Consider the following 576,716-nt stretch of genomic DNA (forward strand, 5'->3'; position numbering starts at 1 on the left):
TGCACTCAACAACACCTTACCAGAGGAACCAAACTCTCCCCAGCAACAGGCTGCCAGGAGGAAGCCACGGAAAACCAAATTTGTTGAAAACCCGCTACTATTGGAGGCCCGTTCACAGCTGCTCCGGAAACCGGATGAATTTGATGACTTTGCGTCATATGTGAGCAAAACCATGCGTAAGGTTTCCGCACAGCAACAAGTAGAGTGCCAGCGCCTGGTGTCACAGGTTTTGTACCAAACACTCTCAGGACAACTGACACCAGAGTGGAACATTCATGGGCCAGAACCTCAAGCACCTGCTCCTCATCTCCCATTGACCTTCAGTTCACCACCCACCTACACTTCCTCCAGTAACCATCCTTCTCCGCATCACAGCTACCATTCCTGTTATCCGCAACTGCAGACCCCATCGAACTACCCTTCCTCCACTTTCCATCCTACTCAAACCCCTCCACATCAAACCAGCCACCCTTCCCGTTATCATCAACCCCCACCACCATCCACCCACCCTTCCCACACTATCCAATCTCCTCCTCAAACAAGCTACCCTTCCCAAGTCAGCCACACATCCACCGTCCCCTCCACAATTTTGACCTCCTTGATGTCACAGGGGGAACAAGAGGAGGAGGAGACAAGTCTCTTTCATATGTAGGGTGATTCTCATTTACTGCTACCCTTACCAACAGATGTGGAGCATTTTGATACTACGGTGAGTGTCAACGCTTTCAGGCAGACAATGCACACATGCTGCTAAGGACAGGTTGATGGTACCGGGGACCTATCTTCCTGCCCCTAGCTGCATGTGTGCATTGCGCCCTTGGCACCGGTGACACTCAACACCGCAGTATCAGAATGCACCACATCTGTTGGTATATATAAAATTCCTGCTTCCCTAGTATATACTGCGATAGATCTGGTGCCCTATGATATACAGCGTTTTAGTGGTGCCGCTTTCATATGGACAATGCACACATGCATCTTGGGTCAGGTTGATGGTGCCGGGAAACCAGAAGCCGGGCCTACCTGCATGTGTGCATTGTGCCTCTGAAAGCGCTGCCACTCAAAAAACACTGTATATCACACTGCACCATATCTATATTAAAATTAGAAGAAACATTAATATACAGTTCTAGTGTTTGAAAAAGTTCTGCCATATTGGCCGCATATTTAAAGTATACGTATAAAAATACTTATGTTTTGATATATATCTACACAATTATTTTTTGGGTTCACAAGTGTATTCATGCACTTATATATTGCAGCAGATGTGGTGCATTTTGATACTACGGCGTTGAGTGGCACTGCAGCCAGAGGCACAATGCACACATGCAACTTGGTGCAGGTTGATGGAACCGGGGACCCATCTTCCTACCCTAAGTTGCATGTGTGCATTGTGCCCCTGGCTGCGGTGCCACTCAACGCCATAGTATCAAAATGAACCACACTTGTTATATATAGCATTTTTTTTATCATTTCATAAATGTAATGATGCACATGTGCTGCATCATGAAAACCATGGTTAACAGTGGCACCGCTTTCATGCGCACAATACACACGTGCTGCTAGGGGCAGGTTGTTGGTTCCGGGGAACCTCAATATGCATCTATCTTCATGTGTGTATTGACAGTCCGTAAATTTGCAAAATTTTTCAAGACCCAGGCCACAGTATCTGCTAAGAAGGTGGGCTTTGACTACTCCACCAGGCGGTTATAGGCAGTCTCTCTCTTCTGATTGTTCAGTCACCCACAGGCACTCTTCCTCACAGTACAGTCTGAAAACATGTGCCATTACCACCATTTCTCATACTGCACCAGATGCTACCATAAAGATACTGTTTGAAAAAGTTCAGCCAAGTTGGCTGCATATTTATAAAATGTTATATTTTGATAAATATGCCATTTGTTTTACGTTTTCACAAATGTAAATGCTGCCCTTGCTATATATAGCAACAGATGTGGTGCATTGTGATACTACGGCATTGAGTGGCACCGCTACCAGGGGCACAATGCACACATGCAACTTGGTGCAGGTTGATGGTACCGGGGACCCATCTTCCTATCCCAAGTTGCATGTGTGCATTGTGCCCCTGGCTGCGGTGCCACTCAATGGTGTAGTATCACAATGCACCACATTTGTTGCTATATATAGCATTTTTTTTATCATTTCATAAATGTAATGATGCACATGTGTTGCATTATGAAAATGTATACTGTTTGCTAACATTTAGCTATGTTGACCACATATTTAATAAAATTATGTCTTCAAATAAAAAGCACCTTTTTTCTACAAAATTCAATTTGCAAAATAACAAGTTTTATGATAAGAACTTACCTTTGTTAAAACTCTTTCTGCGAAGTACACTGGGCTCCACAAGGAATGGACAATGGGGTGTAGAGTAGGATCTTGATCCGAGGCACCAACAGGCTCAAAGCTTTGACTGTTCCCAGAATGCATAGCGCCGCCTCCTATATCACCCCACCTCCCTGCACAGGATCTCCGTTTTTAGTTAACCAGTCCAATGCAGTAGCAGGAAAAGAGACGACAGCGGTTAGTAGCCACAACACCGCATTCTCACGACAGGAGACGTGTCAGCGGCTAATGCCATACCATCCCCAAGAAGCTAAGTGCATCAGGGTGGGCGCCTTGTGGAGCCCAGTGTACCTCGCAGAAAGAGTTTTAACAAAGGTAAGTTCTTACCATAAAACTCGTTTTCTGCTGCGGGGTACACTGGGCTCCACAAGGAATGGACAATGGGGATGTCCTAAAGCAGTTCCTTATGGGAGGGGATGCACTGTAGCGGGCACAAGAACCCGGGAAGCGGCAGTATCGAAGGCATAGAACCGCATGAACGTGTTCACAGAGGACCACGTAGCCGTCTTGCACAATTGTTCAAGGAACGCACCACGTTGGGCTACCCAAGAAGGTCCAACAGACCGAGTAGAATGGGCCTTAATGTGATCAGGAGCAGAGAGACCAGCCTTCACATAAGCATGTGCAATCAACATTCTAATCCATCTGGCCAGAGTTTGTTTGTGAGCAGGCCAGCTCCGTTTGTGAAACCCAAACACAACAAAAAGAGAATCAGATTTCCTAATAGGAGCAGTTCTCTTCACATAGATACGGAGAGCCCGTACCACATCCAAAGACCGCTCTTTGGGAGACAGATCAGGGGAAACAAGTGCTGGAACTACAATCTCCTGATTAAGGTGGAATGAAGAAACCACCTTAGGTAGATAGCCGGGACGAGTCCTAAGAACCGCCCGGTCATGGTGAAATTTCAGATATGCGGAACTACAGGGCAAGGCACCCAAATCCGACACTCTTCTAGCTGAAGCAATAGCCAGAAGAAACACCACCTTAAGGGAAAGCCACTTAAGGTCAGCTGAACCAAGAGGTTCAAACGGAGACTCTTGTAACACCTCCAAAACCACCGACAAGTCCCAAGGAGAACAGGCGGGACATAGGGAGGTTGGATACACAATACGCCCTGAGTAAAAGTATGCACATCAGGTAAGATCGCAATTTTTCTCTGAAACCACACCGACAAGGCATATATTTGAACCTTGAGGGAGGCCAGACGCAGGCCTAAGTCCAGGCCCTGCTGAAGAAAAGCCAACAACTTGGCTATACTAAACTTGGAAGCGTCATAATCGTTAGATGCGCACCAAACAAAGTAAGAATGCCAGACCCTATAGTAAATCCGAGCCGAAGCCGGTTTCTGGGCCCGCAACATAGTTTGAATGACCGCCTCAGAAAACCCTTTAGCCCTTAAGACGGAAGCTTCAAGAGCCACGCCGTGAAAGACAGCCGGGCTAGGTCCTGGTAGACACAGGGGCCCTGAACGAGGAGGTCTGGGCGTTGTGGAAGTAGAATTGGACGCTCTGACGACAGGCCTTGCAGGTCTGAGAACCAGTGCCATCTGGGCCACGCTGGAGCTATGAGAAGCAGAATTCCTTTTTCTTGCTTGAACTTCCGAATTACCCTGGGCAGGAGTGAAACCGGAGGAAACACGTACGGCAGCCGAAACCTCCACGGTACCGCCAGCGCATCCACGAATGCTGCTTGAGGATCCCTTGTCCTTGCTCCAAAGACCGGAACCTTGTGATTGTGTCGAGACGCCATCAGATCTACGTCTGGAAGGCCCCACTTTTCCACTAGGAGTTGAAACACTTCTGGATGGAGGCCCCACTTGCCGGCATGCACGTCCTGACGACTGAGAAAGTCTGCTTCCCAATTCATGACTCCCGGAATGAATATTGCCGATATGGCCGGTAGATGGCGTTCTGCCCACTGTAGAATCCGTGAGACTTCCTTCATTGCTAGGCGGCTTCGAGTGCCGCCTTGATGATTTATGTAAGCCACTGTGGTGGCGTTGTCCGACTGTACTTGAACAGGACGGTTCTGAATTAAATGCTGGGCTAGGTTCAAGGCATTGAAGACCGCCCGTAACTCCAGAATATTGATCGAGAGGAGGGACTCCTCCTTGGTCCACCGCCCCTGAAGGGAGTGTTGCTCCAGCACCGCGCCCCAACCTCTTAGACTGGCATCTGTCATCAACAGGACCCAGTCGGATATCCAGAACGGACGGCCCCTGCACAGTTGTTGGTCCCGGAGCCACCAGAGCAGCAACAGACGGACCTCCGGAGTCAATGAGATCATTTGAGACCTGATCCGGTGAGGCTGGCCAACCCAATTGGCTAGAATAAGCCTCTGGAGAGGGCGAGAGTGAAATTGAGCATACTCCACCATGTCGAATGCTGACACCATGAGGCCCAGCACCTGCATCGCCGAATGTATCGACACTTGCGGACGAGATAGGAAGCAACGAATCCTGTCCTGAAGTTTCAGGACTTTCTCCTGAGACAGGAACAACCGCTGGTTGTAAGTGTCCAATAGTGCTCCCAGATGCACCATGCTCTGAGCAGGGATCAGGGATGACTTCTTCCAGTTAATGAGCCACCCGTGGGCTTGCAGAAACCGGACCGTCACATCTAGATGAAGCAGGAGAAGTTCTGGGGAATTTGCCAGGATTAACAAGTCGTCCAAATACGGCAGTATCCTGACCCCTTGACGGCGGAGTACCACCGTCATCACTGCCATGACTTTTGTAAAGACTCGCGGAGACGTTGTTAAACCAAAAGGTAACGCCTGAAACTGGTAATGGCAGTTGCCAATCGCAAATCTCAGGTATTGCTGATGAGACACTGCTATAGGAATATGCAGGTAAGCATCCTGTATATCCAGGGAGACCATGAAGTCCCCAGGTTCCAAGGCCAGAACTATAGAGCGAAGGGTTTCCATTCGGAACTTGGAAACCTTCATAAACCTGTTAAATGCCTTGAGGTTGAGAATGGTCCGGGAGGACCCATTCGGTTTCGGGACTAGAAACAGCGGAGAATAGTACCCCTGGACCCTCTGCGCAAGAGGCACCTGTACTACGACTCCTGTATCCAGGAGGGTCTGTACCACCGAATGTAGAGTGTTTGCCTTTGTCTTGTCCAACGGGACATCTGTCTGGCAAAATCGATGAGGGGGTCGGTTTTTGAAGGCTATGGCATAACCTCGAGTGACGACTTCCCGTACCCAGGCATCTGAAGTGGTCTTCAACCATTCCTGGGTATACCCTAGAAGCCGGCCCCCCACCCTGGGATCCCCCAGAGGGAGGCCCGCCCCGTCATGCGGCAGGCTTATCTGTCTTGGAAGTAGGCTGACGGGCCGCCCAGGCTCTTTTGGGCTTAGGCTTACCAGGTTTGGAAGTGCGGGCCTGCTTGTTGTACCCCTGACCTTTTGCTTTACCTGAAGGACGAAAGGAAGTACTTTTAGCCTTCGACACAGAAGGAGCAGTACTTGGCAGACAGGCAGTTTTGGCAGTAGCCAAGTCAGCCACAATCTTATTTAAACTCCCCAAACAGAATATCTCCCTTAAAAGGGAGTACCTCCAGGGTTTTTCTAGAGTCCAGATCCACAGACCAGGATCTCAGCCACAATATCCGGCGAGCCAGGACTGACGTAGTAGAGGCCTTGGCTGCCAGGATACCGGCATCAGAAGCTGCCTCTTTAATATAACAAGAAGCTGTGACAATATAAGACAAGCATTGTCTAGCATGGTCAGAGGAGATTTCAGCATCTAACTCCAAGGCCCATGCTTCAATGGCCTCTGCAGCCCAAGTAGCTGCAATAGTGGGCCTTTGTGCAGCACCCATGAGGATGTAAATCGCTTTCAGACAACCCTCCACACGTTTATCCGTAGGCTCTTTTAGAGACGTGACGGTGGTGACCGGTAGAGCTGAGGAAACCACCATCCTAGCCACATGTGAGTCCACTGGAGGAGGCGTTTCCCAATTCTCAGACAGCTCCAGTGCGAGGGGATAGCGAGCCAGCATCTTCTTTTGAGGCACAAACTTCGTACCCAGGTTTTCCCAGGGTTCCTGACGTATATCAATTAGGTGGTCAGAGTGAAGTAAAACTTGTTTAATCACCTTCTGACGCTTGAACCTATCTGGTTTCTTAGGAGGACCGAATGGCTCGGGATCATCCGTAATCTGTAAAATTAACTTAATAGCCTCCAAAAGATCAGGAACATCCACATGTAAACCACCCTCCCCATCAGCCGTATCTGAGTCAGAACCTGTGGGGTCAGTGTAAGTGCTGTCTTCATCCGACGAGGTGTCAGTGACAGCAGTGGATTGTGAGGAGACAAGCGCTCGCTTAGAGGACCCCTTGGATGTAGGAGAGCGACGGTCAGACTTTTTAGTAGTGAGGGACTGTTTCAACTTCTTTATTTGAGCAGATAAATCGTCCGCCCACGGCGGGTTAGCTGCAGGGACCACAAACGGTTGCACCGGCATTAGGGTCCCATAGAGGGTGTTAGTTTATGAACTAGCGTATGCAGAAGCGTGGAAAAAGCGGCCCACGGCGGGTCATTATTTGCCCCCGTTGCCACCATCCCACTGGGGGGCAATCAGGTAACAAAGTATAATTTGTCAGCAGCCCAATACCTCTAGCCCAAACCCCTGTGCAGTGTAGTCAGCACCAGCAGAGATAAAGGAGAGATATGGTGACTAAATCACAGAGAAAAATACGTAATACAGTATATCTTTATGAAAATCCTATATTAGATAAAACCTGACGCACCAAGCCCCCTCAGGTTATAGAATATAGGGATAGCAAGTTGAGTGAAAGACACGAAATGGACACCACTCAGCTAGCTAATGCACACACAGTCACAATTTGTACAATGCAGAGGTTATTACTAACAATAACACTGTACTGGACTAGCTTACACAACTATATAACAATAGATATAACAGTACACAGTAAGAACTGGATGTATATCACAGGGTAATTGTACTAGGAAACCCTGACTAAGTGCACTCTTTCTTAACCAACACTGACTAAAAAAGGCAGGTAGAATACTTAAGTGTCTTGTAAAGTCACAGCACTGACAACCAGGCGGCTATACATAGGAGGAGAGACAGATATGCAGCTCCAGGGTGGGAACATTTGCAGAAAATGGCGGCCTGGGGCTGGGGGAGGGGCTTCAGGTCCAAGCTCTATCTCCACGCTGGCAAAACCACTGGGTACTGCGGGCTCTAATAAAACGGTTAATAAGAGAAAACCTGACCTGTCCCATGCCCTGGTGCAGGGTTGCCTACCCTCCCGCATTTAGCGGGAGGCTCCCGTTTTTTACATGAGCCTCCCGCTGCCCCGCAAAACCTCTGGGTCCTCCCGGTTTTTAGTGGAACTTGCCCGAAAATGCGGACTGCGCATGCGCAAGTCCGGATCTCCAGGGGGCGGGTGGCGATGTTGGAAAGTGAAATGCCTGCTGCCGCCGCTAACCACAACCGCAAGGTGGTCCTCATTTAAATAACATGACGCCCACATCATGACGCCATTGTGCAGGCCTTGCCCCCGGCATTCAGCGTTTTCGGTAAGTCCGGAATACCAGGGGCGGTGCCTGCATGGACGTCATAATGTGGGCGTCATGTTATGTAAATGCCGGGTGTGGGTAGCAGTGGCCGCATAGGAGGAGAGGAGACTGTTTCTGGGCGGCAGTGTCACCAGCGGCGGGCGGCAGCAATGGGAGTCTCTTCCACCCCCTCCCACACGATAGCCTGCAATAACTAAATATAATGTAAGGGAAATTAACAGCTGGGAAGCTGGCTGGGACAGATACATGGTGGCTGGGATGCAATGCATGGTGGCTGGGATGGATGCATGCAGGCTGGGATGCAGTGCATGGTGGCTGGGACGGATGCATGCAGGCTGGGATGCAGTGCATGGTGGCTGGGACGGATGCATGCAGGCTGGGATGCAGTGCATGGTGGCTGGGACGGATGCATGCAGGCTGGGATGCAGTGCAGCACTGCATGGTGGCTGGGACGGATGCATGCAGGCTGGGATGCAGTGCATGGTGGCTGGGCTGGGAGGCGTGTGGCTGACTGGGCAGGAGAATGTGAACAAACTAATGCAGCAATAAGCCTTTTTCCCCTCACCACTCTTATACAGAGTTTTGATTTACATTTTATTTGCATCATGGACAGTGCTTAGATATTGTGACTGTTGCTGTCTATAAAAACACTATGGGACCAATTTCTCATTGAGCGCATATTCACTGCGATCTAGGCTCGATATTAGCGCCCAGTATTGCATTGCAATATGCGATCATATTGGCTAGATCAGTGGTCGCCAGAGCCGGATTATCCTAGGGTCGACAAGGGCGGCCGTCCTGGGGCCCCCACACATTAGGGGCCCCCATAAACTGCTTTATAAATCGGAGCAGTCTCCCTCAGCAGCCGCCGAGGAGCTCCATGTACAAAGTGTACACGGAGCTCCTCGGCGGCTGCTGACAGAGACTGCTCCGATTTAAAACGCTGTCTGTGGGGGCCCCTAACGCGTGACTCAGTAACGCATGCCGGTGGCTCAGTCAGTGTCTTGCGGGATTTCACTTCACTACCCCGTGAGACACTGACTGAGCCGCCGGCGTGCGCTGCTGAAAAGCTGCTGCTCCGTATGTGGGTGAGTATGTGTGTGTGAGTGACTGTGTGTATGTGAGTGTGCGAGTGCCTGCCGACCCGCCTGCGCACGGGGGGGGGGTTTGGCCACAATTTTTAGTGGTGGGGGCCCCCACACGTACATTGCCAGGGGCCCCCACCAGCCTTAATCCGGCCCTGGTGGTCGCCAACCCGTCGCTCGCAGCCATATTCCTGCTGCCGCAGCCCAACCCCTGGCAACAAGCATGGCACCCAGAGCATCACACCCCTGGCAACAAACATGATAACCCCTGGCACTGAGCATGAAACCCCTGGCAATGAACGTGAAACCCCTGACAACCAGCATGAAACCCCTGACAATGAGCATGAGACCCCTGGCAATGAGCAGGTAACTTATATGTAATTAGAAGCCTTAGTGTGGGGCATAATGTGTAATGGGCAATACGGTGTGTGGCATAATGTATCATGGGCATTGCAGTGTGTGGCATAATTTAAAAAGGGCATTGCAGTAGGTGGCATAATGTGTCACAGGCATTATGATGTGTGGCATAATGTGTCATGGGCATTATTGTGTGTGGAATAATGTGTCATGGCCATTATTGTGTGTGGAATAATGTGTCATGAGCATTATTGTGTCAGGGGCATTGCTGTGTGTGGCATAATGTGTCACAGGCATTATGGTGTGTGGCATAATGAGTCACGGGCATTGCGGTGTGTGACATAATGTGTCACCGACATTACTGTGTGTGGAATAATGTGTCAGGGGCATTGCAGTGTGTGGCATAATGTGTCATGGGCATTGTGTGTGTAATAATGTGTCAGGAACATTGCTGTGTGTGGAATAATGTGTTAGGGGCATTGCAGTGTGTGGCATAATGTGTAACGGGCATTACAGTGTGTGGTATATTGCGTAAGTGGCATTACGGTGTGTGGTATATTGTGAAATGGGCATTACGGTGTGTGGCATAATGTATACTGGGCATTACTATAAGGAGTAAAAATGTCAAATAATGTTAGGGCCATGAATCAGGATTTTTTTTTAATGTGGCGGCCAACGTCTGGGCATGCAGGTTGCAAAACTGGGGTATAATGTAGTCATTTCCTGCAATGCCACGCCCCTTGCAGTGAGGCCACACCCTACTTTTCATATGACAATGGGAGGTGGCGCCAGAAACTTTTTTGTCAGGGGGGGTGCAAGATTTATAGCTACGCCACTACCAACGAGTCAGGTCTTAACACTGAGAGAGTCCCAGCAACCATTGACGTACAGCATTTTTTTTCCAAAAAACTTTAGTAGCGCCTCAGGAGGTTTCTTTTTTTCGAGTAGCTCACACCCCAATTAAGGTTGGAGACCACTGAGCTAGATGTATCAATGGGTACCCGCATGGACAGGCCCCTGTGATGTGCCGAGTGTGGTGCTGGTGCAGCTGCTCATGACCCTCATTCCGAGTTGTTCGCTCGCTAGCTGCTTTTAGCAGCAGTGCACACGCTAGGCCGCCGCCCTCTGTGAGTGTATCTTAGCTTAGCAGAATTGCGAACAAAAGATTAGCAGAACTGCTACTAAATAATTCCCTGCAGTTTCTGAGTAGCTCCAGACCTACTCCTAGACTGCGATCAGCTCAGTCCGTTTAGTTCCTGGTTTGACGTCACAAACACGCCCTGCGTTCGGCCAGCCACTCCTGCGTTTTTGCCTGACACGCCTGCGTTTTTTAGCACACTCCCGGAAAACGCTCAGTTACCACCCAGAAACGCTCCTTTCCTGTCAATCATTTACCGATCAGCAGAGTGACTGAAAAGCGCCGCAGAATCCACAGCAAAACTGCTAAGTTTTTAGTTAAATAATTAAGCGCATGCGCCCTGCGTACCATGTGCATGCGCATTTAGCAACAAATCGCAGCATAGCGAAAATTGGCAACGAGCGAACAACTCGGAATGACCCCCATGTTTGTAATATTGTGCTGTTACACAATTCTGGAGAGATATTGGGGGTGATTCAGATCTGATCGCTGCTGCGTGTTTTCGCACAGCCGGCAATCAGGTCCTAACTGTGCATGCGTATGCACCGCAATGCGCACGTGCGCCTGACAACAACAAGGGGCATGGCCAGTCAGCGACTGGATGGTGCAAAAAATCCGATCGTATGGGCGTTCGCAAGGCAATTGACAGGAAGAGGCCGTTTTTTTTATAAGTGGCAACTGAGCGTTTATTGGGAGTGCCCGGAAAAACGCAGGTGTGAAAAGCGTTGCTAGAGCTTGTGTAAAACTGCATCGGCTTTTGTGAAAGTACGTTGCGCATGCGCAGTGCGCACCATACGTATGCGCAGAAGTGCCGATTTTTAGCCTGATCGCTGCGCAGCGAACAACGGCAGCTAGCGATCAACTCAGAATGAGGGCCTTAGTACTTTAGGTTTCACCCCTGAGTAACAATAGATACGCCCATAGGTGGAGCTAGATACACCCTTTGGGCGGAGCATGACACACCCTCTCAGCGGCACGGAACATTCTACTACCAGCTAAAATCTCCCTCAATCTAGTTTTCAAAAGTAGGCAAGTATGCCCTGGTGATCTAGTGGGATCGCCTGTACTGCCACAGTGTCCACCGCCAGCGCGCGCAGCCCGCCTCCCACTGACCGTGCCGGATCGCGATAAAGACCGGGTCCCGCAAGCGGGACCCACTTACCATCTCCCGAAGCACGGCCACGCGATCCCGGAGAGCCCCCGTCGTGTGTGCCTGACAAGAAGAAAACCGGAGCCTCCTGCTGTAGTTACCCGGCAACCAGGGCTCGGGAGTGTACAGCGCCACTGGGGAGAGCCGGAGCTGTAGCCGTGAATGTCCACTGACATGTAACACTGCTGCTGCCCTTGAAGTCTTCACCTTTTTCCTCAGAAAAAAAGCTCTTCTTAGGGCTGCCTGGAGCAGCCCCTTTGTTAAGTGCCTGCTACTGCAGCACCAACTACAAAACTGAGATCCTGTGCAGGGAGGCGGGGTGATATAGGAGGCGGCGCTATGCATTCTAGGAACAGTCAAAGCTTTGAGCCTGTTGGTGCCTCGGATCAAGATCCTACTCTACACCCCATTGTCCATTCCTTGTGGAGCCCAGTGTACCCCGCAGCAGAAAAAATAAGAATTTACTTACCGATAATTCTATTTCTCGTAGTCCGTAGTGGATGCTGGGGACTCCGTCAGGACCATGGGGAATAGCGGCTCCGCAGGAGACAGGGCACAAAAATAAAGCTTTAGGATCAGGAGGTGTGTACTGGCTCCTCCCCCTATGACCCTCCTCCAAGCCTCAGTTAGGATACTGTGCCCGGACGAGCGTACACAATAAGGAAGGATATTGAACCCCGGGTAAGACTCATACCAGCCACACCAATCACACCGTATAACTTGTGATCTGAACCCAGTTAACAGTATGACAAACGTAGGAGCCTCTGAACAGACGGCTCACAACAAATAACAACTAGAGATGAGCGCCTGAAATTTTTCGGGTTTTGTGTTTTGGTTGTGGGTTCGGTTCCGCGGCCGTGTTTTGGGTTCGAACGCGTTTTGGCAAAACCTCACCGAATTTTTTTTGTCGGATTCGGGTGTGTTTTGGATTCGGGTGTTTTTTTCAAAAAACACTAAAAAACAGCTTAAATCATAGAATTTGGGGGTCATTTTGATCCCAAAGTATTATTAACCTCAAAAACCATAATTTACACTCATTTTCAGTCTATTCTGAATACCTCACACCTCACAATATTATTTTTAGTCCTAAAATTTGCACCGAGGTCGCTGTGTGAGTAAGATAAGCGACCCTAGTGGCCGACACAAACACCGGGCCCATCTAGGAGTGGCACTGCAGTGTCACGCAGGATGTCCCTTCCAAAAAACCCTCCCCAAACAGCACATGACGCAAAGAAAAAAAGAGGCGCAATGAGGTAGCTGTGTGAGTAAGATTAGCGACCCTAGTGGCCGACACAAACACCGGGCCCATCTAGGAGTGGCACTGCAGTGTCACGCAGGATGGCCCTTCCAAAAAACCCTCCCCAAACAGCACATGACGCAAAGAAAAAAAGAGGCGCAATGAGGTAGCTGTGTGAGTAAGATTAGCGACCCTAGTGGCCGACACAAACACCGGGCCCATCTAGGAGTGGCACTGCAGTGTCACGCAGGATGTCCCTTCCAAAAAACCCTCCCCAAACAGCACATGACGCAAAGAAAAAAAGAGGCGCAATGAGGTAGCTGTGTGAGTAAGATTAGCGACCCTAGTGGCCGACACAAACACCGGGCCCATCTAGGAGTAGCACTGCAGTGTCACGCAGGATGTCCCTTCCAAAAAACCCTCCCCAAACAGCACATGACGCAAAGAAAAAAAGAGGCGCAATGAGGTAGCTGACTGTGTGAGTAAGATTAGCGACCCTAGTGGCCGACACAAACACCGGGCCCATCTAGGAGTGGCACTGCAGTGTCACGCAGGATGTCCCTTCCAAAAAACCCTCCCCAATCAGCACATGATGCAAAGAAAAAGAAAAGAAAAAAGAGGTGCAAGATGGAATTGTCCTTGGGCCCTCCCACCCACCCTTATGTTGTATAAACAAAACAGGACATGCACACTTTAACCAACCCATCATTTCAGTGACAGGGTCTGCCACACGACTGTGACTGATATGACGGGTTGGTTTGGACCCCCCCCAAAAAAGAAGCAATTAATCTCTCCTTGCACAAACTGGCTCTACAGAGGCAAGATGTCCACCTCATCTTCACCCTCCGATATATCACCGTGTACATCCCCCTCCTCACAGATTATCAATTCGTCCCCACTGGAATCCACCATCTCAGCTCCCTGTGTACTTTGTGGAGGCAATTGCTGCTGGTCAATGTCTCCACGGAGGAATTGATTATAATTCATTTTAATGAACATCATCTTCTCCACATTTTCTGGATGTAACCTCGTACGCCGATTGCTGACAAGGTGAGCGGCGGCACTAAACACTCTTTCGGAGTACACACTTGTGGGAGGGCAACTTAGGTAGAATAAAGCCAGTTTGTGCAAGGGCCTCCAAATTGCCTCTTTTTCCTGCCAGTATAAGTACGGACTGTGTGACGTGCCTACTTGGATGCGGTCACTCATATAATCCTCCACCATTCTATCAATGTTGAGAGAATCATATGCAGTGACAGTAGACGACATGTCCGTAATCGTTGTCAGGTCCTTCAGTCCGGACCAGATGTCAGCATCAGCAGTCGCTCCAGACTGCCCTGCATCACCGCCAGCGGGTGGGCTCGGAATTCTGAGCCTTTTCCTCGCACCCCCAGTTGCGGGAGAATGTGAAGGAGGAGATGTTGACAGGTCGCGTTCCGCTTGACTTGACAATTTTGTCACCAGCAGGTCTTTCAACCCCAGCAGACCTGTGTCTGCCGGAAAGAGAGATCCAAGGTAGGCTTTAAATCTAGGATCGAGCACGGTGGCCAAAATGTAGTGCTCTGATTTCAACAGATTGACCACCCGTGAATCCTTGTTAAGCGAATTAAGGGCTGCATCCACAAGTCCCACATGCCTAGCGGAATCGCTCCCTTTTAGCTCCTTCTTCAATGCCTCCAGCTTCTTCTGCAAAAGCCTGATGAGGGGAATGACCTGACTCAGGCTGGCAGTGTCTGAACTGACTTCACGTGTGGCAAGTTCAAAGGGCATCAGAACCTTGCACAACGTTGAAATCATTCTCCACTGCACTTGAGACAGGTGCATTCCACCTACTATATCGTGCTCAATTGTATAGGCTTGAATGGCCTTTTGCTGCTCCTCCAACCTCTGAAGCATATAGAGGGTTGAATTCCACCTCGTTACCACTTCTTGCTTCAGATGATGGCAGGGCAGGTTCAGTAGTTTTTGGTGGTGCTCCAGTCTTCTGTACGTGGTGCCTGTACGCCGAAAGTGTCCCGCAATTTTTCTGGCCACCGACAGCATCTCTTGCACGCCCCTGTCGTTTTTTAAAAAATTCTGCACCACCAAATTCAAGGTATGTGCAAAACATGGGACGTGCTGGAATTTGCCCATATTTAATGCACACACAATATTGCTGGCGTTGTCCGATGCCACAAATCCACAGGAGAGTCCAATTGGGGTAAGCCATTCCGCGATGATCTTCCTCAGTTGCCGTAAGAGGTTTTCAGCTGTGTGCGTATTCTGGAAACCGGTGATACAAAGCGTAGCCTGCCTAGGAAAGAGTTGGCGTTTGCGAGATGCTGCTACTGGTGCCGCCGCTGCTGTTCTTGCGGCGGGAGTCCATACATCTACCCAGTGGGCTGTCACAGTCATATAGTCCTGACCCTGCCCTGCTCCACTTGTCCACATGTCCGTGGTTAAGTGGACATTGGGTACAGCTGCATTTTTTAGGACACTGGTGACTCTTTTTCTGAGGTCTGTGTACATTTTCGGTATCGCCTGCCTAGAGAAATGGAACCTAGATGGTATTTGGTACCGGGGACACAGTACCTCCAACAAGTCTCTAGTTGGCTCTGCAGTAATGATGGATACCGGAACCACGTTTCTCACCACCCAGGATGCCAAGGCCTCAGTTATCCGCTTTGCAGTAGGATGACTGCTGTGATATTTCATCTTCCTCGCAAAGGACTGTTGAACAGTCAATTGCTTACTGGAAGTAGTACAAGTGGGCTTACGACTTCCCCTCTGGGATGACCATCGACTCCCAGCGGCAACAACAGCAGCGCCAGCAGCAGTAGGCGTTACACGCAAGGATGCATCGGAGGAATCCCAGGCAGGAGAGGACTCGTCAGAATTGCCAGTGACATGGCCTGCAGGACTATTGGCATTCCTGGGGAAGGAGGAAATTGACACTGAGGGAGTTGGTGGGGTGGTTTGCGTGAGCTTGGTTACAAGAGGAAGGGATTTACTGGTCAGTGGACTGCTTCCGCTGTCACCCAAAGTTTTTGAACTTGTCACTGACTTATTATGAATGCGCTGCAGGTGACGTATAAGGGAGGATGTTCCGAGGTGGTTAACGTCCTTACCCCTACTTATTACAGCTTGACAAAGGGAACACACGGCTTGACACCTGTTGTCAGCATTTCTGGTGAAATACCTCCACACCGAAGAGCTGATTTTTTTGGTATTTTCACCTGGCATGTCAACGGCCATATTCCTCCCACGGACAACAGGTGTCTCCCCGGGTGCCTGACTTAAACAAACCACCTCACCATCAGAATCCTCCTGGTCAATTTCCTCCCCAGCGCCAGCAACACCCATATCCTCCTCATCCTGGTGTACTTCAACACTGACATCTTCAATCTGACTATCAGGAACTGGACTGCGGGTGCTCCTTCCAGCACTTGCAGGGGGCGTGCAAATGGTGGAAGGCGCATGCTCTTCACGTCCAGTGTTGGGAAGGTCAGGCATCGCAACCGACACAATTGGACTCTCCTTGTGGATTTGGGATTTCGAAGAATGCACAGTTCTTTGCTGTGCTGCTTTTGCCAGCTTGAGTCTTTTCATTTTTCTAGCGAGAGGCTGAGTGCTTCCATCCTCATGTGAAGCTGAACCACTAGCCATGAACATAGGCCAGGGCCTCAGCCGTTCCTTGCCACTCCGTGTGGTAAATGGCATATTGGCAAGTTTACGCTTCTCCTCCGACAATTTTATTTTAGGTTTTGGAGTCCTTTTTTTACTGATATTTGGTGTTTTGGATTTGACATGCTCTGTACTATGACATTGGGCATCGGCCTTGGCAGACGACGTTGCTGGCATTTCATCGTCTCGGCCATGACTAGTGGCAGCAGCTTCAGCACGAGGTGGAAGTGGATCTTGATCTTTCCCTAATTTTGGAACCTCAACATTTTTGTTCTCCATATTTTAATAGGCACAACTAAAAGGCACCTCAGGTAAACAATGGAGATGGATGGATTGGATACTAGTATACAATTATGGACGGGCTGCCGAGTGCCGACACAGAGGTAGCCACAGCCGTGAACTACCGCACTGTACTGTGTCTGCTGCTAATATATAGACTGGTTGATAAAGAGATAGTATACTCGTAACTAGTATGTATGTATAAAGAAAGAAAAAAAAACCACGGTTAGGTGGTATATACAATTATGGACGGGCTGCCGAGTGCCGACACAGAGGTAGCCACAGCCGTGAACTACCGCACTGTACTGTGTCTGCTGCTAATATATAGACTGGTTGATAAAGAGATAGTATACTCGTAACTAGTATGTATGTATAAAGAAAGAAAAAAAAACCACGGTTAGGTGGTATATACAATTATGGACGGGCTGCCGAGTGCCGACACAGAGGTAGCCACAGCCGTGAACTACCGCACTGTACTGTGTCTGCTGCTAATATATAGACTGGTTGATAAAGAGATAGTATACTCGTAACTAGTATGTATGTATAAAGAAAGAAAAAAAAACCACGGTTAGGTGGTATATACAATTATGGACGGGCTGCCGAGTGCCGACACAGAGGTAGCCACAGCCGTGAACTACCGCACTGTACTGTGTCTGCTGCTAATATATAGACTGGTTGATAAAGAGATAGTATACTCGTAACTAGTATGTATGTATAAAGAAAGAAAAAAAAACCACGGTTAGGTGGTATATACAATTATGGACGGGCTGCCGAGTGCCGACACAGAGGTAGCCACAGCCGTGAACTACCGCACTGTACTGTGTCTGCTGCTAATATATAGACTGGTTGATAAAGAGATAGTATACTCGTAACTAGTATGTATGTATAAAGAAAGAAAAAAAAACCACGGTTAGGTGGTATATACAATTATGGACGGGCTGCCGAGTGCCGACACAGAGGTAGCCACAGCCGTGAACTACCGCACTGTACTGTGTCTGCTGCTAATATATAGACTGGTTGATAAAGAGATAGTATACTCGTAACTAGTATGTATGTATAAAGAAAGAAAAAAAAACCACGGTTAGGTGGTATATACAATTATGGACGGGCTGCCGAGTGCCGACACAGAGGTAGCCACAGCCGTGAACTACCGCACTGTACTGTGTCTGCTGCTAATATATAGACTGGTTGATAAAGAGATAGTATACTCGTAACTAGTATGTATGTATAAAGAAAGAAAAAAAAACCACGGTTAGGTGGTATATACAATTATGGACGGGCTGCCGAGTGCCGACACAGAGGTAGCCACAGCCGTGAACTACCGCACTGTACTGTGTCTGCTGCTAATATATAGACTGGTTGATAAAGAGATAGTATACTCGTAACTAGTATGTATGTATAAAGAAAGAAAAAAAAACCACGGTTAGGTGGTATATACAATTATGGACGGGCTGCCGAGTGCCGACACAGAGGTAGCCACAGCCGTGAACTACCGCACTGTACTGTGTCTGCTGCTAATATATAGACTGGTTGATAAAGAGATAGTATACTCGTAACTAGTATGTATGTATAAAGAAAGAAAAAAAAACCACGGTTAGGTGGTATATACAATTATGGACGGGCTGCCGAGTGCCGACACAGAGGTAGCCACAGCCGTGAACTACCGCACTGTACTGTGTCTGCTGCTAATATATAGACTGGTTGATAAAGAGATAGTATACTCGTAACTAGTATGTATGTATAAAGAAAGAAAAAAAAACCACGGTTAGGTGGTATATACAATTATGGACGGGCTGCCGAGTGCCGACACAGAGGTAGCCACAGCCGTGAACTACCGCACTGTACTGTGTCTGCTGCTAATATATAGACTGGTTGATAAAGAGATAGTATACTCGTAACTAGTATGTATGTATAAAGAAAGAAAAAAAAACCACGGTTAGGTGGTATATACAATTATGGACGGGCTGCCGAGTGCCGACACAGAGGTAGCCACAGCCGTGAACTACCGCACTGTACTGTGTCTGCTGCTAATATATAGACTGGTTGATAAAGAGATAGTATACTCGTAACTAGTATGTATGTATAAAGAAAGAAAAAAAAACCACGGTTAGGTGGTATATACAATTATGGACGGGCTGCCGAGTGCCGACACAGAGGTAGCCACAGCCGTGAACTACCGCACTGTACTGTGTCTGCTGCTAATATATAGACTGGTTGATAAAGAGATAGTATACTCGTAACTAGTATGTATGTATAAAGAAAGAAAAAAAAACCACGGTTAGGTGGTATATACAATTATGGACGGGCTGCCGAGTGCCGACACAGAGGTAGCCACAGCCGTGAACTACCGCACTGTACTGTGTCTGCTGCTAATATATAGACTGGTTGATAAAGAGATAGTATACTCGTAACTAGTATGTATGTATAAAGAAAGAAAAAAAAACCACGGTTAGGTGGTATATACAATTATGGACGGGCTGCCGAGTGCCGACACAGAGGTAGCCACAGCCGTGAACTACCGCACTGTACTGTGTCTGCTGCTAATATATAGACTGGTTGATAAAGAGATAGTATACTCGTAACTAGTATGTATGTATAAAGAAAGAAAAAAAAACCACGGTTAGGTGGTATATACAATTATGGACGGGCTGCCGAGTGCCGACACAGAGGTAGCCACAGCCGTGAACTACCGCACTGTACTGTGTCTGCTGCTAATATATAGACTGGTTGATAAAGAGATAGTATACTCGTAACTAGTATGTATGTATAAAGAAAGAAAAAAAAACCACGGTTAGGTGGTATATACAATTATGGACGGGCTGCCGAGTGCCGACACAGAGGTAGCCACAGCCGTGAACTACCGCACTGTACTGTGTCTGCTGCTAATATATAGACTGGTTGATAAAGAGATAGTATACTCGTAACTAGTATGTATGTATAAAGAAAGAAAAAAAAACCACGGTTAGGTGGTATATACAATTATGGACGGGCTGCCGAGTGCCGACACAGAGGTAGCCACAGCCGTGAACTACCGCACTGTACTGTTTCTGCTGCTAATATAGACTGGTTGATAAAGAGATAGTATACTACTAATATTATATATACTGGTGGTCAGGTCACTGGTCACTAGTCACACTGGCAGTGGCACTCCTGCAGCAAAAGTGTGCACTGTTTAATTTTAATATAATATTATGTACTCCTGGCTCCTGCTATAACCTATAACTGGCACTGCAGTAGTGCTCCCCAGTCTCCCCCACAATTATAAGCTGTGTGAGCTGAGCAGTCAGACAGATATATAATATATATAGATGATGCAGCACACTGGCCTGAGCCTGAGCAGTGCACACAGATATGGTATGTGACTGACTGAGTCACTGTGTGTATCGCTTTTTTCAGGCAGAGAACGGATATATTAAATAAACTGCACTGTGTGTCTGGTGGTCACTCACTATATAATATATTATGTACTCCTGGCTCCTGCTATAACCTATAACTGGCACTGCAGTAGTGCTCCCCAGTCTCCCCCACAATTATAAGCTGTGTGAGCTGAGCAGTCAGACAGATATATATAATATTATTTATATATAGATAATAGATGATGCAGCACACTGGCCTGAGCCTGAGCAGTGCACACAGATATGGTATGTGACTGAGTCACTGTGTGCTGTGTATCGCTTTTTTCAGGCAGAGAACGGATTATAAATAAAACTGGTGGTCACTGGTCACTATCAGCAAAACTCTGCACTGTACTGAGTACTCCTAATGCTCCCCAAAATTAGTAAATCAAGTGTCTCTCTAATCTATTCTAAACGGAGAGGACGCCAGCCACGTCCTCTCCCTATCAATCTCAATGCACGTGTGAAAATGGCGGCGACGCGCGGCTCCTTATATAGAATCCGAGTCTCGCGATAGAATCCGAGCCTCGCGAGAATCCGACAGCGTCATGATGACGTTCGGGCGCGCTCGGGTTAACCGAGCAAGGCGGGAAGATCCGAGTCGCTCGGACCCGTGAAAAAAAACATGAAGTTCTGGCGGGTTCGGATTCAGAGAAACCGAACCCGCTCATCTCTAATAACAACCCGATTTTTTTGTAACAATAACTATGTACAAGTATTGCAGACAATCCGCACTTGGGATGGGCGCCCAGCATCCACTACGGACTACGAGAAATAGAATTATCGGTAAGTAAATTCTTATTTTCTCTAACGTCCTAAGTGGATGCTGGGGACTCCGTCAGGACCATGGGGATTATACCAAAGCTCCCAAACGGGCGGGAGAGTGCGGATGACTCTGCAGCACCGAATGAGAGAACTCAAGGTCCTCCTCAGCCAGGGTATCAAATTTGTAGAATTTTGCAAACGTATTTGTCCCTGACCAAGTAGCAGCTCGGCAGAGTTGTAATGCCGAGACTCCCCGGGCAGCCGCCCAGGATGAGCCCACTTTCCTTGTGGAATGGGCCTTGACAGATTTAGGTTGTGGCAAGCCTGCCACAGAATGTGCAAGTTGAATTGTGCTACAAATCCAACGAGCAATCGTCTGCTTAGAAGCAGGAGCACCCATCTTGTTGGGTGCATACAATATAAGCAGTGAGTCAGACTTTCTGACTCCGCCGTTCTTGAAATATATATTTTCAATGCCCGGACCACGTCCAACAACTTGGAATCCTCCAACTCGTTAGTAGCCGCAGGCACCACAATAGGCTGGTTCAGGTGAAACGCTGACACCACCTTAGGCAGAAAATGAGGACGCGTCCGCAGTTCTGCCCTATCCGTATGGAAAATCAGATATGGGCTCTTATATGATAAAGCCGCCAATTCTGATACTCTCCTGGCTGAAGCCAGGGCCAGTAGCATGGTTACTTTCCATGTGAGATACTTCAGCTCCACCGATTTGAGCGGCTCAAACCAATGGGATTTGAGAAAATCCAAGACTACATTAAGATCCCACGGTGCCACTGGGGGCACAACCGGGGGCTGTATATGTAGTACTCCTTTTACAAAAGTCTGGACTTCAGGAACTGAAGCCAATTCTTTCTGGAAGAAAATCGACAGGGCCGAAATTTGAACCTTAATGGACCCCAATTTGAGGCCCATAGACAATCCTGTTTGCAGGAAATGTAGGAATCGACCCAGTTGAAATTCCTCCGTGGGGGCCTTCCTGGCCTCACACCACGCAACATATTTCCTCCAAATGCGGTGATAATGTTGTGCAGTCACCTCCTTCCTGGCCTTTACCAGTGTAGGAATGACCTCTTCCGGAATGCCTTTTTCCTTTAGAATTCGGCGTTCAACCGCCATGCTGTCAAACGCAGCCGCGGTAAGTCTTGGAATAGACACGGTCCCTGCTGAAGCAGGTCCCGTCTTAGAGGTAGAGGCCACGGATCCTCCGTGAGCATCTCTTGAAGTTCCGGGTACCAAGTTCTTCTTGGCCAATCCGGAGCCACTAGTATCGTTCTTACTCCCTTTTGCCGTATAATTCTCAGTACTTTTGGTATGAGAGGCAGAGGAGGGAACACATACACTGACTGGAACACCCACGGTGTTACCAGAGCGTCCACAGCTATTGCCTGAGGATCTCTTGACCTGGCGCAATACCTGTCCAGTTTTTTGTTGAGGCGGGACGCCATCATATCCACCATTGGTTTTTCCCAACGGTTCACAATCATATGGAAGACTTCTGGATGAAGTCCCCACTCTCCCGGGTGTAAATCGTGTCTGCTGAGGAAGTCTGCTTCCCAGTTGTCCACTCCCGGAATGAATACTGCTGACAGTGCTATCACATGATCTTCCGCCCAGCGAAGAATCCTTGCAGCTTCTGCCATTGCTGTCCTGCTTCTTGTGCCGCCCTGTCTGTTTACGTGGGCGACTGCCGTGATGTTGTCCGACTGGATCAACACCGGCTGACCCTGAAGCAGGGGTTTTGCCAGACTTAGAGCATTGTAAATCGCTCTTAGCTCCAGTATATTTATGTGAAGAGACATCTCCAGGCTTGACCATACTCCCTGGAAGTTTCTTCCTTGTGTGACCGCTCCCCAGCCTCTCAGACTGGCATCTGTGGTCACCAGGACCCAGTCCTGTATGCCGAATCTGCGGCCCTCTAACAGATGAGCACTCTGCAACCACCACAGAAGAGACACCCTTGTCCGTGGCGATAAGGTTATCCGCTGATGCATCTGCAGATGTGATCCGGACCATTTGTCCAGCAGATCCCACTGAAAAGTTTGTGCGTGGAATCTGCCGAATGGAATCGCTTCGTAAGAAGCCACCATCTTTCCCAGGACTCTTGTGCATTGATGCACAGACACTGTCCCTGGTTTTAGGAGGTTCCTGACAAGTTCGGATAACTCCCTGGCTTTCTCCTCCGGAAGAAACACCTTTTTCTGAACCGTGTCCAGAATCATTCCCAGGAATAGCAGACGTGTCGTCGGGGTCAACTGAGATTTTGGAAAATTCAGAATCCACCCGTGTTGTTGCAGCACTAGTTGGGTTAGTGCTACTCCGTCTTCCAGCTGTTCTCTGGATCTTGCCCTTATCAGGAGATCGTCCAAGTAAGGGATAATTAATACGCCTCTTCTTCGTAGAAGGATCATCATTTCGGCCATTACCTTGGTAAAGACCCGAGGTGCCGTGGACAATCCAAACGGCAGCGTCTGAAACTGATAATGACAGTTTTGCACCACGAACCTGAGGTACCCTTGATGTGAAGGGCAAATTGGGACATGCAGGTAAGCGTCCTTTATGTCCAGGGACACCATAAAGTCCCCTTCTTCCAGATTCGCTATCACTGCTCTGAGTGACTCCATCTTGAACTTGAATTTTTGTATGTACAGGTTCAAAGATTTGAGATTTAGAATAGGTCTTACCGAGCCGTCCGGCTTCGGTACCACAAATAGCGTGGAGTAATACCCCTTTCCCTGTTGTAGGAGGGGTACCTTGACTATCACCTGCTGAGCAAACAGCTTGTGAATGGCTTCCAATACCGTCGCCCTGTCTGAGGGAGACGTTGGCAAAGCAGACTTTAGGAACCGGCGAGGGGGAGACTTCTCGAATTCCAACCTGTAACCCTGAGATACTACCTGCAGAATCCAGGGGTCCACCTGTGAGCAAGCCCACTGTGCGCTGAAATTCTTGAGTCGACCCCCCACCGTTCCTGAGTCCGCTTGTAAGGCCCCAGCGTCATGCTGAGGGCTTTGCAGAACCCTGGGAGGGCTTCTGTTCCTGGGCAGGGGCTGCTTGCTGCCCTCTCTTACCCTTTCCTCTGCCCCGAGGCAGATATGACTGTCCTTTTGTCCGCTTGTTCTTATAGGAACGAAAGGACTGCGGCTGAAAAGACGGTGTCTTTTTCTGTTGGGAGGGGGTCTGAGGTAAAAAAGTGGATTTTCCGGCAGTTGCCGTAGCCACCAGATCCGATAGACCGACGCCAAATAATTCCTCCCCTTTATACGGCAATACTTCCATATGTCGTTTGGAATCCGCATCACCTGACCACTGTCGCGTCCATAAACTCCTTCTGGCAGATATGGACATCGCATTTACTCTCGATGCCAGAGTGCAAATATCTCTCTGCGCATCTCGCATATAAAGGAAAGCATCCTTTAATTGCTCTATAGTCAATAAAATACTGTCCCTATCCAGGGTATCAATATTTTCAGTCAGGGAATCCAACCAGACGACCCCAGCACTGCACATCCAGGCTGAGGCGATGGCTGGTCGCAGTATAACCCCAGTATGTGTGTATATACTTTTTAAGGTAGTTTCCAGCCTCCTATCTGCTGGATCCTTGAGGGCGGCCGTATCAGGAGACGGTAACGCCACTTGTTTTGATAAGCGTGTGAGCGCCTTATCCACCCTAGGGGGTGTTTCCCAGCGCGCCCTAACCTCTGGCGGGAAAGGGTATAATGCTAATAACTTTTTTGAAATTAGCATTTTTCTATCTGGGTTAACCCACGCTTCATCACATACATCATTTAATTCCTCTGATTCAGGAAAAACTACAGGTAGTTTTTTCACCCCCCACATAATACCCCTTTTTGTGGTACTTGTAGTATCAGAGATATGCAAAGCCTCCTTCATTGCCGTGATCATATAACGTGTGGCCCTACTTGAAAATACGTTTGTTTCATCACCGTCGACACTAGATTCAGTGTCTGTGTCTGGCTCTGTGTCGACCGACTGAGGTAAAGGGCGCTTTACAGCCCCTGACGGTGTCTGAGACGCCTGGGCAGGTACTAACTGGTTTGCCGGCCGTCTCATGTCGTCAACTGATTTTTGTAATGTGCTGACATTATCACGTAATTCCATAAACAAAGCCATCCATTCCGGTGTCGACTCCCTGGGGGGTGACATCACCATTATCGGCAATTGCTCTGCCTCCACGCCAACATCGTCCTCATACATGTCGACACACACGTACCGACACACAGCAGACACACAGGGAATGCTCTGATAGAAGACAGGACCCCACTATCCCTTTGGGGAGACAGAGGGAGAGTTTGCCAGCACACACCCAAGCGCTATAATATATATGGGAACAACCCTATATAAGTGTTGTTCCTTATAGCCGCTTAAATATATAAAAATATCGCCAAAATATGCCCCCCCTCTCTGTTTTACCCTGTTTCTGTAGTGCAGTGCAGGGGAGAGTCCTGGGAGCCTTCCTCACAGCGGAGCTGAGCAGGAAAATGGCGCTGTGTGCTGAGGAGAATAAGCCCCGCCCCCTATTCCGGCGGGCTTTTCTCCCGGAGTTATAGACATTTGGCATGGGTTAAATACATACATATAGCCTCAATGGCTATATGTGATGTATTCTTTTGCCATAAAAGGTATTATATATTGCTGCCCAGGGCGCCCCCAGCAGCGCCCTGCACCCTCCGTGACCGTCTGGTGTGAAGTGTGTGACAACAATGGCGCACAGCTGCAGTGCTGTGCGCTACCTTCATGAAGACTGAAGAGCCTTCTGCCGCCTGTTTCCGGACCTTCAATCTTCAGCATCTGTAAGGGGGGTCGGCGGCGCGGCTCCGGGACGAACCCCAGGGTGAGACCTGTGTTCCGACTCCCTCTGGAGCTAATGGTGTCCAGTAGCCTAAGAATCCAATCCATCCTGCACGCAGGTGAGTTGAAATTCTCTCCCCTAAGTCCCTCGATGCAGTGAGCCTGTTGCCAGCAGGACTCACTGAAAATAAAAAACCTAAAAAACTTTTTCTAAGCAGCTCTTTAGGAGAGCCACCTAGATTGCACCCTGCTCGGACGGGCACAAAAACCTAACTGAGGCTTGGAGGAGGGTCATAGGGGGAGGAGCCAGTACACACCACCTGATCCTAAAGCTTTATTTTTGTTCCCTGTCTCCTGCGGAGCCGCTATTCCCCATGGTCCTGACGGAGTCCCCAGCATCCACTTAGGACGTTAGAGAAAACATTTTGTTACACAACAAGCAATGTGTGGGGTCATTTTCTTACCTTGCAGTACTTGTAGTGAAGCACCTTGATAATAGCCTTGCAGTTTTCAGGTAAGATGTGTCCCAAAGCCTGCGCAGAGATACGGGTCCCAAACTTCAGCTCCTCAAACGACTGTCCAGTAGCAAGGAAGCCTCAAGCCAAGGTAGCCTCAAGTCCAGTAGCAAGGTAGCCACAAGCCTCTCCTCAGCAGGGATAGGAACCCGCCATTTGGTATCCCGCTTCTGTATGAGGGGGGTCACCAGACGCAGCAACTCCTGGAAGGTGTCGTCATTCGTGCGCAAGAAGTTGCAGTAGTCATCCGGGTTATTCTCCCTGATCTCATCCAGGAGGGGCATGTAGGAGCGAGTAGGACACACACACACACACACACACACTGCAGTATAGCAATAGAAACACTTTGTAATGCAAGCAGAACAAAGCAGTGCACGGTAGCTAGCAATGTGGAACGAGCAGCAGGTATAAACCAAACCTCTCTAGTCACAGAGCAAACAGAAGTGCACAGAGTTAAAATGGCTGCTTGTTTATATATCCCCCAGACAGGCCAGCCCTCTATTTAGATTTTTAGAAATCTTGCAGATAAATCTAGTGTGCTTTGGTCAGCATGCGATGCGCTTGCATTCGATCACCCGATTTCCGGTCGTAATGGGCATGCGATAAATTGCAGGATTGTATGTACATCAAATGCACAAAAAAAGCACTTTTGATGCAATTTATCTCAAGGTGAGCGTCATGGGAAATTGAGCCCGATACCGCTTCAAATGCAATCGCACAAGTGTATGGGGGCCACTACAGTTTCATCATAAGATATACTGACCTTTTACCATAGATAGATTGGGGTTCCTGATCACTTTACGAAGAAAACAACACACTTATTTTTTTTATAAAAAAACAACCTCATGTTGACCTTTTTCCATGTCGACCTACTCACTGTCTACCAATAGTGTTCGACCGAATGACGATCGACCTAGTTACTGTTGATCCAACGAACCACACCCGGCCTATGGGGGCCTTGCAGCTCACACCCTGTAGCTAGGACTGACCACTGTGATTGCCCCTTGGATAACCAACACATTGGGGGCGATTCAGTTAGCTGCTGAATTAAGTACCCAGTGCAATTCAATGAATTCCTGCGGTAAGCCATAGCTCTTGTGTTCAGTGGCCGAAGCAATGAATTTACAACTCATGGTACCATCGTGATTAGTCCCGAAAACACTAGTTAATGCTGTTTTCATTAAACAGCGCCAGGCACTTAATCCAGGGGGCTAGTACAGTAAATCCAGCTGCTAACTGAATCTCCCTTTGTGGTCAACTGTTTTTGTTATTTATAGTGAAACAGTCTGTCACAAAAAAAGTGTAACAAGTTTATTTTTATTTTATTAATTTGGCTATATAAAAAAAAATTCTTGTGTGTAAATGCAGGTGGGACAGTACCAAAAAAACGGGACTGCCCCCCGAAAATCGGGACAGTTGGGAGGTAGGCCTAAACTAATATTAGAAAATCTGCAATAATTTGTGCACAAATAAATGAGACTAGCGCTGCTCTCCTCAATGTTTATTCAAGTGTAAATATATGAATCAGCTTCCGGTGCCAGGTGTGGCAGGACTGACGATGACAATAGCAATATTATGTTATTAGCAGCTTTATTAAGGTGATTTCCTGCGGATTTGTGCACTGAGAGATGAAGAGTGTTAGCTGGGTGTCACAGAGCAATGTCTTCCCCAGCAACCAGAGGAAGCAGTAGCGCCAGCAGGCCGTCATGTGTGTGCACTGCGCCTGTCCCCACATCAGCTGTTCCATCATTCATCACTTGTATTAAACAAGTGTATATTATTCATTTGCGAGCCACAGGCGTGCCTGGGAACGCGCTCCGTGTGTATGTAGCGGCAGTAGCGCACAGAGAGCAGCAGACTCCCCGTATGCGGAGGCTTCTTCCTGTTTACAGTCCCTCCCTCTCCAGAGTTGCACGTAGGCAACAGTAGCCGCCGCCATGGTGGCCGCGGAATAAACACATACGCCATTATCCCGGCGGCTGACGCAGCAGGCCGCAGCCGCGGGATCCCGACATTTTGTGCCCGTTACCACACGCAGCTCGCCATAACAACTTGTTTTATACAGTGTTCGGTGTTTATAAGGCTGTCCCCGGCTGGCATGTACACATCTCGGCCTCACAGGGGAGAGAGGGAGGAGGGCGCATGTGTGGGGACGTCTCTGCCCCCATCTTCCGCACCAAACTCGCTTTCCTCTTAACCCTGTGCCTTCCGGGGGCTGCGTGTGTGACACGGCTGTGGGAGCTGGCACGTTGCTAATAGACAAGAATCCACCGGGCTGCTTGTTGCAGCGCTGCCTGCGGTTCCCGCACACCGGGTATGCTGAGCACCCACCAACGCTGTGCTCTGCTCCTGGACTTCCCTTAATGATTGCCATCACCTGTGGTGAAACACCTTTCTTATCCAGTAACCTATTCAGCACAGGTGCTGGCAATCATAAATTAAGAGAACAGTCCAGAAGTAGAGCATTGTGTCCCTCCTGGAGAGGGTTATGTTGGGAGGTAGAGTATTCAGTGGCCCAGGCACAGACAAAGGGGATCCACATAATAAAACACCAGAAACAACCTGTGCTACACCATTATCCATTACATTATGTGCTTATAGGGTGCAGAATCTTTTACTATTTTGTATTCTACAATGTATTACCGCTGATACAGGTGTATAATGTATGAGCGCTGTTACTGGTATATAATGTATGAGCTCTGATAGAGGTGTATAATGTATAAGCGCTGATACACTTCTACAGGTGTATAATATATGAGTGCTGATACAGGTGTATAATGTATTACCGCTGATACAGGTGTATAATGTATGAGCGCTGTTACTGGTGTATAATTATTAGCGCAGTCACAGATGTATAATGTATGAGCGCTGATACAGGTGAATAATGTGTAAGGGCCGATATATATGTGTAATGTATTAGCGCCGATATATGTGTATAATGTATTATTACCGATATATGTGTATAATGTAGGAACGCCGATACTGATAAATGTGTATAATGTAGGAACGCCGATATATGTGTATAATGCAGGAGCGCTGATACTGATATATGTGTATAATGTAGGAGCGCTGATATATATGTATAATGTAGGAGCACTGATATATGTAGCAGCAAAAGCTTACATCGAACATTACAGGTCGTGTTTAGTAATCTGCGGAGGGGCAGATGTACTCAGCCTTGGAGAGGGGTATGGGACTCAGGGTCGACAGTGTCTAGGTCAACACCCATTAGGTCGACAGTGGCTATGTCGACACTAGAAATAGGTTGACACGGCCATTAGGTCGACATGAACAAGGTCGACATGAGAAAAGGTCGACATGACTTTTTCATGGTTTTTTTGTGTTGTTTTCTTTGTAAAGTGACCGGGAACCCCAATTAGTACACCGTGTCCCCTCGCATGGCTTGCTTGGCTCGCCATGCTTCGTGAAAAACTCATGTCGACCTTTTTGCATGTCAACCTTGTTCATGGCGATATAATGGTCATGTCGACCTATTTCTAGTGTCGACCTATTCACTGTCGACCAGTGGGTGTCGACCTAACTGGTGTCGACCCAGAGTCCAGATACCCTTGGGGAGAAATAAAGTACCAGCCAACCAGCCCAGTCATTTTTCAAACACAGCCTGTAACATGGCAGTTAGGAGCTGATTGGCTGGTACTTAATCTCTCTCTGTGTATTAGATTCTATACCACACAAGCACGTGTCACTGTCTTACTACTAGTATATGTGGTAGATAGAGCATTTTATATGGGACAGATGACTCAGAACAAATATGTTAATTATGAATACAAAAAATACACTGCGCCATTTAAAAGACAATCATGTTGTCATCCCTTTATACAGGAACATAAACATATGTGTGTGTGTGTGTGTCTGTCTGTCTATCTATCTCACATCTGAGCTTGCATGCTGATATTAGTAGTCCCACTGCAAGGCGCAGAGCAGCATGTTGTGTGTGCCTATTATTGCACCGCCACATGTACAGATAGGCACATAGACCATGAGACATGTCAGAGGCGCAGGCAATACATATCAGCTGGAGCGCTCTGGGCACATATGTACTGTATATTTTGACACATTTCTATAGCAGTCACTATTTATCACTGACCTTTCACCATAGATAGATGTATCTATTTATATATAGCTATATGTATGTATGTATGTATGTATGTATGTATGTATGTGTCACCTTATGAGTTTACTAATGTTAGGATAGTGTTTTGAACTTGTACCTATTTTTGTCATAATAAATAGGAATATAGCTATAATTGAAGCTTTCAGAACTCATTTTACACGTTTTTTTTTATTACTTGTTAAAAAAGATTACACCTGCTGCGGCCAGCATTGTTATCAGTGCACTTCCGCAATTATTAATACATAGGCGCGTTATAGAAAAGGAAAAAGAACAGCGTCATCTACACAGTACTTAGAGGTTGAGTGACAATAAATGACAAGCCTCAGTCTATAACCTTTCCCCACTGCTGGGTGTATCCATAATCCCACCCCAGCCGCCAGCACTGTTAGGAACCCGGCACGCACTGTACACAGAGCACTCTACAACTTTTGATCTTCCTTCTGGACGTTCGAGGGTTAAGTCGCTCATACACAAGGTCTGGGCGGCAGGTGGCGCTGTATCCCAGCAAGAGTCAGCCGGCGCCTTGTGACCGCCAGGTGGCGCCTGCGCGCCTCATTCGACTTCGAGCTGCCGAGGAGCGAACAACTCGAGCCGACCCTTAGCCGCCTCCGAGCCGCTTCTTGTTTATTTTATGACCGAGGACCTGGGATTGGGCCTTACCGCTCAGCCGTCTCCCGCCTCGTAGCAGCACACGGAGCCTGTTCAGGGATTACAACAGCCGGCGGGACGAGGCCCTCCCCCGGGAGGCGCGCTGTGCAGGAGCCGCGGTAAGTTATAAAATGGCGGACACGCTGGTGGAAGTTTCCCCGTGCGGCCTGGTTGCTGGCAGCGGAGTTGCTGCGAAGTGCTTTCTGCGATCTACTCTCCTTCCTGGTGGGGACACCGAGGCAAGATGGTGCCTGGGCCTGAACAGGGAAGCGGCGGCCGGGGGTGGGGGAGGAGGAGGGGGGAGTGTGGAGGACGCGGCCTTTCCTTCTGGGCTCTGCCCGGTTTCCCGCACAGTCCTCCCCATGCCCCGTGCTGCTCTCCGGCCACTCACATAGGATGTGCGTGCCCGGCGCTGCGGGAGCTGTGACCTGCTGCTACCCTGGGGGCGGCCCGGCCATGCTCGCACTGTTGGGGTTTGTTTTGGCGCCAGGGTACCGGCCTCCGTGAGTCTCCCCGGTGTCCCCACCACCTAGGCGCCTGCCTATTCCCTGCCTGTTCGGCGGGCTACAACGTGTGTTGTCTGAGGAGGGCAGATGACGGAGCTGCTGGTATTGGAGCCAGCTCTTGGTGAGCACTGCTGCCACTATTCCTGTCTTGTGAGGGGAGTACCCCATGTATGTATGCTGCCACTATTCCTGTCTGTGTGTGGCATAGGGGTGTGAGGGCAGTACCTCATGTATGTATGTATATGTGTATGATGACACTATCCCTGTCTTTGTGTGGCATAGGGGTGTGAGGGGAGTACCCCTAGTATATATGCTATCCCTGTATGTGCGTGGCATAGGGGAGTGAGGGGGGTTCCCCTAGTATATATGCTATTCCAGTCTATGTGTTGGGAGGACCCCATGTATGTATGCTGCCACTATCCCTGTCTGTGTGAGGGGAGTACCCCTAGTATATATGCTATCCCTGTCTGTTCGTGGCATAAGGGTGTGAGGGGAGTACCTCTAGTATATATGCTATCCCTGTCTATGCGTGGCATAGGGGTGTGAAGGGACTACCATTAGTATGTATGCTTTCACTATCCCTGTCTGTGTGTGGCATAGGGGTGTGAAGGGACTACCATTAGTATGTATGCTTTCACTATCCCTGTCTGTGTGTGGCATAGGGTTGTGAGGGGAGGACCCCTAGTATATATGCTATCCCTGTCTGTGTGTGGCATAGGGGTGTGAAGAGAGTACCCTTAGTATGTATGTGACCACTATTCCTGTCTGTGCATGGCATAGGGGTGTAATAGGAGCACCCTAGTTCGTATGTTGCCACTTATCTGCTCTGTGCATGGCATTGGGGTTGTGGGGGATGGGAGTACCGGAAGTTTGTATGTTGCCACTGACCAGCCAAGTGCATGACATGGGAGTGGGGGGTGTAATGAGAGCCCACAGAATAATTTCTGGTAAATTGTCTACTCTGTTTTTGAAGTAACTTCTCAACCTGAAGGTTATTGCACTCAGCAGGGCGAGCTCTTAGTATAGAAAGTTATAGATCAAACAGTAATGTGGTAGGAAATATGTTGATGGATGCTGCCTGACCTCATGTGTGAATAGGGTCTGGCTGTAGGTGGGTATCTGGGTATCTGTTCAAATGGTCGACCATGTTATGGTCGACAGTCATTAGGTCGACCACTATTGGTCGACAGTCATTAGGTCGACCACTATTGGTCGACATTGACATGGTCGACATGGACACATGGGCGACACGTGAAAATGGTCGACACATGAAAAGGTCGACATGAGTTTTTTTTTTTCTTTTGGGGAACTTTTCCATACTTTACGATCCACATGGACTACGATTGGAACGGTAATCTGTGCCGAGCGAAGCGGTAGCGGAGCGAAGGCACCATGCCCGAAGCATGGCGAGCGAAGCGGTGCACTAATTGGGGTTCCCAGTCACTTTACGCAAAAAACGACACCAAAAAAAGTTAAAAAACTTGTGTCGACCTTTTCACGTGGCGACCTTTTCACGTGGCGACCTTTTCACGTGGCGACCTTTTCACGTGGCGACCTTTTTCATGTGTCGACCATGTCAATGTCGACCAATAGTGGTCGACCATTCATACCGGAACCGGGTATCTGTGCTGGTAGTGTGACAGGGTGCTGTGTACAATATGTAAAAACGTGCTGATGCCAGCATTGTATCAGGGGTGTCTGTGTAACATATCATTATGTCGTTGTCCATTTCTGTGGGATAATGTGAATACTTGTCTGCTTGTCGGGATGTGTAGCATATTAGATGAGGGTTTTTTCAAATTATTTCACAATTGATTTTGTTTGATAATATGAGAAACATATAAATCTGTTATTGCTGCATCAGTGCTGTGGGAGGCTACAGAATGAAATGTAAACAACCTAGTCCTTGGAGTGATGCCTCATCACCTCTGCTTTAGATGTGTTTGTACAGTCAGGGCTGCTGGGCTTGTACGGTTTCCAAAGTACCCTGTAGTCACCTCCCCCTTATTTGGTGTCATGGGGTGCAGGGCAGGCCTCCTCGGTGACTCCCTTCCTGAGCTGCCACACCTTGCTGTTTACAGCCTGTAGCAGGCTCCCTCCCCAGCCTTCCCTTTTGTAAGAGCTTTTACCAATTGCCCAATAAACTCCAATGACACCACTCGCAAAGCACTCCAGTCACTTCAGAGCTATTTTCTTACTGTGCCAATACTGCTTACACTTGGTTTTTATAGTTGTGGGTCACTTTAGTGTAATATTTTGCTTTGTGCTGCTGTGTGTAATATGATGGTCACAGGTTTGTCTCCGTGCAACTTGATTGAGTATATTGGTGTCGTGGAGACACAGGTGCAGCTGACATACCATATGTTACTATATTTATAGCCTTCTCATTTTGATTGCTCTTGGGCTATGAATACTATTAAACAGCCCCCTCCCATTCACTGTGTTGTGCTGCTTGCAGCTGACCAATGTTGTCAGAGGGAGGTGGGGGGAGATCGGGTAACCTAACTGCGTCACCTCATCACCAGGGCCTCTTCCCTTCCACCCTCCTCTACTGTGGCCTCTCATTGGCTGGCTGGGTGCAGAGGGTGGGGTTGCAAATTGTCCCTCTTCAATGTAAACCTGTCTGTGCTACCTCTGGAGCATAGTTGCCAATTCAGCTTATAACAAGCGGAATTGGGCTTGTTTTTTCTTCTGGTTGCTTATTTTTTTGGGTGGTTGCTTGTTGCTTGTTTTTGGGCTTGTAATTTTTTTTGCTGCTTGTTTTTGGGCTTCTTTTGTTTTTAGGTATCACTGACACCAACTTTCAGAGATAATTAGTCTTTCATCCATATAACACAGATCCTCACACAGACATACTGTAGGTGAGACGTTGTGGATTAATACCGTCTTAAAGAAATGATGGGGAGTCATTCATTATGTCTATTGCTGCCGACTGCCGGTTGTGTGTATTCAGTAGGGCTAATTTGTTTTTAACGATGACAACAACAAAGACACTGACCAGACACACAACAGTGAAGCAATTTAGGACCACTTTATGTGGTATTATGTCAGATATGGTTTAAGACGCTTGGGTATTTGTTGCAAGCATTTTAAACCAACTACCAATATGCTTCAGCACTTCAACTCAGGAATGTATAGCATGGAAGCTTCTATAGACGATGGAGACAGCTCAGATGAATTTGCTTATATCCATTTTACATAAAACCTTTGTAATTCAGTGCGCTATGTACTTTACCTCACAGTATGCCATCTGCAATGCACTTTACTTCACACAGTGTGCCATGCACTTTACCTCACACAGTGGGGGTCATTCAGAGTTGTTCGCTCGCTAGCAGATTTTAGCAGCATTGCACACGCTAGGCCGCCGCCCTCTGGGAGTGTATCTTAGCTTAGCAGAATTGCGAACGAAAGATTAGCAGAATTGCGAATTAATAATTCTTAGCAGTTTCTGAGTAGCTCGAGACTTACTCCTACACTGTGATCAGCTCAGCCCGTTTCATTCCTGGTTTGACGTCACAAACACGCCCTGCGTTCGGCCAGCCACTCCCCCGTTTCTCCAGACACTCCTGCGTTTTATCCTGGCACGCCTGCATTTTTCCGCACACTCCCAGAAAACTGTAAATTTCCGCCCAGAAACACCCACTTCCTGTCAATCACACTCCAATCACTTCAACGATGAAAATTCTTCGTTCGGGCGTGAGTAAATCTACTAAGTTTTGTGCTAAATTACTTAGCGCATGCGCACTGCGTACCATGCGCATGCGCATTTTTGCCTTAATTGCTCCATTGCGAAAATCGGCAACGAGCGAACAACTCGGAATGACCCCCATTGTGCTATCTGCAATGCACTATACTTCACATAGTGTGCCATGCATTTTACCTCACATAGTATGCCATCTGCAATGCACTTTACTTCACACAGTGTGCCATGCACTTTACCTCACAGTTTGCCATCTGCAATGCACTTTACCTCTCAGTAATTCCTTTGTTATTTATTGAATTGAGTTACTATTTAATATTTATATATGCATTTATTATTTTGAATTGTCTTAATAATCTTTTGTTTTGTTACCTTGATTTGGCCTCTATTTATTTAATAGAAGTACAAAGTTGAATGTTGTAAGATTATTTGTTTTATCTTTCCATCGAATAAATATTTCACAGTGGATACAAATGACCACAGATACAGTATATACAGTTGGCAATTTTCACTTGAGATTTTTCTTTAGAGGAAACATGAAAGTATAGTATCTTAAATTCACAACTCTAACTATAGTATTTATAAAAATTCCAGTATTCTTTAAAAGCCAGTTTTGTGCTGATAAATATCATTGTAAAGACCTTAAAGGCAGATTATATAAAAAATTATATGTATTTTAATAAGACAAACAATAATGTTTGTTTTTATATAGAAAAATAAAACTTGAGTTGGGCTTTTTTTGGGCTTTTTAGGATTGGTTTGGGCTTGTTTTGGGCTTATTTTTCAGTCATCGGTTGCTTGTTTTTCATTTCAGAGTTGGCAACACTGCTCTGGAGTGACTGGCTTTGGTATGCTGAAGCATTGCATTTCTCCTTGCTGGGTTTACTCGATTTCTTGTCATTTGTGCTGCATTCTAAATGCAGTGAGTAATACAGGACAAAGTGAACTCTTGCAACTTGATTACATGGGAAATATTTATTAAAAATGAACATGTTTGAGTTTCAATGAAACAGCTGCTTGCAAAAATACAGTTTAGGTTTTCTTATTAACAGTTTCTTATAAATATTAAGTTTCTTATACAACACATCATATTCCGCTGTGTTTTACAATTGGCTTTTCTTCTTGGTCTTCTGTTGATACTGAGAATGTCAAAATATAGATTTCAACAAGAAATAGTGTAGTATTATTTTATAAACCGATTTCTAGTAATTTGCTAAACCCTGTTTGTGTGCTGTTTCCTATAGGACTTCAGAGCTTGGTGTTACCAGGAGCCACAGCACTTCATCTAGGGCAGGATCCATGTTAACCTTTTGAAACCAACACTCTCCTAAATAACAAAAAATACTAATGTTTGATAAAGTAAATCTTTAACCATATTGCAATAGTAGTATAACTGACATTTATACAATATGGCGTTTGCTTAAAATATAATCCAATATCTCTGTTAGCATTTTAACTACACTTTGGTGTCGATTCAATTCGACAACAGATGAATAGCGCCGGGAATTAGCTCCCGACGCTATTCAATTCAGCTACTAGTTACCCGCAATTGTCCGGAATTCTTCTCACCCCCGGGGGTGAGAGAAGAAAACCGACAAAAGTGCTGCCGCGCGAGGCGGATTCTGTCGGGAATCAGCATCGCCGTGGGTAGTTAAGTTGGAGAATGCCCGTTCTCCCGACAAAACTAACTGTTAAGTCGGCAAGAACGGGCATTCGACGACTTAACTTTAGCTGAATTGAATGGCGTCGTTAGCTAATTTCCGGCGCTATTCATCTGTTGCCGAATTGAATCGACCCCTATAAGGTCTTAAACACAAAATAAAATCAAACAAATTGAAAAATTACATTTCAGCTATTTGGAAAGTACGCAGGTTTTTATATTTTACTCCTATACTTTGATTAAAATTACTTTTCTGCTTTATGGAATTTGTGCCTAATTTGCATATTCATTGTAATGGGAATGGTTTAGAGTGCAACGTGTACTTTCTAGGACTGTCTGAAGGAGTGTTGCAGCAATACTGGACCACAGAATGTTAACACTGCTTAGCGTTTAGCAGACACTATTCACTTTATTATTATTATTATTATTATTATTATTATTATTATCCTTTATTTATATGGCACAACAAGGGTTTCTGCAGCACCTAACAAAGGGGTCAATTCTATTTTCCGACAGTTGAATAGCGTTGGGAGTTTGCTCCCGACGCTATTCAATTCAGCTGCTAGTTACCCGCAATTGTCGGGAATTCTTCTCTCATCCCCGGGGATGAGAGAAGAAACCCGACAAAAGTGCTTCCTCGCGGCCGGCGCGAGGCTGATTTCTGTCGGGAATCAGCCTCGCGCCGGGGAGTTAAGTCGGAGAATGCCCGTTCTCCCGACAATTCAACCTGTTTAGTCGGCGAGAACGGGACATCGCCGACTTAACTGGAGCTGAATTGAATAGCGTCGGGAGCTAATTCCCGGCGCTATTCATAAATTGCCGAATTGAATTGACCCCATCGTCTTATACTGCAAGTCACTTTTTTTTTGTTTTGGTAATTGTTTTATATTCTTTGGGGTCAATTCTATTCTCCGACAGTTGAATAGCGCCGGGAATTAGCTCCCGACGCTATTCAATTCAGCTCCAGTTAAGTCGGCGATGGCCCGTTCTCACCGACTAAACAGGTTGAATTGTCGAGAGAACGGGCATTCTCCGACTTAACTCCCCGGCGCGAGGCTGATTCCCGACATAATCAGCCTCGCGCCGGCCGCGAGGAAGCACTTTTGTCTGGTTTCTTCTCTCATCCCTGGGGATGAGAGAAGAATTCCCGACAATTGCGGGTAACTAGCAGCTGAATTGAATAGCGTCGGGAGCTAATTCCCAGCGCTATTCATAAGTTGCCGAATTGAATCGACCCCAATGTAGGACAAGTACATTGTGCATAAACATTTCTGCATCAATGGCCATGACACTGAAATAAGCATCAGGCTGGCCTAAACCAAAGGCTACATGCCGTTGTACGGAGTATGTTGTGGAAGATAGTCCAAGTTAGAGAAAGAAAAGCACATGAGGGAAGAGGGCCCTGCTCGTGAGAGCTTACATTCTAAAGGTTAGTTGCAGACAGACAAGGATGACACAGATGGAGCAGACAGTGAGCATGCAACAGCGGCTCACGATGGCTGGTTTTGATGAAGAAGTGGGTCTTGAGAGCCTATTTGAAGTTGTAAAGAGGTGAAGAGTCTGATGGTGAGCGGTAGAGAATTCCAGAGATGGGGAACAGCACATGCAAAATATTGGAGGGAGGATGTTATCAGCAGGAGAAGCGGCATGCATTTGTGGAGCAAAGAGGATGGGCAGTAATGTAAAGGAATGGGTTAGGCACTAGGGCATTAAGTGAGTGTGAGAATCTTGAATTGGATTTTGGAAGGGGAGCCAGTGTAGGGCTTGTAAGAGTGGGGAGGCGGAAGTAGTACATTTGGGGGTCGATTCAATTCGGCAATTTATGAATAGCGCTGGGAATTAGCTCCCGACGCTATTCAATTCAGCTCCAGTTAAGTCGGCGATGGCCCGTTCTCGCCGACTTAACAGGTAGTTTTGTCGGGAGAACGGGCATTCCTCCGACTTAACTACCCGCGGCGATGCTGATTCCCAAAAGAATCAGCCTCGCGCCGGCCGCGAGGCAGCACTTTTGTCGGTTTTCTTCTCTCACCCCCCTGGGATGAGAGAAGAATTCCCGACAATTGCGGGTAACTAGCAGCTGAATTGAATAGCGTCGGGAGCTAATTCCCGGCGCTATTCATAAGTTGCCGAATTGAATCGACCCCTTGGAGAGGAAGATGACTGAGGCAGCAGCTTTGAGTATAGACTGGAGTGAATAGAGGCATTTGTTAGGGAGGCCAGATCTGAGATTACAGTAGTCCAATCTGGATATCACCAGTAAATGTATGAGGGTCTTGGTAGCATCCATGGAGAATGGATCTGATTCAGGAACTATTTTTGAGATGGAAACGGGAAAATTGTGTGTGCGGCGTAACATGGAAAGATGGGGGAAGGGGGGGGGGGGTGTCACGAATAACTCCAAAGCAGCATACTTGGGGACTAGGGGTGATAGTTGTGCCATCAATAAATAATAAAATTGTGGGAAGTGAGATTATGTGGGAGGGTGGGAATATAGGCCCTCATTCCGAGTTGTTCGCTCGCAAGGCGATTTTAGCAGTATTGCACACGCTAAGCCGCCGCCTACTGGGAGTGAATCTTAGCTTCTTAAAATTGCGAACGATGTATTCGCAATATTGCGATTACACACCTCGTAGCAGTTTCAGAGTAGCTTCAGACTTACTCGGCATCTGCGATCAGTTCAGTGCTTGTCGTTCCTGGTTTGACGTCACAAACACACCCAGCGTTCGCCCAGACACTCCCCCGTTCCTCCGGCCACTCCTGCGTTTTTTCCTGAAACGGTAGCGTTTTTTCCCACACGCCCATAAAACGGCCTGTTTCCGCCCAGTAACACCCATTTCCTGTCAATCACACTACGATCGCCGGAGCGAAGAAAAAGCCGTGAGTAAAAATCCTATCTTCATAGCAAATTTACTTGTCGCAGTGCGGACATTGCGCATGCGCATTAAGCGGAAAATCGCTGCGATGCGAAGATTTTTACCGAGCGAACAACTCGGAATGAGGGCCATAATCTCAGTTTTTGACATGGATGGTGTAATGGTTAGCATTACCGCCTCACAGCACTGAGGTCATGGGTACGATTCCCACCATGGCCCTAACTGTGTGGAGTTTGTATATTCTCCCCGTACTTGCGTGGGTTTCCTCCGGATACTCCGGTTTCCTCCCACAATCCAAAAATAAGATGGTAGGTTAATTGGCTCCCAACAAAATTAACCCTAGTGTGTGTGTACATTAAGTAAGGAATATAGGGGCAGATTTATTAAGCTCGGTGAAGTGATAAAGTGGAAGGTGATAAAGTACCAGCCAATCAGATCCTAACTACCATGTCACAGGCTGGGTTTGAAAAATGACAGGAGCTGACTGGCTGGTCCTTTATCACCTTCCAATTTATCACTTCACCGACCTTAATAAATCTGCCCCACAGATTGTAAGCTCCACTGGGGCAGGGTCTGATGTGAATGGGCAAATATTCTCTGTAAAGCGCTGCAGAATATGTGTGTACTATATAAATAACTGGTAATAAATAAATTAATAAAAATTGTTAAGTTTACGATTGCATTTTGCCAGATTTTTAAAGAATGCGCCCTGCTAAAACATCCTCTGCCCGCTGCCTTGTGTCGTCGCATGAATAGATGCCATCACAGCATCTATTCATGGTAAAGAGAGAGCTTGGTGAAGCTCAGCACCTCCGTAGGTGCTTGGCACGCCCCTCAGTGATGCCGACGCTATGGCACACCCCATTAGTGATGTTGAAGGGGTCCGGCCCTGAATAGTGACGTCCGCCCGGTTACTCCCCCTTTTCGCCACGCGCATGCGTTTCTGCTCTTGCACCACAGTGCCGTGTACTGCACGATTCCTGGAGTGAACACTACGAGTAAGGAGAGATGGGGAGAGAAAAGGTAGATTTGAGTATCGTCCGCATAGAGATGATGATCTAATTCTAAAGAGCTTACATAATGAGGAAGTGTGTGTGTGTGTGTGTGTGTGTGTGTGTGTGTGTGTGTGTGTATGTATGTATGTGTATATATATATATATATATATATATATATATATATATATACACACACACACACACACACACACACACACACACACACACACACACACACACGTCCAAGAACAGAACATTGGGGGACACCTAGGGCAAAATTCAAATGTTATCGAGGGTTCCCGCCCACCAGCAGTTATTCAAATGTTGCTGCTGACAGGAGCGAGAACTTAATTTCAGTTCGCTACTCTCGGGGGTGGCGAGCTAAAATGTGTGAAAAGTGACCTGTTTTGGTGCCCAAAGAGGACTTTTCGCGTTGCGCCCATTCGTTTAGTCGGGTTTTGCTGTTTTGCGCGGCTAAACCTGACTGATATGGGCACGATAACGATGGGCAATTGTATATATTGCCCTGCAATCTCCCATCACTTTAGATGAGAGATCGGGTACGATTAAGCAATTGAATCCCCCCCTAGTGTTAGTGGAGGGGGTGAGGTAATGAGGAGTCAGAGAAGGAATGGGCAGAGAGGTCGGAGGATAGCCATGAGAGGCAGTATCACACAGACAAAGGGAGTGAAGAATTTGTAGGAGGAGAGGGTAGTCCGCAGTGTCAAAAGCAGCAGAGAGGTTGAGGGGTCATTCCGTGTCAAATCAACACACTGATTTTACCTCATCATCTCAGATTTTGATAAAATTTGGTATGTGGAGAGTATTATGTAGTCTAAGGAAAATACAAAAAATATTTAAATATCTCATGCCGTTTCCAAATTATGGGGTCGATTCAATTTGGCAATTTATGAATAGCGCCGGGAATTAGCTCCCGACGCTATTCAATTCAGCTGCTAGTTACCCGCAATTGTCGGGAATTCTGGCTCCTGCACACAGAGGAGGATATTTAGTTATGTTATCGCACCCAATTTACAGTCTAATCGGACAGGAGACTGCATGGCGATATTCAGTTGTTCTTTATTGTGCTCATTAGTGCCGGGTTTAGCAGCATAAAGTGGCTAACCTGACTAAACTAATGGGTGTAAACGTGTAAAGTCCCGTTCGACGAGTCACAGTTTGCTAATTTCAGCTCACCACCCCGTCTCCTCCAGAAAGGATAACAACCCCTGGAAGGCTGGCCCCTGCACTCATTGGGGTCAATTCTATTCGGCAACTAAAGAATAGCGCCGGGAATTAGCTCCCGACGCTATTCAATTCAGCTAAAGTTAAGTCGGCGATGTCCCGTTCTCGCCGACTTAACAGGTAGTTTTGTCGGGAGAACGGACATTCTCCGACTTTACTACCCGGCGCGAGGCTGATTCCCGACAGAATCAGCCTCGCGCCGGCCGCGAGGCAGCACTTTTGTCGGGTTTCTTCTCTCATCCCCCGGGGATGAGAGAAGAATTCCCGACAATTGCGGGCAACTAGTAGCAGAATTGAATAGCGTCGGGAGCTAATTCCCGGCGCTATTATTTAGTTGCCGAATAGAATTGACCCCATTGTATAGACCTCTCCCCCCTTAAAGCTCTGTCTAACGTTGCATTACAGGTTCCCCACTATGAGTTGGGGATTCAAATCTTATTGTGGGTCCCTGCACCCGCAGGCGCCCGCCGCCAGTTATTCAAATGTTGCTGCCGACGGGAGATTGGGTGTGAATAAACAATTGAATTCCCCCTTTGTGTTTCCTGCAGAGCTGGAGTCAGTATTTTATATCGGTACGTACAAAGATGTTCATAGCTGCTTGTCCACAGTAAGACCTTCGAGAAAATGCCCCACTTTAAATATGTTAATCCACCTCATACATAGTCATACTTGGCTGTCCCCCAAAATTCATGTCTTCAGAGATCCTATCCCAGCTCGTATTTAAACAGCTCAACCCATCACACAAACGCTCTTCATCTCTCTGTTGAATCATGTCTTATGAATGTATACCCTATCCTACTCAAGGTATCCGGACTATAGGTTGACAATGATTAGGTCGACATACATTAGGTTGACATGGTCAATAGGTTGACATGTAAAATGTCGACAGTGCTTATGGTCGACATTGCTTTAAAAAAAAAATAATTTTAATCAACTTTTTCATACTTAACTATCCACGTGGACTACGATTGAGAATAGTGGCCTTCCCTGAAGTATGGCAAGCCATACGAAAGGACACTGTATACTAATTGGTGTTCCATGTGCTGTGATGGTGAAAACAGAAAAAAAAGGGTAAAAATATGGTATCAACCTTTTAGTGTTGACCTTTTGTTATGTAGACCTTTTCATGTGTCAGCCTTTTGACCCTGTTTATCTTTTCTGCTGTCTACCTTTTTCGGGGTAATCTAATGGCCAAGTCTACCTTTTGACCCTGCCAACCTTATCCATGGCCACCTTGTGGGATTAACCTATTGACTGTAGACTTTTTGCTTTTAGATCTAATAATCCACACAACCTACTGCTAACCTGTCTGTCTATTCTATAACCCTCTCCTAGCTACCATATGACACACCCCCTTCACACATGCTAGCCCCTGGAACACCTATTATATAATTGATAAATGGAGCCCACATTCTCAAGGATTTATTTACTAGGTTGTGGCTTGCGGGGGCTGCCGCTTCTTGGGAGTGTCTGGGTCGGAAATTTGAAAGGTTAATGTTTATAAAAGCATAATGTGCTTTGTGTTTTGCCTTCAAGAGCATTGTCCTTTTGCGTTTCCGGCCTAGACATGCAGAGAAGATTCTGCTTTTGCAAGCTGCTGCTTAGTAAGTAAACCCCTAAGAATCTGGTACTCTTTGTCCGCCCTTCCCAGGGCACCAGTTCATTGACTGCTACAGTTTTTGTGTATTTTTACAGATGATTATTGTGATTCTTGTTTACATCTGTTCTGTTATTTTAAGTTAAGTAAAATTAGCTAAACTATTACATAAATGACAGAAAGATTTACAGTACGTGATCAGTTTAATTGGTCATGAGTGAGGTGATCCATTAAAATGGTGTGGTGGCGTCTGCAAAGGCATCACATCTCGCACAGTATTTGCAGGTTTTTCTACTCTGCTGTCTGGGGCTACGACCAAAAATCCATGAATCTGTGCCTAAACTAAGTACGGCATCATTGCTAATTGAATTGACCCCTTAATTTAAATTTTCATAGAAAAAAGTAAACAAGAAACATTGGGATCAATTCAATTTGCCGACAGTTGAATAGCGCCGGGAATTAGCTCCCGGCGCTATTCAATACAGCGCCATGTGACACTTAATTGTCAGGATTTCTTCTATCACCCCTGAGGGGGTGCGAGCAGAAATCCGACAAAAGTGCAGGCGTGCGGCTGGTGCGAGGCTGATTCTGTCGGGAATCAGCATCGCGCCGGGCAGTTAAGTCGGAGAATGCCTGTTCTCCTGACAAATCAACCTGTTAAGTCCGGGAGAACGGGCATTCACCGACTTAACTTGAGCAAAATTGAGTAGCGGCGAGAGCTAATTCCCGCCGCTATTCAACTGTCGGCAAATTGAATTGACCCCATTATATGCTTGATACTTGAAATAAAACTATTTTTTCTCTAACGTCCTAAGTGGATGCTGGGGACTCCGTAAGGACCATGGGGAATAGCGGCTCCGCAGGAGACTGGGCACAAAAGTAAAGCTTTAGAACTACCTGGTGTGTACTGGCTCCTCCCCCCATGACCCTCCTCCAAGCCTCAGTTAGATTTTTGTGCCCGAACGAGAAGGGTGCACACTAGGTGGCTCTCCTGAGCTGCTTAGTGAAAAGTTTAGTTTTAGGTTTTTTATTTTCAGTGAGACCTGCTGGCAACAGGCTCACTGCATCGAGGGACTAAGGGGAGAAGAAGCGAACTCGCCTGCGTGCAGAGTGGATTGGGCTTCTTAGGCTACTGGACATTAGCTCCAGAGGGACGATCACAGGCCCAGCCATGGATGGGTCCCAGAGCCGCGCCGCCGGCCCCCTTACAGAGCCAGAAGACAGAAGAGGTCCGGAAAATCGGCGGCAGAAGACGTCCTGTCTTCAACAAGGTAGCGCACAGCACTGCAGCTGTGCGCCATTGCTCTCAGCACACTTCACACTCCGGTCACTGAGGGTGCAGGGCGCTGGGGGGGGGGCGCCCTGAGACGCAATAAAAACACCTTGGATGGCAAAAAATGCATCACATATAGCTCCTGGGCTATATGGATGAATTTAACCCCTGCCAGAATACATAGAAAAACGGAGATAGGCTCCGCCCCCTTATCGGCGGCCTTATCTCCTCAGCACACTGGCGCCATTTTCCCTCACAGCTCCGTTGGAGGGAAGCTCCCTGGCTCTCCCCTGCAGTCACTACACTACAGAAAGGGTTAAAAAAGAGAAGGGGGGCACTAATTACGCGCAGTATTAAAGATACAGCAGCTATAAGGGGAAAAACACTTATATAAGGTTATCCCTGTATATATATAGCGCTCTGGTGTGTGCTGGCAAACTCTCCCTCTGTCTCCCCAAAGGGCTAGTGGCGTCCTGTCCTCTATCAGAGCATTCCCTGTGTGTGTGCTGTATGTCGGTACGTTTGTGTCGACATGTATGAGGAGAAAAATGATGTGGAGACGGAGCAGATTGCCTGTAATAGTGATGTCACCCCCTAGGGGGTCGACACCTGAGTGGATGAACTGTTGGAAGGAATTACGTAACCGTGTCAGCTCTGTATAAAAGACAGTGGTTGACATGAGACAGCCGGCTACTCAGCTTGTGCCTGTCCAGACGTCTCATAGGCCGTCAGGGGCTCTAAAGCGCCCGTTACCTCAGATGGCAGATATAGACGCCGACACGGATACTGACTCCAGTGTCGACGGTGAAGAGACAAATGTGACTTCCAGTAGGGCCACACGTTACATGATTGAGGCAATGAAAAATGTTTTACACATTTCTGATAATACGAGTACCACCAAAAAGGGGTATTATGTTCGGTGAGGAAAAACTACCTGTAGTTTTCCTGAATCTGAGAAATTAAATGAGGTGTGTGATGATGCGTGGTTTTCCCCCGATAACAACTGATAATTTCCAAAATGTTATTGGCATTATATCCTTTCCCGCCAGAGGTTAGGGTGCGTTGGGAAACACCCCCTAGGGTGGATAAAGCGCTCACACGCTTGTAAGAACAAGGGCTCTACCCTCTCCTGAGATGGCCGCCCTTAAGGATCCTGCTGATAGAAAGCAGGAGGGCATCCTAAAAGGTATTTACACACATACTGGTGTTATACTGCGACCAGCATTCGCCTCAGCCTGGATGTGCAGTGCTGGGTTGGCGTGGTCGGATTCCCTGACTGAAAATATTGATACCCTAGATAGGGACAGTATATTATTGCCTATAGAGCATTTAAAAGATGCATTTCTATATATGCGTGATGCACAGCGGAATATTTGCCGACTGGCATCAAGTCTAAGTGCGTTGTCCATTTCTACCAGTAGAGGGTTATGGACACGACAGTGGTCAGGTGATGCGGATTCCAAACGGCATTTGGAAGTATTGCCTTATTAAGGGGAGGAGTTATTTGGGGTCGGTCTTTCAGACCTGGTGGCCACGGCAACAGCTGGGAAATCCACGTTGGTACCCCAGGTCGCCTCTCAACATGAGAAGACGCCGTATTATCAGGCGCAGTCTTTTCGTGGGCAAGCGGGCAAAAGGTTCCTCATTTCTGCCCCGTGACAGAGGGAGAGGAAAAAGGCTGCAGAAATCAGCCAGTTCCCAGGAACAGAAACCCTCTCCCGCCTCTGCCAAGCCCTCAGTATGACGCTGGGGCTTTACAAGCAAAATCAGGCACGGTGGGGGCCCGTCTCAATGAATTTCAGCGCGCAGTGGGCTCACTCGCAAGTAGACCCCTGGATCCTTCAGGTGATATCTCAGGGGTACAAATTAGAATTCGAGACGTCTCCCCCTCGCCGTTTCCTAAAGTCTGCTTTACCGATGTCTCCTTCTGACAGGGAGACAGTTTTGGAAGCCATTCACAAGCTGTATTCCCAGCAGGTGATAATCAAGGTACCCCTCCTGCAACAGGGAACGGGGTATTATTCCACACTGTTGTGGTACCGAAGCCGGACGGCTCGGTGAGACCGATACAAAATCTAAAATCTTTGAACACTTACATACAGAGGTTCAAATTCAAGATTGAGTCACTCAGAGCAGTGATTGCGAACCTGGAAGAAGAGGACTACATGATGTCTCTGTACATCAAGGATGCTTACCTTCATGTCCCAATTTACCCTTCTCACCAAGGGTACCTCAGGTTTATGGTACAGAACTGTCACTATCAGTTTCAGACGCTGCCGTATGGATGGTCCACGGCACCCCGGGTCTTTACCAAGGTAATGGCCGAAATGATGATACTCCTTCGAAGGAAGGGAATTTTAGTTATCCCTTACTTGGACGATTCCCTGATAAGGGTAAGATCCAGGGAACAGTTGGAGGTCGGTGTAGCACTATCTCAGGTAGTGTTGCGGCAGCACGATTGGATTCTCAATATTCCAAAATCGCAGCTGATTCCGACGACTCGTCTTCTGTTCTTAGGGATGATCCTGGACACAGTTCAGAAAAAGGTGTTTCTCCCGGAGGAGAAAGTCAGGGAGTTATCCGAGCTAGTCGGGAACCTCCTATAACCGAGCCAAGTCTCAGTACATCAATGAGATGGTTCTGAAAAAAAGTGGTGGCTTCCTATGAAGCAATCCCATGCGGCAGATTCCACGCAAGAACTTTCCAGTGGGACCTGCTGGACAAATGGTCTGGGTCGCATCTTCAGATGCATCAGCGGATAACCCTGTCACCAAGCACAAGGGTGTCTCTCCTGTGGTGGTTGCAGAGTGCTCATCTTCTAGAGGGCCGCACATTCAGGACTGGGTCCTGGTGACCACGGATGCCAGCCTGCGAGGCTGGGGAGCAGTCACACAGGGAAGGAATTTCCAGAGCTTATGGTCAAGCCTGGAGACATCACTTCACATAAATATCCTGAAGCTAAGGGCCATTTACAATGCTCCAAGCTCAGCAAGACCTCTGCTTCAAGGTCACCCGGAGTTGATCCATTCGGACAACATCACGGCAGTCACCCACGTATACAGACAGGGTGACACAAGAAGCAGAAGGGCAATGGCAGAAGCTGCAAGGATTCTTCGCTGGGCGGAAAATCATGTGATAGCACTGTCAGCAGTATTCATTCCGGGAGTGGACAACTGGGAAGCAGACTTCCTCAGCAGACACGACCTCCACCCGGGAGAGTGGGGACTTCACCCAGAAGTCTTCCACATGTTTATAAAACTCGACAAGTATTGCGCCAGGTCAAGGGACCCTCAGGCAATAGCTGTAGATGCTCTGGTAACACAGTGGGTGTACCAGTCAGTGTATGTGTTCCCTCCTCTGCCTCTCATAACCAAGGTACTGAGATTGATAAGATGGAGAGGAGAAAGCACTATATTCGTGGCTCCGGATTGGCCAAGAAGGACTTGGTAACCGGAACTTCAAGAGATGCTCACGGAGGATCCGTGGCCTCTACCTCTAAGAAGGGACCTGCTCCAGCAAGGACCCTGTCTGTTCCAAGACTTACCGCGGCTGCGTTTAACGGCAGGGCGGTTGAACGCCGGATCCTGAAGGAAAAAGGCATTCAGGATGAAGTCATCCCTATCCTGATCAAAGCCAGGAAAGATATAACCGCAAAACATTATCACCGCATTTGGCGAAAATATGTTGCGTGGTGCGAGGCCAGTAAGGCCCCGACGGAGGAATTTTCAACTAGGTCGATTCCTACATTTCCTGCAAACAGGAGTGTCTATGGGCCTGAAATGGGGGTCCATTAAGGTTCAAATTTCGGCCCTGTCAATTTTCTTCCAAAAAGAACTAGCTTCAGTCCCTGAAGTTCAGACGTTTGTGAAAGGGGTACTGTATATACAGCCTCCTTTTGTGCCTCCAGTGGCACCTTGGGATCTAAATGTAGTTTTTGGGTTCCAAAAGTCACATTGGTTTGAACCACTTAAATATGTGGAGCTAAAATATCTCACATGGAAAGTGGTCATGCTGTTGGCCCTGGCCTGGGCCAGGTGCGTGTCAGAATTGGCGGCTTTATCCTGTAAAAGCCCTCATCTGATTTTCCATTCGGACAGGGCGGAATTGAGGACTTGTCCTCCGTTTCTCCCTAAGGTGGTTTTCAGCGTTTCACCTGAATCAACCTATTGTGGTGCCTGCGGCTACTAGGGACTTGGAGGACTCCAAGTTGCTAGACGTTGTCAGAGCCCTGGAAATATAGGTTTCCAGGACGGCTGGAGTCAGAAAATCTGACTCGTTGTTTATTCTGTATGCACCCAACAAGCTGGGTGCTCCTGCTTCTAAGCAGACTATTGCTCGTTGGATTTTTAGTACAATTCAGCTTGCACATTCTGTGGCAGGCCTGCCACAGCCAAAATCTGTAAAAGCCCATTCCACAAGGAAGGTGGGCTCATCTTGGGCGGCTGCCAGAGGGGTCTCGGCTTTACGACTTTGCCGAGCAGCTACTTGGTCAGGAGCAAATACGTTTGTAAAATTCTACAAATTTGATACCCTGGCTGAGGAGGACCTTGAGTTCTCTCATTTGGTGCTGCAGAGTCATCCGCACTCTCCCGCCCGTTTGGGAGCTTTGGTATAATCCCCATGGTCCTTACGGAGTCCCCAGCATCCACTTAGGACGTTAGAGAAAATAAGAATTTACTTACCGATAATTCTATTTCTCGTAGTCCGTAGTGGATGCTGGGCGCCCATCCCAAGTGCGGATTGTCTGCAATACTGGTACATAGTTATTGTTACCAAAAAAATCGGGTTATTGCTGTAGTGAGCCATCTTTTCTAGAGGCTCCTCTGTTATCATGCTGTTAACTGGGTTTAGATCACAAGTTATATGGTGTGATTGGTGTGGCTGGTATGAGTCTTACCCGGGATTCAAAATCCTTCCTTATTATGTACGCTCGTCTGGGCACAGTATCCTAACTGAGGGTTGGAGGAGGGTCATGGGGGGAGGAGCCAGTGCACACCAGGTAGTTCTAAAGCTTTACTTTTGTGCCCAGTCTCCTGCGGAGCCGCTATTCCCCATGGTCCTTACGGAGTCCCCAGCATCCACTACAGACTACGAGAAATAGAATTATCGGTAAGTAAATTCTTATTATTTATTTGTTTATTACTATTTATTTGTTACTATTCCCAGTCGTAGTCCATGTGGATGGCAAAGCAAGCAAAAGTTTAAAAATAAAAACGCAGTCGTTCAGACATATCGCTTTGGCCCTGCAGCACACACGATGACCAATATAGCTAGATATATTGGTACATCGTTGTGTGTGCACGGGTGGTCAGCTGACCGCCTGTACACCTGCTGCAGCAGCCGGCAGTGATTGATGGCTGAACTGGGCGGGACCATGTAAATACCCACCCAGTTCGGATCAGGCAGTGTGTATGCACAACACACTGCCCAAACTGCCTATAGATATATCTGCAGATCCATTGATCTGCAGATATATCTACAAGAGTGTGCTTGTTGACCACTTGACGGTCTGTCTAGACTAGGGGTGGGCAACATGCGGCCCGCGGGCCGGATGCGGCCCGATCCTGCCTGGCCCGCTGTGCCCCATCAGAGTGCAATGACACGCGGCCCGACAGGCAGAGCCGCTTGTCATTGCGCTACCCTGCTCCCAGACGCGGCGCCGCTGAGGAAATCCCGGTCACGTCACAAGGTCAGCTGACCGGGATTTCCTCTGTTATGCGCTGGGCAGCACGGGGGAACAGGCAGTGAGCAGGAGCGGCGGACAGGCCCCAAGCGCCAAGGTACAGCGGCGGCAGCAGCAAGGCATAGATTAAAAAAATTGTATAGGTCAGGCCCGTGGTCGCCCCTCACTTCCCCCAGCTGAGAGCTCAGCCTCAGGTCAGTGTGTGGAGGGGGTGTTGGATGCCGGCTGCTGTGTGTATAGGGGGGTGTCGGATACCGGCTGCTGTGTGTGGAGTGGGGGAGGGGGTGTCGGATGCTGGCTGTTGTATGTGGAGTGAGAGAGGGGGCTGTCAAATGCAGTGGGTGGGGGGTCTCTCTGGCTGCAGCTATACTGAAAGGGGGTATCTCTTTGGCCACTGTTATGTACTGGAGGGATGATGGATTGGGGTGCTGGATGCTGCCTGTTGTGTGCTGTGGGGGAGAGGAAGGGGGGTGGATTGTGACTCCAGCCACTGCTCTGTACTGGAGGGGGAGGTAATGTTGGCCACTGCTGTGAGTTTGGAAGACGGGGGTTGTGTAGGATGGCTGCTGTGTGTGATGGTGGGGTGTGCTTACCGCTAAGGTTGGTGTTCAAGGGTAAGGGGGGGTATGACAAGGGGGGCCCCCAGAGATATCAGTGTATCGGGCCCCAATATTTCTGTTGCCAGCCCTGGCGGCGGTCAGTGACTGAGGAGAAGAGCGCACTGGGGAGGAGGGAGGGGGAGCCGCAGCAGCACTGTGTAATTGGTGGAGGCGCTGCTGCTGCTGTCCCTCTGCTTCACCATAGGCTGCCCTCCGCCGCTGTAAATGCTGGGAAGCGTATCCCAGCATTGGTGGTGAAGCAGAGGGACAGCAGCAGCAGCGCCTCCACCAATTACACAGCGCTACTGCGGCTCCCTCCTCCCCTTCCCTCCTTGCCCGGGATCTCTGCAGAAGCTGCACCGAGGAGCCTGAGCCAGCGGAGAGAGTAAGTATAATTCATTCTTTCTTTCTTTCTTTCTTTCTTTCTTTTCTGCCGTAATGTGTAAAAACGGGGGCGCTGTAATGTGTAAAAAAAGGGCACGCTGTCTGCCGTAATGTGTAAAAAAGGGGGACGCTGTCTGCCGTAATGTGTAAAAGGGGGACGCTGTCTGCCGTAATGTGTAAAAGGGGGACGCTGTCTGCCGTAATGTGTAAAAAGGGGACGCTGTCTGCCGTAATGTGTAAAAAGGGGACGCTGTCTGCCGTAATGTGTAAAAAGAGGATTTTTTTTGGGTGTATTTTGTGTGTGGCCCTCGAATATTCGCTGGAAGTGTTAAGCGGCCCCCCAGCTGAAATAATTGCCCACCCCTGGTCTAGACCATGTCTACACAAACTTTTTGCAAAGAGGGCCAGATTTGGTGATGTGAAAATGTGTGGTGGCCGATTATTTAGCCTGACATTCTTTGAACCATTAATCACCTCAGAAGACTAAACAAATAACTTGTATTAAGAGGGGTACTCACGGAGCGATCGCTGCTTAAAATCTAAGCAATCTGACTAAATTGCTTAGATTTTAAGCAATGATTTCTCCGTGTGTACACCTCACATCGATAGCGATACGCAGCCCCGTACATCGCTATCGCTGGTGCTAGATTGGCCTGCATGCAGGCCAATCTAGCTGGTCGCTCACTTCACCCGCTGGGTGAAATGAGCGCCCCCCGCATGCTCAGCACACATCTCGCTATGCTGAGCGGGGGGAGAGATGTGTGCTGAGCGGTTCGCTCAGCACACATATCTCCCCACATCTGCCAGTGAGTACTGGCCTTTACCTGCTCTAATGTGAAGGGTGATACTGAGATCTCGACTGCAGTAAATAGTGTAGGTCTGGCTCAAAGATAGTGATTTTGATGCCCAAGTTGGGGGAGAGCATAAAATTAGGGCCACAGACCTTTTCAAGGTGGCCACCGCCGCATGTGTGCCGTCCCAGTCGCACGGCAGGGGAGCACAGTAAACTAGCCGGCCATTTGCCGCCAAACCACGGCAGAAGCAGGGGTCCAGCAGAGCGGGGACGTCTAGTGTAGGACACCGTTAACCGCTTCACGTCACGCTGGGTTTCTCCGTGTGGTCTGGGATGCCCACTGACAGTGCGCGCTGTGCTGCGGATCACGGCCTAAGGTGGAGGGGAAGGCCGCAGCCCTGCAGGAGTGAGTTTATACACTCCTCGGCTCTGCTGCTCAGTCCCCTCTGGTCTCCTCAATATCGGGTAAGCAGTAGAGTGGGCTTAACGGGGAGAAGATGTCTGCTTTAGCTGTTTATGGGTAGCCCTTATTATTTATTTCTCTGACGTCCTAGTGGATGCTGGGAACTCCGTAAGGACCATGGGGAATAGCGGCTCCGCAGGAGACTGGGCACAAAAAGTAAAAGCTTTAGACTAGCTGGTGTGCACTGGCTCCTCCCCCTATGACCCTCCTCCAAGCCTCAGTTAGATTTTTGTGCCCGAACGAGAAGGGTGCAAGCTAGGTGGCTCTCCTGAGCTGCTTAGAAGTAAAAGTTTAAATAGGTTTTTTATTTTCAGTGAGTCCTGCTGGCAACAGGCTCACTGCATCGTGGGACTAAGGGGAGAAGAAGCGAACTCACCTGACTGCAGAGTGGATTGGGCTTCTTGGCTACTGGACATTAGCTCCAGAGGGACGATCACAGGTTCAGCCTGGATGGGTCCCGGAGCCGCGCCGCCGGCCCCCTTACAGAGCCAGAAGAGCGAAGAGGTCCGGAGAAAGCGGCGGCAGAAGACGTTCCTGTCTTCAAATAAGGTAGCGCACAGCACTGCAGCTGTGCGCCATTGCTCTCAGCACACTTCACACTCCGGTCACTGAGGGTGCAGGGCGCTGGGGGGGAGCGCCCTGAGACGCAATAAAAACGATATAAAAACCTTATATGGCTAAAAAAAATGCATCACATATAGCTCCTGGGCTATATGGATGCATTTATCCCCTGCCAGTTTCCTGAAAAAAGAGGGAGAAAAGGCCGCCGTGAAGGGGGCGGAGCCTTTCTCCTCAGCACACAAGCGCCATTTTCTTTCACAGCTCCGCTGGAAGGACGGCTCCCTGACTCTCCCCTGCAGACTACACTACAGAAACAGGGTAAAACAAGAGAGGGGGGGCACTATTGGCAGCTAATATATAATACAGCAGCTATAAAGGGAGTAACACTTATATAAGGTTATCCCTGTATATATATAGCGCTCTGGTGTGTGCTGGCAAACTCTCCCTCTGTCTCCCCAAAGGGCTAGTGGGGTCCTGTCCTCCATCAGAGCATTCCCTGTGTGTGTGCGCTGGGTGTTGGTACGATTGTGTCGACATGTATGAGGAGGAAAATGATGTGGAAGCAGAGCAATTGCCTGTGTTAGTGATGTCACCCCCTAGGGAGTCGACACCTGACTGGATGGTAGTAATTAAAGAATTACGTGACAATGTCAGCACTTTGCAAAAAACTGTTGACGACATGAGACAGCCGACAAATCAATTAGTGCCTGTTCAGGCGTCTCAGACACCGTCAGGGGCGCTAAAACGCCCGTTACCTCAGATGGTCGACACAGACCCTGACACGGATACTGAATCCAGTGTCGACGGTGACGAGACAAACGTAATGTCCAGTAGGGCCACACGTTACATGATCACGGCAATGAAGGAGGCATTGAACATTTCTGACACTACAAGTACCACAAAAAAGGGTATTATGTGGGGTGTGAAAAAACTACCAGTGGTTTTTCCTGAGTCAGATGAATTAAATGAGGTGTGTGATAAAGCGTGGGTTTCCCCCGATAAAAAACTGCTGATTTCTAATAAATTATTGGCACTATACCCTTTCCCGCCAGAGGTTAGGGCACGTTGGGAAACACCCCCTAGGGTAGATAAGGCGCTCACACGCTTATCAAAACAAGTGGCGTTACCGTCTCCTGATACGGCCGCTCTCAAGGAACCAGCTGATAGAAGGCTGGAAAATATCTTAAAAGGTATATACACACATACCGGTGTTATACTGCGACCAGCGATCGCCTCAGCCTGGATGTGCAGCGCTGGAGTGGCTTGGTCGGATTCCCTGACTGAAAATATTGATACCCTGGATAGGGACAGTATATTATTAACTATAGAGCATTTAAAGGATGCATTACTATATATGCGAGATGCACAGAGGGATATTTGCACCCTGGCATCTAGAGTAAGTGCGATGTCCATTTCTGCCAGAAGAACGTTATGGACGCGACAGTCGTCAGGTGATGCGGATTCCAAACGACAATTGGAAGCTATTCACAAGCTGTATTCCCAGCAGGTGATAATCAAGGTACCCCTCCTACAACAGGGAAAGGGGTATTATTCCACGCTGTTTGTGGTACCGAAGCCGGACGGCTCGGTGAGACCAATTTTAAATCTAAAATCTTTGAACACTTACATAAAAAGGTTCAAATTCAAGATGGAGTCACTCAGAGCAGTGATAGCGAACCTGGAAGAAGGGGACTATATGGTATCTCTAGACATCAAGGATGCTTATCTCCATGTCCCAATCTACCCTTCTCACCAAGGGTACCTCAGGTTTGTGATACAAAACTGTCATTATCAGTTTCAGACGCTGCCGTTTGGATTGTCCACGGCACCACGGGTCTTTACCAAGGTAATGGCCGAAATGATGATTCTTCTTCGAAGAAAAGGCGTATTAATTATCCCTTACTTGGACGATCTCCTGATAAGGGCAAGGTCCAGGGAACAGTTAGAGGTCGGAGTAGCACTATCTCAGGTAGTGCTACGTCAGCACGGGTGGATTCTAAATATCCCAAAATCACAGCTGATTCCAACAACACGTCTACTGTTCCTAGGGATGATTCTGGACACAGTCCAGAAAAAGGTGTTTCTCCCGGAGGAGAAGGCCAGGGAGTTATCCGCGCTAGTCAGGAACCTCCTAAAACCAGGACAAGTGTCAGTGCATCAGTGCACGAGAGTCCTGGGAAAAATGGTGGCTTCTTACGAAGCGATTCCATTCGGAAGATTCCATGCAAGAACTTTTCAGTGGGATCTGCTGGACAAATGGTCGGATCGCATCTTCAGATGCATCAGCGGATAACCCTATCTCCAAGGACAAGGGTATCTCTCCTGTGGTGGTTACAGAAGGCTCATCTTCTAGAGGGCCGCAGATTCGGCATTCAGGATTGGATGCTGGTAACCACGGATGCCAGCCTGAGAGGCTGGGGAGCAGTCACACAGGGAAGAAATTTCCAGGGCTTGTGGTCAAGCATGGAAACGTCTCTTCACATAAATATCCTAGAGCTAAGGGCCATTTACAATGCCCTAAATCAAGCAAGGCCTCTGCTTCAGGGTCAACCGGTATTGATCCAGTCGGACAACATCACGGCTGTCGCCCACGTAAACAGACAGGGCGGCACAAGAAGCAGGAGGGCAATGGCAGAAGCTGCAAGGATTCTCCGCTGGGCGGAAAATCATGTGATAGCACTGTCAGCAGTGTTCATTCCGGGAGTGGACAACTGGGAAGCGGACTTCCTCAGCAGACACGACCTCCACCCGGGGGAGTGGGGACTTCATCCAGAAGTCTTCCAAGTGATTGTAAACCGTTGGGAAAAACCAAAGGTGGACATGATGGCGTCCCGTCTCAACAAGAAACTGGACAGATATTGCGCCAGGTCAAGGGACCCTCAGGCAATAGCGGTGGACGCTCTGGTAACTCCGTGGGTTTTCCAGTCGGTATATGTGTTCCCTCCTCTTCCTCTCATACCAAAAGTACTGAGAATCATAAGAAGGAGAGGAGTAAGAACGATACTCGTGGCTCCGGATTGGCCAAGAAGAACTTGGTACCCGGAGCTGCAAGAGATGCTTACGGAGGACCCGTGGCCTCTACCTCTAAGGAAGGACCTGCTCCAGCAGGGACCTTGTCTGTTCCAAGACTTACCGCGGCTGCGTTTGACGGCATGGCGGTTGAACGCCGGATCCTGAAGGAAAAAGGCATTCCAGATGAAGTCATCCCTACCCTGATCAAGGCCAGGAAGGATGTAACTGCAAAACATTATCATCGCATTTGGTGAAAATATGTTGCGTGGTGTGAGGCCAAGAAGGCCCCTACGGAGGAATTTCAACTGGGTCGTTTCCTACATTTCCTGCAAGCAGGATTGTCTATGGGCCTAAAATTAGGATCCATTAAGGTTCAAATTTCGGCCCTGTCGATCTTCTTCCAGAAAGAACTGGCTTCAGTGCCTGAAGTTCAGACGTTTGTCAAAGGGGTACTGCATATACAGCCTCCTTTTGTGCCTCCAGTGGCACCTTGGGATCTCAATGTAGTTTTAGGGTTCCTAAAATCACATTGGTTTGAACCACTTGCCACAGTGGATTTGAAATATCTCACATGGAAAGTGGTAATGCTGTTGGCCCTGGCTTCAGCCAGGCGCGTATCAGAATTGGCGGCTTTATCCTATAAAAGCCCTTACCTGATATTTCATTCGGATAGGGCGGAATTGAGGACTCGTCCTCAATTTCTCCCTAAGGTGGTTTCAGCGTTTCACATGAATCAACCTATTGTGGTACCTGTGGCGACTAGGGACTTGGAGGACTCCAAGTTGCTGGACGTAGTCAGGGCCCTGGAAATATATGTTTCCAGGACGGCTGGAGTCAGAAAATCTGACTCGCTGTTTATACTGTATGCACCCAACAAGCTGGGTGCTCCTGCTTCTAAGCAGACGATTGCTCGTTGGATTTGTAGTACAATTCAACTTGCACATTCTGTGGCAGGCCTGCCACAGCCAAAATCTGTTAAAGCCCATTCCACAAGGAAGGTGGGCTCATCTTGGGCGGCTGCCCGAGGGGTCTCGGCTTTACAACTTTGCCGAGCAGCTACTTGGTCAGGGGCAAACACGTTTGCTAAATTCTACAAATTTGATACCCTGGCTGAGGAGGACCCTGGAGTTCTCTCATTCGGTGCTGCAGAGTCATCCGCACTCTCCCGCCCGTTTGGGAGCTTTGGTATAATCCCCATGGTCCTTACGGAGTTCCCAGCATCCACTAGGACGTCAGAGAAAATAAGAATTTACTTACCGATAATTCTATTTCTCGTAGTCCGTAGTGGATGCTGGGCGCCCATCCCAAGTGCGGATTGTCTGCAATACTTGTATATAGTTATGGTTACAAACAAATCGGGTTGTTTATTGTTGGAAGCCATCTTTTCAGAGGCTCCTACGGTTATCATACTGTTAACTGGGTTCAGATCACGAGTTGTACGGTGTGATTGGTGTGGCTGGTATGAGTCTTACCCGGGATTCAAGATCCTTCCTTATTATGTACGCTCGTCCGGGCACAGTATCTTAACTGAGGCTTGGAGGAGGGTCATAGGGGGAGGAGCCAGTGCACACCAGCTAGTCTAAAGCTTTTACTTTTTGTGCCCAGTCTCCTGCGGAGCCGCTATTCCCCATGGTCCTTACGGAGTTCCCAGCATCCACTACGGACTACGAGAAATAGAATTATCGGTAAGTAAATTCTTATTTTATTAATCGTTTCTTATATAGCGCAGCAAATTCTGTTGCGCTTTACAATTTGAAATAACAATAACTAACTGGGTGATAACAGTCATAGAGGTAGGAAGGCCCTGCTCGCAAGCTTACAATCTATAGGGAAATAGCACCTTTCCTTGTGTACATATGCCTATCTATTGCATAGAATGAGAAGACATGTGAGGATATGTGTGGACTGTACAGAGTGGATGCAATTTGATAGGAAGGTTTATGAAAGTTATGTGGGCGGTTCTGGAATTTGATATGCTTGCCTAAAGAGGTGATTTTTCAGGGAACGCTTGAAGGTTTGGAGACTAGAAGAGAGTCTTATTGTGCGTGGTAGGCATTCCACAGAGTGGGTGCAGCCCGATGAAAGTCCTGCAGTCGTGAGTGGGAGCGAGTAATGAGTGTGGATGAGACGCAGGTCTTGTGAAGAGCGAAGAGGTCGGGTTGGGAGATATTTTGTGATAAGCGAAGTGATGTACGTTGGTGTAGTTTGGTTAATGACCTTGTGTGTTTGAGTAAAAGTATTTTATATTGAATGCGGTAGAGTACAGGTAACCAATGAAGGGACTGACAGAGTGGATCTGCAGACGATGAACGTCTAGCGAGGAAGATAAGCCTCGCCGCTGCATTCAGAATGGATTGTAGTGGTGAGAGTCTCGTTTTGGGAAGACCAGTTAGGAGACTATTGCAATAATCAATGCGGGAGATAATGAGAGCGTGGATTAGAGTTTTAGCAGTGTCTTGTGTAAGGTATGGTCGTATTTTGGATATGTTTTTTAGATGCATGTAACATGATCTTGAGACAGATTGAATGTGGGGAACAAAGGACAGATCAGAGTCAAGGATGACACCTAGGCAGCGAGCTTGTGGGGTAGGGTAGATAGTCGAGTTTTCAACAGTGATAGAGATATCAGGTTGGTACCTACTATTGGCCTGTGGAAATATAATTAACTCTGTCTTTGAAATATTCAGTTTGAGGTGGCGAGATGTCATCCAGGATGAAATGGCAGAAAGGCATTCAGTGACACGGTCCAGTACAGATGGGGACAAGTCAGGGGAGGATAGGTAGATTTGAGTATCATCTGCGTACAGATGATACTGAAAACCAAAAGAGCTGATTAGTTTACCAAGAGATGAGGTATAGATAGAGTAAAGCAGAGGACCCAAGACTGAGCCTTGCGGTACTCCAACTGAAAGAGGTAGCGAAGAGGAGGTAGATTCAGAGAAGCGAACACTGAAGGAGCGATATGATAGGAACCAAGAAAGGGCTGTGTCTTTAAGACCTAGGGATTGTAGTGTCTGTATGAGAAGAGAGTGGTCTACAGTGTCAAATGCAGCAGATAGATCTAGAAGAATAAGTAGTGAGTAGTGGCCTTTAGACTTTGTAGTGACCAAATCATTAACCACTTTAGTCAGTGCTGTCTCTGTGGAATGTTGGGAATGGAAGCCTGACTGAAGTGGGTCCAACAAAGTGTATGAGTTAAGAAAGTGTGTGACTCGAGTGTAGGCAAGTCTCTCAAGTAGCTTAGAGAGACAAGGGAGCTGAGAGATAGGGCGGTAGTTTGAGAGAGCATTAGGGTCAGAATTTTGTTTTTTTAAAATGGGAGTAATCACTGCATGCTTGAAGAGTGAAGGAAAAATACCAGTAGAGAGAGAGAGAGAGAGAGAGAGAGAGAGAGAGAGATTACAGATGTTAGTTAAGGCAGGGATGAGCACCAGAGACAGAGCTTTACTTATTTGTGAGGGTAAAGGATCAAGAGGAGAGGTAGTAGAGAAGCAGGATGAGAAGAGTGATGATACTTCATCTTCATTTGTGGGATCAAATGAAGAAAGAGTGCCAGAGGGTTCAGGTAAAGAATGGAGCAGGTCACTGGCTGCCGAAGAGCATACCATTTCATCTCGGATCTTATCAATCTTCTTCTTGAAGTAGGAAGCAAGATCCTGTGCCTTGATAGTGGCAGGTGGGGTAGGTGCGGGAGGATTCAGAAGTGATTTAAATGTATTAAAGAGTCGTTTGGGGTTAGAGGCTTGAGCAGAGATAAGAGTTTGGAAATATGTTTGTTTGGCAGTGTCCAGGGCATTTTTATAAGAATGGTAGACAGTCTTATATGTGAGGAAGTCACTTGAAATACGAGATTTACGCCACTGACGTTCAAGTTTTCGTGTGAGTTTTTGTCGTTGTCTTAGTGCCATGGTTGACATCTAGGCCTACGTGGAGTGTTATGGGTAGCTGGAGCCACTTCATCCATGGCTAGTTCTAGAGTCTCATTAAGGTGTGATACAGCCATCTCAGGAGAGGTGAAAGCAGTTGTTGGAGTGAAGTGGAAAGTTCTTGAAGATTAATTGTGTTAATATTTCTGCGGGTTTGAGGAGGATTGGAGGACTTCAGCAACACAGGGTTTGAATTAATGGAGATGCGCATGCAGGTGATAAGGTTGTGATCTGAGAGGGGCAAAGGAGTGTTAGTGAGTTCAGAGATGGAGCATAGTCTGGTGAATACTAGATCAAGGCAGTGGCCCGCCTGATGAGTAGAGGAGTCAGTCCATTGGGAGAGGCCAAGAGAGGAGGTTAGAGAGAGTAGTTTGGAGGCGTGCGCAGCAGATTTTGGACAATCAATAGCAATATTGAAATCGCCCATGATAATGGTGGAGATGTCAGAGGATAGGAAGTGAGGGAGCCAGGCAGAAAAATCTTCCAAAAATTGTTTTGGATGCCCAGGTGGGCGGTAGATAGCTGCAACACGCAGAGAGAAAGGAGAGTAAACCCTAATGGAATGTACTTCAAATTATGTAAATGTGAGTAATGGAACCTGTGGTAGAACAGTGTATGCAAAAGATTGTAGCAGCTCAGCAGAGACACAACTCTCTAGCTTTTAGATGCCAGGCCACGCCCCTAAAATAGCTTTCACTAAGGGCCCTACACATTTAACGATCCGCCGATGACCGCCGAGCTGCCCGACGGCGGATACGGCCGATGGGCGACCCAGTGACGGGGGGAGTGAAGTTCCTTTACTTCCCTCGTCACCCGGCTTCATAGAAGTGCAGGCAAATATGAACGAGATCATTCATATCTTTCAGTCGGATCGACCAGCGTGTAGGGCCTATTAGGTGTGCATACAGGAACATTAGTCTAAAAACAGCTTCAAACGCAAAACAGTCTGATTGGGAGGTAGCATCTTATGAGCTGCTTAAAATTTAAAAAGCCCAACCTCCCAATCCTGTTGATGAATGTACACACACAACCAGTTTTTCCCAGTCTTGATCCTCGGGGTACGCTAACATTCCAGGTTTTAAGGATAGCTGTATTTGTGCACAGGTGACTTAATTAGTACCTCAGTTGATTTTAGTCATCTGTTCTCAAGCATGTATATCTTAAAAATCTGGACTGTTAGTGTACATTTAGGGGCAACGTTGGGAAACACTGCACTAAACTAAACATAGCTCAGTTTGTATGTGTGTACCAGGCTTTAGACTTCAGTTACCTAGACAGTGTTAATTTGTTCAGTTCAACATAAAATACAACATACAGAAGCGTCTTCATACATATTGCTTCAATATGCTATGCAGTGTGAGATCCCTGGCGTGAGTGAGCTGCAAGGTCCTGTGCAACTTTGGTAATATCTGGCCTATTATTATTATTTTTTTTTTTTGTAAATGCTTCATAGGGTGTGTACACACGGTGAGATAAATCTGTGAGATTTTGACTATATAGTCAAAATCTTATGAAAAGTTAGTGCATATCTCATGGTGCTAGGCAGCTTGCGATACAGATTCGATCCCGATACGCGTTCCCGTGGGGTCGGTATCGTAAGGCTAGATAGACTGTGCAGGCAAGTCAATCTTGACTATCTAGTGTACTATCTAGTACAAAGTAGAGTCAAAATTGGCACTTAGTCAAAATCGTACATAGACAAAATCTCAAGCACCGATGGTCAAAATCTGTACAATCTGGGCTCTAGGGGAGTTCAAGGGAAATCGCATAGTCAAAATCGAACATAGCAGGGATCTCACCGTGTGTACACACCCTAAGGGTGTGTACACACTGTGAGATATTTTCTTTCGATTTTGACTATAGTCAAAATTGCAAGAAATGTTAGTGCAGATCGCAAGGTGAAATTCACCTTGCAATCCCGATTCCATCCCGAAGCGCGGCCCGCCAGGTCGGCATCGCAAGAAAAGATAGACTGTGCACGCAAGTCAATCCTTGCTAGATCGGTGTACTATCTAGTTCATCTCACATGTCAATGACATCTCACATAAGCCAAAATCTCACATAAGCCAAAATCGTAAGCACACATAGGGGTCGATTCTATTCGGCAATTTAAGAATAGCGCCGGGAATTAGCTCCCGACGCTATTCAATTCAGCTGCTAGTGACCCGCAATTGTCGGGAATTCTTCTCTCATCCCCGGGGGATGAGAGAAGAAACCCGACAAAAGTGCTGCCTCGCCGGGTAGTTAAGTCGGAGAATGCCCGTTCTCCCGACAAAACTACCTGTTAAGTCGGCGAGAACGGGACATCGCCGACTTAACTGGAGCTGAATTGAATAGCGTCTGGAGCTAATTCCCGGCGCTATTCTTAAGTTGCCGAATAGAATCGACCCCAATGTCCATATCTCAAGAAAAGTTAGTCAAAATCGGTGGTGCTGGGATCCGGGAAGTTCAAGGGAAATCGCAAGTGAAAATCGGGCATAGCAAGGATCTCACCGTGTGTACACACACTTAGTCTCAACACATGGATCCAGGAACTTTGATATATGACACTTGTATATTGTGGGTGACTGAGTCTGAGTAGAGCAGAACTCGTATTGGGATGTAGAAATCGGATGCAGATTCAGAAACTCAAGCTATGTACACATTGTGGGGGTCATTCCGAGTTGTTCGCTCGTTGCCGATTTTCGCTATACTGCGGTTAGTCGCTTACTGCGCATGCGCAAGGTTCGCAGAGCGCATGCGCTTAGTTATTTTACACAAAAGTTAGGTATTTTACTCACGGCATAACAAAGCTTTTTCATCGTTCCGGTGATCGTAGTGTGATTGACAGGAAGTGGGTGTTTCTGGGCGGAAACTGGCCGTTTTCTGGGAGTGTGTGAAAAAACGCTGGCGTTTCTGGGAAAAACGGGGGAGTCTCTGAGCGAACGCTGGGTGTGTTTGTCAAACCAGGAACGAAACTGACTGAACTGATCGCAATGTAGGAGTAAGTCCTCAGAAACTGCTAAGAAATTTCTATTCGCAATTCTGCTAATCTTTCGTTCGCAATTCTGCTATATTAAGATACACTCCCAGAGGGCGGCGACTTAGCGTGTGCAATGCTGCTAAAAGCAGCTAGCGAGCGAACAACTCGGAATGAGGGCCTGTGTGCGCACAGTGCACAGAATCGTCAGTATGTAATCGTGTAACTGATGCGTCACATAGTAGGCACTTAGTACTACAGTGGTATAATGTAATGTTTATTGGCTTCTCTTTGGGTAAGGTCAGCAATGTATGTGTAAAGGCTCTTGGTGGTCGATTCAATTCACCGACAGTTGAATAGCGCCGGGAATTAGCTCCCGGCGCTATTCAATTCAGCTCAAGTTAAGTCGGCGAAAGCCCATTCTCCCGGACTTAACAGGTTGATTTGTTGGGAGAACGGGCCTTCTCCTACTTAACTCCCCAGCCGCGATGCTGATTCCCGACAGAATCAGCCTCGCGCCGGCCACGCGGCAGCACTTTTGTCGGATTTCCTCTCTCATCCACCAGGGGAGGGGGGGGGGGGAAATGGCTCCGGGCGCTATTCAACTGTCTGTGAATTGTATCGACCCCTTGGTGTGGGTTGGGGTTGGAATGCCGACTGTGATCCCGGTCGCCAGAATGCCGTCAGCGGGGCTAGTGCAATGAGTCCCCTTGCAGGCTCAGCGGCTCGCTGTGCTCGCCACAGGTTTTATTCCTGCTCTATGGGTGTTGTGGACACCCACGAGTGGGAGTAGCCATGGTGCGGCTGCTGGCATTGTGGCTGCCAGGATCCCGGCGTCCGTATTCTGACTGCTGGCACCCAGACCGCCGGGATGTTGACTACATCCCCCTGGTATGGCCTTTTCAATGTTATCTTGTAATATGATGGTAGATTCTGGTCTGCTGAATTTACATTTTACCCTTCCAAACTTAAAAGCTTTGTTGCAATCGATGTTCTGCACAAGTATGTATATTTGGAAGTTAGGTACCTATGGCTTTACGTCCCTATACATGTTTCTACCTAGATAACCAACTCATTATCTATATGAAAAATAAAGTCACAAAAATATTTTGGCAAGTTATTCAGTGCAGAAAACGACAGTGCTGTTGTATACCCAGGTTTTGGTACATGTAAAGGCTGAATCTAATTGCCCACACATTTTCTACTTTGTTTCCTGCATAAAAAAAATCTAAAAGGTTTCAGTGAATGTAATTATAGCAAATATATGAAGCCGAGTAATAACTTTCATTTATCGAAGATCTGTTTATTACAATGACTATATAATTCTGTAGACACTTTAGTTTGTCATTCAGTGTAATGTCTTTGGAAACCATAATGTGATATGTGTAATATTCTTAAGTTAATGCAATGTGTACATTAATGTTCTGTAGAACATTTTCCCAAATTCACATTATCCAGCAAGCTCTAATAAAAACCAGAAAGGATAAAGTTTGAAAGCTGTTAAATGATGTCTTATACATAATAATGATCACTTAGCATCTCTTGTAACAGTTCTCACTAGAGGCCAGGAATCTGGTTCACAGGTAACTGTACTGTAACCTAGAACAATTTATTGTGGCTTTTTTTTTTTTTGCATATTTTTTTTTTCCCCCTCTCATAAATTTTCAGCCGAAATGTGATACCCCTTTCACACCACACAAATAACCTGGTCGTCGTGGGTCACTGTGCAGTGTGAAAGGAGTCACTAACAAATTCCCGAGTAATCTGACCAAGTAATTCAACCTGGGAATAAAGAAGGGTTATTACCGGGTCAGGTGCAGTGTGAACCCGGTAATAGAAAATTCCCGGCGCTGTTCAACTGGTACTGAATTGAATTGTGCCCTTTAAGATAATTAGCTCACGCCTAAAGTGGACAGGATCTCATTTAATTGTTTGCACGGCAAGCCCTGCACTAATTTCAACAGTCACATTCTTGTGCCCTAATGCGTGCCATTAGCTGCGCCTCGCACTCGCAACCAGCCCCAAAGCCCTACTTTACATGGCTATATGCGAGTCCATCAGTTTAGGTTGCAATTCAGTTCTTGGCCGCAATGTGCCATTCCAAAATGGCACATTGGGGTCGATTCAATTCACAGACAGTTGAATAGCGTCGGGAATTAGCTCCCAGCGCTATTCAATACAGCACCAAGTGACACTCAATTGTTGTGAATTCTTCTCTCACCCACGGGGGATGAGAGAGGAAATCTGACAAAAGTGCTGCCGCGCGGTCGATTCTGTTGGGAATCAGCATCGCGGCGGGGAGTTAAGTCGGAGAATGCCTGCTCTCCCGACAAATCAACCTGTTAAGTCCGGGAGAACGGGCATTCACCGACTTAACGTGAGCTGAATTGAATAGCGCCATCGGCTAATTCCCGGCGCTATTCAACTGTCTGTGAATTGAATCGACCCCATATTGTGACCAGCAACATCACATTTTCTCTAACGTCCTAAGTGGATGCTGGGGACTCCGTAAGGACCATGGGGAATAGCGGCTCCGCAGGAGACTGGGCACATCTAAAGAAAGCTTTAGGACTAACTGGTGTGCACTGGCTCCTCCCCCTATGACCCTCCTCCAAGCCCCAGTTAGATTTCTGTGCCCGACGAGAAGGGTGCACACTAGGGGCTCTCCTGAGCTTCTTAGTGAAAGTTTTAGTTTAGGTTTGTTATTTTCAGTGAGACCTGCTGGCAACAGGCTCACTGCATCGAGGGACTAAGGGGAGAAGAAGCGAACTCACCTGCGTGCAGAGTGGATTGGGCTTCTTGGCTACTGGACATTAGCTCCAGAGGGACGATCACAGGTCCAGCCTGGATGGGTCCCGGAGCCGCGCCGCCGGCCCCCTTACAGAGCCAGGAGAGCGAAGAGGTCCGGAAAAATCGGCGGCAGAAGACGTTCCTGTCTTCAATAAGGTAGCGCACAGCACTGCAGCTGTGCGCCATTGCTCTCAGCACACTTCATACTCCGGTCACTGAGGGTGCAGGGCGCTGGGGGGGGCGCCCTGAGACGCAATAAAACATGACAGAAATACCTTACATGGCAAAAAAATACATCACATATAGCTCCTGGGCTATATGGATGCATTTAACCCCTGCCAGAATATACAAAAAACCGGGAGATAAGGCCGCCGAAAAGGGGGCGGAGCCTATCTCCTCAGCACACTGGCGCCATTTTCCCTCACAGCTCAGTTGGAGGGAAGCTCCCTCGCTCTTCCCTGCAGTCACTACACTACAGAAAGGGTTAAAAAAAGAGAGGGGGGCACTAATTAGGCGCAGTATTAAAACATACAGCAGCTATAAGGGGAAAAACACTTATATAAGGTTATCCCTGTGTATATATATATATATATATATATATATATATATATATATATATATATATATAGCGCTCTGGTGTGTGCTGGCATACTCTCCCTCTGTCTCCCCAAAGGGCTAGTGGGGTCCTGTCCTCTATCAGAGCATTCCCTGTGTGTGTGCTGTGTGTCGGTACGTTTGTGTCGACATGTATGAGGAGAAAAATGATGTGGAGACGGAGCAGAGTGTCTGTAACAGTGATGTCACCCCCTAGGGGGTCGACACCTGAGTGGATGTACTGTTGAAAATTACGTGACAGTGTCAGCTCTATATAAAAAAACAGTGGTTGACATGAGACAGCCGGCTACTCAGCTTGTGCCTGTCCAGACGTCTCATAGGCCGTCAGGGGCTCTAAAGCGGCCGTTACCTCAGATGGCAGATACAGACGCCGACACGGATACTGACTCCTGTGTCGACGGTGAAGAGACAACCGTGATTTCCAGTAGGGCCACACGTTACATGATTGAGACAATGGAAAATGTTTTTATACATTTCTGATAATACGAGTACCACCAAAAAGGGGTATTATGTTCGGTGAGGGAAAAACTACCTGTAGTTTTCCTGAATCTGAGAAATAAAATGAGGTGTGTGATGATGCGTGGGTTTCCCCCCGATAACAATTGATCATTTCTTAAAAAGTATTGGCTGCATACCCTTTCCCGCCAGAGGTTAGGGTGCGTTGGGAAACACCCCCAAGGGGGGATAAGGCGCTCACACGCTTGTAAGAACAAGGGCTCTACCCTCTCATGAGATGGCCGCCCTTAAGGATCCTGCTGATAGAAAGCAGGAGGGTATCCAAAAAGGTATTTACACACATACTGGTGTTATACTGCGACCAGCTATCGCCTCAGCCTGGAGGTGCAGTGCTGGGTTGGCATGGTCGGATTCCCTGACTGGAAATATTGATATCCTAGATAAGGATAGTATATTATTGCCTATAGAGCATTTAAAAGATGCATTTCTATATATGCATGATGCACAGCGGAATAATTGCCGACTGGCATCAAGTATAAGTGCGTTGTCCAATTCTACCAGTAAAATGGTCAGGTGATGCGGATTCCAAACGGCATTTGGAAGTATTGCCTTTGAAAGGGGACATTTGGGGTCGGTCTTTTAGACCTGGTGGCCACGGCAACAGCTGGGAAATCCACGTTTGTACCCCAGGTCGCCTCTCAAAATAAGACGCCGTATTATCAGGCGCAGTCCTTTGTTGGCAAGCGGACAAAAGGTTCCTCTTTTCTGCTCGTGACAGAGGGAGAGGAAAAAGGCTGCAGAGATCAGCCAGTTCCCAGGAACAGAAACCCTTTCCCGCCTCTGCCAAGCCCTCAGTATGACGCTAGGGCTTTACAAGCTCAGGCACGGTGGGGGCCCGTTCTCAATGAATTTCAGTGCGCAGTGGGCTCACTCGCAAGTAGACCCCTGGATCCTTCAGGTAATATCTCAGGGATACATATTGGAATTCGAGACGTCTCCCCCTCGCCGTTTCCAAAAGTCGGCTTTACCGACGTCTCCCTCTGACAGGGAGGCAGTTTTGGAAGCCATTCACAAGCTGTATTCCCAGCAGGTGATAATCAAGGTACCCCTCCTGCAACAGGGAACGGGGTATTATTCCACACTATTGTGGTACCGAAGCCAGACGGCTCGGTGAGACCGATTCTAAAATCTAAAATCTTTGAACACTTACATACAGAGGTTCAAATTCAAGATTGAGTCACTCAGAGCAGTGATTGCGAACCTGGAAGAAGGGGACTACATGATGTCTTGGGACATCAAGGATGCTTACCTTCATGTCAAAATTTACCCTTCTCACCAAGGGTACCTCAGGTTATGGTACAGAACTGTCACTATCAGTTCAGACGCTGCCGTAGGGATGGTCCACGGCACCCCGGGTCTTTACTAAGATCCAGGGAACAGTTGGAGGTCGGTGTAGCACTATCTCAGGTAGTGTTGCGGCAGCACGATTGGATTCTCAATATTCCAAAATCGCAGCTGGTTCCGACGACTTGTCTTCTGTTTCCTAGGGATGATCCTGGACACAGTCCAGAAAAAAAAAAAGGTGTTTCTCCCGGATGAGAAAGCCAGGGAGTTATCCGAGCTAATCAGGAACCTCCTAAAACCGAACCAAGTCTCAGTGCATCAATGCACAAGGGTTCTGGGTAAAAATGGTGGCTTCTTACGAAGCGATTCCATTCGTTAGATTCCACGCAAGAACTTTCCAGTGGAACCTACTGGACAAATGGTCCGGGTCGCATTTTCAGATGCATCAGCGGATAACCCTGTCACCAAGGACAAGGGTATCCATCCTGTGGTGGTTGCAGAGTGCTCATCTTCTAGAGGGCCGCAGATTCGGCATTCAGGACTGGGTCCTGGTGACCACGGATGCCAGCCTGCGAGGCTGGGGAGCAGTCACACAGGGAAGGAATATCCAGGGCTTAGGGTCAAGCCTGGATACATCACTTCACATAAATATCCTGAAGCTAAGGGCCATTTACAATGCTCTAAGCTTAGCGAGACCTCTGCTTCAAGGTCAGCCGGTGTTGATCCAGTCGGACAACATCATGGCAGTCACCCACGTAAACAGACAGGGTGGCACAAGAAGCAGGAGGGCAATGGCAGAAGCTGCAAGGATTCTTCGCTGGGCGGAAAATCATGTGATAGCACTGTCAACAGTATTCATTCCGGGAGTGGACAACTGGGAAGCAGACTTCCTCAGCACAACCTCCACCCGGGAGAGTGGGGACTTCACCCAGAAGTCGTCCACATGATTAAAAAACTCGACAGGTATTGCGCCAGGTCAAGAGACCCTCAGGCAATAGTTGTAGACGCTCTGGTAACACCGTGGGTGTACCAGTCAGTGTATGTGTTCCCTCCTCTGCCTCTCATACCCAAGGTACTGAGATTGATAAGATGGAGAGGAGAAAGCACTATATTCGTGGCTCCGGATTGGCCAAGAAGGACTTGGTAACCGGAACTTCAAGAGAGGCTCACGGAGGATCCGTGGCCTCTACCTCCTAAGAAGGGACCTGCTCCAGCAAGGACCCTGTCTGTTCCAAGACTTACCGCGGCTGCGTTTGACGGCATGGCGGTTGAACACCGGATCCTGAAGGAAAAAAGGCATTCCGGATGAAGTCATCCCTATCCTGATCAAAAGCCAGGAAGGATGTAACCGCAAAAACATTATCACCACAATTGGCGAAAATATGTTGCGTAGTGCGAGGCCAGTAAGGCCCGACGGAGGAAATTCAACTGGGTCGATTCCTACATTTCCTGAAAACAGGAGTGTCTATGGGCCTGAAATTGGGGTCCATTAAGGTTCAGATTTCGGCCCTGTCAATTTTCTTCCAAAAAAGAACTAGCTTCAGTCCCTGAAGTTTAGACGTTTGTAAAAGGGGTACTGCATATACAGCCTCCTTTTGTGCCTCCAGTGGCAATTTGGGATCTCAATGTAGTTTGGGTTCCAAAAGTCACATTGGTTTGAACCACTTAAATCTGTGGAGTTAAAATATCTCACATGGAAAGTGGTCATGCTGTTGGCCCTGGCCGGGGCCAGGCGCGTGTCAGAATTGGCGGCTTTATCCTGTAAAAGCCCTTATCTGATTTTCCATTCGGACAGGGCGGAATTGAGGACTCGTCCTCAGTTTCTCCCTAAGGTGGTTCCAGCGTTTTCACCTGAACCAACCTATTGTGGGGCCTGCGGCTACTAGGGACTTGGAGGAATCCAAGTTGCTGGATGTTGTCAGGGCCCTGAAAATATGTTTCCAGGACGGCTGGAGTCAGGAAATCTGACTCGCTGTTTATCCTGTATGCACCCAACATGCTGGGTGCTCCTGCTTCTAAGCAGACTATTGCTCGTTGGATTTGTAGTACAATTCAGCTTGCACATTCTGTGGCAGGCCTGCCACAGCTAAAATCTGTAAAAGCCCGTTCCACAAGGAAAGTGGGCTCATCTTGGGCGGCTGCCCGAGGGGTCTCGGCTTTACAACTTTGCCGAGCAGCTACTTGGTCAGGGGCAAACACGTTTGCTAAATTCTACAAATTTGATACCCTGGCTGAGGAGTACCTGGAGTTCTCTCATTCGGTGCTGCAGAGTCATCCGCACTCTCCCGCCCGTTTGGGAGCTTTGGTATAATCCCCATGGTCCTTACGGAGTCCCCAGCATCCACTTAGGACGTTAGAGAAAATAAGAATTTAATTACCGATAATTCTATTTCTCATAGTCCGTAGTGGATGCTGGGCGCCCATCCCAAGTGCGGATTGTCTGCAATACTTGTACATAGTTATTGTTACAAAAATCGGGTTATTATTGTTGGGAGCCATCTTTTCAGAGGCTCCTCTGTTATCATACTGTTAACTGGGTTCAGATCACAAGTTATACGGTGTGATTGGTGTGGCTGGTATGAGTCTTACCCGGGATTCAAAATCCTTCCTTATTGTGTACGCTCGTCCGCGCACAGTATCCTAACTGAGGCTTGGAGGAGGGTCATAGGGGGAGGAGCCAGTGCACACCAGTTAGTCCTAAAGCTTTCTTTAGATGTGCCCAGTCTCCTGCGGAGCCGCTATTCCCCATGGTCCTTACGGAGTCCCCAGCATCCACTACGGACTATGAGAAATAGAATTATCGGTAAGTAAATTCTTATTTTTACTCACCACCCTTAGTGAGGTGCAGGAAAACTTGCAATGTAAATCCTACTGTAATCTGCAGTATGTGCATGGCCAAGTTTTCTCTGTAAAGCGCTGCGGAATATGTGTGCGCTATATAAATAACTGGTAATAAATGTGCACAGACGAAGATCACAGAATCATGTTTGGCAACACATCGTTCCTCATTTAATATGCCCCTTAATGTTCTGCAGTATTGTCTCATTAGGGGCGAGGTCTTGATTTGGCTATTTAAAAACATTGCTTATTCATCATTTCATTTGTAGACTTACTTGAAGAAAAGTTTTTTTTAACAATGCTGTACTCTTTTATTGAATGTATACATATTTTAAAGAATATCGAAGTGTCAGATCTGTGGTTATGTCTGTCCCCGGAGGAGGCACTAGTGGGTCAGTGGTGGTGTGATGGAGAAACTGAGGAGGCTGTAGGATATTCCTGCGCATGTGCGCAATGATGTCTGTTAAGTGGTCACGAATATGTACAGTAATAATTGAAGCAGGTGATAACTTGAGATGGATGGTACAAGAAATGCTGACTGATGAAATAAACAATCACAGATATTTAGCTGGTTTGGAAACCAGTGCAGTAATTAGGCAATTAAATACAGGCAATGAACTAGTCTGGAAACCAATATAGAAATCAGATGGTGATCACACCCACAGTTGGTTTGGAAACCAGCAACGATACTCCACACAGTCTGTTTGTAATGCAAAGTCCACAACCAAGCAAGGTTAAGCAGGAGACAACTTGAAACACATATGAAGTGGTTGTATTAAGTGCCAGATGCCATAGCACAATGCTGAATGCAAGTTAACCATACACAGGTGAAGATAATAAATAGCACCTGAAGAAAGTCTCTTACTGCAAAAGGTGGAGCTGAAGTAAATGCTGGGACCTGTAGTTCCACAGGAATACTGGAACCGGGAGATCACTTGGAGATGCCAGAAATAGGAGATCACTGGAGACCGGAGATTGGAACCTGGAACCAGGAGACGCTATGCAGCAATGCGACGCGTTGTCCAAGGTGATGAGACTGAGCCGATGCTCTGGACCCCTGGTCGGCAGTCACTGCATACTTGGATCATGTGAGCAATCACAGCGCAGGATTGGGTGCTCTCCAGTCAGCTGACCGCAAGTGTCATGGCGGCGCCCATGCTGTACAGATGGCCGGTACACAGGAGGGCACCTGCAGAATGGACTTCAGGGGTTCACCACAATAGTGGGTACTGCGATCCGCAGACAGTATGCTCATACAGCCGCAGACTGGGGCCATGACCTCCGGAGGCCTGCACACCAGCGCGCTGGTAAGTGAGACATCACTGAATGCTGATTCCTGACACTAAGTAATTTATCATCCCTTTTGCCCCTAAAATTAACTGCCTGTTTACTGTGATGTCTGAAATTGCTTACACCTGGCTTCAGTTAAGGACTTGCATAAAGAAGTGTTGGTGAGATTTCTGGGCACCGAAGTAAAGGGTGCCTTTTTGTTAAAGTAGGAGGTTTAATAGTCGTATAATTCTCACAAATTGATTGGAAGTTGCTTTTCCTCTGATAGTATACTATTGTTTAACACCCTTTCTGTTTCTTAAGCATTATCTGTTTAGATTGTATTTTTTTTCCTTTTATTGAGTAATACCTATGTGATTTTTTGCAAATTGAAATATCATGGTCTCAAAGATTAAAACTGTAATAATCCCTTTTGATGATATCCGATAAAGGTTTTTGGAGGGCCATGTCCTGCCTGCAAGGGTGTCCAATGAAAACCACCTGGAATTATGTAATTCCATTTCCATGATTATCCATACACAACAAATCCTGGTTGTTTTGTTAAGATGGCTATTTTTGGATGATACCAGTTATATATGATAATTGAGAATTAGTTGTAAATATGAAATCCCTTTTTTTGTGGTGATGCATTCGAGGTTGTCTCTTTAATATTTGTAATGATGCCATAAAACAAGCACACAATGGGGTCGATTCAATTCGGCAACAGATGAATAGCGCTGTGAATTGGCTCCCGACGCTATTCAATTCAGCTAAAGTTAAGTCGGCGAATGCCTGTTCTCGCCGACTTAACAGGTAATTTTGTCAGGAGAACGAGCCTTCTCCGACTTAACTATCCGCGGCGATGCTGATTCCCGATAGAATCAGCCTTGCGCCGGCCGCGCGCGGCAGCTCTTTTGTCGGGTTTTCCTCTCTCACCCCCCTGGGGGTGAGAGAAGAATTCCTTCCTGACAATTGCGGGTAACTAGTAGCTGAATTGAATAGCGTCGGGAGCTAATTCCCAGCGCTATTCATCTGTTGCCGAATTGAATCGACCACAATGACATCATTGCCATTCCGATTAAAGGTAGGTATTAAAATGAAGTGTGCATCTATTATAGACATATGATTTCAAAACATATTTAATAGTCTTATAATCCATTAAAAAAGTAAAAGAAATGCTATTAATTTCATAGGGTGGGGTGGGAAATTCAGTTTGCCTTGAACTTACCGTGGTTGGCCGAAGCTATTCATTTATTTCCTCTTATAAGACATAGGTCCTGGGTTAAGCGCCCAGAGTTAAGCAATTTATTTATTAATGAACAGTTTCTTGTATAGCGCAGTGTATTCCATTGCACTTTACAATTAGAACAACAGTAATAGAACAAAACTGATTAAAAACAGACCGACATAGCGGTAGGAAGGCCCTGCTCGCACGCTTGCACTCTATAGGGAAATCGTATCTATCGTTGTGTATCAATGCCTATCTATTGCATAATGGTCCACCAGATTGCTAGGTTCTTAATGGGTTGTATGATACGTTCACCCAGCAATGTTGGCCATGGGTCAGGAGGGTGTGAGAGTAAAGAAAGGCAAGATATATTATGTTATGTGTACTGTACAGAGAGGATGTAATTAAACAGGGAAGCACTGAAGGTTATGTGGGTGGGTCTGGAATTTGATAGGCTTGTCTGAAGAGGTGAGTTTTCAGGGAACGTTTAAAGGTTTGGAGACTAGAGGTGAGTCTTATTGTGCATGGGAGGGCATTCCACAGAGTGGGTGAAGCCTGGATAAAGTCCGGTAATTTTGAGTGTGAACAAGTGATGCTTGTGGATGCGAGACGTAGACCTGGTGCAGAGCGGAGAGGTCTAGTAGGGAGATATTTTGAGATGAGTGAGGAGATGTATGTTGGTGCAGTTTGATGAATAGCCTTGTATGTCAGTAAAAGTATTTTGTATTTAACACGGTAGAATACCGGTAACCAGGTAACCAATGGAGGGACTGACGGAGCGGATCAGCAGACGATGAACGTCTAGCGAGGGAGAGTAGCCTCGCAGCTGCATTCAAAATGGATTGTAATGGTGAGAGCCTATGTTTGGGAAGACCAGTCAGGAGACTATTACAATAATCAATGCGGGAGATAATGAGAGCATGAAATTACCTCTGCTATAAGCCCATCACTAGCCCCAGAAGCATTAGTTAATGCAGACTTTGGTTCACACATCAGGATGGTGCAAGCAGAAATAAACGTTACGTGCCCCCCTTGGGGCTAGTATCCGACTTACCATGAGCAGTAACTGAATAGATCTGGGCACTTAACCTAGGAGTGAAAACCCAGAAGTAAGTCTACAGTCTAACTGAATTCACCACATGGGGGTCGATTCAATTCGGCAACTTATGAATAGCGCAGGGAATTATCCCGACGCTATTCAATTCAGCTGCTAGTTACCCGCCATTGTCGGGAATTCTTCTCTCATCCCCGGGGGATGAGAGAAGAAACCCGACAAAAGTGCTGCCTCGCGGCCGGCGCGAGGCTGATTCTGTCGGGAATCAGCCTCGCGCCGGGGAGTTAAGTTGGAGAATGCCCGTTCTCCCGACAATTCAACCTGTTTAGTCGTCGAGAACGGGCCATCGCCGACTTAACTGGAGCTGAATTGAATAGCGTCGGGAGCTAATTCCCGGCACTATTCATAAGTTGCCGAATTGAATCGACCCCATGGATTGTAAAATCACTGGAGTTGTCCTAATGGGTTCAGTATGAATGACAAGCATTTCTTGTTGGCTCTCTGCGCTCGCCACGCTGCCGGCACGGTGGCTCGCTGCACTCGCCACAGGTAATATTCTCCCTCTATGGGTGTCGAGAATCACCTACCTCTGTGTTTCACCGCTAGTTGGGATTCCGGCGTTGACATTGTGACCGCCAAGATCCCGACTAGCGGTATTTTAACTAGAGATGAGCGGATTCGGTTTTACTCGGTTTTACTCTGTTCTCAAAACGGCATCTTATTGGCTCACGGATGTCACGTGTTTTGGATAGCCAATAAGATGCCGTTTTGAGAACCGAGTAAAACCGAATCCGCTCATCTCTAATTTTAACTACTTATCGACCTGACGTAGTGAGGTGAAGTGCTATAGGGAGGGGTGTGCGTCCTTAGGAATCACTCACTGCCCAGCTACATGGCTTTTTCCAGCCTTGCCCCTCCTTTGTGATATCTCAGGGACGGGTGGTCTTCAGTATGCCGACTGACGGGATCCCGGCGCATAGTATACCGGCGCCGGGATCCCGACAGCCGGCATACCGACACTTATTTTCCCTCGTGGAGGGAGAATAAAATAGCGTGGCGAGCACTGTCTGTATGCCGGCGGTCGGGCTCCCGGCGCCGGTATGCTGGTCGTCGGGAGCCCGACCGCCGGCAGATCGTAGTGAACCTCTCAGAGACAGGGGCTAGTTAGTGCAGTGGTGACCTCCTATGTACTGGTGGTGGTTGTAGGAGACCGTCAAATGCTGAGCTACTATGAAGAGAGAAGACTTCCGGCGTTTGTATGAAATTCTGTAATTAAAGCCATCCTATTTTGGGCAGGTATAAATTATGAACAGCATTGCAAACATTCAGTATGCTAGCAAACATTTATTGTCAGTGAACTTTTGAATGGCTTTTCTGTGACCTTTTTCAGACTGCCATTTGATCACATGACATTTTTAAGTATGTCCAAGTATCAATAGCACTAGTTTTGCTGTAGGGGCTTTATTCAGCAGCTGATGTTCTCTAGAATGGTGTGTGTTAAGAACGACATTGGGATCAGGATTTCTTTTGTTTGTTTTTCCCAAAACACACCTGCATGTTTTCTAGGATTCCTGATAGAATCACCTGTGGATATTTTAAAACGTGTTAAGGGCCGTACTGACAGGCAGATTTCCCCAGAGATGTGCGCTGAGGCACGGACTGCTCAGCACACATCTCTCTCCCCTCTCAGTACATCACACGTGTGAGCCGGGGGGGGGGGGGGGGGTCGCGGACACGGGGGGCCCCTCATTTCATCCAGCGGTGAAATGAGCGACCTGCTAGATTGTGCCTGCATGCAGACCAATCTAGCACCGGCGATAGCGACACGCGGGAGCGCGCATCGCCGTCGTTGTCACCCCTACACACGGAGCGTTGTTCAGCTAATTTCTAAGCAATTTAGTCAGATTGCTTAGAAATTAGCTGAACATCGCTCCGTGTGTATCCCCCTTTAGTAATGAATACTTATGTGGAATATGGAAGACTGAGTACTGGAGTTGGAAAATACTGCTTTGTATAGATACCAGACAAATATGATGGAAGTTATGGTTAACAGTATTTCTCTAACGTCCTAGTGGATGCTGGGGACTCCGAAAGGACCATGGGGAATAGCGGCTCCGCAGGAGACTGGGCACAAAGTAAAAGCTTTAGGACTAGCTGGTGTGCACTGGCTCCTCCCCCTATGACCCTCCTCCAAGCCTCAGTTAAGATTTTGTGCCCGAACGAGAAGGGTGCAATCTAGGTGGCTCTCCTGAGCTGCTTAGAGTAAAAGTTTAAATAGGTTTTTTATTTTCAGTGAGACCTGCTGGCAACAGGCTCACTGCATCGAGGGACTAAGGGGAGAAGAAGCGAACTCACCTGCGTGCAGAGTGGATTGGGCTTCTTAGGCTACTGGACATGAGCTCCAGAGGGACGATCACAGGCCCAGCCATGGATGGGTCCCGGAGCCGCGCCGCCGGCCCCCTTACAGATGCTGAAGCAAGAAGAGGTCCATAAATCGGCGGCAGAAGACTTTCCTGTCTTCATAAGGTAGCGCACAGCACTGCAGCTGTGCGCCATTGCTCTCAGCACACTTCACACTTCGGTCACTGAGTGTGCAGGGCGCTGGGGGGGGGGGGGCGCCCTGGGAAGCAATGAATTTACCTTATTTGGCAAAAAATACATCACATATAGCTCCTGGGCTATATGGATGTATTTAACCCCTGCCAGTTTTCCAGAAAAAAGCGGGAGAAGAGCCTGCCGTGAAGGGGGCGGGGCCTATCTCAGCACACAGCGCCATTTTTCCCACACATCTCCGCTGGTAGGAAGGCTCCCAGAATCTCCCCTGCATCCTGCAACTACAGAAACGGGGTAAAAAAGAGAGGGGGGCACTTATTTGGCAAAATAACAGATATAAGCAGCTATAAGGGATAGACACTTATTGTAAGGTTGTCCCTATACATATATAGCGCTCTGGTGTGTGCTGGCAAACTCTCCCTCTGTCTCCCCAAGGGGCTAAGTGGGTCCTGTCCTCTATCAGAGCATTCCCTGTGTGTGTGCTGGGTGTCGGTACGTGTGTGTCGACATGTATGAGGAGGAAAATGATGTGGAGGCGGAGCAATTGCCTATAATGGTGATGTCACCCCCTAGGGAGTCGACACCTGAATGGATGGCCGTAATTAAGGAATTACGTGACAGTGTCGGCACGTTACAGAAAACTGTTGACGACATGAGACAGCCGGCAGCTCAGTTAGTGCCTGTCCAGGCGTCTCAAACACCGTCGGGGGCTATTAAACGCCCGTTACCTCAGTGGGTCGACACGGACCCAGACACAGACACTGACTCCAGTGTCGACGGTTAAGAAACAAACGTATTTTCCAGTAGGGCCACACGTTACATGATCACGGCAATGAAGGAGGTTTTGCACATCTCTGATACTGCAAGTACCACAAAAAGGGGTATTATGTGGGGTGTGAAAAAACTACCCGTAGTTTTTCCTGAATCAGATGAATTGAATGAAGTGTGTGATGAAGCGTGGGTTACCCCCGACAAAAAAATGCTAATTTCTAAAAAATTATTGGCACTATATCCCTTCCCACCAGAGGTTAGGGCTCGTTGGGAAACACCCCCTAGGGTGGATAAGGCGCTCACACGCTTATCAAAACAAGTGGCGTTACCGTCTCCAGAAACGGCCGCCCTTAAGGAGCCAGCAGATAGGAGGCTGGAAAATATCCTTAAAAGTATATACACACATACTGGTGTTATACTGCGACCAGCAATCGCCTCAGCCTGGATGTGCAGTGCTGGGGTGGCTTGGTCGGATTCCCTGACTGACAATATTGATACCCTGGACAGGGACAATATATTATTGACTATAGAGCATTTAAAGGATGCATTCCTATATATGCGAGATGCACAGAGAGACATTTGCACTCTGGCATCAAGAGTAAGTGCGATGTCCATTTCTGCCAGAAGAGGATTATGGACGCGACAGTGGTCAGGGGATGCGGATTCCAAACGGCATATGGAAGTATTGCCGTATAAAGGGGAGGAGTTATTTGGGGGCGGTCTATCGGACCTGGTGGCCACGGCAACGGCTGGGAAATCCACCTTTTTACCCCAAGTCACCTCGCAGCAGAAAAAGATACCGTCTTTTCAGGCTCAGTCCTTTCGTCCCCATAAGGGCAAGCGGGCAAAAGGCCACTCATCTGCCCCGGGGCAGAGGAAGGGGAAAAAGACTGCAACAGACAGCTTCTTCCCACGAACAGAAGCCCTCCCCCGCTTCTGCCAAGTCCTCAGCATGACGCTGGGGCCTTACAAGCGGACTCAGGCACGGTGGGGGCCCGTCTCAAGAATTTCAGCGCGCAGTGGGCTCACTCGCAAGTGGACCCCTGGATCCTGCAGGTAGTATCTCAGGGGTACAAATTGGAATTCGAGACGTCTCCCCCTCGCCGGTTCCTGAAGTCTGCTTTACCAACGTCTACCCCCGACAGGGAGGCGGTATTGGAAGCCATTCACAAGCTGTATTCCCAGCAAGTGATAATCAAGGTACCCCTCCTACAACAGGGAAAGGGGTATTACTCCACGCTGTTTGTGGTACCGAAGCCGGACGGCTCGGTGAGACCCATTTTAAATCTGAAAGCCTTGAACACTTACATAAAAAGGTTCAAGTTCAAGATGGAGTCACTCAGAGCAGTGATGGCGAACCTGGAAGAAGGGGACTACATGGTGTCTCTGGACATCAAGGATGCTTACCTCCATGTCCCAATTTGCCCTTCTCACCAAGGGTACCTCAGGTTTGTGGTACAGAACTGTCACTATCGGTTTCAGATGCTGCCGTTTGGATTGTCCACGGCACCCCGGGTCTTTACCAAGGTAATAGCCGAAATGATGATTCTTCTTCGAAGAAAAGGCGTCTTAATTATCCCTTACTTGGACGATCTCCTGATAAGGGTACGGTCCAGAGAACAGTTAGAGGTCGGAGTAGCACTATCTCAAATAGTACTACGACAGCACGGATGGATTCTAAATATTCCAAAATCGCAGCTGATTCCGACGACACGTCTGCTGTTCCTAGGGATGATTCTGGACACAGTACAGAAAAAGGTGTTTCTCCCGGAAGAGAAAGCCAGGGAGTTATCCGACCTAGTCAGGAAACTCCTAAGACCAGGCCAGGTGTCAGTGCATCAGTGCACAAGGGTCCTGGGAAAGATGGTGGCTTCTTACGAAGCGATTCCATTCGGCAGATTCCACGCAAGAACTTTTCAGTTGGATCTGCTAGACAAATGGTCCGGATCGCATCTTCAAATGCATCAGCGGATAACCCTGTCTCCAAGGACAAGGGTGTCTCTCCTGTGGTGGTTACAGAGTGCTCATCTCCTAGAGGGCCGCAGATTCGGCATTCAGGATTGGGTCCTGGTGACCACGGATGCCAGCCTGAGAGGCTGGGGAGCAGTCACACAGGGAAAAAATTTCCAGGGCTTGTGGTCAAGCATGGAAACGTCACTTCACATAAATATCCTGGAACTAAGGGCCATTTACAATGCCCTAAGTCAGGCAAGGCCTCTGCTTCAGGGTCAGCCAGTATTGATCCAGTCGGACAACATCACGGCAGTCGCCCACGTAAACAGACAGGGCGGCACAAGAAGCAGGAGGGCAATGACGGAAGTGGCAAGGATTCTTCGCTGGGCGGAAAATCATGTGATAGCACTGTCAGCAGTGTTCATTCCGGGAGTGGACAACTGGGAAGCAGACTTCCTCAGCAGACACGATCTTCACCCGGGGGAGTGGGGACTTCACCCAGAAGTCTTCCACATGATTGTAAACCGTTGGGAAAAACCAAAGGTGGACATGATGGCGTCTCGCCTCAACAAAAAAACTGGACAGATATTGCTCCAGGTCAAGGGACCCTCAGGCAATAGCTGTGGACGCTCTGGTAACACCGTGGGTGTACCGGTCAGTGTATGTGTTCCCTCCTCTTCCTCTCATACCAAAAGTACTGAGAATCATAAGAAGGAGAGGAGTAAAGACTATACTCGTGGCTCCGGATTGGCCAAGAAGGACTTGGTACCCGGAAATTCAAGAGATGCTCACGGAAGACCCGTGGCCTCTACCTCTAAGACAGGACCTGCTCCAGCAGGGACCATGTCTGTTCCAAGACTTACCGCGGCTGCGTTTGACGGCATGGCGGTTGAACGCCGGATCCTGAAGGAAAAAGGCATTCCGGATGAAGTCATCCCTACCCTGATCAAAGCCAGGAAGGATGTAACCGTACAACATTATCACCGTATTTGGCGTAAATATGTTGCGTGGTGCGAGGCCAGGAAGGCCCCTACGGAGGAATTTCAACTGGGTCGATTCCTGCATTTCCTGCAAACAGGACTGTCTATGGGCCTCAAATTAGGGTCCATTAAGGTTCAAATTTCGGCCCTGTCGATATTCTTCCAAAAAGAACTAGCTTCTGTTCCTGAAGTTCAGACGTTTGTCAAGGGAGTACTGCATATACAGCCTCCTTTTGTGCCTCCAGTGGCACCTTGGGATCTCAATGTAGTGTTGGGATTCCTAAAATCACATTGGTTTGAACCACTCACCACTGTGGACTTGACTTGAAATATCTCACATGGAAAGTGGTAATGATGTTAGCCCTGGCTTCAGCCAGGCGTGTATCAGAATTGGCGGCTTTATCCTATAAAAGCCCTTACCTAATTTTTCATACGGACAGGGCAGAATTGAGGACTCGTCCTCAATTTCTCCCTAAGGTGGTTTCAGCATTTCACTTAAACCAACCTATTGTGGTGCCTGCGGCTACTAGGGACTTGGAGGATTCCAAGTTGCTGGACGTAGTCAGGGCCCTGCAAATATATGTTTCCAGGACGGCTGGAGTCAGAAAATCTGACTCGCTGTTTATCCTGTATGCACCCAACAAGCTGGGTGCTCCTGCTTCTATGCAGACGATTGCTCGTTGGATTTGTAGTACAATTCAGCTTGCACATTCTGTGGCAGGCCTGCCACAGCCAAAATCTGTAAAAGCCCATTCCACACGGAAAGTGGGCTCATCTTGGGCGGCTGCCCGAGGGGTCTCGGCTTTACAACTTTGCCGAGCAGCTACTTGGTCAGGGGCAAACACGTTTGCTAAATTCTACAAATTTGATACCCTGGCTGAGGAGGACCTGGAGTTCTCTCATTCGGTGCTGCAGAGTCATCCGCACTCTCCCGCCCGTTTGGGAGCTTTGGTATAATCCCCATGGTCCTTTCGGAGTCCCCAGCATCCACTAGGACGTTAGAGAAAATAAGAATTTACTTACCGATAATTCTATTTCTCATAGTCCGTAGTGGATGCTGGGCGCCCATCCCAAGTGCGGATTGTCTGCATTACTTGTACATAGTTATTGTTACAAAAATCGTGTTATTGTTGTAGTGAGCCATCTTTTCAGAGGCTCCTTCTGTTATCATGCTGTTAACTGGGTTCAGATCACAAGTTGTACGGTGTGATTGGTGTGGCTGGTATGAGTCTTACCCGGGATTCAAAATCCTTCCTTATTGTGTACACTCGTCCGGGCACAGTATCCTAACTGAGGCTTGGAGGAGGGTCATAGGGGGAGGAGCCAGTGCACACCAGCTAGTCCTAAAGCTTTTACTTTGTGCCCAGTCTCCTGCGGAGCCGCTATTCCCCATGGTCCTTTCGGAGTCCCCAGCATCCACTACGGACTATGAGAAATAGAATTATCGGTAAGTAAATTCTTATTTTATAATAGTAACTTGTTTTTTTAAGTTTGTATTTTGTTGATCGAATACTCCAAAGCAGTTGCAGGTGTGTACTTCATCCATTAATGAATTTTTATTTTTTATAAAATTCATATTTGGTATCCATGGTAACTTAAAGCTTGGGAGTTTTTTCCACATTTTATCTTCTCTGGCTTTTATTCATTTTTCATAGTGTCTATTCTCACTGAATGTGACTAGTAAGCGTATGAAAATACAAGGTTCTTTAAGTGAGTTAAGTGAGCAAACTTTTTTTTTTCTTCCCCCTAGGTAATATCCAGGTCTCACTAATATTGATAGGACAGTATTAAATAGACAGCCACCAGGTACACAGGGGGAGGGGTTGACTTCCCCCTAGCGACTGCTATTGTTTGCAGCCACAGCGTGGGGGGTACTGCCGTGCTGCCCGATGAGCAATGATTGGCAGCACGGCAAAAACTGGGGGAGGGTGCGGGGAGGCAGAGGGTCCTTCTGAGAGCAGCAGCAGAGGGAAGTTTCTCTTCTCTGTGGCAGCACACACTGTATCCTGTGCGATCAGGTCAGATAAGACATTGCTGGTGGGATCACATCTGATGCGACCATGCCAGACAAGTGATTAAAGACATTCTACCCCTCTACACCTCTACCCCTCTACACATGGAGAGATCTGGGAAATCTAGTGAGATGGCTCATTTCAAAGCTGAAATGAGCGCGCCCCCCCTCAGCACACGTTGCGCTGTGTACTGAGCGGGGGGAGAGATGTGTGCTGAGCGGTCTGTGCTAGATCGCTCAGCACACATCTCCCCGTGTGTACGAGGCTTAATGAGCAATTTCTGATATCTCCATCAACAGATCTTACGGGCTATTTTAACATTATCTGATAAAATAAAAGCCGTCCACTGTAGGTTTTTTTTTTTCTTTAGCACAATACTGACTAGGCATTTATATTGTGTGTACGCACATTTATCTATCTATCTATCTATCTATCTATCTATCTATCTATCTATCTATCTATCTATCTATCTATCTATCTATCTATGTATATATATATATATATATATATATATATATATATATATATATATATATATATATTACAATATAATATGTAGCACTAGCGAAATCTTGGTCATTGTAGTGCAAAGCTCCTTAAATAGGTCATGTACCCAGGTTCCGAAGCAACTTTTAGCCATTTTTTTCTTACGTCCTAGTGGATACTGGGGTATTGTACTTTAGTACCATGGGGTATAGTTCGGGTCCACTGGAGCCTGACACTTTAAAACTTTTAGTGTGTGTATGTGTGTGCTGGCTCCTCCCCTCTATACCCCTCCTACCAAACTCAGTTTATAAAAATGTGCCCAAGGAGCTGGGTGCACTTCTCTGGAGCTCCAGAGATTTTTCTTTAATTTTAATTTAGTTTATTATTTTCAGGTAGCTCTGCTTGGCAGACAGACTACCTGCTTCGTGGGACTAAAGGGCCCCATACACTAGAACGATGTATCAGTTGGTGAAATAGTATACGATTTCCCTTGAACACTCCCGGGAGCTTCCATGGAGTGTTTTCATACGATTCCAAACGATTTGGTACAATTTGACTTTTTTGAGCATGCTATACAGCGCATACGATATGTCAAGCGCCGACATATCGCATGCGATGTGTAGCATGCATTCACAGGTACCATCAGATACATCTGATGGGCTGGATTAGAGTGCTTTAAACTTCTTACTATAGATCGCATGCGATATACCGTGAGCACAAAAAGCACACTTTATTTTTTTTCCGTACGATTCCATTTGATTACGACATATCATGAGTGCAGCACTAACGACCTGGAGGATCCGATCCAACGCTCACTGGGCCGCGCATCGTATCGGATCGTATACACACCAAAAATGCACGGTTCCCCACGATATATCGACCCGAATTGAGCTGAAATTGGACAAAATTGGGGGGGGACCAAACCAACCTCCTGTGGGTTAATGGTTCGTAATCCCAGCTGACAGGACACTGAGCTCCTGAGGTGCTGATCACTCATCGTCAGAATGTGTGCCCACGCCAGCAGCTAGCCGCCACCCTCTAACACGTGCCGAAGACCTAGGTGCTGCGAGTGTTACACTGGGGCCCCGGTTAGCGGGTCCCCGGTTCAGTTTGGCGGCGTGCCACGGACCCAGAGCTGCGGTGCCCGCCGCGGACAAACTGGCTCAGGGCTGTTGCCCCGCAGTGCTCACTGTCTTTAAGGCTTTGTGTGGACTATTTAATGCAATTCTTATGTGTTTTACTACTGTGGCCAGTATAATCTTGTGAGGGACCGTGCGCTATTGCAAGGGGTGGGGCTTACCGGAGCGGGACCAGCGGTGGGAAGGCGCCATTTCCTGCTGCTGTGGGTCATCAAGGCTGCATGCACGCTGCTCCTCCAGGACCCACGCTGTAACAGACTGTTGAAACTGGTACGAGGGGGTCATAGACAGGAGGGAGCTCGTCACCAGTTCTGCTGTGTTCTGTGTGATGGGTCCGCTCCTCAGTGTCACTCCAGGGGCTCTCTAGGGTCTGTGTGGGATGTTGGTCAAGGGGCTGTTCTGTAAAAAATAATTTCTGCATTGCCTGTGACTGTGTGTGCCTGTACCTGCTGTATGGTTTCACTCTCGTGTATCCCATCTAAGGTAGCTTTTACTATATTCTATACCCGAAGGGACTAGGTGCATCAGGGTCCTCTAATATAGTGTACACAGTACTTATCGCTATACAGCTATTTTACTGTGTTAGTAACGTACACCGGGATTTAGTTCACAAGTTTGTGTATTCTGACGCTGGTTGTGTACTTTGTCCGCAGATTGTGTACTCTGTCTGGCTTCATCGTACTATTAGCCTTCTTGTTGCTTTATTACAATGTCTAACAATAAGGGCAGTAAAACTCTGGAAGCTCCTGTAAGTGGCAAGGTATGCTCCAGAGGTTTACCTGAGGGGGAAGTACTGTGTGATGGTCTCTATTCTAAATGTCATACACCTCCCAGTCAGCCTGCAGCTCCTGTAACTACAATGGAGCCACCCTGGGCTAAATTCACCACCCTCCTGGGGACTCTGGTGGACCGTTTAGCGCGCCCCCCCATGGGACCTCCCTTGTCACTGCCACCACAAGTTGTCCCTATAGTAAATTCGCATTGGGCGGAAAATTTGTCTACACAGCTGCAACAGTTAAATCAGTCTTTGGTTAGACAGGAATCTACTCCAGGTCACTCCCGTGTCTCTTGGTCCTCTAAGCGGGTTGCTTCCTCACAATCCAGTAACCTCTCTGATGTTTCATCTGACGAGGAGGGGGAGCATACGGTCCTGTCAGACTCTGAATTATGTGTTACTGACGAGGATTCTACCTTACAGGTTGATTTCCCTGTCCTGGTAGATGCTATACAGCATATCCTTCAAATCACTGAGGATGAGTATTCCACTACAGTGGCCAAGAAAACTGATATGTTTAAACAACTGAAGGTTGTTAAAACTGCATTACCCCATTCTGATCATCTTGTGGACATCAGGAAGGAACCCTAGTCTACCCCAGTTGAGAAATTCCCGCTCCCTAAACGTGCTTTGGCTTGTTATCCTCTCCCTTCAGAGTTATGTGGTAAATGGGAAAACCCACCGCCGGTGGATTTTCACGTCATCCGTCTCGTGTTGTCATCTACTCTGCCTGTCACTACTGTCACCTCCCTGAAGGAACCGACAGATAAGTGTGTGAAGGGATGCCTGAAGTCTATATATTCCCTCGCAGGGGCCATTGATAGGCCCACCATAGCTGCCTCTTGGGCCGCAAAGGGTATTGAAGCATTGGTTAAGGGGGTTAGAGGATGAGGTACCCGAGGATATTTCTGACAAGGCCAGCCAATACCTGTCTCACATACTGTATGCACCGCCGCCTATTACATTCACGAGGCGTCCTCTGAGGCAGGGGTACTGACAGCCAAAGCATCATCCACGTTTGTCCTGGCTCGCTGCATACTGTGGTAAAGGTCGTGGAAAGTGGATTTGGGCTCCAAGAAGAGCTTGGAGGTAATCCCCTTTACTGGGGGCATTTTATTTGGAGAGAACCTGTATAAAATAGTGTCTGAATTAGCAGCTGCTAAGACTTCTTTTCTTACTCCTACTAATCCTTCTGCTCAGAAGGCAAAGACTACCACTTTTCGTTCCTTTCGACCTCAAGGGAAAGCAATAAATAGTGGAAAACTGCTCTAATCAAGCTGGTAACAATCCCCAGGTGCTGCGGGAGGGGGTTACTCTAGACAAGAAATACAAAAGGGATTTTTCCCACGCACTCTGCTGACTGTTAGTAAGAAGAACTATATACTATGTAATAATAGGAAATTTAGAGCTCTTCGTTACATATGTTTTGCAAAAGATATGATAAGCCTCCAGGCCACTTCACGGCTGCTCTATTACTGGAGGTCCCTAACTAAGCATAGGTCCAGGGCTTGGACCCCACAAATTCGGCTCAGGCCCGACCACCCCAGGGCAGCACACCATTGAAATACTAAAGTGTTAATATGTGTTAAGAAAGAAGCAGAGGCTATGGGTTAGAAAGTGCTACAAAAATAAGGGTGTTAATAAAATACTCAAAAGAGTAATATTAGTGAAAAAATAGGAGTGTTACATAAGCTGTGTATGGGTTTGGGGAGTGGTACCCCCCGGGTCTGGTGGGGCTGGGCCACCTTGGGGTAGCATGCCATATTATTTATTTAGCACTTATGTAACACTCCTATTTTTTCACTAATATTACTCTTTTGAGTATTTTATTAACACCCTTATTTTTGTAGCACTTTCTAACCCATAGCCTCTGCTTCTTTCTTAACACATATTAACACTTTAGTATTTCAATGGTGTGCTGCCCTGGGGTGGTCGGGCCTGAGCCGAATTTGTGGGGTCCAAGCCCTGGACCTATGCTTAGTTAGGGACCTCCAGTAATAGAGCAGCCGTGAAGTGGCCTGGAGGCTTATCATATCTTTTGCAAAACATATGTAACGAAGAGCTCTAAATTTCCTATTATTACATAGTATATAGTTCTTCTTACTAACAGTCAGCAGAGTGCGTGGGAAAAATCCCTTTTGTATTTCTTGTCTAGAGTAACCCCCTCCCGCAGCACCTGGGGATTGTTACCAGCTTGATTAGAGCAGTTTTCCACTATTTATTGCAGTTCAGAGAGGCATAGATGGAGCCAGCATTAGGAGGGCATGCTGGGTCCTGTGGTGCCATTTGGAGGATACAGGGGTGCCTCCAGGTAAACTAGCTCTCAATCTGGATATGTTCTGTATGTGCCATTATCATGTGGCCATACATTAAGCAATTGTATGACCCATAGTGGATGTAATTATTATTATGCTGTGTATGGGTTTGGGGAGTGGTACCCCCCGGGTCTGGTGGGGCTGGGCCACCTTGGGGTAGCATGCCATATTATTTATTTAGCACTTATGTAACACTCCTATTTTTTCACTAATATTACTCTTTTGAGTATTTTATTAACACCCTTATTTTTGTAGCACTTTCTAACCCATAGCCTCTGCTTCTTTCTTAACACATATTAACACTTTAGTATTTCAATGGTGTGCTGCCCTGGGGTGGTCGGGCCTGAGCCGAATTTGTGGGGTCCAAGCCCTGGACCTATGCTTAGTTAGGGACCTCCAGTAATAGAGCAGCCGTGAAGTGGCCTGGAGGCTTATCATATCTTTTGCAAAACATATGTAACGAAGAGCTCTAAATTTCCTATTATTACATAGTATATAGTTCTTCTTACTAACAGTCAGCAGAGTGCGTGGGAAAAATCCCTTTTGTATTTCTTGACCTCAAGGGAAAGCCAAGGGTCAGTCTTACCCCAGACAGTCTCGTGCTCCCAAGACCACCAAGCCCAAGACTAAACAGTCCTGGGCAGCCCATCAGCCTGCTTCAAAACAAGACAAGCCTGCTGCATGACGGGGCGGGCCTCCCCCTGGGGGACCCCAGGGTGAGAGGCAGACTTCTACAGTTCGCCCAGGTCTGGTTAAAGACCACTTCAGACGCTTGGGTACTGGAAGTTGTCTCACGGGTACGCTGTCTCCTTCAAGAGAAGTCCCCCTCACCAGTTCTGCACTATGGTACTCCCTTCGGATCCATTGAAGGAGCAGGCTCTACAAATGATGGTAGGTTCTCTCCTGAGTACAGGAGTGGTTGTGCCGGTACCTCAGTCCCAGTGTGGCGGAGGCTATTATTCAACCCTGTTTCTTGTGCAGAAACCCAGTAGGTCGTTTCGGCCTATACTAAACCTCAAGTCACTGAACAAATTTGTGAGGGTTGCCAAGTTTCGTATGGAAACATTGTGCTCTATTGTTCTGACGATGGAACCCGGAGATTACATGGTATCCCTGGATATACAGGATGCTTATCTGCATATTCCTATTGCCATATCGCATCAGCAGTTCCTGCGGTTTGCTGTTGGCGACAGTCACTACCAATTCCAGCCTCTGCGTTCGGACTGGCCACGGCTCCTTGGATCTTCACCAAGGTTATGGCTGTGATTACGGCGCACCTCCGTTGTCCGGGAGTCAGAATCCTGCCGTATTTGGACAACTTGCTGTTTCTGGCGAGTTCCCACGATGTCCTCCTCAGTCATCTACAATTGACGCTGAGTTGCGTACAAGCCCACGGATGGCTGATCAGTTGGAAGAAGTCCTTGCTGGTCCCAACTCATAGCATGGTGCACCAAGGGGCGCTTCTGGACACACACAGTCAGAGACTGTTTCTGTCTGCAGACAAGGTCCTGAAAATCCAGGACAGGATAAGACACTTCATCCGTCACCCCAGAGTGTCGATTCACTCGGCGATGCAGGTACTTGGCCTGATGGTGTCGACGTTCGTGGAGAGTGCTCAATTTCATTCCCACCTTCTGCAACGATTAATTCTTGCCAAGTGGGATGGCCGCCTCATCGGATCAGATCCCAAATGATCTTGTTGACTCCGGAGGTTTGTTTGTCGATGACCTGGTGGCTCCAGGACCAGCAATTGAGCCGGGGCCATCCCTTCTGGATACCCGACTAGGTCCTCCTGACGACGGATGCCAGTTTGAGGGGATGGGGAGCAGTGTTGGAGCAACACTCTTTTCAGGGTCGGTGGACTAAGTAAGAATCACTCCTCCCGATAAACATCCTAGAGCTCAGGGTGGTGTTCAATGCTTTATCACTCGCCCTGCCTCTGGTACGGAACAGACCGGTTCAAGTACAGTCAGACAACACCACGACAGTGGCATACATAAACCATCAAGGCAGCGCTTAAAGGAAGTATCAAATCCTTTGTTGGGCAGAACGCCATCTGCCAAGTATATCGTCAGTGTTCATCCTGAACTGGGAGGCGGACTAATTCAGTTGCTATGGCGTACATGCCAGAGAGTGGAGTCTTCATCCAGAAGTCTTTCAACTCTTAGTGGACAGGTGGGGTCTACCGGACGTAGACCTAACGGCGCCTCGACACAATCACAAGGTTCCGGTCTTCGGATCAAGGACAAGGGATCCTCAAGCAGCGTTCATGGACGCAGTGGCAATTCCAAGGAACTTTTGGCTGCCTTACATGTTCCCTACAGTGTCACTCCTGCCCAGGGTTCTATGGAAGTTTAAACAGGAAGGAGGATGGCTTCTTCTAGTCGCTCCAGCATGGCCCAGACGGCATTGGTTCTCAGACCTGCAGGGTCTATCGATGGGGCATCCCCTTATACTTCAACGACCAGCCCTCCTCGTGCAGGGCCCTTGTCTCTACCCAGACCTGGCCAGACTGGCTTTGACGGCGTGGCTCTTGAAGCATCACTCTTGAGAGCCAAAGGATTTTCAGAGGTGGTTATTCAAACCATGTTGAAAGCCCGCAAACCGGCCTCTTCCCGGGTTTATTACAGGGTTTGGAATTCTTACTTCACCTGGTGTGCTGAAAAGAATTACGATGTCCATATATTCAGAACTTCCAGAATACTGTCTTTTCTGCAAAGAGGCCTGGACTTAGGTCTTCGTCTGGCCTCCCTCAAGGTTCATATATCTGCCTTGTCTGTTTGGTTTCAGAGTAAAATTGCCTCTATCCCTGATGTTCAGACATTCATTGAGGGTGTTACTCGGATTCAGCCTCCCTATGTCCCTCCTGTGGCTCCATGGGATTTGTCTGTTTTGCTGCATGCTCTGCAAGAGTTTCCATTTGAACCTCTTGAATCGGTGGACCTGAAATGGCTCACAGCCAAGGTCCTATTCTTGCTGTACATTGCCTCTGCAAGACAGGTGTGTGACTTAGAGTGGACGACAGGACAAAGCCCATTTCTCATATTCCACTGGGACCGGGCAGTTCTACGAACTCGCCCAGGTTATCTGCCTAAGGTGGTGTCATCTTTTCACCTTAACCAAGAGATTATGGTTCCTGCCTTAGTCACTTCGGATTTGTCTCCCAAAGAACGTTTGAAACTGAGCTCTCAGTGCCTGGAGGCGGGGTTATAGAGGAGGCCCCAATGCATCCTGGGACAGTCAAAGCTTTGCCTGATGGTGCCTCTGGATCAAGATCCCGCTCTACACCCCAATGTTTTCCCTGTGGAACCCAGTGTACTTCGCAGAAAGAGTTAACCGTAGTAAGTCTACCATAACTCTCCTTATTTTTTTTTTTTTTATACTAGAATGGTATCTTGTATACTATCCACAAGCAGTATGTGGCTGTATTTACTAATCAAGGGTGTTCTTTTTGCATAATTTTATACTTCATCTTATTTTTTTTTTTTTTTTTAAACACATTTTATTGGATGGATCATGAAATAGGTACAATGGTAACATAACAGAGCACCCGAACATTTTGGGTGCTTAAAATACAAATGTAGGTACAGTAAATTGTTACTACAACAGCATAGATCCTTTTTTGTTTTTGTGTTTTCCCGTGTTTAGAGATTCAAGTTAGAGCATAAAAAGTGGGAATCTCTCGGCAACGGAGTGGCCTTCCGTCATAGAGAGTCAGCAAAGGAAATGAGAGAAAGAGAGTTCTCAGAGAGCGAGCAGAAGGGGACAGAAAGGCATAGGAGGCTGGGCACCTCCGGTTGAAGAAAAGAGGAGGGGGAGTAGAGAGAGGGAGGAGAGGTGGGGGGGTAGCCTTCGGGGGCAAGAGGTGGATAGGACCTTGGCATGCCATGTCAGATTATGAATGGGGAGGAAGCCTGTTGTAGGTTTAGCCACGGGGACCATACTTTATCGAATTGCTTCGAAGTATTACGAATAACTGCGGTCATGTATTCCATTTTGTGGACATACTATATCCGAGAAATTATCCCCTGCATTGGTGAGGGGGTCGGGCTCTTCCAGTCTGTGGCAATTTGGCATGTCATTGCCGAGACTATATGTCGGAATAGTTTGTTTTGGTGTCTATTGAGGGTAGGAAGAGTCATGGGGAGCAAAAAGTATTGGGGGTCGGAGGGGATGGAGGTGTCAAATAAGCGCGAAAGCATGGTGATGAGTTCACCCCATATTGTGTAGATTTTAGGGCAGGCCCACCATATGTGTAAGAATGAACCAATGTCCGTACAGCCCCTCCAGCATCTATCTGGAGTGTCGGGGAACATAGTATGTAGACGGGAAGGGACATAGTACCATCGGTAGAGTAATTTATAGATATTTTCTTTAATTCTCACACAGATGGAGCTGGAAGCCGCATTGTCCCATATATCTACCCAGTCCTCATTGTCTATAGTGAATCCCAGTTCCTTTTCCCATGCCAATTCATGAGGGGCCCGGGATGTTGTGGGGAGGTCGTCCAGGAGGGTGTAGATGTCTGATATGAGGCCTTTAGTGTTGGTGCGTTTCCAGCTAATGTATTCAAAGGGGGATAAATGTCTGTGGAGAAGGGTAGTGGTGATGGTGGAGTGGAAATGTCTAATTTGTAGATAGCGGAAGAAGTCCGATGAGGGGATTACTGTTCCTTCACGGATATCTGCGAATTGTGGGAAAGTAGCTGTGGAGGTGATATCATTAACATATAAAATACCACTCATGCGCCAAGATGTATGCGTGGCTCTACTCATACCTGGTGGGAAGGCTGGATTGTTAAATAACGGAATTAGCGGGGACGGGTATGGGGCCAAACTGAACCGTCTATTTGTCAGGTCCCATGTTGCCAGGGAGCGACTTACTACAGGGTGCAATAGGGCCGCACGGGGACGCTGGTTCCGGTGAAGCCACAGTAGAGAGGATAGTGTAGCTAGGCCCATCTCCTCCGCCTCTATCCCCACCCAGACCCTCCGTGTCCCGCCCTCGTTGCACCATTGTGCACATTGAGTGAGTTGCGCGGCATAAAAGTATTTCTTAAAGTCCGGGATACCCAGGCCGCCGCCTCTGGAGGGGCGTTGAAGCAGTTTAAGTCTGACTCGAGGACGTTTATGATTCCAAATAAAGAGGGAGGATTGGCGTTGTAGGGTCTTGAAGACGTAGGTAGGGACGTAAATCGGGAGGGTCTGAAATAAGTACAGGAGTCGGGGGAGCACGCTCATCTTGACGGAGTTAATTCTGCCTATCCATGATATAAAATAATTGGACCAGTCCACCAAGTCCTCCTTAATTGTCTGTAATAAACGGGGATAATTTGCTTGGAAAAGTTGGTGGTGATGATGGGTCAAGTACACACCAAGGTATTTAATTTTCTTGGTATGCCAGTTACAGGGGAGGATAGTTTGAAGGTCTTGTTTGAGAGCTGCCGGGATATAAAAGTTGAGGACCTCTGTTTTGTTCACGTTTATTTTATAGCCAGAGAGCCGTGAGTATGAACTGATCTCAGATAAAAGCGCGGGGAGAGATTGGGCTGGGTCAGTGAGGGAGATCAGGACGTCGTCGGCATATAACGCTATCTTGTATTCGGATAGGCCTGTGGGTATTCCATGTATAGCATTGTTGTTGCGGATCCTTGCTGTTAGGGGCTCCATGACTAGTGCAAAGATTAAAGGGGAGAGGGGGCATCCCTGCCTGGTACCATTGGTGATCCCGAAACTGGAGGAGGAGACACCGTTAACCATAACCTGGGCCGACGGAGAGCGGTAGAGTGCTTTAATTCCCTCTAGAAAGTTTCCGGAGTATCCCATTTTGTCAAGGACTGCAAAGGCGAAAGACCACGATATGCGGTCGAAGGCCTTCTCCGCGTCGAGAGCCAAAATGAGAGAGGGAGGTTTCCGTTTTTGGATTGAGTATATTAGATCTATTGCCCTTCTGGTGTTGTCAGACGCCTGGCGTCCAGGAATGAAGCCGACCTGGTCCGGGTGGACCAGGCCGGGCATCAAGGGACCCAGACGGTTAGCTAGTATTTTCGCGTATATTTTCAAGTCAACATTCAATAATGAGATTGGTCTGTAATTTAAGCAGCTAGTCGGGTCTTTGTCAGGCTTTGGGATTACCACTATATCGGCCCGAGTCGTCTCCGGCAGGAAGGAGGCTCCCTCGAGGATACCATTAAATAGGGAGGCTAGGTGTGGGGCCAGTTCCTTCGCGAAGAGTTTATAATATTGGGCTGTGAAACCGTCCGGACCTGGAGCAGCCGACGAGCGCATCGATCGTATGGCAGCTATTGTCTCCTCCGAGATTCGACTATTTAGGGCTTCCAATTGATTGTCGGATAGGGTTGGGAGGGGGGTATCGGATAAATATGAGCGCACTCCCCCGGATCCGTCAGGAGACAGCAGGGGCGGGTCAGGTAAGTTATAGAGGGAGCTATAAAACAGGCGGAAATCTTCAGCCATCAATTCAGGGTCATATGTATAGGTTCCCCTTTGTGACGAGTACAGTTTATCTATTGCACCCAGCGCCTGCTTACGACGTAGTTTGTTGGCTAGTAGGGTATCTATTTTATCCATTTTGTCGTAAAAACGTTGTTGCAATTTCCGAAGAATTATTGCCGCGCGGTTGGATAGGAGAGTGTTGAGTTGTCCTCGGAGGGAGTCTATCTGAGTGAGCAAAGAGGGGTCAGGGGATGCTTTGTGTTTGGATAGTAAGGTGGCTATTTCTGATTCGAGGGAGGCTATTTCCTGTGCGGCTTTTTTCTTGATTGCCGACGATTTTGCTAATAAGATGCCGCGAATCGTGGCTTTGTGGGCTTCCCAAAGGATATTAAGTGGAATGTCGGGAGATATATTTTCAGTGAAGTAGTGTGTGATCGCTAGTCTAGTTTCCTCTAGTGCAGTGGGGTGTTGTAGAAGCGAGTCATCAAGACGCCATTTAAATTTCCTATGAGGCGTGCGGTATATATCTATGAGGAGGTAGACCCCAGCGTGGTCCGTCCAAGTCAGTGGTGTAATGCCCGTATCCGAGATCAGTGGCACTAGGGCAGTGGAGATGTGGATCATGTCAATCCTGGAATAGTGTTGATGTGGAGCTGAGAAGTGCGTAAAATCTTTGGTGTGGGGGTGTTGGGAACGCCAAGTGTCACAGAGACCGTGGAGTTTCATGGTGGCGGTAAGTGTGCGGGAAGCCAGAGGGAGGGTAGTCATGGAAGCATGAGGCGGAGGACCAGATCTATCCAGTAAGGGGTCGATTATGGTATTAAAGTCACCACCCATGATAATGCTTCCCTGTGCTTCTCGTGATAGGCGTTTGGAGAGAGAATCAAAAAACAAAGATTGGTCTTGGTTGGGGGCGTAGGCGGAGACAAGAGTGAGAGCCTTAGAGCGGAGGGTACCCATTACCATAAGGAACCGTCCGTCTGGGTCTGTCACCGTCCTGGAATGGATAAACGGGATATTACGATGAACTAAGATGGCCACACCCCGTTTTTTGCAGTCTGCTGAGGCAAAATAGGACTGGGAGAACCATTTGCCCTTAAGCCGAGTGTGGGGACCGGTGAGATGTGTTTCCTGCAGGAATGCTATGTCAACTTTCTCACGTCTGCAAGCACTCAGGAACACAGTACGCTTCCTAGGGGAGTTCAGGCCATTTACATTGACCGAGAATATTTTAAGAGACATGATTATTTACGTGGGGGAGTACGGCATGTTGCCAGGTATAGTCCAGCGAGGTACAATTTGTGCCAGGCGAAGGCCACCCTTCCGGGCCAAGCAAGAGAAGGAGCAGGGAGGTCAAGCAGAGGCCACAAGAAAAGAGAGAAAAGAAAGAACATAGAAAAGAAGAAGAAGTACCCCAAACGGGGAAACATCCCTGAGGTTGTGGGTCCCATTTAGGGGCCGCTAGGAAAAAGCATTGAATAAGTAACATTATAAACAACAGTAAGGGATTATAGGGGGGTAACTGAGCTACCATGTGAGAGGGTGTGTGTCACCCGGGCCATGAAGGCTGGGAATGGCTATGACCTTTTTACATTTATAGCAAACATAATATAATATAGGACATTGAGAACTGTGTCCATACAACAAAAATGCAAACATAAAAACAAAAAAAATGGGGAGGGAGAAAGGAGGGGAGGGGAGGGGGGGGGGGTTGAAGGAGAGGGAGGGAGGAGGGGGGGGGGGAATACCACAGGGATTCAAACAATTATAACTTGATTATAACAGCATTAACCGAGGATAGTTACGATACTGGTAGTTGAACTGAGGTCGAATCTTCCACTGCTCACACTCGTTTCGAGTGGTGGAGGCGTTGCACCGACAGTTCATGCACTATACACATCGGGGGGTTTCCCCAGGTCAGGGAGGATCCTTGTCCACATTGCGCTGTCGGGTCACCCGTGTCCAGTCGGGAAGAGGGGGCTGAGGATGTGGCGGTTGGGATGATGAGGCCGCCATGTCATCTACAGCTGATGCTGGGAGGAGATCTAGCTTTGCCAGCAGTTCCTGTCCTTGGGTTAAGGTCTTGACCGAGTGAACAGAGTTATTGACCGAAACGTGTAAGTGGAAGGGGAATCCCCATCTGTATCGGATCTGATGATGTCGCAGGATCCGGGGGACCGGTTGGAGGTCTCGCCGTTTTTGGATAGTGGAGGGTGCCAGGTCCTGAAAGATCTGCAGCTGCGTGCCTTTAAACAGGATCTCCGATGTGTCTCGAACGGAGGACATCATTTTCTCCTTCGAGCGGAAATAATGGAAACGGACAATAACATCCCTGGGCGGTTGGGCGGGAGATGGTTTTGCCCGGAGTGCTCTATGTGCCCTATCGCAGAGGCATTCTTCGACCGTGAGGTCTGGTACCAAGTGTATGAAGAATTCTCTCAAGAATGTTGGTAGTGATGGGCCGAGGACCGTTTCTGGAACGCCACGTATGCGCAGATTATTTCTACGCGAGCGATTTTCTTGGTCCTCTTGTCGCTCCTTGAGGGTCTCCATTTCCTCGTGCAATCTAGCGAGTTCACTGTCAATGCGGTGTTGGGAGCGGCAGAGATCGTCCGTCTTTGTTTCCAGTGCATCCGTCCGGTTACCGAGATCTGTAAGGTCCGATTTAAATTCAGCTATAGCGTTCGAGAGCTCCTGCTTGAACGCGGACTGCACTCCTTCCAATAGGCTCGACATGACCGCCTGTATCTGGGGATCGATACCCGCTTCCGACGAACACGGAGAGGGGGGGGGGAGCTTGCGGCCATGGTGGGGTTCTGTGGGCCCTTGGACTTTGAGCCAAAGAAGTTAGTCGGAGCTTGCAATGCTTTTTTGTTTTTGGACATAGTGGCATATATCCAAAAAAGGTAGGGTAGGAGTGGGGGTAAAAAAGAAAAAGGAAAGAAAAATTATTGCTGGGGGGGACACAGGCCCGAGTCCGTTTAGTGAACAGGTAGTCCGGTCAGGTCCAATCCTCCAACCGCGGAGCTGGGGGGTAGGGTGCCAGAGTATTATATATAGGGTCCAACCATTTAGCTATGGCACATGTAGTATTTTATTATTTTGCGTTAAATCATCTTGAGAGTCATCTTAAGGATAGGTCTGGGATGTGTGGATCCGAATATCATAACGCTGAGGCCGTGACTCTTCCAGGCGCCAACTCCGCCGTCGGGGCAGATCGCGGTTCGATCCCCTATTCAGTGGCCCGGGCGCACTTGGGTGGTATTAAAGCACTTCCATAGCCGTCGCTGATGCTGGCGGTAGTGTAAATAGAATCTGTACTCCTGCGGGGGTGAGGAGTGTGTGGTATAGTGCGGGTTATCTTTACCCTGGCTGGGTGCCAGAAAGTAAAATGGTGACTCTGGGCTCCTGTCGTGGGATTCTATGGAGCAGGGGTGCAAATAAGAAATGAGTGCTGTGGCAGCAGCAGGTACTCACAATATTCCAGGATGGCTGGGTGCTGAAGGCAATGCAGCCTTTTTGGGTGTGCTGTAGAGACTTCTGGAGCTGCAGGTGTGCTCAGCCTTCTTCAGCTAAATCTCCAGGAATCCAAGATGGCCGCCGCAGCACTTGTAGGGCTGCTTCTTTCCCCTCTTTTATCCCTTGTGGAGCTGCTTGTGGCACAGAGGCTCTTTGGGGGTGCTTATGGGTGTCCAGCCACGCCTGTGGGGGCGATCCGGGGTCTCGGGGAGCCCGTCGCGGCCGCGCTCCGATCCCGGAGCTCACGTCCGGGTCGTCCCCGAACTCAAAGTCCCGGCTTTTGGGCGCGTGGTAGGCCGCGGCGGCCGGAGGTAGCGGGGGGGCCGCAGGCCCGCTTCAGCAGCTGCACAGCTCCGCCGGAGGGATAAGGCCACCACAAGCCGCTGCCAACGGTCCGGAGGGGTGGAGATGAGGGTCCCGGGTCCCGCGGGCAGCTCTGGAGCCCAGCCCCGCGAGGCGGTGAAATCGAGGCCCCGGCTTCACAGGAGGGGGAAGGCCACAATCCGCAAGGGCAGCCAAGGCCGCCCTCCGACTCCGCAGCACGCTTCCCCTGGCCGGGTTGATGTGAGCAGAGGCAGTGGGGTAAGTGCAGTGGTCACCAGGGTACCAAATAAGATTGTTTTATATATTTATGTCGGCCAGTTTGCAGGAGCTCCTAGGAAGTGCTTCCTCTCCCATTGCCAGCCAGGCCACGCCCTTTATACTTCATCTTTAATGGTGCTTGACAAGATAACCAAGCCTATACACATTTTAGGAGTGATTACATTTAATAACTCATTCTCAGCCTCTGTATCGGTATGTGAAAAAAGAAAAGGACACTATTTCATATCTATGGTTAACAATCCTGTAAATGTGTAATAACTGAATTTACTTTGTGTGAAGTACTCCCTTATGGGTTCATAATAAATAAATAAATAAAGGTTATTCAGAGCCAGGTGCTGTTCATAACAGATAATTCAGTATCTGAGCCTCAGGAAGTGCAAACAGAACCTTTTGCAGTTTATTCTGGAGCCTTCATATTTGTGTTAACAGCAGGCTAAAGAGGAAGATGGCCTTAGAGATGATCCATTGTTGCTGCTCAGTCTGTAACGGGTTTTACAGTGATAGATTATTTACAAGTTGAAACCATTAACGGCTGTTGCCCATTTCTCTAACGTCCTAGAGGATGCTGGGACTCCGTAAGGACCATGGGGATAGACGGGCTCCGCAGGAGACATGGGCACTTTAAGAAAGACTTTGGATCTGGGTGTGCACTGGCTCCTCCCTCTATGCCCCTCCTCCAGACCTCTGTTTGATACTGTGCCCAGTGGAGACTGGGTGCATTTCAGGGAGCTCTCCTGAGTTTCCTGTAAAGAAAGTATTTTAGTTAGGTTTTTTATGTTCGGGGAGCCTGCTGGCAACAGACTCCCTGCATCGAGGGACTGAGGAGATAGAAACAGACCCACTTCTCTGAGTTTCAGGGCTCTATTTCTAAGGCTACTGGACACCATTAGCTCCAGAGGGATCGGTACGCAGGTCTTACCCTCGCCGTCCGTTCCAGAGCCGCGCCGCCGTCCTCCTCGCAGAGCCGGAAGATAGGAGCCGGGTGAGTATGAGAAGAAAAGACTTCAGAGGCGGCAGAAGACAGCTTGATCTTCATAGAGGTAACGCACAGCAGTGAAGCTGTGCGCCATTGCTCCCATTCACCTCACACACATCGGTCACTGTAAGGGTGCAGGGCGCAGGGGGGGCGCCCTGGGGGCGCTCCTGTGGCAAATGTACATATATACATATATACATGTACAGCTGGGCACTGTACATGTATATAAAGAGCCCCCGCCATGTTTTTAAGAATTTTGAGCGGGACAGAAGCCCGCCGCCGAGGGGGCGGGGCTTCTCCCTCAGCACTCACCAGCGCCATTTTTCTTCACAGCACCGCTGAGAGGAAGCTCCCCGGACTCCGCTGCTTGATACCACGGTGAAAGAGGGTTTTAAAGTAGAGGGGGGGGGGCACATAATTGGCGCATATACGTACTTGAAAAGCGCTACTGGGTAAACATTCTGTGTTTTTTCCTGGGTCATATAGCGCTGGGGTGTGTGCTGGCATACTCTCTCTCTCTGTCTCTCCAAAGGGCCTGGTGGGGAACCTGTCTTCAGAAAAGAGCTTCCCTGTGTGTGTGTGTGGTGTGTCGGTATGCGTGTGTCGACATGACTGAGGTTCTAGGCTCACCTAAGGAGGAGGGGGAGTGTATGAATGTAAGGTCTCCGTCGGCAGCGCCGACACCTGACTGGATGGATATGTGGAATGTTTTAAGTGCTAATGTTAATTTATTGCACAAAAGATTAGACAAAGCTGAAGCTAGGGTACAGTCAGGGAGTCAACCCATGTCTGTCCCAATGTCGCCGGGACCTTCAGGGTCTCAGAAGCGCCCACTATCCCAAATAGTAGACACAGATACCGACACGGATTCAGACTCCAGTGTCTACTACGATGATGCAAAATTACAGCCAAAAGTGGCTAAATGTATTCGATATATGATTATTGCAATAAAAGATGTTTTGCATATCACAGAGGAACCCCCTGTCCCTGACACGAGGGTACACATGTATAAGGGAAAGAAACTTGGTCACCTTTCCCTCCTCACATGAGCTGAACATATTATGTGAAAAAGCGTGGGAAACTCCAGACAAAAATTTGCAGATTCCCAAAAGGATTCTTATAGCGTATCCTTTCCCGCCAAATCACAGAATATGGTGGGAATCCTCCCCTAGGGTAGACAAGGCTTTGACACGCTTATAAAAAAAGATAGCGCTCCCATCCGAAGATAAGGCTACCCTCAAGGATCCTGCTGACCGCAAGCAGGAGGTTACCTTGAAGTCCATTTACACACATTCTGGTATGTTACTCAGACCGGCAATTTCGTCGGCCTGGGTTTGTAGTGCTCTAGCAGCATGGACAGATTCCTTATCAGCGGATATTGAGACCCTTGATAAGTATACCATTTTAATGACCCTAGGGCATATAAAAGATGCTGTCTTATATACGAGGGATGCTCAAAGAGACATTAGTTTACTGGGTTCCAGAATAAACGCTATGTCTATTTGTGCTAGGTGAGTCTTATGGACCCGACAGTGGACAGGTGATGCCGACTCAAAAAGGCATATGGAGTTTTTGCCTTACAAGGGTGAGGAATTGTTTGGAGAGGGCCTCTCGGACATCGTCTCCACAGCGACGGCAGGTAAATCGAATTTTTTGCCTTATATTCCCTCACAATCTAAGAAAGCGCCTCATTATCAAATGCAGTCTTTTCGTTCAAATAAAAGCAAGAGAGTACGTGGATCGTCCTTTCTTGCCAGAGGTAAGGGCAGAGGGAAAAAGCTGCACAACACAGCTAGTTCCCAGGAACAGAAGTCCTCCCCGGCCTCTGCAAAATCCACCGCATGACGCTGGGGCTCCCCTGAGGGAGTAGTCCGCTCCAGTGGGGGCACGTCTTCGACTTTTCAGCCACATCTGGGTTCACTCACAGGTGGATCCCTGGGCAATAGAAATTGTTTCCCAGGGATACAAGCTGGAATTCGAAGAGGTGCCTCCTCGCTGGTTTTTTAAATCGGCGCTACTGACTTCTCCCCTAGAAAGGGAGATAGTGTTACATGCGATTCACAAATTGTGTCTTCAACAAGTGGTGGTCGAGGTTCCCCTGCTTCAGAGAGGGAAGGGGCACTACTGAACTCTGTTTGTGGTCCCGAAACCGGACGGTTCGGTCAGACCCATTTTGAATTTAAAATCCCTGAACCTTTGCTTAAAACGGTTCAAATTCAAAATGGAATCGCTCAGAGCGGTCATCGCCAGCCTGGAACGGGGGGATTTTATGGTATCTCTGGACATAAAGGATGCATACCTGCATGTTCCCATATATCCTCCTCATCAGGCGTACCTGAGATTTGCGGTACAGGATTGTCATTACCAGTTTCAGACGTTGCCGTTTGGGCTTTCCACGGCCCCAAGAATTTTCACCAAGGTAATGGCGGAAATGGTGGTGCTCCTGCGCAAGCAGGGTGTCACAATTATCCCGTACTTGGACGATCTCCTCATAAAAGCGAGATCACGAGAGAAGTTGTTGAACAGCGTATCACTTTCACTGAAGGTGTTACAGCGGCACGGCTGGATTAACAATATTCCAAAGTCGCAGCTGAATCCTACGACTCGTCTGCCCTTCTTGGGCATGATTCTGGACACAGACCAGAAAAGGGTTTTTCTTCCGATAGAAAAAGCTCAGGAACTCATGACTCTAGTCAAGAACCTGTTGAAGCCAAAACAAGTGTCAGTACATCATTGCACTCAAGTCCTGGAAAAAATGGTGGCGACGTACGAAGCCATTCCCTTCGGCAGGTTCCATGCAAGGACTTTCCAATGGGACCTATTGGACAAATGTTCCGGGTCACATCTGCAAATGCATCAGCGGATCACCCTGTCCCCCAGCGCCAGGGTATCTCTCCTGTGGTGGCTGCAGAGTGCTCACCTTTTGGAAGGACGCAGGTTCGGCATTCAGGATTGGATCCTGGTGACCACGGACGCGAGCCTCCGAGGTTGGGGAGCAGTCACACAGGGAAGAAATTTCCAAGGCCTTTGGTCAAGTCAAGAGACTTGTCTTCACATCAACATCCTGGAACTAAGGGCCATATACAACACCCTACTTCAAGCGGAGACCTTACTTTGCGACCGACCAGTTCTGATCCAGTCAGACAACGTCACCGCAGTAGCTCATGTAAACCGCCAGGGTGGCCAAGGAGCAGAGTGGCGATGGCGGAAGCCACCAGAATTCTTCGCTGGGCGGAGAATCATGTAAGCGCACTGTCAGCAGTGTTCATTCCGGGAGTGGACATCTGGGAAGCAGACTTCCTCAGCAGACACGACCTGCATCCGGGAGAGTGGGGACTTCATCAGGAAGTCTTCGCACAGATTGCAAGTCGGTGGGGACTGCCCCAAATAGACATGATGGCGTCCCGTCTCAACAAAAAGCTACAAAGGTATTGCGCCAGGTCAAGAGATCCTCAGGCGGTAGCTGTGGACGCCCTGGTGACACCGTGGGTGTTCCATTTGGTCTATGTATTTCCTCCTCTTCCTCTCATACCCAAGGTGTTGAGAATAATAAGAAAAAGAGGAGTGAGAACAATACTCATTGTTCCGGATTGGCCACGAAGGACCCGGTATCCGGATCTGCAGGAAATGCTCACAGAAGATCCGTAGCCTCTTCCTCTAATTCAGGACCTGTTGCAACAGGGTCCCTGTCTGTTCCAAGACTTACCGCGGCTGCGTTTGACGGCATGGCGGTTGAACGCCGGATCCTAGCGGAAAAAGGTATTTCGGATGAGGTCATTCCTACGCTAATAAAGGCTCGGAAGGACGTGACATCTCAACATTATCACCGAATATGGCGAAAATATGTTGCTTGGTGTGAGGCCAGGAATGCTCCTACGGAAGAATTCTATCTAGGCCGTTTTCTTCACTTCCTACAAACTGGAGTGAATTTGGGCCTAAAATTAGGCTCCATTAAAGTTCAGATTTCGGCCTTATCCATTTTCTTTCAAAAGGAATTGGCCTCTCTACCTGAAGTACAGACTTTTGTGAAGGGAGTACTGCATATTCAGCCTCCTTTTGTACCTCCGGTGGCGCCTTGGGACCTTAACGTGGTGTTAAGTTTCCTTAAGTCACATTGGTTTGAACCACTTAGAACAGTGGAGTTGAAATATCTTACTTGGAAGGTGGTCATGTTGTTAGCCTTGGGTTCGGATAGGCGAGTTTCGGAATTAGCGGCTTTATCACATAAAAGCCCTTATCTGGTTTTCCATATGGATAGAGCGGAATTGCGGACCCGTCCTCAATTCCTACCTAAGGTGGTCTCATCCTTTCATATGAACCAACCTATTGTCGTGCCGGTGGCTACATGTGACTTGGAGGATTCCGAGTCCCTTGATGTGGTCAGGGCTTTGAAAATTTACATGGCCAGAACGGCTAGGGTCAGAAAAACAGAAGCACTGTTTGTCCTGTATGCAGCCAACAAGGTCGGCGGCCCTGCTTCAAAGCAGACTATTACTTGCTGGATCTGTAACACGATTCAGCAGGCGCATTCTACGGCAGGATTGCCGTTACCAAAATCGGTTAAGGCCCATTCCACTAGGAAGGTGGGCTCGTCTTGGGCGGCTGCGCAAGGGGTCTCGGCACTACAGCTGTGCCGAGCTGCTACTTGGTCGGGGTCAAACACCTTTGCAAAGTTCTATAAGTTTGATACCCTGGCTGAGGAGGACCTCCTATTTGCTCAATTGGTGCTGCAGAGTCATCCGCACTCTCCCGCCCATTTGGGAGCTTTGGTATAATCCCCATGGTCCTTACGGAGTCCCAGCATCCTCTAGGACGTTAGAGAAAATAAGATTTTAAACCTACCGGTAAATCTTTTTCTCGTAGTCCGTAGAGGATGCTGGGCGCCCGTCCCAAGTGCGGACTTCTTCTGCAAGACTTGTATATAGTTTTGCTTACATAAGGGTTATGTTATAGTTTCCATCGGTCTTGGACTGATGCTATGTTGTTTTCATACTGTTAACTGGTTAGTATATCACAAGTTATACGGTGTGATTGGTGTGGCTGGTTTGAATCTTGCCTTTGGATTAACAAAAATCCTTTCCTCGTACTGTCCGTCTCCTCTGGGCACAGTTTCTCTAACTGAGGTCTGGAGGAGGGGCATAGAGGGAGGAGCCAGTGCACACCCAGATCCAAAGTATTTCTTAAAGTGCCCATGTCTCCTGCGGAGCCCGTCTATTCCCATGGTCCTTACGGAGTCCCAGCATCCTCTACGGGCTACGAGAAAAAGATTTACCGGTAGGTTTAAAATCTTATTTTTTCCTGGTTGTGGGATTTTGGCAAATTCGTACTAAGATCAGAACGCTCCTGATGAATCATCATCATAGAGCCCACTGACTAAATCATGGTATCTACCGACCTCTCTTAACATGCTAAAATGTTAAAGTTTATGACTATTATCAAATCACTGCACAAATATGGTCTTACTGTTACATTAGTTCAAACATTTGCAAAGGTTCATCTTAATGCAACAATTCCAGGACTAATTTTTTTTGAATGGATGAGACTCAAGAATTGTTTGGCTTTAATACATAATGCTTTGTCACCAAAAGTACCTCATACCGTCTTTAATACGGTGTATACTGTACATTACTGCTATGTATGGCACACTCAGGACTACTGATGGCTTACAAGTGATCTACTAATAACTTTCAGACTTACTTTAAAATCCTGAGTTTTTCAACCCATGATTTATGTATGTCTGAAATGCACCAACCTGGGAACACAGTGCCCCTTCTATTGAACAGGGGTTTTCCCAGGGACTTTTGTCCTGGGTAAGCAATCCGTGTTAAGTGTGAATGTTGCAACCCGGGATTTTACTCCCTGGTCACATTTAGAAGCCTATTATAGGCTGCCCTGGTTGTGGCTGTCGGGAGGGGGCTGCGGTCCGTGCTGCAGTACTTCCTGCAGTGTGTAGGAGCAGCTTGCTTTAGAAAGGGTGTGTGATTGCTTGAGTGTGACATGTATGAGTGTGTGTGTGTGTGTATGTATGATTGTGACATGTATGTGTGTGTGTATATATGAGAGCAGCCTGGCAGCCCCTGCTTGTAGAATGACAGGGCAGACCTGGATTATGTCTGAAAGGGGACAACTCAGGAAATTCCCTGGTCTCAGGTGTAATGGGAAATGGGGTCTCCAGCAAAAACCTGGGACTTTGCTGAGATGAAAAACCTGTGTCGTATGTCAGTGGTATGTTACATTGCAGGCCAGTGGAGTGTCACAATTGATTTGCAGATAATGTATGTTAATACAAAATGTGTTCTTTTCATAAGAATAAGCTATTTGTAAGATTGGGGGCCCTATGTGCACCCCCAAATCTAGCACTCATAACACTATTGTAAAATAAACAGACATGTTTTGTAGTTCTGCAATATTTATTGGTAGTCTTCCTCTTCAGCACAACCAGATAATGTGGTTTTAAAATGGGTGGAGACCTCCACAAAAGTAGTTTTACCTTTTATCCACTTCACTTTAACACTGGAGCCTGCACAGAGAGCAATACGGTGGGAATGCATACTCCTTCTGGGTGAGCCTTGTTTGTGATCTACCTCCTTTGTGTAGATTTGTAAGTGCCCAGCCGGCTTTCTCATGTGAGTCACAGGTGCTCCCGGCTGAGAACCACAGTTAACAACATTATGTGGCAAATTAAATTGTTTTGGGCGCCGCTATAAGTATTGGGCGCCCGGCAGAGTGATTCAGTTGTTCTGTGAACCCATTAATTATCGCGATTGTTGCACCCAAATAGATGGGATTTAGCTGTGTATAGCAGCTAAACCCATCTACAGTCCTTGTTAAGCCACAGACTTATTGCACCTTTCTTCTTTCCACCTATGGAGGCTGCAAAAAGAAATATGTGCCCCCCCCCCCCCCCCACGTCACTTGTGCCTAAACGGAGCAACTATTATATATGACAAGGTGAGCCGATGACATGTTTGACTTGTCCAGCAATCTACCAGAAATGCGGCTGTGATCGACTCTTTGGCCAACTTTGGTCTACTGTAATGCATAGAATGGTATCCGGACTCCAGGTCGACACCACTTAGGTTGACACCAATTGGTCGACACACTTTAGGTCGACAACAGAAATAGGTTGACATGGACTAAAGGGCGACATGAACAAGGTCGACATTGAAAAAGGTAGACATGAGTTTTTTGCATTTTCTCTGACGTCCTAGTGGATGCTGGGAACTCCGTAAGGACCATGGGGAATAGCGGGCTCCGAAGGAGGCTGGGCACTCTAGAAAGATTTATGACTACCTGGTGTGCACTGGCTCCTTCCACTATGACCCTCCTCCAAGCCTCAGTTAGATTTTGTGCCCGGCCGAGGTTGGATGCACACTAGGGGCTCTCCTGAGCCCTTAAAAAGAAAGTATAGATTTAGGTTTTTTATTTTCAGTGAGACCTGCTGGCAACAGGCTCACTGCAGCGAGGGACTAAGGGGAGAAGAAGTGAACTCGCCTGCTTGCAGCCGGATTGGGCTTCTTAGGCTACTGGACACCATTAGCTCCAGAGGGATCGACCGCAGGCCCAGTCCTTGGTGTTCGGTCCCGGAGCCGCGCCGCCGTCCCCCTTACAGAGCCAGAAGCAAGAAGAGGTCCGGAAAAACGGTGGCAGAAGACATCAGTCTTCACCAAGGTAGCGCACAGCACTGCAGCTGTGCGCCATTGCTCCTCATACACACTTCATACTCCGGTCACTGATGGTGCAGGGCGCTGGGGGGGGGAAAAATACCCCTGCCAGAATACGGAAAAAAGCGGGAGAATAGTCCGCGGAAAAGGGGCGGAGCTATCTCTCACAGCACACTGGCGCCATTTCTCCTTCACAGATCCGCTGGAAGGAAGCTCCCTGGCTCTCCCCTGCAGTCTACACTACAGAACAGGGTAAAAACAGAGAGGGGGGGCACTAAATTTAGGCGCAGTATATAATATATAGAAAAAGCAGCTATAGGGGACATAACTCAGTTAGTCCCTGCATTATATAGCGCTCTGGTGTGTGCTGGCATACTCTCACTCTGTCCCCCCAAAGGGCTTTTGTGGGTCCTGTCCTCTGTTAGAGCATTCCTTGTGTGTGTGCGGTGTGTCGGTACGGCTGTGTCGACATGTTTGATGAGGATAATGATGTGGAGGCGGAGCAGATGCCTTTAGAAGGGATGTCACCCCCTGCGGGGCAGACACCTGAGTGGATGAGCTTATGGAAAGTAATGAGTGCAACATGCCAAATGTGGGACAGCCGACTTCTCAGCTCGTGCCTGCCCAGGCGTCGCATGGGTCGTCAGGGGCTCTAAAACGCCCGCTACCGCAAGCAGACCCAGATGTCGACACTGATACTGACACCAGCGTCGACGACGATGAGTCTAACCTGATGCCCACTAAGGCCATTCACTGCATGATTGAGGCAATGAAAGAGGTGTTACACATTTCTGATATAACTGCAGGTACCACTAAAAAGGGTATTATGTTTGGAGAGAAAAAACTACCCGTAGTTTTTCCCCCATCAGATGAATTAAATGAAGTGTGTGAAGAAGCGTGGGCTTTCCCTTATAAAAAATTGGTAATTCCTAAGAAGGTACTAATGGCGTTCCCTTTCCCGCCAGAGGATAGGTCACGTTGGGGAAACACCCCCCAGGGTGGATATAGCGCTCACACGTTTGTCTAAAAAGGTGGCACTACCGTCTCCGGATACGGCCGCCCTCAAGGAACCTGCTGATAGAAAGCAGGAGGCGATCCTGAAGTCTGTATATACACACTCAGGCATTATACTTAGGCCAGCTATTGCGTCAGCTTGGATGTGCAGTGCTGCCGCTGCGTGGTCAGATAAACTGTCAGAAAATATTGACACATTAGACAGAGACACGATCCTGTTAACCATAGACCATATAAAAGACTCAGTCTTATATATGAGAGATGCACAGAGGGAAATCTGCCGACTGGCATCTAAAGTAAGTGCATTGTCCATTTCTGCTAGGAGAGGCTTATGGACTCGCCAGTGGACAGGAGATGCAGATTCTAAAAAGCACATGGAAGTGTTGCCATATAAGGGTGAGGAATTATTTGGGGATGGTCTCTCGGACCTAGTTTCCACAGCAACGTCTGGGAAGTCAGCATTTTTACCCCATGTCCCCTCACAGCCTAAGAAGGCGCCGTTTTATCAGGTTCAGTCCTTTCGGACCCAGAAAAACAGGCGTGGAAAAGGCGGGTCCTTTCTGTCCAGAGGCAGAGGTAGGGGAAAAAGGCTGCAACAAACAGCAGGTTCCCAGGAGCAAAAGTCCTCCCCCGCTTCTTCTTCCAAGTCCGCCGCATGACGGTGGGGCTCCACAGGCGGAGCCAGGTACGGTGGGGGGTCGCCTCAAGAATTTCAGCGATCAGTGGGCTCGCTCACAGGTGGATCCCTGGATCCTGCAAATAGTATCTCAGGGGTACAAACTGGAATTCGAGGCGTCCCCACCCCACCGGTTCCTAAAATCTGCCTTGCCGATTGCTCCCTCAGACAGGGAGGCGGTGCTAGCGGCAATTCACAAGCTGTATTCCCAGCAGGTACCCCTACTTCAATAAGGCCGGGGTTATTATTCCACACTATTTGTGGTACCGAAACCGGACGGTTCGGTGAGACCTATTTTAAATTTAAAATCCTTGAACACGTACATAAAAAAATTCAAGTTCAAGATGGAATCGCTCAGGGCGGTTATTGCAAGCCTGGACGAGGGGGATTACATGGTATCCCTGGACATCAAGGATGCTTACTTGCATGTCCCCATTTACCATCCTCACCAGGAGTACCTCAGATTTGTGGTACAGGATTGCCATTACCAATTCCAGATGCTGCCGTTTGGCCTGTCCACGGCACCGAGGGTATTTACCAAGGTTATGGCGGAAATGATGATACTCCTTCGAAAAAAGGGAGTTTTAATTATCCCGTACTTGGACGATCTCCTAATAAAAGCGAGGTCCAAGGAACAGTTGTTGGTGGGAGTAGCACTATCTCAGGAGGTGCTGCACCAGCACGGCTGGATTCTGAATATCCCAAAGTCACAGCTGGTTCCGACGACACGGCTACTGTTCCTGGGTATGATTCTGGATACAGTCCAGAAGAAAGTGTTTCTCCCGGAGGAGAAAGCCAGGGAGTTGTCATCTCTAGTCAGAGACCTCCTGAAACCAAAACAGGTATCAGTGCATCGCTGCACACGGGTCCTGGGAAAGATGGTGGCTTCTTACGAAGCAATTCCCTTCGGCAGGTTCCATGCCAGAATCTTTCAGTGGGACCTGTAGGACCAGTGGTCCGGATCGCATCTTCAAATGCATCGCTTAATAACCCTGTCTCCAAGAACCAGGGTGTCTCTACTGTGGTGGCTGCAGAGTGCCCATCTTCTAGAGGGCCGCAGGTTCGGCATACAGGACTGGGTCCTGGTGACCACGGATGCCAGCCTTCGAGGCTGGGGGGCAGTCATACAGGGAAGAAACTTCCAAGGACTATGGTCGAGTCAGGAGACTTCCCTTCACATAAATATTCTGGAACTAAGGGCCATCTACAATGCCCTAAGTCAAGCAAGATCCCTGCTCCTACACCAGCCGGTGCTGATCCAGTCAGACAACATCACGGCAGTCGCTCATGTAAATCGACAGGGCGGCACAAGAAGCAGGATGGCGATGGCAGAAGCCACAAGAATTCTCCGATGGGCGGAGAATCATGTACTAGCACTGTCAGCAGTGTTCATTCCGGGAGTGGACAACTGGGAAGCAGACTTCCTCAGCAGACACGACCTCCACCCGGGAGAGTGGGGACTTCACCCAGAAGTCTTCCAGATGCTGGTAAACCGTTGGGAAAAACCACAGGTGGACATGATGGCGTCCCGTCTCAACAAAAAGTTAAAAAGATATTGTGCCAGGTCAAGGGACCCTCAGGCGATAGCTGTGGACGCTCTAGTGACACCGTGGGTGTACCAGTCGGTTTATGTGTTCCCTCCTCTGCCTCTCATTCCAAAGGTATTGAGAATAATAAGAAAGCGAGGAGTAAACACGATTCTCGTGGTTCCGGATTGGCCAAGACTAGCGTGGTACCCGGAACTTCAAGAGATGCTCTCAGAGGACCCGTGGCCTCTACCGCTCAGACAGGACCTGTTACAGCAGGGGCCCTGTCTGTTCCAAGACTTACCGCGGCTGCGTTTGACGGCATGGCGGTTGAACACCGGAACCTAAAGGAAAAGGGTATTCCGGAAGAAGTCATTCCTACGCTTATTAAGGCCAGGAAAGATGTTACGGCAACGCATTATCACCGCATATGGCGGAAATATGTTGCATGGTGCGAGGCCAATAAGGCCCCAACAGAGGAATTTCAACTAGGTCGATTTCTGCATTTCCTGCAAGCAGGAGTGGATATGGGCCTAAAACTAGGCTCCATTAAAGTACAGATCTCGGCTCTGTCGATTTTCTTTCAAAAAGAACTAGCTTCAGTACCTGAAGTTCAGACATTTGTGAAAGGAGTGCTGCATATTCAGCCCCCATTTGTGCCTCCTGTGGCACCTTGGGATCTCAACGTGATGTTGAGTTTCTTAAAATCACATTGGTTTGAGCCACTAAAAACCGTGGATCTGAAATATCTCACGTTGAAAGTAGTCATGTTATTAGCCTTGGCTTCAGCCAGGCGAGTGTCAGAATTGGCGGCTTTATCATGCAAAAGCCCTTATCTGATTTTCCATATGGATAGGGCAGAGTTGAGGACTCGTCCCCAATTTCTCCCTAAGGTGGTGTCAGCGTTTCACCTGAACCAGCCTATTGTGGTGCCGGCGGCTACTAGTGAATTGGAGGACTCCAAGTTGCTAGACGTTGTCAGGGCCCTGAAAATATATGTTTCCAGGACGGCTGGAGTCAGAAAATCTGACTCGCTGTTTATCCTGTATGCACCCAACAAGCTGGGTGCTCCTGCTTCTAAGCAGTCTCTTGCTCGCTGGATTTGTAGTACAATTCAGCTTGCACATTCTGTGGCAGGTATACCACAGCCAAAATCAGTAAATGCCCATTCCACAAGGAAGGTGGGCTCATCTTGGGCGGCTGCCCGAGGGGTCTCGGCTTTACAACTTTGCCGAGCAGCTACTTGGTCAGGGGCAAACACGTTTGCAAAATTCTACAAATTTGATACCCTGGCTGAGGAGGACCTGGAGTTCTCTCATTCGGTGCTACAGAGTCATCCGCACTCTCCCGCCCGTTTGGGAGCTTTGGTATAATCCCCATGGTCCTTACGGAGTTCCCAGCATCCACTAGGACGTCAGAGAAAATAAGAATTTACTCACCGGTAATTCTATTTCTCGTAGTCCGTAGTGGATGCTGGGCGCCCATCCCAAGTGCGGATTGTCTGCAATACTTGTAAATAGTTATTGTTAACTAAAGGGTTATTGTTGAGCCATCTGTTGAGAGGCTGTTTTTTTTCATACTGTCAAACTGGATATAGTATCACGAGTTGTACGGTGTGATTGGTGTGGCTGGTATGAGTCTTACCCGGGATTCTAAATCCTTCCTTATTATGTCAGCTCGTCCGGGCACAGTGTCCTAACTGAGGCTTGGAGGAGGGTCATAGTGGGAGGAGCCAGTGCACACCAGGTAGTCATAAATCTTTCTAGAGTGCCCAGCCTCCTTCGGAGCCCGCTATTCCCCATGGTCCTTACGGAGTTCCCAGCATCCACTACGGACTACGAGAAATAGAATTACCGGTGAGTAAATTCTTATTTTTTCTTTCTTTCATTTTTTGAACTTTTTCATACTTTATGATTCACGTGGACTACGATTGGGAATAGTAACATGTGCTGAGCGCAGCGGTAACGAAGCGAGGCACTTTGCCTGAAGCATGGCGAGAGGACACGGTGCACTAATTGGGGTTCTCGGCCACATTACGAAGAAAATGACACTAAAAAACATAAAAAAACTCATGTCGAACTTGTTCATGTCGACCTTTTGTCCATTTTCTAAAAATTTTTACCTGGAGAAGGTACAAAAGAACTCTCCTTTAATGGGGAACTCTGAAGTGCTTAATTAATGTGCTTGAATTAGATCAGAGTTAAATATAAAACTCAACTTTTATTCAGGATTTAATAAAAAATAAAGGAGAATATAATCTCTTATTCTAAAAGGCGAAATATAGACATACTACATATAAACATAACATAAAACACAATTAAAAGGTACAGGTAATGTAACAACTCCGAAGGGCCTTAACCCATGTGCCAAATGAGTGGTTGTATGTAAATGTAGCTCAGGAAAAATAAGGCAAGACCTTGAGGCGTATTTTGTGGTTCTGCTGCTACGTATGTGCATTATATACGTGGTGAGAGACCCTTACTCACGCCAGTCTTTGGAGATACAGACAGTGCCAGAGCGTGTACGTAGTGTGTCTTATTCACTTCTGCTTTTGGCTGATGACCTTTTGTCCATGTCAACCAATTGCTGTCTACCTAATTGATGTCGACCTGGAGTCCCAGATCCGCATAGAATACCCACTTACATAAACATGTCAGCCCATTACAAAAATGCTTACTGTTAATAGTCAATTGTATGATGAATAGAGTTTTTAAATATTTGGTATAATTCTGCCTTGAAAGCAGTGTTTACTGCATTTATAAACGGTTGCTATATTTTGATTGCATGACCCAAATTTTTAATTAATTCCCTTTTTTGTGACTAAGGTTTATTGGGTGGTTTGATGGCTATAACTTTTTAAGGCTTCTGGTGTTTTCATATCATCATTCTTGGGTCGATTCAATTCACTGACAATTGAATAGCGCCTCCGTCTCTATTCAATTCAGCTCAAGTTAAGTCCCGTTCTCCCAGACTTAAGAGGTTGAATTGTCGGGAGAACGGGCATTCTCCGACTTAACTCCCCGCCGCGATGCTGATTCCCGACAGAATCAGCCTTGCGCCGTCCGTGCGCCAGCACTTTTGTCTGATTTCTTCTCTCATCCCCCGGGGGTGAGAGAAGAATTCCCGACAATTGAGGGTCACTTGTCGCTGTATTGAATAACTCCGGGAGCTAACTCCCGGCGCTATTCAACTGTCAGTGAATTGAATCGACCCCATTATGTATTTATTGTATAGCTGGAAGAATGGGCTTCATTTATTTGGTTTCTGCATTTTGAAATCTCCTGTTCTTCTCTAGGAATACTGCATTTCTTTCTCTCTGTATAGCACTCCTGCAAGGTTAGCTGCCACAGAAGATTTCTTCTCATCCATTGCACAAACATATATTATGTCTGTCTTTTATAGATTTTCCTTCTTGTTTCTGTATCATTCAGTTTACGTTTAATTTCTTATCAGTGAACTTTTTAATAATAAAGAAATTGTTAAATAGATATAAAACTTACCCGTGTTCAAAAAGCATATGAGCTGCTGGGACACATATGGCTGTTAACTTGGTGCTCATCAATATTTTAATTTCTTTCTTTACAAGGTTGGCTGGTTTAAACCAAATGGTTAAAAATAATAATAAAAAAAATCTTTTTTTTAAATTATGTTGTGACTACCGGCATGGCGCTGTGACTTCTTAAAAATAGCCGATTATGATGATAAAGTGTTTTTATTCAAAATGTTTCATGCCAGTGGCATGTTCCGTACTCCTCATTTTGTGTGTGTGTTTCTCTGAAAAGTGCTTTTGCATTTTGTATTACCATTCAGATTTACATAACTATAAGAAGTCTAATGCTTAACATTAACTTGTTGATCTTATTTTCAGTTACATCTACTTCTGAGTGTACTTTGTATGTATTAACATGTTTAGTCTATTTACATGTATTCAGATGATTAGAAGCTGTAAAAAAATCGGTTTTATTAAAAGATATAAAATCAAATCCATTATATGGTTTAAACCAAACGTTTTTTGTTTTTTTTCTCCAACCCTACATCCCGCCCCCTGAGAATCCCGGCAGTCAGCATGCCGACTAGCCGGGATTATTCCCACTAATGGGTGTCCAGCAAGGGGCTTCTTGTGCTCGCCCCCTGGTGGCATTCCGCTGCCTGGATACCAGTGGAGGTATGAGACCGCCGGTCAAGCATACCCAACCCCTTTCAAATGTCCAGGATGATGAAAAGAAATGCTTTTATGACCATGATCTTCAGAAACAGAGAATAACCTCTATGAGAATAAATAAAGTGAAGAAAACAGCGCTGTATTTATTTAAAGTAGGGGATTACATTTATATCTGTTTCAGATCTTGGGTTAAGTTGATGACTCTTCTGGTTGGTCTGCTTTACAGGTTTATGTTTTGGCACAATTTGATTACATCACCCTTAGTGTAGGTCAGTGTGCAAACTATGGCTAAACATGTACAGTTACATACAAGTTTAATAAGAAAGGTGGAGTAAAATCGCTTAAGAAATTTAATTAGAATTACAATTTTATTCTATACTCCAGGCACAGTGTAACCTCTGTCTTGCAATCATCCCAGGGGCCGTTTGAAATTTATAATTCCGCGTCCGCCACTAGAGGGCGCCCAGCAGCAGCAATTCAATTGTTCTGCTGTTTGGGTGCCCTGCGGCCACGGAGGACACGTTTTTCTCTCTCAGCCTCCTGAAATGTGAGATAAAAATGGGGTCGATTCTATTCGGCAACTTAAGAATAGCGCCGGGAATTAGCCCCCGACGCTATTCAATTCAGCTGCTAGTGACCCGCAATTGTCGGGAATTCTTCTCTCATCCCCGGGGGATGAGAGAAGAAACCCAACAAAAGTGCCTCGCGGCCGGCGCGAGGCTGATTCTGTCGGGAATCAGCATCGCCGCGGGTAGTTAAGTCGGAGAATGCCCGTTCTCCCGACAAAACTACCTGTTAAGTCGGCGAGAACGGGACATCGCCGACTTAACTGGAGCTGAATTGAATAGCGTCGGGAGCTAATTCCCGGCGCTATTCTTAAGTTGCTGAATAGAATCGACCCCTATGTGTGTAAACTGGGCATTTTGGGCGTCCAAATGGTTGATAAGTTATACAGCAGCACTTACAGTAACATTTTTTGATTTGACTTGTGAATACCCATTTAAGTATATTATCATGAACGGAGAGTGACATTTGTGCAGAAGATAGAGAACCCATTTTACCTACATCAATTTATTCATCTTTGGGTGGAATTTGTTTTTTTGGGCGTCCGTAAGTAACGGGTTCCTGACAGGAGCTATTCAATTGTTTTGTCAATGGGCACAAATGCACTAGGTGCCCATTATTTCTGTTCGCACCCTCTTAAGGTGGTATGCAAAAATCATTGGGCCTTTGGTTCCCCAAACTGCAGTTCCGGCAGTGCTCCCAATACTTTGTATGGGTCTAGCCTAATGCAATTGAGTCGTGGCATGCATGATAATGGATGCCCTCTGCACTCATGCCAATTGGGAAACAATTGAATTATTGATGGTGGGAGACCGTTACTGGTGTCCAAAAAAAATTTGAATCCCCATCCTCCTCTTGAGCAGTTCAAAATATTTGAAGTCATTTTTATTTATTTTGTTGTATTTTGTGAAATGTTTCAATACAGAACTAATAACTAAACGTAAAATGAAATGAAAAGCAGAAAGCTTGTCAATACATTCACAGTCAAGTCACATTATTATGACCACAATCTAACAGCCACGGGAACAGCTTCGGAGTCCCATACGCAGTAGGGTTCGCTGAACTGTTATTTTAAACACAACTGGTTGCCCCCAGGTTCATTTTGACAGTGAGCCGCTCCACTGTAGCGTGTCGGTCGGCCCTCGCGCACCTTTGTAGCTGATGTTCACCTATCGCATCAATGACACGTGGTGCACCGCAGTTTCCACGTCTGTTGTTTGAAGTGTTCCAGTCACCACCGTAGCATGCAAATAGTCCATAAACTGCGCTACTTCAGAAATACTGCCACCCTGGCCCAAAAGAAAACGCCCCTTTTTGGAATTCTGATTAATCGCTCCTTTTACCCATGGCAACCACAAGTGATATGTGTGTAGACAGCCTATCGCGCACCTTACATACCCACCAAGCCAGCACACGACATGTGATGTACTTCATGGGCTACGTGCTGCCAATATCAAATGTAGGAGGTGGTCATAATAATGTGACTCGACCATGTAGAACATAATAAGGATGATATTCAATTGTTTTGGTGACCCGATCTCCTGTGTAAAGTGACGGGAGATTGCAAGGTGCAATTACATTTTTTTTCTGCGCTAAACATGCCCATAAAAGTCTAGTTTAGCTACGTAAAGCAGCTAACCCCGATTTTAAAGTGCTGGTTTTCTTTGCTAAAAGTGCAATTTGGGTGCCCAAACAGGCCACTTTTTCGAGCATTTTGACACGCCACTCCTGGGGGCTGTGGGCCGAAATGCAGACACATCGCATCTGAACAGAGCTACAGTTGAATAGCTCCGAGGGGCACCATCTAGTGGCTGCCGACAGACAGACAATGGATTCTCCCCCTTAGTGCATTTCTATGGGTGTACAATAACGCTCATGATTTGAATCTCATTATCAAAGGCTCTCCCCTTAAACAGGTCTGGATGTTTAGGTGCAATCACATCCTGGCAATAGTAGGGGATAGAGGCATGGGGTAGAGTAATATCGTTTTTATACCAATACCGCGGGTTGCATCCGGGAGCTTAACACGGGTGCTACCCCTGCTTTAAGCCCCCTTTCCCACTGCAGTGACCAACCCACATGATCTCCAAGCGCCGCCTGTACACTGCGACCCGGCTCCTGTTTACACTGCACAGTTGGTTTGAACCTGTGTCAACTCTGCAAACTACCAGAGTTGGAATACCGGGTCACTAGACCCGGATTATTCTTATCTCGACCTTTTTTCCCCAGCCAGCAACACTGGTTGTGCACGCTTATGTGCAATAACCCGTGTTATATACTGGCGGTGTAAAAGGGGTATAACTAACCGTCACAGTGGTGTGCAGAAAAATTAGCAGCGTTCAGCTTATGTAATTGGCAGATATTGAATTTGCCATTAGAAGTTTGTAGGTCAGCTAGGCTGAAGGTAAGCATATTTACATTAAATTTTATTAGCTTTTCAATGTACATTTTTATGCTTTCAAATGTTGGTATATTTTGGCATTTAAGTACACTTTTAATATTTAATTATGTTATTGATTTTAGGCTCTGGTTATTTATTTAATTTGCCTCTAATTGATACTGTTAAAAATCATTATTGTCCTTTCCCCACTTTTTTTTAAATATTTTCTTCTTGTTTGCATCTTTATATGTTGTTATTTATCCTTTAGAATGAAATAAATGACAGTCTTGAAAATATACTATGAGCACTGGTGTGAAAAGCTGGGTGTGATATTGAAGATCTACATCTACAGTAACTAGGTAGACAGTCATTAGTTCGACAAGTACAAAAGTTGACAATGGTACCCTGCTGTATGTCACAGCATAAATGTGTACGTTTGCTGTGCTCGCCTCAGGTTACTATTCCCAGTTATAGTCCATGTGGATGATAAATCAAATACAAGTTGGGAAAAAAATGTAGAAAACAGTGTTGACCTTTTAAACCTGTCGACCTTAAGCACTGTCTACCTAATGCATGTCGACCTATTGACTTTGAACCTAGGCACTGTCGACCTATTCATTGGAACCCGTAAATATTTCCCCAGAGTCCACTATAATGGGGTTGATTAAATTAATCGACAGTTGAATAACGCTGGGAATTAGCTCCAGTCGCTATTCAATTCAGCTCAAGTTAAGTCTGCGAAGGCCCATTCTCCCGGACTTAACAGGTTGAATTGTCGGGAGAACGGACATTCTCCGACTTAACTCCCCGCCGCGATGCTGATTCCCGACAGAATCAGCCTCGCGCCAGCACTTTTGACGGATTTCTTCTCTCATCCCCCGGGGGTGAGAGAAGAATTCCCGACAATTGAGGGTCACTTGTCGCTGTATTGAATAGCGGCGAGAGTTAATTGCCGGCACTATTCAATTGTCTGTGAATTGAATCGACCCCAATGAATGTTAAAAGAATATTCTGTCTGTTAGGAGATCCTTTTGATACAGATTACTAAATAACTAGTGCTGTCACAATTTTATGTCACATTCTGTTAATGTAACTGTAAATGTCGTGATGTACACTTCATATTGGATGCTTGTGTCCCTGTTCAAATGCTGAATAGCCGGTACAGCTACCTGGTACACAGGGGAGACTTGGGAGGGGTGGGGGGATGTTACACTTCCTCAGCAGCAGATGAGGAATTCCCCCTGCTGCACCCTACCCCAGTGTTTGCCGTACAGCCTCCTGAGGTGCAACAAGAAATCTGTTTGTTAAAGCCCTAACCAGGATTTTAGATGGGATTAGCAGCAATTCGCGGTTAAACCGAGTTTATGGGGTCAATTCAATTCAGCACGAATTGAATAGCACCGTGAATTAACTCCCTGTGCTATTCAATTTAGTGCATGTTATGAGATTTGTTTGGCCTGATCTCCCCCCAGTAAATCCATGCTGCCTGGGATCTTGTAAATTGCGACATTTGAGATATTCCACAATTCTTAACTTTTGATAATATTTCCATCAGTTTCCTTACCACATATGTAAGACTCACTGGTTGGTAGTTGCTTGCTTCCACTTTTGTGCATTGGGACTATTTGCGCTATATTCCAGTACTCTGGAATTACTCCTGTAGCTAGCGCCTGTTTAATTCTGGTAATGGTGTTAACTGCACCCCTTTTAGTATCCTTGGATATATCCATCAATTCTGGCCCAATTGATGTATCCACTTTCAGTTTTCAGAGTCATTAGGACCTTCTCCTCTAAATTTACTTGTATCTATCTAATTTTTATGAATGTTCTTCAACTTAACTGTGGATCATTACCCTCTCTTTCTGGAGTGAATACTGAGCAAAAATAATTGGATGACCTGTTATAGCCTTGTCTCCTTCTAAGAGACTCTCAATCTCCGTTTTAAGTTATAATATCCCTCTGTCTGATTTTCTCCTTTAACCACTTGCCGAGCATGGTCGCATCAGATGCGACCACACCAGCAAGTGTTTTATCTAACCTGATCGCACAGGATGCGACCAGTCAGATAGGGTGTTAGCAGCAGGAAAGGAAAACTTCCTTCCGCTGCTGCTCTCAGAGGGACCGGAAGGTCCCTCTGCATCCCTGCACCCTCCCCTCACTGTTGCCGTGCTGCCGATCACTGCTGGACCCCTCACCCAGTGGCTGCAGACAATGGCAGCCGCTAGGAAAGTGTCCTCATTATTTGGAGTCTGCTTATATTTTCTTAAGGCCATCTTTTTTGCTTTCACACTAGTTGATACTTCATTTGTAAACCACCCTTGCTTCCTTTTTCTTGTGCCTTTGCTAACCCTTTTGATACAAAGGTATGATGCTTTTAGTATAGCACTTTTTATTTTTCCCCACCTCTCCCACACTCCTTTCAAGCTGCCTCAGTCTTCCAACGAATTGCTTAGGGTAGGTCCAAATTAGAATGACATCTGCACGATTTTTCATATCGGAACGTTAACTTGATTATTTTGTAATGTGTACCCACAATTGTGGGCTACTGTGGATTGTATGCGACATCTTCCAGATGGCCATGCTGTGCAGCCAACTGGAAGATATTGTGTGCGACCAGTGCATTGTAATGAAGGACGGAACAAGATGTCGCTCTGTCCTTCATTACATTGTCTAATGTGTACGAGCAATGTAGAATGTTCCTGGCTGAAGGGAGATCGGCCCAATTGCCTGTCGTACAAGTGTACAGCCTTTCTAAAATCCAACACCATGTTTTTTGTTTTTGTGACCTGAGTTGGTACCAGCCTTTCTCTTATGTCCTAGGGGATACTGGGAATCCATTTAGTAACATGGGGTATAGACGGGTCCACTAGGAGCCATGGTCACTATAGAAGTTTGATTGTGTATGCTGGCTCCTCCCTCTATGCCCACCCTACCAGACTCCGTTCAGAAAATGTGCTCAGAGTAGCCGGTCACGTCTCTGGTAGCTCCTGAAGAGTTTTCTACATTTATTTTAAAACTTGTTATTTTCAGGCAGGACTTGATAGCACAAGCCTGCCTGCTTCATGGGACTTTGGGGGGGAATGGCCCAGGAAAGGCCCAACTCCACTAAGGGTTAATGGTCCTGTTCCCCGCTGACAGGACGCTAGCTCTTAAAGGAAATATTCGCAAGCCCCACCATGGCGAGCATATATTCCTGCAGCACGCCACCATCCCTAACAGAGCCAGAAGAATGAAGAGTGGTGAGTACTAAGCCGGCGACCCGCTAACCGTTATGGTGGCATGGGGGTACGGAGATGCACGGCTTCTACACGGGGCGGACTGAGTCTCCAGACTTATACCCCTTTTCCACCTGTAAAGCATGGGTCGCAGCTGGGAGCCTGACACGGGTGCTACCCGGCTGCGGCCCATGCTCAGCCCCCTTTCCCACTGCGCTTACCAACCCGGCATATTGCTGGGTTGGTGACGCTGCTGGCGACGTGGCAGGGGGTAGTGCTGGGAGATCACATGATCTCCCAGCGCCGCCCTTCCATAGACTGTGAACGGGAGCCGTGTCGCATCGACACTGCTTCCGTTTACACTGCACAGCTTACCGGGTTGAACTCGTGTTCAACCCGGTAAGCTACCCGGGTGGGATTCCCGGATCACTTGATCCGGGTTAACCCTTTACCACTAGCGAAAAACGGGTAAATGCGCGCTCCCATGCATTTACCCGTGTTTTCTGAGCTAGTGGAAAAGGGGTATAAGTATACTGTAGTGTACACAGTACCCAGACTGGCACTACAGCCATAAAAGGGGAATGTCTCCATGTTATGCACACAGACACATAAGCCAGTGTAAAGAAAAGCGGGAAGACCCTCATGCCATTGAAGGGGCGGGGCTTCAGTATGAGCGGATCCAGCAGCTCACAAGTGCCATTTTCCCTTCTGCAGCTGACACAGACGATGACTGATAGCCTACAGTTTACCTCAGCGGCACCAGGGGGTTATAGCAGGGGGGAGCGGTTTACTAGTGTACGAAGTCCCTAATCTAGGTACTTATTCTGCAACCCGGCTAAGCTTGGCATTGGCGATAAGGGCACCGTGTTCTGGTTCCATACTCTGTGTCTCTCGGGAAGGGCTCTTTGTGAGTTAATTGTGCTTTTAACCTTTCCTGTGTGTGTTGTGTGCTGTCACTGCTGCAGTATGTCAGGCAAAGAGTGTGTTTCATGTAAGGCACAGTGTTCCTCATCTCCAGGGGGTTCACTAATGTGTACTCAGTGTAGTATTCCTTCCCAGGCTAGTGGGGCAGAACCAGCTTGGCTGGACTCCATTAGGTGAATGATTTCCACCATTTCTACAAAATTATCTCATAATGAGAAAGAGACGCAATACTTAAGGCAGTCTATGGATGAGTTTATAAAAAATGACTCAGTACCCAGACCAGCGTTTCAGGCCTCTACCATTTGTCCGCAAAAACGTACCTTGGCCCATATCCTGCATTCTGACTCTGAAACTGAAGGGTCAGAAATGGAGGAAGGTGAGGTGGATACAGAGGTAGGGGAGGGTACTCTGTCACAGGGTGTAGAGGCTGTCATAGATGCTATCAGAGCAGTTCTAAATATCCCTGATAAGGTGACAGAGGAGAGTGAGGAATCTTATTTTAATACAAAAAAGAAATCCTCAGCCACTTTTCCTGTTTCAAAGGAATTAAATACCCTGTTTGAACCGTGGGTTAATTCAGATAAGACATTTCAAGAGGATTATGGCTACGTCAGTGGACTGTTGACGCGGACTCCAGGAAAAGAGTGGAAGGTCTACCTTTCACAGGAGAGGCCCTATTTGGAAATGAACTCGACAAATGGATCTCCTGAGCTACTGCGAGTAAGTCGACATACCTACCTTCTGCAGCTCCGCCAGCTAGGAATGCCTACTTCGGACCTAATCTACAGTCCTTTCGGACTGCCAAGTTTAGGGGCAAGGCCAGAGGTTCTTCTACTGCAGCCAGAGGTGCTAGAGGTAAACCACGCAAACCAGCGACTGCTGGTTCAGAGCAACAGGACTTGGGCTCTGCTTCCTTAAAACCTTCCACATGACGGTGGGAGCCCGGCTAAATTCTTTAGTCACATCTGGACAGGATCCCTGGGTCATAGACCTTATATCCCAGGGCTACATACTTGAGTCCCAGGAGCTCCCACTTCACAGATTCTTCAAATCAGGCTTACTAGTTTCACAAGAGGCGAGAGTAAACTTTCACAGCGCCATTCAAAAACTGTTACAGTCCCAGGTCATTGTTCCAGTTCCACCTCATCTACACAAAAAGGGTTACTATTCCAGCTTGTTTGTAGTACCAAAACCGGACGGTTTGGTAAGACCGATTCTGAATCGCAAGTCATTGAACCCGTACTTAAGAGTGTTCAAATTCAAGATGGAGTCGTTGAGAGTGGTAATCTCAGGTCTGGAAGACGGGGAATTCCTAACGTCTTTGGATGTCAAGGATGCGTACCTTCACATTCTGATCTGTCATCCTCATCTGGCTTATCTACGGTCTGCACTGCAGGACTGCCACTACCAGTTTCAGGCCCTGCCATTTGGTCTCTCCACGGCACCGAGGGTGTTCACCAAAGTGATGGCAGGGATGATGATGTTGCTCTGCATACTGGGAGTGAACATAGTTCAATACTTGAACGATCTTCTGATAAAGGCACCGTCCGGGGAACAGCTGTTGGAGAACATTGCCCTCTCAACCAGACTACTCCTGGATCATAGGTGAATTTTGAACATGCCAAATCTAAACCTAGAACCAGCGCAGAGGCTTCAGTTCCTGGGAATGATACTGGACGCAGAGTCTCAAACTATTCCTTCCCTTGGCAATGGTAATCCAGTCGATGGTTCGGGTCGTCTTGAAGCCGACCCGAATCTCAGTGCATCTCTGCATATGCTTTCTGGGAAAAATGGTGGCTTCTTACGAAGCAGTACAGTAGGGAAGGTTTCATGCGAGGCCCTTACTGCTGGATCTGTTGGACTAATGGTCCGGATCGCATCTTCACATGCACCAGAGATTTCGTCTGTCACCAAAAGCCAGGATCTCCCTCCTGTGGTGGCCACAGCCTTGTCATCTAGTCGAGGGTCGGAGGTTCGGGATTCATAATTGGTTTCTGCTAACCACAGACGCAAGCCTCAGATTGGGGTGCATTGGGGTGCACTTTCAGGGAAGCTGGTCAAGTCAGGAGGTCGTCCTTCCACTAAACATCCTGGAACTCAGGGCTATCTACAACGCCCTTCTGCAGGCCTCATCTCTTCTTCAGAATCAGGCCATTGAGGTCCAGTCGGACAATGTGATGGCGGTGACGTATCCACAAATCGATATGATGGCCTCTCGACTCAACAAGAAGCTCCAAGCAGTATTGTTCCAGGTCGAGGGACCCACAGGCAGTAGCGGTAGACGCCCTGACAACTCCGTGGGTTTACCAGCTGGTGTACTTGTTTCCTCCAATTTCTCTATCGTCCTAGTGGATGCTGGGGTTCCTGAAAGGACCATGGGGAATAGCGGCTCCGCAGGAGACAGGGCACAAAAAGTAAAGCTTTAGGATCAGGTGGTGTGCACTGGCTCCTCCCCCTATGACCCTCCTCCAAGCCCCAGTTAGATTTTTGTGCCCGGCCGAGAAGGGTGCAATCTAGGTGGCTCTCCTAAAGAGCTGCTTAGAAAAGTTTAGCTTAGGTTTTTTATTTTACAGTGAGTCCTGCTGGCAACAGGATCACTGCAACGAGGGACTTAGGGGAGAAGAAGTGAACTCACCTGCGTGCAGGATGGATTGGCTTCTTTGGCTACTGGACATTAGCTCCAGAGGGACGATCACAGGTACAGCCTGGATGGTCACCGGAGCCTCGCCGCCGGCCCCCTTGCAGATGCTGAAACAAGAAGAAGGTCCAGAATCGGCGGCATGAAGACTCCTCAGTCTTCTTAAGGTAGCGCACAGCACTGCAGCTGTGCGCCATTTCCTCTCAGCACACTTCACACGGCAGTCACTGAGGGTGCAGGGCGCTGGAAGGGGGGCGCCCTGGGAGGCAATGAAAACCTATTTTTGGCTAAAAATACCTCACATATAGCCTCCGGGGGCTATATGGAGATATTTAACCCCTGCCAGAATCCGTTAAGAGCGGGAGACGAGGCCGCCGAAAAAGGGGCGGGGCCTATCTCCTCAGCACACAGCGCCATTTTCCCTCACAGAAAGGCTGGAGGGAAGGCTCCCAGGCTCTCCCCTGCACTGCACTACAGAAACAGGGTTAAAACAGAGAGGGGGGGCACTAATTTGGCGTTAGAAATATATAAAAAAGATGCTATAAGGGAAAACACTTATATAAGGTTGTCCCTATATAATTATAGCGTTTTTGGTGTGTGCTGGCAAACTCTCCCTCTGTCTCTCCAAAGGGCTAGTAGGTCCTGTCCTCTATCAGAGCATTCCCTGTGTGTGTGCTGTGTGTCGGTACGTGTGTGTCGACATGTATGAGGACGATGGTGAGGAGGCGGAGCAATTGCCTGTAATGGTGATGTCACTCTCTAGGGAGTCGACACCGGAATGGATGGCTTATTTAGGGAATTACGTGATAATGTCAACACGCGGCAAGGTCGGTTGACGACATGAGACGGCCGACAAACAATTAGTACCGGTCCAGACGTCTCAAAAACACCGTCAGGGGTTTTAAAACGCCCGTTTACTTTAGTCGGTCGACACAGACAGGGACACTGAATCCAGTGTCGACGGTGAATAAACAAACGTATTCCTTATTAGGGCCACACGTTAAGGGCAATGAAGGAGGTGTTACATATTTCTGATACTACAAGTACCACAAAAGAGGGTATTATGTGGGATGTGAAAAAACTACCGTAGTTTTTCCTGAATCAGATAAATTAAATGAAGTGTGTGATGATGCGTGGGTTCCCCCCGATAGAAAATATGGGCGGTATACCCTTTCCCGCCAGAAGTTAGGGCGCGTTGGGAAACACCCCTTAGGGTGGATAAGGCGCTCACACGCTTATCAGAACAAGTGGCGGTACCGTCTATAGATAGGGCCGTCCTCAAGGAGCCAGCTGACAGGAGGCTGGAAAATATCATAAAAAGTATATACACACATACTGGTGTTATACTGCGACCAGCGATCGCCTCAGCCTGGATGTGCAGAGCAGGGGTGGCTTGGTCGGATTCCCTGACTAAAAATATTGATACCCTTGACAGGGACAGTATTTTATTGACTATAGAGCATTTAAAGGATGCATTTCTTTATATGCGAGATGCACAGAGGGATATTTGCACTCTGGCATCAAGAGTAAGTGCGATGTCCATATCTGCCAGAAGATGTTTATGGACACGACAGTGGTCAGGTGATGCAGATTCCAAACGGCACAAAGGTGTATTGCCGTATAAAGGAAGAGGAGTTATTTGGGGTCGGTCCATCGGACCTGGTGGCCACGGCAACTGCTGGAAAATCCACCGTTTTTTACCCTAAGTCACATCTCTGCAGAAAAAGACACCGTCTTTTCAGCTTCAGTCCTTTCGTCCCTATAAGAGTCATATCTGCCCAGGGATAGAGGAAAGGGAAGAAGACTGCAGCAGGCAGCCCATTCCCAGGAACAGAAGCGTTCCACCGCTTCTGACAAGCTCTCAGCATGACGCTGAGACCGTACAGGACCCCTGGATCCTACAAGTAGTATCCCAGGGGTACAGATTGGAATGTCGAGACGTTTCCCCTGCGCAGGCTCCTGAATTCTGCTTTACCAAGGTCTCCCTCCGACAAGGAGGCAGTATGGGAAACAATTCACGAGCTGTATTCCCAGCAGGTGATAATTAAATTACCCCTCCTACAACAAGAAAAGGGGTATTATTCCACACTATATTGTGGTACTGAAGCCAGAAGGCTAGGTGAGACCTATTCTAAATCTAAAAAAATTTGAACACTTACAAAGGTTCAAATCAAGATGGAGTCACTCAGAGCAGTGATAACGAACCGGGAAGAAGGGGACTATATGGTGTCCCGAGACATCAGGGATGCTTACCTCCATGTCCCAAATTTGCCCTTATCACTAAGGGTACCTCAGGTTCGTGGTTCAGAACTGTCACTATCAGTTTCAGACGCTGCCGTTTGGATTGTCCACGGCACCCCGGGTCTTTACCAAGGTAATGGCCGAAATGATGGTTCTTCTTCGAAGAAAAGGCGTCTTAATTATCCCTTACTTGGACGATCTCCTGATAAGGGCAAAGTCCAGGGAACAGTTGGAGGTCGGAGTAGCACTATCTCGGATACTGTTACAACAGCAGGGGTGGATTCTAAATATTCCAAAATCGCAGCTGATCCCGACAACAAGTCTCCTGTGCTTAGGGATGATTCTGGACACAGTCCAGAAAAAGGTGTTTCTCCCGGAAGAGAAAGCCAGGGAGTTATCCGAGCTAGTCAGGAACCTCCTAAAATCAGTGCATCATTGCACAAGGGCCATGGTAAAAAAATGGTGACTTCCTTCGAAGCAATTCCAGTCGGCAGATTTCATGCAAGAACTTTTCAGTGGGATCTGCTGGACAAATGGTCCGGATCGCATCTTCAGATGCATCAGCGGATAACCCTATATCCAAGGACAAGGGTGTCTCTCCTGTGGTGGTTACAGAGTGCTCATCTTCTAGAGGGCCGCAGATTCGGCATTCAGTTTTGGATGTTGGTGACCACGGAGGCCAGCCCGAGAGGCTGGGGAGCAGTCACACAAGGAAAAAATTTCCAGGGAGTGTGATCAAGTCTGGAGACTTTTCTCCACATAAATATAGCTAAGGGTAAATTTATAATGCTCTAAGCTTAGCAAGACCTCTGCTTCAAGGTCAGCCGGTATTGATCCAGTGGGATAAAACATCACGGCAGTCGCCCACGTAAATAGACAGGGCGGCACAAGAAGCAGGAGGGCAGTGGCAAAAACTGCAAGGACTTTTCGCTGGGCGGAAAATCATGTGATAGCACTGTCAGCAGTGTTTCATTCCGGGAATGGAAACTGGGAAGCAGACTTCCTCAGTAGGCACGACCTCCACCCGGCAGAGTGGGAACTTCATGGGGAAGTTTTCCACATGATTGTAAACCGTTGGGAATTACCAAAGGTGGACATGATGGCGTCCCGTCTGAACAAAAAACGGGACAGGTATTGCGCCAGGTTAAGAGACCCTCAGGCAATAGCTGTGGACGTTCTGGTAACACCGTGGGTGTACCAGTCGGTGTATGTGTTCCATCCTCTGCTTTTCATACCTAAGGTACTGAGAATTATAAGACGTAGAGGAGTAAGAACTATACTCATGGCTCCGGATTGGCCAAGAAGGACTTGGTACCCGGAACTTCAAGAGATGCTCACAGAGGACTTATGGCCTCTGCCGCTAAGAAGGGACTTGTTTCAGCAAGTACCATGTCTGTTCCAAGACTTACCGCAGCTGCGTTTGACGGCATGGCGGTGGAACGCCGGATCCTAAGGGAAAAGGCATTCAGGAAGAGGTCATTCCTACCCTGGTCAAAGCCAGAAAGGAGGTGACCGCACAACATTATCACCACATGTGGCGAAAATATGTTGCGTGGTGTGAGGCCAGGAAGGCCCCACGAAGCAATTTCAACTCGGTCGATTCCTGCATTTCCTGCAAACAGGAGTGTCTATGGGCCTCAAATTGGGGTCCATTAAGGTTCAAATTTCGGCCCTGTCGATTTTTCTTCCAGAAAGAATTGGCTTCAGTTCCTGAAGTCCAGAAGTTTGTCAAGGGAGTATTGCATATACAACCCCCTTTTGTGCCTCCAGTGGCACTGTGGGATCTCAACGTAGTTCTGGGATTCCACAAAACACATTGGTTTAAAACCAGTCAAATCTGTGGATTTGAAGCATCTCACATGAAAAGTGAACATGCTCTTGGACCTGGCCTGGACCAGGCGAGTGTCAAATTGGTGGTTTTTTTCTCAAAAAAGCCCATATCTGTTTGTCCATTCGGACAGGGCAGAGCTGCGGACTCGTCCCCAGTTCTCTCCCTAAGGTGGTGTCAGTGTTTCACCTGAACCAGCTTATTGTGGTGTCTTGCGCCTACTAGGGACTTGGAGGACTCCAAGTTGCTAGATGTGGTCAGGGCCCTGAAAATATAGGTTCCAGGACGGCTGGAGTCAGGAAAACTGACTTGCTGTTATCCTGTATGCACCCAACAAACTGGGTGCTCTTGCTTCTAAGCAGACTTTTGCTAGTTGGATGTGTAATACAATTCAGCTTGCACATTCTGTGGCAGGCCTGCCACAGCCAAAATATGTAAATGCCCATTCCACAAGGAAGGTGGGCTCATCTTGGGCGGCTGCCCGAGGGGTCTCGGCTTTACAACTTTGCCGAGCGGCTATTTAGTCAGGGGCAAACACGTTTGTAAAATCCTACAAATTTGATAACCTGGCTAAGGAGGACCTGGAGTTCTCTCATTCGGTGCTGCAGAGTCATCCGCACTCTCCCGCCCGTTTGGGAGCTTTGGTATAATCCCCATGGTCCTTTCAGGAACCCCAGCATCCACTAGGACGATAGAGAAAATAAGAATTTACTTACCGATAATTCTATTTCTCGGAGTCCGTAGTGGATGCTGGGCGCCCATCCCAAGTGCGGATTATCTGCAATACTTGTACATAGTTACAAAAATCGGGTTATTATTGTTGTGAGCCATCTTTCAGAGGCTCCGCTGTTATCATACTGTTAACTGGGTTCAGATCACAGGTTGTACAGTGTGATTGGTGTGGCTGGTATGAGTCTTACCCGGGATTCATAAATCCTTCCTTATTGTGTACGCTCGTCCGGGCACAGTATCCTAACTGAGGCTTGGAGGAGGGTCATAGGGGGAGGAGCCAGTGCACACCACCTGATCCTAAAGCTTTACTTTTTGTGCCCTGTCTCCTGCGGAGCCGCTATTCCCCATGGTCCTTTCAGGAACCCCAGCATCCACTACGGACTCCGAGAAATAGAATTATCGGTAAGTAAATTCTTATTTTCTCTGTTCCCAAGAATTCGAAAAATAATAAAAAGGGAAAAGGTTCAAGCAATCCTCATTGCTCCGGACTGGCCAAGAAGGGCCAGGTATGCAGATCTTCTCGAGATGCTGATCGAAGATCCGTGGCCTCTGCCTCTTCGAAAGGATCTTCTGCAGCAGGGCCCGTTCGTCTATCAAGACTTACCACAGCTACGTTTAACGGCATGGAAGTTGAACGGTTAATTCTAGTCAGTAGAGGGATTCCTGACAAGGTCATCCCGACTAGGATCCAAGACAGAAAGGGAGTAACGTCTAAACATTACCATCGTGTGAAGAAATATATGTCTTTTAATGTGAGAGCAGACAATATTCTGCGGTGGAATTTCATCTGGGTCGTTTCCTGCTTTTTCTGTAGTTCGGAGTTGACGTGGGCCTACGCCTAGGCTCCATTAAAGTTCAGATTTCGGGGGAGTGGCCACGGCGGTGAAGGAGTAGGCAGCAGATCTCGGGAGCTCCCCGATCAAATAAATCCTGAACCCATCCTGAGTCCCTCCGGAGTGTCTACCCCCCAGTGCTGGTCCCCCCTTACCTCCGGGCAGCGGCGGGCACCCTCGTCCGCGGTCTCCGTGTGCTGGCTGACTGCGGCGGACGACTTCCGGAATTGCGGCCTGTGACTCCTCCGGATCCCCGGCCTCGAGTTTGGCGCTCCCGGCCGCGCTACTCCCGGGGCCTCATCGGCGGGCGGCGCTGTCTGGCTGCAGGAGGCACCTTAGAGGACACAGTTATCCCTCCTACGCCTGGCTGGCTGGGGCCCAGGACTTGCTGGCTGGACAACGAAGACAGGTACTCCAGGGGAAGGGGAGAAGTGCCTGTGAACCCGGGGGCCATTTTGGGTGCAGCTCCACACATAGCCTCACTGCACAACTCTCCCATTCTACCCTGCAGGGGCTGCATATAGCTTGGAACTGACTAAACTGTTGTGCTGCTCTAATATCTCACAGTGTACTACACACCAACATCCTACCTTTGCCTCCTGGAATTTGCTGCAGGATATTCTCTCCTCAAAATGACCTTTATTTTTACTATTACACAAAGCCTGTGCTTCCTATCCATTGATATATTGACCTAAAGATCGGGCACGGTTGCTTTCCGGCACTGAATACATACAACCTCGCTGCTGCCGCCTTCTGATTGCACTTCTATATTGCGACCCTATCCGGGGGTTTGTGTGACTGCTCCTTGTTCAATATGGTTAGAAACGGCCAGAGTGCGGCCGCGGCCAAACTGGAGAGATTTGTTAGGCAACCCAACCCCAGGGTGTCATCGGCTCTTTCTCAGGGAGCCTCTCCAACACACTCATGCTCCCCCTCTGCGTCTACTACCAACTCCCCAGCGGCAGCAGAGGCGCCGTCTATCCAGCAGGTGCTGGAGGCTATAGCGGGCAGTGAACAGCGTCTCTCCGATAAGATGGAGAAGGTGCAGTGCGATCTCTCCCTACTCCGACAAGATGTTCAGCGTATCCGTGAGAGAGTGGGTGAGGCGGAGACACGCGTCTCCAACTTGGAAGATATGTGTGGCCCCCTCAAGCAATCCGTGTCCACGGTGACCCAGCAGGTTTCCTCCCTCCAAACCAAGCTTCTAGATATGGAGGGTCGGCTGCGTAGAAACAATGTAAGATTTGTGGGCCTGCCTGAGAGAGAGGAGGGCTCGCAGCCGGAGGACTTTCTCGAATCTTGGCTTAAAGAGATGTATGGCGCTGAATCCTTTACGGCCCAATTCACGGTGGAGAGTGCACATAGGATACCATCTCGGCCGCTACCTCCTGGTGCCCCTCCTCGCACCTTCATTGCCAAATTCCTGCATTATAAGGATCGTGACTCTGTTCTCCGCCTGGGTCGTACGAAGGGCCCGTTGGTCCGTAATGGAGTCAGGGTGTCGGCCTTCCCGGACTTTGCCGCAGACGTCCAGAAGGACCGAGCCCAGTTTATGCCTATTAAACGACGTCTGCGAGACCTCAACCTCTCAAACTCCATGCTGTTTCCCTCTCGGCTCCGGGTTGTGGCAGATGGGGAGACCAAGTTCTTTAATTCTCCTAGAGAGGCGGCCCAATGGCTGGACAGATTTGCGCCGGGTGCCCGTCAGCTGGCTCCGGACTGACTCCCTGCGTTGAAGATGCTGGGATCTTGACTACCGGAGGAGACGACCATAGTTCAGGGAGCCCCCCCCCCCCCCTTTGGTTTGGTGGCTCAAGACTTTTCACGTTCAAGTGGTACTGGTTAAAGAGGTTTAGCTGAGAATCTAGGCCTTCTTAGCATTTGGTAGTTGGGGTTGGTTGTTTGGGATATAAGTATGCCGGTGTTCGGGGTGGTGTATGGGGAGGGGAAGGATGGTTGGGGAGCTGCCAGTTGCGGCTCCTCTTGCTGTTTTCGGTTTTCTTTCTTTAGTTTGTTATTTTTCATATCTATGTATTTTCTGAATCAAGGATGTTTAATATACCGGATGTTATGGCTTACAACGCAGGGCTTGTATATGATATATGTTGCTGTTGCTAATAGTGCTGATTCTCAGATATATTTTGAGAGATGTATATCCGTGTGGCACAAAGAGTTTACCTGGGGTCATGATTAATCTGAAATTTCTGGCATGGAATGTCCGAGGTTTGAATAATAAAATCAAACGCTCTTTGGTTTTAAATATGATTAGGAAATATGACCCGGATATTGCATGCCTCAGCGAGACCCACATAGAGGGAAATAGGTTGTTATCTCTATGACGGGCTTGGGTGGGATGGGCTTACCATGCCTCTCATTCCTCCTTCTCCAGGGGGGTGTCTGTTCTGATTAAAAAATCGGTGCAATTTGAGTTAATATCGATCAAAACTGACCCGTATGGAAGATTTGTATTCCTGGAATGCAAACTGAGTTCCCAGCCCTATTACATTTTAGGGGTGTATGTCCCCCCTCCTTTTTCATATGCTGTGTTGCAGCAGGCTGCCTCTTTTATAGCTTCCTCTCCTGCCACCCCGGTGATATGTCTGGGTGATTTTAATAATATACTAGATTTGTCTTTGGATAGATGGCATTCTCCGAATACTGCGGTGGTGGGTAGTGGTTCTACCAAGTTTGCTGATTTCTTGGATAGCTTGCAGTGGGTAGATGTGTGGAGGCTTTGTCACCCTATGGCCCGTCAGTTCTCCTGTTTCTCCAGCACATATGGCTCCTTTTCTAGAATCGACCTGATACTTGTGTCCCCCGCCCTCGTCCCTGTGGTCACTGACGTCCACTATGAGGCCCGAGGGATCTCTGACCACTCCCCTTTGTTGATGACTCTTGCTGTGGAAAGTCAGAGGGGGCACTCTTATTGGAAGCTGCACTCTTCTTGGCTGACTCAGCTGGGTGACTGCAGTGACCTGGAGACTCAGTGGGGGGGGGGGGTTACTTCGACGACAATACAGGGTCTGCCCCGGGGACGATGGTTTGGGATTTATTTAAGGCGTTTTTGAGGGGTTCATATATTGGACGCATAGCAGCTCATAAAATATCCTCTAGGGAGAGGGAAAAGGCCCTTGAGAGTGACGCCAGAGATCTGGAATCCCAATATTTGATGGATGGTACCCCCACGACGAAAGCACGCTGGCTGGTGGCTCAATCGGCTTGGCTGGCCCACCTGTCTGATAAAAACTCACGATCCCTCCTCTTTAGGGCTACTAATATTTATATGCAGGCTGATAGGACAGGTAGCCTCCTGGCCCGTCGGATACATCATGATCGTCCTGGGACTACGATCACCCAAATGTCCGACAGTGATGGCTCCCTTGTTGACACCACGCCGGACATTGCGCAGTTATTCCGATCTTATTACACTAAGGTTTATAGCTCACAGTTGACATGCTCTACTCTAGATCTCTCATATTATCTGGGGGGTATTCCACTGCCCGCACTCTCCTCTGAGGCCCGTGAGGTACTAGAGGCGCCTTTGACGCTCGCGGAGGTGACTGCGGCTATTGGTGTGTCCCCTAATGGCAGGGCTCCAGGGTGTGACGGAATTCCCTCCGAAGTATACAAAACTCATATTGATTTTTTCGGGCCCAGGCTCCATGCCTTATACTTAGATATATTTGCCAATAACGAACTTCCCCCCTCTATGTCAGAAGCAGTTATAATAGTGATTCCAAAGCCCGGTAAAGACCCTAGGTCTCCAGACTCCTATAGGCCGATATCTCTGATTCCCACCGATGCTAAGATCCTGGCAAAGATATTGGCAGTACGGCTTAATACAGTGATCACCTCCCTCATTCACCCGGACCAGACTGGCTTCATGCCAGGGAAGTCCACGTCTATTAACCTACGTAGATTGTATACCATTTTACAACTCCCACATGACTTCCCTTCTGACTCGGCTGTGGTCTCGCTGGACGCGGCTAAAGCCTTTGACAGTATTGAATGGGCTTATTTATGGGAGGTGATGGCTTGTATGGGCTTTGGGCCCAACTTTGTCAGATGGGCTAAATTACTGTATCAACAACCGAGTGCCAGGATCTTGGTGAATTGCTATGTATCCCCCTCCTTTCAATTGTCCCGTGGTACTAGGCAGGGCTGCCCCCTAACCCCCACACTGTTTGCCTTGGCCATCGAGCCCTTGGCCTGTCTGGTAAGATCGCACCCAGATATTGTGGGAACCTGTACGGGCCCACGTGAGGATAGGATAGCTCTCTATGCCGACGACATGTTGTTGTTTTTGCAAGATTACACCAGGTCAATGCCCATTATGCTGCGTGTGATAGAGAGCTTTGGTGCTCACTCGGGTCTTCAAATCAACTGGTCTAAATCATACATTATGCCAGTCATAGGCCCCCCTCCTACTGTTCCCAAAATCTCCCTGCCATTATGTTGGACAACACAATTTAAATACCTCGGAATTCAAATAACTAACGACCCTTCTGATTTTATCCCTCTGAACCTTGACCCGACCAAGCAGCAGGTTGTGTGCAAATCGAAAACTTGGTGTAAGCTTCCACTGACGGTGTCTGACAGGGTTAATCTCATTAAAATGATCATACTGCCCAAACTTTTATATATTATTCTCCAGTCCCCTGTATATATCTATCCATTATTCTTTAGGAAATTGAATAGTGTTTTATCCTCACTGATTTGGGCTAACAAACGACCTAGGATACCGTTAAATACTCTCACCAGGCAACGCTCTGATGGCGGCCTGGCTATGCCTAACTTTCAGATGTATTACTACGCTGCTCAGCTGACTCATTAGTGTATGGGCGCAGGATTCTGGCGTTGACTCTTTACATTGTGAGTTCATTCGCTGCTACTTTCCTCACCTCTCTCCTATGCAGGTGCTGCTGAGTGGGAGCATAGCTCGATTTCTTCCCCCTATTATTTTCCAGGCCTTAAAGATATATGGCGGGCCCTGAGGGACCTCTTGGGGTACGACGGCCTGGACCCAGATACCCCCCTTTGGTACTCTGACTGGCTTCCTGAATTGCATGCAATTGAGGGACGGGAGGTATGGGCCCCTAGATCTGTGGTTTCTATTTCCCAACTTTACCTAGATAGTGTACTCAAATCCTTTCAGCAACTGAAAGATGAGTTTGATTTACCCAACTCCTACTTTTTTAGATACCTTCAACTACGTCATGCGTCCCAATTTGCTGAGTCCCCCCCCCACGAATCCTCCCATTTCCCATCAAGACCTTTGTGACTACATTGGGTCGAGTTAAGATGGTCTCCCTTGCGTATGGATATCTTCTTACCAAACTCCATACGGACCCTTTGACACGTCTCCGTGGAAAGTGGGAGGAGGATATGGGTCTAATAACTGAGGAGGACTGGGCCCTTGCTCTGGAATATCCTGCTACAGTCACCAAGTCTCTCAGGTATCAACAAATTCAATTCTTCATTCTACATAGAACATATGACTCCAGTTAGACTGGCCACCTTTGGGACTGGCGGGTCTAGCCTCTGCCCTAAGTGCGGGGTGGATGTGGGAACATTTTGGCATCTAGTGTGGGACTGCCTGAGGCTGCCGGTGTTCTGGTCGGGGGTCAGGTCGATTCTGGAGAGTACAGGAGTGACTGGCGGCTTGCTTACCCCACAATTTTGTATTTTGGGGATGGGATGCTCTACTTCTGTGTCTGATCCGGCGGGTCTATATGCTCGCAATGTATGTGCCTTGGCTAAGGTTTGCATTGCGAGGCTCTGGATGGCCCCTAGTGGCCCTTTAGTTTCTGCGCTCAAGACCCTAGTTAACGATACAATATCCAAGGAAAGATATATATATATATATATATATATATATATATATATATATATAAAACAAAACGCATCAGCCAAATTTGAAAGAGTCTGGTCTCCATCTCTGGAATCTCCCCACTCCCACCTGGTCTCTCAATCATAGTGGGCACTGAAGTGCTATTGTGTCACTGAATTAATGTTTAATGATGTATGTTCAGATGTTTGGCTGCTGAGCTCTGCGTGTTCGCCTAAATACATGCACGACTGAAGAGGTCCTGAGTTAGGTGATTCCTCCTTACTGTGCTTCTTTCTATGTTTTTCTTATTTTCCCTTTTCTCTGACGTCCTAGTGGATGCTGGGGACTCCGAAAGGACCATGGGGAATAGCGGCTCCGCAGGAGACTGGGCACAAAAGTAAAAGCTTTAGGACTACCTGGTGTGCACTGGCTCCTCCCCCTATGACCCTCCTCCAAGCCTCAGTTAGATTTTTGTGCCCGAACGAGAAGGGTGCATACTAAGGGGCTCTCCTGAGCTGCTTAGAGTAAAAGTTTAAAGTAGGTTTTTTATTTTCAGTGAGACCTGCTGGCAACAGGCTCACTGCACCGAGGGACTAAGGGGAGAAGAAGCGAACTCACCTGCGTGCAGAGTGGATTGGGCTTCTTAGGCTACTGGACATTAGCTCCAGAGGGACGATCACAGGCCCAGCCATGGATGGGTCCCAGAGCCGCGCCGCCGGCCCCCTTACAGAGCCAGAAGACTGAAGAGGTCCGGAAAATCGGCGGCAGAAGACGTCCTGTCTTCAATAAGGTAGCGCACAGCACCGCAGCTGTGCGCCATTGCTCTCAGCACACTTCACACTCCGGTCACTGAGGGTGCAGGGCGCTGGGGGGGGCGCCCTGAGACGCAATAAAAACACCTTATATGGCAAAAAATACATCACATATAGCTCCTGGGCTATATGGATGCATTTAACCCCTGCCAATTTTTCCATAAAAAAGCGGGAGAAAGGCCGCCGAGAAGGGGGCGGAGCCTATCTCCTCAGCACACTGGCACCATTTTTTCCTCACAGCTCCGTTGGAGGAAAGCTCCCTGACTCTCCCCTGCAGTCCTGCACTACAGAAACAGGGTAAAACAAGAGAGGGGGGGCACTAATTTGGCAGATAAATATATACAGCAGCTATATCAGGGAGAAACACTTATATAAGGTTATCCCTGTATATATATAGCGCTCTGGTGTGTGCTGGCAAACTCTCCCTCTGTCTCCCCAAAGGGCTAGTGGGGTCCTGTCCTCTATCAGAGCATTCCCTGTGTGTGTGCTGTGTGTCGGTACGTTGTGTCGACATGTATGAGGAGGAAAATGGTGTGGAGGCGGAGCAATTGCCTGTAGTAGTGATGTCACCCCCTAGGGAGTCGACACCTGACTGGATGGTCTTATGGAAGGAATTACGTGATAGTGTCAGCACTTTACAAAAGACTGTTGACGACATGAGACAGCCGGCAAATCAGTTAATACCTGTACAGGCGTCTCAAACACCGTCAGGGGCTCTAAAGCGCCCGTTACCTCAGATGGTCGACACAGACACTGACTCCAGTATCGACGGTGAGGAAACAAACGTATTTTCCAGTAGGGCCACACGTTACATGATCACGGCAATGAAGGAGGTTTTGAACATTTCTGATACTACAAGTACCACAAAAAAGGGTATTATGTGGGGTGTGAAAAAACTACCCGTAGTTTCTCTAACGTCCTAAGTGGATGCTGGGGACTCCGTAAGGACCATGGGGAATAGCGGCTCCGCAGGAGACTGGGCACATCTAAAGAAAGCTTTTAGGACTAATTGGTGTGCACTGGCTCCTCCCCCTATGACCCTCCTCCAAGCCTCAGTTAGATTTCTGTGCCCGACGAGAAGGGTGCACACTAGGGGCTCTCCTGAGCTTCTTAGTGAAAGTTTTAGTTTCGGTTAGTTATTTTCAGTGAGACCTGCTGGCAACAGGCTCACTGCATCGAGGGACTAAGGGGAGAAGAAGCGAACTCACCTGAGTGCAGAGTGGATTGGGCTTCTTGGCTACTGGACATTCGCTCCAGAGGGACGATCACAGGCCCAGCCTGGATGGGTCCCGGAGCCGCGCCGCCGGCCCCCTTACAGAGCCAGAAGAGCGAAGAGGTCCGGAAAAATCGGCGGCAGAAGACGTTCCTGTCTTCAATAAGGTAGCGCACAGCACTGCAGCTGTGCGCCATTGCTCTCAGCACACTTCATACTCCGGTCACTGAGGGTGCAGGGCGCTGGGGGGGGGGGGGCGCCCTGAGACGCAATAAAACAGGATAAAAATACCTTACATGGCAAAAAATACATCACATATAGCTCCTGGGCTATATGGATGCATTTAACCCCTGCCAGAATATACAGAAAAACGGGTGATAAGGCCGCCGAAAAGGGGGCGGAGCCTATCTCCTCAGCACACTGGCGCCATTTTCCCTCACAGCTCAGTTGGAGGGAAGCTCCCGGTATCTTCCCTGCAGTCACTACACTACAGAAAGGGTTAAAAAAAGAGAGGGGGGCACTAATTAGGCGCAGTATTAAAACATACAGCAGCTATAAGGGGAAAAACACTTATATAAGGTTATCCCTGTATATATATATATATATATATATATATATATATATATATATATATATATATATATATATAGCGCTCTGGTGTGTGCTGGCATACTCTCCCTCTGTCTCCCCAAAGGGCTAGTGGGGTCCTGTCCTCTATCAGAGCATTCCCTGTGTGTGTGCTGTGTCGGTACGTTTGTGTCGACATGTATGAGGAGAAAAATGATGTGGAGACGGAGCAGAGTGTCTGTAACAGTGATGTCACCACCTAGGGGGTCGACACCTTAGTGGATGTACTGTTGAAAATTACGTGACAGTGTCAGCTCTGTATAAAAAAAAAAAACAGTGGTTGACATGAGACAGCCGGCTACTCAGCTTGTGCCTGTCCAGACGTCTCATAGGCCGTCAGGGGCTCTAAAGCGCCCGTTACCTCAGATGGCAGATACAGACGCCGACACGGATACTGACTCCTGTGTCGACGGTGAAGAGACAACCGTGATTTCCAGTAGGGCCACACGTTACATGATTGAGACAATGGAAAATGTTTTATACATTTCTGATAATACGAGTACCACCAAAAAGGGGTATTATGTTCGGTGAGGGAAAAACTACCTGTAGTTTTCCTGAATCTGAGAAATAAAATGAGGTGTGTGATGATGCGTGGGTTTCCCCCCGATAACAATTGATAATTTCTTAAAAAGTATTGGCTGTATACCCTTTCCCGCCAGAGGTTAGGGTGCGTTGGTAAACACCCCCTAGGGGGGATAAGGCGCTCACACGCTTGTAAGAACAAGGGCTCTACCCTCTCATGAGATGGCCGCCCTTAAGGATCCTGCTGATAGAAAGCAGGAGGGTATCCAAAAATGTATTCACACACATACTGGTGTTATACTGCGACCAGCAATCGCCTCAGCCTGGAGGTGCAGTGCTGGGTTGGCATGGTCGGATTCCCTGACTGGAAATATTGATATCCTAGATAAGGATAGTATATTATTGCCTATAGAGCATTTAAAAGATGCATTTCTATATATGCATGATGCACAGCGGAATATTTGCCGACTGGCATCAAGTATAAGTGCGTTGTCCAATTCTACCAGTAAAATGGTCAGGTGATGCGGATTCCAAACGGCATTTGGAAGTATTGCCTTTGAAAGGGGACATTTGGGGTCGGTCTTTTAGACCTGGTGGCCACGGCAACAACTGGGAAATCCACGTTTGTACCCCAGGTCGCCTCTCAAAATAAGACGCCGTATTATCAGGCGCAGTCTTTTGTTGGCAAGCGGACAAAAGGTTCCTCTTTTCTGCTCGTGACAGAGGGAGAGGAAAAAGGCTGAAGAGATTACCCAGTTCCCAGGAACAGAAACCCTTTCCCGCCTCTGCAAAGCCCTCAGTATGACGCTAGGGCCTTACAAGCTCAGGCACGGTGGGGGCCCGTTCTCAATGAATTTCAGTGCGCAGTGGGCTCACTCGCAAGTAGACCCCTGGATCCTTCAGGTAATATCTCAAGGGTACATATTGAAATTCGAGACGTCTCCCCCTCGCCGTTTCCAAAAGTCGGCTTTACCGACGTCTCCCTCTGACAGGGAGGCAGTTTTGGAAGCCATTCACAAGCTGTATTCCCAGCAGGTGATAATCAAGGTACCCCTCCTGCAACAGGGAACGGGGTATTATTCCACACTATTGTGGTACCGAAGCCAGACGGCTCGGTGAGACCGATTCTAAATCTAAAATCTAAAATCTTTGTAAAACTTACATACAGAGGTTCAAATTCAAGATTGAGTCACTCAGAGCAGTGATTGCGAACCTGGAAGAAGGGGACTACATGATGTCTCGGGACATCAAGGATGCTTACCTTCATGTCAAAATTTACCCTTCTCACCAAGGGTACCTCAGGTTATGGTACAGAACTGTCACTATCAGTTCAGACGCTGCCGCAGGGATGGTCCACGGCACCCCGGGTCTTTACCAAGGTAATGGCCGAAATGATATCCCTTCGAAGGAAGGGAATTTTAGTTATCCCTTACTTGGACGATTACATGATAAGGGTAAGATCCAGGGAACAGTTGGAAGTCGGTGTAGCACTATCTCAGGTAGTGTTGCGGCAGCACGATTGGATTCTCAATATTCCAAAATCGCAGCTGGTTCCGACGACTTGTCTTCTGTTGCCTAGGGATGTTCCTGGACACAGTCCAGAAAAAAGGTGTTTCTCCCGGAAGAGAAAGCCAGGGAGTTATCCGAGCTAGCAGGAACCTCCTAAAACCGAACCAAGTCTCAGTGCATCAATGCACAAGGGTTCTGGGTAAAAATGGTGGCTTCCTACGAAGCAATCCCATTCGTTAGATTCCACGCAAGAACTTTCCAGTGGAACCTACTGGACAAATGGTCCGGGTCGCATTTTCAGATGCATCAGTGGATAACCCTGTCACCAAGGACAAGGGTATCCATCCTGTGGTGGTTGCAGAGTGCTCATCTTCTAGAGGGCCGCAGATTCGGCATTCAGGACTGGGTCCTGGTGACCACGGATGCCAGCCTGCGAGGCTGGGGAGCAGTCACACAGGGAAGGAATATCCAGGGCTTGTGGTCAAGCCTGGATACATCACTTCACATAAATATCCTGAAGCTAAGGGCCATTTACAATGCTCTAAGCTTAGCAAGACCTCTGCTTCAAGGTCAGCCGGTGTTGATCCAGTCGGACAACATCATGGCAGTCACCCACGTAAACAGACAGGGTGGCACAAGAAGCAGGAGGGCAATGGCAGAAGCTGCGGGGATTCTTCGCTGGGCGGAAAATCATGTGATAGCACTGTCAACAGTATTCATTCCGGGAGTGGACAACTGGGAAGCAGACTTCCTCAGCACGACCTCCACCCGGGAGAGTGGGGACTTCACCCAGAAGTCGTCCACATGATTAAAAAACTCGACAGGTATTGCGCCAGGTCAAGAGACCCTCAGGCAATAGTTGTAGACGCTCTGGTAACACCGTGGGTGTACCAGTCAGTGTATGTGTTCCCTCCTCTGCCTCTCATACCCAAGGTACTGAGATTGATAAGATGGAGAGGAGAAAGCACTATATTCGTGGCTCCGGATTGGCCAAGAAGGACTTGGTAACCGGAATTTCAAGAGATGCTCACGGAGGATCCGTGGCCTCTACCTCTAAGAAGGGACCTGCTCCAGCAAGGACCCTGTCTGTTCCAAGACTTACCGCGGCTGCGTTTGACGGCATGCCGGTTGAACACCGGATCCTGAAGGAAAAAAGGCATTCCGGATGAAGTCATCCATATCCTGATCTAAAGCCAGGAAGGATGTAACCGCAAAAACATTATCACCGCAATTGGCGAGAATATGTTGCGTAGTGCGAGGCCAGTAAGGCCCGACGGAGGAAATTCAACTGGGTCGATTCCTACATTTCCTGCAAACAGGACTGTCTATGGGCCTGAAATTGGGGTCCATTAAGGTTCAGATTTCGGCCCTGTCAATTTTCTTCCAACAAAGAACTAGCTTCAGTCCCTGAAGTTTAGACGTTTGTAAAAGGGGTACTGCATATACAGCCTCCTTTTGTGCCTCCAGTGGCAATTTGGGATCTCAATGTAGTTTGGGTTCCAAAAGTCACATTGGTTTGAACCACTTAAATCTGTGGAGTTAAAATATCTCGCATGGAAAGTGGTCATGCTGTTGACCCTGGCCTGGGCCAGGCGCGTGTCAGAATTGGCGGCTTTATCCTGTAAAAGCCCTTTTCTGATTTTCCATTCGGACAGGGCGGAATTGAGGACTCGTCCTCAGTTTCTCCCTAAGGTGGTTCCAGCGTTTTCACCTGAACCAACCTATTGTGGTGCCTGCGGCTACTAGGGACTTGGAGGAATCCAAGTTGCTGGATGTTGTCGGGGTCCTGAAAATATGTTTCCAGGACGGCTGGAGTCAGGAAATCTGACTCGCTGTTTATCCTGTATGCACCCAACAAGCTGGGTGCTCCTGCTTCTAAGCAGACTATTGGTCGTTGGATTTGTAGTACAATTCAGCTTGCACATTCTGTGGCAGGCCTGCCACAGCTAAAATCTGTAAAAGCCCGTTCCACAAGGAAAGTGGGCTCATCTTGGGCGGCTGCCCGAGGGGTCTCTGCTTTACAACTTTGCCGAGCAGCTACTTGGTCAGGGGCAAACACGTTTGCTAAATTCTACAAATTTGATACCCTGGCTGAGGAGGACCTGGAGTTCTCTCATTCGGTGCTGCAGAGTCATCCGCACTCTCCCGCCCGTTTGGGAGCTTTGGTATAATCCCCATGGTCCTTACGGAGTCCCCAGCATCCACTTAGGACGTTAGAGAAAATAAGAATTTACTTACCGATAATTCTATTTCTCATAGTCCGTAGTGGATGCTGGGCGCCCATCCCAAGTGCGGATTGTCTGCAATACTTGTACATAGTTATTGTTACAAAAATCGGGTTATTATTGTTGGGAGCCATCTTTTCAGAGGCTCCTCTGTTATCATACTGTTAACTGGGTTCAGATCACAAGTTATACGGTGTGATTGGTGTGGCTGCTATGAGTCTTACCCGGGATTCAAAATCCTTCCTTATTGTGTACGCTCGTCCGGGCACAGTATCCTAACTGAGGCTTGGAGGAGGGTCATAGGGGGAGGAGCCAGTGCACACCAGTTAGTCCTAAAGCTTTCTTTAGATGTGCCCAGTCTCCTGCGGAGCCGCTATTCCCCATGGTCCTTACGGAGTCCCCAGCATCCACTGCGGACTATGAGAAATAGAATTATCGGTAAGTAAATTCTTATTTTTTCCTGAATCAGATGAATTAAATGAGGTGTGTGTGATGAAGCGTGGGTTTCCCCCGATAAAAAAACTGCTAATTTCTAAAAAATTATTGGCATTATACCCTTTCCCGCCAGAGGTTAGGGCGCGTTGGGAAACACCCCCTAGGGTAGATAAGGCGCTCACACGCTTATCAAAACAAGTGGCGTTACCGTCTCCTGATACGGCCGCCCTCAAGGAACCAGCTGATAGGAAGCTGGAAAATATCCTAAAAAGTATATACACACATACTGGTATTCTACTGCGACCAGCAATCGCCTCAGCCTGGATGTGCAGTGCTGGGGTGGCTTGGTCGGATTCCCTGACTGAAAATATTGATACCCTGGACAGGGACAATATATTATTGACTATAGAGCATTTAAAGGATGCATTTCTATATATGCGAGATGCACAGAGGGATATTTGCACTCTGGCATCAAGAGCAAGTGCGCTGTCCATTTCTGCCAGAAGAGGGTTATGGACGCGACAGTGGTCAGGTGATGCGGATTCCAAACGGCATATGGAAGTATTGCCGTATAAAGGGGAGGAGTTATTTGGGGTCGGTCTATCGGACCTGGTGGCCACGGCAACGGCTGGGAAATCCACCTTTTTACCCCAGGTCACCTCTCAGCAGAAAAAGACATCGTCTTTTCAGGCTCAGTCCTTTCGTCCCCATAAGGGCAAGCGGGCAAAAGGCCACTCATATCTGCCCCGGGGCAGAGGAAGGGGAAAAAGACTGCAGCAGACAGCCTCTTCCCACGAACAGAAGCCCTCCCCCGCTTCTGCCAAGTCCTCAGCATGACGCTGGGGCCTTACAAGCGGACTCAGGCACGGTGGGGGCCCGTCTCAAGAATTTCAGCGCGCAGTGGGCTCACTCGCAAGTGGACCCCTGGATCCTGCAGATAGTATCTCAGGGGTACAAATTGGAATTCGAGACGTCTCCCCCTCGCCGGTTCCTGAAGTCTGCTTTACCAACGTCTCCCCCCGACAGGGAGGCAGTATTGGAAGCCATTCACAAGCTGTATTCCCAGCAGGTGATAATCAAGGTACCCCTCCTACAACAGGGAAAGGGGTATTATTCCACGCTGTTTGTGGTACCGAAGCCGGACGGCTCGGTGAGACCTATTTTAAATCTGAAATCCTTGAACACTTAAATACAAAGGTTCAAATTCAAGATGGAATCACTCAGAGCAGTGATAGCGAACCTGGAAGAAGGGGACTATATGGTGTCTCTGGACATCAAGGATGCTTACCTCCATGTCCCAATTTGCCCTTCTCACCAAGGGTACCTCAGGTTTGTGGTACAGAACTGTCACTATCAGTTTCAGACGCTGCCGTTTGGATTGTCCACGGCACCCCGGGTCTTTACCAAGGTAATGGCCGAAATGATGATTCTTCTTTGAAGAAAAGGCGTCTTAATTATCCCTTACTTGGACGATCTCCTGATAAGGGCAAGGTCCAGAGAACAGTTAGAGGTCGGAGTAGCACTATCTCAAGTAGTACTACGACAGCACGGATGGATTCTAAATATTCCAAAGTCGCAGCTGATTCCGACGACACGTCTGCTGTTCCTAGGGATGATTCTGGACACAGTACAGAAAAAGGTGTTTCTCCCGGAGGAGAAAGCCAGGGAGTTATCCGACCTAGTCAGGAACCTCCTAAAACCAGGCCAAGTGTCAGTGCATCAATGCACAAGGGTCCTGGGAAAAATGGTGGCTTCTTACGAAGCGATTCCATTCGGCAGATTCCACGCAAGAACTTTTCAGTGGGATCTGCTGGACAAATGGTCCGGATCGCATCTTCAAATGCATCAGCGGATAACCCTGTCTCCAAGGACAAGGGTGTCTCTCCTGTGGTGGTTACAGAGTGCTCATCTTCTAGAGGGCCGCAGATTCGGCATTCAGGACTGGGTCCTGGTGACCACGGATGCCAGCCTGAGAGGCTGGGGAGCAGTCACACAGGGAAGAAATTTCCAGGGCTTGTGGTCAAGCATGGAAACGTCACTTCACATAAATATCCTGGAACTAAGGGCCATTTACAATGCCCTAAGTCAGGCAAGGCCTCTGCTTCAGGGTCAGCCAGTGTTGATCCAGTCGGACAACATCACGGCAGTCGCCCACGTAAACAGACAGGGCGGCACAAGAAGCAGGAGGGCAATGACGGAAGTTGCAAGGATTCTTCGCTGGGCGGAAAATCATGTGATAGCACTGTCAGCAGTGTTCATTCCGGGAGTGGACAACTGGGAAGCAGACTTCCTCAGCAGACACGACCTCCACCCGGGGGAGTGGGGACTTCACCCAGAAGTCTTCCACATGATTGTGAACCGTTGGGAAAAACCAAAGGTAGACATGATGGCGTCCCGCCTCAACAAAAAACTGGACAGATATTGCGCCAAGTCAAGGGACCCTCAGGCAATAGCTGTGGACGCTCTGGTAACACCGTGGGTGTACCAGTCAGTGTATGTGCTCCCTCCTCTGCCTCTCATACCCAAGGTACTGAGAATCATAAGAAGGAGAGGAGTAAGGACTATACTCGTAGCTCCGGATTGGCCAAGAAGGACTTGGTACCCGGAACTTCAAGAGAAGCTCACGGAAGACCCGTGGCCTCTACCTCTAATAAAGGACCTGCTCCAGCAGGGACCATGTCTGTTCCAAGACTTACCGCGGCTGCGTTTGACGGCATGGCGGTTGAACGCCGGATCCTGAAGGAAAAAGGCATTCCAGAGGAAGTCATCCCTACCCTGATCAAAGCCAGGAAGGATGTAACTGTACAACATTATCACCGTATTTGGCGTAAATATGTTGCGTGGTGTGAGGCCAGGAAGGCCCCTACAGAGGAATTTCAACTGGGTCGTTTCCTGCATTTCCTGCAAACAGGACTGTCTATGGGCTTAAAATTAGGGTCCATTAAGGTTCAAATTTCGGCCCTGTCAATATTCTTCCAAAAAGTATCACAACAAAGTAACTCGGCGCTATTTGCTGGGTAGATAAGTACACATTAATTGGAATCTAAAAAACACACATTAATCAATAGCAGCTGTAAAAAGGGAGAGTACTCCACCCAACAATTAAAAACGAAAACATATACAGATAACAGCGCTTATTAAAAAATTACGTGTCTTTTTATTAATACACTAAAATTTCACAATAATTAATAGCAAAGTCCCGTCCTAGTATGTCGGCTGATCCTGCCAAATATTGAACACAACTATAGATACATCTCTACATACGTATGGTTAGTAAAGCGATCTTCCACAGTCAGCTGATTAATCAGAATCTTTAGCTTGTATTAGTCAGAGATTTTTATCCATGCGATAGATGTTGTCACTGGTGTTAGTTAGTTGCAACAATTATTAGTGATGTTATTTCAATGGTTAGTACAGCATGCTGTTTTATAGCTTGAAAGCAATGGCAGTGATCCACAAATAAATTTAGTAGTAAACCTGTTTCAGATTCTGATCCCATACATTGGTTCCTCCCGGCTCCTGGTGCTTTTTTATCCCATCAATGGTGCCATATCTGGAGTGTCCAATTGTTTGGAGAATGCCTGCAGGTTTTCTTAAAAGTTCCGACCGGTACCGGAGGGAGACTTCATATTACCCCTCCGGTACCGGTCGGAACTTTTAAGAAAACCTGCAGGCATTCTCCAAACAATTGGACACTCCAGATATGGCACCATTGATGGGATAAAAAAGCACCAGGAGCCGGGAGGAACCAATGTATGGGATCAGAATCTGAAACAGGTTTACTACTAAATTTATTTGTGGATCACTGCCATTGCTTTCAAGCTATAAAACAGCATGCTGTACTAACCATTGAAATAACATCACTAATAATTGTTGCAACTAACTAACACCAGTGACAATATCTATCGCATGGATAAAAATCTCTGACTAATACAAGCTAAAGATTCTGATTAATCAGCTGACTGTGGAAGATCGCTTTACTAACCATACGTATGTAGAGATGTATCTATAGTTGTGTTCAATATTTGGCAGGATCAGCCGACATACTAGGACGGGACTTTCTTCCAAAAAGAACTAGCTTCAGTTCCTGAAGTTCAGACGTTTGTCAAGGGAGTGCTGCATATACAGCCTCCTTTTGTGCCTCCAGTGGCACCTTGGGATCTCAATGTAGTTTTGGGGTTCCTAAAATCACATTGGTTTGAACCACTCACCACTGTGGACTTAAAATATCTCACATGGAAAGTGGTAATGCTGTTAGCCCTGGCTTCAGCCAGGCGTGTTTCAGAATTGGCGGCTTTATCCTATAAAAGCCCTTACCTAATTTTTTATACGGACAGGGCAGAATTGAGGACTCGTCCTCAATTTCTCCCTAAGGTGGTTTCAGCATTTCACTTAAACCAGCCTATTGTGGTGCCTGCGGCTACTAGGGACTTGGAGGATTCCAAGTTACTGGACGTAGTCAGGGCCCTGAAAATATGTTTCCAGGACGGCTGGAGTCAGAAAATCTGACTCGCTGTTTATCCTGTATGCACCCAACAAGCTGGGTGCTCCTGCTTCTAAGCAGACTATTGCTCGTTGGATTTGTAGTACAATTCAGCTTGCACATTCTGTGGCAGGCCTGCCACAGCCAAAATCTGTAAAAGCCCATTCCACAAGGAAAGTGGGCTCATCTTGGGCGGCTGCCCGAGGGGTCTCGGCTTTACAACTTTGCCGAGCAGCTACTTGGTCAGGGGCAAACACGTTTGCTAAATTCTACAAATTTGATACCCTGGCTGAGGAGGACCTGGAGTTCTCTCATTCGGTGCTGCAGAGTCATCCGCACTCTCCCGCCCGTTTGGGAGCTTTGGTATAATCCCCATGGTCCTTTCGGAGTCCCCAGCATCCACTAGGACTTCGGAGAAAATAAGAATTTACTTACCGATAATTCTATTTCTCATAGTCCGTAGTGGATGCTGGGCGCCCATCCCAAGTGCGTATTGTCTGCAATACTTGTACATAATTATTGTTACAAAAATCGGGTTATTATTGTTGTGAGCCATCTTTTCAGAGGCTCCTCTGTTATCATGCTGTTAACTGTGTTCAGATCACAAGTTGTACGGTGTGATTGGTGTGGCTGGTATGAGTCTTACCCGGGATTCAAAATCCTTCCTTATTGTGTACGCTCGTCCGGGCACAGTATCCTAACTGAGGCTTGGAGGAGGGTCATAGGGGGAGGAGCCAGTGCACACCAGGTAGTCCTAAAGCTTTTACTTTTGTGCCCAGTCTCCTGCGGAGCCGCTATTCCCCATGGTCCTTTCGGAGTCCCCAGCATCCACTACGGACTATGAGAAATAGAATTATCGGTAAGTAAATTCTTATTTTCTTGTACTCTTTTTTTTTTTTTTTTTTTGGGTTAGTTTAAGGGTGAAAAACAAAAAGGTTAATGGGGATTTATATATTAGTTGCGGATCTTGCAAGTCCAAATATTTCGAACAACTGTATATCTTTGCTCATTTCATCAGGGACACAGCTTGTTACTCCACTGCTATAAACTTATCTCATAGATGAAAATGTGATTTGTTTGATATGTGATATGCCGTTGATATGCAATTTCTGTAACTTAATCTCCATTCTATTGAATAAAAATTACTTTATTAAAAAAAAAAAGTTCAGATTTCGGCTTGTCTGTTTTCTTTCAGAAACTGCTTCTCTTCCTTATGTCCAGACGTTCTTGAAAGGTGTTATGCACTTACAGCCTCCCTTTATGCCTCCTACGGCACCTTGGGATCTCAATTTGGTACTACAGTTCCTTCAGTCTGACTGGTTTGAACCGTTGCAAGAGGTAGATGTAAAGTACCTTACGTGGAAAACCGTCACACTGTTGGGCTTGGTTTCAGCAAGACGTGTGTCGGACCTGGGGGCGTTGTCTCATGAGCTCCTACTTATTTTTCTATGAGGACAGAGCTGAACTCAGGACTCGTCAGCAATTTCTTCCTAAGATGGTGTCCGCGTTTCACATCAACCAACCAATTTGTGGTTCCGGCTGTTACGGACGTCTCTGCTGCTTCAAAGTCTTTGGATGTTGTGAGGGCTTTGAAGGTCTATGTGAAGAGAACAGCTCGTCACAGAAAATCTGACTCTGTTCTTTATGATCCCAATAAAATTGGGTGTCCTCCTTCGAAGCAGTCCATTGCACGCTGGATCAGGCTCACTATCCAGCATGCTTTTTCCACGGCAGGTTTGCCGATTCTGAAATCTGTTCAAGCCCACTCTATTAGGTCGGTGGGTTCCTCTTGGGCGGCTGCCCAGGGTGTCTCCGGTTTACAGCTCTGCCGAGCAGCTACTTGGTCGTGGTCGAACACGTTTGCTAAGTTTTACAAGTTCGATACTTTGGCCTCTGAGTACCTTCAGTTTGGTCAATCAGTTCTGCAGGTACCTCAGCACTCTCCCACCCGGTTTGGGAGCTTTGGTACTACCCCATGGTACTAAATGGATTCCCAGTATCCCCTACGACGTAAGAGAACATAGGATTTTAATTACTTACCAGTAAACCCTTTTCTCCTATGTAAGGGATCATGTGCGCTCGCCGGTGCTTCGTTCTTCCTGCTCTGTTACTTGGTTCAGTAATGTTGTTTGGTTCAGCTGTTGCTGTCCCTGTTTGGTTAGCATGGCTTTCCTCTTGTTCTGTTTGTGGTGGTTCAAATTCTCACCACTTAACTTTTCTATATTCTTCTCTCAAAGTATGTCCGTCTCCTCGGCCACAGTTTCCTAGACTGAGTCTGGAAGGAGGGGCATGGAGGGAGGAGCCAGCACACACAATCAAACTTCTATAGTGCCCATGGCTCCTAGTGGACCCGTCTATGCCCCATGGTACTAAATGGATTCCCAGTATCCCCTGTGGACTACGAGAAAAGATTTACCGGTAGCTAATTAAAATCCTATTTTTTGATAACCATACTGCTAGATGGCCACTGGATCCTAGATTTTCACCCACACTTATGTCTGATATTCTGTGACTGTATGTAGGTATTATGTCAAAAATTGCATTTCTGCGTGTGGATTCTCACCAATTGTTTGAGGGTGTTCCCTGCAAGGAATTTAGAAAGACCCCACTTCTAGTGTATCGTGCAATGAACCCCCCCCCAATTTACAACAGGTAGATTAAAGTCTCCCATGACACTTACCTCCCTTTTTAAAGCTATTTTAGTGAGGTCTTGAAACAGTTTCCTGTCCAGATTTTTCTCCTGGTTTGGTGGCTTTTAACTACTTAACTGACGATTTATTTTGCCAAGAACCGCTCTGAAATTGTCGGGGGGGGGGGGTTTGTGTGAATTAGGTTAAGAACCTGAGTTTAACCCTATCCCAAATGATTTTAGTAAAAAAAAAAAAAAAAAAAAAAAAAAGGAATTTTTTTGACCCCCCCCCCACAAACATCGAAACATCGATTGGGAAAATCGGGACCATCAGAACATTGCGACCATCGCGGCTTTCATTTTGAAAGCCAGGACAACCTCCAGGTATACAGGGGGGGTCTGGGGGTGGCTTGGGAGGGTTAATTTACACTCCCCAGCGGCTGCCATTGTCTGAAGCCACTGGAGTGGGGGATCCTGCCGTGCTGACCGATCAGCAGTGATCGGCAGCACAGCAGTCACAGGGGGAGAGTGCAGGGAGGCAGAGGGACCTTCCGGTCCCTCTGACAGCAGCAGCGGAGGGAAGTTTCTCTTCCCTGCCGCTGCTAACACTCTCTATCTGACTGGTCGCATCCCGTGCGACCAGGTCAGATAGAGCACTTGCAGGCATGGTCGCATCTGATGCGACCATGCCAGGCAAGTGGTTAAAAGTGTCGATGGATAATATGCAATTGGTTGTGCGAATGGATGTGTTTCTGCTCACACCTACCTGAGGTGGTGAGCAGAAATCTGCCCAAATTCAGTGCGCACATGGGTTCGGCTTGTGCGTGAAGTAATTGGCGCCTATCGGCAAATACAATTGGCTATTGCCCGTCACCTAAGATAGCAGATAGTATGCGAGAAGACCATTGAATTCCCCCTTACGGGGGTGATTCAGTTGTGTTTTGGGTGTCGATAATGGGCACTCAACGGACCAATTAAAAACATTTTTGGCCTCCCATTATTTATCGTGCTTGTTGTGCCAAAATATCCCAGGTTTAGCCATGTTAAGCGACTAAACCTATCTAAACTAATAGACATGACGTGAAAGTGTGCCATTTGGGCGCCCAAAAGCTGTACTTTTCACTTATTTCTGCTTGCCACCTCGGGAGGCGGCAAGCAGAAATGTGGGTGCATGCCTCACTTGCAGCTGATGAGACCAAGAATTGAATCACTCTGTTGGCGGCTTATTAACTATTCTTGCCTAAACAACAATGGAATTGTCTCCCATTGGCCTATGCAGTTAGTAAGGAATCTACTTGTAATAAACAATCCATATTATTGTCAATTTTTTTTCGTGTTACGAACATTTATGTTTTTATTATTTACTATTATATATAGTCATTTTATAGGCATGTTTTCTGCAGCTCTTCGCTTGCGTTTCCAGTCCTGCTTTGTATTGTGCTCCTCTAAATGTGTAGCTGATAATATTTATAGTAGCTATAGCACACTATTATGACTAAGCTGTTGATCATGTTTTTTCCTTACTGAATTACTAGATGTGATGTGTCAATCTCTATTTCCCTTTTGGCACACCAATGTGCATTTTGGCTGTTTGCCTGTTTTACTGTATAGTGTGTATGAACAATCTATTCATTATTTGGCAGATAAACTGGAGAATTCACGGTCACCAACCTTCGATTATTGGATTGATCGGCCAAGACTGAAAATCTCGGCCTTGATCTCTCGATACTGAGTAATTTGTGTGCATTCGTGATAATCCCTATGGGGTGTCAGGAATTTGATTTTTTTTAAACAAAAAATTTTAATTTTTTTTCTTCTCTGTGGTTGTAGTTTGGGGCTTTCTATGTGCCGAAAATTGGTCCTGATTGTTGGGACAACCAAAATATTGGAAAGTGTGTACCTAGCTGTAGTCTTGCTCACTGCAGAGTAATGGTACAAAATTGTCCCAATGCATGTTTTAGTTTCCAGACTACAAATTGTCAATCCAGCCTAAATAATCTGTTTTAAAAAAAGGATAGACAGGGAAATCACTAATCTTTTCAGTGCCCATCAATAAAGCCTGTAAATGTTTGTTTATTTTATAATGGTAGTGGTACTCTATTGCTTGTAATGTGGAACATCTGGCACCCATAGAAAAAACTGATGCCTTCCCTTGGGCTAAATGATGACTTTGAAGATGCTAATGGCATGTGTAGCCATACACTTGCTCTGGTTGTCCAGTGTCATTGATGAGGTGGTTTGTTGAGGTATCCGTATGTAAGGTCGACCACTAATGGTTGACGGGCATTAGGTCGACATGTCAATAGTCGACAGGAAAAGGTCAACAATATTTTCTATTCCCCCGCCCTGTTTTTTTCATACTTTACTGTCCACGTGGAGTACGATTGGGAATGGCAACCTGTCCGCAGGTTCCTGGTCACTTTACAGAGTAAACGACACAAAGAAAACTCGCTTCGACCTTTTCTGCGTGTACCTTTTTGTCATGTCGACCTTGTGCCTGTTGACCTAGGCACTGTCAGCCTTTTTCTGGTCGACTTAGACAGCGATACCCTTCTATTGATATGCTAACTGTATGCTGCATTCTATTGCTGGAAACATACCTGCTTGGATTATCTCTCTCTCTCACTGTCACTCTCTATCTATATAGAGATATATATATATATATATATATATATATATATATATATATATATATATACATGCATACATACATACATACATACATGCATACATACACACTTATGAGTTTATGTGTGCATATTTGTTTTTCATGTGGCCTATATCACCCATACGTGTACTTGTGTTGTGTTTTTTTTTCTCATTTTCAAATCCCTCTGTTAATAAACATCTGTTTTTCATTAATGGACAATAAACCATAATATACAGCTTTTACAGTAAATATGAAAGCCATCTGTATTAGATTAGGTATATTGTGGCCAGCAAAAATTACTACTTGTATACTATTTAGTAAAACTGGTTGTATGAAAACATACATATTACATACAAGGGTTAATTCAGTTGTTAGCACTCCCCGATCTCCTGTCTAAAGTGACTGTAGATCGCAGGGGCGATATTCGATTGATCCCAGTTATTGCGCTAATTGCGAGCTGATCTGTCAGCGCCGGCAGCTGATTGCTCCTGAATGGAGCTGCAATTGAGTAGCTGCGTTGGGCGCCATCTGTTGACTGCCGACGCAAATTACATTTGAATTCCTCCCACCGTAGCATTTACATAAATGATACAACTTTTTTATTTTTGTTCTTAAATTTCTTAAGTGACTATGGCCACTTTTTGGTTTCTAAATAATGATAAAATGAGCAACATGTGAAGAGACGTACTTGCTGATGCTTAAAGGGGATTGATTGTATGATATATAGTAAATTCACTTTTGCATTTGAGCTAATGTATTTTAATATGCCTCTTCACAGTACCATGTAATCTGGATTGTATGTATAATGTGCATTACTGCCTGGTTTTCCATGATCTGTCAGTTACCCTGTCAGTGTATTGACACTGTACAGTCTAGTGAGGTGAGTGTATGTCATAACTGTCAGTCCTGCTATGGTCTGGTCAGAGTACCTCTGCTTCTACTACCTTCCTCTACACCAAATGGAATCCCTCAACCAGTCACATGCATGCTCTCTCTTTTTCTAGTCCTTCTACAAACTTACAATGTTTAAGAAGGAGAGACCTTGATGGTGGGGGATGGGGAGATGCTGTGTAAGCAGAGGATGCTTTCTGTACTGTGGTCATGCATCATTGAATTAACATGACTAGCAGATATAGCAAAGACCTGTTTAGTACAGTACATCAATTTGTGTAGTGTCCATACTAAAGGAAGTGTGAGAAGGGCTCTTCTGAGATGTTGTTGGAGCATAGAACGTTATGCATATTGTAAACGTAGAACAAGGTATCGTATTCCCATATATAATACGCTGCTGAATTTGTTGCTCTATATACAGGTTGAGTATCCCTTATCCAAAATGCTTGGGACCAGAGGTATTTTGGATATGGGATTTTTCCGTATTTTGGAATAATTGCATACCATAATGAGATATCATGGTGATGGGACCTAAATATAAGCACAGAATGCATTTATGTTACATATACACCATATACACACAGCCTGAACGTAATTTTAGACAGTATTTTTTATAACTTTGTGCATTAAACAAAGTGTGTGTACATTCACACAATTCATTTATGTTTCATATACACCTTATACACACAGCCTAAAGGTCATTTAATACAATATTTTTAATAACTTTGTGTATTAAACAAAGTTTGTGTACATTGAGCCATCAAAAAACAAAGATTTCACTATCTCACTCTCACTCAAAAAAGTCCGTATTTCGGAATATTCCGTATTTCGAAACATTTGGATATGGGATACTCAACCTGTATAGGAATGTTCGTGTATAATGTGCAAATCCTGATGCTGCTCGTCCATTCTAATATGTTCATACAATGGTGTCACTTGACAATGCATTGCTACTTCATGGTACAATATTATGCTGAAGAGTGTCGGCATTTGTTTAGGTAAAAGCAGTTGTATGTCTTTTTAGGAGACCTGTCATCTTTTCATATATGTGTACCCACCTTGTGAATTGGAGCCTGGAACAGTGCTTAGACCAGTGGTACCCTGGATTGGTGGTCCAGAACCAATTTAAATTATTTATGGTTAATGTAATCGGCAAAACCAGTGTCTTGTGGCTGCCAGTCATAAAATATGTGGACAACAGACGCAAATCTTGTCCCAACGCCTCACAATTGAACCTAAGGAAGACATATAAACACAATTTACGTAATTTTAATATTTCTTTCTAAATTTCTCAATAGGAAACTTTTGGCCATGGGGTGCCATGAAAAAAATTCTGATAACCTAGGGGTCCGTGATTCAAAAAGTTTGGGAACCACTGGCTTAAGACTGTTTTATGTGCAAAATAAGATTTTACTCCAACTTGAACAGTTCTGGTTATAGTGATCCTTAAGCGCTGTTTGAACAGCACCATATGATTAAACAAACAAATAAATCATAGTTGAGTTGACCAGAATTCTACTTTTATTTAGGACCTGCCAGCACTTGAAACAAATGTGAGTGTTTACTGACAGTGGTTCCCACAGATATCAGTGATCCTAAAACAATTTTAAAATAGGTACATACCATACGATTGTTGGAAATAATAGTTCAGCCTTTGAAAGAGATGCTGGTAGACTGCAGTTTATTAAAAAAAAAACGCATATTTAGTAAAGGTTATGGAGGTTGTGCGGACAACAAATTGTAAGTCCATTTCATTTTAACTTTCCAAAAGTTATGTCTGCTTTGTTCCAGAGGAAGTAAAAACAAAAAAGCTAGTAGCCTCACAGAGGGAATTCCTTCCTGATGTCAGAAGTGTATATAACATAAGTTTCCCCTATAATGCTCCCTACTACCTATAGCTTCAAATATTGTATTTGTAAGAAGGTGTCCAATCCATATCTGTTAATTTGTGGTTACCATTGGCTAGTGTTAAGTCTCTAACTATGGTCATGGTAAAATGTTAATTTGGGTAATTTGAGGACCCTTTTTCCTTGGTATGAAAATGAGTGATCCTAATTCACCACTTAATGGGCTATATTCAGTTGTTTATAAAGTGACGGGAGATCGGGAGGGAGGGGGTTGTGATATTCAGTTGAACTTTTTTATTGCGATTGTTGCACCCAGTGAGGCCGGGTTTAGGCACGTAAAGCAGCTAAACCTGATCAAAGTAATGGGCGCAAGCAGAAAAGCAGGCATTGGAAGCTGATTGCGTCCGAACGGAGCAAAAATGTAATTGCTCCGTTGGGCACCAACTACCGGTGAGAAAACCATTGTATACATTTTCTTAATATGATAAGTGTACAGTGTTGTCTATGGTTTTTTTACAGAATAGACTAGACTTGAATTTCATTGTAATCAGGAACTTGCTAAAACTTAAGCCCCGCACACACAGGGAGAGATGTGTGCTGAGCAATCTAGCACAGACCGCTCAGCACACATCTCTCCCCCCACTCAGCACACAGCGCAATGTGTGCTGAGCAGGTAAAGGGGGGTGGGGGGCGCTCATTTCACCCAGCGGTGAAATTAGAGACCTGCTAGATTGTACCCAATCTAGTACTGGCGATATCACCGTGCATCGCTATCGCTGTAGGGTATACACACGGAGAGATCAGATTGCTTAGAATTTTAGCACGGATCTCTCCGTGTGTAATATGCCACATACATTATTGTACAGGGCTTCTTTTAATTGCATAGATGCAGATGTGTCCTTTTATATCCTTGCTGCAGTCATGCTAAACAGCCCCTGCAAAAATATATATTATACCCCTTTCAGACAGAAAATATAATTACCGGGTGAAGCAGTTCCACCCGGTAATTTCATGAAACACACGGGTCCTTTTTCTGTGTGAAAGGGTCAACCCGGCTTGTAATTCCCGGGACTTTGACCCTGGATGGGCGACACGGGAATTATGACATGGGTAGACCCTTTCACATAGACAAAATTCCCTTGTTGATCTACAAATTACGGGGTCGAAATTCTCGACCCGGTAATTTGCATGTCTGTGTGAAAGGGGGTGTCAGGCAGGTCCCGGCAAAACGATGCCAGGTATTTGCCGGGACTTTCAGACGTTTCTGTCTGAAAGTGGTATTAGTCATAAATCAAGCAATAGGCCACACGAGCAGATACCTGTATTCTGTGTGTAATTGCGGCTGTATCTGCATCCGAAATGCCATGTTAAAATGTTTTTCCAGGAAAACACTGTAGCATAGCATTTTGTATACAAATACAGTCACACACACAATGTGCTGCATATCCTTTTAATCCGCAGAAGCTGTCCGTGCGTTCTATTGCATTACTTTGCGAGTAAGACGCATTTTTGAGGGAAAAAAAAAAAAAAAAGATGCTCGGCACTACCTAGTCACATGGCACTCAAGCGTTATGTGTAGCACACAGAGCAAAGATGTTAGAGGGCAAAGCTGTATATTTACCACACAGAAATTGCTGCATGTTTTCTTTTCAGTACCATACTAATAAAGTAATTCAGTGTATTGGTATAAATGAATCCATTCAGAATTATTTTACAGACACACATGAGAACTGTTTCCCAACTATCTGTGCAGGAACGTTTGATTTACCCTTGTCAACAAATTAGTCTCTGCATTTTATATTTTAAACTGTACTAGAAAAATGACAAAAAATGCTGTGGCAACTCAAATGTTAAAGCAGTGTTATTTGTGGAGCATTTCTCATATATACACATTTACAGTTAATGTCAGTTTGGATAATTTGCAGATAAAGGGCATGTAAGAGGATACCTTTCTTTAATGCGTTAAGTTGAGAAAATTGCACTGATGCATAGCAACCAATCAGACATTCGGTTTAATTGTTTCTTGCTCTGTACAGATAAAATCTTAGTACTATTTATTTGCTGTAATTCATTTTATGTTTTGCAACTAAACACAACAATGTTTCTCAGTTATATACAATAGATAAACTGTAACATTTATATATGATACATTTTCTCTTAAAATGTGTTGACCTCTGCCACATGCTTTTTATCGACAATTGTTAACCATTGCCAATAGAGAAGTTCTAAAGTTCTTCCCCTCCCCCTCTGCCGGCAATTTAACCTCATCCCTATGTGCCAGCTTAGCTTGTCTTTATGAAGCAACCTAATGCACATAATACAGCTGTAAGGTAGGAAGCTATTTGTTGAGTTTTGAGCTAGGACACCTGTGGCCAGATAAGGAATTGCAAATTGTGGGTAATTGGCAGCAAAGTATTAGAAGCCAGCCTTGACTTTTTTTGAGACAATTCATGTAGTTTTAAATATATTCCATTTCTATATCATTTTTTTTTTTTTTTTTAGATAATATTAATAATCTGTGATTAGTGTCTTCCACCTAGTATGATTTATTGAACTAAGAATAAAAGGAATTATTCGTAATTTGGTGTTTCATTAGTTACAAGTGACTGTATTGGCTGCATTTTTTCTCTCTCCCCTTTCCTGGTGTTTCTTTTGTTTTTTTGGGACTGATTGTTGTAGTTCACTCAATGCTTTTATTTATATATATATATATATATATATATATATATATATATATATATATATATATATATATATATATATATATATATATATATATATATATATGTGTGTGTGTGTATATAAAAATTTATGTTTGGTACTTTAGAAATACAGTGTCTTAATGTCTGGATTACAAAATATATATTTTGCTGTTTATGTGATAGCTTTGCTTACATGTGATGATTCTTGTCAACTTCAACATTTTATTATCTTGTGGATTTTTAATTCCTATTATTTGTATTATTATTTAAATGTTACAATATAGATACACTCTGTGTTTTTCAATTGTAATAGTTTGCTCTGAAAAGAACTGGGTCAACCTCTGAATGACCTGTCTCCAGCTTTTTAAGTTTGCCTTGGGCTAGAGCTCCACCTTGTGATCTTCAAGTATGACAGTACCTAACAAACAAGAGCATGGCTGATTCACAGTACGTTCTGTGTGTTGCAACTGGCCTTTTTGGTTAAAGTATCTGATTATTTCAATAAGCAATATTCACAGCTTGAAAAGCAAATGTTTTATTTTTGTGTTTGGAATGGGGGAGACAGGCATAATTGAATGTTCTATGAATATCTCACTAAAACACTTTTGCAATTGATTTTATCTTACAGCGTGCTTAGATTTGACTGCAGGAGTGTGTTGTACATGTGTTACAATGTGACTTTGTTGGGATAGTATTCACATCAATCAAATTTTCACTTACTGTAGTTATTTCCTCTTCATGTCAAACGGCATTTGGTAACTTGACCTGTGATTTTTGCAGCAATATCTTCAAAAAATGAGTGTTAACACCGTCATACCAGGGGTAACCAATATTTATGTTTTTGTGGCATTCGTTTTGTGGTGTCTAAAGGCCCCCATCCACTAGTCCGATTTGGGCAGTTTTCTTCAGATTTCGACACATCTGACCGTCATATCTGAAGAAAAGTGTCACATCGGATGGCTCTTCCGATCCGATGCGCACTCCCGTGTCAGATATATCTGAACTACAGATCTCTGAGGCTGCCCCAACTATTTATCTGAATCTGAAGAAAACAGGTGCACATCGGATTGTTTTTTTTACTTCAGATGTATCTGATCAGATTCATCTGAAGCGTCACTTGACTGGCATCTCCCTAGCCACTCCCACCCACCAAGAGGGGGAACAGCGGCAGCAGCAGCATCAGATCAATCGCATGTAGCATGTGTGCATCAGATATATCTGATGCGATCTGGCACATGATATATCGCATCAGATATATCTGAAGTGAATGTAATTAAAATTAAAGCCAGGGTCTGATCCAATTCCCGGGACTCTCCCGGGAGAGTTCAAGAGAAATCTGATGCTATCTGCAGTTCAGACAAGTCTGAGTAGTGGATGGCCACCTTTACATTTGTCAAAATTTGTTTTAGAATTTCTTCTACGTAAACAATTTAAAAAAAAAAATGCTATTGGATTTTGATAGATTTTAGTCAAATACATGTAATTTTTAAGAATATATTCTCTGCCAGAATGCCTGTATGCTGTTGCCTGTATGCTGTTTTTTTTTTTTTTTTTTTTTACCATTCTTTATTTTAATTTTTTTTTAGTTTTATTGTTAACGAGGTTCACTGCATTAAATGTCTGAATGAATCTGCTGAAGATATTATGGAAAACTGGTTAACCCCCCCAAATGAACTACATAAATTTAGATAGTTTCCCTGATTTGTAGAAAATTTAATTATTTTACCCCACATGATTTAGAAATTTCCATGAAACTGTGTTTTGTTATTGTGTACATTTGATTTCATGCTTGAAACAATAGTAGTGTTCACTCTAGGATTTTTTTAGGGCAGGGTGCTGAGCATTGAAGAGGGCACATTTTTATTTTGAAGGGCACATTTTTGATGTGACGCTTTGCGCACAAAGCATAGCGCATATGTTTATAGTTTTTGTACATACATTTTGCCCTTAGTAAATCATATACCCATACATACATATAAGACACCTAACATTTGTACTGAGAAACAAACTGTATATGTCCAGTCTTCTTGAAAGATCGGCTATAGCATATACATAAGTAGATAATATAAATGTCTTTTCCGGTGTTGAAGTAGTTATAATCCGTATGTGTTATAAAACAGAAAAGTTAAACAATGGGTTAAATATATATGGAAAAAAAAAGTCTGTTCTACTAGGGAAATACTGTAAGCAGTACATGCTAACTGCTTACCCTGTTTACCTCTTTATCAGAGTGCTGTTATTTACAGTGCCTCCTCTGCCATCCAGTTGGCTAAGGATAGAAATTGTGTTCCAATTTCAGAAGTTGGCAAGGAGTAGACGACAACATTGTAACATGCACTCTGACTGTTACATTCTGTATACAAGGGGGTGATTTATGGTCCTGCAGGGTGCACTGAAAAACTGCTGAAACTGCCTAGAAGGAACACTAAGTTAGAACATATATTCTTATTAATTCACCATATGTATCATTACTACTGATTTTTATGACGCAAGTGTCACTTTTAATGTGCAAATCATCTTAAACATAACTTTGCGATAGAATTATGTATTATGATAACTTTTAAGGCTTTCGTTTTATCCCAAAAATGTTATAGTCTAACCAAAAAAATATTTATTGTTAAGGTTTTGTGTTCTCTAGCAGCATGCACGCATAAACGGAGCAACAATTGAATTACTGGGGGGAATTCAATTGTTTGGGTCGTCTGATTTCCCATCTAAACGGGACTTTAGAATCCCCAAACAATTGTGTCTATTCAATTGTTGTTTGGGCGCCAATGCATGTCGCGCCCAAACAGAGTTTTGCGGAGTAAAACGGCTAAACCAGTCTAAAGTCCATCTTTGGCCATCCAAACTGCTGTTTGAACGGCAAAAGTGTCGAGTGTGCGTGCACTCTTTTTTTTCATCGCACCTCGGGAGGCTGCAAGAAAAAAATGCGACTTCCATGTCTGCTGGATGCTGAACAGCAGAACAATGACTTTTCTGCTGCCGGGCGCCATCTAGTGGCGGCCCTGATCACAATTGAATTCTTCCCACTTTGTGCAGGCTTCTAGTAGTAACAGCCTCTAGGGAGCAATTCAGTTGTTCCCCCAAAGTATTATGATAATTATTTAGATGTAATGTGAGAGAGTAAAAATAAAGAAATTAATACAAAAGCTGTACATTCCAACTTAAATCTTAGTACAATTTTTGTTTTTCTTTATAGTGCAATGTATCAAGTGCGGATTATACACAAGTCCAATGCCCAGTGCTTTATACACTCCTCTGAATACTTTTATACAGTTCTCAGAGGTGACTTAAAATATAATTTTAGATTACAGTAGAGGTTATATTCTTCACTAACAGTCACAACCATTCCTAATACTGAAGTCAGTACTCTGTACGTACACCAACGTTAGTGGAAGGATTTGCCTTGCGGTGTACAATACTTGTGAATGTATGTCATTTATGTTGACCTTGCTATATTAGGGGTTTTGCATGGTACCCGAGTGTTAGATAAAACTAGAGCTCATACATACAGACATTGAGATCAGGCTTTCAATGTGAATACTAGAACCATGTCGCATGCATGTTAATGCTGGTAGTCCAAAAAACGAAAGGCAAGTATATAGCTCTGTACACACGGACTTTTGTCCTGCTTGTAACATTTAGGGGCATTTCCCCTTAGTACAATATAATTACAGAGGAGTACTTATGAAGAACTTTCTACACTATGCTGCATGGAGTCTTTGATATCTTTTTAATTTAAAGGCAAAGTACTTTGCTTCAACATTGTATTGCAATACCCATGTGTGCAGGGCCTACGTTTGGCTTAAATGGTTTATATTATCCTATTGTAAAACATGACATTTGTGATGTGTACATTTTTAATATTTATATCACTTCCTCTCTGCAGATTCGCTGATACAGCTGTCCAATACTTCAGATACTAGGTCTATGAACCAAATATTCCAGGGGTATTGGTTTATCAGAAGATGATAAAGAAATGATAGCAGCTCCAGAAATCCAAACTGACTTCAATCTCCTCCAGTAAGTTACAAACCATAATGATGATGTTTATACCCCTTTCACACCGCACAAATAACCTGGTATCGACACGGCATATTGCCGGGTCAACACGGGTTGGTGTGTGGTGTGAAAGGGCCATGGTCAAAATCCCAGGTCGCCTGACACGGTAATTTAACCCAGGTCAGTGGCAGTGTGAACAGGCTCCCGGGTCACCCGTTCACTTCAATAGGGAGAGGTGGCGTGGAGATGAGCTCCTCTCTCAGCGCCTCCTCAGCTAACGCTGCTGGTTCCGCCCCCCCTCCGCTATGGCAACTAACTCTGCAAATTGTCGGGATGGTATGCCTGCTGTTAGGGTCCAATGCCGGATTGAGATCCGGTATTGGCCGTGTGAAAGGGGTATTAGTTGTCATTTATAGAAGATATCTAGTTTGATGCACACTGTGACAATAACGAGTTACGTTTTGTTTTTGTGTGCATGTACTGTAGGGGGGAGTTCAATTCAACACGATGTATGCCTGGCACAAATCTGTTATATACAGTAGGACATACTTCACATGTTTTCCCTCTATTGGGTACTTGCGATGCCGGCAGGTGTTTTTGAATTTCGGAACAGCACTTTGTGTCCTTTACACTGAATTGATTTCCCCAATGTGTGTCTATTATTCATATTAGGAGGAATATCCAGTTAGCCCCGGTAATTTACCGGGGCTAATTGTCCGGCCGAGAGCTATCTAATTAGCCCCGATAAGCCGGCGCATGCCGCAGTCTATCCGGGATTTTGTCTCGCCTGCCTCCGGCAGGCGAAGCAGAATCCCCGCAGCGCATGCGAAAACGGGGCTGTTTCACACGAAAACACACAGGTTTTACTGAGATGGCGAGGCAAAGCGATGGGTGTTTCTGGACAGTGCTATGAGTTGGCCTGAAGGGAGCACAAAAAAGGCTATCTCATGGGCGTGTCGGTGCAAGTGGTCTGCATTCTCAGATGCAGAGCCCCTTCCAAGGAGGCGATGTTCAGAAAGAGGAACTGCGCCTTCCGTAGACTGGTGCAGCTGTCAAGGCTGGATGCAACGAGGCACTGTCTGAATCTGCCGACAGTGCTACTGCGCACAGGAGTACAGATAGTGGGCGTTTCCTGGCCTGTACCTTTTGGCGCAGTCACAGTATCTGCTGCGTCAAGGCTGAACTATAGTCATTTGAATGTTGAAAGAATATTCACTTAAGTCTATCCAGTTCTTTCATGATCCTAGTATTAATGCTTCAGTCAATATAATTGTTATGGAGTTTTGTGTTTTTGTCAGGTGTCACAGTAATAAGGTTTGAAACCTCTGCTGCAAATTTGTATAGTACAAGTGAATATTACAGTTGTGAATGAATTTGCTTTTTAGGAGAAATTTAAGCGTGTCTTCTATTTTAATCTGTATTCTATAAAGTTACATTTTTTTTTTTTTTTTTTTTTAATACAATCTTCCAATTTTTTTCTTCTCCCTCTCGCCAAAAGACCCCTGGATCATTCCCTCCATGATATGGGCCCACTTTCCTGCAATGCAGGACCCAGGTATGTTATCTGATAGTTCACAATACTATTTTGGAAATGGTAGCGCAAGTAAAATGCAGAGCTGAGAGGCCCCGACATTGGGGGGTCATTCCTAGTTTATCGCTAGCTGCCGTTGTTCGCTGCGTAGCGATCAGTGGAAAAAACGGCTAATCTGCGCATGCACCGCAATGCGCACGTGCGACGTACGGGTACAAAGAGCATTGTGGTTTAGCTCTGGTTTCCAAATGTTACATTCTCTGCTTCAATAGATACTATATAAAGTTGCTTTTCATTATATTCCAGTTGTACTGAGTCAATCTTCTGTGTCAGACTGCACATTTACTTTAGATATATTGTTTCAAGCGCAGAGTTTATTTCTCCCTTTTTTACTGGTTCCTGCGAAGCTTTCAGTCGCACGGCCGAACGCAAAAAGATTGACATGAAGTGGGCGTTTCTGGGTGGCAACCGACCGTTTTCAGGGAGTGCTTATAAAAACGCAGGCGTGTCGGGAAAAATACAGGCGTGGCTGGGCAAACGCTGGGCGGGTGTGTGACGTCAAAAGCCGTCCCTCCGTCGTTAGACTCAACGCACACAAAGATTAACTACAGGGCTGGTCTTGTTTTGCAAAAAATGATTTTGCAGGCGCTCTGCTGCACAAGCGTTTGCACTTCTGCAAAGCGAAAATACACCCCCAGGGGGCGGGGACAATGCGTTTGCACGGCTGCTAAAAACTGCGAGCGATCAACTCTGAATGACCCCCATTATCTCCTCTCACTGGCTTGCCGAACCCAGTATCTCCTCTATTAATAGTGAACAGGCAGAGAGAGAGATGAGGCAAAGGCATGGCGGACAGACAGACAGACAGACAGACAGACAGACAGGAGAAGGGAAGACAAATGGAAAATAATATTCCGGCAATGCTGTGCCCAACTGGTAGTTTTAATATATATTGTAGTGCAAATTAAAGCATAACGTAACTGGCTGATATATACTGATGGTTCGATATGTTGCGTGCCTGTCGGCGGGTGTGTACCTTATATGGCTGTGAACAACAGCCGCTGGCCATTATATCTTCCGGCATCACAGCTGTCTGTGCGGGCAAATTCAAATGACCGCCCAGGATGGGTGTCCCGACATGTGTTTACTTACCTGATTCGGCTGGTCTGCCGACATGTTGGTCAGGTGTGTACCCAGCCTTAAGCATTTATGATGGTAAATTTCAACCAGTGTTAAGTTTTTCTGTGCTTCAAACTAAGTTGCCGCTATATATTTTTAAAATTTAACGTCTCATTTTAAAAAAATTATTATTCAGTATGAGTTTCATTTATTATACTTAAAATTCCAGGGAGACAGAAACGCATTTCTCATCGGATACAGACTTTGATGACACTGAAGGAAAAATCCCGAAGCAAGGCAAAGGAAAGGTCTGTCACTTTGTTTAAAGTGCATATTTACAAATAACCATTACAAGTGTTACTTTGCTTATACTACTTGTGAAGTAATCAAATTAGTTACTGTATTCATTTTATCAAACCAGAAAGGAAAAAAAGGTGCTGCAGAAAAGGGCAAAGGTGGTTTGAAGGCTGCTGGTGGCCCCAATTGGATGAATGGACACCACCAACAAAATGGAGTAGAGAATATGATGCTTTTTGAAGTGGTTAAGATGGGCAAAAGTGCAATGCAGGTAAGACTACTTTTTTTTTTTTTTTAGAAGATTAAAGTTAAAATAGATGAATCCTTTTTCTGTTCAGTAGATGGAACTGCACATCTCCAGGCAGACTTTCATAAAAACACATGTCTGCTAGGGTAGCAAACTTCTTATTCAACAGTCCTCTATGGAAATAGTAAGCAATATTTTCTATGGCATTGCTATACATCATAAACTGAAATCTTCAGGCGTCTTAGAAACAAGGTCATTTAAATGTAGGCACTGTCTATTTTGGTTTCGGAGTAGCGAAGATGTGCAGTAAACTTTTACGCATTAGGAGATATTCTTAATAGTGACTAATACGATAAGAGAGAGAGAGCATTACAGCAATTCCTCCGTCACATGCTGCACATTTGTACAAGTTTTAATTTATTTTATTTTTTTACTCCTAAAGATGGATGCAATATCAAAGTGCCTAACTAGGCTTATTTTTTTTTTTTTTCTCTCTCTCTGTTATAAACAACACAATATCACAAAATTTAGTTATATTATTTTTATCACAATCCAAGTCCACCACGGTTTTGTAAAGGAACCTTCTGGATAATTTCCCCCCCAACTCCAAAGTTTTGGCCCAAGTTGTGTTTTTTATTTTTTTATTTTTAGGAAAACCTATGAGAAAAGAGCTATATTTTAATTTGTCAACCTTTAGCTTCAAATTTTTTTTTTACAGTGTCATGTATGGGACATTTTTACTCATTTTTGTGGAATGGCCCATTATTTTAATTATTAGCAAATTATAATTACTGATTATTCCCTTTCTTTGATATACTCCAGGACAGATTTTACAGTGCTTGCCTTCTAAGGTGTGTTGAGAACCGTAAATAACCCCCCCGGATGGTATATAATGTAGCACCTCCTCTTGTCCTGCGTCTTTGAGTGACTTCCAAAACTGCCTGAAAAATATACATCCTCTCCAAAACAATACCCATCTTTCTTGTATGCCTACTTCTTATCTAATGCATATGGAAATGGCTTGATTAGAATTGGCAGGCGCTTTCTGAAATCCAATTGGAATCCAGAACAACTGTTATGTGTTTCTATGATTCTTTGTCCTGGATAAATGTATTGTGATCTGTCTATAGATCCTAATGAATGCATTTTATACTTTCTCTCATTATGTAGCTGTGGGTATAAACATGATAACCCAACCTTGATATGAAACGTATATATAAACTGTCACAAACCACTCTTCATAGGTCAGGGCTTTTCGACTAAGATTTTGAGGTCGGCACTCTGAATAATATTATATATATATATATATATATATATAGTGTGTGTGTGTATATATATATATATATATATATATATATATATATAATCATTGGAGATCCGCACTCACATCAAAAAATACATAAATACATGTTTAGGGTGCACCCAGTGAAACTGACAAAGTCAGCCACAAATACAAAAACAGGGGTTCCACACAGGTGGAAGGGGCACTCACAGTTGAATAACACATACAATTAAATTGCATAAAACATTCATAGTTTAATAGTCGAATATTCAGGTGCACCAACTCGCCCTTGATCGACGTTTCGACCCCATAACTGGGTCTTTCTCAAGATAGGCAGGTTCGGTTAACATTCAAATAACTTTTCTCTATCGTCCTAGTGGATGCTGGGGTTCCTGAAAGGACCATGGGGAATAGCGGCTCCGCAGGAGACAGGGCACAAAAAGTAAAGCTTTTCCGATCAGGTGGTGTGCACTGGCTCCTCCCCCTATGACCCTCCTCCAGACTCCAGTTAGATTTTTGTGCCCGGCCGAGAAGGGTGCAATCTAGGTGGCTCTCCTAAAGAGCTGCTTAGAGAAAGTTTAGCTAGGTTTTTTATGTTACAGTGATTCCTGCTGGCAACAGGATCACTGCAGCGAGGGACTGAGGGGAGAAGGAGTCAACTCACCTGCGTGCAGGATGGATTGGCTTCTTGGCTACTGGACATCAAGCTCCAGAGGGACGATCACAGGTACAGCCTGGATGGTCACCGGAGCCGCGCCGCCGGCCCCCTTGCAGATGCTGAAGACAGAAGAGGTCCAGAATCGGCGGCTGAAGACTCCTGCAGTCTTCTAAAGGTAGCGCACAGCACTGCAGCTGTGCGCCATTTTCCTCTCAGCACACTTCACACGGCAGTCACTGAGGGTGCAGGGCGCTGGGAGGGGGGCGCCCTGGGAGGCAAAATGAGTACCTATAAAGGCTAAAAATACCTCACATATAGCCCTAGAGGCTATATGGAGATATTTAACCCCTGCCTGATTTCTCAAAATAGCGGGAGACGAGCCCGCCGGAAAAGGGGCGGGGCCTATCTCCTCAGCACACGGCGCCATTTCCTCTCACAGCTCCGCTGGTCAGGACGGCTCCCAGGTCTCTCCCCTGCACTGCACTACAGAAACAGGGTAAAACAGAGAGGGGGGGCAAATTTATGGCGATATTTTTATATAACAAAGCAGCTATAGGGGAGCACTTATTATAAGGCTATCCCTGATATATATATAGCGCTTTTGGTGTGTGCTGGCAAACTCTCCCTCTGTCTCCCCAAAGGGCTAGTGGGTCCTGTCTTCATTAGGAGCATTCCCTGTGTGTCTGCTGTGTGTCGGTACGTGTGTGTCGACATGTATGAGGACGATATTGGTGTGGAGGCGGAGCAATTGCCAAATATGGGGATGTCACCTCCTAGGGGGTCGACACCAGAATGGATGCCTTTATTTATGGAACTACGGGATAGTGTCAACACGCTAAAGCAGTCGTTTGACGACATGAGACGGCCGGACAATCAATTAGTGCCTGTCCAGGCGACTCAAACACCGTCAGGGGCTGTGAAACGCCCTTTGCCTCAGTCGGTCGACACAGACCCAGACACAGGCGATGACTCCAGTGGTGACGGTGACGAATCAACCGTATTTTCCAGTAGGGCCACACGTTATATGATTTTGGCAATGAAGGAGGCGTTACATTTAGCTGATACTACAGGTACCACTAAACAGGGTATTATGTGGGGTATGAAAAAACTACCTATAGTTTTTCCTGAATCAGAAGAACTAAATGACGTGTGTAATGAAGCGTGGGTTGCCCCTGATAAAAAGCTGATAATTTCAAAGAAATTATTGGCATTATACCCTTTCCCGCCAGAGGTTAGGGAGCGCTGGGAAACACCTCCTAGGGTGGACAAGGCGCTAACACGCTTATCTAAACAAGTGGCGTTACCCTCTCCTGAGACGGCCGCACTTAAAGATCCATCAGATAGGAGGATGGAAAATATCCAAAAAAGTATATACACACATGCAGGTGTTATACTACGACCAGCTGTAGCAACTGCCTGGATGGGCAGTGCGGGGGTAGTTTGGTCAGAATCCCTGATTGAAAATATTGATACCCTGGACAGGGACAATATTCTACTGTCGTTAGAACAAATAAAGGATGCATTTCTTTATATGCGTGATGCACAGAGGGATATATGCACACTGGCATCACGGGTAAGTGCTATGTCCATTTCGGCCAGAAGAGCTTTATGGACGCGACAGTGGACAGGCGATGCGGATTCAAAACGGCATATGGAAGTTTTGCCGTATAAGGGGGAGGAGTTATTTGGAGTCGGTCTATCAGATTTGGTGGCCACGGCTACAGCCGGGAAATCCACCTTTCTACCTCAAGTCACTCCCCAACAGAAAAAGGCACCGACTTTTCAACCGCAGCCCTTTCGTTCCTTTAAAAATAAGAGAGCAAAGGGCTATTCATATTTGCCACGAGGCAAAGGTCGAGGGAAGAGACAGCAACACGCAGCTCCTTCCCAGGATCAGAAGCCCTCCCCGGCTTCTACAAAAGCCTCAGCATGACGCTGGGGCTTCTCAAGCGGACTCGGGGACGGTGGGCGGTCGTCTCAAAAATTACAGCGCGCAGTGGGCTCACTCGCAAGTAGATCCCTGGATCCTGCAGATAATATCTCAGGGATACAGGTTGGAATTAGAGACAGATCCACCTCGCCGTTTCCTGAGGTCTGCTTTACCAACGTCCCCCTCCGAAAGGGAGACGGTGTTGGAAGCCATTCACAAGCTGTACTCTCAGCAGGTGATAGTCAAGGTACCTCTTCTGCAACAAGGGAAGGGGTATTATTCCACTCTTTTTGTGGTACCGAAGCCGGATGGCTCGGTAAGGCCTATTCTAAATCTGAAGTCCTTGAACCTGTACATAAAGAAGTTCAAGTTCAAAATGGAGTCACTCAGAGCAGTGATAGCGAACCTGGAAGAGGGGAACTTTATGGTATCCTTGGACATCAAGGATGCGTATCTCCACGTTCCAATTTACCCCTCACACCAGGGGTACCTCAGGTTCGTTGTACAAAACTGTCACTATCAGTTTCAGACGCTGCCGTTCGGATTGTCCACGGCACCTCGGATCTTTACAAAGGTAATGGCCGAGATGATGATTCTTCTTCGAAGAAAAGGCGTATTAATTATCCCATACTTGGACGATCTCCTAATAAGGGCGAGGTCCAGAGAACAGCTAGAGATGGGATTAGCACTGTCTCAAGAAGTGCTAAAACAGCACGGGTGGATTCTGAATATTCCAAAATCCCAGTTAATGCCGACAACTCGTCTGCTGTTCCTAGGGATGATTCTGGACACGGTTCAGAAAAAGGTTTTTCTCCCGGAGGAAAAAGCCAAGGAGTTATCCGAGCTTGTCAGGAACCTCCTAAAACCAGGAAAGGTGTCTGTACATCAATGCACAAGAGTCCTGGGAAAAATGGTGGCTTCTTACGAAGCGATTCCATTCGGCAGATTCCACGCAAGAATTTTCCAAAGGGATCTGTTGGACAAATGGTCAGGGTCGCATCTTCAGATGCACCTACGGATAACCCTGTCTCCAAGGACAAGGGTGTCTCTTCTGTGGTGGTTGCAGAGTGCTCATCTATTGGAGGGCCGCAGATTCGGCATACAGGATTGGATCCTGGTGACCACGGACGCCAGCCTGAGAGGCTGGGGAGCAGTCACACAAGGAAGAAACTTCCAGGGAGTATGGACGAGCCTGGAAACGTCTCTTCACATAAACATTCTGGAACTAAGAGCAATATACAATGCTCTAAACCAGGCAGAACCTCTGCTTCAGGGAAAACCGGTATTGATCCAGTCGGACAACATCACGGCAGTCGCCCATGTGAACAGACAGGGCGGCACAAGAAGCAGGAGGGCAATGGCAGAAGCTGCAAGGATTCTTCGCTGGGCAGAGAATCATGTGATAGCACTGTCAGCAGTGTTCATCCCGGGAGTGGACAACTGGGAAGCAGACTTCCTCAGCAGACACGATCTTCACCCGGGAGAGTGGGGACTTCATCCAGAAGTCTTCCACATGCTGGTAACCCGTTGGGAAAGACCAATGGTGGACATGATGGCGTCTCGCCTCAACAAAAAACTGGACAGGTATTGCGCCAGGTCAAGAGATCCGCAGGCAATAGCTGTGGACGCGCTGGTAACGCCTTGGGTGTACCAGTCGGTGTATGTGTTTCCTCCTCTGCCTCTCATACCAAAAGTATTGAGAATTATACGGCAAAGAGGCGTAAGAACGATACTAGTGGTTCCGGATTGGCCAAGGAGGACTTGGTACCCGGAACTTCAAGAGATGATCACGGAAGATCCGTGGCCTCTACCTCTAAGGAGGGACTTGCTTCAGCAGGGTCCCTGTCTGTTTCAAGACTTACCGCGGCTGCGTTTGACGGCATGGCGGTTGAACGCCGGATCCTAAAGGAAAGAGGCATGCCGGAAGAAGTCATTCCTACTTTGATTAAAGCAAGGAAGGAAGTAACCGTGCAACATTATCACCGAATTTGGCGAAAATATGTTGCGTGGTGCGAAGATCGGAGTGCTCCGACGGAGGAATTTCAACTGGGTCGATTCCTACATTTCCTGCAATCAGGATTGTCAATGGGTCTCAAATTGGGATCTATTAAGGTTCAAATTTCGGCCCTGTCGATTTTCTTTCAAAAAGAATTGGCTTCAGTCCCTGAAGTCCAGACCTTTGTTAAGGGGGTGCTGCATATACAGCCTCCTGTGGTGCCTCCAGTGGCACCGTGGGATCTAAATGTGGTTTTGGACTTCCTAAAATCTCATTGGTTTGAACCACTAAAAAAGGTGGATTTGAAATATCTCACATGGAAAGTGACCATGCTTCTAGCCCTGGCTTCTGCCAGGAGAGTGTCAGAATTGGCAGCTTTATCTTACAAAAGCCCATATCTGATTTTCCATTCGGACAGGGCAGAACTGCGAACTCGTCCGCATTTTCTCCCTAAGGTGGTGTCAGCATTTCATCTGAACCAGCCTATTGTAGTGCCTGCGGCTACAAGTGACTTGGAGGACTCCAAGTTACTGGACGTTGTCAGAGCATTAAAAATATATTTCTCTATCGTCCTAAGTGGATGCTGGGGTTCCTGAAAGGACCATGGGGAACAGCGGCTCCGCAGGAGACAGGGCACAAAAAAGTAAAGCTTTACTAGGTCAGGTGGTGTGCACTGGCTCCTCCCCCTATGACCCTCCTCCAGACTCCAGTTAGATTTTGTGCCCGAACGAGAAGGGTGCAATCTAGGTGGCTCTCCTAAAGAGCTGCTTAGAGAAAGTTTAGTTTAGGTCTTTTTTTCTTTACAGTGAGTCCTGCTGGCAACAGGATCACTGCAACGTGGGACTTAGGGGGAAAGTAGTAAACTCACCTGCATGCAGAGTGGATTTGCTGCTTGGCTACTGGACACCATTAGCTCCAGAGGGATCGAACACAGGCCCAGCCGTGGAGTCCGGTCCCGGAGCCGCGCCGCCGACCCCCTTGCAGATGCTGAAGCGTGAAGAGGTCCGGAAACCGGCGGCTGAAGACTCCTCAGTCTTCATAAGGTAGCGCACAGCACTGCAGCTGTGCGCCATTTTCCTCTCAGCACACTTCACTGGGCAGTCACTGAGGGTGCAGAGCGCTGGGGGGGGGCGCTCTGAGAGGCAAATATAAACCTTATACAAGGCTAAAAATACCTCACATATAGCCCATAGGGGCTATATGGAGATATTTAACCCCTGCCTGACTGGAAAAATAGCGGGAGAAGAACCCGCCGAAAAAGGGGCGGGGCCTATCTCCTCAGCACACGGCGCCATTTTCTGTCACAGCTCCGCTGGTCAGAACGGCTCCCAGGTCTCTCCCCTGCACTGCACTACAGAAACAGGGTAAAACAGAGAGGGGGGGCACATTAATGGCTATATATATATATATATTAAAGCAGCTATAAGGGAGCACTTAATATAAGGATATCCCTTGTATATATAGCGCTTTGTGGTGTGTGCTGGCAGACTCTCCCTCTGTCTCCCCAAAAGGGCTAGTGGGTCCTGTCTTCATTAGAGCATTCCCTGTGAGTTTGCGGTGTGTGTCGGTACGTGGTGTCGACATGTATGAGGACGATATTGGTGTGGAGGCGGAGCAATTGCCAAATATGCAGATGTCACCCCCCAGGGGGTCGACACCAGAATGGATGCCTTTATTTGTGGAATTACGTGATGGTTTATCTTCCCTTAAACAGTCAGTTGAGGACATGAGGCGGCCGGACAATCAATTAATGCCTGTCCAGGCGCCTCAAACACCGTCAGGGGCTGTAAAACGCCCTTTGCCTCAGTCGGTCGACACAGACCCAGACACGGGCACTGATTCCAGTGACGACGGTAGAAATTCAAACGTATTTTCCAGTAGGGCCACACGTTATATGATTTTGGCAATGAAGGAGACGTTACATTTAGCTGATACTACAGATACCGTAAAACAGGGTATTATGTATGGTGTGAAAAAACTACAAACAGTTTTTCCTGAATCAGAAGAATTAAATGACGTGTGTGATGAAGCGTGGGTTGCTCCTGATAAAAAGTTGATAATTTCAAAAAAGTTATTGGCATTATACCCTTTCCCGCCAGAGGTTAGGGCGCGCTGGGAAACACCCCCTAAGGTGGACAAGGCGCTCACACGCTTATCCAAACAAGTGGCGTTACCCTCTCCTGAGACGGCCGCACTTAAGGATCCATCAGATAGAAAGATGGAAGTTATTCAAAAGAATATATACACACATGCAGGTGTTATACTACGACCAGCTATAGCAACTGCCTGGATGTGCAGTGCTGGAGTAGTTTGGTCAGAATCCCTGATTGAAAATATTGATACCCTAGATAGGGACAATGTTTTACTGTCGTTAGAACAAATAAAGGATGCATTTATCTATATGCGTGATGCACAGAGGGATATTTGCACACTGGCATCTCGGGTGAGTGCTATGTCCATTTCAGCCAGAAGAGCCTTATGGACACGACAGTGGACAGGCGATGCGGATTCAAAACGTCACATGGAGGTTTTGCCGTATAAAGGGGAGGAGTTATTTGGAGTTGGTCTATCAGACTTGGTGGCCACGGCTACTGCCGGGAAATCCACTTTTTTACCTCAAGTCACTCCCCAACAGAGAAAGGCACCGACCTTTCAACCGCAGCCTTTTCGCTCCTACAAAAATAAGAGAGCAAAGGGCTTGTCGTACCTGCCACGAGGCAGAGGAAGAGGGAAGAGACACCAACAGGCAGCTCCTTCCCAGGAACAGAAGCCCTCCCCGGCTCCTGCAAAAACCTCAGCATGACGCTGGGGCCTCTCAAGCGGACTCGGGGACAGTGGGGGGCCGTCTCAAAAATTACAGCGCGCAGTGGGCTCACTCGCAGGTAGACCCCTGGATCCTGCAGATAATATCTCAGGGGTACAGGTTGGAATTAGAGACGGATCCTCCTCATCGTTTCCTGAAGTCTGCCTTACCAACCGTCTCTTCCGAAAGGGAGAGGGTGTTGGAAGCCATTCACAAGCTGTACGCTCAGCAGGTGATAGTCAAAGTACCCCTATTACAACAAGGAAAGGGGTATTATTCCACTCTATTTGTGGTACCGAAGCCGGATGGCTCGGTAAGGCCTATTCTAAATCTGAAGTCCTTGAACCTCTACATAAAAAAGTTCAAGTTCAAGATGGAGTCACTCAGAGCAGTGATAGCGAACCTGGAAGAAGGGGACTTTATGGTATCCTTGGACATCAAGGATGCGTATCTACACGTTCCGATTTACCCCGCACACCAGGGGTACCTCAGGTTCATTGTTCAAAACTGTCACTATCAGTTTCAGACGCTGCCGTTCGGATTGTCCACGGCGCCTCGGGTCTTTACCAAGGTAATGGCCGAGATGATGATTCTTCTTCGAAGAAAAGGCGTATTAGTTATCCCATACTTGGACGATCTCCTAATAAGGGCAAGGTCCAGAGAACAGCTGGAGACAGCTTTAGCACTATCTCAAGAGGTGCTAAGACAACACGGGTGGATTCTGAATATTCCAAAATCCCATTTAATCCCGACAACTCGTCTGCTGTTCCTAGGAATGATTCTGGACACGGTTCAGAAAAAGGTTTTCCTTCCAGAGGAAAAAGCCAAGGAGTTATCCGATCTGGTCAGGAACCTCCTAAAACCAGGAAAAGTGTCAGTACATCAATGCACAAGAGTCCTGGGAAAAATGGTGGCTTCTTACGAAGCAATTCCATTCGGCAGATTCCATGCAAGAATATTCCAAAGGGATCTGTTGGACAAATGGTCAGGGTCGCATCTGCAGATGCACCTGCGAATAACCCTGTCACCAAAGACAAGGGTGTCACTTCTGTGGTGGTTGCAGAAGGCTCACCTATTAGAAGGCCGCAGATTCGGCATTCAGGATTGGATCCTGGTGACCACGGACGCCAGCCTGAGAGGCTGGGGAGCAGTCACACAAGGAAGAAACTTCCAGGGAGTATGGACGAGTCTGGAAAAGTCTCTTCACATAAACATTCTGGAACTAAGAGCAATCTACAATGCTCTAAGCCAGGCGGAACTTCTCCTGCAAGGAAAGCCGGTGTTGATTCAGTCGGACAACATCACGGCGGTCGCCCATGTAAACAGGCAGGGCGGCACAAGAAGCAGGAGTGCAATGGCAGAAGCTGCCAAGATTCTTCGCTGGGCGGAGAATCACGTGATAGCACTGTCAGCAGTGTTCATCCCGGGCGTGGACAACTGGGAAGCAGACTTCCTCAGCAGACACGATCTTCATCCGGGAGAGTGGGGTCTACATCCAGAAGTCTTCAACATGTTAATAGACCGTTGGGAAAGACCAATTGTAGACATGATGGCGTCTCGCCTCAACAAGAAACTGGACAAATATTGCGCCAGGTCAAGAGATCCACAGGCAATAGCTGTGGACGCACTGGTAACTCCTTGGGTGTACCAGTCAGTGTATGTGTTTCCTCCTCTGCCGCTCATACCAAAGGTATTGAAGATCATACGGCAAAGAAGAGTAAGAACAATACTAGTGGTTCCGGATTGGCCGAGAAGGACTTGGTATCCGGAACTTCAAGAGATGCTCACGGACGAACCGTGGCCTCTACCTCTGAGAAGGGACCTGCTACAGCAGGGTCCCTGTCTTTTTCAAGACTTACCGCGGCTGCGTTTGACGGCATGGCGGTTGAACGCCAGATCCTAAAAGGGAAAGGCATTCCAGAAGAAGTCATTCCTACCTTGATTAAGGCACGGAAGGAAGTCACCGTGAAACATTATCACCGCATTTGGCGAAAATATGTAGCGTGGTGCGAGGATCGGAGGGTTCCGACGGAGGAATTCCAACTGGGTCGTTTCCTACATTTCCTGCAATCAGGATTATCTATGGGTCTCAAATTGGGATCCATTAAGGTTCAAATTTCGGCCCTGTCAATATTCTTCCAAAAAGAATTGGCCTCTGTCCCTGAGGTCCAGACTTTTGTCAAGGGAGTACTGCATATACAGCCTCCTGTGGTGCCTCCGGTGGCACCGTGGGATCTAAATGTAGTTTTAGATTTCCTCAAATCCCATTGGTTTGAACCATTGAAAAAGGTGGATTTGAAATATCTCACATTGAAAGTGACTATGTTACTAGCCCTGGCCTCTGCCAGGAGAGTATCTGAATTGGCGGCTTTATCTTATAAAAGTCCTTATCTAATCTTCCATTCGGATAGGGCAGAACTGCGGACTCGTCCGCATTTTCTCCCTAAAGTGGTATCAGCATTTCATCTGAATCAACCTATTGTGGTGCCTGCGGCCACTAGCGACTTGGAGGACTCCAAGTTGTTGGACGTTGTCAGAGCCTTAAAAATATACATTGCAAGGACGGCTGGAGTCAGAAAATCTGACTCGCTGTTTATATTGTATGCACCCAACAAGTTGGGCGCACCTGCTTCTAAGCAGTCGATTGCTCGTTGGATTTGTAACACAATTCAACTTGCACATTCTGTGGCAGGCCTGCCACAGCCTAAAACTGTAAAAGCCCACTCCACAAGGAAGGTGGGCTCATCTTGGGCGGCTGCCCGAGGGGTCTCGGCATTACAACTCTGCCGAGCAGCTACGTGGTCGGGGGAGAACACGTTTGTAAAATTTTACAAATTTGATACCCTGGCAAAGGAGGACCTGGAGTTCTCTCATTCGGTGCTGCAGAGTCATCCGCACTCTCCCGCCCGTTTGGGAGCTTTGGTATAATCCCCATGGTCCTTTCAGGAACCCCAGCATCCACTTAGGACGATAGAGAAAATAAGAATTTACTTACCGATAATTCTATTTCTCGGAGTCCGTAGTGGATGCTGGGCGCCCATCCCAAGTGCGGATTATCTGCAATACTTGTACATAGTTATTGTTAACTAATTCGGGTTATTGTTAAGGAGCCATCTTTAAGAGGCCCTTTCTGTTGTCATACTGTTAACTGGGTTTAGATCACAAGTTGTACGGTGTGATTGGTGTGGCTGGTATGAGTCTTACCCGGGATTCAAAATGCCTCCCTTATTGTGTATGCTCGTCCGGGCACAGTACCTAACTGGAGTCTGGAGGAGGGTCATAGGGGGAGGAGCCAGTGCACACCACCTGACCTAGTAAAGCTTTACTTTTTTGTGCCCTGTCTCCTGCGGAGCCGCTGTTCCCCATGGTCCTTTCAGGAACCCCAGCATCCACTACGGACTCCGAGAAATAGAATTATCGGTAAGTAAATTCTTATTATTGCAAGGACAGCTGGAGTCAGAAAATCTGACTCGTTGTTTATATTGTATGCACCCAACAAGATGGGTGCTCCTGCGTCTAAGCAGACGATTGCTCGTTGGATCTGTAGCACAATCCAACTTGCACATTCTGTGGCAGGCTTGCCACAGCCTAAATCTGTAAAGGCCCACTCCACAAGGAAGGTGGGCTCATCTTGGGCGGCTGCCCGAGGGGTCTCGGCATTACAACTTTGCCGAGCAGCTACGTGGTCAGGGGAGAACACGTTTGTAAAATTTTACAAATTTGATACTCTGGCTAAGGAGGACCTGGAGTTCTCTCATTCGGTGCTGCAGAGTCATCCGCACTCTCCCGCCCGTTTGGGAGCTTTGGTATAATCCCCATGGTCCTTTCAGGAACCCCAGCATCCACTAGGACGATAGAGAAAATAAGATTTTACTTACCGATAAATCTATTTCTCGGAGTCCGTAGTGGATGCTGGGCGCCCATCCCAAGTGCGGATTATCTGCATAAGTTGTACATAGTTATTGTTAACTAATTCGGGTTATTGTTAAAGGAAGCCATCTTTCAGAGGCTCCGCTGTTATCATACTGTTAACTGGGTTTAGATCACAAGTTGTACGGTGTGATTGGTGTGGCTGGTATGAGTCTTACCCGGGATTCAAAATCCTCCCTTATTGTGTACGCTCGTCCGGGCACGGTACCTAACTGGAGTCTGGAGGAGGGTCATAGGGGGAGGAGCCAGTGCACACCACCTGATCGGAAAAGCTTTACTTTTTGTGCCCTGTCTCCTGCGGAGCCGCTATTCCCCATGGTCCTTTCAGGAACCCCAGCATCCACTACGGACTCCGAGAAATAGATTTATCGGTAAGTAAAATCTTATTTTAAAGGTATATACATAGTAACATCAGTGGAGATATAAAACATCACTTAGGTGAAATGTCCTGACATGGTTGATTGTCGCTTTTGATGCGTTGTGGAACTTACTAGTGGCTCATCTGGATGCATTCAGAACGGAATGACTGCTGGTATATAGATGATTTTTACGTGAACTACATTTAGAAGCCTTACATGCATTTACCTGTGAAGGTATAATTGCTGGAGCATTTGAGCTGTATACCAGCTGAGTGGATAGATGTTGTCAGGACATTTCACCTAAGTGATGTTTTATATCTCCACTGATGTTACTATGTATATACCTTTAAAAGATATTTGAATGTTAACCGAACCTGCCTATCTTGAGAGAGACCCAGTTATGGGGTCGAAACGTCGATCAAGGGCGAGTTGGTGCAACTGAATATTCGACTATTAAACTATGAATGTTTTATGCAATTTAATTGTATGTGTTATTCAACTGTGAGTGCCCCTTCCACCTGTGTGGAACCCCTGTTTTATATATATATATATATATATATATATATATATATATATATATATATATATATATATATATATATATATATATATATATATATAGTGTATATGCCCATCGGAGCTACACATGCCTTATTTTATATACCATCAGACTCCTCCTCCGCTGGACACCAGCATATGTCACACACGTCCCCATGTTCACCAGCTTGTCACACATGTCCACATGCATAGCAGCTACTGACAGTAGAGCCCCTTACTCAGATTAAGCCACAGTTGTGCCCCTTATTTAGACTATGCCACACTGTGGTGCCCCTTATTGATATTATTGCAGACAGGAGTGCTCCTCATTCACATTTTGCAGTGACCGTAGGATAATGTCAAATGTATACCTTTACCTGCCTGGAGAATGCACTGCAACCCCAGCCGAATACAGATATTGCCACATGCCGCAGTGTTTGTTGGGCTGTCATTCACTGTGACTTCTGTGTCACACTGTGAATTTGAAGTTTGTGCCATCATACTCCCCATGCGATCATATGGCTAGCCTGAACACGAATAACACTGTCACCAGGCAATATAGGTTGTTACATATGGCATCTGTGACAGGATGTGCCTCGCTGTCTGCTCCAAAGGGTTCAGAAGTTCGGTTTGGGTCTCATGTGACCTGGCCAACAGGGGATTCCCTTTTACCGTCCGTAACAGCCGGCTACTGACTCCACCCACTGCGCGGTGGACGGATATGTTGCTACTACCACTAGGCTCTTACCCCCTGGACCTAGAACTGCTTACTGCAGTGTATGCGTTGAAACACTGCTGACAATTCTCCTGACTGGCGTCTGTTGACCCTCACTGGTCACTGAGCTGGATCAGGCCCTACACTGTAGCTATCGTAGGGCGGAGCTTGGAGATGTTGGGCTCAACCCAGAACAGGCGGAGAACGTGACTGCGAGTCTCGCATTCCTGTTGGTCGCAAAATGAAAGGCCGTTGTCTTGAAGATAAGATATTTATTGCTCAAAAAGCATTAAAAAAGACTAAGTCCATCACTAAAGGTGCTAAGGACCATTCACTGCATTCAAGATGTTTACAATGGCTTACTCTCTTCCCAGGCAAAATAGATCTCCCTCTCCAGGACTCTCATTCCTAGTTTTTATCCTGTTCTTACACACTGTACTAACCTGTGGTGGTCTTTTTAACCAACCATGGTGTCTCACACAATATAAATAAATGCATATTACATTTCAAATTACATTTTAAATTAACCTAAACAACTGGATAAAGCAATTTCCTCCTTCCCTTGCATATTTGTAACACCAACCAGTTTGCTTTACCAAGTACAATCTGATTAACATATACCTGTCTCTTTCAAAATATAAATGTAACTCTATTTTCAATTGCATTGAAAGTTCCACACACAGGAAATTCTAGACAGTCTCTTCTCATGTTTGTTTATAAGACCCAAAAATACTCACTTGGCCTGCATCTCATCCGGAGACCCCCATGCAGGTGCAAGGGTTATTAACATATCAGTTCCTATGTGAGAATGTCCCAATGGCAATTTGTTCCCAAATGTCAATGCATTTTAAAACTAAAATAACTTATACACTCCTCATAAGTACATTTTAAACATGCAATTCTACGACCATGCATAGAGCGCTAAATATAACATGTTTTCTCTGACGTCCTAAGTGGATGCTGGGGACTCCGTCAGGACCATGGGGAATAGCGGCTCCGCAGGAGACAGGGCACAAAAATAAAAGCTTTAGGACTAGGTGGTGTGCACTGGCTCCTCCCCCTATGACCCTCCTCCAAGCCTCAGTTAGGTTTTTGTGCCCGGCCGAGAAGGGTGCAATCTAGGTGGCTCTCCTAAAGAGCTGCTTAGAATAAAAGTTTGTTAGGTTTTTTATTTTCAGTGAGACCTGCTGGCAACAGGCTCACTGCATCGAGGGACTAAGGGGAGAAGAAGTGAACTCACCTGCGTGCAGGATGGATTGGCTTCTTAGGCTACTGGACACTAGCTCCAGAGGGACGATCACAGGTACAGCCTGGATGGGTCACCGGAGCCGCGCCGCCGGCCCCCTTACAGATGCTGAAGAGAGAAGAGGTCCAGAAATCGGCGGCTGAAGACTTCCCAGTCTTCTTAAGGTAGCGCACAGCACTGCAGCTGTGCGCCATTGCTCTCAGCACACTTCACACCGCGGTCACTGAGGGTGCAGGGCGCTGGGGGGGGCGCCCTGGGCAGCAATGTAATTACCTTTACTGGCTAAAAATACATCACATATAGTCCCTGGGCTATATGGATGTATTTAACCCCTGCCAGGATTACAGAAAAAACCGGGAGAAGAGCCCGCCGTGAAGGGGGCGGGGCCTATCTCAGCACACAGCGCTATTTTTCCCACACAGATCCGCTGGTGGGAAGGCTCCCAGGCTCTCCCCTGCACTGTACTACAGAAACAGGGTTAAAACAGAGTGGGGGGGCATATTTTGGCGATATAAATATATATTAAGCTGCTATAAGGGAAAACACTTACTATAAGGTTGTCCCTGTATAATTATAGCGCCTTGGTGTGTGCTGGCAAACTCTCCCTCTGTCTCCCCAAAGGGCTAGTGGGGTCCTGTCCTCTATCAGAGCATTCCCTGTGTGTGTGTGTGCTGTGTGTCGGTACGTGTGTGTCGACAGGTATGAGGACGATGTTAGTGGAGGCGGAGCAATTGCCTGTAATGGGATGTCACCCCCTAGGGAGTCGACACCGGAATGGATGGCTTTATTTATGGAATTACGTGATAGTGTCAACACGCTACAAGGTCGGTTGACGATATGAGACGGCCGGCAAACCAATTAGTACCTGTCCAGGCGTCTCAAACACCGTCAGGGGCTTTAAAACGCCCATTACCTCAGTCGGTCGACATAGAGACACAGACACGGACACTGACTCCAGTGTCGACGGTGAAGAAACAAACGTATTTTCCAGTAGGGCCACACGTTACATAATCACGGCAATGAAGGAGGCGTTACATATTCTGATACTACAAGTACCAAAAAAATGGGTATTATGTGGAGTGTGAAAAAAAACTACCTGTAGTTTTTCCTGAATCAGATAAATTGATTGAAGTGTGTGATGAAGCGTGGGTTACCCCCGATAGGAAGTGCTAATTTCAAAGAAGTTATTGGCATTATACCCTTTCCCGCCAGAGGTTAGGGCGCGCTGGGAAACACCCCCTAGGGTAGATAAGGCGCTCACACGCTTATCAAAACAAGTGGCGTTACCGTCTCCTGATACGGCCGCCCTCAAAGATCCAGCTGATAGGAGGCTGGAAAATACTCTAAAAAGTATATACACACATACTGATGTTATACTGCGACCAGCATCGCCCCAGCATGGATGTGCAGTGCTGGGGGGGTTTGGTCGGAATCTCTGACTGAAAATATTGATACCCTTGACAGGGACAGTATTTTATTGACTATAGAGCATTTAAAGGATGCATTTCTATATATGCGTGACCAGAAGATGTTTATGGACACGACAGTGGTCAGGTGATGCGGATTCCAAACGGCACATGGAAGTATTGCCGTATAAAGGGGAGGAGTTATTTGGGGTCGGTCTATCGGACCTGGTGGCCACGGCAACAGCTGGAAAATCCACCTTTTTTATCCCAAGTCACCTCTCAGCAGAAAAAGACACCGTCTTTTCAGCCTCAGTCCTTTCGTCCCCATAAGGGCAAGCGGCACCGCTTCTGCCAAGGCCTCAGCATGACGCTGGGGCCTTACAAGCGGACTCAGGTACGGTGGGGGGTCGTCTCAAGAGTTTCAGCGCGCAGTGGGCTCACTCGCAAGTGGACCCCTGGATCCTACAGGTAGTATCCCAGGGGTACAGATTGGAATTCGAGACGTCTCCCCCTCGCAGGTTCCTGAAGTCTGCTTTACCAACGTCTCCCTCCGACAGGGAGGCAGTATTGGAAGCAATTCACAAGCTGTATTCCCAGCAGGTGATAATAAGAGTACCCCTCCTACGACAGGGAAAGGGGTATTATTCCACACTATTTGTGGTACCGAAGCCAGACGGCTCGGTGAGACCTATTTTAAATCTGAAATCTTTGAACACTTACATACAAAGGTTCAAATTCAAGATGGAGTCACTCAGAGCAGTGATAGCGAACCTGGAAGAAGGGGACTATATGGTGTCCCTGGACATCAAGGATGCTTTCCTCCATGTCCAAATTTGCCCTTCTCACCAAGGGTACCTCAGGTTCGTAGTACAGAACTGTCACTATCAGTTTCAGACGCTGCCGTTTGGATTGTCCACGGCACCCCGGGTCTTTACCAAGGTAATGGCCGAAATGATGATTCTTCTTCGAAGAAAAGGCGTCTTAAATTATCCCTTACTTGGACGATCTCCTGATAAGGGCAAAGTCCAGGGAACAGTTGGAGGTCGGAGTAGCACTATCTTGGATACTGCTACAACAGCACGGTTGGATTCTAAATATTCCAAAATCGCAGCTGATCCCGACGACACGTCTGCTGTTCCTAGGGATGATTCTGGACACAGTCCAGAAAAAGGTGTTTCTCCCGGAGGAGAAAGCCAGGGAGTTATCCGAGCTAGTCAGGAACCTCCTAAAACCAGGAAAAGTGTCAGTGCATTATTGCACAAGGGTCCTGGGAAAAATGGTGGCTTCCTACGAAGCGATTCCATTCGGCAGATTTCACGCAAGAACTTTTCAGTGGGATCTGCTGGACAAATGGTCCGGATCGCATCTTCAAATGCATCAGCGGATAACCCTGTCTCCAAGGACAAGGGTGTCTCTTCTGTGGTGGCTGCAGAGTGCTCATCTACTAGAGGGCCGCAGATTCGGCATTCAGGACTGGGTCCTGGTGACCACGGATGCCAGCCTGAGGGGCTGGGGAGCAGTCACACAGGGAAAAAAAAAATTTCCAGGGAGTGTGGTCAAGTCTGGAGACTTCACTTCACATAAACAGACTGGAGTTAAGGGCAATTTACAATGCTCTAAGCCTAGCAAGACCTCTGCTTCAAGGTCAACCGGTGCTGATCCAGTCGGACAACATCACGGCAGTCGCCCACGTAAACAGACAGGGCGGCACAAGAAGCAGGAGGGCAATGGCAGAAGCTGCAAGGATTTTCCGCTGGGCGGAAAATCATGTGATAGCACTGTCAGCAGTGTTCTCGATCTCCACCCGGGAGAGTGGGGACTTCATCCGGAAGTCTTCCACATGATTGTGAACCGTTGGGAAAGACCAAAGGTGGACATGATGGCGTCCCGCCTCAACAAAAAACTGGACTGGTATTGCGCCAGGTCAAGGGACCCTCAGGCAATAGCTGTGGACGCTCTGGTAACACCGTGGGTGTACCAGGCAGTGTATGTGTTCCCTCCTCTGCCTCTCATACCCAAGGTACTGAGAATTATAAGACGGAGAGGAGTAAGAACTATACTTGTGGCTCCGGATTGGCCAAGAAGGACTTGGTTCCCGGAACTTCAAGAGATGCTCACAGAGGACCCATGGCCTCTGCCGCTAAGAAGGGACTTGCTTCAGCAAGGACCCTGTCTGTTCCAAGACTTACCGCGGCTGCGTTTGACGGCATGGCGGTTGAACGCCGGATTCTAAGGGAAAAAGGCATTCCGGAAGAAGTCATACCTACCCTGGTCAAAGCCAGGAAGGAGGTGACCGCACAACATTATCACCGCATTTGGCGAAAATATGTTGTGTGGTGTGAGGCCAGGAAGGCCCCCACGGAGGAATTTCAACTCGGTCGATTCCTGCATTTCCTGCAAACAGGAGTGTCTATGGGCCTCAAATTGGGGTCCATTAAGGTTCAAATTTCGGCCCTGTCGATTTTCTTCCAGAAAGAATTGGCTTCAGTTCCTGAAGTCCAGACATTCGTCAAGGGAGTACTGCATATATAACCCCCTTTTGTGCCTCCACTGGCACCGTGGGATCTCAACGTAGTTCTGGGATTCCTAAAATCACATTGGTTTGAACCACTCAAATCTGTGGATTTGAAATATCTCACATGGAAAGTGACCATGCTGTTGGCCCTGGCCTCGGCCAGGCGAGTGTCAGAATTGGCGGCTTTGTCTCACAAAAGCCCATATCTGATTTTCCATTCGGACAGGGCAGAACTGCGGACTCGTCCCCAGTTTCTCCCTAAGGTGGTGTCAGCGTTTCACCTGAACCAACCTATTGTGGTGCCTGCGGCTACTAGGGACTTGGAGGACTCCAAGTTGCTAGACGTTGTCAGGGCCCTGAAAACATATGTTTCCAGGTCGGCTGGAGTCAGGAAAACTGACAAGCTGTTTATCCTGTATGCACCCAACAAGCTGGGTGCTCCTGCTTCTAAGCAGACGATTGCTCGTTGGATTTGTAGTACAATTCAGCTTGCACATTCTGTGGCAGGCCTGCCACAGCCAAAATCTGTAAAAGCCCATTCCACAAGGAAGGTGGGCTCATCTTGGGCGGCTGCCCGAGGGGTCTCGGCTTTACAACTTTGCCGAGCTGCTACTTGGTCAGGGGCAAACACGTTTGCAAAATTCTACAAATTTGATACCCTGGCTGAGGAGGACCTGGAGTTCTCTCATTCGGTGCTGCAGAGTCATCCGCACTCTCCCGCCCGTTTGGGAGCTTTGGTATAATCCCCATGGTCCTGACGGAGTCCCCAGCATCCACTTAGGACGTCAGAGAAAATAAGAATTTACTTACCGATAATTCTATTTCTCGTAGTCCGTAGTGGATGCTGGGCGCCCATCCCAAGTGCGGATTGTCTGCAATACTTGTACATAGTTATTGTTACAAAAATCGGGTTATTATTGTTGTGAGCCATCTTTTCAGAGGCTCCTCTGTTATCATGCTGTTAACTGGGTTCAGATCACAAGTTGTACAGTGTGATTGGTGTGGCTGGTATGAGTCTTACCCGGGATTCAAAATCCTTCCTTATTGTGTACGCTCGTCCGGGCACAGTATCCTAACTGAGGCTTGGAGGAGGGTCATAGGGGGAGGAGCCAGTGCACACCACCTAGTCCTAAAGCTTTTATTTTTGTGCCCTGTCTCCTGCGGAGCCGCTATTCCCCATGGTCCTGTCGGAGTCCCCAGCATCCACTACGGACTACGAGAAATAGAATTATCGGTAAGTAAATTCTTATTAAAACATATCATTAAACATACATAATATTAAACATAGTGCTGATTTGTCCAATTAGATAATAGGGAATGTGGCACAAGTTTATCATGTGGGACAGGTTTCTGGCCACATCAGCCTTAGCCAGTAAAAAAAAATCAGCTTTACTCTTAGTGGCTTTTGCGGTCACGTGACCGCTGGCAGGAACAGCTATGTTTTCAGTACAGCAAGCCAATAAGAATCAACATTACTGGCTGCTGCATGAGTGCATGAGGTCATGGGCCAGATTGCAGTGGCTCACAGGCCACATTTGGCCCCTCGGGCTGTCAGTTGAATAGTCCTGTCATAAATTATAAAAAAAAAGTGTTCCTAGCACCGTAGTACCTATAACTCTCCAACCATTTTGGCAGAAGTTTCTGTCACCAGAAACACTACCTTCAGTGTCGTCCATCTCTGAGAGACAACATGAATTTGTTCAAAGGGGCATTTAACAGAGCATTATGCACAAGTTTGAAATCCCATGGAGCTAGAAAGGCTCTAATAGAAGAGCTAATCCTCTTCACTGCTTGGAGAAAAATGATTGTTCAACTCTTTTGAGGTAAAGTTTTGTCTCCAGTTAAGAATGTGTTAAACAGTTTCATTTATTTTAGAGGCACACCATTTAATGCTTTTCCCCAAACTCCATAATATACTGTACTATACTGTACCCCCTCATGCCACTAAACCAGCTTTGACCTGGCATGGACTCCACAAGACCCTCTAAAGGTGTCCTGTGGTATCTGGCACCAAGACTTCAGCAGATCCTTTAAGTCCTGTAAGTTGTGAGATGTGGCCAGGTTTTCCCAGCACATTCCATAGATGCTCGATCGGATTGAGATCTGGGGAATTTGGAGGTCAAAGCAACATCTTGAACTCTGTGATGTTCCTCAAACCATTCTTGAACAATTTTTGCAGTGTGACAGGGCATATTATCAAATTGAAATGGGCTTTTGCCATCAGAATTCTGCTGCCATGAAGGGATGTACTTGGTCTTCAACAATATTTAGGTAGGTTTTATGTGTCGAAGAAAGACCCACATGAATGGCAGGACCCACGTTTATATAACAGAGGATTGCCCAGAGCATCACACTGCCTCTGCTAGCTTGCCTCCTTCCCATAGTGCATCGTGGTGCCATCTCTTCCTAAGGTAAACAATGCGTGATTCATCAGACCAGGCCACCACCTTCTATTGCTCTATAGTTCAGTTCTGATGCTTACATTGCTACATTTTAGGCTCTTAAGGTGATGGACAGGGATCAGCGTGAGCACTCTTACCGGTCTGCAGCTACGCAGTCCCATACACAATAAACTGCAATGAACTGTGTGTTCTGACACATTTCTATCATAGCCAGCTTTAAGTTTTTCAGCAATATGTTTCAAAGAAGCTCTTTGTGGGATCGGACCAGCCTGGTGAGCATTTACATCCCATACGCATCAGTGAGCGGTTTTGGCGATGCTTTGACCCATTTGTCTAGCTTTCACAATATGGCCCTTGTCAAAGCTCCGATCCTTATGCTTCCCCATTTTTTTTGCTTCTGACACATCACCTTCGAGAACTGGCCGTTCACTTGCTGCCTAATATATCCCACCCCTTGACAGGTGCTATTGTGATGAGACAATTAATGTTGTTCACTTCACCTGTCATTGGTTTTAATGTTTTGGCTGATGGTTGTATGTCCATACGTGTCTGGGATTTTACCCTTTAACGCCTTTCTTTTCATAGAGATACTCCTTAGTAACAACAGTCTCATCCAAGATATACATTCTTTAATGCAGTGATCTCACCCCTCAAGTATTCCCAACAGGTCATATTTTGAGGATCTCTGTCTGTAGAAGCAATTTGGATAATTTCTGACCTAGCAGCATAGATTAACCCACCTGTGCGTGATTTAAGCAATCCGCAAAACATGACCTATTGGTAGTACTTGAGGGCTGGAGTTAAGAACCTTTGCTTAAACCATTTAACTGACGATTTTTGTGTTTAAAAACCACCCAGAATTTTTTTTCGTAATTTCAAAAAGTTTAAAAAGTATCTTTTCAATAAAAAATAAAAATATTTTATCAGAAAAACATACATACCTAGGGGGTACCCCCCCCCCCAATCCCCCTGTGTCCATAGGCCATTGTTAGATTACTTCTCACCCCTCATCAGAATTAGCCCCCCACCCCCACCCAGTGGCAAAAGATACTAAAAATAGTGGTTTGTTTGGGGTTTACTGGGCGCTTCAAAAGACTCTGTGGCGGCCTCGTTACTTCTAAAGGACTTATCCCAGACAGTCCAAATACTTGTAAGAGAGGTGTGGTGAAGAAGATGATGGCGCTATTGGGTCTAGGTGAGGAAATAGGTGAATAAGGGGAAATACTTATCCTATGGGTATGTCTCTATCATCCCACTTTAGGTCTTCTTTGGTAGATGCTCTCAAGTTGAGGTTGTATATGAAAATTTTTATATGTAAGAACAAAAACTCTCTGACTGAAGAGAAGTAGAAGTTGGGATGGAGTCCCTATAAATCAATTAAAATTCTCAGTATTTAACTAGATATAGCATTCAGTGCAAGACAATCCAAATTTCATATGGACAGCATACAGGACTGTTCTGATCTTTGTCCACAGTAGTAGCTGTAATCTGCTGCTGTCCTCAATGCTGTCCTCACTCTGAATCAGAGTGAGGACAGCATTGAGGACAGCAGCAGATTACAGCTACTACTGTGGACAAAGATCAGAACAGTCCTGTATGCTGTCCATATGAAATTTGGATTGTCTTGCACTGAATGCTATATCGAGTTAAATACCGAGAATTTTAATTGATTTATAGGGACTCCATCCCAACTTCTACTTCTCTTCAGTCGGAGAGTTTTTGTTCTTACATATAAAAATTTTCATATACAACCTCAACTTGAGAGCATCTACCAAAGAAGACCTAAAGTGGGATGATAGAGACATACCCATAGGATAAGTATTTCCCCTTATTCACCTATTTCCTCACCTAGACCCAATAGCGCCATCTTCTTCTTCACCACACCTCAGTGGCAAAAGATCCCCAGCTTTACCAAGCCTCAACCGTATAGTGGTAATAGACCCCAGTGACAGTGGGCCCCGATTGTTTAGTGCCGCCCCCCATATGCCCATTTTATTATATATTCTCCCCCTCCCCAAGCCCGTAAAATCTAGATCAGCATAGATGTGCTGCCTAGGCGAACGTTGCAAGGCATTCTGGGACGTAATTTCTTGGGCAGTGTCAGCGGCCAAAGACCGCCGCATAACTCAACAGGATGAAGAAATACAGAACAGATTTCGTCCATCGAAAATGGGGGGAACAGCAGGCAGACCCAGATGTATGTGATGCATCCAAGCCAGGTGATGGGCACCTGGCTGTGATCACAACACAGACATTAGTGCCAGACTAGTGGGTAAAGTGTTCTGAAGTCCTCCATAGTAGACTGATGTTTCACCCGGTAGCCAGCCCTGTACTCTGCTTGCAGCATCAGATATTTCATCACTGTGACCAAAGAAAAGTTAAATCCTCAAAATCGAACTTTTACTCTTGCTTTGAAGAAGTGCATTAGTCAAAACCACATTAAAAAAATAAATTTACTAAGGCAGAAACTAATTAATTTTAAGATAGCGGCCCATTATAATTGCTGTGAAAGATAACTTCTTTCTTTTTTTCACTTAGTCCGTGGTTGATGATTGGATAGAAGCCTATAAACACAACAAAGATGTAGCACTTCTTGATCTCATAAACTTTTTCATTCAGTGTTCAGGATGTAAAGGTATGTTGTCACTATGAATTTTAAATGTTCTACCTTACTTTTTAGTCACTTGCACTTTCTCATGATGTATAAAGCTAATAGAAGTGTACATAATAAGATATGTATTTTTTTGCCTTTGTTACAAACTCCTGGCAATATTTTTGCTTGTGGTGTCTTATGTATATTAACTTATCATCTTAAGGGGGGATTCAATTAGCCCCAAAAATGTTTAGCAAGTGAAAAACGGTAGTTTCCCCCATTTTTCCCCCCAGTTTTTGTGCGAACCCAAAGGAGTCAAATTAAGTTCACGGACCTATGAGTTTTTGGGGCTGCAATCGTGAAAATGATTCATTTTATCTGAGACAATTTTTCGGGTGGAAAAAAAAGTCCCCGAGGAGTAGTGGCTTCTGTGTTAATTGGATATCCCCCAAAGTGGTCCTGAAATGAGAATTAATACATTCTACATTTCCTTTAACTGACACACATACATACATATATATATATATATATATATATATATATATACATATACACATATATATATATATATATATATATATATATATATATATATATTCAATCTCTCTCTTTTGTTTTCTATGTGCCAAAATTTGTAAAGCATTGAGAGTACAGTGCTGAAAGCAAATAATAGTAAGGAAAATGCATTGCTGCAAGTTACTGTTTTTGAAAGTTGATCCAAAACTGTTAAATTGTAGACCTTTCTCTTGTAGTATATATTGTTGCAAACATATTTTATTTATTGAAGCACCCTTTAAGACCAGAACAATATTTACATTTTGAGGATGTAATCTATCAGAGCCAATTATCTTAATGGTAATAGGCCGGGATTGGATGGATAAATATTGAGGAAATGTTGCCTTGCTTGGGGGGCCCAAGATCTTTCTTATGTGAAATGTGTCTGGAAGAAGTACAAACGCTGCAATAGTTGGAGTGGGTGTGGTGGAATTCATTGACATTCAGAATCTTGACAAGTTCTGAATGTTAACATTCATATTGCTAATGGGAAGTCAACTGTAGACCATGCAAATTTCCGTTTTGGAGGTTAGTATGCCGAACCCTGAAATTGTTCGAAATTGGCTGCCGACAATTAGGGTTACGCATACTCAAAATGTAAAATGTCGACATTCGTCAATGTTGACTTTATTGTGTCCACATTCTGAACGTATACTAGCTGGGGTTAAACTCCATGTACACTAATAGTGCCTTAATGGTGTTCCAGAATACTATATTGATAACTATTTCCATACCTATATGTGCTGTGGGACAAGTTTTAGCTTAGTGTTCCCCAGGATGATGCCATAGCAATTATGTTACACAATCGCAGTGCGTCTCCATTTACTATTGTGGGGATCTTAGAACGTTAAGAACTGATATGCCCCTGCTGTTATTTCTATTTGTTAGGACCATATTGCTAGTATTTAGATATTTCCTTCCCATCTTATTTGTTGAGACTAGGGGTTAGAATTACTAAAGCATCTAAAAATAAAAAGTAGTGAGGTTGCCCATAGAAACCAAATTACGTGATTTTTTAGGACGCAATATATTAATGATGGCTAGAATCTGGATACTATGGGTAACACCACCACTTTCCACTTATCATTTTTATAAGCATTAGTAAGTCTACCACCGGAAGTTATGGCAAGTAATGCAATAATCCCAGACAGCTTTTCGAATACAAGTTTAGGAAAGCATAATCACATAAAGCAAGACTAATTACTATGCAGTGGGGAACAGCTCAAGACCAAATGCCTTGAACTAGGCATTAATATCTCTCTACAGCATTTTTGAAGATGAGTGTGGTTAGCGGAACTCAACATGTCAGATGCACCAACCAGAAGCAGCCATTGTGCCTCCCAGACCTGACGAGGTAATGGACTTAATTTGCTGATAACCATTTCACCACGTATGTGCACCTGAGATGAAGGAATGGATGCTGGAAATATTCTACTTGGGAAGCAGCTGCAAATTTGGAAAAGCAGTATGCGGTGGTTCAGCCTTCTTGGTAGAAGCTTCAGTCCAAAAGTCTGCCCTAAATAACTGTGTCCACAGTGCAGTCCCCCTTATGTGCGGCAAGTAAGCAGACATTTGAGAGTCGCTAGCCAGTCACTGGAACCGCTGAAGGAGAGAGAGCGTGTGTTATGACGGCAGGAAAATTGGTCACCTGAGAACGGTCAACAGTTCATATACCCCAAACTTGTGCATTTAATCATTCTGGGGCAGAGTTTGCTTGTCTGACTAGTGCATGTGAATTCCCTGTCCACTGAATGGAGTGTCACTGGGAAATGAGTGAACTCAGTGGGGTCACTTCTGTGGATAAAAGGGCACAAAAAAAAGTCAAATGAGACACCTGCAGTGAACTGAAAAGACTTGGCATGCTTGTTCCACTGTGGTGTACCCTTTACCTTATGGCTCCTGCTTGTGCATTGTGAGGTCACACTGCCAAAGTCACAAAAACAGATGGCCTTCAGAGAGAACTGACAAAGGCAGGTGTATGTCTTGATTTAGTTGTTAACAAGCAGGTCCAGGATGTTGCAAACATGGATGGCCTCCCAACAGATGCAGTCCTGGGCATTGATCTTGACTAATGGAAGATGCTAGGGTACAGTCTTCAAGGGCTGAGTCTGCATCACCCAGACTAGAGTAAAAGTTTCAAGCTGTCAAACTGCGGGACCCAACAAGCACTTTGACTCTAGAGAGACCACTACCTTAGCCATACCTAAACTTGTGTTGTTGCCCAGTAATGCTTCTATCCCAAATCGGAACACTAGCTCCAATAGTTAGTAGTGATTATCATCTCTGTGATTTTCCCTATCCTGGGAGACCTTAATAGCCTCAACATAGACCCCCTGTCGTGTATCCTAGCTTTCTTGTGAGAGGGATTATGCCATCTCTCAAATATCTCATCCTTGTTGCTGCCTTTCAGTGAGGGAGTTGTGGCGTTTCCTCTGGCAGAAAGGGCTATTGTGTAGGATAGCTGAGAGTATGCCTCACAGTACACATGAGCAGATGTATTAAGCCTGGAGAAGGCATAAAGAAGTGATAAACCAGTGATAAGTGCAAGGTGATAATGAACCAGCCAATCGGCTCCAATATGGAAATTAACAGTTATAAGCTGATAAGCTGGTGCGTTAACACCTTGCACTTATCACCGCTTTATCACTTCTTTATGCCTTCTCCAGGCTTAATACATCTGCCCCACAGAGAGATGTGTGCTTTTCTGTACAATCGCAGCACAAAAGGGTGGATATGCCACTAGGAATGTTTTAGCAGAGTAAAACGTTTCAATGAGATCCTATCTCAAAGGATACTGAATAGATTTTTCCTTTGCCGTTGGAACGGAGTAAGGCACCTCTGCACTACTCCATACCATCCCCAAGTTAATGGAATGTGTGAGTGTTTCAACTCTGAGTAGATGCTACAGGCATTTTGTTTTAACCTATGGCACCATCAGTTTGCTATTTGGGAGGGGTTACAAGAGTCTATCCATTATTTGCCATTAGTTATTGTATGATAGCGGAGTCCAGAGGTAATCTGAGAGCACTGAGAATGGGTATTTCTCCGCCCAATAGGTTTTGTTGGTGGTCATGTGAATTTGTTCTCCGATCAGTTAGAGAATCTTATGGAGCTTATGCAAGTTAGCCTTGCAAAAGCGCAGACCAAGTAGGAACCTTGATGTGATCATAACGTGTGTTAGTTTATCAGGCCAAGTTAGAAGGTGCTTGTTCAATTGGTAGTCAATGCTTGCAGTTTACCAATAAAGAAGCTAGATGATGGTGGTATAGAGAAGTGTTTTGGGGCGGGCAACTTTATGCCAATTAAGGCCCCCATACATCAGCGACATATTGCGGCAATGACCTGATCTCCCGACACATGGGTCGTGAAATTTGTAATATTACATATATAAATATTGATTGCCAGATCCTGATGAGAACAGTCTGGATTGGCAAATCAGGGATTTTAAAAATTAAGAATTTTTCTGTGATTCCTGATGGATCGGCAATCATTGATGGCTGCTGATCGGCGGTTCTGGTCAGGTCTGGAAAACTAGGTTTAAATGTATGGGAGCTTTAAGTGAAAATAACTGAAGTCACTACTGCAGTCCTGATGCATATTCCAGTTGATAGCCAGGCTGGACTACCTAGCTGATGCTTCATATGGAAACTTGTAAGGATAGGCCATTAAGACATCTTGCTTACAGACTTTTTTCAGATACATATATAATGGAAGACATAGGAGATGCTGGATCTAGGTGTTAGCCAAGCACATCAGAGTCTATGTACATCCTCCACTGCATTGGTCTCTTAAGAATGGCTAAACACTGTTCTGTGTAGATTAATAACATAGTTAATAAGGTTGAAAAAAGACAAGTTGTTCATTTAGTTCAACCTTTATTTAGATCCTATACTATTCTGTAAATAACCAGATATACCCGTAGTTATGCAATACAATCATTTTAAATGCTATATCCTTGGATATTTTTTTCAGTTAGAAATTCATCCAACCCATTCTTAAATTTAATGACTGAGTCCGCCATTACGACCTTCTCTCGTGAAGAATTCCAGATCCTTACTGCCCTTACTGTGAAGAACTCCTTCCTTTGAGTATGAAATTTTACTCTCCTAACCTCAGGGAATGTCCGCGTGTCCTTTGTAGAGATCTCTTAATAAACAAGTAGCCTGATAGCTCCATGTATTGAGCGAAGTGCCCTTGTTGTATGACACCTCTCCCCTTCTCTACATTGATGTTTGTTAGATGAATTGACAGGAAGAAAGCATATACAGGTTGAGTATCCCTTATCCAAAATGTTTGGGACCAGAGGAATTTTGGATATCGTATTCTTCCGTATTTTGGAATAATTGCATACCATAATGAGATATCATGGTGATGGGACCTAAATATAAGCACAGAATGCATTTATGTTTCATATACACCTTATACACACAGCCTGAAGGTAATTTTAGACAATATTTTTTTATAACTTTGTGCATTAAACAAAGTGTGTGTACATTCACACAAATCATTTATTTTTCATATACACCTTATACACACAGCCTGAAGGTCATTTAATACAATATTTTTAATAACTTTGTGTATTAAACAAAGTTTGTGTACATTGAGCCATCAAAAAACAATGGTTACACTATCTCACTCTCACTCAAAAAAGTCCGTATTTCGGAATATTCTGTATTTCGGAATATTTGGATATGGGATACTCAACCTGTATCTTACAATTGACAAGTGAGGCTTGAGTCATCAATATTTTCTCTAACGTCCTAGAGGATGCTGGGGACTCCGTAAGGACCATGGGGATAGACTGGCTCCGCAGGAGACATGGGCACTTTAAGAAAGACTTTAGGTCTGGGTGTGCACTGGCTCCTCCCTTTATGCCCCTCCTCTAGACCTCAGTTTGATACTGTGCCCAGAGGAGATGGGTGCACTACAGGGAGCTCCCCTGAGCTTCCTGTCAGAAAGTATATTTGTTAGGTTTTTTATTTTCAGGGAGCCTGCTGGCAACACACTCCCTGCATCGACCAACTTCTGTGAGTTTCAAGGCTCTGTGTCTTAGGCTACTGGACACCATTAGCTCCAGAGGGATTGGTACGCAGGTCTCACCCTCGCCGTACGTCCCAGAGCCGCGCCGCCGTCCTCCTCGCAGAGCCGGAAGATAGAAGCCGGGTGAGTATGAGAAGAAAAGAAGACTTCAGAGGCGGCAGAAGACTTCATGATCTTCACTGAGGTAACGCACAGCAGTAAAGCTGTGCGCCAATGCTCCCATACACCTCACACACCGCAGTCACTGTAAGGGTGCAGGGCACAGCGGGGACGCCCTGGGCAGCAGTAAAACCTCTCCATTGGCAAAATAAGTATATACATGTACAGATGGGCACTGTACATGTATATAACAGAGCCCCCGCCAGTTTTCAGGAATTTTGAGCGGGACTTCTCCCTCAGCACTCACCAGCGCCATTTTTCTCCACAGCACAGCGCTGAGAGGAAGCTCCCCGGACTCTCCCCTGCTTATACACGGTGATAGAGGGGTTTTAAGAGGGGGGGGGCACAAATTTAGCGAATATAAAGTATAAACAGCGCTATTGGATAAACATTTAGTGTTTTTTTCCAGGGTCATATAGCGCTGGGGTGTGTGCTGGCATACTCTCTCTCTGTCTCTCCAAAGGGCCTTGTGGGGAAACTATCTTCAGATAAGAGGTTCCCTGTGTGTGTGGTGTGTCGGTACGCGTGTGTCGACATGTCTGAGGTAGAAAGCTCACCTAGGGATGAGGGATAGCGTATGAATGTGAGGTCTGGACTGGATGGATATGTGGAATGTTTTAAGTGCTAGTGTGAACTTATTGCACAAAAGATTAGACAAAGCTGAGGCTAAGCAACAGTCGGGGAGTGAACCCATGTCTGTCCCTATGTCGCCGGGACCTTCAGGGTCTCAGAAACGCCCACTATCCCAAATAGCAGACACTGATACCGACACAGATTCGGACTCCAGTGTCGACTACGATGATGCAAAGTTACAGCAAAAAGTGGCTAAATGTATTCGATATATGATTATTGCAATAAAAGAAGTGTTGCATATCACAGAGGAACCCCCTGTCCCTGACACGAGTATACACATGTATAAGGGAAAGAAGCCTGAGGTAACTTTTCCCTCCTCACATGAGTTTGAACGAATTATGTGAAAAAGCATGGGAATCTCCAGACAAAAAAAATGCAGATTCCCAAAAGGATTCTTATGGCGTATCCTTTCCCGCCCACGGACAGGATACGGTGGGAATCCTCCTCTAGGGTGGACAAGGCATTGACACAATTGTCAAAAAAGATAGCGCTGCCATCTCAAGATACGGCTACCCTCAAAGATCCTGCTTGACCGCAAGCAGGAGGTTACCTTGAAATCCATTTACACACATTCTGGTACATTACTCAGACCGGCAATTGTGCCGGCCTGGGTTTGTAGCGCGGTAGCAGCATGGACAGATTCCTTATCGGCGGAGATTGAGACCCTAGATAAGGATACCATTTTATTGACCCTAGGCCCATATAAAGGATGCTGTCTAATATATGAGAGATGCTCAAAGAGACATTAGTTTACTGGGTTCCAGAATAAACGCTATGTCAATCTCTGCTAGACGAGTCCTCTGGACCCGGCAGTGGACAGGTGATGCCGACTCAAAAAGATATGTGGAGGTTTTACCTTACAAAGGTGAGGAATTGTTTGGGGAAGGTCTCTCGGACCTGGTCTCCACAGCTACGGCAGGTAAATCTAATTTTTTGCCTTATGTTCCCTCACAACCTAAGAAAGCGCCACATAATCAAATGCAGTCCTTTCGTTCAAATAAAAGCAAAAGAGTACGTGGATCGTCCTTTCTTGCCAGAGGTAAGGGCAGAGGTAAAAAGCTGCACAGTAGTTCCCAGGAACAGAAGTCCTCCCCGACCTCTGCAAAATCCACCGCATGACGCTGGGGCTCCGCTTAGGAAGTCCGCCCCAGTGGGGGCACGTCTTCGACTTTTCAGCCACATCTGGGTTCACTCACAGGTGGATCCCTGGGCAATAGAAATTGTTTCTCAGGGATACAAGCTGGAATTCGAAGAGGTGCCTCCTCGCCGGTTTTTCAAATCTGCTCTACCGACTTCTCCCCCAGAAAGGGAGATCGTGTTAAATGCTATTCAAAAATTGTGTTTTCAACAAGTGGTGGTCGAAGTTCCCCTGCTTCAGAGAGGGAAGGGGCACTACTCAACCCTGTTTGTAGTTCCGAAACGGTTCGGTCAGACCCATATTGAATTTAAAACCCCTGAACCTATACTTAAAATGGTTCAAGTTCAAGATGGAATCGCTCAGAGCTGTCATCGCCAGCCTGGAAGGGGGGGATTTTATGGTATTTCTGGACATAAAGGATGCATACCTTCATGTCCCCATTTATCCACCTCACCATGCGTACCTGAGATTTGCGGTACAAGATTGTCATTACCAATTTCAGACGTTGCCGTTTGGGCTTTCCACGGTTCGAGGATTTTCACCAAGGTAATGGAGGAAATTATGGTGCTCCTGCGCAAGCAGGGTGTCACAATTATCCCATACTTGGACGATCTCCTCATAAAAGCGAGATCACGAGAGAAGTTACTGAACAGTGTGTCTTTTTCATTGAAGGTGTTACAGCAACACGGCTGGATTCACAATATCCCGAAGTCACAGCTGGTTCCTATGACTCGTCTGACCTTCTTGGGCATGATTCCGGACACAGACCAGAAAAGGGGTTTTCTCCCGATAGAAAAAGCTCAGGAACTCATGACTCTAGTCAAGACCTATTGAAGCCAAAACAAGTGTCTGTGCATCATTGCACTCAAGTCCTGGGAAAAATGGTGGCAACATACGAAGCCATTCCCTTCGGCAGGTTCCATGCAAGGACTTTCCAATGGGACCTATTGGACAAGTGGTCCGGGTCACATCTACAAATTCATCAGTGGATCACCCTGTCCCCCAGGGCCAGGGTATCTCTCCTGTGGTGGCTGCAGAGTGCTCACCTTTTGGAAAGACGCTGGTTCGGCATTCAGGATTGGATCCTGGTGACCACGGACGCGAGCCTCAGAGGGTGGGGAGCAGTAACACAGGGAAGAAACTTCCAAGGACTTTGGAGAAGTCAAGAGACTTGTCTTCACATCAACATCCTGGAACTGAGGGCCATATACAACGCCCTACGTCAAGCCGAGAACTTACTTCGCGACCAACCAGTTCTGATCCAGTCAGACAACATCACCGCAGTGGCTCATGTAAACCGCCAAGGCGGCAAAAGGTGCCGAGTGGCAATGGCGGAAGCCACCAGGATTCTTCGCTGGGCGGAAAATCATGTAAGCGCACTGTCAGCAGTGTTCATTCCGGGAGTGGACAACTGGGAAGCAGACTTCCTCAGTAGACACGACCTGCATCCAGGAGAGTGGGGACTTCATCAGGAAGTCTTTGCACAGATTGCAAGTCAGTGGGGACTGCCCCAGATAGACATGATGGCGTCCCGCCTCAACAAAAAAGCTACAGAGGTATTGCACCAGATCAAAAGACCCTCAGGCGGTAGCAGTAGACGCCCTAGTGACACAGTGGGTGTTCCAGTCGGTCTATGTGTTTCCTCCTCTTCCTCTCATACCCAAGGTGTTGAGAATAATAAGAAAAAGAGGAGTGAGAAAAATTCTCATTGTTCCAGATTGGCCACGAAGGGCCTGGTATCCGGATCTGCTGGAAATGCTCACGGGAGATCCGTGGCCTCTTCCTCTGCGACAGGAGCTGTTGCAACAGGGGCCCTGTCTGTTCCAAGACTTACCGCGGCTGCGTTTGATGGCATGGCGGTTGAACGCCGGATCCTAGTGGAAAAGGGCATTCCGGATGAGGTCATTCCTACTCTGATAAAGGCTAGGAAAGACGTGACAGCGAAACATTATCACCGGATATGGCGAAAATGTTTCTTGGTGTGAGGCCAGGAATGCTCCTACGGAAGAATTCCATCTGGGCCGTTTCCTTCACTTCCTACAGACTGGAGTGAATTTGGGCCTAAAATTAGGATCCATTAAGGTTCAGATTTCGGCCTTATCCATTTTATTTCAAAAAGAATTGGCTTCTCTCCCAGAAGTACAGACTTTTGTGAAGGGAGTGCTGCATATTCAGCCTCCTTTTATACCTCCGGTGGCGCCTTGGGACCTTTAACGTGATGTTAAGTTTTCCTTAAGTCGCACTGGTTTGAACCACTTCAAACGGTGGAGTTATTTCACTTGGAAGGTGGTCATGTTATTAACCTTGGCTTCGGCTAGGCGAGTGTCGGAATTGGCGGCTTTGTCTCATAAAAGCCCCTATCTGGTTTTCCATATGGATAAGGCGGAATTGCGGACCCGTCCTCAATTCTTGCCTAAAGTGGTGTCATCTTTTCATATGAACCAACCTATTGTGGTGCCTGTGGCCACACAAGATTTGGAGGATTCAGAGTTCCTTGATGTAGTCAGGGCTTTGAAAATTTATGTGGCCAGAACGGCTAGAGTCAGGAAAACAGAAGCACTGTTTGTCCTATATGCAGCCAACAAGGTTGGCACTCCTGCTTCGAAGCAGACTATTGCTCGCTGGATCTGTAATACGATTCAGCAGGCGCATTCTACGGCTGGATTGCCGTTACCAAAATCGGTCAAGGCCCGTTCCACTAGGAAGGTGGGCTCGTCTTGGGCGGCTGCCCGAGGGGTCTCTGCACTACAACTGTGCCGAGCTGCTACTTGGTCGGGTTCAAACACCTTTGCAAAGTTCTATCAGTTTGATACCCTGGCTGAGGAGGACCTACATTTGCTCATTCGGTGCTGCAGAGTTATCCGCGCACTCCCGCCCGTTTGGGAGCTTTGGTATAATCCCTATGGTCCTTACGGAGTTCCCAGCATCCTCTAGGACGTTAGAGAAAATAAGATTTTAAACCTACCGGTAAATCTTTTTCTCGTAGTCCGTAGAGGATGCTGGGCGCCCGTCCCAAGTGCGGACTACTTCTGCGAGACTTGTATATAGTTTTGCTTACATAAGGGTTACGTTATAGTTTTATCAGGTTGGACTGATGCTACGTTGTTTTTTCACACTGTTAACTGTTTAATAGATACACAAGTTATACGGTGTGATTGGTGTGGCTGGTATAAATCTTGCCCTTGGATTAACAAAAATCCTTTCCTCGTACTGTCCATCTCCTCTGGGCACAGTTTCTTTAACTGAGGTCTAGAGGAGGGGCATAGAGGGAGGAGCCAGTGCACACCGAGACCTAAAGTCTTTCTTAAAGTGCCCATGTCTCCTGCGGAGCCCGTCTATCCCCATGGTCCTTACGGAGTCCCCAGCATCCTCTAAGGACTACGAGAAAAAGATTTACCGGTAGGTTTAAAATCTTATTTTTTTTATCGCTCAGTCCATCCAGGTGTTGGTAATTGGGCTTTTCTACAACTGAGGCACCTCGGGGATTCACAGTTTACAGTTGGGAAGTATCTAGTGATAGAGTAATACCAGCAGGACCTTAGGTCGACGCCAATTGGTCGACACACCTTAGGCCGACATGGAAAAAGGTCGACATGAGGGTTTTTTTTTTTTTTGGTGTAGTTTTCTTCGTAGAGTGACCGGGAACCCCAGTTAGTGCACCGCTTCGCTCGCCATGCTTCGGGCATGGTGCCTTCGCTCCGCTCCGCTTCACTCGGCACAGATTACCGTTCCAATCGTAGTCCACGTTGATCGTTAAGTATGAAAAGGTTCCAAAAAAGAAAAAAATTGTGAAAAACTCATGTCGACATTTTTCCATGTCGACCTTGTTCTTGTCGACCTTTTGTCCATGTCGACCTAAGGCGTGTTGACCAATTGGCGGCGACCTAAGGTGTGTCGACCTTTTTGTTATCGACCTGGAGTCCGGATACCACATTACCGACGGATTGCTGCATTGTTCTAGTGCCCTAAGAGCAGGGTTGTGGTATTGGGAATATTACACACATTTTAAAATATTGATTTCCAGGTTTAGTCCAAAACCGGTCGGGCTTGGCAAATCAGAGATTTTTAAAATGAAGAATTCCCCAATGTATTGCTGGTTTCGTTTGGGGAAACAGGGTTTAGATGTATGGGAGCCATAATGCTATGCTGACAATTTGTCTTTTCTAATCACATTTCCGTTTGCAATATGGCTGAATACGTTTTGAAGTACTTAGAATTAGTCTGGAGCCTAAACAAATTAACATGTTACATCCCTCTAGTTTAGTAATTCACTTCTCATTAATTTGCCCATACTAAACATTTATGGCCACTGCTGAGCAATTAGTGTCTTCATAGCTTATACATTGTTTTCTAACAGTGACTGAAAATAACATTTTGATAAGCAATGGAAAACATGAACGCTCAAAGCTTGTTCACACAAGTTATTTCTTGAGCTGCTTTACGTCCAGAATGACGTGGGACAGAAGTGATAAATGGATCCCAGAGTTTGCAGAGCAAAAAAAATCACATCCACACTGTTTTCCCATGTCTGCTCCAAGCTGTGCATCACTGCTGTCTGTGTGGCATAATCAGTCTCTGTTCTGCACAATTTGTCTGGTGGTTTGTACTAGTTGCATTTCATTTGGATTTCATTTTGAGTAAGTGATTGAATGGAAGAGACCTAAACATAAAATGAGTAATAATGTCTCCCTTAACTAAAATCCATGCACAAAAAAACGAAGCAAAATTAGTTATAATTGAAGGTCCTGATTCAGAGATGAATGCAGTGTCTGTTGTGCGCTGTGGAGTCATTTTTTCCCACTATGCTTGCGTTGTAATAGTCTTGTGGAGGTCGCAGAGGATTTATTCGCTAAGTGAGTGACAGGAAGAGGGAGCATTTGGGGCAACTGAAAGCTGTCACAACGATTTTGTTGCCTTGTCCTATCCCGTACACAGTTGCAAAAACTGTGGCGTCTTACTTCCTTTTGGCCAAGCTGCATAACCGTAGGGTTACTAAGGATGCCAGTTAGCAACTGATGCGCATCCAGTGTCTTCGTACACAAGCAAATAATCTGAGACACAGCCAGTGGGAGTATGAATACAAATCCTGGCAGTTGCGACGTTTGCATATTTTCGCACAGCCAGTGTGTGTACTAAATCGCAGCTGTACATCTCTGAATCAGACTGTCTGTTCATATATTTGGATAGTTATCACAATCCTTTATTTTGCAACAGATGTTTAATTTAAAATATGCTGTGTTTTTGCTAAGTGACTTGCATAGTAAGGTGCGCAAAAAGATGCCAAAAAAATGTTTTGGGGTATTATCCTATTGCTGATGCTAATTTACCACATGTTAAAAACTGGCTTTTTAGCCCAGTAGTAGTATCGTGCTATCCAATTATAGCCCATTTTTACAGTTTGTTAAATGACGCGTTTTCGGATGGTAACACATGGAGTCCGGTACAAGTTCCCAGACCCATGTGTTATCGCTAAAAAAACGGGTCTCTAAGGGCTGCTTATCGGGGCGGTCATGGCTAATTGGATAGACCCCGGATGATCCATTAGCTGATAGGTTACCCCTCTTGATTTGATTGTAAATTACATAATGGAATAGACTGTTAGTTTGTTTCAAGTGCATTTAAAGTACTAGCACCTTTAATAGAGGCTAAGTAAAGTTTTGCACCAGGAATATTTTAAATTAATCTCTTGCTTACATAAAAAAAAAAAGAAAAAAAAGAAAAAGAATCTTAATTTAACAGAATTTTAAATGGACTTTGACCAACAGGTATTGTCACTGGTGACATGTTCCGGCATATGCAGAATTCTGAAATAATTAGAAGAATGACTGAAGAGTTTGATGAGGTATGTTTTAACTTTCATTATATTTTTGGTCTGTAGATTATGGGGGATATTCATTTTAGTGCCGTTTTTTTTCGGCTAGCCAAAAAAATGGCACTAATTCGACCTTGTGTATTCAGTTGCTGGCGTTTTCGCACGTTGTTAAATCACTTTTCGCCCATGCCTTTTCGTGCAAGGGACGGACTTCGGACTCCGAATGGGCATACACTGTCAGATAAAATGCCTGACTGACGGACATTATTTCTGGCTGGCTGCCCACCAGCAGACACCGTGGCTTACACTGTGAGATATTTCAAGTGTATAGGCTACAATATGTGTTCCTCGTTTGTTGTTGGGTTATTCCGTTTCAAATCAACACACTTTTTGTTAAGATTTTACCTCACCAGCTCAGATTTTGTTCATATTTGGTATATGGAGAATATATATGTAGTCTTAGAAATATACAAAATTTTATTTAAATATCTCTTGCCGTTTCCAAAATATGGCTATGTAAAGTTTTCAAACATCTGTCAAAAGCGCACAACCAGCATATTTTCAAATCGCCATAATAGCTCTCCTAATTATGCTAGGGAGGTGTGAATGGTATAATTTGACTGTACCATATTACATCAGACTTCCTTGGATAGAAGAATGATGTTGAAGGTCCAGCTGGATGAAAGAAGGTCACTTTTAGTTCGTCTTCATCTTCATTCTTGTCCATCACATAAGCAAGCCACCTTCACCATAATTCTGCTATTCAAGGAAGCCTGATGTACTATGGATATCTCTAATAGACGTCTTATGCAAAGTCGACCCATTAACTCCAACTGGAAGAAATTTATGTCATGTCTCCTGATGACACTTTAAAAACCACTGAGGCATTGTCAAACTATCTTCAGCTAACATTGTTGATTGACTAATACAATGTCAGGTATTTCTGTTTAACTTTATTTATACAATTAAACTAATGAAGGTATCAAATCTATTATTACCTATTACTACTTGTAATACACCCGGCTTTTTTAATAAACTACATCGGTTTAAAATTATTTTTAACTATGAACTCCTTATCATCCCACTTTAAAATTTTTACAAATATTTAACATAGACTATTTCATGAGTTATTTATTTTTTACTTTGTCAACACACTTTTTGAGATAATCATGCTCAAAAATGTAAGTATGAATTTTGAAAAAGTTTTTCCTCACAAAACAAACACGAAGGGCGGAATTCAAATGTTGCCGGCCCCTATTGCGGCCGCAGACTGCCATTCAAATGTTGCTGCCAACAGACCCATAAGGGGCCGGGTCTGATTGCAATTCCGGATGCTGTATGCGATACGAAGTCCCATGCAAGTATTTGCCGATATTCAGAGTTGGCGTCATCTATATGACCACACCAACCCAACCCCCCTGCTTGTGAGAGTAACAATCATCAATATTTGCACAAGCTTTAGCCTTGGTGCAGGGCATCCAACTAAATCTGATGGCTCTCAGCAGATTTCTTTAAATTTATTTTTTGATGATCATGAAAATTGTCTATTTTTCCTTACAAAAAAAATAAATAAAAATCTTTATTTCTCTGACGTCCTAAGTGGATGCTGGGACTCCGTAAGGACCATGGGGAATAGCGGCTCCGCAGGAGACTGGGCACAACTAAAGAAAGCTTTAGGACTACCTGGTGTGCACTGGCTCCTCCCTCTATGACCCTCCTCCAGACCTCAGTTAGAATCTTGTGCCCGGCTGAGCTGGATGCACACTAGGGGCTCTCCTGAGCTCCTAGAAAAGAAACTGGTAATTTCTAAAAAGTTACTGATGGCGTACCCTTTCCCGCCAGAGGATAGGTCACGTTGGTAGATATCCCCTACAGGGATAAGGCGCTCACACGTTTGTCAAAAAAGGTGGCACTGCCGTCTTAGGATACGGCCACTTTGAAGGAGCCTGCTGATTAAAAGCAGGAGGCTATCCTGAAGTCTGTATATACACACTCAGGTACTATATTGAGACCTGCAATTGCCTCAGCATGGATAGTGCTGCTACAGCGTGGTCTATTACCCTGTCAGGACAGGGATACTATTTTGCTAACCATAGAGCATATTAAAGACGTCGTCTTATATATGAGGGATGCACAGAGGGATATTTGTCGGCTGGCATTCAGAATTAATGCAATGTCCATTCTGCCAGGAGGGTATTAGGGACCCGGCAGTGGACAGGCGATGCTGACTTTAGAAGGCACATGAAGAGTCTGCCTTATAAGGGTGAGGAATTTCTGAAGAAACCGACACGAGCTAAGTCGGAGAAACGCGTCAAGGGGCTGTGATACGGAGTTACGGAGCCGCAATATTAACTCTCTATATCCAGGACATCTCTACCCAGCTGCATTTAATACCTGTAGTGCCCATCCAGGTGCGCCTCACCGTTGTGATTTCCAGCTTGGTTTGCTGCCACTTTTGCATGTGCCGTCTGGTCCTTGTGCGATAGGACCCGGCACCAACATCAAACATCCACCGCTGCTGCAGCCACTTCGTCCTTGTGCAATAGGACACGGCATTAAGAACTGCATGTACGGTGAGAATATACCTTATTAACGGCAGAGGGGTGTCATCATTACGTTGTTAAAGGAGTTTAAATTACCTTTTTGTTGGAGAATCATTGCGCACCACTGCATGAATACTGGTACCATCGAATGAGGCAATTTACTATACTACAGGCACTGCATATAATAACAGGGATTCAGCTGAATAATAATTGTCTTGGATACCAAGGAACTTTTTTCTCCTTTTTTATTGGATCAACCATCATAGGAGTTAAAAAGGGATTACATCAATATATTTATCCCAATTCATCATGAATATATGATATGATCTAGTGTCTCTTTATATTGGCACATGGCTCTCTAGCTCCGTTGTATATGATTATACTAATTGAATTTTAATGCTGTTTATAACAATAAATTGTTTTTATTATTATGTATGTTTGCGCTCTCTATTATAGTTATTTATAGTTTATTTGTGTACTCCGGTATAACAGAATACCTTTTGAGAGCAGCAAAAGGTCTTATTTCTAAAGCGCCTGTATTGATTTTCCGTCTAGGATTATCTTTTAATTTTAAGCATATTAAAGACGTCGTCTTATATATGAGGGATGCACAGAGGGATATTTGTCGGCTGGCATCCAGAATTAATGCAATGTCCATTCTGCCAGGAGGGTATTAGGGACCCGGCAGTGGACAGGCGATGCTGACTTTAGAAGGCACATGAAGATTCTGCCTTATAAGGGTGAGGAATTGTTTGGGGATGGTCTCTGGGACCTCGTATCCACAGCAACAGCTGGGAAAGATAAAATTTTACCTCGGGTTTCCTCACAGCCTAAGAAAGCACCGTATTATCAGGTACAGTCCTTTCGGCTTCAGAAAAGCAAGCGGGTCAAAGGCGCTTCCTTTCTGCACAGAGACAAGGGAAGAGGGAAAAAGCTGCACCAGACAGCCAGTTCCCAGGATTAAAAAATCTTCCCCCGCTTCCTCTGAGTCCACCGCATGACGCTGGGGCTCCACAGGTGGAGCCAGGTGCGGTGGGGGCGCGTCTCGGGAACTTCAGCGACCAGTGGGCTCGCTCACAGGTGGATCCCTGGGTTCTGCAAGTAGTATCACTGGGATACAAGCTGGAGTTCGAGGCGACTCCCCCTCGCCGTTACCTCAAATCAGCCTTGCCTGCTGCCCTCGAGGGGAGGTAGTACTGGCGGCAATTCACAAGCTGTACTCCAGCAGGTGATAATCAAGGTACCCCTCCTTCAACAAGGCCAGGGTTACTATTCCACAATGGTTGTGGTACCGAAACCAGACTGTTCGGTGAGACCCATTCTAAAATTGAAATCCTTGAACACTTATATACGAAGGTTCAAGTTCAAAATGGAATCGCTCAGGGCGGTTATTGCAAGCCTGGACGAAGGGGATTACATGGTATCACTGGACATCAAGGATGCTTACCTGCATGTCCCCATTTACCCTCCTCACCAGGAGTACCTCAAAATTGTGGTACAGGACTGTCATTACCAATTCCAGACGTTGCCGTTGGTCTGTCCCCGGCACTGAGGGTTTTTACCAAGGTAATGGCCGAAATTATGATACTCCTTAGAAAAAAGGGAGTTGTTATTATCCCGTACTTGGACGATCTCCTTATAAAGGCAAGGTCCAGGGAGCAGTTGTTGGTCGGAGTAGCACTATCTCGTGAAGTGCTACAACAGCACGGCGGGATTCTGAATATTCCAAAGTCGCAGCTGGTTCCTACGACGCGTCTACTGTTCCTGGGTATGGTTCTGGACACAGAACAGGAAAAAGTGTTTCTCCCGGAGGAGAAGGCCAAGGAGTTGTCATCTCTAGTCAGAGACCTCCTAAAACAAATACAGGTGTAGGTGCATCAATGCACGCGAGTCCTGGGAAAGATGGTAGCTTCTTACGAAGAAATTCCATTCGGCAGGTTCCATGCAAGGATCTTCCAGTGGGATCTGTTGGACAAGTGGTCCGGGTCGCATCTTCAGATGCATCGGCTGATAACCCTGTCTCCAAAGGCCAGGGTGTCGCTGTTGTGGTGGCTGCAGAGTGCTCATCTTCTAGAGGGCCGCAGATTCGGCATACAGGACTAGGTTCTGGTGACCATGGATGCCAGCCTTCGAGGCTGGGGGGCAGTCACACAGGGAAGAAACTTCCAAGGACTATGGTCGAGTCAGGAGACTTCCCTACACATAAATATTCTGGAACTAAAGGCCATTCACAATGCCCTAAGTCAGGCTAGACCCCTGCTTCAACACCAGCCGGTGCTGATCCAGTCAGACAACATCACGGCGGTCGCCCATGTAAACCAACAGGGCAGCACAAGAAGCAGGATGGCGATGGCGGAAGCCACAAGGATTTTCCGATGGGCGGAAAATCATGTGTTAGCACTGTCAGCAGTGTTCATTCCCGGAGTGGACAACTGGGAAGCAGACTTTCTCAGCAGGCACGACCTCCACCCGGGAGAGTGGGGACTTCATCCAGAAGTCTTCCAAATGATTGTACACCATTGGGAAAGGCCACAGGTGGACATGATGGCGTCCCGCCTCAACAAAAAGCTAAAAAGATATTGCGCCAGGTCAAGGGACCCTCAGGCGATAACTGTGGACGCTCTGGTAACACCGTGGGGGTACCAGTCGGTGTATGTGTTCCCTCCTCTGCCTCTCATACCCATGGTACTGAGAATACTAAGAAGGAGAGGAGTAAGAACTATACTCGTGGTTCCGGATTGGCCAAGAAGAGCTTGGTACCCAGAACTTCAAAAAATGATCTCAGAGGACCCATGGCCTCTGCCGCTCAGACAGGACCTGCTGCAGCAGGGGCCCTGTCTGTTCCAAGACTTACCGCGGCTGCGTTTGACGGCATGGCGGTTGAACGCCGGATCCTGAAGGAAAAGGGCATTCCGGAGGAAGTCATCCCTACGCTGATTAAAGCTAAGAAAGAAGTGACCGCAAACCATTATCACCGCATATGGCGAAAATATGTTGCGTGGTGTGAGGCCAGGAAGGCCCAACGGAGGAATTTCAGTTGGGCCGTTTTCTGCACTTCCTACAGTCAGGGGTGACTATGGGCCTAAAATTGGGTTCCATTAAGGTCTAGATTTCGGCTCTGTCGATTTTCTTCCAGAAAGAACTGGCTTCACTGCCTGATGTTCAGACATTTGTTAAGGGAGTGCTGCATATTCAGCCCACTTTTGTGCCTCCAGTGGCACCTTGGGATCACAACGTGGTGTTGGATTTCCTAAAGTCACATTGGTTTGAGCCACTAAAAACCGTGGATTTGAAATATCTCACGTGGAAAGTGGTCATGCTGTTGGCCTTGGCTTCGGCCAGGCGTGTGTCAGAATTGGCGGCTTTGTCATATAAAAGCCCTTATCTGATTTTCCATATGGATAGGGCAGAATTGAGGACTTGTCCCCAGTTTCTCCCTAAGGTGGTATCAGCTTTTCATTGAACCAACCTATTGTGGTGCCTGCGGCTACTAAGGACTTGGAGGATTCCAAGTTGTTGGACGTAGTCAGGGCCCTGAAAATTTATGTTTCCAGGACAGCTAGTGTCAGGAAAACTGACTCGCTATTTATCCTGTATGCACCCAACAAGCTGGGTGCTCCTGCTTCAAAGCAGACTATTGCTCGCTGAATTTGTAGTACGATTCAGCTTGCACATTCTGCGGCTGGACTGCCGCATCCTAGATCAGTGAAAGCCCATTCCACGAGGAAAGTGGGCTCTTCTTGGGAGGCTGCCCGAGGGGTCTCGGCTTTACAACTTTGCCGAGCAGCTACTTGGTCGGGGTCAAACACATTTGCTAAATTTTACAAGTTTGATACCCTGGCTGAGGAGGACCTAGAGTTTGCTCATTCGGTGCTGCAGAGTCATCCGCACTCTCCCGCCCGTTTGGGAGCTTTGGTATAATCCCCATGGTCCTTACGGAGTCCCAGCATCCACTTAGGACGTCAGAGAAAATAAGATTTTACTCACCGGTAAATCTATTTCTCGTAGTCCGTAGTGGATGCTGGGCGCCCATCCCAAGTGCGGATTGTCTGCAATACTTGTATATAGTTATTGTTAACTAAAGGGTTATTGTTGAGCCATCCGTTGAGAGGCTCAGTTATATTTCATACTGTTAACTGGGTATAGTATCACGAGTTATACGGTGTGATTGGTGTGGCTGGTATGAGTCTTACCCGGGATTCAAAATCCTTCCTTATTGTGTCAGCTCTTCCGGGCACAGTATCCTAAATGAGGTCTGGAGGAGGGTCATAGAGGGAGGAGCCAGTGCACACCAGGTAGTCCTAAAGCTTTCTTTAGTTGTGCCCAGTCTCCTGCGGAGCCGCTATTCCCCATGGTCCTTACGGAGTCCCAGCATCCACTACGGACTACGAGAAATAGATTTACACGTGAGTAAAATCTTATTTTTAAATCAAGTGGTAATTATTGATTTTGCAATACAGAACAAACAATAACAAGAAAACAAGAGAAAAGAGCGATGATTCTTAATGGACTGTAAAACAGGAAATAATTTACAACTTGTACTATAGCAGTATTATTATCAGTATTTTTGTATACTGATTTAGGCTAATATAAAATAACTATTTCATAGATTAGTCCAAGTTTTAAATACATCAGCTTATTAATCTTTTTTTTTAGCAGAGATGTCTGATGTCTAACTGAAGTTGATGCTGTACTGCCGTTGTACATAATCAGCTTCCTTTTCAGGGAAGTAAAACGCCCTTTCGGGTGAAGTGATGAAATCCTCTTGTACCAGCTACTGTCTTTGCCTGGGAAAATCGGTCTTGCAGCTGCTTGCCTGTTTCTGAAAGTGTTTCTTTTAATATTAGCCTGAATTTTAAATTTGCAAGTCTGGACTTGCAGAAATGTAAAGGGCCCTACACATATAAAGATCCGCCGCCGAGCTGCCCGACGGCGGGTACGGCCGACGGGCGACCTGGCGGTGTGGGGGGGGGGGGAGTGGCTCCATAGAAGTGCAGGTAAATATGGATGGGGCACCAGCGATGAACGAGCGCGGGGCCGCGCATCGTTCATCGTAGTTGACTCCACACTCAAAGATATGAACGTTATCTCGTTTAATAATGAACGAGATCGTTCATATCTTTGAAGAATATCGGTCAGTGTGTAGGGCCTATAAGACTTTTTCAGCTGAGTAGATCAGATCACCTGTTATTCTCGCTCTCTCTGCTTACTTTTTCCGCCAATGCTATCACAAAGAGATTTACCCTGGCTGGTAGCAAAAAATGCCCATCATCTTTTCAAAGTGAGCTGTCGATCATGGCAGCCCAAGTTTTTACAGCACAACACACCCATCACTGAAGTAACACGTTTTTGACAGCAGGAATGTTTTACTTTGAATAATTACTTTCATTCACAAATACTACATAATGCTCCAAATCATTAGACAAGACACACAAATTTGTGATAAACCGGTTCATTAGACTGGGGAATATGAGCGTAGAATATATCTGGGTGCAGTGTACAACCATTGTCCATCCAATGATACCCTCCTGTATCACGTAATAATAGTTTTCACTGAGGTTCAGGAGAACAATAGCTGTATCAAGTTCAAGGTTGGCCTTCATTTCTTTTAGAAACTTTGATTGTGCCTTAGCAATAAATGAATGAGGGACAACTTTTTCTATTTTTTCGATCGAAGAAAGTACCCTCAGGAGAGGATGCACGTCTCTGCAGCTCCAAAGAGTTTTCTTCAAATTAGTTTAAACTTTTATTATTTTCGGAATGCTATTTTGGCAACAGCATACCTGCACCGTGGGAAGTTAGAGGGGGGTACAGTCACCGGCCTTGCGAGGTGTCAAAGCCGCTTCACCACTGCAGGACCACCGTCCTGAGAGGTTGTTTGTTTAGCGGGGCACTGCGTCTTGGCTGTCGTTATTGCAGCGCGCCACACACCCCTAACATATGCCTGAAGGCGACTTCTGTGGTGACTACAAACTGGGAGTTCCCCTGGTTCAAAGTGTGGCTGAACGCGAGCGCAGTATACGGGACTCTCCTGGAGGGGGCACGCTAGAGCCCCCTGTGTAAACTGGCTCAAAATGGCTTAAACTAGCACTTGTGTGATGTTTGTAAGCATGCTAGGAGACTGCCAGTATAAAAATGAATGTAGCTCCGGCACCATTGGGGGTGGGCGGAGCTACCTCAGAGCGGGACCCGAGGCATTTTGGCGCCTTCCTCTGCTTAATACAGCAGCAAACAGCACACACAATTCTTACTGACTCCCAAAACACGCTGGAAAACTGGTACAGGGTGTAGCAAAGGGGGAGAGCCGCTTTTATACACAATCGGTGTCCTCTACAGGACAGTATTTACTAGTTGTGACAGGACGATACCGTACGGAAGCACTCGCAGCTTCCGCGTCCCGTTGACTGCGCACAGAATGGAAGGTCAAGCCGCACGAGGCCTGACCACATAGGGGATTCCCGCTTACCGTCAGTAACCGCCTGTTACTGACTCCACCCACTGCGCTGTGGGCGGGTTCTCGCTGCCACCACCAAACTCCTAACCTGCCGTGGCGTTTGGAACCACGGTTCTGGTCTGTATGTGCCGACGCACTGCTTTACCACACCTGTGTGGTGTCGACGAATCCCCACTAGCTACTTGCTAGGCCTCTACCGGTAGCTGGCGGAAGGCGGAGCTTGGAGACGTCAGGTGCTTCCCTGGACAGCCGGAGAACGGGGCTAGGTTTGGCCTAACCCTGTTGGTCACAAGATGAAGCAGTCTTCTTGAGGCAAAGGTGTTTATTGCTCAAATAACCTTTAAAAAGGCTCCTCCCTATTGCTAGGGGCAACAGCATACAATCAAGATCTTTTCAGCAGAAGAAGATGTTACAATACACAATCCTATGGGCCAACTGCCCTTCTTTTATCCCTCTCCAAGACCCCTTACCACAGGGGGTAAGCCCGCCCTGTGGTGTACAACCAATCAATGTTTACCCATGAGCTGTGCATGCTCTGGTCTCATGCACACCTAACATTGTCCCCTATGGACAGTGGGGAGTGGTCGGTCTCCTTTGACGCTCCTACCTTGGAGAATCAGGATACTCCCCGGTGCCGTCCAGTCTGGCTGGGGGGAAGTTTTCCCTCCTAAATCTGACTTCCAGAAACCTGCCCGGGACCCCTCTCACTGCCTGCAGCCTGGATTTGGGCTCCAGAGCTGGGCAGCCGGGCTCCCCGGTCCAGGTTTCTTGGCACTACGGCTGATCTCCATGGAGCTCCAAGAAACCACTCAGCTTGTTTTATAGCTAAGCTGCTTCTCTTTCTCCCTGTGCCCATTGGAACTGTGAGGCTGGATGGGAAAGCATTCCGTTTTTAGGGAAAAGGTCTGGGAGAATCCATCAGCCTGCACAGCTATGGATTCCCCCCTCCTGGGACACACAATCAAGTAAGTGCATTTTATCTTTAAATACATTACATTTTAAATCACACTGTACATTTCCCTGTAACTATACACTGAGCCTGTGCCCTGCACAGACTCTACATACTCAGGCACTGCAGTGCCTTCCCTAGCCCTGCAGCCTGGCTGCTAGGGCTCTCTGTGTGCTGGAGGTATGGGGCTGGCTTCCCCCACCCTCCAGCCTGTCTGCCTGCCACTGGGGTCCAGGGAGCTGGCTCTCCCTGTCCCCCCAGTGTGGCACTACCTTTGTGGCCTCGCCGCACGCAGCGGCGCACCCCCCTGTACCTAAGCCCGGCGGCCCGGGACACTTGTCCCGGCCGCCGTGACTCTGGCTTTGTTTCAGCGCTGAGGCGCCGGGAGCGTAGCTCCCGGACCCCAGCGCTCACCATCCTGCTGGGCAGCCTAATTTCAGCCACGCCGCTAGGGAGCCGGCTAGCCCGGTCCCCCATGAGCGGCGCCTGTCTGGTAGCCTCGCTGCAGCGTCCGGCGGGGAGCCGGGCTGCAGCGCACCCCCCTCGCCGGCTAGCAGCCCGGGACGTCCGTCCCGGCTGCTGCGGCTGGCCACCCGTGCTGGGCTGAGGCGCCGGGAGCAGAGCTCCCGGCCCCCGGCGGCGGCTCGTACAGAGAGCACTGCAGCGGGAGCCGAGCTCCCAGCCGCAGCGGGAGCCCTTCTCCCCGGCGCGCACACTCCAGTGCGCCCGGGGCTACACTGACCGCTGCCGGGAGCGGAGCTCCCGGACTCCGGCGGTCAGCGGCTGCCTCCTCTCCCCCGGCGCGCACACTCTGCTGAGCGCGCCGGGGAGCTGTCCTCCCTGCCGTGGTCTCCGGAGGGGTCCGGGACCACGGCACAGTTTAAAATACAAATATTTTACACAGTGCCATACATTTTTCAAATCTGGCGCCAAGCGCCCTTTGTCCTTAAAAATGGCGTCGGGCACTAGGGATTAACCCCTTCAGTGCCAAGGCGGCCATTTGCCTCGTGGCTGGGGCTCTCCGGCCACACTAGTGTTTCACTGTAATTTTCTCTAACGTCCTAGTGGATGCTGGGGACTCCGTAAGGACCATGGGGATAGACTGGCTCCGCAGGAGACATGGGCACTTTAAGAAAGAATTTAGGTTCTGGTGTGCACTGGCTCCTCCCTCTATGCCCCTCCTCCAGACCTCAGTTTGATACTGTGCACTGACGAGCTGGGTGCTTTTCAGTGAGCTCTCCTGAGTTTGCTGAAAGAGTATTTTGTTAGGTTTTTTATTTTCAGGGAGCTCTGCTGGCAACAGACTCCCTGCATCGTGGGACTGAGGGGAGAGAAGCAGCCCTACTCTCTGAAGCTAGGTCCTGCTTCTTGGGCTACTGGACACCATTAGCTCCAGAGGGATCGGTACGCAGGATCTCACCCTCGCCGTCCGGTCCCGGAGCCGTGCTGCCGTCCCCCCCGCAAAGCCGGAAGACAGACACACCTACACATACTCCGGTCACTGTAAGGGTGCAGGGGGGGGGGGGGGGGGGGGGCAGCATTTGGGACCTCTTTTGGCAAAGTTAAACACATATACAGCTGGGCACTGTATATATGTATGAGCCCCCGCCAAAAAATTGCATATGTAAGCGGGACAGAAGCCCGCCGCCGAGGGGGCGGGGCTTCTTCCTCAGCACTCGCCAGCGCCATTTTTCTCCACAGCTCCGCTGAGAGGAAGCTCCCCAGGCTCTCCCCTGCAGATACACGGTAGAAGAGGGTAAAAAGAGAGGGGGGGCACATAATTAGGCGCAAAAAGCAATATAAACAACAGCTACTGGGTTAACATTAAGTTACTGTGTTATTCCTGGGTTTATAGCGCTGGGGTGTGTGCTGGCATACTCTCTCTCTGTCTCTCCAAAGGGCCTTGTGGGGGAACTGTCTTCAGAGAGGGCATTCCCTGTGTGTGTAGTGTGTCGGTACGCTTGTGTCGACATGTCTGATGAGGAAGGCTATGTGGAAGCAGAGCGGGAGCAAATGAATGTGGTGTCTCCGCCGACGGCGCCAACACCTGATTGGATGGATATGTGGAAGGTTTTAAATGATAATGTTAATTCCTTGCATAAAAAGTTAGAAAAAGCTAAAGCCTCGGGACAGTCAGAGTACCAACCCGTGCCTGATCCTATGTCGCAGAGGCCGTCAGGGTCTCAGAAGCGCCCACTATCCCAAACTGTTGACACAGATACCGACATGGATTCTGACTCCAGTGTCGATTACGATGATGCAAAGTTACAGCCAAAATTGGCTAAATCCATCCGTTATATGATTATAGCAATTAAGGATGTGTTGCACATCACAGAGGAAACCCCAGTCCCTGACAAGAGGGGTGCATATGTATGGGGAAAAGAAGCCGGAGGTAACCTTTCCCCCCTAACACGAGCTAAATGAGTTATGTGAAAATGCTTGGGAATCTCCAGATAAAAAACTGCAGATTTCCAAAAGGATTCTTATGGCGTATCCTTTCCCGCCAACGGACAGGTTACGCTGGGAATCCTCCCCTAGGGTGGACACGCTCATCCAATAAGTTAGCCCTGCCGTCACAGGATACGGCTACCCTCAAAGATGCTGCGGATCGCAAACAGGAGGTTACCCTGAAGTCCATTTATACACATTCAGGTACCTTACTGAGGCCGGCAATCGCGTCGGCCTGGGTGTGTAGTGCTGTAGCAGCATGGACGGATACCTTATCTGAGGAAATTGATACCTTAGACAAGGATACTGTATTGTTGACCCTGAGGCATATTAAAGAAGCTGTCCTATATATGAGAGATGCTCAAAGAGACATTAGTCTACTGGGTTCTAGAATAAATGCTATGTCGATTTCTGCCAGAAGGGTCCTGTGGACTCGGCAATGGACAGGTGATGCCGACTCAAAAAGGCATATGGAGGTTTTACCTTACAAGGGTGAGGAATTGTTTGGGGAGGGTCTCTCGGACCTGGTCTCCACAGCTACAGCTGGAAAGTCAAATTTTTTGCCTTTTATTCCCTCACAGCCTAAGAGAGCACCGTATTATCAAATGCGTCCTTTCTTGCCAGAGGCAGGGGCAGAGGTAAGAAGCTGCACAACACAGCTAGTTCCAGGAACAGAAGTCCTCTCTGGCCTCTACAAAATCCACCAGGGGCTCCACAGGCGGAGCTAGGCCCGGTGGGGGCACGTCTTCGGAATTTCAGCCACAAGTGAGTTCACTCCCAGGTGGATCCCTGGGCAATAGAAATTGTGTCTCAGGGATACAAGATGGAATTCGAAGAGATACCCCCTCACCGATACCTCAAATCGGCCCTACCAGCTTCCCCCCACGAGAGGGAAATGGTGTTAACTGCAATTCACAAATTGTATCTTCAACAGGTGGTGGTCAAGGTTCCCCTCCTTCAACAGGGAAGGGGTTATTATTCGACCATGTTTGTAGTCCCGAAACCGGACGGTTCGGTCAGACCCATATTGAATTTAAAATCCCTGAACATATACCTGAAAAGGTTCAAGTTCAAGATGGAATCGCTGAGAGCGGTCATCGTAAGCCTGGAAGGGGGGAATTTTATGGTGTCTCTGGACATAAAGGATGCATACCTTCATGTCCCCATTTATCCACCTCATCAGGCGTACCTCAGATTTGTGGTACAGGATTGTCATTACCAATTTCAGACGTTGCCGTTTGGTCTGTCCACGGCACCGAGAATATTTACCAAGGAATGGCGGAAATGATGGTACTCCTGCGGAAGCAAGGGGTCACCATTATCCCGTACTTGGACGATCTCCTCATAAAAGCGAGATCAAGAGAGCAGTTGCTGAACAGCGTCGCACTTTCTCTGGAAGTGTTACAGCAACACGGCTGGATTCTGAATATTCCAAAGTCGCAGTTGGTTCCTACGACTCGTCTGCCTTACCTGGGCATGATTCTAGACACAGACCAGAAAAGGGTTTATCTCCCGATAGAGAAAGCTCAGGAACTCATGACACTGGTCAGGAACCTATTAAAACCAAAACAGGTGTCAGTACATCACTGCACTCGAGTCCTGGGAAAGATGGTGGCATCATACGAGGCCATTCCCTTCGGCAGGTTCCATGCGAGGACCTTTCAATGGGACTTACTGGACAAGTGTTCCGGATCACATCTTCAGATGCATCAGTTAATCACCCTATCTCCCAGGGCCAGGGTGTCACTCCTGTAGTGGCTGCAGAGCGCTCACCTTTTCGAGGGCCGCAGATTCGGCATTCAGGACTGGGTCCTGGTGACCACGGACGCAAGCCTCCGAGGTTGGGGAGCAGTCACACAGGGAAGAAATTTCCAAGGTCTGTGGTCAAGTCAAGAGACTTGCCTTCACATCAACATCCTGGAACTAAGGGCCATATACAACGCCCTACGTCAAGCGGAGACCCTGCTTCGCGACCAACCGATTCTGATTCAGTCAGACAACATCACCGCAGTGGCTCATGTAAACCGACAAGGCGGCACAAGGAGCGGGTGGCGATGGTGGAAGCCACCAGAATTCTTCGCTGGGCGGAGAATCACGTAAGTGCACTGTCAGCAGTGTTCATCCCGGGAGTGGACAACTGGGAAGCAGACTTTCTCAGCAGACACGACCTCCACCCGGGAGAGTGGGGACTTCATCAGGAAGTCTTCGCACAGATTACAAGTCGGTGAGAATTGCCACAGGTGGACATGATGGCATCCCGCCTCAACAAAAAGCTACAGAGGTAATGCGACAGGTCAAGAGACCCTCAGGCGATAGCTGTGGACGCCCTGGTCACACCGTGGGTGTTCCAGTCGGTCTATGTATTTCCTCCTCTTCCTCTCATACCCAAGGTGCTGAGGATAATAAGAAAAAGAGGAGTGAGAACAATCCTCATTGTTCCAGATTGGCCACGAAGGACTTGGTAACCAGATCTGCAAGAAATGCTCACAGAGGACCCGTGGCCTCTTCCTCTACGACAGGACTTGTTGCAACAGGGGCCCTGTCTGTTCCAAGACTTAACGCGGCTGCGTTTGACAGCATGGCGGTTGAACGCCGGATCCTAGCAGAGAAAGGCATTCCGGATGAGGTCATTCCTACGCTGATAAAGGCTAGGAAGGACGTGACAGCTCAACATTATCACCGTATATGGCGAAATTATGTTGCTTGGTGTGAGGCCAGGAATGCTCCTACGGAGGAATTCCGGCTGGGCCGTTTCCTTCACTTCCTACAGTCCGGAGTGAATTTGGGCCTAAAATTGGGTTCCATTAAGGTCCAGACTTTGGCCCTATCCATTTTCTTTCAAAAGGAGTTGGCTTCTCTACCTGAAGTTCAGACGTTTGTAATGGGAGTGCTGCATATTCAGCCTCCAGTGGCACCTTGAGATCTTGACGTGGTGTTAAGTTTCCTGAAATCCCACTGGTTTGAACCACTTAAAACGGTGGAGTTTAAATATCTCACGTGGAAGGTGGTCATGCTATTAGCCTTGGCTTCGGCTTGGCGTGTGTCAGAGTTGGCGGCTTTGTCACATAAAAGCCCCTATCTGGTTTTCCATGTGGATAGAGCAGAATTGCAGACCCGCCCACAATTTCTGCCGAAAGTGTTTTCATCTTTTCATATAAACCAACCTATTGTGGTGCCTGTGGCTACTACTGTCTTGGAGGATTCTGAGTTACTGGATGTGGTCAGGGCTTTGAAGGTTTATGTAGCCAGAACGGCTAGGGTCTGGAAAACAGAGTTGTTGTTTATCCTGTATGCATCCAATAAGCTTGGTGCTCCTGCTTCAATGCAAACTATTGCTCGCTGGATCTGTAACACGATTCAGCAGGCTCATTCTGCGGCTGGATTGCCGCTGCCAAAATCAGTTAAGGCCCATTCCACTAGGAAGGTGGGCTCTTCTTGGGCGGCTGCCCGAGGGGTCTCGGCATTACAACTTTGCCGAGCGGCTACTTGGTCAGGTTCAAACACTTTTGCAAAGTTCTGCAAGTTTGATACCCTGGCTGAGGAGGACCTCTTGTTTGCTCAATCGGTGCTGCAGAGTCATCCGCACTCTCCCGCCCTTTTGGGAGCTTTGGTATAATCCCCATGGTCCTTACGGAGTCCCCAGCATCCACTAGGACGTTAGAGAAAATAAGATTTTACTTACCGGTAAATCTATTTCTCGTAGTCCATAGTGGATTCTGGGCGCCCGTCCCAAGTGCGGACTTCTTCTGCAATGCTTGTATATAGTTATTGCTTCAAAAAGGGTTATGTTATGGTTGCATCAGGGTTTGACCTGATGCTCTGTCGTTTGTCATGCTGTTAACTGGTTGTTTTCACATGTTATACGGTGATTGGTGTGGCTGGTATGAATCTTGCCCTGGATTACCAAAAGCCTTTCCTTGTACTGTCAGCTCTTCTGGGCACAGTTTCTCTAACTGAGGTCTGGAGGAGGGGCATAGAGGGAGGAGCCAGTGCACACCAGAACCTAAATTCTTTCTTAAAGTGCCCATGTCTCCTGCGGAGCCCGTCTATCCCCATGGTCCTTACGGAGTCCCCAGCATCCACTACGGACTACGAGAAATAGATTTACCGGTAAGTAAAATCTTATTTTTTTTAGCTGACAGCCTCACTGGGACTGTGCAGCTAGGGGTGTGCTGTGTGTCTCCTTTCACATACAGTAACGGCAGGCTTGATCAGTATACTGTCTGTGTGTGTATGTTATTGTGATTACTGTAAGCATGGGTAAACACAAACTCTGTAGTGTTGCCACACTTGATTCTCTCCCTTATCTATTCTGTTTCATGTGAGCAATGCAGCCAATCTTCACAAATGGGGGAGAGGGTCCTGAGCCCTCCTGGCTAGGGGCTCTTAAAACTATGATGTCTGACATGTCATCACAACTTTCTGCTAATGTTCAGAAAACTCCGTTACTACAACAGACTGTTGCAGACTTAGCTGCTAGGGCAGATATCCACCTCTCATGCAGGTCCACAGAAGCGTGATTTACCTGCCTTACTATCTGATTCAGATGAGGATATACAGAAGGATGGGGAGGATTTAATCCTATTAGTGGGGATTCTTATTCTGCTCAGGGTATTGAACCCCTCATTCTGGCTATATGGGACGTGTTGAAGCTCCCTCTAGAGGACACTGCGTCACAGCAGTCGTTTTTCTTGACACAAAACAAGCCTTATGTCGCTTTCCCTGATTCTGCAGAGTTAGATGGCCTTTTCAAGTTGGCCTGGAAAAATACAGACAAAAAATTCTAAGTGTCAAAAAAATTTTCTGCAGCGTGGTAAACTGTGATTCCACAGGGAATTACATTGGAGTGTAGAGTTGGATCTTGATCCGAGGCACCAACAGGCTAAAAGCTTTGACTGTTACCAGGATGCATAGCGCTGCCTCCTCTATATCCCCGCCTCCAGGCACTGGAGCTCAGTTTTAAGTTGGTGCCTGCAGTGCAGGCAGCTAACGGGGAGTGTAGCACTAGGCAGCCCTGAAAAGAGCTTAGAAGTGCTATATGTCAGTCTGACATATCGTGCTGCGGCTCCCTCACCTCCCCCAGCAGTGCTGTATACTCACGTGCCCTGGTTGCCGGGTACTTACAGCGGAGGGCTCCGGTCACTTCAGGCACACACCCGCCGCTGCTCTCCTGAATTGTGTGGCCGCGTCTTTGGGAGGAGGTAAGAGGGTCCCCCAGGCGCTGAAATTGCGATTCGGCGTGGTCTCCGGAGACGGAACACACCCGCTGACATGGACACTGTGGCCGTACAGGGTCCCCAGTAGATCACCAGGGCAAGGGGCACAGGTCGGATTTCTCACTATCCGTTTTCTATAGGCCCCGCAGTACCCGGTGATGATGTCCAGCAAAGGGGAAAGAGCGCTGACCTGTAGCCCAGCCCCCCAGCCCCAGGCGCCATTTACTGCAAATGTTCCCGCCCTGGAGCTGCATCTTTCTTCTCCCTCACTCCCTGTCAACGTTTTGGCGCCATTACACAGCTGCGCTGATCCTGGGACTGCTGGGCAATGTCTCCTTTTTAAAGCCGCCTGCCTCATCAGCTCTGTACATTTACAGGACACTTAAGTATTCTACATGTCTTTTAGACAGTGTTCGTTAAGAACAAGTGCATAACTACAGGGATATTTAGTACAAGTATCCTGTGATATACATCCAGTATTTACTGTGCATTGTTATATCTGTATATATAGCTTTATTTAGTATTCCAGTTACTTAGTATTGCTAGTCCAGTGCAGTTTTATTGTTTGTAATAATTTCTGCATTGCACATGTGACTGTGTGTGCCAATAGCTGCTGTGTGGTCTGTATTCCGTGTATCTCACACATATTGCTATCCCAATATTCTGTACCCTGAAGGGGGCGATGTGCGTCAGGGTTCTTATGTAATATAGTGTTGCAAAGGATTTACTACTTTAGTATTTTTGTCTGTGTGTTTCAGTCACCATATACCTATTAAATTCTCTGTTTGTGCTCTGCTCTGCAGTCACACTATACCGGGTTTTTTTTAACAGGTACTTTGCTGGTTATATTGTACTATTACACCCTAAGGTTACGCTTACAAATGTCTGCTAAACAGGGCGGTAGATCCATTGCTGATCCTGCCCCATGCAGTGCTTACGCCACGGATTGCTCGGAGGAAAACATTGCAGCTGAGGGTTCAGGTACTGGGTTCAGGCACCTGGGGCACACCTAGACCCACCTTGGGCTGCCTTTTCTAATTTATTAAGCTAGTAACTAGACTTGCGCCCCCTGTGGGACCTCCTGTGCCATTGCAGCCACATATTGTCCCTGCAGTTAATCTGCCATGGTCAGATAATCTGTCCACTCAGTTACAGCAATTAAATCCGTCTTTGGCTAAACAAAAACCTAACCCTCGCCCGCCTAGGACCAAGGAGTCCCCTAAGCCGTCCATTACTTCCTCACAATCCACACATGTTTCGGCTACTTAATCTGATGAAGATGGTGCATATACTGACCCCTCAGACACTGATGCAGATGCTTCTGATGGGGAATCTATTACACAGGTGGATGTTCCTGACCTCTTGGAGGCTATCAGACTGATTCTTCAAATTGATGATGAAGCAGAACCTCCAGATACCTCTAAGAAACCTGATAAGTTTAAGCGTCAGAAGGTCACTAAATTAGTTTTACTCCATTCTAACCATTTGGTTGACATACTTCAGGAATCCTGGGAGTATCCAGGAAAGAAATTCTCCCTGTCTAAGATGATGCTAGCTCGTTATCCCCTCACTGCGGAGCTAAGTAAAAATTGGGAAACACCACCTCCGGTGGACTCGCAGGTGGCGCGTCTGGTGGTGTCATCTGCTTTGCCTGTCACTACCGTCACCTCTCTGAAGGAACCGACGGATAACGTGTGGAGAGTTGCTTTAAGTCTATTTACCCTCTTGCAGGAGCTGTGCATAGGCCCACTATTGCGGCTTCTTAGGCTGCAAAAGCTATTGAAGCCTCGGTTCAGGAAGTTGAAGCGGAGCTTCCGTCTGATTTTCCTGATAATTCTAGACAGCGTCTTTCATGTATTATTACAGCCTCTCATTATATTTAGGAAGTGGCATCTGATGCAGGTGTCCTGGCGGCCAAAGCGTTTACTACGTCCATTCTGGCTCGCCGGATTCTCTGGTTGCGGTCCTGTTCTGTAGATCTGGACTCTAAAAAGACCTTGGAGCTGATCCCCTTTAAGGGAAACATCCTTTTTGGGTAAGATCTCAACAAGATTGTTGCTCACTTAGCATCTGCTAAGACTGCCTGTCTGCCTAGTACTAATCCTTCGGCTCCGAAGGCTAAAAGTACTTCCTTTCGCTCCTTTCGACCTCCAAGTAAAGCAACGGGTCAGGCGTATCCGAAACAGGCTCGCACTTCCAAATCCACAAAGCCCAAACCTAAACGTTCCTGGGCTGCCCGTCAGCCTGCTTCCAAAACAGACAAGCCTGCTGCATGACGGGGCGGGCCTCCCACTGTCTGACCCGGAAATTCAGACATACATGCAACACGTTACTGCTACTTTGACCTCAATCGGTTTTCTGCAGTCTGATCTTATTGAGCCTCTGGCTTCTGTTGATCTTGAGTACTTCATGTGGAACACTTTTTTTTTTCTTCTCCTTGCACTGTCTTGTCATTTCCCTTTTCTTGTGTTTCATGATTAAATAGTAGTACTTAGTACATGGCCTTCTTGCCAAAGGTGTTTTTTTTTTCTTTTCACATAAATCAGCCAATTGCGGTTTTTCTTACGTCCTAGGGGATACTGGGAATCCAATTTAGTACCATGGGGTATGGACGGGTCCACTTGGAGCCATGGGCACTATAGAAGTTTGTTAACGTGTGCTGGCTCCTCCCTCTATTCCCCTCCTTCCAGACTCCGTTAAGAAAATGTGCCCCAAGGAGCTGGTTACATCTCTGGACGCTTCTGAAGAGTTTTCTGCATTTATTTTTAAAGTTTATTTTCAGGCAGGACTGGATGGCACCAGCCTGCCTGCTTCGTGGGACTTGGGGGTGGGTGAGGAAACGGCCCAACCCCACTAAGGGTTAATGGTCTTTTTCTCCGCTGGCAGGACACTAGCTCCTGAGGGAACTATTCGCAAGCCCCACCACGGCAAGCATACATTACCGCAGCACGCCGCCACCCTAACAGAGCCAGAAGATAGAAAAGTGGTGAGTACTAAGCCGGTGTCCCAGTTAGCGGGTCGCTGGGCATTATGGCGGCATAAGGGTACGGAGACGCACTGCTTCTAAACGGGGCGGAATGAGTCTCCAGACTAAATACACTGTAGTGTACACAGTACCCAGACTGGCAATACAGGCTTAAAAGGGGGCTTACTCCATTTTATGCACAGAGACACACAATGCCAGTCTAAAGAAGAGCGGGAAGACCGCGCGCCATTGAAGGGGCGGGGCTTCACTATGTGTGGATTCAGCAGCTCACAGGCGCCATTTTACCCTACTGCAGCTACACAGATGCTGACTACAGGGATGCGCAACTACTCCGGAGAGCCTCAGATTACCTCAGTGGTACCAGGGGAGCATTATACTAGTGTACTAACTCCGTAATCTAGGTACTTAGTCTGCAACCCGGCTAAGCTTGGCTTTAGCGATAATGGCGCCGTGTGCTGGTTCTGTCCTCTCTGTGTGTGTCTCGGGCAGGGCTCTTTGTGGGTTAACCTTTTAACCTTTTCCTGTGTGTGTGCTGTCACTGGAATACCCGGAGGTGTTCCAGTGACTGACACGTCGGTGGGGTTATCCACAAATCAACATGATGGCCTCTAGACTCAACAAGAAGCTCAAGCGGTATTGTTCCAGGTCAAGGGACCCACAAGCTGTAGCGGACGACGTCCTGACAGCTCTGTGGGTCTACCAGCTGGTGTACGTGTTTCCTCCCATTCCTCTGATCCCAAGAGTTCTCGAAAGAATAAAAAGGGAAAGAGTTCAAGCAATTCTCATTTCTCCGGACTGGCCTCGAAGTGCCTGGTATGTGGATCTTCTCGAGATGCTGATCGAAGATCCTTGGCTTCTACCTCTTCGCAAGGATCTTCTGCAACAGGGCCCGGTCGTCTATCAAGACTTACCACAGCTAAGTTTGATGGCATAAAGTTGAACGGCTGATTCTAGCCAGGAGAGGGATTGCTGACATGGTTATCCCGACTATAATCCAAGCCAGGAAGGGGGTAATGTCAAAACATTACCATTCTGACTTTCCTTCAATCAGAGTGGTTTGAACTGTTACAGAAGGTAGACGTAAAGTTTATTACGTGGAAGACCGTCACGCTGTTATCCTTGGCTTCAGCAAAGCGCGTGTCGGAGCTGGGGGCGTTGTCTCATAAGAGCCCCTACTTGATTTTCCATGACGACAGGGCTGAACTCAAAATTCGTTATCAATTGCTTCCTAAGGTGGTGTCAGCATTTCACATCAACCAGCCAATTGTGTTCCTGGTTGTTACTGACGCCTCTGCTACTTCAAAGTCCTTGGATGTTTTAAGGGCTTTGAAGGTATATATAAAGCGAACTGTTCGTCACAGGAAATTGGACTCTGTGTACGTTTCATATGATGCCAACAAGATTGGATGTCCTGCTTCAAAGCAGTCCGTTGCTCGCTGGATCAGGCTCACTATCCAGCATGCTTATTCCACGGCAGGTTTGCCGATTCTAAAATCTGTATAGGCCACTCTACTAGGTCGGTGGGTTCCTCTTGGGCGGTTTCCCGGGGGGTCTCAAGTAGCTGCCGAACAGCTACTTGGTCCAGTTCGAACACGTTTGCCAAGTTTTACAAGTTCCATACCTTGGCCTCTGAGGACCTTCAGTTTGGTCAGTCAGTTCTGCAGGAACCTTAGCACTCTCCTACCCGCTTTGAGACCTTTGGTACTTCCCCATGCTACTAAATTGGATTCCCAGTATCCCCTAGGACGTAAGAGAAAATAGGATTTTAATTACCTACTGGTAAATCCTTTTCTCTTAGTCCGTAGGGGATACTTGGCGCCCGCCCATTGCTACGTTCTTCCTGCAAGGTTACTTGTTTACCGTTGTTTAATTCAGCTATTGCTGTTCCAGTTTTCAAGTTTGGTTAGCATGGCTTTCCTCTTGTTCTGGTTGTGCTGGTTTGAAATCTCACCACTTTCCTTATCTATATCCTTCTCTCAAAGTATGTCCGTCTCCTCAGGCACAGTTTCCTAGGCTGAGTTTGGTAGGAGGGGCATAGAGGAAGGAGCCAGCACACGTTAACAAACTTCTATAGTGCCCATGATGCCAAGTGGCACTAAAGATTGGATTCCCAGTATTCCCTATGGACTACGAGAAAAGGATTTACCGGTAGGTAATTAAAATCCTATATTTGGTTATGTCCAGTGATGGCTCTTTCCTTGCAGGTTAATGCAAATTGTTCTTTGGATGTGGTCCGTGCTCTTTGAACCTGTTATCAACACCTCTGTCATTCATAAGACGGACTACTTTCTTGTCCTCTGATTCTCGCAAGCCGGGTTCAAAATATATGGTTACTTGTTGGTATTGTGCTTTTATTCAACAGGCTTACATTGCACGAGGCCAGTAGGTTCCTTCCAGGGTTTCGACTGTTTCATCTCTGTTGGTTGCTGCCTCATGGGCTACACACCATGGAGCATTTGTGGAACAGCTGTGCAGGATGGCCACCTGGTCCTTCATGCATACCTCAGCCAGATTCCATAGACTTGACACTTGTTTCTGTGGATGCTAGTTTTGGACCCAAGGTGTTATTGCTGCTTCAGTGCATTCCCTGCCATGAAGACTGCTTTGGATCGTCCCCGGAGTCCCATTGTCCCCAGTGGAAGTAGCAGAAACGGAATTTTTGTTATTTACGGTAAAATCTTTCCCTGATTCCATGAGAAACACTGGGAAGATACTCAAAACAATATTCAAATAAGGTGCTCAAAAAAGAGGATTTTGGTACTTACCGATGAATCCATTTCTCTGAATCCTCTAGGGGACACTGGAGTCCTATACAGTAGGGGTGTGAAGCCTTGAACCGGAGGTGTGGCACAATCTTAAATTAGCATTGTCTGCACAGCCGCCTCCTCCCCCTTCACATCCCTCCTCCCTCTTCACATCCCTCCTCCCTCAGTTTGAAAATTGTGACTGAGAGAATAGGACATGACACTATAGCCCATGGCGAGGAACCGAACCGTACAACATATCAAACAGCGGCCAAGAACTCTTAACCGAATAACAAACGCTGTTTGTACGAACTGATTAAAACAAGAACTTGGAACACAGCAGGTTGACAGCACCGAGGCGGGCGTCCAGTGTCCCCTAGAGGATTCAGAGAAATGGATTTATCGGTAAGTACCAAAATCCTCCTTTCTCTTTCATCCACTAGGGGACACTGGAGTCCTATACAGTAGGGGACGTCCCAAAGTTTTCCCCCAGGGAGGGAGTGCTGTCGGTGGCCTGCAAAACGAAACGTCCGAACTTAGATTCTCCGGACGCAAAAGTATCAAACTTGTAAAATCTTGCGAACGTGTGGGCTGAAGACCACGTCGCCGCTCTGCAAAGTTGAGTAGTGGAAGCACCTCTGGCAGCCGCCCACGAGGTACCCACTGATCGGGTAGTATGAGCACCCGTCTGAACCGGAACCTGTTTGCCACAGGAAATATAAGCCTGCCGAATGGCAAGTCTAATCCATCTGGACAAGGTCTGCTTAGAGGCCAGCCAACCTTTCTTTGGCCCATCATAAAGAACAAACAAATGGTCCGACTTTCTAAAGGACGACGTAACCTGTACGTATACCCGTAAAGCTCAGACAACATCCAATGACACGTCCTCATCTGTGAGACCCTGGAAAGATGGGACCACTATTGGCTGGTTTACATGAAACCCCGACGCCACCTTCGGAAGGAAGTCTGCTCTTGTACGGAGTTCCGCCCTATCCTCATGAAAAACTAAGAAAGGGCTCTTACAGGATAAGGCTCCCAACTCAGAAACCCGCCTAGCCGAAGCCAAGGCCAGTAATAACGTGACCTTCCAAGAAAGATATTTCAGGTCCGTTCTCGTCAACGGCTCAAAAGTCGGTGACTTCAAATATTCTAACACCAACCCTAGGTCCCATGGTGCCGTGGGAGGACGAAAAGGGGGTTGAATCCTCAGAACCCCCTGTAAAAAGGTTTGAATCTCTGGTAAGGATGCTAGCCGCTCTTGAAAAAGGATGGAGAGAGCCGAAATCTGAACCTTCAAGCAGCCCAATCTGAGTCCTCCCTCTAGACCGGCCTGAAGGAAAAGTAGAAGTCGCGATAAATGGAAGTTAGATGAATTCCATCCCCGTTCCTGACACCAAGCCATGTACCGTCTCCAAATCCTGTAGTAGTGCCTGGCTGTGACCGGTTTCCTTGCAGCAATCATTGTAGCAATCATTGTAGGAATGGCCGTTCGTGGGATCCCTCTGTTTCTTAAGATACGGGTTTCAATAGCCACGCCGTCAAACGCAGCCTGTTGAGATCGGGGTGTAGGAACGGTCCCTGAGATAGCAGGTCCTCTCTCTGAGGTAACCTCCAAGGATCTTCCGCAAGTAACCCTCGCAGGTCGGTGTACCAACTCCTGCGGGGCCAATCTGGTGCGATTAGAATGACCCACACTCGTTCCCGCTTTATTCTTTTCAGAACCCTGGGTATGAGTGGGAAAGGTGGAAAAATGTAAACCCTCCTGTAACACCAAGGAAGTGTTAATGCGTCCACTCCTTCTGCTGCTGGATCTCGAGTTCTTGACACATATCTGGGCAGCTGATGATTTTGTCGAGACGCCATTAGATCCACCTGAGGCAGACCCCATCTTCTCACAATCATGTTGAAAATCCGTGGATGAAGGCACCACTCTCCCGGATGCATGTCCTGGCGACTGAGGTAATCTGCCTCCCAGTTCTCCACACCTGGAATGAACACTGCGGAGAGAATGATGTCTTTTCTTTCTGCCCACAACAAGATCTTTGTGGCCTCCTTTAACGCCATCCTGCTCTTTGTTCCTCCTTGACGGTTTATGTAAGCCGTCGTCGTGACATTGTCCGACTGAATCCTGATATGTTGATTCATGACTAGGTCTTCTGCTAAGAGAAGGGCATTGTAGACTGCTCTTAGTTCGAGGATATTTATGGGTAATTTGCTTTCTTGTAGCGTCCACCGTCCCTGAAACTGATGGTCCTCTAGGACGGCTCCCCAACCTCTGAGACTGGCATCCGTCGTCAGGATCTTCCAATCCCAAATGCCGCATTTCTTGCCGGCTGTAAGGTTCTTGTGTAACGACCACCATGTCAAGGAGACCCGTACTTGTGGTTGAAGTCGGATTCTCCGATGGAGGAGCCAGTGCGAGCCTGCTCCCTGAGCAATGAGGTTCATCTGGAATGGTCGGGAATGGAGTCTGCCGTACTGGAGAGCTTCGAACGACGCCACCATCTTCCCGAGAAGTTGCACACAGAGGTGCAGAGAAACGGTCTGCGTCCTCCGTACCTGAGCCACTAATCTCTGTAGGTCCTGTACCTTGCTCTCTGGTAGGAACACACGTAATAGGACCGTGTCCAAGATGAGACCGAGGAATTGAATCCGTTGAGTCGGTACGAGGTTGGACTTTTGGAAATTGACAATCCATGTTGAATTAGAAATTGATGTGATGTCTGAACATCCTTGAGCAGTCGATTCTGAGATGGGGCTTTGATCAGTAAATCGTCCAGATAAGGTATAATCGTGACCCCCAACAGTCTCAGTCCTGCCACCATGATCGCCATGATCTTTGTGAAAATTCTTGGGGCTGACGCTAGACCGAACGGCAAAGCCCGGAATTGGTAGTGCTCCGCCACCAGTGCGAACCGTAAGTAAGCCTGGTGAGGAGTCCAGATTGGGATATGCAGATATGCATCCTTTATGTCCATGGATACCATGAACTCGCTTGGCTCTAAGCCTGCAATGACTGATTGGATTGATTCCATCTTGAATCTGTAGACTCTTAAAAACTGGTTGAAAACTTTTAAATTGAGTATTGGTCTGACTGTCCCGTCTGGTTTTGGCACGACAAAAAGATTGGAATAGAACCCCGTTCCTCTCTGTGAAGCGGGAACCGGAATAATGACCTCTACTTGTAGCAATTTGTGGATTGCTGCCCGTAGTGCCCTTGCTTTTTGAGGGCACTGAGGCAATCCTGTTGTAAAAAACTGACTGTGAGGCCTCTGTTGAAACTCCAGTTTGTATCCCTGAGAGATTAAGTTGTTCACCCAAAGTTCTGGTGAGCTTTTGGCCCAGATGTCCTGAAAACCTTCCAGTCGGCCGCCCACCAAGGTGGACCCCAGGTGAGCTGGGAGGCCGTCATGCCACGGTCTTGTCAGCAGGTTTATCCTGTTATCTGGTTGCTGCTTGCGAGCGGCCTCTACCTCTGCCCCCGCGTGCTTGTGCACCGAACCCCCTACCTCGGGCTCGAAAGGACTGTGACCTAAATGAAGTAAAAGATGGTCCCGAATAACCTCTCCTAGTTTGTGGAGCGGTTCTCGTATAAGGAGTTGGCAGAAAAGTGGACTTCCCCGCTGTAGCCTGCGAAATCCATTTGTCCAACTCTGGTCCGAACAGCATTTCACCCCCAAAGGGAATGGATTCTACCGCCTTCTTGGTGTCAGACTCACCTTGCCATTCTCTGAGCCATAAAATCCTTCTAGCCGATATGGCCGATGCAGATATGCGCGATGCTATTCTGCTAATATCCTTAGAAGCTTGACACAAGTATGAAGCAGATTCTCTAATGTGTTCCGCCAGCTGTGTAATCTCTTCTAAGCTATTTTCCTCCTCAATAGCTTGTACGATCCGGCCAGACCATGCACCCATGGCTTTGTTGACCCAAGCACAGATGATCGCAGGTCTCTGCGCTGCACCTGCTGCTACAAACATTAATTTTAAAGCCATGTCAACTTTACGGTCGGACGCATCCTTTAAAGTAGTTACGTTAGGAATCGGTAAGATTGTCTTCTTTGACAATCTTCCTAGTGAAGCATCCACTACCGGTGGATTTTCCCACTTGTCCATTACACCCTTAGGTAGGGGGTAAGTTACCTGAAAACGTTTCGGAAATTAAAAACGTTTGTCAGGTTGTTTCCAAGCCTCCTCCATCTGAGACTGGAGGGATTTAGGAATGGGGAACGCTGCTGAACGCGGCTTCTGGGATTCGAACAAATCGAAATCCTCCGGCTCCCGGACTTCCTCTTCCTTAAAACTTAGGATGTCCTTAACCGCGTCAATTAAGGAATCCAGACCAGAGATCGCCGAGTCTTCTTCAGGAAAATCGGCGTCTAGGTTAGGTTCAATTAACTCACCTTCTTCCGTATCCAGAAGAAAACCCTCTTCCTCCTCAGTTTCTGGTATAATAGGAAGAGTTCTTTTAACAGCCCTGCGCACACTCGTCTCAGCGTGCGCGGGCGGTGTTAACTTAATGAGAAATTCCTCCATTGTCTTTGAGAATCCCGCAGCCCATTCTGATTGCTGCTTGCGGGATTCTGCCATTTCCTTGGAGATTCTATTGGCAAGGTTTTCTTCCCAAGCCTTAGGCAGAGCACTGCTCCCAGGTGGAGCGTCCTTGTCTAAGCAGGAGTCGCACACCCCGGAGCTGCCAACCCGCGTGCTCTTCTTGTTACATTTCGTACAAACATAGCAGGTCTTTGAGGTCTTGGTAGCCTTAGACATGTTGTTTTTCTTTTTAAAACCCCTTACCAGGGTATTACGCAGCGCTTTCACCCTTTAAACTAGGAAGAGAAAGACTGGGAGATGACGGAAGCAAAGGTATTGGATCCGGCTGGAATTACCTGTCCCCTTTTCTTTATAAAAGGAACAGGTCAAAAAATTAAAATAAAAAATAAAACACCAGCCGACTCTCAACCCTCACACCCCAACTGTAAATCAGCTACGATGTTAGAGTTGGCTTGTCTCTGTGTATTTTCTCCGGGATCTTTGAACAGACGTCCCTTGAAAATATAATTTGTAAAGTTTGATTAATTTTCAGGAGATCCTCATATTGTATATATACATTTCCCCAGTAGAGGGAGCTGTTGCCTAACTCTCTATTATCTTAATGCCTGTACTATCCAGGCCGTGCAGCAGGGGGAGTTATTTATTTTATGAATAAACTTTTTTTCTCTGTACACTACTGGTGGAGGAGGGGGAGGACCCATCCCTCACCTCATCCTGGCGCCAAAAGGAACAAACATGGTCCCCACTATGTAAGTTCATATGATGTGGCCTTTCAACATTGACCTCCCCCTCTGCCGCTACACAGCGCGCTCCGTACCCGCCGGCTGGCGTGCGTGCGACGGGTCCGTCTTCCGCAGCGGCGCCCGTGCTCCTCTCCGCCCGTGAGTCACCGCATTTGCAGATCGCCCTGGGGCCGGCGGCTGGCGCGCGCGACGGGTCCGTCTCCCGTAGCGGCACCTATTCTCCTCTCTGCTCTGATCTTGCTGTGCAGCGCGCCGCTTCCGCCGTCCCCCCTGCTTACAGGGAAGACAGGCTGAGTCCCGCGCCGCACTAAGTCTCCCACGCGCCGCCACCGTCGCTCTGCCCTTCCTCCCTGATTAGCTGTATCAAAGGGAGTTTTAAACAGTATTCTCAGTAGAGGTTTTAGCGAGAGAGTGAAAGAAAAGAAAAAAATAAATAAATATATATATTTTTTCTAACTGGATCCCTAGCCTAAGCTTGTACCAGTACTCACTATTAGTTGATTTGAGGATCTCCTGTGGAGAGATGCAGGTCCCTTCAATAGGGATCTTTGTCTCTCTGATCTTAGGCAGCTTTGTCCCCCCTTTATTAGGCTTACGCAGCCCCTTTTAGATTTTTAGTCAGGAGCTCAAGTGCTCCACGTATTGTGCCTCCAGCACAATTATTCAAACTGAGGGAGGAGGGATGTGAAGGGGGAGGAGCCGGCTGTGCAGACAATGCTAATTTAAGATTGTGCCACACCTCCGGTTCAAGGCTTCACACCCCTACTGTATAGGACTCCAGTGTCCCCTAGTGGATGAAAGATAAATATATAGTTGGCTTCTGGGTAGAATCACCTGGCATGGTTTTAAAATCCAGTGAGTAAATAGTTGTTTTAATTCTTGCATTTAAATCACATTGCTTCATCTAGTCTCCTTTCTCATTGTTTTGTGTGTGTAAATTTCCAATACATAGTAAATATTTTGTCAGTTACAGCATCAACTATGGTAATTTGAATTTTTTTTGAAATATGTAATAATTATATATGCTGCATTTGTAATATATGCAATATACTAACTTTTTGTTTATGTAGGACAGTGGAGATTATCCATTAACAATGGCAGGTCCACAATGGAAGAAATTTAAATACAGCTTTTGCGAGTTTATTGGTGTTTTGGTACGCCAATGTCAGTACAGCATTATATATGATGAGTATATGATGGACACAGTCATCTCTCTTCTCACTGGACTTTCTGACTCGCAAGTTCGAGCCTTTCGACATACAAGTACATTGGCAGGTTTGTATTTAATTAAACCTTTTTTACCTGTCCATAATTTGACTCTTTTGCTACACCTTTTTATGTACTCCTTATTTACATATCTTTTACTTTATATTATTTTTTGTGGGCAGAGATTATGTCAATGTACTGTAGTTGCCCATGTGTATTGTCGCCCCACCAGCATGGTCACCATGGAGATTAGCTGGATTATTTGTTTGCTGTGTAATACATTTACATTCCTGCTTACAGCTATGAAGTTGATGACAGCCTTGGTTAATGTCGCTCTTAACCTGAGCATCAACATGGACAATACACAAAGGCAGTATGAGGCGGAAAGGAACAAGATAATTGGGAAACGAGCAAATGACAGATTGGAGCTTTTACTACAGAAGCGAAAGGAGGTCAGAAAAAAATCAAACTTTATTTAAATGTAATATATTTTCCTGTTTTTAAGTAGTAAATTACAAATTGTTATTTTCATTTATTATTGTGGGTTTAAATATTTACTCCAAAACATTTATTATTATTTTTTTCAAGTTGTGTGCAGTTGAAGGATTTGATCAAGAAGGCTTCTTTCAACCCACTCCCACTTTATTTTGCCATTCGCATGCATGGGCAGTTAAAAGGGGTATTACAGAAACACCAGTACAACAATTTGAAAGAGGGCACATGTTAAAGTACATTGTTTAGACCAGGGGTGGGGAACCTTTTTTCTATCGAGGATATTTATAAAATCCTTCGGGGGCCATACAAAAATTCTCAACTTAAAAAATTACCCTGCCCCCCAGTAGGTCTGCCCCTTAGAGGTACTGTGTGTGAGCGCCGGAGGCGCGCACGCGCCAAAAAATTGTGTGTGGCCAGTTAAAATGGGACGTGATACACATATGCCCCCAATAGTGCGGTGCCAGATCCACAATTGCCCCCACAGTGCCAGGTATACAAATGCCCCTCACAGTGCCAGGTATACAGATGTCCCCACAGTGCCAGGTATACAGATGTCCCCACAGTGCCAGGTATACAGATGCCCCCACAGTGCCAGGTATACAGATGTCCCCACAGTGCCAGGTATACAAATGCCCCTCACAGTGCCAGGTATACAGATGTCCCCACAGTGCCAGGTATACAAATGCCCCTCACAGTGCCAGGTATACAAATGCCCCTCACAGTGCCAGGTATACAGATGCCCCTCACAGTGCCAGGTATACAGTGCCAGGTATACAGATGCCCCTCACAGTGCCAGGTATACAGATGCCCCTCACAGTGCCAGGTATACAGATGCCCCTCACAGTGCCAGGTATACAGATGCCCCTCACAGTGCCAAGTATACAGATGCCCCTCACAGTGCCAAGTATACAGATGCCCCTCACAGTGCCAAGTATACAGATGCCCCTCACAGTGCCAGGTATACAGATGCCCCTCACAGTGCCAGGTATACAGAGCCCCTCACAGTGCCAGGTATACAGATGCCACTCAGTGCCAGGTATACAGATGTCCCCACAGTGCCAGGTATACAGATGCCCCCCTCCCCTCCGTGCTGCTTACCTTGCTCCTTTCGGCGGGACACGGAGGAGAGCGCGGCTATGTTGGGCGGCGGCGGCATGTAGGACTTGAAACCAGCCGCCGGTTCGAGAGCCAATCAGAGCTCGCGGACCGGCTGCCGCGGCTCCTTATTGGCTGCCGGTCCGCGAGCTCTGATTGGCTCACGGACCGGCGGCTGGTTTGAAGTACTACACGCCGCCGCTCTCACCCGACAGCCGCGCTCTCCTCCCTGTTTATGACAGCTGAGACGCTGCCGCCGGACTGAGCTGCAGCGTGTCTCACTGACACAAGCTGGTGGGCCGGACCACCCCTGGTTTAGACTGTTGGTCATCAAGCACCTGGCAAATAACTAATTTAAGGGGACCTATGTGGATATAAAATTTTTGTTGTTAACGTAAACTTCATCAAATATATATTTTATTATAAATGTAGTTCTTTAACCTTTGGATACTTAGAATTTATTTAAATGCTATGACCTCTTCTGAGTCTTAACAGTTGATTGAGGTTTGCTATTCTTAGATACAGTTCTTCAGGTTTTCATTTTGCATTAGTTATTATGAGTAGAAAGATATGTATCTTAATTATAGCAAGCTAACTATAGCAAGCTCTAGACCAGGTATGTCAAACTCAAAATCCCAACCGGGCCGAATAATCAAGTTCTAATGGTGTGTACACACGGTGAGATATATTCTTACAATTTTGACTATATAGTCAAAATCGTAAGAAAAGTTAGTGCAGATCGCATGGTGAAAATCACCTTGCGATCCCGATTCGATGCCGATGCGCGGTCGGCATCGCAAGAATAGATAGACTGTTCAGGCAAGTCAATTTTGACTATCTCTGTAGAAGAGATAGTCAAAATTGACACTTAGCCAAAATCGCACATAGTCAATATCGCAAGCACATACTGAGTGTGCTTGCGATACTGACTATGTCCCGATCTAGCCCCTGTCGCATAGTGAGAATCGGGCATAGCCCAAATCTCACAGTGTGTATGGGCCTTAAGTCTTGTGTGGGCCGCAAGAAGGAGAGAATTCTTGGGTCTGGGACACCATTTCGACACACCTTAGGTCGACGCCAATTGATCGACACGGACAAAAGGTCGACAAGGGTTTTTTTATGTGGTTTTTTTTTTTTTTTGTGTCGTTTTCTTTGTAGAGTGACCGGGAACCCCAATTAGTGCACCGTATCCCCTCGCTTCGGGCAATGTTACCGTTCCCAGTCGTAGTCCACGTGGATCGTAAAGTATGAAAAAGTTCAAAGAATTAAAAAAAAAGTGAAACACCTCATGTCGACCTTATTCCACGTCGACCTTGTTCATGTCTAACTTTTGTCCATGTCGACCTAAGGTGTGTCGACCTGGAGTCTGGATACCGAATTGTTATATGCAATTTTGAAAGGTTTATTAGAAAAACCAACAAAGTATTTTCAAAGAGATGTCAAGTGTCAGGCAGAAAACAGCTGTAACAGTGTGAGCTGGGAACTGTTATTCCCACCTCATATATCACTGTGCGGTCCCCTCTCCTGTATAATACATATCAGTGTGAGCTAGTAAAATGTTTCTTCCAGCCCCCCTCTGTCCCTCCAGTCCAGCCACATGCTCCCTGGTATCCCCCGTTGCTCTTTGTGTCCCCTCCAGCCAAAAGCCCGCTGTGCCTTCTGCGCCAGCCTCCTCAAATTTACCTACTTCGTTGAGAGATGTTTTTTTAATCCAGATTCTACAATCCTCCTGCAATTAGGGCAGCTGTGTAAATAGGGCAGTCGGGCACACACACATACAGGGCGTGATGGCTTCAGTGCTAATGGCACTGAGCAGGTGGGATGCGGCAGGGGCAGAGCTTTGCAAAGACAGCCAGGCATGTACTGAATCTTCCCACATGGACATTTCTCCATCTCTATTACTGTCTTCTCACACATGTGCAGAACAGTGAATGCTGTCCGAATGAAGATAAGCTGTGTGCATAGCAGACGTGCCAACAGTAACTCATCTGGTGATGGTGGGCCGCATTCCATTGTTAAAAAAATAAATAAACTTGGGCGGCAAAAGTATGCATTGTGGGCCACAAATTTGACATGTCTTATGTAGGCTATACTTTTGGACACTTGTTTACTCTTTGGTTTTGGTATATAACTTAGATTGTTTTGTAAGATAGTTGTAGTTATTGAAATCTTTGTTACATGCTCCTCATTGTTGCCCCCCATACAGTTACAAGAAAACCAGGATGAAATCGAAAACATGATGAACGCAATTTTTAAAGGTGTTTTTGTACACAGATACAGGTATGTAAAAAAATTTTTTTTTAAGTGGTGGGAGCATGACATATTTTCAAGATACCACAAGAGGTTATGTTACATATTAACCTTCAGATATTTCTGGTTGGTTTAACCCTATTGCCAGCACTAATGTAAAAGTGCCTAGCTATTCACTTCAGAAACATAAAACATTTTGTTTAAACACTATATATAATGATTTGTCTAGCCTAAAACTGATTAAAAAGATTCCTATCCAAAGATCAGACCCCAGATGTTAAGTGACAACGAGGTTTGACATTGTCACCATTGGTAGAAAAGGCTGTTACAGATGTGTCCTCATACATCTTTGTAGCAAGCGTGCTAAATAGCCCCTCTTGGCACAGGTCCCATGAGACTCCTTTAGTATGCAACACTTTTATATGTCTTTGTGCGTCTAAGCCTCTGAATATGTATACGAAGTGCTATATGCAGCGGCCAGGGCTATTTGCCATATCAAGTTCCACTGTGCTTCATATATCTGTGTGCTTATTCGCACACAGAGATATATATATATATATATATATATATAAGTGTGGCATATCAAATAATCAACAGATTAATGGTACATGTTGACCTGGTGCATTGTAGCTGCATCACATTACAATTAAGACTGTTTATCAGGAAAAAAAAGACGCTAGTGGAGTTGCACTGGGACTCAGCTCACTTGCGCTATGATTCTCCTGCTGTGTGATATATTTAGGCTAGATGTGTGATGACACATCTGGAGCTTTAACATTTAGGGATATATGTTTTCCAGAATGCCCATTTATATGTGGCCCATAATTTATAGAGTGCTTGAAAAGAGGATTTTGGTACTTACCGATAAATCCATTTCTCTGAATCAACTCGGGGACACTGGAGATCTTAGACAGCTGGGGGTGTGAAGGATGCAGACCGGAGGTAGCACAATCTAACTATAAAAAATTAAGCACAGCTGGCTCCTCCCCTTCACGTCCCCCCTTTCCCTTCAGTTTGAAAAATAGACTGAGAGAAGAGAGAACATGAAAAATCAAAGCCATAAAGGAAGGAACCAACCAACCAACCAACCGTGCCAACACGTCAAACAACAACCAAGAACTAATAACATAGTATAAAACTGTTTGAACTAAATTTAACAAGAACACGCAGGATGACAGCACTGAGGTGGGCGGGCGTCCAGTGTCCCCCCGAGTGTATTCAGAGAAATGGATTTATCGGTAAGTACCAAAATCCTCTTTTTTTCGCTTTCATCCACTAGGGGACACTGGTGATCTTAAACAGCTGGGGACGTTCCAAAGATACTCCCATGGGCGGGAGTGCTGTCCGAAGCCTGAAGAACCAAACTTCCAAAATTTGCATCTCTAGAACTTGTAAAATCGAGTGAATGTGTGTGCTGATGACCATGTTGCAGCTCTGCGAAGTTGGGTAGTGGAGGCTCCTCTAGTCGCTGCCCATGAAGCACCCACTGATCTGGTGGTATGAGCCCCTACCTGAAATGGAACCCTCTTACCACTCGAGATGTATGCCTGTCAGATGGTTACTCGTATTCATCTGGCCAAGGTTTGTATTGAAGCCGGCCAAACCTTTCTGGGCCCATCATACAATACAAACAAAGTGTCAGATTTCCTAAGAGAAGCCGTAGCCTGTACGTAAACTCTTAAGGCTCTGACCACATCCAAAGACGAATCCCCCTCTGTCAATCCCTGGAAAGAGGGGACCACAATGGGTTGATTAATGTGGAAACCCGAATCCACTTTAGGTAAAAACTCCGCTTTGTCCTCATGAAAAACTAGGAAAGGACTTTTACACGACAGAGCCCCTAACTCTGAGACCCTTCTCGCTGATGCCAAAGCTAGGAGCAGGACTACTTTCCAGGTCATGTATTTCAGATCTGCTATCTTCAAAGGCTTGAAAACTGCTGATCGCAAAAATTCTAACACAAAATTTAGATCCCAAGGGGCAGTGGGAGGCCGAAAGGTGGTTGTATCCTCAACACACCCTGAAAAAATGTCTGGACCTCCTGCAAGGACGCCGGACCTTGCTGGAAAAGAATGGAGAGGGCCGAGACTTGTACCTTCAAGGATCCCAATCTCAACCTTTCATCCAAACCATTTTGAGGAAACCTGAAAAGTCAATTTAGGCGTAACTCTCTGGGATTCCAACACTTAGACTGACACCAGTCTATGTACTAATTCCATATCCTATAGTAGTGTGCTGCAGTGACTGGCTTTCTTGCCGCTAACATGGTACGACTAGCTGATTTCGGGATACCCCTGTCTCTTAGTATCCTGGTCTCCATTACCACAACGTCAAACGTAGGCGGTTCAGGTCTGGGTGAAGGAATGGGCCTTGTGACAACAGAACCTCTCTCTGCGGCAGTTTCCAGGGAATTTCCGCCAGGAGTCCCCTCAGGTCCGTGTACCAACTTCTGCGAGGCCAGTCTTGTGCTATTAAAATCGCCCACGCTCTTTCCTGTTTCACCTTTTTTGTTCACTCTAAGTAACAGGGGAAACTGCGGGAAGATGTACACCAGGTCGTATGTCCAGGGAATTGCCAGCGCGTCCACCGCCTCTGCTGCTGGATCCCGCTTCCTGGCCACATATCTTGGCAGCTGATGGTTGTTCCGCGAGCCCATTAGGTCTTTCTGCGGCAGACCCCACCTTCTTACGACTGCGTCGAATACCTGAGGGTGTAGACACCACTCTCCTGGATGCATATCTTGACGACTGAAGAAGTCTGCTTCCCAATTGTCCACTCCTGGAATGAAGACTGCCAACAGTATGATACTGTGCTTTTCTGGCCAAGACAAAATGTTTGTGGCCTCCTTTTAAAGCCATGCGTCGTCTTGTTCCTACCTGACGGTTTATGTAAGCTGTTGCCGTCACATTGTCAGACTGCACTTTCATGTGTTGCAATCAGAAGAGAATTGTAAATGGCTCTTAACTCTAAGACATTTATTGGCAGACTGCTCTTCTGTGGTGACCATCTTCCCTGAAACTGATGGTTATCCATTACTGCTTCCTATCCTCTGAGACTGGCATCTGTTGTAGAATCTTCCAGTCCCAAATTCCAAACTTAATTCTGCTGCTAGATACTTGTGGACCGACCTCCAAATTAGCAAAGTCCTGCCATGGGGCGACAAACGAGTCCTTCGGTAGAGAAGTAAATGCATGCCTGCCCCCTGGGCAATCAGATTCAGCTGAAAAAGTCTGGAATGACTCCTGCCGTATTGGGTCGCTTCGAAGGATTCTACCATCTTCCCTAGAAGCCTTACACAAAGATGTAGAGAGACCGTCTGGTTCTTCAGAACCTGACGAACCATTTCCATGAGGTCTCGAATCTTGTCTTCTGGGAGAAACACTTTCAAAGGCACCGTATCTAAAATGAGACCCAGGAACTGAATCCTCTGCATTGGTTGTAGATTGGTTTTTTTGACATTCACGATCCAGCCGTGTCGAATCAGAAACTGATAAGTGATCTGATCATCTCGGATCAGTTGATCCTGAGAGGGAGCCTTGATAAGAAGGTCGTCCATATATGGTATTATCGTTACCCCTAATGATCTCAATTTCGCTACCATGACTGCCATGATCTTGGTGAAGATTCTCAGGGCTGATAAGCCGAACGGAAGGGCTCTAAACTTGTAATGAGTCTTGCCTACAGCAAACTGTAAATAGGCCTGGTGCGGTGCCCAAATTGGGACATGTAGGTGTGCGTCTTTTATGTCCATTTGACACCATGAACCTCCTTTGTTCCAGGCCCGCAATAACTGACTGTATCGATTCCATCTTAAACTTGTAAATTGTCAGGAATTGAGTTAACACCTTTAAATTGAAGATTGGTCTGACGGACCCAACCAGTTTTGGCACAACAAAAAAATTTGAGTAAAATCCCGTTACTCTTTGAGAAATCGGGACCGACATAATTACTTCCGTCTGAAGTAACCTTTGAATAGCAGTGACTAATGCCTTCACTCTTTGAGGGCACCGAGGAAGGCCTGTCATAAAGAACTGACTGTGAGGTTGGTTCAGAAAATCTATCTTGTATCCCTGGGAAATAATGTTGTTATTCCAAACTTCTGGTGAGGTTTCAGCCCAGATGTCCCGAAACCTTTCCAACCGTGCGCCACCATATGAGACCGAAGGTGAGCTGAGAGACCGTCATGCCACGGTCTTGTCAGCAGGTTTAGGGTCCTGGTTTTGGGTTGTGGACTGGCCATGGTTTCTGCCTCTGGTTCCACGGGCTTGATCTCCAAAACCTCTTCCTCTAGCTCGAAAGGATTGAGACCGAAAGGAATTTAAAACCGGCCCAGACTAATTTCTCCTGTCTCGTGTCGTAGATCTAAGATACATGGTAGGCAAAAAAGTAGATTTTCCCCCTGTTGCTTGTGAAATCCACTTGTCTAATTCCTGCCAAAATAAAGCCTTCCCTACAAAGGGGATCACCTCCACTGCCTTCTTTGAATCAGAGTCTACCTGCCATTCTTCTTCTAGCTGAAATAGCTGAAGCCGGGATGCGTCATGCTATCCTGCTAGCATCCTCTGCAGCTTGGCAAATGTATGTAGCCGACTCACGGATATGCTCAGCTAAACGAACTATCTCTACCTGGCTGTTATCCTCCGCAACAGCCTGAGCAATCTGACCAGCCCAAGCAACAATAGCCTTGTTCACCCAAGCACTAATAAGTGTAAGCCTCTGTGATGCTCCTGCAGCCACAAAAATAGATTTTAGTGCCGTATCTAACTTACAATCTGAGGCCTCCTTAAGAGTAGTCTTGTTTGGTATAGGTAAGATTGTCCTTTTTGACAGTCTAGCCAGGGAAGCATCCGCAATCGGCAGAACTTCCCACTTAGACATGATACTCTTGGGTAGTGGGTAGTTAGCCGTGAACTTCCTGGGGATTTAGAAGCGTCTACCCAGCTGCTTCCATGCTTCTCCCATTTGAATTTGGAGAGTCTTAAGAATTGGAAAAACTGCACTTTGCGATTTCTGAGAATCATATAAATCAAAAACCTCAGGTTCCTTTACTACTTCCTCCTTGAAGTTAAGTACCTTCTTTACCTCGTCAATAAGGGATTCTAACCCCTTGACTTCCGCATCCTCTTCCTAAGGACTGACATCAATAATTGCCTCAACTGACTCGCCCTCCTACTCACTGTCTGAGACCCTCCTCCCCCAAATCTTCCTGCAGGAGGGGGAGTGGTCTCTCTACCTCCTTACGCACCTGTTTTTCAACATGTGCGGACAGGTTAACTCTAATTAGGAATTCCTCCATGGTTTTGGAAAAACCCGGCGCCCATTCTAAATGTTGCTTGCGGGATTCCGGCATCTCCTTAGAAATATCTGCTAGGGTACGTTCCCATGACGCAGATGGACCACTGCTCCCAGGTTGAGCGTCCATTCCTAAACATGTGTCGCACGTCCCAGCACTGCCAACAGTAGTGCTCTTTTTTCACATTTTGAACATACATTATACGTTTTTGTGGTTTTTGTGGTTGGTGCTTTTGACATGTTGAAACAAACACACACACACACACACACACACACACTCTCTCTCTCTCTCTCTCTCTCTCTCTCTCTCTCTCTCACACACACACACACACACACACACACACACACACACACACACCCCCACACCCCGAACGGCAGTACTTTCACCCTATTAGAATAGGTAGAGAAAGACCTTAGGAATGTAGGGAGCAATGAATTATTGGGAGTCACACAGCTGGAATTATTTTTTTACTTTTTTTTTTTTTTTTTTAAATCATTAAAAAAAACGGCCTGGCGTTTACAACCCTCACACCATCAACTGCTGATATAGCCTGAGTTGACCGGTTGAGAATCGTAGACCTGTCAGCAGAGTCCTTTGGATGACAATATACATAATTAATAATACAAATAATAATAAAAGTAATAATAATAATAATTAATAATATCAAAAGTGATTCCAGTGGATTCAATAAACAGTATTTCTAACTTTCTTCCAGTGCCAACGCAACTATAATATAGTGAAGACTATAATCTGTCTTCCTCCTCCTCTCTAACTCTCTCTGACTGTCTTCTCTGTGCAGTGTAACTGTCCTTAAACAACTCCTCCCCCTTACTGAGGGGATTCCAGCTCTGCCAGCACGCCTAATCAAGGAAAGCAAAATGGCCGAAACTGAAAATTTTCAAGCACCTCGTTGCCAGCCTTGGGATTTAACATTAGGCTGCTGCCCCCCTTATATCCGCGCCTTCTGTGTACCGCTGTGAAGCTCCTGCAGTACTTTTAATTAAAGATTCGTTTCACCGCTGCCAGTGAAGCGTCCTTTTAGCCACGCCTTCCACAAACAGCCCTCCGGAGTCCTTGCCGCCTGCCAGTGAGCTCCTGCAAAAGGATACGCTGCCCAGCGCCACTCTGGAGCTCTGTCTTTGGCTAGCACAGTCGTCACCACAGGACTCCGCCGCTCAGCGCCTCAGTGGAGCTCGGCTGCCTGTCTGTCTGCACTAAGAAGCCTCTAAAGCGTAGCGCCTCCTAATTAAAACCCTTAGCTACTCACTGTTTATTGATCCTCTGGGTGAGCTTCAGATCCCTCCATATGGAATTGTTATCTCACAAGTACTACTTCTGTAAAAGCCTGCACCCTCCTTTCAGATAGGTGGGAGTGGGCTAAAAAACAATTTTAAACAAAAGAATACCGTCTCCTCTTCTGTGCTTCTTCCTCCTAGCACAATTTTTCAAACTGGAGGGACAGGGAGGCGTGAAGGGGGAGGAGCCAGCTATGCATAATTTTTTTTTCTTTAGATTGTGCTACCTCCGGTTTGCATCCTTCAGAACCCCAGCTGTCTAAGATCTCCAGTGTCCCCTAGTGGATGAAAGAGAAAATTTTTGGTTTATTGACATTCCTACTTTTTAATAATATAATGATGTGTCTTTTTCTGTTTCTAGAGATGCTATTGCTGAAATCAGAGCAATATGCATAGAGGAGATTGGTGTTTGGATGAAAATGTATAGTGACGCATTCTTAAATGACAGTTATTTAAAATATGTTGGTTGGACGATGCATGACAAGGTAAGTTTTTAATAGGTTGTTTTTTTTCTTTGCACATATATTTTGTGAGGAAGCCCTAGAAACTAAAATATTGTCTAGTTTTTTTTGTGGTTACTGTCCGTTTGAAAGTATATAAGAACTGAGGAAATACAGGTTCCCTGGCGCACACAACACCAGCTGCCTAAACACTTAGGGCAGTTTTGACAGTTTAATAAAAATCTCTCACAGTATAATGCAGGGTGTGCAAAATACCCTATATCTTTAATTTTCCTTTTATTTTAAATTACTTTTATAGGTTTGTAGTGAAGCACTCTTGTGCTGCGGAAGCCATACTTCAGGTGATAGTCATTAAAGTGTTTGGTTGGGGGAAGCTGCTGTTCTCTTGCAGCGAACACCACCTAATTGGTGGGATGTTCCTCACTTAGGCAAGCCTGATGAAGAGACCCATATAGCCCAGCAGCTCATGTTTTTCTTTCTTTTTTATTTTTTCCCTCTGACAGTCAACTGTTGAGTAAAGACTGCTTTATCTCTGGGTTTAGGGCCTAATTCAGTAAGAATAGCAAATTCTGCTAATTAGCAGAATTTGCTATCCTTTGGATTGCATGCTGTGGGCCGCCCATCGCTGGGCAAGGCCGCTCAGCTTGCTGATCGCCGCCTCCCCCAGTTCAACAAGAAGAAATTGTGAACGCTTTGCAATTTCTGCTTGTTAGCAGAAACTGTGGAAGCCTCCTGCAGTCGCAGCTTAGCTGCGCCCGCAGGAGTCCTGCCACCATGTTTGTTATCGCGGTGGTCGTTGTGGTCATTGCGGTTGGATAGCTTACTACGATCCAACCTGAATTAGGTCCTTAATTTAGTTAGTTTGTTCTGCTATCAGTTTCGGTCATTGCAAGTTCTCATTGTACACTACAGCTGTTCTTCTCATCTTTCCTATCAGATATGATAAGGGTGTACTTTAATGCTAAACCTGGCAGGGGGACATCAGTAAGACTTTATTTGGTTTAAATGTCGCTTAAAATAGCCGCAGAGTGTTTGTATGTTTGCTCTGGTGAAGGAGAACGGGGAAAGTAGTGGTCACACTATATGCATAAATATATATATAAAATGATAATAAAATGTGTGTGTTATTTGCATCTGTGAGTTCTATACCTTACATGCTTCCTCACTACTTCTCTCTCTATATTTAGCAAGGGGAGGTACGGCTGAAATGTCTAACTGCTTTGCAAGGTCTATATTACAACAGAGAGTTGAATTCCAAATTAGAGTTGTTCACAAGTCGTTTCAAGGTATTTTATAGCATTAAAAAAAATTATATGTATATCTATTAAGCATTTATAAACATCTTTTGTTTATATTATACTAAGGAAGTTCTCTCCTTTTACAGGATAGAATTGTGTCCATGACTCTTGACAAGGAATATGATGTGGCAGTACAGGCAATAAAGCTCCTAACTCTGGTTTTACAGTGAGTTATCAATATGTATCTCTTGTGGTCCCAGGGCTTAGTTTAAACAATGCATCATAACCCTTGATAGTGAGAGGTACAGTTATAGTCAAACATATTCAAGTCTATCGAAACCAGAAACTTCCACATTCCAACCCACCATACTAATCTGGAGCCTCAGCATTATTTCACTTTGTTAAGTTTGAAAACTAATGCATCAACATGTTTTATAACTATTTTCTTCAATACTAAAAGGCATGTTTTTTTTTTTTTTTCTGTAGAAGTAGTGATGAAGTTCTTACTGCTGAAGACTGTGAAAATGTTTACCATCTGGTGTATTCTGCCCATCGACCGGTAGCTGTTGCAGCTGGGGAGTTTTTGTACAAAAAGTAAGATGCCATCTCAAGAATGAAAAACAATATTTTTTATATGTTTATATTGTGCATATTTACAATAATGCAGTTAATCATGTAAACAGTATGGTTTATTATTTATTCCACTTAGCACAGGTTTTTTTTTTTTTAAATCTTTTTCTGACTGAAAACCTGTTTGAATTTAACTTGCATGTATAGAATTCATAATTATTACTCACAGATACTGTGATAAATTTACAGACTGTTCAGCTGTCGAGATCCTGAAGATGATGGCATTATGAAGCGAAGAGGGAGGCTTAGCCCAAATGCCAACCTTGTGAAGACTTTGGTGTTTTTCTTTTTGGAGAGTGAGGTACCTTTTTAAAAATATGTACTGTCTTTTCAGTATGTAACAATTTTGTTAAATGAATATTTAGTGCAACTGCACCTCCTCTTAGGATTGGTGGAAATGTAAAAAGCATTACGTTTCAAAATCTTATTGATATCAGTCAGCCTTTCTATGTTGATGTCCCCTCCAGATTTTATTTTGCATTTATATTGCCCTCCTCTAGGTCTTGGGACCAGGGCGAGCGGATGGTTGGGCGCAATCGCTTCACTTCCTGTCATCAGAGAGAGAGGACTGATATTCTCAGCACACAGTAGCATGTGCTGGGCTGGGTAGAGAGGCTGCGGCAGCAGTGAGTCCTCTCCCTGCCCGACGTGGTGCAGCCTTAAGCAATTGGGAAGGGGGAGGGCCCGGGTGAAGAGTACACACTACCCCCGCTTTTGGCACCACTGCTTGGGACCCCACAGTTCTTCAGAGGCTTATCCATTTGCTCATCAGTGAGGAGTATTTCTCAAAATGACCTCCCCAGTGAAATTTGTATGAATGTCACCTAGCCCAGTGTGTTCATAAAGCAGACTAGTCAAGCCATAGCTAACCTTTTTATAGACGCCAAACAATGAACAGTATATCAATCTGTTCAATAAAGGTGTTCTGTATAGAAGCGTACTAAAAAGTCAGTATCTGTTGTCTTAATTAAAATTTTGTATATTTGTTGAATGTTAAAGCACATCCCTTGTTTCTACTAGCGGTTTTCATTTTGGGCATACATTCCGCAAACCTCTCTAACCCCCCCCCTCCCCCCTACCCTACCCTTTACACTGAGTGTACATTTATTTATTTGAATTCACAGTTGCATGAACATGCTGCATACCTTGTAGACAGTATGTGGGACTGTGCTACAGAATTGCTGAAGGATTGGGAGTGTATGAATAGTTTGCTGTTGGACGATCCTCTGAATGGCGAGGAGGGTAAGTATTTCATTTCAACAGCATTAATCTTAAATTATTCGAATGTTACCATTTTTTCCTTAACTCGTGCTAACGTAAAAAAAAACAATTAAAAACAAAATACAAAACCTGTCCCGTTTTTAACAGTTATGTACCTCTTGTTATATATGTCTTTTGCAGTAAGTTGGGCTTTTACAGGTTGATTGGTTTGATACCTATCTCAAAAGTTGTTGATTATGTAATTTTAGCATGAAAGTGTTTGGTATGAAATTTAGTTTGGCAGGATCCTTCTTTGTAAGTAATGTGCAGAATTATGAGTTCTGTCATCCTCTTGGTGGCACTGTTACATTTTGTTATAGAGGCTCAACTAGGAACCCGGGCACATCCAAAAAATTCTGCTCAGACTGAACTCTTACAGTACATCTCTATGGGGGTTAATCCAATCACACATGATCGACTTGCGTTTGAGAGTTCGTTCGGCCATATTCCACAGTTGAAGTACCGTCAAGACTTGTGAATTTTTGTGTGCATCTACATAGGGCTGCATACAAAAATTCACAAATCTGCTGTGAGATCGGGCTAAGAGGTGGAAAGTTTTGATACACTGTTGTAACAACAACTCACCACCCTTGTTATTGGATTCACACCTATATCCTGTCTGCTGAGAAATAAAAAAGGGGCTTAATCTTCCGCCATCTTGCTCACAGACGACAGCCTACCTAGTTTGTCAGACTATGAAGACCCATAGCTGCACATAATTTTATCTATGCAGGGTATTTTTTGTTTTGGTTTTAATTGTGCGTGTTCGTTCCAATGTTATGCAGTGGTTACAGTCTGTATTTATTTTCTCAGTCTTATTCCTTTGTGACGTACAGCTGATCTCCTCCTCTTCTTCATAACAAATAAAGGGTGTCGTTCCAGAGCTAAATTTGGTGGTGGGACAACAGTTTTTTGTTTAACGCGTACAAAATATCAGGAGCAGTTTCATAAGAGACCGTCTGGTGGGCTCCCTATGGAATCTATGTGAGGCTGAGGGACTAGCTAACGTAGGTTGTGCAGCTTATCTGGCAGACCCGACCCAGGTTAAATCATTATATTGACCTATTGCAGAACTTATTTACAGATTATTATTATTATTATTACTTTTTATTCCTTTTTTATTTATATGGTGCCACAAGTGTTTTGCAGCGCTGTACAAAGGACAGTACAGGGAGACAAAACGTAACATTATAGTAATAAATAACAAAGATAGAGTACATGTAACCAAGAGCACCACAATTCTCAAAACATAATACAGCTTAGATCACAGATTTTTAACCTTTTACAACTCGCGGCACACTGAACAAGATCTAAATATTGCCAAGGCACACTCAAATATAATGGTGATGCATGGTGCAGTTGCGTGACATGTCTCGGCTTCTCCATAGGTAACACCTGAGCCACATCTGAGAAAGCCAGAAGAGACCAACACTGCCCTTGCCCAAAATTAGAACTGGCTCTGCAACCACTAAACCCACCAGTATTGATCCTTCCAGGGCCTCAGTAGCGGCAAAACACTGATAGGCCTGGCTCTGCTTCTATGGCGGCACACCTGGAGACTGCTCAGGGCACACTAGTGTGCCATGGCACAGTGGTTGAAAAACACTGGCTTAGATGTAAGTAGCGAGTGAGTGATCAGTGTACTACTAGAAGCTGGTGGGCATAGATAGAGAGAAGCCTTTACCAGCAGGAGAAAAAGCGGGTAAAGATTGTCGCTGAGTAATAAAAATAATTTTATTTATATAGCACTCTTTCTCCAACAGTACTCAAGGCGCTTTACAGACATCAAAAACAATGCACATAATACAGAATATTTAAGTAAGACAGTAATAGATAAGCCACACATACATAATAAAAGAAAACATTAAGCACACAGAAAGCATAATGCAGGATTGGTGTAGGCATTTTGGGTAATAACTTCCAAGGGTTGTGAATTCCACCCTCACAAGGTACGAAGTGCGGCAGCCATCTTGGGCGCTCAGCCTAGGATTACCCAGGGTGGAATGAGAAGAGGTACCAGATGAGGCACCCATGTTGAGCGCACTTCGAAGGTTACACTGTGGGAGGTGAGCCATACAAGGGCCAAGTGCATATATGGGAAAACTGACACTTGTGTAGTAGTATGATGTACCCTGTATGTAGGGCGCAATGGCAGGGTGTGCAATCAGTGGAGGAGTGGAGGTATACATTGCAGGAAAAGCACACAGTGACGTGGAAGGGGGGCGGGGGGGGGGGGGAAATAATAATAATTATATATATATATATATATATACACCCACACACTTATAACTAGCCAATTCATATACTAGGCACCCCAGCGTCCTAAAGGACTGGCATCCTGACCTGTACTGTAGTACAGGAGAGAACTGTGAGTGAAATGTGTCGAGAAGAGGGTTTTGACAACAAGAGGCAAGAGGGCTTTTCTCTGAGGAGCTAACAATCTAGTAGGAAGGGGCGACAGGCAGATGAGAAGAGGCGAGAAGCAAGCGGGAGGTAGCCTGATGGCAGGATGTAAGCAAAACAGAGATGGTCAAGGTATGAGGCAGGGGAATGAAGGGACAGCCTCAGGACTAGTTTATGCATCGGAAGGGTACGCTTTGATGAATAGGTGGGTTTTCAGTGCCAGTTTGAAGCTTTGCAAGGTCGCTGAGAGTCTAATGCATCGGGGGGAGTGCGTTCCACTGAAGGGGTGCAGCACGGGCAAAATCTTGAACTCGAGCATGGGAAGCAGTGACCAGGGTAGAGGAGAGGCGATGGTCATTGGCCGACCGTAGGGGGCAGGAGGGAGTATGAAGGGAGAGGAGGTTGGAGATGTAGGGAGCAGTGGAATTAGAGGTGGCCTTGTATGTGAGGGTGAGGAATTTGTAGAGGATTCTGTAGGGGAATGGGAGCCAGTGCAGATTTTGTCGAAGGGGAGAGGAAGATAAGCCTAGCCGCGTTGTTGAGGACAGATTGGATGGGAGCAAGTGAGGCCAGTGAGGAGAACGTTGCAGTAGTTGAGCCGTGAGATGACCAGTGAGTGGATGATTAGTTTAGTTGCACTCTGGGAGAGAAATGGCCTGATGCAAGCAATGTTGCGTATCTGGGACTGACAGGATTGTGCCAGAGCTTGGGTGTGGGGTGCAAAGGAGAGGGATGAGTCAAGAGTGAGCCTAATCAGCAAAGTTGGGGAATGGGGGAGATGATGGTGTTGTCAACAGTGATAGTTATTGGTAGGGGGGTGTTACTCTGGGATGCGGTCAATTTACCTACAATCAAATTCTTGACTGTCAAAATCCTGACAACCATTGACAGACGGTCAAAATACTGGCATGATCAAAATCCTGACATTTAAAATACCGACAAGGTCAAAATACCGACATTTAACACGTCGATAGGTCAAAAAGTCGACATGAGGTTTGTCATGACTTTTTTAATTGAAACCCACTTGTTCATACTTTACCATCCCAGTGGGCCTGGATGGGGAATATAATAGTGGCAAAAGCATGGTGAGCGCAGCAAACCATGCGAGGGGACGCGGTACACCTACACGGTGTCCATGTCAATCTATGTTGACACACACCAAAAAACAATGAAAAACTCAAGACGTTTTAACCTGTCAACATTTTAAATATTGCTTTGTTAAATATCCGTATTTTAAATGTTGGTATTTTGACCTTGTCGGGATTTTGAGTGTCTGTCAATTATTGTCGGGATTTTGAGTGTCTGTCAATTATTGTCGGGATTTTGACCGCCGGGATTGTAGGTATTTCATACTGATCGTATTACTTTTCCTGGGGGAAAGATAATGAGTTCAGTTTTGTCCACGTTGTCCATGTCTCCTCATACATCTTTGCTGTAGTTACGCCAAACAACCCCACTTTGCACACCATGTCGCGTATCTTTTTGTTTTGATTTTTTGCTCCTTTTTTCCCAAAAATGCATCTTAGTCGCAATGCAATATGACATTGACGCACGAGGAGACTGCTAGAAAGCTGGTTGAAGATAATTACCATAGGATGTGAACAGATAATCATTCAGGTGGTATTAAGAAACCATATGCTCATCTCTGTGGATTATCATATTTTTCACATTGGTAAGATTACCTGCTGGTTTGTCTTCTGTGCAGTGAGCGGTACGATTGTACACTAGAGCTCTCAGTGTGTGAGAGAGCTCGCGCATGCCCAGTGGGACTGGACAGAAGGCAAGGCACCGGGCATCAACACCAAGCTTATGTCCCGTGGGACTTCCAGGGATCGGCGGAGGCTAGAGTTTTCTTGCCCCCCGGTCCAGGGGCCAGGATTATGACAGTTCTGCATTATTGTTTCCTGTGTTGCCACAATAAGCGAAGAGCAATAGCAGCACAATAAGTACAGTACCAGTCAAAAGTTTGGACACACCACCTCATTCAATGGTTTTTATTTATTTTAATTATTTTCTACATTGTAGATTAAAACTGAACACATCAAAACTGTGAAAGAACACATATGGAATTATGTTGTAAACAAAAAAGTGTTACACAAATCAAAATATGTTTTTTATATTAGATTCCTCAAAGTAGCCCCCTTTTGCTTTGATGATAGCTTTGCACACTCTTGGCATTCTCTCAGTCAGCTTCATGAGGTAATCTCCTGGAATGGTTTTGAATTAACAGGTGTGCCTTGTCAAGAGTCAATCTGTTAAATTATTTGCCTTCTTAATGTGTTTGAGACCATCAGTTGTGTTGTGCACAGGTAGGGTTAGTACACAGTGGACACCCCTATTTGACTACTGTTGTAATCCATATAGTGGCACAAACCACTCAACTCAGCAAAGAGAAACGACAGTCCATCATTACTTTAAGACATGAAGGTCAGTCGATACGGAAAATTTCAAGAACTTTGAATGTATCCTCAAGTGCAGTTGCAAAAACCATCAAACGCTATGATGAAACTGGCTCTCATGAGGACCGCCCCAGGAAAGGAAGACCAAGAGTAACCTCTGCTGCAGAGGATAAATTCATTAGAGTTACCAGCCTCAGAACGCTACTTAACAGCACCTCAGGTTAGAGCCCACATAAATTCTTCACAGAGTTCAAGTAGCAGACAAAGCTCAACATCAAGTGTTCAGAGGAGACTGCGTGAATCAGGCCTTCGTAATGGAATTGCTGCGAAGAAGCCACTACTGAGGATGAACAACAACAAGAAGAAGAGAATTGTTTGGGCCAAAAAAAACACAAGGAATAGACATTAGACCAGTTGAAATCTGTAATTTGGTCTGATAAATCCAAATTTGAGATTTTTGGTTCCAACCACGGTGTCTTTGGGAAACGCAGAGAAGGTGAGCGGATGTTTTCTGCATGTGTGATTCCCACTGTGAAGCATGGAGAAGGAGGTGTTACGGTACACACCTCCAGGCTATGTAAGGGCTACTTGACCAAGAAGGAAAGTGATGGTGCTGCGTCAGTTGACCTGGCCTCCACAATCACCCGACCTAAACCCAATTGAGATGGTTTGGGATGAGTTAAACTGCAGAGTGAAGGAAAAGCACCCAACAAGTGCTCAGCACCTCTGGGAACTTCTTCAAAAACCATTCCAGGAGACTACCTGATGAAGCTAATTGAGAGAATGCCAAGAGTGTGCAAAGCTGTCATTAAAGCAAAAGGGGGCTACTTTGAGTAATCTAAAATATAAAACATATTTTGATTTGTTTAACACTTTTTTTGTTTTGTTTACAACATAATTCCAGATGTGTTCTTTCTTAGTTTTGATGTCTTCAGTATTAATCTACAATGTAGAAAATTAATTAAAATAAATAAAAACCATTGAATGAGAAGGTGTGTCCAAACTTTTGATTGGTACTGGTCATCTCCCCCTTCGAGCTTTTTAAAGTTCAGGTCTCTGATCACTTCAATTTGTGTCAGAAGAAGCTGGCACTTTTTTATTGAATTGCAGATTTTATTTGCAGCGAGTGATGCATGTGCACCTCCATATATTCTTCAGATAGCTCCATGAGACTTAACCAGTATTAACAACTATACATCATCATCCTTTCAAACCACTGGATTTGGTGGCATTCCGATTTCTTTCAAAGAAGACTGCTTTGTTTTTGATATCTGTATAGCTTGGAAAGTATCAGCACTAAGGGGCTCTGTCTCGGTCTGCATTTCCAATTATTTATTAAAACACTCTCCATTATAACATGATATAAGGGGGTATGGGTCGTTGGGTCGACCCAAATTAGGTCGACCCACTGAAGGCTGACATGCATTAGGTCTACTGGTCAAAAGGTCGACATGAGTTTTTTTTTTACTGTTTTTGATGCACTTTTCTCCGTAAAGTGACGGGGAACCCAAATTAGTGCACCATGTCCGCTCGCCATGCTTCGGGCAGAATACCGTTCCAAACGTAGTCTACGTGGATCGTTAAGTATGAAAAAATCCAAAAAATGAAAGAAAAAAAAAGGTGAAAAACTCATGTCGACCTAGTGCATGTCGACCTAAGGGCAATGTCGAGCTTCAGTGGTCGACCAAATGAGTGTTGACCTAAGTTGGGTCGACCTAACGACCATGTCCTGATATAAGGTTCACTCAAATTGTGATTTGGATGTTATCACAGCTCAGAAGACCATTGCTCACAGGACTTTAGAGTTGACATTGTCATCCTCAATTAGTGTTCCTGCTAGGATGTGGGCAGGGCAAGGTGCGAGGTTTGTGGGTGCTCCGCCGGCGTCACTGTTGAGGACAGTCCGGCCCCCCGACATCACTAATGGGGTGTGCCCCAGCTGTCTCCGTCACCAAACTCTCCCTTTTATGTGTATAGATGCAACAACTATTCAGGTAGGTATTTTTGGAAGGGTGTCGCTAAAGGGACAGGGCACATTTTGCCCTTTAAAAATCGGGCCAGGTTCGTCCCTCTGCTAAAACAGCATAGCGTGATCGCTACTATATGATACAAGAGCCTTTGGTCTTTGGATTGTTGCCAGATGCATTACTACAGTGATTTGACAGGTGTACGTTGAGGAGAGTAAATCTATTCTGGATAAAGTGAGCACACATTCTATCAGATTGGTGAGCGCCTCCTGGGTGGCAAAGCATGAAGCTTAGGCTGAGCAGCTGTTGGTCACCCTAAGCTGTCCATATTTTCCTGGTCCTCTGTCTATACAATGAATAATAACGGACTTCTTGACAGACTAGGGTATAGAGAGGGCGAGAAATTTAGACGTTGTGTATAAATCTTAAAGTTCCCAAAATCTTAGGTATGCCATTATAAACTAGATTTAAGTATTGTCCAGTGGATTCAGAGAAAATAATTTATAGTCTGAAAAACCTGTTTTCTCTAACGTCCTAGTGGATGCTGGGGACTCCGTCAGGACCATGGGGAATAGCGGCTCCGCAGGAGACAGGGCACAAAAGCAAGCTTTTAGGATCACATGGTGTGTACTGGCTCCTCCCCCTATGACCCTCCTCCAAGCCTCAGTTAGGTTTTTGTGCCCGGCCGAGAAGGGTGCAATCTAGGTGGCTCTCTTAAAGAGTTGCTTAGAAAAAGTTTTTAGGTTCTTTATTTTCAGTGAGTCCTGCTGGCAACAGGCTCACTGCATCGAGGGACTTAGGGGAGAGATTTTCAACTCACCTGCGTGCAGGATGGATTGGATTCTTAGGCTACTGGACATAGCTCCAGAGGGAGTCGGAACACAGGGCTCGCCCTGGGGTTCGTCCCGGAGCCGCGCCGCCGACCCCCCTTGCAGATGCTGAAGATGAAGAGGTCCGGAACCAGGCGGCAGAAGACTCTGTCTTCATCAGGTAGCGCACAGCACTGCAGCTGTGCGCCATTGTTGTCAGCACACTTCACACAGCGGTCACGGAGGGTGCAGGGCGCTGGAAGGGGGCGCCCTGGGCAGCAATGTATAATACCTGTATGGCGAAAAATACATCACATATAGCCCTTGAGGCTATATGGATGTATTTAACCCCTGCCAGATATCTAAAACTCCGGAGAAGAAGCCCGCCGAAAAGGGGGCGGGGCCTATTCTCCTCAGCACACAGCGCCATTTTCCCTCACAGAAAGGCTGGTGGGAAGGCTCCCATGCTCTCCCCTGCACTGCACTACAGAAACAGGGTTAAAACAGAGAGGGGGGGCACTGATTTGGCGATATGTATATATATTAAAATGCTATAAAAGGAACACTTATATAAAGGTTGTCCCTGGATAATTATAGCGTTTTGGTGTGTGCTGGCAAACTCTCCCTCTGTCTCCCCAAAGGGCTAGTGGGTCCTGTCCTCTATCAGAGCATTCCCTATGTGTGTGCTGTATGTCGGTACGTGTGTGTCGACATGTATGAGGAAAATATTGGTGAGGAGGCGGAGCAAATTGCCTGTAATGGTGATGTCACTCTCTAGGGAGTCGACACCGGAATGGATGGCTTATTTATGGAAATTACGTGACAATGTCAACACGCTGCAAGCCGGTTGACGACATGAGAGGGCCGGCGAACAAATTAGTATCTGTCCAGGCGTCTCAAACACCGTCAGGGGCTGTAAAATGCCCATTTACCTCAGTCGGTCGACACAGACCCAGACACGGACACTGATTTCAGTGTCGACGGTGAAGAAACAAACGTATTTTCTTTTAGGGCCACACGTTAAGGGCAATGAAGGAGGTGTTACATATTTCTGATACTCCAAGTACCACAAAAAAGGGTATTATGTGTGAGGTGATAAAACTACCTGTAGTTTTTCCTGAATCAGATAAATTAAATGAAGTGTGTGATGATGCGTGGGTTTCCCCCGATAGAAAATTATTGGCGGTATACCCTTTCCCGCCAGAAGTTAAGGCGCGGTGGGAAACACCCCTCAGGGTGGATAAGGCGCTCACACGCTTATCAGAACAAGTGGCGGTACCATCTACGGATAGGGCCGTACTTAAGGAGCCAGCTGATAGGAGGCTGAAAAATATCCTAAAAAGTATACACACACATGCTGGTGTTATACTGCGACCAGCGATCGCCTCAGCCTGGATGTGCAGAGCTGAGGTGGCTTGGTCGGATTCCCTGACTAAAAATATTGATACCTTTGACAGGGACAGTATTTTATTGACTATAGAGCATTTAAAGGATGCATTTCTATATATGCGAGATGCGCAGAGGGATATTTGCACTCTGGCATCAAGAGTAAATGCGATGTCCATATCTCCAAGAAGATGTTTATGGACACGACAGTGGTCAGGTGATGCAGATTCCAAACGGCACAAAGAGGTATTGCCGTATAAAGGGGAGGAGTTATTTGGGGTCGGTCCATGGGACCTGGTGGCCAGGGCAACTGCTGGAAAATCCACCGTTTTTTACCCTAAGTCACATCTCTGCAGAAAAAGACACCGTCTTTTCAGCCTCAGTCCTTTCGTCCCTATAAGAGTCATATCTACCCAGGGATAGAGGAAAGGGAAGAAGACTGCAGCAGGCAGCCCATTCCCAGGAACAGAAGCCCTCCACCGCTTCTACCAAGTACTCAGCATGACGCTGGGACCGTACAGGACCCCTGGATCCTACAAGTAGTATCCAAGGGGTACAGATTGGAATGTCGAGAGGTTTCCCCCCTCGCAGGTTCCTGTAGTCTGCTGTACCAATGTCTCCCTCCGACAGGGAGGCAGTATTGAAAACAATTCACAAGCTGTATTCCCAGCAGGTGATAATAAAATTACCCCTCCGACAACAAGGAAAGGGGTATTACTCCACACTATATGGTGGTACTGAAGGCTAGGTGAGACCTATTCTAAATCTGAAAAATTTGAACACTTGCAAGGGTTCAAATCCAGATGGAGTCACTCAGAGCAGTGATAGCAAAGAACAAGGGGACTATATGGTGTCCCGGGACATCAGGGATGCTTACCTCCATGTCCCAAAATTTGCCTTTTCTCACCAAGGGTACCTCAGGTTCGTGGTACAGAACTGTCACTATCAGTTTCAAGACGATGCCGTTGGATTGTCCAAGGCACCCCGGGTCCTTACCAAGGTATTGACCGAAAGGAGGATTCGTCTTCAAAGAAAATGGACGACCTCCTGATAAGAACAAGGTCCAGAGAACAGTTGGAGGTCGGAGTAGCACTATCTCAAGTAGTTCTACGACAGCACGGGTGGATTCTAAATATTCCAAAACTGCAGTTGTTCCGACGACACGTCTGCTGGTCCTAGGGATGATTCTGGACACAGTCCAGGAAAAGGTGTTTCTCCCAGAGGAGAAAGCCAGGGAGTAATCCGAGCTAATCGGGATCCTCCTAAAACCAGGAAAAGTGTCAGTGCATCATTGCACAAGAGTCCTGGTAAAAATGGTGGCTTATTACGAAGCGCTTCCATTCGGCAGATTTCACGCAAGAACTCTTCAGTGGGATCTGCTGGACAAATGGTCCGGATCGCATCTTCAGATGCATCAGCGGATAACCCTATATCCAAGGACAAGGGTGTCTCTCCTGTGGTGATTACAGAGTGCTCATCTTCTAGAGGGCCGCAGATTCGGCATTCAGGATTGGATGCTGGTGACCACGGAGGCCAGCCTGAGAGGCTGGGGAGCAGTCACACAAGGAGTGTGATCAAGTCTGGAGAATTCTCTCCACATAAATATACTGGAGCTAAGAGCAAATTTATAATGCTCTAAGCTTAGCAAGACCTCTGCTTCAAGGTCAGCCGGTATTGATCCAGTGGGATAACATCACGGCAGTCGCCCACGTAAACAGAAAGGGCGGCACAAGAAGCAGGAGGGCAGTGGCAAAACTGCAAGGATTTTTCGCTAGGCGGAAAATCATGTGATAGCACTGTCAGCAGTGTTCATTCCGGAAGTGGACGACTGGGAAGCAGACTTCCTCAGCAGGCACGACCTCCACCCGGGAGAGTGGGAACTTCATCGGGAAGTTTTCCGCATGACTGTGAACCGTTGGGAAAGACCAAAGGTGGACATGATGGCGTCCCGCCCGAACAAAAAATGGGACAGGTATTGCGCCAGGTCACGAGACCTTCAGGCGATAGCTGTGGACGTCCTGGTAACACCGTGGGTGTAACAGTCGGTGTATGTGTTCCCTCCTCTGCTTCTCATAACCAAGGTATTGAGAATTATAAGACATAGAGGAGTAAGAACTATACTCGTGGCTCCGGATTGGCCAAGAGGGACTTGGTAACCGGAACTTCAAGAGATGCTCACAGAGGATTAATGGCCTCGGGAGCTAAGAAGGGATTTGCTTTCAGCAAGTACCATGTCTGTTCCAAGAGGAACCGTGGCATCGGCCTTTAAGAAAGGACCTGCTCCAGCAGGGACCTTGTCTGTTCCAAGACTTACCGCGACTGCGTTTGACGGCATGGCGGTTTGAACGCCGGATCCTAAGGGAAAAGGCATTCCGGAAGAGGTCATACCTACCCTGGTCAAAGCCAGGAAGGAGGTGACCGCACAACGTTATCACCACATGTGGTAAAAATATGTTGCGTGGGTGAGGCCAGGAAGGCCCCACGAAAAAATTTCAACTAGGTCGATTTCTGCACTTCCTGAAAACAGGAGTGTCTATGAGCCTCAAATTGGGGTCCATTAAGGTTCAAGTTTCGGCCCTATAGTTTTTTTTCCAGAAAGAATTGGCTTCAGTTCCTGAAGTCCAGACGCTTGTCAAGGGAGTATTGCATATACAGCCCTTGTGTGCCTCCAGTGGCACCGTGGGATCTCAACGTAGTGTTGGGATTCCTCAAATCATATTGGTTTGAACCACTCAAATCTGTGGATTTGAAATATCTCACATGGAAAGATGACCATGCTGTTGGCCCTGGCCTCGGCCAGGCGATTGTAAAAATTGGCGGCTTTGTCTTACAAAAGCCCATATTTGATTTTCCATTCGGACAGGGCAGAACTGCGGACTCGTCCCCAGTTTCTTCCTAAGGTGGTGTCAGCGTTTCACCTGAAACAACCTATTGTGGTGCCTGCGGCTACTAGGAACTTGGAGGACTCCAAGTTGCTAGACGTTGTCAGGGCCCTGAAAATATATATATATATATATATATATATAATTCCAGGACGGCTGGAGTCAGAAAGTCTGACTTGCTGTTTATATTGTAGGCACCCAAAAAAGCTGGGTGCTCCTGCTTCTAAGCAGACTATTGCTCGTTGGATTTGTAGTACAATTCAGCTTGCACATTCTGTGGCAGGCCTGCCACAGCCAAAATCTGTAAATGCCCATTCCACAAGGAAGGTGGGCTCATCTTGGGCGGCTGCCCGAGGGGTCTCGGCTTTACAACTTTGCCGAGCAGCTACTTGGTCAGGGGAAAACACGTTTGCAAAATTCTACAAATTTGATACCCTGGCTGAGGAGGACCTGGAGTTCTCTCATTCGGTGCTGCAGAGTCATCCGCACTCTCCCGCCCGTTTGGGAGCTTTGGTATAATCCCCATGGTCCTGACGGAGTCCCCAGCATCCACTAGGACGTTAGAGAAAATAAGATTTTACTTACCGATAAATCTATTTCTCATAGTCCGTAGTGGATGCTGGGCGCCCATCCCAAGTGCGGATTGTCTGCATTACTTGTACATAGTTATTATTACAAAAAATCGGGTTATTATTGTTGTGAGCCATCTTTTTTAGAGGCTACTTCATTGTTATCATACTGTTAACTGGGTTCAAATCACAAGTTGTACGGTGTGATTGGTGTGGCTGGTATGAGTCTTACCCGGGATTCAAGATCCTTCCTTATTGTGTACGCTCGTCCGGGCACAGTACCTAACTGAGGCTTGGAGGAGGGTCATAGGGGGAGGAGCCAGTACACACCATGTGATCCTAAAAGCTTGCTTTTGTGCCCTGTCTCCTGCGGAGCCGCTATTCCCCATGGTCCTGACGGAGTCCCCAGCATCCACTACGGACTATGAGAAATAGATTTATCGGTAAGTAAAATCTTATTTTTGTTATCTTTTGTGTACGGTTTGTTCCTACGTAACAGAAACTAGTACAGTAACATTGTATTTTTGCCTTTGCTTTGCAGCACTAACAGATCGCCAGGAAAGTGCACTCATTGAAATTATGCTCTGTACAATCCGACAAGCTGCTGAATGCCATCCGCCTGTTGGCAGAGGAACGGGAAAAAGGGTAAACCTTAAAATTTGTGTCATAGCTTTTTAAATGTTTACCATTGTCTTGGCAATGTCACTTTTGGTTTTCTCTTTGGCAATTACTCTTAATAGTCATACATCATATCCAGTATTTAAAATCCTTGTTTGGTTTTAGGTACTGACTGCTAAAGAAAAGAAAGCCCAGCTGGATGACAAAACAAGACTTACAGAGCTCTTTGCGGTATCTCTTCCTCAGCTGTTAGCAAAAGTGTGTATTGTCCTGTTTATCCTATATATTCTCAAAATAAAGCATAATTGTAGTATACATCAATATCACACTTACCCTAGTCATGATGTGGTAGAAATCCTCAGGTCATGAAGTATGCTTCTGTAGATGTCGGTCACACAATTAATTATTTTTCTCCATCATCCACTAGGGTACACTGGAGGTAGATTACACTGGGGTTTAGAGGTGTGGTTATTGGGCGCTTTAAGAATTTAGAAGTGTGAATTACGTCTGGATCCTGAATTTCAAGAAGTCTAAACAAGAACCTCGTCAGCACCCTTATTTTCTGGTGGTGGTCTTCACACCTTGCTCCAGCTAGTTCTCCAAAGCACACAACATGCAGAACTTGGTCACAACAGCAGTGCCTCCTTCATCAATCTTGTTGTGCATGAAGTCTCCACTTTTGAGACCATTCAGTAGGTTCCACTTGCGGGATAGTTTCCAATAATCTACACCAGGGGTGATCCTTGGCCACTCCGGATTAAGTCACTGGGGGGAATTCAAATGTTTGAAAGTCAGTTGGGCGTCTGTTTTTTCATGTCTATTAGATAGGAAAAAACAGACACCCAACTGACTTTTCAAACAATTGAATATCCCTCATTGTTTCCATGGATGCTAGTTTCCTAGGATGAGCTGCGTTGACATTATGGGCTAGATGCATCATCGCTTGGAGAGTGATAAAATGGAGAGTGAAAATGTACCAGCCAGTCAGGTTCTAACTGCAATGTCACAGGCTGTGTTTGAAAAATGGCAGTTTGGAGCCGATTGCCTGGCACTTTTTCACTGTCCATTTTATGATTTTCCAAGCAATGATGCATCTGGCCCAATATCTTTAGCTTTTGGTCACCATTGGAAATTACTTAATGTGCTCAAACTCAGCCATCTTTCTGGCTCTCTTGAGGGCCTAGTTTGTCCTGGTCAGCCAGTTCGTATTCAGACGGTCAATGCCACGGCGGTGGCATACGTAAATCATCAGGGAGGCACAAAGAATGCTGCAGCGATGACCGAGGCAGAAATGGTTCTTCCTCCATCATCCATCTGGGGGACGCTGTACTACAGCGGTGTTCATACATGAGGTAGAAAATTGGGAAGCAGACTTTTCTCAGCAGAATCGCGTTTCTCCCGGGAGAGTGGTCTATCAATCCAGAGGTCTTCCAACACTTTGGAAGTGAGGCCTTCCGCAGGTGGATTTCATGGACACTCTACACAACTTCAAGGTTCCACAGTTTTGTACGAAATCCAGGGACCGGCTGGCTTTCGCAGTGGATGCCATGACTATTCCATACCTGTTTTCTCCAAGCACAATGTCACCTCAAGTGCATCAAAGATCAATGGATGTTTGTAATCCTTGTGGCTCCAGACTGGCCACGCAGGTCGTGGTATGCTGACATCATTCTTAATATGTCCATATTTGAAAGCGAATGGTTCTTTTCTCTCGGTAGTCCGTCCTATGCTGTGAGCATCAAAATTGTTTTTGTCATGCAATTACCATAGAGTATGGAAACGCTACATCTTGTGGTGTGAACAGAGAAGAATTCAAATCTCACAAGTATCGCCTCTCGTTTTTTGTCCTTTCTTCATGGGTCAGTGTGGTTTGGTAGCCGGTTTAATTATTCGATCTTTGAAAGTAAAGATTTTGGCCCTGCCAATTTATTTCCATCAGTGTTTGGCCCTTCTTCCGAAGGTCTGAACCTTTTTACAGGGCATGGTGCATATTCAACCACCGTTATCGCCGTGGAATCTTAATCTAGTCATATCTCCTATCAAACAGGCTCCATTTGAGCCTTTTATATTCAGCGGCTCTTTAATTTTTGTTACTTGTAAGGTGGTCTTCCTTATGGCTGTTGCCTCAATCTCAGGGTGTTTCCCTCTTATGTCTTTTTGTTGCAGGCTGCCTTTTCTCATATTGCATAATGATAGAGCGATTCTCCGTATGGTTCCTACATTCCAGCAGAAAGTTGTTTCTACTTTCCACTTAAAGCAGGAAGTTGTTTTTCTGGGTTTTCCTCCTTTTGCGTCTTCCAGAGCCAGAGAAGATCTGACTAGATGTTGTCTGATTTCTGCGGATTTACTTGGGCAAGACATCTTCTGTCCAATGAGTGCTTGGTCTTTATGATGCACAGAAATGTTGTTGGTCGGCTACAAATCTGACCGTTATCCACTCGAGCCTATTCTAGTACGAGGCGACTGGGACCAGACTGGCTGTCGGATCTTTCGACTAGGGTAGTGACGACCTCCTGGGCAGTGCGATGCGAGGGTTGCCTTCAGAGTTTCTATCATTTCTCCCCTTTCCCTTCTCTGCTCTAAACTATAGATATTGAGAATTGTATTCTTTCTGGATATGTTTTGTGATGTAGGCCATGCACCATTTCAGTTGCTCTTCTTTGTACAGTCTCTATTGTATTAATATCCTCTTGATGATTTGGCCTCCAGAATTGAACACAGTATTCTAGATGAGGCTGTACCAATGACCTATACAGTAGCATTATTACTCTTTCTTTCTTTCTTTCTTTCTTTCTTTCTTTCTTTCTTTCTTTCTTTCTTTCTTTCTTTCTTTCTTTCTTTCTTTCTTTCTTTCTTTCTTTCTTTCTTTCTTTCTTTCTTTCTTTCTTTCTTTCTTTCTTTCTTTCTTTCTTTCTTTCTTTCCTTCCTCTCCCTGTGCAACCAAGCATCTGACTAGCCTCCCTTATTGCTATGTTACATTGCTTACCTGCCTTTAAGTCACCTGAAATAGTGACTCCTAGATCCCTTTCCTCCTCAGTAGTTACCAGTATAGTGCCATTAATACTTTATTTAGCCTTCTGGATTTTTGAGACCCAAGTGCATGATTTTGCATTTTTTGGCATTAAACTAATTTCCACACTCTTGACCATTCCTCTAGTCTACCTAGATCCTCAGTCATTTGTTTCTCTATCGTCCTAAGTGGATGCTGGGGTTCCTGAAAGGACCATGGGGAATAGCGGCTCCGCAGGAGACAGGGCACAAAAAAGTAAAGCTTTACTAGGTCAGGTGGTGTGCACTGGCTCCTCCCCCTATGACCCTCCTCCAGACTCCAGTTAGATTTTGTGCCCGAACGAGAAGGGTGCAATCTAGGTGGCTCTCCTAAAGAGCTGCTTAGAGAAAGTTTAGTTTAGGTTTTTTTCTTTACAGTGAGTCCTGCTGGCAACAGGATCACTGCAACGTGGGACTTAGGGGGAAAGTAGTAAACTCACCTGCATGCAGAGTGGATTTGCTGCTTGGCTACTGGACACCATTAGCTCCAGAGGGATCGAACACAGGCCCAGCCGTGGAGTCCGGTCCCGGAGCCGCGCCGCCGACCCCCTTGCAGATGCTGAAGCGTGAAGAGGTCCGGAAACCGGCGGCTGAAGACTCCTCAGTCTTCATAAGGTAGCGCACAGCACTGCAGCTGTGCGCCATTTTCCTCTCAGCACACTTCACTGGGCAGTCACTGAGGGTGCAGAGCGCTGGGGGGGGGCGCTCTGAGAGGCAAATATAAACCTTATACAAGGCTAAAAATACCTCACATATAGCCCATAGGGGCTATATGGAGATATTTAACCCCTGCCTGACTGGAAAAATAGCGGGAGAAGAACCCGCCGAAAAAGGGGCGGGGCCTATCTCCTCAGCACACGGCGCCATTTTCTGTCACAGCTCCGCTGGTCAGAACGGCTCCCAGGTCTCTCCCCTGCACTGCACTACAGAAACAGGGTAAAACAGAGAGGGGGGGCACATTAATGGCTATATATATATATATATTAAAGCAGCTATAAGGGAGCACTTAATATAAGGATATCCCTTGTATATATAGCGCTTTGTGGTGTGTGCTGGCAGACTCTCCCTCTGTCTCCCCAAAAGGGCTAGTGGGTCCTGTCTTCATTAGAGCATTCCCTGTGAGTTTGCGGTGTGTGTCGGTACGTGGTGTCGACATGTATGAGGACGATATTGGTGTGGAGGCGGAGCAATTGCCAAATATGCAGATGTCACCCCCCAGGGGGTCGACACCAGAATGGATGCCTTTATTTGTGGAATTACGTGATGGTTTATCTTCCCTTAAACAGTCAGTTGAGGACATGAGGCGGCCGGACAATCAATTAATGCCTGTCCAGGCGCCTCAAACACCGTCAGGGGCTGTAAAACGCCCTTTGCCTCAGTCGGTCGACACAGACCCAGACACGGGCACTGATTCCAGTGACGACGGTAGAAATTCAAACGTATTTTCCAGTAGGGCCACACGTTATATGATTTTGGCAATGAAGGAGACGTTACATTTAGCTGATACTACAGATACCGTAAAACAGGGTATTATGTATGGTGTGAAAAAACTACAAACAGTTTTTCCTGAATCAGAAGAATTAAATGACGTGTGTGATGAAGCGTGGGTTGCTCCTGATAAAAAGTTGATAATTTCAAAAAAGTTATTGGCATTATACCCTTTCCCGCCAGAGGTTAGGGCGCGCTGGGAAACACCCCCTAAGGTGGACAAGGCGCTCACACGCTTATCCAAACAAGTGGCGTTACCCTCTCCTGAGACGGCCGCACTTAAGGATCCATCAGATAGAAAGATGGAAGTTATTCAAAAGAATATATACACACATGCAGGTGTTATACTACGACCAGCTATAGCAACTGCCTGGATGTGCAGTGCTGGAGTAGTTTGGTCAGAATCCCTGATTGAAAATATTGATACCCTAGATAGGGACAATGTTTTACTGTCGTTAGAACAAATAAAGGATGCATTTATCTATATGCGTGATGCACAGAGGGATATTTGCACACTGGCATCTCGGGTGAGTGCTATGTCCATTTCAGCCAGAAGAGCCTTATGGACACGACAGTGGACAGGCGATGCGGATTCAAAACGTCACATGGAGGTTTTGCCGTATAAAGGGGAGGAGTTATTTGGAGTTGGTCTATCAGACTTGGTGGCCACGGCTACTGCCGGGAAATCCACTTTTTTACCTCAAGTCACTCCCCAACAGAGAAAGGCACCGACCTTTCAACCGCAGCCTTTTCGCTCCTACAAAAATAAGAGAGCAAAGGGCTTGTCGTACCTGCCACGAGGCAGAGGAAGAGGGAAGAGACACCAACAGGCAGCTCCTTCCCAGGAACAGAAGCCCTCCCCGGCTCCTGCAAAAACCTCAGCATGACGCTGGGGCCTCTCAAGCGGACTCGGGGACAGTGGGGGGCCGTCTCAAAAATTACAGCGCGCAGTGGGCTCACTCGCAGGTAGACCCCTGGATCCTGCAGATAATATCTCAGGGGTACAGGTTGGAATTAGAGACGGATCCTCCTCATCGTTTCCTGAAGTCTGCCTTACCAACCGTCTCTTCCGAAAGGGAGAGGGTGTTGGAAGCCATTCACAAGCTGTACGCTCAGCAGGTGATAGTCAAAGTACCCCTATTACAACAAGGAAAGGGGTATTATTCCACTCTATTTGTGGTACCGAAGCCGGATGGCTCGGTAAGGCCTATTCTAAATCTGAAGTCCTTGAACCTCTACATAAAAAAGTTCAAGTTCAAGATGGAGTCACTCAGAGCAGTGATAGCGAACCTGGAAGAAGGGGACTTTATGGTATCCTTGGACATCAAGGATGCGTATCTACACGTTCCGATTTACCCCGCACACCAGGGGTACCTCAGGTTCATTGTTCAAAACTGTCACTATCAGTTTCAGACGCTGCCGTTCGGATTGTCCACGGCGCCTCGGGTCTTTACCAAGGTAATGGCCGAGATGATGATTCTTCTTCGAAGAAAAGGCGTATTAGTTATCCCATACTTGGACGATCTCCTAATAAGGGCAAGGTCCAGAGAACAGCTGGAGACAGCTTTAGCACTATCTCAAGAGGTGCTAAGACAACACGGGTGGATTCTGAATATTCCAAAATCCCATTTAATCCCGACAACTCGTCTGCTGTTCCTAGGAATGATTCTGGACACGGTTCAGAAAAAGGTTTTCCTTCCAGAGGAAAAAGCCAAGGAGTTATCCGATCTGGTCAGGAACCTCCTAAAACCAGGAAAAGTGTCAGTACATCAATGCACAAGAGTCCTGGGAAAAATGGTGGCTTCTTACGAAGCAATTCCATTCGGCAGATTCCATGCAAGAATATTCCAAAGGGATCTGTTGGACAAATGGTCAGGGTCGCATCTGCAGATGCACCTGCGAATAACCCTGTCACCAAAGACAAGGGTGTCACTTCTGTGGTGGTTGCAGAAGGCTCACCTATTAGAAGGCCGCAGATTCGGCATTCAGGATTGGATCCTGGTGACCACGGACGCCAGCCTGAGAGGCTGGGGAGCAGTCACACAAGGAAGAAACTTCCAGGGAGTATGGACGAGTCTGGAAAAGTCTCTTCACATAAACATTCTGGAACTAAGAGCAATCTACAATGCTCTAAGCCAGGCGGAACTTCTCCTGCAAGGAAAGCCGGTGTTGATTCAGTCGGACAACATCACGGCGGTCGCCCATGTAAACAGGCAGGGCGGCACAAGAAGCAGGAGTGCAATGGCAGAAGCTGCCAAGATTCTTCGCTGGGCGGAGAATCACGTGATAGCACTGTCAGCAGTGTTCATCCCGGGCGTGGACAACTGGGAAGCAGACTTCCTCAGCAGACACGATCTTCATCCGGGAGAGTGGGGTCTACATCCAGAAGTCTTCAACATGTTAATAGACCGTTGGGAAAGACCAATTGTAGACATGATGGCGTCTCGCCTCAACAAGAAACTGGACAAATATTGCGCCAGGTCAAGAGATCCACAGGCAATAGCTGTGGACGCACTGGTAACTCCTTGGGTGTACCAGTCAGTGTATGTGTTTCCTCCTCTGCCGCTCATACCAAAGGTATTGAAGATCATACGGCAAAGAAGAGTAAGAACAATACTAGTGGTTCCGGATTGGCCGAGAAGGACTTGGTATCCGGAACTTCAAGAGATGCTCACGGACGAACCGTGGCCTCTACCTCTGAGAAGGGACCTGCTACAGCAGGGTCCCTGTCTTTTTCAAGACTTACCGCGGCTGCGTTTGACGGCATGGCGGTTGAACGCCAGATCCTAAAAGGGAAAGGCATTCCAGAAGAAGTCATTCCTACCTTGATTAAGGCACGGAAGGAAGTCACCGTGAAACATTATCACCGCATTTGGCGAAAATATGTAGCGTGGTGCGAGGATCGGAGGGTTCCGACGGAGGAATTCCAACTGGGTCGTTTCCTACATTTCCTGCAATCAGGATTATCTATGGGTCTCAAATTGGGATCCATTAAGGTTCAAATTTCGGCCCTGTCAATATTCTTCCAAAAAGAATTGGCCTCTGTCCCTGAGGTCCAGACTTTTGTCAAGGGAGTACTGCATATACAGCCTCCTGTGGTGCCTCCGGTGGCACCGTGGGATCTAAATGTAGTTTTAGATTTCCTCAAATCCCATTGGTTTGAACCATTGAAAAAGGTGGATTTGAAATATCTCACATTGAAAGTGACTATGTTACTAGCCCTGGCCTCTGCCAGGAGAGTATCTGAATTGGCGGCTTTATCTTATAAAAGTCCTTATCTAATCTTCCATTCGGATAGGGCAGAACTGCGGACTCGTCCGCATTTTCTCCCTAAAGTGGTATCAGCATTTCATCTGAACCAACCTATTGTGGTGCCTGCGGCCACTAGCGACTTGGAGGACTCCAAGTTGTTGGACGTTGTCAGAGCCTTAAAAATATACATTGCAAGGACGGCTGGAGTCAGAAAATCTGACTCGCTGTTTATATTGTATGCACCCAACAAGTTGGGCGCACCTGCTTCTAAGCAGTCGATTGCTCGTTGGATTTGTAACACAATTCAACTTGCACATTCTGTGGCAGGCCTGCCACAGCCTAAAACTGTAAAAGCCCACTCCACAAGGAAGGTGGGCTCATCTTGGGCGGCTGCCCGAGGGGTCTCGGCATTACAACTCTGCCGAGCAGCTACGTGGTCGGGGGAGAACACGTTTGTAAAATTTTACAAATTTGATACCCTGGCAAAGGAGGACCTGGAGTTCTCTCATTCGGTGCTGCAGAGTCATCCGCACTCTCCCGCCCGTTTGGGAGCTTTGGTATAATCCCCATGGTCCTTTCAGGAACCCCAGCATCCACTTAGGACGATAGAGAAAATAAGAATTTACTTACCGATAATTCTATTTCTCGGAGTCCGTAGTGGATGCTGGGCGCCCATCCCAAGTGCGGATTATCTGCAATACTTGTACATAGTTATTGTTAACTAATTCGGGTTATTGTTAAGGAGCCATCTTTAAGAGGCCCTTTCTGTTGTCATACTGTTAACTGGGTTTAGATCACAAGTTGTACGGTGTGATTGGTGTGGCTGGTATGAGTCTTACCCGGGATTCAAAATGCCTCCCTTATTGTGTATGCTCGTCCGGGCACAGTACCTAACTGGAGTCTGGAGGAGGGTCATAGGGGGAGGAGCCAGTGCACACCACCTGACCTAGTAAAGCTTTACTTTTTTGTGCCCTGTCTCCTGCGGAGCCGCTATTCCCCATGGTCCTTTCAGGAACCCCAGCATCCACTACGGACTCCGAGAAATAGAATTATCGGTAAGTAAATTCTTATTTTTACCGCTTCTGGTGTGTCCACACTAACAGAATCTAGGGCCGAATTGAGACCTGATCGCAACATCAACATTTTTCTCTAATGGTCAAAACCATGTACAGTGCAGGTGGGGCAGATATAACGTGCAGAGAGAGTTAGATTTGGGTGGGGTGTGTTCAAACTTAAATTTAAATTGCAGTGTAAAAATAAACCAGCCAGTATTTACCCTGCACCGAAATAAAATAACCCACCCAAATCTTAATATCTCTGCACATGTTACATTTGCCCCACCTGTAGTGCACATTATTTTGCCCATTAGAAAAAGATTTTGGTTTTGCGATCAGGTTGAATTAGGCCCATAGTTCTAAGCATTTCACTGGGTTACGGTTACTCCTTACCGTACTCTTTTAAACAAAGGAGCATTGTTTTAAAGCTACAATTAGCTCCAGCCCCAGCCTGCAATCCCATGGTCCAGTGACCAAAAATACTATTTTTCATTAGACTATTTTTCATTGTTGCTTCAAAGAATTAGAGTAGTACTTTAAGTAATTTTTTTTTCTGGTCTCGATAATAGCTCTGAAGAATTGCTAAACTAAGCGCCCACTTTAAGGTATATGTGATGTTTCTCTAGCATCCATAAGGAATGTTGGGGAATTAGTACGATGGGGGTATAGACGGGGTCCAAAGGAGCCGGTGCACTTTAAATTTCTTCAGCTGGGTATGCTGGTTCCTCCCCTCTATAACCACTCCCACAGGCAGTTTACAAAAAAGTGCCCTCAGGAGAGGATGCACACTGGAGCTCCAGAGCGTTTTCTTCAGTTTATTTTTAAATCATTTATTATCATTTTTGGTTTGCTGTTTGGGTAACCGCATACCTGCACCGTGGGGGGGGGGGGAAGGGGGTTAACGGTCTCTTAAGTCATCGGAGCCGCTTCCCCGCTGCAGGACCGCAGTCCTGAGAGGTTGTTGTACAGCGGGGCACTGCACTTTAGCGGTCAAAAACGCAGCACGCCGCACACCCCTAACATTGCCTGAAGGTGGCAAGTGGTGAGTACAAACCGGGGCCGGTACACGGGACCCTCCCGGTGGGGACTCGCTATAGCCCCCCCTTTGTACACTGGCAGCGGTAGTGTAAACTAACACTTCTGCGATGTTTTTATACTTTTATGGAGACTTCGCCAGTATGAATATCTATGAAGCTCTGGTGCCATTACATGGGGCGGAGCTTCTTCAGAGCTGGACCAGCGGCATTTTGGCACCTTCCTTTGCTTACAGCTGCAGCAGCAGGCACACACAGCACCTCCAGACAGGGGGAGAGCCGCTATTGTACACAATCTGTGTCCTGAAAAGGACTAAATCTCCGGTGTTACACCGTGATATAACAGCTTGCAGTATCACTGGGGCTGTTTAGCTTGGGTGTGCTGTTCCCTTCTCTCTGTCTCCCTCTCGCATACAGTAAGGGCAGGCTTGCTATTATATTACTTCTCTGTGTGTATAAGAGTTTACTGTAAACATAGTAAAACACCAATTACGCAATGTATGTCACACCAGATTCTCTCCCTCTACATCTGGTTCCATATGATGTGAACAATGGAGCCAGTCCTCACAACTCGGTGAGGGGGCTGGGGGGAGGGTCAAGAGCCTTCCTGGCTAGGTGCCATAAAATCTATGATGTCAGATATGTCTTCTCAGCTCACTGCTAATACTCAGAAAACACAACAACTGCAGCAGGCTGTTACAGACCTAGCTGCAAGGGCAGATGTTCCACAGCCCCCCTCTCTAACTCAGGACAACTCAAACATGGGTTACCTGCTTTACTCTCAGACTCTGATGAGGAGATACAGGAGGAAGGGGAGGACTTGGATCTTGTTACTGGGAATTCTCCTTCTACACAGGGTATTGAGCCCCTCTCTGCTATAAGGGACGTGTTAAAACTCCCTCTAGAGGACGCTGCAGCGCAGCAGTCCTTTTTTTCTTAACACAGATCAAACTCAGTGTCACGACCTGTTTAAGATAGCCTGGAAAAATCCAGATAAGAAATACCAAGTGACAAGTTTTGCACACTTGCCCATTTGCCCCTGAAGGCAGGAAACGCTGGGAAGAACCCCCGGCTGTAGACATATCAGTCTCTTGTCTATCTTTAAAAGGCAGTACTGTCAGCTCCGGGCTCTTTTACCATAAAGGACCCTGGGGATAGAAAAATACACAGTGACTGGTATATCACAAAGACCGGTCATAGTGGGTTGCTGGATGACTCATGCCATTCATACTTGGGCTGCTCAAATTCAAGAGGGCCTCTCGGGGAAAATGTCCCTTATCCCTACGGCGACTCTCCTAAAACACATTCAAGACACTGCACACGTCCTGTGTGGCTCTCTCAAGGAGATAGGTTTAATTAATACTAGGACCACTGCTTTTGAAGTGTCATCTTGCAGAGCTTTGTAGTTGCGTCAGTGGATAGCGGACGTGGAGTCCAAGCGCAGTGTAGAGGCTCTTCCTCTTTATGGGATTGGCTCTTCGGGGGGTGATTGGATACGTGGATTTCAAAAGTTACTGCGGGGAAATCCACGTTTCTCTCCTCTGGGGCCCCGCCGGCTAGACGTCCCTACCCGGGGCCATCTGCCTAGTCCTTTCGGTCTAACAGATTTAGATCTAGGGCCAGAGGTGCCTGCAATGCGTCTAGAGGCACCAGAGGTAAGACAAGAAAACCAGCAACCACAGGTTCTCGGGACCAGAGCACCAGTTCTGCTTCCACTAAGGCCTTAGCATGACGTTGCCCACCCGCCCCGAGGGGATCTCGAGGTGGGAGCTCAGCTGCGTCACTTCAGACGCATCTGGGAAGGTTCCTGCCAGGATTCCTGGGTAAAGGACCTCATTTCTCAGAGCTACAAGCTGAAGTTCGACGGCGCTCTTCCCCAACGATTTTTTCAAATCAAGCTTACCAGCTTTGGAGGATACGCGTGTTACGCTGCAACAGGCCATCCTAAAATTGGTGCAGTCCCCCACGTCATTGTTCCAGTGCTACTGCAACAACAGGGAAAGGGTTACTACTCCAACCTGTTCGTGGTACCGAAACCGGACGGTTCGGTAAGGCCTATTTTGAATATAAAATCCTTGAACCCTTACCTAAAGGTTTTCAAGTTCAAGATGGAATACTTGCGTACAGTGATTGCGGGCCTGGAAGAACGGTAGTTCATTGTCTCACTGGATATAAAGGACGCCTATCTCCATATCCCGATTTAGCCACCTCACCAGGCTTACCTGAGGTATACCTTGCTGAACGATCACTACCAGTTCCAGGCTCTACCCTTCGGCCTGTCCACAGCTCCGAGGGTGTTCACGAAGGTGATGGCGGAAATGAGGTTCGAACTCCGGGTCCAGGGGGTCAATATTGTCCCTTATCTGGACGATCTCTCGATAAAGGCGAGATCCAGGGAGTTTTTATTGGTCCATATAGACCACACTATCCAACTTCTGTCACACCATGGGTGGATCCTCAATTTACAGAAGTTCCACCTGGAGCCAACTCGGCGGCTCCTGTTCCTGGGAATGTTGTTGGATACTGTGGCCCAGAAAGTGTTCCTCCCAGAAGACAAAGCGAGAACACTTCAGGAGATGGTCCGCATGGTTCTACGGCCTATTTGAATATCCATCCATCTTTGTAGAAGATTGTTGGGGAAAATGGTAGCCTCATATGAGGCAATCCAGTATGGAAGGTTCCATGCCAGAACATTTCAATTGGATCTCCTGAGCAAGTGGTCCAGATAACATCTTCAGATGCACCGGATAATACTGCTGTCACCTCATGCCAGGATTTCTCTCCTGTGGTAGCTGCAGTCCTCAAATCTACAGGAAGGTCGAAGTTTCGGGATTCAGGATTGTATCCTCCTCACGACAGATGCGAATCTGAGAGGATGGAGAGCTGTCACCCAGGGTCCCAGTTCCAGAGCAGGTGGTCAGCCCACGAAGCCCTACTTCCGATCAACATTCTGGAACTTCGGGTAATCTACAATGCTCTGCTTCAGGCCTCTCCTCTACTTAGGGATCACGTGATCCAAGTTCAGTCAGACAACGCCACGGCTGTGGCGTACATAATTCGGCAAGGAAGGACACAAAGCTGGGCCTGAATGTGAGAGGTGTCAAAGACACTCCTCTGGGCAGAAAGCAATGCAAGAGCAATGTCCGCAATCTTCATTCTTGGTGTAGACAACTGGGAAGCGGACTTCCTGAGTCGTCACGATCGCCACCCGGGAAAGTGGGGGCTTCACCATCAGGTGTTTTAGCAGATCATCGACCGGTGGGGCTGTCCACAAATATACATGATGGCTTCTTGACTCAACACGAAGCTTCGCTGGTATTGGTCATGAACCAGGGACCCTCAGATGAGGGCAGTAGATGCACTGACGTCGCCTAGGCCTTTCCGGCTGTTCTTACCTGTTTCCTCCTTTTCCATTGCTCCCAAGGGTGCTAAAGGGAATCAGGAATCAGAGTCCAGGCAATTCTGATTGGCCCGGATTGGCCTCGGAGGGCGTGGTACGCAAATCTTCTGGACATGTCTATCGAAGAACCTTGGCCTCTGCCAATAAGAAGAGATCTACTTCAACAAGGACCGTTCGTCTACCCGGACTTACGGCGTGTTCGTTTGATGGCATGGAGATTGAGCAGAACATCCTAGCTCACAAAGGCCTTTCCAAAAAGGTTATTGCTACCATGGTTCAGGCCAGGAAACCTGTGATGTCAAAACACTATCATCATATCTGGAGAAGATATATCTCTTAGTGTGAGGAACGCACATATACGCCTTTGGAGTTCCACTTGTGATGTTTCCTGCGTTTCTGGCAGGCTGGTGTGGATAAGGGCTTACGTCTGGGTTCCATTAAGGTCCAGAATTCAGCTCTCTCAATTTTCTTCCAGAAGAAATTGGCACTGTTTCCAGAAACTCAGTCCTTCTTGCAAGGGGTACTTCACATACAACCTTCTTTTGTGCCGCCCACGGCACCCTGGGATTTGAATGTAGTGTTGGAATTTCCACGGTCCTCCTTGTGTGAACCTCTGATGACTGTAGAAGACAAGTACCTCACGTGGAAGACGGTGATGTTATTGGCCCTGGCCTCTGCTAGGCGTGTTTCAGAATTGGGGGCCCTGTCGTGTAAAAGTCCCTACTTGGCCTTTTACGGGGTCAGAGCGGCGCTCGGGACTAGGCAGCAGTTCCTGCTGAAGGTCGTCTCTGTGTTCCACTTGAATCACCCTATCGTGGTTCCGTCCAGTTCTGGCACTTCTGCTCCTCTTGGGGCATTGGCTGCTGTGCGATCCTTGAAGATCTGTATCAAGAGGACGGCTTGGATCAGAAAGACGGATTCCTTGTTTGTGCGTAGAAAAGGGTTTCCCTGCTTCTAAGCAGTCCATTGCTTGTTGGCTTAGGCTTACTATGCAACAGGCCTGTGTGTTGGCAGCTTTACCTGTTCCACAGTCTCTGAAGGCCCACTCTACAAGATCTGTGGGGTCTTCCTGGGCGGCTGCCCGTGGAATCTTGGCCTTGCATCTATACCCAGCTGCTACCTGGTCGGGGAAGAAGACCTTTGTAAAGTTCTACAGGTTTAATGCCCTGGCCAAAGAGAATACCCAGTTTGGACAGGCGGTGCTGCAGACGTCTCTGCACATTCCTGCCTGTTCTGGAAGCTTTGGGACATAACCATCGTACTAATTCCCCAATATCCCTTATGGATGCTAGAGAAAATAGGATTTTAATTACCCACTGGTAAATCCTTTTCTCATAGTCCATAAGGGAAATTAGGCGCCCGCCTCAGTACATTGACTTATCTGCAGGTTTTCTCTTATATGGTTACCTGTTCAGCTGTTGCTGTTTTGTTACCAGCCATTGCTGGTCGTTTTATATTATTGGTGTGTGAATCTCACCACTCATTGTTATGTTCCTTCTCTCAAATATGTCCGTTCTCCTTCGGGCACTATTTTACCTATTACTGGCTGTGGGAGGGGGCATAGAGGGGAGGGGCCAGCACACCCAGTTGAAGAAATGTAAAGTGCACCGGCTCCTTTTGACCCAGTGTATGCCCCCATCGTACTATATATATATATATATATCCCTTATATATGTATATATCCCTTATTATATATATATATATATATATATATATATATATATATATATATATATATATATATATCCCTTATGTATATATCCCTTATTGACTACGAGAAAAGGATTTACCGGTAGATAATTAAAATCCTATTTTTTGAGTCTCATTGGGCCCTCATTCTAAACTGAATAAAGCTTCAACAGAGTGGATCCCAGTTCATAAGTTAAAAGTACTGCAGCCAGAGCTTTTTGAGCTTCGCTTTGTTGCTTAGGGCTCCCAGGAGGTGCTGCACGTTCAGGATTTGTTTAAATCAATTTGGAACTATAGGAAAGAAGTCCAGCTTTGCTTACTTACAGTCGTCATGTGGGAAATTATCTTGCAGCTTCCCAAAATCTCCTGGTCCCTCTCCCTTCCATACTCACTCCTGCAGAGTTCATGCGTAATACCCCTTTTTACACTGCCTAAATAATCCCTGGTTATTGCCGGGTCAACCCGTGTTGGTCCTTGTTGTAAATGTGTCAATGACAAAAAAAATGCAGGGTGACTGACCAGGAAATCCAACCTGGGTAGCGAGCAGGATTGGACCCGTGTAACCGGGCACTGTAAACGAGTGTGATCCCGTTACATGCCAGTGAAGAGCTGGCTCACTGGCACTTGGAGATTTTGGAGATTGACATCTCCAAGCACCATCAGAGGGAAGCACTGACAATAACCCGAACAGCCTGCAATAAAACATATATTTTCTGCTGTTTCCATGATAAATTATAAAAATGTTGTGTGGGTACAGTTTTTGTAGCTGGTGTGTTGCACTTATTGCTAACAGTGTAGTAGTGCTTACATTATTATTTTAATTTTACATTTTCCAAAAAAATTTTTTTTAGTATTCTGTTGATGCAGAGAAGGTGACAAATCTTCTGCAGTTGCCACAGTATTTCGACTTGGAAATCTACACAACTGGGAGGCTAGAAAAGGTAACTGCAGTGGTTATATAGAGTTTTACCTTGTGATTTAAAAGGGAAAAAATAAATAAATATATATATATATATATATATATATATATATATATATATATTGTTTGTTTTTATTTTATTTTGTCATCGTGTTGTCTTTTTCCCTCACAGCTTATCACTTTGTTTATCAAACTGGTTTCAGATTTAAATTGGAGAACATATGTATGACATTGCGATATTTACGTTATTTTAATTTGTGTTTCATACAGATGTGTCCTCATGTCAAGCCAAACAGCCCCTTTGCGGAAATATTTCTAGCGTCTACCTTTTTTTTTACCTAAAAATGTGTCTTAATTGCTACACAGTGCTATGAGGACACAGACGGAGACAGTGCTGATTAATTTGATATGACATTTGTATATCTTCGTGTACAGAATCAGAGACTCAGATGCACAAAGTGCAACAATGTAACATCCAGCAGCTTTTTATTCCAGTTCTGTTCTGCTACCTCTACAGACTGTCACACACAACGTATAAGTGTCATATATCATTAATCGGCACAGTCTCCTCATGCGTCCTAGTCTCATTGCGTTATGATTATGATGCATTTTGGCAAACCCCGGCATTACCAAAGTTGCACGGGACCTGGCTGCTAACGCACGCTAGGTATCATGCGCTGCATGGCATATTAAGGCTAGATGTATGAGGACGCATCTGTGCTTGTGTCCAAAGTTCCAATTGTAATGCTAATTATAAATCAGTAGCTACCATTTGGGATACAGGACAGGAGTTTATGCAGGATTTCAGGGCAGCACACTTTTTTCATTTCCCCAAATTAGTTGTTGCAATCAAACATGGTCTTACCAAGTTCTATCATTAATAGTGATAGTATTAGTGTCTATGTACCTTTTTACTTTCTTTAAATCATTGAAATTGTTTTTCTCTAACGTCCTAAGTGGATGCTGGGGACTCCGTAAGGACCATGGGGATTAGCGGCTCCGCAGGAGACTGGGCACAACTATAAAGAAAGCTTTTAGACTACTGGTGTGCACTGGCTCCTCCCACCAAGACCCTCCTCCAGACTTCAGTTAGATTCTTGTGCCCGGCTGAGCTGGATGCACACTAGGGGCTATCCTGAGCACCTAGAAAGAAAGTATATTTAGGTTTTTTATTTTACAGTGAGATCTGCTGGCAACAGACTCACTGCAGCGAGGGACTAAGGGGAGAAGAAGCGAACCTACCGAACAGGTGGTAGTTTGGGCTTCTTAGACTACTGGACACCATTAGCTCCAGAGGGATCGACCGCAGGACCCGACCTTGGTGTTCGTTCCCGGAGCCGCGCCGCCGTCCCCCTTACAGAGCCAGAAGCAACGAAGAGGTCCGGAAAATCGGCGGCAGAAGACTTCGGTCTTCACCAAGGTAGCGCACAGCACTGCAGCTGTGCGCCATTGCTCCTCATGTACACCTCACACTCCGGTCACTGATGGGTGCAGGGCGCTGGGGGGGGGGGCGCCCTGAGGGCAATATGACACCTTGGCTGGCAAATATACATCATATATAGTCCTAGAGGCTATATAGATGTAAAATTACCCCTGCCAGTATTCCAGAAAAAGCGGGAGAAAGTCCGCCGAAAAGGGGGCGGGGCTTCTCCCTCAGCACACTGGCGCCATTTTTCCCTCACAGTTCCGCTGGAAGGAAGCTCCCTGGCTCTCCCCTGCAGTCTGAACACTACAGAAGGGTAAAAAAGAGAGTGGGGGCACTAAATTTAGGCGCAGTATAGATAATATATATATATATATATGATATATATAAAAAAGCAGCTATAAGTGAAAACACTCATTGATAGTGGGATCCCTGTGTTATATAGCGCTCTGGTGTGTGCTGGCATACTCTCTCTCTGTCTCCCCAAAGGGCTTTGTGGGGTCCTGTCCTCTGTCAGAGCATTCCCTGTGTGTTTGCGGTGTGTCGGTACGGCTGTGTCGACATGTTTGATGAGGAGGCTTATGTGGAGGCGGAGCAAATGCCTGTAAACGTGATGTCACCCCCTGTGGGGTCGACACCTGAGTGGATGGTGCTGTGGAAGGACTTACGCGACAGTGTCGACTCCTTGCATAAAAGGTTTGACGACATACCTATTGTGGGACAGCCGGCTTCTCAGCCTGTGCCTGCCCAGGCGTCTCAAAAGCCATCAGGGGCTCTAAAACGCCCGCTACCTCAGATGGCTGACACAGATGTCGACACGGATACTGACTCCAGTGTCGACGACGATGAGACTAATGTAACTTCCAGTAGGGCCACACGTTACATGATTGAGGCAATGAAAAATGTGTTTCACATTTCTGATGTTACCCCCGGTACCACAAAAAAGGGTATAATGTTTGGAGAGAAAAAACTACCAGTAGCTTTTCCTCCATCTGAAGAGTTAAACGAAGTGTGTGAAGAAGCATGGGCTTCCCCTGATAAAAAGCTGGTAATTTCTAAGAGGTTACTAATGGCGTACCCTTTCCCGCCAGAGGATAGGTCACGCTGGGAAACATCCCCTAGGGTGGATAAAGCGCTCACACGCTTGTCAAAGAAGGTGGCACTACCGTCTCCGGATACGGCCGCCCTGAAGGAATCTGCTGATAGAAAGCAGGAGGCTATCCTGAAATCTATATATACACACACAGGTGTTATACTGAGACCGGCTATTGCTTCAGCCTGGATGTGCAATGCTGCTGCTGCGTGGTCAGATTCCCTGTCAGAAAATATAGATACCCTAGACAGGGACACTATATTGCTAAACGTAGAGCATATAAAAGACGCACTTTTATACATGAGGGATGCACAGAGGGATATTTGCCGGCTGGCATCCAAAATTAGTGCAATGTCCATTTCTGCCAGGAGAGGGTTATGGACTCGGCAGTGGACAGGAGATGCAGATTCCAAACGACACATGGAAGTTCTGCCTTATAAGGGTGAGGAGTTGTTCGGGGATGGTCTCTCGGACCTCGTTTCCACAGCAACAGCTGGGAAGTCTACATTTTTACCCCATGTTCCCTCACAACCAAAGAAAGCACCGTATTATCAGGTACAGTCCTTTCGGCCCAATAGGGGCAAGCGGGTTAAAGGCGCGTCCTTTCTGCCCAGAGGCAGAGGTAGGGGAAAGAAGCTGCAGCATACAGCCAGTTCCCAGGAGCAAAAGTCCTCCCCCGCTTCCTCTAAGTCCACAGCATGACGCTGGGGCTTCACAGGCGGAGCCAGGTACGGTGGGGGCCCGTCTCAAAAACTTCAGCAATCAGTGGGCTCGCTCACGGGTGGATCCCTGGATCCTTCAAGTAGTATCTCAGGGGTACAAGCTGGAATTCGAGACGTCTCCCCCCCCCGCCGTTTCCTCAAATCTGCCTTGCCAACCACTCCCTCAGGCAGGGAGGCAGTGTTACAGGCAATTCACAAGCTGTATTCACAACAAGTGATAGTAAAGGTGCCCCTACTTCAACAAGGAAGGGGTTACTATTCCACAATGTTTGTGGTACCGAAGCCGGACGGTTCGGTGAGACCCATTTTAAATTTGAAATCCTTGAACACATATATAAAAAAATTCAAGTTCAAGATGGAATCGCTCAGGGCGGTTATTGCAAGCCTGGACGAGGGGGATTAAATGGTATCACTGGACATCAAGGATGCTTACCTACATGTCCCCATTTACCATCCTCACCAGGAGTACCTCAGATTTGTGGTACAAGATTGTCATTACCAATTCCAGACGTTGCCGTTTGGTCTATCCACGGCTCCGAGGGTCTTTACCAAGGTAATGGCCGAAATGATGATACTCCTTCGAAAGAAGGGAGTTTTAATTATCCCGTACTTGGACGATCTCCTGATAAAGGCGAGGTCCAGAGAGCAGTTGTTGGTAGGGGTAGCACTATCTCGGGAAGTGCTACAACAGCACGGCTGGATTCTAAACATTCCAAAGTCACAGCTCGTCCCTACGACACGTCTGCTGTTCCTAGGGATGGTTCTGGACACAGAACAGAGAAAAGTGTTTCTCCCGGAGGAGAAGGCCAAGGAGCGGTCATCTCTAGTCAGAGGCCTCCTAAAGCCAAAACAGGTGTCGGTGCATCACTGCACGCGGATCCTGGGAAAAATGGTAGCTTCCTACGAAGCGATTCCATTCGGCAGGTTTCATGCAAGAACCTTTCAGTGGGACCTGTTGGACAAGTGGTCCGGATCGCATCTTCAGATGCATCGTCTGATAACCCTGTCTCCGAGGACAAGGGTGTCTCTGCTGTGGTGGCTGCAGAGTGCTCATCTTCAAGAGGGCCGCAGATTCGGCATACAGGACTGGGTCCTGGTGACCACGGATGCCAGCCTTCGAGGCTGGGGAGCAGTCACACAGGGAAGAAACTTCCAAGGACTATGGTCAAGTCAGGAGACTTCCCTGCACATAAATATTCTGGAACTGAGGGCCATTTACAATGCCCTAAGTCAGGCAAAACCCCTGCTTCAAAACCAGCCGGTACTGATCCAGTCAGACAACATCACGGCGGTCGCCCATGTAAATCGACAGGGCGGCACGAGAAGCAGGACGGCAATGGCAGAAGCCACAAGGATTCTCCGATGGGCGGAAAATCACGTGTTAGCACTGTCAGCAGTGTTCATTCCGGGAGTGGACAACTGGGAAGCAGACTTCCTCAGCAGGCACGACCTCCACCCGGGAGAGTGGGGACTTCATCCAGAAGTCTTTCAAATGATTGTAAACCGGTGGAAAAAGCCACAGGTGGACATGATGGCGTCCCGCCTAAACAAAAAGCTAGAAAAATATTGCGCCAGGTCGAGAGACCCTCAGGCGATAGCTGTGGACGCTCTAGTAACACCGTGGGTGTACCGATCGGTTTATGTGTACCCTCCTCTTCCTCTCATACCAAAGGTACTGAGGATAATAAGGAGAAGAGGAGTAAGAACTATACTCATTGTTCCGGATTGGCCAAGAAGGGCTTGGTACCCGGAACTTCAAGAAATGATGTCAGAGGACCCATGGCCTCTACCGCTCACACTAGACCTGCTGCAGCAGGGGCCCTGTCTGTTCCAAGACTTACCGCGGCTGCGTTTGACGGCATGGCGGTTGAACACCGGATCATGAAGGAAAAGGGCATTCCGGAGGAAGTCATTCCTACGCTGATTAAAGCTAGGAAAGAAGTAACCGCAAACCATTATCACCGCATATGGCGAAAATATGTTGCGTGGTGTGAGGCCAGGAAGGCCCCAACGTAGGAATTTCAGCTAGGCCGTTTCCTGCACTTCCTACAGTCAGGGGTGACTATGGGCCTTAAATTGGGTTCCATTAAGGTCCAGATTTCGGCTCTATCGATTTTCTTCCAGAAAGAACTGGCTTCACTACCTGAAGTTCAGACTTTTGTTAAGGGAGTGCTGCATATTCAGCCCCCTTTTGTGCCTCCAGTGGCACCTTGGGATCTCAACGTGGTGTTGGATTTCCTAAAGTCACATTGGTTTGAGCCACTGAAAACCGTGGATTTGAAATATCTCACGTGGAAAGTGGTCATGTTGTTGGCCTTGGCTTCGGCCAGGCGTGTATCAGAATTGGCGGCTTTGTCATGTAAAAGCCCTTATCTGATTTTCCATATGGATAGGGCAGAATTGAGGACTCGTCCCCAGTTTCTCCCCAAAGTGGTATCAGCTTTTCAACTGAACCAACCTATCGTGGTGCCTGCGGCTACAAATGACTTGGAGGCTTCCAAGTTGTTGGATGTAGTCAGGGCCCTAAAAATCTATGTTTCCAGGACAGCTGGAGTCAGAAAGACTGACTCGCTCTTTATCCTATATGCGCCCAACAAGTTGGGTGCACCTGCTTCAAAGCAGACTATTGCTCGCTGGATCTGTAGTACGATTTAGCTTGCACATTCTGCGGCTGGACTTCCGCATCCTAAATCAGTAAAAGCCCATTCCACGAGGAAGGTGGGCTCTTCTTGGGCGGCTGCCCGAGGGGTCTCGGCTCTTCAACTTTGCCGAGCAGCTACTTGGTCGGGGTCAAACACGTTCTACAAGTTTGACACCCTGGCTGAGGAGGACCTTGAGTTTGCTCATTCGGTGCTGCAGAGTCATCCGCACTGTCCCGCCCGTTTGGGAGCTTTGGTATAATCCCCATGGTCCTTACGGAGTCCCCAGCATCCACTTAGGACGTTAGAGAAAATAAGAATTTACTCACCGGTAATTCTATTTCTCATAGTCCGTAGTGGATGCTGGGCGCCCATCCCAAGTGTGGATTGTCTGCAATACTTGTATATAGTTATTGCTTAACTAAAGGGTTATTGTTGAGCCATCTGTTGAGAGGCTCAGTTGTTATCATACTGTTAACTGGGTATTGTATCACGAGTTATACGGTGTGATTGGTGTGGCTGGTATGAGTCTTACCCGGGATTCAAAATCTTTCCTTATTGTGTCAGCTCTTCCGGGCACAGTATCCTAACTGAAGTCTGGAGGAGGGTCTTGGTGGGAGGAGCCAGTGCACACCAGTAGTCTAAAAGCTTTCTTTATAGTTGTGCCCAGTCTCTTGCGGAGCCGCTAATCCCCATGGTCCTTACGGAGTCCCCAGCATCCACTACGGACTATGAGAAATAGAATTACCGGTGAGTAAATTCTTTTTTTTTTTTATCTTCACAATTTTCTCTTACGTCCTAGAGGATGCTGGGGACTCCGTAAGGACCATGGGGTATAGACGGGTTCCGCAGGAGACATGGACACCTAAAAGAACTTTCTAGTATGGTGTGCACTGGCTCCTCCCTCTATGCCCCTCCTCCAGACCTCAGTTGGATCTTGTGCCCAGAGGAGATAGGGTGCATTACAGGGAGCTCTCCTGAGTTTTCTGTAAAAAGAATTTTGTTAGGTTTTTTATTTTCAGGGAGCTCTGCTGGCAACAGACTCCCTGCATCGTGGGACTGAGGGGAGAGAAGCAGACCCACTTCTTAAGAGTTTAAGGGCTCTGTTTCTTAGGCTACTGGACACCATTAGCTCCAGAGGGAGTCGGAACACAGGTATCACCCTGGGGTTCGTCCCGGAGCCGTGCCGCCATCCTCCTCACAGATGCCGGAAAAAAGAAGCCGGGTGAGTATGATAGACATATGAAGACGTCAGGCGGCAGAAGACTTCAGATCTTTATGAGGTAAGCGCGCAGCAGGAAGCTGCGCGCCATTGCTCCCACACTTACACACACACTAGGCACTGATGGGTGCAGGGCGCAGGGGGGGCGCCCTGGGCAACAATAAACCTCGTTTTGGGCATTAAAGCATGTAGTTAGGCTGCGGAGGCAGTAAACTACAGATCCCCGCCATTTGTTCAAATTTACGAGCGGGACCGAAGCCCGCCGCGTGAGGGGGCGGAGCTTGATCCCTCAGCACTAACCAGCGCCATTTTCTCCACGGAGGCTGCAGAGAACGCTGACTCCCTGGACTCTCCCCTGCTGAGCATCAGAGGGCTGAAAAAAAGAGAGGGGGGCACATATTTGGCGCAGTGACTGGGGGAAATCTCTATCTATCTATCTATCTATCTATCTATCTATCTATCTATCTATCTATCTATCTATCTATCTAAAAGCGCTATCTGTTTTTTTTTCCCTGGGTCAGTTTGGCGCTGGTGTGTGCTGGCATACTCTCTCTCTGTCTCTCCAAAGGGCCTGCTTTAGGGAATTGTCCCCTCAAAGCTATATCCCTGTGTGTGTGGGGTATCGGTATATATGTCGGCATGTCTGAAACGGAAGGCTTATCCAAAGAGGAGGTGGAACAGATGAGTGGTGTGTCTCAATCGGCGGTGCCGACTCAGGATTGGATGGATATGTGGCATATGTTAAATGCTAGTGTAGCTTCACTGCATAAAAGGCTGGACAAAGCAGAGTCCAGCGCGTCGGCAGGTAATCAATCTACGGATTGTACCGACTCACAGGACCCGTTGGGGTCTCAGAAACGTCCCTTCTCACAAATAAGGGACACAGATACCGACACGGACTCTGATTCCAGTGTCGACTATGATGAAGCAAAATTGCACCCCAGGGTGACAAAAAGTATTCAGTGCATGATTATTGCTATAAAAGATGTCTTACATATCACTGATGAGCCCTCGGTGCCGACACGAGGATACACATGTTTAAGGGAAAGAAACAGGTCATAAACTTTCCTCCTTCACATGAAATTAATGAGTTATGTGAAAAAGCATGGGAAACTCCAGATAAGAAGCTGCAGATTCCCAAAAGGGTTCTTATGGCGTACGTTTTCCTTACACAGGACAGGGTACGTTGGGAATCCTCTCCCACAGTGGACAAATCCTTAACACGCCTTTCCAACAAGGTGCCGCTACCGTCCCCTGACACAGCGGCCCTCAAGGATCCTGCAGACCGCAGGCAAGAGACTACATTAAAGTCTATCTACACTCATACTGGTACTTTGCTTAGACCGGCAATTGCGTCGGCATGGGTATGTAGTGCAGTAGCAGCTTGGACAGATACACTGTCAGCTGACCTTGATACCCTAGATAGGGATACAATTTTGTTAACATTAGCTCATATTAAGGACGCAGTCTTATATATGAGGGACGCTCAAAGAGACATTGGATTACTGGGTTCAAGAGCCAATGCTATGGTTATTTCAGCAAGAAGAGCCTTATGGATCCGCCAATGAACGGGGGATGCAGACTCAAAAAGGCATATGGAGGTTTTACCTTACAAAGGTGATGTATTGTTTGGGGACGGCCTCGTGGATCTGTTTTCTACAGCTACCGCGGATAAGTCGACCTTTTTACCTTTTGTTCCCCAACAGCAAAAGAAACCCCCCACAATATCAGATGCAGTCCTTTCGGTCGCATAGATCCAGAAGAGGTCGGGGCTCCTCTTTCCTCGCCAGAGGTAAGGGTAGAGGCAAGAGGACACCTGCTGCGGCTGGTTCCCAAGAGCAGAAGTCCTCCCCGGCTTCCGCTAAGTCTACCGCATGACGCTGGGGCTCCCCTGCGGGAGTCCGCACAGGTGGGGGCACGCCTTCGACTATTCAGCCAAGTCTGGGTTCAGTCAGACGTGGACCCTTGGGTGATAGAAATAGTCTCCCAGGGCTACAAGCTGGAATTCGAAGAGGTGCCCCCTCACCGATTTTTCAAGTCGGCCTTACCAGCTTCTACCCCAGAACGGGAAGTAGTGCTAGCTGCAATTCAAACGCTGTGTCAACAGCGAGTGATTATCAGGGTTCCCCTGAGCCAACAGGGAAAAGGGTATTATTCAACCCTATTTGTGGTTCCGAAGCCGGATGGTTCGGTCAGGCCCATTTTAAACCTAAAATCCCTGAACCTGTACCTGAAAAGATTCAAATTCAAGATGGAATCTCTCCGAGCGGTGATAGCCTGCCTGGAAGGAGGGAATTTTATGGTGTCACTGGACATAAAGGATGCTTTACCTTCATGTCCCCCATATGTCCCTCTTATCAGGAGTTCCTGAGATTCGCGGTACAGGATTGTCATGATCAGTTTCAGACGTTGCCGTTTGGGCTGTCCACGGCCCCGAGGATTTTCACCAAGTTAATGGCGGAAATGATGGTGATCCTGCGCAAGCAAAGGGTCACAATTATCCCATACTTGGACGATCTCCTGATAAAAGCGAGATCAAGAGAGCAATTACTGGAGAACGTGTCACTCTCTCAGAGAGTGCTTCAGCAACATGGGTGGATTCTCAATCTACCAAAGTCACAGTTGGTTCCGACAACTCGACTAGCGTTCCTAGGCGATACTGGACACGGAACAAAAGAAAGTTTCCAACTGGAGGAAAAAAGTCCAGGACCTCCAGAACATGGTCCAATAACTACTAAAGCCAAAAAGAGTGTCAGCTCATCAATGCACTCGGGTTCTGGGGAAAATGCTGGCAACTTACGAGGCCATTCCCTTCGGCAGGTTCCATGCAAGGACGTTTCAATGGGATCTTCTGAACAAATGGTCCGGGTCCCATCTACAATTACATCAAAAAATAACACTGTCCCCCAGGGCCAGTGTGTCTCTTCTATGGTGGCTGCAGAGTGCTCACCTTCTAGAGGGTCGCAGGTTCGGCATTCAGAACTGGATCCTGGTAACCACGGACGCGAGCCTCCGAGGATGGGGAGCAGTCACCCAAGGAAGAAATTTTCAGGGACTGTGGTCAGACCAGGAGTCCTGTCTACACATCAACGTGTTGGAGCTAAGGGCCATATACAACGCCTTCGACAAGCGGAGAATCTTCTTCGCAACCTACCGGTTCTGATTCAATCAGACAATGTCACAGCAGTAGCTCATGTGAACCGCCAAGGCGGGACAAGAAGCAGAGTCGCGATGGCGGAAGCCACCAGGATTCTTCGCTGGGCGGAAAATCACGTAAGCGCGCTGTCAGCTGTCTTCATTCCGGGAGTGGACAACTGGGAAGCAGACTTCCTCAGCAGACACGATCTCCATCCAGGAGAGTGGGGACTTCATCAAGAAGTCTTTGCAGAGATAACGGGACTCTGGGGAGTTCCTCAAATAGACATGATGGCGTCACGCCTCAACAAGAAGCTTTGGAGGTATTGTGCCAGGTCCCGGGACCCTCAGGCAATAGCAGTAGACGCTCTGGTAACGCCATGGGTGTTCCAGTCGGTCTATGTGTTTCTTCCTCTCATCACAAAAGTGTTGAGGATCATAAGACAAAAAAGAGTACAGACAATACTCATTGTTCCAGACTGGCCTTGAAGGGCCTGGTACTCAGATCTTCAGGAGATGCTCACGGAAGATCCCTGGCCTCTTCCTCTAAGAGAAGACCTGTTACAGCAGGGGCCCTGCATGTTCCAAGACTTACCACGGTTACGTTTGACGGCATGGCGGTTGAACGCCGGATCCTAGCGGAGAAGGGTATTCCGGAGGAGGTCATACCTACTCTAATAAAGGCTAGGAAGGAGGTGACGGCAAAACATTATCACCGTATCTGGCGGAAATATGTCTCTTGGTGTGGAACCAAGAATGCTCTTACGGAAGATTTCCATCTGGGTCGGTTTCTCCACTTCCTACAGACAGGAGTGGATATGGGCCTAAAGTTAGTCTCTGTTAAAGTACAGATTTCGGCCTTGTCAATATTCTTTCAGAAGGAATTGGCTTCTCTCCCAGAAGTCCAGACGTTTGTAAAAGGAGTACTGCACATCCAGAAAATCTGCAAGACTTGTATATAGTTATTGCTTACATAAGGGTTATGTTACAGTTAGAATCGGTCTTGAACCGATACTGTTGTTTTGTTCATACTGTTAACTGGTTATGTGTATTCTAGGTTATATGGTATGAATCTTGTCCTTAGATTAACAAAATCCTTTCCTCGTATTGTCCATCTCCTCTGGGCACAGTTCTCTAACTGAGGTCTGGAGGAGGGGCATAGAGGGAGGAGCCAGTGCAAACCATACTAGAAAGTTCTTTTAGGTGCCCATGTCTCCTGCGGAGCCCGTCTATACCCCATGGTCCTTACGGAGTCCCCAGCATCCTCTACGGACTAGGAGAAAAAGATTTACCGGTAGGTTTAAAATCTTATTTTTTTAAACTGTGAATTACTCAACATGGGAGACAATATATTCCAGTATTTTGTTGAATGAAATTGCAGCTGCATATTTTTAATTATGTGTATTGCTGAGAATTATGGTAAAAAAGAATTTAGTGGTAGCTTTTCAATTAAATATTGATATTAATTTGAACAGAAACAAACAATTGATGTCACTGTTTTTTTTCTTTCTTTTGTATCCAAGCATTTAGAAGCATTACTACGTCAGATAAGGAACATTGTAGAAAAACATACGGACACAGATGTCTTGGAAGCATGTTCTAAAACCTATCATGCACTCTGTAATGAGGAGTTCACAATATTTAATAGAGTGGACATTGCAAAGAGTCAGTTAATTGATGAACTAGCAGATAAGTTCAATCGCCTTCTTGAAGACTTTCTGCAAGAGGTTTGTAGGAATTTTTTTTTTTTATAGATTACCCTTTTTTTTTTTTTTAAATCTCATATCTCAGCACAATAATTGTCAGTTTGTAATATTTAATGTCTTTCCATCTTTTTTAAATCTTGGAAAGAAGTATCCTGTGTCTGGTATTTACAGTTACTATTAACCACTTGCCTGGGAAGGTCGCTTCAGATGTGACCAGTCAGAAACACCCACTCAGATGGACCTGCCAGCTCTCCTGCAACCGCCGTGGCTCTGCCACCAGTGTATCCCAATCACTGCTAGCTACAGTGGTCGGGCAGCCCTGCGGCACCCTACCACCCCAGTGGAAACCTAGTCCTGAACACTGTTTGCAGTGATCTGGCAGGAGTGGCAGCGCAGCTCTGCGCTCCCTCCCGCCTCCTCCCTCTGTCCCGATAACTGCAGCCAGCAGTGATCGGGCAGGCAGTCCAGCGATGCTCTGATGTTGACCTTTGTTCCATGGTTTGCATTAAAGAAACAAAAAAAATAATATTAAAAAAAAGTTTTTCTTTTTTCTTCTTTTTCCTAGGAAAAACTTTGTGGACAACTTTAAAAACATGTTTTCACCTAATTCTGTCATTAGAAAAAAAAATAAAAAAAAAAATACCCTTGACATTTTTGGGAAAAATAATTTGCCAGTTAAGTGGTTGAGGACTGACTTGTACTATAATTGTTAGTAATGTAATAGTTTTTTTTTATGTAGTATTGTACTGGTAAACCTGCACTTGTACTGGGCCAAGGCACACCAGTCCAGCAAGAGCAAGCCAATGAAAAGAGAGATGCAAATCACATGAGAGCTGAGAATCCTGTTTTCGGATAGTAAAGTCACTTTTTTTCAGATTACTTAAAGAATATTACAGCATCTGCAACTAATCACAGGCTTATCATACTGTGTCCCTTATAAGACAGGGAACCCCATTAATGTGACTGGGAATTTATTTTATGTAATTTCCTTTAGACAAACATTTACAGAAACAATGTTTCATATGGTTTAGCCTTACTGGACTTTCTTTTGATGACAATTTCCAGGAAGAAGAACCAGATGAGGATGATGCATACCAAGTCCTTTCGACACTAAAGAGAATAACTGCTTTCCACAAGTATGTACATTTCTTTCTAAGTATTTTTAGTTGTTCTATATCCACTTCTGAAATGATTATGTTTATGAACCCCCCCTCCCACCACCACCACCACCACCCCCCTGGTTCAAGTGCAGCACAGACATGACTCTATTAGTTAAGCTTCTGTTCTTAAATCCCCTTGCTGCAAGCAGTTGATATAGATAGTTGTATCTAGCATGAGTTTTATTTGTTTATGTTTTAAGCAGGTTTGGCTGGTTTAAAACATTTTTTTAATAAAAACAGTTCTTTTTTTTTTTATTCTGCTGTTAGTACAGGCACGGCACTGTGACTTATTAGAAAACCTATTATGCTACAAAAAAAGTGTTTTTATTTAAAATGTTTAATGCCAGTAGCATGCCCAGTGCTAATGTTTAACTCCTCCTTTTTGTGTGTTTCTCTAAAAAAGTGCTTTTGTACTTTCCATTTTGTATTACTACTCAGATTTATTTAATTATAAGTAAGTCTAATGCATAACATTAACTTGTTCTTAATTTCAATTTCATCTATCTATGAGTGTACTTTGTATGTATTAATGTATGTTTAGTCTATCTACATATAATTAGATGTAATAGGAATAATAAGCTGTAAAAAATTGGTTTTATTGAAATATGTAAAAACAAATCAAAGACTAATAACATTATTAATGTTAGAAAGCATTAAAACATGGTTGATCGAGGTTTCTAACGCAGGATTCAGTTTTTTTTTTTTTTTTCCATTAAAACATGAATGCAAAAAAAATGTTTTTAAAAATAAAATGGTTTAAACAAAAAAAAAAAAAAATAGGATTGTAATTACCTACCGGTAAATCCTTTTCTCGTAGTCCATAAGGGATATTGGGGGAATCTAGTGCGATGGAGTATAGACTGGGTCCAAAGGAGCCGGTGCACTTTAAATTTCTTCAACTGGGCGTGCTGGCTCCTCCTCTATGCCACCTCCCACAGGCAGTTATAGGTAAAACAGTGCCCGAAGGAGAAAGGACATACTTGAGAGAAGGAATATAACAACAACGACGAGTGGTGAGATTCACACACCAGCACACCACTAACAGAAAACGAGCAGCAACAGCTGGTAACAAGACAGCAACAGCTAAACAGGTAACCATATAAAAGAGAACCTGCAGAAAAGTCAACACACTGAGGTGGCCGCCCAATATCCCTTATGGACTACGAGAAAAGGATTTACCAGTAGGTAATTTAAAATCCTATTTTCTCTAGCATCCATAAGGAATATTGGGGGAATCTAGTACGATGGGGACGTCCCAAAGCTTACTGAATGGACGGGAATGTCAGGAGACATCTGCAGCACCGCCTGCCCAAACAGGGAATCCTCTTTGGCCAGAGTATCAACCCTGCAGAACTTCACATAAGTGTTCTTCCCCGCAGCTTGGCATAGTTGCAAGGCTGAGACTCCACGGGCAGCCGCCCAGGTAGACCCCACTGATTTTGTAGAGTGGGCAGTGATTGCAAAATACGCGCTGTAGCGCGTTTTTACGCGCTACAGCACACAAGGGACTCACTTTTTAAAAATGAGCGGGTCCTACAGGACGCGCTGTGAGTCAGTCCTGTGTGCGCCTCAGCCAATACTGAAATGCTATTGGATGAAGCGCACACAGGACTCAGCGCGTCATGCAGGACCTGCTTATTCCTCAGTGGCCGTCCCCCCTGTCACTCACCGCTGGCAGCATGCCCCATCCGTCCTTCTTGTAACTGAGAAGAGGGTGCGGGGCCTGCGGGGCCAGTGTGTGTGAAGCCAATAGCTGACTACATTCCAGGGACTTCCTGCCTTGTTACCATAGTACCCGTGATTAGGTTCCCTGGTAACCTGTCCTGGTTACCGCTGCTGCTTCGGGCTGTGGCCAATGTGATGAGCATGTGTGTGGAGATGTTTCCGCGCGCCTGAGGCCGTCCCGCTGCTCTGGCTGCCGGCGGTGGCTGGGGCTGAGCCCAGCAGGTTTAATGACGTGCTGCTGTGCCCACCGCGGGGGAGAGGGTAGCGGCTGTACCACGTTGTCTACTTCCCGGGAGACGTGCAGGCAAGTGCGGTCAATGGGCATGACGCTGATATGGGCATGATGCTGATACTACTCAGCGCCCTGCCAGAGACCAGTGTCTCTGGCTGGGCCCTGAGTAGTATCAGCATGGGCAACTGGCTGGTTCTGAGCTGCACGCAGGTTCTGCATGGGCAAGGATGATTGACAACCACCGCGCTGTGTTTATCTGCACATGCCATATACAGGCTGCGTGATCATGTGTCAGTCATATCAGGGTGGGAACCCGGATTGGTCCAGACTGTTGGTTGACCCTGCAATAGCTGACAGCAGGTGGGGAGTGGTATTTGTGGTGTGCTGTGCGGCCTCAGTAGCAATGCGGGGGCGCGTATCTATCTCCCCACTACTGCACAACAGGGGGTATGGCGACACTGTCACAGAAGGGGGCTCCGTCACCCATTCATGTGACCACGGGGCGCACATACATGCATACAGCCGTCCCAGGTCCCTTTCCCATGTTGCTCTGTTCGCTCCCCCTCTGGCCTGTACAGCAGGAGGAGGCAACGGGTGTAGTACGGGTGACCGGCGGTCTCCTGACCGCCGGTCACCTTACCGACGCCGGGTTCCCGGCAGCATACCTACGCTGGGATCCTGGCGTGGAGGGGCGAGTGCAGCATGCCCCTTGCGGGCTCGCCACGCTGCGGGCTCGGTGGCGACCTGCGGTCGCCACGGGTTCTGTTCCCACTCTATGGGTGTCGTGGACACCCACGAGTGGAAATAGTCCCTGTTGGTCGGCATGCCGACCATCGGGATAGTGAGCCGTCGGGCTCACGGAGGAGGTCATGTGACTGTCGGTCAGCCGACCGGCGGTCACATGACTACCACCCGGAGGCAACCTGTGGCTCTCTATGGCTACGGTGCAGGTACAAGACCCAGGCTTACTGATTGTTACTGCACCTGGGAGCCTGAGCAGGTTGTGTATCTGGCCTATGGGGAATCAATATGTAATGCCAGAGCATGGGATCCTGGCGTTCATGACACGGATGCCAGAATCCTGATATATAAAATACAGACAGGGGTGAGTAGATGGTATATACCCCTGCTCCATAACCCTAACACTCTGTTCCCGCAGACTAACCTCCCCCCTTAGTGTCTGACCCTAACCACCCGCCATCCCTGCTGCCTATATCTAACCATCCCTCCCCCGCAGCCTGACCTGTTTTGTTTTTATATACTGTAGATAGTAGCCCAGGTAAATCTGGATGTTAGAATAGAGAAAGCCTTTTACTGTTGGCATGCTGGGCATTGCATTATTAGTATCAATTATTTATAGCTCTGCAATCGGTGTACTACGAAATGCGGGCTGTCGGGATCCCGGACGGGTTCCCGACAGCCGGCATGCTGGCAGCAGGGTGAGCGCAAAAGAGCCCCTTGCGGCCTCGCTGCGCTCGCCAAGCTACAGGCACGGTGGCGCGCATATTCTCCCTCCAGGGGTGGTGTCATGGACACCCCAAGAGGAAGAAAATTTGTGTATATATCGGCGGTCGGGATCCCAGTGTCGGTATGCTGAGCGCCGGGATCCAGACAGCCGGTATAACGAGTGCCACCCCTCTACAATGACTAGAGGACAACAGACCGGGTCCAGCAGAACACGCTGTGAGCCAGAGTCTTGTGTGTGCCTCAGCCAATACTAAGGAATGGTATTGACTGAGGTGCACACAGGATTCTGACTCACAGAGCGTAATGCAGGACCCGATCATTCCTCAGTGGCCGTATCACTTGTCAATGACCTCCTTTCCCACCAGTACTGCCCAAACTGCTTTATACCCTTACCCCCTCCATAGGATGTAGCTACTATAGGTGCAGGGAGTGCAGCTGAGAGGGGCCCATCTTACCTGTCAGTTATGTTTTATATGCATGCCCCCAGCACTTTCTGCCCCTAACCACCTCCTTGCCCTGAGTACTGCCCCGACTGCTATCTACCTTTACCACCTCCCTCTACCACCATCACTCCCCCCTGTACTGCCTGGCCCTAAACCCTCGCCGCCAACACTGCCCTAACTATCAACCCTTACCCCCTTCCTACCCCCAGCACTACCTGCTCCTAACTCTCTCCTTGTTCCCCAGCACTGTCCCATCTGCTTTCTGCCCTCATCCCCCATAATATGTGATGGGACCCAGAAATAGTGGCGTAGGACCCACATTTTTTCAAGTGAGGGGTCCCCAGGACCCACAAATTCTTTTGCTCCGCGCGATCACTGGTGGGCCTTCAGAGACACTGGAACAGGTAAGGCTGCCGACACATAGGCCTGTTGGATAGTAAGCCTAAGCCAACGAGCAATCCGTCTTTCTGATCCGAGCCGTTCTCTTGACATAGATCTTCAAGGCTCGCACAGCATCCAAAGTGCCAGAACTTGACTGAACCATAATAGGTTGATTCAAGTGGAAAGCAGAGATGACCTTCGGCAGGAACTGCGGCTTAGTCCTGAGCTCCGCTCTGTCCTTGTAAAAGACCAAGTAGGGACTTTTACACGATAGGGCCCCAAATTCTGAAACACGCCTAGCAGAAGCCAGGGCCGATAACATCACCGTGAGGTACTTGTCTTCTACAGTCATCAGAGGTTCAAATCAGAAGGACCATGGAAATTCCAACACTACAGTCAAATCCCAGGGTGCCGTGGGCGGCACAAAAGGAGGTTGTATGTGAAGTACCCCTTGCAAAAAGGTCTAAACGTCTGGCAACACTGCCAATTTCTTCTGGAAGAAAATGGAGAGAGCTGAAATCTGGACCTTAAGGGAACCCAGACGTAAGCCCTTATCCACACCAGCCTGCAGGAAACGGAGGAAATGTACCAAGTGGAACTCCGCAGGCGGATACATGCGGTCCTCGCACCAAGAGACCTATCTCCTCCAGATATGATGATAGTGTTTTGACGTCGCAGGTTCCCTGGCCTGAACCATGGTAGCAGTAACCTTTTTGGAAAGGCCCTTGTGAGCTTAGTATGTTGCGCTCAACCTCCATGACGTCAAACGAAGCCGCCGTAAGTCTGGGTCGACGAACAGACCTTGTTGAAGATCTCTTCTCAGTGGCAGAGGCCAAGGTTCTTCGACGGACATGTCCAGAAGATCCGCATACCACGCCTTCCGAGGCCAATCCGGGGCAATCAGAATTGCCTGGACTCCTTGATTCCTGATTCGCTTGACCACCCTTGGGAGCAGTGGAATCGGAGGAAACAGGTAGGCCAGCCGGCAAGGCCAAGGCAACGTCCGTGCATCTACTGCCCTCGCCTGAGGGTCCCTGGTTCGTGAGCAATGCCAACGAAGCTTCTTGTTGAGAAGCCATCATGTATATTTGTGGGCAGCCCCACCGGTGGATGATCTGCTAAAACACCTGATGGTGAAGCCCCCACTCTCCCGGTTGGAGATCGTGACGACTCGGGAAGTACGCTTCCCAGTTGTCCACTCCCGGATTGAAGATTGTGGACAGTGCTCTTGCATTTCTTTCTGCCCAGAGGAGTATCTTTATCACCTCTCGCATGCAGGCCCTGCTTCTTGTTCCTCGTCGATTTATGTACGCTGCTTCCGTGGCGTTTTCTTACTGTACCTGGATCGCGTGATCCCTGAGCACAGGAGAGGCCTGAATCAGAGCATTGTAGATCGCCCGAAGTTCCAGAATGTTGATCGGAAGTAGGGCTTCGTGGGCTGACCACCTGCACTGGAACTGCACCCCCTGGGTGGCTACTCTGCATCCTCTCAGACTCACATCTGTCGTGAGAAGGATCCAATCCTAAATCCCGAAACTCAGGCCTTCCAGTAGGTTTAAGGACTGCAGCCACCACAGGAAGGAAATCCTGGCCTGAGGTGACAGCCGTATTGTACGGTGCATCTGAAGATGTGATCCGGACCACTTGCTTAGGAGATTTAATTGAAATGTTCTGGCATGGAACCTTCATTACTGGATCGCCTCGTACGAGGCAACCATCTTCCCCAACAATCTTATGCAAAGATGGATGGATATTTGAGTAGGCCGGAGAACCATGCGGACCATCTCCTGAAGTGTTCTCGCTTTGTTTTCTGGGAGGAACGCTTTCTGGGCCACAGTATCCAACAACATTCCCAGGAACAGGAGCCGCTGAGTTGGCTCCAGGTGGGACTTCTGTAAATTGAGGATTCACCCATGGTTTGACAGAAGCTGAATAGTGTGGTCTATATGGAGCAATAAAAGCTCCCTGGATCTCGCTTTTATCAAGAGATCATAAGGGACAATATTGACCCCCTGGACCCGGAGTTGGAACATCATCTCTGCCATCATCTCTGCCATCACCTTCGTGAACACCATCGGAGCTGTGGACAGGCCGGAGGATAGCGCCTGGAACTGGTAGTGATCATTCAGTAGTGCAAACCTCAGGTAAGCCTGGTGAGGTGGCCAAATCGGGATATGGAGATAGGCGTCCTTGATATCCAGGGAGACCATGAATTCCTGTTCTTCCAGTCCCACAATCAATGCTTGCAAGGATTCCATCTAGAACCTGAAAACTTTTAGGTAAGGGTTCAAGGATTCCAGATTCAGAATGGGTCTTACTGAACCGTCCGGTTTCGGTACCACGAACAGGTTGGAGTAGTAACCCTTTCCGTGTTGTTGTAGTGGCACTGGAACAATGACTTGGGATGACCAATTTTAGGATAGCCTGTTTAACAGCTGGCAACAGCCACCCTGCTTCGTTGGACCAAAAGGGGGGGAGTAGTGTCCGCCCTGCGGGGTCTGAGCCACTATCTCCGCTGACAGGACATTGAGCTCCTGAGGGGATCGAACATTCGCTGCCACAGGGGATCGCTCACTCCAGCAGCATAACGCCACCCCCTTGCAGATCCAGAAGATCGGTGGCGAGTTAGTCACCGGCCCCCCTGACAAGCGGGGAGTCGGTGTGAAGATGGCAGCAACAGGGTAGGGTGCGCGGTATTAACCGCGCTCCGGGGCTCAGAGGCACACTGCGCGGCACTGTGTGGGGCACCCTGAGCCAGCGCCTACACCCTGCATTGGTCCTGTCTGGGTCCCTGATCTCAGCCAGCACATACATCATGCCAGTATAATCCTTGTGAAGAGCGGGAAGACGCGCCATTCTCAGGGGGCGGAGCTTTTCCGTGCGGACCCTGCAGCGCTCGGGGCCATTTTCTCTGCCTGTAGACATCAGCGCTGTCTCTCCACGTCAACTCCAGCTATCTGTACGGTACCAGGGGGTTGTAGACTGGGGGGGGGGGGGTGAGTGAGGCGGTGTATATACTATGTATCATCTGCTGCAGAAGATTTATCTTCTCAGGAAGATCCCATTCCATGTAATCAGGATTGCACTGTTGTAGCGCAGATCCCGACTAGGGAACCGGAGTGGTTAGCCTCTCTTAAGGGGGTTATTTCTCAGTTTTCTGAGAGGGTTGCGCAGACTGAGCATGCAACTCAGGTTTTACAGTCCCCTATGGCAGTGTGGTCCTGTTCTGTTCCCTCTGGCCCCCCTGCGGTACACTCTCAAAAATGTGCTCTTTCCCAAATTATGCAGGATTATTTATTATTTTATTTATTAACCGTTTCTTATATAGCGCAGCATATTCCGTTGCGCTTTACAATTAGAACAACAGTAATAGAACAAAACTGGATAAAAACAGACAGACATAGAGGTAGGAAGGCCCTGCTCGCAAGCTTACAATCTATAGGATGACACGGATACTGAGTCTGACACAGCAAACTTTGATGGGGATGTGTTGAGTGGGGCGGCATCACTTGCTAAGGGGGTGCAGTTGATGATTGAGGCCATTAAAGTTGTGTTAAATATTGCTAACACAACTCCTGAGCAGGTTGAGGAGGCTTACTTCACTGACAATAAGAAAGCCTTGCTAACCTTCACCGCATCTAAAGAATTAAATGCTGTATTTGAAAAATCCTGGGAAAACCCGGAGAAAAAATTCCAGATCCCAAAAAGGGTTCTGGTTGGTTTCCCCTTCCCTTAGGAAGATAGGAAAAAAATGGGAGACCCTGCCTATAGTTGACGCATCTGTTTCCAGGCTATCGAAGAAGGTGGTCTTACCTGTCCCGGGATCTACCGCGTTGAAAGAACCGGCAGATCGCAAGGCTGACACTACGCTCGAGTCCATATACACGGCTTCAGGGGCGGTACTGCGGCCTACTATTGCCTGTGCATGGATTTCTAAAGCTATAGCAAAGTAATCAGGCACATTACTAGAAAACTTGGCTACAATGGATAAAGGTGACGTTGAATTGTATTTACGTAACGTACAGGATTCTGCAGGATTTATGGTAGAAACCCAGAAGGACCTGGGTTCCATGGCTGCGGGGATCTCCTCCATGTCCGTCTCGGCTCACAGGGGTCTCTGGTTGCGCCAGTGGACTGCGGACGCAGAATCCAGGAGAAGTGTGGAGAACCTATCCTACACAGGTTAGGATTTTTTTGGGGAGGCGCTGGATGTGTGGATTTCCACGGCAACCTCGGGTAAGTTTCCTTTTCTTCCACCGGCTACGAAGAAACCCTTTTCTCCCAATACGTCACAGTCCTTTCGGACCGCTAGGACTAGAAAGAATAAACAGTCTAACACCTTCTTTAGAGGAGGTCGTGCTAAATCCAAAAAAACCTGCACCTGCTGGTCTCCCCTAACCAAAAGTTCGTTTCTGGTGCCTCAATATCCTCAGCATGACGGTGGACCGCACAGCCTGGAGGTCGGTCAGGTGGGAGCAAGACTCAGTCGTTTCAGCCACATCTGGGTGTCGTCCGGCCTTGATTCCTGGGTACAGTTTATTGTGTCCCGGGGGTACAGGCTGGAGTTTCAAACTCTTCCACTTCACTGATTCTTCAATTCAGGCTTGCCAGCTTTGCTGACAGACAGAGCTGTCCTACAGGAAGCATCCGGAAATTGGAAATGTCAGAAGTCATTGTTGCAGTTCCACCTCATCAGCAAAACAAGGGTTACTATTTGAACCTTTTTGTGGTACCGAATCCGGATGGTTCAGTCAGGCCAATTTTGAACTTGAAATCGTTAAACACTTATCTAACTAAGTGAGTTCAAATTCAAAATGAAGTCTCTGAGGGCGGTGATCTCAGGTCTGGAGGAGGGGGAGTTTCTGATGTCCCTGGACATCAGGGATGCGTACCTCCACATTCCCATTTGGTCGCTGCATCAGGCTTATCTCAGGTTTGCACTGTTAGAAAATCACTATCAGTTTCAAGCACTGCCATTTGGTCTCTCCACGGCGCCGAGGGTCTTCACCAAGGTGATGGCAGAGATGATGGTTCTTCTCCTCAGGGGGTGAACATAATTCCATATCTGGACGATCTGATAAAGGCTTCGTCCAGGGAGAAGTTGTTACAGTCCATTGCTCTCACGACTCATCTGCTCAGGGAGCACGGTTGGATCCTGAATCTTCCAAAGTCGCATCTGGAGCCAACAAGGAGACTCTTTCCTAGGGATGATCCTCGACACAGAGGTGCAGAGGGTGTTTCTACCGGTGGAGAAAGCATTGGTGATGGACAATGGTCCGGGATGTCTTGAAGCCTGCCCGGGTATCGGTTCATCAGTGCATCCGCTTTCTGGGGAAGATGGTTGCCTCCTACGAGGCTCTAGAATAAGGAAGATTTCATGCACGCTCCTTCCTCCTGGACCAGGGGTCGGGATCTCACCTGCACATGCACCAGAGGATACGTCTGTCGCCGAAAGCAAGGATCTCACGCCTCTGGTGGCTACAACTGCCTAACCTTCTGGAGGGCCGCAGGTTCGGGGTTCAGGACTGGATCCCTTTAACCACGGATGCAAGTCTCAGAGATTAGGAAGCAGTCACTCAAGGGGAAACCTTCCAAGGACGGTGGTCAAGTCAAGAATCCCTTCTTCCATTAAACATCCTGGAGCTGAGAGCCGTGTACAACGGTCTTCTTCAAGCAGCACACATTCTGCAGGATTGGGCTGTTCAGGTGCATTCGGACAACGTAACGATGGTGGTCTACATAAACCAGGCATGTCCAAACTGCGGCCCTCCAGCTGTTGAGAAACTACACATCCCAGCATGCCCTGACACAGCTTTAGCATTCTCTGACAGCAAAACTGTGTCAGGGCATGCTGGGATATGTAGTTTCACAACAGCTGGAGGGCCGCAGTTTGGACATGCCTGACATAAACTGACAGCGCGGAACTAAGAGCAGGGCTGCAATGTCAGAAGTGTCAATAATCCTCCTCGTGGCGGCGTCGGCAAACTTCATTCCGGGAGTGGACAACTGGGAAGCGGGACTTCCTCAGCAGACACGATCTCCATCCAGGAGAGTGGGGGCTACACCCGGAGGTGTTTCCTGATGTGACAAATCTTTGGGGCGTATCTCAAATAGACATGATGGCCTCCCGCCTCAACAAGAAGCTTTGGAGGTACTGTTCCAAGTGGAGAGACCCACAAGCAGTGGCAGTGGACGCACTGGTGACACCGTGGGTGTTCAAGTCAGTGTATGTGTTCCCTCCACTACCTCTCATTCCAAGAATTCTCAAGCTGGTAAAAAGAACAAGAGTTCAGGCGATCCTCATTGCTCTGTACTGGCCAAGGAAGATCCAAGGCCTTTACCTCTTCAGGAGGACCTTCTGCAACAGGGGCCGTTCGCTTATCAAGACTTACCACGGCTACGTTTGACGGCATAGCGGCTGAGCTCCAGATCTTAGCTCGGAAGGGTATTCCGTGCGCGGTTATTCCTACCCTGATACAGGCAAGGAAGGGAGTAACGTCTAGGCATTACCATCGAATTTGGAAAAAATGTGTCTTGGTGTGAATCCAAGCAGTTTCCTGTGGTGGAGTTTCAACTTGGACGGTTTCTCCTGTTCCTGCAAGCAGGAGTGGATATGGGCTTGCGATTGGGATCCCTAAAGATCCAGTTTTCGGCTTTATCCATTTTTTCCCAGAATCAATTGGCTGCCGTCCCTGAGGTTCAGACCTCTTTGAAAGGTGTTCTGCACATCCAGTATCCTTTTGTGGCGCCGACGGCACCCTGGGATCTTGACGTGGTGTTGCATTTCCTGCAATTGGATTGGTTTGAGCCTTTACAGGAGGCTGAGGTAAAGTTTCTCACGTGGTAGGCGGTCACTTTGTTGGCATTGGCTTCTGCGTGACGCGTGTCAGAATTGGGGGCTTTGTCTTGTAAAAGTCCGTATTTGGTCTTCCATGAAGATAGGGCGGAACTCAGGACGCGTCAACAGTTCCTTCCAAAGGTTGTGTCGGCTTTTCATATCAACCAACCTATTGTGGTGCCAGTGGCTACTGACTCCTCAATAGCTTCAAAGTCTTTGGATGTTGTGAGGGCTTTGAAGATCTATGTGAAGAGGGACTGCTCGTCACAGGAAATCGGACTCTGTTTGTCCTTTATGATCCCAAGAAAATTGGGTGTCATGCTTCTAAGCAGACGATTTCTCGCTGGATTAGGTTCACTATCCAGCATGCGTATTCTACGGCAGGTTTGCCGTGTACAAAATTTGTTAAGGCCCACTCTACTCGTAAGGTGGGTTCTTCCTGGGCGGCTCCCCCAGGGTGTCTCGGCTTTGCAGCTTTACCCAGTGGCTACTTGGTCGGGGTCCTCTGAGGACCTCAAGTTTGGTCAAGCAGTTCTGCAGGAGCCTGCGCGCTCTCCCTCCCGTTCTGGGAGCTTTGGTACATCCCCATGGTACTAATATGGACCCCAGCATCCTCTAGGACGTAAGAGAAAATAGGATTTTAATTACCTACCGGTAAATCCTTTTCTCGTAGTCCGTAGAGGATGCTGGACGCCCGCCCAGCGCTTCGTTTATCCTACAGTAATTCTTTAGTTCAGTACTGCCTTGTTCCTAGGTAAGTTCTGTGTTTCTTACTGGTTTCAGTAATGTTTCAGCTGTTGCTGAGTTTCTGGCTTGTTCGCCGGGTTTGCCTTGTTTGTGTGAGCTGGTATGAATATCGCCACTATCTGTGTATGTCCTTCTCTCGAAGTATGTCGTCTCCTCGGGCACAGTTTCTAGACTGGGTCTGGTAGGAGCGGCATAGAGGGAGGAGCCAGCCCACACTATTAAACTCTTCAAGTGCCAATGGCTCCTGGTGGACCCGTCTATACCCCATAGTACGAATATGGACCCCAGCATCCTCTACGGACTACGAGAAAAGGATTTACCGGTAGGTAATTAAAATCCTATTTTCCAAACTCTCCATGGGGCAATTGATTATTTCAAATCACAGAAAATCTGAGTTTCTCTGACGTCCTAGTGGATGCTGGGACTCCGTAAGGACCATGGGGATATAGCGGCTCCGCAGGAGACAGGGCACAATAATAAAAGCTTTAGGATCAGGTGGTGTGCACTGGCTCCTCCCCCTATGACCCTCCTCCAAGCCTCAGTTAGATTTTTGTGCCCGACGAGAAGGGTGCAATCTAGGTGGCTCTCCTGAGCTGCTTAGAATAAAAGTTTAAGTTAGGTTTTTTATTTTCAGTGAGTTCTGCTGGCAACAGGCTCACTGCTACGAGGGACTTAGGGGAGAGAAGTAAACTCACCTGCGTGCAGGATGGATTTGCTTCTTAGGCTACTGGACACCATTAGCTCCAGAGGGATCGAACACAGGCCCAGCCATGGAGTCCGGTCCCGGAGCCGTGCCGCCGACCCCCCTTGCAGATGCCGAAGTTGAAGAGGTCCAGAGGTCCAGAAACAGGCGGCAGAAGACTTTCAGTCTTCATAAGGTAGCGCACAGCACTGCAGCTGTGCGCCATTGTTGTCAGCACACTTCACCAACAGTCACCAACTGTCACTGAGGGTGCAGGGCGCTGGGGGGGGCGCCCTGGGCAGCAATGTATAATACCTTTTTATGGCTAAAATACATCACATATAGCCCTTGAGGCTATATGGATGTATTTAACCCCTGCCAGATCTCACAAACTCCGGGAGAAGAGCCCGCCGAAAAGGGGGCGGGGCCTATTCTCCTCAGCACACGGCGCCATTTTCCTGCTCAGCTCTGCTGTGAGGAAGGCTCCCAGGCTCTCCCCTGCACTGCACTACAGAAACAGGGCTAAAACAGAGAGGGGGGGCACTTATTTGGCGATATGATTACATATATAAAAATGCTATAAGGGAAAACACTTGTATAAGGGGTTGTCCCTGTATAATTATAGCCTTTTTGGTGTGTGCTGGCAAACTCTCCCTCTGTCTCCCCAAAGGGCTAGTGGGGTCCTGTCCTCTATCAGAGCATTCCCTGTGTGTGTGCTGTGTGTCGGTACGTGTGTGTCGACATGTAGGAGGACGATGTTGGTGAGGAGGCGGAGCAAATTGCCTGTATTGGTGATGTCACTCTCTAGGGAGTCGACACTGGAATGGATGGCTTATTTAGGAATTACGTGATAATGTCAACACGCTGCAAGGTCGGTTGACGACATGAGACGGCCGGCAAACAAATTAGTACCTGTCCAGGCGTCTCAGACACCGTCAGGGGCTTGTAAAAACGCCCATTTACCTCAGTCGGTCGACACAGACACAGACACGGACACTGACTCCAGTGTCGACGGTGAAGAAACAAACGTATTTTCCTTTAGGGCCACACGTTACATGTTAAGGGCAATGAAGGAGGTGTTACATATTTCTGATACTACAAGTACCACAAATAAGGGTATTATGTAGGGTGTGAATAAACTACTTGTAGTTTTTCCTGAATCAGATAAATTAAATGAAGTGTGTGATGATACGTGGGTTTCCTCCGATAGAAAATTATTGGCGGTATACCTTTTCCCGCCAGAAGTTAGGGCGAGTTGGGAAACACACCTTAGGGTGGATAAGGCGCTCACACGCTTATAAAAACAAGTGGCGTTACCGTCTCCAGATACGGACGCCCTCAAGGAGCCAGCTGATAGGAAGCTGAAAAATATCCTAAAAGTATATACACACATACTGGTGTTATACTACGACAAGCAATCGCCTCAGTCTGGATGTGCAGCGCTGAGGGGGCTTGGTCGGATTTCCTGACTGAAAATATTGATACCCTTGACAGGGACAAGATTTTATTTACTATAGAGCATTTTAAGGATGCATTTCTATATATGCGAGATGCGCAGAGGGATATTTGCATTCTGGCATCAAGAGTAAATGTGATGTCCATATCTGCCAGACGAAGACACGACAGTGGTCAGGTGATGCAGATTCCAGACGGCACATAAAAGTATTGCCGTATAAAGGGGCTGTCCATCGGACCTGGTGGCCATGGCAACAGCTGAAAAATCCACCTTTTGTTACCCCAAGTCACATCTCAGCAGAAAAGGACACAGTCTTTTCAGTCTCAGTCCTTTCGTTCCCATAAGGGCAGGCGGGCAAAAGGGCCAGTCATATCTGCCCAGGGTAGAGGAAAGGGAAGAAGACTGCAGCAGGCAGCCTATTCCCAGGAACAGAAGCCCTCCACAGCTTCTGCCAAGTCCGCAGCATGACGCTGGGGCCGTACAAGCGGACTCAGGTGCGGTAGGGGGTCATCTCAAGAGTTTCAGCACGCAGTGGGCTCACTCACAAGTGGACTCCTGGATCCTACACGTAGTATCCCAGGTGTACATTGGAAATTCGAGACGTCTCCCCCTCACAAGTTCCTGAAGTCTGCTTTACCAACGTCTCCCTCCGACAGGGAGGCAGTATTGGGAACAATTCACAGGCTGTATTCCCAGCAGGTGATAATCAAAGTACCCCTTCTACAACAAGGGAAGGGGTATTATTCCACACTATATTGTGGTACTGAAGCCAGACGGCTCGGTGAGATCTGAAATATTTGAACACTTAAATACAAGCGTTCAAATCAAGATGGAGTCACTCAGAGCAGTGATAGCGAACCAGGAAGAAGGGGACGATATGGTGTCACTGGATATCAGGGACGCTTACCTACATGTCCAAATTTGCCCTTCTCACCAAGGGTACCTCAGGTTCGTGGTACAGAACTGTCACTATCAGTTCAGACGCTGCCGTTTGGATTGTCCACGGCACCCCGGGTCTTTACCAAGGTAATGGCCGAAATGATGATTCTTCTTAAAAGAAATATGGACGCTTTCCTGATAAGGGCAAGGTCCAGAGAACAGTTGGAGGTCGGAGTAGCACTATCTTAAGTAGTTCTACGACAGCACGAGTGGATTCTAAATATTCCAAAATCGCAGTTTTTTCCGACGACACGTCTACTGTTCCTAGGGATGATTCTGGACACAGTCCAGAAAAGGATGTTTTCTCCCGGAGAAGAAAGCCAGGGAGTTATCCGAGCTAGTCAGGAACCTCCTAAAACCAGGAAAAGTATCAGTGCATCATTGCACAAGGATCCTGTGAAAAGTGGTGGTTTCTTACAAAGCGATCCCATTCGGTAGATTTCACGCAAGAACCTTTCCGTGGGATCTGCTGGAAAAATGGTCCGGATCGCATCTTCAGATGCATCAGCGGATAACCCTGTCTCCAAGGACAAGGGTGTTTCTTCTGCGGTGGCTGCAGAGTGCTCATCTATGAAAGGGCTGCAGATTCGGCATTCAGGACTGGGTCCTGGTGACCACGGATGCCAGCCTGAGTGGCTGGGGAGCAGTCACACAAGGAAAAAATTTCCAGAGAGTGTGATCAAGTCTGGAGACTTCTCTCCACATAAATATACTGGAGCTAAGGGCAATTTACAATGCTCTAAGCTTAGCAAGACCTCTGCTTCAAGGTCAGCCGGTATTGATCCAGTGGGACAACATCACGGCAGTCGCCCACGTAAACAGACAGGGCGGCACAAGAAGCAGGAGGGAAATGGCAGAAATTGCAAGGATTCTTCGCTGGGCGAAAAATCATGTGATAACACTCTCAGCAGTGTTCATTCCGGGAGTGGAAAACTGGGAAGCAGACTTCCTCAGCAGGCATGACCTCCACCCGGGAGAGTGGGGACTTCATCGGGAAGTCTTCCACATGATTGTAAACCGTTGGGAAAAACCAAAGGTGGACATGATGGCGTCCCGCCTGAACAAAAAACTAGACAGATATTGCGCCAGGTCAAGGGACCCTCAGGCAATAGCTGTGGACGCTCTGGTAACACTGTGGGTGTACCAGTCAGAGTATGTGTTCCCTCCTATGCCTCTCATACCAAAAGTACTGAGAATCATAAGAGGGAGATGAGTAAGAACGATACTCGTGGTTCCGGATTGGCCAAGAAGGACTTGGTACCCGAAACTTCAAGAGATGTTCACGGAAGACCCGTGGCCTCTACCTTTAAGAAAGGACCTGCTCCAGCAGGGGCCTTGTCTGTTCCAAGACTTACCGCGGCCGCGTTTGATGGCATGGCGGTTGAACGCCGGATCCTGAAAGGGCATTCCAGATGAAGTCATCCCTACCCTGGTCGAAGACAGGAAGGATGTAACCGCAAAACATTTTCACCGCATTTGGCGAAGATATGTTGCGTGGTGTGAGGCCAAGAAGGCCCCTACAGAGGAATTCCAACTGGGTCGTTTCCTACATTTCCTGAAAACAGGACTGTCTATGGGCCTAAAATTAGGGTCCATTAAGGTTCAAATTTCGGCCCTGTCGAATTTCTTCCAGAAAGAACTGGCTTTAGTGCCTGACGTTCAGATGTTTGTAAAAGGGGTACTGCATATACAGCCTCCTTTTGTGCCCCAGTGGCACCTTGGGATCTCAATGTTGTTTTGAGTTTCCTAAAGTCACATTGGTTTGAACCACTCACCACTGTGGACTTAAAATATCTCACATGGAAGGTGACGATGCTATTAGCCCTGGCTTCAGCCAGGCGTGTGTCAGAATTGGCGGCTTTATCATATATAAAGCCCTTACTTAATTTTTCATTCTGACAGGGCAGAATTGAGGACTCGTCCTCAATTTCTCCTTAAGGTGTTTTCTGTTTTTCACATGAACCAACCTATTGTGGTACCTGCGGGTACTAGGGACTTGGAGGACTCCAAGTTACTTGACGTTGTAAGGGCCCTTAAAAATATGTTTCCAGGACGGCTGGAGTCAGAAAATCTGACTCGCTGTTTAGCCTGTATGCACCCAACAAGATGGGTGCTCCTGCTTCTAAGCAGACGATTGCTCGCTGGATTTGTAATACAATTCAGTTTACACATTCTGTGGCAGGCCTGCCACAGCCAAAATCTGTAAAAGCCCATTCCAAAAGGAAGGGGGCTCATCTTGGGCGACTGCCCGAGGGGTCTCGGCTTTACAACTTTGCCGAGCAGTTACTTGGTCAGGGGCAAACACGTTTGCTAAATTCTACAAATTTGATACCCTGGCTGAGGAGGACATGGAGTTCTCTCATTCGGTGCTGCAGGGTCATCCGCACTCTCCCGCCCGTTTGGGAGCTTTGGTATAATCCCCATGGTCCTTACGGAGTCCCAGCATCCACTAGGACGTCAGAGAAAATAAGATTTTACTTACCGATAAATCTATTTCTCGTAGTCCGTAGTGGATGCTGGGCGCCCATCCCAAGTGCGGATTGTCTGCAATACTTGTACATAGTTATTGTTACAAAAATCGGGTTATTCTTGTTGTGAGCCGTCTTTTCAGAGGCTCCTTCGTTGTTATCATACTGTTAACTGGGTATAGTATCACGAGTTATACGGTGTGATTGGTGTGGCTGGTATGAGTCTTACCCGGGTTTCAATATCCTTCCTTATTATGCACGCTCGTCCGGGCACAGTATCCTAACTGAGGCTTGGAGGAGGGTCATAGGGGGAGGAGCCAGTGCACACCACCTGATCCTAAAGCTTTTATTATTGTGCCCTGTCTCCTGCGGAGCCGCTATATCCCCATGGTCCTTACGGAGTCCCAGCATCCACTACGGACTACGAGAAATAGATTTATCGGTAAGTAAAATCTTATTTTTTGCTTAACTGGAGATTTAGTACCCATTTAATTTTTAAGTAAGAATTTTTGGTAACTTTTTGTTATTTTTGTAATAATATACTATGGTTACATGACTGATAAAACAAAATCTGATTTTAATTAAATAGGTCAACATAATAAGTTTCAAGAATTAAAAGATACCGTTTTATGTTTTTTAGTGCACATGATCTCTCAAGGTGGGATTTGTTCAGCAGCAATTATAAGCTATTGAAAACTGGTATTGAAAATGGAGATATGCCAGAGCAGGTTGGTGTTTCGCTACACTATATATGTATATATGTACACTATCTATTTGTATAGTGAATTAATATATAAATTGCTAATGTTTCATAATGTGTTTTTTTTTTTTTTTAAGATCGTCGTTCACGCTTTACAGTGTACCCATTATGTCATTCTGTGGCAACTGGCAAAGATATCAGAGTCTGGCTCAACTAAGGTATTTCCTTACTTTATATCTCTCCATCAATATGTAGCTTAATAGCAATATACACTGTACTTATGTTTTATGATTGAATTTTTTATGTATTTCTAGGAACAATTGATAACATTAAAGAGACAAATGAGGGTGTTTTGCCAAATATGTCAGCATTACCTTACCAATGTGCACACTGCTGTGAAAGAACAGGTTGGTATTTTGATAATCCGCTTTTGGCTGGAAAATGTCAAGAAAATTTTGTTAATACAGTATATTTGTATATATGTGTACATGTGTGTATTTATGTGTATATGGGTTGCAGTCCATATACTGGCTGTCTGGATCCCGGCATTCAGGAGAGAGACACCAAAATCCTGACACTGTGAAATACTGATGCCCGGCATTCCGACACACGCAGGGTGTTCCCACTCGGTTGGTGGGTCCACGTCAATAGAACATGTGGCGAGCAAAGCAAGCCACCAGGCCTTATGTGTGGCGAGCCCGTGAGGGGACTCGCTGCCTCACAGCCGGGATTCCACTGTCTGTATAGTTGCATCAGTTTTCCAGGATATAGTGTGTGTCTGTGTGTATGTATAGCTATAGATATATATGTATGTATAGTTAATAATGTACATAGAAATATATGTTTTTAGAACACACCAGAGACTTAGTTCAATTTCTCTTTTATTGAATTGTGGGACATTGGAGTTCTTGCATGCAGAGACTCAGGCAGGAGTATCACTACTTCAAGAAATCTAATACATTCCCGAAATTCTCCTCTTCTAAACCCCTAAGACTGTCTGTAATCCGTTTTTCTCTAACGTCCTAGTGGATGCTGGGGACTCCGTCAGGACCATGGGGATTAGCGGCTCCGCAGGAGACAGGGCACAAAAATAAAGCTTTAGGATCAGGTGGTGTGCACTGGCTCCTCCCCCTATGACCCTCCTCCAAGCCTCAGTTAGGTTTTTGTGCCCGTCCGAGCAGGGTGCAATCTAGGTGGCTCTCCTAAAGAGCTGCTTAGAAAAAGTTTTTAGGTTTTTTATTTTCAGTGAGTCCTGCTGGCAACAGGCTCACTGCATCGAGGGACTTAGGGGAGAGAAGTCAACTCACCTGCGTGCAGGATGGATTGGCTTCTTAGGCTACTGGACACCATTAGCTCCAGAGGGATCGAACACAGGCCCAGCCATGGAGTCCGGTCCCGGAGCCGCGCCACCGACCCCCCTTGCAGATGCCGAAGATGGAAGAGGTCCAGAAGCAGGCGGCAGAAGACTTTTCAGTCTTCCTGAGGTAGCGCACAGCACTGCAGCTGTGCGCCATTGTTGTCAGCACACTTCACACAGCGGTCACGGAGGGTGCAGGGCGCTGGGGGGGCGCCCTGGGCAGCAATGTATAATACCTTTTTATGGCTAAAAAATACATCACATATAGCCCTTGAGGCTATATGGATGTATTTAACCCCTGCCAGATCTCACAAACTCCGGAGAAGAGCCCGCCGAAATAGGGGGCGGGGCTTATTCTCCTCAGCACACAGCGCCATTTTCCTGCTCAGCTCCGCTGTGAGGAAGGCTCCCAGGACTCTCCCCTGCACTGCACTACAGAAACAGGGTAAAACAGAGAGGGGGGGCACTTTTTTTGGCGATATTACTATATTTAAGCTGCTATAAGGATACAACACTTATATAGGGTTGTTCCCATATATATTATAGCGCTTGGGTGTGTGCTGGCAAACTCTCCCTCTGTCTCCCCAAAGGGCTAGTGGGGTCCTGTCTTCAATAGAGCATTCCCTGTGTGTCTGCTGTGTGTCGGTACGTGTGTGTCGACATGTATGAGGACGATGTTGGTGTGGAGGCAGAGCAATTGCCGGTAATGGTGATGTCACCCCCCAGGGAGTCGACACCGGAATGGATGGCTTTGTTTATGGAATTACGTGATAATGTCAGCACATTACAAAAATCAGTTGACGACATGAGACGGCCGGAAAACCAGTTAGTACCTGCCCAGGCGTCTCAGACACCGTCAGGGGCTGTAAAACGCCCTTTACCTCAGTCGGTCGACACAGACCCAGACACGGACACTGAATCTAGTGTCGACGGTGAAGAAACAAACGTATTTTCCAGTAGGGCCACACGTTATATGATCACGGCAATGAAGGAGGCTTTGCATATCTCTGATACTACAAGTACCACAAAAAGGGGTATTATGTGGGGGGTGAAAAAAACTACCTGTAGTTTTTCCAGAATCAGAGGAATTGAATGATGTATGTGATGAAGCGTGGGTTAACCCAGATAGAAAAGTGCTAATTTCAAAAAAGTTATTGGCATTATACCCTTTCCCGCCAGAGGTTAGGGCGCGCTGGGAAACACCCCCTAAGGTGGATAAGGCGCTCACACGCTTATCAAAACAAGTGGCGTTACCGTCTCCTGATACGGCCGCCCTCAAGGATCCAGCTGATAGGAGGCTGGAAACTACCCTAAAAAGTATATACACACATACTGGTGTTATACTGCGACCAGCCATCGCCTCAGCCTGGATGTGCAGTGCTGGGGTGGTCTGGTCGGATTCCCTGACTGAAAATATTGATACCCTGGATAGGGACAGTATTTTACAGACTTTAGAGCAATTAAAGGATGCTTTTCTTTATATGCGAGATGCTCAGAGGGATATTTGCACTCTGGCATCGAGAGTAAGTGCGATGTCCATATCTGCCAGAAGAAGTTTATGGACACGACAGTGGTCAGGTGATGCGGATTCCAAGCGGCATATGGAAGTATTGCCGTATAAAGGGGAGGAATTATTTGGCGTCGGTCTATCGGATTTGGTGGCCACGGCAACTGCCGGGAAATCCACCTTTTTACCTCAGACCCCCTCCCAACAGAAAAAGACACCGTCTTTTCAGCCGCAGTCCTTTCGGTCCTATAAGAAGCGGGCAAAAGGACAGTCATATCTGCCCCGAGGCAGAGGAAAGGGTAAGAGAGGGCAGCAAGCCCTCCGCGGGTTCTGCAAAGCCCTCAGCATGACGCTGGGGATTTACAAGCGGACTAAGGAACGGTGGGGGGTCGACTCAAGAATTTCAGCGCGCAGTGGGCTTGCTCACAGGTGGACCCCTGGATCCTGCAGGTAGTATCTCAGGGTTACAGGTTGGAATTCGAGAAGTCTCCCCCTCGCCGGTTCCTAAAGTCTGCTTTGCCAACGTCTCCCTCAGACAGGGCGACGGTATTGGAAGCCATTCACAAGCTGTTTTCTCAGCAGGTGATAGTCAAGGTACTCCTCCTACAACAGGAAAAGGGGTATTACTCCACGCTATTTGTGGTACCGAAGCCGGACGGCTCGGTAAGACCTATTCTAAATCTACAATCTTTGAACCTGTACATACAAAAATTCAAGTTCAAGATGGAATCACTCAGAGCAGTGATAGCGAATCTGGAAGAAGGGGACTTTATGGTGTCCCTGGACATAAAAGATGCTTACCTGCATGTCCCAATTTGCCCTTCACATCAAGGGTACCTCAGGTTCGTGGTGCAAAACTGTCATTATCAGTTTCAGACGCTGCCGTTTGGATTGTCCACGGCACCTCGGGTCTTTACCAAGGTAATGGCCGAAATGATGATTCTTCTGCGAAGAAGAGGCGTATTAATTATCCCTTACTTGGACGATGTCCTGATAAGGGCAAGGTCCAGAGAACAGCTGGAGGACGGAGTAGCACTAACCCAAGTAGTGCTGCAACAACACGGGTGGATTCTGAATTTTCCAAAATCTCAGTTGACCCCGACAACACGTCTGCTGTTCCTGGGAATGATTCTGGACACGGTTCAGAAAAAGGTGTTTCTTCCGGAGGAGAAAGCCAAGGAGTTATCCGAACTTGTCAGGAACCTCCTAAAACCAGGAAAAGTGTCTGTGCATCAATGCACAAGAGTCCTTGGAAAGATGGTGGCTTCTTACGAAGCAATCCCATTCGGCAGATTCCACGCACAAACTTTTCAGTGGGATCTGCTGGACAAATGGTCCGGATCGCATCTGCAGATGCATCAGCGGATAACCTTATCGCCACGGACAAGGGTGTCTCTTCTGTGGTGGTTGCAGAGTGCTCATCTGTTAGAAGGCCGCAGATTCGGCATACAGGACTGGGTCCTGGTGACCACGGATGCCAGTCTGAGAGGCTGGGGAGCGGTCACACAGGGAAGAAACTTCCAGGGAGTATGGTCAAGCCTGGAGATGTCTCTTCACATAAATATACTGGAGCTAAGAGCGATTTACAATGCTCTAAGCCTGGCAAAACCCCTGCTTCAGGGTCAGCCGGTGTTGATCCAGTCGGACAACATCACGGCAGTCGCCCACGTAAACAGACAGGGCGGCACAAGAAGCAGGAGAGCAATGGCAGAAGCTGCAAGGATTCTTCGCTGGGCGGAAGATCATGTGATAGCACTGTCAGCAGTGTTCATTCCGGGAGTGGACAACTGGGAAGCAGACTTCCTCAGCAGACACGATCTACACCCGGGAGAGTGGGGACTTCATCCAGAAGTCTTCCACATGATTGTGAACCGTTGGGAAAAACCAAAGGTGGATATGATGGCGTCTCGCCTCAACAAAAAACTGGACAGGTATTGCGCCAGGTCAAGAGACCCTCAGGCAATAGCTGTGGACGCTCTGGTAACACCGTGGGTGTTCCAGTCAGTGTATGTGTTTCCTCCTCTGCCTCTCATACCCAAAGTACTGAGAATTATACGGCAAAGGGGAGTAAGAACGATACTCGTGGCTCCGGATTGGCCAAGAAGAACTTGGTACCCGGAACTTCAGGAGATGCTCACGGAAAATCCGTGGCCTCTACCTCTAAGACGGGACCTGATTCAGCAGGGACCGTGTCTATTCCAAGACTTACCGCGGCTGCGTTTGACGGCGTGGCGGTTGAACGCCGAATTCTAAGGGAAAAAGGCATTCCAGAAGAGGTCATTCCTACACTGGTTAAAGCCAGGAAGGAGGTGACTGCACAACATTATCCCCGCATTTGGAGAAAATATGTTGCGTGGTGTGAGGCCAGGAAGGCCCCCACGGAGGAATTTCAATTGGGTCGATTCCTACATTTCCTGCAAACAGGATTGTCTATGGGCCTCAAGTTGGGGTCCATTAAGGTTCAAATTTCGGCCCTGTCGATTTTCTTCCAGAAAGAATTGGCTTCAGTTCCTGAAGTCCAGACTTTTGTAAAAGGAGTACTACATATACAGCCCCCGGTTGTGCCCCCAGTGGCTCCGTGGGACCTTAATGTAGTTTTGGATTTTCTCAAATCCCATTGGTTTGAGCCACTCAAATCGGCGGATTTGAAATATCTTACATGGAAAGTAACCATGCTACTGGCCCTGGCTTCAGCCAGGAGAGTGTCAGAAGTGGCGGCTTTATCGTATAAAAGCCCATATCTGATTTTCCATTCGGACAGGGCAGAACTGCGGACGCGTCCTCATTTTCTGCCTAAGGTGGTGTCAGCGTTTCACCTGAACCAGCCTATTGTGGTGCCTGCGGCTACTAGCGATTTGGAGGATTCCAAGTTGCTGGACGTTGTCAGGGCATTGAAAATATATATTTCAAGGACGGCTGGAGTCAGAAAATCTGACTCGCTGTTTATACTGTATGCACCCAACAAGCTGGGTGCTCCTGCTTCTAAGCAGACGATTGCTCGTTGGATTTGTAGCACAATTCAACTTGCACATTCTGTGGCAGGCCTGCCACAGCCTAAATCTGTCAAGGCCCATTCCACAAGGAAGGTGGGCTCATCCTGGGCGGCTGCCCGAGGGGTCTCGGCATTACAACTCTGCCGAGCAGCTACGTGGTCGGGGGAGAACACGTTTGTAAAATTCTACAAATTTGATACCCTGGCTAAAGAGGACCTGGAGTTCTCTCATTCGGTGCTGCAGAGTCATCCGCACTCTCCCGCCCGTTTGGGAGCTTTGGTATAATCCCCATGGTCCTGACGGAGTCCCCAGCATCCACTAGGACGTTAGAGAAAATAAGATTTTACTTACCGATAAATCTATTTCTCGTAGTCCGTAGTGGATGCTGGGCGCCCATCCCAAGTGCGGATTGTCTGCAATACTTGTACATAGTTATTGTTACAAAAAAATCGGGTTGTTCTTGTTGTGAGCCGTCTGTTCAGAGGCTCCTACGTTGTCATACTGTTAACTGGGTTCAGATCACAAGTTGTACGGTGTGATTGGTGTGGCTGGTATGAGTCTTACCCGGGATTCAAAATCCTTCCTTATTGTGTACGCTCGTCCGGGCACAGTATCCTAACTGAGGCTTGGAGGAGGGTCATAGGGGGAGGAGCCAGTGCACACCACCTGATCCTAAAGCTTTATTTTTGTGCCCTGTCTCCTGCGGAGCCGCTAATCCCCATGGTCCTGACGGAGTCCCCAGCATCCACTACGGACTACGAGAAATAGATTTATCGGTAAGTAAAATCTTATTTTCTTTTTCATCCACTAGGGGTCACTGGAGTACTCTTGGGATATGGAAGGGCGTTAGCAGGACAGGCACTGAATATTTAAATGAGTAACTCTCCTCCCCTCCATACTCCCATAGTACCTCAGTGTTTTTTCGGTGCCTCACATCATAGAAGTACACACGTGGATTCCTCCACAATTTTGTTCCAATTTACTTTATTTTTAATTTTACTGTTACCAATCCCTTTCCAGTTTAAGAAAGAAGCTTTGGGTCCGGGATTGTGGAAGCTACTGCAGGCAGCTCGTAGCTTGTCGGTGCTCGGAGAGGAGCACCGCCATAGCCTACAGGCAGCTCAGCTATTTCCAGCTGAGGCTGCAAGAAGGAAGCTGGATGGAGCTTGTGTGCAGAAGCCCCGTCATAGCCCCAACATCACAGGTATTTATAGTACTGGTATTGGGGCGGTCAGCTCCCGGGGGGCATGGAAGAATCCGTATAAACGGTTTTCTATACCTCGCCGGTTTCTGTCTAGTTACTGGTTTCCAGAGTCTGTGACATCTAAATGGGAGAATCCTCCAATTTTCTAAAAAGTTAACCATTCCAGTACCAACTGCTACTACGCTTCAACATCCCATCAGAGCTTAAACTAGAAGCTATGCTAAACTCAATGTATACAGCAGCAGGGGTGCTACTTAGACCTGGTTTGGTTGGAATTTGGGTAACTAAGGCTGTGATTATATGGATAACAAAGCTCAGGTCCGCCCTACAAGACGACCACCTTATTCTTCTCGCTGGTCACATCTGTGAAGCTGCTGAGTATATATGTACAGCTTCTACGGACGTCTGCCAGGTCGGTTCTCGCCTTTCAGCGTCACTAGTTACGGCACGACGGGCACTCTGGCTGCGTTCTTGGCAGGCAGGGGCAGAGGTCAAACGAGGAATAGAAGCGTTGCCTTACGCTGGCGAGAAGTTGTTTGGTCCTGAATTGGACAAATGGATTTCTGAGGCTACAGGGGGAAAGTGTTTTCCTACTATTGCCTCCACAGGTACCTAGACGGAAATACTCTGGACCAGCGTTCAAATCCTTTAGACCTCAGCCCTTTCGAGGCCGTGGTAGAGGAACAACCACACATGGTAGACGTGGTAGAGCACGTGGGTTTCAACAAACCACCACCCGTCGTCAGGACGCTAAGACCACCGACAAGCCAGTGGCATGACGGGCTCCCAGCACATCTTGGATCTTCAGTTGTGGGGGCACGCCTTCAGACGTTCCATTTGGCGTGATTCCAGACATCCACAGATAGGTGGATCCGCAATTTAGTGTTAAAAGGTTACAAAATGGAGTTCAATTATCTCCCTCCAGAGCGCTTTTTCAAGACAGGACTGCCTGTGTCAGAAGACAAGAAGGCGGTTCTGCAGATCGCGGTTCAGTCTCTGCTAGATTCAGCAGTGTTGATTCCGGTCCCAGTTCACCAACAAGGTCAAGGTTGTTATTCCAGTTTTTTTGTAGTTCCAAAGCCGGATGGCTCTGTCAGACCAATATTGAACCTAAAATGGCTCAATCAGTACGTCACTTACTACAGATTCAAGATGGAATCCCTGCGGTCAATAATTGCAGGTTTAGAGCCACAGGAATTCATGATTGCTCTGGATCTCACATTCCAATTTGGCCACCGCATCAGAGGTACTTAAGGTTTGCGGTACAGCAAAACCATTATCAATTTCAGACTGTACCGTTTGGCCTCTCGTCAGCGTCTCGGGTATTCACCAAAGTGATGTCTGTGATGAGAGCTCATCTCAGAACCCTGGGAGTGATAATACTGTAGTTCCGTACTTGGACGATCTGCTCATCAAAGCCTAGTCTCAACAGATACTCCTCCAACATGCCTTGCTGACATACAATGTGCTAATTCAGCACGGTTGGATTGTCAACTTCAAGAAATCAAATCTGATTCTGTCTCAACGACTTAAATTCCTAGGAACGATTCTCGATACGGTGAATCAAAGAATTTACCTGCCAGAACAGAAGGTACAGAGTATTCGTCATCTGGTACAGTTAGTGCTCAAGCCACGCACAGTCTCTGTACATTTGTGCATTCGACTGTTAGGAAAAATTATGGCGGCTTTCGAAGTGCTCCAGTTCGGAAGATTTCACTCGCACAGTGGTCAGGCTCGCATCTGCAGAGTCATCAGATGGTACGGTTGTCTCCATGGGCCAGAGTATCGCTACTCTGGTGGCTCCAAGTACACAATCTCACCGCAGGGAAAATGTTCGGCGTCTGGAATTGGATAATTCTAACGACGGCCGCGAGTCTCAGAGGTTGGGGAGTTGTGATCCAAAATTGTCAGCTTCAGGGTCTTTGGGAAGATCACGAAAGATTGCTGTCTATAAATGTCCTGGAACTCCGGGCAATTTACAACGCGCTGCGACAAGCGGTGCACATGCTCCGGTCTCAGACTGTCCAGGTGCAGTCAGACAACAGTCGCGTACATCAACAAACAAGGAGGAACAAGAAGCCTCATGGCCATGCAGGAAGTAGCTCGAATCCTCAATTGGGCCGAGCATCACCAGGTGATATTGTCGGCAGTGTTCATTCCAGGAGTGGACAACTGGGAGGCGGATTATCTCAGCCGTCGGGATTTTCATCCAGGAGAATGGGCATTAAATCCAGAAGTGTTTCACATGTTGGTCCAGAAGTGGGGTTACCCACAGGTGGACCTGATGACATCTCGCCAAAATCATCAAACACCCCAGTATGTGTCCAGAACATGAGATCCAAAGGCAGTGGCAGTGGATGCTCTCACGATCGTGTGGCCATACAGCCTTGTGTATCTGTTTCCACCGTTTCCACTGCTTCCTCTGTTGCTAAAGCAGATCAAACGAGAGTCCACCACAGTCATACTAGTGGCTGTTGAAACTGCCCTCTTAAGAAGAGAGGGTATTCCGGAATTGGTTATACCAACCATGTTACGTGCTAGGAAGCCAGTTACGGCAGCTCATGATCACAGAATTTGGCGTGCCTATATTAGTTGGTGTGAAGCTCGGAAGTTTCCGACATCATCTTTCAAGTTATCCCGTCTTTTGCTATTTTTACAAACGGGGTTGGATGGAGGACTACGTTTATCTACGCTAAAGGTGCAGTAAATTGCCTTGTCAATTTTACTTTCAAAGGCGTTTGGCTCTTTTCCCGACTGTACACACCTTCCTGCAATGTGTCCTCAGAGTACAACCTTCATTTATACCACCTACAGCGCCATGGGGCTTGAATCTGGTTTTAGATTTTTTACAGTCTTCATATTTTGAACCCTTGCAACAAGTGGATGTTAAGTTTCTCACTTGGAAAACAATTTCTCCTAGCCTTAGCTTCAGCAAGGCGTGTTTCAGAATTGGGTGCCTTGTCATGCAAGCCACCGTATCTGGTGTTTCATGATAGAGCGGAACTTCGGACGAATCCCGCTTTCTTACCAAAGGTAGTATCTTCTTTTCTCTGACGTCCTAGTGGATGCTGGGACTCCGTAAGGACCATGGGGAATAGCGGCTCCGCAGGAGACAGGGCACAAAATAAAAGCTTAAGGATCAGGTGGTGTGCACTGGCTCCTCCCCCTATGACCCTCCTCCAAGCCTCAGTTAGATTTTTGTGCCCGGCCGAGAAGGGTGCAATCTAGGTGGCTCTCCTGAGCTGCTTAGAATAAAAGTTTAGTTTAGGTTTTTTTTTTATTTTCAGTGAGTCCTGCTGGCAACAGGCTCACTGCATCGTGGGACTAAGGGGAGAAGAAACGGACTCACCTGAGTGCAGAGTGGATCGGGTTTCTTAGGCTACTGGACATTAGCTCCAGAGGGACGATCACAGGTTCAGCCTGGATGGGTCACCGGAGCCGCGCCGCCGTCCCCCTTACAGAGCCAGAAGAGACGAAGAGGTCCGGTGAAATCGGCGGCAGAAGACATCCTGTCTTCAGTCTAAGGTAGCGCACAGCACCGCAGCTGTGCGCCATTGCTCTCAGCACACTTCACACTCCGGTCACTGAGGGTGCAGGGCGCTGGGGGGGAGCGCCCTGAGACGCAATTTAACAATATACCTTAGGTGGCAAAAAGAATACATCACATATAGCTCCTGGGCTATATGGATGTATTTTAATCCCCTGCCATTTTTACACAAAAAAGCGGGAGATAAGGACGTCGTGAAGGGGCGGAGCCTATCTCCTCAGCACACAAGCGCCATTTTCCCTCACAGCTCCGCTGGAAGGACGGCTCCCTGACTCTCCCCTGCAGTCCTGCTTCAGAATCAGGGTAAAAAAGAGAAGGGGGGGCATTTTTGGCAGCAAATAACGATAATAACAGCAGCTATAAGGGAATAACACTTATATAAGGTTATCCCTGTATATATATATATATATATATATAGCGCTGGGTGTGTGCTGGCAGACTCTCCCTCTGTCTCTCCAAAGGGCTAAGTGGGTTCCTGTCCTCTATCAGAGCATTCCCGGTGTGTGTGCTGTGTGTCGGTACGCGTGTGTCGACATGTATGAGGAGGAAAATGATGTGGAGGCGGAGCAGTTGCCTGTGTTGGTGATGTCACCCCCTAGGGAGTCGACACCTGACTGGATGATTGTATTTAAACAATTAAGTGATAATGTCAGCAATTTGCAAAAAACTGTTGACATGAGACAGCCGGCAAATCAATTAGTGCCTGTCCAGGCGTCTCAGACACCGTCAGGGGCGCTAAAACGCCCGTTACCTCAGTGGGTCGACACAGACCCTGACACAGATACTGAGTCTAGTGTCGACGGTGACGAGACAAACGTAATGTCCAGTAGGGCCACACGTTACATGATCACGGCAATGAAAGAGGCATTGAACCTTTCTGACACTACAAGTACCACAAAGAAGGGTATTATGTGGGGTGAGAAAAAACTACCAATAGTTTTTCCTGAGTCAGAGGAAATAAATGAGGTGTGTGAAAAAGCGTGGGTTTCCCCCGATAAAAAACAGCTAATTTCTAAAAAATTATTAGCATTATATCCCTTCCCGCCAGAGGTTAGGGCGCGTTGGGAAACACCCCCTAGGGTAGATAAGGCGCTCACACGTTTATCTAAACAAGTAGCGTTACCGTCTCCTGATACAGCCACCCTCAAAGAACCAGCTGATAGAAGGCTGGAAAATATCCTAAAAAGTATATACACACATACTGGTGTTATACTGCGACCAGCAATCGCCTCAGCCTGGATGTGCAGTGCTGGAGTCGCATGGTCGGATTCCCTGACTGAGAATATTGATACCCTGGATAGGGACAATATTTTGTTAACTATAGAACATTTAAAGGATGCATTACTATATATGCGTGATGCACAGAGGGATATTTGCACCCTGGCATCAAGAGTAAGTGCTATGTCCATCTCTGCCAGAAGAGCGTTATGGACGCGACAGTGGTCAGGGGATGCGGATTCCAAACGGCACATGGAAGTATTGCCGTATAAAGGGGAGGAGTTATTTGGGGCTGGTCTATCGGACCTGGTGGCCACGGCAACGGCTGGAAAATCCACCTTTTTACCCCAGGTCACTCCACATCAGCAGAAAAAGACACCGTCTTTTCAAACTCAGTCCTTTCGTTCCCATAAGTACAAGCGAGCAAAAGGCCACTCTTTTCTGCCCCGGGGCAGAGGAAGAGGAAAAAGACTGCACCATGCAGCCGCTTCACAGGAGCAGAAGCCCTCCCCTGCTTCTGCCAAGTCTTCAGCATGACGCTGGGGCTTTACAAGCAGACTCAGATATGGTGGGGGCCCGTCTCAAGAATTTCAACGCGCAGTGGGCTCACTCGCAAGTGGATCCCTGGATTCTACAGGTAGTATCGCAAGGGTACAAACTGGAATTCGAGGCGTTTCCCCCTCGTCGGTTCCTGAAGTCTGCTTTACCAAAGTCTCCCTCCGACAGGGAGGCAGTTTTGGAAGCCATTCACAAGCTGTATTCCCAGCAGGTGATAATCAAGGTACCCCTCCTGCAACAAGGAAAGGGGTATTATTCCACGCTGTTTGTGGTACCGAAGCCGGACGGCTCGGTGAGACCAATTTTAAATCTGAAATCCTTGAACACTTACATAAAAAGGTTCAAATTCAAGATGGAGTCACTCAGAGCAGTGATAGCGAACCTGGAAGAAGGGGACTATATGGTGTCTCTGGACATCAAAGATGCTTATCTCCACGTCCCAATATACCCTTCTCACCAAGGGTACCTCAGGTTTGTAGTACAAAACTGTCATTATCAGTTTCAGACGCTGCCGTTTGGATTGTCCACGGCACCTCGGGTCTTTACCAAGGTAATGGCCGAAATGATGATTCTTCTACGAAGAAAAGGCATTTTAATTATCCCTTACTTGGACGATCTCCTGATAAGGGCAAGATCCAGGGAACAGTTAGAAGTCGGAGTAGCACTATCTCAGGTAGTGTTACGTCAGCACGGGTGGATTTTAAATATTCCAAAATCGCAGCTGATTCCAACGACACGTCTACTGTTCCTAGGAATGATTCTGGACACAGTCCAGAAGAAGGTGTTTCTCCCGGAGGAGAAGGCCAGGGAGTTATCCGAGCTAGTCAGGAACCTCCTAAAACCAGGCCAGGTCTCAGTGCATCAGTGCACGAGGGTCCTGGGAAAAATGGTGGCTTCTTACGAAGCGATTCCATTCGGAAGATTCCATGCAAGAACATTTCAGTGGGATCTACTGGACAAATGGTCCGGATCGCATCTGCAGATGCATCAGCGGATAACCCTGTCGCCAAGGACAAGGGTGTCTCTCCTGTGGTGGCTGCAGAGTGCTCATCTACTAGAGGGCCGCAGATTTGGCATTCAGGATTGGATCCTGGTAACCACGGATGCCAGCCTGAGAGGCTGGGGAGCAGTCACACAGGGAAGGAATTTCCAGGGCTTGTGGTCAAGCATGGAAACATCTCTTCATATAAACATTCTGGAACTAAGGGCCATTTACAATGCCCTAAGTCAAGCAAAACCTCTGCTTCAGGGTCAGGCGGTGTTGATCCAATCGGACAACATCACGTCAGTCGCCCACGTAAACAGACAGGGCGGCACGAGAAGCAGGAGGGCAATGGCAGAAGCTGCAAGGATTCTTCGCTGGGCGGAAAATCATGTGATAGCACTGTCAGCAGTGTTCATTCCGGGAGTGGACAACTGGGAAGCAGACTTCCTCAGCAGACACGACCTTCACCCGGGAGAGTGGGGACTTCACCCAGAAGTCTTCCACCTGATTGTAAACCGTTGGGAAAAACCAAAGGTGGACATGATGGCGTCACGTCTAAACAAAAAACTGGACAGATATTGCGCCAGGTCAAGGGACCCTCAGGCAATAGCAGTGGACGCTCTGGTAACTCCGTGGGTGTACCAGTCAGTGTATGTGTTCCCTCCTCTGCCTCTCATACCAAAAGTACTGAGAATCATAAGAAGGAGAGGAGTAAGAACTATACTCGTGGTCCCGGATTGGCCAAGAAGGACTTGGTACCCGGAACTTCAAGAGATGCTCACGGACGAACCGTGGCCTCTACCTCTAAGACAGGACCTGCTGCTGCAGGGGCCTTGTCTGTTTCAAGACTTACCGCGGCTGCGTTTGACGGCATGGCGGTTGAACGCCGGATCCTGAGGGAAAAAGGCATTCCAGAAGAAGTCATTCCTACTCTGGTCAAAGCCAGGAAGGACGTAACCGCAAAACATTATCACCGCATTTGGCGTAAATATGTTGCGTGGTGTGAGGCCAAGAGGGCCCCTACAGAGGAATTTCAACTGGGTCGTTTCCTTCATTTCCTGCAAACAGGACTGTCTATGGGCCTAAAATTAGGGTCCATTAAGGTTCAAATTTCGGCCCTGTCGATTTTCTTCCAAAAAGAACTGGCTTCAGTACCTGAAGTTCAGACATTTGTAAAAGGGGTGCTGCACATACAGCCTCCTTTTGTGCCTCCAGTGGCACCTTGGGATCTCAATGTGGTGTTGAGTTTTCTAAAGTCACATTGGTTTGAACCACTTTCCACTGTGGACTTAAAATATCTCACATGGAAGGTGTCGATGCTGTTAGCCTTGGCTTCAGCCAGGCGTGTGTCAGAATTGGCGGCTTTATCATATAAAAGCCCTTACTTAATTTTTCATTCTGACAGGGCGGAATTGAGGACTCGTCTTCAATTTCTACCTAAGGTGGTTTCTGCATTTCACATGAACCAACCTATTGTGGTACCTGCGGCTACCAGGGACTTAGAGGACTCTAAGTTGCTTGACGTTGTCAGGGCATTGAAAATATATGTTTCCAGGACGGCTGGAGTCAGAAAATCTGACTCGCTGTTTATCCTGTATGCACCTAACAAGCTGGGTGCTCCTGCTTCTAAGCAGACGATTGCTCGTTGGATTTGTAGTACAATTCAGCTTGCACATTCTGTGGCAGGATTGCCACAGCCAAAATCAGTAAAAGCCCATTCCACAAGGAAAGTGGGCTCATCTTGGGCGGCTGCCAGAGGGGTCTCGGCTTTACAACTTTGCCGAGCAGCTACTTGGTCAGGGGCAAACACGTTTGCTAAATTCTACAAATTTGATACCCTGGCTGAGGAGGACCTGGAGTTCTCTCATTCGGTGCTGCAGAGTCATCCGCACTCTCCCGCCCGTTTGGGAGCTTTGGTATAATCCCCATGGTCCTTACGGAGTCCCAGCATCCACTAGGACGTCAGAGAAAATAAGATTTTACTTACCGATAAATCTATTTCTCATAGTCCGTAGTGGATGCTGGGCGCCCATCCCTAGTGCGGATTGTCTGCAATACTTGTATATAGTTATTGTTACAAAAATTCGGGTTATTATTGTTGTGAGCCATCTTTTCAGAGGCTCCCTTGCGTTTATCATACTGTTAACTGGGTTCAGATCACAAGTTGTACGGTGTGATTGGTGTGGCTGGTATGAGTCTTACCCGGGATTCAATATCCTTCCTTATTATGTACGCTCGTCCGGGCACAGTATCCTAACTGAGGCTTGGAGGAGGGTCATAGGGGGAGGAGCCAGTGCACACCACCTGATCCTTAAGCTTTTATTTTGTGCCCTGTCTCCTGCGGAGCCGCTATTCCCCATGGTCCTTACGGAGTCCCAGCATCCACTACGGACTATGAGAAATAGATTTATCGGTAAGTAAAATCTTATTTTCACATCAATCAACCAATCGTAGTTCCTGTGTTATCAGAAGGTTCAGGAACTTCAGCTACTTTGGATGTGGTACGCGCACTACGCGTTTATGTAGGCCGAACGTCTACAGTATGTAAAACAGATACTTTGTTCTCTATGATGCTGTCAAGATGGGTTGGCCAGCTTCCAAGCAGACCTTGTCCAGATGGATTAAGCTGACCATACGTCAGGCTTATCTTTATGCTAGGCTACAGCCACCGGCACTAGTTTCAGCTCATTCCACACGTTCTGTGGGAACTTCATGGGCAGCAGGTAGTGGGGCCTCTACGACGCAGCTTTACCGTGCGGCTACATGGTCATCAGTGCACACGTTTGTGCGCTTTTTCAAGTTTGATACGTTTGCGGCATCAGCATCTAGCTTTGGCCGTCTAGTTTTACAGGTGCCAAACAGCTCTCCCGCCCAAGGGGTAAACTTTGGTACGTCCCAAGAGTACTCCAGTGACCCTAGTGGATGAAAAAGAAAATAGGATTTTGGTTCTTACCAGATAAATCCTTTTCTTTGAATCCACAGGGGGCACTGGACGCCCACCCAGAGCAGTTTTACTTGTCTTGTGGTAAGTTCAGTGGATCTTATGGTAACACATTCTCACCGACTTGTTCAGATTATATCGATTATTGTGTCAACTGTTTAGTTGTCAGTTACGTTATGTGTCAACTTCATTGTTGTCCGTTATGTTATAATGTTATATGTAATTCTCCATTGTTAATCTACTCTATCGCTCCTGTTTGGCTCAGTAAAAAAATACTGAGGTACTATGGGAGTATGGAAGGGAGAAGAGTTACTAATTTAAATATTCAGTGCCTGTCCTGCTAACGCCCGTCCATATCCCAAGAATACTCCAGTGCCCCCTGTGGATTCAAAGAAAAGGATTTATCTGGTAAGTACCAAAATCCTATTTTTAAGTACCCCAGGAGCACAGGGCGTGTTAGCACTGTGCAGCCTTTGGTAGTTCAAAACTTGTTCTGTCATTTATTTTTTATTACATGGGATTGGTCACTTTGCAAAACATAGTAACTGCAGATCCTGTGCAGTTAAGGTAAGGGGCTACCCTGTCCTAGGAGTGTGCAGTTTTGAGTGTTGATCAGCGAACAGCAGCCAGGGTTTGCGTAGTGCAGAGCTTCGGATGACATGAAGTCAGTTAATCATGTGGTGAATTTCTTTCCAACCCTTGATGGGCACTACCTGACATAAGGTGCTGTTCTGTGATGAGCATTATGTGGACTCTTGAGCACCAGCTGTCAGGTTGGCCAGTATAAAATGCTACTTTAAAGCATTATCCGTGTGCTGGCAGTACAGGTGTGTTCTCCAGCATTGTTGTGCAGTGACGTTAAACAGCCATTCTAGTCTAGTCTAGGTCTAAACACGTTTACGAATGCCGGGTGTCTTTTTATGCATTGTTCCCTGAAGATGTCTCATTTGCATCAGACACACAAGCAGACTCTGCTGATTAAAATGACATGCGGCATGCCTATGGAGGTTATTCAGAGTTATCAAACGAAAATAGCTAACAATTGGGCAAAACCATGTTGCACTGCAAGTGGGGCAGATGTAACGTGCAGCGAGAATAAGATTTGGGTGGGGTGTGTTCAAACTGAAATCTAAATTGCAGTGTAAAGATAAAGCATCCAGTATTTACCTTATTCAGAAACAACATAACCCACCCAAATCTAAATCTGTCTGCACATGTTACATCTGCCCCACCTGCAGTGCAACTGCAATTGCTAACTTTTTTGGTTTGCGAACAACTCTGAATAACCCCCTATATTCTGTGTGCGACTGCAGCTCTCTCTGCATACGAAATGCTACATTACAGTGTTGTCCTGGAATGAGATGCATTTTCCCAAAAAATAACGCCTGACTTAGAAGAATTGCATGGGAACTGCCGGCCCACTCGTGCTTCGCGGTGCATGGCGTACTGAGGCTTGATGTATGAGGGTACAACTGTGAATATGACCAGGCCGGCCGATTTCCCACAAACGTTAATATGAAAATTGCCATCAGTGACCTATGGTTATCTCCGCACATGTGGTTAATGAAAACCCTGTGACTGTCACCAGCAAAAGTTCCTTTAGTGGTACCACACTAAATAAGCTCTTGCTCTTACCTACATACAGAATTATTAATTGCACACTTACTGTTGGTACATAGCTTTGGCCTCACAGGCTCGTAGATTCACCAAGAGACAAAGAGAATACACTTAAATTAATTATATTTTAATTTGAACAAAATCCAAGGTATGATTATAACAAAAATATAAGATTACAAATATGGACAGAAATACTGTACATGAATCTCAGAAAAATAAGCAGGCTATACTATTTCATAACCTAGCGCTTACACAAAGAACTTGCCTGGTTCCGATGTGAGGGACTGCACAAGAGCATATAGGTTCACCCCTCAGCACATGGCTGAATCCCCAGAAGAAATTAACACTAAGACTTGAGTGAGAAGTTAAGTTATACTTTTTGCAGCTCCACTCTACCTTTTTGCCATTTAACTAGCTCAATGCTGGACATGAAGGGATCATGTGCTTTCTCCACATAGCTGTCTTGCAATAGATAGGAGGGAGGGTTAGTCCAGAGGAGCATAACATTACTCTGCTCCCAGTGCTCTACTATTCCTTGGCTAGCTTGACCAGGTATGGTTTGAGAAGAGAGGATGCAGTTTTCCACTGCCAAACACTTATGACTGGTAGATAAGAGATCATTATCTGTTCCCTGAACATAAATTCTCCTTCTCCCATTTCCCTGGATAAAGTTAGGTCAACCACAGGACACAGCTTAGCAGCTATGTTGTTTCACCTGAGGGTCTTTTTATTAGTGATGAGTGGATTCGGTTTTACTCGGTTCTCAAAACGGCATCTTATTGGCTCACGGATGTCACGTGTTTTGGATAGCCAATAAGATGCCGTTTTGAGAACCGAGTAAAACCGAATCCTCTCATCACTAATTTTTATACACTTACATAAGAAACCATTCTGATACTGCTGACCATGTAAATGTTACACCTTTTTCACAATTATATTTACAGTTGTACTGCTGCCATGCATTTCATGAATAGTAGCCAGGTTAGTGTTAAGTCTGCTAAGCGCCCATCAGCTTGCACTTCCTTGTTAGTCTTTTCCCTGCATAGGAAAGCCTACCCAAACTGTGAGATAGTGAGACCTGCACCTGTGTCTTTTCTCTGCATGAATGAAAGTTAAAGTGTACACCTTATGTACTGCTTGTCACCTTCTGGTGTGCACACCTGTGCGTGCTGCAATCTGTGTAACAGAACATTAGTGTACCCCCTAGGATGCAGACAGGGGTGCCGGGGCAGTACGAAAACGCTTGTACACAAAAAGGGCTCTCTGTACCACTGCGTCACTAATGGAGGCGTGCCCCAGCGGTATGCATAATTAATGGTGTGTGCTCAGCACTAACGGAGTTGTTTGGCTTCCTCCAGGCTCTCACTTTAATGTGAATGCCGTGCACATGGTATCTATTCACTGCAGACTATTTTAGCAGCATGCCGTTAAAGGGACAGGGCACATTTGCCCCATTAAAAAATATGTCATGGCACGGCTCCCTGCTCAAATAGCCTAGCGTGAACACTACAACATGCCCAGGCTAAATCAATAGTCCTGTCTTTAGAGATCTCATTTATATCTTGGCATGTGAGGGAAGATTTTTTACCTTCCCATTGCATGGATAGGAAATACAAAGCTAGTTTTAAGCCTTTTATATTACTGCAGACGCTCTTAGAACCCATCTTATCATTGTCTTGTGTTAACAATACAGTGGAAAAGTGAATAAACAGCTTTCCGAAGGTCTGTAGTTTGGTAAGCCTAGGTTATAAATTATTGACCTAGGTTAACAACATCCAGGAGCAATCCGAGAGTCTCGGCAATACTGGATTAATTTGTGTAGGAATATAGTTTCAGTGGTTGTTCACTGTATGCTTTGACTTAAGTCTTAGATTTATTACCACTTGTGAGCCTAAACTTTGAACTAAGAATGTTTAAGACCTCAGGGGAATAGATTTCTACCCATATCGACACACTGTGGAAAACTGGCTTGATAGCTAAACGAACAGTGTCTAAACCTTCAGAGTTTAATTCTGCATTATGTGCAAAATGTCCAACCCAGTGACCCACTAGGAGTCACTGGAATACTCCTGGGATATGGACGGGGCGTTCGCAGGGATAGGTACATTTAAATATTTAAATTAATAACCCTCCACCCCCTCCATACTCCCAAAGGTACCTCAGTGTTTTTTTATGCCTCGTCGTGATGGCACATGTTGGAGATTGCTCCACACTTTTATTTTTTAAGCAAGTTTTTAATTTTCTCTTACGTCTTAGAGGATACTGGGGTCCATTTAGTCCATGGGGTATAGACGGGTCCACTAGGAGCCATGGGCACTTTAAGAATTTGATAGTGTGTGTGCTGGTTCCTCCCTCTATGCCCCTCCTACCAGACTCAGTTTAGAAAACGTGCTTGGAGGAACCGGTCACACTGAAGGAAGCTCCTGAAAAGTTTTCTGCATTATTTTATATGTTTATTATTTTCAGGCAGGGCTGGATGGCACCAGCCTGCCTGCTTCGTGGGACTTAGGGGAAGAAACGGACCAACCTCTTGAAGGGATAACGGTCCCGTTCCGTTCCCCTCTGAAAGGACACTGAGCTCCTGAGGGACCTATTCGCAAGCCCATCACGGCGAGCGTGCAGTTCCGCAGCACGCCACCACCCCTAATAGAGCCAGAAGAATGAAGAATGTTAGCGGGGCGCCAGCCATTATGGCGGCATGAGGGTACGGCTTCTAAACGGGTCGGAATGCGTCTCCGGACACAGTACACAACTGTGACCTCGTACATTGTACACAGTACCCATACTGGCACAACAGCCTTAAAACTGTTTTCTCCATTTTAAGCACCAGATTCCTCAGCCAGTATAAAAAAAGCAGAAGACCGCGCACCATTGAATGGGCAGGGCTTCACTATGAGAGGATCCATCAGCTCACCAGCGCCATTTTCCGTCTGCAGTGGACACAGACGCTGACAGGACAGGGACGCGCAGCTCCTCCAGTGTAACTCCACATTAACTCGGCGGTACAGGGGGTCATAGCAGGGGGGAGCGATTACTAGTGTACGAAGTCCCCTATCAGAGTACTTAGTCTGCGAACCGGCTAAGCTTGGCATTAGCGATGAGGGCGCGGTGGGGGCTGGCTCCAAACATCTGTGTTTCCCTGAAGTTTTCCCTGTGTTTTTCCTTTCTGGTTATCCTTTCCTCTGTGTGTGTGTGTGTGTGTGTGTGTGTGTGTGTGTGTGTGTGTGTGTGTGTGTGTGTATGTGTGCTGTCACATTACATTATGTCAGGCAAAGAGTGTGTGTCTTGTACCGCAGTGTTCCTCTTCACCAGGTGGCTCACTACTGGGTACTCAGGGTTCACAAACTAGCGAGGCTGAACCGGAATGCGTTAATTCTCTTAAGGGAATGATCTCAACTCAAAATTGTCCCACAATGAGAAAAGAGACGCAATACTTAAAACAGACTGTGGGTGAGTTTATGAACAGAGACTCAGTCCCCAAGACAGCTTCTCAATCCCCTCCCATTTGTCCGCAAAAGCGATCTCTGGCCCATATCCTGCAGTCTGACTCTGACGGGTCAGACATGGAGGAGGGGGAGGTGGACTCAGAGGGGGGGAATGCAGCTCTGTCACAGGGAATAGAGGCTCTTACAGAGCCTATCAGAAATGTTCTACATATTCCTGATAAGGTGTGAGAGGAGTGTAAGGAATCTTATTTTAATGTAAAAAAGAAGTCCTCCGTCACTCTAACTGCGTCAAAGGAATTGAATACCCTGTTTGAAGAACCATGGGTTTCAGATCCCTAAAAGGTTGCTCTCATCTTTCTGCTGCGGGGTACACTGGGCTCCACACGGATAGGCATTTGGGTGTAGAGTAGGATCTTGATCCGAGGCACCAACAGGCTCAAAGCTTTGACTGTTCCCAGAATGCACAGCGCCGCCTCCTCTATAACCCCGCCTCCCTGCACAGGAGCTCAGTTTTGTAGTTGGTGCTGCAGTAAGCAGGCACATAACAGAGGGGCTGCTCCAGGCAGCCCTAAGAAGAGCTTTTTTTGAAGAAAAAAGTGAAGACTTCAAGGGCAGCAGCGGTGGTAAATGTCAGAAGACATTCACTGCTGCAGCTCCAGCTCTCCCCAGCGGCGCTGTACACTCCCGAGCCCAGGTTGCCGGGTAACTACAGAAGGAGGCTCCAGTTTTCTTCACGTCAGGCACACACGACGGGGGCTCTCCGGGATCGCGTGGCCGCGCTTCGGGAGGTGGTAAGTGGGTCCCACTTGCGGGATCCGGTCTTGATCGCGATACGGCGCGGTCAGTGGGAGGCGGGCCACGCACGCTGGCGGTGGACACTATGGCAGTACAGGCGATCCCACTAGATCACCAGGGCATGGGTGCAGGTCAGGTATTCTCTCTAAACCATTTTCAGTAGCCCACAGTACCCGGTGGTTTTGCCAGCAGGGTGATAAGGCTTAGACCTGAAGCCCCAGCCTCAGGGTGCCATTTCCCGCAAATGTTCCCGCCCTGGAGCTGCATATCTGTCTCTCCCTCACTCCCTGTCAGTGTCTGGGCGCCATTATCTCTCAGCTTCACTGTTCCTGGGACTGCTTGGGCAAATCCTCCTGTGTAAAGCCACCTGGTTGTCAGTGCCGTGACTTTACATGACACTTAAGTATTCTACCTGCCTTTTTAGACAGTGCTAGTTAAGAAAGAGTGCATTTAATCAGGGTTTTCTAGTACAATTACCCTGTGATATACATCCAGTTCTTACTGTGTAGTGTTATATCTATTGACTATATATATATATATATATATATATATATATATATATATATATATATATATATATATATATAAAGCTAGTCCAGTGCAGTATTATTGTTAGTAATAACCTCTGCATTGTACAAACTGTGACTATCTGTGTTTGCATTAGATAGCTGAGTGGTGTCCATTTCGTGTCTTTCACTCAACTTGCTATCCCTATATTCTATGACCTGAGGAGGCTTGGTGCGTCAGGTTTTATATTGATACAGGATTTTCACAAAGATATACTTTAATACGTATTTTTCTCTGTGATTTTAGTCACCATATCTCTCCTTTATCTCTGCTAGTGCTGACTACACTGCGCAGGGGGGTTTGGGTAAGAGGTATTGTGCTGCTGCCAATTGTACTGTGTTACCTGATACTGCAAGTTATATCATGTTTGCTTCTGAGGGTAACGATTCTGGGGCTGAACACACTGACGGTGTTGCTGAAGCCACAGATCCCTATGATGAGAATATAGCAGCTGTGGGCTCTGGTTCTGTGGGCCCCCCAGTGGGACTGTGGCAACGGAGGTACATAATGGCCCACCGTGGGCCGCTTTTTCCACGCTTCTACATACGCTAGTTAATAATAAACTAACACCCCCTATGCCGGTACAACCGTATGTGGTCCCTGCAGCTAACCCGCCGTGGGCGGACGATTTATCTGCCCAATTGAAGAAGTTGAACCAGTCCCTGACTACTAAAAGTCTGGCCATCGCTCGCCCTAAATCCAAGGGGTCCTCTAAGCGAGCGCTTGTCTCCTCACAATCCACTGCTGTCACTGACACCTCGTCTGATGAAGACTGCACTTACACTGACCCCACAGGTTCTGACTCGGATACGGCTGATGGGGAGGGTAGTTCACATGTGGATGTTCCTGATCTTTTGGAGGCTATTAAGTTAATTCTACAGATTACGGATGATCCCGAGCCATCCGTCCCTCCTAAGAAACCAGATAGGTTCAAGCGTCAGAAGGTGGTTAAACAAGTTTTACCTCACTCTGACCACCTAGTGGATATACGTCAGGAACCCTGGGAAAACCCGGGTACGAAGTTTGTGCCTCAAAAGAAGATGGTGGCTCGTTATCTCCTCGCACCAGAGCTGTTTAAGAATTGGGAAACGCCTCCTCCAGTAGACTCACATGTGGCTAGGATGGTGGTCTCCTCAGCTCTACCTGTCACTACCGTCACGTCTATAAAGGAGCCTACGGATAAACGTGTGGAGGGTTGTCTGAAAGTGATTTACACCCTCACGGGTGCTGCACAAAGGCCCACTATTGCAGCTACATGGGCTGCAGAGGCTGTTGAAGCATGGGCCTTGGAGTTAGAAGCTGAAATCTCTTCTGACCATGCTAGACAATGCTTGTCATATATTGTCACAGCTTCCCGCTATATTAAAGAGGTGGCTTCTGATGCCAGTATCCTAGCAGCCAAGGCCTCTACTACGTCAGTCCTGGCTCGCCGGATATTGTGGCTGAGATCCTGGTCTGTGGATCTGGACTCTAGAAAAACCCTGGAGGTACTCCCTTCCAAGGGAGATATTCTGTTTGGGGAGGACTTAAATAAGATAGTGGCTGACTTGGCTACTGCCAAAACTGCCTGTCTGCCAAGTACCGCTCCTGTGTCGAAGGCTAAAGGTACTTCCTTTCGCCCCTTTCGTCCTTCTGGTAAAGCAAAGAGTCAGGCGTACAACAAGCAGACCCGCACTTCCAAACCTGGTAAGCCAAAGCCCAAAAGAGCCTGGGCAGCCCGTCAGCCAGCTTCCAAGGCCGATAAGCCTGCCGCATGACGGGGCAGGCCTCCCCGTGGGGGATCCCAGGGTGGGGGGCCGGCTTCTAGGGTATACCCAGGAATGGTTGAAGACCACTTCAGATGCCTGGGTACGGGAAGTCGTCACTCGAGGTTACTTCATAGCCTTCAAAAACCGACCCCCTCATCAATTTTGCCAGACAGACGTGGACCAGACAAAGGCAAACACTCTGCATTCGGTGGTACAGACCCTCGTGGGTACAGGAGTCGTAGTACAGGTGCCTCTTGCGCGGAGGGGCCGGGGGTACTATTCTCCGCTGTTTCTAGTCCCGAAACCGAATGGGCCCTCCCGGCCCATTCTCAACCTCAAGGCATTCAACAGGTTTGTAAAGGTTTCCAAGTTCTGTATGGAAACCCTTCGCTCTATAGTTCTGGCCTTGGAACCTGGGGACTACATGGTCTCCCTGGACATACAGGATGCTTACCTGCATATTCCTATAGCAGCGTCACATCAGCAATACCTGAGGTTTGCTATTGTCAACCTCCATTACCAGTTTTGGGCGTTACCTTTTGGTTTAACAACGGCTCCGCGAGTCTTCACCAAAGTCATGACGGTGGTACTCCGCCGTCAAGGGGTCAGGATACTGCCGTATCTGGACGACTTGTTAATCCTGGCAAATTCCCCAGAACTTCTCCTACGTCATCTAGATATGACGGTCCGGTTTCTACAAGCCCACAGGTGGCCCATCAACTGGAAGAAATCCTCCCTGATCCCTGCTGAGAGCATGGTGCATCTGGGAGCGCTATTGGACACTCACAACCAGAGGTGGTTCTTGTGTCAGGAGAAAGTCCTGAAGCTTCAGGACAGGATTAGTTGCTTCCTTTCTCGTCCGCAAGTGTCGATACATTCGGCAATGCAGGTGCTGGGCCTCATGGTATCCGCATTCGACATGGTGGAGTATGCTCAATTCCATTCTCGCCCCCTCCAGAGGCTGATTCTAGCCAAGTGGGACGGCCTACCTCACCGGATCAGGTCTCAAATGATCTCATTGACTCCGCAGGTCCGTCTGTCGCTACACTGGTGGCTCCAGGACCAACAATTGTGCAGGGGCCGTCCCTTCTGGATATCCAACTGGGTCCTGTTGACGACAGATGCCAGTCTAAGAGGTTGGGGCGCGGTGCTGGAGCAACACTCCCTTCAGGGTCGGTGGACCAAGGAGGAGTCCCTCCTCTCAATCAACATTCTGGAATTGCGGGCGGTCTTCAATGCATTGAACCTAGCCCAGCATTTAATTCAGAACCGTCCTGTTCAAGTGCAGTCGGACAACGCCACCACAGTGGCTTACATAAATCATCAAGGCGGCACTCTAAGCCGTTTGGCAATGAAGGAAGTCTCACGGATTCTACATTAGGCGGAACGCTATCTACCGGCAATATCGGCAATATTCATTCCGGGAGTCCTGAATTGGGAAGCGGACTTTCTCAGTCGTCAGGACGTACATGCCGACGAGGGGGGCCTCCATCCAGAAGTGTTTCAACTCCTAGTGGAAAAGTGGGGTCTTCGAGACGTAGATCTGATGGCGTCTTGACACAATCACAAGGTTCCGGTCTTCGGAGCAAGAACAAGGGATCCTCGAGCAGCATTCGTGGATGCGCTGGCGGTGCCGTGGAGGTTTCGGCTGCTGTACGTGTTCCCTCCGGTGTCACTCCTGCCCAGGGTAATTCGGAAGTTCAAGCAAGAAAAAGGAATTCTACTTCTCACAGCTCCAGCGTGGCCCAGACGGCACTGGTTCTCAGACCTGCAAGGCCTATCATCAGAGCGTCCAATTCTACTTCCACAACGCCCAGATCTCCTCGTTCAGGGCCCCTGTGTCTACCAGGACCTAGCCCGGCTGTCTTTGACAGCGTGGCTCTTGAAGCTTCCGTCTTAAGGGCTAAAGGGTTTTCAGAGGCGGTCATTCAAACTATGTTGCGGGCCCGGAAACTGGCTTCTGCTCGGATTTACTATAGGGTCTGGCATTATTACTTTGTTTGGTGTGCATCTAACGATTATGACGCTTCCAAGTTTAGTATAGCCAAGTTGTTGGCTTTTCTTCAGCAGGGCCTGGACTTAGGCCTGCGTCTGGCCTCCCTCAAGGTTCATATTTCTGCCTTGTCGGTGTGGTTTCAGAGAAAAATTGCGACCTTACCTGATGTGCATACTTTTACTCAGGGTGTGTTGCGTATCCAACCTCCCTATGTCCCGCCTGTGGCTCCTTGGGACTTGTCGGTGGTTTTGGAGGTGTTACAAGAGTCTCCGTTTGAACCTCTTGGTTCAGCTGATCTTAAGTGGCTTTCCCTTAAGGTGGTGTTACTGCTGGCTATCGCTTCAGCTAGAAGAGTGTCGGATTTGGGAGCCTTGTCCTGTAGTACCCTATATCTGATATTTCACCGTGACCGGGCGGTTCTGAGGACTCGTCTTGGATATTTACCTAAGGTGGTTTCCTCGTTCCACCTTAACCAGGAGATTGTAGTTCCGGCACTTTTCTCCTGATCTGTCTCCCAAAGAGCGGTCTTTGGATGTGGTACGGGCTCTCCGTATCTATGTGAAGAGAACTGCTTCCATTAGGAAATCTGATTCTCTTTGTACTGTTTGGATTTCACAAACGGGGCTGGCCTGCTCACAAGCAGACTTTGGCCAGATGGATTAGAATGGTGATTGCACATGCTTATGTGAGGGCTGTTCGGTCGGCTCCTGCTCACATTACGGCCCATTCTGCTCGTTCTGTTGGACCTTCTTGGGCGGCCCGCCGTGGTGCGACCCTTGAACAATTGTGCAAGGCGGCTACGTGGTCCTCAGTGAACACGTTCATAAGGTTCTATGCCTTCGATACTGCCGCTTCCCAGGATGCTTCCTTTGGACGCCGGGTTCTTGTGCCCGCTACAGTGCGTCCCCTCCCATAAGGAACTGCTTTAGGACATCCCCAATGTCTATCCTTGTGAAGCCCAGTGTACCCCGCAGCAGAAAACGAGATTTATGGTAAGAACTTACCTTTGTTAAATCTCTTTCTGCAAGGTACACTGGGCTCCACAAGGCGCCCACCCTGACGCACTTAGCTTCTTTGGGTTGGTATGGCATTAGCCGCTAACACTTCTCCTGTCGTGAGAGTGTGGTGTATGTATCTACTAACCGTTGTCGTCTCTTTTCCTGCTACTGCATTGGGCTGGTTAACTAAAAACTGAGCTCCTGTGCAGGGAGGCGGGGTTATAGAGGAGGCGGCGCTGTGCATTCTGGAAACAGTCAAAGCTTTGAGCCTGTTGGTGCCTCTGATCAAGATCCTACTCTACACCCCAATGTCTATCCTTGTGGAGCCCAGTGTACCTCGCAGAAAGAGATTTAACAAAGGTAAGTTCTTACCATAAATCTCGTTTTCTTGTAGTCCGTAGGGGATACTGGGCGCCCACCCGGTGCTTCGTTCTTCCTGCACTGTTACTTTAAGTAGTCTGGTTGGTTCAGCTGTTGTTGTTCCTGTTTCGGGTTTGGTTAGCATGTCTTTCCTCTTGATCTGTGTGTGCTGGTTCTTAATCTCACCACTTTCTGTGTCTATCCTTCTCTCAAAGTATGTCCGTCTCCTCGGGCACAGTTTCCTAGACTGAGTCTGGTAGCAGTGTCATAGAGGTAGGAACCAGCGCACACAATCAATTTCTTAAAGTGCCCATGGATCCTAGTGGACCTATCTATTTTCTCTTTGTCTATATTATTGAGAGTGTTTGGTGTCGGTTGTCTGTGTCTTCACCGTGTCCGCCACAATGGCAGGCAAGGGCCAGCGAATAAGGCGTCACAAAAATTATTAGTCACTGCAAAGTGTAAAAAAATAAATAAATAAAAAAGCCCACACAGACGGTTCCTCCCTTTGTGAGGCATGTTCTTCGGAGGTTACTTTAGTTAATCCGTCCCAAGAAGTAAATATTCCCCCCTGGGCAGTAGCGCTCACGGGAACCATCTCACAATTACATCTTGAGGTGGCTGCCTTACGGAAATCTCGTGAGACTGTTAGGGATATGCCTCAAAATAAAGTACCTTCTATTGCTACGGAACCACCCTGGGTGGCAGAGCTAGCCAAGTCTGTAGGTCTCACAAAACACTTGGACACGTCCAGTAAACAACCGCAGACTGTTTCGAAGCCTAAGAAACGCCCAGTGCCATTAATTCTTCAGTTCGATGAATCCGAGGAAGAGCTTCTCTCTCAGGATGAAGCCTTAGAGGAGGTCGGGAGTTGAGCGAAATTACTGACGCAGACGACGAAGTTACACTGGAACCTACTCAAGGGGTTGAACGTCGTTTTTTGTTTTTACTATAAGACCAGTTTTGAACATTTCTGAGACGACACCGAATTCGCAAGATACTGCATTATTCGGTAGAAGACAGCGTTCATCGTTCACTTATCCATTTTCAAAGAAACTGGATGATCAGCTGACTGAGGCTTGGAAAAACCCAGACAAGTGGTTTCAGATGCCCAAAAGATTCCTCAGTATTTATCCATTCCTTCGGCTATGACGGGTAAATGGGAGAAGTCACCTACAGTGGACTCCTCTCTATCCAGGTGTCCAAGAAGACGGCATTACCGGTTCCGGAAGCAACTTCATTGAAAGACCCATCTGACCGGAAGCTAGACACCATGTTGAAGTCTATCTATTCAGCCGCATGTGTCTCACTTAAACCAACCTTGGTAAGTTCCTGGGTGAACAAGGCAGTGGAGCATTGGGCCACTAAATTAATAAAGGATTTACAAGAGGGAGTTCCGTTAGAAGAAGTAGTGATCTTGACTGAACATATTAAGGAATCGGATATATACCTAGGAGAAGCTGCTAGAGATATCAAACAAGTTAGTTTGAGGATCTCAGTAGCAACTATTGCAGCCAGAAGAGTTCTTTTGGCTTCGGTCATGGCAAGTGGACACTGAGTCAAAAAACAGCGGCGGAATCACCTTCCGTTTACAGTTTACAATTTAAAAAAAAAAGAACTAGACTAGTTTTTCTCAGGTTACAGGTGGTATATCTACTTTCGTACCAACCCTTCCACCACCACCACCTAAGCGCTCTTATACTGGAACCTCCTGTCAGTCCTTTAGTTCCACTCAACCTTTTAGGGGACGCAGTAGTTATACACCCTTCCGAGGTAGAGTTCGTGGCAAGCAACCAGTCGTTGCTTGTTGTCAAGAAAAAGCCTGCAGAAAAGACTGTGGCATGACGGTCTCCCTTCCCACCGGGGCCAAAGTACGGTGGGAGCGCGGCTTCGAAACTTTCAGGGTGCCTGGTTCAAGATATCAGACAATGTGTGTATCGCAATATCATCTCCCAAGGGTACAAGTTAGATTTCATAGTTTTGCCACCAAAGAAATATTTTACGACAAGTCTACCAATTCTTCTGGACAAATGTTTTCTCCTTTCAAGGAGCAATACAGTCCTTGGTGGAATCGGCTGTGTTAATGCCGGTACCACTGCTTCAACAAAAGAAGGGTTTCTATTCCATTCTTTTCATAGTACCAAAACCAGACAGTACTGTACGACCAATTCTGAATCTGAAATCATTAAATTCGTTTCTGTTTCATTACTGGTTCAAGATGGAGTCACTCAACTCAGTGATTTCGAGCTTGGAACCCAAGGAATTCATATCTTTAGATATCAAGGATGCATATCTCCATATTCCGATCTGGGAACCTCACCAAGCGTTTCTCAGGTTTGCAATTCAACAGGATCATTTTCGGTTCAGAGCCTTACCATTCGGTTTGTCCACAGCACCCTGGGTGTTTACCAAGGTCATGTCGGTGATGATTGCTCACCTCAGAACATTGGGAGTCACAATAATATAATATCTATATGACCTCCTCCTCAAAGTTCCATCCAATCTCATTCTCCAGGAGCATGCTCTGTTAACATACAATGTGTTAGTGGAACACGGATGGATAATCAATTTTCGGAATTCCAACCTTCAGACGTCACAGCGTATCCAATTTCTTTGCGTGATCCTGGATACCAAAGTACTGAAAGTTTTTCTTCCTCAAGACAAAGCTCTCAGTATACAGATACTGGTCCAAGTTGTTCTCAAGCCGCGACTGGTATCAGTCCATTTATGCATTTGTTTGCTTGGGAAAATGGTAGTGGCTTTCAAAACTCTGGCGTTCGGCAGTTTTATTCACGTCCTTTCCAGCTGGATCTGTTACATCAATGGTCGGGGTCGCATCTACACCTTGAACAGTTAGTTTCGGCTAACTCCGGAGACACGACTTTCGCTTCTTTGGTGACCCAAGCTGCACAATCTCACTGCGGGCAGGCAGTTCGGTGTATGGGACTGGACGCTCCTCACGACGGATGCCAGCCTCAGGGAATGGGGCGCGGTTGTGGTGGACTCCCATCTTCAGGGTTATTGGTCTCCACAAGAATCGCTGTTGCCAATAAATGTGTTGGAACTGAGAGCGATCTACAATGCGCTGGTACAAGTCGCCCACATTCTTCGATCCAAGTCGGTAAAAGTTCAGTTTGACAACGTGACTGTTGTAGCGTACCTAAACAAACTAGGCGCAAGGAATGCGAGAGGTGTCGCATATTCTCCAATGGGCTGAACGCAGTAATTCTCTTGGCGGTTTTCATTACAGGAGTGGACAATTGGGAAGCAGACTACCTCAGACGTCCTGATCTACAGCCAGGAGAATGGGTACTTCACCTGGAGGTGTTATCTGATACAATGCTGGGTGTGTCCAGATGTGGATCTCATGTCATCCCGTCTCAATAATCAGCTTCCAAGATACATCTCCAGAACCCGGGATCCTCGAGCGGAAGTTGTGGACGCTCTGGCCGTGCCTTGGCCGTAGAACCTAGTTTATGTGTTTCCTCCGTTCCCTCTATTGTCTCGAATTCTCAAGCAAATCAAACGGGAGTCAATCACGGTGATCCTGGTGGCACCAGATTGGCCTCGAAGGGCTTGGAATTCAGACCTGCGCCTTCTTCTAGCGGATGATACTTGGCCTCTTCCTCTGCATCTGGATCTACTCCAACATGGGCCCTTTGTGCATCAAGATTGACCATGGCTACGTTTAACGGAATGGCTATTGAGGCAGACATCCTGAAAAGAAAAGGAATTCTGGAATGTGTGATCCCCACAATGTTGCGGGCATGAAAACCGGTTACAGCAGCCCATTACCATTGCATCTGGCGGTCTTAATACCTCTTGGTGTGACCGTCTATCATGGTGCTTGCTCTTTCTTCAGGCTGGATTAGATTCCTGACTTTGTCTAGGATCCTTGAAAGTTCAGGTATCTGCCTTACCGATTTTCTTTCAGAAACGCCTAGCGCTCCTACCGGATGAGCAAATTTTAATACAAAGGGTCCTTCGGGTACAGCCTCAGTTTTGTTCTTCCTGCAGCTCCTTGGGATTTAAATCTGGTGCTGGATAATGTACAGTCACCCTGTTTTGAACCCTTGGAAGAAGCAGATCTTCACTATCTTACTTGGAAGACTATTTTTCTACTAACCATAGCTTCAGCCAGAAGGGTATCTGAAATAAGTACAAAATATAAAACAATGTGGACGCTCAAAAAGATAAGATTATAATAACAGCTGCTGGTTTTGTAAATATACAATTTATTCATAAAATTCTATGTAAGTGTGATATCACTTTAAAATTTAAACAACACAACATAGAAACATTTAGAAATAATAGGCACACGTCCTTTTAACTCGGGACTTGCTGGTGTTAGTGCACAATGCTAGTAAAATACCAATTAGGATGCATGCATAAGCCGGCTGTTAGTGGCCACGGATAATTGAAGCAACTAGGGCTCAATATCATTAGTGTTAGTAGATGCAGTTTTTGCTTGGCAATAAAACTTTATACTTCACCAGTTTGAGTCTACTAATGTGGACTGTCCAGCTGTATAATGAGCAATGCGTGTCCTGTCAATGGAAGGTTTCCACACCGAATATGTCAGCCATATGAAAAGGAGGGGAAGTCCTCACTCACTTGCCGATGGTGTATATTGCCGCTCTGCGGCGGCTTCCACGGGTGCCAATTCCTTAGGCTAGTTGGCGGTGCAGGGCAAGGCAGAGGCTAAGCAGCAAAGTCCGGAGATGCAGGGGACGCTGATTCCAGTCGCGTGCCGCGATTTCCGGTTTCGGAGCTTCCGGCTGCGTTCCACAGTCGTAATTGCAGTCACCCGACGCGTTTCTCCGCCTTTGGAGGGGGCGGTTTCATCAGAGATATACCTCTGATGATACCGCCCCCTCCAAAGGCGGAGAAACGTGTTAGGTGACTGCATTTACGACTGTGGAATGCAGCCGGAAGATCCGAACCCGGAAGTCGCGGCACGCTGTATTTTACTAGCATTGTGCACTAATACCAGCAAGTCCCGAGTTAAAAGGACACGTGTGCCTATTATTTCTAAATGTTTCTGTGTTGTGTTTAAATTTTAAAGTGATATCACATTTATATAGAATTTTATGAATAAATTGTATATTTACAAAACCAGCAGCTGTTATTATAATCTTATCTTTTTGAGCGCCCACATTGTTTTATGTTTTGTTCCTATACATTTTTGGTGAATATCCAGATACTCCTTGTGTGGGCTGCCATAGGACGAACGTAATTTAAATATTTTATTCAATTAGCGCCCACTATTTGCTATTTCTGTATCTGAATTAAGTAGCTTGTCTTGTAAGCCTCCCTAATTGATTTTTCACCCTGATAGGGCTGTGTTGAGAACACATGCTTCCTTTCTTCCCAAGGTTGTGCCGGTTTTTCATATCAATCAGCCTATTGTGGTACCGTCCTTGCAGGAGGACTCAGAAACACCTTCTTCTCTGGATGTAGTGAGAAAGTTGAAGATCTACTTGGAACGGACAGCACCATTACGAAAGACTGCTGATTTATTTGTGCTTTATGATCTCCCGCGTCAGGGGTGGCCTGCTGCTAAGCAGACCTTGGCCCGCTAGATTCGGTTGACTATTCGTCAAGCCTTTCTACACCAGGCTAGGCGACCTCCATTATCCATTGCGGCCCACTCTACATGTTCAGTAGGGTCTTTGTGGGCCGCTAGTAGGGGGGCTACGATATCTCAACTCTAGAGCAGCCAGTTGGTCTAGTATTCATACGTTTGCCAAATTCTACAAGTTTGATACTTTTGAGACTTCATCTTCAAGGTTTGGCCGTCTTGTTTTGCAAGTTCCGCGGCGATCTCCTGCCCAGGGGGAAAACTTTGGGATGTCCCCACGGTCTTGAAGTTGTGCCAGTGTCCCCTAGTGGCTGACAGGAAAAGGAGGATTTTGGTACTTACCGATAAATCCCTTTCTTGGAAGCCATAGGGGACACTGGCTGCCCGCCGGCCCGTCGCTGTTCTGTTCTATTTAATTGTTATGTGCTCTGTTCCCTCGTATAGTTCTGTTCTCTTGTTTCCGTCTCCTCTTGGCTAATTCATAACTGAGTGATGATGGGGGATACAGGGGGAGGAACCTGTTTCATCTCTTAGTTTATCTAAGGTGTCAGCTCTCTGTAAGCCACCATCATCACCCCACGGTCTTGAAGTTGTGCCAGTGTCCCCTATGGCTTTTGAAAAAGGGATTCATCGGTAAGTACCAAAATCCTCCTTTATTTTTTTACCACTGGTTTTTCAGGGCGCAAAGGAAAGAAGCCTGGTTTGAAGGGAGGGTCCTTCAGTCTTTAGTCACCTTGGTGATGGCAATTTACTGTAAGTACCATTAGAGCAGAAGGGGCTGGGATTCTATTGAAGTTTCTTATTTATTAGCCCAAATGTTGACCAATCCCTTTAGGTCCATTTTGAACCTGAAATCCTCCCAACCAGCTTCAGAGGTGGCAGATTAAGATTTGGGTCTCTGAGGTCTGTCATAAACAGCATGAAGCAGAGCAAGTTCTTGGTCTCCATGGACACCAGGGATGTGTCCCAATTTACTCAAATTCTGGCGCGTCTTCGGAATCGACAAATGTTTTTTCAGGACAACAGTGCCACCTGTCATGTTTCCAGGGCAACACTGGACTTGTATACAGAAAATACTGTAAGATGGATGGATTGGCCAGCTCAGATTTCAGACCTTAACCCAGGCATGTCCAAACTGCGGCCCTCCAGCTGTTATGAAACTACATATCCCAGCATGCCCTGACACAGTTTTGCTGTCAGAGAATGCTAAAGCTGTGTCAGGGCATGCTGGGATGTGTAGTTTCACAACAGCTGGAGGGCCGCAGTTTGGACATGCCTGCCTTAACCCCATTGAGAATCTGTGACAAATTAGAGCGACAGTGCACTCTAGGCCGACTCGCTCTTCTTCAGTGTCACTGTACTTGAGGCAGAATGGCAAAACATACCGCCTGCTGTTGTCCAGGAACTTGTGGACCGATAGCCAAGAAGGGTGTATGTAGTAATAACTGCACATGGAGGACCTACAAAGTACTGACGCCAATAAGATCTCTTCGATCTATTTGCTGTCAGTGTCCAATCACTTTTGTCTACAATGTGAATAATTTAAGTGTATAATTGATTGAAGTATGATACTTTTATTTTCTTATTTTGTGGGCTTAATTATTAAGACAGTCATTACCCAACAGGCTGGAGAATGTAGAGGTCGAGGTCTTCAGAGTTTATTCAGTGTCCAACAATATCCCTATGTTCCAGTGTCCAATAGATTCAGAATTGCATCTATCTAATTAAAACCTGATATAAACGAGGTCATCATGCACATTTGCATGATGAGCAAAGTGAGCAGCGATTTAACCAATTCTATAGTTCAAAAATCCAACTTGTGTATTAAAAATAACACTATTTAATAGTATAAATAAGAATTCCGTTACATAGAAAATCAACAGCAAATTATTATTGCATAGAACAGGGTAAATATCATTTATACTTTTCATATTTCTGTAACGTCCTAGTGGATGCTGGGGACTCCGTAAGGACCACGGGGAATAGACGGGCTCCGCAGGAGACAGGGCACTTTAAGAAAGAATTAGGAATACTGGTGTGCACTGGCTCCTCCCTCTATGTCCCTCCTCCAGACCTCAGTTTGAATCTGTGCCCGGACGAGCTGGGTGCACCTTAGTGTGAGCTCTCCTGAGCTTGCTAAATAGAAAGTATTTTGTTAGGATTTTTTTATTTTCAGAGAGATCTGCTGGCAACAGACTCTCTGCTACGTGGGACTGAGGGGAGAGAAGCAGCCCTACTCACTGTGGATAGGTCTTGCTTCTTAGGCTACTGGACACCATTAGCTCCAGAGGGATCGTACACAGGAACGAACCCTTGGTCGTTCGATCCCAGAGCCGCGCCGCCGTCCCCCTCGCAGAGCCAGAAGCCGGCGTGAGAAGCAAGAAGACTTCAAAAGCGGCGGCAGAAGACTCCAGTCTTCATATGAGGTAGTGCACAGCACTGCAGCTGTGTGCCATTGCTCCCACATTAAACCCACACACTCCGGTCACTGTAGGGTGCAGGGCGCAGGGGGGGCGCCATGGACAGCAATTAGAGACCTCTTGGCAAAGTAGGCATATATACAGTTGGGCACTGTATATATGCATGAGCCCCCGCCATTATTTTACACAAAATCGCGGGACAGAAGCCCGCCGCTGAGGGGGCGGGGCTTCTTCCTCAGCACTCACCAGCGCCATTTTCTCTCCACAGCTCAGCTGAGAGGAAGCTCCCCAGGCTCTCCCCTGCAGATTCACGGTAGAAAGAGGGTAAAAAGAGAGGGGGAGCACATAAATTTAGCGCATAATCAGTATATACAGCAGCTACTGGGTAAACACTAAGTTACTGTGTAATTCCTGGGTCATATAGCGCTGGGGTGTGTGCTGGCATACTCTCTCTCTGTCTCTCCAAAAGGCCTTGTGGGGGTTCTGTCCTCAAATAGAGCATCCCCTGTGTGTGGTGTGTCGGTACGCTTGTGTCGGCATGTTTGACGAGGAAGGCTATGTGGAAGCAGAGCAGGTACAAATGAATGTGGGATCGCTGCCGACGCCCGATTGGATGGATATGTGGAAGGTTTTAAATGATCATGTTAATTCCTTGCATAAAAGGTTGGATAAGCTGAAGCCTTGGGACAGTCAGGGTCTCAACCCATGCCTGCTCCTACAGCGCAGAGGCCGTCAGGGTCTCAGAAGCGCCCACTATCGCAAATTGTTGACACAGATATCGACACGGATTCTGACTCCAGTGTCGATGGCGATGATGCAAAGTTGCAGCCTAAAATGGCTAAAGCCATCCGCTACATGATTATAGCAATGAAGGATGTATTGTACATCTCAGAGGAAAGCCCAGTCCCTGACGAGGGTTTATATGTTTGGGGAAAAAAGGCATGAGGTGACCTTTCCATGAGTTATGTGAAAAAGCTTGGGAATCTCCAGATAGAAAAATGCAGATTTCCAAACGGTTGCTTATGGCGTATCCTTTCCCGCCAACGGACAGGTTACGCTGGGAATCCTCCCCTAGGGTAGACAAAGCTTTGACACGCTTATCTAAGAAGGTAGCCCTGCCGTCACAGGATACGGCCACCCTAAAAGATCCTGCAGATAGAAAGCAGGAAGGTATCCTGAAGTCCATTTATACACATTCAGGTACCCCTACTAAGGCTGGCAATTGCGTCGGCCTGGATGTGTAGTGCTGTAGCAGCATGGACAGATACTTTATCTGAGGAACTTGATACCTTGGACAAGGATACTATAATACTGAACCTGGGACATATAAAAGACGCTGTCCTATATATGAGAGATGCCCAGAGAGACATTAGCCTACTGTGCTCTAGAATAAATGCAATGTCGATTTCTGCCAGAAGGGTCCTGTGGACTCGGCAATGGACAGGTGATGCCGACTCAAAAAGGCACATGGAGGTTTTACCTTACAAGGGTGAGGAATTGTTTGGGGACGGTCTCTCGGACCTAGTTTCCACAGCTACGGCTGGGAAGTCAAATTTTTTGCCATATATTCCCTCACAGCCTAATAAAGCACCGTATTACCAAATGCAGTCCTTTCGATCACAAAGAGGCAAGAGAGTCCGAGGTGCGTCCTTTATTGCCAGAGGCAGGGGTAGAGGAAAGAAGCTGCACCTTACAGCTAGTTCCCAGGAACAGAAGTCCTCCCCGGCTTCAACTAAATCCACCGCATGACGCTGGGGCTCCACAGGTGGAGCCAGGATCGGTGGGGGCGCGTCTCCGAAATTTCAGCCACCAGTGGGTTCGCTCACGGGTGGATCCCTGGGCTATACAGATTGTATCTCAGGGATACAAGCTGGAATTCGAAGTGATGCCCCCTCACCGTTACCTCAAATCGGCCCTGCCAGCTTCCCCCATAGAGAGGGAAATAGTGTTAGCGGCAATTCACAAATTATATCTCCAGCAGGTGGTGGTAAAGGTTCCCCTCCTTCAACAGGGCAGGGGTTACTATTCGACCATGTTTGTGGTACCGAAACCGGACGGTTCGGTCAGACCCATATTGAATCTAAAATCCCTGAACAGTTACCTGAAAAGGTTCAAGTTCAAGATGGAATCGCTCAGAGCGGTCATTGCAAGCCTGGAAGAGGGGGATTTTATGGTGTCTCTGGACATAAAGGAGGCTTACCTGCATGTCCCCATTTATCCACCTCATCAGGAGTACCTCAGATTTGTGGTACAGGACTGTCATTACCAATTCCAGACGTTGCCGTTTGGTCTGTCCACGGCACCGAGAATATTTACCAAGGTAATGGCAGAAATGATGGTGCTTATGCGAAAGCAAGGAGTCACAATTATCCCATACTTGGACGATCTCCTCATAAAGGCGAGGTCCAGAGAGCAGTTGCTGATCAGCGTAGCACACTCTTGGGAAGTGTTGCAACAGCACGGCTGGATTCTGTATATTCCAAAGTCGCAGCTGATTCCTACGACGCGTCTGCCCTTCCTGGGCATGATTCTGGACACAGACCAGAAGAAGGTTTTTCTCCCGACGGAGAAGGCTCAGGAGCTCGTGACTGGTCAGAGACCTCTTAAAGCCAAAACAGGTGTCGGTGCGTCATACGAGGCCATTCCCTTCGGCAGGTTCCATGCGAGGACCTTTCAGTGGGATCTGTTGGACAAGTGGTCCGGATCGCATCTTCAGATGCATCGGCTGATCACCCTATCCCCCAGGGCCAGGGTGTCTCTTCTATGGTGGCTGCAGAGTGCTCACCTTCTCGAGGGTCGCAAGTTCGGCATTCAGGACTGGATCCTGGTGACCACGGATGCAAGTCTCCGAGGGTGGGGGGCAGTCACACAGGGAAGAAATTTCCAGGGTCTGTGGTCAAGTCAGGAGACTTGTCTGCACATCAATATCCTGGAACTAAGGGCCATATACAACGCCCTAAGTCAAGCGGAGCCTCTGCTTCGCAACCATCCGGTGCTTATTCAGTCAGACAACATCACCGCAGTGGCTCATGTAAACCGCCAAGGCGGCACAAGGAGCAGGGTGGCGATGGCGGAAGCCACCAGAATTCTTCGCTGGGTGGCGGATCACGTGAAAGCACTGTCAGCAGTGTTCATTCCGGGAGTGGACAACTGGGAAGCAGACTTCCTCAGCAGGCACGACCTCCACCCGGGAGAGTGGGGACTTCATCAAGAAGTCTTCACACAGATTACAAGTCGATGGGAACTGCCACAGGTGGACATGATGGCATCCCGCCTCAACAAAAAGCTACAAATGTATTGCGCCAGGTCAAGAGACCCTCAGGCGATAGCTGTGGACGCACTAGTGACACCGTGGGTGTTCCAGTCGGTTTATGTGTTTCCTCCTCTTCCTCTCATACCCAAGGTGCTGAGAATCGTAAGAAAAAGAGGAGTGAGAACAACACTCATTGTTCCGGATTGGCCAAGAAGGACTTGGTATCCGGAACTGCAAGAAATGCTCACAGAGGACCCATGGCCTCTGCCTCTCAGACAGGATCTGTTGCAACAGAGGCCCTGTCTGTTCCAAGACTTAGCGTGGCTGCGTTTGACGGCATGGCGGTTGAACGCCGGATCCTAGCAGAAAAAGGCATTCCGGATGAGGTTATTCCTACGCTAATAAAGGCTAGGAAGGACGTGACGGCTAAACATTATCACCGTATATGGCGAAAATATGTTGCTTGGTGTGAGGCCAGGAATGCCCCTACAGAGGAATTCCGGCTGGGCCGTTTCCTTCACTTCCTACAGTCGGGAGTGACTATGGGCTTAAAATTGGGGTCCATTAAGCTCCAGATTTCAGCCCTATCCATTTTCTTTCAAAAGGAACTGGCTTCTCTTCCTGAAGTCCAGACGTTTGTAATGGGAGTGCTGCATATTCAGCCCCCTTTTGTGCCACCAGTGGCACCTTGGGATCTTAACGTGGTGTTGAGTTTCCTGAAATCACACTGGTTTGAGCCACTTAAATCCGTGGAGTTAAAATATCTCACGTGGAAGGTGGTCATGCTATTGGCCTTAGCTTCGGCTAGGCGTGTGTCAGAATTGGCGGCTTTGTCACATAAAAGCCCCTATCTAGTTTTCCATATGGACAGGGCAGAATTACGGACTCGTCCGCAATTTCTGCCAAAAGTGGGGTCCTCTTTTCATTTGAACCAACCTATTGTGGTGCCTGCGGCTACTCGTGACTTGGAGGATTCCAAGTTACTAGATGTAGTCAGGGCTTTGAAGGTTTATGTAGCCAGAACGGCTGGAGTCAGGAAAACTGAGTCGCTGTTTATCCTGTATGCATCCAACAAGCTGGGTGCTCCTGCTTCAAAGCAAACTATTGCTCGCTGGATCTGTAACACGATTCAGCAGGCTCATTCTGCGGCTGGATTGCCGCTTCCAAAATCAGTAAAAGCCCATTCCACAAGGAAGGTGGGCTGCTCTTGGGCGGCTGCCCGAGGGGTCTCGGCTTTACAGCTTTGCCGAGCAGCTACTTGGTCGGGTTCAAACACTTTTGCAAAGTTCTACAAGTTTGATACCCTGGCTGAGGAGGGCCTTGTGTTTGCTCATTCGGTGCTGCAGAGTCATCCGCACTCTCCCGCCCGTTTGGGAGCTTTGGTATAATCCCCATGGTCCTTACGGAGTCCCCAGCATCCACTAGGACGTTAGAGAAAATAAGATTTTACTTACCGGTAAATCTATTTCTCGTAGTCCGTAGTGGATGCTTGGCGCCCGTCCCAAGTGAGGACTTCTTCTTCAATACTTGTATATAGTTATTGCTTAAATAAGGGTTATGTTATGGTTGCATCAGGTTTATCTGGTGCTCTGTTGTTGTTCATACTGTTAACTGGGTAAGTTTATCACGAGTTACACGGTGTGGCTGGTATGAGTCTTACCCTGGATTCCAAAATCCTTTCCTTGTACTGTCAGCTCTTCCGGGCACAGTTTCCTTAACTGAGGTCTGGAGGAGGGACATAGAGGGAGGAGCCAGTGCACACCAGTATTCCTAATTCTTTCTTAAAGTGCCCTGTCTCCTGCGGAGCCCGTCTATTCCCCATGGTCCTTACGGAGTCCCCAGCATCCACTACGGACTACGAAAAATAGATTTACCGGTGAGTAAAATCTTATTTTTTAGAACTTTAAAATGCCCTTCTGCTGGTGAGGCAAGAAATCTGGCATGTGCTCCTTAATGCCCCAGTGGGTCCGCTGGTGGCATGAACAGTCCACAATGATGGACAATTAATAGTGAAATGCACAGAATAATCCCTTTTATGAAGCACTTAAAATTGCTTTGCAGATATACGGAGTCCAGGTTGCATATATTTTTGTTGGCTGGTTTCCAAGGGCAGTATATCTAAAGTCTCACGCGTGATAGTTATGCAGCTGGAAGTTGAAACTGCCACGTTAAAAGTCTATACTTATGTTCTGTCGGTCATAGGAGCTGGCTGCAATGTATAGTTTCAGATAAAAGGTCACTCACAGATATATCAGTGCTGCAGCTTCTTTGACTAGGTCATACTCTTGCCGTCATACGCATAGGTTTCAACATATACGGCTGCAGTCCGATAAAATGCGTGTGAACAGCTATTAGGAATAAAGTACTTGCAAAACTCACTGTATGTGCCAAAGGCCCGTTGACAGCTGCAGCTCCATAGAAGGTCTCTATGATAGTTATCTGCGCTACATTTGCATGATGGCCTAACCATGGATGTGGCATGTGTATGTCTCGCCTACCGCTCCCACTGCCTGAGATGTAGAGTAGATGTGACGTGCGCGTGTTCTCCACAACGATGGGAGAGAAGAGGATTAGGAATGATGGAGGTATGTATAATGGGAGGGGACAGAGCAGCTGAGGCTCATTTACAGTACTAGTTTAAGTATAAAGATGTTGTTTTACATATGCACAATCACATTCTTTATTTTCTCTATCGTCCTAGTGGATGCTGGGGTTCCTGAAAGGACCATGGGGAATAGCGGCTCCGCAGGAGACAGGGCACAAAAAGTAAAGCTTTAGGATCAGGTGGTGTGCACTGGCTCCTCCCCCTATGACCCTCCTCCAAGCCAGTTAGATTTTGTGCCCGGCCGAGAAGGGTGCAATCTAGGTGGCTCTCCTAAAGAGCTGCTTAGGAAAGTTTAGCTTAGGTTTTTTATTTTACAGTGATTCCTGCTGGCAACAGGATCACTGCAACGAGGGACTTAGGGGAGAAGAAGTGAACTCACCTGCGTGCAGGATGGATTGGCTTCTTGGCTACTGGACATCAGCTCCAGAGGGACGATCACAGGTACAGCCTGGATGGTCACCGGAGCCTTGCCGCCGGCCCCCTTGCAGATGCTGAAGTAAGAAGAGGTCCAGAATCGGCGGCAGAAGACTCCTCAGTCTTCTAAAGGTAGCGCACTGCAGCTGTGCGCCATTTTCCTCTCAGCACACTTCACACGGCAGTCACTGAGGGTGCAGGGCGCTGGGAGGGGGGCGCCCTGGGAGGCAAATGAATACCTATTTTGGCTAAAAATACCTCACATATAGCCTCCGGAGGCTATATGGAGATATTTAACCCCTGCCAGAATCCGTTAAGAGCGGGAGACGAGGCCGCCGAAAAAGGGGCGGGGCCTATCTCCTCAGCACACAGCGCCATTTTCCCTCACAGAAAGGCTGGAGGGAAGGCTCCCAGGCTCTCCCCTGCACTGCACTACAGAAACAGGGTTAAAACAGAGAGGGGGGGCACTAATTTGGCGATATGCTTATATATATATATTAAGATGCTATAAGGGAAAACACTTATATAAGGTTGTCCCTATATAATTATAGCGTTTTTGGTGTGTGCTGGCAAACTCTCCCTCTGTCTCTCCAAAGGGCTAGTGGGTCCTGTCCTCTATCAGAGCATTCCCTGTGTGTGTGCTGTGTGTCGGTACGTGTGTGTCGACAGGTAGGAGGACGATGTTGGTGAGGAGGCGGAGCAATTGCCTGTAATGGTGATGTCACTCTCTAGGGAGTCGACACCGGAATGGATGGCTTATTTAGGAAATTACGTGATAATGTCAACACGCTGCAAGGTCGGTTGACGACATGAGACGGCCGACAAACAATTAGTACGGTCCAGACGTCTCAAAAACACCGTCAAGGGTTTTTAAAACGCCCGTTTACTTTAGTCGGTCGACACAGACACAGACAGGGACACTGAATCCAGTGTCGACGGTGAATAAACAAACGTATTCCTTATTAGGGCCACACGTTAAAGGCAATGAAGGAGGTGTTACGTATTTCTGATACTACAAGTACCACAAAAGAGGGTATTATGTGGGATGTGAAAAAACTACCATAGTTTTTCCTGAATCAGATAAATTAAATAAAGTGTGTGATGATGCGTGGGTTCCCCCCGATAGAAAATTATGGGCGGTATACCCTTTCCCGCCAGAAGTTAGGGCGCGTTGGGAAACACCCCTTAAGGTGGATAAGGCGCTCACACGCTTATCAAAACAAGTGGCGGTACCGTCTATAGATAGGGCCGTCCTCAAGGACCAGCTGACAAGGCTGGAAAATATAATAAAAAGTATATACACACATACTGGTGTTATACTGCGGCCAGCGATCGCCTCAGCCTGGATGTGCAGAGCTAGGGTGGCTTGGTCGGATTCCCTGACTAAAAATATTGATACCCTTGACAGGGACAGTATTTTATTGACTATAGAGCATTTCTATATATGCGAGATGCACAGAGGGATATTTGCACTCTGGCATCATGAATAAACGCGATGTCCATAACTGCCAGAAGATGTTATGGACACGACAGTGGTCAGGTGATGCAGATTCCAAACGGCACAGTATGGCCGTATAAAGGAAGAGGACTTGTTTGGGGTCGGTCCATCGGACCTGGTGGTCACGGCAACTGCTGGAAAATCCACCGTTTTTTACCCTAAGTCACATCTCTGCAGAAAAAGACACCGTCTTTTCAGCCTCAGTCCTCTCGTCCCTATAAGATCATATCTGCCCAGGGATAGAGGAAAGGGAAGAAGACTGCAACAGGCAGCCTATTCCCAGGAACAGAAGCGTTCCACCGCGTCTGACAAGTTCTCAGCATGGCGCTGAGACCGTACAGGACCCCTGGATCCTACAAGTAGTATCCCGGGGGTACAGATGGGAATGTCGAGACGTTTCCCCTTCGCAGGCTCCTGAAGTCTGCTTTACCAAGTCTCCCTCCGACAAGGAGGTAGTATGGGAAAAAATTCACAAGCTGTGTTCCCAGCAGGTGACAATTAAATTACCCCTCCTACTACAGAAAAGGGGTATTATTCCACACTATATTGTGGTACTGAAGCCAGAAGGCTAGGTGAGACTTATTCTAAAAAAATTTTTTTGAACACTTACAAAGGTTCAAATTAAGATGAAGTCACTCAGAGCAGTGATAACGAACCAGGAAGAAGGGGACTATATAGTGTCCCGGGACATCAGGGATGCTTACCTCTATGTCCCAAATTTGCCCTTCTCACTAAGGGTACCTCAGGTTCGTGGTGCAGAACTGTCACTATCAGTTTCAGACGCTGCCGTTTGGATTGTCCACGGCACCCCGGGGTCTTTACCAAGGTAATGGCCGAATTGATGATTCTTCTTCGAAGAAAAGGCGTCTTAATTATCCCTTACTTGGACGATCTCCTGATAGGGGCATAGTCCAGGGAACAGTTGGAGGTCGGAGTATCACTATCTCGGATACTGCTACAATCAGCACGGGTGGATTCTAAATATTCCAAAATCGCAGCTGATCCCGACGACACGTCTGCTGTGCCTAGGGATGATTCTGGACACAGTCCAGAAAAAGGTGTTTCTCCCGGAAGAGAAAGCCAGGGAGTTATCCGAGCAAGTCAGGAACCTCCTAAAAACAGTGCATCATTGCACAAGGGTCCTAGTAAAAATGGTGGCTTCCTACGAAGCAATTCCATTCGGCAGATTTCACGTAAGAACTTTTCAGTGGGATCTGCTGGACAAATGGTCCGGATCGCATCTTCAGATGCATCAGCGGATAACCCAATATCCAAGGACAAGGGTGTCTCTCCTGTGGTGGTTATAGAGTGCTCATCTTCTAGAGGGCCGCAGATTCGGCATTCAGGATTGGATGCTGGTAACCACGGAGCCCAGCCTGAGAGGCTGGGGAGCAGTCACACAAGGGAAAAATTTCCAGGGAGTGTGATCAAGTATGGAGACTTTTCTCCACATAAATATACTGGAGCTAAGGGTAAATTTATAATGCTCTAAGCTTAGCAAGACCTCTGCTTCAAGGTCAGCCGGTATTGATCCAGTGGGAAAAACATCACGGCAGTCGCCCACGTAAACAGACAGGGCGACACAAGAAGCAGGAGGGCAATGGCAGAAACTGCAAGGACTTTTCGCTGGGCGGAAAATCATGTGATAACACTGTCAGCAGTTTTTCATCCCGGGAATGGAAACTGGGAAGCAGACTTCCTCAGCACGACCTCCACCCGGGAGAGTGGAAACTTCATTGAGAAGTTTTTTCCACATGATTGTAAACCGTTGGGAAATACCAAAGGTGGACATGATGGCGTCCCGTCTGAACAAAAAACGGGACAGGTATTGCGCCAGGTCAAGGGACCCTCAGGCAATAGATGTGGACGTTCTGGTAACACCGTGGGTGTACCAGTCGGTGTATGTGTTCCCTCCTCTGCTTCTCATACCTAAGGTGCTGAGAATTATAAGACGTAGAGGAGTAAGAACTATACTCATGGCTCCGGATTGGCCAAGAAGGACTTGGTACCCGGAACTTCAAGAGATGCTTACAGAGGTCTTATGGCCTCTGCCGCTAAGAAGGGACTTGCTTCAGCAAGTACCATGTCTGTTCCAAGACTTACCGCAGCTGCGTTTGTCGGCATGGCGATGGAAAGCCGGATCCTAAGGGAAAAAAGGCATTCCGGAAGAGGTCATTCCTACCCTGGTCAAAGCCAGAAAGGAGGTGACCGCACAACATTATCACCACGTGTGGCGAAAATTTGTTGCGTGGTGTGAGGCCAGGAAGGCCCCACAAAGAAATTTCAACTCGGTCGTTTCCTGCATTTCCTGCAAACAGGAGTGTCTATGGGCCTCAAATTGGGGTCCATTAAGGTTCAAATTCGGCCCTGTAAATTTTCTTCCAGAAAGAATTGGCTTCAGTTCCTGAAGTCCAGAAGTTTGTCAAGGGAGTATTGCATATACAAACCCCTTTTTTGTGCCTCCAGTGGCACTGTGGGATCTCAACGTAGTTCTGGGATTTCTCAAATCACATTGGTTTAAAACCAGTCAAATATGTGGATTTGCAGCATCTCACATAAAAAGTGACCATGCTCTTGGCCCTGGCCTGGACCAGGCGAGTGTCAAATTGGTGGTTTTTTCTCAAAAAAGCCCATATCTGTTTGTCCATTCGGACAGGGCAGAGCTGCGGACTCGTCCCCAGTTCTCTCCCTAAGGTGGTGTCAGTGTTTCACCTGAACCAGCTTATTGTGGTGCCTTGCACCTACTAGGGACTTGGAGGACTCCAAGTTGCTAGAAGTTGTCAGGGCCCTGAAAATATATTCCAGGACAGCTGGAGTCAGAAAATCTGACTCGCTGTTTATCCTGTATGCACCCAACAAGTTGGGTGCGCCTGCTTCTAAGCAATCGATTGCTCGTTGGATTTGTAACACAATTCAACTTGCACATTCTGAGGCAGGCCTGCCACAGTCTAAATCGGTTAAGGCCCATTCCACAAGGAAGGTGGGCTCATCTTGGGCGGCTGCCCGAGAGGTCTCGGCATTACAACTCTGCCGAGCAGCTACGTGGTCAGGGGAGAACACGTTTGTAAAATTCTACAAATTTGATATCCTGGCAAAAGAGGACCTGGAGTTCTCTCATTCGGTGCTGCAGAGTCATCCGCACTCTCCCGCCCGTTTGGGAGCTTTGGTATAATCCCCATGGTCCTTTCAGGAACCCCAGCATCCACTAGGACGATAGAGAAAATAAGAATTTACTTACCGATAATTCTATTTCTCGGAGTCCGTAGTGGATGCTGGGCGCCCATCCCAAGTGCGGATTATCTGCAATACTTGTACATAGTTACAAAAATCGGGTTATTATTGTTGTGAGCCATCTTTTCAGAGGCTCCGCTGTTATCATACTGTTAACTGGGTTTAGATCACAAGTTGTACGGTGTGATTGGTGTGGCTGGTATGAGTCTTACCCGGGATTCAAAATTCCTCCCTTATTGTGTACGCTCGTCCGGGCACAGTACCTAACTGGCTTGGAGGAGGGTCATAGGGGGAGGAGCCAGTGCACACCACCTGATCCTAAAGCTTTACTTTTTGTGCCCTGTCTCCTGCGGAGCCGCTATTCCCCATGGTCCTTTCAGGAACCCCAGCATCCACTACGGACTCCGAGAAATAGAATTATCGGTAAGTAAATTCTTATTTTAAACTGTATTCACACCATTTCTTTTGCGTACCCTGCAGATAGTAGATGTTGGGTTTAAAGAAAATTGTTGATAACATTACTGAATTCTGTATTCAAGCTTATTACTAAGCTTAATAGTGCACATTATTATTAATTCTCTCTTGCAATATTTTTTTTTTAGGCATTCACTATTCTCTGTGATGTGCTAATGATCTTCAGCCATCAGATTGTAGTTGGGAGCCGTGAAGTATTGGAGCCACTTGTGTATTCCCCAGATTCCTCGTTGCAGTCAGAGCTGCTAAGCTTTATTTTGGATCATGTCTTCATTGACCAGGATGATGACAACAGCAGTTCAGGTAAACAAACTGGGTCAATTCAGTTACACGTAATCAGGGTTATTTGCCATTATAACAGCATGGAAACGCCACCAACGTCTCCACAACTCGCCCAATCTTGCCCCGGATCTTATGTGGCTGTGAACAAAGATCTGCGAGTCTGGTGGGTACTGTAAGTGCGGCATATTGTCACACTTGTGCACTCTAACCAAACCTTCATGTTTTTTTACCATTTGGCAATGTAAATACAATACAAAACTGTATTGCATTGCATTTCTTATCTCTCAAAGCTCTCAGAAACTTCTGCAAATCCTGTCAATGTTTGGCCCACTTTAGTGCCTTTCCTCATTTATTCTAGATTTCTCTAACGTCCTAGTGGATGCTGGGGACTCCGTCAGGACCATGGGGAATAGCGGCTCCGCAGGAGACAGGGCACAAAAGCAAGCTTTTAGGATCACATGGTGTGTACTGGCTCCTCCCCCTATGACCCTCCTCCAAGCCTCAGTTAGGTTTTTGTGCCCGTCCGAGCAGGGCGCAATCTAGGTGGCTCTCCTAAAGAGCTGCTTAGAAAAAGTTTTTAGGTTTATTATTTTCAGTGAGTCCTGCTGGCAACAGGCTCACTGCATCGAGGGACTTAGGGGAGAGATTTTCAACTCACCTGCGTGCAGGATGGATTGGAGTCTTAGGCTACTGGACATAGCTTCAGAGGGAGTCGGAACACAGGTCACCCTGGGGTTCGTCCCGGAGCCGCGCCGCCGATCCCCCTTACAGATGCTGAAGATCGAGGGTCCGGAAACAGGCGGCAGAAGGCTCTTCAGCCTTCATGAAGGTAGCGCACAGCACTGCAGCTGTGCGCCATTGTTGCTACACACTTCACACTGAACGGTCACGGAGGGTGCAGGGCGCTGCTGGGGGCGCCCTGGGCAGCAATATTTAATACCTTTGATGGCAAAGAATACATCACATATAGCCATTGAGGCTATATGTATGTATTTAACCCAGGCCAGATATCTCAAAACCCGGGAGAAAAGCCCGCCGGATAGGGGGCGGGGCTTATTCTCCTCAGCACACAGCGCCATTTTCCTGCTCAGCTCCGCTGTGAGGAAGGCTCCCAGGACTCTCCCCTGCACTGCACTACAGAAACAGGGTAACAAAGAGAAGGGGGGCATATTTTGGCGATATTTATATATTTAAAGCGCATATAACAAAAACAACACCTTTTAGGGTTGTTTATATACATTTTATAGCGCTTTTGGTGTGTGCTGGCAAACTCTCCCTCTGTCTCCCCAAAGGGCTAGTGGGGTCCTGTCTTCGATAAGAGCATTCCCTGTGTGTCTGCTGTGTGTCGGTACGTGTGTGTCGACATGTATGAGGACGATGTTGGTGTGGAGGCGGAGCAATTGCCGGTAATGGTGATGTCACCCCCTAGGGAGTCGACACCGGAATGGATGGCTTTAATTATGGAATTACGTGATAATGTTAGTACATTACAAAAGTCAGTTGACAAAATGAGACGGCCGGAAAACCAGTTAGTACCTGCTCAGGCGTCTCAGACACCGTCAGGGGCTGTAAAACGTCCCTTACCTCAGTCAGTCGACACAGGTACCGACACAGATGAATCTAGTGTCGACGGTGAAGAAACAAACGTATTTTCCAATAGGGCCACACGTTATATGATCACGGCAATGAAGGAGGCATTGCAGATCTCTGATACTGCAGGTACCTCAAAAAGGGGTATTATGTGGGGGGGTGAAAAAACTACCTGTAGCTTTTCCAGAATCAGAGGAATTGAATGACGTGTGTGATGAAGCGTGGGTTAACCCAGATAGAAAACTGCTAATTTCTAAGAAGTTATTGGCATTATACCCTTTCCCACCAGAGGTTAGGGCGCGCTGGGAAACACCCCCTAGGGTGGATAAAGCGCTCACACGTTTATCAAAACAAGTGGCGTTGCCGTCTCCAGATACGGCCGCCCTCAAGGATCCAGCAGATAGGAGGCTGGAAACTACCCTGAAGAGTATATACACGCATACTGGTGTTATACTCCGACCAGCAATAGCCTCAGCCTGGATGTGCAGTGCTGGGGTAGTGTGGTTGGATTCCCTGACTGAAAATATTGATACCCTGGATAGGGACAGTATTTTATTGACTCTAGAGCAATTAAAGGATGCGTTTCTTTATATGCGAGATGCTCAGAGGGATGTTTGCACTCTGGCATCGAGAGTAAGTGCGATGTCCATATCTGCCAGAAGAAGTTTATGGACGCGACAGTGGTCAGGTGATGCGGATTCCAAAAGGCATATGGAAGTATTGCCATATAAAGGAGAGGAATTATTTGGGGTTGGTCTATCGGATCTGGTGGCCACGGCAACTGCCGGCAAATCCACTTTTTTACCTCAGACCCCCTCCCAACAGAAAAAGACACCGTCTTTTCAGCCGCAGTCCTTTCGCTCCTATAAAAACAAGCGGGCAAAAGGACAGTCTTATCTGCCACGAGGCAGAGGAAAGGGTAAGAGAGGGCAGCAAGCAGCCCCTGCCCAGGACCAGAAGCCCGCCCCGGGTTCTACAAAGCCATCAGCATGACGCTGGGGCTTTACAAGCGGACTCAGGAGCGGTGGGGGGTCGACTAAAGATTTTCAGCAATCAGTGGGCTCGCTCACAGGTGGACCCGTGGATCCTGCAGATAGTATCTCAGGGTTACATGTTGGAATTCGAAAGATCTCCCCCTCGCCGTTTCCTAAAGTCTGCTTTACCAACGTCTCCCTCAGAAAGGGCGACGGTATTGGAAGCCATTCACAAGCTGTATTCTCAGCAGGTGATAGTCAAGGTACCCCTCCTACAACAGGGAAAGGGGTATTATTCCACACTATTTGTGGTACCGAAGCCGGACGGTTCGGTAAGACCTATTCTAAATCTGAAATCCTTGAACCTGTACATACAGAAATTCAAGTTCAAGATGGAGTCACTAAGAGCAGTGATAGCGAATCTGGAAGAAGGGGACTTCATGGTGTCCCTGGACATAAAAGATGCTTATCTGCATGTCCCAATTTACCCCTCACACCAAGGGTATCTCAGGTTCGTGATACAAGACTGTCATTATCAGTTTCAAACGCTGCCGTTTGGTTTGTCCACGGCACCTCGGGTCTTTACCAAGGTAATGACCGAAATGATGGTTCTTCTACGAAGAAAAGGCGTATTAATTATCCCTTACTTGGACGATCTCCTGATAAGGGCAAAGTCCAGAGAACAGCTGGAAGTCGGTGTAGCACTAACCCAAGTAGTGCTTCAACAACACGGGTGGATTCTGAATCTTCCAAAATCTCAATTGTCCCCGACAACACGTCTGCTGTTCCTGGGAATGATTCTGGACACGGTTCAGAAAAAGGTGTTTCTCCCGGAGGAGAAAGCAAGGGAGTTATCCGAACTTGTCAGGAACCTCCTAAAACCAGGAAATGTGTCAGTACATCAATGCACAAGAGTCCTGGGAAAGATGGTGGCTTCTTACGAAGCAATTCCATTCGGCAGATTCCATGCACGAATATTTCAGTGGGATCTGCTGGACAAATGGTCCGGATCGCATCTGCACATGCATCAGCGGATAACACTGTCACCAAGGACAAGGTTGTCTCTCCTGTGGTGGTTGCAGAGTGCCCATCTGTTAGAGGGCCGCAGGTTCGGCATACAGGACTGGGTCCTGGTGACTACGGATGCCAGCCTACGGGGCTGGGGAGCAGTCACACAGGGAAGAAACTTCCAGGGTGTATGGTCAAACCTGGAGACGTCTCTTCACATAAATATACTAGAGCTAAGAGCGATCTACAATGCTCTAAGCTTGGCGAAACCGCTGCTTCAGGGTCAGCCGGTGTTGATCCAGTCGGACAACATCACGGCAGTCGCCCACGTAAACAGACAAGGCGGCACGAGAAGCAGAAGAGCAATGACAGAAGCTGCAAGGATTCTTCGCTGGGCGGAAAATCATGTCATAGCACGGTCAGCAGTGTTCATCCCGGGAGTGGACAACTGGGAAGCAGACTTCCTCAGCAGACACGACCTTCACCCGGGAGAGTGGGGACTTCATCCGGAAGTTTTCCACATGATTGTGAACCATTGGGAAAAACCAAAGGTGGACATGATGGCGTCTCGCCTCAACAAAAAACTGGACCGATATTGCGCCAGGTCAAGAGACCCTCAGGCAATAGCTGTGGACGCTCTGGTAACACCGTGGGTGTACCAGTCAGTGTATGTGTTTCCTCCTCTGCCTCTCATACCAAAGGTACTGAGAATTATACGGAAAAGGGGAGTAAGAACAATACTAGTGGCTCCGGATTGGCCAAGAAGAACTTGGTATCCGGAACTTCAAGAGATGCTCACGGAAGATCCGTGGCCTCTACCTCTAAGAAGGGATCTGCTTCAGCAGGGACCTTGTATGTTCCAAGACTTACCGCGACTGCGTTTGACGGCATGGCGGTTGAACGCCGGATTCTAAAAGAAAAGGGCATTCCAGAGGAAGTTATTCCTACCTTGATTAAAGCTAGGAAGGAAGTGACCGCACAACATTATCACCGCATTTGGAGAAAATATGTTGCGTGGTGTGAGGCCAAGAAGGCCCCAACGGAAGAATTTCAATTGGGTCGATTCCTACATTTCCTGCAGGCAGGATTGTCTATGGGCCTCAAATTGGGGTCTATTAAAGTTCAATTTCGGCCTTATCAATCTTCTTCCAGAAAGAATTGGCTTCAGTGCCTGAAGTACAAACTTTTGTCAAGGGTGTACTACATATACAACCCCCAATTGTGCCTCCAGTGGCACCGTGGGATCTAAACGTAGTTTTGGAATTTCTCAAATCTCATTGGTTTGAGCCTCTCAAATCGGTAGATTTGAAGTATCTTACATGGAAAGTAACCATGCTATTGGCCCTGGCTTCAGCCAGGAGAGTTTCAGAGTTGGCGGCTTTATCGTACAAAAGCCCATATCTGATTTTCCATTCGGACAGGGCAGAACTGCGGACACGTCCTCATTTTCTCCCTAAGGTGGTTTCGGCTTTTCACTTGAACCAGCCTATTGTGGTGCCTGCGGCTACTAGCGACTTGGAGGACTCCAAGTTACTGGACGTTGTCAGAGCATTGAAAATATATATTTCAAGGACAGCTGGAGTCAGAAAATCTGACTCGTTGTTTATCTTGTATGCACCCAACAAGATGGGTGCTCCTGCGTCTAAGCAGACGATTGCTCGTTGGATCTGTAGCACAATTCAACTTGCACATTCTGTGGCAGGCCTGCCACAGCCTAAAACTGTAAAAGCCCACTCCACAAGGAAGGTGGGCTCATCTTGGGCGGCTGCCCGAGGGGTCTCGGCATTACAACTTTGCCGAGCAGCTACGTGGTCAGGGGAGAACACGTTTGTAAAATTTTACAAATTTGATACTCTGGCTAAAGAGGACTTGGAGTTCTCTCATTCGGTGCTGCAGAGTCATCCGCACTCTCCCGCCCGTTTGGGAGCTTTGGTATAATCCCCATGGTCCTGACGGAGTCCCCAGCATCCACTAGGACGTTAGAGAAAATAAGAATTTACTTACCGATAATTCTATTTCTCGTAGTCCGTAGTGGATGCTGGGCGCCCATCCCAAGTGCGGATTGTCTGCATTACTTGTACATAGTTATTGTTACAAAAATCGGGTTATTGTTGTTGTGAGCCATCTTTTTTAAGAGGCTACTTCTTTGTTATCATACTGTTAACTGGGTTCAGATCACAAGTTGTACGGTGTGATTGGTGTGGCTGGTATGAGTCTTACCCGGGATTCAAGATCCTTCCTTATTGTGTACGCTCGTCCGGGCACAGTACCTAACTGAGGCTTGGAGGAGGGTCATAGGGGGAGGAGCCAGTACACACCATGTGATCCTAAAAGCTTGCTTTTGTGCTCTGTCTCCTGCGGAGCCGCTATTCCCCATGGTCCTGACGGAGTCCCCAGCATCCACTACGGACTACGAGAAATAGAATTATCGGTAAGTAAATTCTTATTTTTTTAGTTTTTTTGTTGTTTATACAGCAGGTCGGCAATATTGGGCATTTAAAGTCATTACAAAACTTTAAAATGTTATGCTTAGTCCGCATTATGACCCCTTCACTGTGGGAAGTACTTGGACTGATTATATAGCAACATTATTTACTTACTTTTATTCCTGCTACCAGGAGCACAGAATCTTTGGTAGCTGCATCTATTGTAGAAAGGCTTTCTGCTATAATATACTTTCAAAGGTATATGGTTACTCATGTAAATGCCCATACACACTAGGCAATATCACACACAATATAGCTACTTTTCAGCCTCCTGAGCGATGTTGTTTGTGATGTCGCCCAGTGCATATGCTGCGGACGATGAATGATGTGCGGTCCTGTGCATCGTTATCGTCTCCCTTCGTTGGCTGTGCATGCAGCTCAATCTGACTATATCGTACGGTGTGTGTGGAAACTGTCAGCGGCCCCCAGGAGGGGAAAACACTATGCGATATCGCTCATGTAGGATTACAGTTCATTTTGTACAATAATTAGTCAGTACAAGTATACTTTTCCTCTTTTTAGAAACCTTTTTGAAGTAACTTTTATTTTTAAGATGGTCAACAAGATGATGAAGCCAGCAAAATTGAAGCATTGCACAAAAGAAGAAATTTACTTGCCGCTTTCTGCAAGCTCATAGTATATAATGTGGTTGAAATGAATTCTGCTGCAGATATCTTCAAACAGTATATGAGGGTATGTACATAATGATTATTTACATACTTTAGTTTTGGCAAATGTAGCTGTAGGCATTAGTTTCTTGGTTACTTACACTTTATTACCAGAAGCATATAGCAAGTATATACTGTAGTATGTAAATTGAACCATACACTTAACAGGACAAAAAAGAAAAAAAAAAATATGTTCCATGTTTCAAAGGAGTATAGTGTATTTTGATTGTGACATGTGCTTTAAGAAGCCTGTTCGCTTTATTCTTGTTTTCTCTTACGTCCTATAGGATGCTGGGGTCCACATTAGTAAGAGTTTAATAGTGTGGGCTGGCTCCTCCTTCTATGCCCCTCCTACCAGACTCGGTTTAGAAAATGTGTCCTGAGGAGCCGGTCACAGCTAGGGGAGTTCTACAGAGCTTTTCTAGAAAAGTTTAATTTTTGAGTTTTTTTTAGTTTACAGGGAGGCTGCTGGCAACAGCCTCCCTGTAGCGAGGGACTAAAGGGGGGAGCAGTGTCCGCCCTGCGGGGTGTGAGCCACTGTCTCCGCTGACTGGACACTGAGCCCCAGAGGGGTCGGATCGCTCCCCGCCACAGGGGATCGCTCGCCCTAGCAGCATGCCGCCAACCCCTTACATAGCTGAAGAAGTGGCGAGTGAGACACCGACCCCCCCCCCCCTAGCAAGCGGGGGACCGGTGTGAAGATGGCGGCATGGCTCAGCGGTACATGGTGCGGCACTGTGAGGGGCGCCCTGTGCCAGCGCTTACCCCCTACACTGGTCCAGAAGCCTGTGGGGGTCCTCGGATCTCAGCAAGCACTAATTCCACAGGCCAGTATAATCCATGAAGAGCGGGAAGACAGTGCCATTAAGGGGCCTGAGCTTCTCAGAGCAGACCCAGCAGCGTTTCAGCGCCATTTTCCTGCCTGCACAGCGCTGAGGAGGAGAACAGGTCCCTCCACAGCAACTCCAGCTATCTGTACACGGTACCAGGAGGTTGTAGAAGGGGGAAGGGGAGGCTGTAATACGACTGTGTGTCCTTTTACGGTGCACAGTCAGCGCTGAAAAGTGGTCTCCCTTTGGAAAAAGCGCTGTGTGTGGGTTGGCTCCAATCTCTGTGTCTCTCTTGCCATTCTTAGGGGAGAAACTGTCTGCCCTCACCTGTGTGTGTGTGTGTGTGTGTGTGTGTGTGTGTGTGTGTGTGTGTGTATATAGAGTGTTTGGTGGTCTCCTTTAGCTATGTCCAGGGACACAGTGTCATATTCTGCAGAGGATTTATCCTCCCATGTAATCAGGATAGCACTGGTTTAGCACAGATACCAGCAAGGGAACCTGAGTGGTTTTCCTCTATCAAATCTTGGATTTCTCAGATTTCTGACAGGGTTGCAAGTAATGAATCTGCAACCCAGGTATTACAGAGCTCTATAAAAAACAACAAAAGTGGCTGCGCTGTGTGTCAGCAGCTATATTAAAGTGGAGAGCACAACGTGTAATATATTAAATATTTATTCTCATAATAGAAACAATTAAAACACGTAAATTGACATCACACCTATATCTGTCTCGGGTGATATAAAAGTTCAGCCATATAATACAAGTAGCTATCCAAATAAATGCTTCCTATTGTGCAATGCAGTGGAAACAGGAGGATTGGTAAGTACAATTCCAGATGGTAAGTTCTATCATTCACTGGATAGATAATTTAAAGCGGATAATACCTCGGGATCTCACCTCCACATGCATCAGAGAATTTGTCTGTCGCCAAGGGCGAGGATTTCACTCCTCACCTGCTGGAGGGCCGCAGGTTCGGGATTCAGGACTGGGTCCTGCTAACCATGGATGCGAGCCTCCGGGGCTGGGGAGCAGTCACTCAAGAAGTAACCTTCCAAGGACGGTGGTCAAGCCTGGAAGCCGGCCTGCCCATCAACATCCTGGAACTAAGAGCCGTCTACAACGGTCTTCTTCAGGTGGCCCCTCTTCTAAGAAATCGGGACATCCAAGTGCAGTCGGACAACGTAACAACAGTGGCTTACATAAACTGACAGGGCGGAACGAAGAGCAGAGCGGCAATGTCAGAGGTGACAAGAATACTCCTATGGACAGAAAAACACGCGTTGACGCTGTCAGCCATCTTCATTCCGGGAATAGACAACTGGGAAGCAGACTTCCTCGGCAAACATGATCTCCATTCAGGGGAGTGGGGGTCTCCACCTGGAGGTGTTCAAGGAAATAACAGACCTTTGGGGATTACCCCAAATAGACATGATGGCCTCTCGTCTCAACAAGAAGCTTTGCCGTTAATGTTCCAGGTCAAGGGACCCACAGGCAGTGGACGCCCTGGTGTCTCTGTGGGTGTTCCAGTCAGTGTACGTGATTCCACCACGCCCACTCATCCCAAGAATCCTAAAGCTAATAAGGAGAACAAGTGTTCAAGCGATCCTGATTGCCCCAGACTGGCCAAGAAGGGCTTGGTACGCGGACCTTCTGTATCTACTGCAAGAAGATCCGAGGCCTCATCCTCTTCGGGAGGACCTGCTGCAGCAGGGGCCATTCGCTTATCAAGACTTTCCGTGGTTATGTTTGACGGCATGGAAGTTGAGCGCTTGATACTTGCTCGGAAGGGCATTCCGAAGAAGGTCATTCCTACCCTCATACAGGCTAGGAAAGGGGTAACATTGCCATCGTATTTGGAAGAAATATGTCTCTTGGTTTGAATCCAAGAAGTTTCCTACGGTGGAGTTTCAACTCGGCGTTGTGTGGATACGGGCCTGAGGTTTGGATCTGTGAAGGTCCAGATTTCGTCCTTATCCATTTTCTTTCAGAAACAATTCGCTGCCCTCCCTGATTTTCAGGCTTTTTTGAAGGGAGTTCTGCACATCCAACCTCCCTTTGTACCACCTATGGTGCCTTGGGACCTTAACGTGGTGGTGCAGTTCCTCCAGTCGGATTGGTTTGAGCCTCTACAGGAAGTTGAGGTAAAATTTCTTACATGGAAGGCGGTCACGTTGTTGGCCTTCGCTTCTGCTAGACGCGTGTCCGAATTGGGGGCTTTATCCTATAAAAAAAGCTCTTTCTTGATCTTCCACGAAGATAGAGCTGAGCTCCGGACACGTCAGCAGTTTCTTCCGAAGGTTGTGTCGGCATTTCATATCAACCAACCAACCTATTGTGGTGCCAGTGGCTACTGACTCCTCAATTACATCAAAGTCCTTGGATGTTGTAAGGGCTTAGAAGATATGTGAAGAGAACTTGTCATCACAGAAAGTCGGACTCTGTTTGTCCTATATGATGGCAAGAAAATTGGGTGTCCTGCTTCTAAGCAGACTATTTCTTGCTGGATTTGGTTCACTATCCAGCACGCTTATTCTACGGCAGGACTGCCGTGTCCAAAATCTGTTAAGGCCCACTCTACTCGTAAGGTGAGGTCTTCCTGGGCGGCTGCCCAGGGTGTCTCGGCACTGCAACTTTGCCGAGCTGTAACTTGGTCAGGGTCGAACACGTTTGCAAAGTTTGTCAAGTTCGATACTTTGACTGAACTTCAGATCATCAGAGGACAATCAGTTCTGCAGGGGCCTCCGCGCTCTCCCTCCCGTTCTGGGAGCTTTGGTACATTAGAAAAACAAAAGGGATTTTTCCCATGCACTCTGCTGGCTGTTAGTAAGAAGAACTACCGGTATATACTATGTAATATTAGAAAATTTAGAGCTCTCAGTTACATATGTTTTGCAAAAGATATGATAAGCCTCCAGGCCACTTCACGGCTGCTCTATTACTGGAGGTCCCTAACTAAGCATAAGTCCAGGGCTTGGACCCCACAAAGTCGGCTCAGGCCCGACCACCCTAGGGCAGCACACCATTGAAAAACTTTGTTTTTGCTTGACGTGCCTTGTATGTGTGAGCTGGTATGGATCTCGCCACTGTCTGTTTTTAATCCTTCTCTCGAAGATGTCAGTCTCCTCGGGCACAGTTCATAGACTGAGTCTGGTAGGAGGGGCATAGAGGGAGGAGCCAGCCCACACTATCAAACTCTTAAAGTGCCAATGGCTCCTGGTGGACCCATCTATGCCCCATGGTACTAATGTGGACCCCAAAATCCTCTATGGACTATGAGAAAAGGATTTACCGGTAGGTAACCATAATCCTGTTTTCTTCTTTATTCTCATTATCTGATTATACCGTTTGCAGTATTACAACGACTATGGGGATATCATCAAAGAAACCATGAGTAAAACCCGACAGATTGACAAAATCCAGTGTGCGAAGACGCTCATTCTTAGTTTACAACAGGTAAGCAGGGTATTATTATTTTTTGTGTGTTAAACAGGCATTGTGCTCTGGTTTAGATATTTATTAATATCGCATTAATATTTGATGTAATCAAGGGACTTTACCTTTCAAAAATTCTTTCTTTAATTTATGCTTACTACTGGTAGTTCAGAATCAGACATGAATGAATAATTGTTATAGGAGCTAAAACTAGTATATAATGAGGAACAAAGATAAAGGACATGAAGTCTGCTCCCTTTATCTGCTCTTGTCTACTCTGATCATTGTTCACTATTTCTAGCTACCATTTTATGGTCCAAATCTAAGCACCATTACTCCTCATTCATTCTTCTGGACCTCTTGGCTGCCTGTGACCACACTTGCCTCCTCCAATTTCTTCACTCCTTTTCATCTGCTTCACCTGGTTATTGCCCTACCTCTCTGGCCACTTCTTCTCACGACTTAACATCTTCAGCTACCAATTGGTGTCAGTGGAGGTTCTGGTCTTCCTCCCTGAGTGAGCTCACCAGCTTTTTTTGCCTCCAATACCATCTCTATGCCAATGTTGCGAAGATTGACCTCCCCCTGCTCTTTCTCACGTTGACAGCTGCCTTTCTGCAGTATCCTCCTGGATGTCTAAGCACTTTCTTAAAACAAACTTGTCTGAGCTTATTGTCTTCCCACCCTCCAGAGTCCATTCACCTCCTCCATTTTTACTATCTGTTTACAACCGCTCCCTCTCTTTCTAGTCCCACATATATGCACTTTCCCATTCATTCTGCCTTCACCTTTGTACTGTAATATCGAGAATCATGCCCTTTCTCAACCTAGATGCAGCATGGATCCTCATCCACTCAGTGGTCATCTCTTGACTGGACTATTGCAACCTCCACCTATCTGGACTACCACCTATCTCTAGGCCTTCCTAAAAGCCACTGCTTTTCTAATTTTTCTCTCCAGCCACTGTATCTGCATTATCCCTACCTTGGATCTCAGTGCTTCTCAGAATCCAATTTTAAACTCCCATTCCCTGTACATCCATAACCCAATGCTCTGTCCCACTTCATCTCTAACCCCATCTCCCTCCACAGTCTCACCCATCCACTTGTCTTTTCCATTGACTGCTACTTTCTTCTGATTACCTTTTTCTATACCTACCTCTAAGATTCTGCACCTGCCCACTGGAACTCGCTCCCTCTCCCTCACAGATTCCACATCTCTCAAGAGCTTCAGACTGCCCCTCAAAACCCATTTCTTTATGAAAGCCTACCAGGTCTTCTCCCTACCCACCTAATCATGTCCTCTCACACTAACTCACTTGTGTGTCAAACATGTTTCAATGCCCTATAACATTGTAAGTGTTTATGAGCAGGGCCACCTTATTTTGTGTACTCTTGCTTCCCCTATGCCTCAGTTTTCTCCCCGATAGTATTCTTTATGCGATATTTGATAGTCTGTTGCATTCTTCAACAGGTTCAGCAGCGGCAGCGTTGGTTTTCTAGTCATAGTGACTATATCTATATACACCCATCAGCCATAACATTTAAAAGCACGTTCTGGTGAAGTGAATAAAATTGATTATCTTGTTACCTTGACATCTGTCTAGGGGTGAGATATATTAGGCAGCAAGTGAACACTTAGTTCTTGAAGTTGATATATTGGAAGCAGGAAAGTGCAAGCGTAAGGATCTGAACAACTTTGCTAATGGGCAAATTCTGAGCACATCAGCACATCTCCAAAATGGCAGGTCTTGTTGGGTGTTCTTGGTATTCAGTGGTTAGTCCTTGCCAAAATTGGCCCAAGAAAGTACAACCGGTGAACCAGCGACAGGGTCATGGGCGCTCCAAGTCTCATTAATGAACGGGGAAAGTGAAGGGCTTGCCTGTGTGGTCCGATCCCGCAGAAGAGCTAATGCAGCACAAATTGCTGAAAAAGTTAATACTTGCTATGATAAGAAGAATTAGTTTAAGTAAGGCCGGGCCAATCTGTGGCTCTCCAGCTGTTGTAAAACTACAAGCATCATCATGCTTTGCCACAGTTTTGCTATTAGGGAATGCTAAAACTGTGGAAGAGCATGCTGGGATTTGTAGTTTCACAACATCTGGAGAGCCACAGGTTGGCCAGGCCGGGATTAAGTAGCTAAGTAATGTAAAGGGCTACCAGCAATCAAAGTACAGGATTAAAGTCCAACAGTAAATATCCAAAAAGGATCCTTAGAAGTCGCTTATGTTCTAAACCTTCAAAAACGGAGAGTATTTTTATGTGTAGTACTTAAATATTCTGGAAAACGAGTTTTGCTGGAACTACTCAGAGTTTTCTTGTATGGATGCATTTATGAGGTCTATATTCCTTATAATGCAGGTTAAAGAACCTTAATTCCTTTAGTCCACGGAATTCATGCTTTATCTCCCAAAGTTCCAGCAGTCTTCCCTAGCAATACCGCTAACATGTTTCAACTATTAAGGTCTTTGTCAAGTCGCAGACCGCTCTGCGTGTGCGTCAGTGCTAACCCCTGTCAGCCATGATAAGTGCATACAATGGGCAAGTGAGAGTCAGAACTAGACCATAGAGCAATAGAAGAAGGCTGCCTAGTCTGATGAATCACATTTTGTCTTGGTCTTTTATATTCTGTGGATGACCTAGTGAGTGTGTTTTGTTTACCTGGGGAAGAGTTGTTACGAGTATGCACTGGAAGAAGGCAAACCAGCTGAGACAGTGTGATGCTCTGGGCAGTGTTGTTCCAGGATGCCATGGGTCCTGCCATTCATGTGGATGTTACTTTGACCCGTACCACCTACCTAAACATTCTTGATGACCAAGTACACCCATTCATGGCAACAGTGTGGCCTTTATAAGCAGGATAATGTGCCCTCTGACATTGCAAATATGGTTTGAAGAACATGACATAGACTTCATGGTGTAGCTTCAAAATTCCCCAGGGCTCTGTCCCATCGAGCATCTGTGGGATGTGCTGGAAAAACATAATTAGAGTCATGTAGAACCCACCTCGCAACTTGTGACTTAATGGCTCTGCTGCTAATGTTATGGTGCCAGGTACCACAAGGCACCTTCAGAGGTTTTGTTGAGTCCATGTCTCAATGGGTTAGAGCTGTTTTGGTGGCACGAACGGTACCTATATAATATTAGGCAGGTAATATTAATGTAATGGCTGATGGTTGTAAATGTGTAGTTATTGAGTAATGTATATATTTATGTCATCTTATATTTCTATTGTATGTTTATATGCACGTTTTATAATTTTGTTGAACACCTTGTGGTGCCTTATAAATAAAGGATAGTAATAATGCATAACCACATCATGGCTAACTCTCCCCTTACTAATAAAAGTTTTTTTGTGATGTATGCTTTGCATATGCAGACACTATGGGGTATATGCAATTCCGGGCGAATTGCGGCAATTTTTCGCCCGTTTTTAAATTTGTCCGTCGAATTCCAGCCGGCGGGTGCCGGAATTCGACATATTCAATAAAAAACGGATTCGACAGTCCCGCTGTCGAAAAACGGACCAATTGACGGATTTTGAAACGACTTTTCAGATGGTACAAAAAACTGTAAAAAACCCGAAAAAAAATTGTGGGGGGGTCCCCCCTCCTAAGCATAACCAGCCTCGGGCTCTTTGAGCCGGTCCTGGTTGCAAAAATACGGGGGGAAAAATGACAGGGGATCCCCCGTATTTTAACAACCAGCACCGGGCTCTGGTCCTGGTGCAAAAAATATGGGGGACAAAAAGAGTAGGGGTCCCCCGTATTTTTTGTACCAGCACCGGGCTCCACTAGCTGAACAGATAATGCCACAGCCGGGGGACACTTTTATACCGCTCCCTGCGGCCGTGGCATTAAATACCCAACAAGTCACCCCTGGCCGGGGTACCCTGGAGGAGTGGTGACCCCTTAAATCAAGGGGTACCCCCCCCCCCAGCCACCCAAGGGCCAGGGGTGAAGCCCGAGGCTGTCTCTCCCCCCCCCCCCCCCCATCCAAGGGCTGCGGATGGGGGGCTGATAGCCTTGTTGAAAATGAAAGAATATTGTTTTTTGCAGAAGAACTAAAAGTCCCAGCAAGCCTTCTCCGCAAGCTGGTACTTGGAGAACCACAAGTACCAGCATGCGGGGGAGAAACGGGCCCGCTGGTACCTGTAGTTCTTCTGCAAAAAAAATACCCAAATAAAAACAGGACACGCACACCGTGAAAATACAACATTATTTCACACATGCCGACACACTTACCTATGTTGACATGCCGACTGCCACGTCTCCAATGTCGAAGAATCCATGGGGTACCTGAAAATAAAATTATATACTCACCTAAATCCAGTGTCCTGTGATATTTGTAATCCACGTACTTGGCAAAAAAAAAAAATGCATACCCGATCCACACGGACTGAAAGGGGTCCCATGTTTACACATGGGACCCCTTTCCCCGAATGCAGAGACCCCCCGTGACTGCTGTCACAGAAGGTCCCTTCAGCCAATCAGGGAGCGCCACGTCGTGGCACTCTCCTGATTGGCTGTATGCGCATCTGAGCTGTCAGACGCGCATCGCACAGCCCCCTCCATTATCTTCAATGGTGGGAACTTTGCGGTCAGCGGTGAGGTCACCCGCGGTCAGCGGGGGTAACCCCACCGCTGACCGCAAAGTTCCCACCATTGAAACTAATGGAGGTGCTGTGCGATGCGCTGTCTGCCAGCTCAGACGCGCATAGGGAATCAGGAGAGTGCCAGGACGTGGCGCTCCCTGATTGCCTGAAGGGACCCTCTGTGACAGGAGTCACAGGGGGTCTCAGCATTCGGGGAAAGGGGTCCCATGTGTAAACATGGGACCCCTTTCAGTCCGTGTGGATCGGGTATGCGTTTTTTTAATTTTTGCCAAGTACGTGGATTACAAATATCACTGGACACTGGATTTAGGTGAGTATAATTATCTTTTCTTTTCAGGTACCCCATGGATTCTACTTGGAGAAGTGGACCGAAAATCGTGTCAACATAGGTAAGTATGTATGTGTCGGCATGTGTGAAATAAAGTTGTATTTCCACGGTGTGCGTGTCCTGTTTTTATTTGGGTATTTTTTTTTGCAGAAGAACTACAGGTACCAGCGGACGACCCCCCCCTCCCCCCCCCCGCATGCTGGTACTTGTGGTTCTCCAAATACCAGCTTGCAGGGGAGGCTTGCTGGGACTTGTAGTTCTTCTGCAAAAAAACAATATTCTTTCATTTTCAACAAGGCTATCCACCCCCCATCCGCAGCCCTTGGATGGGGGGGACAGCCTCGGGCTTCACCACTGGCCCTTGGGGGGGGGGGGGGGGGACCCCTTGATTTAAGGGGTCCCCACTCCTCCAGGGTACCCCGGCCAGGGGTGACTAGTTGGGTATTTAATTCCACGGCCGCAGGGAGCGGTATAAAAGTGTCCCCAGGCTGTGGCATTATCTGTCCAGCTAGTGGAGCCCGGTTCTGGTACAAAAAATACGGGGGACCCCTACTCTTTTTGTCCCCCGTATTTTTTGCACCAGGACCAGGCGCAGAGCCCGGTGCTGGTTGTTAAAATACGGGGTATCCCCTGTCATTTCTCCCCCCCCCCCCCCCCCCCGTATTTTTGCAACCAGGACCGGCTCAAAGAGCCCGAGGCTGGTTATGCTTAGGAGGGGGGACCCCACGCAATTTTTTTCCGAGTTTTTAACCCATTCCATAAAAAATATATAAAAATAAAGAAATAAATAAATATTTTAAAAAATATATAAATAATACTTGTGCCTCCTAAATAGACAAACCAAGTACCTAATCCCTTCTAATATACATAGATATGCTATTAGCAATAAAAAAACCACAAAAAAAGCATGTTTTTAAAAAAATTTATTACATTCCGCCAGCAAAGTGAGGCGAATTGAAAATGACGAATTAACTGTCAAAAAGCACTGTTGTCGAATTTACATTCTTCAATTGAATATACTTTTGTCGAAAAGCCGCATTTGTACCATTGCAGAAATGGCGAATTTGTCAAATGTCGAATTTCAAAAAGTCGAATTTGGAAAGTCAGTTTTTTTGACGAAAAGTACTGTATTGCATTGTCGAATATTTTTTTTTTGGGGCGAAAAAGTCCCGGTTTTCAACATTTTCGGGAATTCGACCGCAATTGCATATACCCCTATGTATATTTGTGGATGGATGTAAAAGAGCTCATCTTGGAGTTGGCGTTCATTTTTGTATAACTCCGTAGTAAAGGGTACTATGTTTACATCTTTATAGAACATTTTACTGAAGAGTACACTTACTATGTGCAGATAGTGTCTTACTAAGTCACAAAGCCATACATCAGATCATACTAAAATGTTTGTTTTTCACAGCTTTTCAATGAGATGATCCAGGAGCATGGCTATAACTTTGACCGATCATCGCCAACGTTCAGCGGCATAAAAGAACTTGCAAGGCGCTTTGCATTAACATTTGGACTTGATCAGCTGAAAACCAGAGAAGCCATTGCAATGTTGCACAAGTAATTCTATCTTCATTCTTCTCACTCAGTTACTGTCACTTAAAGTAAAAGGGACATGGGGCTGTATTGAATACTTGTTGGATCCTTTCCGACGGAAAGGATCCGACAGGTCATTATTCAATGCCAGGCCAAACCCGAATGGTTTGGCCCAGTCCCGACAATGGCAATCCGACTTTTTTTTAAAGTCTGTTTGACATTGTCGTAAACATGTCTAAAACCTGTCTGATTTGGGCACGCTTCCGACAGTAGACGCACCGCTGGCCCACGTGCATTTCCGACAAGTTGGGCATTCTCGACTTGCCGAAAAAAAACACCCCCCTATTGAATAGGTCGGAACCCCTTCCGACCTAAACCTCTTTCCGACAACACTGCAGCTTCTGACAATTATTGAATGCACCCCATTGTGATAAATACATAAAAAGGTTGTAGACCAGTGCCAGTCAACCTTTTCTCATCTTTGATCCCAAATGCCAGTGTCCTTGTTTTGAGAGCCCACAGCAGGTGACTCTCAGCAGTCTGTTCCTCTTGCATTCTATAGAGATACTGACACTGGGAGTATAGAGGGTCCAATTAGGTGTTTGGCACCTTCTTTCTTGGTCCTCTCCCTCTACCTAGCAAAATATGCTTTTCCCCTCTATAGCTCCACTATAAGTGCTCACTTTTTCTTTCCCTTCAAATGCCAAAAGGTCGCTTGTTTATTGAGCTGCTCTGGCAGTTTTTATTGTTCACTTTAATTGTATTTTGTTTCATTTTGAATATCCTCAATAGTGCACTTAGCTGCTGCAGGTGTTTCAGTGAGGTGAAGATAGGTTTCATGCCATTCTCAGCCAGCAGCCACACATGTGGGTTTTGCTCAAGAGAAGACCCAACTACTGTCCCTGCAAGACATCTGCTTAGCCTCCAAAGTTTCTTTTGTGAGCAACATATAAAAAAAAATCGGTAGTAGTTTATTCCTGTTTCATAATCTTTAAACTATTAGTTTGTAAGATTAATGTGAAAAATGGAGGGGAGTAAAGCCTCAGCTGTCAAGCCAAAATTGCCAGGTTAGCGAGCAAACAGCCTTGTATGCGTCTTGTATCCTCGGCAGACACTGAGCTGGGTTGGGTTAGTACCTTTACCAACTTTTATTGATTCAAGCTGTGGAAAGGTAGTTGCATCATTTAGGAGGTAGACTTATGTCTGCTAGACCTAGTTCAGAGCTGATAGCCTTATAGAATTAGGTTTTAATTCTGTTGAGTTCACAATTGATACAGGACTAGGGTCTGCTCAGTTTTCAGGGGTATAGTATGTTATGCAGGCCGTAGGGATCCCGGCGCCCAGCATACCGGCGCCGTGATCCCGACTGCCGGCAGCTGAGCGAGCGCAAATGAGCCCCTTGCAGGCACGGTAGCGCACTATGCACGGCACGCTATTTATTCTCACTCCAGGGAAGTCGTGGACCTCCAAGAGTGAGAATAGTTGTGTCTGTATTCCGGCGCTGGTATACTGAGCGCCGGGATCCCAACAGCCGGCATACTGAATACCACCTGTTTTCAGCTGTGGCTGTTGCAGCTTGGCGTTCTATGCTATTGGCATGCTGATACTGAATTTTAAGACTCCTGGAATCTTTTCCCTTTAGTGGCGAAGTTCTATTTGGTCCTGTATCAGAGAGGATTATTGCCTTGGCAGCGGTGACCAGGGGGTAATTTCACTAAAGATGATTTTCAATCTATTTCAGATTTAAATCGATTAGTCCCGAATCCGGCCTGGGTTATGGAACCCTCTTTCAAGCCATTTCACAGCTGCTTGAAACTCTGTTCACACTGCAGGCAGGACCCAGATTATTGCAGAGATTCTCCTTTACCGGGATAGGACATAGCTATTTATAAATCTATATAATAAAAATTTTTATATAGCGCTTTTCTACAGTCGCTTTACATACATCAAAGTACATAGTAGAGAGGTGTTAGAATTACATCAAACTGAAAACATACAGAAATAATTAAAAACAACTAAACCTAGAGCACACAATAAGCGTAATGCAGGGTTGGTGCAGGCATCTTGGGTAATAACTTCTATGGGTTATATATTCCACCTATGAAAGGTACCAGGTGAGGCAGCCATGTTGGGTGCAATACATAGGATCACACTGGGTGGAATAGGTCACACCTAGGAGAGATGACATAAAATAAGTAGTTGCAGTGTCCGAACACTAGGGAGTGGGCTCCCAACATAACAGTCAGATCCGTGTAACTTTTCATTCTATTCACAAGCATACCAGGTGAGGCATCCATGTTGAGCTCACTGCTTTGGGAGATAAGCCATACACGGACCTAAGGCACATATGAGAAAACTGACGTGTAGCAGTATGATATACCCTGTATAAAAAGATCCACATGTAGTACATTCTGCCCACCGAGGAACCATCCGATGCAGCCATCAGCTGCTGGCAGGGTGTATATATAACCAGTGGAGGTATAGCATCCAGTGGGGACAGAAGTACAAGGTAAAACAAAAACATGATGAAGCAACATTGGGCAGTGAAGTAATACATAGCTTTCACCAGTTTGGATACTGAGGCAGAGAAAAAAAAAATTTGTGAGTGGACCCAAGTCCAAATCCAGTACAAACTCCAATCATTACTCCATGCTTCAGATGACATGCTTAAGAGTCAGGCTTTCAGATGGCAGGGCAAGCCTGTGTGTGCAGGCTTCCAAATCATTCACTTTGTTAAAGAGATGCAGAGTCAGTTGGTACAGGCGGAGGGTTGTTTGAGCAAATTGTTTAACAAGCTAATGAATGGTAGGGGAAGTTGCAGCCTCACAATTGCAAAACAGACTGTTCTTGCAATGAAAAACATTAGGCTTTGAAGTTGAAATTAATGTACCTGTGAAGAGATGAGATATATTTTTTCTCTAACGTCCTAGTGGATGCTGGGGACTCCGTCAGGACCATGGGGATTAGCGGCTCCGCAGGAGACAGGGCACAAAAAGAAAGCTTTAGGATCAGGTGGTGTGCACTGGCTCCTCCCCCTATGACCCTCCTCCAAGCCTCAGTTAGGTTTTTGTGCCCGTCCGAAACAGGGTGCAATCTAGGTGGCTCTCCTAAAGAGCTGCTTAGAAAAAGTTTTTAGGTTTTTTATTTCAGTGAGTCCTGCTGGCAACAGGCTCACTGCATCGAGGGACTTAGGGGAGAGAAGTCAACTCACCTGCGTGCAGGATGGATTGGCTTCTTAGGCTACTGGACACCATTAGCTCCAGAGGGATCGAACACAGGCCCAGCCATGGAGTCCGGTCCCGGAGCCGCGCCGCCGACCCCCCTTGCAGATGCCGAAGATGGAAGAGGTCCAGAAGCAGGCGGCAGAAGACTTTTCAGTCTTCCTGAGGTAGCGCACAGCACTGCAGCTGTGCGCCATTGTTGTCAGCACACTTCACACAGCGGTCACGGAGGGTGCAGGGCGCTGGGGGGGCGCCCTGGGCAGCAATGTATAATACCTTTTTATGGCTAAAAAATACATCACATATAGCCCTTGAGGCTATATGGATGTATTTAACCCCTGCCAGATCTCACAAACTCCGGAGAAGAGCCCGCCGAAATAGGGGGCGGGGCTTATTCTCCTCAGCACACAGCGCCATTTTCCTGCTCAGCTCCGCTGTGAGGAAGGCTCCCAGGACTCTCCCCTGCACTGCACTACAGAAACAGGGTAAAACAGAGAGGGGGGGCACTTTTTTTGGCGATATTACTATATTTAAGCTGCTATAAGGATACAACACTTATATAGGGTTGTTCCCATATATATTATAGCGCTTGGGTGTGTGCTGGCAAACTCTCCCTCTGTCTCCCCAAAGGGCTAGTGGGGTCCTGTCTTCAATAGAGCATTCCCTGTGTGTCTGCTGTGTGTCGGTACGTGTGTGTCGACATGTATGAGGACGATGTTGGTGTGGAGGCAGAGCAATTGCCGGTAATGGTGATGTCACCCCCCAGGGAGTCGACACCGGAATGGATGGCTTTGTTTATGGAATTACGTGATAATGTCAGCACATTACAAAAATCAGCTGACGACATGAGACGGCCGGAAAACCAGTTAGTACCTGCCCAGGCGTCTCAGACACCGTCAGGGGCTGTAAAACGCCCTTTACCTCAGTCGGTCGACACAGACCCAGACACGGACACTGAATCTAGTGTCGACGGTGAAGAAACAAACGTATTTTCCAGTAGGGCCACACGTTATATGATCACGGCAATGAAGGAGGCTTTGCATATCTCTGATACTACAAGTACCACAAAAAGGGGTATTATGTGGGGGGTGAAAAAACTACCTGTAGTTTTTCCTGAATCAGAGGAATTGAATGATGTATGTGATGAAGCGTGGGTTAACCCAGATAGAAAAGTGCTAATTTCAAAAAAGTTATTGGCATTATACCCTTTCCCGCCAGAGGTTAGGGCGCGCTGGGAAACACCCCCTAAGGTGGATAAGGCGCTCACACGCTTATCAAAACAAGTGGCGTTACCGTCTCCTGATACGGCCGCCCTCAAGGATCCAGCTGATAGGAGGCTGGAAACTACCCTAAAAAGTATATACACACATACTGGTGTTATACTGCGACCAGCCATCGCCTCAGCCTGAATGTGCAGTGCTGGGGTGGTCTGGTCGGATTCCCTGACTGAAAATATTGATACCCTGGATAGGGACAGTATTTTACAGACTTTAGAGCAATTAAAGGATGCTTTTCTTTATATGCGAGATGCTCAGAGGGATATTTGCACTCTGGCATCGAGAGTAAGTGCGATGTCCATATCTGCCAGAAGAAGTTTATGGACACGACAGTGGTCAGGTGATGCGGATTCCAAACGGCATATGGAAGTATTGCCGTATAAAGGGGAGGAATTATTTGGCGTCGGTCTATCGGATTTGGTGGCCACGGCAACTGCCGGGAAATCCACCTTTTTACCTCAGACCCCCTCCCAACAGAAAAAGACACCGTCTTTTCAGCCGCAGTCCTTTCGGTCCTATAAGAAGCGGGCAAAAGGACAGTCATATCTGCCCCGAGGCAGAGGAAAGGGTAAGAGAGGGCAGCAAGCAGCTCCTTCCCAGGAACAGAAGCCCTCCGCGGGTTCTGCAAAGCCCTCAGCATGACGCTGGGGCTTTACAAGCGGACTCAGGAACGGTGGGGGGTCGACTCAAGAATTTCAGCGCGCAGTGGGCTTGCTCACAGGTGGACCCCTGGATCCTGCAGGTAGTATCTCAGGGTTACAGGTTGGAATTCGAGAAGTCTCCCCCTCGCCGGTTCCTAAAGTCTGCTTTGCCAACGTCTCCCTCAGACAGGGCGACGGTATTGGAAGCCATTCACAAGCTGTTTTCTCAGCAGGTGATAGTCAAGGTACCCCTCCTACAACAGGAAAAGGGGTATTACTCCACGCTATTTGTGGTACCGAAGCCGGACGGCTCGGTAAGACCTATTCTAAATCTGAAATCTTTGAACCTATACATACAAAAATTCAAGTTTAAGATGGAATCACTCAGAGCAGTGATAGCGAATCTGGAAGAAGGGGACTTTATGGTGTCCCTGGACATAAAAGATGCTTACCTGCATGTCCCAATTTGCCCTTCACATCAAGGGTACCTCAGGTTCGTGGTGCAAAACTGTCATTATCAGTTTCAGACGCTGCCGTTTGGATTGTCCACGGCACCTCGGGTCTTTACCAAGGTAATGGCCGAAATGATGATTCTTCTGCGAAGAAGAGGCGTATTAATTATCCCTTACTTGGACGATCTCCTGATAAGGGCAAGGTCCAGAGAACAGCTGGAGGACGGAGTAGCACTAACCCAAGTAGTGCTGCAACAACACGGGTGGATTCTGAATTTTCCAAAATCTCAGTTGACCCCGACAACACGTCTGCTGTTCCTGGGAATGATTCTGGACACGGTTCAGAAAAAGGTGTTTCTTCCGGAGGAGAAAGCCAAGGAGTTATCCGAACTTGTCAGGAACCTCCTAAAACCAGGAAAAGTGTCTGTGCATCAATGCACAAGAGTCCTGGGAAAGATGGTGGCTTCTTACGAAGCAATCCCATTCGGCAGATTCCACGCACGAACTTTTCAGTGGGATCTGCTGGACAAATGGTCCGGATCGCATCTGCAGATGCATCAGCGGATAACCTTATCGCCACGGACAAGGGTGTCTCTTCTGTGGTGGTTGCAGAGTGCTCATCTGTTAGAAGGCCGCAGATTCGGCATACAGGACTGGGTCCTGGTGACCACGGATGCCAGTCTGAGAGGCTGGGGAGCGGTCACACAGGGAAGAAACTTCCAGGGAGTATGGTCAAGCCTGGAGATGTCTCTTCACATAAATATACTGGAGCTAAGAGCGATTTACAATGCTCTAAGCCTGGCAAAACCCCTGCTTCAGGGTCAGCCGGTGTTGATCCAGTTGGACAACATCACGGCAGTCGCCCACGTAAACAGACAGGGCGGCACAAGAAGCAGGAGAGCAATGGCAGAAGCTGCAAGGATTCTTCGCTGGGCGGAAGATCATGTGATAGCACTGTCAGCAGTGTTCATTCCGGGAGTGGACAACTGGGAAGCAGACTTCCTCAGCAGACACGATCTACACCCGGGAGAGTGGGGACTTCATCCAGAAGTCTTCCACATGATTGTGAACCGTTGGGAAAAACCAAAGGTGGATATGATGGCGTCTCGCCTCAACAAAAAACTGGACAGGTATTGCGCTAGGTCAAGAGACCCTCAGGCAATAGCTGTGGACGCTCTGGTAACACCGTGGGTGTTCCAGTCAGTGTATGTGTTTCCTCCTCTGCCTCTCATACCCAAAGTACTGAGAATTATACGGCAAAGGGGAGTAAGAACGATACTCGTGGCTCCGGATTGGCCAAGAAGAACTTGGTACCCGGAACTTCAGGAGATGCTCACGGAAAATCCGTGGCCTCTACCTCTAAGACGGGACATGATTCAGCAGGGACCGTGTCTATTCCAAGACTTACCGCGGCTGCGTTTGACGGCGTGGCGGTTGAACGCCGAATTCTAAGGGAAAAAGGCATTCCAGAAGAGGTCATTCCTACACTGGTTAAAGCCAGGAAGGAGGTGACTGCACAACATTATCACCGCATTTGGAGAAAATATGTTGCGTGGTGTGAGGCCAGGAAGGCCCCCACGGAGGAATTTCAATTGTGTCGATTCCTACATTTCCTGCAAACAGGATTGTCTATGGGCCTCAAGTTGGGGTCCATTAAGGTTCAAATTTCGGCCCTGTCGATTTTCTTCCAGAAAGAATTGGCTTCAGTTCCTGAAGTCCAGACTTTTGTAAAAGGAGTACTATATATACAGCCCCCGGTTGTGCCCCCAGTGGCTCCGTGGGACCTTAATGTAGTTTTGGATTTTCTCAAATCCCATTGGTTTGAGCCACTCAAATCGGCGGATTTGAAATATCTTACATGGAAAGTAACCATGCTACTGGCCCTGGCTTCAGCCAGGAGAGTGTCAGAATTGGCGGCTTTATCGTATAAAAGCCCATATCTGATTTTCCATTCGGACAGGGCAGAACTGCGGACGCGTCCTCATTTTCTGCCTAAGGTGGTGTCAGCGTTTCACCTGAACCAGCCTATTGTGGTGCCTGCGGCTACTAGCGATTTGGAGGATTCCAAGTTGCTGGACGTTGTCAGGGCATTGAAAATATATATTTCAAGGACGGCTGGAGTCAGAAAATCTGACTCGCTGTTTATACTGTATGCACCCAACAAGCTGGGTGCTCCTGCTTCTAAGCAGACGATTGCTCGTTGGATTTGTAGCACAATTCAACTTGCACATTCTGTGGCAAGCCTGCCACAGCCTAAATCTGTCAAGGCCCATTCCACAAGGAAGGTGGGCTCATCCTGGGCGGCTGCCCGAGGGGTCTCGGCATTACAACTCTGCCGAGCAGCTACGTGGTCGGGGGAGAACACGTTTGTAAAATTCTACAAATTTGATACCCTGGCTAAAGAGGACCTGGAGTTCTCTCATTCGGTGCTGCAGAGTCATCCGCACTCTCCCGCCCGTTTGGGAGCTTTGGTATAATCCCCATGGTCCTGACGGAGTCCCCAGCATCCACTAGGACGTTAGAGAAGATAAGATTTTACTTACCGATAAATCTATTTCTCATAGTCCGTAGTGGATGCTGGGAGCCCATCCCAAGTGCGGATTGTCTGCAATACTTGTACATAGTTATTGTTACAAAAAAAATCGGGTTGTTCTTGTTGTGAGCCGTCTGTTCAGAGGCTCCTACGTTGTCATACTGTTAACTGGGTTCAGATCACAAGTTGTACGGTGTGATTGGTGTGGCTGGTATGAGTCTTACCCGGGATTCAAAATCCTTCCTTATTGTGTACGCTCGTCCGGGCACAGTATCCTAACTGAGGCTTGGAGGAGGGTCATAGGGGGAGGAGCCAGTGCACACCACCTGATCCTAAAGCTTTATTTTTGTGCCCTGTCTCCTGCGGAGCCGCTAATCCCCATGGTCCTGACGGAGTCCCCAGCATCCACTACGGACTACGAGAAATAGATTTATCGGTAAGTAAAATCTTATTTTTTTTCATAAAAACCCCAGAGATGCGGCATTCGTAGTATCACAAAAGAACAATTTAACAGCAAGTAGTTTACATGCTGTCAGACTGTTCTCTTGTGAAACTACAGTGCCGCATCTCTGAGGTTATATACAGTGCATCCGGAAAGTATTCACAGCACTTCACTTTTTCCGCATTTTGTTAATGTTACAGCCTTATTCCAAAATAAATAAGTTCATTTCTCTAACGTCCTAGTGGATGCTGGGGACTCCGAAAGGACCATGGGGATTAGCGGCTCCGCAGGAGACTGGGCACAAAGTAAAAGCTTTAGGACTAGCTGGTGTGCACTGGCTCCTCCCCCTATGACCCTCCTCCAAGCCTCAGTTAAGATTTTGTGCCCGAACGAGAAGGGTGCAATCTAGGTGGCTCTCCTGAGCTGCTTAGAGTAAAAGTTTAAATAGGTTTTTTTATTTTCAGTGAGACCTGCTGGCAACAGGCTCACTGCATCGAGGGACTAAGGGGAGAAGAAGCGAACTCACCTGCGTGCAGAGTGGATTGGGCTTCTTAGGCTACTGGACATTAGCTCCAGAGGGACGATCACAGGCCCAGCCATGGATGGGTCCCGGAGCTGCGCCGCCGGCCCCCTTACAGAGCCAGAAGAGTGAAGAGGTCCGGAAAATCGGCGGCAGAAGACGTCCTGTCTTCAATAAGGTAGCGCACAGCACCGCAGCTGTGCGCCATTGCTCTCAGCACACTTCACACTCCGGTCACTGAGGGTGCAGGGCGCTGGGGGGGGGCGCCCTGGGACGCAATGAAAATACCTTAAATGGCTAAAAATACATCACATATAGCTCCTGGGCTGTATGGATGTATTTAACCCCTGCCAGTTTTCCACAAAAATGCGGGAGAAAGGCCGCCGAAAAAGGGGCGGAGCCTATCTCCTCAGCACACAAGCGCCATTTTTTCCTCACAGCTCCGTTGGAGGAAGGCTCCCTGACTTTCCCCTGCAGTCCTGCACAACAGAAACAGGGTAAAACAAGAGAGGGGGGGCACTAAATTCGCATATTAATATATACAGCAGCTATATTAGGGAAAAACACTTATATAAGGTTATCCCTGTATATATATAGCGCTCTGGTGTGTGCTGGCAAACTCTCCCTCTGTCTCCCCAAAGGGCTAGTGGGGTCCTGTCCTCTATCAGAGCATTCCCTGTGTGTGTGCTGTGTCGGTACGCTGTGTCGACATGTATGAGGAGGAAAATGGTGTGGAGGCGGAGCAATTGCCTGTGTTAGTGATGTCACCCCCTAGGGAGTCGACACCTGACTGGATGGTCTTATGGAAAGAATTACGTGATAGTGTCGGCACTTTACAAAAGACTGTTGACGACATGAGACAGCCGGCAAATCAGTTAATACCTGTACAGGCGTCTCAAACACCGTCAGGGGCTATAAAACGCCCGTTACCTCAGGTCGATACAGACACTGACACGGACACTGACTCCAGTGTCGACAATGAGGAAACAAACGTATTTTCCAGTAGGGCCACACGTTACATGATCACGGCAATGAAGGAGGTTTTGAACATTTCTGATACTACAAGTACCACAAAAAAGGGTATTATGTGGGGTGTGAAAAAACTACCCGTAGTTTTTCCTGAATCAGATGAATTAAATGAGGGGTGTGATGAAGCGTGGGTTTCCCCCGATAAAAAACTGCTAATTTCTAAAAAATTATTGGCATTATACCCTTTCCCGCCAGAGGTTTGGGCGCGTTGGGAAACACCCCCTAGCGTAGATAAGGCGCTCACACGCATATCAAAACAAGTGGCGTTACCGTCCCCTGATACGGCCGCCCTCAAGGAACCAGCTGATAGGAAGCTGGAAAATATCCTTAAAAGTATATACACACATACTGGTATTATACTGCGACCAGCAATCGCCTCAGCCTGGATGTGCAGTGCTGGGGTGGCTTGGTCGGATTCCCTGACTGAAAATATTGATACCCTGGACAGGGACAATATATTATTGACTATAGAGCATTTAAAGGATGCATTTCTATATATGCGAGATGCACAGAGGGATATTTGCACTCTGGCATCAAGAGTAAGTGCGATGTCCATTTCTGCCAGAAGAGGATTATGGACGCGACAGTGGTCAGGGGATGCAGATTCCAAACGGCATATGGAAGTATTGCCGTATAAAGGGGAGGAGTTATTTGGGGTCGGTCTATCGGACCTGGTGGCCACGGCAACGGCTGGAAAATCCACCTTTTTACCCCAAGTCACCTCGCAGCAGAAAAAGATACCGTCTTTTCAGGCTCAGTCCTTTCGTCCCCATAAGGGCAAGCGGGCAAAAGGCCACTCATATCTGCCCCGGGGCAGAGGAAGGGGAAAAAGACTGCAGCAAACAGCCTCTTCCCACGAACAGAAGCCCTTCCCCGCTTCTGCCAAGTCCTCAGCATGACGCTGGGGCCTTACAAGCGGACTCAGGCACGGTGGGGGCCCGTCTCAAGAATTTCAGCGCGCAGTGGGCACACTCGCAAGTGGACCCCTGGATCCTGCAGGTAGTATCTCAGGGGTACAAATTGGAATTCGAGACGTCTCCCCCTCGTCGGTTCCTGAAGTCTGCTTTACCAACGTCTCCCCCCGACAGGGAGGCGGTATTGGAAGCCATTCACAAGCTGTATTCCCAGCAGGTGATAATCAAGGTACCCCTCCTACAACAGGGAAAGGGGTATTATTCCACGCTGTTTGTGGTACCGAAGCCGGACGGCTCGGTGAGACCCATTTTAAATCTGAAATCCTTGAACACTTACATAAAAAGGTTCAAGTTCAAGATGGAGTCACTCAGAGCAGTGATAGCGAACCTGGAAGAAGGGGACTATATGGTGTCTCTGGACATCAAGGATGCTTACCTCCATGTCCCAATTTGCCCTTCTCACCAAGGGTACCTCAGGTTTGTGGTACAGAACTGTCACTATCAGTTTCAGACGCTGCCGTTTGGATTGTCCACGGCACCCCGGGTCTTTACCAAGGTAATGGCCGAAATGATGATTCTTCTTCGAAGAAAAGGCGTCTTAATTATCCCTTACTTGGATGATCTCCTGATAAGGGCAAGGTCCAGAGAACAGTTAGAGGTCGGAGTAGCACGATCTCAAGTAGTACTACGACAGCACGGATGGATTCTAAATATTCCAAAATCGCAGCCGATTCCGACGACACGTCTGCTGTTCCTAGGGATGATTCTGGACACAGTACAGAAAAAGGTGTTTCTCCCGGAGGAGAAAGCCAAGGAGTTATCCGACCTAGTCAGGAACCTCCTAAGACCAGGCCAAGTGTCAGTACATCAATGCACAAGGGTCCTGGGAAAGATGGTGGCTTCTTACGAAGCGATTCCATTCGGCAGATTCCACGTAAGAACTTTTCAGTGGGATCTGCTGGACAAATGGTCCGGATCGCATCTTCAAATGCATCAGCAGATAACCCTGTCTCCAAGCACAAGGGTGTCTCTCCTGTGGTGGTTACAGAGTGCTCATCTCCTAGAGGGCCGCAGATTCGGCATTCAGGATTGGGTCCTGGTGACCACGGATGCCAGCCTGAGAGGCTGGGGAGCAGTCACACAGGGAAGAAATTTCCAGGGCTTGTGGTCAAGCATGGAAACGTCACTTCACATAAATATCCTGGAACTAAGGGCCATTTACAATGCCCTAAGTTAGGCAAGACCTCTGCTTCAGGGTCAGCCGGTGTTAATCCAGTCGGACAACATCACGGCAGTCGCCCACGTAAACAGACAGGGCGGCACAAGAAGCAGGAGGGCAATGATGGAAGTGGCAAGGATTCTTCGCTGGGCGGAGAATCATGTGATAGCACTGTCAGCAGTGTTTATTCCGGGAGTGGACAACTGGGAAGCAGACTTCCTCAGCAGACACGATCTTCACCCGGGGGAGTGGGGACTTCACCCAGAAGTCTTCCACATGATTGTGAACCGTTGGGAAAAACCAAAGGTGGACATGATGGCGTCCCGCCTCAACAAAAAACTGGACAGATATTGCGCCAGGTCAAGGGACCCTCAGGCAATAGCTGTGGACGCTCTGGTAACACCGTGGGTGTACCAGTCAGTGTATGTGTTCCCTCCTCTTCCTCTCATACCAAAAGTACTGAGAATCATAAGAAGGAGAGGAGTAAAGACTATACTCGTGGCTCCGGATTGGCCAAGAAGGACTTGGTACCCGGAAATTCAAGAGATGCTCACGGAAGACCCGTGGCCTCTACCTCTAAGAAAGGACCTGCTCCAGCAGGGACCATGTCTGTTCCAAGACTTACCGCGGCTGCGTTTGACGGCATGGCGGTTGAACGCCGGATCCTGAAGGAAAAAGGCATTCCGGATGAAGTCATCCCTACCCTGATCAAAGCCAGGAATGATGTAACCATACAACATTATCACCGTATTTGGCGTAAATATGTTGCGTGGTGCGAGGCCAGGAAGGCCCCTACAGAGGAATTTCAACTGGGTCGTTTCCTGCATTTCCTGCAAACAGGACTGTCTATGGGCCTCAAATTAGGGTCCATTAAGGTTCAAATTTCGGCCCTGTCAATATTCTTCCAAAAAGAACTGGCTTCTGTTCCTGAAGTTCAGACGTTTGTCAAGGGAGTACTGCATATACAGCCTCCTTTTGTGCCTCCAGTGGCACCTTGGGATCTCAATGTAGTTTTGGGATTCCTAAAATCACATTGGTTTGAACCACTCACCACTGTGGACTTAAAATATCTCACATGGAAAGTGGTAATGCTGTTAGCCCTGGCTTCAGCCAGGCGTGTCTCAGAATTGGCGGCTTTATCCTATAAAAGCCCTTACCTAATTTTTCATATGTGGTGCCTGCGGCTACTAGGGACTTGGAGGATTCCAAGTTGCTGGACGTAGTCAGGGCCCTGAAAATACATGTTTCCAGGACGGCTGGAGTCAGAAAATCTGATTCGCTGTTTATCCTGTATGCACCCAGCAAGCTGGGTGCTCCTGCTTCTAAGCAGACGATTGCTCGTTGGATTTGTAGTACAATTCAGCTTGCACATTCTGTGGCAGGCCTGCCACAGCCAAAATCTGTAAAAGCCCATTCCACACGGAAAGTGGGCTCATCTTGGGCGGCTGCCCGAGGGGTCTCGGCTTTACAACTTTGCCGAGCAGCTACTTGGTCAGGGGCAAACATGTTTGCTAAATTCTACAAATTTGATACCCTGGCTGAGGAGGACCTGGAGTTCTCTCATTCGGTGCTGCAGAGTCATCCGCACTCTCCCGCCCGTTTGGGAGCTTTGGTATAATCCCCATGGTCCTTTCGGAGTCCCCAGCATCCACTAGGATGTTAGAGAAAATAAGAATTTACTTACCGATAATTCTATTTCTCATAGTCCGTAGTGGATGCTGGGCGCCCATCCCAAGTGCGGATTGTCTGCATTACTTGTACATAGTTATTGTTACAAAAATCGGGTTATTGTTGTTGTGAGCCATCTTTTCAGAGGCTCCTTCTGTTATCATACTGTTAACTGGGTTCAGATAACAAGTTGTACGGTGTGATTGGTGTGGCTGGTATGAGTCTTACCCGGGATTCAAAATCCTTCCTTATTGTGTACGCTCGTCCGGGCACAGTATCCTAACTGAGGCTTGGAGGAGGGTCATAGGGGGAGGAGCCAGTGCACACCAGCTAGTCCTAAAGCTTTTACTTTGTGCCCAGTCTCCTGCGGAGCCGCTAATCCCCATGGTCCTTTCGGAGTCCCCAGCATCCACTACGGACTATGAGAAATAGAATTATCGGTAAGTAAATTCTTATTTTTTCCCTCAAAACTCTACACACAATACCCCATAATGACAACGTGAAAAAGGTTTTTGAGATTTTTGCAAATTTATTATAAATAAAAGCTTTAGCTCCTTTCATCCTGCAAGAAAGACTAGGAGACAATCTACTACATGTGGCAATACATCAGGATCTAGGTGAAGGTGAACTAAAGGGAGTAGGCATAAGGTGGACTGCTACACAGCTGCCAAACCTATTGATAAAACTTCACTCTGTCCCTATGATCATTGTTGGTGTCTGTCTTCTTAAGTACAAGGACAGGTGATTTCAATGCAGGTATGAGAGGATTTTTGCAAAAGACTGTTTTAAGGGGGTCATTCAGATCTAATCGCTGGGCTGCTAATTTTGCTGTCCTACGATCAGATAGTAGTCTCCTCCAGGGGGAGTGTAATTTCGCTGTGCAAGTGTGCGATTGCATGTGTATGTCGAGCTGCGAAAATCCACTTTGTGCAGTCTGTGCTCAACCCAGGGCTAACTCCTTCAGTGCGATGAGAACCTCTTATGCTCTCCACAGAGGCAATTTTTCTACAACATGCCTTCCGGTGGACAAAGGTAAACCCATGGCTGCAAAGGAGCTTTCGGTGGCTAGATAAAAGCAGGCCAGGTTATTCTACCCCATACTGAACGATAAATCCTTCAATATATATCTTCAGGTAGAGGACTTCAATCATAAATTTCATGGAACAGGGACAATTTATTTAGTCAGTAGACTTTCTGCCCACCAAAGGATGAGTGCTGTCTTCTTCATGGAATCATACCCCCTTGACAATTGATGTACGTCACTGCTATGGCAATGTCCAACTGGACTTTTACCAGATTCTCTTTCCCCGGGTTCCAAGACATTAATGCATAGCAACACTTCTTGTTGGTTCCAAACTCACTAAAAGTGATATTGTAGAGCTACCAAGCTGTGGTCACTAACGTCTAGTTCTAGATTTTCAAAGTGGGACTGTCATAGAGATGGTTGTAGTTTAACTACCATAGAAGGGATAGACTAAGTTGAGAGGCAAATTACCCTGACCAGTTGAATGTGACAGTAGGTCCAACTTAAGCTCCTGGGAGTGGAGGAGACTAGCTTCCCCGAAAAGCACGCGTGCTGACTATTTTCTGTGAAAAAGTTTCACTAGCAGCTAATATTTAATATTTAGTAATAAGAGTGGTCTACAAAAAGAGTCGTCTTTTTCTTTTCTCTCTAACGGGCCAGTATCTTGTCTGGGGGAAGAAAAATCCTTTGCAAGGACATGTTGAATAACATCCTTAGGATTAACAATCTCTGAGACACATTGGATTTTTTGATCTTCACAATCCACCCATAAAATAAGAGCATGCATCAGATGGACAGGGGAGTGGAAGAGGTCCACTGTAAGGGCCTTTATAAGTCTTTCTGCGAGGTGGGGGGGGGGGGTGATCATTATCCCCAACAACCAAAAGGTGAGCTACCATCGCCATGCTTCGGAGGAGAGGACAAAGGGAAAGGCTTTGAATTGATGTTGGATGTCCCTTATTGCACAACAAAGGAAGTATTGGATATGTTCCCATGTAGGGATTTATAAATATGCATTCTGAATATCCATCAAACTAGGAATTCCCCTTTTCCCATACTCTTTCACTGAGCACAGGGACTCTATTTTGAATTTATGGAACCGAAGATGCACATTTAGGGAATTGACATTTGGTATGAGTCGTACCGAGGCGTCTGGCTTTGGTACATCAAAGATGTTTGACTACAAACCTTCAGATCTCTGACCCATTTGATCTGAAAAACGAAAGTTGTTCACCACCTCCTTCAAGGCCAACCGTTTTTTGTCAAGAAGCTAGGAGACCTGTGGAAAAGAACCTCTGTGAAGGAGGGCCTAGAAATTCTAGCTTGTACCTTACAGAGAGGGTACAGTACTTTGAACCTAAGCATAAAACAAGTTTGAAACCAGATGTCCTCAAACTAAAGATGATGTGCTTCCACCACAGGGTCCCAATACTGACTGACAGTTCTTAAATTTTTCACATGTGATGCTGGATTACTGCCCCCCTGTCCTCCCCACAAAAAAAAAAAAAAAAAAGACATCAAAAAGCTTGAGGTTCGAAAGTACAGCCCAGAAGTCGTCACTGGTCTAAATGCAGAGGAAGAGAGGATGAGGAGGGTATAAAAGGGCTCTTCTATCTGGAACTTGCAATCTGGTTGCACCTACGCTGCGGCTAGTAGATCCTCTAACTGAAGGGGAGAAGGGGAAGTAAATGGATGACCTCCTGAGACCTTTGGGAGTCTGCATTGGAGATGCTTTTATATCTGGTGGTCAGCATTGTTTTAGACTTCCACACCTTTGTGTCAGCGGAAGCCCCTTCTGTCACTGAAGAAAATACGAGGTCCAACTCATCTAGATCATCATCTTCCCCTTTAGAAGAAACTACCTAATTTGACTGCAGGATTGCTGTAAGTCTTTGTGAGGACCACCCTGCCTTGAACCTGTGCTTCTGGTTGAAGGTTCAAGCAGTCTCTAGAGAGGAAGAGACTTACACAAAATTTTGTACCTATAGGGCCAAACCCTGAACCAATGATGGCCCAGCAGACAAAAAAATGTATTGACAGGTGAAGGTCACCCCTGAAGATGGCCCTTCTGAAGGTTCTCACTGCATAGGAGACAGGAATGCACCAGATAGGGCAGGTGTATGTGGCCAGCTATTATAAACACTGTTGTAAACGCTCTGATATAGCCCCGGCCAGTGTTGCTTGCTAATCTGGCATATTACCTGGCAGGGACTCGCTTTGAGGCATTGCGCCAATGTGAACCTTTGCAGCACGTCTCCCAAACTACCCCAGACTAGCAACATGGTTTTGTATAGGAACCATCCTTTTTATGGAACAATCCCCGCACTTTTGCCCTTCCCTGACCTAATGGAGAAATAAGGGATACAGGAAGTCATTCCGAGTTGATCGCTCGCTAGCACCTTTTTGTAGCGCTGCGATCAGATAGTCGCCACCTATGGGGGAGTGTATTTTCGCTTTGCAAGTGTGCGAACGCCTTTGCAGCCGAGCGGTACAAAAACAATTTGTGCAGTTTTTGAGTAGCTCTGAACTTACTCAGCCGCTGCGATCACTCCAGTCTTTTTGGTCCCGGAATTGACATCAGACACCCGCCCTGCAAACGCTTGGACACGCCTGCGTTTTCCCAAACACTCCCAGAAACGGTCAGTTGAAACCCATAAACACCCTCTTTCTGTCAATCACCTTGCGATCGACTGTGCGAATGGATTCTTCGTTAAATCCATTGCCCAGCACTGATACTCTTTGTACCCATACGATGCGCCTGCGCGTTGCGGTGCATACGCATGCGCGGTTTTGCCGGGTTTTAACCTGATTGCAGCGCTGCAAAAAGTTGCTAGCGAGCGATCAACTCTGAATGACCCCCACAGAGAGGAGCTGTATTCAAACAAATCCAGCACAATGCATCCTGAAGATAATGATAATAGGTACAGAAAAAAGTACAGCAAATGACATACAAAAATGACAGGTACTAGCAGCATAAATAACACACGGCACAGCTATTGTCACTGCTAGGTACTGTAGTAGAATAAACTAACGTTCTGGAGTAGCAGGTCTCTTGTCTGACTACCACTGTCAAACAGATGCAGTTAAACAGATTCACGCATGTAGCCACCCACAGTGTTATAATCCATAGCCCTTGCAAGGTACAGAAAGGGAGGAGGATAACAAGTCTGCTCCTGTATCCCTGAGCAGAAAGGCTCTCTGGAGATGGCCTGTCTGCTGAAATGCCTTTTAGACTCTGCACCTATGGGTACCTCTGGGGTTTCTGAGCTGTAGGACTGTATTGGCCACTCTAGAGAAACCGTGTCTGTGATGGCAACTTCTGGCAGGCTGTCTGAGCACAGAAGCGTGTTCAGAATGGAGGGGAGGGTGCTGCTTTAGTGGTACCTCCCTTCCAGGGGCAGGACATTGCGGCTGTAACCAATGGGAGGGAATCCCATAGTGACGCAGCCAAAGGTAAGCAAGATATGCTAAATGGCAGTCGCTGGCCCTGTCCTTTCCCAAGCCTGGCAGTATGGCCACCCTCTGGTCTCCTAAAAAGAGGCAGGATGGAGACAACTGCGGCTTGCATACTGCTTATTTGGCCTTAGACGGATCCTGCTTACTGCGCACCAGTATGCAGGGCACTTTCCCTAAACTAAAGTTGAGTGGGGTATAGAGGGGAAGAAGCCAAATCATCATCATTCAAGATTTAAAGTGCCAGACTCCGCACACCACTATTTATACCCCAGCGCAAAGCCATTGACCTCCAGTGGATAAAAAAAGAAGGCACATTCTGCCAGATCAATGAGCGCTTCCTCGGTAGACAGCCGCTCTGTCAGTTGACAATCGTCCTCGATGTATGTGTTTACCAGGTTTAAAAACGTTTTAATGTTTTTTGTCCAAAGATGCTTGGAACATACCTAGCGGTAAGGGCAGCTTACACTAGGCATGCCCCAGCATTACTGTCTTCCATAGGATTTTAGAAAAACTGTGCAGTTATACTTGCAGTTATTCCCTTTCCTTAAATCCATTAGTTAACAATTGATGCACTCATCCTTATGCCTTGGGTCGCCTGCAAGAATGTTACAATGTTTAATGAAACCTTGTTATGCTATTTATTTCCTCTAAATTCACTCCTGCAGAGCTTGGTTAGAAAAATAATCTCGTATGGAGGACATGTAGAAGGGGGAGGAGTCATGCTTTGAACAGTTAGGCCAGGGGTGGGCAATTATTTCAGCTGGGGGGCTGCTTAACACTTCCAGCGAATATTTGAGGGCCGCACACAAAATACTCAGAGTCCCCTTTTTACACATTACGGCAGACAGCATACCCTTTTTTACACATTACGGCAGACAGCGTCCCCCTTTTTACATATTACGGCAGACAGCGTCCCCCTTTTTACACATTACGGCAGACAGCGTCCCCCTTTTTACACCTTATGGCAGACAGCGTCCCCCTTTTTACACACTACAGCAGACAGCGTCCCCCTTTTTACACACTACAGCAGACAGCGTCCCCCTTTTTACACATTACAGCAGACAGCGTCCCCCTTTTTACACATCAGCTTAAGCACTGATCCAGGGGCTGGCTGGACAGGGGGTTTACCTGTTTTTCACACTGGCAGACGATCCCCGCTGTCCGATGATCCACGCTGCTGCCCGGAGTCACTGCTGCTGTGGCCTCTGCCCGCTCCTGCTCCCGCTCGCTGCCCGGCACTCCTGCTCACTGCCCCCCGCCACCCAGTGCCATCCAGCGCATAACAGAGGAAATCCCGGTCAGCTGACCCTGTGACGTGACCGGTATTTCCTCAGCGGCGCCGCATCTGGGAGCAGTGTAGCGCAATGACAAGCGCCTCAGCCTGTCGGGCAGCTTGTCATTGCACTCTGATGGGGCAAAGCGGGCCAGGCAGGATCGGTCCGCGGGCCGCATGTTGCCCACCCCTAAGTTAGGCTCTATCCCACAGGTTCAAGTTTTCTATTGTAGACCATTGTACTACATATGTGTGGCAAGCATAGGTCTCTTTCTAAAAAAAATAATAAAAAAAAATGGAGTACTTTGTTTTACCCAGTGATCGCTTCCTCTATTCATACTGTGATTCGGGTTGGCTTTTGATGACACCTGGTAATACAAACAAAAGTATACTGGACAATTTAATATTTTTCCTTGCCCCAAACAAATAAGTAAATGTGGGCAGATTATTCATTCATTGATTTATTTATTTTCTTAAATAAAGCAGCTACATTTTGTTAATAAGAAAATCTACAGCTGCTGACTGGTCATATAGGCACATTTATTAAGAGTCAACAAACATTCATGAAAAATGCTTCATTTTTTAAACTAGATGACTGCTCACTTTTTTGCTAGTTCAGAGTAGCTTGTGTGATATAAAGATTTTTTATTAAAAAAGTGATTCTACTTTATGAAAGTTGACTTTTAAAAATAAATAAAAATATGTATATATTTCTTATAGAGATGGTATAGAATTTGCCTTCAAAGAGCCAAGCCCACAAGGTGAAGTCCATCCACCTCTAAATATGGCTTTCCTTGACATACTGAGTGAATTCTCATCTAAACTGCTTCGACAGGACAAAAAAACAGTGTAAGTACTTTCAGTAGTTGCTCGGCATGTTGTGTTTTTTTTTATTTTTTATGTTTCCATTTAATTAGATTTTTTTTTTTTTTTTGCATTTATTATAGAATTATTCTATTTTTCTACGGACTAATGACCAAAGCTGATATTTGACAAAATATGTATACCTATGACCTGTACAATGTCACAGTAGTTTTATATGTTAATATCAGTTCTAATTGAGTACATGCAATTGTCTCTTACGTCCTAGAGGATGCTGGGGACTCCGTAAGGACCATGGGGTATAGACGGGCTCCGCAGGAGATAGGGCACCTAAAAAGAACTTTGACTATGGGTGTGCACTGGCTCCTCCCTCTATGCCCCTCCTCCAGACCTCAGTTAGATCTTGTGCCCAGAGGAGAATAGGTGCACTGCAGAGAGCTCTCCAGAGTTTTCTGTGGAAAAATAATTTTGTTAGGTTTTTTTATTTTCAGGGAGTCCTGTTGGCAACAGGCTCCCTGCATCGTGGGACCGAGGAGAGAGAAGCAGAGCTGGCTTGTCAAGTTGGGCACTGCTTCTAAGGCTACTGGACACCATTAGCTCCAGAGGGAGTCGGAACACAGGTCTCACCTGGGGTTCGTCCCGGAGCCGCGCCGCCGTCCTCCTCACAGATGCCGCAGATAGAAGCCGGATAGAAAAGGCAGAAGACATCTTAGGCGGCAGAAGGCATCAGATCTTCATGAGGTAAGGCGCGCAGCGGTAAGCTGCGCGCCATTGCTCCCAGTCTCACACACACACAGAGCAGCACTGAAGGGCGCAGGGGGGGGCGCCCTGGGCAGCAAAAAAACTCACATTTTGGCACAAATACAGTTGGATTAGACTGCGGAGGCAGTAAATCTATGATCACCCGCCATTTTATTGAAAAATCACTGGGACCGAAGCCCGCCGTCGGGTGGGCGGGGCTTGATCCTCAGCACTAACCAGCGCCATTTTCTCCACAGAAGCTGCATGAGGAAAACGCTGGCTCCCTGGTCTCTCCCCTGTTGAACACACAGGCTGGGAAAAAGAGGAGGGGGGCACATTAGCGACGCAGTGAGTGGGAATTGGCATAATATATATATAAAAAAGCGCTATCTGGACATATTTTTTCCAGTGTTTTATGCGCTGGTGTGTGCTGGCATACTCTTTCTCTGTCTCTCCTTAGGACCTGGTTGGGGTTTTGTCCCCTTAGAGGTTAATCCATGTGTGTGTGGGGTGTCGGTACGTGTGTGTCGACATGTCTGAGGCGGAAGGCTTCTCCAAGGAGGAGGTGGAGCAAATGAGTGGTGTGTCCCCGTCGGTTGTGCCGACTCCAGATTGGATGGACATGTGGCATATGTTGAATGCAAGTGTGGCATCTTTACATAAAAGGCTTGATAAGGCTGGTTTAGGGGGGACATCAGGGGGTCAATCCTCAGATTGGACCGACTCACAGGGCCCGTCGGGGTCTCAAAAGCGTCCCTTAACACAAGACACTACTACCGACACGGATTCTGATTCCAGTGTCGACTATGACGAAGTAAAATTGCACCCTAGGGTGACTAAAACATTCAGTGTATGATTGTGGCAATAAGGGATGTGTTGCATATTGTGGATGAACCCTCGGTCCCCGACACAAGGGTACACATGTTTAAGGAAAAGAAACAGATTTTTAACTTTCCCACATCTCATGAATTAAATGAATTCTTTGGAAAAGCTTGGGAGACTCCGGATAAGAGACCGCAGATCCCCAAAAGAATTTATATGGCATATCCTTTCCCTAAGCAGGACAGGGAGATTTGGGAATCACCCCCCACTGTGGACAAGGCCCTGACGCGCTTGTCCAAGAAAGTGGCGCTACCGTCTCCTGACACAGCGGCCCTTAAGGACCCTGCAGATCGCAGGCAAGAAACTACCTTAAAGTGTATTTATTCTCATACGGGGGCTGTGCTAAGACCGACAATTGCGTCTGCATGGGTGTGTAGCGCAATTGCAGCTTGGACAGATGAGCTGACAGATCAATTTGATAATATGGATAAGGATACTATATTCTTAACTCTAGCCCATATAAAAGACGCAGTCTTATTTATGAGGGATGCTCAAAGGGACATTGGATTGCTAGCTTCTAGGGCCAATGCCATGTCTATCTCAGCGAGAAGATCCTTATGGACTCGCCAATGGACGGGTGATGCGGATTCCAAGAAACAATATGGAAGTACTACCCTATAAGGGTGATGTATTGTTTGGGGATGGGCTGACGGACCTGGTTTCCACAGCTACAGCAGGTAAATCAAATTTTTTACCATGTATTCCCCAACAGCAAAAGAAAGTAACACCCTATCAGATGCAGTCCTTTCGGTCGCACAAGTCCAAAAGAGGTTGGGGATCCTCTTTCCTCGCCAGAGGTAAGGGCAGAGGCAAGAGAGCACCTGCTTCGGCAGGTGCCCAGGAACAAAAGTCCTCCCCGGCTGCTCCAAAACTCACAGCATGACGCTGGGGCTCCCCTGAGGGAGTCCGCACCGGTGGGGGCCTGTCTTCGACTTTTCAGTCAGGCCTGGGTCAGTTCGGACCTGAATCCCTGGGTGTTGGAAATCGTTTCCCAGGGTTACAAATTGGAATTCGACGAGGTGCCCCCGAGCCGATTTTTCAAATCGGCCCTACCAGCTTCCACATCGGAAAGGGATGTAGTGTTAGCTGCAATTCAAACGCTGTGTATACAGCAAGTGATAATCAAGGTTCCCCTGCACCAGCAGGGAAGAGGTTACTATTCAACCCTATTTGTGGTCCCGAAACCGGACGGTTCGGTCAGACCTATTTTGAATCTGAAATCCCTAAACCTGTACATAAAAAGATTCAAATTCAAAATGGAATCTCTCAGAGCGATAATAGCCAACATGGAGGAGGGGGAGTTTATGGTGTCTCTGGACTTAAAGGATGCGTACCTTCATGTCCCCATATATGCCCCCCATCAGGAATACCTGAGATTCGCTGTACAGGATTGTCATTACCAATTTCAGACGTTGCCGTTTGGACTTTCCACCGCCCCGAGGATTTTCACCAAGATAATGGCGGAAATGATGGTGGTCCTGCGCAAGCATGGAGTCACAATTATCCCATACTTGGACGATCTCCTGATAAAAGCGAGAACAAGGGAGAAATTGCTGAGCAGTGTGGCGCTCTCTCTGAGAGTGCTCCAGCAACACGGTTGGATTCTAAATCTACCGAAGTCGCAGTTGATTCCGACAACTCGACTACCGTTCCTAGGTATGATACTGGATACGGAACAAATGAAGGTCTTCCTCCCAATAGAGAGAGCCCAAGACATCCAGAACATGGTCAGAGACCTGCTAAAACCGAAAAGGGTGTCAGTTCACCAATGCACTCGAGATCTGGGGAAAATAGTGGCGGCCTACGAGGCCATTCTTTTCGGAAGGTTCCATGCAAGGACTTTTCAATGGGACCTTCTGGACAAGTGGTCCGGGTCCCATCTGCACTTACATCGGAAAATAACTCTGTCCCCAGGGACCAGAGTGTCCCTCCTGTGGTGGTTGCAAAGTACTCACCTCCTGGAGGGTCGCAGGTACGGAATTCAGGATTGGATCCTGGTTACCACGGACGCGAGCCTCCGAGGATGGGGAGCGGTCACACAGGGAAAGACTTTTCAGGGGCTTTGGTCAGACCAGGAGTCCTATCTACACATCAATGTGTTGGAACTCAGGGCCATTTACAGCGGCCTTCGACAAGCGGAGAGTTTTCTTCGAAACCTACCGGTTCTGATTCAATCAGACAATGTCACAGCAGTGGCTCATGTGAACCGCCAAGGCGGGACAAGAAGCAGAGTCGCGATGGCGGAAGCCACAAGTATCCTTCGCTGGGCGGAAAATCATGTAAGCGCTCTGTCTGCTGTCTTCATTCCGGGAGTGGACAACTGGGAAGCAGACTTCCTCAGCAGACACGATCTCTATCCAGGAGAGTGGGGACTTCATCAAGAAGTCTTTGCAGACGTAACACGTCTTTGGGGAACTCCACAAATAGACATGATGGCGTCACGCCTTAACAAAAAACTTCGGAGGTATTGCGCCAGGTCTCGGGACCCTCAGGCAGTAGCAGTAGATGCACTGGTAACACTGTGGGTGTTCGAATCGGTCTACGTGTTTCCTCCTCTTCATCTCATCACGAAAGTGTTGAGGATCATAAGACGAAGAAGAGTACAGACGATGCTCACAGGAGATCCCTGGCCTCTTCCTCTGAGGGAAGATCTGTTGCAGCAGGGGCCCTGTGTATTTCAAGACTTACCGCGGTTACATTTGACGGCATGGCAGTTGAACGCCGAATCCTAGCGAAAAAGGGGATTCCGGAAGAGGTCATCCCTACTTTAATAAAGGCTAGGAAGGAGATGACGGTAAAACATTATCACCGTATCTGGCGAAAGTATGTGTCTTGGTGTGAGACCAAGAATGCACCTACGGAAGATTTTCATTTGGGTCGTCTTCTCCACTTCCTACAGACAGGAGTGGGTATGGGCCTGAAATTAGGCTCGGTTAAGGTACAGATTTCGGCCCTCTCGATTTTCTTTCAGAAGGAATTGGCTTCTCTTCCAGAAGTCCAGACGTTTGTAAAGGGGGTGCTGCACATCCAGCCCCCTTTTGTGCCTCCAGTGGCACCATGGGACTTGAACGTGGTGTTGCAGTTCTTAAAATCACACTGGTTTGAACCGCTTACCAAGGTTGAGTTGAAATTTCTTACCTGGAAGGTGGTCATGCTGTGTTGGCCTTGGCATCAGCAAGGCGAGTGTAAGAATTGGCGGCTTTGTCACACAAGAGCCCCTACTTGATTTTTCATGTGGATCGAGCTGAATTGAGAACACTTCTGCAATTTTTGCCTAAAGTGGTTTCTTCGTTCCATATGAATCAACCTATTGTGGTGCCTGTGGCTACTGGTGACCTGGAGGATTCCAGATCCCTGGACGTAGTCAGGGCCTTAAAAATTTATGTAGCCAGAACGGCTAGAATTAGGAAAACAGAGGCTCTGTTTGTCCTGTATGCGGCCAATAAGATTGGCGCTCCTGCTTCGAAGCAGACTATTGCTCGCTGGATCTGTAATACGATTCAGCAGGCTCACTCTACGGCTGGATTGCCGGTACCAAATTCGGTTAAGGCCCATTCCACTAGGAAGGTGGGCTCTTCTTGGGCGGGTGCCCGAGGTGTCTCAGCATTACAACTTTGCCGAGCGGCGACTTGGTCGGGGTCAAACACTTTTGCTAAATTCTACAAGTTTGATACCCTGGCTGATGAGGACCTAGCGTTTGCTCACTAGGTGCTGCAGAGTCATACGCACTCTCCCGCCCGATTGGATGCTTTGGTATAAACCCCATGGTCCTTACGGAGTCCCCAGCATCCTCTAGGACGTAAGAGAAAATAAGATTTTAAACCTACCGGTAAATCTATTTCTCCTAGTCCGTAGAGGATGCTGGGCGCCCGTCCCAGTGCGGAAACTCTGCAAGACTTGTATATAGTTGTTGCTTACATAAGGGTTATGTTACAGTTGACATCGGTCTTGGACCGTTACTGTCGTTTGTTCATACTGTTAACTGGTTATGTATGTTCTAGGTTACATGGTATGATTGGTGTGGGCTGGTATGAATCTTGCCCTTGGATTGCTAAATCCTGCCTTGTATTGTCCATCTCCTCTGGGCACAGTTCTCTAACTGAGGTCTGGAGGAGGGGCATAGAGGGAGGAGCCAGTGCACACCCATAGTCAAAGTTCTTTTTAGGTGCCCTATCTCCTGCGGAGCCCATCTATACCCCATGGTCCTTACGAAGTCCCCAGCATCCTCTACGGACTAGGATAAATAGATTTACCGGTAGGTTTAAAATCTTATTTTTTTTCTTCTTATAGATACGCATACCTTGAGAAATTCATGACCTTTCAAATGTCTCTCCGAAGAGAAGATGTCTGGCTTCCACTCATGTCTTATAGAAATTCTTTATTAGCTGGGGGGGATGACGATACGATGTCAGTTATGAGTGGAATGAGTGGCCGAGGGTCTTCAATGAGGAGTAAAAAAACAAAACCAGCAACAGGAAAGCGGAAACTGCCAGAAGGTATTAAACTTGCATGCCACTTTATTCTCCCTTTTTGTTTTCTTAATATTTTAGCGTTGTGCATTTATCTATAATGAGCTGTTTTATATTTTTAGCTGAAGAGAGTAGTAGCAGTGACAGTATGTGGCTAAACCGGGAGCAAACAATGAATACTCCAGTCATGATGCAAACACCTCAGCTAACATCCACCATCATGAGAGAACCTAAGAGGTTACGGCCGGAAGAAAGTTACATGCCTGTCTACCCAATGCAGCCTGAACACCATCAGTCTCCCCTTGTTTATAAGTAGGTGTCACTGTTAAGTTTTTTGTTTAGTATTGTGTATTTTGAGAACAAAGTATATACAAGAAAAGTTATAAAGAGAACATTTGTATTCAGTACACAGGTAACGTGGATGCTTGCTCAGCGACAGCAGGAAGAGGTAGCAAGGCAGCAGCAAGAGAGAGCCGCCATGAATTATGTGAAGCTGAGGACTAATCTGCAACAAACCATGTAAGAAACTAAACTGGTATCATCAGTACTCGAACATAAAAAAAAAAAAAACATTCCAAAATGCATTTGATAATATCTAAAAAGTTAATAATGACATTAAACAAATATGGCTGTCTCAGATACATATTAGTAATAATAATAATAATAATAATAATAATAATAATAATAATAATAATAATAAAAAAAAAAAAAAAAATTAATAATGAACAAGGCTGCCTTGTAAATGAGCACACTGAATAACACTTGGTGCCTTTTGAAGACTGAAATTATATTTTCCAGTGTGGTTAATAGTAAAATTCCACACAGTGTAAAACATTTAATTTCATTGTTAACATGCACATTTGTCTTTTACATGATACATTTTGTTCTGGATCTGTGCGTCATACTTAAGTGATATCCCATCTACTTATGACTTGACCTAATGCACTGGCTTGTACATACTCTAGAAGCCATCAACTTTAACAAAGTGTTTAGGTTTTTATTACTAGTCTTTTTGTTCTGTTTAATCGGTGTACTTATTTTTCCTGGAAAACAACACATCTATTTGTGTGTGATGGATAAAAATAACAGCCTTATGTTTTATCACCATGCAGCCAAAATAGCCAGCTGTAAGTGCCATGTTGAATAGAATATTGTAGGTGGAAATGTAGCCATATGAAGATGGTGATCTTTTTTGGGAGTGTATAAATTCACTATAACAACATGAGGTGTACTGCAAGTTCTCATTTTTATTAGACATTGATTCAGAAGTTTTTAGTTGAAACGATCCATTTTTTCTTACGTCCTATAGGATACTGGGAATCCATTTAGTACCATGGGGTATAGACAGGTCCACTAGGAGCCTTTGGCACTTTAAGAATTTGATAGTGTGCGCTGGCTCCTACCGCTATGCCCCTTATACCAGACTCAGTTTAGAAAATGTGACCGGAGGAGCCGGTCATGTCACTGGAAGCTCCTGAAGAGTTTTCTGCATTTTATTTTATTTGTTTGTTATTTTTAGGCAGGCTGGATGGCACCAGCCTGCCTGCTTCGTGGGACTTAGGGGTGGGGGAATCGGCCCAACCTCTTGAAGGGTTAATGGTCCCGTTCCCCGCTGACAGGACACTAGATTTTGAGGGAACTATTCGCACACCCCACCACGGCAAGCGTACATTCCCGCATCACGCCGCCACCCCTAACAGAGCCAGAAGTATGAAGAGTGGTGAGTACTAAGCCGGCGTCCCGGTTAGCGGGTCGCCGGTCATTATGGCACGGAGACGCATGGCTTCTACGGGGGCGGCGGAGTCTCCAGACGCACCGCTTCTGAGGGAGTGAACTGAGCCTTAAGTAAACTACGGGTATACACACTACCCAGACTGGCATTATAGACTTAAAAGGCGGCTGACTCCATTTTAAGCACTAGAAATCACCTCAGCCAATATAAAAAAGCGGGAAGACCGTGCGCCATTGAAGGGGCGGGGCTTGACTATGAGCGCATCCTGCAGTTAACCAGCGCCATTTTCCCTCTTCAGTGGACACGGATGCTGACTGACAGGGATGCGCATCACCTCCGGAGAGACTCCAGATTACCTCAGCGGTACCAGGGGGTCATAGCAGGGGGGGAGCGCTTACTAGTGTACAAAGTCCCTGATCTGGGTACTTAGTCTGCGACCCGGCTAAGCTTGGCATTAGCAGTAAGGGCCCTATGTGCTGGCTCCAGGCTATCTCAGTATCTCTCTTGAAGGGCTCTTTGTGGGTTAATTGTGCATTTAAGCTGTTCCTGTGTGTATGTGCGGTCACTGTCACAGTATGTCAGACAAAGAGGGTATTTCATGTAAGGCACAGTATTCCTCTTTTCCATGGGGTTCACTCCGGTGTACTCAGTGCAGTACACCATTCCCAGGCTAGCCGGGAAGAACCAGCTTGGCTGGTTTCCATTAGGGGAATGATCTACAATATTTCTACTAAATTGTCCCGCAATGAGAAAGAGACGCTATACTTAAGACAATTGATGACTGAGTTTATGAACAGAGACTCAGTACCCAAACCAGCGTCTCAGTCCCCTACCATTTGTCCGCAAAAACGTCCTTTGGCCCATATCCTGCAGTCTGACTCTGATGATGAGGGGTCAGACATGGAGGAGGGGGAGGTGGAAGCTATTAGAGAGGTTCTGCTTATCCCTGATAAGGTAACAGAGGAGACTGAGGAATCTTATTTAATATAAAAAATCCTCAGCCACTTTTCCTGTGTCAAAGGAACTAAATACCCTGTTTGAAGAACCGAGGGTTAATCCTGATAGGACATTTCAAATCCCTAAAAGGTTGATATCCTCTTTCCCCTTTCCTCCTGAGGATAGAAATAAATGGGAAAATCCATAGTGGATGCATCAGTATCCAGGCTCTCACGGAAAAATGTATTGCCTGTCCCTGGTGCAGCCTCCCTAAAAGACACTGCTGATCGTAGAATTGAGAATACACTCAAATCTTTGTATACAGCTGCTGGGGTGGTACAGAGAACCACTGTAGCATGTGGGTGGATTACTAAAACCATCGCAAAATGGTCGGGTAACCTAATTGAGGGGTTAGGTACCTTGCCTAATGGGGAGATTATTTTACTCCAGCATATACAGGACTCTGCAAATTTTATGGTTGAAGACACAAAAGAAATAGGCTTGCTTAATGCATGCACCACTGCTATCGCAGTGTCAGCACGCAGAGGATTTTGGCTACGCCAGTGGACTGCCGACGCAGACTCCAGGGAAGGCATGGAAGGCCTACCCTTCACAGGAGAGGCCTTTTTTGGAGATGAACTAGACAAATGGATCTCCAAAGCTACTGCGGGTAAGTCCACGTATCTACCTTCAGCAGCTCACCCAGCCAGGAAGGCTTTCTCAGGACCTAATCTACAGTCCTTTCGGACTGTCAGGTTTAAGGGCAAAACCAGAGGTTCTTCTACAGCCACCAGAGGCGCTAGAGCTAAACCATGAAAACCAGCAACTGCAGGTTCACAGGAAAAGAGCTCCAGTTCTGCTTCCTCAAAGCCTTCAGCATGACTGTGGACCGCGATGCCTGGAAGACCGGCAGGTGGACTAAAATTCTTCAGTCACATTTGGATAACATCATGCCAGTATACCTGGGTCATAGATCTAATTAACCATGGCTACAGACTGGAGTTTCAGGAGCTCTCGCCTCACAGATTCTTCAAATCAGGCTTACCAGTTTCACAGGAAGCAAGTATAACGTTACAGGACGCCATTCAAAAACTGGTACAGACTCAGGCCATTGTTCCAGTTCCCCCTCATCTGCAAAACAAGGGATATTATTCCAACTTGTTTGTAGTACCAGAACCAGACGGTTCGGTAAGACCGATTTTGAACCTCAAGTCATTAAACCCGTACTGACAAGTATTGAAATTCAAGATGGAGTCTCTGAGAGTGGTGATCTCCGATCTGGAGCAGGGGGAATTCCTAGTGTCTCTGGATATTAAGGATGCGTACCTTCACATTCCGATCTGGCCGCCTCATCAGGCTTATCTACGGTTTGCACTGCAGGACTGCCATTACCAGTTCCAGGCCCTGCCATCTTTCCACGGCACCGAGAGTGTTCACCAAGGTGATGGCAGAGATGATGTTTCTACTCCACAAACAGGGAGTGAACATAATTCCATACCTAGATGATCTTCTGATAAAGGCACCGTCCAGGGAGCGGTTGATGGACAGTATTCGCCTCTCAACCAGAATACTCCTGTATCACGGGTGGTTTCTGAACTTACCAAAATCTCACCTGGAACCGACGCAGAGGCTTTCCTTTCTGGGAATGATACTGGACACGGAATCTCAGAGAGTGTCCCTTCCCGTGGAGAAGGCTATGGAAATCCAGTCGATGGTTGATGGTGTACGTGTTTCCTCTACTTCCTCTGATCCCAAGAATTCTAAAAATAATAAGAAGGGAAAAAGTTCAAGCAATACTCATTGCTTCGGACTGGCCAAGAAGGGCCTGGTACGCGGACCTTCTGGAGATACTCCTCGAAGATCTGTGGCCTCTGCCTCTTCGCGAGGATATTCTGCAACAGGGCCCGTTCGTCTATCAAGACTTACTGCAGCTACGTTTAACGGCATTGCGGTTGAACGGCTGACCCTAGCCAGGAGAGGGATTCCGGACAAGGTCATCCAGACTGATCCAAGACAGGAAAGGGGTAATGTCTAAACATTACCACCGTGTATGGAATAAGTATGTCTCTTGGTGTGAGAGCAGACAATATTCCGCGGTGGAATTTCATCTGGGATGTCTTCTGCTTTTTCTGCAGTCGGTAGTTGATGTGGGCCTGCGCCTAGGTTCTATTAAAGTCTAGATTTCGGGTTTGTCTATTTTCTTTCAGAAACAATTGGCTTCTTTCCCTGAGGTACAGACGTTTTTGAAAGGTGTTCTGCACATCCAGCCTCCATTTGTGCCTCCCACACCTTGAGATCTCAATTTGGTGCTGCAGTTCCTCCCATCGGACTGGTTTGAACCGTTACAGGAGGTTGACGTAAATACCTTACGTGGAAGACCGTCGCATTATTGGCCTTGGCCTCAGCAAGACGTGTGTCGGAAGTAGAGGCGTTGTCACACAAGAGTCCCTACTTAATTTTCCATAAGGACAGAGCTGAACTCAGAACTTGTCAGCAATTTCTTCCTAAGGTGGTGTGCGCTTTTCACATCAACCAACCTATTGTGGTTCCGGATGTGACGGACACCTCTGCTACTTCAAAGTCTTTGGATGAGTGAGGACTTTGAAGGTGTATGTAAAGAGAACAGCTCGTCACACACAAAATCCAACTCACTGTTCGTTCTCTATGATCCCAATAAAATTGTGTCTCCTGCTTCAAAGCAGTCTATTGCACGCTGGATCAAGCTCACGATCCAGCATGCTTATTCCCCACGGTAGGATTGCCGGTTCCAAAATCTGTACAGGCCCACTACTGGGTCGGTGGGTCTACTTGGGCGGCTGCCCGGGGTGTCACGGCTTTACAGCTCTGCAGAGCAGCTACTTGATCAGGTTCGAACATGTTTGCAAAGTACTACAAGTTCAATACTTTGGCCTCTGAGGACCTTCAGTTTGGTCAATCAGTTCTGCAAGAACCTCTGCACACTCCACCCGGTTTGGGAGCTTTGGTACTTCCCCATGATACTAAATGGATTCCCAGTATCCTCTAGGACGTAAGAGAAAATAGGGTTTTAATTACCTACCGGTAAATCCTTTTCTCATATTCCGTAGAGGATACTGGGCGCCCGCCCAGTGCTTTGTTCTTCCTGCACTATTACTTGGTTAAGTATTGTTGATTGGTTCAGCCATTGCTGTTCCTGTTCCAAGTTTGGTTAGCATGGCTTTCCTCTTGTTTGTGTGTGCTGGTTTAGAATCTCACCACTTTTCTCATCTTTCCTTCTCTCAAAGTATGTCCGTCTCCTCGGGCACAGTTTCCTAGACTGAGTCTAGTAGGAGGGGCATAGAGGGAGTAGCCAGCGCACACTATCAAATTCTTAAAGTGCCCAAGGCTCCTAGTGAACCCATCTATACCCCATGGTACTAAATGGATTCCCAGTATCCTCTATGGACTACGAGAAAAGGATTTACCGGTAAGTAATTAAAATCCTATCTTTCCAGTCCAGTGGTAGTGCTTCTTGGCCTAGGCTAGCCTCTTCACAGTTGATCCTTACTGTTACTCGATCTGTCAAACCTGCGACTTAAGGTCTTTTCTTCACAGTTTAATCTTAGACTTGTTTACTTTGACCAGTGTGGTGCTTGAAGCTGTAGTCCTGTGAGCCCCCTATCACTCCGGCATTTGGCTTTCAGAAACTTGTCTTCTGAATCTGTTGTGGCTTTGGGTCTGCCAGATCTTATTGTCAGAATTTCCTCCAGTTGTCAAGTGGCTTTTGGTATTGTCGGAAATTGTACTCCTTGGATTAGTTTGCAGTTTCTCTAAAGGAAAGACTTTTATAATGGTCTGTCTAAGCTTTTGTTAATTGCATGTTTCTTGCCTTTATGATAGCAATATACTACTTCCTGCAGTGCATTAGTACCTAATTAATGCTACAGTGAGTATAATAACTGTCTGTTCCAACCAAGGAACCATGTGTAAGCTCTGTGACATGTCCTCTGCCCTCTGGCAGCGGCGGCAACACTGTAGCCAGAGTCTACTGCGCTTGCGCAGGTCCGCGGGAACATGACGCCTTGTTCCCGTGGTTATCTTTATTGTGCATGTGCAAGCCACCAGTAAAAGGCCATCTGCAGCGCTGGCTGCCGTGGGACTCCAAAGGGGTAAGTATAATTATATAGGTGCAGGGTGTGCAGCTTCTCCAGGATGAATATACGAAGTGTTGTCCCCCCTTCCCCCACACACACACTTTATTAACAATTGTTTCTCTAACGTCCTAAGTGGATGCTGGGGACTCCGTAAGGACCATGGGGAATAGCGGCTCCGCAGGAGACTGGGCACAAAAGTAAAGCTTTAGAACTACCTGGTGTGCACTGGCTCCTCCCCCTATGACCCTCCTCCAAGCCTCAGTTCGATTTTTGTGCCCGAACGAGAAGGGTGCACACTAGATGGCTCTCCTGAGCTGCTTAGTGAAAAGTTTAGTTTTAGGTTTTTTATTTTCAGTGAGACCTGCTGGCAACAGGCTCACTGCATCGAGGGACTAAGGGGAGAAGAAGCGAACTCACCTGCGTGCAGAGTGGATTGGGCTTCTTAGGCTACTGGACATTAGCTCCAGAGGGACGATCACAGGCCCAGCCATGGATGGGTCCCAGAGCCGCGCCGCCGGCCCCCTTACAGAGCCAGAAGACAGAAGAGGTCCGGAAAATCGGCGGCAGAAGACGTCCTGTCTTCAACAAGGTAGCGCACAGCACTGCAGCTGTGCGCCATTGCTCTCAGCACACTTCACACTCCGGTCACTGAGGGTGCAGGGCGCTGGGGGGGGGCGCCCTGAGACGCAGTAAAAACACCTTGGATGGCAAAAAATGCATCACATATAGCTCCTGGGCTATATGGATGAATTTAACCCCTGCCAGAATACATAGAAAAACGGGAGATAAGGCCGCCGATAAGGGGGCGGAGCCTATCTCCTCAGCACACTGGCGCCATTTTCCCTCACAGCTCCGTTGGAGGGAAGCTCCCTGGCTCTCCCCTGCAGTCACTACACTACAGAAAGGGTTAAAAAAGAGAGGGGGGGCACTAATTACGCGCAATATTAAAGATACAGCAGCTATAAGGGGAAAAACACTTATATAAGGTTATCCCTGTATATATATATATATATATATATAGCGCTCTGGTGTGTGCTGGCAAACTCTCCCTCTGTCTCCCCAAAGGGCTAGTGGGGTCCTGTCCTCTATCAGAGCATTCCCTGTGTGTGTGCTGTATGTCGGTACGTTTGTGTCGACATGTATGAGGAGATTGCCTGTAATAGTGATGTCACCCCCTAGGGGGTCGACACCTGAGTGGATGAACTGTTGGAAGGAATTACGTAACAGTGTCAGCTCTGTATAAAAGACAGTGGTTGACATGAGACAGCCGGCTACTCAGCTTGTGCCTGTCCAGACGTCTCATAGGCCGTCAGGGGCTCTAAAGCGCCCATTACCTCAGATGGCAGAAATAGACGCCGACACGGATACTGACTCCAGTGTCGACGGTGAAGAGACAAATGTGACTTCCAGTAGGGCCACACGTTACATGATTGAGGCAATGAAAAATGTTTTACACATTTCTGATAATACGAGTACCACCAAAAAGGGGTATTATGTTCGGTGAGGAAAAACTACCTGTAGTTTTCCTGAATCTGAGAAATTAAATGAGGTGTGTGATGATGCGTGGTTTTCCCCCGATAACAACTGATAATTTCAAAAATGTTATTGGCATTATATCCTTTCCCGCCAGAGGTTAGGGTGCGTTGGGAAACACCCCCTAGGGTGGATAAAGCGCTCACACGCTTGTAAGAACAAGGGCTCTACCCTCTCCTGAGATGGCCACCCTTAAGGATCCTGCTGATAGAAAGCAGGAGGGCATCCTAAAAGGTATTTACACACATACTGGTGTTATACTGCGACCAGCAATCGCCTCAGCCTGGATGTGCAGTGCTGGGTTGGCATGGTCGGATTCCCTGACTGAAAATATTGATACCCTAGATAGGGACAGTATATTATTGCCTATAGAGCATTTAAAAGATGCATTTCTATATATGCGTGATGCACAGCGGAATATTTGCCGACTGGCATCAAGTCTAAGTGCGTTGTCCATTTCTACCAGTAGAGGGTTATGGACACGACAGTGGTCAGGTGATGCGGATTCCAAACGGCATTTGGAAGTATTGCCTTATTAAGGGGAGGAGTTATTTGGGGGTCGGTCTTTCAGACCTGGTGGCCACGGCAACAGCTGGGAAATCCACGTTTGTACCCCAGGTCGCCTCTGAACATGAGAAGACGCCGTATTATCAGGCGCAGTCTTTTCGTGGGCAAGCGGGCAAAAGGTTCCTCATTTCTGCCCGTGACAGAGGGAGAGGAAAAAGGCTGCAGAAATCAGCCAGTTCCCAGAAACAGAAACCCTCTCCCGCCTCTGCCAAGCCCTCAGTATGACGCTGGGGCTTTACAAGCAGAATCAGGCACGGTGGGGGCCCGTCTCAATGAATTTCAGCGCGCAGTGGGCTCACTCGCAAGTAGACCCCTGGATCCTTCAGGTGATATCTCAGGGGTACAAATTGGAATTCGAGACGTCTCCCCCTCGCCGTTTCCTAAAGTCGGCTTTACCGATGTCTCCTTCTGACAGGGAGACAGGTTTGGAAGCCATTCACAAGCTGTATTCCCAGCAGGTGATAATCAAGGTACCCCTCCTGCAACAGGGAACGGGGTATTATTCCACACTGTTGTGGTACCGAAGCCGGACGGCTCGGTGAGACAGATTCTAAATCTAAAATCTTTGAACACTTACATACAGAGGTTCAAATTCAAGATTGAGTCACTCAGAGCAGTGATTGCGAACCTGGAAGAAGAGGACTACATGATGTCTCGGGACATCAAGGATGCTTACCTTCATGTCCCAATTTACCCTTCTCACCAAGGGTACCTCAGGTTTATGGTACAGAACTGTCACTATCAGTTTCAGACGCTGCCGTATGGATGGTCCACGGCACCCCGGGTCTTTACCAAGGTAATGGCCGAAATGATGATACTCCTTCGAAGGAAGGGAATTTTAGTTATCCCTTACTTGGACGATTCCCTGATAAGGGTAAGATCCAGGGAACAGTTGGAGGTCGGTGTAGCACTGTCTCAGGTAGTGTTGCGGCAGCACGATTGGATTCTCAATATTCCAAAATCGCAGCTGATTCCGACGACTCGTCTTCTGTTCTTAGGGATGATCCTGGACACAGTTCAGAAAAAGGTGTTTCTCCCGGAGGAGAAAGTCAGGGAGTTATCCGAGCTAGTCGGGAACCTCCTATAACCGAGCCAAGTCTCAGTACATCAATGAGATGGTTCTGGGAAAAATGGTGGCTTCCTATGAAGCAATCCCATGCGGCAGATTCCACGCAAGAACTTTCCAGTGGGATCTGCTGGACAAATGGTCTGGGTCGCATCTTCAGATGCATCAGCGGATAACCCTGTCACAAAGCACAAGGGTGTCTCTCCTGTGGTGGTTGCAGAGTGCTCATCTTCTAGAGGGCCGCACATTCAGGACTGGGTCCTGGTGACCACGGATGCCAGCCTGCGAGGCTGGGGAGCAGTCACACAGGGAAGAAATTTCCAGAGCTTATGGTCAAGCCTGGAGACATCACTTCACATAAATATCCTGAAGCTAAGGGCCATTTACAATGCTCTAAGCTCAGCAAGACCTCTGCTTCAAGGTCACCCGGAGTTGATCCATTCGGACAACATCACGGCAGTCACCCACGTAAACAGACAGGGTGACACAAGACGCAGAAGGGCAATGGCAGAAGCTGCAAGGATTCTTCGCTGGGCGGAAAATCATGTGATAGCACTGTCAGCAGTATTCATTCCGGGAGTGGACAACTGGGAAACAGACTTCCTCAGCAGACACGACCTCCACCCGGGAGAGTGGGGACTTCACCCAGAAGTCTTCCACATGTTTATAAAACTCGACAAGTATTGCGCCAGGTCAAGGGACCCTCAGGCAATAGCTGTAGACGCTCTGGTAACACAGTGGGTGTACCAGTCAGTGTATGTGTTCCCTCCTCTGCCTCTCATAACCAAGGTACTGAGAATTATAAGATGGAGAGGAGTAAGCACTATATTCGTGGCTCCGGATTGGCCAAGAAGGACTTGGTAACCGGAACTTCAAGAGATGCTCACGGAGGATCCGTGGCCTCTACCTCTAAGAAGGGACCTGCTCCAGCAAGGACCCTGTCTGTTCCAAGACTTACCGCGACTGCGTTTAACGGCAGGGCGGTTGAACGCCGGATCCTGAAGGAAAAAGGCATTCCGGATGAAGTCATCCCTATCCTGATCAAAGCCGGGAAAGATATAACCGCAAAACATGATCACCGCATTTGGCGAAAATATGTTGCGTGGTGCGAGGCCAGTAAGGCCCCGACGGAGGAATTTTCAACTAGGTCGATTCCTACATTTCCTGCAAACAGGAGTGTCTATGGGCCTGAAATGGGGGTCCATTAAGGTTCAAATTTCGGCCCTGTCAATTTTCTTCCAAAAAGAACTAGCTTCAGTCCCTGAAGTTCAGACGTTTGTGAAAGGGGTACTGTATATACAGCCTCCTTTTGTGCCTCCAGTGGCACCTTGGGATCTAAATGTAGTTTTTGGGTTCCAAAAGTCACATTGGTTTGAACCACTTAAATATGTGGAGTTAAAATATTTCACATGGAAAGTGGTCATGCTGTTGGCCCTGGCCTGGGCCAGGTGCGTGTCGGAATTGGCGGCTTTATCCTGTTAAAGCCCTCATCTGATTTTCCATTCGGACAGGGCGGAATTGAGGACTTGTCCTCAGTTTCTCCCTAAGGTGGTTTTCAGCGTTTCACCTGAATCAACCTATTGTGGTGCCTGCGGCTACTAGGGACTTGGAGGACTCCAAGTTGCTAGACGTTGTCAGAGCCCTGGAAATATAGGTTTCCAGGACGGCTGGAGTCAGAAAATCTGACTCGTTGTTTATTCTGTATGCACCCAACAAGCTGGGTGCTCCTGCTTCTAAGCAGACTATTGCTCGTTGGATTTGTAGTACAATTCAGCTTGCACATTCTGTGACAGGCCTGCCACAGCCAAAATCTGTAAAAGCCCATTCCACAAGGAAGGTGGGCTCATCTTGGGCGGCTGCCCGAGGGGTCTCGGCTTTACAACTTTGCCGAGCAGCTACTTGGTCAGGAGCAAATACGTTTGTAAAATTCTACAAATTTGATACCCTGGCTGAGGAGGACCTGGAGTTCTCTCATTTGGTGCTGCAGAGTCATCCGCACTCTCCCGCCCGTTTGGGAGCTTTGGTATAATCCCCATGGTCCTTACGGAGTCCCCAGCATCCACTTAGGACGTTAGAGAAAATAAGAATTTACTTACCGATAATTCTATTTCTCGTAGTCCGTAGTGGATGCTGGGCGCCCATCCCAAGTGTGGATTGTCTGCAATACTGGTACATAGTTATTGTTACCAAAAAATCGGGTTATTGCTGTAGTGAGCCATCTTTTCTAGAGGCTCCTCTGTTATCATGCTGTTAACTGGGTTTAGATCACAAGTTATATGGTGTGGCTGGTATGAGTCTTACCCGGGATTCAAAATCCTTCCTTATTGTGTACGCTCGTCCGGGCACAGTATCCTAACTGAGGCTTGGAGGAGTGTCATAGGGGGAGGAGCCAGTGCACACCAGGTAGTTCTAAAGCTTTACTTTTGTGCCCAGTCTCCTGCGGAGCCGCTATTCCCCATGGTCCTTACGGAGTCCCCAGCGTCCACTACGGACTACGAGAAATAGAATTATCGGTAAGTAAATTCTTATTTTTCTGTAGGTTAATATATGCTAAATAATTGTCTAATAAATACTTTTCCTCAAATGTTGTGTTCTCTATGTTTTTATTACTAAAATTACTTTTAATTTTCATAAGACGGCGTAACCCAGGGCTGATGGAAGATGATGAAGAGCCAATTGTTGAAGATGTAATGATGTCATCGGATGGGCGAATTGAAGATCTTAATGAAGGCATGGATTTTGACACAATGGATATAGACTTAGTAAGTAATATTGTTTTTTATTTTAATTTACTGAATGAGTATCGTAAGTTTTTTTTTTGGGTTTTTTTTTATACATTTATTTCTTTTTATTCTTTTAAATGTATCTCCACTTAATGTTTAATCTTCATTTCTCTGACGTCCTAGTGGATGCTGGGAACTCCGTAAGGACCATGGGGAATAGCGGCTCCGCAGGAGACGGGGCACATCTAAAGAAAGCTTTAGGATCACCTGGTGTGCACTGGCTCCTCCCCCTATGACCCTCCTCCAAGCCTCAGTTAGATTTTCTGTGCCCGACGAGAAGGGTGCACACTAGGGGCTCTCCTGAGCTCTTTGTGAAAGTTTTAGTTTAGGTTTATTATTTTCAGTGAGACCTGCTGGCAACAGGCTCACTGCATCGAGGGACTAAGGGGAGAAGAAGCGAACTCACCTGCGTGCAGAGTGGATTGGGCTTCTTAGGCTACTGGACATTAGCTCCAGAGGGACGATCACAGGTTCAGCCTGGATGGGTCACCGGAGCCGCGCCGCCGGCCCCCTTACAGAGCCAGAAGAGCGAAGAGGTCCGGAAAAATCGGCGGCAGAAGACTTTCCTGTCTTCAGATAAAGGTAGGCGCACAGCACCGCAGCTGTGCGCCATTGCTCTCAGCACACTTCACACTCCGGTCACTGAGGGTGCAGGGCGCTGGGGGGGCAGCGCCCTGAGACGCAATAAATCGATAGAAAACCTTTTATGGCTAAAATAAATGCATCACATATAACTCCTGGGCTATATGGATGCATTTAACCCCTGCCAAAACATACAAGTAAACGGATGATAAGGACGCCGAGAAAGGGGCGGAGCCTATCTCCTCAGCACACTGGCGCCATTTTCCCTCACAGCTCAGTTGGAGGGAAGCTCCCTGGCTCTCCCCTGCAGTCACTACACTACAGAAAGGGGTTAAAAAAGAGAGGGGGGCACAAATTAGGCGCAGTATAAACAATACAGCAGCTATAAAGGGAAAAACACTTATATAAGGTTATCCCTGTATATATATAGCGCTCTGGTGTGTGCTGGCAAACTCTCCCTCTGTCTCCCCAAAGGGCTAGTGGGGTCCTGTCCTCTATCAGAGCATTCCCTGTGTGTGTGCTGTGTGTCGGTACGTTTGTGTCGACATGTATGAGGAGAAAAATGATGAGGAGACGGAGTAGAGTGTCTGTAATAGTGTTGTCACCCCCTGGGGGGTCGACACCTGAGTGGATGTACTGTTGAAATTGCGTGACAGTGTCAGCTTTGTATAAAAGACAGTGGTTGACATGAGACAGCCGGCTACTCAGCTTGTGCATGTCCAGACGTCTCATACAGGGGCTCTAAAGCGCCCGTTACCTCAGATACAGACGCCGACACGGATACTGACTCCTGTGTCGACGGTGAAGAGACAACCGTGATTTCCAATAGGGCCACACATTGCATGATTGAGGCAATGGAAAAAGTTTACACTCTTCTGATAATATAAATACCACCAAAAAAAAGGGGTATTATGTTTGGTGAGGAAAAACTTCCTGTAGTTTTCCTGAATCTGAGAAATAAAATGAGGTGTGTGATGATGCGTGGGTTTCCCCCCGATAACAATTGATAATTTCTAAAAAGTTATTGGCAGTATACCTTTTCCCGCCAGAGGTTAGGGTGCGTTGGGAAACACCCCCTAGGGGGGATAAGGCGCTCACACGCTTGTAAGAACAAGGGCTCTACCCTCTCTGGAGATGGCCGCCCTTAGGGATCCTGCTGATAGAAAGCAGGAGGGTATCCTAAAATGTATTTACACACATACTGGTGTTATACTGCGACCAGCAATCGCCTCAGCCTGGATGTGCAGTGCTGGGTTGGCGTGGTCGGATTCCCTGACTGGAAATTTGATATCCTAGATAAGGACAGTATATTATTGCCTATAGAGCAATTAAAAGATGCATTTCTCTAACGTCCTAGTGGATGCTGGGACTCCGTCAGGACCATGGGGAATAGCGGGCTCCGCAGGAGACAGGGCACATCTAAATAAAGCTTTTAGGATCACATGGTGCGTACTGGCTCCTCCCCCTATGACCCTCCTCCAAGCCTCAGTTAGGTTTTTGTGCCCGTCCGAGAAGGGTGCAATCTAGGTGGCTCTCCTAAAGAGCTGCTTAGAAAAAGTTTTTTTTAGGTTTAAATCTCAGTGAATCCTGCTGGCAACAGGATCACTGCATCGAGGGACTTAGGGGAGAGATTTCCAACTCACCTGCGTGCAGGATTGATTGGAGTCTTAGGCTACTGGACACTTAGCTCCAGAGGGAGTCGGAACACAGGTCCTCCTGGGGTTCGTCCCGGAGCCGCGCCGCCGATCCCCCTTACAGACGCTGAAGACGGAGGTCCGGAAAGCAGGCGGCAGAAGACTCCTCAGTCTTCATGAAGGTAGCGCACAGCACTGCAGCTGTGCGCCATTGTTGCTACACGTCTCACTGATTCAGTCACGGAGGGTGCAGGGCGCTGCTGGGGGCGCCCTGGGCAGCAATATTAAATACCTTTAGTGGCAAAATAAATACATCACATATAGCCATTAAGGCTATATGTATGTATTTAACCCAGGCCAGTTTTCTTAAAACCCGGGAGAAAAGCCCGCCGAAAAAGGGGCGGAGCTTATTCTCCTCAGCACTCAGCGCCATTTTCCTGCTCAGCTCCGCTGGTGAGGAAGGCTCCCAGGACTCTCCCCTGCACTGCACTACAGAAACAGGGTAACAAAGAGAAGGGGGGCATAATTTGGCGATATTGATATATTAAAAGCGCTTATATCAAAAACAACACCTTCTAGGGTTGTTTATATACATTTATAGCGCTTTTGGTGTGTGCTGGCAAACTCTCCCTCTGTCTCCCCAAAGGGCTAAGAGGGTCCTGTCTTCGATTAGAGCATTCCCTGTGTGGCTGCTGTGTGTCGGTACGTGTGTGTCGACATGTATGAGGACGATGTTGGTGTGGAGGCAGAGCAATTGCCGGTAATGGTGATGTCACCCCCTAGGGAGTCGACACCGGAATGGATGGCTTTAGTTATGGAATTACGTGATAATGTTAGCACATTAAAAAAGTCAGTTGACGAAATGAGACGGCCGGAAAACCAGTTAGTACCGGCTCAGGCGTCTCAGACACCGTCAGGGGCTGTAAAACGTCCCTTACCTCAGTCAGTCGACACGGGTACCGACACAGATGAATCTAGTGTCGACGGTGAAGAAACAAACGTATTTTCCAATAGGGCCACACGTTATATGATCACGGCAATGAAGGAGGCTTTGCAGATCTCTGATACTGCTGGTACCTCAAAAAGGGGTATTATGTGGGGGGTGAAAAAACTACCTGTAGCTTTTCCAGAATCAGAGGAATTGAATGACGTGTGTGACGAAGCGTGGGTTAACCCAGATAGAAAACTGCTAATTTCCAAGAAGTTATTGGCATTATACCCTTTCCCACCAGAGGTTAGGGCGCGCTGGGAAACACCCCCTAGGGTGGATAAGGCGCTCACACGTTTATCAAAGCAAGTGGCGTTGCCGTCTCCTGATACGGCCGCCCTCAAGGATCCAGCAGATAGGAGGCTGGAAACTACACTGAAGAGTATATACACACATACTGGTGTTATACTGCGACCGGCAGTAGCCTCAGCCTGGATGTGCAGTGCTGGGGTAGTGTGGTTGGATTCTCTGACTGAAAATATTGATACCCTGGATAGGGACAGTATTTTATTGACTCTAGAGCAATTAAAGGATGCTTTTCTTTATATGCGAGATGCTCAGAGGGATATTTGTACTCTAGCATCAAGAGTAAGCGCGATGTCCATATCTGCCAGAAGAAGTTTATGGACGCGACAGTGGTCAGGTGATGCGGATTCCAAAAGGCATATGGAAGTATTGCCATATAAAGGAGAGGAATTATTTGGGGTCGGTCTTTCGGACCTGGTGGCCACGGCAACTGCCGGCAAATCCACTTTTTTACCTCAGACCCCCTCCCAACAGAAAAAGACACCGTCTTTTCAGCCGCAGTCCTTTCGCTCCTATAAAAACAAGCGACCAAAAGGACAGTCTTATCTGCCGCGAGGCAGAGGAAAGGGTAAGAGAGGGCAGCAAGCAGCCCCTGCCCAGGACCAGAAGCCCGCCCCGGGTTCTACAAAGCCATCAGCATGACGCTGGGGCTTTACAAGCGGACTCAGGAGCGGTGGGGGGTCGACTCAAGATTTTCAGCAATCAGTGGGCTCGCTCACAAGTGGACCCGTGGATCCTGCAGATAATATCTCAGGGTTACATGTTGGAGTTCGAAAGGTCTCCCCCTCGCCGGTTCCTAAAGTCTGCTTTACCAACGTCTCCCTCAGAAAGGACGTCGGTTTTGGAAGCCATTCACAAGCTGTATTCTCAGCAGGTGATAGTCAAGGTACCCCTCCTACAACAGGGAAAGGGGTATTATTCCACACTATTTGTGGTACCGAAGCCGGACGGTTCGGTAAGACCTATTCTAAACCTGAAATCCTTGAACCTGTACATACAGAAATTCAAGTTCAAGATGGAGTCACTCAGAGCAGTGATAGCGAATCTGGAAGAAGGGGACTTCATGGTGTCCCTGGACATAAAAGATGCTTATCTGCATGTCCCAATTTACCCCTCACACCAAGGGTATCTCAGGTTCGTGATACAAGACTGTCATTATCAGTTTCAAACGCTGCCGTTTGGTTTGTCCACGGCCCCTCGGGTCTTTACCAAGGTAATGACCGAAATGATGGTTCTTCTACGAAGAAAAGGCGTATTAATTATCCCTTACTTGGACGATCTCCTGATAAGGGCAAAGTCCAGAGAACAGCTGGAAGTCGGTGTAGCACTAACCCAGGTAGTGCTTCAGCAACACGGGTGGATTCTGAATCTTCCAAAATCTCAATTGACCCCGACAACTCGTCTGCTGTTCCTGGGAATGATTCTGGACACGGTTCAGAAAAAGGTGTTTCTCCCGGAGGAGAAAGCAAGGGAGTTATCCGAACTTGTCAGGAACCTCCTAAAACCAGGAACTGTGTCAGTACATCAATGCACAAGAGTCCTGGGAAAGATGGTGGCTTCTTACGAAGCGATTCCATTCGGCAGATTCCATGCACGGACATTTCAGTGGGATCTGCTGGACAAATGGTCCGGATCGCATCTGCACATGCATCAGCGGATAACACTGTCACCAAGAACAAGGTTGTCTCTCCTGTGGTGGTTGCAGAGTGCCCATCTGTTAGAGGGCCGCAGATTCGGCATACAGGACTGGGTCCTGGTGACTACGGATGCCAGCCTACGAGGCTGGGGAGCAGTCACACAGGGAAGAAACTTCCAGGGCGTGTGGTCAAACCTGGAGACGTCCCTTCACATAAATATACTGGAGCTAAGAGCGATCTACAATGCTCTAAGCCTGGCAAAATCGCTGCTTCAGGGTCAGCCGGTGTTGATCCAGTCGGACAACATCACGGCAGTCGCCCACGTAAACCGACAAGGCGGCACGAGAAGCAGAAGAGCAATGACAGAAGCTGCAAGGATTCTGCGCTGGGCGGAGAATCATGTCATAGCACTGTCAGCAGTGTTCATCCCGGGAGTGGACAACTGGGAAGCAGACTTCCTCAGCAGACACGACCTTCACCCGGGAGAGTGGGGACTTCATCCAGAAGTCTTCCACATGATTGTGAACCGTTGGGAAAGACCAAAGGTGGACATGATGGCGTCTCGCCTCAACAACAAATTGGACAGATATTGCGCCAGGTCAAGAGACCCTCAGGCAATAGCTGTGGACGCTCTGGTAACACCGTGGGTGTACCAGTCAGTGTATGTGTTCCCTCCTCTGCCTCTCATACCAAAGGTACTGAGAATTATACGGAAAAGAGGAGTAAGAACAATACTGGTGGCTCCGGACTGGCCAACCAAGAAGAACTTGGTATCCGAAACTTCAAGAGATGCTCACGGAGGATCCATGGCCTCTACCTCTAAGAAGGGATCTGCTTCAGCAGGGACCTTGTATGTTCCAAGACTTACCGCGTCTGCGTTTGACGGCATGGCGGTTGAACGCCGGATTCTAAAAGAAAAGGGCATTCCAGAGGAAGTTATTCCTACCTTGATTAAGGCTAGAAAGGAAGTGACTGTACAACATTATCACCGCATTTGGCGAAAATATGTTGCGTGGTGTGAGGCCAAGAAGGCTCCAACGGAAGAATTTCAATTGGGTCGATTCTTACATTTCCTGCAAGCAGGATTGTCTATGGGCCTAAAATTGGGGTCCATTAAAGTTCAAATTTCGGCCTTATCAATCTTCTTCCAGAAGGAATTGGCATCAGTGCCTGAAGTACAAACTTTTGTCAAAGGTGTACTACATATACAACCCCCAATAGTGCCTCCAGTGGCACCGTGGGATTTGAACGTAGTTTTGAATTTTCTCAAATCTCATTGGTTTGAGCCTCTAAAATCGGTAGATTTAAAATACCTTACATGGAAGGTAACCATGCTATTGGCCCTGGCTTCAGCCAGGAGAGTTTCAGAGTTGGCGGCTCTATCATACAAAAGCCCATATCTGATTTTCCATTCGGACAGGGCAGAACTGCGGACACGTCCTCATTTTCTCCCTAAGGTGGTTTCGGCTTTTCACTTGAACCAGCCTATTGTGGTGCCTGCGGCTACTAGCGACTTGGAGGACTCCAAGTTACTGGACGTTGTCAGAGCATTAAAAATATATATTTCAAGGACAGCTGGAGTCAGAAAATCTGACTCGTTGTTTATATTGTATGCACCCAACAAGATGGGTGCTCCTGCGTCTAAACAGACGATTGCACGTTGGATCTGTAGCACAATCCAACTTGCACATTCTGTGGCAGGCCTGCCACAGCCTAAATCTGTAAAGGCCCACTCCACAAGGAAAGTGGGCTCATCTTGGGCGGCTGCCCGAGGGGTCTCGGCATTACAACTTTGCCGAGCAGCTACGTGGTCAGGGGAGAACACGTTTGTAAAATTTTACAAATTTGATACTCTGGCTAAGGAGGACCTGGAGTTCTCTCATTCGGTGCTGCAGAGTCATCCGCACTCTCCCGCCCGTTTGGGAGCTTTGGTATAATCCCCATGGTCCTGACGGAGTCCCAGCATCCACTAGGACGTTAGAGAAAATAAGAATTTACTTACCGATAATTCTATTTCTCATAGTCCGTAGTGGATGCTGGGCGCCCATCCCAAGTGCGGATTGTCTGCAATACTTGTACATAGTTATTGTTACAAAGATCGGGTTATTACTATTGTTGTGAGCCATCTTTTCAGAGGCTACTTCGTTTTTTGTTATCATACTGTTAACTGGGTTCAGATCACAAGTTGTACGGTGTGATTGGTGTGGCTGGTATGAGTCTTACCCGGGATTCAAGATCCTTCCTTATTGTGTACGCTCGTCCGGGCACAGTACCTAACTAAGGCTTGGAGGAGGGTCATAGGGGGAGGAGCCAGTACGCACCATGTGATCCTAAAAGCTTTATTTAGATGTGCCCTGTCTCCTGCGGAGCCCGCTATTCCCCATGGTCCTGACGGAGTCCCAGCATCCACTACGGACTATGAGAAATAGAATTATCGGTAAGTAAATTCTTATTTTCTATATATGCATGATGCACAGCGGAATATTTGCCGACTGGCATCAAGTATAAGTGCGTTGTCCAATTATACCAGTAAAGTGGTCAGGTGATGCGGATTCCAAACGGCATTTGGAAGTATTGCCTTAAAAAAGGTAGCCTCTCAAAATAAGACGCCGTATTATCAGGCGCAGTCCTGGTTGGCAAGCGGACAAAAGGGTTCCTCTTTTCTGCTCGTGACAGAGGGAGAGAAAAATGGCTGCAGAGATCGGCCAGTTCCCAGGAACAGAAACCCTTTTCCGCCTCTGCCAAGCTCTCAGTATGACGCTAGGGCTTTACAAGTTCAGGCACGGTGGGGGCCCGTTCTCAATGAATTTCAGTGCGCAGGGGGCTCACTCGCAAGTAGACCCCTGGATCCTTCAGGTAATATTTCAGGGGTACAAATTGGAATTCGAGACGTATTCCCCTCGCTGTTTCCAAAAGTCTGTTTTACCGACGTCTCCCGCTGACAGGGAGGCAGTTTTGGAAGCCATTCACAAGCTGTATTCCCAGCAGGTGATAATTAAGGTACCCCTCCTGCAACAGGGAACGGGGTATTATTCCACACTATTGTGGTACCGAAGCCAGACGGCTCGGTGAGACCGATTTTAAAATCTAAAATCTTTGAACACTTACATACAGAGGTTCAAATTCAAAATTGAGTCACTCAGAGCAGTGATTACAAACCTGGAAGAAGGGGACTACATGATGTCTCGGGACATCAAGGATGCTTACCTTCATGTCAAAATTTACCCTTCTCACCAAGGGTATCTCAGGTTATGGTACAGAACTGTCACTATCAGTTCAGACGCTGCCGTAGGGATGGTCCACGGCACCCCGGGTCTTTACTGAAGTAATGACCGTAATGATGATATTCCTTCGAAGGAAGGGAATTTTAGTTATCCTTTACTTGGACGATTCCCTGATAAGGGTGAGATCCAGGGAACAGTTGGAGATCGGTGTAGCACTACCTCAGGTAGTGTTGCGGCAGCACGATTGGATTCTCAATATTCCAAAATCGCAGCTGGTTCCGACGACTTGTCTTCTGTTCCTAGGGATGATCCTGGACACAGTCCAGAAAGAAGGTATTTCTCCCGGAGGAGAAAGCCAGGGAGTTATCCGAGCTAGTCAGGAACCTCCTAAAACCGAACCAAGTCTCAGTGCATCAATGCACAAGGGTTCTGGGTAAAAATGGTGGCTTCCTACGAAGCAATCCCATTCGGCAGATTCCACGCAAGACTTTCCAGTGGAACCTACTGGACAAATGGTCCGGGTCGCATCTTCAGATGCTTCAGCGGATAACCCTGTCACCAGGGACAAGGGTATCCCTCCTGTGGTGGTTGCAGAGTGCTCATCTTCTAGGGGGCCGCAGATTCGGCATGCGGGACTGGGTCCTGGTGGCCACGGATGCCAGCCTGCGAGGCTGGGGAGCAGTCACACAGGGAAGGAATATCCAGGGCTTATGGTCAAGCCTGGAGACATCACTTCACATAAATGTCCTGAAGCTAAGGGCCATTTACAATGCTCTAAGCTTAGCAAGACCTCTGCTTCAAGGTCAGCCGGTGTTGATCCAGTCGGACAACATTACAGCAGTCACCCACGTAAACAGACAGGGTGCCACAAGAAGCAGGAGGGCAATGGCAGAAGCTGCAAGGATTCTTCGCGGGGCGAAAAACCATGTGATAGCACTGTCAGCAGTTTTCATTCCGGGAGTGGACAACTGGGAAGCAGTTTTCCTCAGCACGACCTCCACCCGGGAGAGTAAGGACTTCACCCAGAAGTCTTCCACATGATTATAAACCGTTGGGAAAAACTCGACAGGTATTGCGCCACGTCAAGGGACCCTCAGGCAATAGCTGTAGATGCTCTGGTAACACCGTGGGTGTACCAATCAGTGTATGGGTTCCCTCCTCTGCCTCTCATACCCAAGGTACTGAGATTGATAAGATGGAGAGGAGTAAGCACTATATTAGTGGCTCCGGATTGGCCAAGAAGGAATTGGTAACCGGAACTTCAAGAGATGCTCACGGAGGATCCGTAGCCTCTACCTCTAAGAAGGGACCTGCTCCAGCAAGGACCTTGTCTGTTCCAAGACTTACCGCGGCTGCGTTGACGGCATGGCGGTTGAACGCCGGATCCTGAAGGAAAAAGGCATTCCGGATGAAGTCATCCCTATCCTGATCAAAGCCAGGAAGGATGTAACCGCAAAACATTATCACCGCATTTGGCGAAAATATGTTGCGTGGTGCGAGGCCAGTAAGGCTCGACGGAGGAAATTCAACTGGGTCGATTCCTACATTTCCTGCAAACAGGAGTATCTATGGGCCTAAAATTGGGGTCCATTAAGGTTCAAATTTCGGCTCTGTCAATTTTCTTCCAAAAAAGAACTAGCTTCAGTCCCTGAAGTTCAGACATTTGTTAAAGGGGTACTGCATATACAGCCTCCTTTTGTGCCTTTAGTGGCACTTTTGGGATCTCCAGGTGGTTTTTGGGTTCAAAAAGTCACATTGGTTTGACACACTTAAATCTGTGGAGTTAAAATATCTCACAGAAAAAGTGGTCATGCTGTTGGCTCTGGCCTGGGCCAGGCGCGTGTCAGAACTGGCGGCTTTATCCTGTAAAAGCCCTTATCTGATTTTCCATTCGGACAGGGCGGAATTGAGGACTCGTCCTCAGTTTCTCCCTAAGGTGGTTTCAGCGTCTCACCTGAACCAAACCTATTGTGGTGCCTGCGGCTACTAGGGACTTGGAGGACTCCAAGTTGCTAGACGTTGTCAGGACCCGGAAAATTAGAGATGAGCGGGTTCGGTTTCTCTGAATCCGAACCCGCACGAACTTCATGTTTTTTTCACGGGTCCGAGCAGACTCGGATCCTCCCGCCTTGCTCGGTTAACCCGAGCGCGCCCGAACGTCATCATGACGCTGTCGGATTCTCGCGAGACTCGGATTCTATATAAGGAGCCGCGCGTCGCCGCCATTTTCACACGTGCATTGAGATTGATAGGGAGAGGACGTGGCTGGCGTCCTCTCCATTTAGATTAGGGTTGAGAGAGAGAGAGAGAGATTGACCTGAGGCTGTGATACTGTAGAAGAGAGTGCAGAGTTTAGTGACTGACGACCACAGTGACCACCAGACAGTGCAGTTGTTTGTTTTATTTAATATATCCGTTCTCTGCCTGAAAAAAACGATACACACAGTGACTCAGTCACATACCATATCTGTGTGCACTGCTCAGCCCAGTGTGCTGCATCAATGTATATATATATCTGACTGTGCTCAGCTCACACAGCTTATAATTGTGGGGGAGACTGGGGAGCACTGCAGTGCCAGTTATAGGTTATAGCAGGAGCCAGGAGTACATAATATTATATTAAAATTAAACAGTGCACACTTTTGCTGCAGGAGTGCCACTGCCAGTGTGACTAGTGACCAGTGACCTGACCACCAGTATATATAATATTAGTAGTATACTATCTCTTTATCAACCAGTCTATATTAGCAGCAGACACAGTACAGTGCGGTAGTTCACGGCTGTGGCTACCTCTGTATCGGCACTCGGCAGCCCGTCCATAATTGTATATACCACCTAACCGTGGTTTTTTTTTCTTTCTTTATACATACATACTAGTTACGAGTATACTATCTCTTTATCAACCAGTCTATATATTAGCAGCAGACACAGTACAGTGCGGTAGTTCACGGCTGTGGCTACCTCTGTGTCGGCACTCGGCAGCCCGTCCATAATTGTATATACCACCTAACCGTGGTTTTTTTTTCTTTCTTTATACATACATACTAGTTACGAGTATACTATCTCTTTATCAACCAGTCTATATATTAGCAGCAGACACAGTACAGTGCGGTAGTTCACGGCTGTGGCTACCTCTGTGTCGGCACTCGGCAGCCCGTCCATAATTGTATATACCACCTAACCGTGGTTTTTTTTTTCTTTCTTTATGCATACATACTAGTTACGAGTATACTATCTCTTTATCAACCAGTCTATATTAGCAGCAGACACAGTACAGTGCGGTAGTTCACGGCTGTGGCTACCTCTGTGTCGGCACTCGGCAGCCCGTCCATAATTGTATATACCACCTAACCGTGGTTTTTTTTTCTTTCTTTATACATACATACTAGTTACGAGTATACTATCTCTTTATCAACCAGTCTATATATTAGCAGCAGACACAGTACAGTGCGGTAGTTCACGGCTGTGGCTACCTCTGTGTCGGCACTCGGCAGCCCGTCCATAATTGTATATACCACCTAACCGTGGTTTTTTTTTCTTTCTTTATAGTCATACTAGTTACGAGTATACTATCTCTTTATCAACCAGTCTATATTAGCAGCAGACACAGTACAGTGCGGTAGTTCACGGCTGTGGCTACCTCTGTGTCGGCACTCGGCAGCCCGTCCATAATTGTATATACCACCTAACCGTGTTTTTTTTTTCTTTCTTTATACATACATACTAGTTACGAGTATACTATCTCTTTATCAACCAGTCTATATATTAGCAGCAGACACAGTACAGTGCGGTAGTTCACGGCTGTGGCTACCTCTGTGTCGGCACTCGGCAGCCCGTCCATAATTGTATATACCACCTAACCGTGGTTTTTTTTTCTTTCTTTATACATACATACTAGTTATGAGTATACTATCTCTTTATCAACCAGTCTATATATTAGCAGCAGACACAGTACAGTGCGGTAGTTCACGGCTGTGGCTACCTCTGTGTCGGCACTCGGCAGCCCGTCCATAATTGTATACTAGTATCCAATCCATCCATCTCCATTGTTTACCTGAGGTGCCTTTTAGTTGTGCCTATTAAAATATGGAGAACAAAAATGTTGAGGTTCCAAAATTAGGGAAAGATCAAGATCCACTTCCACCTCGTGCTGAAGCTGCTGCCACTAGTCATGGCCGAGACGATGAAATGCCAGCAACGTCGTCTGCCAAGGCCGATGCCCAATGTCATAGTACAGAGCATGTCAAATCCAAAACACCAAATATCAGTAAAAAAAGGACTCCAAAACCTAAAATAAAATTGTCGGAGGAGAAGCGTAAACTTGCCAATATGCCATTTACCACACGGAGTGGCAAGGAACGGCTGAGGCCCTGGCCTATGTTCATGGCTAGTGGTTCAGCTTCACATGAGGATGGAAGCACTCAGCCTCTCGCTAGAAAAATGAAAAGACTAAAGCTGGCAAAAGCAGTAGCACCGCAAAGAACTGTGCGTTCTTCGAAATCCCAAATCCACAAGGAGAGTCCGACTCCAATTGTGTCGGTTGCGATGCCTGACCTTCCCAACACTGGACGTGAAGAGCATGCGCCTTCCACCATTTGCACGCCCCCTGCAAGTGATGGAAGGAGCACCCGCAGTCCAGTTCCTGATAGTCAGATTGAAGATGTCAGTGTTGAAGTACACCAGGATGAGGAGGATATGGGTGTTGCTGGCGCTGGGGAGGAAATTGACCAGGAGGATTCTGATGGTGAGGTGGTTTGTTTAAGTCAGGCACCCGGGGAGACACCTGTTGTCCGTGGTAGGAATATGGCCGTTGACATGCCTGGTGAAAATACCAAAAAAATCAGCTCTTCGGTGTGGAAGTATTTCACCAGAAATGCGGACAACAGGTGTCAAGCCGTGTGTTCCCTTTGTCAAGCTGTAATAAGTAGGGGTAAGGACGTTAACCACCTCGGAACATCCTCCCTTATACGTCACCTGCAGCGCATTCATAATAAGTCAGTGACAAGTTCAAAAACTTGGGCCGACAGCGGAAGCAGTCCACTGACCAGTAAATCCCTTCCTCTTGTAACCAAGCTCACGCAAACCACCCCACCAACTCCATCAGTGTCAATTTCCTCCTTCCCAAGGAATGCCAATAGTCCTGCAGGCCATGTCACTGGCAATTCTGACGATTCCTCTCCTGCCTGGGATTCCTCCGATGCATCCTTGCGTGTAACGCCTACTGCTGCTGGCGCTGCTGTTGTTGCTGCTGGGAGTCGATGGTCATCCCAGAGGGGAAGTCGTAAGACCACTTTTACTACTTCCACCAAGCAATTGACTGTCCAACAGTCCTTTGCGAGGAAGATGAAATATCACAGCAGTCATCCTACTGCAAAGCGGATAACTGAGGCCTTGACATCCTGGGTGGTGAGAAACGTGGTTCCGGTATCCATCATTACTGCAGAGCCAACTAGAGACTTGTTGGAGGTACTGTGTCCCCGGTACCAAATACCATCTAGGTTCCATTTCTCTAGGCAGGCGATACCGAAAATGTACACAGACCTCAGAAAAAGAGTCACCAGTGTCCTAAAAAATGCAGCTGTACCCAATGTCCACTTAACCACGGACATGTGGAGCAGGGCAGGGTCAGGACTATATGACTGTGACAGCCCACTGGGTAGATGTATGGACTCCCGCCGCAAGAACAGCAGCGGCGGCACCAGTAGCAGCATCTCGCAAACGCCAACTCTTTCCTAGGCAGGCTACGCTTTGTATCACCGCTTTCCAGAATACGCACACAGCTAAAAACCTCTTACGGCAACTGAGGAAGATCATCGCGGAATGGCTTACCCCAATTGGACTCTCCTGTGGATTTGTGGCATCGGACAACGCCAGCAATATTGTGTGTGCATTAAATCTGGGCCAATTCCAGCACGTCCCATGTTTTGCACATACCTTGAATTTGGTGGTGCAGAATTTTTTAAAAAACGGCAGGGGCGTGCAAGAGATGCTGTCGGTGGCCAGAAGAATTGCGGGACACTTTCGGCGTACAGGCACCACGTACAGAAAACTGGAGCACCACCAAAAACTACTGAACCTGCCCTGCCATCATCTGAAGCAAGAAGTGGTAACGAGGTGGAATTCAACCCTGTATATGCTTCAGAGGTTGGAGGAGCAGCAAAAGGCCATTCAAGCCTATACAATTGAGCACGATATAGGAGGTGGGATGCACCTGTCTCAAGCGCAGTGGAGAATGATTTCAACGTTGTGCAAGGTTCTGATGCCCTTTGAACTTGCCACACGTGAAGTCAGTTCAGACACTGCCAGCCTGAGTCAGGTCATTCCCCTCATCAGGCTTTTGCAGAAGAAGCTGGAGACATTGAAGGAGGAGCTAACACGGAGCGATTCCGCTAGGCATGTGGGACTTGTGGATGGAGCCCTTAATTCGCTTAGCAAGGATTCACGGGTGGTCAATCTGTTGAAATCAGAGCACTACATTTTGGCCACCGTGCTCGATCCTAGATTTAAAGCCTACCTTGGTTCTCTCTTTCCGGCAGACACAAGTCTGCTGGGGTTCAAACACCTGCTGGTGAGTAAATTGTCAAGTCAAGCGGAACGCGACCTGTCAACAACATCTCCTCCTTCACATTCTCCCGCAACTGGGGGTGCGAGGAAAAGGCTCAGAATTCCGAGCCCACCCGCTGGCGGTGATGCAGGGCAGTCTGGAGCGACTGCTGATGCTGACATCTGGTCCGGACTGAAGGACCTGACAACGATTACGGACATGTCGTCTACTGTCACTGCATATGATTCTCTCCCCATTGAAAGAATGGTGGAGGATTATATGAGTGACCGCATCCAAGTAGGCACGTCACACAGTCCGTACTTATACTGGCAGGAAAAAGAGGCAATTTGGAGGCCCTTGCACAAACTGGCTTTATTCTACCTAAGTTGCCCTCCCACAAGTGTGTACTCCGAAAGAGTGTTTAGTGCCGCCGCTCACCTTGTCAGCAATCGGCGTAAGAGGTTACATCCAGAAAATGTGGAGAAGATGATGTTCATTAAAATGAATTATAATCAATTCCTCCGTGGAGACATTGACCAGCAGCAATTGCCTCCACAAAGTACACAGGGAGCTGAGATGGTGGATTCCAGTGGGGACGAATTGATAATCTGTGAGGAGGGGGATGTACACGGTGATATATCGGAGGATGATGATGAGGTGGACATCTTGCCTCTGTAGAGCCAGTTTGTGCAAGGAGAGATTAATTGCTTCTTTTTTGGTGGGGGTCCAAACCAACCCGTCATATCAGTCACAGTCGTGTGGCAGACCCTGTCACTGAAATGATGGGTTGGTTAAAGTGTGCATGTCCTGTTTATACAACATAAGGGTGGGTGGGAGGGCCCAAGGACAATTCCATCTTGCACCTCTTTTTTCTTTTCTTTTTCTTTGCGTCATGTGCTGTTTGGGGAGGGTTTTTTGGAAGGGACATCCTGCGTGACACTGCAGTGCCACTCCTAGATGGGCCCGGTGTTTGTGTCGGCCACTAGGGTCGCTTATCTTACTCACACAGCTACCTCATTGCGCCTCTTTTTTTCTTTGCGTCATGTGCTGTTTGGGGAGGGTTTTTTGGAAGGGACATCCTGCGTGACACTGCAGTGCCACTCCTAGATGGGCCCGGTGTTTGTGTCGGCCACTGGGGTCGCTTATCTTACTCACACAGCTACCTCATTGCGCCTCTTTTTTTCTTTGCGTCATGTGCTGTTTGGGGAGGGTTTTTTGGAAGGGACATCCTGCGTGACACTGCAGTGCCACTCCTAGATGGGCCCGGTGTTTGTGTCGGCCACTAGGGTCGCTTATCTTACTCACACAGCTACCTCATTGCGCCTCTTTTTTTCTTTGCGTCATGTGCTGTTTGGGGAGGGTTTTTTGGAAGGGACATCCTGCGTGACACTGCAGTGCCACTCCTAGATGGGCCCGGTGTTTGTGTCGGCCACTAGGGTCGCTAATCTTACTCACACAGCTACCTCATTGCGCCTCTTTTTTTCTTTGCGTCATGTGCTGTTTGGGGAGGGTTTTTTGGAAGGGCCATCCTGCGTGACACTGCAGTGCCACTCCTAGATGGGCCCGGTGTTTGTGTCGGCCACTAGGGTCGCTTATCTTACTCACACAGCGACCTCGGTGCAAATTTTAGGACTAAAAATAATATTGTGAGGTGTGAGGTATTCAGAATAGACTGAAAATGAGTGGAAATTATGGTTTTTGAGGTTAATAATACTTTGGGATCAAAATGACCGCCAAATTCTATGATTTAAGCTGTTTTTTAGGTTTTTTGGAAAAAAACACCCGAATCCAAAACACACCCGAATCCGACAAAAAAAATTCGGTGAGGTTTTGCCAAAACGCGGTCGAACCCAAAACCAAAACACAAAACCCGAAAAATTTCCGGCGCTCATCTCTACGGAAAATATATGTTTCCAGGACGGCTGGAGTCAGGAAATCTGACTCGCTGTTTATCCTCTATGCACCCAACTAGCTGGGTGCTCCTGCTTCTAAGCAGACTATTGCTCGTTGGATTTGTAGTACAATTCAGCTTGCACATTCTGTGGCAGGCCTGCCACAGCCAAAAATCTGTAAATGCCCACTCCACAAGGAAGGTGGGCTCATCTTGGGCAGCTGCCCGAGGGGTCTCGGCTTTACAACTTTGCCGAGCAGTTTACTTGGTCAGGAGCAAATACGTTTGTAAAATTCTACAAATTTTATACCCTGGCTGAGGAGGACCGGGAGTTCTCTCATTGGGGCTGCAGAGTCATCCGCACTCTCCCGCCCGTTTGGGAGCTTTGGTATAATCCCCATGGTCCTTACGGAGTTCCCAGCATCCACTAGGACGTCAGAGAAAATAAGAATTTACTTACCGATAATTCTATTTCTCGTAGTCCGTAGTGGATGCTGGGCGCCCATCCCAAGTGCGGATTGTCTGCAATACTGGTACATAATTATTGTTACCAAAAAAAAAAATTCGGGTTATTGTTGTAGTGAGCCATCTTTTCGAGAGGCTTCTCTATTATCATGCTGTTAACTGGGTTCAGATCACAAGTTGTACAGTGTGATTGGTGTGGCTGGTATGAGTCTTACCCGGGATTCAAAATCCTTCCTTATTGTGTACGCTCGTCCGGGCACAGTATCCTAACTGAGGCTTGGAGTAGGGTCATAGGGGGAGGAGCCAGTGCACACCAGGTGATCCTAAAGCTTTCTTTAGATGTGCCCTGTCTCCTGCGGAGCCGCTATTCCCCATGGTCCTTACGGAGTTCCCAGCATCCACTACGGACTACGAGAAATAGAATTATCGGTAAGTAAATTCTTATTTTTTTGCATTTCACCCTCTCCTGTTGCATTAATGTTCTAACCTTGACTTTAATGTGGCTGGGAGTTTAGGCATTCTGACTTTATGGACTGAATGTTGTTGTTATGCTGTTTTTATATTTAATAGGAAAACGGACTGCACTGGTGAAATTAATCCAGTGGACCGCAGTGTATTATATTAAAAATACTATTTACAGGTATTCCATGAAACTAGGGGAAAAAAACATACTCAATGCTTAAAAACACGTGTAAAGTATACATCATATACATCATAAGTATGCATCATATCTTGAGCAGTGTGATATGCAGTGTATTGGCATCAATAGGAAAAAAAGTCTTGTGCTAAATATAAGGTATGATTCTTGCTTGATTGCAAGTCTCAAGAGTTTACTTAGTTGCAGCAATGTTGATACTTTGTCATAATCGTTTCAGTGTATTTTGTTGTGTGTGTGTGTGTGTGTGTGTGTATATATATATATATATATATATATATATATATATATATATATATATATAGAGAGAGAGAGAGAGAGATAGATATATAGAGATAGATATATATATAGATATATATATATATATATATATATATATAGAGATAGATATATATAGAGATAGATATATAAAGCATGGACTCATAAGTCTCCTTTGTGACCAAACACAAGTTCTTTTCTGGTAATTCTCCAGTGAAATTAGCTTACGAGTTTAATCACTGAATGCGTAAAGATATTTCTCATACGTCCTATAGGATGCTGGGGTCACAGAACCATGGGGTATAGACTGGATTCGCAGGAGACATGTGCACTTTAAGACTTTGAAAGGGTGTGAACTGGCTCCTCCCTCTATGCCACTCCAGTTTTAGAATTGTGCCCAGTGAGACTGGACGCACTACAGGGGAGCTCTACTGAGTTTCTCTAGAAAAGACTTATGTTAGGTTTTTTATTTTCAGGGAGGCTGCTTCGTGGGACTTAGGGGAGAGAAGTATGACCAACTTCTAGTGAGTTTAATGGCTCTGCTTCTGGCTGACTAGACACCATTAGCTCCTGAGGGTGCTGGGTACGCCTAGGGGTGTAGTACTGCTGACCGGCGGTCTCCTGACCGCCGGTCAGCTTACAGACGCCGGGATCCCGGCAGCATACCGACGCCGGGATCCCGACGGGGAGGGACAAGTGCAGCAAGCCCCTTGCGGGCTCGCTGCGCTCGCCACACTGCGCTCGCCACGCTGCGGGCTCGGTGGCGACCTGCGTTAGCCACGGGTTCTATTCCCACTCTATGGGTGTCGTGGACACCCACGAGTGGAAATAGTCCCTGTTGGTCGGCATGCCGACCGTCGGGATAGTGACCCGTCGGGCTGGTGGAGGAGGTCATGTGACGGTCGGTCAGCTGACCGGCGGTCACATGAATACCACCCACGCCTAGATGCTTACTCCCACAGCCTGCTGTCACCCCCTTACAGAGCCAGAAGACAGGTGAGTAGCAGAAGAAAAGAAGACTTCAGTGACTGCATTCTGAGGTACAGCGCAGTGGTCACAACGCTGCATGCCATGCTCCCACACACACAGCACTGCAGGGCGCGGGGGGATGCGCCCTGGGCAGCATTAAAATCCTCATTTTTCAACTGGCAAGAGGGGACATTAGTGCCTAGGCACTGTCCTAACCCCCGCCAGTATAATTATTGAGTAAAATAAGCGGGACAGAAGCACGCCGTTAAGGGGGCGGAGCTTCTTCCTCACAGCTCACTCTCAGCTCGGCGCCATTTCCTCTCTAGAAGCAGAGGCGCTGGTCCTTCCTCACACTGCTGACAAGTATCAGGGTGCAAAACGGGGGGCGGCACAGTATAATTTGGTGCAATATTGTTGATATTAAAAGCGCTACAGGTCTGGGGCATTTATTAGTGTTTTCAGACCCGTTAATTTGGTGCTGGCTTGTGAGCTGGCAAATCCCCTCTGTGTCCCTCTGACTGACTTTACTGTGGGTCTGTCCCCTATATGCCCGGTGTGACTGTGGGTGTTGGTACACGTGTGTCGACATGTCGGGGCCTGAGTACTCTCCCCAGGAGGAGGCTATATTAGGGACACAAACGGCTGCGGGGGTGACCCTGTCGGCAACGCCGACTCCTGATTGGGTGAATGCTTTGAATGCTAATGTGGCTCTTATTAGTAAAAGATTGGGTAAGTCTGAGTCCCAGACCCAGGCATGGAAGATGTGTTGTTACAAGTACAGGACCCCTCGGGGTAACAAAAACTTACTTTTGCCCAGTTGGCAGACACTGATACCGACACGGAAACTGATTCCAGTGTCGAATATTGTGATTCCAGATTAGATCCAAAATTGGCAAAGAGCATTCAGTACATGATTGTGGCTGTCAAACATGTATTACATATCACTGAGGACCCTGCTGTTCCTGATAAAAGGGTCTGTATGTATAAGGAAAAGAAACCTGAGATAACGTTTCCTCCCTCCCATGAATTGAACGCTCTATTTGAAAAAGTCTGGTAATGTCCTGACAGAAAGTTTCAGATTCCCAAAAGGATTCCGGTTGCTTATCCGTTTCCCTTTACGGATAGGGAAAAGTGGAAGTCACCCCCCATTGTAGACAAGGCCCTGTCACGTTTGTCTAAAAAGGTGGCTCTCCCGTCACCTGGCACAGCAGCCCTTAAGGATTCTGCGGATCGTAAACAAGAAACTACGTTAAAGTCCATTTATACGACCACAGGTACGTTACTCAGGCCTGTCATTGCATCTGCGTGGGTGAGTAGTGCTATCGAAAAGTGGGCAGGCAACTTGTCTTCTGATATAGATACCCTAGATAGGGATAGCATCCTCTTGACGCTGGGTTATATCAATGAGGCTGCAGCATACCTAAAGGAAGCTGCGAGGGATATTGGCCTTTTGGGATCAAAGGCCAATGCCATGGCAGTCTCAGCTAGGCGAGCATTGTGGATTCACCAATGGAATGCTGATGCTGATGCTGACTCCAAGAAAAGTATGGAATCTCTACCATATAAAGGTAAGGCCTTGTTTGGTGATGGCCTCGATTATTTGGTATCTACGGCTACCGCGGGTAAGTCATCCTTTTTGCCTTATGTTCCTCCACAACAAAAGAAAAACGCACCACTGTCAGATGCAATTCTTTCGGCCCAATAAATACAGAAAGGGCCGAGGTTCTTCCTTCCTTGCTACTAGAGGAAGGGGAAGAGGTAAACGTTCACCAGCCTTGTCGGGCTCCCAGGAGCAGAAGTCCTCCCAGGCTACTGCCAATTCCACCGCATGACGTTGGGGCTCCTATGCGGGAGTCCACACCGGTGGGGGCACGTTTCAAACTGTTCTGTCAGTTCTGGTTTCGTTCGGACCTGGATCCTTGGGTCTTACAGATAGTATCCCAAGGGTACAAACTGGAGTTTCAAGACGTTCCCCCCTCTCCACAGGGAGAAGGCTTTTATTCAAGCCTGTTCGTGGTCCCGAAGCCGGACGGCTCGGTCAGACCAATCCTAAACCTGAAATCCCTCAATTTCTACCTAAGAAGATTCAAATTCAAGATGGAGTCTCTCCGAGCAGTGATCTCCAGTCTGGAGGAAGGGGATTTTATGGTATCGGTGGACATAAAGGATGCCTACCTACATGTTCCCATTTATCCTCTGCATCAGGCTTACCTGAGATTTGCGATTCAGGATTGTCATTACCAATATCAGACGTTGCCGTTCGGTCTTTCCACGGCTCCAAGGATTTTCACCAAATTAATGGCGGAAATGATGGTTCTCCTTCGCAAGCGAGGAGTCACGGTTATCCCGTACTTGGACGATCTCCTGATAAAGGCGAGATCCAGAGACCAGGTGGTGCAAAACATTGCACTATCCCTGACAGTTCTTCAACAACATGATTGACTCCTAAACTTGCCAAAATCGCAGTTGATTCCGACGACGCAGTTGTCGTGTTTGGGAATGATACTGGACACAGACCTACAGAGAGTTCTTCTTCCAGTGGAAAAGGCTCTGGAACTTCAGAGTCTGGTCAAACAAATTCTGAAACCAGCAAGAGTGTCAATCCATCAATGCACTCGTTTACTGGGGAAGATGGTTGCGGCCTACGAGGCCATTCAGTTTGGCAGATACCATGCCAGAGTTTTTCAGTGGGACCTGTTGGACAAGTGGTCCGGATCCCACCTGCACATGCACCGAAGGATAATCCTGGCTCCCAAGACCAGAATCTCACTCCTGTGGTGGCTACACAGCTCTCACCTCCTAGAGGGGCGCAGGTTCGGGATCCAGAACTGAATCCTAGTAACCACGGATGCAAGTCTCTCGAGGCTGGGGTGCAGTCACACAGGGGGAAAACTTCCAAGGAAGATGGTCAAGCCAGGAAACTTGTCTCCACATAAATGTTCTGGAGTTAAGGGCCATTTACAACGGCCTTCTACAAGCGGAACATCATCTTCGCAGTCTGCCCGTACTGATCCAGTCGGACAATGTAACAGCGGTAGCGTACATAAACCGCCAGGGCGGGACAAAAAGAGCAGCAATGGCAGAAACCTCAAAGGTTCTCCGCTGGGCGGAAAAGCATATAAGCGCTCTGTCAGCAATATTCATTCCAGGAGTGGACAACTGGGAAGCAGACTTCCTCAGCAGACACGATCTCCATCCAGGAGAGTGGGCCCTCCATCAAGAGGTCTTCACGGAGGTGACAAGTCAGTGGGGAATTCCTCAAATAGACATGATGGCATCTCGTCTCAACAAGAAGCTTCAGAGATATTGTTCCAGGTTGAGGGACCCTCAAGCAATAGCAGTGGATGCACTGGTGTCACCATTGGTGTTTCAGTTGGTGTATGTATTCCCTCAGCTTCCTCTCATTCCAAAGATTCTAAAGATCATATGAAGAACAAAGGTTCAAGCGATCCTCATTGTTCCAGACTGGCCAAGGAGGGCTTGGTATCCAGATCTTCAGGAATTACTCATAGGAGATTCCTGGCCCCTTCCTCTACGCGATGACCTGTTGCAGCAGGGGCCGTGTGTGTACCAAGACTTAATGCGGCTAAGTTTGACGGCATGGCGGTTGAACGCCAAATCCTAGCCCGAAAGGGTATTCCCAGTGTAGTCATCCCCACACTTATTCTGGCCAGGAAGGGAGTAACGTCTAAACATTACCACCGTATTTGGAGAAAATATGTTTCTTGGTGTGAATCCAAGAAGGCTCCTACGAAAGAATTTCAACTAGGACGTTTTCTCCATTTTCTACAAACAGGTGTGGATGCGGGCCTAAAGTTGGGCTCAATTAAGGTGCAGATTTCAGCCTTATCGATTTTCTTTCAGAAACCATTGGCCTCCCTTCCAGAAGTTCAGACTTTCGTCCATTTGTGCCTCCAGTGGCACCATGGGATCTGAATGTGGTGTTGCAATTCCTCCAATCACATTGGTTTGAACCTTTTGCAGGAGGTGGAGTTGAAGTTCCTCACTGGGAAAGTGGTCATCCTATTGGCCATGGCATCTGCAAGGCGGGTGTCTGATCTTTCATAAAGATAGAGCTGAATTGAGGACACGTCAGCAATTTCTGCCGAAGGTGGTTTCCTCTTTTCACATGAACCAACCTATTGTGGTACCTGTGGCTACTGACACCTTTGTTGGGTCTCTAGATATGTGGTCAGACCTTTGAAGATTTATGTCGCCAGAACGACTCAGATTAGGAAAACAGAGGCTTTGTTTGTCCTATATGCTCCCAACAAGATTGGGTGTCCTGCATCCAAGCAGACCATTGCGCTTGATCTGTGGTACGATCCAGCGTGTTTATTCCACGGCAGGACTGCAGTTACCGAAATCGGTGAAGGCCCATTCTACTAGAAAGGTGGGCTCGACCTGGGCGGCTGCCCGGGGGGTCTCGGCGTTACAGCTTTGCCGAGCAGCTACTTGGTCGGGATCAAACACTTTTGCTAAGTTTTACAAGTTTGATACCTTGGCCGATGATGACCTCAAGTTTGGTCAATCAGTGCTGCAGAGTCATCCGCACACTCCCGCCCGTTCAAGAGCTTTGGTATAACCCCATGGTTCTAATGTGACCCCAGCATCCTCTAGGACAGGGCTGGCCAAACCAGTCCTCGAGATCTACCAACAGTACACATTTTCCAGACCACCTAGCTGGTGCACAGGTGTAGTCATTACTAATTAAGATGTGCTGCATTCATTCCTAACTGACAATTCTAAGGTTCTCCAGGAGGCCTGGAAAACATGAACTGTTGGTAGATCTCGAGGACCGGTTTGGCCAGCCCTGCTCTAGGACGTATGAGAAAATAGGATTTTAATACCTACCGGTAAATCCTTTTCTCTTAGTCCATAGAGGATGCTGGGCGCCCGTCCCAGTGCGTACTGTATCTGCAGTTATTAGTTGTGGTTACACACATGTTGTGTTACGTTTATAGTCGGCCTGTTGCTGAAATTGTTCATGCCGTTGGCTTGTGTTCTTTTGAATGCCACGTGGTGCGGCTTGCTTGAGGTGTGAGCTGGTATGAATCTCACCTTAGTTTAACATTAAATCCTTTTCTCGAAATGTCTGTCTCCCTGGGCACAGTTCCTATAACTGGAGTCTGGAGGAGGGGCATAGAGGGAGGAGCCAGTTCACACCCTTTCAAAGTCTTAAAGTGCCCATGTCTCCTGCGGATCCCATCTATACCCCATGGTTCTAATGTGACCCCAGCATCCTCCACGGACTAAGAGAAAAGGATTTACCGGTAGGTATTAAAATCCTATTATTTCCATTACCCCTATTGGGACCTGCTGTGCGACTTGCACTGTGCTGATGCAGGACGCAGATTTAGAGGCACTGATAACTTCAGCTTCAAATGTGTCTACCAGTGATATAACCTCTTGGCTGTCCTTCTTCTGGCCATTAAACAGAATGGTGGAATCAGCTTGCCCTGCTCATCGTCACCTGCTACTTCCTCTCTGGCACAATTGGGAGTATAGGCAACACTATGTCCGCAAGTGGTTCTTTTTCTCTTGTAAAGTATATCAGTTGGATACTCAATAATGCAGTGTTCAGTTGGAGGGCAATCCTATGGGAATTACAGCAACTCATTTCACTCACTTACTTATTGTGGGCTTTTTCAAGCTAAGTGGAGTTAAGATTGATAATCTATTTTGACTAAGTAACAATATTGCTGCAAATAAATAAACTCTTGGGAACTTTGTTGCAGTCAAACAAGGATCATACTGTATATTGTATTTTGAACAAAATGTCTTATTAGTGCCAATACACTGTATATCAAACTGCACAGTATACAGTAATTATATGTTTCTCTTACGTCCTAGAGGATGCTGGGGACTCCGTAAGGACCATGGGGTATAGACGGGCTCCGCAGGAGACATGGGCACTCTAAGACTTTAGATGGGTGTGTGAACTGGCTCCTCCCTCTATGCCCCTCCTCCGGACCTCGGTTAGATCCTGTGCCCAGAGGAGACTGGATGCACTGCAGGGGAGCTCTACTGAGTTTCTCTGAAAAGACTTATGTTAGGTTTTTTATTTTCAGGGAGCACTGCTGGCAACAGGCTCCCTGCTTCGTGGGACTGAGGGGAGAGAAGCAGACCCACTTTCCTGGACTGCTGGACTCTGCTTCTTAGGCTACTGGACACCATAGCTCCAGAGGGTCGGAACACAGGTGTCGTCCTCGCTGTTCGTCCCGGAGCCGCGCTGCCGTCCTCCTCACAGAGCCGGAAGATAGAAGCCGGGTAAGTATATGAAGTAAGAAGACTTCAAAGACGGCAGAAGTCTTCAGATCTTCAGAGAGGTACCGCGCAGCGGTCGCACTGCGCGCCATTGCTCCCACACACACACATGGCACAGCAAGGGTGCAGGGCGGGGCGCCCTGGGCAGCAATAATTACCTCACATAAAACTGGCACCATTATCAGATACTGCGGAGGTGATATGTTATAAACCCCCCGCCAGTATAAACAAATGAGCGGGACCGAAGCCCGCCGTCGAGGGGGCGGGGCTTGATCCTCCAGCACTAACCAGCGCCATTTTCTCCACAGCATGCTGCAGAGAAGCTGCTCCTGGACTCTCCCCTGCTGAACAAGTAACAGGGGACAAAAAACGAGGGGGGAGGGGGGGGCACATTGATTTGGTGCAAATTTATATATAAAAAGCGCTGTGCAGGCTGGGACTTGGTTTCAGTATCTACTGGCGCTGGGTGTGTGCTGGCATACTCTCTCTCTGTCTCTCCAAAGGGCCTTATTGGGGGCCTGACCCCATATTCATATATCCCAGTGTGTGTGGGGGTGTCAGTAAGTGTGTGTCGACATGTCTGAAGTGGAAGGCTCGTCTAGGGAGGATGCAGATCAGATGGTGGTGGTGTCTCCGTCGGCACAGCCGACAGCTGATTGGTTGGATATGTGGAATGTTTTAAATGCTAATGTGACCTTATTACATAAGAGATTGGACAAAGCAGAGTCCAAGGAAAAAGCAGGGAATCAATCCATGGCTTTGACTGTGTCACAAGACCCTCCAGGGTCCCATAAACGTCCCTTTTCCCAGATAGCAGACACTGATACCGACACGGATTCCGACTCCAGTGTCGACTATGATGATGCAAGGTTGCACCCAAGGGTGGCCAAGAGTATCCAATAAATGATTATTGCAATAAAACAGCGGTTCTGCAGACCGTGACACAGGCTCTAGTAGTCTCCGTAGTTTGATACCACAGTCACCACCCGAGTCGCGGTTATTATTCCGGTTTGGGATAGTTCCAAAACTGGATGACTCTGTCAGTCCGATACTGACCCTGCAGACAGTATGTCGCTTACTACAGGTCAATGTAGAATACTTGCCGGCGGTCTGGAGGTTGGAATCCACAGTAATTCCGGATTACGGTGGATCACGTACTTAGACGAATCGGGTCTACTCATGGTTTGTTGTAAACCCATTCTTACTTTCCAGCGCTACCGTTTGGAGGTAGCCACAAGTAAAAGCCGTCATGATAACTCATCTCAGTTTCCGGAAAGTGATAACAGTTTCGTAATTTGGACATCTGCTCAAGCAACGTGCATTACTAAGTTCAATGGCGTTGTTCAGCATGGTTGTATTGTCAATCTCACGAAACATTCCATCACAAAGGATTCATGCATAGGAATGAGTCCGTGGATAAACGGATTTCCATGCCTGAACACAACACAAAGTGTTCGTCATCGCGTACAGTTAATACGCAATCCACGGGCTGTCTAGGTGCATTGGACATTCACCTATTAAGAAGAACGGGGGGCGTCTTTCGACGTACTCCAGTTCGCAGGAGTTCACTCAGGTCATTTTCACCTGGATGTTATTGCACGCATCTACAAATTGGCCAGAGTATCGCTACTCTAGTGTCGCCAAATACACAATCTCACCGCAGGGAGAATGTTCTGCGTCTGGAATTGGATAATTCTTACAAGGACGCCAGTCTCGGTGGTTGGGGAGCTGTGGTCCAAAATTGTCAACTTCAGGGGCTCTCTTCAGATCAGGGAAGATGGCTGTCAAATAAATGTCCTGTATCTCAGGGCAATTTACAGCATGCTGCAACAAGCAGTGCACAGGTTCCGGTCTCGGACTGTCCGGGTGCAGTCCGACAACGCGACGGCGGTCGCATACATCACCGATTTACGGAGGAATTCGAGGTCGCATGCCCATGCGGGTAGTTGCTCGAATCCTGAATTGGGCCGAGCATCACCAGGTGATATTGTCGGCAGTGTTCATTCCAGGAGTGGACAACTGGAAGGCAGATTATCCCAGTTGACAGGATTATCCCAGTGGACAGGATTTTCATCCAGGAAACTGGGCTTGGAATTCAGAAGCATTCCAGAGGTTGGTCCAGCGGTGGAGCTACCCACAGGGGGATCTCATGGCATCTCGCCAAAAATCATCAAACATCTCAGTATGCAGAACACAAGCTCCACAGGCAATGGCGGTGGATGCTCTCACGATCGCGTGGCCGTACAGCTTTGGGCATCTGTTTCCACCGTTTCGCTGCTTCCTCGGTTGCTAAAGCGGACCGAACAAGATTCCACAACGAGCTGCCTAGTGGCGCCTCATTGGCCTCGGAAAGCATGGTTCTCGGATCTCCACGACTTACTCGCAGCCGATCCTTGACGGATTACGCCACGCCCGGACCTGTTACAACAGGGTTCGTTCCTTTACCGATTTAGCGAGGCTGCGTTTCACAGGGTGGCTGTTGGAACCGCCCTCTTAAGGGAGGGCGTTCCGGAATCTATTCTACCAACCATGTTACGTGTTAGGAAGCCGGTTACGGCAGCTCGTTATCACAGGATTTAGCGGCCCTATATAGGTTGGTGTGAAGCTCGGAAGTTTCCGACATCATTTTTTCAAGTTATCCTGTCTTTTTAATATTTGTTTTTACAGACTGGGTTAGGTGAAATACTACGTTTCTACCCTCACAATGCAGGTCTTTGCCTTGCCAATTTACCGTCAACAGCGTTTGGCTCTTTTACCGATTGTACACACCTTATTGCAAGGTGTCCTCAGAGTACAACCTCCATTTATACCACCTACAGCGCCACGGGACTTGAATCTGGTTTTAGGTTTTTTACAGGCTTCATATTTTGAACTCTTACACCAAGTGGATGTTAACTTTCTCACTTGGAGAACCGTTTCACTTATCCTTGCCTTAGCAATGCGTCTCTTAACGTTTCTTGGAGTTTTATGGTCATGGAGCGGAACTTCAACCGAATTCCGGTTTTCCTACCAAAGATAGTAATGTTACACGTCGATTAATCAATCGTAGTTCCTGTGTTATCAGTGGGTTCAGGAACTGCAGCTACTTTAGATATGATACGCGCACTACGCGTTTATGTAGCCAAACATCAACTGTACGTTAAAACATCAATTGTACGTACAACCATCAATTGTACGGAAAACAAATACATTGTTTGTTCTTTATAATTTAGTTAAGATGGCATTGACAGCTTCCAACCAGACCTTATGACATACGTCAGGCTTAACTTCATGATAGGCTACTACGCCTACATCAGTGTCAGACCATTCCACACGTTCTTGGGAATGTCATGGGCAGGCTACTATGCCTACATCAGTGTCAGACCATTCCACACGTTCTTGGGAACATTATGGGCAGGCTACAAACCGCCTACATCAGTGTCAGACCATTCCACACGTTCTTGGGAATGTCATGGGCAGGCTACTACGCCTACATCAGTGTCAGACCAGTCCACACGTTCTTGGGAACGTTATGGGCAGGCTACAAACCGCCTACATCAGTGTCAGACCATTCCACACGTTCTTTGGGAACGTCGGGGGCAGCAGGTCATGGCGCGCCTGCGACGCAACTTAGATGAGCTGCGACATGGTCATCAGTGCATGACCAGTACTCATTTTGGTGCGCTTTTACAAGTTGGCTACGTTTACGGCATCAGCATCTAGCTTTGGCCGTATAGTGTTACAGGTGCCAAACCGCTCTCCCGCCCAACGGGAAACTTTGGTACGTCCCAAGAGTACTCCAGTGACCCCTAGTGGATGAAAAAGAAAATAGGATTTTGGTACTTACCAGGTAAATCCTTTTCTTTGAATCCATAGGGGGCACTGGACGCCCACCCAGAGCAGTTTACCTGGTTTGTGGTATGTTCAGTGGATCTTATGGTAAAACATTATCACCGATGGATACGATGTTACGGTGATATCTATCATGGTGTCAACTGTTAGTTGTCAGTTACGTTATGTGTCAACTTTAGTGTTGACCGTTATAGTATAATGTTATATGTAATTCTCTATGGTTCATATAATGTTATATGTAATTCTCTATGGTTCATCCTCTCTATTGCTCCTGTTCGGCTCAGTAAAAATACTTACGGCTCTATGGGACTATGGAGGGGATGGCCAGTTACTAATTTAAATATTTAAATATGTGCCATTTCCGGCTACCCCCGTCCATATCCCCCAAGAGTACTCCAGTGCCCCCTATGGATTCAAAGAAAAGGATTTACCTGGTAAGTACCAAAATCCTATTTTTGAATATCACAGAGGACCCCTCTGTCCCTGACACGAGGGTCTGCATGTTTAAAGAAAAGAAACCTGTGGTAACGTTTCCCCTATCTCATGAGCTGAACGCTTTATTTGAAAAGGCTTGGGAATCTCCAGACAAGAGACTGCAGGTTCCCAAGATAATTATTATGGCGTATCCTTTTCCCTCGCAGGACAGGTTACGGTGGGAATCCTCGCCCACGGTGGACAAGGCCTTGACGCGCTTGTCCAAAAAGGTTGCACTACTGTCCCCGGACACGGCAGCCCTCAAGGATCCTGCAGATCGCAGACAGGAAACTACCTTAAAATCAATTTATACGACTACGGGTGCCCTGCTCAGGCCGGCAGTAGCGTCGGCATGGGTGGGTAGCGCAGCGTGGGCAGATAACTTGTCATCTGACATTGACACCCTAAATAAAGATAGTATTTTGTTGACCTTGGGTCACATTAAGGACGCAGCATTATATATATGAGAGGCTGCGAGAGATATTGGGCTGTTGGGTTCAAGAGCCAATGCCATGGCAGTTTCTGCTAGAAGGTCCCTGTGGACCCGTCAATGGACAGGTGAAGCTGATTCATAGAGACATATGGAGGCTTTGCCTTACAAAGGTGAAGTTTTATCTGGGGAGGGCCTCGCAGACCTGGTTTCCACGGCTACCGCGGGTAAGTCTTCTTTTTTGCCTTACGTTCCCCCACAGCAAAAGAAAACACCTCAATACCAGATGCAGTCCTTTCGGTCGCATAAGTTCAGAAAGGGTCGGGGCTCTTCCTTCCTCGCAAGAGGTAGAGGGAAAAGAACACCAGCTACGGCTAGTTCCCAGGAACAAAGGTCCTCCCCGGCCTCTACAAAATCCACCGCATGACGCTGGGACACCGCTGAGGGAGTCCGCACCGGTGGGGGCACGTCTTTGGCTCTTCAGCCAGGTCTGGGTTCAGTCGGATTTGGATCCTTGGGCGGTCGAAATTGTATCCCAAGGCTACAAACTGGAGTTCGAAGAGGTGCCTCCATACCGATTTTTCAAATCGCCCATGCCAGCTTCTCCCCCAGAGAGGGAAATAGTTTCAGCTGCCATACAAAAGCTGTGTCAACAGCAGGTGATTATCAAGGTTCCCCTAATGCAACAGGGGAAGGGGTTTTATTCAACCCTATTTGTGGTCCCGAAGCCGGATGGCTCGGTCAGACCAATTCTGAATCTAAAATCCCTGAACCTAAATTTGAAAAGGTTCAAATTTTAAGATGGAATCTCTCTGGACAGTGATCTCCAGCGTGGAAAGGGGAGATTTTATGGTGTCACTAGACATAAAGGATGCATACCTTCATGTCCCCATATATCCGCCTCATCAGGCGTACCTGAGATTCGCTGTACAGGATTGTCATTACCAGTTTCAGACGTTGCCGTTTGGGCTGTCCACGGGCCCGAGAATTTTCACCAAGGTAATGGCGGAAATGATGGTGCTCCTGCGCAAGCAAGGGGTCACAATTATCCCATACTTGGACGACCTCCTGATAAAGGCAAGATCAAGAGATCAGTTACTGAAAAGTGTATCTCTCTCCCTGAGAGTACTACAACGACACGGCTGGATTCTAAATCTACCAAAGTCGCAGTTGGTTCCAACAACTCGGCTGTCATTTTTGGGCATGGTTCTGGACACGGGAAAAAAAAGAGGGTTTTTCTCCCAACGGAAAAAGCCCAGGAACTCCAGAACATGGTCAAGGACCTGCTAAAACCAAAAAGAGTGTCAGTTCATCAATGCACTCGAGTATTGGGAAAGATGGTGGCGGCCTACGAGGCCATTCCGTTCGGCAGGTTCCATGCGAGAACTTTTCAGTGGGACCTTCTGGACAAGTGGTCAGGATCCCATCTACAAATGCATCGGAGGATAAGCCTGTCCCCCAGGGCCAGGGTATCTCTCCTGTGGTGGCTTCAGAGTGCTCACCTTCTAGAGGGTCGCAGGTTCGGCATTCAAGATTGGGTTCTTGTGACCACGGACGCGAGCCTCCGAGGATGGGGAGCAGTCACACAAGGAAGAAATTTTCAGGGAATATGGTCAAGCCAGGAGGCTTGTCTACACATCAATGTGCTGGAAATAAGGGCCATATACAACGGCCTACAACAAGCGGAGAATCTTCTTCGCAACCTACCCATTCTGATTCAGTCAGACAACGTCACAGCCGTGGCGCATGTAAACCGCCAAGGCGGGACAAGGAGCAGAGCAGCAATGGCAGAAGCCACCAGGATTCTTCGCTGGGCGGAAAATCATGTAAGCGCTCTGTCAGCAGTCTTCATTCCGGGAGTAGACAACTGGGAAGCAGACTTCCTCAGCAGACACGATCTCCATCCAGGAGAGTGGGGCCTCCACCAAGAAGTCTTCGCAGAGGTGACAAGTCTTTGGGGAGTTCCTCAAGTAGACATGATGGCGTCACGCCTCAACAAAAAGCTTCGAACGTATTGTTCCAGGTCGAGGGACCCTCAGGCAGTGGCGGTGGACGCCCTAGTGACACCGTGGGTGTTTTCAGTCGGTCTATGTGTTTCCTCCACTTCCACTCATCTCAAAAATATTGAGAATCATAAGACGAACAAGATTGCAGACAATACTCATTGTTCCATATTTGCCTCGAAGGGCCTGGTATTCAGATCTTCAGGAAATGCTCACAGAAGATCCGTGGCCTCTTCCTACCAGGGAGGACCTGTTCCAAGACTTACCGCGGTTACGTTTGACGGCATGGTGGTTGAACACCAAATCCTAGCTAAGAAAGGGGGAAGTCATCCCTACTCTAATCAAAGCTAGGAAGGAGGTGACGGCGAAGCATTATCACCGTATCTGGAGGAAATATGTATCTTGGTGTGAAGCCAAGAATGCTCCTACGGAAGATTTTCAGCTTGGTCGTTTTCTCCACTTTCTACAGACAGGAGTGGATATGGGCCTAAAGTTAGGCTCCATTAAGGTGCAGATTTCGGCCTTATCTATATTCTTTCAGAAGGAATTGGCTTCTCTCCCAGAAGCCCAGACTTTTGTAAAGGGAGTGCTGCACACCCAACCTCTTTTTGTGCCCCCAGTGGCACCGTGGGACCTTAACGTGGTGTTACAGTTCCTTAAATCACACTGGTTTGAACCTCTTCAAATGGTTGAGTTAAAATTTCTCACTTGGAAAGTGGTCATGTTGTTGGCCTTGGCATCTGCGAGGCGGGTGTCTGAATTGGCGGCTTTGTCTCACAAGAGCCCCTATCTGATTTTCCATGTGGATTGAGCAGAGTTAAGAACTCGTCCTCAATTTCTACCTAAGGTGGGGTTTTTTTCTTACGATTCTCAGTACCTTGGGTATGAGAGGAAGAGGAGGAAATACATAGAACGACTGGAACTCCCACGGTGTCACTAGTGCGTCCACAGCTATCGCCTGAGGGTCCCTTGACCTGGCGCAATACCTTTTTAGCTTTTTGTTGAGGCGGGATGCCATCATGTCCACCTGTGGCAGTTCCCATCGATTTGTAATCTGCGTGAAAACTTCTTGATGAAGTCCCCACTCTCCCGGGTGGAGGTCGTGCCTGCTGAGGAAGTCTGCTTCCCAGTTGCCCACTCCCAGAATGAACACTGCTGACAGTGCTTGCACGTGATTCTCCGCCCAACGAAGAATCCTGGAGGCTTCCGCCATCGCCACCCTGCTTCTTGCGCCGCCCTGGCGGTTTACATGAGCCACTGCGGTGATGTTGTCTGACTGAATCAGCACCGGTTGGTTGCGAAGCAGAGGCTCCGCTTGACTCAGGGCTTTGTATATGGCCCTTAGTTCCAGGATATTTATGTGCAGACAAGCCTCCTGACTTGACCACAACCCTTGAAGTTTCTTCCCCGAGTGACTGCCCCCCATCCTCGGAGGCTCGCATCCGTGGTCACCAGGACCCAGTCCTGTATGCCGAACCTGCGGCCCTCTAGAAGGTGAGCACTCTGCAGCCACCACAGAAGAGACACCCTTGCCCTGGGGGATAGGGTGATCAGCCGATGCATCTGAAGATGCGATCCGGACCACTTGTCCAAAAGATCCCACTGAAAGATCCTCGCATGGAACCTGCCGAAGGGAATGGCTCCGTATGATGCCACCATCTTTCCCAGGACTCGCGTGCAGTGATGCATCGACACCTGTTTCGGTTTTAAGAGGTCTCTGACTAGAGTCACGACCTCCTGAGCCTTCTCCGCCGGGAGAAACACCTTCTTCTGGTCTGTGTCCAGAATCATGCCCAGAAAGGGCAGACGCGTCGTAGGAATCAGCTGCGACTTTGGGATATTCAGAATCCCGCCGTGCTGTTGCAACACTTCCTGAGAGTGTGCTACGCTGATCAGCAACTGCTCTCTGGACCTCGCCTTTATGAGGAGATCGTCCAAGTATGGGATATTTGTGACTCCTTGCTTTCAAAGGAGCACCATCATTTCCGCCATTACCTTGGTAAATATTCTCGGTGCCGTGGAGATCCCAAACGGCAACGTCTGGAATTGGTAATGACAGTCCTGTACCGCAAATCTGAGGTACTCCTGATGAGGTGGATAAATGGGGACATGCAAGTAAGCATCCTTGATGTGCAGAGACACCATAAAATCCCCCTCTTCCAGGCTTGCAATGACCGCTCTGAGCGATTCCATTTTGAACTTGAATCTTTTCAGATAAATGTTCAGGGACTTTAAATTCAATATGGGTCTGCCCGAACCGTCTGGTTTTGGTACCACAAACATTGTGGAATAGTATCCCCATCCCTGTTGAAGGAGGGGAACCTTTTCCACCACCTGCTGGAGATATAACTTGTGAATTGCCGCTAACACTACCTCCCTTTCCATGGGGGAAGCTGGCAGGGCCGATTTGAGGTAACGGTGTGGGGGCATTACTTCGAATTCCAGCTTGTATCCCTGAGACACAATCTGTACAGCCCAGGGATCCACCTGTGAGCGAACCCACTGGTGGCTGAAATTTCGGAGACGCGCCCCCACCGCTCCTGGCTCCACCTGTGGAGCCCCAGCGTCATGCGGTGGATTTAGCGGAAGCCGGGGAGGACTTCTGTTCCTGGGAACTAGCTGTATTTGGTAATACGGTACTTTCTTAGGCTGTGAGGGAATATATGACAAAAAATTTGACTTCCCAGCCGTAGCTGTGGAAACTAGGTCCGAGAGACCGTCCCCAAACAATTCCTCACCCTTGTAAGGTAAAACCTCCATGTGCTTTTTGGAGTCGGCATCACCTGTCCATTGCCGAGTCCACAGGACCCTTCTGGCAGAAATTGACATCGCATTTATTCTAGAGCCCAGTAGGCAAATGTCCCTCTGGGCATCCCTCATATATAGGACAGCGTCTTTTATATGCCCCAGGGTCAGTAAAATAGTATCCTTGTCCAAGGTATCCAGTTCCTCAGACAGATTATCTGTCCATACTGCTACAGCACTACACATCCAGGCCGACGCAATTGCCGGCCTCAGTAGAGTACCTGAATGTGTATAAACAGACTTCAGGATACTTTCCTGCTTCCTATCCTTTAGGGAGGCCGTATCCTGTGACGGCAGTGACACCTTCTTAGATAAGCGTGTCAGAGCTTTGTCTACCCTAGGGGAGGATTCCCAGCGCATCCTGTCCGTTGGCGGGAAAGGGTACGCCATAAGTAACCTTTTGGAAATCAGCACTTTCCTATCAGGGGAATCCCACGCTTTTTCACATAACTCATTTAACTCATGTGAAGGGGGAAAAGTCACCTCTTGCTTTTTCTCCCCAAACATATAAACCCTCTTGTCAGGGACAGGGTTTACCTCTGATATGTGCAATACATCCTTCATTGCTATAATCATGTAGCGGATGGCTTTAGCCATTTTAGGCTGCAATTTTGCATCATCGCCATCGACACTGGAGTCAGAATCCGTGTCGATATCGGTGTCAATAATTTGGGATAGTTGGCGCTTCTGAGACCCTGACGGCCTCTGCGCTGTAGGATCAGGCATGGGCTGAGACCCCGACTGTCCCAAGGTTTCAGCTTCATCCAACCTTTTATGCAAGGAGTTTACATTATCGTTTAACACCTTCCACATATCCATCCAATCAGGTGTCGGCGCCGTCGGCGGAGACACGTCATTCATCTGCACCTGCTCTGCCTCCACATAGCCCTCCTCGTCAAACATGTCGACACAAGCGTACCGACACACCACACACACAGGGGATGCTCTATATGAGGACAGGACCCCCACAAGGCCTTTTGGAGAGACAGAGAGAGAGTATGCCAGCACACACCCCAGCGCTATATAATCCAGGAATTACAAAGTAACTTAGTGTTTACCCAGTAGCTGCTGAATATATGATTAATGCGCTAAATTTATGTGCCCCCCCTCTCTTTTTACCCTCTTTCTACCGTGAGTCTGCAGGGGAGAGCCTGGGGAGCTTCCTCTCAGTGGAGCTGTGGAGAGATAATGGCGCTGGTGAGTGCTGAGGAAGAAGCACCGCCCCCTCAGCGGCGGGCTTCTGTCCCGCGATTTTGTGTAAAAATAATGGCGGGGGCTCATGCATATTACAGTGCCCAGCTGTATATATGCTGCTTTTTGCAAGGAGGTACTCAATTGCTGCCCAGGGCGCCCCCCCCTGCGCCCTGCACCCTACAGTGACCGGAGTGTGTGGGTTAGTGTGGGAGCAATGGCGCACAGCTGCAGTGCTGTGTGCTACCTCATATGAAGACAGGAGTCTTCTGCCGCCGATTTTGACGTCTTCTTGCTTCAACCTGCCGGCTTCTGTCTTCTGGCTCTGCGAGGGGGACGGCGACGCGGCTCCGGGAACGGACGACCAAGGTTAAGTTCCTGTGTTCGATCCCTCTGGAGCCAATGGTGTCCAGTAGCCTAAGAAGCGCAGCCTAGCCGCAGTTAGTAGGTTTGCTTCTCTCCCCTCAGTCCCACGTAGCAGAGAGTCTGTTGCAAGTAGAAGCTCTCTGAAAATAAAAAATCTAACTAAAATACTTTCTTAATAGCAAGCTCAGGAGAGCTCACTAAAATGCACCCAGCTCCTTCCGGGCACAGATTCTAACTGAGGTCTGGAGGAGGGGCATAGAGGGAGGAGACAGTGCACACCAGTAGTACTAAATCTTTCTTAGAGTGCCCAGTCTCCTGCAGAGCCCGTCTATTCCCCATGGTCCTTACGGAGTCCCCAGCATCCACTAGGACGTTAGAGAAAATGGATAAACCATTGCATATATCACCAATTACCACTTCTATTAATTACACCTACAGCAATTCCACTAAAGGGGAATTTGCAAACCCCACAACAGCACAGAAAAATGGGGAAAGGAATACCCTTGTGAAATGAACCAACTGGATCAGTGTATTTTATTAACAATACAGACAAAAATAAGCATATACTCAATGCATAAAAATACATGTGCAAAAATAAGATTTTAAACCTACCGGTAAATCTTTTTCTCCTAGTCCGTAGAGGATGCTGGAAACTCCGTAAGGACCATGGGGTATAGAGGGGCTCCGCAGGAGACATGGGCACTCTAAGACTTTAGATGGGTGTGAACTGGCTCCTCCCTCTATGCCCCTCCTCCAGACCTCAGTTAAAGAACTGTGCCCAGAGGAGACGGACAGTACGAGGAAAGGATTTTTGTTAATCTAAGGGCGAGATACATACCAGCCCACACCATACACACCGTACAACATGGTATATACTAAACCAGTTAACAGCATGAACAAAACAGCATCAGCCAGAGACTGATCAAAACTGTAACATAACCCTTATGTAAGCAACTACTACATACAAGCCTTGCAGAAATAGTCCGCACTGGGACGGGCGCCCAGCATCCTCTACGGACTAGGAGAAAAAGATTTACCAGTAGGTTTAAAATCTTATTTTCTCTTCCGTCCTGGAGGATGCTGGGGATTATACCAAAGCTCCAGACCGGGCGGGAGAGTGCGGATGACTCTGCAGCACCGATTGAGCAACATGAGGTCCTCATAAGCCAGGGTATCAAACTTGTAGAATTTTGCAAAAGTGTTTGAACCCGACCAAGTAGCTGCTCGGCAAAGCTGTAATGCAGAGACGCCTCGGGCAGCCGCCCAAGAAGAGCCCACCTTCCAAGTGGAATGGGCCTTTACCGAATTTGGTAACGGCAATACAGCCGTAGAATGAGCCTGCTGAATCGTATTACAGATCCAGCGAGCAATAGTCTGCTTAGAAGCAGGAACGCCAACCTTGTTGGCTGCATACAGGACAAACAGTGCCTCTGTTTTCCTAACCAGAGCCGTCCTGGCTACATAAATTTTTAAGGCCCTGACTACATCAAGGGACTTGGAATCCTCCAAGTCACCCGTAGCCACAGGGACCACAATAGGACTGCATCGAGGCGACACGGCTCCCGTTCACAGTGCATAGGGAGGGCGGCGCTGGGAGATCATGTGATCTCCCAGCGCCGCCCCTGCCGCGTCACTAGCGCGTCACCAACCCGGCAATTGCCGGGTTGGTGAGCGCTGTCTGCAGGTGGCTGTAGCACGGTTCGCAGCCATGTCAGGCAACACGGCTGTGACCCGTGCTACATAGGTGGAAAAGGGGTATGAATCTCCCCCACTGATGTCTGGTTTGAGAAGTGACCTTGGGGGTTTGGGACAGACATGTTTTGAAATGCCTAGTACTCCGAATATTGAGGATCTACAGGAAAGGCAAGGTTTAACACTCTTAAAGAACAACATACGGTTAGAAACTCATGTGTTACCAATGATTGTGTATTCCATTATTCAGATTAAATCAAGATGATGAAAATATAATGACACAAATTAATATTTTTGGTGGAAGTTCAGTTGTAAAGCACTGATTGTACTGTAAATGTATAATGTTTGTGACATGGTCTGACAGGTTTTATATTTTATGTAAGGTATATATATTTTGTATGCAAATTGCATATCTTCATACTTGCTCTCCTTTTTTTAGCCTCCATCTAAAAACAGGCGAGAAAGAACAGAACTTAAACCCGATTTCTTCGATCCTGCTTCAATCATGGATGAATCTGTAAGCTTAAAATACATCATACCTGCCATTTTAAAAATAATGAAATAAAATAAACTTATTGAAGAGATAAGGTTTTGCGTACCCATTTGATTCTTTAGCATAACTGGACAATGTAATGGGCTAACCTTAATAATATGTAACATATTTGAGCTGTACTGATGATCATTGTCAATACTTTTCTGGATTACCTAAATTTTAAAACGTCCTATTATATTTTCTATCTGTAATTGTTAGCCAGATAACTGTTTCTGTAGTGCAGATTTATTTTTTTACGTTGCGACATGTTCATTTTACTGGTGGCTTTGCCAAACAAGAGGATGGAGTTTTAAAATGTGCTGAATTTGTTAAGGCCTTAATATTACTGCCATTACTCTGGGGAAAACACAAGGAAAATGTCAGTAATCCCTGAAGATATTTGCTTAGTGCTACTGGTTAAACAGTCATGTTTTTCAAGCAGGTGGTGTGACTTTTCATAAATCATTATATAAGATGTGAAGCATGAGGCCATTCCTGTCTTCATACTTCTAGAAAATAATCTCTACCTACAGAAGTATCGATGAGTTAAAAGGCTTCATTCAATAGATGTAATTTCCTGTTAAAATGTATTGCTTTTCTGTGTAATTGCAATATGTATTTATTTTAACACAAGTACCATCAAATTGGTTGTGGCGTCTGTGCCAAATTTACACAGAAAAAGAACACAAGAAAAGTTTGTTTTAATAAACCTCTTCTCATTATACATTACATACACAACTGCATGTTTCACTATTCACTTACCATTCAAAACACTTGTAGTGCATGACAGTAGATACTTGATTGCAGCAAGGCAAATTTTCACAGGTACATACTGTAGCTTTTTCGTTTTGTTGGTTTCATTTTCTCTAATTTTTATTATTTTGGCATATTTTGACGTACATCCAAAGTTTTATATTTTAGTTTTCCATTTCTATCTCTCTACATTTTTTTACATACTCCTAACTTCCATTTTGTGTTTTTGTTTTTTTTCTCTCTAGGTTCTTGGGGTATCAATGTTTTAATACCAGTTCATCTATCAACTCTGTGGTGAAGTTTTTTTTGTAATGGAAGAGGAAGTTTTTAATGACAAATTTGTGGTAGTTACATTGAAATTCTGTACAGAATTTTCTCTAAGGAGAGTTTGATATGCTTACCAAGATTAAGTGCATTGAGGGGCAGTTTTGAATGCCTGAAAAACTATAAAGGACAAGTAAACAGTTTGGAAATAAGCTATGTTGTATTATTTTTGGAGAAATCCCTTTATTTATGTAGTTTAGTTTTTCCAATGCCCACAAAGATTTTCTTTTATTCTAAATAATTTTTACATCTGTGAACAGTGTTGGCTTTGTTAACACTGGGGGAACTCTGATTGTAACGTTATTCATTTACAGGCTGGTATGGTTATATATTAGTTTCCAATATCTTCCAAAATTTGTAAAATCATTTTTTTTTTTAAATAAATAAATTATGTTGTAATCAGTCTCCAAAAAGTTACAACCAGCTTTTGGGTGTGTGTTTTTTTTTTTCTTCTCCCCATTTAAAGGAGCCTTTTTCAGACACCTCTTCTGAAGGTTAACTGCTCAAGGGTTTCCAGACGTGACCATGCTTCCTCATTAATCACCCTAAAAGTTTGCTTGTCCTTTAAGAAACATGTAATGTTGTGGAATTCCTTCCAGTAGTGCCACTGTATTTTGTCTCCAAATAAAGACGCTTATTGTAGTATGTTTGCAGAAAAAATTTAAACAGAAATTATACAGCTTATTAGAGTGTGGGAATAGGGTTCTAAATTTTAAATAAAAATGATATATATATATAAATTGGTGCTGATTTTATAATTGCGCAGTTTGTTTAGTTTTTTTCTTACTTTTAAATTCCAAGTTAAAATGAGGTTTCAGAAATATATTGAAAGTTTTAACAATGTTTAAAAATAGTTGAAGCGTGATTTCTCGCTTTAAAATAATTTTTAAATTTGTATTTTATATTTGTTTTATCTATTTGTCTTTGCAAGCAGTCTTCAGGTTAAATATACTTCCAGCAGGTTACAAAACATTTCCTCCATTTTAGTTGAAAAACTAGATAACTCCTAATCACTTGGCTTTATTGTAGAAAAGCTTTGTTGCTCACTTCATACTTCGTTCACATCTAACAGTCAAAAATTGCCATCTGACATCAATCCATTTTCCCAGCTTAGGCAGCTAGACATTAACATAAATTAACTTATATTTCATGTGTATATTTTTTTGTCAGTTGTCTTTCATTTTTCTGAGGTTTAAAGTCATTCCATGCCTTATGCTTGCAATACACAAACTTCTCTTGTGTAAAAATAATAATTACAAAAAAATAAAGTATGTAACAATCCTGTTTAGGCTGAGGTAGCCAAAAACCATAAGTTAACCAGAGAATTATAGAATATAATTTTTTTGAACCTCATAGTCCTAACACACAGAATATGGATACATCTGACTCATGTTGCATAAAACTCGTGTCTGAAATGACTGCCTATCCTTCCTTCACACCACTGCATTTATTAGAACTGCTGAAAGGACTGTGTATATATCATTTTAAACTTGTCGATTTCTTTCTTACTCTAGACAGAGTATATCTTTGTGAAAGCAGTTCTTACAGCTTTGTTTTCAACCAGCTAAAATGTTTTATATATTTACCTAACCTGTTGTCCTCCACATTCTATTGTCCTCTGTACTGTTTTCTGATTTGTATTTATGTCTTGAGACAGTAACTTTTTGAATAAAATAAAATCTACAGTATATGATTGTTTATTTTTATTTAATTTGATGTTTTGAATGATCACATTTAAAAAAAAAAATGAGCCATTTGTGTTGCTTTTGTCAATGTTTTATATTTTTATAAAGTTTTCAGAATTCAGCAAAATAAGGGAGAGGCATGAATGTTGCAGGTACCCTTAGTACTGATTATCCTGTAGAGAGGCCAATAGAATCTACAAAAGTTGGAGGTGGCACTCATGCAAATAGGCTGTTTCAAAGGTTTTAAACCAATGCTTCAAAGTTTATGTAACCGTTTTGTCAGGGTTTATAAAATTTAAATATATGCCCTTCCCCATCCGTTTCTGGATTATTTGAAATTAAAACGGCAATGCTTCATAAAGAAATGTCCTCCATTAGACACCTGATGACTTGGTTATTTGTATCTGAAGTGAGCCACCTAGCTTAACTTTATGATTGCGTAGTTATAAAAATTATACTTGTTTTTATTGTTTCTCTTGAGTCCTAGAGGATACTGGGGTCCACAGTACCATGGGGTATAGACCGGTCCACTAGGAGCCATGGGCGCTTTAAGAAATTAATAGTGTGGGCTGGCTCCTCCCTCTATGCCCCTCCTACCAGACTTAGTGTAGAAAATGTGCTTGGAGGAGCCGGCCACGCTTTGGAGAGCTCCTGAAGAGTTTTCTACTTTTATATTTCTTATTTGTTATTTTCAGTCAGGGCTGTTTAGTCAACAGTCTGACTGCTTCGTGGGACTTAGGGGGGAGAACGGCCCAACTTCCTATAGAGTTAATGGTCCCGTTTCTCTGCTGGCAGGACACTGATCTTCTGGGGAGCTATTCGCAAGCCACACCATGGTGCAGCATACCCTCCCGCAGCAAGCCGTCACCCCCTAGCAGAGCCTGAAGAGTGGCGAGTACAATGCCGACGCCCCGGTAAGTGGGTCGCTGGCGGAAATGACGGCACTAGGGTAGAAGCGCAGCTCTACTTACAGGCTGCGCTCCAGGAAGGCTCAGACGGACACGCTGTGGCGGGTCCCGCCGTGAGGGGCGCGCTGGGCCACCCACACTGGCCACACAGCTAACAGAGGTTTCTCTGACGTCCTAGTGGATGCTGGGGACTCCGTAAGGACCATGGGGAATAGCGGCTCCGCAGGAGACTGGGCACAAAAGTAAAGCTTTAGAACTACCTGGTGTGCACTGGCTCCTCCCCCTATGACCCTCCTCCAAGCCTCAGTTAGATTTTTGTGCCCGAACGAGAAGGGTGCACACTAGGTGGCTCTTCTGAGCTGCTTAGTGAAAAGTTTAGTTTTAGGTTTTTTATGTTCAGTGAGACCTGCTGGCAACAGGCTCACTGCATCGAGGGACTAAGGGGAGAAGAAGCGAACTCACCTGCGTGCAGAGTGGATTGGGCTTCTTAGGCTACTGGACATTAGCTCCAGAGGGACCGATCACAGGCCCAGCCATGGATAGGTCCCAGAGCCGCGCCGCCGGCCCCCTTACAGAGCCAGAAGACAGAAGAGGTCCGGAAAATCGGCGGCAGAAGACGTCCTGTCTTCAACAAGGTAGCGCACAGCACTGCAGCTGTGCGCCATTGCTCTCAGCACACTTCACACTCCGGTCACTGAGGGTGCAGGGCGCTGGGGGGGGGGGGGGGGCGCCCTGAGACGCAATAAAAACACCTTGGATGGCAAAAAATGCATCACATATAGCTCCTGGGCTATATGGATGAATTTAACCCCTGCCAGAATACACAGAAAAACGGGAGATAAGGCCGCCGAGAAGGGGGCGGAGCCTATCTCCTCAGCACACTGGCGCCATTTTCCCTCACAGCTCCGTTGGAGGGAAGCTCCCTGGCTCTCCCCTGCAGTCACTACACTACAGAAAGGGTTAAAAAAGAGAGGGGGGCACTAATTACGCGCAGTATTAAAAATACAGCAGCTATAAGGGGAAAAACACTTATATAAGGTTATCCCTGTATATATATAGCGCTCTGGTGTGTGCTGGCAAACTCTCCCTCTGTCTCCCCAAAGGGCTAGTGGGGTCCTGTCCTCTATCAGAGCATTCCCTGTGTGTGTGCTGTGTGTCGGTACGTTTGTGTCGACATGTATGAGGAGAAAAATGATGAGGAGACGGAGCAGATTGCCTGTAATAGTGATGTCACCCCCTAGGGGGTCGACACCTGAGTGGATGAACTGTTGGAAGGAATTACGTGACAGTGTCAGCTCTGTATAAGAGACAGTGGTTGACATGAGACAGCCGGCTACTCAGCTTGTGCCTGTCCAGACGTCTCATAGGCCGTCAGGGGCTCTAAAGCGCCCGTTACCTCAGATGGCAGATATAGACGCCGACACGGATACTGACTCCAGTGTCGACGGTGAAGAGACAAATGTGACTTCCAGTAGGGCCACACGTTACATGATTGAGGCAATGAAAAATGTTTTACACATTTCTGATAATACGAGTACCACCAAAAAGGGGTATTATGTTCGGTGAGGAAAAACTACCTGTAGTTTCTCTATCGTCCTAGTGGATGCTGGGGTTCCTGAAAGGACCATGGGGAATAGCGGCTCCGCAGGAGACAGGGCACAAAAAGTAAAGCTTTAGGATCAGGTGGTGTGCACTGGCTCCTCCCCCTATGACCCTCCTCCAAGCCTCAGTTAGATTTTTGTGCCCGGCCGAGAAGGGTGCAATCTAGGTGGCTCTCCTAAAGAGCTGCTTAGAAAAGTTTAGCTTAGGTTTTTTATTTTACAGTGAGTCCTGCTGGCAACAGGATCACTGCAACGAGGGACTTAGGGGAGAAGAAGTGAACTCACCTGCGTGCAGGATGGATTGGCTTCTTGGCTACTGGACATTAGCTCCAGAGGGACGATCACAGGTACAGCCTGGATGGTCACCGGAGCCTCGCCGCCGGCCCCCTTGCAGATGCTGAAACGAGAAGAGGTCCAGAATCGGCGGCAGAAGACTCCTCAGTCTTCTTAAGGTAGCGCACAGCACTGCAGCTGTGCGCCATTTTCCTCTCAGCACACTTCACACGGCAGTCACTGAGGGTGCAGGGCGCTGGGAGGGGGGCGCCCTGGGAGGCAAATGAAAACCTTTTTTGGCTAAAAATACCTCACATATAGCCTCCGGGGGCTATATGGAGATATTTAACCCCTGCCAGAATCCGTTAAGAGCGGGAGACGAGGCCGCCGAAAAAGGGGCGGGGCCTATCTCCTCAGCACACAGCGCCATTTTCCCTCACAGAAAGGCTGGAGGGAAGGCTCCCAGGCTCTCCCCTGCACTGCACTACAGAAACAGGGTTAAAACAGAGGGGGGGCACTAATTTGGCGTTAGAAATATATAAAAAAGATGCTATAAGGGAAAACACTTATATAAGGTTGTCCCTATATAATTATAGCGTTTTTGGTGTGTGCTGGCAAACTCTCCCTCTATCTCTCCAAAGGGCTAGTAGGTCCTGTCCTCTATCAGAGCATTCCCTGTGTGTGTGCTGTGTGTCGGTACGTGTGTGTCGACATGTATGAGGACGATGTTGGTGAGGAGGCGGAGCAATTGCCTGTAATGGTGATGTCACTCTCTAGGGAGTCGACACCGGAATGGATGGCTTATTTAGGGAATTACGTGATAATGTCAACACGCGCCAAGGTCGGTTGACGACATGAGACGGCCGACAAACAATTAGTACCGGTCCAGACGTCTCAAAAACACCGTCAGGGGTTTTAAAACGCCCGTTTACTTTAGTCGGTCGACACAGACAGGGACACTGAATCCAGTGTCGACGGTGAATAAACAAACGTATTCCTTATTAGGGCCACACGTTAAGGGCAATGAAGGAGGTGTTACATATTTCTGATACTACAAGTACCACAAAAGAGGGTATTATGTGGGATGTGAAAAAACTACCGTAGTTTTTCCTGAATCAGATAAATTAAATGAAGTGTGTGATGATGCGTGGGTTCCCCCCGATAGAAAATATGGGCGGTATACCCTTTCCCGCCAGAAGTTAGGGCGCGTTGGGAAACACCCCTTAGGGTGGATAAGGCGCTCACACGCTTATCAGAACAAGTGGCGGTACCGTCTATAGATAGGGCCGTCCTCAAGGAGCCAGCTGACAGGAGGCTGGAAAAATATCATAAAAAGTATATACACACATACTGGTGTTATACTGCGACCAGCGATCGCCTCAGCCTGGATGTGCAGAGCTGGGGTGGCTTGGTCGGATTCCCTGACTAAAAATATTGATACCCTTGACAGGGACAGTATTTTATTGACTATAGAGCATTTAAAGGATGTATTTCTATATATGCGAGATGCACAGAGGGATATTTGCACTCTGGCATCAAGAGTAAGTGCGATGTCCATATCTGCCAGAAGATGGTTATGGACACGACAGTGGTCAGGTGATGCAGATTCCAAACGGCACAAAGGTGTATGGCCGTATAAAGGAAGAGGAGTTATTTGGGGTCGGTCCATCGGACCTGGTGGCCACGGCAACTGCTGGAAAATCCACCGTTTTTACCCTAAGTCACATCTCTGCAGAAAAAGACACCGTCTTTTCAGCTTCAGTCCTTTCGTCCCTATAAGAGTCATATCTGCCCAGGGATAGAGGAAAGGGAAGAAGACTGCAGCAGGCAGCCCATTCCCAGGAACAGAAGCGTTCCACCGCTTCTGACAAGCTCTCAGCATGACGCTGAGACCGTACAGGACCCCTGGATCCTACAAGTAGTATCCCAGGGGTACAGTTTGGAATGTCGAGACGTTTCCCCTGCGCAGGCTCCTGAAGTCTGCTTTACCAAGGTCTCCCTCCGACAAGGAGGCAGTATGGGAAAAAATTCACGAGCTGTATTCCCAGCAGGTGATAATTAAATTACCCCTCCTACAACAAGAAAAGGGGGTATTATTCCACACTATATTGTGGTACTGAAGCCAGAAGGCTAGGTGAGACCTATTCTAAATCTAAAAAAATTTGAACACTTACAAAGGTTCAAATCAAGATGGAGTCACTCAGAGCAGTGATAACGAACCGGGAAGAAGGGGACTATCTGGTGTCCCGAGACATCAGGGATGCTTACCTCCATGTCCCAAATTTGCCCTTATCACTAAGGGTACCTCAGGTTCGTGGTACAGAACTGTCACTATCAGTTTCAGACGCTGCCGTTTGGATTGTCTACGGCACCCCGGGTCTTTACCAAGGTAATGGCCGAAATGATGGTTCTTCTTCGAAGAAAAGGCGTCTTAATTATCCCTTACTTGGACGATCTCCTGATAAGGGCAAAGTCCAGGGAACAGTTGGAGGTCGGAGTAGCACTATCTCGGATACTGTTACAACAGCAGGGGTGGATTCTAAATATTCCAAAATCGCAGCTGATCCCGACAACAAGTCTCCTGTGCTTAGGGATGATTCTGGACACAGTCCAGAAAAAGGTGTTTCTCCCGGAAGAGAAAGCCAGGGAGTTATCCGAGCTAGTCAGGAACCTCCTAAAATCAGTGCATCATTGCACAAGGGCCATGGTAAAAAAATGGTGACTTCCTTCGAAGCAATTCCAGTCGTCAGATTTCATGCAAGAACTTTTCAGTGGGATCTGCTGGACAAATGGTCCGGATCGCATCTTCAGATGCATCAGCGGATAACCCTATATCCAAGGACAAGGGTGTCTCTCCTGTGGTGGTTACAGAGTGCTCATCTTCTAGAGGGCCGCAGATTCGGCATTCAGTTTTGGATGTTGGTGACCACGGAGGCCAGCCCGAGAGGCTGGGGAGCAGTCACACAAGGAAAAAATTTGCAGGGAGTGTGATCAAGTCTGGAGATATTTCTCCACATAAATATAGCTAAGGGTAAATTTATAATGCTCTAAGCTTAGCAAGACCTCTGCTTCAAGGTCAGCCGGTATTGATCCAGTGGGATAAAACATCACGGCAGTCGCCCACGTAAATAGACAGGGCGGCACAAGAAGCAGGAGGGCAGTGGCAAAAACTGCAAGGACTTTTCGCTGGGCGGAAAATCATGTGATAGCACTGTCAGCAGTGTTTCATTCCGGGAATGGAAACTGGGAAGCAGACTTCCTCAGTAGGCACGACCTCCACCCGGCAGAGTGGGAACTTCATGGGGAAGTTTTCCACATAATTGTAAACCGTTGGGAATTACCAAAGGTGGACATGATGGCGTCCCGTCTGAACAAAAAACGGGACAGGTATTGCGCCAGGTTAAGAGACCCTCAGGCAATAGCTGTGGACGTTCTGGTAACACCGTGGGTGTACCAGTCGGTGTATGTGTTCCATCCTCTGCTTTTCATACCTAAGGTACTGAGAATTATAAGACGTAGAGGAGTAAGAACTATACTCATGGCTCCGGATTGGCCAAGAAGGACTTGGTACCCGGAACTTCAAGAGATGCTCACAGAGGACTTATGGCCTCTGCCGCTAAGAAGGGACTTGTTTCAGCAAGTACCATGTCTGTTCCAAGACTTACCGCAGCTGCGTTTGACGGCATGGCGGTGGAACGCCGGATCCTAAGGGAAAAGGCATTCAGGAAGAGGTCATTCCTACCCTGGTCAAAGCCAGAAAGGAGGTGACCGCACAACATTATCACCACATGTGGCGAAAATATGTTGCGTGGTGTGAGGCCAGGAAGGCCCCACGAAGAAATTTCAACTCGGTCGATTCCTGCATTTCTTGCAAACAGGAGTGTCTATGGGCCTCAAATTGGGGTCCATTAAGGTTCAAATTTCGGCCCTGTCGATTTTTCTTCCAGAAAGAATTGGCTTCAGTTCCTGAAGTCCAGAAGTTTGTCAAGGGAGTATTGCATATACAACCCCCTTTTGTGCCTCCAGTGGCACTGTGGGATCTCAACGTAGTTCTGGGATTCCTCAAAACACATTGGTTTAAAACCAGTCAAATCTGTGGATTTGAAGCATCTCACATGAAAAGTGAACATGCTCTTGGACCTGGCCTGGACCAGGCGAGTGTCAAATTGGTGGTTTTTTTCTCAAAAAAGCCCATATCTGTTTGTCCATTCGGACAGGGCAGAGCTGCGGACTCGTCCCCAGTTCTCTCCCTAAGGTGGTGTCAGTGTTTCACCTGAACCAGCTTATTGTGGTGTCTTGCGCCTACTAGGGACTTGGAGGACTCCAAGTTGCTAGATGTGGTCAGGGCCCTGAAAATATAGGTTCCAGGACGGCTGGAGTCAGGAAAACTGACTTGCTGTTATCCTGTATGCACCCAACAAACTGGGTGCTCTTGCTTTTAAGCAGACTTTTGCTAGTTGGATGTGTAATACAATTCAGCTTGCACATTCTGTGGCAGGCCTGCCACAGCCAAAATATGTAAATGCCCATTCCACAAGGAAGGTGGGCTCATCTTGGGCGGCTGCCCGAGGGGTCTCGGCTTTACAACTTTGCCGAGCGGCTATTTAGTCAGGGGCAAACACGTTTGTAAAATCCTACAAATTTGATACCCTGGCTAAGGAGGACCTGGAGTTCTCTCATTCGGTGCTGCAGAGTCATCCGCACTCTCCCGCCCGTTTGGGAGCTTTGGTATAATCCCCATGGTCCTTTCAGGAACCCCAGCATCCACTAGGACGATAGAGAAAATAAGAATTTACTTACCGATAATTCTATTTCTCGGAGTCCGTAGTGGATGCTGGGCGCCCATCCCAAGTGCGGATTATCTGCATTACTTGTACATAGTTACAAAAATCGGGTTATTATTGTTGTGAGCCATCTTTTCAGAGGCTCCGCTGTTATCATACTGTTAACTGGGTTCAGATCACAGGTTGTACAGTGTGATTGGTGTGGCTGGTATGAGTCTTACCCGGGATTCATAAATCCTTCCTTATTGTGTACGCTCGTCCGGGCACAGTACCTAACTGAGGCTTGGAGGAGGGTCATAGGGGGAGGAGCCAGTGCACACCACCTGATCCTAAAGCTTTACTTTTTGTGCCCTGTCTCCTGCGGAGCCGCTATTCCCCATGGTCCTTTCAGGAACCCCAGCATCCACTACGGACTCCGAGAAATAGAATTATCGGTAAGTAAATTCTTATTTTTCCTGAATCTGAGAAATTAAATGAGGTGTGTGATGATGCGTGGGTTTCCCCCGATAACAACTGATAATTTCTAAAATGTTATTGGCATTATATCCTTTCCCGCCAGAGGTTAGGGTGCGTTGGGAAACACCCCCTAGGGTGGATAAAGCGCTCACACGCTTGTAAGAACAAGGGCTCTACCCTCTCCTGAGATGGCCGCCCTTAAGGATCCTGCTGATAGAAAGCAGGAGGGTATCCTAAAATGTATTTACACACATACTGGTGTTATACTGCGACCAGCAATCGCCTCAGCCTGGATGTGCAGTGCTGGGTTGGCGTGGTCGGATTCCCTGACTGAAAATATTGATACCCTAGATAGGGACAGTATATTATTGCCTATAGAGCATTTAAAAGATGCATTTCTATATATGCGTGATGCACAGCGGAATATTTGCCGACTGGCATCAAGTCTAAGTGCGTTGTCCATTTCTGCCAGTAGAGGGTTATGGACACGACAGTGGTCAGGTGATGCGGATTCCAAACGGCATTTGGAAGTATTGCCTTATTAAGGGGAGGAGTTATTTGGGGTCGGTCTTTCAGACCTGGTGGCCACGGCAACAGCTGGGAAATCCACGTTTGTACCCCAGGTCGCCTCTCAACATAAGAAGACACCGTATTATCAGGCGCAGTCTTTTCGTGGGCAAGCGGGCAAAAGGTTCCTCATTTCTGCCCCGTGACAGAGGGAGAGGAAAAAGGCTGCAGAAATCAGCCAGTTCCCAGGAACAGAAGCCCTCTCCCGCCTCTGCCAAGCCCTCAGTATGACGCTGGGGCTTTACAAGCAGAATCAGGCACGGTTGGGGCCCGTCTCAATGAATTTCAGCGCGCAGTGGGCTCACTCGCAAGTAGACCCCTGGATCCTTCAGGTGATATCTCAGGGGTACAAATTGGAATTCGAGACGTCTCCCCCTCGCCGTTTCCTAAAGTCGGCTTTACCGATGTCTCCTTCTGACAGGGAGGCAGTTTTGGAAGCCATTCACAAGCTGTATTCCCAGCAGGTGATAATCAAGGTACCCCTCCTGCAACAGGGAACGGGGTATTATTCCACACTGTTGTGGTACCGAAGCCGGACGGCTCGGTGAGACCGATTCTAAATCTAAAATCTTGAACACTTACATACGGAGGTTCAAATTCAAGATTGAGTCACTCAGAGCAGTGATTGCGAACCTGGAAGAAGGGGACTACATGATGTCTCGGGACATCAAGGATGCTTACCTTCATGTCCCAATTTACCCTTCTCACCAAGTGTACCTCAGGTTTATGGTACAGAACTGTCACTATCAGTTTCAGACGCTGCCGTATGGATGGTCCACGGCACCCCGGGTCTTTACCAAGGTAATGGCCGAAATGATGATACTCCTTCGAAGGAAGGGAATTTTAGTTATCCCTTACTTGGACGATTCCCTGATAAGGGTAAGATCCAGGGAACAGTTGGAGGTCGGTGTAGCACTGTCTCAGGTAGTGTTGCGGCAGCACGATTGGATTCTCAATATTCCAAAATCGCAGCTGATTCCGACGACTCGTCGTCTGTTCCTAGGGATGATCCTGGACACAGTCCAGAAAAAGGTGTTTCTCCCGGAGGAGAAAGTCAGGGAGTCATCCGAGCTAGTCGGGAACCTCCTATAACCGAGCCAAGTCTCAGTACATCAATGAAAGGGTTCTGGGAAAAATGGTGGCTTCCTACGAAGCAATCCCATTCGGCAGATTCCACGCAAGAACTTTCCAGTGGGACCTGCTGGACAAATGGTCCGGGTCGCATCTTCAGATGCATCAGCGGATAACCCTGTCACCAAGCACAAGGGTGTCTCTCCTGTGGTGGTTGCAGAGTGCTCATCTTCTAGAGGGCCGCAGATTCGACATTCAGGACTAGGTCCTGGTGACCACGGATGCCAGCCTGCGAGGCTGGGGAGCAGTCACACAGGGAAGGAATTTCCAGAGCTTATGGTCAAGCCTGGAGACATCACTTCACATAAATATCCTGAAGCTAAGGGCCATTTACAATGCTCTAAGCTCAGCAAGACCTCTGCTTCAAGGTCACCCGGAGTTGATCCATTCGGACAACATCACGGCAGTCACCCACGTAAACAAACAGGGTGACACAAGAAGCAGGAGGGCAATGGCAGAAGCTGCAAGGATTCTTCGCTGGGCGGAAAATCATGTGATAGCACTGTCAGCAAGTGGGGACTTCACCCAGAAGTCTTCCACATGTTTATAAAACTCGACAAGTATTGCGCCGGGTCAAGGGACCCTCCGGCAATAGCTGTAGACGCTCTGGTAACACAGTGGGTGTACCAGTCAGTGTATGTGTTCCCTCCTCTGCCTCTCATACCCAAGGTACTGAGAATTATAAGATGGAGAGGAGTAAGCACTATATTCGGGCTCCGGATTGGCCAAGAAGGACTTGGTAACCGGAACTTCAAGAGATGCTCACGGAAGGATCCGTGGCCTCTACCTCTAAGAAGGGACCTGCTCCAGCAAGGACCCTGTCTGTTCCAAGACTTACCGCGACTGCGTTTGACGGCATGGCGGTTGAACGCCGGATCCTGAAGGAGAAAGGCATTCCGGATGAAGTCATTCCTATCCTGATCAAAGCCAGGAAAGATATAACCGCAAAACATTATCACCGCATTTGGCGAAAATATGTTGCGTGGTGCGAGGCCAGTAAGGCCCCGACGGAGGAATTTTCAACTAGGTCGATTCCTACATTTCCTGCAAACAGGAGTGTCTATGGGCCTGAAATGGGGGTCCATTAAGGTTCAAATTTCGGTCCTGTCAATTTTCTTCCAAAAAGAACTAGCTTCAGTCCCTGAAGTTCAGACGTTTGTGAAAGGGGTACTGTATATACAGCCTCCTTTTGTGCCTCCAGTGGCACCTTGGGATCTAAATGTAGTTTTTGGGTTCCAAAAGTCACATTGGTTTGAACCACTTAAATATGTGGAGTTAAAATATCTCACATGGAAAGTGGTCATGCTGTTGGCCCTGGCCTGGGCCAGGTGCGTGTCAGAATTGGTGGCTTTATCCTGTAAAAGCCCTCATCTGATTTTCCATTCGGACAGGGCGGAATTGAGGACTTGTCCTCAGTTTCTCCCTAAGGTGTTTTTCAGCGTTTCACCTGAATCAACCTATTGTGGTGCCTGCGGCTACTAGGGACTTGGAGGACTCCAAGTTGCTAGACGTTGTCAGGGCCCTGGAAATATAGGTTTCCAGGACGGCTGGAGTCAGAAAATCTGACTCGTTGTTTATTCTGTATGCACCCAACAAGCTGGGTGCTCCTGCTTCTAAGCTGACTATTGCTCGTTGGATTTGTAGTACAATTCAGCTTGCACATTCTGTGGCAGGCCTGCCACAGACAAAATCTGTAAAAGCCCATTCCACAAGGAAGGTGGGCTCATCTTGGGCGGCTGCCCGAGGGGTCTCGGTTTTACAACTTTGCCGAGTAGCTACTTGGTCAGGAGCAAATACGTTTGTAAAATTCTACAAATTTGATACCCTGGCTGAGGAGGACCTGGAGTTCTCTCATTTGGTGCTGCAGAGTCATCCGCACTCTCCCGCCCGTTTGGGAGCTTTGGTATAATCCCCATGGTCCTTACGGAGTCCCCAGCATCCACTAGGACGTCAGAGAAAATAAGAATTTACTTACCGATAATTCTATTTCTCGTAGTCCGTAGTGGATGCTGGGCGCCCATCCCAAGTGCGGATTGTCTGCAATACTGGTACATAGTTATTGTTACCAAAACAAATCGGGTTTTCTCTGACGTCCTAGTGGATGCTGGGAACTCCGTAAGGACCATGGGGAATAGCGGCTCCGCAGGAGACTGGGCACAAAAGTAAAAGCTTTCTGACTAGCTGGTGTGCACTGGCTCCTCCCCCTATGACCCTCCTCCAAGCCTCAGTTAGATTTTTGTGCCCGGCCGAGAAGGGTGCATGCTAGGTAGCTCTCCAGAGCTGCTTAGAGTAAAAGTTTTAAATAGGTTTTTTTATTTTCAGTGAGACCTGCTGGCAACAGGCTCACTGCATCGTGGGACTAAGGGGAGAAGAAGCGAACTCACCTGAATGCAGAGTGGATTGGGCTTCTTGGTTACTGGACATTAGCTCCAGAGGGACGATCACAGGTTCAGCCTGGATGGGTCCCGGAGCCGCGCCGCCGGCCCCCTTACAGAGCCAGAAGAGCGAAGAGGTCCGGAAAAATCGGCGGCAGAAGACGTTCCTGTCTTCAATAAGGTAGCGCACAGCACTGCAGCTGTGCGCCATTGCTCTCAGCACACTTCACACTCCGGTCACTGAGGGTGCAGGGCGCTGGGGGGGAGCGCCCTGAGACGCAATAAAACATGTTTAAACCTTATATGGCTAAAGAAATGCATCACATATAGCTCCTGGGCTATATGGATGCATTTAACCCCTGCCAGTTTTCCTAAAAAAAGCGGGAGAAAAGGCCGCCGTGAAGGGGGCGGAGCCTATCTCCTCAGCACACAAGCGCCATTTTCCCTCACAGCTCCGCTGGAAGGACGGCTCCCTGACTCTCCCCTGCAGTCCTGCTACAGAATCAGGGTAAAACAAGAGAGGGGGGGCACTAATTGGCAGAAAATACATATACAGCAGCTATAGAAGGGAGAAACACTTATATAAGGTTATCCCTGCATATATATAGCGCTCTGGTGTGTGCTGGCAAACTCTCCCTCTGTCTCCCCAAAGGGCTCGTGGGGTCCTGTCCTCTATCAGAGCATTCCCTGTGTGTGTGCTGTGTGTCGGTACGATTGTATCGACATGTATGAGGAGGAAAATGATGTGGAGGCGGAGCAATTGCCTGTAATAGTGATGTCACCCCCTAGGGAGTCGACACCTGACTGGATGGTAGTATGGAAGGAATTACGTGACAGTGTCAGCACTTTGCAAAAAACTGTTGACGACATGAGACAGCCGGCAAATCAGTTAGTGCCTGTCCAGGCGTCTCAAACACCGTCAGGGGCTCTAAAGCGCCCGTTACCTCAGATGGTCGACACAGACCCAGACACAGATACTGACTCCAGTGTCGACGGTGACGAGACAAACGTAATGTCCAGTAGGGCCACACGTTACATGATCACGGCAATGAAGGAGGCTTTGAACATTTCTGATACTACAAGTACCACAAAAAGGGGTATTATGTGGGGTGTGAAAAAACTACCCATAGTTTTTCCTGAATCAGATGAATTAAATGAGGTGTGTGACAAAGCGTGGGTTTCCCCCGATAAAAAACTGCTGATTTCTAATAAATTATTGGCATTATACCCTTTCCCGCCAGAGGTTAGGGCGAGTTGGGAAACACCCCCTAGGGTAGATAAGGCGCTCACACGCTTATCAAAACAAGTGGCGTTACCGTCTCCTGATACGGCCGCCCTCAAGGAACCAGCTGATAGAAAGCTGGAAAATATCCTAAAGGGTATATACACACATACTGGTGTTATACTACGACTAGCAATCGCCTCAGCCTGGATGTGCAGCGCTGGAGTGGCTTGGTCGGATTCCCTGACTGAAAATATTGATACCCTGGATAGGGACAGTATATTATTGACTATAGAGCATTTAAAGGATGCATTACTATATATGCGAGATGCACAGAGGGATATTTGCACCCTGGCATCAAGAGTAAGTGCGTTGTCCATTTCTGCCAGAAGAAGTTTATGGACACGACAGTGGTCAGGTGATGCGGATTCCAAACGGCATATGGAAGTTTTGCCGTATAAAGGGGAGGAGTTATTTGGGGTCGGTCTGTCAGACCTGGTGGCCACGGCGACGGCAGGGAAATCCACCTTTTTACCCCAGGTCGCCTCTCAGCAGAAAAAGACACCGTCTTTTCAAACGCAGTCCTTTCGTCCCCATAAGGGCAAGCGGGCAAAAGGCCACTCATTTCTGCCCCGGGGCAGAGGAAGGGGAAAAAGACTGCAGCAGGCAGCCTCTTCCCAGGATCAGAAGCCCTCCCCCGCTTCTGCCAAGTCTTCAGCATGACGCTGGGGCTTTACAAGCGGACTCAGGCACGGTGGGGGCCCGTCTCAAAAATTTCAACGCGCAGTTGGCTCACTCGCAAGTGGACCCCTGGATCCTGCAGGTAGTATCACAGGGGTACAAATTGGAATTCGAGACGTCTCCCCCTCGCCGGTTCCTGAAGTCTGCTCTACCAACGCCTCCCTTCGACAGGGAGGCAGTATTGGAAGCTATTCACAAGCTGTATTCCCAGCAGGTGATAATCAAGGTACCCCTCCTACAACAGGGAAAGGGGTATTATTCCACGCTGTTTGTGGTACCGAAGCCGGACGGCTCGGTGAGACCGATTTTAAATCTGAAATCATTGAACACTTACATAAAAAGGTTCAAATTCAAGATGGAATCACTCAGAGCAGTGATAGCGAACCTGGAAGAAGGGGACTATATGGTGTCTTTGGACATCAAAGATGCTTATCTCCATGTCCCAATCTACCCTTCTCACCAAGGGTACCTCAGGTTTGTGGTACAGAACTGTCATTATCAGTTTCAGACGCTGCCGTTTGGATTGTCCACGGCACCACGGGTCTTTACCAAGGTAATGGCCGAAATGATGATTCTTCTTCGAAGAAAAGGCGTCTTAATTATCCCTTACTTGGACGATCTCCTGATAAGGGCAAGATCCAGGGAACAGTTAGAGGTCGGAGTAGCACTATCTCAGGTGGTGCTACGTCAGCACGGGTGGATTCTAAATATTCCAAAATCGCAGCTGATTCCAACAACACGTCTACTGTTCCTAGGGATGATTCTGGACACAGTCCAGAAAAAGGTGTTTCTCCCGGAGGAGAAGGCCAGGGAGTTATCCGAGCTAGTCAGGAACCTCCTGAAACCAGGACAAGTGTCAGTGCATCAATGCACAAGGGTCCTGGGAAAGATGGTGGCTTCTTACGAAGCGATTCCATTCGGAAGATTCCATGCAAGGACTTTTCAGTGGGATCTGCTGGACAAATGGTCCGGATCGCATCTTCAGATGCATCAGCGGATAACCCTATCTCCAAGGACAAGGGTGTCTCTCCTGTGGTGGTTGCAGAGTGCTCATCTTCTAGAGGGCCGCAGATTCGGCATTCAGGACTGGATTCTGGTGACCACGGATGCCAGCCTGAGAGGCTGGGGAGCAGTCACACAGGGAAGAAATTTCCAGGGCTTGTGGTCAAGCATGGAAACGTCTCTTCACATAAATATCCTGGAACTAAGGGCAATTTACAATGCCCTAAGCCAAGCAAGGCCTCTGCTTCAGGGTCAGTCGGTATTGATCCAATCGGACAACATCACGGCAGTCGCCCACGTAAACAGACAGGGCGGCACAAGAAGCAGGAGGGCAATGGCAGAAGCTGCAAGGATTCTTCGCTGGGCGGAAAATCATGTGATAGCACTGTCAGCAGTGTTCATTCCGGGAGTGGACAACTGGGAAGCAGACTTCCTCAGCAGACACGACCTCCACCCGGGAGAGTGGGGACTTCATCCAGAAGTCTTCCACATGATTGTAAACCGTTGGGAAAAACCAAAGGTGGACATGATGGCGTCCCGCCTCAACAAAAAACTAGACAGGTATTGCGCCAGGTCAAGGGACCCTCAGGCAATAGCTGTGGACGCTCTGGTAACACCGTGGGTGTACCAGTCAGTGTATGTGTTCCCTCCTCTGCCTCTCATACCCAAGGTATTGAGAATTATAAGACGGAGAGGAGTAAGAACTATACTCGTGGCTCCGGATTGGCCAAGAAGGACTTGGTACCCGGAACTTCAAGAGATGCTCACAGAGGACCCCTGGCCTCTACCTCTAAGGAAGGACCTGCTCCAGCAGGGACCTTGTCTGTTTCAAGACTTACCGCGGCTGCGTTTGACGGCATGGAGGTTGAACGCCGGATCCTGAAGGAAAAAGGCATTCCAGATGAAGTCATCCCTACCCTGGTCAAGGCCAGGAAGGATGTAACCGCAAAACATTATCACCGCATTTGGCGAAAATATGTTGCGTGGTGTGAGGCCAGGAAGGCCCCTACAGAGGAATTTCAACTGTGTCGTTTCCTGCATTTCCTGCAAACAGGACTATCTATGGGCCTAAAATTAGGGTCCATTAAGGTTCAAATTTCGGCCCTGTCGATCTTCTTCCAAAAAGAACTGGCTTCAGTGCCTGAAGTTCAGACGTTTGTCAAAGGGGTACTGCATATACAGCCTCCTTTTGTGCCTCCAGTGGCACCTTGGGATCTCAATGTAGTGTTGAGTCTCCTAAAATCACATTGGTTTGAACCACTCACCACTGTGGAATTGAAATATCTCACATGGAAAGTGGTCATGCTGTTAGCCCTGGCTTCAGCCAGGCGTGTCTCAGAATTGGCGGCTTTGTCATATAAAAGCCCTTACCTAATTTTTCATTCAGACAGGGCAGAACTGAGGACTCGCCCTCAATTTCTCCCTAAGGTGGTTTCAGCGTTTCACATGAACCAGCCTATTGTGGTGCCTGCGGCTACTAGGGACTTGGAGGACTCCAAGTTGCTGGACGTAGTCAGGGCCCTGAAAGTATATGTTTCCAGGACGGCTGGAGTCAGAAAATCTGACTCGCTGTTTATCCTGTATGCACCCAACAAGCTGGGTGCTCCTGCTTCTAAGCAGACGATTGCTCGTTGGATTTGTAGTACAATTCAGCTTGCACATTCTGTGGCAGGCCTGCCACAGCCAAAATCTGTAAAAGCCCATTCCACAAGGAAAGTGGGCTCATCTTGGGCGGCTGCCCGAGGGGTCTCGGCTTTACAACTTTGCCGAGCAGCTACTTGGTCAGGGGCAAACACGTTTGCTAAATTCTACAAATTTGATACCCTGGCTGAGGAGGACCTGGAGTTCCCTCATTCGGTGCTGCAGAGTCATCCGCACTCTCCCGCCCGTTTGGGAGCTTTGGTATAATCCCCATGGTCCTTACGGAGTTCCCAGCATCCACTAGGACGTCAGAGAAAATAAGAATTTACTTACCGATAATTCTATTTCTCATAGTCCGTAGTGGATGCTGGACGCCCATCCCAAGTGCGGATTGTCTGCAATACTTGTATATAGTTATTGTTACAAAAATCGGGTTGTTTATTGTTGTGAGCCATCTTTTCAGAGGCTCCTACGTTTATCATACTGTTAACTGGGTTCAGATCACAAGTTGTACGGTGTGATTGGTGTGGCTGGTATGAGTCTTACCCGGGATTCAAGATCCTTCCTTATTATGTACGCTCGTCCGGGCACAGTATCCTAACTGAGGCTTGGAGGAGGGTCATAGGGGGAGGAGCCAGTGCACACCAGCTAGTCAGAAAGCTTTTACTTTTGTGCCCAGTCTCCTGCGGAGCCGCTATTCCCCATGGTCCTTACGGAGTTCCCAGCATCCACTACGGACTATGAGAAATAGAATTATCGGTAAGTAAATTCTTATTATTGCTGTAGTGAGCCATCTTTTCTAGAGGCTCCTCTGTTATCATGCTGTTAACTGGGTTTAGATCACAAGTTATATGGTGTGATTGGTGTGGCTGGTATGAGTCTTACCCGGGATTATCGGTAAGTAAATTCTTATTTTTTAGAGCTAGTTAGCACAATCTTACAAATCCTCAGGGCCAGTATAATGAATAAAGTGTGGAAAGCCGCGCACCATTTTAGGGGGCGGAGCTTCCCACTGAACGGATCCAGTGGCTCTCCGTCGCCATTTCCCTCTGCAGCTCTGACAAGGCAGCAATACAAGGGATGCGCAGCTCCTCTGACAGGACCCCAAATCTCCACTGTGGTACCAGGGGGTCTAAGTGGGGGGGTGGGGGGGGGGGGGGGGGGGGGGGAGGGGGAGGGAAGCAGTGCAACTGTTATAAACAATATACTGGTGCTTGTTTATTGCAACCCAACTTAGTTTTACTACTGCTGACAGGGGCGCTGTGTGGCTGGCTCTGAACTCTGTCTCTCTCTGAGACTCTGCCTACATATACTGTGTTTTCACCGTTGTGTGTGTGTGTGTGTGTGTGTGTGTGTGTATAGGTGTCCCTTTACAATGTCCCGGGACTGTGTTTCTTGTACAGCTGAATGTCTCTCATCCACTGGGGACTCACTACCCTGTACTCAGGATAGTGTTCACCCCCAGTCAGTGGTGCTGAACCCCCATGGTTGTCTTCCATTAAAGGGATGATTTCAAATATTTCAACTAAACTGTTGAAAAGGAAACACAATTCTTGAGGCAGTCTATGGATGACCTGATACATAGAGATTCAGCTCCCATACCAGCACCCCAGGCTCTCGCCATTTGCCCACAAAAACATACCCTGGCCCAAATCATGCAGGCTGACAAGGATCCTGATACATCAGATCAGGAAGAGGGGGAAGTAGATGCGAGTGGGGAGGATACCATTCTGTCAACAGGGAATTCAGGCCCTCATTGAAGCTGTCAGAACTGTCCTACATATTCCTGACAAGTCAGATGAGGCTGAGGAGGAATCTTATTTTAATAAAAAAAGAAATCCTCTGTTAATTTCTCCACTTCAAAGGAGTTAAATGTCCTCTTTGAAGAAGCGTGGGTTAACCCGGATAAACGTTTCAGATCTCTAAGAGATTGATTTCTTCCTTTCTCATACGTCCTAGAGGATGCTGGGGATGCTTCAAGAACCATGGGGTATAGACTGGATCCGCAGGAGACATGGGCACACTAAGACTTTGGGTGTGAACTGGCTCCTCCCTCTATGCCCCTCCTCCAGACTCCAGTTAGATTCTGTGCCCAGTGGGACTGGATGCACACTGAGGAGATTTCCAGAGTTTCTCAGAAAAAAAGACTTAGGTTTATTATTTTCAGGGAGACCTGCTGGCAACAGGCTCCCTGCATCGTGGGACTGAGGGGAGAGAAGCAGACCTACTTCTCTGAGCTCAAAGGCTCTGCTTCTTAGGCTACTGGACACCATTAGCTCCAGAGGGTTCGATCACTTGGTGCGCCTAGCTGCTTGTTCCCGGATCCGCGCCGTCACCCCCCCTCACAGAGCCAGAAGCCGTGTGAGTATAGGAAGATCAGAAGACTTCAGTGATGGCAGAAGACGGCGTTTGAGGTACCGTGCAGCGGTCGCGCTGCGCGCCATGTTCCCACATATGAACGCCACTGCAGGGCGCAGGGGGGCGCCCTGGGCAGCATTGGACCCTCAAACAGCACTGGCAGAAGTAAAAACAGTGCCTAGGCATTAGTTACGGGACCCCCACCAGTATAAATATGTAATTTAAGCGGGACTGAACCGCGCCATGAAGGGGGCGTGGCTTAGCCCTCACAGCTCTGACCAGCGCCATTTTCTCTTCACAGAAGATGCAGAGACGCTGAGCCTGGCCTCCCACACTACTGTACAAGTAACAGGGTGCAAAACGGGGGGGGGGCACAAGTGATTTGGTGCTAATTATTTATATATAAAGCGCTAACAGGCCTGGGAAGTCTTTTTACTCGCTTCAGTACTGGGATAGGTGCTGGGTTGTGAGCTGGCAGGACTCCTTCTGTGTCTCTCTTACAGGCTTTGTTGTGGGTCTGTCTCCTATAGCCCCAGTGTGGTTGTGGGTGTCTGTACGTGTGTGTCGACATGTCTGAGGCTGAGTGCTCTTCCCAGGAGGAGGCTGGAGTGGGGACAGAAAATACTGTGAGAGTGACCGTGTCGGCACCGCCAACGGCTGATTGGATAAATATGTTGAGTGTTTTAAATGCAAATGTGACTCGGTTGACTAAGATTTGATAGATCTGAGTCTAAGAACCAGACATGGAGGATGCTTTGTCACAAGTTCAGACCCCTTCCGGGTCACAGAAACGTGCATTTACCCAGATAGCTGATACAGATACCGACGCGGACTCTGATTCCAGTGTCGACTATAGTGATGCCAGATTAAATCCAAAACTGGCTAAGAGCATTCAGTACGTGATTGTGGCAATAAAAGAAGTGTTGCATATAACAGGGGACCCGGCTGTCCCTGATACAAGGGTCTGTATGTATAAAGGAAAGAAACCTGAGGTAACGTTTCCTCCCTCTCATGAACTGAACGCGCTTTTTGAAATGGCTTGGGAAAGTCCTGACAAGAAGATACAGGTTCCCAAAAGAATTCAAGTGGCATATCAGTTTCCATTTGGGGACAGGGAAAAGTGGGAGTCAACCCCCACAGTAGACAAAGCTTTATCGCGTCTATCCAAAAAGGTGCTGCTTCTGTCTCCTGACACGGCAGCCCTAAAATTTCCTGCGGATCGTACGCAGGAAAATACACTAAAATCCATTTGTCACTACAGGTTCGCTACTGAGGCCTGTCGTTGCTTCGGCATGGTTGAGTAGCGCTATTGAAAAGTGGACAGATAACTTGTCATCTGAGATAGATTCCCTAGACAGGGATAGCGTGCTTTTGACTTTGGGTCATATCAGGGACGCTGCAGCATATTTAAAAGAAGCTGCAAGGGATATTGGCCTTTTGGGATCAAGGGCCAATGCCATAGCAGTCTCCGCAAGGAGAGCATTGTGGATTCATCAATGGAATGCGGACGCTGAGTCTTAAGAAGGCGATAGTCGTTACCGTTTAACGGTAGTGTCCTGTTTGGTGACGGCCTCACTGACCTGGTGTATACGGCTACCGCGGGTAAGTCGGCATTTTTACCTTATGTTCCTGCACAACAGAAGAAGACGCCTCACTATCAGATGCAGTCCTTTCAGCCCAATAAATTCAAAAAAGGATGAGGTTCCTCCTTCCTTGCTGCGAGAGGCAGAGGAAGGGGAAAAAGGTCACAGGCTGTGGCAAGTTACCAAGAGCAGAAGTGCTCTCCGGCTTCTACCAAATCCACCGCATGACGCTGGGGCTCCTCTGCGGGAGTCCGCACCGGTTGGGGCACGTCTTAGACTTTTCAGTCATGTCTGGGTGCACTCGGACCTGGATCCTTGGATAGTGGAAATAGTAACCCAAGGATACAGATTAGAGTTTCAAGACGTGCCAACTCACCGATTTTTCAAATCGGCTTTGCCAGCTTCTCTTATAGAAAGGGAGGTAGTATGCGCTGCAATACTAAAGTTGTGTCAAAATCAAGTAATTGTCATGGTACCCCCGTCACAACAGGTGGAAGGCTTTTATTCGAGCCTGTTCGTGGTCCCGAAGCCGGATGGCTCAGTCAGACCGATTCTGAACCTAAAATCCCTCAATTTCTTTCTAATAAAATTCAAATTCAAGATGGAATCTCTCCGAGCAGTGATCTCCAGTCTGGAGGAGGGGGATTTTATGGTGTCGGTCGACATAAAGGATGCCTACTTGCATGTCCCCATATATCCTCCACATCATGCTTACCTGAGATTTGCTGTTCAGGATTGTCATTACCAGTTTCAGACGTTGCCGTTTGGTCTGTCCATGGCTCTGAGGATTTTCACCAAAGTAATGGCGGAAATTATGGTTCTCCTGCGCAAGCAGGGAATCACAAATATCCCGTACTTGGACGATCTCCTCATAAAGGTGAGATCCAAGGAGCAATTGCTGAAAAATGTTGCCCTTTCACTGACGATTCTGCAACAACATGGTTGGCTCCTAAATTTGCCAAAATCACAGTTGGATCCGACGACGCAGCTGTCGTTCCTGGGTATGATTCTGGATACAGAATTGCAGAGAGTTTTTCTTCCAGTGGGAAAGGCTCTGGAAATGCAGAACATGGTAAAACAGATTCTGAAACCAGCAAAGGTGTCAGTTCTTCAATGCACTCGGTTGCTGGGGAAGATGGTGGCAGCCTACGAGGCCATTCCGTATGGCAGGTTCCATGCCAGGGTGTTTCAGTGGGACCTGTTGGACAAGTGGTCCAGGTCTCACCTGGACATGCACCGGAAAATAACTATCTCCCAGGACCAGAATCTCCCTTCTGTGGTGGCTGCACAGTTCTCACCTTCTGGAGGGACGCAGGTTCGGGATTCAGGATTGGATCCTGGTGACCACAGATGCAAGCCTCCGAGGCTGGGGAGCAGTCACACAGGGAAGAAATTTTCAGGGAAAGTGTCAAGCCAGGAAGCTTGTCTACACATAAACATTCTGGAATTAAGGGCCATTTACAACGGCATTCTGCAAGCAGAACATCTTCTTCAAGGTCTGCCTGTCTTGATTCAGTCAGACAACGTGACAGCAGTGGCGTACATAAACCGCCAGGGCGGAACAAGGAGCAGAGCTCTGTCAGCAGTCTTCATTCCAGGAGTGGACAACTGGGAAGCAGACTTCCTCAGCAGACGCAATCTCCATCCAGGAGAGTTGGGTCTTCATCGAGAGGTCTTTGCAGAAGTGACAAATTGTTAGGAAATTCCTCAAGTAGACATGATGGCGTCCCGCCTCAACAAGAAACTTCAGAGATATTGTTCCAGGTCAAGGGACCCTCAAGCGATAGCAGTGGACGCCCTAGTGACACCGTGGGTGTTTCCGTCTGTATATGTGTTCCCTCCACTTCCACACATTCCAAAGGTGATAAAAATTATAAGAACAACAAGGGTTCAGGCGATACTCATTGTTCCGGATTGGCCAAGAAGAGCCTGCTATCCAGATCTTCAGGAGTTGCTCATAGAAGATCCCTGGCCTCTTCCTCTTCTGGAGGACCTGTTGCAACAGGGGCTGTGCTTGTATCAAGACTTACCGCTTCTGCGTTTGATGGCGTGGCGGTTGAACGCCAAATCCTAGCCGGAAAGGGTATTCCCAGTGAAGTCATTCCCACACTTCTTCAGGATAGAAAAGAAGTAACGGCAAAGCATTACCACTGTATTTTGAAAAAATGTGTCTTGGTGTAAATCCAAGAAGGCTCCTACGGAAGAATTTCAACTGGGGCGTTTGCTCCATTTTTTGCAAGCAGGTGTGGATGCGGGCCTAAAGTTAGGCTCCATTAAAGTACAGATTTCGGCCTTATCAATCTTCTTTCAGAAAGAATTGGCCTCCCTTCCAGTAGTTCAGACCTTCGTGAAAGGCGTGCTCCACATCCAACCTCCATTTGTGCCTCCTGTGGGATCGGGGATCTTAATGTGGTATTGCAGTTCCTGCAATCTCATTGGTTTGAACCTTTACGTAAGGTTGAGTTAAAATTCCTTACTTGGAAAGTAGTCATGTTGTTGGCCTTGACATCCGCAAGGCGGGTATCTGAGTTGGCGGCTTTGTTTCACAAAAGCCCCTATTTAATCTTCCATGCTGATAGAGCAGAGTTGAGAACTCGTCAGCAATTTCTGCCAAAAGTGGTTTCATCATTTCACGTAAACCAGCCTATTGTGGTGCCAGTGGTTACTGACGCCTTGGCGGAATCAAAGTCTCTCAATGTGGTCAGAGCTTTGAAAATCTATGTCGCCAGAACGGCGCAGATTAGGAAACAGAGGCTCTGTTTGTCCTGTGGGCTCCCAACAAGATTGGGGCTCCTGCTTCCAAGCAGACTATTGCGCGCTGGATCTGTAATACGATTCAGCAGGCTCATTCTACGGCAGGATTGCCGTTACCGAAATCGGTGTAAGCCCATTCTACCAGAAAGGTGGGCTCATCCTGGGCGGCTGCCCGAGAGGTCTCGGCGTTACAACTTTGCTGAGCTGCTACTTGGTCAGGATCAAACACCTTTGCAAAGTTTTACAAGTTTGATACCCTGGCTGGGGAGGACCTCTTGTTTGGTCAATCGGTGCTGCAGAGTCATCCGCACTCTCCCGCCCGTTCTAGAGCTTTGGTATAAACCCCATGGTTCTTGAAGCATACCCAGCATCCTCTAGGACGTATGAGAAAATAGGATTTTAATACCTACCGGTAAATCCTTTTCTCTTAGTCTGTAGAGGATGCTGGGCACCCTTCCCAGTGCGGGCTGTATCTGCAGTTTGGTTATAGTTACGCTCATGTTAATTTCAGTGAGTCTGTGACTGATGTTGGTCATGCCTTTGCATGCGTTGTTGTTAAATGCCATGTTGTACAGCGTGTTTGAGGTGTGAGCTGGTATGAATCTCACCTTAGTTTTAAAATAATTAAATAGATCATTGTCCTCAATGTCCGTCTCCCTGGGCACAGTTCCTATAACTGGAGTCTGGAGGAGGGGCGTAGAGGGAGGAGCCAGTTCACACCCATTCAAAGACTTATAGGGTGCCCATGTCTCCTGCGGATCCCTTCTATACCCCATAGTTCTTGAAGCATCCCCAGCATCCTCTACGGACTAAGAGAAAAGGATTTACTGGTAGGTATTAAAATCCTATTTTCCCTTTCCTGCAGAGGATAGGAAGAAATGGGAAATCCCGCCTATTGTGGATGCGTCCGTATCCAGGTCATCGCGTAAGATAGTCTTACCGGTCCCTGGGGCAGCCTCCTTAAAGGATGCTGCTGACTGCATGATTAAGACCACCCTCAAGTCTTTATACATGTCGGCTGGGGTGGCCCAGGGACCCACTATTGCTTATGCATGGATCACTAGGGCCATTGCTAAATGGTCAGGTATTCGAATAGATGATTTAGATTCCTTACCAAGGCATGATGTTGTTTTACTCCTGCAGCATATCTAGGATTCTGCTAACTTTATGGTTGAAGCCATCAATGTTCTACTCAACGCACGCACCACTGCCATGGCAGTGTCCGCACGCAGGGGCTTATGGCTACCCCAGTGGACTGTGGACATGGATTCCAGAAAAGGCGTTGAAAGTCTTCCTTTCACAGGTGAGGCTCTGTTTGGAGATGAACTGGATAAGTGGATATCCAAGGCTACAGCGGGTAAGTCTACATACCTTCCCTCCGCAGCGGCACCTGCCAGGAAAACCTATTCTGGTCCAACTCTGCAGTCCAGTCCTTTCGGCCAGCGAAATTTAAAGGCAAATCCAAGGGTTCTTCTAAACCTTCAAAGGGGGAATAGAGGTAAACCCGCTGCTGCAGGTTCTCAGGATCAAGCCTCCAGGCCTGCTTCCTCAAAGCCCTTAGCATTATGGTGGCGCACAATGCCTGGAAGACAGGCAGTTGGGACCCCTATTTCGTTATCTCAGTCACATTTGGGCAACATCTTGCCAGGATCCCTGGGTAAAAGATCTGCTCACACAGGGATACAGACTGGAGTTTCAAGAACTCCCATCTCCCAGATTCTTCAAATCAGGCTTGCCAGCTTCTCCAGAAGCAGGTTTGATCTTACAGGCAGCAATTCAAAAACTGGGACCGACTCAGGTCATTGTTCCAGTTCCGATTCACCTACAAAACAAAGGTTATTATTCCAACATGTTTGTAGTGCCGAAGCCGGACGGTTCGGTAAGGCCCATTTTAAACCTCAAGTCGCTGAACCCGTATTTACGGGTATTCAAGTTCAAGATGGAGTCTGTGAGAGCTCAGGTCTGGGGGAAGGGGAATCGTACCTTCATGTTTCGATCTGGCCGCCTCATCAGGCTTATCTATGGTTTGTATTACAGGACTGTCATTACCTGTTCCAGGCCCTACTATTTGACCTCTCCACAGCACCAAGGGTGTTCACCAAGGTAATGGCAGAGATGATGTTTCTCCTCCGCATTCAGGGAGTAAACATAATACCGCATCTGGACGACCTGCTGATCAAGGCGCCATCCAGAGAGAAGCTGTTGCACAGCATCGCTCTATCAATTTGATTACTTCAGGATCGCGGTTGGATTCTGAACCTGCCAAAATCTCTCCTGGAACCAACACTGAGGCTTCCGTTTTTGATAATGATTGTGGATACGGAGGCACAGAGGGTATTCCTTCCAATGGAAAAGGCATTGGTGATCCAGTCAATGGTGCGGGACGTCCTAAAACCGTCTCTGATATCAGTGCATCTTTGCATTCGCCTCCTAGGAAAGATGGTAGCCTCTTACGAGGCCCTACAGTATGGAAGCTTTCACGCAAGACCCAGCTGGATCTGTTGGAAAAATGGTCCGGATCGCATCTTCACATGCACCAGAGGATACGTCTGTCGCCAAAGGCCAGGATCTCCCTTTTGTGGTGGCTTCAGACGTCCCACCTGACCGAAGGCCGAAGGTTCGGGATTAATGATTGGATTCTGCTAACCACGGACGCAAGCTTCAGAGGTTGGGGAGCAGTCACCCAAGGGGAGCCGTTCCAAGGAAAGTGGTCATGTCAGGAAGCCATCCTTCCGATCAACATTCTCGAACTAAGGGCAATATACAACGCCCTTCTCCTGGTGTCCCATCTTCTTTGAGATTGAGCCGTTCAAGTCCAGTTGGACAATGTAACGACGGTGTCTTACATAAACCGACAGGGCGGAACGAAGAGCAGAGCAGCCATGTCAGAGGTAAAAAGAATCCTCCTCTGGGCGGAAAGGCACACGGTGGCATTGTCGGCGATCTTCATTCCGGGAGTGGACAGCTGGGAAGCAGACTTCCTCAGCAGACATGACCTCCATCCAGGAGAGTGGGGACTTCACCCGCAGGTTTTCGAGTCCTTGACACATCGGTGGGGGATTCCTCAAATAGACATGATGGCATCTCGTCTCAACAAAAAGCTCAAGCGGTATTGTTCCAGGTCGAGAGACCCACAAGCAGTGACGGTGGACGCTCTGATGACTCCATGGGTCTACCAGATAGTGTACGTGTTTCCGCCTCTTCCGTTGATCCCAAGGGTTCCCAAAAGAATAAAAAGGGAAAATGTGCAAGCAATTCTCATTGTTCAGGGCTGGCCAAGAAGGGCCTGGTACGCAGATATACTGGAGTTGCTCCTGGAGGACCCGTGACCCCTTCCTCTTCGCAAGGATCTTCTACAGCAAGGGCCATGGCTACGTTTGACGGCATGGAGGTTGAGCGTCCTATCCAAGCCAGAAAGGGGGTAACGTCTAAGCATTACCACCGTATTTGGAAGAAGTACGTCTCTTGGTGTGAGACCAGGAAAATTCCTGCGGCAGAATTTAATCTGGGGCATTTTCTTCTTTTTCTGCAGGCTGGAGTGGATGTGGGCCTACGTTTGGACTCCTTAAAAGTCCAGATTTCGGCCTTGCCAATTTTCTTGCAGAAACCATTGGCGTCTCTTCCGGAGTTTCAGACCTTTTTGAAAGGTGTTCTTCACATTCAACCGCCCTTTGTGCCTCCTACGGCACCTTGGGATCTCAATGTTGTATTGCACTTCCTCCAGTCGGATTGGTTTGAGCCCTTACAGGCAGTGGACATTAAGTTTCTTACATGGAAGACGGTTACACTGTTGGCCCTGGCTTTGGCCAGGCGAGTGTCTGAACTGGGGGCATTGTCTCACAAGAGCCCCTACTTGATTTTTCATGAGGATCGTGCTGTACTCAGAACTCGTCAGCAGTTTCTTCCGAAGGTGGTGTCTGCTTTTCATATCAACCATCCTATTGTGGTTCCGGTGCTTACTGACACCTCTGTTTCTTTAAAGTCCTTGGATGTTGTGAGGGCTTTGAAAATGTATGTACAACAGATGGCTTGTCTCAGAAAGTCTGACTCGCTGTTTGTTCTCTATGATCCCAATAAGACTGGGTGTCCTGCTTCAAAGCCGTCTTTTTCTCGCTGGATCAGGCTTACTATCTAGCATGCCTATTCTACGGCAGGTTTACCGGTTCCAAATTCGGTACAGACCCACTCTACTAGGTCGGTGGGTTCTTCCTGGGCGGCTGCCTGGGGTGTCTCTGCTTTACAGCTCTGCCGAGCAGCTACTTGGTCTGGTTCGAACACGTTTGCTAAGTTCTACAATTTCGATACTTTGACCGCTGAGGACCTTCAATTTAGTAAATCTGTTCTGCAAGAACCTCTGTACTCTCCCACCCGGTTTTGGAGCTTTGGTACTAGTGGTATTAATGTGGACCCCAGTATCCTCTAGGGCGTAAGAGAAAATAGGATTTTAAGTACCTACTGGTATATCCTTTTCTCGTAGTTAGTAGGGGATACTGGGCACCCGCCCGGTGTTTCGTTTTTCTGCACTGTTACTTTAAGTATTGTTGGTTCTCTCTAAGTATGTCCGTCTCCCCGGGCACTGTTTCTAGACTGTGTCTGGTAGGAGGGGCATAGAGGGAGGAGCCAGTGCACACTATTAATTTCTTAAAAGTGCCCATGGCTCCTAGTGGACCCATCTATATCCCATGGTATTAATGTGGACCCCAGTATCCTCTACGGCAGGCCTGGCCAAACCGGTCCTCGAGATCTACCAACAGTTCATGTTTTCCAGGCCTCCTGGAGATCTGTAGAATTGTCAGTTAGGAATGAATGCAGCACATCTTAATTAGTAATGACTACACCTGTGCACCAGCTAGGTGGTCTGGAAAATGTGTACTGTTGGTAGATCTCGAGGACTGGTTTGGCCAGCCCTGCTCTACGGACTACGAGAAAAAGATTTACCAGTAGGTAATTAAAATCCTATTTTTACAGAGTTGTGCAGTGTTTTTCCCAACAAACCTCCTTCCTTTTCTTCCCTTTTTGTTTTTTATTTTGTGTCATTTTATAACTGGAGGGCTTCATAATATTTACATAGAGTATTTCTCTGACGTCCTAGTGGATGCTGGGAACTCCGTAAGGACAATGGGGGATAGCGGCTCCGCAGGAGACTGGGCACAACTAAAGAAAGCTTTAGGACTACCTGGTGTGCACTGGCTCCTCCCACTATGACCCTCCTCCAGACCTCAGTTAGAATTTTGTGCCCGGCTGAGCTGGATGCACACTAGGGGCTCTCCTGAGCTCCTAGAAAAAGAAAGTATATTTTAGGTTTTTTATTTTCAGTGAGATCTGCTGGCAACAGACTCACTGCTACGAGGGACTTAGGGGAGAGAAGCGAACCTACCTGCTTGCAGCTAGCTTGGGCTTCTTAGGCTACTGGACACCATTAGCTCCAGAGGGATCGAACACTGGGCCCGTCCATGATCGTCCGGTCCCGGAGCCGCGCCGCCGTCCCCCTTGCAGAGCCAGAAGCAAGAAGATCTTCCTCAAAATCGGCGGCTGAAGACTCCTGTCTTCATTAAGGTAGCGCACAGCACTGCAGCTGTGCGCCATTTCTCCCTGTGCACACCACACACTCCGGTCACTATGGGTGCAGGGCACTGGGGGGGGGGGGGGCGCCCTGGGCAGCAATTTAAGTACCTTACAGGTGGCAAACACATAATATAGCTTACTAGGCTATATATGTGTAAAATACTCCTGCCACATTAATTTAATAAAAGCGGGAGAAGTCCACCGAAAAAGGGGCGGGGCTATCTCCCTCAGCACACTGGCGCCATTTCCTCTCACAGCTCCGCTGGAAGGATCGCTCCCAGGCTCTCCCCTGCAGTTTCAGACTACATAAGGGTAAAAAAGAGAGGGGGGGCACTAAATTTAGGCGCAATTCTGTGTAATAAGCAGCTATAAGGGAAATCACTGTGAGTAGTGTAAATCCCGGCATTATATAGCGCTCTGGTGTGTGCTGGCATACTCTCTCTCTGTCTCCCCAAAGGGCTTAGTGGGGTCCTGTCCTCAGTCAGAGCATTCCCTGTGTGTGTGCGGTGTGTCGGTACGGCTGTGTCGACATGTTTGATGAGGAGGCTTATGTGGAGGCGGAGCAGGTGCCTATAAATGTGATGTCACCCCCTGCGGGGTCGACACCTGAGTGGATGGATATGTGGAAGGAAGTACGTGCCAGTGTCAACTCCTTACACAAAAGGTTTGACGACATGACAGATGTGGGACAGCCGGCTTCTCAGCCCGTGCCTGCCCAGGCGTCTCAAAAGCCATCGGGGGCCCTAAAACGCCCGCTACCGCAGATGGCAGATACAGACGTCGACACGGATACTGACTCCAGTGTCGACGACGGTGAGACCACGGTACATTCCAATAGGGCCATCCGTTACATGATTACGGCAATGAAAGATGTGTTGCACATTTCTGATCTTTACCCAGGTACCACAAAAAAAGGGTATTATGTTTGGGGAGAAAAAGCAACCAGTTGTTTTTCCCCCATCTGATGAGTTGAATGAAGTGTGTGATGAAGCGTGGGCTTCCCCCGATAAGAAACTGGTGATTTCTAAAAGATTACTAATGGCGTACCCTTTCCCGCCAGAGGATAGGTCACGTTGGGAGACATCCCCTAGGGTGGATAAAGCGCTCACACGCTTGTCAAAAAAGGTGGCACTACCGTCTCCGGATACGGCCGCCCTAAAGGAGCCTGCTGATAGAAAGCAGGAGGCTATCCTGAAGTCTGTATATACACACACAGGTATTATACTGAGACCAGCTATTGCTTCAGCGTGGATGTGCAGTGCTGCAGCTGCGTGGTCAGATTCCCTGTCGGAAAATATTGATACCCTAGACAGGGACACTATATTGCTAACCGTAGAGCATAGTAAAGATGCAGTCTTATACATGAGAGATGCACAGAGGGATATTTGCCGGCTGGCATCTAAAATAAGTGCAATGTCCATTTCTCTAACGTCCTAAGTGGATGCTGGGGACTCCGTCAGGACCATGGGGTTTAGCGGCTCCGCCGGAGACAGGGCACAATAATAAAAGCTTTAGGATCAGGTGGTGTGCACTGGCTCCTCCCCCTATGACCCTCCTCCAAGCCTCAGTTAGATTTTTGTGCCCGGCCGAGAAGGGTGCAATCTAGGTGGCTCTCCTGAGCTGCTTAGAATAAAAGTTTAAGTTAGGTTTTTTATTTTCAGTGAGTCCTGCTGGCAACAGGCTCACTGCTACGAGGGACTTAGGGGAGAGAAGTAAACTCACCTGCGTGCAGGATGGATTTGCTTCTTAGGCTACTGGACACCATTAGCTCCAGAGGGAGTCGGAACACAGGTCTCACCCTGGGGTTCGTCCCGGAGCCGTGCCGCCGACCCCCCTTGCAGATGCCGAAGTTGAAGAGGTCCAGAAACAGGCGGCAGAAGACTTTCAGTCTTCATAAGGTAGCGCACAGCACTGCAGCTGTGCGCCATTGTTGTCAGCACACTTCATACCAGCGGTCACTGAGGGTGCAGGGCGCTGGGGGGGGCGCCTTGGGCAGCAATGTATTATACCTTTTTTATGGCTAAAATACATCACATATAGCCCTTGAGGCTATATGGATGTATTTAACCCCTGCCAGATCTCACAAACTCCGGGAGAAGAGCCCGCCGTTTTAGGGGGCGGGGCCTATTCTCAGCACACGGCGCCATTTTCCTGCTCAGCTCTGCTGTGAGGAAGGCTCCCAGGCTCTCCCCTGCACTGCACTACAGAAACAGGGTTAAAACAGAGAGGGGGGGCACTTATTTGGCGATATGATTACATATGTGAAAATGCTATAAGGGAAAACACTTGTATAAGGGGTTGTCCCTGTATAATTATAGCGTTTTTGGTGTGTGCTGGCAAACTCTCCCTCTGTCTCCCCAAAGGGCTAGTGGGGTCCTGTCCTCTATCAGAGCATTCCCTGTGTGTGTGCTGTGTGTCGGTACGTGTGTGTCGACATGTAGGAGGACGATGTTGGTGAGGAGGCGGAGCAAATTGCCTGTATTGGTGATGTCACTCTCTAGGGAGTCGACACCGGAATGGATGGCTTATTTAGGAATTACGTGATAATGTCAACACGATGCAAGGTCGGTTGACGACATGAGACGGCCGGCAAACAAATTAGTACCTGTCCAGGCGTCTCAGACACCGTCAGGGGCTTGTAAAAACGCCCATTTACCTCAGTTGGTAGACACAGACACGGACACTGACTTCAGTGTCGACGGTGAAGAAACAAACGTATTTTCCTTTAGGGCCACACGTTACATGTTAAGGGCAATGAAGGAGGTGTTACATATTTCTGATACTACAAGTACCACAAATAAGGGTATTATGTAGGGTGGGAATAATCTACTTGTAGTTTTTCCTGAATCAGATAAATTAAAGTGTGTGATGATACGTGGGTTTCCTCCGATAGAAAATTATTTGAGGTATACCTTTTCCCGCCAGAAGTGAGGGCGAGTTGGGAAACACACCTTAGGGTGGATAAGGCGCTCACACGCTTATAAAAACAAGTGGCGTTACCGTCTCCAGATACGGCCGCCCTCAAGGAGCCAGCTGATAGGAAGCTGAAAAATATCCTAAAAAGTATATACACACATACTGGTGTTATACTACGACCAGCAATCGCCTCAGCCTGGATGTGCAGCGCTGGGGGGGCTTGGCCGGATTTCCTGACTGAAAATATTGATACCCTTGACAGGAACAATATTTTATTGACTATAGAGCATTTTAAGGATGCATTTCTATATATGCGAGATGCGCAGAGGGATATTTGCATTCTGGCATCAAGAGTAGATGTGATGTCCATATCTGCCAGACGATGTTTATAGACACGACAGTGGTCAGGTGATGCAGATTCCAGACGGCACATGGAAGTATTGCTGTATAAAGGGGCGGTCCATCGGACCTGGTGGCCATGGCAACAGCTGGAAAATCCACTTTTGTTACCCCAAGTCACATCTCAGCAGAAAAGGACACAGTCTTTTCAGTCTCAGTCCTTTCGTACCCATAAAGGCAGGCGGGCAAAAGGCCAGTCATATCTGCCCAGGGTTAGAGGAAAGGGAAGAAGACTGCAGCAGGCAGCCCATTCCCAGGAACAGAAGTCCTCCACAGCTTCTGCCAAGTCCGCAGCATGACGCTGGGGCCATACAAGCGGACTCAGGTGCGGTGGGGGGTCATCTCAAGAGTTTCAGCACGCAGTGGGCTCACTCGCAAGTGGACTCCTGGATCCTACACGTAGTATCCCAGGTGTACATTGGAAATTCGAGACGTCTTCCCCTCACAAGTTCCTGAAGTCTACTTTACCAACGTCTCCCTCCGACAGGGAGGCAGTATTGGGAAAAAATTCACAGGCTGTATTCCCAGCAGGTGATAATCAAAGTACCCCTCCTACAACAAGGGAAGGGGTATTATTCCACACTATATTGTGGTACTGAAGCCAAACGGCTCGGTGAGATCTAAAAGATTTGAACAATTACATACAAGGGTTCAAATCAAGGTGGAGTCACTCAGAGCAGTGATAGCGAACCAGGACGATATGGTGTCACTGGATATCAGGGACGCTTACCTACATGTCCAAATTTTGCCCTTCTCACCAAGGGTATCTCAGGTTCGTGGTACAGAACTGTCACTATCAGTTCAGACGCTGCCGTTTGGATTGTCCACGGCACCCCGGGTCTTTACCATGGTAATGGCCGAAATGATGATTCTTCCTAAAAGAAATATGGACGCTTTCCTGATAAGGGCAAGGTCCAGAGAACAGTTGGCGGTCGGAGTAGCACTATCTCATGTAGTTCTACGACAGCACGAGTGGATTCTAAATATTCCAAAATCGCAGCTTTTTCCGGCGACACGTCTAATGTTCCTAGGAATGATTCTGGACACAGTCCAGAAAAGGATGTTTTCTCCCGGAGAAGAAGGCCAGGGAGTTATCCGAGCTAGTCAGGAACCTCCTAAAACCAGGAAAAGTATCAGTGCATCATTGCACAAGGGTCCTGTGAAAAATGGTGGTTTCTTACAAAGCGATCCCATTCGGTAGATTTCACGCAAGAACCTTTCAGTGGAATCTGCTGGGAAAATAGTCCGGATCGCATCTTCAGATGCATCAGCGGATAACCCTGTCTCCAAGGACAAGGGTGTTTTCTTCTGCGGTGGCTGCAGAGTGCTCATCTATGAAAGGGCCGCAGATTCGACATTCAGGACTGGGTCCTGGTGACCACGGATGCCAGCCTGAGTGGCTGGGGAGCAGTCACACAAGGAAAAAATTTCCAGGGAGTGTGATCAAGTCTGGAGACTTCTCTCCACATAAATATACTGGAGCTAAGGGCAATTCACAAGGCTCTAAGCTTAGCAAGACCTCTGCTTCAAGGTCAGCCGGTATTGATCCAGTGGGACAACATCACGGCAGTCGCCCACGTAAACAGACAGGGCGGCACATGAAGCAGGAGGGAAATGGCAGAAACTGCAAGGATTCTTCGCTGGGCGAAAAATCATGTGATAACACTCTCAGCAGTGTTAATTCCGGGAGTGGAAAACTGGGAAGCAGACTTCCTCAGCAGGCATAACCTCCACCCGGGAGAGTGGGGACTTCAGCGGGAAGTCTTCCACATGATTGTAAACCGTTGGGAAAAACCAAAGGTGGACATGATGGCGTCCCGCCTGAAAAAAAAACTAGACAGATATTGCGCCAGGTCAAGGGACCCTCAGGCAATAGCGGTGGACGCTCTGGTAACACTGTGGGTGTACCAGTCAGGGTATGTGTTCCCTCCTATGCATCTCATACCAAAAGTACTGAGAATCATAAGACGGAGATGAGTAAGAACGATACTCGTGGTTCCGGATGGGTCAAGAAGGACTTGGTACCCGGAACTTCAAGAGATGCTCACGGAAGAACCGTGGCCTCTACCTTTAAGAGAGGACCTGCTCCAGCAGGGGCCTTGTCTGTTCCAAGACTTACCGCGGCTGCGTTTGACGGCATGGCAGTTGAACGCCGGATCTTGAAAGGGCATTCCAGATGAAGTCATCCCTACCCTGGTCGAAGCCAGGAAGGATGTAACCGCAAAACATTTTCACCGCATTTGGCGAAAATATGTTGCGTGGTGTGAGGCCAAGAAGGTCCCTACAGAGGAATTCCAACTGGGTCGTTTCCTACATTTCCTGAAAACAGGACTGTCTATAGGCCTAAAATTAGGGTCCATTAAGGTTCAAATTTCGACCCTGTCGAATTTCTTCCAGAAAGAACTGGCTTCAGTGCCTGAAGTTCAGACGTTTGTAAAAGGGGTACTGCATATACAGCCTCCTTTTGTGCCCCAGTGGCACCTTGGGATCTCAATGTTGTTTTGAGTTTCCTAAAGTCACATTGGTTTGATCCACTTACCACTGTGGAATTAAAATATTTCACATGGAAGGTGAAGATTCTATTAGCCCTGGCTTCAGCCAGGCGTGTGTCAGAATGGGCGGCTTTGTCATATAAAAGCCCTTACTTAATTTTTCATTCTGACAGGGCAGAATTGAGGACTCGTCCTCAATTTCTCCTTAAGGTGTTTTCTGTTTTTCACATGAACCAACCTATTGTGGTACCTGCGGCTACTAGGGACTTGGAGGACTCCAAGTTACTTGACGTTGTCAGGGCCCTGAAAATATATGTTTCCAGGACGACTGGAGTCAGAAAATCTGACTCGCTGTTTAGCCTGTATGCACCCAACAAGATGGGTGTTCCTGCTTCTAAGCAGACGATTGCTCGCTGGATTTGTAGTACAATTCAGCTTGCACATTCTGTGGCAGGCTTGCCACAGCCAAAATCAGTAAAAGCCCATTCCACAAGGAAGTGGGCGCATCTTGGGCGGCTGCCCGAGGGGTCTCGGCTTTACAACTTTGCCGAGCTGCTACTTGGTCAGGGGCACACCCTGACTGAGGAGGACCTGGAGTTCTCTCATTCGGTGCTGCAGAGTCATCCGCACTCTCCCGCCCGTTTGGGAGCTTTGGTATAATCCCCATGGTCCTGACGGAGTCCCCAGCATCCACTTAGGACGTTAGAGAAAATAAGAATTTACTTACCGATAATTCTATTTCTCGTAGTCCGTAGTGGATGCTGGGCGCCCATCCCAAGTGCGGATTGTCTGCAATACTTGTACATAGTTATTGTTACAAAAATCGGGTTATTCTTGTTGTGAGCCATCTTTTCAGAGGCTCCTTCGTTGTTATCATACTGTTAACTGGGTTCAGATCACAGGTTGTACGGTGTGATTGGTGTGGCTGGTATGAGTCTTACCCGGGATTCAATATCCTTCCTTATTATGCACGCTCGTCCGGGCACAGTATCCTAACTGAGGCTTGGAGGAGGGTCATAGGGGGAGGAGCCAGTGCACACCACCTGATCCTAAAGCTTTTATTATTGTGCCCTGTCTCCTGCGGAGCCGCTAAACCCCATGGTCCTGACGGAGTCCCCAGCATCCACTACGGACTACGAGAAATAGAATTATCGGTAAGTAAATTCTTATTTTCTGCCAGGAGAGGGTTATGGACTCGGCAGTAGTGATGAGCGGATTCGGTTTTACTCGGTTCTCAAAAACGAATCATATTGGCTATCCAAAACACGTGACATCAGTGAGCCAATAAGATTCGGTTTTGAGAACCGAGTAAAACCGAGTAGAACCGAATCCGCTGGACAGGTGATGCAGATTCTAAAAGGCACATGGAAGTTTTGCCTTATAAGGGTGAGGAGTTGTTCTGGGATGGTCTCTCGGACCTCGTTTCCACAGCAACAGCTGGGAAGTCTGCATTTTTACCCCATGTTCCCTCGCAGCCAAAGAAAGCACCGTATTATCAGGTACAGTCCTTTCGGCCCCATAAGGGCAAGCGGGTTAAAGGCGCGTCCTTTCTGCCCAGAGGTAGAGGGAAAAAGCTGCAGCATACAGCCAGTTCCCAGGAGCAAAAGTCCTCCCCCGCTTCCTCCAAGTCCACCGCATGACGCTGGGGCTCCACAGGCGGAGCCAGGTACGGTGGGGGCCCGTCTCAAAAACTTCAGCAATCACTGGGCTCGCTCACGGGTGGATCCCTGGATCTTTCAAGTAGTATCTCAGGGGTACAAGCTGGAATTCGAGACGTCTCACCCCCGCCGTTTCCTCAATCTGCCTTGCCAACAACTCCCTCAGTGCTAGAGGCAATTCACAAGCTGTATTCCCAGCAGGTGATAGTCAAGGTGCCCCTACTTCAACAAGGACGGGGTTACTATTCCACAATGTTTGTGGTACCGAAACCGGACGGTTCGGTGAGACCCATTTTAAATTTGAAATCCTTGAACACACATATAAAAAAATTCAAGTTCAAGATGGAATCGCTCAGGGCGGTTATTGCAAGCCTGGACGAGGGGGATTACATGGTATCACTGGACATCAAGGATGCTTACCTGCATGTCCCCATTTACCATCCTCACCAGGAGTACCTCAGATTTGTGGTACAGGATTGCCATTACCAATTCCAGACGTTGCTGTTTGGTCTATCCACGGCTCCGAGGGTATTTACCAAGGTAATGGCCGAAATGATGATACTCCTTCGAAAGAAGGGAGTTTTAATTATCCCGTACTTGGACGATCTCCTGATAAAGGCGAGGTCCAGGGAGCAGTTGTTGGTCGGGGTAGCACTATCTCGGGAGGTGCTACAACAGCACGGCTGGATTCTAAATATTCCAAAGTCACAGCTGGTCCCTACGACACGTCTACTGTTCCTGGGGATGGTTCTGGACACAGAACAGAAAAAAGTGTTTCTCCCGGAGGAGAAGGCCAAGGAGCTGTCATCTCTAGTCAGAGGCCTCCTAAAACCAAAACAGGTGTCGGTGCATCACTGCACGCGGATCCTGGGAAAAATGGTAGCTTCCTACGAAGCAATTCCATTCGGCATGTTCCATGCAAGAACCTTTCAGTGGGACCTGTTGGACAAGTGGTCCGGATCGCATCTTCAGATGCATCGGCTGATAACCTTGTCTCCAAGGACCAGGGTGTCTCTGCTGTGGTGGCTGCAAAGTGCTCATCTTCAAGAGGGCCGCAGATTCGGCATACAGGACTGGGTCCTGGTGACCACGGATGCCAGCCTTCGAGGCTGGGGGGGCAGTCACACAGGGAAGAAACTTCCAGGGACTATGGTCAAGTCAGGAGACTTCCCTACACATAAATATTCTGGAACTGAGGGCCATTTTCAATGCCCTAAGTCAGGCAAAACCCCTGCTTCAAAACCAGCCGGTACTGATCCAGTCAGACAACATCATGGCAGTCGCCCATGTAAACTGACAGGGCGGCACAAGAAGCAGGACGGCGATGGCAGAAGCCACAAGGATTCTCCGATGGGCGGAAAATCACGTGTTAGCACTGTCAGCAGTGTTCATAACGGGAGTGGACAACTGGGAAGCAGACTTCCTCAGCAGGCACGACCTCCACCCGGGAGAGTGGGGACTTCATCCAGAAGTCTTCCAACTGATTGTAAACCGTTGGGAAAGGCCACAGGTGGACATGATGGCGTCCCGCCTAAACAAAAAGCTAGAAAGATATTGCGCCAGGTCAAGAGACCCTCAGGCGATAGCTGTGGACGCTCTAGTGACACCGTGGGTGTACCGGTCGGTTTATGTGTTCCCTCCTCTTCCTCTCATACCAAAGGTACTGAGGATAATAAGGAGAAGAGGAGTAAGAACTATACTCATTGTTCCGGATTGGCCAAGAAGAGCTTGGTACCCGGAACTTCAAGAAATGATCTCAGAGGACCCATGGCCTCTGCTGCTCAGACAGGACCTGCTGCAGCAGGGGCCCTGTCTGTTCCAAGACTTACCGCGGCTGCGTTTGACGGCATGGCGGTTGAACACCGGATCCTGAAGGAAAAGGGCATTCCGGAGGAAGTCATTCCTACGCTGATTAAAGCTAGGAAAGAAGTGACCGCAAACCATTATCACCGCATTTGGCGAAAATATGTTGCGTGGTGTGAGGCCAGGAAGGCCCCAACGGAGGAATTTCAGCTGGGCCGTTTTCTGCACTTTCTACAGTCAGGGGTGACTATGGGCCTCAAATTGGGTTCCATTAAGGTCCAGATTTCGGCTCTATCGATTTTCTTCCAGAGAGAACTGGCTTCACTACCTGAAGTTCAGACTTTTGTTAAGGGAGTGCTGCATATTCAACCCCCTTTTTTGCCTCCAGTGGCACCTTGGGATCTCAACGTGGTGTTGGATTTCCTAAAGTCACATTGGTTTGAGCCACTTAAAACCGTGGAATTGAAATATCTCACGTGGAAAGTGGTCATGTTGTTGGCCTTGGCTTCGGCCAGGCGTGTATCAAAATTGGCGGCTTTGTCATGTAAAAGCCCTTATCTGATTTTTCCATATGGATAGGGCAGAATTGAGGACTCGTCCCCAGTTTCTCCCTAAGGTGGTATCAGCCTTTCATCTGAACCAACCTATCGTGGTGCCTGCGGCTACTAAAGACTTGGAGGCTTCCAAGTTGTTGGACGTAGTCAGGGCCCTGAAAATTTGTTTCCAGGACAGCTGGAGTCAGAAAGACTGACTCGCTATTTATCCTGCATGCGCCCAACAAGTTGGGTGCACCTGCTTCAAAGCAGACTATTGCTCGCTGGATCTGTAGTACGATTCAGCTTGCACATTCTGCGGCTGGACTGCCGTATCCTAAATCAGTGAAAGCCCATTCCACGAGGAAGGTGGGCTCTTCTTGGGCGGCTGCCAGAGGAGTCTCGGCTCTACAACTTTGCCGAGCAGCTACTTGGTCGGGGTCAAACACATTTGCTAAATTCTACAAGTTTGACACCCTGGCTGAGGAGGACCTAGAGTTTGCCCATTCGGTGCTGCAGAGTCATCCGCACTCTCCCGCCCGTTTGGGAGCTTTGGTATATTCCCCATGGTCCTTACGGAGTCCCAGCATCCACTTAGGACGTCACAGAAAATAAGAATTTACTCACCGGTAATTCTATTTCTCGTAGTCCGTAGTGGATGCTGGGCGCCCATCCCAAGTGCGGATTGTCTGCAATACTTGTATATAGTTATTGTTTAACTAAAGGGTTATTGTTGAGCCATCTGTTGAGAGGCTCAGTTATTGTCATACTGTTAACTGGGTATTGTATCACGAGTTATACGGTGTGATTGGTGTGGCTGGTATGAGTCTTACCCGGGATTCAAAATCCTTCCTTATTGTGTCAGCTCTTCCGGGCACAGTATCCTAACTGAAGTCTGGAGGAGGGTCATAGAGGGAGGAGCCAGTGCACACCAGTTAGACCAAAAGCTTTCTTTTAGTTGTGCCCAGTCTCCTGCGGAGCCGCTATTCCCCATGGTCCTTACGGAGTCCCAGCATCCACTACGGAGTACGAGAAATAGAATTACCGGTGAGTAAATTCTTTTCTCTGACGTCCTAGTGGATGCTGGGAACTCCGAAAGGACCATGGGGAATAGCGGCTCCGCAGGAGACTGGGCACAAAAGTAAAAGCTTTAGGACTACCTGGTGTGCACTGGCTCCTCCCCCTATGACCCTCCTCCAAGCCTCAGTTAGATTTTTGTGCCCGAACGAGAAGGGTGCACACTAGGTGGCTCTCCTGAGCTGCTTAGTGAAAAAGTTTAAGTATAGGTTTTTTATTTTCAGTGAATCCTGCTGGCAACAGGTTCACTGCACCGAGGGACTAAGGGGAGAAGAAGCGAACTCACCTGCGTGCAGAGTGGATTGGGCTTCTTAGGCTACTGGACATTAGCTCCAGAGGGACGATCACAGGCCCAGCCATGGATGGGTCCCAGAGCCGCGCCGCCGGCCCCCTTACAGAGCCAGAAGACAGAAGAGGTCCGGGAAATCGGCGGCAGAAGACGTCCTGTCTTCAATAAGGTAGCGCACAGCACCGCAGCTGTGCGCCATTGCTCTCAGCACACTTCACACTCCGGTCACTGAGGGTGCAGGGCGCTGGGGGGGGGCGCCCTGAGACGCAATAAAAACACCTTAGATGGCAAAAAATACATCACATATAGCTCCTGGGCTATATGGATGCATTTAACCCCTGCCAGTTTTTCCTTAAAAAAAGCGGGAGAAAGGCCGCCGAGAAGGGGGCGGAGCCTATCTCCTCAGCACACTGGCGCCATTTTCCCTCACAGCTCCGTTTGAGGGAAGCTCCCTGACTCTCCCCTGCAGTCCTGCACTACAGAAACAGGGTAAAACAAGAGAGGGGGGGCACTAATTTGGCAGATAAATCAATACAGCAGCTATATAAGGGAAAAACACTTATATAAGGTTATCCCTGTATATATATAGCGCTCTGGTGTGTGCTGGCAAACTCTCCCTCTGTCTCCCCAAAGGGCTAGTGGGGTCCTGTCCTCTATCAGAGCATTCCCTGTGTGTGTGCTGTGTGTCGGTACGTTGTGTCGACATGTATGAGGAGGAAAATGGCATGGAGGCGGAGCAATTGCCTGTAATAGTGATGTCACCCCCTAGGGAGTCGACACCTGACTGGATGGTCTTATGGAAGGAATTACGTGATAGTGTCAGCACTTTACAAAAGACTGTTGACGACATGAGACAGCCGGCAAATCAGTTATTACCTGTACAGGCGTCTCAAACACCGTCAGGGGCTCTAAAGCGCCCGTTACCTCAGATGGTCGACACAGACCCAGACACGGACACTGACTCCAGTGTCGACGGTGAGGAAACAAACGTATTTTCCAGTAGGGCCACACGTTACATGATCACGGCAATGAAGGAGGTTTTGAACATTTCTGATACTACAAGTACCACAAAAAAGGGTATTATGTGGGGTGTGAAAAAACTACCCGTAGTTTTTCCTGAATCAGATGAATTAAATGAGGTGTGTGATGAAGCGTGGGTTTCCCCCGATAAAAAACTGCTAATTTCTAAAAAATTATTGGCATTATACCCTTTCCCGCCAGAGGTTAGGGCGCGTTGGGAAACACCCCCTAGGGTAGATAAGGCGCTCACACGCTTATCAAAACAAGTGGCGTTACCGTCTCCTGATACGGCCGCCCTCAAGGAACCAGCTGATAGGAAGCTGGAAAATATCCTAAAAAGTATATACACACATACTGGTATTATACTGCGACCAGCAATCGCCTCAGCCTGGATGTGCAGTGCTGGGGTGGCTTGGTCGGATTCCCTGACTGAAAATATTGATACCCTGGACAGGGACAGTATATTATTGACTATAGAGCATTTAAAGGATGCATTTCTATATATGCGAGATGCACAGAGGGATATTTGCACTCTGGCATCAAGAGTAAGTGCGCTGTCCATTTCTGCCAGAAGAGGGTTATGGACGCGACAGTGGTCAGGTGATGCGGATTCCAAACGGCATATGGAAGTATTGCCGTATAAAGGGGAGGAGTTATTTGGAGTCGGTCTATCGGACCTGGTGGCCACGGCAACGGCTGGGAAATCCACCTTTTTACCCCAGGTCACCTCTCAGCAGAAAAAGACACCGTCTTTTCAGGCTCAGTCCTTTCGTCCCCATAAGGGCAAGCGGGCAAAAGGCCACTCATATCTGCCCCGGGGCAGAGGAAGGGGAAAAAGACTGCAGCAGGCAGCCTCTTCCCAGGAACAGAAGCCCTCCCCCGCTTCTGCCAAATCCTCAGCATGACGCTGGGGCCTTACAAGCGGACTCAGGCACGGTGGGGGCCCGTCTCAAGAATTTCAGCGCGCAGTGGGCTCACTCGCAAGTGGACCCCTGGATCCTGCAGGTAGTATCTCAGGGGTACAAATTGGAATTCGAGACGTCTCCCCCTCGCCGGTTCCTGAAGTCTGCTTTACCAACGTCTCCCTCCGACAGGGAGGCGGTATTGGAAGCCATTCACAAGCTGTATTCCCAGCAGGTGATAATCAAGGTACCCCTCCTACAACAGGGAAAGGGGTATTATTCCACGCTGTTTGTGGTACCGAAGCCGGACGGCTCGGTGAGACCTATTTTAAATCTGAAATCCTTGAACACTTACATACAAAGGTTCAAATTCAAGATGGAGTCACTCAGAGCAGTGATAGCGAACCTGGAAGAAGGGGACTATATGGTGTCTCTGGACATCAAGGATGCTTACCTCCATGTCCCAATTTGCCCTTCTCACCAAGGGTACCTCAGGTTTGTGGTACAGAACTGTCACTATCAGTTTCAGACGCTGCCGTTTGGATTGTCCACGGCACCCCGGGTCTTTACCAAGGTAATGGCCGAAATGATGTTTCTTCTTCGAAGAAAAGGCGTCTTAATTATCCCTTACTTGGACGATCTCCTGATAAGGGCAAGGTCCAGGGAACAGTTAGAGGTTGGAGTAGCACTATCTCAAGTAGTACTACGACAGCACGGGTGGATTCTAAATATTCCAAAATCGCAGCTGATTCCGACGACACGTCTGCTGTTCCTAGGGATGATTCTGGACACAGTCCAGAAAAAGGTGTTTCTCCCGGAGGAGAAAGCCAGGGAGTTATCCGAGCTAGTCAGGAACCTCCTAAAACCAGGCCGTGTCAGTGCACAAATGGTCCGGATCGCATCTTCAGATGCATCAGCGGATAACCCTGTCTCCAAGGACAAGGGTGTCTCTCCTGTGGTGGTTGCAGAGTGCTCATCTTCTAGAGGGCCGCAGATTCGGCATTCAGGACTGGGTCCTGGTGACCACTGATGCCAGCCTGAGAGGCTGGGGAGCAGTCACACAGGGAAGAAATTTCCAGGGCTTGTGGTCAAGCATGGAAACGTCATTTCACATAAATATCCTGGAACTAAGGGCCATTTACAATGCCCTAAGTCAAGCAAGGCCTCTGCTTCAGGGTCAACCGGTGTTGATCCAGTCGGACAACATCACGGCAGTCGCCCACGTAAACAGACAGGGCGGCACAAGAAGCAGGAGGGCAATGACGGAAGTTGCAAGGATTCTTCGCTGGGCGGAAAATCATGTGATAGCACTGTCAGCAGTGTTCATTCCGGGAGTGGACAACTGGGAAGCAGACTTCCTCAGCAGACACGACCTCCACCCGGGGGAGTGGGGACTTCACCCAGAAGTCTTCCACATGATTGTGAACCGTTGGGAAAAACCAAAGGTGGACATGATGGCGTCCCGCCTCAACAAAAAACTAGACAGATATTGCGCCAGGTCAAGGGACCCTCAGGCAATAGCTGTGGACGCTCTGGTAACACCGTGGGTGTACCAGTCAGTGTATGTGTTCCCTCCTCTGCCTCTCATACCCAAGGTACTGAGAATCATAAGAAGGAGAGGAGTAAGGACTATACTCGTGGCTCCGGATTGGCCAAGAAGGACTTAGTACCCGGAACTTCAAGAGATGCTCACGGAGGACCCGTGGCCTCTACCTCTAAGAAAGGACCTGCTCCAGCAGGGACCCTGTCTGTTCCAAGACTTACCGCGGCTGCGTTTGACGGCATGGCGGTTGAACGCCGGATCCTGAAGGAAAAAGGCATTCCAGATGAAGTCATCCCTACCCTGATCAAAGCCAGGTACCCTGATCAAAGCCAGGAAGGATGTAACTGTGCAACATTATCACCGTATTTGGCGTAAATATGTTGCGTGGTGTGAGGCCAGGAAGGCCCCTACAGAGGAATTTCAACTGGGTCGTTTCCTGCATTTCCTGCAAACAGGACTGTCTATGGGCCTAAAATTAGGATCCATTAAGTTTCAAATTTCGGCCCTGTCGATTTTCTTCCAGAAAGAACTAGCTTCAGTTCCTGAAGTTCAGACGTTTGTCAAGGGGGTACTGCATATACAGCCTCCTTTTGTGCCTCCAGTGGCACCTTGGGATCTCAATGTAGTTTTGGGGTTCCTAAAATCACATTGGTTTGAACCACTCACCACTGTGGACTTAAAATATCTCACATGGAAAGTGGTAATGCTGTTAGCCCTGGCTTCAGCCAGGTGTGTCTCAGAATTGGCGGCTTTATCCTATAAAAGCCCTAACCTAATTTTTCATACGGACAGGGCAGAATTGAGGACTCGTCCTCAATTTCTCCCTAAGGTGGTTTCAGCGTTTCACTTAAACCAGCCTATTGTGGTACCTGCGGCTACTAGGGACTTGGAGGATTCCAAGTTGCTGGACGTAGTCAGGGCCCTGAAAATATATGTTTCCAGGACGGCTGGAGTCAGAAAATCTGACTCGCTGTTTATCCTGTATGCACCCAACAAGCTGGGTGCTCCTGCTTCAAAGCAGACTATTGCTCGTTGGATTTGTAGTACAATTCAGCTTGCACATTCTGTGGCAGGCCTGCCACAGCCAAAATCTGTAAAAGCCCATTCGACAAGGAAAGTGGGCTCATCTTGGGCGGCTGCCCGAGGGGTCTCGGCTTTACAACTTTGCCGAGCAGCTACTTGGTCAGGGGCAAACACGTTTGCTAAATTCTACAAATTTGATACCCTGGCTGAGGAGGACCTGGAGTTCTCTCATTCGGTGCTGCAGAGTCATCCGCACTCTCCTGCTCGTTTGGGAGCTTTGGTATAATCCCCATGGTCCTTTCGGAGTTCCCAGCATCCACTAGGACGTCAGAGAAAATAAGAATTTACTTACCGATAATTCTATTTCTCATAGTCCGTAGTGGATGCTGGGCGCCCATCCCAAGTGCGGATTGTCTGCAATACTTGTACATAGTTATTGTTACAAAAATCGGGTTATTATTGTTGTGAGCCATCTTTTCAGAGGCTCCTCTGTTATCATGCTGTTAACTGGGTTCAGATCACAAGTTGTACGGTGTGATTGGTGTGGCTGGTATGAGTCTTACCCGGGATTCAAAATCCTTCCTTATTGTGTACGCTCGTCCGGGCACAGTATCCTAACTGAGGCTTGGAGGAGGGTCATAGGGGGAGGAGCCAGTGCACACCAGGTAGTCCTAAAGCTTTTACTTTTGTGCCCAGTCTCCTGCTGAGCCGCTATTTCCCATGGTCCTTTCGGAGTTCCCAGCATCCACTACGGACTATGAGAAATAGAATTATCGGTAAGTAAATTCTTATTTTTTTTTCCATAATTTGCTTTTCTTGCTGCATCAACAACGTCATTACTTTTTCATCCACTAGGGGTCACTGGAGTACTCTTGGGATATGGACGGGGCGTTAGCAGGGATAGGCACATTTAAATATTTAAATTAGTAACTCTCCACCCCTTCCATACTCCTAAAGGTACCTCAGTGTTTTTCTGTGCCTCAGTCGGGATAAACACAGTTTACTTCTATTTTTGACTAGATTTTTGTTTTAATTTTCTTTTACGCTCGGTTCCTTCCCAGCTTATTAATAAACTTGGGACAGGGATTGTTGGTGCTCCTGCAGCAATTGGCTTGTCGGCGCTCAGGAGAGGAGCACCGCCATAGACCAGAATCAGCACAGCTGATTTCAGCCTAGGGCTGCAGGAAGGAGCTGGACAGAGCTTACTGAAGAAGCCCCGTCATAGCCTCCACTGGAATCAGGTAACAGCGTCCAGGCAGCTCGCACTGCCACCGCTCCTTTGATGTTATTTACTGGGGGATTGGGACGGTCATCATGCCATTGTGTGCATTGTTAATTCCAGCCCTTGCCGCCGCACCAAGCCCCTGCCCCCTGCTGCTCATCCCAGCCGTGGACAGCCACGCTGCTGCCGCTGGGCATCTGCTACCTCTTCCCGGCTCCCTCCCGCTAGCTGTGATCATGTCGGGAGAGGAGGGAGCACTACTGCGAGTGGCGCTGATGCGGCTCAGCCTGACTCAGACCGTGGGCAGCTCTCACTGCTGCCGCGGTCTGCCAGCACTACACACAGCAACGCTGCAGAGGGGGAGATAGCGGGAGGCAGAGGTTGGGAGGATTATACCCGCAATTCCACGGCTCTGGGGAGGTTCTTTATGGCTATAGTATGACAATCCCTGGTATCTGGTTATTACATATGTCTGTATTACATATATATATTGTAATATGTAATATATGCATAGGAAGGGTATATTACAGTTATACATGATCTGTTGTGACTGATTAGTGTATTTTGACATTGTTGTGTTCTTATACTTAAGATATGGTAAAAGCACATGGCAGGAAACCATTTTAACTCGACTTCCTGCTTCTTCCAGGAAGTTTGCTGCGGTCCTGCAACACTCAGCCACTGGAGGAGCAGGGGTGTTAGTAGGAATTCTGTACAGCACAGGTTTCACTGATTGTAGTGTGTCCCAGGTACACTGCACTTCTGGCTTATACACACTTTAGATAGTTTTTTTTTACTGAGTCATGGGACTTGTCTTTATCTGTATACTGTCTGTCTCTCTACATAATGAGTAAAGCTAATGCAAAATAAAAAAACCAACAGCTTAGCTGCAATATCTGTGAGAGTGTTACCTGATGAAACTACCACATGCACAGTATGTCTTACAAATACGAACCCTTACCCTGATCCTTCTTAGGCCATGATGGCGGGTGTGATGACTAGTTTAAGGACTTTGCAAGAGTTACATAACTCCAAGTCTAGCTCAATTCCGAAAAATATTTATCATTTGTCTTATAACTTACCAGTTTCAGTTTTGTTGCATTCTGACGATTCAATGCCAGACCTCATATCTCCGGAGCATTAGGAAGGTGATTTGGCCCAGGAGTGAGATAGGGAGGTTACTGATACCCCAGCCATTGATAATCTCATCAGGGCAGTACGTCAGGTTCTAAATTTTGCAGAGACTCAAGAACCACTTTCAAATGAGGAAGTGTTATTTGCTAAAAGACAGAACACCAGTGTGTTTTTCCTTGTTCCGATTCTCTGTGGGCAACACAGCTCAAGTTGGGCCTACAAGAAGACCACCTTATACTTCTGGCTGATCACATCTGTAAATCTGCTGAGTATCTAGGTACGGCTGCTATGGACGTCGGCCAGGTTAGTTCTCGCCTTTCAGCTTCACTAGTTGCGGCACGACGTGCACTTTGGCTGCGTTCTTGGCAGGCGGAGGCAGAGTCCAAACGAAGAATAGAAGCGTTGCCTTACGCTGGAGAGATGTTGTTTGGTCCTCAATTGGACAAATGGATTTCTCAGGCCAGTGGGGGAAAGTCTGTTTTCCTACTATTGCCTAAACAGGTTCCTAAACGCAAATACTCTCGACCAGCGTTCAAATGTTCTCCCTATTAACACCATTAGTCGACCCACTGTAATGTTTGACCCTCACCTGTTTCTAGATGTAGTCACCTTATCAACAGGCATATCAACCACTGTGTCGACATTTTAGATGTGTCAATGCGAAATGCCGACGTAAGATTATGCAGCGGGGGAGGGTTAGAGTTAGGCAGGGGGTGGGGAGGTTCAGATTCCACTACCAAACCCTGAAAGACATTTCTACACTGCTGGAGCTGAACGGAGGTAATTGAACAGTCCAATGCCGGGACCAACTGTTTTGTCCCTATTTCATCAATGTTATTTTTTATTTATTAACAGTTTCTTATATAGCGCAGTATATTCCGTTGCACTTAAATATTAGAGCATTTAAGTAAAGATAATGAAACCTTGTTTTTTGTACCAATTTATAGTTCTTTCAGAGTGTTGGTAGGGGTGGTACAGGGCAAAGGGGGCATAGGCTGAGGTGACTCCGCTTATATCCTGTCTATTTTACATTACTGGTACATTAGGAAGGCCAATCCTGGGATTGGGATCCCGGGATTTAGGCCCAAAAACGTCCAAGATTTAATCCCAGGATTGGAAACTCCAATCCTGGGGATTGAGGGATCAGCGTTGAGCGTCCTCAGGACGCTCATACGCTGCCCAGCTTCTTTCCCATTCCCCAGCACAGCGCGACGTGCAGTGACAGGTCACGCTGCGCCATCACACGCCGCCGGGAGAGAGCGTCTGATTTTTCCTACCCGCCCACCCCCGGTGTATGGTGAGTTATGTGGGCGAGGGGGGCGGCCACACAGGGAAATGCGTATCTCTGGATTGACCGTTTTTCAATCCTGATACCCCAGATAAAAAAAATGGCCTGGGATTGGCCTCCCTAATCTACATATAAAAAGCCAAATACCACTGGAGGACTCATCACAAAATCTCTAGAACCATGAGGACTAGGAACTTGAAATTTGGACAGTAGCTTTGTTTTGTGACGTAGGCACCTACTAAGAAGGGTTTTTTTTCCAATGCCAACCCCCAAAGGGGTGAAATGTGTGGGTTTTTTTTTTTTTTTTATAAATTCTTCATTATCTCCTACTCCAGATAAGATTTAGATTTGTTTTTTTGCATACAAATGCTACCAAACTAAGTGCCTAAGTAGGTGTATATATTTTTAGCAGCATTCTAATGTAGGTTTAAAAACAATTCTTTTTTTTTTAACGATTCTTTTACGGACAATCTGACTATTTTTGTTTAATTTTAAATTGAAGGTTTGTTAGGGGCTTCTTTAGTATCCACCCGAAACTGTCTTCATTCCGAAAATTTCTCTGATCCCATCAGACTACCATTTCTAGTTCAAACAGATGCAGTTCCCGGTAAAGGGGGGTACTCACGGAGCGATCGCTGCTTAAAATCTAAGCAGTCTGACTCCGTGTGTACCCCTCAGCGATAGCGATGCGCAGCCCCGCGCATCGCTATCGCTGGTGCTAGATTGGCCTGCATGCAGGCCAATCTAGCAGGTCGTTCACTTCACCTGCTGGGTGAAATGAGCGGCCCCCCATCTTCCCCCGCACGCTCAGCACACATCTCTCCCCTGATCTGCCGGCGAGTACTGGCCTTTAAGGTCTGCTCGACCAGTAACAAAGCTCAGGGCAAAGTTTAAAAGTGGCTGGTGTGGATGTGAGAAGTGACTGCTTCTCCCATGGCCAGTTGTATGTTGCCTGTTCCAGAGTCGGCTCCTCTGACAGCCTGGCCATTCTCCAGGCTGAAGGAAAGACTAAAAACATGAATTGTGAATATCCTGTACCAGCATTACCATTTTGTTATAAAAGATCTATTCTTTCAGGTTTTCATAATCGCACAACTATGCAGCCTCCGAAAATGAGAAATAAGGATGCAATTTTAGAAGGCCAGCAATGCCAAAATAAAAAAATCTTAAAAATGGCTAATGAGTTTCGACAAATGTACTGAATTTCAGTCAGATGTTACAACATCATAGTTGTATCAATAAATAGATCCATTTCTCCAGCAGGGTCCACAGGTTATCCACAGGATAACAATGGGATATGATGAAGCCGATTTGCACCAATCAGTCAAAGATTTTCGGGCCTCCCAGCATGCAATGGGCCTGTCCGTATATCCCCGCCTCCTTACTCAGACAAATCAGTTTTTTGTTTGGTGTGGCAGGAGCCGGACCATGGTCAGAGGGCTGCTGGTTTTTAGCAGTCCTAAGCTTTCTTGTTTTATTTTTATAGTCTTACTATTTTTTGAATGATCTTTCTAAACAGTCTTATATGTACCTTAGAAAGAGTTGCTCCAACAACTCTCCGCCGGGTTGCGACATTGCTTACCCATGAGTACAGTGCTGTTTCGGTGGGCGTCTGTGTCGGATATCCTAGCAGGTCCAGCAGACGTTACCAGGCTGTGGCCGGAGCACGGGGAGAAGGTAAGGCATCTGTTTCGCTTAGAAGGGGAATGCAGACACAGCCGCACTGTTTTGGGAGGAGACTACCAAACAGTCGCTGACGCTGCTGAAATCCCGGGTGCACCAGCGCTAGGCCTTAGGGATCAGAGGCTCCAGGAATAGTATGAGGCTGCGATCCCTAGGGTTTATGTCCGCAGTGGGGAGTCAGACGCTCTCCTGGTCGCCCCTCCCCTCGGTTCATGACCAGTTTCTTCTGAGTCTCCTGCAATAAACTGTTTCCCGCTTCCGTCTCAGACGATGTACACGAGGGGGACCCAGTTGCAGCATAGGCGGCTGTGTAACTGGTGCGTCCGTATTCACTGAGAGTCTGTTCACTATAGGTTCATGGAGCGTCAGTGTATGCTAGTAGCGTTTCAAACCACTCAGCGTTCGCTAACATATTGATCCGTCCTGGAAGCGAGGTGTGTCTCCCTGTATCCCACTCTACTGAGTACGGGTTATACAGCACTAAGTCTCTACCCTTTGAGTACGAATAGTTAGATAAGTGCCTATTGCGTATGAGTCTGTATACATTTACTGTTGTTTCTTTCGCATTGCGTCTGAATACGTTAGATCTGTTAAAACATGATACAGTAATATGTTCTCCTACATACTTAAAATGTAGTTGATGATGGGGGCGTGGCCTGACCTAGCTCTGAGCAGACGTGCAGTTTCAGAGCTCCTGAGGCCAGATTACTGTTAAATAACTGTACCCTACGGCTTGTTTCCTCCTGCAATACCCCTCCTGTAGCCCCACTTGGCGTGCGGGCCTCGGGGAGATTCCAAAGTGGCCCCCCGAGATGTTTGGCGACTGAGGCCTACCACCCCTGTGGAGACCGGGGCCTTGAGTTTGGCGCCTCCCCGGCCGTGAGCTCCGGGGACGTGCTGGAGCCGGACCGGGATCGGTGGTGGCTCCCTCCCGCCCCGGACGAAGTTCCCCCGCTGCCTAACATCTGCTCTGGGGCTCCGGGACCGGCGGTGAGTTCGGGGCTCCTCTGTCTGCCCTCCTGAGCCGCGGCTGCGGCGGGCCTGCGTCTGCCTCCTCCCACCGGCCATCTTCTTCCACACGACTGCCTCTCCTGCTGCCCTGTCCCGCTCCGGCGAGCGGCGTCCGCGCTCCTCCGCACCCCTGATCACCCAGACGCCCTCCTACGGTGGGGTGGAGTGGTTGCCTACCTCCCTCGGAGCTCCGGCCGTTCGCGGCCTATATCAGAACCGGGAGCCGTGGCCTAGATTTGAGCCGCCCCCCGCCGGAAGTGCCATATCAACGTGGAGACCCGGAGCTGCCCCCTTTCCAGCCTGCCTTCTCTCCTGGGTGGCAGTTATTACTCACCTACTCCTCTCCTGCCTGCTGATTCCTGAATCCTGCAACAGGGAAGTGCCTAGAGGGAAGTGTGCCCTATCAGTCCAGTCCTTTTTCACATTATTTAACGTGCAGTGCTGCTGGACCCTGGCTGTGTGCCTGACCACTCACCCCTCTCTCCCAGCTGGGAGCCTTCCATCTGGGCCCCGCAGGATGGAGATGACCCTCTGCCTGGCCATGTGTGATACCGATCTTCTGATGTAGCCCAGAACGCTTGTCCGCCACCACCCGTGTTCTTTATGCTTACCTAACTCTCCGCCATATATTCTACGAGATCCTGAGCTTCTTTATCATTGCCATTCCGCTTACGGAATCTCATTTCATTGGAATGCCTCCTAAAAAGGTCAAAGGGGTGCTGCCTCCCAGAGTATCTTTTCCGCCTCAGAAGACGGCCCCTGCCGCCTCTTCTCTACGGAAGTCCCCGGTTGCCACTTCTCCACAAGATACCCCCTGCAGCCCTGCCTCTTTGCCGGGGTTTGACCCTGATTCTGATGCACCTCTCACGGTCAAAACTCTGTATCAGGCCCGCTCAGCGTTCAAATCTGAGTTGACTCAGGACCTCACAGCCGCTCTTCGGGAGGTTAAAACGGAGCTGCGCGCTATAGGAGACCGTACGGACCATTTAGAGAGGAAAGTAGAGGAACTGGTCTCGTCTCATAATGACCTCATAACGGCAGCAAAGTGACCTTGAGGCGTTTAAACTCAAGATTGCGGATATAGAGGACAGATCCCGGCGTAATAATATTAAGATCCGAGGCATGCCCGACTCCGTGCAGAATTCCGAGTTGGAGAATTACGCTACCGTGCTGTTCCAGAAGCTTCTGCCTAGAGCCGACTCTAAAGAGCTGCTTATAGACAGGATCCATAGACTGCCTAAACCACGCTCAGTTGCTCCCTCGCTCCCGAGAGATACGCTCCTGAGGGTGCATTTCTTTACAACCAAAGAACGCATCCTGAAAGCTGCCAGAGAGGCGGGCGACTCCGACTCGGATGTTCTTGGCGGCTTACAACTGTTCCCGGACTTCTCTGCTCTGACCTTGGCCAAACGACGAGTATTCCTCCCTATCACTTTGGCACTTTGCGACCAAGACATCACGTACAGATGCGGTTTTCCGGTGAAGCTCGTCATCTCGTAAGAAAATAAGTTCTACACAGTGACTTCATTGGAGACTGGAGTCAAACTACTGGCGAAGTGGAATATCTGTCACGCTGCCTCCTGGTTCCAAGAAACAGCCCGCCCTCCACTCGGAATGGGTCACCGCCTGACGCTGATGCCTCCAGCTTTGGTTTTCACGTTGAACTGTCTCCGGTACCGTTATCACAGAATGGACTTAGCCATTATCTTTGTTGGAGTCACGTGAGTTGCCCTGCGTGCAGTTGTGATAATGGTGTCCTATCTTTTCATGTTATATCTTAGTTTATATGTATCTGTTTTTTCATTTGTTCTAATTTGTATTGTTGGTAGGCATAGTTGCTCCTGCTTACTGTTATTTTTCCTGTTCAGTTTCATGGGTGGTGGCGCTAGGCCACATGTTCCCCCCGGTAATATACCTCATTTTTTTGCCTTCCTTGCGGTAGTTATGCCGACCCGATGTACTGGGTCGTTTTGGTTTGTTCCTTTCCTCTCACCTCCCTTCACCCTTCCCCCCCCCCCACCCCCTATTTTATGATGTAGGTATTCGCTGTTTGAGACAATTCTTTCTCTGTATGTGTCGAGGTCTTTCACCTCCCACAACGTGCATTAGTTTGCTAGATGGTTCAGGTATTATCCATGAATGTCAAGAGGCTGAACTTCCCTAATAAGCGTAGGCTGGCTTTGGGTTATTTTGCTAGGCATAAAGCTGATATTGTCACCCTGCAGGAGACACACTTTTCATCTGCAGCACCCCCTATTTTTAAAGATCGCAGATTCCCTCTAGGTTATTTTGCTAATGGCCCTTTTAAGAGGAACGGTGTGGCCATATTGTTTAGGGACTCCATCTCCTTTATTTTGCATTCTCAGATAGCTGATAAAAATGGCCGGTATCTTATACTGAGCGGCCTTTTAAACGATAAGCCGGTCACTCTGGTCTCTGCATATGCCCCGAATTCAAACCAAGTTGCTTTTATCCGTAAGTTATGTGTAGCTATTCAGAAGATTCGTACGGGCTCCCTTCTGCTCACGGGGGATTTTAATTTAGTCCTTGACCCTAAACTGGACAGGTCTCCTAGGTCCTCTTCCCCCCTCTTCAACCTCCCCCAACGCCCCCTCCTTAGCCTTTCGTAACCTCTTAGCTGAATTTGACCTCTATGACATTTGGCGAGTGCAAACCCCTACTGGTCGGGAGTACACTTATTATTCCCCCGTCCACAACTCTTACTCCCGTATTGATTTTATGTTTTCGGACAAATGGACCCTCCAGTTTGCCAGATCCACGGACATTCTCCCTATAACTTGGTCAGACCATGCCCCGCTGATCCTTAACTGGGATGTTGCTAGTCAACACTCTCCCCCCCCCCCCCCCCCCCCCCCGCCCTTGGAGACTCTCTCCTCATATGCTGTCTAACCCAGTCTCCAAAAAAATCATAGTTGACAGTATCTCGTCCTATATGGAATTTAATTCCCCCTTGGACACGTCCACCCTGAACTTCTGGTGCGCACTTAAAGCCGTCACCCGGGGGGGCAGCGATTCAGGCAGGAGTGCAGCTTAAGAAACTTAACCTACAACGTCAGGCCGATTTGGAGCTCAAGCTGAAGGAATTAGAGGATAAAAATCAATCTAGACCTACGAAAACCCTACAGAAGCAGTTAGCCGACATTAGGTCCCAACTCCAGAAATTACTTATGGCGCGCACCCAGGCTTCATTAAATAGGATGCGTCAGAAGTTTTATCTAGCGGGGAACAGGCTGGGGAAAATGCTCGCCCGTAAGCTTAGGGCTCAGCAGGCTCGGAATAGAATCAAGCTCATTGTATCCCCCACAGGCACCAAAATTTCTAACCCAAGGGAGATAGCGAATCAGTTTGCCAACTTCTACTCCCAACTTTATAACCTCTCGACTGATCCTGCCACCCCCCAGCCTACCCCCTCCTCTATCAACTCCTTCTTAGCTGATATAAACTTCCCAACTATCTCAGATGATCAATTAGTATTATTGAATGCCCCATGGTCCTTATCGGAAACCCTCCAAGTGATCAAGTCCCTTCCTCGAGGTAAGGCGCCGGGCCCCGATGCCTTTATTAATGACTTTTATGTTTCGCTCCAAGACCTCCTAGCTCCCTCTTTGGTCGCAGTTTACAACGACATTACCTCTCAGAGCATCCTCCCTGAGGAGATGCTCGAGGCGCGTATTGTCACGATCCCTAAACCGGGCAAAGATGTGACATCTTGTCAAAATTACCGTCCCATTGCGTTACTGAATGGGGACATTAAAATATATGCTAAATTGATAGCTTCTCGATTGAACGCCCTCCTCCCCTCCCTGATACATCCGGACCAGGTTGGCTTTATCCCGGGAAGACAAGCGTCTGATAATACACGCAGGGTTTTTAACCTTGTCGATTCCCTAGCCCCTAAGCATGGTCTCCTTCTGCTATCTTTGGACGCAGAGAAGGCTATTGATCTTTTAAACTGGTCTTATATGCGAGAAGTCCTACTAAAATTTGGCCTGCGCGATTGCATCCTCTCTTCGATATTAGCCCTGTATAGCTCCCCGTCGGCCCGAGTCTTCAGTAATGTTTTTTTTATCTCGCTCTTTTCCAATTTACAATGGCACCCGCCAGGGCTGCCCTGTCTCCCCTCTCATTTTTGTACTGGCCATTGAGCCACTGGCAGCTAGGCTTCTAGCGGACCCGCAGTTCCCTGGACTGCGATTAGGCGCCTCGCTCCACAAACTATGTTTGTTCGCGGACGATGTTCTTTTATTTGTAACAGACCCTTCCACTACACTTCCCCATTTGCACAATATTTTAGATATGTACTCTGCAGCATCCTATTATAAATTAAACGCCTCTAAGACCGATGCTTTGCCCATTAATCTCACTCACTCCTTGCCCCCATTACGCGCTAAGTACCCATATAACTGGCAAACATCCTCGATACGATATCTAGGTATCTACATCCCCCCATCTAACTCTTCTGTATTTGAGGTTAATCTTCCTTCTCTGCTGTCCTCCCTTCAGATGTTCACCAAATCATGGCTCAACTATGAAGTTTCTTGGTTGGGGCGTCTGGCCGCTTTTAAGATGTTGTTGCACCCTAAATTAATGTTCCTATTCCGAACTATCCCTTTTATTTTCCCCAAGAAATATCTAGATAAGGCCACTACAATCCTCACTAATTATATATGGTCTTCGCGCTCGCCTAAACTTGCTCGCGCGAGGATGTCTCTACCGAGGAGAGCCGGTGGCCTGGATATGCCTAATTTACTACTGTACCAGGAGGCCTGCCTTCTGGCCCAGATTAAAGAATTCTACAAAGATGTATGTCCGGGGTGGACGTGTCTGGAAGAGGCGACCTGCCCCTGTTTTCCCCTGAAAGATCTCTTTTGGATCCCCAAACCCCTTTGCCCACAGAGCTTAAACCTCCTTCCCTCTACCCGAGCCACGTTCCAGGTTTGGGACAAATTGACTGCGGCCATACCCCCCTCTTATCATAATATGTCTTTGATATCACTACGAACGGTGGTCGCCCTAGTCCCTAACCTTAATCTGGCAGGCTGGCGGTCCAGGGGGATGGTGGTCCTGGGAGACTTGTTTAATGGGTCTGTGATATTCAGGGACGCTTCTCTCTGCCTGACTCTGAGAGGCTTCGATATTATCAAATCCAGCACTGGTGGACTAGCCTCCACCTTACCCCCCCCCCCCCCCCCCCACACCCTGGTATTCTGAACGCCATAGGCCGATTTCCTAGTGCTACTTCTAGGGGGGAGATTTCCTTCTGGTATAGAACATTACTCTCACTACTCCCCGTTTCTAAATCTAGAGCCCAAATCAGGTGGGAGGCGGATGTTGGCTGTGTTCTCCATGATTCTCAATGGCAACACATTTTTATGTCCTCTTTTACTATGTCTAAATTCCTGAATTTTCTCCGAAATGCATGTCAAGCTACTTCATAGATTATACCTCACACCGGAAAGGTTGCATACGATTTGGCCTGCATGTTCGAAGTTTTGTTGGCGTCTATGCGGAGAGGTAGGCCACCTCTTCCATATTTTTTGGTCATGTTCCCAAATTCAATTGTACTGGTTGGAGGTATTTGGGCTTATCAGCAAAGTTTTGAATCTTGACTTGTCCCCCTCCCCCCTTATAGCTTTATTGAATGTATACCCACGATCCGTGGGTGCACATCTACACTATGTCCTAGGCCATATCTGTCTCGCCGCAGGTGCGGCTTTAGCCCAAAACTGGAAACAGCCCACACCACCTCCCCTGTTGAAGGGGTTACACAAAATACAGCTGCACTTCTCCGCTAAATCTCCCTTTGTGCGTTGGATGCCTTGGCATCTGTTTACCACGGAGGGTGAGGGTGCTACACTGATATTACGTTCCCCTCCCTTAGACATGCTCCCTCCAGTCCTATCGGCCGATGAGGCCCCCTCCCCCCCCCCCCTAAACCTGGGATGACCTTTTTGTGTTGTATTTATAATATGCCCATTGCCGCCTTTCCCTTAATTTTTTGTATTTCTTATGATGTACCTGTTTGATTGACTTTGAACTGTCTGCACATGTCTGTCATAGCGTTGTCTCATGTATTCATGTACCTACTCCCCCCCCCCCTTTTTTACTTCTTTCTGCATCCCTGTTTTGCAACACGAAAATTCAATAAAAACTTTTTTTTTTATACTAATGTATAATATGTGACTGCTAGTGTGATTGCTGACTTTACTATATTTCTGTCATTTTGTTTTATTCTAATCCTCAATGTGGGTGCATGGGTCGGATTGTATGTCACTTTAAGAAGAAGTTTATAGTGGTTACAGTCACAAGTTGTGTAGTACACTGTGGAAGTGTTGATTATTATGTCTAAGAGCGGCAAAGGTGAGGACGGTACACTCATAGCAACACCAACACTCATATCATGTTTGTCATACAAAGCTGTGTTATCCTCTCAGGATCTGGTTCAGGATGGTTTGTATGCAAATTGTTTTAGCTTTCACCAGGGGTTATTGAAAAATACAAGGCAGGTTCAGATGCAGATGAATCCACCCTGTGCTGTGTTCCCACAGACTTTATCCAGTATAGCTGAATGGATAATTCCTCCAACTCTTGTACCAGGGATAGGTTACACTATAACCCTTACATGCATCTCCCCACCTATGGTGTATCACTTCCAGCAGCAGCTTCTCAAAAGAAACAAGCTGATAAGCCGGTGGTAAGTAAATCTTCACCCTCACAGGCTACACATGATTCAGATGAGGATTCAACGGAAGATGAAAGCTCAATTCTACTTCGGCATACGAAGAGGAGGAGGAAGATCTCAGCTCAGTGGATATAGCTGAGTTAATTAAAGCAATAAAAGCCATACCATCCTTAGAGGATTCAGCAGAGCCTGTGTTAAAAACCAAGGCACCTGTGTTTAAATGTCCCAAAACCGTTAAGACTGAGTTTCTAGGGTCAGATCAGCTGACAGAAATTATGGAAGAGGGCCTGGGCTACGCCTAATAAGTTTAGAATTCCAATTATCCTCTTCCAGCTGGGGATTGTTTAAAAAGGGAGGTGGCTCCTAAAGAAGATACACATGTAATTCGATCTACATTACCTTTGCCTTCAACATCATTAAATGATGTCACGGATAGGAGAGTTGATGGTTTTCTAAAAACAAACAAACATTTTTTCCCTGTATGGGGCAGTCATAAGTCCAGCCATGGCTTCAGCTTGGATGGCAAAGGCAGTGGCTGCCTGGGCTGATGCATTGGAGGGAGATTTTTCTATAGCTTCTAGAGAGCAGAAATCCCATATACTCATATAAAACAGGCTGCAATGTTCTTGGAAGAAGCAGCATTGGATATGGGTACTATTGCCTCCAGGGCATCAGCTTCAACAATAGCTGCTCACAGAGCAGTTTGGCTACGCATGTGGAAAGCTGATTCAGAATCTAAGAAGGTGTTGGAATCTTTGCCCTTTTCTGGAGATATTCTTTTTGATAAAGAATTGACAGATATTCTGGAGTCAGAAGCAGACTCCAAGAAGGTTAAGTTTCCTTCTACATACAATTTCAAACCTAAATTTCCGGCTTTTCGTCCCTTTCGGTCTCAAGGAAAAGCTAAAAGAAAAAGTGATGGCAAGCAACCCCAATCTTGGAGTCTGGTAAGACTAAAAAGCATTGGGCTACCAGTGGACCAGTGAGGAAAACATAATAAGTCATTAGCCTGATGGTGCGGGCCTTCACCTGGGGGACACCACGGTGGGGGCCGACTTCTTCAGTTTGCACAGATCTTGCAGCAGTCTACAACAGATTCCTGGGTGCAGGAAGCGGTATCTCTAGGTTATGCTTTTGCCTTCAAGAAGCACCCTCCTCGAAGGGTTTTTTGTACCAGCTTGTCTCAGGTAGAGACAAAGGCCATGGCTTTGTTAGAGGCAGTTCAGAAATTGCTTCAGTCAGGAGTAGTCGTTCCAGTTCCTCCTGCGCAACGAGGACAGGGTTTTTACTCCAACCTGTTTTTAGTTCAGATTCAAAATTGGTCATTTCGGCCCATTCTCAATCTCAAAGTACTGAACAAATACATTTGGGTACCTCGGTTTCACATGGAGATGTTATGTTCCATCATTTTGGCCATGGAGCCAGGTGATTATATGGTATCCCTGGATATACAGGATGCTTACCTACATGTCCCTATAGCACTGTCCCATCAGTGCTATCTTAGGTTCACTTTCCTCCAACAGCATTTTCAGTTTCAGGACCTACTTTTTGGGTTAGCCACAGCTCCCAGAGTATTTACCAAGATTATGGTGATTATGGTAGTTTATCTCCGCCAGCAGGGAATAAGAATATTTCCATACCTCGATGATCTTTTAATCCTGGCACATACGCAGGAATTGCTCTTATGTCATCTGCAACAAACAATAACGTGTCTGCAGAACTACGGGTGGCCCATAAATTGGGCAAAATGGTCTCTGGTTCCGTCACAACAGATGACTCACTTTGGGGCTGTACTGGATTCAAGTCTTCAGAGAGTAATTTTACTTCTGAACAAGATATCCAAGGTTCAGTCAAGGATTCAGGACTTGTTACACAGTCAAAAGGTATCCATTCACACAGCAATGCGCGTGATGGGTTTGATGGTGTCAACATTCGACATGGTGGAGTATGCACAATTTCACTTGAGGCCTCTGCAGCATCTGATTCTTGCCAAATGGAATGGGTGGCATCAGACGCTAAAAACAGACTTACGATAGAAGTAAGAAGGTCATTAGCCTGGTGGCTACAGACATCCCATCTGGACAAGGGGAGACCCTTTTGGATATCAGATTGGGAAATTCTGACAACAGTTGCCAGTATCCAGGGCTGGGGAGCAGTGTCAGTAAGGTTGTGTTTTCAGGGGCAATGGACTGAGGAAGAAAGTTGTCTGCCAATAAATATATTGGAACTTCAGGCCATATACATGGCACTGATTCAGGCAAAGGACATTCTTCAGGGAAAACCAGTCCAGATCTGCTTGGACAATACGACGGCAGTAGCGTACCTCAACCATCAAGGAGTAACTTGCAGCCGAAATGCGATGAAGAAGGTAAGTCACATACTAAAGTGGGTAAAACTTCATCCAGCCTTGTCCACAGTGTTCGTTCCGGGAGTCCTAAACTGGAAAGCGGACTTTCTCAGCCGACACGCTATTCACGTAAATGAATGGGCTCTACACCCGGAGGTCTTCCAGACTCTAGTAGACAAGTGGGGGTTGCCAGAGATAGATCTAATGGCGTCCCATCTGAACAACAACAGTGCTCGCATATGGGTCAAGAACAAAGGATCCCAGAGCGATCTTTGTGGATGCCCTGTCGGTGAGATGGGATTTTCATCTGACTTATGTGTTTCCTCCAGTCACCCTAATACCCAGGGTGGTGAGAAAGATAAAGCAAGGAATAGGTGCCATGATACTAATAGCTCCGGCTTAGCCCAGAAGACATTGGTACACAGATCTGCAGAGAATGTCGATGGATGCTCCACTTCTGCTCCCTCAATGTCTAGATCTACTGATGCAGTGTCCTTGTCATCGCAGACATCTGTATCGACTGTCTTTGACGGCGTGGCTCTTGAAACCTTTATCCTGAAGTCAAGATGATTCTCACAACAGGTAATTCAAACTATGCTCAGCAAGGAAATCTTCCTCAGCTCGCATTTAGCACCGAATATGGCAAGCCTATATTCATTGGTGCAGTGAATGGATAATGGACCCTAAGGCTTTCAGAGTTTCCAGGGTCTTTGCATTCCTTCAGGCAGGATGCATAATGGTTTGAAGGTGGCTTCCTTGAGAGTGCAAGTATCAGCATTGACTGTATGGTTCCAAAAGAAAATTGCAAATTTACAGGATGTGCGTCCTTTTTTCCATGGAGTGCTGTGCATTCAACCTCCTTTTGTTCCTCCTACTGTGCCTTGGGACTTAAGTCTAGTCCTGAAAGCCCTTCAAGTTGCCCCGTTTGAACCACTTAATAAAGTGGATCTTAAATGGTTGACAGCTAAAATTCTCTTTCTACTGGCTATGGCGTCAGCTAGAAGAGTATCAGATTTAGGGGCATTATCATGTCATTCCCCATTTCTGATTTTTTATCCAGATATAGCAGTTCTTAGAACTAGATCTGGTGGGTATCTTCCGAAGGTGGTGTCTAAATTCCACCTTAATGAAGAAATTGTAGTCCCGGCTTTCCAGGTACTGGGCCTTTCTGCGGGATATGCATTACTGGACGTGGTCTGTGCATTAAGGATCTACGTGGATCGTACCAGTGCCATCAGAAAATAAGAATTTACTCACTGGTAATTCTATTTCTCGTATTCCGTAGTGGATGCTGGGTACTCCGTAAGGACCATGGGGTATAGACGGGCTCCGCAGGAGACTGGGCACTCTTAAAAGAAAGATTAGGTACTATATCTGGTGTGCACTGGCTCCTCCCTCTATGCCCCTCCTCCAGACCTCAGTTAGGGAAACTGTGCCCGGAAGAGCTGACATTAATAGGAAAGGATTTGGAATCCAGGGTAAGACTCATACCAGCCACACCAATCACACTGTACAACTCGTGATAGACTATACCCAGTTAACAGTATGAACAATAACTGAGCCTCTCTCAACAGATGGCTCATACAATAACCCTTTAGTTAAGCAATAACTATATACATGTATTGCAGAGAGTCCGCACTTGGGACGGGCTCCCAGCATCCACTACGGACTACGAGAAATAGAATTACCGGTGAGTAAATTCTTATTTTCTCTGACGTCCTAGTGGATGCTGGGTACTCCGTAAGGACCATGGGGATTATACCAAAGCTCCCAAACGGGCGGGAGAGTGCGGATGACTCTGCAGCACCGAATGAGCAAACTCAAGGTCCTCCTCAGCCAGGGTATCAAACTTGTAGAATTTTGCAAAAGTGTTTGAACCCGACCAAGTAGCAGCTCGGCAAAGTTGTAAAGCCGAGACCCCTCGGGCAGCCGCCCAAGAAGAGCCCACCTTCCTCGTGGAATGGGCTTTTACTGATTTAGGATGCGGCAGTCCAGCCGCAGAATGTGCAAGCTGAATGGTGCTACAGATCCAGCGAGCAATAGTCTGCTTTGAAGCAGGAGCACCCAGCTTGTTGGGTGCATGCAGGATAAATAGCGAGTCAGTTTTTCTGACTCTAGCCGTCCTGGAAACATAAAGTTTCAGGGCCTGGACTACGTCCAGCAACTTGGAATCCTCCAAGTCCCTAGTAGCCGTAGGCACCACAATAGGTCGGTTCAAATGAAACGATGATACCACCTTAGGAAGAAATTGGGGACGAGTCCTCCATTCTGCCCTTTCCATATGGAAGATCAGATATGGGCTTTTACATGACAAAGCCGCCAATTCTGATACACGCCTAGTCCAAGCTAAGGCCAAAAGCATGACCACTTTCCACGTGAGATATTTTAGCTCCACGGTCTTAAGTGGCTCAAACCAGTGGGATTTAGGAATCCAACACACGTTAAGATCCCAAGGTGCCACTGGAGGCACAAAAGGGGCTGAATATGCAGCACCCCTGTAACAACGTCCGAACTTCAGGCAGTGAAGCCAGTTCTTTTTGAGAGAAAAAGGGATAGGGCCGAAATCTTGGCCTTTATGGATCCTAATTTTAGGCCCTTAGTCACTCCTGACTGTAGGAAGTGCAGGAATCGACCCCCCTGGAATTCCTCTGTAGGGCCTTCCCGGCCACACACCAAGCAACCTATTTTCGCCATATACAGTGAAAAAGTCTTGCTGTCACGTCTTTCCTAGCCTTTATCAGCGTAGGAATAACTGCATCCGGAATGCCCTTTTCCGCTAGGATCCGGCATTCAACCGCCATGCCGTCCAACGCAGCCGCGGTAAGTCTTGGATCAGACAGGGTCCCTGTTGCAACATGTCCTGACTGAAAGGCAGAGGCCATGGGTCCTCTGGGAGCATTTCTTGCAGTTCCGGGTACCGAGTCCTTCTTGGCCAATCCGGAGCAAAGAATATTGTTCACACTCCTCCGTTTATTACAATTCTCAGCCCTTGGGTCTGAGAGGAAGAGGAGGGAATATATAGACCGACTGGAACACCCACGGTGTTACTAGTGCAACCACAGCTATCGCCTGAGAGTCCCTTGACCCAGCGTAAAACCTTTTTTATCTTTTTATTGAGGTGGGACGCCATGTAGTCCACCTGAGGCAGTTTCCATCAATTTGCAAAACTGTGTGAAGACTTCCTGATGAAGTCACCACTTTCCCGGGTGGAGGTCGTGACCACTCCCGGAATGAACACTGCTGACAGTGCGCTTACTTGATTCTCCGCCCAGCGAAGAATTCTGGTGATTTCTACCCTCGCCACCCTGCTCCTTGTGCCGCCCTGGCGGTTTACATGAGCCCCTGCGGTCTGACTGGATCAGAACCGGTTGGTCGCGAAGCAGGAACTCCGCTTGACTTAGGGCGTTGTATATGGCCCTTAGTTCCAGGATATTGATGTGAAGGCAAGTCTGTTGGCTTGACCACAAACCTTGGAATTTTCTTCCCTGTGTAACTGCCCCCCACCCTCGGAGGCTTGCATCCGTGGTCACCAGGACCCAGTCCTGAATGCCGAATCTGCGGCCCTCGAGAAGGTGAGCACTCCGCAGCCACCACAGGAGAGACACCCTGGCCCTGGGGGATAGGGTGATTAACCGATGCATCTGAAGATGTGATCCGGACCACTTGTCCAGTAAGTCCCATTGTCCTTGCATGGAACCAGCCGAAGGGGATGGCCTCGTATGATGCCATCATCCTTCCCAGGACTCGAGTGCAGTGATGCACTGACACATGTTTTGGTTTTCAATGGATTCCTGACCAGTGTCATGAGCTCTCTCTATCGGGAGATAAACCCTCTTCTGGTCTGTGTCTAGGATCATGCCTAGGCGAGGCAGATGAGCTGTAGGAACCAACTGCGACTTTGGAATATATAGAATCCAGTCGTGTTGCCGTTTCACTTCCAGAGAAGGTGATACGCTGTCCAGCAACTGCTCTCTTGATCTCGCTTTTATGAGGAGATCATCCAAGTATGTGATAATAGTGACACCTTGCTTCCGCAGGAGCACCATCATATCCGCCATTACCTTGGTGAAATTGGTAATGACAATCCCGTACCACAATTCTGAGGTACGCCTGATGAGGTGGATAAATGGGGACACGAAGGTATGCATCCCTTATGTCCCGATTCATTTCAGGCATGCAATGACCGCTCTTAGCGATTCCATCTTGAACCTGAACCTTTTCAGGTATATGTTCAGGGATTTTAATTCAATATGGGTCTAACCGAACCGTCTGGTTTTGGGATTGTAACATGGTCGAATAATAACACCCTCTTGTTGAAGGAGGGGACCCTTGACCACCACCTGTTGAAGATACAATTTACGAATTGCAGTTAACACTGGCTCCCTCTCTTGGGGGGAAGCCCGCCGGGTCCTCGATGAGGGGGCATCTTCTCACAGTCCAGCCTGTATCCCTGCGATACAATTTCTATTGCCCAGGGATCTAACAGGGAGTAAACCCACTTGTGGCTGAACTTACAAAGGCGTGTCCCCACCGGGCCTAGCTCCGCCTGTGGAGCCCCAGCGACATGCGGTGGATTTTTGTAGAGGCCGGGAAGGACTTCTGTTCCTGGGGACTAGCTGTGTTGTACAGCTTCTTTCCTCTGCCCCCGGCTCTGACAAGAAAGGACGCACCTCAGACTTTCTTGTTTCTTTATTCGAAAAGCTGCATTTAATAATGTCGTGCTTTCCTAGGCTGTGCAGGAATATAAGGCAAAATATCAGAATTACCAGCTATAACTGTGGAGACCAGGCCCGAGAACCTTTCTCCACACAATCCTCAGCCCTTCCATATGCCTCCTAAGTCGGCATCATCTGTCCAATGTATATTCTACAGGACACGTCAAGCAGAAATCGACATAGCTTTTGTCTCTAGGACCCAGTATACTCATGTCCCTTTGGTCATGCTTTATAATTATATATCTATCACTTAAGACAGCATCTTAAAATATTTATATGCATACTAGGGTCTCAATCTCTGCTGATAAGGTACCTGTCCACGCTGCCACAGCGCTATAAACCCATGCCGACACAATCGCCGGTCTGGGTAGTATACTAGAATGTGCACGCTATCTGCAGGATCCCTGAGAATAGCTAGTGCAAACAGGACACCCAAGGGGAAGTTTCTCAACACATCCTGGCCCTAGTGGGGAAAGGATACAGCCTGAGAATTCTCTTGTGGGAAGCTGCCGTCTCTTGTCTGGAGATTCCCGCTCTTTTTCCTCATGAGAGGAGGGAAATTTACCTCAGCATTCTTCCCCTTAACATGTGTACTCTCGTGTCAGGGACAGATGAGTCATCAGTGATATGCAAATCATCTTTTATTCCAATAATCATATATTGAATATCTTTTAGCACTCTTGGCTGTAACTTTGCATTATCGTAGTCGACAGTGGAGTTAAACTCCGTGTCGATACTTTGTTATTTTGGATAGTGAACATAGAGAGACTCTGAAGGACTCTGTGACATAGGGACATACCAGGGTAGATTTCCTTTCTGTTTCCTAACCTTTTGTGCAATAATTTTACTTCAGCACTTACACATATCCAAACAGGTGTCGGCGTTGTTGACGGAGACACCCTCCCACACACTTATCCGCTCTATCACCTCCTTAGAGGAGCCTTTTACCTCAGACATGTCGACACACGCGTACCGACACACCACACACACAGGGGATGCTCTATTTGAAGACAGTTCCCCCACCAGGCCCTTTGGAGAGACAGAGAGAGAGTATGCCAGCACACACCACAGCGCTATATAATACAGGGATGTACACTATACTGAGTGATTTTTCCCCTATAGCAGCTTATATACACAGTTTTGCGCCTAAATTTATGTGCCCCCCTCTCTTTTTTACCCTTTGTGTACCAGGATACTGCAGGGGAGAGCCTGGGGAGCTTCCTTCCAGCTGAGCTGTGAAGAGAAAATGGCGCCGGCGTGCTGAGGAAGAAGGCCCGGCCCCCTCAGCGGCGGGCTTCTGTCCTTTTATGTACTTTAATGGCGGGGGTTAATGCACATATACAGTTTATCAGACTGTATTATGTGCTTTTCGCCAAGTAAGGTAATCTAATTGCTGCCCAGGGCGCCCCCCCCTCCAGCGCCCTGCAGCCATCAGTGACCGGAGTGTGTGGTGTGCTAAGGGAGCAATGGCGCACAGCTGCAGTGCTGTGCGCAACCTTAATGAAGACCGGAGTCTTCAGCCGCCGATTTTCAACTTCTCTTCGTTCTTCTGGCTCTGCAAGGGGGACGGCGGCGCGGCTCCGGGACCGGACGACCGAGGACTGGGCCTATGTTCGATCCCTCTGGAGCTAATGGTGTCCAGTAGCCTTAGAAGCACAAGCTAGCTGCATGCAGGTAGGTTCGCTTCTCTCCCCTCAGTTCCACGTAGCAGTGAGTCTGTTGCCAGCAGATCTCACTGAAAATAAAAAACCTAACAAATACTTTCTTTTCTAGGAAGCTCAGGAGAGCCCCTAGGGTGCATCCAGCTCTGGCCGGGCACAGATACTAACTGAGGTCTGGAGGAGGGGCATAGAGGGAGGAGCCAGTGCACACCAGATATAGTACCTAATCTTTCTTTTAAGAGTGCCCAGTCTCCTGTGGAGCCCGTCTATACTCCATGGTCCTTACGGAGTACCCAGCATCCACTAGGACGTCAGAGAAAGACAGATTCTCTCTTCATTCTCTACAGATTTCACAAGAGAGGATGGCCTGCTAATAAGCAGATGCTGGCAAGATGGCTTCGGATGACTATTTCAGAAGCATATTCTCAGGCTGATCTCTCTGTTCCGGCTGATGTCTCTGTTTACTCTACTCGTAAGGTAGGTCCATCATGGGCAGCACAACAGATATGTAAGGCAGCCACATGGTCTTCCATGAACACATTCATTAGACATTATGCCTTGGATAACTTTGCCTCTCATGACGCTGAATTCGGGCAAAGGATTCTCCTGTCCAATAATGAGCGTCCCCACCACTAAATTGCTTTGGGAAATTCCATTGTTATCCTGTGGATAACTAGTGGACCCTGCCGGAGAAATATACGTTATGGTAAGAACTTACCATTGATAACCATATTTCTCCTAAGTCCACAGCGATCCTACCCTGACGCACCTGATTTGAGGATCCTTTTACTTACTAACCTCTTCCTTCTTGTGCGGAAGGGTGTGCATGTGTGTTCTTATCGCCTTATAAGTAGTGATGAGCGGATTCGGTTTTACTCGGTTCTCAAAACCGAATCTTATTGGCTCACTGATGTCACGTGTTTTGGATAGCCAATAAGATTCAGTTTTGAGAACCGAGTAAAACCGAATCCGCTCATCACTACTTATAAGGGCTGTCTATGATGCTCCTGCCTTGAGCTTTGGAATACAACTGATTTGCCTGAGCAAGGAGGCGGGGATATATGGACGGGCCCGTTGCATGCTGGGAGGCCGAAAAAGCTTTGACTGATTAGTGCAAATCCGCTGTTGCTTCATCATATCCCATTGTTATCCCGTGGATCCTGTGGATTTAGGAAAAATACCATTATCAACGGTAAGTTCTTACCATAATGTTGTAGAGTCTGATTGTTTTCTTAATAATTATTTAAAATGCCAGCGCTAATATGTTGTTGACGCAAGGCGCATCTTATTACCATATACGATAAAAGTGCACTGTACGTCGTAAACTCTACATCCCTTAAGAGAAAACGCACACATCTGTCTGAGTTCCAAAGCTCATTGATGTATATATTTGTTATTAAAAGGATATGTATACAATATATCACATGTACAGTGTATGTGTGTATATATATATATATATATATATATATATATAGTTACAAAGTAAATTTTCATAGGAAGCAATTGTTACAAAAGAATTCATACAGTCACGGCCAACATACAATTACCATCTCCCTCAATGCACACTATGCACATTTTGCTCCATTTCCTCCATCTTTGGATCTCCCTCAACAACAGCTAACCGCAACTGAACAGAACAGCATCTCTATCGGCACCCAGCAAACAAAAGGCCTTCTTGTGTCTGAGATCAGCTATACACTGTATATTTTGGGGGAGTATAGGTCTGGGACTGGGTCTTCTGTTATTGGTCCAGGGGAGGGAACTTTCTCATTCATAATGAGTCATTGGTCAGTTCATATGCAAGCAATGAAGATGACATCATAGGGGCTGGCCTCTGGTTTCCTGTCCATCTGCTTTCCTTGGAATGTTCTTTTATTCACTTCAGAATTGTGGCTTTATATTCCTACATTTGATCATAACTACTCATTGCAATGTGCTACAATCTAACCACAGGCATCAAATGAATCCACGCATTAATCTGATTACTTTGACACCAAGCATGACATGTCTATCTTGCTCCGCTCCAATAATACACATATATGACGTTATACTCCATTATATAATTTAAAACCTTATAATGTCTGGTGCCTGACATGTTTAATTTATGTGTGGTATGAAATATGTGTTGAATATCTCTTTGTGGCGTGTCTGTGTAAATGCGTATGTTACTATATATATTGCTGTGCGTATTCACAAGCATAGCGACTCAATGTGTTGAGTTTGGATGTTCTCTGTGTAATATTTTGGACTTTGACAATGTATTTTTCACATTTTTATTTCTCTTACGTCCTAGGATGCTGGGGTTCCATTTAGTACCGTGGGGTGTAGACGAGTCCCTTGGGAGCCACGGGCAATTTAAGAGTTTAATAGTGTGGGCTGGCTCCTCCCTCTATGCCCTTCCTACCATACTCTGTTTAGAAAATGTGCCCGGTGGAGCCGGTCACAGCTAGGGGAGCTCCTAAGATTTTTTCTAGTTTTATTATTTTCTGAGTTTAATTAGGTACAGGCAGGCTGCTGACAACAGCCTCCCTGCTTCGTGGGACTTAGGGGGGGGGGGGGGGGGGGGAGTAGGAACCAACTCTAGAAGTTAATGGTTCTCTATCTCCGCTGACAGGACACTGAGCTCCTGAGGGTGCTGATCACAAGCCCACGAGGCGACCGCTCACTCCCGCAGCACGGCCGCCACCCCCTAACAGAGCCAGAAGAAAGAAGAGTGGTGAGTATGATGCCGGCGGCCCGGGAAGCGGGTCGCAGACGGGAATGGTGGCACAAGGCTGGGAGCGCAGTTCTGACAGGCTGCGCTCCGGAAGGCTCAGCGGCACCTGGTGTACGGCGCTGTGAGGGGCGTCCTGGGCCAGCACACATACCCTACACTGGTCAAATATGCTAACGGGCTAATCCCACTGTTAGCAGCACAAATACCTCAGGCCAGTATAATCTATTAAGTGCGGGACGATGTGCCATTACAGGGGGCGGGACTTCTCAGAGCGGATCCAGCACTCACCAGCTCCATTTTCTCCCTGCAGATCACACTGATGAGATGCTGACAGGTAGTGCTGCCCTCCTCATAACTCCAGCATACCTCTGCGATACCAGGGTGTTATAGACAGGGGGGGAGTGTTATAAGTACTGTTTATCCTATTAAGGTTACTCCGTAAGTGCCGGACATTTATTCTATTAACTTCCTACTGGGGTGCTGTGTGGCTGACTCCTTATACTCTGTGACTCTCTGAAGGTACTCTGGGGGAAACTGTGACGGACATTTTCCTGTGTATGTGTCTGTATATCTCACATTACCATGTCTAGAAACTCTGTGTCTTGTGCTGCAGAGTGTGTGTCCTATTCCTTCTCAGCCTTCTGAGTCCGAACCCCCATGGGTGGATTCTATAAGGGAAATGATATCCCAGATTTCAACTAGGATGTCACATAATGAGAATGAAATGCAGGTTTTAAAACAATCTGTAGTTGCTTTGAAGTATTCAGCTCCCACTACCTCATCGAAGGCCCCCATTACATATCCTAAAAGCATGCACTTGCCCAGATAATGCAGGCTGACACAGACACCGACTCAGAGGACAGGGGGGAGATGCTTCCCTTGCTAAGGGGGTGCAACTAATGATTGAGGCCATTAGGGACATTTTACACATTACTGAGAAAAGTACCTGAGCTTACTTTACAGACAATAAGAAATCCTCCCTTACCTTCCCTGCTTCTAAGGAGTTAAACTCCTTGTTTGAAAAATCCTGGGAAAACAAATTCCATATCCCAAAAAGGGTTCTCATTGCTTTTCCCTTCCCTGAAGAGGACAGGAGAAAGTGGGAAAGCCCGTATATAGTAAACGCTTCCGTATCTAGGTTGTCTAAAAAGGTGGTTTTACCTGTCCCTGGTTTAAAAGATCCGGCTGACCGCAAGATTGAGACTACGCTAAAACCACTATACACAGCTACAGGCGTTAAGGCCCACTATTGCTTGTGCGTGGATTTCTAAGGCCATAGTAAGGTGGTCAGGCACATTACTAGAGGAATTAGATGCTATAGATAAGAGTGACATTGAATTGTTTTTGCGTCACATACAGGATTCTTCAGGTTTCATGGTGGAGGCTATGAAGGACCTTGGCCTACTTAATGCAAGGGCTTTTTCCATGGCTGTCTCGACACGCAGAGGACTCTGGCTGCGCCATTTGTCTGCGGATGCGGAATCCAAGAAAAGTGTGGCGAGCCTACCCTTCACAGGTCAGGCTCTGTTTGGGGACGCATTGGATGCTTGGATCTCCACGGCAACTGCGGGTAAGTCGACCTACCTTCCCTCAGATACACCACTGATTAGGAAATCTTATCCTACAGCTGCAATGCAGTCTTTTCGGACCGCGAAAGTTAAAAAGTCCAAACCCCCTTCCACTTTCTTTAGAGGTGGTCGGGGGAAATCCAGAAAACCTGCAACAACAGGTTCCCAGGAAAAGAAGCCAGGTTCTGATTCCTCTAAATCTTCAGCATAACGGTGGACCTCCCAGCCTGTTAATCGTGCAGGTGGGAGCCAAACTAAAAGATTTCAGTCACATCTGGGCGTCTTCTTGCCTAGACCACTGGGTAAAAGATATTGTTGCCCAGGGGTACAGACTGGAGTTGCAGGAACTCCCACCTCACAGATTCTTCAAGTCAGGCTTACCAGCTTTGCTGATAGAAAGTGCTATCCTACAGGAAGCCATAAAAAAAAAATTGTTACACACAAGTGTCATTGTTCCAGTTCCACCTCACCTAAGAGGCATGGGTTATTACTCCAACCTATTTGTTGTGCCGAAACTGGACGGTTTGGTAATGCCGATTTTAAACCTAAAATCCTTAAACCCCTATTTGAGGGAATTTAAATTCAAGATGGAGTCTCTGAGAGCGGTGATCTCAGGTCTGGAGGAGGGGGAATTCCTGGTATCCCTGGATATCAAAGATGCATACCTTCACATTCCAATCTGGCCGCCTCACCAGACTTATCTAAGATTTGCGCTACTGGACTGTCACTATCAGTTCCAGGCACCGCCATTTGGCCTCTCCACAGCACCGAAGATGTTCACCAATGTCATGGCAAAGACGATGCTACTCCGCAAGTGGGGAGTGAACATTATTCCATATCAGGATGATCTGATAAAGGGAGAAGCTGTTACAGAGCATTGCTCTCTCAACTCAACTACTCCAGGATCATGGGTCGATCCTGAACCTTCCAAAGTCACATTTGGAACATTCTGGAACTAAGAGCCGTGTACAACGGCTTTCTGCAGGGGGCACATCTTCTACAAGATCAGGCCATTCAGGTTCAGTCAGACAATGTAACGGCAGTGTCCTACATAAACCGACAGGGCGGAACGAAGAGCAGAGCGGCAATGTCAGAGGTAATCATCCTCTGGGCAGAAAAGCACGGGGTGGCGCTGTCAACAATCTTCATTCCGGGAGTGGACAACTGGGAAGCGGACTTCCTCAGCAGACACGATCTCCATCCAGGAGAATGGGGCCTCCACCCAGAGGTGTTCGCAGAGGTGACAAGCCGATGGGGTGTCCCTCAGGTAGATATGATGGCCTCTCGCCTCAACAAGAAGCTTCGGAGGTACTGTTCCAGGTCGAGAGACCCGCAAGCAGTGGCGGTGGACGCACTGGTGACTCCGTGGGTGTTCCACTCAGTGTATGTGTTCCCTCCACTTCCGCTCATCCCAAGGATTCTCAAACTAATAAAAAGATCAAGAGTTCAGGCGATTCTTATTGCTCCGGACTGGCCAAGAAGGGCTTGGTGTGCGGATCTTCTGGATTTACTCCTGGAGGATCCGAGGCCTCTTCCTCTCTGCGAGGACCATCTTCAACAGGGGCCGTTCACTTATCAAGACTTACCGTGGCTACGTTTGATGGCATGGAGGTTGAACGCCAGATCTTAGCTCGGAAAGGCATTCTGAAAAAGGTAATTCCTACCCTGATACAGTACTGGGAGCTTTGGTACATCCCCATGGTACTAAATGGAACCCAAAATAGGATTTTAATTACCTACCGGTAAATCCTTTTCTCGTAGTCCGTACAAGATGCTCGGTGCCCGCCCAGCGCTTCGTTTTCCTGCTTTGTTACTTGGTTAAGTACTGTTGTACAGCCATTGCTGAATCGTTTCAAGCTAGTTAGCTTGGCTTTCCGTTTGTTATGTGTGAGCTGGTGTGAATCTCACCACTATCTGTGTATTTCCTTCTCTCGAAGTATGCCCATCTCCTCAAGCACAGTTTCTAGACTGAGTCTGGTAGGAGGGGCATAGAGGAAGGAGCCACCCCACACTATTAAACTCTTAAAGTGCCCATGGCTCCTAAGGGACCGTCTATACCCCATGGTACTTAATGGAACCCCAGCATCCTCTGTGGACTACGAGAAAAGGATTTACCGGTAGGTAATTAAAATCCTATTTTTTTAACTAGCTGAATACCCGTGCTTCGCTACGGAATTTCAAGTATTTCTGTGTGTGTAACTTTCATTTTGAAGGACTCCCTGGTAAACTACATTTTACAGTGTACAAATACTGTGCAATCCATAATGATCGCTTTTATAGAAGAATGATTAAAATGAAAGTCTACTATGTATTTGCCCCTTTTAGCAGTACATAGGCTGAAAAAAATCCTGTCAGTTCATAATTGTACAGATGTCATCATACTTCAAACAATTATTTTGCTCCATATGGCTCAATTCCCATATTGCATATTTATGCCTTGTTTTGCATCTTACAGTAGTTCGCACATAGGCCCTCATTCCGAGTTGTTCGCTCGTTATTTTCCTTCGCATCGGTGCGATTTTCCGCTAATTGCGCATGCGTAATGTTCGCACTGCGGCTGCGCCAAGTAAATTTGCTAAGAAGTTTGGTATTTTACTCACGGCATTACGAGGTTTTTTCTTCGTTCTGGTGATCGGAGTGTGATTGACAGGAAGTGGGTGTTTCTGGGCGGAAACTGGACGTTTTATGGGAGTGTGTGAAAAAACGCTGCCGTTTCTGGGAAAAACGCGGGAGTGGCTGGAGAAATGGGGGAGTGTCTGGGCTAACGCTGGGTGTGTTTGTGACGTCAAACCAGGAACTACAAGCACTGAACTGATTGCACTGGAAGAGTAAGTCTCGAGCTACTCAGAAACTGCAAAGAAAAATCTTTTTGCAATATTGCGAATACTTTGTTCGCAATTCTGCTAAGCTAAGATTCACTCCCAGAGGGCGGCAGCTTAGCGTGTGCACTGCTGAGAAAAGCGGCTAGCGAACGAACAACTCTGAATGAGGGCCATAGGGCCTAATTCTGAGTTGATCGCAGCAGCAAATTTGTTAGCAGTTGGGCAAAACCAAGTGCACTGCAGGAGGGGCAGATATAACATGTGCAGAGAGAGTTAGATTTGGGTGGGGTGTATTCAAACTGAAATCTAAATTGTAGTGTAAAAATAAAGCAGCCAGTATTTACCCTGCACAGAAACAAAATAACCCACCCAAATCTAACTCTCTCTGCAAATGTTATATCTGCCCCCCCCCCCCCCCCCCCCCTGCAGTGCACATGGTTTTGCCCAATTGCTAACACACTTGCTGCTGCGATCAACTCAGAATTACCCCCATAGTGTACTAGTTACTTAGGATTAGTTGTTTCTGTAGCAAAGGAATTTAATATTAAGTCGCAGATTAGGCATAATAATGCATGGCATCGACCACTCGTATTGGACCTGTCTTTAGCCTATAACAAAAGTTCTGTACTTTCTTCCACTGTAGCACTTTTTTCCTCTGTTTTGCATCTTAGTTTGCTTATACAGTAGAGTACTAGGTATGTAAGATGAGCTTTTTTTGGTATGGCTAAGTAGCAAATTCTGTGGTGCACTAAATGGGTGATTTGAGGTATGGGTGTATGTGGACTCATCTGTGTTCCCCACCTCCTCCACCACCACCAGCAGCAATAGGTATTAAGTTAATTTCATAGTGGTAAGCCTTTCCTACACTAGGAATGGCAATCCATTAAACTCATTGCATAAATGAATCCCCCAATATTGCCTATACATAATATATCTTCTCATCCGTTTAATACATGAGCATCTTACTTTCCATGCCATCTATAAGGTACTTACAGAAATATTTAAAAATAAATAAAAAGGCTTTGGGTAATGCTGATCCCTGTGGTAAACCAGTAATTCAGTATGTTATTGTTTCTACACCTTTCCTTATAACTTCCCCTCGGAACTGTATTTGCATTTTATCTACAATATTATTGTGTGCAGCATTACCAAGTATTTGTTAGGAAGGATCAGTGCCATAAAACAATGTAAAGATTTTCCACAATTTTTCAAAATAAAGTCTTACAGATGTATCCAATTAGCCATGGTTCATTATTGTGACTAATTGACCCATCAGAGGCTATCATATTAGCCCCGATAAGCTGCCACAAACCGCTGCATTTTCTCGGATTTTCTTTCTCCTGCCTCAGGCAGGTAAAACCAAATCCCCCAAAACACGGATGAAACTGGTGCTGTTTATACCGAAAAACACACTAATTTCTCTAAAACTGTGTGTTATCCGGAGAAAATTTGTTTTTTTTACAGGCAACAAAATTGGGTAGCCTGAAAAAGAAAAAAAAAATACGGGTGAAACATCAGGAAAACATGACAACTGAAGCTATTTCAAAATTAGGACACTGCCTTAAGCTGGTCATACACAATAAAGGTGATCTTTCCAACCGACTAACTAGTTGGCTGGTTGGGAAAACAAACTGGTAATATACGGAAGCAAATGACTACAGACACCATTTTCTCGCGAACACGGGAAACTGACGAAAAAGGTAATTCATGCAAATTGGTTTAACTAAGTTGTCAGAACTACTGTGTTTGTCCATTTTTTTTATCATTCGTGAGCAAATGGTCGATTATTTTTGCTACCAAATTTTCACTCCAACTAGTTGTATGGTTGGAAAGATGTATGCTTTGCTGATGTGTTTACCTATTATAGGTGTAGCATTCCAAATAAATTTACCAGTATACAATGTAAACAATAACAAAAAGCCAGTGGTTTTCTAACACTAGGCATATTGATTTCCAGTGTTGTGCCTTTATATGCATATTCTTTGGAGGGATGGGGGGTGTCAATTACTGCAAACAATGCTAATCGCAAGTTTGTGTGATCCCGCGATTCAACCTATACTATTGCAAATTCACAAAAATGGGATTACTTGCTATAATTTTGGGGAGACAATGGGGTGTAGGTTGTGGATAGGACTGGACACCAAATTGTTAAAGCTTTAACATATCTCAAGGTGCTCTGGTCCTTCCCCTTCCTATACCCCAACCATAGCCTGAGGCTGTTCAGTTTTGTCAACAAGCCCAAAGCAGGATCGGAGAGAAGAAAGACTGGTACACAGAAGAATCACACTCTCATGCAACAGAGAAGGGAACCAGTGACCAGGTGAAATAACCTCACAGAAACTAGGTGCGTCGGTGTGAACCCTATGGACTTCAAGAAAGAGCGTTAACAAGGTAAGTCTACCATAACGCTTCTTTCTTCAGGGTCCATAGAGCTCTACAGGCGAGACAATGGGGATGTCATAAAGCAGTTGTTTAAAGGAGGAGACACTCCTGAGTTGAGAGGAGAATCTGAAGCATCCTGAGAAGCAAATGTAGCAAAGGCATAGAACCTAAGAAAGGTGTGGATAGAATATCACGTGGCCGCCTTGCAAAGTTCTGCAGACGCACCATAGTGGGCTACCCACGAATGACCCATAGATCGAGTAGAATGAGCGACGACTGTATCTGACACAGGGAAGTTAGCATGTGTGTAAGCTTGTGAGATAGTCATGCAAGCCCATCTGGCCAGAGTCTTTCTGTCAGCTGGCCGCACCTGTTGTGGATTCCATAGAGTAAAAGAGGGAATACAGTTTCCGGATAGAGCTGGTGCAATCCACGTAGATCCACAGGACACGGACCACATCCAAGGAGTACTACCCCACCAAGAGGTCCAGGATTGTAAAGCCGGTACCACTATCTCTTCATTAAGGTGGAAACATGAGCCCACCTTGGGAAGGTATCCAGGACGAGTTTGAAGAACGGCCCTGTCCCGATGAAAGATCAGAAAGGGAGAGCACCCCTAAATCTGACTGTTTAGGCAGATGCAATAGCCAGAAGAAAAAGAGTCTGTGCCATTTGAGGTGCACTGATTCCAGGGGTTCAAATGAAGATTGCTGTAGTGCTTAGAGAACAACTGACACATCCCACGGAGCCACTGGAGGGATAAATAGGTTGATTATGGAGGACACCCTGAAGAATGGTTCAAACATCTGGCAGTGGAGCAATCCTGTGCTGGAACCAAATAGAGCATCTGCCCAGCTCTCAATGGCCTTGGCCACCTAGCTCCTGTAAGGGAATAGATAGATGTGCACTTTCAGAGAAGCCAGATGGAGTCTGATATCCAATCCAGCTTAAAGAAAAGCCAGGAATCTGGAAATTCTAAAAACCAGAAGGCCAAAGCATCTTGCAGCGCACCAGTGAAAGTATGTATGCCACACCTATTAATAGATATATAGATATGGGCGGAGGCTGGCTTCCGCTCTCTGAGCATGTTCTGTCCACTGAGCGAGAGAAACCTTTGGACCTTAGGAGGGATGACTCAAGAGCCACGCCGTCAAAGACAGACTGGCTAGGTCCGGGTGTAGACAGGGACCCTGAGACAACAAGTCTGGTCATAGCGGAAGTGCAAAGGGATCATCTATGGAGAGACTGGAGATCGAAGACCAATGGCGTCGGGGCCAGGCCAGAGCTACCAACAGGACGGTGCCTTCTTGTTTGAATTTCTGAAAGATCCGATGGAGGGAGACAGGAGGGAAGAGGGTACGGCAGCTCTAAGGTCCACTTTACTGTCAGGGTGTCCGCTGCTTCAAGATCTCTTGTTCTAGACCTGTACATGGGAACTTTGTTGTTGTGTCGGGAGGCCGTGAGGTCCGTGTCCAGCAGGCCTCACTTGTTCACCAGAAGCTGGAAGATCTCTGGGTGTAGAGCCCACTTCCTGGTGTACACATTGTGACGGCTGAGGAAGTTTGCTTCCCAGTTAAGTATCTCAGGTATGAACACCGCTGAGATGGCGTTCAGGCCATCGGAGAATGCAAGCCACTTCCAGCATTGCCATCCGACTGCGAGTGCCTAACTGATGGTTAAGGTAGGCCACCGCAGTGGCATTGTCGGAGCGGAGCTGGACTGGTCTGCCCTGGAGAATGTCCAATGCCAGGGTGAGTGCTCTGTAGACAGCTTGTGGTTCGAGGACGTTGATTGGTAAGCAACTTTTGGTGGAAGTCCAATGGTCCTGAAAGGAGGGTTGAATGGGCACCGCCCCCATCCACAGAGACTGGCAACTGTGGTCAGGAGTATTCAAACCTGGATCCAGAAGGGTCAACCCTTGTCCAAGTGGGATATGTGGAACAACCAAGCTAGACACAGACATACTTCTGCAGAGAGGACCATTGTCTGGGACCTGATTGTCCATTCCATCTGGACAGAATTAGGTGTTGCAGGGGTCTGGAGTGGAATTGTGCATACTCCACAAAGTCGAAGGTGGAGACCATGGACCCCGATACCTGCATGGCTGAGTGGATTGACACTTGGCGACTGTGAAGCAACTTACTCACTCATTGCTGCATGCAAGAAAATTCTCTGTACCTCAGAATACAAGAGAGCTCCCAGAAGTAACATCCATTGAGATGGCGTAAGGGATGAGTTTTTCCAGTTAATCAGCCAGCCATGTTTTTGCAGGAAAACAATGGTCAGTTGAAGACGGCAGTGGAAGACGTCCGGAAAGTGTGAGGATCAGCAGGTCGTCTAGGTATGGGAGTATTCTGATCCCCTGATGATGCAGCTGTGCCGCCATAACAGCAATAATTTTGATAAAGACCCTGAGAGCAGTAGAGAAAACAAAGGGCAGCGCCCAAAACTGGAGATGTTGCTGAAGGACAGCAAACTGTAGGAACCGTTGATGAGATGCAGATAAGCATCCTGAATATCCAGGGAAACCATAAATTCCCAAGACTCCATATTTAGGACAATAGAGCGGAAGGTTTCCATATGAAACTTGGGTTCCTTGATAAACTTGTTGAGGGATTTGAGATTGAGGATAAGTCAAGACCCTTTGGGTTTCTACCAGGAACAGGGTAGAGTAAAAACCTGTCCTGCCTCGTGACAAAGGGACTGGAATCACAACCCCTGACTGGTGGGCCAAGACCTTGCTCGGGTCAGATGAGGGGCCTGTGCAAAAGAATTGCTGAGAGGGGCATATCTGGAATGAGAGTGCATACCCCCAAAACAGCGGGCAAACACTGCCGCCCCCTCCCGCCCAGCGAACGCCTCTACCTGTCAGGTAGAGGCGATCACTGGGCTGAGATGCCGATCGCATCTCTGACATGCACATGCGCACTGCGGCACATGCGCAGTTCAGACCTGATCGCCCACTGTGCGAAAACGCACTGCAGCGATCAGTTCTAAATTAGCTCCAATGTCCTGAATGGAAAATCACTAAACAGAACTTGCATGAGACCAGCAGCCTCCTTGTGACCCTTGCATTTGCTAGACATAGTTGCAAGAATAGTATAACACACAATATGGCACAAGGCAGGGTGCAACAATTACAGTTCTGTGACAACCTTCACAAACAGGTAGCTGTGAAGTATGTTAAACCCTTAAACACCTGTTCTTAGGGTTGTTTGAGAGGGGAAAGGTATAAACTGACAGTAGAAAAATATCAGCTGAGCTAGCACAAGTCACAGACAATGCAGAATACATTATAAATAACTGCAATAGGCACTAAATCAACTACACAGACCGCAATGGCTGGTAAGATATAGCGCTGTATAACTTGGCTCCTAGAAGAGGTATACAGGAAGGCTGGACCCAGCGTTCCGAAGACCTGTAGCTGCTTAAAGAAAGTGGCTGCCATGAGCCTCGGAGGGTGGGGGAGGCTGAAGGAGAAGCAGCTCAGAGCTGGGAAGACTGCAGTGGAATGGCGCCCTGAACTGGGGAGGCTGACTCACATATGCAGACATAAACCACAGGTTCCTTGGCCTCAAGTGAAAATAAACCCTGTGCAAGTATATTATCCCTGGTGGTCTAGTGGGGTCCTGGATGAACCGGGTGCACATCAGCACCTCCGATCTGTTTCCCAAAACCGGCGGTAGGACCCACCTAACCTCTCAGTCCTGGGTGCCCATGAGGAGCTGTGGTAGCCAGGCTCCAGGTGCCCTGCCGTAAATACCAGACTGCCTAGCACTTTATAATACTAAAATAAAGCTTGGACTGCTTAGAAGCAGCCCCACTGTTTCAACAGTGAACCGGCTCCTGCCGACACCAAAACAAAACTATATAGCCTCAGGCTGTGGGCGGTGTATAGGCAGGAGGACCAGGGCATCCTGGGATATGTTAAAGCTTTAACTGTTTGGTGCCTGGTTCTATCCACCACCTACACACCTTGATCTCCCCTATGGACTCTGAAGAAATGATAGAAAGCAAGTCAGCAAAATTGGGGTTACTTAAAAATAGTTATAAGTATATATTTTGGGTCATTCTAAGCCGCTTTAAGAAAAAACTCCCACCTACAAGCCTAAAAACATTTGTCCCACTCATAAAGCTCCCCAATATACCTATCCCATACCTTGTACTCCAGTTTCCATCACTTTGCAAGTTTTTTACTCTAAAATTCTGTCCTTGACCCATTAAAAGTTTACTCTAAAATTCCATCCTTGACCAATTAAAAATTTCTAAGTGGCTAATTAGTCATAGAGGGGGCTGTCCGAGGGTTTCTGAACCAAATACCGACCTTTTCTCTGACGTCCTAGTGGATGCTGGGACTCCGTCAGGACCATGGGGATTAGCGGCTCCGCAGGAGACAGGGCACAAAAATAAAGCTTTAGGATTAGGTGGTGTGCACTGGCTCCTCCCCCTATGACCCTCCTCCAAGCCCCAGTTAGGTTTTTGTGCCCGTCCGAGCAGGGTGCAATCTAGGTGGCTCTCCTAAAGAGCTGCTTAGAAAAAGTTTTTAGGTTTTTTATTTTCAGTGAGTCCTGCTGGCAACAGGCTCACTGCATCGAGGGACTTAGGGGAGAGAAGTGAACTCACCTGCATGCAGGATGGATTGGCTTCTTAGGCTACTGGACACCATTAGCTCCAGAGGGATCGAACACAGGCCCAGCCATGGAGTCCGGTCCCGGAGCCGCGCCGCCGACCCCCCTTGCAGATGCCGAAGATTGAAGAGGTCCAGAAACAGGCGGCAGAAGACTTTTCAGTCTTCATGAGGTAGCGCACAGCACTGCAGCTGTGCGCCATTGTTGTCAGCACACTTCACACAGCGGTCACTGAGGGTGCAGGGCGCTGGGGGGGGCGCCCTGGGCAGCAATGTATAATACCTTTCTTATGGCTAAAAATACATCACATATAGCCCTTGAGGCTATATGGATGTATTTAACCCCTGCCAGATCTCACAAACTCCGGGAGAAGAGCCCGCCGAAATAGGGGGCGGGGCTTATTCTCCTCAGCACACAGCGCCATTTTCCTGCTCAGCTCCGCTGTGAGGAAGGCTCCCCGGACTCTCCCCTGCACTGCACTACAGAAACAGGGTAAAACAGAGAGGGGGGGCACTTTTTTTGGCGATATTACTATATTTAAGCTGCTATAAGGATACAACACTTATATAGGGTTGTTCCCATATATATTATAGCGCTTGGGTGTGTGCTGGCAAACTCTCCCTCTGTCTCCCCAAAGGGCTAGTGGGGTCCTGTCTTCAATAGAGCATTCCCTGTGTGTCTGCTGTGTGTCGGTACGTGTGTGTCGACATGTATGAGGACGATGTTGGTGTGGAGGCAGAGCAATTGCCGGTAATGGTGATGTCGCCCCCCAGGGAGTCGACACCGGAATGGATGGCTTTGTTTATGGAATTACGTGATAATGTCAGCACATTACAAAAATTAGTTGACGACATGAGACGACCGGCAAACCAGTTAGTACCTGCCCAGGCGTCTCAGACACCGTCAGGGGCTGTAAAACGCCCTTTACCTCAGTCGGTCGACACAGACCCAGACACGGACACTGAATCTAGTGTCGACGGTGAAGAAACAAACGTATTTTCCAGTAGGGCCACACGTTATATGATCACGGCAATGAAGGAGGCTTTACATATCTCTGATACTGCAAGTACCACAAAAAGGGGTATTATGTGGGGTGTGAAAAAACTACCTGTAGTTTTTCCTGAATCAGAGGAATTGAATGATGTATGTGATGAAGCGTGGGTTAACCCAGATAGAAAAGTGCTAATTTCAAAAAAGTTATTGGCATTATACCCTTTCCCGCCAGAGGTTAGGGCGCGCTGGGAAACACCCCCTAGGGTGGATAAGGCGCTCACACGCTTATCAAAACAAGTGGCGTTACCGTCTCCTGATACGGCCGCCCTCAAGGATCCAGCTGATAGGAGGCTGGAAACTACCCTAAAAAGTATATACACACATACTGGTGTTATACTGCGACCAGCCATCGCCTCAGCCTGGATGTGCAGTGCTGGGGTGGTCTGGTCGGATTCCCTGACTGAAAATATTGATACCCTGGATAGGGACAGTATTTTATTGACTTTAGAGCAATTAAAGGATGCTTTTCTTTATATGCGAGATGCTCAGAGGGATATTTGCACTCTGGCATCGAGAGTAAGTGCGATGTCCATATCTGCCAGAAGAAGTTTATGGACGCGACAGTGGTCAGGTGATGCGGATTCCAAACGGCATATGGAAGTATTGCCGTATAAAGGGGAGGAATTATTTGGCGTGGGTCTATCGGATCTGGTGGCCACGGCAACTGCCGGGAAATCCACCTTTTTACCTCAGACCCCCTCCCAACAGAAAAAGACACCGTCTTTTCAGCCGCAGTCCTTTCGGTCCTATAAGAACAAGCGGGCAAAAGGACAGTCATATCTGCCCCGAGGCAGAGGAAAGGGTAAGAGAAGGCAGCAAGCAGCTCCTTCCCAGGAACAGAAGCCCTCCCCGGGTTCTACAAAGCCCTCAGCATGACGCTGGGGCTTTACAAGCGGACTCAGGAGTGGTGGGGGGTCGACTCAAGAATTTCAGCGCGCAGTGGGCTTGCTCACAGGTGGACCCCTGGATCCTGCAGGTAGTATATCAGGGTTACAGGTTGGAATTCGAGAAGTCTCCCCCTCGCCGGTTCCTAAAGTCTGCTTTGCGACGGTATTGGAAGCCATTCACAAGCTGGTTTCTCAGCAGGTGATAGTCAAGGTACCCCTCCTACAACAGGGAAAGGGGTATTACTCCACGCTATTTGTGGTACCGAAGCCGGACGGCTCGGTAAGACCTATTCTAAATCTGAAATCTTTGAACCTGTACATACAAAAATTCAAGTTCAAGATGGAGTCACTCAGAGCAGTGATAGCGAATCTGGAAGAAGGGGACTTTATGGTGTCCCTGGACATCAAGGATGCTTACCTGCATGTCCAAATTTGCCCTTCACACCAAGGGTACCTCAGGTTCGTGGTGCAAAACTGTCATTATCAGTTCAGACGCTGCCGTTTGGATTGTCCACGGCACCTCGGGTCTTTACCAAGGTAATGGCCGAGATGATGTTTCTTCTGCGAAGAAAAGGCGTATTAATTATCCTTTACTTGGACGATCTCCTGATAAGGGCAAGGTCCAGAGAACAGCTGGAAGACGTAGTAGCACTAACCCAAGTAGGGCTGCAACAGCACGGGTGGATTCTGAATTTTCCAAAATCTCAATTGAACCCGACGACACGTCTGCTGTTCCTGGGAATGATTCTGGACACGGTTCAGAAAAAGGTGTTTCTTCCGGAGGAGAAAGCCAGGGAGTTATCCGAACTTGTCAGGAACCTCCTAAAACCAGGAAAAGTGTCTGTGCATCAATGCACAAGAGTCCTGGGAAAGATGGTGGCTTCTTACGAAGCGATTCCATTCGGCAGATTCCACGCACGAACTTTTCAGTGGGATCTGCTGGACAAATGGTCCAGATCGCATCTGCAGATGCATCAGCAGATAACCTTATCGCCACGGACAAGGGTGTCTCTTCTGTGGTGGTTGCAGAGTGCTCATCTGTTAGAGGGCCGCAGATTCGGCATACAGGACTGGGTCCTGGTGACCACGGATGCCAGTCTGAGAGGCTGGGGAGCGGTCACACAGGGAAGAAACTTCCAGGGAGTATGGTCAAGCCTGGAGATGTCTCTTCACATAAATATACTGGAGCTAAGAGCGATTTACAATGCTCTAAGCCTGGCAAAACCCCTGCTTCAGGGTCAGCCGGTGTTGATCCAGTCGGACAACATCACGGCAGTCGCCCACGTAAACAGACAGGGCGGTACAAGAAGCAGGAGAGCAATGGCAGAAGCTGCAAGGATTCTTCGCTGGGCGGAAGATCATGTGATAGCACTGTCAGCAGTGTTCATTCCGGGAGTGGACAACTGGGAAGCAGACTTCCTCAGCAGACACGATCTACACCCGGGAGAGTGGGGACTTCATCCAGAAGTCTTCCACATGATTGTGAACCGTTGGGAAAAACCAAAGGTGGATATGATGGCGTCTCGCCTCAACAAAAAACTGGACAGGTATTGCGCCAGGTCAAGAGACCCTCAGGCAATAGCTGTGGACGCTCTGGTAACACCGTGGGTGTTCCAGTCAGTGTATGTGTTTCCTCCTCTGCCTCTCATACCAAAAGTACTGAGAATTATACGGCAAAGGGGAGTAAGAACGATACTCGTGGCTCCGGATTGGCCAAGAAGAACTTGGTACCCGGAACTTCAGGAGATGCTCACGGAAGATCCGTGGCCTCTACCTCTAAGACGGGACCTGCTTCAGCAGGGACCGTGTCTATTCCAAGACTTACCGCGGCTGCGTTTGACGGCATGGCGGTTGAACGCCGAATTCTAAGGGAAAAAGGCATTCCGGAAGAGGTCATTCCTACACTGGTAAAAGCCAGGAAGGAGGTGACTGCACAACATTATCACCGCATTTGGAGAAAATATGTTGCGTGGTGTGAGGCCAGGAAGGCCCCCACGGAGGAATTTCAACTGGGTCGATTCCTACATTTCCTGCAAACAGGATTGTCTATGGGCCTCAAATTGGGGTCCATTAAGGTTCAAATTTCGGCCCTGTCGATTTTCTTCCAGAAAGAATTGGCTTCAGTTCCTGAAGTCCAGACTTTTGTAAAAGGAGTACTACATATACAGCCCCCGGTTGTGCCCCCAGTGGCTCCGTGGGACCTTAATGTAGTTTTGGATTTTCTCAAATCCCATTGGTTTGAGCCACTCAAATCGGTGGATTTGAAATATCTTACGTGGAAAGTAACCATGCTACTGGCCCTGGCTTCAGCCAGGAGAGTATCAGAATTGGCGGCTTTATCGTATAAAAGCCCATATCTGATTTTCCATTCGGACAGGGCAGAACTGCGGACGCGTCCTCAGTTTCTGCCTAAGGTGGTGTCAGCGTTTCACCTGAACCAGCCTATTGTGGTGCCTGCGGCTACTAGCGATTTGGAGGATTCCAAGTTGCTGGACGTTGTCCGGGCATTGAAAATATATATTTCAAGGACGGCTGGAGTCAGAAAATCTGACTCGCTGTTTATACTGTATGCACCCAACAAGCTGGGTGCTCCTGCTTCTAAGCAGACGATTGCTCGTTGGATTTGTAGCACAATTCAACTTGCACATTCTGTGGCAGGCCTGCCACAGCCTAAATCTGTCAAGGCCCATTCCACAAGGAAGGTGGGCTCATCCTGGGCGGCTGCCCGAGGGGTCTCGGCATTGCAACTCTGCCGAGCAGCTACGTGGTCGGGGGAGAACACGTTTGTAAAATTCTACAAATTTGATACCCTGGCTAAAGAGGACCTGGAGTTCTCTCATTCGGTGCTGCAGAGTCATCCGCACTCTCCCGCCCGTTTGGGAGCTTTGGTATAATCCCCATGGTCCTGACGGAGTCCCAGCATCCACTAGGACGTCAGAGAAAATAAGATTTTACTTACCGATAAATCTATTTCTCGTAGTCCGTAGTGGATGCTGGGCGCCCATCCCAAGTGCGGATTGTCTGCAATACTTGTACATAGTTATTGTTACAAAAAAATCGGGTTGTTATTGTTGTGAGCCGTCTGTTCAGAGGCTCCTACGTTTGTCATACTGTTAACTGGGTTCAGATCACAAGTTGTACGGTGTGATTGGTGTGGCTGGTATGAGTCTTACCCGGGATTCAAAATCCTTTCTTATTGTGTACGCTCGTCCGGGCACAGTATCCTAACTGAGGCTTGGAGGAGGGTCATAGGGGGAGGAGCCAGTGCACACCACCTGATCCTAAAGCTTTATTTTTGTGCCCTGTCTCCTGCGGAGCCGCTAATCCCCATGGTCCTGACGGAGTCCCAGCATCCACTACGGACTACGAGAAATAGATTTATCGGTAAGTAAAATCTTATTTTTACCTTTTAAAATAGGTATTTTCCCCAAGCTCATCACCTGTGCAGAAGTGATGAAGTGAAATTAACGGTAAATCCTATGGAGAATTATCACCAGTAATTTATTGTGGACAATTTAATCAAAGCATATCGTGGGTAATGATAAAATCTAATTTTTTACAGTGAAAATTAGTTATCTTGGCTATGTGTGCTAAAAATGTATGTATGAAAGCATTTAAGAAAATTGTGTGGGTGTGAATCCTAAAGCGCAACACTTTTGAGCTGCTATAACAGGCATTCCCAACCTTGGTCCTCAAGGCACAATAACAGTCCAGGTTTTAGTGATATCCAATCTTTAGCACAGGTGATTTAATTAATTCCTCTGTTATTTTGATTTAACCAACTGAGCTGATGCCTAGATATCACTAATGGTGCCCATACACTTATGAGATTATCGGTACTGTCCTTCGATTTCGACCACATCTGTGAGAGAAATCGAAGGATTGTATGCACATTTTAGTACCTTTCGATGCGATGCGCGCGCACGCCGGTCGAATATCGCGTCGTAAGATATTATGTGTTGCACATAATATTTATCGGATCGCAGTGCGATCGCATGTGTTTCTAGAAACACATGCTATATATCGCAGTGCGATGGGCACCCGCCGGGAGCGGCCAAACGCCGCTCCCACTCGGCGGTGACGTGCCCATCACATGATTACCATGCGATCTATTGCATGATCGCATGGTAATCTTTTTGGCAGTTCAGGTGCGATTTAATCACACCTGAACTGCCGGTGCGATGCCCCGTGATGTCGCGTCGCGGGGCATCGCACAAGTGTATGGGCACCATAAAACCTGCACTATTAGTTTGCCTTGAGGACTGAGGTTGGGAATGCCTGTGCTGTAATGTCGCTTACCCTGCTCCTGTTTATGAATTCACCGATGTACACAGTGGAATATCTGTGGCGCAGGCATGATTTTGATGAACCTCTCCTAATATGGGAGCCTGCTGCAGTAGCGTAACAGAACATGGTGAACTTATTTAGCTACCAATATACATTTCTGTGACTTCTTGGTTTTATGTTTAGTTATACAGATCTTTGCATATCAGTATAATGTGTTTATTTGTTTTTGTAAAAATCCTCCTAAGTTACTGCTTTAGTGTGATTTTGGGGGTCATTCCGAGTTGTTCGCTCGTTGCCGATTTTCGCAACGGAGCGATTAAGGCAAAAATGCGCATGCGCATGGTACACAGTGCGCATGCGCTAAGTATTTTAGCACAAAACTTAGTAGATTTACTTACGTCCGAATGAAGAATTTTCATCGTTGAAGTGATCGGAGTGTGATTGACAGGAAGTGGGTGTTTCTGGGCGGAAACTGACCGTTTTCTGGGAGTGTGCGGAAAAATGCAGGCGTGCCAGGATAAAACGCGGGAGTGTCTGGAAAAAAGAGGGAGTGGCTGGCTGAACGCAGGGCGTGTTTGTGACGTCAAACCAGGAACAAAACGGGCTGAGCTGATGGCAGTTTAGGAGTAAGTCTCGAGCTACTCCGAAACTGCTAAGAATTTTCTATTCGCAATTCTGCTAATCTTTCGTTCGCAATTCTGATAAGCTAAGATACACTCAGAGGGCGGCGGCCTAGCGTGTGCAATGCTGCTAAAATCTGCTAGCTAGCGAACAACTCGGAATGACCCCCTTTGTCTCTAAGAATTGACATGATGAACAGAATAATAATCCTATATTGAGGAGTCTAAACAAACCAAACAGATGGTCTGTTAGTGAATATTGTGTAAGCATAGAAAGTGGGTGTAGCGGTATCTCCCTGCCCCCAATACATGCTCTGGTGCTGTAAGAGTTAATGCAATAAATTAAATATCGGGGACTAAATATCAATGTGACATTTACACTGACATACCAAATGTCATGGTATAGGTGTCTAGTATTGTATAGGACCTATCCTGGCTAATGTGTAGCAGCTTCACGTGGCATCGATTTTCTCAAACCGATGGAAAACCTCTGGAGAGATGTTGACCCAAGCCGTCTAGATATCTTCCCACAGCTCCCTGATATTTGTAGGTGCAGGATCTTGGATGCACATCGACCTCACTACCACGTCCCATAAATGCTCAATTGGGTTCATGTCGGGCAAACCAGAATGCTCCTTGAACCAATTCTGGACAACTTTGGACCAATGACATGGTGTATTATCCTGCTGGAATATTCCATCATTGTGGGGGGTATGTGAAGTCCATGAAGGACTGCAAATAGACACAAAGCATTGCAGGGTAGCAGTTACCGCTTAATGACGTGATATGTTCAAGTGGACCCAACCCATGCCATGTGAACATACCCCACACCTTTATGGAACCACCAACAGCCTGCTTGGTGTCTTGTTGACAACTGGGGTCCATGGCTTCATGGGGTCTGCGCCACATCTGAACACTATCATAAGCCCAAGACAACTGGAATCGTGCCTCATCAGGCCACAATGTTTTTTCTCATTACTCCAGAGTCCAATAAGTGGCATCACAAGCACAGGTAAGGCACTGTGTCCAATGTCGTAGTGTTTACAGGAGCACTCTGGGGGGGGGGGGGTGTTCTGCTCCCATATCCCATGAAAGTTAAAGAACGCTGCACTGACCTGCTGGATTTGCGTCTGGTTCCTCCCGCAGTGAATGTGGGTGTGATTTGGGTCAGTGGGACAGATGTATTAACCTGGAGAAGGCATAAGGAAGTGATAAACCAGTGATAAGTGCAAGGTGATAAACGCAATCAGCTCTTATATGCAAATTGTCAGTTAAGAGCTGACTGGCAGGTGCATTTATCGCCTTGCACTTATCACTGGTTTATCACATCCTTATGCCTTCTCCAGGTAAATACATCTGCCCCATAGTCTCTTGTCTTACCACAAACAATTCTGGCCAGCTTTCTCTGGTTGTGATAATTAAACACCTATGGTCTGCCACTGCGCTGTCCACTGTGGTTGGTAATGACTCCATGAGGTATGCCTGGTACACACGTGGCACCGTAGATCAAGGAATGGTAAATGTCCAAACAACTTCAGAAATGGAATGACCCATCCGTTGGGCATCCACAATTGTGAGTTCGAACGGGGCTTGCCTAGCCAATATTCAAACTGACTCTCGAGATGTCACATTACAACTGATGCAGGTTTAGGCATTTCCAAGACATCACAGCATGGTAGCGCAACCTACCATTACCTTTACATACTGCTCTCATATGTATTTTTGCACTTCAATGTATGTACTTTAAATGATCTAAATCATGGGTCTTCAACCTGTGGCCCTCCAGCTGCTGTGAAACTACACATCCCAGCATGCCCTGACACTGTTTTGCTATTAAGGTATGCTAAAACTGAGGCAGGGCATGCTGGGATGTATAATTCCATGGCAGCTGGAGGGCCACAGGTTGAAGACCCGTGAGTTAAATAAAAGAGGCTTTTTCTCTTTCGGGATAGGGAGGAATGCTTTGGGACAATGCCGCTGCTTTGCTGCTTGTTCGCTCGACCCAGAACACTGGCCCTCATTCCGAGTTGTTCGCTCGCAAGGCGATTTTAGCAGAGTTGCTCACGCTAAGCCGCCGCCTACTGGGAGTGAATCTTAGCATCTTAAAATTGCGAACGATGTATTCGCAATATTGCGATTACACACCTCGTAGCAGTTTCTGAGTAGCTCCAGACTTACTCGGCATCTGCGATCAGTTCAGTGCTTGTCGTTCCTGGTTTGACGTCACAAACACACCCAGCGTTCGCCCAGACACTCCTCCGTTTCTCCGGCCACTCCTGCGTTTTTTCCGGAAACGGTAGCGTTTTTCCCCACACGCCCATAAAACGGCCTGTTTCCGCCTAGTAACACCCATTTCCTGTCAATCACATTACGATCTCCAGAACGATGAAAAAGCCGTGAGTAAAATTCCTAACTGCATAGCAAATTTACTTGGCGCAGTCGCAGTGCGAACATTGCGCATGCGCATTAAGCGGAAAATCGCTGCGATGCGAAGATTTTTACTGAGCGAACAACTCGGAATGAGGGCCACTGTTGTTGGAAGACCCTCCATAACTGTGGTCCAGTGTGGATGTGCCAAATCCCAGCAATTTTGTCTAAATTGCTTGCTCCCAAGGGGGTGGCAGTAGGTGACAGCAGCATCGGTATAATTGCCTTGAAGGGTTTGCTTGAACCCTGCAAGTGTAAGAAGGGGAGTATCTTTAATTGGGCTGTTGTAAGCTGGTTCTTAATGTATGGACTGGAGGGTAGCAATGCCTGACACTTTTCCTGTAGAGTAGCAGAATTTATAAGAGGTTTCAGGAAACAAAGCCTACAAAAGAAAAGCGACAACTCTCATCCTTCTGACAGTCTTGTATTGAGAACAGAGCCTTAAATCAACGTTTTGCCTGCTGTCCTTTGGTCCTGATAGAAAATAAGCAGTCAGGGGCAACCAACCAAACTCTCCAACATAACAGGATGATTAAATATAAAACAACATAAACATGAAAAGCTATAAGAGGTGTGCTGGTGAAGGAGCCGATGGGGTCAGTGACTACTCTTACAGATGTTCAGTTAACACAATTTTGTGTGTCTGGTGTCTGAGTAGCAGGAGTTGTTAATGACATGTAATGAAGTATAAGATGAACCCAAAGACAAATCTGTTAAGGCCTGATCATAGAAATGCACAGATTTAGCCCATCCTGTTGCAGTCTAAACCATTTATTCAAGACTATATAAGTGCTATTACCCCGAAGTCTCTTCTCACTTTGAATGGGTAATTTCTCATTTTTTTTTTTTTTTTTAAACCTGAAGGTCTCCCTTCAGCTCTACATTATCACAAATGGTTGGAGCTGAAGGACAACTCAAGTTACTATAGTGAAACCACATACTGTATGTATGTACAAGGATAATACAGTGATGCAGACACCTTTTTCTCTGTTGTGTTTATTGCTGCTGTCCATTTGATATAAGTGGTGTGGGATAGAGATCAATTGGTCTTTGTTGTGCTATTTCTTTTTCATCCACTAGGGGTCACTGGAGTACTCTTGGGATATGGACGGCTTCCATAGGAACAAGGCACTGAATAGTTAAATTTAGAACTCTCCTCCCCTCCATATCCCAGAGTACCTCAGTGTTTTTTCTGTGCTCATAGTAGCAACAAGGCTTGTGGAGTTATCCACACTACTTTTTATTTTTATTTTTACATTTTCCACATCCCTTCCCCCCTTCCAATAGGCGTGGGTCCGGGATAGTGGAAGCTGCTTACAAGCAGCTACTGGCGTGTCGGGCCTAGCTAAAAAGAGCTCCCTCACAGCCACGTGCAGGACTACCTGCAGGAGAAGCTGGACGGAGCTTGCAGAAGAAGCCCCGTCATAGCCTTCACTACAAGGCGTCCAGGTATGTTGGGGACGGGGCGGTCAGCTCACGCTGCCGCCCCGCTGTGTGGGGACACTGTTGTTTGTAGCCATCGCCGCTTCCAGGAACAGCTGCTATGTGATGGCCCGCCGCCGCTACCTGGTCACCGCCGCTGTGCTGCCTCCCGCCGCTCACAGAGCTGCACAGGCCGCATACACCATGCATAGCCACCGCTCACCGTCTCCCTCTACCTCAGCTCCCCGGCTCCCTCTACCTCAGCTCCCCGCAGGTAATCTCCGGCTCCGTGTAATAGATGGCGGTACACGGAGTACAGGGGGGGGGGGAGCACACACACAAGGGGGGAGAGTGTGCCTATAGCAGCAGCAGAACGCTGCATGGGTTATTAGATAGAGAGGCTATTAAGCCTTTTTTAACAGGATATTCACTGATTATATCGGTTTGGGAAGTTATAATCTGCACTTTGTTTTATACTGTAAGCATGGGGGGGCCATTTTAATCATGCTTCTTGTTTCTTCCTGTTGTGATTCCAGACGTTCCTGTACTACATTTCTACTCCACAGAAGGCGCAGGGATGTTAGTGGGAATTTGGGATCATATTTCATATAGACTGGCGTGCACTGCACTTGGCCAGATATATATATATATATATATATATATAATTATATATATATATATATATATATAGAGACACCTTAGTACAATTTTACTGAGTCGTGCAAGTTGTCTGTCTTTGTATTTTGTGTTGTCTGTCTGCATAATGAGTAAGGCACCAGCAAAAACAAAAAAGCAGTTTCACTGCCATGTCTGTAAGAATGTGTTGCCGGATGGATCTACCACATGTACAGTATGTTTTGTGGATTCTGCTACGAATACAAGTTTGATTCTGGTTACAAAGCCGGTTTCATCCCCGGACCCTCCATGGGCTATGCTAACACAGGTTATGGCTGGATTGCAATCAGAATTGGCCGCCGCTCGACAAGAGCGGGAAGCGGCAAGATCTGAGTCTAGGGTGAGACCGCTAGAAGTACCGGAGGGGTCTCAGCCTTGCCAAAAGTACAAGTCCACTTTGGGTAAAAGGGAGAAATTTCATTTGTCTTATGATTTACCAGTTTCTGCTATGTTGCATTCTGACGATTCTATGCCAGACCTCTTTGCGCAAGATGACGGTGAGGAGGGCGAAGTAGACCAGCAGTCAGATAGTGACGATTTTGACAGCCCGGGCATTGATAATCTCATCAGAGCGGTGCGTCAGTCTCTAAAGTTTACAGAAACTGAGTAGCCTCTGACAAATGGTGAGGTCGTCTTTACTAAACGACAGAGAACTCCAATGTGTTTTCCTGTTTCGGAATCTCTTAATAAGATGTTACTAGAAACACAAAAGAATCCGGATAAACGTTTTTTTAAGTCTAGTTACCCGTTTCCAGAGTCTGTGACAGCTACATGGGAGAATCCGTCCATTGGTGGATTCGTCTGTGTCTAAACTTACAAAGAAATTAACCATACCAGTACCAACTGCTACTACGCTTAAAGACCCTTCGGACCGCAAAATAGAAGCTATGCTAAAGTCCATGTATACAGCAGCAGGAGTGTTGCTTAGACCTGGGTTGGTTGGCATTTGGGTAACTAAGGCGTTAATGGTATGGATAACAGAACTCAAGTCTGCCCTAAGTGACGATCACCTTATACTTCTCGCTGATCAAATCTGGGAAGCTGCTGATTATCTATGTACAGCTTCTACTGACGTCTGTCAGCTCACTTCTCTCCTTTCATCCTCGCTAGGTACAGCACGACGAGCACTCTGGCTGCGGTCTTGGCAAGCGGAGGCGGAGGTCAAAAAAGGTATAGAGGCGTTACCTTACGGTGGCGAGAAATTGTTTGGTCCTGAATTGGACAAATGGATTTCTGAGGCCACGGGAGGAAAGTCTGTTTTCTTACCATTGCCTCCAACAGTACCTAGACGGAGATACTCTGGACCTGCGTTCAAATCCTTTAGACCTCAGTCCTTTTGCGGGCGTGGCAGAGGAACAGCCACGCCTGGTAGACGAGGTCGAGGACGTGGTTTCCAACAAACCAACACCAGTCGTCAGGACGCTAAGGTCATTGACAAGCCAGTGGCATGACGGGCTCCCAGCCCATCTTGGATCTCCAATTGTGGGAGCACGCCTTCAGACGTTCCAGTTGCCGTGGCTCCAGACGTCCACAGATGGGTATATCCACAATTTAGTGTTAAAAGGTTACAAAATAGAGTTCGAATGTCTCCCGCCACTGCGGTTTTTCAAGACAGGACTGCCTGTGTCGGACGACAAGAGGGTGGTTCTGCAAATTGCCATTCAGTCTCCGCTGGATGCAGCAGTTTTGATTCCGGTCCCTGTACACCAACAAGGTCAGGGTTATTATTCCAGTCTGTTTGTGGTACCAAAGCCGGATGGCTCGGTCAGGCCAATATTGAACTTAAAGGGTTTCAATCAGTGCGTCACTTACTACAGATTCAAGATGGAATCTGCAGTCAGTAATTGCAGGTTTAGAGCCACAGGAATTCATGATTGCACTGGATCTCAAGGATGCGTACTTACACATACGATTTGGCCACCTCATCAGAAGTTCTTGCGGTTTGCAATACGGCAGAACCATTATCAGTTTCAGGCTCTACCGTTTGGCCTCTCGTCAGCGCCTCGGGTATTCACCAAGGTGATGTCTGTGATGATAGCTCATCTCAGATCCCTGGGAGTGATAATAGTTCCGTACTTGGACGATTTGCTCATCAAGGCTCCGTCTCACCAAATGCTCCTCCAACATGCGTTGCTAACGTACAATGTACTGGTTCAGCACCGTTGGATTGTCAACTTCAAGAAATCACATCTGATTCCGTCTCAACGACTTCAATTCCTAGGTATGATTCTCGATACGGTAAATCAAAGAATTTACCTACCAGAACAGAAAGTACAGGTCATTCGTCATCTGGTACATTCGCCTCTTAGGCACAATGGTGGCGGCTTTCGAAGCGCTTCAGTTCGGGAGATTTCACTCACGTCCTTTTCAACTGGATGTGCTCGCACAGTGGTCGGGCTCGCATCTGCAGATTCACCACAGGGTGAGGTTGTCGCCACGGGCCAGAGTGTCTCTACTCTGGTGGCTCAAAGTACACAATCTAACCGCAGGGAAACGGTTCGGTGCCTGGAATTGGATAATTCTAACGACGGACGCGAGTCTCAGAGGTTGGGGAGCTGTAGTTCAAAATTGTCAGCTCCAGGGTCTCTGGGCGGATCACGAAAGATTGCTGTCTATAAATGTCCTGGAACTCCGGGCAATTTACAATGCGCTACGACAAGCAGTGCACATGCTTCGGTCTCAGACTACTGTTAAGGTGCAGTCAGACAATGCGACGGCGGTCGCATACATCAACAAACAAGGAGGAACGAGAAGCCGCATGGCAATGCGGGAAGTAGCTCGAATCCTCAATTGGGCTGAGCATCATCAAGTGATATTGTCGGCAGTGTTCATTCCGGGAGTGGACAACTGGGAGGCGGATTATCTCAGCCGTCGGGATTTTCATCTAGGAGAATGGGCATTAAATCCAGAAGTGTTCTCATGTTGGTCCAGAGGTGGGGTTACCCTCAAGTGGACCTGATGGCATCTCGCCACAATCACCAAACGCCCCAGTATGTGTCCAGAACGCAAGATCCAAAGGCAGTGGCGGTGGATGCTCTCACCATCGCGTGGCCGTACAGCCTCGTGTATCTGTTTCCACCATTTCCGCTACTCCCTCTGTTGCTAAAACGGATCAAAAGAGAGTCCGTCACAGTAATACTAGTGGCGCCTCATTGGCCTCGGAGAGCTTGGTTCTCGGATCTCCGCGGACTACTCGCAGACGATCCTTGGCCGCTCCCACTATGTACGGACCTGTTACAACAGGGTCCGTTCCTTTACCCCGATTTAGCGCGGCTGCGTTTGACGGGGTGGCTGTTGAGACCGCCCTCTTAAGAAGAGAGGGCATTCCAGAATCGGTTATACCAACCATGTTACGAGCTAGGAAGCCGGTTACGGCAGCTCATTATTACAGAATTTGGCGTGTCTATATAGCTTGGTGTGAAGATTGGAAGTTTCCGACTTCATCTTTCAAGTTATCCCGTCTTTTGTTATTTCTACAGACAGGGTTAGATGGAGGACTGCGTTTATCTACACTAAAGGTGCAGATATCTGCGTTGTCAATTTACTTTCAAAGACGATTGGCTCTATTGCCGTCGGTACATACTTTTCTGCAAGGAGTCCTCAGAGTACAGCCTCCATTCATTCCACCTACAGCGCCATGGGACTTGAATCTGGTTTTAGATTTCTTACAGTCTTCATATTTTGAAACCTTACAACAAGTGGATATTAAGTTTCTCACTTGGAAAAAAATTTTCTACTAGCCTTAGCTTCGGCAAGGCGTGTTTCAGATTTGGGTGCCTTGTCATGCAAGCCACCGTTTTTGGTGTTTCATGATGACAGAGCGGAACTTTGGACGAATTCCACTTTCTTACCAAAGGTAGTGTCATCATTTCACATCAATCAACCAATAGTAGTTCCTGTGTTGACAGGAAATTATGGAACCTTGGATGTGGTACGCGCATTACGCGTTTATGTGTCCCGAACTTCTACAGTTCGGAAGACGGATATGTTGTTTGTTCTCTATGATGCTGCCAAGATGGGTTGGCCAGCTTCTAAGCAGACTTTATCCAGATGGATTAAACTGACCATTCGTCAGGCTTACCTTCATGCTAGGTTACAGCCGCCTACATCAGTAACAGCTCATTCCACACGTTCTGCGGGAACTTCGTGGGCAGCTGGTCGAGGGGCTTCTACGACGCAGCTTTGCCGTGCGGCTACATGGTCATCAGTGCACACGTTTGTGCGCTTTTATAAGTTTGATACGTTTGCGGCATCAGCATCTAGCTTTGGCCGCCTAGTGTTACAGGTGCCAAACAGCTCTCCCGCCCACGGGGGAAACTTTGGTACGTCCCAAGAGTACTCCAGTGACCCCTAGTGGATAAAAAAGAAAATAGGATTTTGGTACTTACCAGGTAAATCCTTTTCTTTGAATCCATAGGGGGCACTGGACGCCCACCCAGAGCAGTTTTACCTGGTTTGTGGTAAGTTCAGAGGATCTTATGGTAACACATTCTCACCGACTGGTTCAAAGTTTCAAGTTCTAGCGGTTATAGTGCCAACTGTTTAGTTGTCAGTCACGTTACGTGTCAACTTTGTTGTCCGTTATGTTATATGTAATTCTCCATTGTCAACCTCTCTATAGCTCCTGTTCGGCTCAGTAAAAAACACTGAGGTACTCTGGGATATGGAGGGGAGGAGAGTTCTAAATTTAACTATTCAGTGCCTTGTTCCTATGGAAGCCGTCCATATCCCAAGAGTACTCCAGTGCCCCCTATGGATTCAAAGAAAAGGATTTACCTGGTAAGTACCAAAATCCTATTTTCCCCAACAGTTTCTCTGCATTTGGAACAAACAAGAGAATGCTCACTCATTTATAGCTTATAGTGTTTTAATTATGCTCCTTAACAAGTTAGCACATGTCCGCTTTACAAACTCAGTTGTTCTATGTGAAATAAAGATGTCGTTTTTAACATTACCCATGTACCATATCTTACTCAAAGAAGAATCTTCTATATTTAAAGTAACAGGAAGAATTTGATTGGTTTTGTTCCCTTTTCACTGAATAATGGAAAGGTGGATGACAAATCATATAACAACTATGGGTAAAATATCTTCCATTTTTGAATTTTAAAAGTAAATAGTGCATATGGCAGTTTTAAAACTTTGATACCAGCATTGTTACTGACGCAGAAATTAATATAATTGCTAGTACAGTATTGTTACTATTTTTATAATCAATTACATCAGCATCTTTATTTGAGCCGTTGAGGCTCCACCCATTGCATCAGATAGTCTTGTATATTTACATAATATTACAAAACCACACAATTTTATTGGAACCATTTTATTCAATACTCATCATTGTGAAGTACAATAATTTCTATGAAATAGTAACTGAAACCCGACTAATGGGAAGGACTCCTTTAGGCTGAAAAGAACATTCACTAAAGAAATTGTAGTCTCTACGGATTTAGCTGACTTTTGCTGAGTCTAAGGTTTACGGCATTTTGTGAAATCTCTCTTTATTAGGATATTGCCAAAATGTTGAAAAGATAACTTCAAAGACTAAGCCTGGAGGAGGGAGGTTTAGTTAGCATCCTTTAGGTTAGCTTGTCAGCTTAAATTACATAATGGCACACGCAGAAAAAGGTCATAGAGGTACAAGAGGTCCATGGAGTGATTCTGTTCAGGTTCTTTCTTAAGAAGAGGTCATTGTTCAGCAATATCTGCAGTTTCTTTATTCTAGTAATAGAGAATGAGAAGATGAACTGACGAGTTGCCAGTCCATTTTTCCAGAAGAATTGTCTATGCATCCAGAAGCTTGAGCAGAGATAGACTTAGTGACATCTTGATTTCACAACACAACAGCAAGTACAAAGTTAGGGATCCATTAGTTTACTAATAGATGCTTTAGAATTTAATCTGGCATATTGCCACTGTTACCTTTACTTCCTTGTTCTTAAGAAAGATATAAAGGATGGTAGTCCAATAATTTTAGTGGCATCAGACTGGCCAAGGAGAGTTTGGTTCTCAGAGGTACTAAACATAGCAGTGGGTCCATGGAGTGGGCTTTCATTTTAACAGGACCAGTCTGATTCTGGGGCAAATTGTTGTCAGGACACTTAAAAATTATGGGGTGTCATTCCGAGTTGTTCGCTCGCAAGCGGATTTTAGCAGATTTGCTCATGCTAAGCCGCCGCCTACTGGGAGTGAATCTTAGCATCTTAAAATTGCGAACGATGTATTCGCAATATTGCGATTACACACCTCGTAGCAGTTTCTGAGTAGCTCCAGACTTACTCGGCATCTGCGATCATTTCACTGCTTGTCGTTCCTGGTTTGACGTCACAAACACACCCAGCGTTCGCCCAGACACTCCTCCGTTTCTCCGGCCACTCCTGCGTTTTTTTCCGGAAACGGTAGCGTTTTTTCCCACACGCCCATAAAACGGCCTGTTTCCGCCCAGTAACACCCATTTCCTGTCAATCACATTACGATCGCCAGAACGATGAAAAAGCCGTGAGTAAAATTCCTAATTGCATAGCAAATTTACTTGGTGCAGTCGCAGTGCGGACATTGCGCATGCGCATTAAGCGGAAAATCGCTGCGATGCGAAGATTTTTACCGAGCGAACAACTCGGAATGAGGGCCATGGTGTGGCTTTTAAAGCTAGGATCTTTAAGAACTAGTGTTTTACATATTTGGTAGTTCATACTAAGAATAAACCATCTGGAAGCATTATATTGAATTGTGTATGAAGGACACATTATTTTTGTTGCTTGTTCCACTTGGACATGCTAATGGTTATTTTTCTCTTTTTCTCTGGTAAAACCTCAAGTAAGTCTTCAGTTAGGTTTTATATATATATATATATATATATATATATATATATATATATTCAGCCCAGGAACACAGACCAGGTCTCATGGATACTATACGGTAATAGAAAATTAATTGTGAAATTTGAAGGTATTTAGAAAACTGTATAAAAAGTTGTATGTTGATACACACTTTACTGTGAAGTGATTGATTGACCTAAACTTATGTGGTGGAAGTGATCGTTTAACAACTATTTTATTTATTGGAAAACCTATTAACAAATTTTGTTTATCCCCTGATGAAGGCTACAAAGATTAAATGCATTGGGTATTCGAGATCAGTGTACACAAACGTTGAGTAGTACATGTTCCATTCAGGATGGTGCCAAGAAAGGTTTAATTCCATCATGACAAAAAAGAAGTGACACTTGACCTCCAAAGACTCTAAAGGTGCCCACACCCTACAATGATTTTAGGGAAGATGAAACGATTTAGACGCGTCTTAACGATAAATTGTTCAGAAGAGTGCAAAGCATATAAGTGTTCCTGAACGATAATGATCCAATGCGCTGTCCTGCAGGTCGTTTGTTATCATATCAGATCGTCCCTGCTGCAGGGAAGATTTGGAACAGAATTAGTGATTTTGTACATATTGTGGTTTTTCACATACGATGTATCTAACAGAACATCGTCCGGCCAGTCGTTCTAATGTGTGGACACCTTTACACTGTGTACTGTGTATTGCATTACAAGCTTCTTTTTGGTTTTAATGTATATTTTATATGATTTTTTATTTTTTGGATTTTAATAAATGTATTGAATAAACTAATACATACTATTTCATTGGGTATGTAAATTGGTGATATACTGTATCAATATTTTAACATCAATAATAGAATCAGAATGTACCTAATTGTGAGACAGTGATTAAATTAATTAAGTTACTCCTGTCATTTTGATTAATATACAGTGTGGAATGAGTCGGGACAACACAAATGCTGTAATGGCTAGCACTACTGCCTCTTATCACTGAGGTCATAGGTTCGATTCCCACCATGGCCCTAACTGTATGTAGTTTGTATGTTCTCATGCTTATGTGGGTTTCCTCCAGGTACTCCAGTTTCTTCCCACAATCCAAAAATATACTAGTAGGTTAATTGGCTCCCAACAAAAATTATCCCTAGTTTGAGTGTGTGCGTGTATATGCATGTGGTAGGGAATATAGATTGTAAGCGCCACAGGGGCAGGTATTGATGTGAATGGGCAAAATATTCTTTGTACAGCGACGCAGAATATGTGTGCGCTATATAAATAACTGGTAATAATTATAAATGGTTAAAAGTGAGTGGTTGAACGTTGCCCTTAGACTATCCCAAAATGGTTTTGCATGTTTCACCCCTCTCGCGCTGATAGTTTGCTGTCACACAGCATTTGAAGAAGTTGTGTTTTTCCCATTAGTCGTAATAATGCTTAGTTCAGTAGTGACACAAAAGATTTAGTGACTGTTGTGAGGATTTCGAAGATGATGAATGTACTTCAGCTGGGAAATGCAGCGTTTGTAGAGGTGGGTGGGGGGTTCCATATATATATTTACGTCATATAAAAAAATTTCCAGAAAGAAACAGCGGCACTCGAGGATTTAATGAAAAGTACAAAGTGTATTCAAAAAAGATTACAAGAAGCCGACGTTTCGGGGCTCACATGCCCCTTTGTCAAGGTGTATAACAGTGTCTAGGTGTGCGTGCTTACCTTATATCCCCGTGGAGTCCGTCAGTGTGCAGGTGTGTGGCCGGAGACGCGACGGAGCCGCCGTACTTCCGGTCGCGGCTGAGTGACGTCATGGTGAGTGCGCCCGTTACTATGGCAACTGGGACGCCAAGTGCCGTAAACAGCAGCGGTGACAGAACTGGCAACAGTGCCAGGAGAATGTGATGAAGTGTAAGTGCAAGTTATTAAGAACCATGACACCTGGGGAACCTAACACCTCCGTGGGGCTCGATGTGACCCGGGTGCAGGGGGACAGAGTGATGCATGGTATATGGTAGAACCCGGTGGATGCTGGACACCCCATGCCTGTTGGATGTGAGAGATCCAAGAGCCTGAAGGGGGATGTCTGCAAATAAGTCAGACTGTAAGTTTGAATGGTGGCTGCCGATCGTGCCGGACTGGCACTGGAGCTGGTGGTGCTCACTTGGGGGTGAATGCTGCTGGCTATGCCCGCTGGGGCTGTGGTGTGACTCCATATGAGAGTTGCAACACCATGGAGACGACTATAAGTATGGGCCATGCGGCCAATTGAATAGAACCTGCATCCACCGCGTCCGAACCGGTGTCCCCACCTGGAGTGCCTGTGCTCGTGCTGTGTGACAAGCAAAGAATGGATGAATGTTCCGATGGTGTCGTGCAGTGGGTGGCAGGGCAACCATGCATTACAATGTAGGACAGTTCATCGCTGGATTATAGAAATATATTCCAGGAGAATTTCTCGTTCAGACCCCCTGGGCTGATGGTGCCGAGTTCAAAGATCCATTTGGATTCGATGTGCAGTAATCTTCGATCTCTGTCTCCCCCTCGGATGCTGCGGGGCACGTGATCGATGATCTGATGTTTTAAATCGTTCAATGAATGGCCCATCAGCGCAAAGTGTCTGGCCACGGGTTGTTCGGAGGGTTTGCCCGTAAGTGCCTGCTTAATTGCGGACCTGTGAAGAGCCATCCTTTCTCTAAAAGTTCTAATAGACTTGCCCACATATACTAGATGGCACGGGCAGGTGAGTATATACACAATGTGTGTAGTTGTGCATGTCACCACATGTCTGATCTGATAGGTCCTTTCTTTATGGGGGTGTTTGAAAAATGACCCAGTGGTCATGTTGTTGCATGTGGTACACTTGGGGCACCTGTAGCAGCCAGGAGCCTTAGTGAGGAAAGTGGAGGGTCGTTGTACCTCGTTTTGGAACCCCGTGATGTCCGAGTGTACGATGATGTCCCTTATGCTTCTGCCTCTGGTGAAGCATAACATGGGGCGCTTTTCTCTGAACACTGGAAGTTTAGTATCTGAGGCCACTATAGGCCACAGGGCTCTGGCCGCTCTCTGGATTACTGGGCTTGCTGTGTTGAACTGGTTCACAAATGGTATGACCGCTTTGTTCTTGCGAGCTGTAGGCGTCAGTAAGGCTTCCCTCGGTATGGCCATGATCTCTTTTTTCTGTACCTGTAATTTGTGGTAGTCGTACCCCCTTTGCGTGAACTTGTCGACCATGGTTTCTAATTCTCGGTCTAGACTGGAGCGGTCACTGATGATCCTTGATGCCCTGATCATCTGTGATCTAGGGAGTCCCTCTTTGAGGGGTCTCGGATGATGGCTATTGGCCCTCAGTAAGACATTCTTGTCCGTTGGTTTTGAGAACAGGCTGGTGGTTAATGTGCCGTCCTTGACAGTTATCTTGACGTCTAAGTAATTCACGGACTCGCTGCTGATGGTATAGGTGTACTTAATTGTGGAGGGTCTGTTATTGGCTTCCTCTATGAGTTGTTCAAATCGTGCCGTGTCTCCTGTCCAGAGCAAGAACAAGTCGTCTATATATCTGACGAACATCAGGATATGCTGCGCTACAGCTAGATCGTCAAAGAACACCGCCTGCTCCTCCTGGAACATGAAGACGTTGGCAAATGATGGGGAGACATTGCTCCCCATCGCGCATCCTGTTCTCTGTCGGAAGAATCTGCCGTTGAACATGAAGAAGTTCCTTTTTAAGGTCAGCGAGAGAAGTTGCATAAAAAGCCCGATGTCAAGGGTGTCCATCTTCTCCTTTGTGAGAAAATCATGCATGACTTGCAGACCATCCTGGTGGGGGATGCTGGTGTAAAGGCTCTTCACGTCTATCACACACATTAATGTCCCTGGAGGAACCTGCCCGATGTTGTTGATCCGCTCCAGGAAGCTGGTGGTGTCTTTGATGTAATTGTGGTGTTTAACGATCAGCGGTTGCAGGATCCCATCTAAAAATGTGGAGATGGGCTGAAAAATAGACTCCCTTGCAGCAATGATTGGTCTGCCAGGCGGGGACGTGGCGTTCTTATGGATCTTGGGTACCACAAAAAAGAGGGGTACAAGTGGGTGGTCTTGCTTGAGTGCCTCACAAAGCCTTCCTGTTAGAAGACCGTTGGACTTGGCCTGATCGAGAAGATGCTCCAGTTCCTGCTGGTACTCAGGAGTTGGGTCATGAGACAGTTCCTCATATGTCCCAGGCTCTGCCAGTTGACCCTCAATTTCTTTAATGTAGTCAGAGAGGTTAAGGATGACCAATCCCCCTCCCTTATCCGCAGGACGGAAGATTACATCTCGGTATGCCCCCAACTGTTTGAGGGCTACTTGTTCAGCCTTGGAAAGGTTCCGATGTACAACAGGTGTCGCTGCTGTGTATTTGACAACCGAGTCATCCAAGAGTCTGGTGAATGCTTGTATGGAAGGGTTGGTTGACGGGGGATCAAAGGTGGATTTGTGCCGTGTCTGATAGAATCTATCACAGAGTGAATCACTAGTTGAATCCTGTGGGTGGGAGTTTTGGAAAAATTCCTGCAGTCTCAGCTTGCGCGAGAATCGATGCAGGTCAACTTGCCACTGGAGTTTATTGAATGGATTAGTGGGCACGAAAGAAAGACCCTTCTCCAGAACTCTCAGTTCTATATCCGAGAAGGATCTGCTGGACAGGTTGAAGATTAGGGATTCCCGTCGTCTCCTCCAACCTTGCCGGCCTCTGGCATTATAGGTGGTATTTTGACCACCCTCTCCCCCCATCAACCACCTGTATACTTTATTCAAGTCATAATCCTCTTTGACTACTTGTTGTTTATTACGCTTGAATTTGATCAAATCCTTCCTGTAGTCATCGCATTGTTTCTGTAGTTTGGTAAGCCAGTCATGATTACAATCCGCCTGCAAGACGGTCTTGTGCTCTGTCTCAATTTTGGAGATCTTATCTCTGGTCTGTCTCAATTCTCGGCCCGATTCTTCCACGACCAGCAGGATCAGGTCGAGACTGCACTTGTTGAGTATGCCTACCCATTTCTTACAGAACTCGGGGTTAAATCGTCCGATGGTGGGGACGTTCCTTACCCTGAAGCCCCTAGGTATCAACTTTTCCCGATGGTACTCCGACAGCGAGATTCCATGAAGCAGGTAATCACATTCACGGCGTTTTAGCTTGAGTAGTTGATGGTAGACGTCCTCAATGCCCCCTGTGCGTTCTGATGCACCTAATTGTTCCGTGAAACGGAGGCGCTCCGCGTCGTCGTCCGTGAAACTGAAGGATTCGCCCAGGACCGATTGCATCCCTCTGCATCCCGGTGTGTCATCATCGCGTCTTGAAGAGGATGCGGTCTCCATGTGTGGTGTGGACGGTTCTTCTTGTGAGTGCCTGGTGCTGAGGTGAACACCGCTAGGTGTGTGACTGGGGAACTCCACCTGGGCAAAAGGGTGCAGTATGGTAATGAAGAAAAATAAAAGTCACAAGGGGGGAGGTGCCTCGACCCCGGCTGGCAGACAGTATGACCTGTGTGCGCCAAAAATGAATAGATATCCCAAATGGGACTGGCACTCTCCTATCAGGCGTCAGGGACCCCGGTGCCTTCTGTGGTGAAGATGCAGATTTCCAGAAAGAAACAGCGGCACTCGAGGATTTAATGAAAAGTACAAAGTGTATTCAAAAAAGATTACAAGAAGCCGACGTTTCGGGGCTCACATGCCCCTTTGTCAAGGTGTATAACAGTGTCTAGGTGTGCGTGCTTACCTTATATCCCCGTGGAGTCCGTCAGTGTGCAGGTGTGTGGCCGGAGACGCGACGGAGCCGCCGTACTTCCGGTCGCGGCTGAGTGACGTCATGGTGAGTGCGCCCGTTACTATGGCAACTGGGACGCCAAGTGCCGTAAACAGCAGCGGTGACAGAACTGGCAACAGTGCCAGGAGAATGTGATGAAGTGTAAGTGCAAGTTATTAAGAACCATGACACCTGGGGAACCTAACACCTCCGTGGGGCTCGATGTGACCCGGGTGCAGGGGGACAGAGTGATGCATGGTATATGGTAGAACCCGGTGGATGCTGGACACCCCATGCCTGTTGGATGTAACCTCTCTGACTACATTAAAGAAATTGAGGGTCAACTGGCAGAGCCTGGGACATATGAGGAACTGTCTCATGACCCAACTCCTGAGTACCAGCAGGAACTGGAGCATCTTCTCGATCAGGCCAAGTCCAACGGTCTTCTAACAGGAAGGCTTTGTGAGGCACTCAAGCAAGACCACCCACTTGTACCCCTCTTTTTTGTGGTACCCAAGATCCATAAGAACGCCACGTCCCCGCCTGACAGACCAATCATTGCTGCAAGGGAGTCTATTTTTCAGCCCATCTCCACAATTTTAGATGGGATCCTGCAACCGCTGATCGTTAAACACCACAATTACATCAAAGACACCACCAGCTTCCTGGAGCGGATCAACAACATCGGGCAGGTTCCTCCAGGGACATTAATGTGTGTGATAGACGTGAAGAGCCTTTACACCAGCATCCCCCACCAGGATGGTCTGCAAGTCATGCATGATTTTCTCACAAAGGAGAAGATGGACACCCTTGACATCGGGCTTTTTATGCAACTTCTCTCGCTGACCTTAAAAAGGAACTTCTTCATGTTCAACGGCAGATTCTTCCGACAGAGAACAGGATGCGCGATGGGGAGCAATGTCTCCCCATCATTTGCCAACGTCTTCATGTTCCAGGAGGAGCAGGCGGTGTTCTTTGACGATCTAGCTGTAGCGCAGCATATCCTGATGTTCGTCAGATATATAGACGACTTGTTCTTGCTCTGGACAGGAGACACGGCACGATTTGAACAACTCATAGAGGAAGCCAATAACAGACCCTCCACAATTAAGTACACCTATACCATCAGCAGCGAGTCCGTGAATTACTTAGACGTCAAGATAACTGTCAAGGACGGCACATTAACCACCAGCCTGTTCTCAAAACCAACGGACAAGAATGTCTTACTGAGGGCCAATAGCCATCATCCGAGACCCCTCAAAGAGGGACTCCCTAGATCACAGATGATCAGGGCATCAAGGATCATCAGTGACCGCTCCAGTCTAGACCGAGAATTAGAAACCATGGTCGACAAGTTCACGCAAAGGGGGTACGACTACCACAAATTACAGGTACAGAAAAAAGAGATCATGGCCATACCGAGGGAAGCCTTACTGACGCCTACAGCTCGCAAGAACAAAGCGGTCATACCATTTGTGAACCAGTTCAACACAGCAAGCCCAGTAATCCAGAGAGCGGCCAGAGCCCTGTGGCCTATAGTGGCCTCAGATACTAAACTTCCAGTGTTCAGAGAAAAGCGCCCCATGTTATGCTTCACCAGAGGCAGAAGCATAAGGGACATCATCGTACACTCGGACATCACGGGGTTCCAAAACGAGGTACAACGACCCTCCACTTTCCTCACTAAGGCTCCTGGCTGCTACAGGTGCCCCAAGTGTACCACATGCAACAACATGACCACTGGGTCATTTTTCAAACACCCCCATAAAGAAAGGACCTATCAGATCAGACATGTGGTGACATGCACAACTACACACATTGTGTATATACTCACCTGCCCGTGCCATCTAGTATATGTGGGCAAGTCTATTAGAACTTTTAGAGAAAGGATGGCTCTTCACAGGTCCGCAATTAAGCAGGCACTTACGGGCAAACCCTCCGAACAACCCGTGGCCAGACACTTTGCGCTGATGGGCCATTCATTGAACGATTTAAAACATCAGATCATCGATCACGTGCCCCGCAGCATCCGAGGGGGAGACAGAGATCGAAGATTACTGCACATCGAATCCAAATGGATCTTTGAACTCGGCACCATCAGCCCAGGGGGTCTGAACGAGAAATTCTCCTGGAAAATATTTCTATAATCCAGCGATGAACTGTCCTACATTGTATTGCATGGTTGCCCTGCCACCCACTGCACGACACCATCGGAACATTCATCCATTCTTTGCTTGTCACAGAGCACGAGCACAGGCACTCCAGGTGGGGACACCGGTTCGGACGCGGTGGATGCAGGTTCTATTCAATTGGCCGCATGGCCCATACTTATAGTCGTCTCCATGGTGTTGCAACTCTCATATGGAGTCACACCACAGCCCCAGCGGGCATAGCCAGCAGCATTCACCCCCAAGTGAGCACCACCAGCTCCAGTGCCAGTCCGGCACGATCGGCAGCCACCATTCAAACCTACAGTCTGACTTATTTGCAGACATCCCCCTTCAGGCTCTTGGATCTCTCACATCCAACAGGCATGGGGTGTCCAGCATCCACCGGGTTCTACCATATACCATGCATCACTCTGTCCCCCTGCACCCGGGTCACATCGAGCCCCACGGAGGTGTTAGGTTCCCCAGGTGTCATGGTTCTTAATAACTTGCACTTACACTTCATCACATTCTCCTGGCACTGTTGCCAGTTCTGTCACCGCTGCTGTTTACGGCACTTGGCGTCCCAGTTGCCATAGTAACGGGCGCACTCACCATGACGTCACTCAGCCGCGACCGGAAGTACGGCGGCTCCGTCGCGTCTCCGGCCACACACCTGCACACTGACGGACTCCACGGGGATATAAGGTAAGCACGCACACCTAGACACTGTTATACACCTTGACAAAGGGGCATGTGAGCCCCGAAACGTCGGCTTCTTGTAATCTTTTTTGAATACACTTTGTACTTTTCATTAAATCCTCGAGTGCCGCTGTTTCTTTCTGGAAATCTGCATCTTCACCACAGAAGGCACCGGGGTCCCTGACGCCTGTTAGGAGAGTGCCAGTCCCATTTGGGATATCTATATATATATATATATATATATATATATATATTAGTGATGTGCACCGGAAACTTTTCGGGTTTTGGATTCGGTTCCGCGGCCGTGTTTTGGATTCGGACTCGTTTTGGCAAAACCGCCCTGAAATTTTTTTGTCGGATTCAGGTGTGTTTTGGATTCGGGTGTTTTTTTTACAAAAAACCCTCAAAAACAGCTTAAATCATAGAATTTGGGGGTCATTTTGATCCCATAGTATTATTAACCTCAATAACCATAATTTCCACTCATTTTTAGTCTATTCTGAACACCTCACACCTCACAATATTATTTTTAGTCCTAAAATTTGCACCGAGGTCGCTGGATGGCTAAGCTAAGCGACACAAGTGGCCGACACAAACACCTGGCCCATCTAGGAGTGGCACTGCAGTGTCAGACAGGATGGCACTTCAAAAAAATTGTCCCCAAACAGCACATGATGCAAAGAAAAAAAGAGGCGCACCAAGGTCGCTGTGTGACTAAGCTAAGCGACACAAGTGGCGATCTCCCAGCGATGCTATATACAAATTCCAGATGTATATATTCCTGTTCTTCAAACAGAGAACACAATATACAGCATGTCCATTAGTTGATATAAATTTTTCCACAGACTTCCAAGGTCACTACTCTTTGTGACAGTCCTTGTTCGTATCTGGACCTTTGTTACCTCCACTCAAATGGCTCCAAACGACAGCAAATGGTGAAAAAATGTATTTTTATTCCAAAGAGAATTTTCCCACAAAAATACAGGAATAAAAACAATATACAAAATATAAAAGAACAATAAAACAAAATACAAGAGGTACCCTATTTTAAAGATAGCAGGGTATGAAGGATTTTATCCGAAACGCGTTGGTGTTTTACAGGAGGACCCTGGGCTATACTCTTCCATGTTGGTTGGCATTATCTTGTGGGTAAATTTTTTTCTCTTCAAACCCCTTACAGTTGGGAGAATTTACCAAGTCCATCCTACTGGTACCATTGGAAGTGGCCCTGCTATCTTTAAAATAGGGTACCTCTTGTATTTTGTTTTATTGTTCTTTTATATTTTGTATATTAAAAAGAGGTGCACCAAGGTCGCTGTGTGACTAAGCTAAGCGACCCAAGTGGCCGACACAAACACCTGGCCCATCTAGGAGTGGCACTGCAGTTTTCTAGCGAGAGGAGTGCTTCCATCCTCATGTGAATCTGAACCACTAGCCATGAACATAGGCCAGGGCCTCAGCCGTTCCTTGCCACTCTGTGCCGTAAATGGCATATTGGCAAGTTTACGCTTCTCATCAGACGCTTTCAATTTTGATTTTTGGGTCATTTTATTGAACTTTTGTTTTTTGGATTTTACATGCTCTCTACTATGACATTGGGCATCGGCCTTGGCAGACGACGTTGATGGCATTTCATCGTCTCGGCCATGACTAGTGGCAGCAGCTTCAGCACGAGGTGGAAGTGGATCTTGACAGTGCCAGATTAAGGTCCACATGGGCCTGGAGCTGAGATTTATGAAGGGCCTATTGTTTGTGCCACAGGAGGTATGATCAGTATGGTGGGGGTATGAGTACTGATGGGGGGGTATGACCAGTGTTGGGGGTGTGTGGTCTTAACAGGGAGTGTGGTCTACCGTCTGTCTTCAACCATTTCAAACTCCCTCCCCTCTGGCTTATATGAAGCATATATCCTCCTGTTATATTACTGATCATTGCATATCCCCCCCCCACCACCACCACCACCACCACACACTCACAAATAATGGTTTATTAATAATATTTTTATCTAGAGTGCATTGGCAGAGACATATACCTCAAAATTGATAATTCTCCAATATCTATCTGTAAACATAGTGCAGAACATGAAAACATAAGAAATACAAAATAAATATTAAATAACATTATGTGACCTGCATTTTCTGCAAATGCTATTGCAAAGCCCTTCCTTTGTGTACAAGTATGCATCTGAATGTGCAAGGACTAAGACGCCCACTGTCAGTGTCTGTAGATGCTGTAACACCGCTTGGTGCTTCTTTAGACACTATCATTGGTCGCACCGTCGAAACTTGCACCAGCCCTTGGGTAAGTGCAGATTTTCCAATTTGAGGGTGGCCTCCAATGTTAACGATGAATCGTCTGTGTATGCAACCACTTTAGCATCATGTACGCAACACGCCCATGAGACGCCCATTTTTGTGCCCATTAATAGCCACCTCCCAGTCACTGGCCAGGAATTGGATACACATTGGAGGGAATTCAATTAGCATTGCATGCACGTAGCTCCCACTTTAAGTGCCTGGAGCTATAATATCTAGTACTGGTTCTCCTTACACATTATGCCATACAGAATGAGCCAAAATGCACATTATGCCACACAGTGTCAGCAAAAATTCCCACAGAATGAGCCAAGATTGATATTATGCCACATGGAATGAGCCAAAATTCACATTATGCCACACGGAATGAGCCAAAATTCACATTATATGCCACACGGAATGAGCCAAAATTCACATTATGCCACACGGAATGAGCCAAAATTCACATTATGCCACGCGGAATGAGACAAGATTCACATTATGCCACACGGAATGAGCCAAAATTCTCCCTGGGAGAGTGACAGCAGGGACATAGAGAGGGACAGGGAGAATGACAGAGGGACAGGGAGAGTGACAGCAGGGATATAGGGACAGGGAGAGTGACAGAGGGACATACGGACAGGGAGAGTGACAGAGAGACAGGGAGTTTGACAGGGAAAGTGACATAGGGAGAGGGGGAGTGGCAGAGGGACATAGGGACAGGTAGAGTGACAGCAGGGACATAGAGAGTTACCGAGGGAAAGGGAGAGAGACAGAGGGAAAGGGAGAGAGACAGAGGGACAGGGAGAGGTACAGCAAGGAGATACAGTAGGGAGAGAGAAAAGCAGCAAGGTTAGATTACCTAATAGGCAGCAGTGAGGAGAAGGAGGCTGTGGTCAGTTGTTGTGTGGAGGAGGCTATGGTCGGCAGCAGTGCAGAGGAGGAGGCTGTGGTCGGCGGCAGTGCAGGGGAGGAGGAGGCTGTGGTCGGCGGCAGCGGTGTGAAGAAGGAGGCTGTGGTTGGCGGTGCAGAGGATGCGGCGGCTGCTGTGGCCTTCACTGTGGCTCTGGCTGTGCCCCACAGTGCCAGATACAATGCCCCACAGTGCCAGATACATGCCCCACTGTGCCAGTTACATGGCCCCACAGTGCCAGTTACAATGCCCCACGGTGCCAGATACATGCCCCACAGTGCCAGATACAGTGCCCCACAGTGCCATACATGCCCCACAGTGCCAGATACATGCCCCACAGTGCCATACATGCCCCACAGTGCCAGATACATGCCCCACAGTGCCAGATATATGTCCCACAGTGCCAGTTACATTGCCCCACAGTGCCAGTAACAATGCCCCACGGTGCCAGATACATGCCCCACAGTGCCATACAAGCCACACAGTGCCATACATGCCCCACACACAGTGCAAGATACAATGCCCCACAGTGCCAGTTACATGCCCCACAGTGCCAGATATATGTCCCACAGTGCCAGTTACATTGCCCCACAGTGCCAGTTACAATGCCCCACGGTGCCAGATACATGCCCCACAGTGCTACACATGCCACACAGTGCCATACATGCCCCACACACAGTGCAAGATACAATGCCCCACAGTGCCAGTTAAATTCCCCACAGTGCCAGATATAAAAGACACCCCCCCCCCCGTCACTTAACGCTTCCTTCCCTCTGCTATGTGAGGGGAGGAGAGCGCAGCGCAGCACCTCTACTGCCCCTCAACGCTCCAGGTCTCCGGCGGCGGCTATGTGGTGCCGGTTCGTTAGCCAATCAGAGCTCGTGAACCAGCAGCCAATCAGGAGCCAGTCCGCAAGCTCTGATTGGCTAACGCCGCCGGAGACCGGACACATGCAGCGCTGCTGGCAGCGGCACTGAGGACATTGAGGGGCAGGAGAGACGCTGCGCTCTCCTCCCCTCACATTGCGGCGTGACGGGGGCGAGTGGGCATGATGCCCTGGCCGCCGCCGGCGCCCCCCTCTGTTGGGCCTGCCAATGCGCCCACGGCACGTGCCCCACTCGCCCTATCCTAGTTACGCCTCTGGCGACCAGCTATGCCACGGTGTGCTTGCTGCGATGCATACACATTACAGCAAGGACAAAAAGGGACACATCTGTATGCTGCTTTACAGACAACAGTGAATACAACCAACTAGGGGGAAAAATCACTCACCAATCCTGGGTTGCAGAGATCCAGTGCTGTAGTTGGTCCAGTAGACTGCACACCAAAGCATAGATTCTTCGGATAGCTGGGGGGGGGGGAGCTTAGAGCAATCAGGGGACACCCATACTGGTGACACAATTTCAGGTGACCAGGAGTGGGGTTTATCAAGACTGGGGGCGGAGCTAAGTGAGACCAGGGTGGTCCACTCTGGTGACACAGCTATTCAAATGACCAGGAGCAGAGCTAAGTATGGCCAGGAGGCTCCTAGCCTCCCACACTGCTGGCAAAGAATCGCATGGCTGGGGGCGGGGCTTATCGCGCACAGGGGGCGGAGCTTAGCGCTGCCAGTTTCTCTATCACTGTTAGTACTGCATCTCATACCGGGGGCGGGGCTTATAGCGCACAGGGGGCGGAGCTTAGCGCGGCCAGTTTCTCTATCACTGTTAGTACTGCATCTCATACCGGGGGCGGGGCTTATCGCCAGGAGGGTCACTAGTGGTAAAGCATCGGATGGCCGGGGGGGCGGAGCTTATTGCGGACAGTGGGCGGGCCCTATCGCAGCCAGGAGGGTCACACACTGGTGGCAAATCCTCGGTTGGCGGGGCGGAGCTTAGCACGGCCAGGGGCGGAGCATAGGTCTGCAGCGCTCCGGCCTCCGGTGATCAGCGGCCAGGAACTGGGGGTATGTGAGTGCTATGTTTGGGGCAGCCAGGGTGATAATGTGCTGGGCTGGTGGTCACAGTAGTGACAGGAAAAAACATTTTTTCCTGTCAACACTGCACTGCAGGGAATCCTCTAGGCCTATTTTCATGGGAGGCCTGGAGCTGCAGCTCCATCCGCCCCATTGTTAATCCAGCCCTGGATCTTGATCTTTCCCTATTTTAACCACATTTTTGTTCTCCATTTTTTAATGTGTGGAATTATATGCCAGTATCAATAGCAATGGCCTACTACTATATATACTGCGCACAACTGAAATGCACCACAGGTATGGATGGATAGTATACTTGACGACACAGAGGTAGGTAGAGCAGTGGCCTTCCGTACCGTACTGCTATATATACTGGTGGTCACTGTCAGCAAAACTCTGCACTCTACTCCTCCTATATAATATACTGGTGGTCCCCAGTCCCCACAATAAAGCAGTGTGAGCACAGATATATGCAGCACACTGAGCACAGATATGGAGTGTTTTTCAGGCAGACAACGTATACTGGTGGTCACTGTCAGCAAAACTCTGCACTGTACTTCTCCTATATAATACAGCTGCTCCCCAGTCCCCACAATTAAGCAGTGTGAGCACAGATATATGCAGCACACTGAGCACAGATATGGAGTGTTTTTCAGGCAGACAATGTATACTGGTGGTCACTGTCAGCAAAACTCTGCACTGCACTCCTATATAATACAGCTGCTCCCCAGTCCCCACAATTAAGCAGTGTGAGCACAGATATATGCAGCACACTGAGCACAGATATGGAGTGTTTTTCAGGCAGACAACGTATACTGGTGGTCACTGGTCAGCAAAACTCTGCACTGTACTCCTCCTATATAATATACTGGTGGTCCCCAGTGCCCACAATAAAGCAGTGTGAGCCATACTTACCTACTCTCCCGGAAGCTGCGGGAGGCTCCCGTTTTTTGGGGTAGCCCCCCGCACCCCCGGAAGAGTGGGCAGGTCTCCCGCATCCTGCTCGCACCCTAGTGATGCGAGCAGGATGGAGAGATAACCTCCCACATTCGCGGGTCCGTCGGGTGGAGATGGGGTTAAAATGACGCAAATCGCGTCATTTTAGCCCCGCCCCCTTTCCGCAATCCCGCGAATCGCGGCATTTCCCGATGCTGGGGGCGGGGCTTAGTGATGTCACAGTCCGGCCCCGCCCCCGAATACACTGCAGCGTCTCCTCTCCGGGCTTCTCCCGGAGAGGAGAAATAAAATGTAGGTAAGAATGGTGTGAGCACAGATATATGCAGCACACTGAGCACAGATATGGAGTGTTTTTCAGGCAGACAACGTATACTGGTGGTCACTGTCAGCAAAACTCTGCACTGTACTCCTCCTATATAATACAGCTGCTCCCCAGTCCCCACAATTAAGCAGTGTGAGCACAGATATATGCAGCACACTGAGCACAGATATGGAGTGTTTTTTAGGCAGACAACGTATACTGGTGGTCACTGGTCAGCAAAACTCTGCACTGTGCTCCTCCTATATAATATACTGGTGGTCCCCAGTCCCCACAATTAAGCAGTGTGAGCACAGATATATGCAGCACACTGAGCACAGATATGGAGTGTTTTTCAGGCAGACAACGTATACTGGTGGTCACTGTCAGCAAAACTCTGCACTGTACTCCTATATAATACAGCTGCTCCCCAGTCCCCACAATTAAGCAGTGTGAGCACAGATATATGCAGCACACTGAGCACAGATATGGAATGTTTTTCAGGCAGACAACGTATACTGGTGGTCACTGGTCAGCAAAACTCTGCACTGTGCTCCTCCTATATAATATACTGGTGGTCCCCAGTCCCCACAATTAAGCAGTGTGAGCACAGATATATGCAGCACACTGAGCACAGATATGGAGTGTTTTTCAGGCAGACAACGTATACTGGTGGTCACTGTCAGCAAAACTCTGCACTGTACTCCTCCTATATAATACAGCTGCTCCCCAGTCCCCACAATTAAGCAGTGTGAGCACAGATATATGCAGCACACTGAGCACAGATATGGAGTGTTTTTCAGGCAGACAACGTATACTGGTGGTCACTGGTCAGCAAAACTCTGCACTGTACTCCTCCTATATAATATACTGGTGGTCCCCAGTGCCCACAATAAAGCAGTGTGAGCACAGATATATGCAGCACACCGAGCACAGATATGGAGTGTTTTTCAGGCAGACAACGTATACTGGTGGTCACTGTCAGCAAAACTCTGCACTGTACTCCTCCTATATAATACAGCTGCTCCCCAGTCCCCACAATTAAGCAATAAGCACAAATATTATTAATAAACGGAGAAGACGCCAGCCACGTCCTCTCCCTAACATTTCCAATGCACGAGTGAAAATGGCGGCGACGCGCGGCTGCTTATATAGAATCCGAATCTCGCGAGAATCCGACAGCGGGATGATGACGTTCGGGCGCGCTCGGGTTAACCGAGCCATACGGGAGAATCCGAGTATGCCTCGGACCCGTGTAAAATGGGTGAAGTTCGGGGGGGTTCGGATTCCGAGGAACCGAACCCGCTCATCACTAATATATATATATATATATATATATACAACACTAGTAGAGGTCCGGCACTCACATAACCATAGGGTAACTTGATCCGGTGCCAGCATAAGCCTTGTAGCTATGTAGATTCCAGAAGATGCGGCACTCGTGATACAGGCAACAGTACAACAACGGCAAATCAACGTTTCAGTTTTTACAAACTGTTTTCAAGATATAGCAGAATCATATAAACCACTCACCTGAATACCCATCACCATGTGTCCAAACAGCTGGAGCTGTTGCTCTATCTGTCCGCTAGGGATGACGTCATGACGCATCCAGCGCCTCCTCTCGACGTCATCCGTCGCACACCACGTGACCCCCACCGCATCTGTTACCAAGCAACCAATATCACAAAGACGAATATCATTGCTACTTCCTGTATCATATAAGCACACTATTACAGCGCTTATTATCATATGTAGAGGCTCCATATTAATTACTTCAAAATGCACAATTATTACCCCACAGAGACGGGAGTAGATACTCAATAAACAATACTCTATTTCTATAACTATAGTCCAGCACTAGAAAATGAAATACAAATATTTATATGAATACATCGATGCATTGCTTACATTAGTAGCCCAGATTAAAGAAAGCAAGTGAATGAAACAGATTCATTTAACCCTTTTGGGGCTATTACATCAAGTTTAGAGATCCAATAGGCTTCCCTTTGTAATAGCTTTTCTCTTACGTCCTAGAGGATGCTGGGGACTCCGTAAGGACCATGGGGTATAGACGGGCTCCGCAGGAGATAGGGCACCTAAAAAGAACTTTGACTATGGGTGTGCACTGGCTCCTCCCTCTATGCCCCTCCTCCAGACCTCAGTTAGATCTTGTGCCCAGAGGAGAAAGGGTACAATGCAGAGAGCTCTCCAGAGTTTTCTGTATTAAAGAATTTTGTTAGGTTTTTTATTTTCAGAGAGTCCTGTTGGCAACAGGCTCCCTGCATCGTGGGACTGAGGAGAGAGAAACAGAGCTGGCTTGTCAAGTTGGGCACTGTTTCTAAGGCTACTGGACACCATTAGCTTCAGAGGGAGTCGGAACACAGGTCTCACCTGGGGTTCGTCACGGAGCCGCGCCGCCGTCCTCCTCACAGATGCCGAAGACAGAAGCCAGGTGAGTATGAGAAGGCAAGAAGACATCAGGCGGCAGAAGACATCAGATCTTCATGAGGTAAGCGCGCAGCGGTAAGCTGCGCGACATTGCTCCCAGTACTCACACACAAGCAGGCACTGAAGGGTGCAGGGCGCAGGGGGGAGGGGGGGGGGAGGGGGGGGGGTGCCCTGGGCAGCAATATTCCACATTTTGTGGCAATATAAGCAGGATTAGGCTGTGGCACAGTAAATCCACAAATCCCCCGCCATTTTTTATATAAGTTTACTGGGACCGAAGCCCGCCGTCGGGTGGGCGGGGCTTGAACCAGCGCCATTTTCTCCACAGAAACTGCACGAGGGAAAGCTGGCTCCCTGATCTCTCCCCTGCTGAACCTTCACAGGCTGGAAAAAAGAGGAGGGGCACTTTGGAACGCAGTGGGTGGGAATTAAGGCTATATATATAAAAAGCGCTATCTGGTATATATATTCCAGTGTTTTTAAGCGCTGGTGTGTGCTGGCATACTCTCTCTCTGTCTGTTGGGGTTTTGTCCCCTTATAGGTTAATTCCTGTGTGTGTGGGGTGTCGGTACGTGTGTGTCGACATGTATGAGGCGGAAGGCTTCTCCAAGGAGGCGGTGGAGCAAATGAGTGGTGTGTCCCCGTCGGCTGTGCCGACTCCGGATTGGATGGACATGTGGCATATGTTGAATGCAAGTGTGGCATCTTTACATAAAAGGCTTGATAAGGCTGAATTAGGGGGGACATCAGGGGGTCAATCCTCGGATTGGACCGACTCACAGGGCCCGTCGAGGTCTCAAAAGCGTCCCTTAACACAAGACACTACTACCGACACGGATTCTGATTCCAGTGTCGACTATGACGAAGTAAAATTGCACCCTAGGGTGACTAAAACCATTCAGTGTATGATTGTGGCAATAAGGGATGTGTTGCATATTGAGGATGAACCCTCGGTCCCCGACACAAGGGTACACATGTTTAAAGAAAAGAAACAGATTAATAATTTTCCCACATCTCATGAATTAAATAATTTCTTTGGAAAAGCTTGGGAGACTCCGGAAAAGAGACCGCAGATCCCCAAAAGAATTTATATGGCATACCCCTTCCCTAAGCAGGACAGGGAGATTTGGGAATCATCCCCCACTGTGGACAAGGCCCTGACGCGCTTGTCCAAGAAAGTGGCGCTACCGTCTCCTGACACAGCGGCCCTTAAGGACCTGCAGATCGCAGGCAAGAAACTACCTTAAAGTGTATTTATTCTCATACGGGGGCTGTGCTAATACCGACAATTGCGTCGGCATGGGTGTGTAGCGCAATTGCAGCTTGGACAGATGAGCTGACAGATCAATTTGATAATATGGATAAGGATACTATATTCTTAACTCTAGCCCATATAAAAGACGCAGTCTTATTTATGAGGGATGCTCAAAGGGACATTGGATTGCTGGCTTCTAGGGCCAATGCCATGTCTATCTCAGCGAGAAGATCCTTATGGACTCGCCAATGGATGGGTGATGCGGATTCCAAAAAACATATGGAAGTACTACCCTATAAGGGTGATGTATTGTTTAGGGATGGGCTGACGGACCTGGTTTCCACAGCTACAGCAGGTAAATCAAATTTTTTACCATATATTCCCCAACAGCAAAAGAAAGTAACACCCTATCAGATGCAGTCCTTTCGGTCGCACAAGTCCAAAAGAGGTCGGGGATCCTCTTTCCTCGTCAGAGGTAAGGGCAGAGGCAAAAGAGCACCTGCTTCGGCAGGTGCCCAGGAACAAAAGTCCTCCCCGGCTGCTCCAAAACCCACAGCATGACGCTGGGGCTCCCCTGAGGGAGTCCGCACCGGTGGGGGTACGTCTTCGACTTTTCAGTCAGGCCTGGGTCAGATCAGACCTGAATCCCTGGGTGTTGGAAATAGTTTCCCAGGGGTACAAACTGGAATTCGACGAGGTGCCTCAGCGCCGATTTTTCAAATCGGCCCTACCAGCTTCCACATCGGAAGAGGATGTAGTGTTAGCTGCAATTCAAACGCTGTGTATACAGCAAGTGATAATCAAGGTTCCCCTGCACCAGCAGGGAAGAGGTTACTACTCAACCCTATTTGTGGTCCCGAAACCGGACGGTTCGGTCAGACCTATTTTTAATCTGAAATCCCTAAACCTGTACATAAAAAGATTCAAATTCAAAATGGAATCACTCAGAGCGATAATAGCCAACATGGAGGAAGGGGAGTTTATGGTGTCTCTGGACATAAAGGATGCGTACCTTCATGTCCCCATATATGCCCCCCATCAGGAATACCTGAGGTTCGCTGTACAGGATTGTCATTACCAATTTCAGACGTTGCCGTTTGGACTTTCCACAGCCCCGAGGATTTTCACCAAGATAATGGCGGAAATGATGGTGGTCCTGCGCAAGCATGGAGTCACAATTATCCCATACTTGGACGATCTCCTGATAAAAGCGAGATCAAGGGAGAAATTGTTGAGCAGTGTAGCACTCTCTCTGAGAGTGCTCCAGCAACATGGTTGGATTCTAAATCTACCGAAGTCACAGTTGATTCCGACAACTCGACTACCGTTCCTAGGTATGATACTGGATACGGAACAAATGAAGGTCTTCCTCCCAATAGAGAAAGCCCAGGACATCCAGAACATAGTCAGAGACCTGCTAAAACCGAAAAGGGTGTCAGTTCACCAATGCACTCGAGTTCTGGGAAAAATGGTGGCGGCCTACGAGGCCATTCCCTTCGGAAGGTTCCATGCAAGGACTTTTCAATGGGACCTTCTGGACAAGTGGTTCGGGTCCCATCTGCACTTACATCGGAAAATAACTCTGTCCCCAGGGGCCAGAGTGTCTCTCCTGTGGTGGTTGCAAAGTGCTCACCTGCTGGAGGGTCGCTGGTTCGGGATTCAGGACTGGATCCTGGTTACCACGGACGCGAGCCTCCGAGGATGGGGAGCGGTCACACAGGGAAAAAACTTTCAGGGACTTTGGTCAGACCAGGAGTCCTGTCTACACATCAATGTGTTGGATCTCAGAGCCATTTACAACGGCCTTCGACAAGCGGAGAGTCTTCTTCGAAACCTACCGGTTCTGATTCAATCAGACAATGTCACAGCAGTGGCTCATGTGAACCGCCAAGGCGGGACAAGAAGCAGAGTCGCGATGGCGGAAACCACCAGGATTCTTCGCTGGGTGGAAAATCATGTAAGCGCTCTGTCGGCTGTCTTCATTCCGGGAGTGGACAACTGGGAAGCCGACTTCCTCAGCAGACACGATCTCCACCCAGGAGTGTGGGGACTTCATCAAGAAGTCTTTGCAGACATAACACGTCTTTGGGGAACTCCTCAAATAGACATGATGGCGTCACGCCTCAACAAAAAGCTTCGGAGGTATTGTGCCAGGTCTCGGGACCCTCAGGCAGTGGCAGTAGACGCTCTGATAACACCGTGGGTGTTCAAAACGGTCTACGTGTTTCCTCCTCTTCCTCTCATCACAAAAGTGTTGAGGATCATAAGGCAAAGAAGAGTACAGACGATACTCGTTGTCCCAGACTGGCCTCGAAGGGCCTGGTACTCAGATCTACAAGAGATGCTCACAGGAGATCCCTAGCCTCTTCCTCAGAGGGAAGACCTGTTGCAACAGGGGCCCTGTGTATTTCAGGACTTACCGCGGTTACGTTTGACGGCATGGCGGTTGAACGCCGAATCCTAGCGAAAAAGGGGATTCCGGAAGAGGTCATCCCTACTTTAATAAAGGCTAGGAAGGAGGTGACGGTTAAGCATTATCACCGTATCTGGCGAAAGTATGTGTCTTGGTGTGAGACCAAGAATGCACCTACGGAAGATTTTCATCTGGGTCGTTTTCTCCACTTCCTACAGACAGGAGTGGATATGGTCCTGAAATTAGGCTCTGTTAAGGTTCAGATTTCGGCCCTCTCGATTTTCTTTCAGAAGGAATTGGCTTCTCTTCCAGAAGTCCAGACGTTTGTAAAGGGAGTGCTACACATCCAGCCTCCTTTTGTGCCTCCAGTGGCACCGTGGGACTTCAACGTGGTGTTGCAGTTTCTAAAATCACACTGGTTTGAACCGCTTAACAAGGTTGAGTTGAAATTTCCTACTTGGAAGGTGGTCATGTTGTTGGCCATGGCATCGGCAAGGCGAGTATCAGAATTGGCGGCTTTGTCACACAAAAGCCCTTACTTGATTTTTCATGTGGATCGAGCTGAATTGAGGACACGTCCGCAATTTTTGCCTAAGGTGGTTTCTTCATTCCATGTGAATCAACCTATTGTGGTCGAAAAAAAGAATAAGGTGATTTTAAGCGACCTGTGGTGTCTAATATTAATATGAGACTCAAAATTTAAAAAAAGGTATTTTAATAAATCTGGTAAGCACCAACAAAAACAAAGTAGAAAATAGCTCTATAACAAAGAGCCAGAAAAATACTAAGACTATGTATAAGACATTTGTTAATATAAAATTAATACAAATTTAAAAATTAAAAATTAGACAGCATAGCATCCAACGCGTTTCGTCCTATTTGGACTTCATCTTCACCTTGATGAAGTCCAAATAGGACGAAACGCGTTGGGTGCTATGCTACATACCCTCTCAAAAAGCTAAGAATTCTATTTTTATACTTTTTTATGCTGATCTTATGTCCAATTTTCTACTTTTAGGACGTGTTTTTCTCTTGTCTAATTTTTAATTTTTAAATTTGTATTAATTTTATATTAACAAATGTCTTATACATAGTCTTAGTATTTTTCTGGCTCTTTGTTATAGAGCTATTTTCTACTTTGTTTTTGTTGGTGCTTACCAGATTTATTAAAATACCTTTTTTTAAATTTTGAGTCTCATATTAATATTAGACACCACAGGTCGCTTAAAATCACCTTATTCTTTTTTTCGACCACAATAGGTTGATTCACATGGAATGAAGAAACCACCTTAGGCAAAAATTGCGGACGTGTCCTCAATTGAGCTCGATCCACATGAAAAATCAAGTAAGGGCTTTTGTGTGACAAAGCCGCCAATTCTTTTAAATTTTGAGTCTCATATTAATATTAGACACCACAGGTCGCTTAAAATCACCTTATTCTTTTTTTCGTTTACATTGTACATGAAGCACCTTACCAATGCTTCTTTCTTTAAGGTGTAGCTGACGCCCAAGTAATATTAAGGGAGTGTCTAGAAAAAGGAGACTTATTTGTGTTTAAACAACCTGGACTACATTCTAGTATATATTGGTATCGCAGTCAAGCGCCGACAAGCTTTCCCCCACCAATCAACCTATTGTGGTGCCTGTGGCTACAAGTGACCTGGAGGATTCCAGATCCCTGGACGTAGTCAGGGCCTTAAAGATTTATGTAGCCAGGACGGCTAGAATTAGCAAAATAGAGTCCCTGTTTGTCCTGTATGCGGCCAATAAGATTGGCGCACCTGCTTCGAAGCAGACTTGCTCGCTGGATCTGTAATACGATTCAGCAGGCTCACTCTACGGCTGGATTGCCGGTACCAAATTCGGTTAAGGCCCATTCCACTAGGAAGGTGGGCTCTTCTTGGGCGGCTGCCCGAGGCGTCTCGGCATTACAACTTTGCCGAGCGGCGACTTGGTCGGGGTCAAACACTTTTGCTAAATTCTACAAGTTTGATACCCTGGCTGATGAGGACCTAGCGTTTGCTCAGTCGGTGCTGCAGAGTCATACGCACTCTCCCGCCCGATTGGATGCTTTTGTATAAACCCCGTGGTCCTTACGGAGTCCCCAGCATCCTCTAGGACGTAAGAGAAAATAAGATTTTAAACCTACCGGTAGATCTATTTCTCCTAGTCCGTAGAGGATGCTGGGCGCCCGTCCCAGTGCGGAAACTCTGCAAGACTTGTATATAGTTGTTGCTTACATAAGGGTTATGTTACAGTTGAAATCGGTTTTGGACCGTTACTGTTGTTGTTCATATGGTTAACTGGTTATGTATGATCCAGGTTACATGGTATGATTGGTGTGGGCTGGTATGAATCTTGCCCTTGGATTGCTAAATCCTGCCTTGTATTGTCCATCTCCTCTGGGCACAGTTCTCTAACTGAGGTCTGTAGGAGGGGCATAGAGGGAGGAGCCAGTGCACACCCATAGTCAAAGTTCTTTTTAGGTGCCCTATCTCCTGCGGAGCCCGTCTATACCCCATGGTCCTTACGGTGTCCCCAGCATCCTCTACGGACTAGGAGAAATAGATTCACCGGTAGGTTTAAAATCTTATTTTTATTACGGTCTCCACCACGACTATTAAGGGGGACAAAATCGATCATTCTGCATCTTAAGGTAGTTAGCGGATGGTTTTTCTCAGCGAAATGTCTCGCTACAGGCTGTTCGCTAGTCCCCTTGACCAATGCAGCTCTGATAGCATGGCGTGATTTGCCATCCTTTCTTTAAATTTTGTTTGTGTTTTTCCAACATAGGATAATGCACAGGGGCATATTAGTTGATAAATTACAAAGCAGCTATTGCAAGTCAAATGATGTTTTATTTTAATGGGCTTACCCGTCTGTGGATGATTAAAGGTATCACCAGAGATCATAAAGCCACATGTTACACAACCACACTGAAAGCACCCTGGCTTCTTAACAGTCAAAAACTGACTCTTATCACTGGGTGTGACAAAATTGGTTTTCACCAAAATGGCACGTAAGTTCCTCCCCCTTGAGTAACATGGCATCAATTGGGAGTTAGTTAGACCAATCTCAGGATCCGTATTAATTAAAGGCCAAAGTTTTTTGGAACTCTTCTGTATAATAGATGACATAGTAGTAAATTGGGATACCCAAGGGATCCGATGGTTACTACCTTCATCTTTTCCTTTACGTTTCAATAAATCGGCTCTGTTAATAGCTAATACCCGCCTTTTAGTATCCAACAAAAGTTGTCTATGATATCCTCTTGATGCAATCATAATATCAAGTTGGATAGTAGTCCTCTCAAGATCACTATTGAGTCTATGCACACGGAGCATTTGTGAGTAAGGTAACCCCATCTTTAAGCTCCATGGATGGCAACTATTGTATTCAAGTAATGAATTTCTATCTGTTGTTTTGGTGAATAGTGTAGTTGTTAACACATTATTCTCCTTCAAAATCCGTACATCTAAATAGTCAATAGTGTCTTGGCTCATTGTCCACGTAAATTTAACTGGACTAGTGGATAAGTTATGCCCTTCAATCAATTTTATAAACATATCTTGTGGCCCATTCCAAAAAATCAATAAATCATCAATGAAACGAGTATAAAAATATATATGAGAGATAATTTCTGGATCACTGAAAAACAACAAATCTTCAACCATAAACATGAATGTATTGGCATACGCCGGGGCCACAGAAGACCCCATAGCGCAGCCAGTCAACTGTAAATAATACTTGTGTAATTACTTTTAAGTATCAACTCCAATGCTAGCAATATAATTTCAATGTGGTCCTGTCTCATGGTACCATCACCCTTTAAAAGCTCACCCA

At 47.3% G+C, this 576,716-nt stretch overlaps 1 protein-coding gene across 3 annotated transcripts; it reads left to right on the forward strand.

The window, feature by feature from the left end:
* The first annotated feature begins 28,638 nt into the window (after positions 1 to 28,638).
* On the forward strand, positions 28,639 to 453,010 carry STAG2 (STAG2 cohesin complex component). Of its 3 annotated transcripts, none has more exons than XM_063937252.1 (35): positions 28,639 to 28,658; positions 162,153 to 162,286; positions 163,764 to 163,820; positions 165,145 to 165,223; positions 165,337 to 165,483; positions 189,777 to 189,873; positions 203,122 to 203,198; positions 232,876 to 233,080; positions 233,312 to 233,463; positions 236,808 to 236,881; positions 243,801 to 243,924; positions 245,088 to 245,186; positions 245,285 to 245,364; positions 245,625 to 245,732; positions 245,958 to 246,069; positions 246,893 to 247,010; positions 259,985 to 260,088; positions 260,227 to 260,319; positions 275,879 to 275,968; positions 287,704 to 287,907; positions 288,952 to 289,022; positions 307,065 to 307,152; positions 307,262 to 307,342; positions 307,439 to 307,531; positions 354,566 to 354,740; positions 361,331 to 361,470; positions 365,627 to 365,728; positions 372,065 to 372,213; positions 392,579 to 392,707; positions 398,594 to 398,799; positions 398,895 to 399,084; positions 399,178 to 399,291; positions 411,354 to 411,480; positions 450,153 to 450,230; positions 451,244 to 453,010. In XM_063937252.1, the coding sequence occupies exons 2-35, from the start codon at positions 162,243 to 162,245 to the stop codon at positions 451,265 to 451,267; spliced, it is 3,831 nt and encodes a 1,276-aa protein (XP_063793322.1). In that variant the 5' UTR covers positions 28,639 to 28,658; positions 162,153 to 162,242; the 3' UTR covers positions 451,268 to 453,010. The 3 variants fall into 3 exon arrangements, with proteins under 3 accessions (XP_063793322.1, XP_063793320.1, XP_063793321.1); XM_063937250.1 differs by lacking the exon at positions 28,639 to 28,658 and adding an exon at positions 30,980 to 31,246; XM_063937251.1 differs by lacking the exon at positions 28,639 to 28,658 and adding an exon at positions 31,733 to 31,754.
* The last annotated feature ends 123,706 nt before the right edge of the window (positions 453,011 to 576,716 follow it).

Source organism: Pseudophryne corroboree, chromosome 8, assembly GCF_028390025.1.
Source record: "Pseudophryne corroboree isolate aPseCor3 chromosome 8, aPseCor3.hap2, whole genome shotgun sequence".
Taxonomy (NCBI): Eukaryota; Metazoa; Chordata; class Amphibia; order Anura; family Myobatrachidae; genus Pseudophryne; species Pseudophryne corroboree.

Bases quoted from the DNA above. Each gene is read 5' to 3' on its own strand.
- STAG2 (XM_063937252.1), top strand. From the start codon at position 162,243: ATGATAGCAGCTCCAGAAATCCAAACTGACTTCAATCTCCTCCA. The intron at 163,821-165,144 runs GTATGTTATCTG...TTAAAATTCCAG, and splicing joins TCCTGCAATGCAGGACCCAG to GGAGACAGAAACGCATTTCT. The intron at 287,908-288,951 runs GTTTGTAGGAAT...GACAATTTCCAG, and splicing joins TTGAAGACTTTCTGCAAGAG to GAAGAAGAACCAGATGAGGA.